The sequence below is a fragment of the Schistocerca nitens genome, chromosome 4, assembly GCF_023898315.1.
Source record: "Schistocerca nitens isolate TAMUIC-IGC-003100 chromosome 4, iqSchNite1.1, whole genome shotgun sequence".
NCBI lineage: Eukaryota > Metazoa > Arthropoda > Insecta > Orthoptera > Acrididae > Schistocerca > Schistocerca nitens.
The window spans coordinates 268,288,010-268,785,422 of record NC_064617.1 but is presented as its reverse complement, the minus strand read 5'-3'; the positions used below and the strand labels follow the sequence as shown (position 1 = coordinate 268,785,422).

The 497,413-nt window shown below is 42.8% G+C and overlaps 1 protein-coding gene and 1 non-coding gene across 2 annotated transcripts; one reads left to right on the top strand and one right to left on the bottom strand.

The window, feature by feature from the left end:
• Positions 1 to 13,029: 13,029 nt before the first annotated feature.
• On the bottom strand, positions 13,030 to 481,063 carry LOC126253115 (rap guanine nucleotide exchange factor 4). The gene is made up of 17 exons (XM_049954233.1): positions 480,921 to 481,063; positions 320,696 to 320,747; positions 247,225 to 247,340; positions 203,607 to 203,838; positions 181,601 to 181,784; positions 162,414 to 162,559; positions 159,960 to 160,104; positions 158,365 to 158,544; positions 130,069 to 130,269; positions 120,637 to 120,775; positions 120,328 to 120,544; positions 94,715 to 94,962; positions 93,296 to 93,421; positions 93,030 to 93,208; positions 77,443 to 77,672; positions 38,095 to 38,214; positions 13,030 to 13,361 (listed from the first exon to the last, which is right to left on the bottom strand). Exons 1-17 carry the CDS (start codon positions 481,044 to 481,046, stop codon positions 13,237 to 13,239), a joined length of 2,766 nt encoding a protein of 921 aa, XP_049810190.1. The 5' UTR covers positions 481,047 to 481,063; the 3' UTR covers positions 13,030 to 13,236.
• Positions 334,556 to 334,627, top strand: Trnas-gcu (transfer RNA serine (anticodon GCU)). The gene has a single exon. It is a non-coding gene; the product is annotated as a tRNA-Ser (tRNA).
• Positions 481,064 to 497,413: the final 16,350 nt, after the last annotated feature.

Here is a 497,413-nt window from a genome sequence, read left to right as displayed (position 1 = left end):
AAAAAGAAAATTGAAGAAACGTCAGAAGATAACTCACTCTAAATTTCAATTGAAGATATTATGCGAGGTACAGAGCAAGAATATATTGCATACTTAGAAATACAGTCAAGGGTGAACCTGCTGAAGGACATATCTTGATCAAGAAAATATTCAGTCTGCTGCTCGAATTTTAAAGTAAAGAATGGTAGGACAGGAGTGATAAGTGAAAGAAAAGTCAACATCTTAATATAAATAATTTATGAATGCTGTGACAGTATCATCTAACACTGAAGTCATGTGTGGAATGTTAAATCAAGAAGTTGTAATATATCTGAGGTAGTCTAAGATGGGTGGGCATTGGGAGAAAGTGGCAGAAAGTGGGATGAGGGGTTGGGGAGGCGTAACTGGTAGCTCAGAGGAAGGCAGCAGGTGTGTGGGATAGGAATGCCACTAATTGTGATTACTATCTGATGTTGCAGTAGCATGACATGGGGAAAACCTGACTCGTGCCCTAAAGAAATCATCAAACAAAGGAAACTGCAGGTAGGAATATCAAGAAAGTAGGAAAAGATAGATGGCTACATACCATAAAGAAGACAAGTCAACTCACAGACAGGCATGATTATAAGACACTCAAATGTAGCTTTCGGTCACGGCCTTCACACACATGACCACCAACTCCAGCATCCCATCCTACCTAGCAGACCTTTTAACTTGCCACATCCCCCATAACTTCCTACCAACCCTCCACCAAATCGAGAGCCAAAACATTCCCGTATCACTGTTGTTAACCTTTTCGCCAAAACCCTCAGCTACAAAGAAGTTTCAGTCCTATCCAAACACCTCATCTTTAGCCCTACACCCAGATTTAACCAAGTTGGACTTGTCAAAGGCCTACCCTCCTTCTCCCGATCCCTGCAAAGGAAGCACTTCTTTGTTGCCAATCCCTTCAACCAAAACCACCCTAATGCCAACATTCAAACCTGCCTCTTTCAGTTTGTACCACCATCCTACTGTGATCCCCCCCCCCCCCCCCTCCCACCTAACCATCTTCTGATCACCTTCCAGGAATTCCTTACCTCCAACTTAGCCTCACCATCTTTCCCCAAATCCCTTTCTCAGAACATCAACCTTTCAGTAGAAGACAGAATGGTCATACACAACCTGAAACCAAGTCCAAAATTCTGACAATCATCCTACCTACAGACAAAGATTCCACCACTGTTGTGATGAATCGCAATGACTACCTGCCAGAAGCCCCCCGCGAATTGTCTGTCTCTTTCACCTATAAACTTTGCCAGAGTGATTCCATACCAGAAGTCCACCAAAAACTCCAATGCCTGCTTAAGGCCTCAGGCCCTACACAAAACATCTCCCCTGAATCCATTTCCCTCCTCACCCCTATGACACCCATCTTCTACATGCTCTCCAAAATCCATAAATCCAACAATCCTGTATGCCCCATTGTGGCTGGTTATTGCGCTCCCACTGAAAGAGTTTTGGCACTCATTGACAAACACCTCCAACCAATTGCCCATAATCTAGTGCCCCACGTCAAAGCTACCAACCACTTCCTTCATCTATTCTCCACCATCTGCACCCTTTACCTCCTGGATCCCTGCCTGTCACTGTTGACACCAAAATCGGGGTATTCCAGCACAAGATGCTGGAGATTATATATATATATATATATATATATATATATATATATATATATATATATGTGTGTGTGTGTGTGTGTGTGTGTGTGTGTGTGTGTGTGTGTGTGTGTGTCAGGGGGGGGGGGGGCCAACGCACTCAACTTGACGTGTCTTCTTTATGATAAGCAGCATCTATGTTTTCCTACATTATTACAGAAATCATTCACACATCAAACCCATGACATCACACTTTTCAATTATTCAGTTGAAAAAATATTGTCTGTCTCACATGGAGACATTAACTATCAACAAGACAAGCAACCTACAAGTGAGATTTCTATGATAGTTGATATCCAGATCAATGTGTTGCCTGTGCTGTTCTAAATGGACAGCTAGACTGTTAGTCACGGATAAGCACTTTAAAGAAAAATTCAAATCTGTAAATATGCTCTTCCTGCTAGTGAAAATGTTTACTCCAATGGCTTTGTTCTATAAATTGTATTAATAACAAGGACTGCTCTTTTAGGAGGAGAGAAACAGTTAATTAAACCACACATTAGGAAGAAAGTAATGGAAGATACTTATAATTATTTGCAATAATGTCATGGTATTTGCAGTAATGTCATAGATGACAGTAGAATCATTTAGTTAATTATGCAAGAAGTCAGCAGTGTGAGTAGAATGTAGTTTCTATCAAATAACTTTATTAGTATTGTGATATGAGGATGAGAAAAACACATTGAAGTAGCACAATATTTGACCACAAGTTTATTAAAGCAAAATGGATTCACAGGAAAAAGTTTCTGGTGCACAATGAGAGGAGTTTGTCCTGGAAAAAGTGCACAACTGAATTCAAAAATTCTGTCATGACCATTCAAAGAAATTATTTAATGAGATTTTAATGGTGGCTTCTTTTTAGAGTCAATGATTCAGCAGGACTGGTTTGTGATGTTTGTAAAGGATGTTATCATGGTTTAATTGGTTTCATGTTTCACATCTGGTTCAGTTTCTGTGATTAATGATACCACTTTTATTAAAACCATTCTGTTAATTTCCTAAGGATGGAGGGGATTCAGTAAATATGGTAGGTGGTTAGACAATTTGCACATAATTTCTATGACAAGGAAAAATGGACTTCAGTATACAGGAAAAATCTCTCTTCACCATTAGACAAGAATCTAGTCCTGGTCCCAGAAGGTAGTGTTTTGAGTATAGTTTCTGGATACACAGAGCTACATTAACGGGTACAGTGATTCAAGATGTATTGTCCCCTTTTGAAATAAAAACTCATGTTAAAGTGACCAGCACAGGGAAAGACTGCCACATCTTTATGACACAGAAAGAATCCACTTCATTTCACACCTCTGATTCTCCATTATTCAATTTAAATACATTCTGTTATCTGTTGTTATGGATCTGACCATGTCAATGAAAAGAAATCCATGCCCAAAAGTTACTACAACACAGGGACTTCTGTACAATGATTAGTGGGATGATGATATGTTTTTGGGGTAACTGAAGTGTATTTTATCTTGTAAATACCTAACCATGTCCAATATCCTTGTATATATTCTATACATATAGGATTTGAAGGACTAAATAAATAAATAAATAAATGCATGGCAGCATATATGTTGAATTCTCACAAATTCAATGCACTTGTGTACTAAACCATAATTTACAGTAACTGACTTATTCTGTATCCAGGTATCTGTTCACATATGGACCTGAGGCACTGAAAATAAATAAATAAATAAATAATGCAAGTGTTCATGTTAAGTGTAATGAAATGTACATTTTGTTTTTCCTTATATCCAGTTCAGAGCTATTCATTCATTTACTCATCAACAAATTGAATTTCTATGAAATGCTTGCTAATGACATGCGAAGTGTAACACAGTGTCATGATAAGAGAAGGTAATATGGAGCACAATATATCAACAACCTTCAGCTTTTTAGCAGAAGCTTATCACATCACAGAAATTTTTGTACCTTACACCAAAATGAGTCTGAATTTGTATTGAGTGTGAGGTTTCTTTAAAAAGTTGTACCAGGAAATAAGTTAAAAATTCTATCATTATGAAGGTTATTCAAACTTCCATTGTAAAAACAATATTTGTTATAACTGTTCTATTATCATGGCCAGGAAGATGATTTTCAGTTGCTCTTGAACAATGGTGATTCTGGGATTGTAACATTACTTCTGTTACCTTTATTCCTTGCTATGTCTTATGCATCAGTTTGACTCGGTTTGACAATGGAATTGCAGTATAACAGTGCAGAAATGGAATTATTCAAAGTTTTGAAATGTGGTAACTTATCTTTATTCGTATCTACACCAAATGGTTTCTTCCCTTACACTGCACACAATAAAATAATTGTATCATATTATTGCAATGAAGTTATATAAAAGTGCAGGCTGAAATTTAACAAAGTGTGAAATTCAGAACTAATTGAGCCAAAGACATCTCCATTATCTACCTTGTTAGTAAACCCACATCAGCAAACCTTGCTCTCATTTAAGCACCATGTGCCAATTGAGCCTTCAAGCTGTTCTCAAGTAGACTTACAAGGTAAATATATAAATGGTTTGCTCACCATTAAACAGTATTCAATTAAAAATTACATAAATAATTTCCAGGAACATGATGATGTTAACATGAATATAACTACAATATACAAGGGGCTTTCAATAAGTAATGGCCAATTTTGGTTGAAAAAAGGAAGAGTTTTTACAGGACATCATGGAATATTCTTGCTTCAGCCCCTGTAGTTTCATGTGAAGTTTCAACAGGTCATGGTGTCACATTTAGCCTTCAAAATGGTGTCTGTAATGGGGCTGCATTTCAAGCAGATAGCTGTCTTTTGGCAGAAAACCAGAGTACTGCTGATAATCATAGGCTCTTGCAAAATGTCTACAGAGACTTGGCAGTGATGCATCTGTGAACATCACAACAAGCTCGCACAAATCTGTCCAGTTTCCTGCATGCCAGCTGGCTGTGCACAGCTGTGACTTCTGCAATATTAGAACACACAGACACACACATTCAAGGGGACTGATCGATGACAATCAAACGCCTTGCTGCTCATCTACATGGCTGTGCTGGTAGTGGTGAGACACTTGTCCACCAGTTGCAGTACTCAAAGGTGTATGCCCATTGGGTTACCTGACACCTAACAGAAGACAATAAAGAGCAATGAAGGACCATCTGAGTAGAAGCACTTATACATTATGAGGCAGATCATGACAATTTTTTGTCAAACATCATCATGGGCAATGAAATGTAGGTTCATCAATTCATACTGGAAACAAAATGGCAATCCATGGATTGGCACCACACCACCTCTCCTCCAAAGAAAAAGTTCAAAGCCATGTCCTTGTCATGCCGGGGTGGGGGGCAGGTTTGATTCCCGGCTGGGTTGGAGATTTTCTCCACTCAGGGACTGGGTGATTGTGTCGTCATCATCATCATCATCATCATCATCATCTCATCCTCATTGATGTGCCAGTCGCTGAAGTGGTGTCACCTCAAAAGACTCTCACCAGACAATCAGGCCTACCCACTGGGAGGCCCTCATCACACGACATTTCATTTCAACTTGTAAAGTCATGGCAATGGTCTTCTGGGACTTCGAAAGGGATATTCTGTTTCATGTCCTCCATCATGGTGCAATGATCAGCTCTGAAGTGTGTTGTGCTACCCTCCAGAAATTGAAGAAAAATCTTCAGCATGTTCTTCACCACAAAAATGCAGACAGACTTCTCCTTCTCTATGTCTACAGAACGTCTCACAAAAATCTGTGCACCTGAGAGGATCTTACAAAATTTCATTGGGCTGTTCTTCCTTGTCCACCCCACACTCTGCTCTCACTTTCTGACTTCGATATGTTTGACTCAATGAAGGATGCACTCCACAAGAAGCAATGTGCAGATGATGATGATGATGATGATGATGATGATGATGATGCAGCAAGATGTTGACTCTGACAATGACCAGTTGAGTGGTACCATGTGAGCCTAAAGGCCCTCCCAGTAAGGTGGCATAATGCTATTGCATCGAATGGAGATAATGTTGAAAAAAATAGGGTTTTGTCATGAGAAGCATGGGGAATAATATGGTGTATTGGAATCCTGAATAAAACCAACCTGCTTTCAGAAAAAAAAGTGTTGCATTACTTATTGAATACACCTTGTACATAAACAGACATGCAGGGTGTCCATAAAACAATGTCCCAGTTATAAACTTTAATAGTAGCAATTGTGAGCACTGTAGGCTATTGGTTCAAGGTCATGATTAAAGCGTGACTTAAACAGTTTTAGATAAGTGCATGCATGACTATTGCTTTTTTCGCCTCTCTTGCAGTGCCACATACGCAAAATGACAGCTCCCAAGCATAAAGCACTTTGCATTGGGCATTTTGCTAAGAGTGAATCTGTGTGCACATGAAAAGGGAAAAGCACGGGACAAGCAAATGTGTCTGGGGAGGATATTGACTGTGTCAGAGCATCTTACCTTCATACGCTTATGAAGCCTATTTCGAAAGAATGTCTTGAACTTCAGTTGCCAAAGATGACTGTGGCGGGTTTTAAGAAAACATTTACACATGTGTTCAAACTGGTTGTGGTTGATATAGGCTTTAAAGCCAAATAACTATGGTGTATGTTATAATTTTGCAAGCAAAGTGTTGTAGTGAGAAGGTGACTTTCAACATCATGTAGTATTTAGTGATGAGGTAACTTTTTATCTATGTGGGACAGTAAATATCTGTAATTTTCATTATCTGAGGGTCAGAACATCCTCATGAACCTGTGCAGTATCAAAGAGATTCCTCAAAATTAACTGCTCTCTGTGCTGTCCCCCGCCAAAAATTGTACAGATCATTTTTTCTCACTGAAGCTACCATGATGGGTGGTGTATTTGGTGCTATTGCAAAAATAGCTCTTTCTCCACTTAGAAGGTGAACCTGAAAACTTTACTTGGCAAAAAGATGGAGCTCTCCTGATTGGCATCTCTTTGTAAGAGACAGGTTGAATGTCAAAATATGTGACTTTTTGTATTGGTTGTAAAGGTCAATATAAAAGCACTCTTTTCCACTGGCCTCCAAGTTCACCTGACCCAACACCTTGTAGTTTTTTCCCTTGGGGTTTATAAAAGATTTTCTGCCACTGTCTAATAATTTGCCAGAGTTGAGACACAGAGCTGAAGAGGCAACTGTTGCCATTACTCGTACTTGGTAGCCAAAGTGTGGAAGAACTGGACTATAGGTTGGATGTGTGTCATATAACTAAAGGTGCACATATTGAACAGCTGTAAGAAAAACTAGGTTAGTTTATCTTCAATTTGATGTATAATTTATTGTAAGTAGTCTAAATTAACTAGCATAATGTGGCATTGAAAGTAGGACTTTTTATGGACACACTGTACATCAACAGACATCAGTGTAAACACACATACATATATGGGTAATGTCAAGTTCCTGGACTTTATTCGCATATCACTGAACTAAAATTAATAAATAGTGATTAAATAATATAAGTTTTGCTAATATATAGAGTGATGGTGGAAAGTGTTTATATATTCCAAATACTTTCCAGTCCTTGTACCTAATATCACGAAAATAAATTAATTCTGTCAAGCTTATCCTGTAAGTATGTGGTAGACAGTGTAGAAGTCATAAGTAGTATATGGTCAAGTTGGGGGCAAGAAGAGTGTGTGGGGGATGAAAGGTGATTGAAGGTGATTGGTTGGGAGAGGGAGGGGGAGGGGGAGGGGGAAAAGGGGGGGGGGAGAGAGAGAGAGAGAGAGAGAGAGAGAGAGAGAGAGAGAGAGAGAGAGAGAGAGAGAGAGAGAGAGAGAGAGAGAGCAATTCTTTTTCTCTAATTATTACTGGGTTCTGTCAAGAAATTAAATTCTTGTACAATTCAAATAATGATTCAGGGCAGTTTTTATGTGTGTTAGAAAGCAGCTGAAATGGAGGGAGTAATTAGAACTTTAGAGACCATTGACATTAAACTAATTAAAGACAGAGTTATACAGTATGGCTGAGGCAATGGGAGAAATTGGTCATCTTTTGTCTAAATGAAAAATACTAGTATTTGTCTAGTATGTTTTAGAAAAAGAATGTAATCTATGGTAGGATGTCAGGAAATGGATTTGAAGCAAGCTCTGAATTTAGTGCCAGTGTCATAACCACTATATAGTGTAATTAAGCCTGTGTGGTGAATATTTAATCGATGACCTACTATCCTAATAATTGCCATCTATCCTGGTGTTTCCATTATCATGATTACATGGACTTTTTAACACTTGAAAATGTGTGGCTCAATTGGTAAGCACTAAAGTACAGATCCAAATGTCAGTTATTATATCCCTGGTTAGTTTGAGGATTTTTATCTGTCACTTATGATTTCTTTTACCTCTGTGGTTTGGAAACTACATTAAACTGTAGGTCTCCTTCAAACTGGCTGGCTAAATCAGTCAGAGGAAGGCAATTACACACAAGGTTGAGCACAAGGATATGTAAAGAAAGCACTGTAATGTTCAAACCAACTACTGAGTTGATGACAGCTTCACCACAGAACTTGAAACATTCAAAATAATAGTGAAATGTCATACATATGACCCACTGACCAAGAAATAACCTAAACTAATGATAACAGAAGCACTGAGTTTTTGACAGAGACACAAAAAAAGATGAAAAATGTGTGCCTTCCAACAATTAATGCTTATGCTATCCAATGAGTGGTCTCCCTTCCTCTTAAAGTATTCAGATTCTGCCAGAACTGGTTACACTAATGATACATAGCTTACACAAGTAAAAAAAAAACCTATGCAACATCTCTGATAACATTTGAAGGCAAGAAATATGTATTTAGAACTATTAGGTTTTGCACTGAAGGAGAACTGAAACAAATTTGAGAACAATAACAGTGGGGCTGGAAGAAAACAACTTCAAAGATTAATTTTTAAAAAATGAAAGCCATAACATTTTGATTTTGATGTGATACGGGGTTTCACTTTTCTGATGCCCTTTTAAACACTAAACTAATTATATTCTCTGTTGCCACATATTCATTTGAGATGTGCTAATCATATGTTCTGCTAGAGATGCATATGATAATATTAATAGATTGTGAGCTGAACAAGAGCTCCATAAGGAAGTGTTATTCTTGATGATGATACAGGGAAACTGTGGTGCACCGCCTTATTGAAGAATGATGGTTTTACAGATTCAAGTAACATTTTAAATGCCTATGCTTTTATTAGCAAAAAGAGTTGTTTTTAGCAACAGACAAACTCCAGCATGGGAGGAAATTTAAACTAGACATTTATAAACCCAAATGGGTATCCCGCATTTCAGCACTATACAAATATAGGGAATGTAAGTTTGATTATCCTACAGAATTTAATAAAGACACAGCAGTTAGGTATGTAAATGGATAAAATGAAATGTTGCTAACAGAAAAGGAAGCAAACATACATTAAAAAATCACCCAAGAAGACAGGTTGGGAAATATAACAAAACCGAATTAGTTATCATTAAAGTCATTTTCCATTAATTTAACTTTTGCGGGTTGCTGGTTGCTGTCTTGTGTTTTTCTTCCTGTCTCTCTGTTTAAAGACTACAGATATGATTTATTATGTGTTTATTGACAGTAATAACAATTTGAAGGAAGATCCATAAACGGTGGGGGGGGGGGGAGGGGGGGAAAGGAAATGAGCGTTTGATGTCATTGGCCGGGAGGCCCGTTGCGGGGCAGGTCCGGCCGCCTTAGTGCAGGTCTTATTACATTCAATGACACATCGGGCGACCTGCGTGCCAGATGGTGATGAACTGATGATGAAGACAGCACAACACCCAATCCCCGAGCAGAGAAAATCCCCGACCCAGCTGGGCATCAAACCCGGGCCCATAGGACAGCAATCTGTCATGCTGACCACTCAGCTATCGGGGTAGACATTGAATATAATGTATATATGAAAACAGATCACTATGCACTGAACAAAGGTGGCACTGTTAGTAGACAGCAATAGCTGCTGCCAGATGGTGATGAACTGATGATGAAGACAGCACAACACCCAATCCCCGAGCAGAGAAAATCCCCGACCCAGCTGGGCATCAAACCCGGGCCCATAGGACAGCAATCTGTCATGCTGACCACTCAGCTATCGGGGTAGACATTGAATATAATGTATATATGAAAACAGATCACTATGCACTGAACAAAGGTGGCACTGTTAGTAGACAGCAATAGCTGCTGCCTGTGTGTGCATGTTAAACTTCCTCTCAGATTAAAACTGTGCACTGGACTGGGACTCAAATCTGGGACCTTTGCCTTTCTGGAAACAACCCTCAGGCTGTGGCTAAGCCATGTCTCTGCAATATCCTTTATTCCATTAGTGCTAGTCCTGCTAGGTATAAAGGAGAACTTCTTTGTAGTTTAAAAGGTAGGAGATGAGGTAGTGGTGGGAGTAAAGCTGTCTTTGGATAGCTCAGTCAACAAAGCACTTGTCTGTGGAAGGCAAAGGCACCAGGTTCAAGTCCCAGTGTGGCACGCACTTTTAAACTTGCCAGGAAGTTTCAAATCAGTGCACATTCTACCGAAGATTGAAAAATTCTTTCTGTGTGTGTTCTGTGAATAGTGCAATTGTAAATCATCTGTGAGTGCTCAAAACAAAATTCCATTCTTGAATGAAATATTCTCATTGGTAACTGATTTGACTCATTCATAAAAGACACTAATCATTGATAGTGATACTAGTTGTCAGAAGGAACAAAAATAAAATTTATTTGCTAAAGTCGTAATTTCTAGATAGGCATTCAAAACCAACATAACACAGTTCTCAGTTTCTGAAAATATTTTCAAAAATAGTATTCACTGGCTAATAAATGATTGCACTCACTGAAATATTCAAAGGATACTTTTACACTTACAATTCTTGAAGAACTGATTTCTTACTGGATTAGAATAAAGATTAAATAATATTTGCAGTTCATACTGAACACAGTAAATTTTTAAGTTCTGACATTTCTAGCAACACTGGTTAGTTCCCTTTATCCACTTTTGATACCACCAGTTTGCTGGCTATGTTATATGCACTGACACAGATGGCACAGTTGGTATGGCAATGTATTCTGAAGCATATATATAACAGCCCAAAAAGAATGGAAAGTGGGGGACAACTTATAACACATAATGCGGTATTTTGTTGTGAGAAGTCATTGGTGAAGAAAATAAAACTGTGGCTATGTAAATGGTTCACAATACATTTTGGTGCTAAACCAAGTTTTTTTATTAAATAGAATTATGTTGAGAAGTGGGAACTTATCACTAGCATGACATCTGAGAAAGCTGTTTGATGTATTAAATTACTTTTAATAGATTTTGTAAATTAACAGCATTTTCAAAATTAAAAAAATATGCAAAATCTGTACTCTACGCAGACAGCCAGTCACATATAGTAGTACACGTGTCTGGACTTTTCATCCATCTGCGCCATGATCCTAACCTAATAACTTTGTGGTGGCAGTGTAGAAATTTCAAAGCATTTCATTCTGATTTTGTATTATTTGGTTACAGTAACAGCACAGTGTGTATGGATGATGTTTCATATTACTGAACACAGTAACAAAAAATGGCAATAGCACTCTGTCTGTAGAGTGAACTACTTGGAAATGTTTCGATTAATTCCTTCTGATAGACACTGTCACTGTACATTTGACCAAAGGCAGACAGTAGAGACTTTAACCATTATTCTTATGCAAAGTAGGTTCTCACTATGACTCTCACATGATACTCTCTTGTGGGTATAAGCCAGCCATGAGGAACTGCTTTAAATGGGAATTGACTGTTTTTCTAGTAAGGTATTGTCACAATGTCTTGTTAAACTGATACTGATTTAGTATCATGCTATTTGAAACTTAAAAAGAGGACAGGAAGACAGAAAATCAGTGGATTCATGATATATTGGTACATAATATCATCTGATTTTTTATGGCATATGAAATGTGTCAGCTGATACTCGGAATTTTATTTAAGTACCATGATTAAAGATCATCATGTAGCATAATGAAAATGTTGCAACATTATGTACTTTTATAAATACAATTTGAAGAAATACTGGTAATGGTCTCAGCTTGTTTATTAATTACAGAGAAAAAAAAGGAGGAATGGCTCTGTATTTCAGTAAGAGGCATTTGTACTTGACAAACCAAGTATGTTGAATGGCATTTAGCAGAAATAATCAGTTTTGCATTTGAATGGTCACGTTACACACTGGAGAGATTCTTTTCGGTATCTTTCATGCTGTAACTAAAATAATAATAAAAAATTGCACTAACAAAGCATACACACTTTTTCTAATTAAGGTTGATTGTCAGATACTACATTTATGACACTAGCATTCTTTTTGTTGCTGGGAAATTCATAAATGTTATATTATAATGTTTCAGCAGTGTTCACACTTTAAGATTTGACTGTATTAGTAACAGTAATGATTAGTTCTACCCAGATTAACAATATTTTATCATAAACAAATAATAAAAATAATTTAATAAAAACATCTTCTAGAATAAAAATTAAACATCAGTCATTTAGAATCTAAGCATCTCTTTATGAAGAGGCATTCATAATTTTTTCATTAAGTAGTAATAAAATAGTTCCTCACTAAAGCCATAATGGCTTTCTGGTGTCCTGCAGTAGTGAAAGACCTGATTTTCTAATTTAAAATTTCAATAATTGATAAATAGCTACAATTATTACTTCCTATGCAATGTGAAGAAACCATTTCATATATCATATTTGATTTGTCTTTTTTTGACAGTGGCATGCTATTCAGCCAAGTGGCAACTACTGGAGCATGAATCACATATATCATGACATCATATTTATAAAATATTTGTAAAAACCAATAGACTCTTTCATAGTGAAATATATATTGGTCATCTGCTGTAGTGTATGAAGCATGAAGATAAATTTAACTAATGCTGATAAAAAATAAGAGCACATGCATAGGAAATAACAAATTGTTAACCGTAAATAGAATGTTATCTACATAGTGGCAAATAATAGTTCATAATTGAGAGAGAGAGAGAGATTGTCTTATTGTATACACAAACAAAAATTAAATACTTTTAAAACATTTAATTTTATAAAATCTGATGCTGATTGTTGTGTAGTAGGCTTAGATAAAAATTTCACTCACATTCAACAATGATTATTGTTAAAATATTGCTTCTTGATGGGCAAGTACATAGTGCCAAAAAAATGCACTGTACGAGTAAATTTCCCCTGAAAATTATCTGCATTTTTGAATGCTTTTCATTTTACTTTAATAATGTGCATACAGAGAAATTACAATTAAAAGAATAATTGTTAATATTAGATATTTTGTTATATAAATTAGTGTGTCTTTTGTTACAAAATTTACATGCATATAAATAAAATTCAGTCATTTGTGACTAGATTTATGTAAACATTTACAAATGATACACTGAAGTATTTCTGGAAAGCTCTAGGATAGTTTTAATCAGTTCTTTGGAAAGTACATGTCCACAGGACCATAATGTCTTTGGTGTTATAAGTTTCATACCAACAGATTTGGTTTCTAATTTACTAAGATCTTCTTGGTTCAAGCTTCTGAGACAAGCTTGTTAGAACTCTCTGGTTATCTATTGTCCTCAAGCAACTGATGTACGATCGTACCTCTGCTTCACTTTTTGGAGATGGTGGTTCTAGAACTAAAAGAACCAACAGTAACGTGTAAATAATACATGTTCTGTGCACATAAAAGTAAAGAGAAATTTTTTTAACTTTAATAATGATGTATAGCAGTTCTATTTACAGGGGTTCATGTAGAAGAACAGATGTTTTCTAAAACATTTAATTCTGAAGCAGCTTCTGTCAATACAAAATAACATTATTATAAAATTATATATTGGCATATGCACTTTTGGTATCTGGACACTGGAAATATTCTGAATACGGTACTCAATAATGTTTCCATATTCAACTTATCATGACAGTTTATTGGTAGTTTTTAAATTTTCCATTCAAAATTTTCAATAAGATTCATCAATGTTCTTTGAAAGTGTTATATTTAATGGGGGAGAGGTTGCTCCTGAATGTAATACAGTAGACTCTCAACTATCTGGCTTATGACTATCTAGCCTCCGTACTATCCAGCCTAATTAGTTAATATTGTAACAATATTTCTCCATGATGAAATCTATTATATATCCTGTTCTTTTCCAAAGCCTTAGCAAGTGGGCACTGGCTACAATGCTGTGCCACTCACAAACAACTATTAATACTCTTCGAGAGCCGCTCTGTAGGCAACCGTGTGGTGTTTCTTCAGTTGCATGTGCATTGGTAAATTGTTGTTTTGTGCAATTCTTTGTCTTTTATTTAAGGAATCCAAAATGAGTGATAAAAAAACTTGTAGTGAGTATGGATAAAAACTTCATGCTGAAATGTGACTGGATTCTGGGGTTACAGCCAAAACTACTGCTTTGGAGCTAGGTGTAGGAAAAAGTACTGTTGGATACCAGATGAAAAAATGAGCAGAAATTGGAAAGGGGTGTGCTTTCCAAGCTAACAGAAATGAAATAAAAGTAAGGCAGATAATGCTGGAAGGTGAACATAAAGAAGTTGAGAATGCTTTATTTTTGTGGCATGAACATTTAAGATGAAAATATTTGCCCATTAATCAATGGTAAATGGAAGAAGAAGATTCAGACTTTACTACAATTGATGGATGGTTGAATTAGTGGAAAAAATGATTCAGCATTTGCCAGGTAACCGTTAGTGGAGAGGCTTTCTCTGCTGACAAAGAGACTGAGCCATTGTATAAAGACTATCTTAAGAAGTTAATTGAGGAGGAAGGAATTTCTGCTGAGCAGCTGTACTATTGCAGTGAGATTGGTCTGAATTATAAGATGCTCCTTACAAAAATGCTTGCTTCAAAAAAGGAAGTGCAACACCCAGATACAAGTTCTAACAGAGTTCAGAATTTAAACGAACTTTCAATTTGAGAAAGGAACTAAACAGCATAATTCTGGCACACTAGATCAACAAACACAGTTGTAGGTTAAAAATTTTCAACAGTCACAAAAAATTTTATTTTCACCCAGTTTCATCTCAGCCAATGTGAAATGCAAGCTATATTTAGTGAATTAAAATATTTGATGGCTAAAAAGTAAAATTAATGAACTATTTATCAGCATTGATGAATTCGAGTCAACCAACCCAGTTGACATAATCTGCCTCTCTAAACATCATGTGACCACTGATATAGATGCGTTAAGTCTTGCAGGATCTAGGTTAGCTTCTCACTTTTGTAGAGCAGAAATAGAGAATGGAGGAGTTGCCAGATTCATCAGGAACTGCCACAAGTTTAATGGCATAGACATTCATACATTTTGTCTACGCAGCACATGGAAGCATGTGCAACAGAAGTAGACTTCCATAATAAATTATTCACAATAGTAAGTGTATGCTGAGTAGCAGCAGGTAATTTTAATCTGTTCATAAATCACTTTGAAGCTCTATTGGCCTACTAAAAATTATATAGTGGTTACTGGTGATTTTAACATAGATTTACTAAATCTGAATTCTAGAGGCTAGCCATTAAGCTAAACATTTATCGTTTCAGGAAACTCCTCAAAGACACGAATTGGAGTAACGTGTACAATGCTCATAGCATGTTTTCCTCCAAACCTAGATTTGATCCTTGTTTTTTTAAAAAAACTATGGATTATACAAGGAATAAAGGTATCCTGTAAGACAAAACGGAAACTACATTTATCAGTCACAAACAGATCTGATGTAAATAAATGCAGCATACTGCAAAATATTGAAGATAGTAATATGGACATCAAAGCAAATGCTTTATGATAACAGGATAGTCACATCAGATAAGAAAATAAAGACAATGTGGGATTTTTGTTGGGTTGTAGCCCAAGGAAACACGCACATTTCTGTAGGGCTCAGTATATTTCATACAGACGTCTACATTACAACAAATCATGTAGCGAATTCAACAAGCAAGATGGCATGGGCCATCAGGTTCACAAAGTCAAAGAACTTGCAATGGCAGAGATACATCGTTTGTACTTGTCAATGGCAGAGCAATACGGTTTATAGTGAAGGAAGGGACTAATACAATCACAGACGAAGAGAAGCACATAGCATTAAGAATAAATGTTACATGGGTAACAGATGTGTGCAGTGTTGCTGAACTTTTCATTAAGCACTTCATAACTGTTACTAAAAAGATAGGGTTGTCAGGTTCTGTAGATGCTGCCTTGAATATCTCAGACCAGCTGCTAAAAATAACTACAATAACATGAGTATGATCCTCACAACACCAGTAGAAGTAATGATCACTGTAAAATCCTTCAAATCACAAAAATCTAGTGCTTATGATAACATATCAATGAAGATGATTAAACAGTGAGCAAGCCTCTGAGTTTAGTGACATTTCTAGTTATTTGTGTAACCAGTGGAACATTTCCTGAAAAGTTGAAATATGCTAAAATTAAGCCTTTGTATAAGAATGGAGATAAAGAAATACCATCAAACTTCTGTCCAATATCACTTTTACCTGCACTCTCAAAGATTTTAGAAAGGTGATATACAGTCTTTTATTAACCATCTAACCACCAATAAAATATTATCCAAGTCACAACTTGGATTTCTAAAGGGTTTTGATATTGAGAAGGCTATCTACACATACAGCGAGAATGTACTTACTTAATTAGACAATAAATTACAGGCTAAGTGAATCAGAATATTATGGAGTAACAGGAACTGCTGCAAAATGGTTCAAGTCCTATATCTCTGACGGAAAACAAAGTGTGTCAATAGAAAAGACATGCATTAAGTATCAGGCACCATCTAAATGTGATCAATAATGTGCGGTGTCCCCCAAGGTTCCATCTTAACACACTTACTTTTTCTTCTGTATGATCTTTCATCAATAACATTACCAGCCACCAAGTTTGTTTTGTTTGCAGATGATAGAAACATTGCAATAAATAGTAAATCAAATATAGCCTTAGAAAGGTCAGCTAATGAAATTTTCTTTGACATTAATAATGGATTATATGCAGTTCAGAACTTGTAAAAGATTTCCTGCCAGTATACACCTAAAATATGACAACACACCAATAGAAGAAGTTGACAATATTAAATTCTTAGGATTACAGCTTGATAGTACATTTAACTGGGAAGTGCATACCATAGAACTGCTGAAGTGCCTAAACAAATCTCTATTTCCAAGCCAAATGTTGTCAGACATAGACGATATTAAAATAAAAAAGGTAGTGTACTACGCTTACCTTCATTCTGTAATGTCATACAGGATTATTCTCTGGGTAACTCATCAAATGAAGCTAAAGTGTTCTGAGCCCAAAAAAGTGTATTATGAATTATTTGTGGTGTGAACTCAAGAACATCCTGCAGAGGAAACTGCTAAAAGCCAGCTGTAATCAACTCTCTGAAGTTCTAGCTCATATATTCAATTCCTCTCTAAATCAAGGTATCTTCCCTGACAGAATGAAATATGTTACTGTGAAGCCCCTCTATAAAAAAGGTGATCCCACAGATGTTTCCAACTATCATTCTATCTCTCTTGTAACAACATTTTCTAAAGGCTTTGAAAAATTAATATGTGCCAGGATTGTCAATCACCTTGAAAAATTTGCACTAATTAGTAAACAACAATTTGGTTTCAGATCAGGCATATCTACAACTGAAGAAATTTACACGCTTACAAATAACATCGTAAAATTCCTTGACAAGAAAAAATTAGCCGTTGGCATATTCTGTGACCTGACTAAGGCTTTCGACTGCATCAATCACACAATACTTTTAGGAAAAGCAGCCCAATATGGAATCCGTGGACAAATGGGTAACTGGCTCAGATCATATCTAGAAGACAGACAACAAAAAATAGTATTAGGTGTTAACAACCTACAAGTAGGAGAGGTAGAGTCTAACTGGGGAACAGTATATCATGGAGTTCCACAAGGGTCAGTCCTTGGTCCCCTCTTATTTATTACCCTTGTCCTCAAATAGTGCTATCAATATCACACTGTTTGCAGATGACACAAGTATAGTGACAGCCAGCAAAACCTCCACTGACGTAGAGTTAAATACCAACCAAGCACTTGCAAATGCTCTGAACTGGTTCACGGCAAATTCTCTAGCAGTAAACCTCAGTAAAACAAATGACATGCAGTTCCAATCCAGTTACATAAGCCCAGACGAGATTAACATTGCACACGAGAGCCAACAGTTACAGAGCGTTCATTGCACATAGTTCCTAGGCGTTCACATAGATAACCGGCTCAACTCGGAATTCCACATACAGCAAACACTAAAAAAGCTTAGCACAGCAACATTTGCCATCCGAATAATCACCAAAATTGGAGACATCAATGTATCAAGATCTGCATATTTTGGCTACTTTCATTCAGTGATTTGCTATGGAATAATCTTTTGGGGCAACTCACCACTTACAAAAATTTTTTTTGAAAGCCAGAAAAAAGTACTCGGTATTATATGTAGTGTCCCTCCAAGAACCTCATGTTGAAATCTTTTTAAACAGTTAGGTATATTAACCACTACCTCACAATATCTCCTCTCACTCATGGCTTTCACTCTTCTCAATTCCTCTGAATATGAAACAAATGAGGCATACCATCATTATAACACACAACGGAAAGGTGATACGCACTATGAATGGAAAATCTCTCTCTGGTACAAAAAGAGGTAAAGTACACAAGTACAAAAATCTTTAACGCACTCCCAAGTAATATAAAGTTCCTAAAAGAAAAGAAAATGCTATTTTTTTTAAAAAAAAAAGCTAAAGGAATTCCTACTGGAAAAATGTTTCTACTCTTTAGATGAATTCTTCAACAGAGATAAATAATTTGAGTAGTAATTCAGATTATTTCCTTTGTCATTGTTATATGTATTGTTTTTTATCACTCTTGTATTTTTGTATTGTATTGTATTGTTTATTATCTTGATTATATTATTGTATTGTGCCAGTTTTGAATCATTCACCTACCATGTGTAATATACCAGTAAGTATTGTATTGTATTGTGTTGTATGACATCTATATTGTATCTGCTTTGACTCATTCCACATCCATGCATAATCACGCATTACTGGATCTATGGAATATGTATCTCAAATAAAAAATAAAAAGGGCTGTTTAAGGAACAGAGGATGCTAACAACTGCTTCCCAATATATTTATTCTTAGTGAAATTTGTAATTAAAAATTTGTCTTTAATTTTCAAAGCAAGAGCTCAGTTCATGAAATCAGCCTAGAAATAGTAATAACTTTCACAAAGATTTAAAGTCATTTACTTTGGTTCAGAAAGGTGTCCAATATTCAGTAACAAACATTTTCAATAACACACCAGCAGCCACAAAAATTTAACTATTAATAATGTTCAGTTTGAGAAGAGTCTAAAGGATTTATTGGTGGCCAACTACTCCTGTTCCATTGATGAATTTTTTTGCGGAACTGACTGATGTGGATATGTTATTAAAAAATGTCACAGAATGTGAATATCAACAATGTAGGAAAAGAAAGATTGCTACTGACTGTAAAGAAGTCACATTAAGTTGCAGAGAATTAAATTACACTTACATAAATCTTTCAGCCACAGCCTTCATCAGCAAAAGAGACACACACACAAGCAAGCACACCTCATGCACACATGGCTGTTAACTCCAGCATCTCGTGCCAAGATGCTGGAGTTGGTGGTCATTCGTGCATGAGGTATGCTTGTTTGTGTGTATGAATGATGTGTGTATCTCTTTTACTGATGAAGGCTGTGGCCAAAAGCTTCATGTAAGAGTGTTTTAATTGTGCCTGTCTGCAACCTAATGTGTCTCCTTTATGGTAAGTAGCAATCTGTCTTTTCCTACAGTGTTGATATTCCTACTAGAGTTTCCATTGTTTGGGTAATGTGAATATTGTGTACAATCTGACTTTTTTCTTTTTTTTTAATGCAGTAACGTGATCATTGTAAATAAGTAGCATGACCACAAGAGATTAATGATGTGAAAATGATAGAAACAATTTTGTATTAAATTATGTCCTACATATTATGTACGTACTATGTATCAACAAGGTCTCGTGGACAAATAAATAAATAAATAAACAGCTGTAAAATACTTTTTATTTTATTTCTTTGTTTGAAGATGCATGGGTACAATAGCTTCAGAATTATCATATGCATCTAAGTGTTGTTGTTGTTGTTGTTGTTGTTGTTGTTGTGGTCTTTAGTCCTGAGACTGGTTTGATGCAGCTCTTCATGCTACCCTATCCTGTGCAAGCTTCTTCATCTCCCAGTACCTACTGCAACCTACATCCTTCTGAATCTGCTTAGTGTATTGATCTCTTGGTCCCCCTCTATGATTTTTGCACACTGCCCTCCAATACTAAATTGGTGATCCCTTGATGCCTCAGAACAAGTCCTACCAACCAGTCCCTTCTTCTAGTTCAGTTGTGCCACAAACTCCTCTTCTCCCCAATTCTATTCAATACCTCCTCATTAGTTATGTGATCTACCCATCTAATCTTCAGCATTCTTCTGTAGCACCACATTTCAAAAGCTTCCATTCTCTTCTTGTCCAAACTATTTATCGTCCATGTTTCACTTCCATACATGGCTACACTCCATAAAATACTTTCAGAAACAACTTCCTGAAACTTAAATCTATACTCAATGTTAACAAATATCTCTTCTTCAGAAACGCTTTCCTTGCCATTGCCAGTCCTCTCTACTTTGACCATCATCAGTTATATTGCTCCCCAAATAGCAAAACTCCTTTACTACATTAAGTGTCTCATTTCCTAATCTAATTCCATCAGCATCACCTGACTTAATTCCATTATTCTCGTTTTGCTTTTGTTGATGTTCATCTTATATCCTCCTTTCAAGACACTGTCCATTCCGTTCAACTGCTCTTCCAAGTACTTTGCTGCCTCTGACAGAATTACAATGTCATCAGCGAACTTCAAAGTTTTTATTTCTTCTCCATGGATTTTAATATCTACTCTGAATTTTTCTTTTGTTTCCTTTACTGCTTGCTCAATATACAGATTGAATAACATCGGGGAGAGGATACAACCCTGTCTCCCTCCCTTCCCAACCACTGCATCCCTTTCATGTCCCTTGACTAACTGCTATCTGGTTTCTGTACAAACTGTAAATAGCCTTTTGCTCCCTGTATTTTACCCCTGCCACCTTTAGAATTTGAAATTTCCATTCAACATTGTCAAAAGCTTTCTCTATGTCTACAAATGCTAGAAATGTAGGTTTGCCTTTCCTTAATCTTTCTTCTAAGATAAGTCGTAAGGTCAGTATTGCCTCACGAGTTCCAATATTTCTACGGAATCCAAACTGATCTTCCCTGAGGTCGGATTCTACCAGTATTTCCATTTGTCTGTAAAGAATTCGCATTAGTATTTTGCAACTGTGACTTATTAAACTGATAGTTTGGTAATTTTCACATCTGTCAACACTTGTTTTCTTCGGGATTGGAATTATTATATTTTTCTTGAAGTCTGAGGGTATTTCGCCTGTCTCATATATCTTGCTCACCAGATGGTAGAGTTTTGTCAGGATTGGCTCTCCCAAGGTTGTCAGTAGTTCTAATGGAATGTTGTCTACTCCCGGTGTCTTGTTTTGACTCAGGTCTTTCAGTGGTCTGTCAAACTCTTCATGCAGTATTGTATCTCCCATTTCATCTTCATCTACATCCCCTTCCATTTCCATAATATTGTCCTACAGTACATCGCTCTTATATTGACCCTCTATATACTCCTTCCACCTTTCTGCTTTCCCTTCTTTGCTTAGAACTGGGTTTCCATCTGAGCTCTTGATATTCATACAAGTGGTTCTCTTTTCTCCAAAAGTCTCTTTAATTTTCTTGTAAGCAGTATCTATCATACCCCTAATGAGATAAGCCTCTACATCCTTACATTTGTCCTCTAGCCATCCCTGCTTAGCCATTCTGCACTTCCTGTCGATCTCATTTTTGAGACATTTGTATTCCTTTTTGCCTGCTTCATTTACTGCATTTTTATACTTACTCCTTTCATCAATTAAATTCAATATTTATTCTGTTACTTAAGGATGTCTACTACCCCTTGTCTTTCTACCTACTTGATCCTCTGCTGCCTTCACTACTTCATCCCTCAGAGTTACCCACTCTTCTTCTACTGTATTTCTTTCCCCCATTTGTGACAATTGTTCCCTTATGCTCTCCCTGAAACTCTGTACTACCTCTGGTTCAGTCAGTGTATCCAGGTCCCATCTCCTTAAATTCCCACCTTTTTGCAGTTTCTTCAGTTTTAATCTACAGTTCATAACCAATAGATTGTGGTCAGAGTCCACATCTGCCCCTGGAAATGTCTTACAATTTAAAACCTTGCTCCTAAATCTCTGTCTTATCGTTATTTAATCTATCTGAGACCTTCCAGTATCTCCAGGCTTCTTCCTACAACCTTCTTTTATGATTCTTGAACCAAGTATTAGCTATGATTAAATTAAGCTCTGAGCAAAATTCTACCAGGCGGCTTCCTCTTTTATTCCTTACTCCCATTCCATATTCACCTACTATGTTTCCTTCTCTTCCTTTTCCTAGTATCGAGTTCCAGTGACCTGTGACTATGAAATTTTTGTCTCCCTTCACTATCTGAATAATTTCTTTTATCTCATCACACAATTCATCAATTTCTTCATCATCTGCAGAGCTAGTTGGCATATAAACTTGTACTACTGTAGTAGGCATGGGCTTCGTGTCCATCTTGGCCTCAATAATGCATTCACAGTGCTGTTTGTAGTAGCTTACCCGCACTCCTATTTTTTTTATTCATTATTAAAACTACTCCTGCATTACCCCTATTTGATTTTGTATTTATAACCCTGTATTAACCTGACCAAATGTCTTGTTCCTCCTGCCACTGAACTTTACTAATTTCCACTATATCTAACTTTAACCTATCCATTTCCCTTTTTAAATTTTCTGACCTACCTGCCCGATTAAGGGATCTGACATTCCACACACTGATCCGTAGAATGCCAATTTTCTTTCTCCTGATAACAATGTCCTCCTGAGTAGTCCCCACCCAGAGATCCGAATGGGGGACTATTTTACCTCCAGAATATTTTACCCAAGAGGACACCATGATCATTTAACCATACAGTAAAGCTGCATGCCCTCGGGAAAAATTATGGCTGTAATTTCCCCTTGCTTTCAGCCGTTCGCAGTACCAGCCCAGCAAGGCCATTTTGGTTAGTGTTACAAGGCCAGATCAGTCAATCATCCAGATTGTTGCCCCAGCAACTACTGAAAAGGCTGCTGCCCCTCTTCAGGAACCACACATTTGTCTGGCCTCTCAACAGATACCCCTCCATTGTGGTTGCACCTACGGTACGGCTATCTGTATCGCTGAGGCATGCAAGCCTCCCCACCAATGACAAGGTCCATGGTTCATGGAAGTGTATTGAACATTTAATATTTGGAGCAAGTTACATAGCCTTTTAAATGTAAATATGCTTCAGATCTTATCTTTTTTGACCAAGTCTACATCCACAAGGGTGACTTCATTTGGGATATGTGCAAGGTACACTAGCTCATATGTTCTTATTGTAAATATTTATTGTGTACTCTTTTTTTTCCGACATGTTCCACATCCCCAAAGATTTCCTCACTATGGATCAACTGGAACAAAAAGTACATCTAATCTAATCTAGACCACTGTAATCTATTCTGATATAAGTGAAGTAAGGAATGTGTTACCATATTGGCTTGCAGTAATGCAAATGGCAACCACAAGCTTAGGCTTACATTAAAAGGGAATCTCAGAAACCTGAAAAATCAGGAATCACTGCCCTTACATTACACTCATTGAAAGAAAGCATGTATGAGTTTCAAAGTCTTTAAAACCTTGGTCCAAAATGAATTTTTAACAGCTGTAGAAAAATACTTGAAAGACAACAATTTACCAATGAAAGCTCTACTGCCTCTTGATAGTGAACTTACATCCTGCCAGTGGCAAACTCACAGATGGAGATTCAAAAGTATTATTTTTACCAACAAACTTGACTGCTCTTTGTCATCCAATGGACCAGGGAATCCTGAAAATGCTGAAGGAGAAGTATCACTGCCACCATCTCAGTATGTTGATATCAGTGATTTCAATCATTCCGGAAAGGGTTGACTTGATAGATGTCATAAAGTGGTTGGCTGAAGTATGGGAAGTGATCCCAAACTTATGACTTATAAAGTCTTAGAAAATTCTTTTAGACCATGAAAGTGGACTCTCAGCTTTTAACCATGTGTGAAACTGAACTCAAAGGGGGAAATGATGAAATTTCATTGCATAAAAATGTATCAGGCTGTGTGGAATGTTGATGCAGAGGATGTCACTGAATGGATGGCAAATTATGAAGCTGATGAAATAACTGGCAATATCATGGAAATGATGACATAGGGGAAAGTAACACAAGAGGAGAAGGCCAACGTAAATAACAGGAGAAATCTCATCAGACATTCATAAAGGTTGAAGATGACTAAGGCAGTGCTGCAGTACATTAGAGAGCAGGAGAAAGCAATGCTAGCTGATGTCATCTGTTTGCATAAGTGGAGGGACACTGCAGCAGGGAAGAGGGTTGAAGGAGGGAAACTAATTTATCAAAGACTTTTTTAAAACCTCTAACCTGTAAGTTTCAATTTTTTTGCTAGGCCTAGGTTTTCGCATTGTGTAATCATACATTCATAGTTTACAATGCAAATAATAATATGTTCCCTGTGATAATTATCGAAGTGTGCAGAATTTTTGAAGTGTACAGTATGTATGTAACAAAAACTTATAACTAGCATGTACACTATGTGATAAGAAGTATCCAGACAGCCAGCTGAAAATGACTTATAAGTTCGTGGCACCCTCCACCGGGAATGCTGGAATTCAATATCGTGTTGGCCCACCATTAGCCTTGATGACACCTTCCACTCTCACAGGCATACATTCAAACAGGTGCTGCAAGGTTTCTTGAGGAATGGCAGTCCATTCTTCACGGGTTGCTGCACTGAGGAGAGGTATCTATATCGGTTGGTGAGGCCTGGCATGAAGTAAGAATTCCAAAACATCCCAAATGTGTTCTATAGGATTCACATCAGGCCAGTCCATTAAATGGATGTTATTGTCATGTAACCACTCCGCCAGAGGCTGTGCATTATGAACAGGTGCTCGATCAAGCTGAAAGATGCAGTTACATCCCTGAATTGCTCTTCAACAGTGGGAAGCAAAAAGGTGCTTAAGACATCAATGTAGGCCTGTCCAGTGATAGTGCCATGAAAAACAACAAGGGGTGCAAGTCCCCTCCATGAAAAACACAACCACACCATAACGCCACCATCTCCGAATTTTGCTGTTGGCATTACACATACTGGCAGATGACGTTCACTGGGCATTCGCCATAACCACACCCTGCCATTGGATCCCACATTGTGTACTGTAATTGTCACTCCACACAATGTTTACTCTCCTTACACCGAGTGATGCATCAATTGGCATTTGCCAGCATGATGTGTGGCTTATGAGCAGCCACTCGACGATGAAATCCAAGTTTTCTTACTTCCCACCTAACTGTCATAGTACTTGCAGTGGATTCTGATGCAGTTTGGAATTCCTGTGAGATGGTCTGGATAGATATCTGCCTATTACACATTACGACCCTCTTCAACTATCGGCAGTCACTGTCAGTCGAAAGTCGAGGTCGGCCTGTATGCTTTGGTGCTCTACGTGTTCCTTCACATTTCCACTTCACTATCACATTGGAAACAGTGGACCTAGGAATGTTTAGGAGTGTGGAAATCTCTTGTATAGACATATGACGCAAGTCACACCCAGTCATCTGAGCACGTTCGAAGACCGTGAGTTCCATGGAGCACGCCATTCTGCTCTTTCATAATGTCTAATGACTACTGAGGTCAATGATATGGAGTACCTGGCAGTATGTGGCAGCACAATGCACCTAATACAAAAAACGTATGGTTTTGGGAGTGTCCAGATATTTTTGATCATATAGTGTATTAGATAAGAAGTCATAAAGTGTTAATAAAATTTGGTTTTGGGATTTTTGAATGGTGTGGCTGGAGTAGGAAGAGAGAATTTATAGAACTCCAACCTATCCAGTTTTTTTGTCACCAGCTTGACCTACTGCCACATTAGTTCAGATCGTCGAGAGTCTATGGTAGGTTTAGCATGAGAAGAGTTTTAATTAGGTATACAGCTCCCTGTAATTATATTGGGATGCTGCCAGAATGCCACTCATAATAAATTTTGTGTAGAATTCTGTGGTGGGGAGTTCTCATGAAGTTGTCCTATTGCCTTTATGTAGTTAACTACTATTACGAGGGTTGGAACTTTAATAGTGGCAACTATTTATTTACAGCTCATACAAAATAGATACATGTTTCAAAGTTTTACTGACCTTCAAAGTAGTCACCAGCATTGTGTATAACCCATTGCCTGCGATGTACATGCTTGAGCATTGTCCTGCAAAATGATGGTCAGGTCCTGCAGAAAGTGTCATCACTTCTGTCTCTAAGCTGGTCGTAGGTTGTGTTCCAAAAATGAACAGCATAGAGACAGAAGTGATGACACTTTCTGCCGGACCTGACCATCATTTTGCAAGACAATGCTCAAAAACGTACAGTGCAAGCTGTTACTGATTTGCTTGAATGATGGGGCTGCTAAGTGATATACCACCTACTGCACTCCCCTGACTTAAACCCTCGTGAGTTCAACTCGATTTCGAAACTGAAGGGAGCACTTCATGGCATTTGCTTCAGAACTGCTACTAATTCGTTGGGCAATAGACCACACCGCTCGAACTGTCAACACAACTGTCACTGCTAACAGTATCCTATGACTTACACATCACTGGCAATGCATTATACACAATGCTGGTGACTACTTTGAAGGTCAGTAAAACTTTGAAACACGTATCTACTTTGTACTCACTGTAAATAAATAGATGCCACTATTAAAGTTCTGACCCTCATATATGTTTAGTAATGTATATTAAAACATTTAATTCAGTAAAAACACATCTAGTAAAGGTAGTCTGACAGCTTCACTAACATATATTGTGGAACTAGATGAAAAAAAAATGTAATAATAGGATGTAAGGAGGCTACTAACATGATCAAATTGTTAATGTAATTCTGGCAAAGACTTATTAAGAAACATATAGCTTTGTTATGAAACTAGTTTTCCATCTAACTGTATGGAACGAGAAATTTTTTAGGAATCCTGTTTATTTCTTTTTTATATAATTATATGGAAATACTTTGGTCTGTTTTGCAACATCAAATTATAAAACTAAAAAAGTTCATACATATTATATTGAATTCCACATGTTACGGCAGAAGAATCCACATTAACAACATAGTCTCATCATGTTACAACAACATGGGTTCTTACATTTAGAAACAAATGGAAAAAAAATATACTAATTACTCAGTTGTAGACTTGATCACCTGATAATTTTTGGAGGCTTCGGCACTCTCAAGGCCATTAGCCAGTAATAAGAAAAGGAGGGTTACCACCACCCAAATGGCAAGCAGCTTTTAAAATCCAGTTTGTGAATATATTTATTCATATTTAATTTATTTGTTTATTTTGAGCAATAAAATCCCTAAACAATGTTTTTTTGAAGAAAAAAGTCTAACTCAAATTCATTTACATATTTGTCACAGCTTTACACTCAGGAAAACAAAAAACTGCAGAATGACTAATCTGAATCACTGATTCAGGTAAGTAAAAGATAGTTTTACTTCCCTGTCTCACACGAACTTTCCATTAGTGGATAAAATATTTTTATTGGTCAATTAATTGAAGTTAATATTTTATTTGAACCAAAAGTGAAGCACATTTGTGTGATTGATGCAATGGCACTCACTTGATCACGATATGCAGCACGGTTTGCACCATGTGCTTGTGGCAAGAGACTAAATGCACGGACACCTCCTGGGGGATACAAACTAATAATATACAGCTATAGAGCCAATAACAGAAAAGAGGAATTTCTACATATACACAAAATTTGACTGAAGTCTCACGGATACAAGAGATACATAGATTAAAGTCCCGTAGTACAAGTCCATTATAAATGGTTCATCTGATAACTATGATCAAGTAGCAGCAATAAAATATCCTCATCAGTCATATATAAGTAATAAGAGGAATGTACAATTTTACAGAATTCTACAGGTCAAATCAGTTGCACTATTCAGAGAGAATTTTCAGACAAAAAACAGGAAAGACACAAATCAAATGAGAAATCTAGTTCTTTCTTAAAAATATCCTTACAACAATATGAATCAAGTCAACTGTGACAGTGTAAGCTAAAGTAAACAGTGGTTAACTTCTGAGGTCTAAATATGTAGCACAAGGAAGAAAGAACTATATTTGATGCAGAGAACTAACTCTAATCAAGATTTAAAGGTGCAACATAATCTGTTGTCTCTGTATGTGCATCCTTTTACAGATGGTTGTGGGACCTCAGCTGCTTGATGCAGAATGTCAAATCAAAACACCTTCCAGCCATCTAAATTTTCAAATTGTTATTTTATTGAGCAATCAGTGTCAGCAATGCATTACACCATCTTCAGGCTCTCTGACCTACCAACGGGCAGGTGATGTTTGAAGTGATTGCTGTCTCAAAAATCTATGGGTACCAGTCATTGAATGCTGACCCCTGTTTTGACTGGACCAGAGGTGGGAATCTTCATACATGTAAGTCAGGGGTCCTGAAGATGGCATAATATAGCACTGAAACTGGTTGCTCAATAAAATGATAATTTGGAAATGTAGACAACTGAAAGGTATTTTGATTTGAAATTCTAAAAATTGTTGTTCCTCTGGTCTTCAGTCTGAGGACTGGTTTGATGCAGTTCTCCATCCTAGTCTGACCTGTCACAGCCTTTTCATCTCCACCTAACTATTGTAACATACACCCACCTGAACCTGCTTACTGTATTCACCCCTTCGTCTCCCTCTGAAACTTTTAACACCCACTCTTCCCTGCCAATTGGTGATGCCTTGAAGCCTCATAATGTATCGTATCAACTGATCCCTTCTTTTAGTCAAGTTGTGCCATAAATCTCTTTTCTCCTATGTTCGATTCAGTACCTTGTCATTAGTTATGTGATCCTCCCACCTAATCTTCATATCACTCACCTACAGCACCACATTTCAAAAGTTTCTATTCTCTACTAGTCTGAACTGCTCATAGTCAACATTTCATTTCCATACAAGGTTATAGTCCTTAAAAACACCTTCAGAAACAACTTACTGACACTTAAATTTGTATTTGATGTTAACAAATTACTCTTTTTCAGAAATGCTGTCTTTGCTGCAGTCAGTCTGCATTTTATATTCTCTCTACTTTCACCAGTTACTTTTCTGTCCAAATAACGAAACTTGTATATTAGACTCATATGTTAAACTCTCATTTGCTAATCTAATTTCTTCAGAATCACTAGATTTAATTCAACTACATTCCATTATCCTTGTTTTACATTTTTGATGTTCCTCTTACAACCTTCTTCAACTGCTCTTCCAAGTCCTTTGCTGTCTGTGACAGAATTAGCTTCAGCAGCAAACCCTTAACTTTTTTATTTCTCCTCCCTTAATTTTAATTCCTTCTCAAAAGTTTTCTTTGGTTTCCTTTACTGCTTGCTCAATGTACACATTGACTAACAGTGAGAATAACCTATAACCCTGTCTCAATCTCTCCTCAGCTACTTCTGCCCTTTCATGACCTGCAACTGCAACTCCTGTAACTATAGAGTGGTTTTTATGAAAGTTGTAAATAATCTTTTGCTACCTTCACAATTTCAAAGCATTTATTCTAGTCAATATTGGCAAAAGCATTCTTTAAGTCTATAAATTCTGTAACTGAAGATTTCGTTAGAACCCAAACTGATTTTCCTAGAGATTGGTTTCTACAAATTTTTTCACTCTTCCATATTTGTCTATATTATCCCTCTATAACTTATTACACTGACAGTTCAGTAACATTTACACATGTTAGCATCTGATTTATTTTAAATTGGAATTACAATATTCTTCTTCAAGTCTGAAGGTATTCACATGTTTTGCACACCAGGTGGATTAGATTCATCATGGCTGGCTCTCCCACGATTATCATTAACTCTGAGGGAATTATAAATTATAGAGTGCAGCAATCAGTCTTCCTTTTTTTTTTTAACTACGCAAATCCAGATTTCTGAGGGGATGTCAACTATTCCAGCGGTCTTGTTTCGACTTAGTTCCTACAGTGCCCTTTCAAATTCTCATTGCAATATCATACCTGCCATCTCATTCTCATCTTCATCTGTTTCATGAGGGAGTTTGGCGAATTTTAAATAAGTAAATTCCTCACAAAGTATTACTGTAGGTGGACGAAATTTCAAATAAGCAAACTGTAACCTTTACATGTCTCCTGTACATCAGGCATATGTTCTGAAATTCTGTACATCATGAGATGAATAAAACACATTTCACCTATGTTACAATGCTGTTAACATTTAAGACTATGTTTATTTCAAAAGACCACAAGTGAGGTGTAAATTACAAAGTGATTAACTGCCCTCATTTAACTTTATCATCATTCTGGATACCTAAATTCTGATAAATAGAATTTCAACAAGTGTGTTGTTTGTGGCCTGTCAATACCAGTCTCTCAGGTTCTCCATATTAAACCTTTGGATTTTGTGTGTGTGGTGATATGTAAAAGCTATGATGTATTCCAGACCTGGTAATAAGAGTTTAAATTAGATTAGATTAGATATACTTTTCATTCTGGTTGATTCATAGTAAGAAGATCCTTGAGGATACAGAACATTTCAGACAAACAAGAATACATTGTAAATATTTACAATGAACAACAAATATGTTGATGTTCCTTCCACAGATTCCAAGTGAAATGACTGTCATGGATGTGTAATAAGTCATCAAAATTTTAAACATATTTTCACTTAATACGTAAAATAAATACTAAATAAAAATAACATTTTACAACACTTATTTACAGTGATCATATTACTGTGCTGAATTTGTACATACCAATACTCATATTATTTGACACCATTGGTAAAACACACACACACACACACACACACACACACACACACACACACACACACACACACCAGTTGGTTGTACTAGAAGTTCATTGATGAAGTAGGAGGAATTGGTCACCAATAAATCCTCTAGGCATGGACTTTAACGATCAATACACTTGTTCTGATAATGTATTGTGGATAGCTGGCAATGCATTCGAAACATACCTGGGATTTTTTAACATGTATGGGTTTGAGCAGACATGCTTAAGCCTGACTTCACATATATGGTGATCATGTGGAACACTTTTAATGTGGATATCTGCAGCTTAGATCCACGAGGACTCTGATATGAGGTGTTTATATATTATGTCATAATGTGCCATATTGGGGAAATCATTGGTTTTTGGTTCTAAGTATATTAGAATTAGCTGCTAAATTTCTTGGCCTGTACTCACCTCTTTTGTCTGTACCTACAGCAGTCAAACACCCAGTGCATTCAAACTGAAATTTTCCAGCATCTCCTAGGCTGTTCCACATATACAGCCTTGTTACACGATTCTTAAACCAAACATTAGTGATGCTATGTGTAAAATTCTATCAGGCAAATTTTCATAATCCAATTCTGGCTAGAAATATGTTTAAAAAAGTTTGTTTGGGTGTCTGCACTTACCATGCCCCCTCTTTCTATGCTGTGAACCACACTTTGTCTATGCTAGAAATTTTTGTGCATTAATTTTTTGTTCGCACAATTGAAACAAACTGCAGATGAATCCAGAAAGTTGTGATAAAAATTATCTCTACTTGCCCCTTTGTTTACACTGTGTTTTTTGAATAGTATGTGCTAAAACTTATCTCAGTTTTTAGTTTTGCACATATCAACCCGTTTAGCTCAAAATGGGTCATAGCAGTGGACACATATTCAAAATAGTTATGGAATGTCGAATTTCTCATGTAAAGGGTACACGAATTTTAAATAACAGTGTTACAGATGCTGCTCCTAAGTGTGAAGGAACAATTTTAAACAAAGTCACCAAGTTCATCGAAGAAGAAAATTAGTGAAGGGATTGATCACGCTGTGTACAGTGCTGTTGACAAGTTTTCCAGTGGATTTAAGTTAACTGACTTAGAAATACTTGTCCATATGATTAATTTTTCATGTGCATGTGGTAATTGTGGGTCAAAAGGCCTTAGAGAGTGTGATGAGAGTGGCATAATTGGGATTGCAACTAATATACATATTCTGTGTAAAGTCTGCAAATATAATGTTCAGTTCAAGACTTCTGCTCCCCATGGGAAGATGTTGTATGAGGCGAATACAAGATTGTGCCAAGATGTTTAGGTGTAGGCACAGAAGGCACAAATTTGTTTTGTGGCTTGAGGGACAACATTCCATTAGAACTACTGATGGCTTTGGGAGAGCCAGTCCTAACAAAACTCTACCATCTGGTGAGCAAGATGTATGAGACAGGCGAAATACCCTCAGACTTCAAGAAGAATATAATAATTCCAATCCCAAAGAAAGCAGGTGTTGAAAGATGTGAATATTACCGAACTATCAGTTTAATAAGTCACAGCTGCAAAATACTAACACAAATTCTTTATAGACGAATGGAAAAACTGGTAGAAGCCAACCTCGGCAAAGATCAGTTTGGATTCTGCAGAAATGTTGGAACACGTGAGGCAATACGGACCCTACAACTTATCTTAGAAGCTAGATTAAGGAAAGACAAACCTACATTTCTGGCATTTGTAGACTTAGAGAAAGCTTTTGACAATGTTGAATGGAATACTCTCTTCCAAATTCTAAAGGTGGCAGGAGTAAAATACAGGGAGCGAAAAGCTATTTACAATTTGTACAGAAAGCAGATGGCAGTTATAAGAGTTGAGGGGTATGAAAGGGAAGCAGTGGTTGGGAAGGGAGTGAGACATGGTTGTAGCCTATCCCCGATGTTATTCAATCTGCATATTGAGCAAGCAATAAAGGAAACAAAAGAAAAGTTCGGAGTAGGTATTAAAGTCCATGGAGAAGATATAAAAACGTTGAGGTTCGCCGATGACATTGTAATTCTGTCAGAGACAGCAAAGGACTTGGAAGAGCTGTTGAACGGAATGGACAGTGTCTTGAAAGGAGGATATAAGATGAACATCAACAGAAGCAAAACGAGGATAATGGAATGTAGTCGAATTAAGTCGGATGATGCTGAGGGAATTAGATTAGGAAATGAGACACTTAAAGTAGTAAAGGAGTTTTGCTATTTGGGGAGCAAAATAACTGATGATGGTTGAAGGAGAGAGGATATAAAATGTAGACTGGCAATGGCAAGGAAAGTGTTTCTGAAGAAGAAAAATTTGTTAACATCGGGTATAGATTTAAGTGTGAGGAAGTCGTTTCTGAAAGTATTTGTACAGAGTGTAGCCATGTATGGAAGTGAAACATGGACGATAAATAGTTTGGACAAGAAGAGAATACAAGCTTTTGAAATGTGGTGCTACAGAAGAATGCTGAAAATTAGATGGGTAGATAACATAACTAATGAGGAGGTATTGAATAGAATTGGGGAGAAGAGGAGTTTGTGGCACAACTTGACAAGAAGAAGGGACCGGTTTGTAGGACATGTTCTGAGGCATCAAGGGATCACAAATTTAGCATTGGAGGGCAGCGTGGTGGGTAAAAATCGTAGAGGGAGACCTTGAGATGAATACACTAAGCAGATTCAGAAGGATGTAGGTTGCAGCAAGTACTGGGAGATGAAGAAGCTTGCACAGGATAGAGTAGCATGGAGAGCTGCATCAAACCAGTCTCAGGACTGAAGACAATAACAACAACAACAACAACAACAACAACAACAACGGCTTGATGGAAATGCCTGCACCAGTGATTAGATTCAGTGATTACAACAGAACACTCCTCAGTGCTCTTGAAGTTGGGTGCAAGGGGGACATGAAAGCAACTTGCGAGAAAGCTGTAGGTATTAACAATGAAGGGGAAGAAGGACATTTTGTAGTGAAAACAGATCTGTGTGTCTCTTGTGATGCAACCTGGATGAAGAGGGGCCATACATCACTAGCTGTTGTATCATCTGTCATTAGCGTGGATACATGGAAAATCTTAGACTTCCAAGTAATGAGGAAATATTGCTGTCAGTGTGACACGAGAAAGAACAATGATGGCTGTGAAGAAGAAAGGTGGCAGCAGGAACACATGAAAGTGTGCAGCAAAAATTACCACAGGGATTAAGTGGAGGGATGGAAGCAGCTGGGATGAAACTAATATTCCAAAGGTCAGTTGAAGAATAAGGTGTTAGGGATGTGTAGTATCTATGTGATGGCAATTTCAGTGCTTTTAAGACTGTTTTAGGAGCAATCCTTATGGCTGACAAACTAAAATCAAAAAGCTGAATGTGTGGTGCATATTCAAAAGTGAATGGGAGGTAGACTTCTCTGACTGAAGGAAGAAATGAAAGACAAGAAATTAGAAGATGGAAAGCCACTGGAAGGTGTAAACAGACTGACAGACAAGGAAATTCATACTTTACAAATATATTATGGAAAAGCTATCAGGGATAACTTACACAGTGAGACAACAATGCAGTGAGCCATGTGGGCAATATTCTTTCACAAAATTTCTACAGATGATAATCCTCAACATTCCCTTTGTGACATATCGTGGTGCAAATGTAGAAGCCAGAGGAAAGCCATACACCCACAAACATGGTTTGCCACTGCTGGTTTAGATGTTATAAAACCAGCTTTCTAGCCAATCCTGAAGTGCTTAAAAATGTGTACATGGGAAAACACAGAATACAAAAGAGAACTATAATCTCCTTATATGGATGCATTGTCCAAAAACAGTATTTGTGTTCTCAGTTATTGTGGAGATAGCTACATGTGACGTCTGTCTAGTGTTCAATACTGGAATTGTAGGGAGGATTAAGTGCCTGCAGAGACTAGGCTTCCACCCAGGTGCATTCACAGTGAAGATAATCAGAAGCATTGATGAAGCGCAACTGGACGAAGTTCAGGCAACAGAAGAAAAATTGCAAAAGTTGGCTATGTAAAGGAGGCATGGGAAGAGATTACTCCAGGAAGATGAGGAAGGGAATAAAGATTATGGATATGGACCAATAAGTCACTAGAGGTATAGCAATATTGTCAAAAATTGCAATAATGCGAAATTCCATAAACTGATTTATTTTTAGTTACAATTTACCTTTTCCCAGTAACTGTAAAAGCTAAACTCCTGAAATTTGGCATAGCTCTTAAGAATTGCTTACTGAATAATGCTGTGCACACTTGTTCATTATCTTTTCTCTGAGAAAAGTACTCCTTAAAAATTTTAGAATAATAGAGCAGTCCTGGGTAGTACAAAACTGAAAAATTAATTTCAAAGCAACTATAGCCTTAAACAAAAATCTGTTCCATATGTTTTATTAGCCTCTTATGCAGACATAAAATGTGAAATTCCAGTTTTCTTGCTTAATTTGTTTACAAGAAAAGGTATATTATAGAAACAATGGTAATTAAAAATTCAAATCCTTACCAGGGAATGGCTATAGGACAAATTTAAGCCTAGAGAAGCAAGAATAACTAGGGGAAAGATAAATACCACCTACAGGAAAATTGATGAGGCCTTGTGACACAAGAGCAACAGCTGCATCAATATCAAGAGCTCTGATGGTAAACCAGTACTATACGAAGAAGATAAAAGTGGAATATGGAAGGAGTGTATAGAGGGGCTATATAATGGGAATGAACAAGGCAATAATGTAGAAAGGCAAGAGGAAGTAGATGCAAATGAGATGGGAGATATGCTAGTGGGAGAAGAATTTGAGAGAGCACTGAAAGACGTAATCTGAAACAGGGCTGCTGGAGTAGACGACACTCTCTCAGAACTGCTGAAGTCCATGGGAGACCCACCCATGGCTAAACCACTCCACCTGGTGTGCAACGGTATATGAGACAGGGGAAATATTCTCAAATTTCAAGAAGAAAGTAATGATTTCCCCAAAGACATCAGGTTCTGAAAGGCAGAATATTACTGAACTATCAGTTTAGTAAGTCTTGGTTGCAAAATACTGACATGAATTATTTACATAAGAATGGAAAAACTTGTAGAAGCTGGTCTGGGGAAGATCAGGTCGAGTTCTGGAGAAATGTTGGAACATACGAGGCGGTACTGACCCTATGAATTCTCTTAGAAGACAGTGTAAGGAAAGGCAAACCTAAATTTACAGTATAGGTGGATTTGGAGAAAGATTTTGATACTGTTGTTTGGAGTACACTCTTTAAATTTCTGAGGAAATCAGGGGTAAAATACAGTGTGTGAAAGATTATTTACAACTTGTATTAGCAAAGGAAATAATAACTTTGTTGTTTTCCAATGACATTGTAATTCTGTCAGGGAGAGCAAAGGACTTGGAAGTGCAGTTTACTCAAATGACAGTGTCTTGAAAGAAGAATATAAATCAACATTAACAAAAGCACAACAAGGGTAGTGGAATGTAGACAAATTAAGTTAATGATGCTGAGAGAATTAGACTGGGAAAGGGAAGTAGTAGGTAACATATGATGGCTGAACTAGAGAGAATACAAAATGTAGAATGCCAACAGAAAGATAAACATTTCTGAAGAAAAGATATTTGTTAACACTGAATATAAATTTAAGTACTAGGAAGTCCTTTTTGGGGGCATTTGTCTGGAGTGTAGCTTCGTACAGAAGTGAAACATGGGCAATAAATAATTCAGACATGAAGAGAACAGAAGCTTCTGAAATGTAGCATTACATAAGGATGATGAAGATTAGATGAGTACTCTGTGTAATTAATGAGGAGGTAATGAGCATAATTGGTGAGATAAGAAATTGTGGCATTACTTGACTAAAAGAAGGGATCAGATGATAGGACACACTCTGAAACATTAATGAATTTCAATAACTTGAATACAATGTGTTAATGTTCCACAATAACATGTTGTATCCAAGTTATTAATATGTCTATGTTCCTCCAAGTGTATATGGAATATTCAGTAAATATAATTAAGGAATTGTCAATTTAGTACTGGAGGGAATTGTGGGGGGGGGGGGGGGATAAAAGTTGCAGAGTACTTCAAATGGACATAGCTTGCGGTAGGAACACAGTGACGAAGAGGCTTGCGTAGAACAGACTAGTGTGGAGAGCTGTATTAAACCCATCTTCAGACTGAAGACGACAACCACCACCACCACTGCTGCTGCTGCTAATCACACAACTACCCAGTTAAATGATCTAAGAGTACATGTTCTGACTTGTAGGTTGCCAGTTTTGTTTTTCTCATCATGATATGATATGGTCCTGAGTAGCCTGTCCTGAAATCCAGTTGGGGGCTATTTTACCTCTGAAATATTTTACACAACAGGATGCCATCATCACTCAGCCATAGAGCAGAGTTGCATGTCATCAGGAAAAATGACAGCTTTAAATTCCACTTGCTTTCAGCTCCTCATGGTAACATCACAGGAAGGCTATGCAAAATTATTAAACATTTCATCAGAAAGGATAAAAAATCCCAGTAACAAGGCAAGGATGATTTGGAGCAATCTTAGGCATGTATTGAATAAACTCAATAAGGCAAATGATATTCTAGTCCCTGATGATAGTAACAATGAGACAGATGATATTAAATTCATATTTATGGCTCTAACTTTGATGAATTATTGCCAATAGTAGCTAACAACACAGGGCAATAAGTTGCCAATAATGGGCGAATCATTACACTTATTAAACAGACATTTGAGAAAATTATGAAAAGGATGGTTTTTTGGCTGAAAGCTTACTCCACCACCAGATGTCACTTATGTCAAATCATCTGTCAGATATAAAAAATCATAATGTCACAAACTGTAGTACAACTCTTCATGCTATGATGGATTTCAACCAGAGTATTAATATGCTGTGCTGGTCTAGTAGCACTAGTGGTCCTAATAATGAAATTAATCTATTTTGTAGAAATAATTGCAGGAACCTGATATGTGAGAAACTTCATTCTAATAAAATATTTCACAATATGCTGTCTGTGTGAATCTAGAGTAATATATGTACAGTTCTCTCATAAATCCAATATATATGTTCCTAGCAATGTTCAGAGGTAACAGTGTAGTTTCCACTGTACTTAAATCTAACATGTGGATCAACTGGATGTCAAATTCGTAATAAATAGCTTTGATATGTACACAAAATATCGTATCCTATGTACCTATTGATACACATTTTTCTACAATGTTTTACCAATGGTTTACTGAGAGGTTAACATAAAATGCCAATTTACCTATACGTCTGCTACGACAATATCTAATTGTTCGCATTGTTTGTGCCAGCATATGCATCTTCTCAAAATTTACCAAACCATCCAGACAGGTTTTGTTTCCTTCATGTGTGAATGTCATGTCTGAAACAAATGGCAAATAAAACAGAAAAAGCATGAAAATTAATAATGTACTCTTTCATACAAATCCTTAATAAATTTAATACAGTGAATGGTCCAAGGTTTGTTATGCGACACATCAACACTATGAAAAAGATGCTAGAATAAGACAGTCATAATTATGCACAAAACTGCTTTTATGACTTATTTATTGTATTGAATACACTAAAATTTTAAAAAATATCAAAAACAATTAACTTAAAAATTAGTGACGAAGGAAGGCAGATAAGGATTTAAAATCCAATTTGTGACGAGATCATTAGAGGTCATGGTATACATCATAAGTTGCTTCTAGGGAAAGCAACCATTAAATTCCTAGATGTAGTAGTTAAAATACTTGAAGAAACCTGCCGTAAACAGTACCAAAGAACCCACAAGAATAACACCCACCACAAAAGTCATTAAAACTGAAATAAACTGCCAAAAGAAAGAAAACAGTACACAAATTCCTCCACATATATTAAATGCACATTTTGCCAATCCTGTCTCTGACATTAAGATAGAGGAAGATGTGAGAAAGGCAGAAGCACTGCTACCTACAATACACAGAAGGCTGAGTGATAAATTTGAATGGGCATTAGTAACTCCTAGACAGGTCAATGAATCAATAGCCAAGCTCACTATCTCCAGAGCTGAAGATTACTATGGTTTATCTAATTATGTTATAAAAAATATAAGAGAAGAAATAATAATCTCCTTAACAAGGGTAATAAATAAGATATTAAATGAAGGTGTTTACCCAGATTGTTAAAAATTTCTGTTATCATACCTGTGTATAAGAAAGGTGAAAAAGATTTACCTGACAATTACCGACCCCTCTTGCTAGTTCCCATACTTTCAAAAATAATAGAGTACTGTATCCATCAGCAAATGAGGCAGTATTTTGAATTGAAAAAACTTCTATGTTCCACACAGTATGGGTTCAGAACTGGTCTCTCAACTGTGAAGGCAGCAGAGAGCATTGTCACTAAAGTATAAAACTCCTTTGAGAATAAATCCATAATTATCACGAAACTGTTGGACCTTATGAAAACATTCAATACTGTATCCCACTATATTATTATAAGAAAGCTGCAGTATTACAGACTAGGGGAGAGTGCTCTCCAACTGTTACAATCTTACTTATGCAACAGAAAACAAACAGTGGCTATAAATGAAAAAAGATCCAGTATCTTGCCGGTTACCAAAGGAGTACCACAGGGCTCCATACTTGGACCTTTTCTTTTTGTAGTCTACATAAATGATTTGCCTTCTTCATTACCTTGTGACACTGCACTGTATGCAGACAATGCAATGCTAATTATTGAGGGGAAACAACTTGGATGAATTACAGAATAATGTAACAATAGCAATGGACAGATGCACCAGCTGGTTTCAGGCAAATTCATTACAGATAAATAATAATAAGCCAGAAGACATTGTATTTAATTTGAATGCCCCCAAACATGAAAACAAATCTGTAAAACTACTAAGGATCCATATCGACCAAAAACTTAACTGGGAAACTCACACAGGCATGCTATGCAAAAAACTCTCAAGTGTAATCATCTTGTTACATAAACTGAGAGGCTCTGTTAGTAGAACACTTCTTCCAGTCTCATCTCGCTTATGGGATTATACTATGGGGAAACTGCCCAATTTCAAATACTGTGTTTAAATGGCAAAAAAAGCAATCAGATGCCTTGTAGGACTACCACCCAGAGACTTATGCAGGCAGCATTTTAAAGAATTAAATATAATGACAGTCCCTGGCTTTTTATTTATAGTTGCCTGGTATATGCCAAAGAAAATTTAAATAACTTTGACCTTAGGATGGCAATGCATTCACATAATAGAAGAAATGGACATACAACTGACACCCTGTTTGCCAGACTATCAAAGATTCACTGCAGTTGTAAGTATCTAGCACCCACATTTTTTAACAAATTACCCCAAAGTGCACATTCTATGCCCACGGATAAATTTAAAGAAAAAGTAGCAAAATGGATAAAAAGTAAAGTATTTTATACAGTTCAAGAATTTCAAGAGAGTGCAATAAATGATATTGAATTTTGATGATACATTTTGTGAAAGGAGTATATATTACAAAATGAGAAATATAATATTATGCACTCAATTTGTCTTGTCAAATATGTGTATATATAGATGTATACAATGTATCAGTAACTTTTATTATATGACACTAATTGCAAGTAAAGTGTTTAAAGGTGAATAAATATGAATATGAATGTGAAAACCCTTATTCTTGGTGGGTCAGAGGGGATTTGAATTCCACTTCTCCAAAAAATGTACCCATTCTCTTAATGTTTCACATTGATTGATTTTAAAGACAAAGGTCTGATATCATGTGCAGCTTAAATACATAAACCACACTAAAATTCTTTTTCTACATTATGAATTATCATTTGCTATGGGTGACTGACATTGAACAACTTCTAAATAGACAATGGTAATATTTGCTGGATACAACAGATTATACACATAAAATAATGAAATTCCTAAAAGTCAATGTATTCATCCATATTCAGCAAATCATTGTGAAGTATGCAAGGGTACTTTCATTGTATCAAGTATTAGGTTGTATTCCCGTTTCTTTTGTGTGTGGACCACAGGAAGAGTGACAGTTTAAATGCCCTCTGTGTATGATGTAAGTACTAAAATCTCATTTATGCTGCTTAGATGTGATAGTAGTACATCAGTAGATTCCTCATATAATACTAGTTTTTAAAACTCTTGAAGTAGGCTTTAGGGGTATACTTGACATATTCAAGTATCTGCTAGTTCATGTTTTTCAGTATTTCCTTGAGTATAAGGGGAGTCAAACAAACCTTTGTGACCATAACATATGTTTTTGAGTGGTGTCTGCCTTGAGCAAAACACAATTTTGTTTTTTGTCCCAGACATGTTTCACTGCAGTTGCATTATCATCAGTGGGTTTTTTATTATTATGGCTTCTTCCCACATGGTGTGGTTTTCCTGCTGTATTACGTTTTTACAGTGACTGTTTTTATTTACTGTTTGTCACCTGCAAGGTTTCTTTTTTCGTCATCTTCTTCATTGTCAAGTTCTGTGTATTGATTTGTCACTGTCACCGTTTTTACCAGCTGGTAAACAGTGATAGTGACAGTGAAAGTGACAAGCCTTTGTGACCATAACATATGTTTTTGAGTGGTGTCCGCCTTCAGCAGAACACAATTTTGTTTTTTGTCTCAGACATGTTTCACTGCAGGTGCAGCATCATCAGTGGGTTTTACCAGCTGGTAAACAGTGATAGTGACAGTGACAGTGACAAGTCAATACATAGAACTTGACAATGAAGAAGATGATGAAAAAAGAAATTTTTCAGGTGACAAACTGTAAAGAAAAACAGTTGCTGTTTTGTCACTGTAAAAATGTAACACAGCAGGAAAACCACAGCATGTAGTAAGAAGCCATAATAATAAAAAATGCATTGATGATGCTGCAACTGCAGTGAAACATGTCTGGGACAAAAAACAAAATTGTCTTTAGCTAAAGGTGGACCCTACTCAAAAATATATGTTATTGTTAAAGCAAACACAGACAAAAGAGCTTCAACATCAAGATGATTATCTTTGTGACCATTTGTGTTGCTCTTTTTTGTATGCACTCAACATTTGCTATGGGTCTGAATAACCAAACACCACCCATTGGGATTTTTTGTGATCTCTAAAAGGCTTTTGATTGTGTAAATCATGAAATTCTGCTAGACAAGCTCAAGTATTGTGGCATGAGTGGGACAGTGCACAAATGGTTTAATTCGTACCTAACTGGAAGAATGCAGAAAGTTGAAATAAGCAGTGCTCATAATATGCAAAGATCAGCACATTCCTCAAACTGGGGAACTATCAAGAATGGGGTTCCACAAGGGTCAGTCTTGGGTCCTTTGTTGTTCTTAATATATATTAATGACTTGCCATTCTATATTCATGAAGAGGCGAAGTTAGTTCGCTTTGCTGATGATACAAGTATAGTAATCACACCTAACAAATAAGAATTAACTGATGAAATTGTCAATACTGTCTTTCAGAAAATTACTAAGTGGTTCCTTGTGAACGGACTCTCACCGAATTTTGATAAGACACAGTACATACAGTTCCGTACAGTGAATGGTATGACGCCATTAATAAATATAGACCTTAATCAGAAGCATATAGCTAAGGTAGAATATTCCAAATTTTTAGGTGTGTCCATTGATGAGAGATTAAATTTGAAGAAACACATTGATGATCTGCTGAAACGTTTGAGTTCATCTACTTATGCAATAAGGGTCATTGCCAATTTTGGTGATAAACATCTTAGTAAATTAGCTTACTACGCCTATTTTCACTCATTGCTTTCATATGGCATCATATTTTGGGGTAATTCATCACTGAGGAATAAAGTATTTATCGCACAAAAGTGTGTAATCAGAATAATAGCTGGAGTCCACCCAAGATCATCCTGCAGACATTTATTTAAGGATCTAGGGATATTCACAGTAGCTTCTCAGTATATATACTCTCTTATGAAATTTGTTATTAACAATGAAACCCAATTCAAAAGTAATAGCAGTATGCATAACTACAATACTAGGAGAAAGGATGATCTTCACTATTCAAGATTAAATCTAACTTTGGCACAGAAAGGGATTAATTATACTGGCACTAAAGTCTTTGGTCACTTACCAAATAGTATCAAAAGTCTGACAGATAACCAACAAGTATTTAAGAAGAAATTAAAAGAATTACTGAATGATAACTCCTTCTACTCCATAGAGGAATTTTTAGATATAAATTACGAAAAAAAAGAAAAAATTTAAAATATAAAAAAATACATAAAAAACACAAAAAAAATAAAAAAGTTGTTATATTAACTTAAGTATGTTGTTATATATCTAAAAACAAAGATGATGTGACTTACCAAATGAAAGTGCTGGCAGGTCGACAGACACACAAACAAACACAAACATTGGTATATGTGTGGATGGATATGTGTGTGTGTGCGCGCGCGAGTGTATACCCGTCCTTTTTTCCCCCTAAGGTAAGTCCTTCCACTACCGGGATTGGAATGACTCCTTACCCTCTCCCTTAAAACCCACATCCTTTCGTCTTTCCCTCTCCTTCCCTCTTTCCTGATGAGGCAACAGTTTGTTGCGAAAGCTTGAATTTTGTGTGTATGTTTGTGTTTGTTTGTGTGTCTGTCGACCTGCCAGCACTTTCATTTGGTAAGTCCCATCATCTTTGTTTTTAGATATATTTTTCCTACGTGGAATGTTTCCCTCTATTATAACCATATCATAAGTATGTTGTTAAATTAACTTAATTATGTCATGTATTGGAAAACTTGACTCGTTCCACATCATTACGAAATATCGTATTCATGATCCATGGAACTAGTATTAATCTAATCTAATCTAATCTAATCTAATCTAATCTAATCTAATCTAATCTAATCTAATCTAATCTAATCTAATCTAATCTAATCTAATCTAATCTAATCTAGGTCCAATACATTTTAAGAATATTCCAGAATGTGTTACATGAGAAATCTCTTAACCAAAGCCTGACACTTACTGTATACAAGACTGACCCTAAGTAATCATTTCATTTTGTGTCACACCCAGATATTTGTATGAGCTGTTGATTCCAACTGTGACTAGCTGATATTGTACTGATAGGATACTACATTTTTTGTTTTGTGTTGTGCACAATTTTACATTTGTGAGCATTTAAAGCAAGTCACCAATCTTTGCACAACATTGAAATCTTATTTAGTTCCAACTGATTATTTGTGCATGTTTTCTCCAGAAATAATTCATTGTAGACAACTGTATCATCTGAAAAAATCTGAGATTGCCATTAGCATTAACTGCCAAATAATTAATGTGTAACAAGAACAGCAATGGCCCAAAACTACTTTGATGAGGCCTGTCTGAAGCTACTTTTGCATATGTTGATAATTCTCCATCCAAGATAACATGCTGCATCCTCCCTACCAAGATATCCTCAATTCAGTCACAAATTTTGTTTGAAGCTTCATCCAAATAGTAATATAGAGTGCTAGTGAGTTAAATGCTTTTTGAAAGTTAAGAAATACTGCATCCACATGACTGATTTGATACACAGGCTTCAGGCTGTCATCTGAGAACACTGAGAGCCGAGTTTCTGTTGCTGAGGAGGTCATTATGTTAAAGACACTTCATTGTATTTGAGCTTAGAATATGTTGTTACATTTTACAGCAAATGAATGTCACTTATATTGGACAGTAGTGTTACGGACCACTTCTGCTATTGGTCTTGTAGATGATTATGACCTGTGCTTTTTTGGAGCTATTGAATACAATTTTTGTTTGAGGGATCTGCAATATATTTTAACTGAAAAAGGCACTAACTCAGAAATTATATATAAAATCTGGGAGAGGTGCCATTGGGCCTTGTTAAATTTTAGGTATTTAAGTAATTTCTCAACACTGCTGACACTAATATCCATATCACTCATCTATGCACTGCTGCCAGTGCTAAACTTAGGTAGCACTTGTGGATCTTCCTTTTCAATCGAAAATTTGAAAATGGAATTCATGACTTCCACTTTTAAATTTAAATACTAATTGGTCCATGTCTGGTTTTGCTTATCTATCCTCAATTTCAGCATCATGTGTCATCCCACAGTGACGGAACACATATTTTGATGCCTTTGACAGCTTTTACAAATGCAACACTATGATTCTAGAAAATACATATCAACGAGCTGAGTTTTTTTCTTAAGTTTTCCATTACATTTGGATATGAGTGTGGTGGTCAATTCAAGATAGTGAATCATTCTCATCAAATGATTGTGTGATTGTCATGGCAGTTACAAATGATGTAGCTCAAAATTAAGTAAATGATGCCATTGGGCATGTGAAAGTGACACTTGACAAGTTAACCAGTGCTAAAGCAATTGTTAACATTCCACAGTCAATTGTGAACCTGGAAGAGTGTAAGACAATTGAAAGGCTTAAAACAATTTGTAATAAATTTAACTTTTGTTTTTCTCACAAATGCCAGCAATCTAAAAAGAGATCTGTACACATCTCATGGCATGTACATGAACAAAAGAGGTAAAAAGATTGCCAACAAATTAATTTTTGAGGAAGTCAGGCAACAGCAACCGGACGAAACAGAATTAGCAACAGGGAAGTAACCAATTTTGTGACTTTAATGAGTAAACAAGAGTGAGTTGTACAATTTTTTTTTGTGCTTTGATAGTTTAGTTTCTTGAGTTTCTGCATGTTAATTTAATGTCTAATAAACACAGTTCTTAGGTTTTTGTTTGTGTTGGAAAGGAAACTGTTTTGTGTCATATTACAAGTTCCTAATCAGGGGCGAATTATTTGGTCTCACCTGAGTACTTCAGTAGTTTGGTTTTTGAATCTCTGCATATTAATCTGATTTATTACACACAGTTCTTGTATTTTTGTCAGGCTCTACAGTAGAGTTCTGCAGCAAGTGTCAATAGCCTGTCTGCCTGAGTGTAGTTTTTCATGGTCTTTAGTATGGATAGAGACTGTGATTGTTGTGTGCAGATGCAAGCCAAGTTGGTGACACTTCAGTCTCAACTCCAGGCTGTGATGGCTTTGGTTACACAGCTTGAAGATGCAGTGCATAGTCGTCACTGTTGTGGGCCTGCCATGGAGATCCAGCAGATGCCCATCATGTCCGTGTCCTCGGACTGGTCCTCACTGGTGTCCAGCTCAGTTACTGCTCGCACCAAGGTTGAACTGTCAGCCATGGTCAAATGGGAGGTTGCCTCAGGGCATGGCAGTTGGTGAAAGACTTCCTGGGGGGCCGCACATAAGGTTCCCCCCCCCCCCCCCCCCCCCCCCAGTTAGTCTTACAAACAGGTTCCAGGTGCTGTCTGTGGCTGACACTGTTGCTCAGCCAGATGCAGTCATCTGTCACAGAGAGTGGGATTATTGGTTTTTGGGAGCTCCAGTGTTAGGCACATTATGAGGCCCCTTAGGGACATGGCCACAAAGTAGGGGAAGAAAGCCAGTGTGCACTCAATGTGCATACCAGGTGGAGTCATTCAAGATGTGGAATGGGTCCTTCTGGATGCCATAAAGAGCACAGGATGCAGGTGACTCATGTCAGTACCAATGAGGTGGCTCACTTTGGATTGGAAGAGAGTCTCTCTGATTTTGCGTGTCTAACAGAAGTGGTAAAGGATACCAGTCTTGCTTGTGAGATGAAAACAGAGCTCACCATATGCAGCATAGACGACAAGACTGACTATGGACCTCTGGTACACTGCTGAGTGGAGGGTCTGAAGCAGAGGCTCAGACAGTTCTGCAACCGTTCAGGCTGCAGCTGTCTTGACTTGTGCCATAGGAAATCCAGTACATGCAGGAAGCATCTACATGGTTAGCATGTGCTGTGTGGTGTGGTGTGGACTGGGCAGTTTTTTAAGTTAGAGGATCTTGGGAAAGAACAAAAATGGCTTCAGTCACAATGGGGACAGACCAAACACAGGAAGAATGTAGTTACAGGAACCATCAGTATAACAGTTGTAAATTGTCATAGCTGTGTTGGGAAAGTACCAGAGCTGCAAGCACTAATAGAAAGCACTTACGCTCAAATCGTTATAGGCACTAAAAGCTGCCTAAAGCCAAAGATCAGTTCAGCCAAAGTTTTTGAGAAGAATCTAACGGTGTACAGAAAGGATAGGCTAAACACAGTTGGTGCTGAGTGTTTATTGCTGTTAGAAATAGTTTATCTTGTAGCAAAATTAAAGCAAATAACTCCAGTGAGTTAGTATGGGCAGAGGTCATTCTTGGCAAATGGAATAAAATAATGATGAGATCCTCTTACTGACCTCCCAACTCACATTATATAATTGCTGAAAGGTTCAAAGAAAACTTGAGTCTAATTTTAAATACATAGCCGGTTCATATAGTTACAGTTGGTGGTGACTTTAATTTATCTTTGATATGTTGGAAAAAATACATGTTTATGTGCAGCAGTACAATAGGACATCATCCAAAATTGTGCTAAGTGCATTCTCTGAAAATGTTTCGAGCAGTTAGTTCATGAGCCCACACAAATAGTAAACCGTTGTGAAAACACTGTTGACCTCGTAGCAACAAATAATCCTGAGCTAATAACAAGCATCAAAATGGAGACAGGGATTAGAGAACATAGGGTTGTCGTAGCAAGATTGAATATTGTAACCCCCAATTCACGAAAAATATACAAGGTGGAATCCAAATTTTTCAGGACTGTTGCTGCCATCTGGAAAGAAGGAGTAGTGGATCTTCGCACTGCTAGGTGACGAGAGCTGCATATCTGATGAGTCAGTGCGAGGAGTGGCACTCAGCTGGGAGGGCGTGTTGCGTGTCCACAGTGATTTCCATAAAACTCTGTGTTTGGTGTGTGGTGATTTTACGATTGAGCCATGAACAGAACAGTGTGTGTGTGTATCAAATTCTGTGTGAATCTAAGGAAAAGTGCTACAGAAACCTTTGCAATGATTCAGCAAGTGTTTCGGGGACAGAGAATGAGCTATATGCTTGTGTTTGAGTAGCATGCTGGGTTCAGGGCCGACTATACAGACGTCGAAGATGATGCTCCCACTAGAAAGCCCGTTGCCGCACAATGCAAGACATTGTTGGCAAACTTCAACAATTGGTTCATGCGGACTGATGTTGAACCATTCAAGAACTTGTGGATGAAGTGGGTATTGGTTATCAGACATGTCAACAAATGTCGACTGATGAATTGGGCACGGATTGTGTCGCTGCAAAATTTGTGCAAAGGATCTTGACTGCCAATCAGAAGGCACAGCATGGTGTAGTGTGCACGGACATTTGTCTGCCACACAAACAGCCACTGCTGACAAGCCATGGAAACATGTACAGCCTGCTGGATAGCTTGGTAGTTCTGAATCACCCTATATGGTCCAGCCTAAAAACCACACAGAAAAATTTTAAAATGAGCAGATTGGTGTACAATTACATGGATTAATAGGTGCGAGATATCAGTTGTAACTGAACAGTGATACACTGAAAACTTAATTAGAATTGGTTAACCACTATCCATGAAATTTTGCTGAGCCTCTGGCAGAGAAGACAAGACTCATGGTGGGGATGGAACCTTCACACCCATGAGAATCATCTCATTTCGGGGTATATGGAATGAAAACTGAATCTAATCTAATCTAAAAAGAAACAAGCAATTTCACTGTTAGTGACAGTACATTTTCTGGTTTAAATGGCTCTGTAAATATGGTAATAACAGGTGAAGTAAATATAGACTTATTAACCAAAAACTATGTCTCTTGTTAGAAGAATTCCATTTGAGCCCACTCATTTATGAGCCAACTAGAGAAGTTGGGAAGATGAAAACATATCTCGATAGCATAATAACAAACATAACCCATTTTTCCTACAGTACATCTACAACCAGAGTCCTACACGTCATCATCTGTTATTAAAAAGGAAGAAAATATAAGCAAAAGAATTATGCATAATGCTAACATTGATACACTGAACTGCATGTTAACAGATACACCATGGTTTGAAAGTGATAGCTTTTCACATGACAGTTTGCTGCCGACTTCTATTACTGTTTTCATATCACATGCCTTATTGTAGCCACAAAAGTTAAACATGCAAAAAATATAAACGAAAGTATCTGGATAAATGGTAACATCACTGAAGCAAAGTGAAAATTAAAATTATTCCATTGACTAATGTTGAATGATACAGAAAACATCAGACTAAAAGAAGTCTTCAAAATCTGTCATACATTTAAAGATTTATTATCACTGACGAGGAATAAATATGTTGCAAGCAAACTTTAAGGCTTCACATATTGTTACTGCTGGTGTCTGGGCAGTGATAAGCAGTTTTAGAACAGACAAATTGTGTAAAAACTTACTATTAATCATAATGAGATGTACATAAGAGACAAACTCAAAATTGTAAACATATTCAATGAATACTTTTCTTTGGTAGGGAAAGCCAACAATGACAAATCGAACAGACCTAGAGTATAATTTTAAAGGCAATCCATCTGAGCATAGCACATATCTATGCCCCACAAACTGGAAAGAAATAATGAATATGATTAGTTATTTAAAATCCTCCAGTTGACAGGGCATGGTGGCTTCAGTATTAATGTATTCAAAGTGTAAATTAAATTCTCCATACATCTCCCTGTAGCTGTAAATAATATAACAGAATAAGGCACCTTTCCAGACAAACTAAAAATAGCCCAGGTAGTAAATTACAGATCAATCTCAATACTTCCAGTCTTCTCCTAAATAACTGAAGAAGTCACATATAACAGAAACATAAATTCTCTCGATGAACACAATTTAGAGTTTGAAAATCAAAATGTATCACTAAAATATAAATTAATTAGCATAGCAACTGTTCTGTTAATTGAAGAGGTGGTACGTGACACTGAGAACAAGGGATATGTTGCAGGTATATACCTAGACCTTGAGAAAACTTTTGACTGTGTGAACATTACTATCCTACATTAAATAAACAATGGAACATCGGTGTAAGATGCATTGCTTAAGGCCTAACACATTCTTACATGAGTAACCAAATATAATTTGTGCTGCTTAAGACAAAATGGTGTTCAAAAATCTAACATTATATATATAAAATAAGATGTGCTAGAGGGTTCAGTATTATGTCCCTCTTCTGTTTGATTTATGTGAAACATGTTAAATATTGCTCTCTAAACCACACAGTAATTCTGTATGCAGATGATATGCTCATAATGTGTAAACAGGAATCATTTAATGAAATACAGGCCCACTGCAATAATGTGTCAAATGAAATAGTGTTATACTTTAATGACAGCCACCTAAATATAGCCACTATTACAGCATGTTTCACACAGTTCAGTGACTGTAGACTCAATGATGAAGTTAAACTGTACACAGGTAGTGAAATGGCAAAAAAGAGTTTAGTGTGAAATTCCTTGGTTTGACCACTCAAAATAATCTGAAATGTGGCATACGTGTTGACTCTCCAGTGTGTAAGTTATGGAATAATATATTTTCAGTCAATATGGTGAGCAAGTTTTACAATGATAATGTTGTCCTAAGGACTGCATACCAAACTATTTTCCTCATGACTGAACTATGAAATATAAATTTGGGGTGCAATAACCACAGAAAATATAAACAAGCTATCAATTCTTGAAAAAAAGTGCCATAAGAATCAACTGTGGAGTTAAATATAAGGAATCATACCATGACCTATTTCCCCAACATTGGTGTGCTGACCATTGTAAACATGTATATTCTAAAAGCTGTATTGCTTGTTAGAAGACCATATCCTACCATACATTATGATTTGAATCAGTACAATATCAGAAATAAGCAAAAAAGTGACGTCAGCAGCCACAGAACATCACTCTATGAAAAGGGTCCACAATATGCAGGATTAAAATTTGTTAATTCACTGCCCAGAATAGTAATGACTCTTCCCACAATAAAGCTTAAGTTTCAGCATAAGAAATTCCTTTTAGAAAACTCTTTTTACATATTAGAAAAATATCACTGCAACATGCAGAATAAAAAGTGTTTTGAAAAAAAATTGTAAATAGCAGCAAACTATTTATTTGTAATCTTGCCATACGTTAATCAATCATGTATTCAGAATAAATTATTACCGTGTTGTGTATCAAAGATTGAAACTTTGTTGTGTTCGCACACATGGAATGAACCATTAGATGTTCAATACGGTATTATTGTTCCTACTACTACTACTACTACTACTACTACTACTAACATTTATGCTCATCTGTTATCATCTATGACAATGTGTCCAAACCCTAAACAATCCTGCATTCATCTTCAATTTCTATCTCAGCGGATTTGATTTTTGTGTCTGCTGTGACATATACTTTGACAAGCCAAAACATTATGACCACTTCCCACCATGAGGTTGGATATCACCTGGTGGCATTGTGAGAAGGTGACAGGATAAGTAAAGCATGTAAGTGGATCAAAGACAGATGGGGAATAATTATAGCGATGACACAAGCCACAAATGGGGAAATCTACTGATGCAAGAGACTTTGACAAAGGTGATGTTACACAGAGTGTATAAATGAGTATCTCAAATGTTCATGTGTTACTGTAGTGAGCATCTGTGGAAGGTGATAGAACAACAGTGAAACTACCACTGGGCAATAAATAGTTGGACACCCACACTCTTCACAGAATGTGGGATTTGGAAGTTTGCTTCATTTTAGGTTGCAAAAACAACTAGGATTATATGCGCCCATGTCAAACTGTAGAACATGAAGACAAAGAGAGGAATTAAAAATGACTACATGCTAATCCCAATCAATGGAAGAGAAGACAGCTAAAAACAGGGACATGGAGAAAGGCCTATAAAATACACCATATAGAAACTGAGGTCTTGAACTAAAAATTAAATTTCTTCGCATACTGCTTTGATGGATAAAAAGTAAAGTGCGGTTGACAGGCCACGCATTGTTCACTAAAACGGCCAATAACTCAGACAGCAAACACAAACGAGAATGTAAGGGAGGGATTAAAAAGTATCATTCCATCAGGAAATGATGGACCATCAAAGGTTGAGAACAAAGTGGTGGGTGAGTACCACTTAACAAACAGCGATGGCTAAAAAGACAGTGCTCAATATGCGATGTAGCTAAAATGATCTCTTCATGGTGAGAGGGCCGACAGGTGGTCATCCAAGTCACTGGCAGAGGCTTAATAACCCAGAACTTGTTCCCATGAAGGGAGGTCCAGTAGTGATGCCAAAGTGGCACTACCTGCTGGCAGACATGACCCAGAGATCACTGGAGGGAATGTAAGAACTAGCGGACTGAAGTACAAGGACTGCAGCCTTGGCAGCAGTGTCAGTGGCCTCATTTCTGATCAGACCGATGTGACCAGGAACCGCCATAAACATCACAGTGGCTCCATCAAGAGTACTGAAAAACTCAGTGCTAATGACAAAGGCACACCCAACACCACGGTCAGTCCGAGAACCATCAGTGTACGCAAAAGTGCTATGCTAAGTTCCATGCGAAGGTCGTGAAACTAAAGGCGATAGTGTGAGGCTGGAGTAGTGTCCTTAGGAAGTGAATGAAGGCCAAGGTGAACATGGTCCACCACACAAAGCCAAGGTGGTGAAGGGTTCACACCCATCAAGAAAGTGGCAGGTAGTGTGGAGTTAAGCTGCCAAAGCAAGAACCGAATGCGAACTCCAGGGGGTAACAGGGAAGAGAGACATGCCCCATACTGGCGATCAAAGGAGTCATCAAAGGAGGAGGCATAGGATGGATGGCCATGCATGACAGACAAGTGGCATGCATATCTGCTGAGGAGAAAGTCACAGCAGTAGGAAGCGATAGTTCGTCAGCTTCTGCATACACTCTCTCAAGTGGGCTAGTGTAAAAGGTGCCAGTGGCCAAATGGATGTGAAGATGCTGGATAGTATGAGACAGTGTAAGATGGATGGATGTGCAGATGCATTAAAAAAATTATGACTGGAACAAATGGAGGAGGGTGGTTTGATCTGCTCCGCAGGAAGTGCCACTGACAATATGTAGGACATTGATGGATGGCATACAGCAGGCCACCAGGAACGACACATGGGAGGACCAAGGAAGTTTCCTATCCAGCATGAGCTCCAGGAATTTCATAGTTTCAACAAATGGAAGGACAACATGCCCAAGATGTAAAGACAATGGAAGAAACCAACTGCACCACCAGAAATTCATGCAAATGGTTTTGTCAGTGAAAAAACAAAAGCTGCTGTCGATGTTCCATGAGTAAAGATGATCAAGACTTCACTGAAGATGTCACTCAATAAGACAGGTCCATTGAGAAATGCAATAGATGGCAAAATTGTCAAAAAAGGAATCAGAGATGCCTGGCGGGAGATAGGCCATTACAGGGTTAATGGCAATAGCAAAGGGGACAATGCTCAGGGCAGAACCCTGACGCACACCATTTTCCTGGATAAAGACATTGGACAAGGCAGAACCCATGTGAACCTTGAAAACTCTGCCCAAAAAACATGGCTACAGTCTGGGATTTCCACAGAAAATCATTCATGGCATGGGTGGACAAAGTGAGGAGATGGTCAACTGCAGAATGGTGTGCTCAAAATCCACACTGTGCAGTGGAGACTTGAGCCACCACACCAGCTGAGCATGAATCGTGCATTCCATCACCTTGCAAATACAGCTGGTGGGAGAAATGTGGTGGTAACTAGAAGGAAGGTGTTTGTCCTTAACAGGCTTAGGTTGGGTATGACAGTGGCTTCATGCCAGCATCTGGGAAACGTGTTCTCAGCACAGATGCAGTTGTACATATGAAACAGAAAGTGCTTGCCCACAAGAGAGAGAGATGCTGCAACATATGAATGTGAACATTGTCTGGTTCTGGGGCGGAGGATCAGGATGAAGTGAGAACATGACCTAGCTCACTCATAGTAAAGGCAGCATTGTAGCACTCAAGATTCTGACAAGAGAAAGGTATCGCCCCAGCCTCCTCCAGTCGTTTCCAATGGAGGAAGGCACAGTGATAGTGGGAGGAGTTCGAAATCTCCACAAAATGGCAGCCCAAAGTGTTGGAGATATCAATAGGGTCCATGATGACATCATCTGTTACTGTTAGGCCAGAAATTGATGAATGAATCTTGGTCCCAGAGAGCCATCAGAGGTTGGCCCACATGATGGAAGAGGGAGTGGAACTGTTCAAAGAACTAGTAAATGAAATCCAGCTAGCTTTTCTGCTATTCTCAAGAATGTGATGACACTGTGCATGCAAATGTTTATAATGAATGCAGTTTGCCATTGTAGGATGACAGTTAAAAATGTGAAGAGCATGTCTCCATATGCAAATTACGTTGCGGCATGTCTTAGTCCACCAAGGGACTGCGACATGGCTTGGTAAAGAGGAAGTGCAAGGTATGGAACATTCTGTGGCAGTATGGATAATGTTTGTATGATACTCTACCTGGTCATCACAATTGGGGATATGTTTGTCGAAGGTCGGCAGGGAGGGGCAAAGCATCCAGTTGGCCTTAGGGCGCTAAATTTGAGGTCACTTGTCTGCGTGGCCCTGTCCTTCACGGAGCAAGATGTAACAGTACTGTAAGTGTCAGATTGTAGAACAAAGGGTTTCTGACTAGCCAACAACTTGTGAGCGAAAGGATATGGCACTTTTTACTTCACCCAGGTCTCCTGGACAGCCCACTCATTGAGATACTTGGGAAAATCATGAGAGGAGATGGCATGGTCTTTACTGCAGTTGATGCAGAGAGGTACGTTTGGATTTCTGCCTCGGTCAGACCATCAAGCAGCCTAATGTAAATAGCATTATTGGAAGAATTCGGCATTTGATGGGTCTCGACATGAACAGGATTGCCATGGAGGAGCTAAGCAGCAAGCAGTTGTGCTCGAGAATCAGTAGCCCCCAAAAGCAAAGTGCCATTGCATAAATGAGAGCAGGATTTCACAGGGCCAGCAACTACATCAACACCTTTCTGAATAATAAACGTATTTACCACAGCAAACAACTTACCGTCTTCAGAACATGAAACCATTAGGAACCATGGTGCAGCTGGGAGGGCTTTGAATCGTTAGCCTCATTCCATTTATATTTTGTAGGCATTGACTGTGAAGATGATTGGCTCATTGCAAGAAAATCCCCATTATTGCAGCATCTCCGATGGTGCGTGTCTTCCAACTGCCCCCCCCCCCCCTCCTTCCACACCCTTCCCCGAGAAAGGTGTGCACCTGTCTTAGATAACTGTTCACACCTTGTCTCCACAAACCCTGTTATCCATGCAAACAGCAGTTCAAAATGTGTACCACTCCAAGAACGCAGGCTGGTGGGAGCAGTATTAAACTATGGGAAACATTCTCCTGCACTTTCATGGGACCTGTGGTAGTAATAAAAAATACGTTAACAGCTGCAAACCACCTGCATCCACTCAGTGCTTGATGTCTTCCTCAACTGCGATGACATCTTTCAGCAGTATGATTATCCATGTCTCAGAGCCACAACCATGCTATAGTGGTTTGAGATGCATTATAATCAACTCACACTGATGTCTCAGTGACCAAATTCTCCCGATTTAAATCCTATGAAACCCATCTGGGTCATTATCGGGTGCCATCACCATGTTATTTATGCAAAATATATAACCAGTGTAGACATCAAATGACATATACCTCCACAAACCTACCACCAAACTGTCAGATCACTGACGTGCAGGACCACTGACGTATTTCATTCCAAAGATGGACAAACAAACTATTATGCAGCTGGTCATAATGTTTTGATTCATCAGTGTACAAAACCTTAATTTCCCATGTACTTCTCCTTTAGATATACTCCTAGATTTCCTCCAGTATTGCTGCTGTCAATTTAGAGTTATAGCCATCTGCTGTACCCAGTGCTACATGAGATTAACTGCTTTTTGCAAATGCTTCAAACCCAGTAGCTTTGTAGCAAATGTTGATCATTATGAATTTAATCCTTCTTTGGGGTGGAGGGAGTGGAGGCAGGCTAGAAGCATTTCTCTGAGTCTTCAGGCTCTCACCAGCTATCATTATCTGGACTACATGAAGACATGTGGAATCTAAAAAGCCCTTGTGTGCACTTCACACACAATTACCCATTTAGGGGACACTTCAGGTCTCAAGCCCAAGTCTATGAAATATAGCCTATCTTGTCTATCATGCCTCCCCCCCCCCCCCCCCCAGGCATGCATAATGAGTGCACAGGCTGATCCTTCTCATGCCTTGCTGCCATTTACCTAAAGAATGTGTGTGTTCTCCTATGATCTATTTGCTAACAGGTAACAGATCTCTATTCTTTTAGACTTGCTTTTTTATTACTCACAGGAAAGGAAAATCAAGATCGTTTCAGTTCACAAACATTGTTAAACTTTTTTGACAAGTTAAAACTATGTCCATAACTGGCAGTTTTAATTACTCCCAAATGTTCATTATGGCAAATATGCCACTAAAAAGTAAAAATGTATTAACTCAGTTATCATTTTGTGTCACTATTGTCTATATTCCACAAAATAATTAGATTTAATTAAATCATCTGTATAAACATGTCTGGAGTATAGCAAATTGCTGATTTTCCTAATTTGAGAAACAGAACATAATGTTATCTTATACATGTTGGATCTTGTGAAGTCAGCTGCTGTCAAAGACTGTTAGCGAATAATACAGTTGGCCACAATTGCTTTTAAAATGCTGTATTTCAATGCCATAACCGCACTGGAACTGCCATGGCCAACTTCAGATGGCTAACATTTCCAGTTCCATTTACTTATTTATTAATTTGTGTTGTGTTGATCCAGTATACATGACTATTACATGGATGTATAATGAGTCCTAACTACACATGAGAACAGTACTTGCAGATACCTTGATGTTCTGATAAGCAGCATGTCATCTGCTCCTGAAGATTTTTAAATATTCTGGTGCAGTGCAGGAGTAGCCAATGTGCTGCTAACCAAAACATCAATGAAATTGGAAATGTTAGCCATCTGAAGATAGGGATGGTAGCCCAAAACTGATTGCAGGATTGAAATAAAGTAATTTTAAAGCATTTGTGGCTAGTTGCAGTATTCGGCAGCAAACGAAACAAAATTAGTATTATGGATCTGAGAAGAAAACTTTTGAAGGTAAAATATTTGCTATACACGTAAATGTTATCTCCAGTTACATCTAGTGAGGACATTTTGTTCATAGGTGTATGATACCAAACTAATGATTCATATTTATTTAGCCATCCGTGGACATTTTAAAATGTATGGATGTTGTCAGTTGTGTACTTTCATATATTTATACCGTTTGTTGTTATAAGTAGTTAAACAGTGTGACATATAAGTTATTTAAAATAATTTTTGCTCCTTATCAAAATATTGTGAAACAAAACAATCATTTTGTACTAAGGAATTCACTTATAGTGTAAAAGCAGTGTTCCTGCAAAAACAACTTAAGATTTTTCCTAAAGTGGTACACATTATCTGCTTCTTTTATTTTCTGTGACTGTTTATTATACAGTTTTACACCTTCATACAAGAAGCTATTTTGAGTCTTATGTTTATTCTTCCTGTCTAGGTGAAGACAGTGACTTGTTCTTGTACTATAGTTATGAAAACTGCTATTTGTGCTATAATTTTCTATATTTTCCTTTATGTACACTATGGTTTGGAATATAAATTCACAAGGAACAGTTAGAATTTCTAACATTTTGAAAAGTTCTCTGCAGTGGGCCAGCTTACTGCTTTTTGTTATAATTCTTACTGCTCGCTTTTGCATTTTTTTTACTGTTTGTAAATTCTGAGCACTGTTTCCCCAGAAAATAATACCATAACTGATTACTGAATGAACATAACTAAAGTATACAGTTCTCAAATATTCACTACTGCATGTGGATACAACGACTCTTAGGTGCATAACATGTTGTGGAAATCTTTTTCCAAGAGTTTCATAGCGTGTTCATTCCACTTCATTTGGCTGTCAATGTGCAACCCTAAGAATTTTGTTGTAGGTACACCATCTATGGAGATGTTATCTAGTTTTAAATTTAAGGGACTCTGTTTTCTGTTCATTCTAAAGCATATTGTAATTGTTTTCTTTATGTTGAGAATTACTTTGTTTTCCTGAGACCATTTGTGAACATCCCTCAGCACTTCAGTAGAATTTTCCAACATTTGTGCTGGTGTCTTACTGGTGATTACTATGTTGCTGTCATCCACAAACAATATCTTCTCTCCATGGCTGATATGTTGCGGGAAATCATTTATATACACCAGAAATAATACAGGACCTAGTACGCTTCCTTGAGGGACCCCAATATTGATATATTGTGGATCAGATATATGTTTCTCAATGTACTTTGATCCACTGGAGACATGTGTGATCTCTACTGACTGTACTCTGTTTTCTAGATATGAACGAAACCATTTGAGAACCACTCCCCTTACTCCTAGTGCCTCTAATTTATCCGACAGCTTCTCGTGGTCAACTGTATCAAATTCCTTAGACAGGTCTAGGAAAAAGCCAGTAACATAGCTGTTCTCATTTAGTGCTTCTAAAACTGTTTTTGTAAATTGTGCTATTGCAGATTCTGTACCTCTACCAGGCCTTAAACCATGCTGGTTACTGCAGAGGAGGTTGAATTTACTTAGATAGCTCGAAAGCTTGTTTTTCATTATTGTTTCTATCACTTTGGAAAAGCATGACAATAGGGCTATTGGTCTGTAGTTCTCAACGTTTTCTACGTCACCTTTCTTGTGAACTGGTAAAATTTTTGCATGCTTCAGATAGTCAGGGAAGCAACCAGTTTTGAAGGATTAATTTATGATTTCTGTTAGTGGAGCTTTGATTCAGTTTATGCATTTTTTCAGCACACACATTGGGATTTCATCTAAACCTGCCGAGTTTTTGTTCTGTAATTGCCTTACAACATTGCATACTTCCTCCTCAGTATTTGGAAGCAGTACCATTGAGTTTGGCAGGGATGGTTCCTTTCAAAAAGGGCATGGCCGACTTCCTTTCCCGTCCTTCCCTAATCCGATGAGACTGATGACCTTACTGTCTGGTCTCCTTCCCCAAAACACCCCCCCCCCCCCAATTGAGTTTGCTATATGCTTCTGTATTGGTTAATTAGCACCTTTTGGAAAATGTTTCTGTAAGTTCACTGCAATGTTGCTAAAGTAGGTATACACATAATTTGCTAATTATTTCGGGTTACTTTCTAAGTTTTCCTTGTTCCTGATTTGTGTGTTTGTATCTCTCTGCTTCACAGTTCCTGTTTCTTGTTTCACTACAGCCCATGTAGCTCTACTTTTATTGTTGGCTAAATTTATGAACCTATCATTGGCTGATTTTTTTTGCAGTATTGAGTACCTTCCTGTAGATCCTTTTGTTGTTTTTGTAGTAGTGCAAAAAAACTGGATCACGATTGTCCTTTTTAATGGAGTTTAGGTATTTACAAGTTTGAGCACTTTTTCTAATTCCTTTAGTAATCCATTACTTGTTGGTGGGTGTTCCAATGGGAATTAATGCTTTGGGGAATGTTTCTTTAAATTATAATTTAAACTCAGACATAAAATTGGAGAACTTGCTATTCACTTTAGTTTCTATGTATACTCCTTCCCAACTTTCATGTACTAACTTTAAGGAAAACTCTTGTAAAACTGATGGAGAGTAGACTCTTTTATATACATGCAGTTTTGATTCTTTTTTTACACAAGCTTTTACTTTTATAATCTGATATAGATGGTCAGACAGTCCCAGATTTTTGAAAAGTACATCACAGTTTTCTCTACCTACATGTGTAGCTACATGGTCAATGATGGATGATGAATGTGTGGTTATTCTTGTTGCACAGTTGACTACCTCAAATGAAAAATTACAGAAATAAGGAAAATAGTGGCTTAAAACTTGACTGAAAAACACCAAAAATTGCTATTCACGAGGCTGGTAATGCTTTTATCACAGTGAGTGAATCTTTAAATGTATCTGTAGGTATTACAATACATGTTGGTTAGTCCAAACAAGTCCAGACCGCCACTGCCATAATAGCATGACAAAATATTATGTAACATAGTGCAATTAAACAAAACTCTGATGGAAAAATAAACTACCACCACATGAAGGACCTAAAAACAACAAGAAATTTCTTCTTAAAATTTGTTTCTGAATTGTTACAGACTATGTAATGCACTAAACATACTGAATGCTTTCTTGAACACATCTGGGATGCTGAATATTCATCATACTTTTTTTAGTTTTGTAGTGTATGTTTACTCATTTCACACAATTTAATCCTACTGAATAAAATAAAAACTGTGTCACAGTGCATGTACTTACTTCCTAATGAAACTGACTGTTGAAATCAAATATGATTATATTAATGTGTACTTCCCTATAGTACTGTGGTGACTACCCGTATTTCTGAAAATCATATCAATGTCAGTGTATACTCAGCTGAAAATAAACAAACTGAACTGTATTCCATTGTGTGTTTTTGATAAAAACTTGGTGGACTGCTGATGAAACTACACAGATTTGAAGATGACCAAGGGAGTTTGAAACTAGTCATACTGTAAAAGAATGAAAACACGTTCAACTGGGACTGAAAAATTGTTTTCAATTGAACTGAATTAACAAAAGCAAGCTATGGAAGAACCTGTTTTATAACTGTTAAAATAAATAAACTGCAAAAGAGGGACAAGTTCAATGCTTGTCTCTAGTATTATGGATTGTTGTCAGTATAGCGTACTTCAGTCTGTTAGGAAACAAAGTAAATTCTGTTGAATGGCTAAACGGATGGTGCTATTTACACAGGCTGCTGTTGAATCCAAGAAATTAGGCACTCACTGTGGCACATAGACTGTACAGTTCATGTCACATTTTACAACTTCTCTACATACAATTGTTTCCAAAACATATTGTGTACTTAGAAATCAAATGCTTTAATAGTGCCGTTCTGGTAATTTTCTGTGATTATGAACTGCATTGTTTGGCTTTAGGATGTAGTAACAAAAATAGAGGAGCAAGGGATGGTTCTGTGATGCAAACCTCAGTAACACTCAGTTGTGAAGAAGACATGTTGCTAGATGAGATCAAATCAGGTAATATCTACTAGAAATTATTATTTTACCATAACTTTAAAAGTCATAGAGGAGATATGCTATGGCAACATATGACAAAGACCAAAGAGTACTAAGGAACAAATATTTTAACAACAATAAGTAAAGATATGTTTGCTTCTGTGCACTGTGTTTTGCGTCATAAAGTTTGTGTGTATATAATTATGTATTCCAAGCTGTTAACACTGAAAAGAAAAATTCAAAGTGTATTGTTGTATCTGTGTAAATAGAGTTTTCATATTTTTGTCATGGAAGTACAATAGAATTTTTGTCTGGTAAAACTGAAATTGTTTGGTACTATGTTACTGTATGTGTTTCTCTAAGGACCAAGCTTTTGTAAATCTTTTATAGTCTGTTTTAAATAAATAATCTGAACACATGCACCCACTCATGAATTAATTGTCTATGGCAATCAGTTATTTACATAAAAATAAATATACACTGTTTTATTGCCATATCACAATACACGTATGATTTCAACAAGGAAAATGACTAAAAGTGCAATGAAAGATTCAGGTCAACTGAAGAAGGGGATACGACCCATCGGCTTTGAACAATAACATCATAGTTTACTCATAGACATTAATGTCTTAATTTTTGAGTCATAGATAATGAATTGGTTATCTTCTGCGGAGACGCATCATCATTGTAAATTGATATAAATGAAAGATATTGCATACACTTTTTGGCACTTATATTAATTTAAATGATTTGCTCATTCCAATTCATTTGGTACTTATTTTCATTCATAGTTAGTTTGAGATGTTATGGAAGAATTTTTTCATTCTAGACAATTTTTGCTTTTTGATTTTCAGTTGTAGGTATGGATCTATCAGCTCAACTGAAGAGGTGCAATGAAGAAAGGAAAAGAAAAAAAGTGCAGAAGTAATGTTAGCATGGAATATACACTACTGGCCATTAAAATTGCTACACGACGATGATGACGTGCTACAGATGCCAAATTTAACTGACAGGAAGAAGATGCTGTGATACGCAAATGATTAGCTTTTCAGAGCATTCACACAAGGTTGGCGCCGGTGGCAACACCTACAACATGCTGACATGAGGAAAGTTTCCAAGCAATTTCTCATGCATAAACAGCAGTTGACCGGCGTTGCCTGGTGAAACATCATTGTGATGCTTTGTGTAAGGAGGAGAAATGTGTACCATCATGTTTCCGACTTTGATAAAGGTCGGATTGTAGCCTATTGTGATTGCGGTTTATTGTATCACGACACTGCTGCTCGCGTTGGTCGAGATCCAATGACTGTTAGCGGAATATGGAATCGGTGGGTTCAGGAGGGTAATGTGGAATGCCGTGCTGGATCTCAATGGCCTCTTATCACTAGCAGTCAAGATAACAGGCATCCTAGCCACATGGCTGTAACGGATCATGCAGCCATGTCTCGATCCCTGAGTCAACAGATCAGAATGTTTGCAACACAACAACCATCTGCACGAACAGTTCGACGACGTTTGCAGCAGCATGGACTATCAGTTTGGAGACAATGGCTGCGGTTACCCTTGACATTGCATCACAGACAGGAGTGCCTGCGATGGTGCACTCAATGACAAATCTGGGTGCACTAATGGCAAAACGTCATTTTTTCGGATGAATCCAGGTTCTGTTTATAGCATCATGATGGTCGCATCTGTGTTTGGCGACATCACTGTGAACGCACATTGGAAGTGTGTATTCGTCATCGCCATACTGGCTTATCACCTGGCGTGATGGTATGGGGTGCCACTGGTTACACGTCTCAGTCAACTCTTGTTCGCATTGACGGCACTTTCAACAGTGGACATTACATTTCAGATGTGTTACGAACTGTGGCTCTACCCTTCATTTGATCCCTGCGAAACCCTACATTTCAGCAGGATAGTACACGACCACATGTTGCAGGTCCTGTACGGGCCTTTCTGGATACAGAAAATGTTCGACTGCTGCCCTGGCCAGCATATTCTCCAGATCTCTCACCAATTGAAAACATATGGTCAATGGTGGCTGATCAACTGGCTCGTCACAATACGCCAGTCACTACTCTTGATGAACTGTGGTATCGTGTTGAAGCTGCATGGGCAGCTGTACCTGTACACGCCATACAAGCTCTGTTTGAATCAATGCCCAGGCATATCAAGGCCATTATTACAGCCAGAGGTGGTTGTTCTGGGTACTGATTTCTCAGGATCTATGCACCCAAATTGTGTGAAAATGTAATTACGTCAGTTCTAGTATAATATATTTGTCCAATGAATCCCATTTATCATCTGCATTTCTTCTTGGTGTAGCAATTTTAATGGTCAGTAGTGTACCAGTTGACATATATGAGATGTATCCCAAACTTCAGTTGATCTGTATAGGTCAACTGCAGAATGTGGTACAAATTTAATGTAGGTCGACTTTTCTGCTTTCATTAGCACTAGTAGCTTATTCTTCAGCTGACCTATGTAAGTCAACTGAAGTACGGGATAAAAATTTTACAGGTGTTCCTTTTGTTCCTTTTTTCGTCTCTGGTACTACAACCATCCTCTTCTCCAGCTTCTACTAGTACTAGCAAAGGCAGAAAGACTGACATGCTTAAAATTTGTATCCCATACTTCAGTTGACGTATATAATTCCACTAAAGTATGGGATACGAATTGTTTTTTTCACTTTCAATACTAGTAGTACAGACTGACAATTATCATAGCATTACTAGCGTCAGTGAAAAAACCAACAACAGTAAAATTTGCATCCTGTTCTTCAGCTGATATATATAGGTTGTGAAGGTACTGCTAATTATGCATATAAAATTTTTTGCCATGATTTTCTTCCATTTTCTATTTCCTTCTTTTGTTCCCACCAGCATATGTAATTATGATGATGTTATATACTATGTGGGTTTTAAATGTAAAGATGTAATTGTGATTATTTCATTTGCCAATGGATAAATATGTTTCTTGCTTTGTAACTATAGAAAAGTTTGTAAATTTCTTTTTTGGTATATTATTAATTGTGAAAAATGCAGTCAAGAACTTTTATAGAGATTTATGTAATTTATGACAATGATACAAGATCCATAGACAGGGTACAGCAATAGTGATATCAACAGTCAAACAGGGGATGTGTAGTACAAGGTATGATGGACAATGCACCTGTGAAGTGTATGCAGGAATATGAAACTATGTTTTTATGAAAAGCACCCGGAATTGTATGGACAGTAATACTGAACTATGAGAATGTCAATTCACTTGACCACTGTGAAGTGTGTGCAGGAATATGAAATTATGTTTTTGTGAAAAGCACCTAAAATTGTATGGACAGCAATACCAAACTATGAGAATGTCAATTCACTTTACCACTGTGGTACATAATGCCAATGCCAGCAAACTTTAGGAGCAAATAAACCAGACTGTGAAAGTGCTGCTAACTAGACTTTGTTGTGACCAAGATGAACAGTACTTTTATTCAAATGAACTTTGCTAGCATTGATATTTGGGTGGTGGAAATGTTGTCTTTCACATTCTATCAAGCCGTGAAAGTGGAGACTTTGATGAATGACTTTCTAAATTCTGGTGGATACTGATTTTGATGTTTTTGTAGTTTTGGAGGGTATATAAACAATTTTGTTGACTCAGATTATTTGCAGAGCAGTTTCTCATAAACGTGTGGTTTTTTCAGTTCATAAATAAAGTGGGATTGTGGCCAATTGAGAAGTATAACAACAGGGTATATACTCTCCAGGAAAACCAGGATATCCAAGAAAAACCCAGGAAGTTTTTAGAATTTTGGTAATTTTTCCATTGTTTTAGTCTTCAGTTAAATTTTTGTAATTTTGACTGCTAAGAACTGATTAACAGCAAAATGCATCAAAGGCGTTAGGACAAAAACTATGGAATACTTCATAACAATAAACTGCCTACCAGTGAGTGTGATGTTACCCCTCTTTTCATTAAGTTCATTTGAGCAGTTTCCAGTGGGCTCACATGCATGTGCACTTGAGTTGCCGATGAGCAATACCCTTTCCCAGTTCTGGCTACTTGAAGAGTGGCTGTTAGCTGTATCAACAGTAGTAACAAGCAACCAGAAGCAGTCCGGAAAAAATTTTCTGGCACACCCAAGCTGCCAGATTTGTGCATACACAGAGCAGTCTGGGCTGTATTGGGAGGGGGTTAGTCACCAGGTGAGCCGTGTTGACGTTCAGTGATTTTGCTCTCCCTACTCTTTTACAGTTCTCACGTCAAATGAAAACAAAATGGATTTCTGTGGCTGGGAGCTTTCAAGTGAATTAAAATACATTTTCATGACTAAGAAGGGCTAAAATACGTTGTAAGTTTCAGTTTTCTGATTTTATTTTATTTCCACATTTTTTGCAGTCAAACATCAATTGCCTTGCAGATCAATGAAGTTATTCTTTTAGTTTGCAATATAAATGTGGCTTTCATTAATCTTTTCCACAGAGGCAGTCAATTTATTAGAGACAAAGTGTTTTATTCCACTCTATCGGATAGTTTCAACTGTGCTCTGAATTTCAAATGCACATTTTCAGCTTCTGGCACATATGGCATTATGACACAATAAAGAACTAAACATGAGATAATACAGTACTGGTACACGAAGAAAATTTGCATCCATAAAACTGCACTGAAAAGCTTAATATTGGGTTGGGCATATTTCTTTGTGAATCTGGACACACACACTAGCTTTGTTATGTGATTCAATACTACATCAATCCCAGTTGATTTCTTGGATTTCAGTTTCTGTACAGCTTTCCTCAGTTTGTCTTCTGTGGCTGATTTTAAGAGCATAGTTCTGCACTTTTTTGATGCCTTAGCAATCTTCTTTTTTGTCTATTTCTTTCCAATTTTAAGTTCGCTACCACATTTGTATAGTTAGCACTGAGCATGTTAGCTATTTCTCTACCATCTGTAACCACTGTGTTGTCTTTTCACCACTGACCTCACCTCTGTTTCTTTGTTTCATCCATTGTTTTTCCTTTCTCTCAGTATTTATTACATTTCAAGCTCTCTTTATCTTGTTTTTTGAATTCATTATTGTGGTGTTATTGCTCTTGCTTTTTGCCTCTCTTGCTTTTTCTCTGTATTTAATTTGTAATATTTTATAGTTTTCAGCTTGTCTAATCCATATCAGAGCCTACAGCTTCTTATGAAATTCTAATATTTCACTGGTAATCCACTGTGTTCAATCTTGAAGCTTTTCTTGCCTCTACTTTGGGGAACACTACATTAAAACGAGGGATCATAATTTTCATTTACATTCTGCTCTTGTAGGGTTTAATTTCATGTTTATCTACTTGATATTGTTCTAAAGATGTTAATATTTTGGTCACTGATTATGATTCTGATTTCTTTGGTTGTTCATTTTGATTATGATACTATACCATTACTTCTGCAAAAGCAGATAAGCTGTCCATAATGATAAGATATTTCTGTTTGAATTACATGTGACCCGCCTACAGCAATAAGGCCTTGCTCTCTCTTTAAAATGTTTTGCCCTCTAGGTTGCTTCCAATACCAGCTTAACTTTTCTTTGATGCTTTAGGATGTGTCATAGCAATTTCATTCAAGATTAGCCATAATTTTCTTTTTTTCTAATTCAGTTCAGTTCCTCTTCATTAGATAGCCAAATTAGCCATCCAGTCCTTAGCATTTTTTGCAACAACCCATTACAAAACCATCTATTCTCTTATTTTCTGTTCTCTTTACTGGCAATATTTTACTTTTAAGAAATAAGGCTACATTCTAGTTTATGAAATACATTCCTAACAAACTTATTTGATTCACTCATTGTCCATTCTTTCATTCACATATTTCATTCTGGAAGTCTCACGATGAAGGAGAATCTTCAGGGCCATGGGACAAGTGAAATTATACATTTAAAGGTGAAACAGCTGCTGCAGGTTACTTCTGCAAAATATGTGAACAAAAAATTACAACTAGTCCTAATTTAGATTACTTTACATAATCCTCTAATGGAGAAAATCAGCTATATTGAAAAATACAGAACTGCTACTGGTCTTATACTATCCAGCTGCTATTTTAATGCAGCTACTCAAGAAAATGATTTATGTAACTTTGCACTAACATTATGAGTCTGAATCAACATATTCTAAAAATTACAGAAAAGATGGCTAGCTAATAAGGTAATATTTTCAATTACCTGCCTAGTATCTTACTGGCAACCCAGTTTAATTTTAGGACCAGAATGTAAAACTGAGTTCTGAACCCTACAAAGATATTCAAATTATCTTTACCTCTAGCACTGTGGTTGTGAATCAAAGAATTCATTCTACATTTACTCACTATTTATCATAATAATAAACAATGTAAGAGAGGAAATGTACTGAAATGTAAGAGTAACAATCCATAGCTCCCCAAAAGTGCTTCTACAAGATGTTTGGTTATCAACTGCACACAATATGTTTGCTGCGGACTTCAGTCACACAAATACTTATATCACCTTCGGTGGATGCCCAAAAGATTATGCCACAAGATAGTATGCAAGTATGTTAGCAGTCCAGCTTGCAGGTGAACAGAGTGGGAGAAATTTCTAAGTGTAAACCTGAAAGAACTGATGTTTCTGGTAAGTCATTTATACACTGGTACTACCTAAGTTTATTATCTATAATAAGAACTTCACACATGGAGTTTCATACAGTGGATGCCCATCAATTTCTTCTTATCGTACCTGTATTTTATTTTTATTTGTAAGCAATTTCATAACATGAGTCTTTGTAAGATTAAGGGTTAAGCTATTTGGTAAGAGCTGATTGTAAGCCTGTTTCAGTATTTTTATGTGGATATGGTGTCTGTTCTTTCTGACATGTCTGGAAGAACAGACACCATATCCATATAAGTATATAGTTCTGGCAATACCAGCCATGGCCTCCTTCTTCTGGGTGGATGCACACATATTACCCAAACTCTTACGGGACTTGGTAAGAATGCCTCCCATGGGTAATGAGTGTGTTGAGTAGCAACACTATGATGGACATATAAGGTAAGAATGTGGGTCTTGTGGGAGGCATGCACGAAATAGTTCCAGCAGTTGCACTATCCTCTGTGCCCTCGGTGGCTCAGTTGGATAGAGTGCCTGCCATGTAAGCAGGACATTCTGGGTTTGAGTCCTGGTTGGGCACACATTTTCACCTGTCCCTGTTGATATATATCAATGCCCATCAGCAGCTGAAGGTATTAATATATAATTCTAATTTTGTTTCAGTATTTGTCTCTATGTAGTGCGGTATGTTTTGTCAAGATGGACATTGACAAGAAAGTTGCAGTCTAACTAATTACCCTCAATAATTATTATTGCTTTTATACATGAGGTCTAATTTTCCCCTTTATTCTGCAGAGGTTTGAAACATTGGAGAAACTCAACCCAAACATCATCACTGTATAAAAAAGGTTTGAGGAGGCACCTTTAAGTTTTGATAAAATTTATTATCTTTAAAGCTAGAAAGCACTAGAAGGTCAAGAACACAAGCAGGTGATGCACTAAATCTCGTGACACCATATTTAATCTTTCAATGTTTCCCCATTCTGAATTTAGTCTTATTTCTATACTATCATTTTCTATTTTGGCTCTCTGTTTTCTGTTGTTAAGTATGACTCCAATCCTGTAAGGGAAATGTCTTTAATGTCACATTAGTTTAGTTTCCCCATTAGGATTTTATGAGCTACACATTCAAAGGACTTGGCAAAAGCACAGAAAGTGCCAGCAAGATGATTTTTCTTTAGTTATACCAGAAATTTGTGAAATTATGTATTACCTACTCAGTAGAGAAGTGTCTGTAGCAACTGTTTGCTTCAATACGGTGTTCTAAGCACCCTTCTCAAGAAGTTTGGGAACACAGAAAGGTGGGAGTTGCTTCTATAATGCACTTATTTCCAATTTGATAAAGCATTATTACTGCCACATATTTCAGCCTTTCAGAAAAAATAACACCTTCACTTATTGACTGAGTATAAAGGTTACTTTGGGGATACACTGTCAAACCATCTCAAGACTTTTGAGCTGTGGTTGAAATACCAAAATAACCAGAAGAGTTATTACTTTTCAGTATCCTAATAATTTTGTAAGCACTTTACCAGTTGATTTGACAAAAATGGTGTTTTCTGGTGGAGTATGCAATGCCTGTCAAAGCAAACTTAAAAGATCTGCTTTTGATACTAATTTTCCTCTCTCTGTGTTTGGTGTTAGTGTTAGGGAGAATTCATTGAATCTAGCAACCAAATATTTGAATTTAACACCATCTGTTTCAGTGATACTGCCATCAGGAAATTGAATATCATTTGTGTTCTTGAGTCTATTTGTTTTGTGCCTAGTAATGTTTGAAACTGCCTTTGTTTTGTATCTGGAAATTTTCTACACACAGTGCAGCGTTTTTGACAGTTTTATGCACGATGAAGAAATTTAAAATTTTGATTGTGGTAATTAGAATGATTAGAGTTAGCCCTCGGCATTAAATAAAGTTATATTCACCCTCTCTCTTGGCTCCCGCTGTAGTTCTCCCTGACCTATAACGAACAGAGAATCTGCATTCATAGTATCATATAAACGTCTTTAGGAAAGCATTAACTTCTTCCTTTCTTTGCCTTTACAAATGTCTGCTTGTGTCTGTATATGTGCAGATGGATATGTGTATGTGTGTGAGTGTATACCTGTCCTTTTTTCCCCTGAGGTAAGTCTTTCCGCTCTTGGGACTGGAATGACTCCTTACCCTCTCCCTTAAAACCCACATCCCTTCGTCTTTCCCTCTCCTTCCCTCTTTCCTGATGAGGCAACAGTTTGTTGCGAAAGCTTGAATTTTGTGTGTATGTTTATGTGTCGACCTGCCAGCACTTTCATTTGGTAAGTCACATCATCTTTCAAAATTTTTTAATTCCTCCTCCAAATCCACGCACTTGACAAATGGAGCACATTTATTTATACAATTTCAGAGTTAGATGTGATATAAATATGAGATTTATCTTTGTATTGATCAATATGAGTTACATGCTTATGTTATTTGGTGATGGCTACCATGTTGATATTGTATTTGTGCACTGTATCATTATTCTATGTATCATGAATAAATGCAGTGAAGTGTCGACTACAGTCATAATCATGTGTGTAATAACTGGAGAAAGAGTTCCGCTATGTGGTAGCCTCGTATTGAAGTACGCAGAGACCCTATTTAATTGGATGCACAAAAAAAAAATGATTCCACCACAACCATTGCCAGAATCACTATGCTGGAGACAACTGCTTGGAGTACCAGCACAGGCTCCAGCAACAACAAGATCTGTAACATAAAATTTCCACCTTTCTGGCCAACCAGGGTGTAACTTTGGTTAAAAAAGGTGGTCATTTTTTGATTACAATGACTCTTATCTGACATGGAACAGTTTACATTGATGATGTCATAGTTGGAGTTAAACGTGATCGAACAGTTGCATGATATTTTACACTGACAATCTTATTCTGTGTTCAATGAAGCTGTACTCCAGCATTTTGTGCTACTGTTGGAATCTAGGTTACAAAAAATTGAGGGTGAGCGTGTTCCATTGATTTCCCATCCCACATGTTTCACGTGCTATGTGCAATGATGGGTAATGAACTGCTACCAGAACAGTCTCTAAAAATTTTCTGGCTTTGAAGACTGCCAAAAAATGTGAGGGCCATTCTTTATGCCTTTACAGATCTCTCCCTGGATGAAATGGCATGCAAAGTAGATGTGGTTGGGATCGCACGCAAGGTTAATATAGCCTGTGCCACTGTGAATGAGGTTATGATGGGAGGCTCCAGACTACGCATAGTGAATACAGCTACAGCAAGGATCTCTGATGCATGCATTGTGGCAGCACAGACACCAGGCACACAGGCAGAGTTATGGGACAGTTGATGAATGAACTAGCCAGACTAAATGCATGGCTGAAGAAGCATGGCCACAACGATGGGGTCTGATGCAAGAACAACCAGTAATGTGGAAGTGGTGTTGGTACTATGGGCGTTTTGCTGATGCAGTGAGGTAGTGCACAAGCCCTTGCACATACCCAGATCAGAGTGACGAGTGCCAGTAAGTGCACGCACTTGTCAGGATTTTTCATAGCACTTAAAACGCAGAAAGAAAGGACTGGTGTCACCTGTTATGGACTCCACCCAATTACCTATCAAAGACAGAATACCTGGTGCACTTTTCCTAGGGGACATTGGTTCAGAAATCAGTGTATATCCAGAAATTATCAATGAATGTTGCAAAAATGAAGATGTTCCTTTTCTCATGGCTGGCAACAATTCTAGTCAGACTATATGGGCAGAAAACACTAACTTTGTAACTAGATGACAACTTCTAGCCTTCATGTAATTATTGCTGAAGTGACTGGGCCACTTTTAGGAGCTGACTTTCTCTGACGTTTTTTGATTGTGCCAGATTTGATGCACCAATGCTTAGTGCAACTACCTCTTTCTCCCAAACTCGTGACTATATCAGCCTGCATACTGCGTGACTCTGCCACTTTTGGTCACAGAAAGATTTTGGGCTATCCATGTCTTCCACATTGTTTATGCAGCAGTCAAGATGGCTACTGTCTCAGTGCAGAGCGCACGCGAATGCGCTACATGAGAAGACACAGAACACTTACGCACATGAAACAATTTAGTGTTTGGAGTTGAGAAAGACCTGCAAGGTACTTGGAGAACAAATTTCTGAGACAAGAACTGTGTTCTGTGAAAAGATCAACAGCTCATTAATTAGAAGATGAAAGTGCTTAAAGTGCAAGGGAAAATTTGTGCATTGGAAAAAGATTTGGACTGCACATGTGAACAGTTATGGCACCTGCTTTCCACTGCCATAGTGGCAGATGGTGGCCAAGCTACTTCCCCCTCTTCCTTCTTTGAAGCTGTCTGTGCATCAGTCAATGACTTTGTTCAACAGCTGCTGCACAAGTTTCCTGTGCTGACGGATTTGGCTGGCCAAAAACAGCAGAAGTCATTCCACTAAACATTATATTAGGACAACACTGCATCAGCCTGTGGATTTCAGACCTCAGCACTTGCCTCCTGATAAGTTACCTGCAGCAGAACAGGAATTCGATAAAATGATCACTGAAGGAGCTGTATCGAGACCATATAGCATGCGGACAGTTTCACTGCAAGTGGTAAAGAAGAAAAATGGGTTATGGAGAACATGTGGAGACCACAAGGTTTAAACACACACTATTCCAGACCAGTATCCACTACTTCAAACAGCATTACATCACATAGCAGTCTAGAAGACGCTTACTATTTCAATATTGTTGACTGTGCTAAGGCTTTCTTGCAAACACCTATGGCTGTGAAAGAGAGAGAAAAAATTACAGCTGTGGCTACAACTTTAGGTATTTTTGAGCACAATACTATGCCTTTTGACCTGTGAAATGTTGTCCATACTTGATAATGTTTTATGTATGGGGTCCTGCATGGCTTTCCATTCATGTTCTGTTAGATGGATGATATGTTAAGTGTTTTCAAAAACCAAAGAGGAGCACATCAAGCACCTATCTGCTTTGGTCAGCAGACTGGAGTGCTCTGGTGTTATGATTAATAAGGACAAGCCTGTGTTTTTGCAAAATATGAAGTAAAGAGCCTTGGCTGTTCCATATCACACCATGTTATTTCACCACTATCTGATAAAGTGAAAAGTATTGTAAACATGCCCCCTCCTTCCACATTTAAAGGCCTCAGATGTTTCCTGGAGATGTTAAATTATTACAGAAGATACTTGCCACATTTGGCAGACCTGCAGGAGCAACTTAGCAAGTTGCTCACTGGTAAGAATACATCTGGTAATAGGAAAGTTCTGTAGAATCCTGAAACTACATCCAAATATTGTGACCTAAAAACTGCATTGGCAAATGCTATACTGTTGCACATCCTTTTCAAAATGCACCATTCGCCTTGTGGGTTGATGCAAGTCAGTCAGCGCTGGGCATGGTGTTACAACAATATAACACAATGAAATGGCAATCCTTGGCTTTTTTTCCAAAAAACTGCTTGTGCAGCAGAAACAATGAAGCTTGTTTGACAGGGAACTCCTCACCATTATGTGTCAAACATTTGTGGCTGCTCCAAGATGGACAGATATTTAAGGTTTTCACAGATCATAAACCTCTGACTTCCATATTCCAACATGAGACTGACCTTAATTCACCACATCAAATGCAGCTGCACAATTGTGAGGCATTTTCCATCATTAACTGAACTGACAAGGCAGCAGAGCAAGATACATACAGCTTCCTTCAGCAGTGTCAGTCTGATCCTGCATCAACAGACTTACACCTTGAGTGCCTGCCACTGCACTAGGCAAGGCAAGGGATTTGGTGTTACTATTCAGGAAACAAGATACATCCATTTATCCCAGATAAGTGGTGACACCCAGTGTTCGACACTTTTCACAACCGAGCACTCTCTGGGATATGAGCGACTTTAAAGTTAGTATCAGACAGGGTTGTTAGGCTAGGAATACAGAAAGATTGCTGTCAATGAGTTTGGTGTTGCACAAGATGCAAAGTTGTAAAATCTCTTGCCACACTCTTGCTCCAGTGGAAAACTTCCCATCTTCTTCGGAGAGATTCTCACTCTTGCCTTTGGATATTGTCGGTCACTCTCCTTTTCAGAAGGCTTTTGTTTTCTAATTAGCATGGCAGATAGATTCACCAGGTGGCCTGAGGCTGTGCCAGAATGAAACACTACAGAAATTTCTGACACTGGAGCCTTGATCCCTGCTTGATTCTACAGGTTTGGCATTCCTCAAAGTATTACCATGGACAGGGGTAAGCAGTTTGAATGCCAACTGTTCAAGAAGCTCCTGAAATTATGTGGGTGCAAACACATTAACTAAGAGCTACCATCCTGATAGCAACAGGATGACAGAACCTATGCACCCCACCGTGAAAGCAGCTTTAGCCAGCCATACAAAATCCAGGACAACAGCAATACTGTTAATACTTCTAGGACTCCACACAGTAATTAAACAAGACTTAAGGTGTTCCTCTGCCCAATTAGTCTATGGTGAGCAACTGAAAATACTGGACAAATTTTCCCTACTATCTCATCATTTCAATCTGTTGGTTTGGTAATATGCCACATTTTTACATACCTGGAAAACTCATGTGCAACTCGTCAAATCCATCAGACTGCTGTGACATGGAGAAAACCAATTTTCTTCCAAAAACCACTTCTTCAAATGCGAGTTTGTATGGATTAGAGAAGGCACCACTAGGCTTCCTCTTCCCCTTCGTATCAGGGGCCTTTAATGTCACTGTCAGGAGTGACAAAACACTTATAAACGAAAAAAATGGTAAACTAGGCATGGGATCAGTTGACTGCCTTAAGCCAGCATACTCTGATACATGGCTGGATGAACCATGCAGTGAAAGAGCCCAATTGTTTTGTTCCCTACATAACATGTCAGACAAGATCAGAAACATTTGTCTGACTGAACAGATCAAAAAGCTGATGGTGTTTACTCAGTCTGGTAGACAAGTACTTTGTCGACACCCAATAGTCCGGGTCACCCTGGGTTTTCAAGTTCAATCCAGTTGATGGACCTGACAGACCATGTCAATATACATATAACACACATGAATTTCCAAGCTAAGCACTCCTAAAAGGGGAGGTGGCAAATGATGTAGAGCAAGAGCAAACATGGCTTCATAAGTTAACTGTGACATAAAAATGAGCTTTATCTTTGTATTGGTCAATATGACATGTACTTATGCTCTTCGGGGATGACTACTGTATTGATATTGTATTATGTGTGCTGTATCATTATTGTATGTACACTGAATAAAAACAATGAATTGTTGACTACTGTTGTAATCTTGTGACTAATAATTGGAGGAAGAGTTCCCCTAAAACATCTTATAGTTTGGTGTAATTTTCTGAAATTATGTTTGGAGTGTAGACTTCTAACAGCTTGCCGTATGCCATTTTGCCATAAGAATGGTTTTTGTTGAACATTTCTATTGTTACATGTAGCCTCCAAGAGACATAATATTAAGTCAGTTTTCAGACCGCCATATAAAATCTAGCAACTTCTGTTAATCACTGATGCACAATTCAGTTAATGTTAAAAATAACTGCTGTAATATGTTTTAATTACAGGAGTTCCTTTCAACAAGTATTGGCCTCACCATTTTATCTTGCAGCACAGTATTGATAAGTTGAATTTTTCATTTTTGTATGCAAAAATCAGACAAAACATTATAGATTAACTTTTGAAGCAGAGATTTAGGAAATAAGAATTGTGTGTAATCATGTAGCATACAAAACAGCTATTAAGAAATTTTTGACTTACCTTTTCCAAATATGATACTGAATAAAAAATATTTCACAACAATGCAGTTTTTCAAAAATTAATTTTCCTAAACTCAAATTATTATAAATATTACACAAAAGGAGCAAAATATGAGAATAACTATTTGTTAACTTTTAAAAACCTTTATGTTGCATTTTATTTGTATGTGAAATACACTGACAGAGCAAAAATTAATGTAGACATGATGTAAGCCACTGAAAATGTGAAATTCTAGTATATAAATAAACAGTGTAACTGCCAGAATGTTGAACTCAAGCATGCAAATGTGCATGCATTGTGATGTACAGGTGTTGGATGTCAGTTTGTGGGAAAGAGTTCCATGCCTGTTGCACCTGGTCGGTCAATAATGGAATGGTTAATGCAGGTTGTGGATGAAGCTGGAGTTATCGTCCAATGATGTCCCATATGTGCTCAAATGGAGACAGATTTGTGATCAAGTAAATGAAGGGAACACGTTTAAACTCTACAGAGCATCTTGAGTTACAACAATGTTATGTGGGTCAGCATTATCCTGTTGGAAAACACCTCCTGGAATGCTTTTCATGATTGGTAGCACATCAGGTCGAATCAGAAGACTGATGTACAAATTTGCAATTGGGGTGTGAGAGATAACCACGAGAGTGCTCTTGATGTCATAAAATTGCACCCCAGACTATAACTCCAGATACAGGTCCACTGTGTCTAGCACACAGACAGGCTGGTTTCAGGCCCTCAACCAGCATCCTGATACCAACAAATAGTCATCACTGGCACAGAGGCAGAACCAGCTTTCAGCACAAAACACAACAGACCTCCACCTTGCCCCCCAATGAGCTCTCGTTTGACACCACTAAAGTTCAAAATGGCAGTAATTTGGAGTCAATGGAACGCATGCTTCGGGGTGTCTGGTTCGGAGCTGTACTTGAAGTAACTAATTTGTAACAGTTTTTGTGTTACTGTGACGCCATTTGCTGCTCATATTGCTTCTGTAGATGCAGTATGATGCACTAGAGCCATATGCCGAACACAATTGTCATCCCTCTCAGTAGTGCCACATGGCCATCCATATTCCTGCTACCATACATTCTCATGATGACACTGCCAGTCATCATGTACAGTGGCTACATTGGTGTCAAGTCTATGTGCAGTATTACAGAAGGAACATGCAGCTTCTCATAGTCCTGTTAACACGACCCCATTCAAACTCAGTGAGGTGTTGATAATGGCGTCTTTGTTGCCTTAAAGACATTCTTGACTATCAACAACTCCCCACATTCAACGTCAAAGGTAACTAATGCTTATGACCGTTATAGTGTGTATTTAATGCAAACCTGACCTGCATCCTCATGGTGGCACTGCTTGCTCAATTCTCATGTGACTGGTGCAAAACTTGAATAGACATCATATTTTAGGTGTAGAAACACACCTACCAACTTTTGTTTATGTTGCATAATCCCTTCCTGGTGATGTGATTTTTTTCTGTCAGTATATCATTGTTTTCATTTTATGTCAGGACTTTGGGAGGAGCTGTTGTTATAAGACTGTTGTAGCATCCCAAGCAGTCAGTACAGTTGTATAAAGGGAGGCAGTGTGAACAGATTTAGTATGACTGTTAGTGTAAAAAGCAGTGGCTGAGCAAGCGGAGTGGAAATATATGTTTTGAATATTACTTGTCCAAGAAAATTTGAAAATATGTAAAAATTACTAAATTTGGATGTTGAATTTAATTTTAAAAAATCACTACTTCAGCGTGTTGTATTAAGATCAATAAGAACCAAGGAATTTCTGCAAATAATTGAATGACTATGGTCAACTATCATCAATCCATAAACATAATTACAATAAGTGCTTTGCTTCCTGCTTTTGAACAATTTTACATACATTACAACAAACTTATTATTTTGAAGTAAACTGCAATTACAGTGAAATTCTGTATCAATTCATTCTTCATGAACAGCTGAGAGTAGGAGAGTTACAATGTGTATTGTCAAGAAGTCTGCAATACAAGGGAAATGTTAGGCTGCAAAACGAAACACACATTATCAGCTTCTTTGACTCAAATTCTGGTATAGAAACTGATGTTTCACACTTTGAACAATCTTCCTAGTATTCATTCTATCTTCACAATTATATATTAAATATTTTCCAAGTATCAAAGAATTTATTCAACAAAGAGAAAATGTTATCCAGTCGTACCTTTCAAAAGAAGTGGCATGAAGGGAATCATTGGAGGCTGCATTTTTCCCACAGCTATCCTGTATGTCCTGTGGTTTCTGCTTGGATCTATCAAACCTTCAAATTCAGTGTACAGTTTACGGAACTTTGAAGGGAGTTTTTCCCATGTTAGAGACAGCCTGCTAACTGCTACGTTACTGAGACCCATAACTATAGCAAAAAATGCATTGATGTTTTGATACTCCTTGCAGCTGGAAAAGGACAAAGATCCACACTTAATTTTATAGTATTAAAGTAATATTTAATTATCATTTCAAAATGCCACCACAAGAAAACCATCCCATAAATCATGAAAACACATTCTAATTTTGTGGCATATTCCAATATGCTTGAAATGGGAATTAGTTTTAAGACTGATCCTATTGAATTAGGGAAAAATCAAATTATGCAGTTATCTGTGAATGTAACGTGTTTAAAAAGACATTCTGAAGGCTTATACAGGCCACACATACACTTATTACTTTAACCAAGTATTTCAAGGTTTCCTCTATCAGGTGGAACTGAACTACAGAAAATTTAATTTTTCACCCTCTCTGCATTTATCCCTTGCCCTGTGAAATCTTGCTATGACTTAAGGAATGGTTTTGTGGCAGCTGCTGCATATCATGTCTGCACAGTTTGTAGCAAAACTAGTTCACTGACAAAATGTTTGTCTTTAGAAAACATCAGAAAAATCAAATATGAAATTTAAAAATAACACTAACTGTAATGGTCATCCTCATGAAATACATCTGATATCTAGGAAAGGCTACCAGATATGGCTGTCAGATGAACATGAATTATGAGGTTCCAGAATCACTGGATCCTTTGAACATGGCTGAATGGGGAAAGAAACTGCCCAAGGAGAGGAAAGAAGGTGGTGGGTGGGATGGGGGGGGGGGGGGGCTAGGAGGTGGGGGTGACAATATTTAAGGTGGGAACCCATATGTGGGTCTTTCACATAGAATGTCAACAGATATTAGTAACAATTATGAAGATCATCAGTCAACAACAACAACAACAACAACAACAAGCAAGCAAGCAAGCAAAATGACATTCCAAAAATCAAGCTACAAATCAAGAAGAAAAACTGAAACACTAAACCAAAATATAAGAGGGAACAGTAAGGCTAAATTAACAGTAGGAGAATGAGAAAAATGCCTACTTCATAATTTCCAAACAAGAACTAAGAAAATACCTCACATGAAAACAATGGGAGAAAGTATGCAAGCTTATGAACTACCAGTCCCTTTACCAAGAGTGACTTCCAATTCTCTTCTGTAGTGACCGAGTTCCTCATGTTAGTTTTAGTTGTTGTAGTTGTAATGCTGTAAGTAGCACTATTCTTAAGTTTATTTTGGCGAGTGACCCACTGTTTTTATTCAACTAAGAATTTCGTCAATTTATATTTTAATAATGCACTGTTTCTATTTTATACAAAAAATTCATAGTATGGAACACAGTAATCATTCTTTAAATGCAAATCAACAAACTACACTTAAATTTTATTAATGAGTACATATTTCCATTTTTGCAGGTACTACGTATTATGTTAAGTCCAGGATCAGTTTAAAGGCCCAAATGACAAAAGCCACCATTTCAGGACATAACACAGTATCAGCAAGCTGAAAGAGATGCCCAAGTGCAAGATCTGTATACAGTGCATATCACAGTAAGCAGGAAAATCTGACATGGGTGAAAATATATGAGGAAAAAGGAGTGAGGAGGGGTGGGTGGGTGGTTGGGTGGTTGGGTGGGGTGGGGAGGGAAGTGCTAAATGATGAGTTGCTTGTATTGCAAAACGTTCTCAGAATGGCCTGGCTATCTCCCGCTGGTATAGTTTGATACATGACATCTGCTTCAGTACTCTCCAAGATTGCATAGGTCTCCAATTCAGAAATATAGTCTTTCGCAAAATGAGGCCTGGAATCATAATTCAGTGAATTGGCTAAATGACTAAGGGCATGCAGGACTCAGATCCAGTAGCACGAATAAGTTTTAAAGGGGGAAAAAAGTAGCTGAAACGCTGAAATACTGTTACTCAAAAAATATAATGAGGACTAGAACATTTTCTGTACTCCATTAAATTTAGTATTTTTGTAGTCCCCCCTTGAGTAGCCAGGATGGTGACTAACAAAAGTCAATTATATACCTTTCTGACAAAGTAAAACTATTCACAGAAATTTAAATAGAGCTTCAGGTTTTGGTGTATGATACTTTTGAATATCAATCTCAACAATACGTTGAAGTTGAAAGAAACATCACAGTTCCTGAGAGTAGCAAAGCAGAGCACGAGACAGAGCCATCACAACCTTTAACATAGTTCACAAGGGCAGACATGCAACCACTTTACTCAAAGTGCTGACATTTGTTACTAACTGCACTGTTTTAAGATTTCATGTCATAACAACTACTTAAATGGTTCACATAAATTATATAAAATGATATAATAATAACTGCATAATATTTCTACAATCTAGCTGTTCATCATATTCAGGTGCCTGTGTGACTGATGAATAGAGTCAGCTGATCTTAATGATATCTGGTGTTGGCTTTGTCCTGTGACATAATAATGCTGTGGCACGTGATGTCATGCATGCACAAACAGCAAGAGAAGAGAACAATGACTTTTTTTTCTTTTTTGTAGCTACTTTATTTTCTTGAAATGTAGGTTTTGATGAGAGACAAAGCTGTAATGTAGGCCTACATTAGTTTAAAAGGTGACAGTTTGGTTGTGAGTTGGTGAAATCATATTCAAGATTTCAGTTAATCCAGTGAAACAGCACTTTAAGGCAATGAGCAGCTGCCCACAGAAATATTGTGGAGGTACTTGAACTACATCAGACACTGTGCCTGAAAAGTATTTAAGAAGCATGTTAACTGCCATCTTGCTTCCATCAGGATCTTCCCATGGCAGCCATTGCTGTACTTGTATGTTGGCTCCACACTATATTCAGTGGTGTTGTGTATGTACATTAGCTGTACTTTGACTGTGTCTTCTTTCTTCATGTTGTATATCTTTCAATTTCACATCTTATATTCTTAGTGTTGTAAATGAACTTCTGTCACCTGTAATGGTGTAATACTGTTCAAATGGCTCTGAGCACTATGGGACTCAACTGCTGTGGTCATAAGTCCCCTAGAACTTAGAACTACTTATACCTAACTAACCTACGGACATCACACACATCCATGCCCGAGGCAGGATTCGAACCTGCGACCGTAGCGGTCGCACGGTTCCGGACTGCGCGCCTAGAACCGCGAGAGGTGTAATACTGTACCCACAGTTCTGGTGTTAAAAAAATATCTGCCTACTGTAGGAAGAAAATGCAAAATGAATTGTAACAAACATGTAGTAGATCCTACGCTAGTAAAAATCTTGGATGAAACACTGGTGGTGGTGCTGGTGGTGGTGGTGGTGGTGGTGGCGGCGGCGGTGGTGGTGGCAGCAATGGCGGTGGCGGTAGCAGTGATGACAACAAGCATCACTAGCCCAAGCAGTGCACTCATATGAAGAATAGTCATCATATTTTGAAATGAAAGCAATTATTATACTACATTAACAAAGAAAGCAAAAAGAAATAGATGTAAATCTGTGAAGTTTCACAAGCATCAAAAATACTCACAAGAGAACTTTATCAAAAAAGAGAAGGGAGAGGATGACTTTGGTTTCTGTGCAGCAAGACAGGAATATATATGAGTATAAGAAGTAAATTGCCGATAATGTAGGCTGCAACAGTTATGGTGAAATGAAGAGAATAACTAAGTGACAAGGTTGGAGAGCTCTTTTTTTTTTGTGGGTTTGAAGCGCACAACTACAGTGGTCATTAGTGCCCAGACTAAGTTATGAATGCACTGCGAGGCACAAGGTTAAAACAGCAACTTTTTTTTTTTTTGGGTTTAAGGGCGCTCAACTGCTGAGGTCATTAGCGCCCAGTCACTGTTGTGAGAGCACATGGAATCTGGTAAAACTCAAGGGGATGGGGGACACCAGAAGGACCTGACAAATATGCAGATAAAATAAGTAAAAAGGTTAAATGTCTTTGGACAAGCCAGTTAAAGTTATAAAACGCAGAATATGAGCAGCTGCTCGAGCGTCATCAGCTAAAACATCCGGTAAAGTAGATGGCAGGGACAGGACAACACGAAATTGACTAAAACGGGGACACGACAATAAAACATGGCGCACTGTTAATGCCTGACCACAAGGGCACTGCGGGGCTGGGTCACCGGAGAGCAGGTAGCGGTGGCTAAACCGGCAATGCCCAATCTGCAACCTGGTCAGAAGGACCTCCTCGCGCCGAGATGGTCGGGAGGATGTTGTCCAAGCAGTTGGGAGCAGTTTTACTGCCCGGAGCTTGTTTCCTTGGAGGGATGACCAAGCAACCCACCACAACGACACAAGCCTCTTACATACATCCCCACGAACGTCAGTTGACGGGACACAATGGGAGGCTGGCCGAGGCAGGAGGACTGCAGCCTTGGCTGCAGCATCCCCAGCCTCATTCCCAGGCACTCCTACATGTCCGGGAACCCACAGAAAGCTGACAGAACCACCATTATCAGCGAAAGAATGGAGGGACTGCCGTATCCGTTGATTCAAGGGATGGACCGGATAGGGAGATCCAAGGCTCTGAAGAGCACTCAGTGAGTCAGAGCAGAGTACATACGATGAATGGCGGTGGCGGCGGGCATACTGAACGGCCTGATGGAGAGCAAAAAGCTCGGACGTAAAGCTGAAACATTGGTCGAGGAGCCGGTATTTAAAGGTGGCGGCCCCGACGACAAAGGCACAGCTGACACCATCATCAGTTTTGGAGCCATCGGTGTAAATAAAGGTGTGACCGGCAAGTCGAGCACGAAGTTCGACAAACCGTGAGCAATACACTGCAGCCAGAGTACCCTCCTTCGGGAGTGAGCTGAGGTCGAGATAAATACGAACCGGAGCCTGGAGCCAAGGTGGTGTCGGGCTCTCACCCTCTCTGAAGGTGGTAGGGAGGGCAAAATCCAATTGTCGAAGCAGGCGACGGAAACGGACTCCGGGGGGCAGCAGGGCAGACACATACAACCTGTACTGACGGTCGAGAGAATCAGCGAAGAAGGACTTGTAAGAGGGGTGGTCGGGCATAGACAACAGCCGGCAGGCATACCGACACAGCAGTACGTCGCGCCGGTAGGTCAATGGTAACTCGGCAGCTTCAGCATAAAGACTCTAGACAGGACTAGTGTAGAAGGCTCCGGTCGCAAGACGTATCCCCCGATGGTGGATGGAGTTGAGCCGGCGTAAGAGGGATGGCCGAGCGGACGAGTAGACGAAGCTCCCATAATCCAGCTTCGATCGGACTATGGACCGATACAAGCGAAGCAGGACAGTGCGATCCGCTCCCCAAGATGAACCGCTAAGAACTCTGAGGACATTAAGGGAACGTGTACAATGGGCCGCCAAATAAGAGACATGTGGAGACCAACACAGTTTCCTGTCCAACGTGAGCCCTAGAAACTTAGTTGTGTCCACGAATGGGAGAACAACGGGACCGAGATGTAAGGATGGCGGAAGGAACGCTTTATATCGCCAAAAGTTGATACAAACCGTCTTCTCTTCAGAGAACCGGAAGCCATTTGCCACGCTCCATGAGTAGAGGCTGTCTAGACAACGCTGAAGGCAGCGCTCCAGGAGGCATGTTCTCTGGGCACTGCAGTAGATCGCGAAGTCATCGACAAAGAGAGAGCCTGAGACATTAGGTGGAATGCAATCCATAATTGGATTGATCGCGATGGCAAAAAGGGCTACGCTCAAGATGGAGCCCTGAGGCACTCCGTTCTCCTGGAGGAAGACGTCGGACAATATGGAACCCACACGTACCCTAAACTTTCGATCCGTTAAAAAGGAATCAATAAAAAGGGGCAGGTGACCGCGTAGGCCCCACCTGTGCATAGTGCGGAGGATACCTCCTCTCCAACAGGTATCATAAGCCTTCTCCAAGTCGAAGAACACGGCTACCGTTTGGCGCCTTCACAAAAAGTTGTTCATGATGAATGTTGACAAGGTCACAAGGTGGTCAACAGCGGAGCGGCGGCGACGAAAGCCGCATTGGACATTAGTAAGTAGCCGTTGAGATTCAAGAATCCAGACTAACCGAGCATTAACCATGCGCTCCATCACCTTACAGACACAGCTTTTAAGAGAAATGGGGCGGTAACTAGAAGGAAGGTGTCTATCCTTCCCGGGTTTGGGTATAGGAACAACAACGGCGTCACGCCAACGCATGGGGACTTGACCTTCGGTCCAGACGCGATTGTAGGTACGAAGAAGGAAGCTTTTGCCCGCTGGAGAAAGGTGTGCCAGCATCTGAACGTGAATGGCATCTGGCCCCGGAGCAGAGGACCGGGACAGTGCAAGCGCACGTTCGAGTTCCCGCATAGTAAAGGGGGCATTATAAGTTTCCAGATTCAGCGAGTGGAAGGAAGGTCGCCGAGCCTCTTCTGCCTCTTTCCTGGGAAGGAAGGCAGGATGGTAATGGGCGGAGCTTGAAACCTCCGCGAAAAAGCGGCCAAAGGTGTTGGAGACAGCCACAGGATCAACAAGGACCTCATTACCTGAGGTCAGGCCAGGTACCGAGGAGTGGGCCTTAATTCCCGACAGCCGGCGCAGGCTACCCCAAACGACGGAAGAGGGAGTAAAACTGTTAAAGGAGCTGGTGAAAGAGGCCCAACAAGCTTTTTTGCTGTCTTTGATGACTCTACGGCATTGCGCTCGGAGTCGTTTGTATTCAATACAATTCGCCAACGTAGGATGGCGGCAAAAGGTGCGTAAAGCACGTCGTCGAGCACGGATAGCGTCCCTACAAGCCTCGTTCCACCAGGGGACGGAAACACGACGTGAAGAAGAAGTAGTACGAGGAATGGAACGTTTGGCAGCATTGATGATAACAGCCGTGAGGTATTCGACCTGACTGTCACAACTGGGAAAATCGTGGTCCGGAAAGGTCGCCAGGGAGGAGTAAAGTCCCCAGTCAGCTTTCGGTATGTTCCAGCTCGAAGGACGTGGGGATGGCGTGTGGTGCAGGAGACGAACGACACAGGGGAAGTGGTCGCTCGAATAGGTGTCAGAAAGGACATACCACTCAAACCGACGGGCAAGAGTGGTAGAACAGATCGAGAGGTCCAAGTGGGAGTAGGTATGAGTAGAGTCCGAGAGGAAAGTCGGGGCGCCAGTATTGAGGCAGACAAGATTGAGATGGTTGAAGACATCCGCCAAGAGTGAGCCTCTTTGACAGGATGCAGGAGAGCCCCAAAGGGGATGATGGGCATTGAAGTCGCCAAACAATAAAAACGGCGGGGGAAGCTGAACGATCAGGTGCATCATGTCAGCCCGACTAACAGCAGATGACGGTGGAGTGTAGATGGTACAAACTGAAAAAGTAAAAGCAGAAAGAGTAATGCAGACAGCTATTGCTTGGAGTGGGGTGGTCAGTGGGATGGGATGGTAATAGACATGAGCAACATGACCCCACCATGAGCTGGGACACCGTCCACAGGGGTGAGGTCATACCGCTCCGAGGTATAGTGGGTAAAGGCAATACGGTCAGTCGGGCGCAACTTGGTTTCCTGGAGACCAAGGATGAGCGGACGGTGCAGGCGGAGGAGCAGTTGTAATTCCTCCCGATTAGATCGAATACCTCTTATGTTCCAATGAAACAACGCCATCGCTAGTCAAAAAGTTGGGGGAACGAGACGGGGGAAGAGCTGGTCACCTCGACGGCCGCGGAGGGCCAGGTTGCGAGGGAACAACGCTACAACCGACGGGAGGCGGATCCGGTTCCATCGACTCGTCACCAGCTGCAGCTGCTGTCCCAGGTTGTGTAGGAGGGGCAGCATCGTTTGCCGACGAAAGGCCAGCTGAGCGCCTGGCAGCAGAGCATCCTGGCGAAACTGAGGACAGCCGGGAGCAGCGACTCACGGATGGAGCGTCAGACGAAACGCGCCGGGGTGGAGAGGGGGATAGAGATTTCTTCTTGGAGGCCTTCTTGGAAGGCTGAGGAGGCACAGGGATGGTGGGCTGGACCCGAAGAAGGTCCTCACGCGCGGGGTCCGTTTTGGAACGCCGGACCTCGGAAGCTGGGGTCCGGAACGTGTCCCTGATGGACGCCTGAGAAGAGGATCGCTTCTCAGGTAGCATGGGGGCAGGAGGAGGAGGAAGGGTGGCCCCTGGGGCAGAGGGGGTGGGGGCCACGGGGGAGGAGGATTTGGAAGGGAGGGATTTGGGAGGCGGAGGCAGAGCCCCCTGATGGGCGGAGGAGGCGGAGGGAGGACAGGATAGGGGTGAGGATACCGCGGAAGGAGTGGACACAACTGAGGCAAACGAAGTGGTCAATGGCACGGGATGGAGGCGGTCATACTTCTTCCTGGCCTCAGAATAAGAGAGCCGATCCAAAGTTTTGATTTCTTGTATCTTCTTCTCCTTCTGATATGCGGGGCAGTCTGAGGATCTAGGCGAGTGGACGCCAGGACAATTAATGCACCGAGGTGGTGGGGTGCATGTATGTTCCTCACGAAGAGGACGTCCACAATCGCCACAAAGGGGCTCAGCCTCACACCGTGACGACATGTGCCCAAAGCGCAAACACCTAAAACAGCACATAGGAGGCGGGACGTAAGGTCGCACGTCACACCGGTAGCACATCACCTTTACCTTCTCCGGGAGAACGTCCCCCTCGAAGGCGAGGATAAAGGCCCCGGTGTCGATGCGACTGTCTTTGGGGCCGCGCTGGACTCGCCGGACGAAATGCACGCCTCGGCACTCCAGGTTGGCCCTGAGCTCCTCATCAGATTGTAGCAGGAGGTCACGATGAAAAATAACCCCCTGCGTTCTATTTAGTGCCAGATGTGGGACAATGGATACTGGGATGTCCCCTAGGCGGTCGCACGCCTGGAGTGCCGCCGACTGTGTGGCGGAGGTGGTCTTGATAAGAACGGACCCTGAACGCATCTTGCTGAGAGCCTCGATTTCCCAGAAGATGTCCTCAATGTGCTGAACAAAGAACATGGGCTTGGAGGTGGCGAATGTCCCCCCATCGGTTCGAGAACAGACCAAATAGCGGGGGAAGTACTTCGCCCCAAGTCGGCGGGCCTGTCCCTCCTCCCATGGAGTGGCCAAGGGGGAAAGGGCAGGAGAACCAGAACTAGAAACGGTACCTCTTCTTTTGAAAGACTCGGCCGCAGAGCGACCTGATACATGTTGACGTTTCATCTGCGAAACGTCCGCCCCGATACCACACACTCCGACCAGGGGCTCTCCCCACGGGCGCCACCCAGCCGCAGCAAGGGCCACCTGGCAGGATGACCATTGCCGGGAGTCCTGATGCCCCAAGGAGACGGGCATCTGCTCCTTGGCCGACGTGGGGAGGGTGCAGCTCAGGTATCAGCAGTACGATCCCTGTGTTGTCAGGGGGCTACAACGTAGAGGGTACATGACGACCCCACCACAATGGGCTGGCTACTGTGCTGGATTTCTGGTGCCATGGAAAGTCTATCATGATCGCTGGTGCAGATGGAGATGCACTATGGGCGTAACTTGGACAACCCATCAGGCGTTTAGGCCCAATTTGAGGAATAGTGGGTATGGTTACAACGCCGGTGCAATGCTGAGTGCCAAGGTTTTAGTGCACTTAGGACCAGTGGTACACCACGTAAGGTGACCTTCCCCAAAAGGCTCGTACTTCTGTAGAATTTTGAAAAATGGAGGTCAAACCCCAAGGGGGACCATCACATGGAAGGCCGAAACGGTTGAAACTCCTTTTAGTCGCCTCTTACGACAGGCAGGAATACCTCGGGCCTATTCTTACCCCGGACCCGCAGGGGGAAAACAGCAACTAAAAAGGACAACACTATAAAAGGCACATTAACAGGCAAGGGATTAAAAGAAAACAGCATAATCAAATGTCCTTAGACAGGTCTGTCAAGTGGATAAAACGAAGAACATGAGCAGCTGCTCCTGGGTCATCCGCTAAAATGTCATCCAGAGTACATGGCAGGCCAAGATCAATGCGCAGTGTATTAAAATTTGGACAGGATGTTAAAATGTGGCGTACCGTCAGCAACTGCCCACATGGGCTGAACGGCGCTGGCACAGCCGTCAGCAGATGGCAATGGCTGAACCGGTAGTGTCCAATCCGTAACCGAACCGAAATGACCTCCTCCTGCCGAGAAGGGTGTGAAGGGGTCGTCCAAGCCGTGGGAGAGGTTTCAAGGCCCGAAGCTTGTTTTCAGTAAGTGTAGACCAATCGGCATGACACAGCGATATTCACCGGCTTCAGCATAAAGACTCTCGATGGGACTAGTATAGAATGCTCCGATCGCAAGACATAACCCCCGATGTTGTATAGAGTTGAGGCAGCATAAGATGGACGGCCATGCAGAGGAGTAGACAAAGCTCCCATAATCCAGCTTTGAGCGGATGATCGACCAATATAGGCGAAGTAGGATGGTTTGATTCGCTCCCCACGACGTACCGCTGAGAACATGGAGGACATTTAGAGAACGGGTACAACAGGCAGCCAAATATGACACATGTGGAGACCAGCTAAGTTTCCTGTCAAATGGAAGACAATTTTGCTGTCTCCATGAATGGGAGAGCAACGGGACTGAGATGTAAGGATGGTGGGAGAAACTCTTTGTAGAGCCAGAAGTTAATACAAACCGTCTTCTCTGCAGAAAAACGGAAGCCATTGGCAACACTCCAGGAGTAAAGACGGTCAAGACAACGCTGAAGACAGCGCTTTAGGAAACATGTACACTGCCCGCTGCAGTAGATGGTAAAATCGTCCACGAAAAGGGAGCCTGATACATCAGCTGGGAGGGCAATCCATTATTGGATTGATCGCTATGGCGAAGAGAGCGACGCTCAAAACTGAACCCTGTGGCACCCCATTCTCCTGGCGAAAGGCATCGGACAGGACAGAACCCACACATCCCCTGAACTTGCGATCAATTAAAAATGCATGAATAAAAAGAGGGACGTGACCGCGTAGGCCCCATGTATGCATGGTGCGGAGAATGCCCGCCCTCCAAGAGGTGTCGTAAGCCTTCTCCAAATCAAAGAACACAGCCACTGTCTGGCGCTTCCACAAGAAGTTATTCATAATGAAGGTCGACAAGATAACCAGATGGTCAACAGCAGAGCGGGGCCTACGAAATCCTCATTGTACATTGGTAAGTAGGCGTCGAGATTCGAGCAGCCAAACCAAACAAGAGTTAACCATTCGTTCCATCACCTTACAGACACAGCTGGTAAGGGAGATCGGTCGATAACTGGAAGGCAAGTGCTTGTCCTTCCCCGGATTAGGAATCGGGACAACAATAGATTCGCACCAGCATGTGGGAACATGACCCTCAATCCAGATGCGATTATAAGTACGAAGAAGAAAACCTTTACCCACAGGAGAAAGGTTCTTCAACTTCTGAATATGAATAGAATCAGGCCCCGGAGCAGAGGACCGTGACCGGGCAAGTGCACTTTCGAGTTCCCGCAAGGTGAATGGGGCATTATAACTTTCATGATTCGGGGAGTGGAAGTTAGGTGGTCTTGCCTCCTCTGCCTGTTTTCGGGGGAGGAAGGCAGGGTGGCAATGAGCGGAGCTCGAAACTTCTGTGAAAAATCAGCCGAAGGCATTAGAGACATCCTCAGGGGCCACAAGGACGTCATTTGCAACCATCAAGCCAGAAACTGGCGAGTGGACCATAGTGCCAGATAGCCGGAGCAGGCTACACCAGACAACAGAAGGAGTAAAAACGTTGAAGGAGCTTGTGAAAGCAGCCCAGCTGGCTTTCTTGATTTCTTTAATAACACAACAACACTGCATATGTAATCGTTTATAATTAATACAATTCGCCATCGTGGGGTGGCGTTTAAAGGTGCGTAAAGCACATCGACGAGCATGTAAAGCATTGCTACATGCTGCGGTCCACCAGGGAACCGATACGCAACATGGAGAAGAAGTAGTATGAGGGATGGAATATTCAGCAGAAATGAGAATGATTTCTGTGAGGTGTGTGACCTGAGTATCGCAGCTTGTGAAGTTTTGATCCTGAAATGTCGCCCTGGAAGAGAAGAGCCCACAGTCTGTTTTGGAGATGTTCCAACTAGTTGAGCATGGAGATGGGGTATGATGCAGGAGATGGATAACACATGGGAAGTGGTCGCTTGAATACGTATCAGAAAGAGCATACCGCTCAAACCAGCATGCAAGTTGGTTAGTACATATAGAGAGGTCTAAATGGGAATAGGTGTGAGTTGTGTCCGAAAGAGAAGTAGGGGCGCCAGTATTGAGGCAGACAAGATTGAGGTGGTTGAAAAGGTCTGCTAACAGGGAGCCTCTTGGGCACGATGCTGGAGAGCCACAAAGGGAATGGTGGGCATTGAAGTCTCCAGTCAACATAAATGGTGCAGGTAGCTGAGCAATAATTTGCATCATGTCTGCCCTGGTAACGGCAGACGACAATGGAGTGTGGAGAGTAATTCGGATGGCAACTGCCTGCAGATTGGTGTGCAATGTGATGGGATCATAGTAGGTATCATCCTGGACCAGCAACATAACCTCTCCATGAGCCAGAATACCTGCCACAGGGGGTAGGTCAAAATGCACAGAGGCATAGTGTGCCAAGTCAATTCGATCGCATGGGAGTAGCTTCATTTCCTGGAGAGCTACTACGAGTGGACAGTGCAAGTGTAGCAACAACTTTAAATCCTCTCAGTTGGAGTGAATGCCATGAATATTCCAATGAAGAAGTGCCATCATTAGAAGAAAAAGAAAAAGGAGAATCAAGAAGGTCACCTCGAAGGCCGCTAAGGGCCTGGCTTCGAGCGAGCACTGCTGCCGCTATCAATATGCGGAGAGTCATCATCCATTTTTTTAATAGGTTCATCAGCCACTATGTTAAGATGGCCGGGAGGGGGAGCTTCCTCCGCCAGTGAATGGCCAGATGTTCGGCTACCAGTGGTGCGGTCAGCCGAAACGGATGACGGCCTGGGGCGGCAACCACTGGGTGGTTCAGGAGAAGGAGAACTTTGCTTTCTATGAGCCTTCTTGGAAGGTCGTTTAGTTGAAGTACTGGTCGATGGCTGGGAGTTCGGGGTACGTAGGAAGTCTTCACGGGATGGTTCCTTCTTGAAGGCCTGTGCTTCTGACTTCTGGGTATTAGTGTTGGCAGAAGCTGATGAAGCTGCTTGTGTCTTAGGGGTGACGGGAGGAAGAGGAGACATTGACTGGGTGATCTTAGCACTGGCTGAACGGACGACTGTAGCGCTAAAGGTCAGATCGCATGTCTGCGTCGACACCTCCCTGGTAGTCCGAGGAGAGGCGAGGACAGTATTGTATTTCCCCGCTGGGAGCAGTGTGGGCTTTCTACTAGCAAATAGCTTGCGAGCAGCCGAGGTGGACACTTTCTCTTTGACCCGAATTTCCTGTATACAGCGTCCATCCTTGTAGATGTGACAGTCACGGGAGGACGCTGCATGGTCACAGAGGTGGACAGTCACCCTCACAGGCGTCCCTGCCACAAGTGATGCATTTAGCAGCATTAGAACAAGACTGGCGGGTGTGATTAATATGTTGACACTGATAGTAGTGTGTAGGTGTCAGGACATAGGAGCAAACAGAAATAACCTCATAGCCTGCTTTGATGCGCGACGGCAGCTGAACACTATCAAAGGTCAAAAAAAGTATCCGGGTCGGTACAAGGTCATAGTCGACCTTTTTCGTGACCCTATGGACAGTCATCACGCCCTAATCAGTGAGGAAAGACTGAATCTCCTCGTCAGGCAATCCGTCGAGCGATCTAGTAGATACCACACCAAGCGACGAATTCAAAGTGCGGTGAGCCTCCACCCGGACAGGGAACGTGTACAGGAGTGTGTCCTGAAGGAGTTTTTGTGCCTGAAAGGTGCTCTCAGTTTCTAACAGCAAGGTACTGTTACGCATCCTGGTACAAGACTTGACAGGTCCGGCTATGGCATCTACACCCTTCTGAATAATGAAAGGGTTGACAGATGAAAAATCCCTTCCATCCTCAGATCTAGAAACTAAAAGGAACTTTGGGGCAGGCGGTAGTACTTTTGTCACTGGTGGCTGGTCGAGTTTCCATTTTTGGGCAGAAGTCCAGAGAGAAGAAGAAGAAGAAGAAGAAGAAGAAGAAGACAAATCCCCCATGATTGCCAGCGTCTCCAATGGCGCGCTCCTTCCTTGTGGGGACCCTCTCAGAGGGTGCTCCCGCCTTAGGTGAATGTTTACACCTCAGGTCACACCTCCCGAGTACTGGACGGAGGGACCAATCGGCATGGTCGGAAGGTGTCAGCTCAGACAAGCACCCCTGCCTGGGCCTAGCCTTTACCAGGGGGTACTTGCGTGCCTTACCTGTCTACCAAGGGTGGGGAATTGCGCGTTAACCCGTCACCGGCTATGCATGCAAAAGCATGGGTCGGCCTTCAGGCATGCACAGGGAGGAAAGAAGAATAGGAAAAAAAAGGGAGAGAAGGAGAGAAAGGACAGACTGTCCCAAACGCCGAGTCGGAGACCATAGGGTGGACAAGAAGGCAAGGAGAAGAAGGCAAGGAGAAGAAGGCAAGGAGAAGAAGGCAAGGAGAAGAAGGCAAGGAGAAGAAGGCAAGGAGAAGAAGGCAAGGAGAAGAAGGCAAGGTAAAAAGTAAGGAAGACAGTGAGAGAGGGAGAAGGACAAAGAAAGGAAACAAACAAAGGAAGGAAGAAACCAGAATAAGCGAAAAACCAAAATGACCAAAAATGTACGTCGTTGAACCGTCCGTCTCCAGAAGCAGGCGCAAACTACCCCCTTGAGGGGGAGGGACTCCTTTTAGTTGCCTCTTACGACAGGCAGGAATACCTCAGGCCTGTTCTTACCCCAGACCTGCAGTGGGTGCTGGAGGGCTGTCTCATACCAGTCCAACAAATGGAAACCAACACAGCAGCAGCAGCAGCAGCAGCAGCAGCAGCAACAACTGCAACCGCAACAGCAACAGGTGACCTGAAATTCTGTTGTTATGCCTCCTCCAATAAGGGCACAGCTTTTTGGTATGCTCCTGGGATGGACACCTCTCGAACTGGAGACCTCTACTACACCTTGACCACCACGGGCAACATTTTAACTAACTACACACATTGTGCCATTTGGTACACTGACTGAAATACCTAGAAAGAATTGGCGATGTACTGCAGTTAACTTGTAGAATTTCACTGTTTCTCACTTCCATTTCCTTTGTTTTCAAGGTGTTTTTCTAGTGGAAAGAGTAGAGATATATTAGCCTGCAATTAAGCCACATGTTCTTGTGTGTCCATTGCTAACATCTTTTATTCTACCACAAAAGTAGTAATTTGTTATTGCAAAAACCTGAAATTCAGTGTTCATCTAACATAGTCATTGGCACCCTCACCAAGGTACTCATCCAATTTAACAAGTAAATCTTTTACATCTAATGTTATTAAATTGAAATTACCATTTTATAATATAGACAATGGTTACTGAGCTGTTAGAATTCTTAAAAAGGATTCAGTACTTACTAGGCAGCAAGTTTTATAAATTTTCGGAGAATTTGCACCCTCTTGCCAAGAGACTGGGTGAGACACAGTTCTGTCACAACCCAAAACTGAATTTCGTTGAAACGGCGCAAGAAGACATCTAAATTTGCAGTTATTTGGCCAAAATGATGTCGGCCAAAGGTGTGGTATATCAGTTCATACTATTAACAAAAAAATTTAAAAACAGTACTGTCAGTTATATGTATTAACCATGGGTAATTACGTCATTACAGTAAACAAATCCATACCTCATGGACACACCAAAATAGATCCCAGTCAAAGAGTGTCATATGATACGCAAGTTCTTTTGTACTGAACAATTCCAAGTCTACATCCATTCCCTCTGTATGACTTTCCTGTTCTGCTAAGCATGTCTGCAAAAGGTTTATACAAAAAAGTATTACTTATTTTAATTTATACTATGAATAGGAACCATCTATCCACCAAACAACAACAAATGGAAATACATAGAAAGATGCATAATGTCTATTTTTCAAATCAAGAGGCTTTTTCTTCTAGAGGAAAGGGTTGGATAGAAAGAGACATTATGGCTTTAAGAATACTGATCAACAAAGGATCTTGGATAGAATGAAAGTGAAAAACTGACTGTTAGTACTGTTCTTAAGATTTGAAAATGTGAGATCTTAGAAGTCACAGAAAGAGTGGAGTTATGGTCGTAAATATGGGGAACCTAATTACAGGAAAAATGGGAGAGAGGAAGAAGAAATTAAATGAAAGAATAGTTAATTGAAGAAGGAAGAATAACATCAAATAAGTTACCATACGTCAAGACTAGGTTTGCGGTGAGAAACAAGCACAAGTAGATGTAGAAGTACTATTAGTAGCAGTTTCTTCCCAAGGTAGTCTCATACTCCTCATTTACCACTACTCAGTAACTCACTGTATTTTTCCTTCCTTGTTTCTTTCTCTTACATCTGTTCACCAAATTCACTCTATATCATCTTCTTAATGTTTCCCCTAACAAACTTCTATCTCCACCCAAAGGTATTGGGTACCTCCCCAACAGGAAGTGGCAATTTCTGGACTGGCACTACTATTGCTAGCACTTTCTGGTCCCCCCCCCCCCCCCCTCCCATCCCCCTACACCTCTTTCATGTTTCCATCACCACCAAGATCAATCCAGTCAGGCTGTAGTGCTGGAAGACTAACAGTGGTGTGTGTGTGTGTGTGTGTGTGTGTGTGTGTGTGTGTGTGTGTGTGTGTGTGTGTGTTTGTTTTGTGAGTTCTGAAGCTCTGCAGGAAGGCAGAAAACTTAGCAGTTTACTACTTTGTTTGTAATATTTCTCTGCCGATCAAAGTCTGTTTTATTTGGTAGACAGTGACCTTTATTTATATGCATACTAATGCAGATGATCACTTACTCGAAGAAGTTCAAAAGTTGCTATGTGTACATATGAGGCTGTACGATTAAATCTTACTTAGAATTTTTAATTTTCCACTGTATAACCGTTTATAAAATTCAGTAAATATAAGTATACTTACTGGTTTGTCTCCTGATGTCATGTTTCCAGAACAGTAATGAATAACGATTTCGACAATATCACATAAATTACTTAAAATCTGACAACAATTTTAAACTTTTTCATGTGCAGTGTACAAATATGAGAATTTATGATTACATTGTACCTTCAAGATTTAATTCTCACCAAAGCATCGATGTGATCCTTAGGTGAAACAAAAATTCTTCCATTGAGGCTTAAGCCTGTTGGTATACTGATGTCATTATCACGAAAAATAACTCTCTCCCCAGATGACTTCACTTCAACAAGAACAAGGTCATCATGCCTGATTTTTAACTTGTCTGCAGCACATAATTTTATGGTTTCAGCTGTAGTACATACAGGAAACCTCAGAGTACAATATGTGTGATCTGCACAGTATACTCTGAAGATAACTGCAAAAGAAAATACCCGTAATTAAATTCTGTTTTAGTCATATTGTAGGGAAGTCAATATATATGTGTGCAGCAGTTAGATTCCCTGCGTGAAGAACTAGTGAGAAGTATAACAAGAAAGATTGTGTTACCCAATCCTCATAATCAAAAAACATTCATATTAAGTCCAAAATTAATTATTGTAAGAATATAAATAACACTTTATGACGAAAAACACCTGCAAAATCTGTCAGGGAGTAGCACAATTTTATTATTAAAGAAAATGACTACACAACAGCAAACGCAGCAAATTCTAACAAACACATTTAATATCGCAGATGATCTTAGCTCAAAAGATAAAACACTGCAACATTAGCATTAGCAGGTGTACTCAAGTGTACTATCAAGACTTTTTTCAATTTTGTATTTGTTCTGCTACTTAAGGAAAATTAAAATTAATAAGCTTGTGTGAATATTTTGAATGGCACAATGCTTAACAGTGAGGACTTTTGAATCAAAACATGGAAAGACTGTTAAATGATACTTATTTCTCAGATGGGGGAAACTGAAATATCTAGTTACAGTACATGACATGGCTCCATGCAGTATATCAAATCAGAATTTCAAAGCAGTGCGTTCAGTTAAAAATATAAATATTGCAAACTTTAGGGAAAGCCTACAGCAGCTAGATTGGGATGAAGTGTAAAAGGAACCTGATGCAAACTTGAAATATAACTTATTTCACTATACATTTTTAAGGGTATTTGAAAATTGTTTTCCCAAGAAAATAGTTAAACATAATTCCAAGAAAACATCTAAAAAACCTTGGCTAACTAAATGAATAAGGATATCTTGCAACCATAAAAGAGAACTGTATCTAACAGCAAGAGGGAGTACTGACCCCGAAATTGTTCAATATTATAAAAACTATTGTGCGGTACTAAGAAAAGTTATTAAAAAGTCCAGAAGCATGTGTATCATGTCTGAGATCAGCAACTCTGATAATAAAATTAAAGCAATTTGGAATATTATTGAAAGGGAAACAGGGCAACCAAGAGCACAGGAAGACTTTAGTGCCATAAAACTGAATGACGAGTGTACTAACAAACAATCAGAAATTGAAAATATTTTCAATAATCATTTTTTAAATGTTGTGGAGAAAATAGGATCTAGATCTTCACTAGAAGAGGCAAGGCTAATAATAGAAGAGGCCATACCTGTGCAGTTTGAAACAATTGTATTTCCACCAACCTCTCCCTCTGAAATCAGTAAAATAATAAACTCACTGAAAAGTAAAAGCTCTTACAGAATTGATGGCATTTCCAGCAAGGTACTTAAAGCTTGTTCCCCACAGATAAGTAGGATTCTCAGCCACGTATGTAATAGCTCTTTTGAACAGGGTGTTTTCCCCGATAGACTGAAATATGCCATTGTAAAACCATTGCATAAAAAGGGGGATACGTCTGATGTCAACAACTACCGCCCAATCTCTCTTCTGACAGCTCTATCAAAAATTTTTGAGAAAGTAATGTATTCAAGAGTAGCCTCCCATATTTGTAAAAATAAAGTACTAACAAAATGTCAGTTTGGTTTTCAGAAAGGCTTTTCAACAGAAAATGCTATATACGCTTTCACTGATCAAATATTAAATGCTCTGAATAACCGGACATCACCCATTGGTATTTTTTGTGATCTCTCAAAGGCCTTTGATTGTGTAAATCATGGAATTCTTTTAGATAAGCTAAATCATTATGGTTTGAAGGGGGGCAGTGCAGAAATGGTTTAATTCATACGTAACTGGAAGAATGCAGAAAGTTGAAATAGGTGGTTCATGTAATGTTAAAACAACAGCTGCTTCCTCAAACTCGGGGGCTATCAGGTACGGGGTCCCACAGGGTTCGGTCTTAGGTCCTTTACTGTTCTTGATATACATTAATGACTTACCATTCCACATTGATGAAAATGCAAAGTTAGTTCTTTTTGCTGATGGTACAAGTATAGTAATAACATCCAAAAACCAAGAACTAAGTGATGTAATTGTAAATGATGTTTTTCACAAAATTATTAAGTGGTTCTCAGCAAACGGACTCTCTTTAAATTTTGATGAAACACAGTATATACAGTTCCGTACAGTAAATGACACAACTTCAGTAATAAATATAGACTTTGAACAGAAGTCTGTAACTAAGGTAGAATTTTCAAAATATTTAGGTGTGTCCATTGATGAGAGGTTAAACTGGAAGCAACACATTGATGGTCTGCTGAAACGTCTGAGTTCAGCTACATATGCTATTAGGGTTATTGCAAATTTTAGTGATAAGAATGTCAGTAAATTAGCTTACTATGCCTACTTTCATTCACTGCTTTCGTATGGCATCATATTCTGGGGTAATTCATCGTTGAGTAGAAAAGTATTCATTGCTCAAAAGCGTGTAATCAGAATAATTGCTGGTGCCCACCCACGGTCATCCTGCAGACATCTATTTAAGAATCTAGGGAACCTCACAGTATATATATTCACTTATGAAATTTGTTGTTAATAATCCAACCCAGTTCAAAAGTAATAGCAGTGTGCATAGCTATAACACCAGGAGAAAGGACCGAGCGAGGTGGCGCAGTGGTTAGCACACTGGACTCGCATTCGGGAGGACGACGGTTCAATCCCGTCTCCAGCCATCCTGATTTAGGTTTTCCGTGATTTCCCTAAATCGTTTCAGGCAAATGCCGGGATGGTTCCTTTGAAAGGGCACGGCCGATTTCCTTCCCAATCCTTCCCTAAACCGAGCTTGCGCTCCGTCTCTAATGACCTCGTTGTCGACGGGACGTTAAACACTAACCACCACTAACCACCAGGAGAAAGGATGATCTTCACTATGCAGGGTTAAATCTGACTTTGGCACAGAAAGGGGTAAATTATGCTGCCACAAAAGTCTTTGGTCACCTACCAAACAGCATCAAAAGCCTGACAGAAAGCCAACCAACATTTAAAAATAAATTAAAAGAATTTCTAAATGTCAATTCCTTCTACTCATTGGCTGAAGTTTTAGATATAAATTAAGGGAGGGAAAATAAAACCAACTTAAACATTAGTGTCATGCAATATTTTGTGTAATGTAATATCTTGTACAGACATCTTTTATTAACCTGACACGTTCCACATCATTACGAAGTGTCGTATTTATGATCTATGGAACAAGTATTAATCTAATCTAATCTAATCTAAACATATACAGACGTGCTACACGTAGGAGAATTTAACCAAGATGTCGGAGGAATTAAACTGACTCATTTAGGAGGATACAAGATAGTAATGGGTGGTCGTTATTATTGAAAAAAGTTAAATTAGGTTTCAGGCCAAAGACTTTAAGGAGTACTAAATTCAAAAGCTCTTTCAGTGCTGGACTTTAGTAACAGAAATATGCAAGTCGATAGTTTTAATAAGAAATGTTTTACACTTCATAAAGAATGTAGTAACGGTATAATAAGACTTAGTAGAAATAACTGGAAATCATTGACTGTGGAGATTTTAATATTGATTTCATCTTGGGTAATATTGACAGAGGACACTTCAAGTAACACAGTATCAACTTTGGTTTGGGTCAGACAATAATGTTCTCAACAAGAATATGACATAGTGCAAGGAAAAATTGATAATTTATTTTTAAATCAAATTGTGTTTCATGAAATAGATGTTAGATCCATAATAAATAGTTTGCCAGAAGATGACAGTAAAATGGAGCCAATAAAGCATCTCATGGAACCAATAGAGCATCTCCATCAGTCAGTTACACCTGAGATATAACCAGTCAGTTACAACTGAGAAATGTTACATACAGTTTCACAGAATCATAAGCGCTGACCACCCACATAATGTAGAGAAAATTTTTTCGATGAACTATGTGAAGAATTTCAGCAAGGACACACAGTAGAGGGGCTATTTAGTTATTACCTAAAAACATTATACAGCACTATGAATCCAGTTTTCCTTTACAACAGGGAATGAACAATAATAGTCAAAGCTGAGGTAAAGCATAGTTATTGTCTGAGATAAAAGTAACTAAGGCCAGGAAGAAAGAGCTTTATTCAATGTCGAGTACTCTCAACAATATTTAAGCAGTTTGAAGAATGATTTGATGTAAAATGAATATAGTCGGCAAGGTAAATGCTAATCAGATCTGTAAACCTGTTAACTCCCTCTCAGTTTGGTTTTTGTAAAATATTGTCCACAGACAAAGCAATACAAAACCACACAAATGAGGGTCTGGAAGTGTTGAACAGAAAACATATCCTGTTGATAGGATTTTTTTATCTTTCCACACACTTTCAATGGCAAAATTATCTTCAGCAAATTAAGTGTTATGACATCTTTCTTGCATGGGCATACTCTTACCTTCATAACAGGAATCAGAGGGTCTTGTGGACAGAAAGTGTCAGATTTTTTTAAAAACTATTTTCAGTATGTGAGAACACAACACATGGAATGCCATAAGGATTCATACTGGGACCATTACGTTCCCACGATAGTCGTAAATCTTGTTTCATTGACTTTAAAGTGTGCGTTTTTGGTGCAGTTACCTATTGTGTAATGTATTAGTACCGGTTTTCCTCATGCAGCAGCTGTGAAATAATTTGTGGCCTTTGAGTTTCCTCCATATTGGCTCCGTCACACCATACACCAACTTGCAATGGCCACTTGCCTGGGATGAATCACTCATAGTAACTCCTCACTTTACCTATTACCCTTTTGACAGCCACAGATTACTTCATGGTTAGTGTACCCCACAAATTCCAGAGACTCAGGTATTGCACGCTGTGATGTCATGGCTCCAACACACTACCTTCTTGTGACTATACCAATTTTGTCCAGATTCGTACTGCACCATTCAGTAAACCTACAAGCATCAGGTGAACCTGCCTGTCACCTCACAAGGCATTTGCTTATTTTGGATACTTTCACTTCCTGTTTCCTTATGGAATTATCTACTTTTCCTTCCAGAGTAACAGCTTTCTTTTTAACTTAATTAATCACATTTAGTTCAAATAAGTATAAATACCATTTTGCTGTATACTGAAGTTAATTGTTAATACAGTACACAGATTAGGTTTCTACAGTTTTATTGTCTTTTGATAATAAACATCTCGACTGGTTTCACATCCCTAAAGATTCTCCTTCTTGATGGGTGCTCAGAGCACAATGGCTGAATGAATGAATTAATTAATTAATTAATTATGGTAGCAATAGGACAGATGATGTTTTATTCAAATTACTGGTAATGAACAATGAATTGATCCTAACAGATGCTCAAAATAAACAGAGAAAAAATTGACTATCAAAAGCACTTTAGTCTTTTTTCGTGCATAGATCAAACTTTTTCTTACCGTGTTTGTTGTTTATTTTATATTACTGCTGCTCACTTGGATGCATGACAAAACCATTTACTATTGTTTTAGATGAAGCAATAAAAAAGGAATAGGTATGGTCCCGCCATCTTGAAACAGCAATGTAACAGTGCAAAATAATTTTATTTTGTTTGGTGCACTGTGGACATAGGCATGCCTGTGCAGGGGCTCATTATAATCATGAGGTCATTGAAAAAACGTGTCTTCTAATTATTATGGTACCTGACACTCTCAAGCTCCACATTGCCTTCAACAGCAGCCTCTCGCGACTGGCGCGACCCCTCCCCCCATCCACCCCCTCCCATACACACCATTGCCCTTTCCCCTTGTAGTTAGTTGATGAATGAAGCTTTATTTTCTGAAATACTGAAACATGCAATAGCAATACCCATTTACAAATGTGGAAATAAGCAAGTAACATCTGATTGTAGATCTTTCCCTCCTCTCCCATGTTCTCAAAGATTTTGGAAAGGTAGCTAATTATAGGATATTAAACCAGTTTCCTGAGAATCATCTTGCAACATCAGCTTAGTGAAGTCTTCTCTACAAAGGAAATAACATATAATCTCACTAACTCAGTTATTGTCAATGTAAACAAGTCAATTAACTCTGTTGGCATTTACTACGATTTTTGACCTTCCACTGAGTAGACCATAAAATTCTACAGAGAAATTAAATTCGAATGGAACTGAAGTATTCCTCTTGAATGGATGGATCTTTAGGATCCCACTGGATGTGCAAATGGAAGAAATGGGCATATCAATACGCATAACATAAGCCATGTTCTATGAGGGCAGCTGCAATTGGATGGTCACTGATATCACAGGATGGTCACAGGTACTTCTGTACATCCTACATCCTGCACCAAACATGCTATCAGTTGCTGTTATCCAACTTCAGCTGTTCAAGTGAACTATGACTGTTGCTGCTGTGTACCTGGACAAACTTAGTCTCATGTTGGAGAGTGTAATTTGATAAGGATTTATTAGTGGCCTATTCCTTCTAATCCATTACTGAATATCTTACTAGAACCAACTGCTGTATATTTTATTAACAATATCAAATAACACAGGTGTTATGTAAAATAAGACTTCTACATATTTTTGGTGCAGTAATGTATACATGTAAATAAATATTATAAACTGCTTTCTGTTTTATGACATGCAGCTGCAACAGCCTATGAATTTTATACATTTCAGTGTATATACAGTTGCACATTTTTGACATGTCTAGTAGTAGTTCTTATATCAGAATATGTTCCAGATTTTTTTGATTTATTCAACATCCATGAGCATCACTGACCTGTGGAAGGAACATTATGATATCTTTTCTCTGTACATACATATTATGTACATTTGTTTTTTGACAAGCAAGCTTTACATCCTTAATAATCTCCTCATTTTGGATCTGATGTATCTCTTCTAAGGTACAAAAGGTATTTAAAACTGCAGTATTATATAAGTTGCAGGGGGAGGGGGGTGGGGGAAGGGGGGGAACGAGGGGAAGGGGGAATGAGGGGAAGGGGGAAATGAGGGGAAGGGGGAAATGAGGGGAAGGGGGAAATGAGGGGAAGGGGGAAATGAGGGGAAGGGGGTAATGAGGGGAAGGGGGTAATGAGGGGAAGGGGGAAATGAGGGGAAGGGGGAAATGAGGGGAAGGGGGAAATGAGGGGAAGGGGGAAATGAGGGGAAGGGGGAAATGAGGGGAAGGGGGAAATGAGGGGAAGGGGGAAATGAGGGGAAGGGGGAAATGAGGGGAAGGGGGAAATGAGGGGAAGGGGGAAATGAGGGGAAGGGGGAAATGAGGGGAAGGGGGAAGGGAACGGAAGGCATTGTGGGTGCAGCTGAAGTGTGTCTATGTGGTGGTGTTGGAGGGGTGGTAAAGGTGTAACCAGGGCCACATGGTGCTGGTGAGAATGTGTGATACAAAGAGAAACATTGGGAAGCTGTGATGGTGAGAAGATCATCAGCAGAGAAGTGAGAGCTGAGAGTGGCAGTACTGCCTTTGTGCGCTACATTAAAGGTTCTCTTGAAGTGACAGGTGACAGAGCTGTCTGTGTCTGGTTGTTTGAATGCAGCCCTTCACTGAGATCATTTCTGAATAACTTGATTTTAAGATCTTCAGGAAGAAATCTGTGAACATTGAGGTGCATTTCGAAAGCTAAAGAATAGTGAAGGTTGGTTGGAAGGGTTCATTGATGGGTAGAGCTTGCAGAATCCATGCCAGGTTAAAGTGATTGATAAACACCATAGTAGGTTTCCCATGTAACAGTATGTCAAAGGTATGGTTGTCCTGTGAAAGTATCATGTGGAGGCATGAGTAGAGGGGGGTTGTAACACTGGTCAGATTATGTCATCACATAATGCCATAAACTCACAGTCTTGTAGAGTGTTGTGGAGAAATTCCTCAGGCACAGATTGAACAAGAGTGGGAGGGATGAAGAGATGAGTAATGTGATGTTTTACATGTGAAATCAGGTCAGCAGGTAATGAGAGCATTTTGCCATACAGAATTTCAGCAAGTGAAGCTCCAAAGACATGTTTCTGGGCTGTACACACTCCCAAGATTATATAGTGTCTTTGTCCCATGTCTGCCGTGGCACACGAGACCTGCCCATAAGGTTTGATGCCACCACTCAATGAGTCTATTGCTCTATGGATGGTACACTGTTGTTCTACATCAATGGGTGCTGCCCATTTTTCACACTCAAGGAAAAGTGGCAACTCAATCTGCCAATATTGGTTGGTCATTATGGATGTTGGACAATTAAACTGCAAAATTCACTTGTTGATAAAGGCTTTGGTGGTGGGCTTGGCCATAATGTCATAACCAGAACTTCTACCGATCGAGTGAGGTGACTGATAACCAACAAGATGTACCGATGACTATGAGAGAATCAGAAATGGGTAGTGATCCCACGAGATTGACATAAAAATGCTGAAAATCTCGTTTTGGGACTTCAAAGTGACCTAGGGGTAGTTGAGCATGGTGTTATACCTTGCTCGTTTGGTGCAGAATGCCATATGAAACTGTCTGTCACCAGGCATGTAGTCTGATGTACACTGGGTGTACCAAGCTATGCAACTGGTTGAAGATAACATGGGGAAACTATTGAGGAACAAGGGGGTGTGTTGATTTTTGTAAAATGGAACAGAGGATCAAAGGGTTGTGCCCTGAATAGGCCAAAGTTCGATTCAGAGATTCATGTAAAAGTCACAAAGAACTGCCTGTAACTGTTGGTATTACTATTGCACTTCCAGGAACTGGTCATAGTTGAAGCGGGATGACATAGCACTGATGCATGAGGGTTAATCTGCCATGACTTTTTCCATGCTTTTTATATAATGGACAGTGATAGTGAACTGAGCGACTTATTCTAAATTCTGAAGTTATCAGGGGCAGGTGACCTTGGACAGGTTTGGACTGCATGCGGTCAGTGATGCATCAGAGCGCACCTTACAATGTCTTGCCAAAATTAACACACTGCTTCATAAACTTCTAGTAGTTCTCGGTCATACACTGACCACATGCATTGCAAAGGCAAGAGCTTGCTTGAGAAAAACTGAGTTGCTGTCGAAGGCCCCCCCCCCCCCCCCCCAACTCTCGTTTCAGGGCAACACCAATAGCGGATTTGCCCATCTCAGTGTTATGATGAGCTGCACATCAGGGAGGGGATCTGGCAAAGTAATGGCTCAGACAAGACAGTCCAATACATTCAGAAGTGGACTACATCCCTAGAGTTTACATGACTTTACATCTGCGGGTAATGTTCTCGCCGATGGGGGGTTCGAGTGAATGGCACCTGAAGAGAAGCTGCCTGTGGAAGGTGCTGGCAATAAAAATTAACCATGCCTAAACCATGTGGCAGCGGCACCGTCTGCCACAGCACAGGGTGAATGCCAGAGGCATTTACAAAGTGGCTGATGAAAACGATTTCCTTTGGTCAGAGTTGATCATCACTCAGCTGTCAGAGAGTACGTCAAAAACTTATTTCAGATGCATTTTATGGGAACCTTCACCCAATGATAAAATAAGAATATCGTCAAGGTGAACATAACACAACAGTGCACCATCAATAAAGCCCTGTCAGTTTGAGCAATGTTTGTAAGTCTGTATGACAAACATAAACTCAAACAACCCACCTTGCAAGCACTGACACTGAATGCAGAGGCATCTGTCAGATAGTGAGTGAAGCCCTGGATATTTAGGTCTAGGTATCTGTCCAAAATAGTACAAGTGCTGACAGCTCTGTAAGCACCCCACAACCAGACATATAAGGTTTTTTTTTTTTTTTTTTTTTTTTTTTTAAGTAATTTGATGGGTGAAGCCCAGGAATTGTTGGAGAGCAACACAATGCAGTCTATTGACTGCTGCCTTAGTGACCCCAAGTAGTTCTGGTGGTAGTCTGTGCTGTCTGTGACATACCAAGGTGATGGATGCACTGCACAGACTGGCATTTCAGGTGAAAGTATGAAGGCATATCTGGAGGAGTAAAAGCAAAATACATGGTACTGACATTTGTGGTGGCAAATAGAAATGGTACTGTAGATGAATCCACATATGGCAAAAGAGCTTCCAGGTTGGGTCATGCAGAGAGACATTGGGTATGTCAGAACTGAGCAGAGGTGGTTGACAAAGCAGGTCAAGATGGTGCCCTGTCACATGGAGTTCCTCCTCAACTTCATAAATTCCAAACTGGATGGCATCATTTTCATGTTGCACACGAACATTCATTGCTCGTGCATCAAAATAAAGCTGCTGTAGTTTCTGAATGTGACTGATAGTGTGAAAGCATTTGGGTATGCAGTGGAAGCTCTTGCATAAAATGGGCAGCTCCACTGTGCTGAACTGTCAAGGGAAAATCAAAATGTCACCATACAGATCAGGAACCAAGTGAAAGTTTTGAAGGGAATCTGAGCCTGGTACTGACTTACTGACATCTGCAGCAATGAATGTCCAGATGAAAATGTCATCAAAACCCAGGTCCAGTATGCAGGTCTGAGATCCATAGACTCACATTATCAAGTTGTTTGCTGTTCAAAGTTCAATAGCTGAGTAGGCAGGCATTGGAGATGGAAAAGAGGGCAGCAAAGTAGAGATATCTGAGCCAGAATTGACACGGAAGTGTTTGTCCACTGATGCGGTAGGGAATGAAGAGCCTTTAATCATGATGAGAGTGAGGCAGGAGAGGGCAGATATCATGGTTCCATGTGTCTACGTGTCTTACATATCCTATATATTTTGGTGCACCTTCTGCCAACTGTGCATTGAATTTCAGTAGTCACATGAGTGATGACCGTTGGAAGTGGGGTCACCAAGTGGTATCAGTAGAAGCAGTTCCGAACAGATGATGGTGTAGTGCAGTTGTCAGGTGGTGGGAGATTGCTGTGATGGTGTATAGGTCATTGCTCTGGTCTGTGGCAGTGATGTTATGTTCAGCAGGGGTTGGGCAAAATCATCTCAGCTCGTGGCAGGCAAGAGGTTGGTTGTGCTCCTGACATAGATGAAGTCACATCTGATGCCATTTTTGTCTCCATTATTAACACATTGCTGGTATTTCTACATCTACATGGATACTCTGCAAATGACATTTAAGTGCCTGGCAGAGGGTTCATCAAACCACCTTCACAATTCTCTTTTATTCCAATCCTGTACAGAGTGCGGAAAGAATGAACACCTATATCTTTCCGTACGAGCTCTGATTCCCCATATTTTACATGGTGATTGTTTCTCCCTATGTAAGTCTGTGCCAACAAAATATTTTTGCATTTGGAGGAGAAAGTTGGTGGTTGGAATTTCATGAGAAGATTTTGTCACAACGGAAAACGCCTTTCTTTTAACAATGTCCAGACCAAATTCTGTATCATTTCAGTGACACTCTCTCCCATATTTTGTGATAATACAAAATGTGCTGCCCTTCTTTGAACTTTTTCGATGTACTCAGTCAGTCCTATCTGGTAAGGATCCCACACTGTGCAGCAGTATTCTAAATGAGGATGGATAAGCGTAGGGTAGGCAGTCTCCTTAGCAGATATGTTACATTTTCTAAGTGATGATGATGAAGTCCCATACTCCTTGACAGAGTGTAGGGGATGATGCAGGAGACCTGCACTGCCATACTAGGCAAGGTCCTAGCGGAGGTGGTTTGCCAAGTGTCCTGCCAATAAAACACAGTCTTTGGTTAGCCTTCCCCACAACACTTTCTGCGTGTTCCTTCCAGTTTAAGTTGTTAGTAATTGTAATTCCTTGGTATTTAGTTGAATTTATGCTTTACTTCTGCCCGAGTTCGGGTCTCGGTCTGGCACACAGTTTTGATCTGCCACGAATTTTCATATCAGCACACACACTGCTGCAGAGTCAAAATCTCATTCTGGCCTTTATATTTGACTATTTTATCATGTAACTGAAGTTTAACGGATTTCTCTTAGAACTCATTTGGATGGCCTCACACTTTTTGTTATTTAGGGTCAACTGCCAATTTTTGCACCATTCAGATATCTTTTCTAAATTGTTTTGCAGCTTGTTTTGATCTGCTGATGACTTTATTAGTTGATAAACGACAGCATCATCTGCTAACAACCTAAGAAGGCTGCTCAGATCGTCTCCCAAATCATTTATATAGATAAGGAACAGCAGAGGGCCTATAACACTACCTTGGGGAATGCCAGAAATCACTTCTGTTTTACTCCATGACTTCCCATCAGTTACTATGAATTGTACCTCTCTGACAGGAAGTCACTAATCAAGTCACATAACTGAGATGATATTCCATAAGCACACAGTTTCACTATAAGCCACTTGTGTGGTGCAGTGTCAAAAGCCTTCTAGAAATCCAGAAGGCTTTTGAGTTGCAGAAAATATTCTACACGTAAAATTGAGGCATGCATTTAGTGGCTCTTACTTGTGGGCAACTGTGTCCAGTTGAACTTGTGGGGGAAGCGCAATGACCAAAAATGTCCATAGTGTGTGGTTGAGCACGAGAGCAAATCTATTTGAGTTCATTGATGCCGTAGTTGTGACAGAGTGCTGTCCTTTAAATCTTAATTGTAGGTGTTGTGGTGTACCTGTTGTTCTGGGTAGTGGGGGAGGTGGCAGAGGAGCGTTGTTTTAGCAGCCTCATATTAATTGTCTGAGGGTGGGCTGAGGATAGTATCACTGGCTGTATCAATGTGTTCACCCAACTGATTAAGCAGTGAGACATGTTTTGCACTGTCACTGATGATGTCACTTGAAGCAAAAATGCTTTCACTTGAAGCAAAAATGCTTAAGGTGAACCACAAGTTTGGTTGATCCAGCCAAAAAGTTGACAGTTTAGATAGAGCCCCCAGTCCAGTAGGTTATCATGATGACATCTGCAGAGGAACAACAGCTGTATAGTTTAATTTTACGTGTTGTGTGACTTTATGTGCTGGAGGGAGCTGGCTGGATGAGGCCTGGAGCAAATGAATTCACACGAGACATGGATGACACCTTGACCAAAGTGAGTAAATGTGAACTGAATCAGTCGGATTGGTGTGGCTCAAAAGTAGCCCAATTTGCAAGACTGTAAAATCACAAAGTAAGTTGTCATATGCTCTCCCCCGTTAGCACCATTTTTCACCATCAGAACACTGTCAAGAAGAGTGTTACATCACTTTTGATAACTCGAGGTGCCTGGAGGACATTATCCATAACACCAGGTATTATAGCACAAGAAATGCTGTCAAGATGCATGAAATGTGCAGCATAATAGGGACATGAGAGCAGCATTGTAGCTGTGCAGTAAACGTAGTTGTCCCAAAAGGAACATGAACAGAGTCGTCATAAGTCACCAATGTAGTATTCTTCTATAGATGGGATGTGGAAAGTACAATAACACAACCTGTCTTTGAATAAGCACACACTTTATTATCACAAATTCAGTACAACAGAGCTATGTGTGCACTGGTAGAAGCCATTAGCCACACTGTCTGCCAGATATCACTAGCCTCTGTTCTCAGTTGGCCACCAGCGACATTGTGAGAACTCCATGACAGAAAACAGAGTTATACAGTACACAGTGCTGCCACCCATGGCAGTGACAATGGCTGAGAACTGAGCTAAGATGACAGATACAGGTACATCTTTGGATGTTGCTTGAGCTGTATCCTGGAGTCATCTATCATAGTGACTGGAGAATGGTAGCAAGGCAGTCTCTCCAAAACCATGACAGAATGATTTCAGTGATTACGAGAGCTGGAGAATGTGCTGGCCAGGGCAACAGTTGAACACCTTCATATTTAGGCCGTTCAGGACAGTACTGGCAACATAGTCTTGTGTTATCTTTTTGTAAGATACCACCATTCACACCTAAAAAATAGGACACAGACACCAGTTTCAACACCTCAGAAAAGTAATGGCTGCTGTCCAAATTATCAGCTGTGTGAACTAGAGGTGATCATGGCAACCCATTCCATTACACCAGGTGCTGAGTACATGTGACAATGATAAATGAAATCTGGCAATGCTTGTTCTCCTTGGAATTTCCATAGATGAATACATTCATTTTGCTGGTGTATGCATGGAACTGGCACTCATCTGAAAAGATGACATGATGCCACTCCTGTGTTTAGAACTCTCATTAGGAGCACATCTGCCAGCATGCTTATCTTTGTGGTTGACATCAAGGTAAGTCAGTTTGTGAAACTGCAGACTTTATCATACTGTTTGTGTGGATAATTCTCTTGCTGAAAACAAGCCCATTTCTTGGATCATGATGCGTGATGTGGCTGTACAATCCTGCACAGCAGAACAAACAACATGTTTTTCTTTTCAGGCTGTAATGATTCTCTCATAGTAAACTGAGTAGAAAATGAATGAAATTTTCACTCTGCAGCAGAGTGTGTGGTGTTATGAAACTTCCTGGCAGATTAAAACTGTGTGCCAGACTGAAACTTGAACTCTGTACCTTTGCCTTTCACAGGCAAGTGCTCTACCATCTGAGCTATCCAAGCATGACTCACGACCCATCCTCACTGCTTTAATTCCAACAGGACCTCGTCTTCTACCTTACAAACTTCACAGAAGCTCTCTTGTGAACTTTGCAGAACTAGCACTCCTGGAAACATCCCCCATGCTATGGCTAAGCCATGTCTCCACAGTATCCTTCCCTCCAGGAATTACAGTTCTGCAATGTTCACAGGAGAGCTTCTGTGAAGTTTGGAAAGTAGGAGACAGGGGACTAGTGGAATTAAAGTTGTGAGGGCAGGTCATGAGTCATGCTTGGGTAGATCAGATGGTAGAGCCACTTGCCCACGATAGGCAAAAGTCCCAAGTTCAAGTTTTGTCTGGCACACAGTTTTAATCTGCCAGGGAGTTTCCTGTGTATAAACTGTTTACTTTCGCTGACATTGCACGTGAGTGAGCATCACTGTAATGAAAATGTGTTTGCATTGTAAAAGACACATTATCACATTTTATAAAAATAGTTAATTTAATTTGCAAATGGCATCAGTGTCTGGAGTTGGTTGGTTTGGGGGATTAAAGGGACCAGACTGCGACGGTCATCAGTCCCTTTTTCCAAAAAATTAAAACCACCCAAAGAGAATAAAAACGAACAGCAGGAAAAACGTCAGACGACACAGGACAAGAAATACTCCTACAGAGATCAGACAAGACAAATTAAAATCACACAGAGTGTGACGGTGGTTGGCCGACCATAGAGATAAAAAGGAAAAGCCAACCACCGAGAACACATTAAAAACTCAGCGTAAAATCATAGGCCAATGGCAGAATCAACACAAAAGAACAGAACAAACACTCAGAGTAAACGATAAAAACCCCCTGCCCGAATAAAACGTAAAACTAAGCCAGCCATAACAGGGTCATCAAATAAAAGGGCAGGGAGCGTATCAGGCAGCACAAATGTCTGCCTGACCACAGCTAAAAGGGGGCAGGCCAACAAAATGTGGGCCACTGTCAAAGCCACCCCGCAGCGACATAGAGGAGGGTCCTCTCAGCGCAGTAAATAACTGTGTGTCAGCCAGGAGTGGCCAATGCGGAGCCGACAAAGGATGACTGAGTCCCTGCGGTTGGCTCGCATGGATGACCGCCACACAGTCGTCGTCTCCTTAATGGCACGGAGTTTATTGGGCGTGATCCGATCGCGCCATTCAGCATCCCAAAGCGCAAAAACTTTTCGGTGGAGGACTGCCCGCAAATCAGTCTCTGGGAGGCCAACATCCAGAGATGATTTACTCGTGGCCTCTTTCGCCAGGTAGTCAGCATGTTCATTGCCCGGGATACCAGCATGACCGGGGGTCCACACAAAGACCACAGAGCGGCTGCAACGGGCAAGAGTATGCAGGGACTCTTGGATAGCCATCACCAGACGAGAACGAGGGAAACACGGGTTGAGAGCTCGTAAACCGCTCAGGGAATCGCTACAGATAACGAAGGACTCACCTGAGCAGGAGCGGATATACTCTAGGGCACGAAAGATGGCGACCAGCTCAGCAGTGTAAACGCTGCAGCCATCCTGCAAGGGACGTTGTTCGGAATGGTCCGCTACAGTGAACGCATACCCGACACGACCAGCAACCATCGAACCGTCAGTGTAAACAATGCCAGAGCCCTGATACGTGGCCAGGATGGAATAAAAGCGGCGGGGGAAGGCCTCTGGAGGGACTGAGTCCTTCGGGCCCTGTGCCAAGTCGAGCCGAAGGCAAGGGCGAGGAACACACCATGGGGGTGTATGCAAAGTGGCCCGGAAAGGAGGTGGAACAGTGAAAACCTGAAGCCCAGAGAGAAGCTCTTTGACGCGGACCACGATTGTACAACCAGACCGGGGCCGACGTTCGGGCAGATGGACGACCGATCGCGGGAACAGGAGACGATAGTTTGGATGCCCGGGCAAGCTTAGAACATGGGCAGCATAAGCGGCCAGCAAACGTTGGTGTCGGAACCGCAGTGGAGGGACACCTGCCTCCACTAGTACACTGTCCACAGGACTGGTGCGGAAAGCACCAGTGGCAAGGCGTATCCCGCTGTGGAGAATTGGGTCCAGCACCCGTAACGCAGACGGGGATGCTGAGCCATAAGCCAGGCTCCCATAATCCAGACGGGACTGGATTAACGCCTGGTAGAGCCGCAACAGGGTAGATTGGTCGGCGCCCCAGCGGGTGTGGCTCAAGCATCTCAGAGCGTTTAGATGCCACCAACACGTCTGTTTAAGCTACCGGATATGAGGCAGCCAAGTCAACCGGGCATCGAAAACCACCCCCAAAAACCTGTGGGTCTCCACCACTGCAAGAAGTTCGTTGTCAAGAGAAAGCCGCGGCTCAGGATGGACCGTTCGGCGCTGGCAGAAATGCATAACGCGGGTCTTGGCAGCCGAAAACTGAAAACCATGGGCTGCAGCCCAAGACTGCGCCTTGCGGATTGCGCCCTGTAGCTGACGTTCAGCAGCTGCAATGCCAATAGAGCTGTAGTAAAGGCAGAAGTCGTCAGCATACAGGAAAGCGGAGACAGAATTTCCCACGGCTGTGGCGAGCCCGTTAATGGCTATTAAAAACAGGCAGACACTTAAAACAGAACCCTGTGGCACGCCGTTCTCCTGGACGTGGGAGGAACTATATGAGGCTGCGACTTGCACGCGGAAGGTACGATACGACAGGAAATTGTGGATAAAGATCGGCAGAGGGCCCCGAAGACCCCATCCATGAAGCGTACAAAGGATGTGATGACGCCATGTCGTACCGTACGCCTTCCGCATGTCGAAAAAGACAGCGACCAGGTGCTGACGGCGGGCAAAGGCAGTACGGATGGCCGACTCCAGGCTCACCAGATTGACGGCAGCGGAGCGGCCTTTACGGAACCCACCCTGAGATGGAGCCAGAAGGCCCCGAGACTCCAGTACCCAAAGCAAGCGCTGGCTCACCATCCGTTCGAGAAGCTTGCAAAGAACGTTGGTGAGGCTAATGGGGCGGTAGCTGTCCACCGCCAAAGGGCTCTTGACCGGTTTCAAAACGGGGATGACAATGCTCTCCCGCCATTGCGACGGAAACTCACCCTCGACCCAGAGACGGTTGTACAGGTCGAGGAGGCATCGCTTGCAGTCCACTGAAAGGTGTTTCAGCATCTGACAGTGGATGCTATCTGGTTCGGGAGCGGTATCAGGGCAAGTGGCAAGGGGACTGTGAAATTCCCACTCACTGAATGGAGCGTTGTAGGATTCAGAAGTGTGGGTGCGAAAAGAAAGGCTCCGACGTTCCATCCGCTCTTTAATGGAGCGGAAGGCCTGGGGGTAATTCGCAGAAGCGGAACTCATGGCAAAATGCTCTGCTAAGTGATTTGCAATGACGTCGGAGTCAGTACAAACTGCTCCATTCAGTGAGAGCGCAGGGACACTGACAGGTGGCCGATAACCATAGACGCGTCGAATCTTGGCCCAGACCTGCGATGGAGTGGCATGGAGGCCAATGGGGGACACATACCACTCCCAGCACTCTTGCTTGCTTTGGCAGACAATGCGGCGGGCCCGCGCACGCAGCCGTTTGAAGGTGATCAGGTGTTCAATGCAGGGATGTCGCTTGTGACGCTGTAGCGCCCGCCGGCGATCTGTAATCGCTGCAGCAATCTCAGGCGACCACCAAGGCACAGTCCGCCGCCGAGGGGACCCAGAGGAGCGGGGAATGGCAGATTCGGTGGCAGTAACAATGCCGGTGGTGACCGATTGAACCACCGCATCAATGTCATCATTAGAGAGAGGCTCAAGAGCGGCAGTGGAGGAGAACAAGTCCCAGTCAGCCTTATTCATAGCCCATCTGCTAGGGCGCCCAGAAGAGTGACGCTGTGGTAGTGACAGAAAGATTGGAAAGTGGTCACTACCACACAGGTCGTCATGCACACTCCATTCGACAGACGGTAAGAGGCTAGGGCTACAGATTGAAAGGTCAATGGCGGAGTATGTGCCATGCGCCACACTGAAGTGTGTGAAGGCACCATCATTTAAAATCGAGAGATCGAGCTGCGACAATAAATGCTCAACGGTGGTGCCTCGACCTATTGCCACTGACCCACCCCACAGAGGGTTATGGGCGTTGAAGTCGCCCAATAGCAAGAAAGGTGGCGGCAATTGGGCTATCAGCGCAGCCAAGACATGCTGCGAGACATCACCATCCGGTGGAAGGTAAAGACTGCAGACGGTAACAGCCTGTGGCGTCCACACCTGAACAGCGACAGCCTCTAAAGGTGTTTGGAGAGGGACAGACTCGCTGTGCAGAGTGTGAAGGACATAGAGGCAGACGCCACCAGACACCCTTTCATATGCTGCCCGGTTCTTATAATAACCCCGATAGCCACGGAGGGCGGGGGTTCGCATTGCTGGAAACCAAGTTTCCTGAAGAGCAATGCAGAAGAAAGGGTGAAGGCTGATAAGTTGTTGGAGCTCAGCTAGATGGTTGAAAAAACCGCCGCAATTCCACTGGAGGATGATATTGCCCATGGCTGAGAACGGCGTGAAAGGACTGGGAAGGCAATTTACGCCGCTTGTTCACTCACTGCCACCGATTTAGTACCCATGCGAGTGGCATCCATGGCGTCTGAGGGACCAGCGAGATCAAGGTCCTCAGCGGACGCTAGCATCTCGACCTCATCCTCAGATGCAGAGCCCGAAGGGTGCGGTGGGTTTGGTGCCACCGCAAGTTCTTTGGCCTTAGAGGTCTTTCTCTTGGACTTCTCTCGCTGAACCTTGGGTTTCACCAGCTGGGAAGGCTTCACCGATTCAGTCTCCGGGACGGAGGAGGATCGTGAAGCCCTACGCCTGGCCGCTGGTGAGGACTTATGCCACTGTCGGCCGTCATCCTTCCCGCTGGTGGAACCCTGGGAAGGGAGGGTCCCAAGGGAACTCTTACGGGCGAGAGTAGCCGAAGAAGTTAGACGCTTCTCCAGCTGAGAAGCGGGGACGGACGTCCCCGACGGGTGGGAGGATGTTGCTCCTGAGGTAGGTGGTGCAGGAGCAACCGGTGGGGTAGAGCCCCCCCATGGGCAAGGGGGCAGGAGGAGTCGTACTGCTTATCGAGCTGGCTGGAAGTCTTGAAACTGATGGGGCTAGCAAAGTCGTTGTAGCAGCTGCGTAAGAAGATGTCATTCTCACAGGATGGAGTCTGTCATATTTCCTTTTGGCCTCAGTATAGGTCAGCCGGTTCAGAGTCTTATATTCCATGATTTTGCACTCTTTCTGAAAGACTTTGCAGTCAGGCGAGCAAGGGGACTGATGCTCTCCGCAGTTGACACAGATGGGAGGCGGGGCACATGGAGTATTGGGATGTGATGTGCGTCCGCAATCTCGACATGTGAGGCTGGAAGTGCAGCGGGAAGCATATGCCCGAACTTCCAGCACTTAAAGCACCGCATCGGGGGAGGGATATAGGGCTTGACGTCACAACGGTAGACCATCACCTTGACCTTCTCCGGTAATGTATCACCCTCGAAGGCCAAGATGAAGGCACCGGTAGCAACCTGATTGTCCTTCGGACCCCGATGAACGCGCCGGACGAAATGAACACCTCTACGCTCTAAGTTGGTGCGCAGCTCGTCATCAGACTGCAAAAGTAGGTCCCTATGGAAAATTACGCCCTGGACCATATTTAAACTCTTATGTGGTGTAATGGTAATGGGAACATCCCCCAACTTGTCACAAGCAAGTAACCTGCGTGACTGGGCGGAGGATGCCGTTTGTATCAGTACTGACCCAGAGCGCATTTTGGACAAGCCCTCCACCTCCCCAAACTTGTCCTCTAAATGCTCGACGAAGAACTGAGGCTTTGTGGATAGAAAAGACTCCCCATCAGCTCCCGTGCAAACTAAGAATCGGGGCGAATAACTATTACCTCCATCCTGAGACTTACGCTCCTCCCACGGCGTGGCCAGAGAAGGGAACGTTTTCAGATCGTACTTTTGAGCATTAAATTGAGCCCGAGAACGCTTAGAGACTGCTGGCGGCTGGCCGCCAGCGAGAGGTGATGTACCACGCTTCATTGCGGGTCATCCGCCCTGATGCCACCTACTCCGACCAAGGGCCCTCCCCACGGGCACCACCCAGCCGCAGCAATAGCCACCTGGCAGGATGTCCATTGCTGGGAGTCCTGATGCCCCAGGGAGATGGGCATCTACTCCTTGGCATATGTGGGGAGTTAATGGCGCAGGCATCAGTAGAGCGATCCCTGTGTTGTCAGGGGGCTACAACCAACAGGGTACATGGTGGCCCCACCACAACGGACTGGCTACCGTGCTGGATCTTAGGTGCAAAAATGTCCAAGGTCGTCGTCGCAGTTAAAAGCAACACTGCAGAATGCAGTGTGGTAATCGCACCCAGTGACGTATCCCCACCCAAGAGACGGAAAACGAGCGGGACACCATTGCAACGACGAAAAAGTCGGCTAAAGGTCTCAATGCACAACGGATACAGTGCACCATGTAAGGCGCCCTTCCCCAATTGGCTCGCTCTTCGGAATAATTTAGAAAGATGGAGGTCAAACCCGAGAGGGGACCATCACATAAGGCCGAAACATTTGAGACTCCTTTTAGTTGCCTCTTACGACAGGCAGGAATACCGCGGACCTATTCTAACCCCCAAACCCGCAGGAGGGGAGGGGTGTGTGTGTGTCTGGAGTTCTGCACCTTTTTAATTCCAGTGATCAGATCCTGGATTATTTGTTAAGACAAGCTTGAAGCACTAGTTCTTGCTTTCAAAATATGTGACTTTATTCTCACTTAATGTAAAACTAGTCATAATCACAGATACAGCTCAGTATCACCAGAAGGAACATAAATCCAAATGAACATAGATACTGGAGAACAGTTCCATTGTCTTGCTAAAACCCATGCCTACAAAGAGATTCACAAGATGTTAACCCTTTCAACAGCAAAGTAAGTGTGACACAGTTGGGACCAATCAAACATAATATAAGGCATGTTAATTATTCTCAATGCTTCCAGTATGCTTTACAAGACAAAACATTGTTTATGAACTTCTGTTTTTAGATCTTAATGCAATTTTAATATGTTAAGTATTTTTCATAAGTATTAACTCCTTTTAGGATTACTGAAAATAATAGTTAATGACAGTGTTTTCAACTTACTGAAAATATTCTTAAAGCTGTTGACTTCAAATAACAATAAAACATTTTTTGAATGTTAACAGTATTAGAACAAAAATAGTAACAATGTTTTGTCTAATACCATAATTAAACTGTAAAATAATGATAAATGATATAGTTCTTACTAGCACTTGCAGTTATTTGCTTGCAAACTTATCTTCACACTGAAGCATTGCAAAATATTAAAATATCAATATACAAATGGAAAATTATATTTGTGGCAAATTTGCTCCCAAGGGCTTGAAAACTTTGTGAACATCCACAGTCATGAATTGCATATTCCATAAATAAAAATGAGTTCAAATCTGGCTGAAAGTTAGGTGGTATCACAGATTTATGTAACAGAGAAAAATTCTGTCAGATCTTGATTTTTTTCAAAGGGCTAGTCAAGTGGAGCCAAAGAGATCCTGCTCAGCATTGTGTATGACCCTTATGAACCCACTTATTCCATATTTGTATGGAACTAATGCAGTCCCAGCCAATAAAACAGCAACTTAACTGAAGAATGAACTGGTCTTGATAGACCACAATCATGCTGGTGTTGAATTCTGACACATGCAGGTAAACTATTCTCCTTCTTATGCAAGGCATAACAGAATCTTCTCATGAACAACCAATACTCAAATGTACTTTCTGAATGAGAAATAAACTACATATTTTTTCCTTGTATACATCTGTAGATGGTGTGAACTCTATCTAATTTGTGATGAAATGTTAATCACTTGCAAATCCAAACATGTAGGAAGTTCATGCCAATTTGACATATGTTGCATGCTGCCCTCATGGTCTATCTATCTTGATGGCCAGGAATGTTTTCTATTGAAGTATGTAATAAAAATAAAATTTAAAATTGACAACCAAACATCTTGCAGAAGGCTCTTCCTTCCAGAATCTTGGGATCCTCATACTTACAAGCCAATATGTTTTCTCCATAGCGGTTTTCATTTTAATTTCACAGAGTCTCATGATATGCAATTTAACATTCCTGATGCAAAATATCTGATTAGCTAGATTTAAAAAGTGAAGGTTCCTATTACATTCAAGACAAGTAGTGATGATCATTGTTCACATCTCTATTCTTAAAGTATGTATACAACATATCAGTTGGTAAATAGCAGTGTAGTTATGTAAAGCTTAAGTTAGCAATAGGAGATAAACAGCAATCACTTAATATAACCAAGATAGCACCACATTTCTGTGAAATTAGTGAATAGGATCCCTAGTGAAGTGAGTGTGACTGTAGACTGGAAACACAGGTTTAGACACAAGCTGAAATCATTACTAACTGAGCAGCCCATTGGCAAAACCTGCTATATGACAGGAAATTCATTTTCAGGGTTTTCATCCACACCAACCTTCTTTACTTCATGGTTAATAGGTTTGGCTATAGTCTGTGTTTCAAAATACAATTCAAGTGTGTGTCTTGCACTGATATTTGATGGAAATTTTTTATTAACAGCTTAACCTGGTAGTTTTGATGAACAGTGCAATACTTTTAACTACTGCTGCACCAGTGTACCAACTTGAAAATTTACACCTTTTTATGTCCCAATGTTCAGGTCTTTGTCCCACTGAATTTTTTGACTGCCCGTCCCCATATTCTGCTTCTCTGCAAATTGGATATGGCAACACTAGATTTACCCATCCTTTTTAACTTTCCACAATCTATCCCTCTTTCCTGCCCAACGAAGGAACAGTTTCTAAAGCAAGATAATAGTTTTTGTACTTTTACATTCATCTATTCGTGGATTCTGGAATTTTGCCTACTGGAGGAAAGTAATGGCTAGCAATTCTATTTTATTTCTGCTGACAGCATATTTTTTGGTACAAAATCACATTTACAACAAAAGCGCTGGGGAGTCACGAAAATGCAGCCACCTTCATGAACTGCTAGAAAGTACACAGAACTGCTGACAGTAAGTTTTTACATACTGTTACAGAAGAACTCAGATGAGCAGGAAACATGACAAACAATGATGAAAATATGTAATTGTCTTATCCTTTGATAATTTTTATGAACTTAAGACAATAAACAAGCAGTGGGGTGTATTACTGATGGTTTTCACAATAAAAATGAAACCAAATAATTAAAATTACGGTTATTACTTAAGAGTGGAAAGAATAAGGTGTATATATGAGGATGAAAGGGTGTATTCAAGATGAAATGGTTGGACACAGTGTATTATTAAGAAATTATAGGTGTGAGAGTTACTGGTGATTCTTCCCTGTTACCATTAAAAAACAGGATGCCCAAAGGTGCCATTTCAACTATATGTGTAAAATTATTAAATAAAAAAAAATTCACAACATATCTCTGTAACAGTTAAGTATATAATTAAATGTGTCATAGAAGGAGTTACAAAGAGACAAAACTAAATTACAAGTTATGTTTAGATTCCTGGAAAATTAGTTACAGTAAGCACAAAAGTACAGCGAATTACAATGCAAAGACCACAAAACTGCAATGGTCCTCTTTCTTGCTGTGGAGTCTACAAGAAACTGTCAAAATTCGATTAGGTTCAAATAAGCTATTATACCAGACTAATAAAACTAGAGGGACTGTGTAGTTTGAAAGGCCTTAGACAATAAGAATGAAAGGTGACAAAAATATAAGCAACATTGTTGTTCTCTTTAAACATGAATTAAATCTTGATCTTTATCTTTGTTCAAGAAATAGAAAATCCAGGCTGGAAAGTAACAATATAAGGAAAAGGATTGTTGCTACTCATCATAAAGCAGTTACTCTGAGTCACAGAAAGGCACAACAAGAACACTGTCGGAAAGTTAGCTTTCGGCGAACAAGGTCTTTGTCGAAAATAGACATACACACAGGCACACACCCATGCAAATGCAACTCACACACCACATGACCACAGTTTCTGGCAACTGGAGCCAGACTGCAAGCAGCAGGGCATTATGGGAGAGGCAACTGGGTGGGGGTAAGAAGGAAGCTGGAATGGGGAGGGGGAGGGATAGCAAGACAGCAGTGTGGGGCAGAAAAGTGCTGCCGGGAGCATGCAGTGATGAGCTGCTCCACTCTGCACCTCATCCCTGCACACTCTCAGCAGCAGCTTACCCCCCCCCCCCCCCCCCACCCTGCTGTCCCTCCTCCTATCTGCCCCATCCTCCTCCTTACCCCCACCCAGTTGCCTCTGCCACAATGCCCTGCTGCTCGCAGTCTGGTTCCAGCTGTCGGAGACTGTAATCATGTGTGTGTGAGTTGCCTTTGCCTCAATGTGTGTATGTGCATATGTTGTCTATTTTTGACAATGGCCTTGTTGGTCAAAAGCTAACTTTCCGACAGTCTTCTTGCTGTGCCTTTCTGCAGATCAGAATGTCCACTATACGGTGAGTAGCAACTATCCTTTATCTTTTATCAATGTTTAAAATATTTGTTTGTCCTCTTCCCCTTCATCAGTAACCTCTTATTATCATCATACAATTCAGATGCTGAGTTATACAAAGGAGTGGGTCTGCACAGCATGTTAATTATTCTTTTAGGTATTCTTTTAGGAATTCTACTCAATATGTAGCAATATAAACAGTGTCTCCATGTTATTCATATAATAATCTTATTACAATTAACATAAGGATACAAAAGAAACACCTATGTTATGTACCAACTCTCACAAATTTGTTGGAGGAAAGAGTAATGTGGTGGAACTTTTTATGTTACTTTGTTTCCCTTTACATGTAATTTCTATAGCATGACACACTATCATGTAACAATATGTAATCTTATGAATATTGTTCAAGTAATCATGTGTGTATTAAGCATGCTACACAATAAAATAAATTCAGAATTTTTGTATCAGGATATGTTCAGCACACTTCACTGTAATTACTAATTGCTTATATGAAAACATACTATCATCATCAGGTCTGATAACAGTTCTTCCTTCACTGGTTCCGGTGAACAGGCTGATTGGTTGACCACATGGTGGCAGTTTCCATTTCTGTCCTGCATTGAGAGAACGTTCATCTTGGTAACGTCTCAACTGAGACATAACATGGTGCATGAGACTGGCTTCTTCCTGTAAGGAATTCCATTGCATGCAGTCTACTTCCAATTCACTTGCCATTTCCTGAAAGTGAACCAAAAATATACAGTATGTGCACAAAGTGCCTATTTCTTAGTACTATGATTAAACACACAACAGGTTGGTCAACCTCTTACCTCAAGAAACTCAAGAGAGCTTGGATCATCAAAAACTGGGTGTCTGATTGTAAGCACCCACCTATGTACAAATTGCACAACTCTTCTCTTGCATGCCAATAAGAAATCACGATCTTGGCTTGGAGAATCTATACGATAAGTGCATAAAGTTATGGATCATATGATTTTGAGCTGATAGAGAATTATTTTATTAAAAATCTCTCACTGCTGTATGAAAATGTCATCATATAGAAGTAACACAACCACACTGAAACTCAGACCTTTTTTATTTATGCTAGACAGACAGATGAAGAAGATCAAATGTGTTTGACCATATTTAATCCTGTATTCAATTATTACAAAAATCTGTTGAACACTTAAATGCAACTGTTCTTCTGATAATGAAGGGGGCTGCAGCAGAATATTTGTCTCCAAGTTGTAACTCAATAATTCCAAGTATATTTGATGAAATACTGAAAAGAACAAAAGTAACACACATCTTTTAAACACTGAGGTCACTGAGGTAATTAACACACACACACACACACACACACACACACACACACACACACACACAGAGAGAGAGAGAGAGAGAGAGAGAGAGAGAGAGAGAGAGAGAGAGCAACACTTTGAATACTATAGGGTAACAATTGCCATTCCTCACTCACTTGTTTCCATGCAGTACTTTCCATTATTGATGTTGTGTACACAGTTAACCCTAGCTGCTATTTATGTGTTGCTGCAATGTGATATGGTTCAAGCATTCTGTATGTAGTTATTTCAAGAAAGATTTATAGAAATGTGCAGAGCTAGTCAGCCAGTACCAAGGACTCTTCAAGATCCAGTACATTTCAGATACGTATTCTCTACAGGCCCCAGACCCAGAAGGCTAATAGTCTGCCCTGTGGAAATCTTCATTTCTGAGTAATTAATCTACAAAAGCAACTCAATGTGGATAGAAGTAGTGAAAACGAATGCTACTCCTAAAAGGTAAGACATATCCTTGCAGTAGTTTATTTCTTTATATGTGACAGTTATAGGTATTCCTCTTGTCACTACTGAAGATGTGTGTCTCACAAGGAACCCCTTGCACCATGAACACCAAATGAAAAATGGTGTGCCACAGTGATTACAAAGGTTTGCACCATCAACATTAAAGGCAAACTCCTTGGGAGATAAAAATTGTGTAGGACATTCATCCAGGTATCCACTCCTGAAGAATGCATATAGAATCATATGAGGTGATGAGAACTGATGGACTGTAGCGATATGCAACTGAATGCAAAACAGTCTGTCATGGAGCTTATCATGAAACTTGCTATCCTTTAACACATAGCTGCAGATAGTGAGGCTGAATTTGTCCAGTGGTTCCAGGTGGTATGAGCTGCAATGTCACAAACCTTCCAGCATGGATAGTTTCTTCTGAAGAAGTATGATTTTTATATGCAGACCACGAATCAAGCAAAAGCAATTTATTTTGATCAGCTGCCCTTGCAAAATCATACACACAAGAAAGAGTCATAGGAGACAGACCACCTCCAACTTCTCGCATCACAATAAATAACTTTCCAACCAATGTATCATCCAAATTAACAGTCTGCATAGTTTTATATAAATGTGTTAAGGCAATGATGTTAGTTTATCTTGATAATTTCCAGGGTTCCTTTCATATGCACTTCCTCTTCCAATCCTGATTGGCTGGAGCTGAAAACAAATTCCTTACTGAACAATGGGAGACGTTTGCTTTTCTCATCTTCAAATTTTCTGGTCAATTCTGCAGTTTGCTGTGTACTGTCAAGTTGATGCTTTGTTTGAAATTTTGTTATCGTATGTCTTCCAATTCTGTACCACTTTTTGAAGTTATGCAACCACCCAGTGCTTTCCTTGAAATCATTGTAATATATGTCACACACAATTCAGTTTGTGCAATGTAGAAGATCATTGTCATGCACATCCTGTAAATTGTATCATGCATCCTTGCAACATGCAAACACCAGTTTTTGTAACAACTGTGCCTTGTCCTCCCTTTAATATCCGTAGTTTTTCTCATACACTACAAGGTCGTTTTGCTGTGGACTTACTCAAAATCTCTTCATAATTTTTTTAACTAAGCTGCAGATTATCTTCCATGTACATAATTATGTTTAGTATCCTCTCCTTGTACAACAATTGTCCTTTACTATGTTTCACTGGAGATGGGATTTGTGGACCCCTGTCTGACAAGGATGATGACAGCTTGACACCCGTTTCAATATCACTTTCACTTGTTAAGTATGTATTGTCATCATTGTATTCCTCATGTACATTGTCTGCACAGTTGAGCATGCATGACACCATGCATTGCACTGATTCACCTTGCAGAAACACTAATATTTCATCTGTCAAATGTTAACTTTGGCAACCATTGTTTGAAATATTGCAGTGTTTGTTGTTCTGATCATTGCCACTGTTCTGCTTTGTATCAACACCTCTAGCAATGTAGTACTGCTGTGAGTTACTCATCGACTAAGCAGTTCAACTTTGCTCTGTAGCCTTGTGCTGTGCTGTCCATTGGATACCTCCAGGTCCTGCCCCCTGTTGCCATCAACAGCCAATACTGTGGTTGCATGATAGACAATATGTGGGTGTTGAATGCTTTAAACATCATTCACCTTTTGCAACCTTGCACTTAAGGTGTTTCTTGTCAGTCACCCATCAAACATGATGGCTAACCACACTAGGATATGACCACCACCACCACCACCACCACCACCACCACCACCACCACCACCACCACCACCACCACCACCTACACCTACACCTACACCTACATGTATACTCTGCAAATCACCATGAGATGCTTGTAAAGGGTATTATACCCTATTGTACCAATTATTAAGGTTTTTCCTGTTCCATTCACATATGGAGCACAGGAAGAACGAATGATTGAATGCCACTGTGTGTGCAGTAATTATTCTAATCTTATCCTCGTGATCTCTGTGTAAGCAAAATGTAGGAGGTTGTAATATATCCCTAGAGTGATCATTTAAAGCCAGTTCTTTAAACTTTGTTAATAGACTTTCTCGGGATAGTTTACATCTTTCTGCCATTTCAGTTCCTTCAGTATCTCTGTGACACTCTTTCCTGGATTAAAGAAACCTGTGAATATTTGTGCTGTCCTCCTCTGTACATGTTCAATATCTCCAGTTATTCCAATATGGTACAAGTCCCACATACTTGAGCAATAATATTCTGGATGGGTCACATCATTGATCTGTAAGCAATCTCTTTAGCAGACTGATTTCACTTCCACAGTATTCTGCCAATAAAATGAAATCGACCACCTGCTTTGCCCACAACTGAACCTACATGATCATTCCATTTCATTTCCCTACAAAGTGTTACACCAGGTATTTATATGAGATGGCTGATTCCAACAGTGACTCACTGATATTATTGTCGTAGGATACCATGTTTTTTCCATTTTGCCAAGTGCACAGTTTTACATTTCTGAATATTTAGAGCAAGTCAGCAATCCCTGCACCACGTTGAAATCCTAACAAGATCTGATGGAATATTTATGCAACTTCTCTCAGATAGTATTTCATTGTAGAGAATTGCATCATCTGCAAAAAGCCTGATTTTACTATTAATGTTGTCTGCAAGTTCATTAATATACAACATGAACAGCAAGGGTCCCAACACACTTCCCCAGGGCACACCCAAAGTAACTTTTACATCTGAAAATGACTCTTCATCCAAGATAACATGCTGTGTCCTCCTTACCAAAAAGTCCTCACTCTGGTCACATATTTCACTTGATACTCCATATGATCATACTTTTGACAATAAGCATAAGAGCAGTACTGAGTCAAATGCTTTTTGGAAATCAAGAAACACTGCTTCTACCTGATTGCCCTGATCCAATTCTTTCAGTATGTCATGTGAGAAAAGTGGGAGTTGTATTTTATACAATCGATGTTTTAGAAATCCACTTTTGTTGGCACTGAGGAGGTCATTTTGTTCAAGTTACATCATTATGTTTGAGCTCAGAATATGTTCTAAGATTCTACAACAAATCGATGTCAAGGATATTGGATGGTAGTTTTGTGGATCACTTCTACTACCCTTCTTGTAGAGGGGTGTGACTTGTGCTTTTTCCATGACCTGGGCATGGTTATTTGTTTAGGGATCTATGATAGATTATAGTGAGAAGAGGCTAACTCAGCCACAAATTCAGTACAGAATCTGACACGGATTCTATTGGGGCATGGAGCCTTGTTCAATTTCAACAATTTCAGCTGTTTCTCAACATCGTTCACATTAATCCTTATTTCATTCAACTTTTAAGTGGTATAAGGATTAAATTGGGGCAATTCTCCTAGGTTTTCCTTTGCAAAGGAAGATTTGAAAATGGGGTTAAGCATTTCAGGTTTTGCTTTGCTACCCTCAATTTCAGTACTTGTGTTATTCGCTAGGGAGTGGACACATAGTTTGGCACCACTAACAGCCTTTACATACAACCAGAATTTAGTTGGATTTTGTGAAAGATCACTTGACAATATTCTGCTATGGGAGTCATTGAAGGCATCATGCATTGCTCTCTTGGCAGCCAAACACATTTCATTCAGCATCTCTCTATCTATAGCCATATGCTTTGTTTTTCATCTATTATGCAGTAATCTCTGTTTATCTAGACTTTTTTTTACAGTGGCTGTATATCATGGAGGTTCCCTCCCATTACAAACTGTTCTACTGAGTACATATCTATCCAGTGCTCGGGCAACTATTCTTTTCCACCTGAACCAGAGTTCCTCTACATGCTCCTGCCCTGTGCTGAAATTTTCAAGTGCCTCACTGAGATGAGACATTACTGATTTTTTTTATCTAGTTTCTTGAATATATTTATCTTTCTGCTTGCTTTAGTTGTCCTTTGTACTTTGGTAATCACTGTTGCCACAACCATGTCATTGTCACTGATACCAGTTTCAATGTGGACATCCTCAAAGAGGTCAGGTCTATTTGTTGCCATTGGATCCAATATACTTTCATCAAAAGTGGGATTCCTAACTATTTGATCTAGGTGGTTTTCAGTGAAGGCATTTAGTGAAGTTTCACGGGATGTCTTATGCTCACCACTAACAAAATTGTAATTTTCCTAATTAAATTGTTGGATGATTTAAGTCTCCCCCAATGATTATAGTATGATTGGGGAACTTACATACAAGTGAACTGATGTTTTCTCTGAAGTTTTCAGTTACATCAGAGGAAGAGTTTGGTGGGTCATAGAAGGATCAAATTATCATTTTATGCCCACCCTCGATACTCAGTCTTGCCCAAACTATCTCACATGCAGTTTCAATTTCTATCTCAGTTGATATGCGTTTTTTGTCAACTGCAACAAATACTCCACTTTTATTTCCCATTTGCCTATCTTTCTGGTATACACAAATTTTCCTCACCACCACTGCTACCAAACTGGTACACTGAGAAAGGTGGTGTAGTTGTTAGCACACTGGACTCTTATTTCAGATGATGATAGCTCAATTCCACTTCTGGCCATCCTGATGCAGGTTTTCTGTGATTTCCCTGAATCGCTTCAGGTAAATGCCAGTATGATTCCTGTGAAAGAAAGGAAAGAATCAACCAACCAACTAGATACACTAAAAGTTTTAATGATTGTATGAGCTTCGTTTTTCTGCCTACTGTAATCTCTCATTATAGATCTTGCCATTCTCCATTTTACTCCTGGTACCTGCTTTGACAGGTATCTTGCTGGGCACAACATATCCTTGGAGCATACTCCAATTGGAGTCAAATATGGGACAAAAAGGCTTTCTCCTTTGTACCTTTGCTTGCACCCTTCAGAATTCTCATTAACATGTGTAGTAACTTATATGCCTAGCTATCACCTGACCCATATGCAGTCCCCTTTGTAGTTTTCCAATACTCAGTGTCATCTGCAGCTATTAGTAATGTCTTCCAGCTGTGATGTTAGGTCTTAACTTATACTTGTATCTTTTGACAGTTACATCTGTAGTGTAAATGAACCGTAGTACATTACATACACTCCTGGAAATGGAAAAAAGAACACATTGACACCGGTGTGTCAGACCCACCATACTTGCTCCGGACACTGCGAGAGGGCTGTACAAGCAATGATCACACGCACGGCACAGCGGACACACCAGGAACCGCGGTGTTGGCCGTCGAATGGCGCTAGCTGCGCAGCATTTGTGCACCGCCGCCGTCAGTGTCAGCCAGTTTGCCGTGGCATACGGAGCTCCATCGCAGTCTTTAACACTGGTAGCATGCCGCGACAGCGTGGACGTGAACCGTATGTGCAGTTGACGGACTTTGAGCGAGGGCGTATAGTGGGCATGCGGGAGGCCGGGTGGACGTACCGCTGAATTGCTCAACACGTGGGGCGTGAGGTCTCCACAGTACATCGATGTTGTCGCCAGTGGTCGGCGGAAGGTGCACGTGCCCGTCGACCTGGGACCGGACCGCAGCGACGCACGGATGCACGGCAAGACCGTAGGATCCTACGCAGTGCCGTAGGGGACCGCACCGCCACTTCCCAGCAAATTAGGGACACTGTTGCTCCTGGGGTATCGGCGAAGACCATTCGCAACCGTCTCCATGAAGCTGGGCTACGGTCCCGCACACCGTTAGGCCGTCTTCCGCTCACGCCCCAACATCGTGCAGCCCGCCTCCAGTGGTGTCGCGACAGGCGTGAATGGAGGGACGAATGGAGACGTGTCGTCGTCAGCGATGAGAGTCGCTTCTGTCTTGGTGCCAATGATGGTCGTATGCGTTTTTGGCGCCGTGCAGGTGAGCGCCACAATCAGGACTGCATACGACCGAGGCACACAGAGCCAACAACCGGCATCATGGTGTGGGGAGCGATCTCCTACACTGGCCGTACACCACTGGTGATCGTCGAGGGGACACTGAATAGTGCACGGTACATACAAACCGTCATCGAACCCATCGTTCTACCATTCCTAGACCGGCAAGGGAACTTGCTGTTCCAACAGGACAATGCACGTTCGCATGTATCCCGTGCCACCCAACGTGCTCTAGAAGGTGTAAGTCAACTACCCTGGCCAGCAAGATCTCCGGATCTGTCCCCCATTGAGCATGTTTGGGACTGGATGAAGCGTCGTCTCACGCGGTCTGCACGTCCAGCACGAACGCTGGTCCAACTGAGGCGCCAGGTGGAAATGGCATGGCAAGCCGTTCCACAGGACTACATACAGCATCTCTACGATCGTCTCCATGGGAGAATAGCAGCCTGCATTGCTGCGAAAGGTGGATATACACTGTACTAGTGCCGACATTGTGCATGCTCTGTTGCCTGTGTCTATGTGCCTGTGGTTCTGTCAGTGTGATCATGTGATGTATCTGACCCCAGGAATGTGTCAATAAAGTTTCCCCTTCCTGGGACAATGAATTCACGGTGTTCTTATTTCAATTTCCAGGAGTGTATATTTATTCTCTGCACTGATCAATTTAGTCCTCTGCACATGTTCCCGCATTTCGCTACTGTCTTGTTCTACAGACAGCAGTATCATCAGCGAAAAAATAAAGTGATGACGGAATCCATCCCTGAGAAGATGCTCATGGGGAAGGAGTACAGTGTCACAATAAAGTTAACCGGTGAGTCTACCGCATTAAAAGATTCTGAGATCAGTGCGCCCATGCAATGTTATGTCTCCCCTCAGTATAACACCTGGACCAGCAAAACGATCATGTTCAACAGTGCTGGACATATCCTCATACGGAGATAGGTTGGAACATGTAATACACCCAGGAACATTGTTGAACATGATTGTTTTGGTGACCTAGGTTTTGTAGGGTGGGGAAGCATAACATTGCATGTGTGTATCTTTTCAGGGGCATTTGGCCGCAACATCATTTTTATGGATGACAACGTGTGACCACCTTGAACATCGCTGGTGTAGGACCTCTTGGAAGGAGAGGATATTTGGCGAATGGACTGGCCTGCCCAATTGCCTCACTTAAATCATATGAAGCAAAAATCTGATTCCTTGGAGAGAGGTATTGCAGCACATCAACATGCACCAATGACAATCCAGCAGCTGTCAATCTCGCTAGTGGAGAAATTGAAGGCTCTACCACAGGAACTCCTTACCAACCTTATGGCCTGCACATGAGCATGTTGCAGAGCATGCTGTCTGTGGTGATCACGCACCCTATTAAGAATGCTGTCCCACCTTTTATAATATCATTAGTCATGATGACTTCAGTGTAATTATTATCTTCGAATAAAAGTGTTATTTCTATTTATCTCATAGTCCAAGTTTCATCAAAATATGTTTCTTGGAAGTGGCAAATCATGAAAAAGTTACTTTTGCCTTTAAGTTTTGTACACCAGCATAAACAAGCAAAAAACATGTTCTGTAATTCTACAGCAGACTGTTGACAAGAATATAGGCTTATAAGACTGATTTGTAGATCATCGGTCTGATGACCCTAATTGAAAATGGGCATGGCCTGTGCTTTTTTCCAATTGATAGGTATCCTCCGTTGGCTCCAGTGACCTATGGTAAACTACACCTAGAAGGAGAGCAAGTTATTCCATATGTTCTCTGTAGAACCTATCACATGTTGATTATGATTTATCTCATTCCCAATGTCGAGCAAATTTAGTCAATTTTCTATTCTGCTATCGCTTATCTCAGTGATGATTGAAACAAAGAATGTCCATGGTGAAACAATTTTGGAAGAGTGATTTATTCTCTGTCATTTTCTTTGGTGGTCTCCTTGCCACTATGGAAGTGGCACAAACTTTGCTGTTTCATTCCTTCTTCCAAACTGAGAATGGAGGGATTCTATTTTGACCAATGAATTAAGTGGTGAGTCGGCTACATTACATCACGGGTGGTGGTGGGGGTGATGGACACACAAGCAGTGAGCCAATGAGACCCAACCTTAAGACAGCGAGGCCATACAATGAGTTTTATATAAGACAGTGCACTGGATACTACTGGCTGTTCTCCAGTGATTCACTTGACAGTTAGTGGTGTGATTCAGACCAGACATCATTTGACAGATACAGTGAAGAGACATGTACTAGAGAGGTATTTGGACTTTGAATTACCAGGACACTCTCTGACTGCACATTTCCCTGTAGTGTTCACAATACTGTTTTCTGTATTTGCTGTGCAAATAAATTGTGATGTTTCATAACACAACACCTTTCATTAAAACATCCCATACATTGTGCTGAAGATTTTACACAACTTATAAAATCTATAAAAAAACTGCACATATTAATACTGCTTATCTCCAAACTGGCACTTTGTTCCAAGTCCCATAGCATCAAGAAAAACCTGAACTAGATGAATATAAGCATGTTAACTCTATGACAATGTGATACATATTCAATTCTTTCATCCAGTTTGGCATAATGATAGACTACAGAAGTAATCTGGCATTAAAGGATATTGTCTGGAAAGCTCTGTCACCAGCTGATGTGTAGGCATGAACACAATGTGAGTCAGCAGGAAGTCTTCCAGGAAAGGGTCACTTGACGGATGAGGTGCGACATCTCGGCCACCCACTGTTCCTCCACAGCCACGTCCATCTAGACGCGTCTCAAGCAGGTGCTCCAGCATTTTCTGTGGAGTACCCGCCATGACAGTGTACCTGCAACCATTATAAGAAATAGTAAGCTTCTCAATTTTATTAGTCAAAGGAAGAAGGGAGGGTGGGTAGGTGGGTAGGTAGGTAGGGGGCTAGGGAACCAAACTTGTTTGTTTTCAATCTTTAGATGTTGTTAATCTGATAGAAGTTTATCATAATATACTGTGCAATTTAAGAGATATGCATGCCATTACCCCACAAATAAAAATATCACAGAAATACGCCTTACTTTGCCAACAAAGGGAAGAAGAAATGAACCAGTGTTAATTGATCAACGTAATGGAGGTTGTTCTTATAGCACAAAAAGAATGCCACTGATTCTCACATCAACAAAACAATATGAAGTGTATTATGTAGTATTTAATACTGTTTCATTCAAAAATCTTATTTTATTTGAGATGATGTACGTAAGAGTAGAGTGTTATCTAATATACCATACTTGGAACTTAGGGAAAATAATGTTGCTCTTATGTTGGGAGATTGAAAAATAAATCACATTTCAATGAAAATCTTTTTTCCTTTGCAGCATTGTCATCTTTCTTCTCCATGTAAATTCTTTAGTGTGTGTCTACTTATTTGAATCTCTCATTCTCGAGTCCTACAAAAAAAGAATTTTTTCCTACACACTGTTTCATTTGTCTGCACATCTACATCCATTCTCTGCCACTCACTGTGAAGTGCATGACAGAGGGTACTTTCCACTACACCGGCTGTTAGGACTTCTTTCCATTCCATTCACGTATGAGGTGTCGAAATACTGACTGTTTAAATGTCTCTGCGCATGCTGTAATCAATCTTGTCTTGTCCTCACGATCCTACAGAAGCGATACATAGGGGATTGCAGTGTATTCCCAAAGTCTTCATTTAAAGATGGTTCTTGAAACATTAAGAAGCACAGTTTGGCATAATGATAGACTGCAAAAGTAATCTGGCATTAAATGATATTGTCTGGAAAGCTCTGTCACCAGCTGATGTGTAGGCATGAACACAATGTGAGTCAGCAGGAAGTTAGTGACAATCTTCAAGTGTTTGCCAGTTCAATTTCTTGAGCATCTTTTTTTTTTGTTTTGTTTTGGTTTTTTAGGGCGCAAAACTGCTATGGTCATTAGCGCCTGGTCCGTGACTTAGGAAACAGTAACAAACGAAAATGGAAACCAGCAGCAATGGGAACGAAACTCAAAAAATTGGAGAAACTAAAAGAAGAAGGAAGGCTTAAAAATCCACTACAGAAAGGGGTTGGTTGTCCCCAAAAAAAGCTTCAAATGACTGGCGTCATCTCACTGGCACCAATAAACTCGAGAACGCGATCGGCCGAGCGCGTGTCACCTGCTAAAATTGACGATATATCAGGCAACAGCTGTAGACGGGTGCGTAATGGAGTAAAATAGAGGCACTCAATTAAAATGTGTCTTACCGTCCACAGCTGAGAGCAGTGGGGACAGAGTGGGGGAAGATCACCGCTTAAAAGATGTCGATGGCTAAAAAGACAGTGCCCTATCTGGAGTCTAGTTAAAATTACCTCCTCCCGACGACGCGTTCGGGAGGAAGAGGTCCAAAGCACAGGGAAGAGCTTTCACGTCCCGCAATTTATTATGGGGAAGTGTCGACCAATGTGCGTGCCATAAAAGAACAACACGACAACATAAAACACTCCGTAGATCGGCGAAGGGAATCGATTGAATAGCTGGCCGAAGAAGAGAGACTGCAGTCTTGGCCGCTATATCGGCTGCCTCATTTCCACAGATACCAACGTGTCCCGGGAGCCAGAGGAATGCCACCGAGACACCCCCCAGGTGGAGCAAGCGCAGACAGTCCTGAATCTGGTGGACCAGTGGGTGGACATGGCAGAGAGCTTGGAGACTGAGGAGAGAGCTGAGAGAGTCTGAACAGATAACATACTGTATCTGCTGATGGTGGCGGATGTAGTGGACAGCCTGGAGAACAGCGTAAAGCTCCGCAGTATAAACTGAACACTGATTGGGAAGCCGAAAATGATTTGGGGTGTCGCCAACAATATAGGCACTCGCTACACCTAACGATGTTTTCGAGCCATCAGTGTAAATAAATGTGGCTTCCTTCATTTGTGCACATAGAGCAGCAAATGCCCAACGATAAACAAGTGAAGGGGTACCATCCTTGGGAAATTGACAAAGGTCACGGAGCAGGCAGATCCGGGGACGGAGCCAAGGCGGTGCTGTACCCCAAGTTGTCAAGAAGGTTTTAGGAAAGTGGAAGGAAAGACAATGGAGCAGTTGACGGAAGCGGAGTCCCAGTGGTGGTAGGGAGGATGAGCGGCCTGCATACCCTACATCAAAGGAGGTGTCGAAAAAAATGTCATGGGCTGGATTAGCAGGCATGGAAGACAGACGGCTAGCATAACGACTCAGAAGGACTGCTCGCCCATTGGACAGCGGAGGTTCAGCAGTCTCAGCATAAAGGCTTTTCACAGGGCTGGTGTAAAAAGCTCCAGACACTAAACGTAATCCACGGTGGTGGATAGAGTCGAGACGACGAAGAATAGACGGCTGAGCAGAGGAGTAAACTATGCTTCCATAGTCCAATTTCGAGCGCACTAAGGCACGATAGAGGCAGAGAAGGACCACTCGGTCCGCTCCCCAGGAGGTACCATTCAGGACACGGAGGGTGTTGAAGGATCGCAGACAGCGAGCCGAAAGATAGGAAACGTGGGAGGACCAACACAGTTTTCTGTCAAACATAAGACCCAAGAATTTAGCGACGTCCGAAAACGGAAGGTTGACAGGTCCTAGATGTAAGGAGGGTGGAAGAAACTCCTTATGTCGCCAAAAATTAACACAAACGGTCTTACTGGGAGAAAAACGGAAGCCGGTTTCGATGCTCCAAGAGTGGAGGCGATCGAGACAGCCTTGAAGACTTCGTTCAAGAAGGCTGGTCCGTTGAGAGCTGTAGTAGATCGCAAAATCATCCACAAAGAGGGAGCCTGAGACATCGGGAAGGAGACAGTCCATAATTGGATTTATGGCAATGGCAAACAGTACAACACTTAGCACGGAGCCCTGGGGTACCCCGTTTTCTTGGGAGAAAGTACGGGAGAGAGTAGTGGTCACTCGCACTTTAAATGTGCGCTCTGCCATAAATTCGCGAAGAAAAAGGGGCAGCTGACCTCGAAAGCCCCAAGAGAACAGTGTGCGGAAGATGCCTGTCCTCCAACAGGTATCGTATGCTCTCTCCAGATCAAAAAATATTGCTACTGTTTGACGTTTCCGGAGAAATATAATATAAGTGGAGAGAGCAACAAGATGGTCAACTGCAGAATGATGCTTTCGGAAACCGCATTGGGCAGGTGTTAAAAGACTGCGGGAGTCCAGCCACCAAGCTAAATGGCAATTCACCATACGCTCCAAAACCTTACACACACTACTCATGAGAGAAATGGGGCAATAGCTAGAGGGGAGATGTTTGTCCTTTCCAGGTTTCGGAACAGGAACGACGATAGCTTCCCGCCATCATCTGGGAAAAGTACTGTCGCTCCAAATTCGATTATAAAGGCGAAGGAGGTAATGCGGACTATGGGCTGATAAATGCAGCAACATTTGGATGTGGATACCATCCGGTCCTGGGGCAGAGGAGCGAGAAGAAGGTAGTGAATGTTGGATTTTCCGCATGGAGAAAACAGTATTATAGCTTTCGCGATTTTGAGAGAAGAAAGCACGAGGTTGCACTTCCGCTGCACGTTTCTTCGGGAGAAACGCTGGTGGGTAATTTGAAGAGCTCGAAATCCCAGCAAAGTGTTGACCCAATGAGTTAGAAATTGCGACGTGGTCCACTAATGTATCATGCGCGACAGTGAGCCCAGAGACCGGGGAGAAACTAGGCGCACCTGATAACTGTCGAATCCGACTCCAAACTTCCGAGGAGGGAGTGAAAGTGTTAAATGAGCTAGTAAAGAAGTTCCAGCTTGCCTTCTTGCTATCGCGGATGACGCGACGGCATCGCTGCTTATAGCGGATACAGTTGTCCAAAGTAGGATGGTGGCGGAAAACGCGAAGAGCACGTCGCCGCTCATGTATTGCGTCACGGCATGCCGCGTTCCACCAAGGAACTGGGGGGCGCCGGGGCAATTCGGAGGTGCGTGGTATTGAACGTTCCGCAACTGTAAGAATAACATCGGTAATATGTGTGACCTCATCGGCGACGCTAGGAAAGTGACGGTCATCGAATGTCGCTAGAGAAGAAAAAAGTGTTCAATCAGCTTGGGCAAACTTCCAGCATCGTGGGCGCATATATGGCAGTTGAGGCTGCAGTCTAAGGACACATGGAAAGTGGTCACTCGAGTGTGTATCATCAAGAGCGAACCATTCGAAGCGCCGAGCTAGCGGAACAGTACCGACCGAAAGGTCCAAATGAGAGAAATTTGTCGTGGAGGCAGACAAAAATGTAGGGATCCAAGTATTGAGGCAAACTAGATCCGCTTGGTGGAAGACGTCTAGCAATAGTGAGCCACGTGGACAAGGATGTGGAGATCCCCAAAGCTGGTGGTGGGCATTGAAGCCCCCCAAACCAGCAAATAGGGGGGTGGAAGCTGACCAAGAAGATGAAGGAGATCAGCTCGTGCCATTGGTGTGGACGATGGAATGTATACAGTACAAAGAGAAAAGGTGTACCCAGAAAGGGAAAGACGGACAGCGACAGCTTGGAAGGAAGTAGGGGATTGGGTGATAATGGAGAGTATCATGGAGAAGAATCATGAGTCCTCCATGGGCTGGAGTGCCTTCAACAGAGGGGAGATCAAATCGGACGGACTGAAAATGGGGGAGAACAAATCAGTCATGGGGACGCAGCTTTGTTTCTTGAAGACAGAAGATTACCGGCGAGTAGGATCGTAAGAGGATCGACAATTCATCCCGAGTGGCTCGAATGCCGCGGATATTCCAGTGGATAATGGACATAGGGTGGACAGAAAATGGAGGAATGTGACCAAGGTTGCCGTCAACTGAACGACTGCTCAGAGCTTGCGACCGACAGCATGGAGTGGCATTCAGCCGAAGGCAGAAGATCCTGATCCATAGGTTGTTCAGGAGCAGCTCCTGCCACCAGTGATCGGCCGGTTGATCGGCCGCCAGCAGTGCGCCTCAGCGATACAGAAGATGGCCGAGGGCGATTTCCGCCAGGTGGTGCTGTAGATGAGACACGCCTTGGCGGAGGAGCAGATGAACTGGGTTTCTTATTAGCCTTCTATGAAGCATGATGTTTAGATGAAGGAGGAACCGATGGTTGTGAAGTTGGGATACGTAAAAGATCTTCACGACTATGCTCTTTTTTAGAAAGTCTTGGTGTCTGACTTTTGGGCTCGAGATTTAGCAGAACCCGATGAAGGGTGAGCCATAGAGTGGGCAGGCGAAAGTGGTGAGGTTGAACGGGCAATCTTTGCGCTGGCCAATCTGACGACCGTGGCACTAAAGGTGAGGTCACAAGTCTGCGTGGCCACCTCCTTTGTTGGCCGAGGAGAAGCAAGGACAGTGCTGTATTTGCCTGTCTGAGGCAAGGTGGGCTGTCGACTGGCGAATAATTTTCGAGCAGCAAAGGTCGACACCTTTTCCTTCACTCTGATTTCCTGAATGAGCTTTTCGTCTTTAAAAAAGGGGCAATCTCGAGAGGAAGCAGCGTGGTCACCCATACAGTTGATGCAACGAGGAGATGGAGGTGGACAAGCACCCTCATGGGCATCCCTGCCACACGTAACACATTTGGCTGGATTGGAACAGGACTGGCTGGTGTGATTGAATCAATGACACCGATAGCAACGTGTAGGGTTTGGGACGTAAGGGCAAATGGAAATTATCTCACAGCCTGCTTTGATTTTCGATGGGAGTTGAATTTTGTCAAATGTCAAGAAGACAGTGCGGGTTGGAATGATGTTCGTGTCAACCCTTTTCACAACTCTATGAACAGCCGTTACGTCCTGGTCAGACAGGTAGTGCTGAATTTCTTCGTCAGACAATCCGTCAAGGGAGCGTGTAGAAACAACTCCACATGAGGAATTTAAAGTGCGGTGCTCTTCAACCCGGACAGGGAAGGTGTGGAGCAGTGAAGTACGCAGCAATTTTTGTGCCTGGAGGGCACTGACTGTTTCTAACAACAAGGTGCACATTCCGTAATTTGGAACAAGACTTTACAGGACCTGCAATTGCATCGACACCTTTCTGAATAATGAAAGGGTTGACCGTGATAAAGTCGTGACCTTCGTCAGACCGAGAAACAACAAGGAACTGTGGCAACGATGGAAGAACTGTCTGTGGCTGAGACTCAGTGAACTTACGCTTGTGAACAGACATAGTGGAAGATGAGGAAACCATTGCGTAAGAATCCCCGATGGCGCACTCCTCCCTTGTGGGGGCCCTCTCTGAGGGCACTCCCACCTTAGGTGATTGTTCACACCTCAGGTCACACCTCCCAACAAACGGACGGAGGGACCAATCGGCACTTTCGGAAGGTATCAGCTCGGGTAATCACCCCTCCAAGGGCCTGGCCATTACCATGGGGTACGTACGTGTCCTACCTGTCTACCCGGGGCGGGGAATTACGCGTTACCCCATGACCGGCTATGCACGAAAATGCGTGGGTCGGCCTTCAGACACGCACAGGGAGGAAGAAAGAGAAAGGGAAAAACAAAGAAAGGGAAAGGAAAGAAGAGAGGCCTCAAACGCCGCAGCAGAGAAAAGGGTCAAGAGAAGAGGTAAGGAAAAGAGAAGGACAAAGGAAGGATGAAGACATACAAGCAGAGAAGGCGAAGAATGCGTTACATTTACGAGCGTCCATCTACGGATGTAGGCACAAACCATACTCCCAGAGGGGGAGAAAGGGAAGGAAAGAGCCAGAGGTGGGGGAGGGGGGGGGGCGAAGATCGGGGATAGGGAAGGATGTGGAAAAGGAAGGTATGCAGCCTGGAAAGGAAGGAGGGCCACGTTAGCTCGGGGTCCCGTGCTCGCTACGCACGTATCCACAAAAGAGTTGTGGACCCCCTGGGGGGATTGAGCATCTCTGTGACACAGTCCCATGGGTCAAACAATCCTGTGACCATTCATAATGCCCTTTTCTGAATATGTTCGATGTACCCCTGTTAGTCCTATTTGCCATGGGTCCCACGCAACTGAGCAATATTCTAGGATACATTGTGCAAGTGATTTATAAGCAATCTCCTTTGAAGGTTGATTGCATTTCTGTAGTATTCTACCAATGCACTAAGCCTGCCACTTGCTTTTACCAATGACTGAGCCTTATGTGATCATTACATTTCATATTTTTACAAAGTGTTACTCCCAGGCATTTGTAGAAGTTGTTAGATTCCAAGTGCGAGTCCCTGATACTGTAGTCATACAATATTACTTTTTTCAGTTTTTTATGTGCAGAATCTTAATTTTGAACACTAAAAGCAACTTGACAGTCTTTGCCCAACTTTGAAATAATATTGAGACATGGCAAAATATTTTCTTAGACAGTACTCATACTTCAACGCAGAAAACTGCATTTTCTGTGAAAAGTCTTAGGTTACTATTAATATACAACAAGAACAGCAAGGGTCCCAACACCTTCCATGGAACACATTCAAGTTACTTCTATGTCTACTGATGATTCTCCATCCAAGATGACATGCTATGTTCTCCCTATAGTACATGTCCATCCACTGATACATTTCTTCAGGTCCAAAAAGAGAAAGGAGTGCAAAGAAGCTATAGCTGGAGAGTATGATCTGTGATTCAATTTAATGCCTTTACATGCAGCAAACAAAACTTTTGAGTGGTTTGCAGGTCTGCCAACTGTTTTGGAAAAAGTGAAAACTTCTTTGTCCAGCGGCTTTTTAAAAAAAAAAAAAAATCCCTGAGAAATTTGATAGATACAGCTCAGTTTTGGTTTTCTTCTGAGCATGTTATCAAATGGAGGTTGCCCATTTTCAGTGTTCCTTTGCCGTCTGTTAGGGACAGACATTTGCTGTATAAGTAAAAAATTGGTTTTGATTGCACATGAGATGTTCAAAACTGCTGTAATATGTTTAAACGATTTTAATGCTGAGTAGCTATAAGATATTACTGATTTAATCTAGCCAGTAACTTCTTCATGCTTAAATGTTCATCCAAGACAAACATCCCTCTTCTAAAAGTTTATAGTCATTTGTTTATTCGTCTCACTGGTTATGATCTGAATTGGGTATGTTGTGCATTTTACACCATCCATGTTTGTGGGGCAACAACAAACCACTTGTCACATACACCATACAATGGAGCAGATTCTTCAAAAATTTTGAAATTGTTCATCTGTATAGCTTTCCCGCCCTATAGACACGCATTTTTCATCAAAGGAAAATAAACATATTTTATTTGGTATCAAGCACTCTGAAGAGTGCTTGGGGAAAAAAGTTTATGATGCCAGTGCCAGCCTTGACATGACTCATGCAATTCAGCTGTGAACTCTTGTCAAAGTTGATAATCAACAATCTTCATATACTGGACAGTTCTTTATAACATTTCATACCTTGAGATTTTACATATTTTATTGGTTTTGAATGTAAGTAAATACAAATTTTATGCCTTGATGAGACACCAAGTTTTAAGACTCTTTAATCAAAGGCATGACAAGAAAACGTTGATTAATTTGTGGTACCGGTGCTTTATATATACCAGTTAGTCCACATTCCTCAAAATAATTTGGCAGCTGAACTGGTGGTTTCTCTCTTATTTGTAAGATGCATTGATTATCATGTTTCTTTGTTGATAATAACGTTATCATATATATTTTTACAAAATGCGACCGGCATGATGGTAACAGAATTGCCTGCAGTTCTTGCTATGTTGTAGTGCACTGTTTTTTCATTCACTAATGTTTATATAAGTTTAGTAAACACTCCCAATTGAATGAAATGTGTGTTTAGATACTGAAATTTGCAAAAAAAGCTTGCTTTTTACCATTGTATAGGTAAGTAAAAAGTCATAGATGAACCATAGTTGAATGTATCTGAAGGACTCTAGAAATGAAATCCGGAAGAAGACAAAGTTCCTGCTTTGGATGATGAGCTAATGGAAGATCCAGCATAACCAAATATTCCAAATGAAACCAAAAAGGCTGTTAAATGTAGCCAACACCATTATTTGCGACAAAGACACAGAGAATTTGCTAATCTTCCTGGAGTATTGCAGAAATTAGCTTCAACTCTGTTCAGAGTACCAATATCTCTAAGAACTTTTTGTGAAGACCCAAATTATTTTTAAGAGACTTAGTCAACAGCCATTTATTTAACTACACATACATAATTAAACAAGGCGAAGATACAATATAACCTGCAAATTTCTGGAACATAGATCTTTTAACTGCAACAGTAAAGGTTGAAAAATGACTTCTTGTAATACTACTACTTCAGCAGCAGCAGCAGCAGCAGCAGCAGCAGCAGCAGCAGCAGCTACTGCTACTGCTGTTGCAGCAGATCCCAAATCACCATTACCTATTCATGTCTCCCTAACCACACTTAGTTTGATAGTTAGAAGAAGTAAGTTTTGAAAGGAGAAGTGATAAAGTAAAAAGTGTTGTCCTGTAGGAAATGATGGTTACATTTCATACTGTGTTAAATAATGAGAAAGGCAACACTTTATGCCTGCTTCACACTGCAGACAGAATGTTAGTGTGTTTAAAAACATAATAATTGGAGCTACAAAATACAGGTATGGTTTAATGAAATAGTTGATCACCCCCTCTCCATATGGGTTGAAAATAATTGTGCCCAATTTAACTACCCAGAAACAGCACCGAGATGTAATGAACACCATTCCTCTCATATTTTTCTTTTTTAAGAATTTATGATTTCCAAGAAAATAAACTTATGCAGAATATATAGGCCTATAACATTTCTATTTGGACATTTATTTGCTGGTATGAGTTACTGTTGACTTGCTACTAGTGAATGAGCCACAAGCAGCTGTTTATGAACTAACATTCCAACTGGTGACGACTACTTTAAGAGATTGATCTTTGACTTGTTTAACCAGCATTTTACCTACAATGAGGTGCACATTCAAAACTAGTTTTCTGAATACCAATAATCTGTCACATCAGTTATCATTAGTCCCCTCTCTCACTAGCAAGTGGTATGGTTATGTCACAGTTTCTTAACACACACCTGGTGTCGTGTTAATTTAAGATTTACTTTATTTTTGGCAACATAAAAGTCACATTGGGCAAATCTGGCAAAAATGGAGGCAGGGAATTGTTACATTATTGTCTCTGGTGCAGAAATAATGAAGAAGCACCAAAGTGTAAGTAGGTGCATTATCATGGTGCAAAAGCCAAAAATTGTTCCATCATAAAGCAGAGCGTTTTTTCAGATTGTTTCATGCAAATAGCTTTAAATTTTTAGTGGTATTCCTTACCGATCATTTGATCTTGTGGCAAGAACTTAAAGTGTACTATGGCATCAAAAACCTAAGAACAGAGTGAGTGTAGCCTTCACACTGAGAGCAATCTGTTGAGATTTTATCGATTTTGGGGATCCAGAATGCTTCCACTCGGACGAGTGAGCCATAGCTTCAACAGTTTATCATTAAAACCATGTTTCATCACCTGTTACGACATATTTAAGTAGTTCTGTGTCATAGTTTTCATCTAGCAACACGTACTTGCCAATGTTTTTGATTGAACATCAAAAATTTTGGAACAAACTTTGCTGTCAAATATTTCATATCTTAAACACAAAAAAAAATTCATTGCTGGAGCGAAGTCATACTTTAATACCATCAGTGACTTCTCTGACTGTGGTTCCTTGAGTGTTCATAATGATTTATTTTCCTCTTTTCTCGATTTCATCATCTGATGATGTGCTGCGGCTTCCTGGACACTTTCTTCATGGTCTTCTTCAAAACACTTATACCACATGTAATCCATTGTTTTACTCACTGAAGACTCACCAAAAGCAATATTTAACATGTCTGAAGGAACACTGCATTGTTCTTCCTAACGACATGGGCACTGCAATACTATATTTATCCACCGATACCAGAAAGCAACTTTTAATTACAATGTCGGTCCTAGTATGGAACTTACATAACATGTACAAATACATGTTGTGATGCAGGAATAATGACAAATGGAAGTTTGGGTCTGGTGTGAGTTGTGGACCAATAGCCAAAACAGTTAAGGTGACAGCTGGTGTGTAAAGCAGGAAATCTATAATTGAGTCCTGGTCCTGCACAGATCTTCATTGTCATCATTCCCTTATACAGCTGATGGTTATTCATTTTAGCAACTCAAATACATTCATGTTACACAAAATGAATAATCAATGGTACTACCAAAACACAAGTAATCTTTCTGGCATCCGACAACAGACTATGTTGTGAATTGGCAGGAGCCAATCCACGGGGTTTGGAGGAAGCCGAAAGGCACGCGTTAAAGCTCACGCAGGATGGCGTGAGGTCTAGAACAGGACAAGTAATGAAGACTAGCAAATAAAGTACGTAGCTTCTGGAATACTTAACTTTAATCCATAATTGGTGAACATCGGTCTGACGGTACATGCATCACAAGATAAATAGCTATTGATAATGGCGCCTTGCTAGGTCGTAGCAAATGACGTAGCTGAAGGCTATGCTAACTATAGTCTCAGCAAATGAGAACGTAATTTGTCAATGAACCACCGCTAGCAAAGTTGGCTGTACAACTGGGCCGAGTGCTAGGATGTCTCTCTAGACCTGCCGTGTGGCGGCGCTCGGTCTGCAACCACTGATAGTGGCGACACGCGGGTCCGACGTATACTAACGGACCGCGGCTGATTTAAAGGCTACCACCTAGCAAGTGTGGTGTCTGGCAGTGACACCATAGACTAAATATCCAAAATGGCTAATGCTACACAAATACTTTTCAGACATGTTTAAAAACACAACAAAAAAATAGTCCTATTGGCATGAATACCACATGCAAAGTTATAAAGCTCCTGCTACTTTTTGAACACACATCGTATGAGTAGATGAAAGCTTCCACTTAAACATTGATGTCTCTTTGATGGTTATACTGTTCCTCCTGAAAATGATTAAACAGATGAAACTGTACAGTAGTGGAGTATCCAAAATAAAAGAATCCAATTAGCAACAGCCAATGGGAACTTTTGTTTCATTAAGATGACTTGATTATTATAGCAAAGAAAACATTTACTGGAAAATGATTGCTCTTAAAAGTGGGAGGTAAGTCTGTTTTTGTGATTGGAATCAAGGGAATAAAGACTACATCCCCTTTAGCAAACCAAATAGGATTCATTGCTTAGATTATACTTCAGTGATTTTACCACCTGTTTTTTATTACAGTTCATTCCTCACAGCCATTTGAATTGGTTAGTGTGTCGACTGCAATTGAAAACAGAGAAAACCAAGTACCATGCTATTATTAAACATTTTCATTTGGAGGGTTGCGCTGCTGCACAAATCAAAACAGAGTTGGATGAAGTTCACATGGACACTGTAGTATCACTGAAGACCATTTATTTTTGGATTATTGAATTTAAATGTGGTCGGACAAGCACTGATGACAAAGCACGTTCTTGCAGTCGAATTAAGGTCACCAAAAAGAAAACTGTTGACAAAATCCATGATATGGTAATGCAAAACTGCTGAAAAGAATCGTGAGGTTGCTGAGACTGTAGGCATCTCAACTGAGTGAGTGCATAATGTCCTGCATGGAGATTTGGCTATGAATAAGCTGTGTGCCAGGTGAGTGCCACAGTTGCTCACATTTGACCAAAAGTGCATCTGGCACATTATTTCAACAAAATGTATGAGATGTTTGATTGCAGTTTACAAGATGTTTTGCACCAATTTGTGACTGTTGATGAAACCTGAATACATCATTACAAACCAGAGAAAAAACCAGACAAAACACTGAAGGCTGGTGAAAGTGAACTGAAGAAGAAAAAGACCATTCAGTCAGATGTTAAGGTCATGATCACTGTTTTTTCTTTGGAATTCCTAAGGAATAATCCTCTTAGATTACTAGGGAAAAACACAGGACCATAACTAGGCTCTATTATGCTTTACTGTTGGATCGTTTGAAACTTGCAATGGCTGAAAACAGACAAAGATTGGCATGCAAGAAATGCTCTTTCACCAGAATAATATACCATCCCACACATAGCAATAACAATAGCAAAAGTGCATGAACTGGGCTTTAAATTGGTTCCTCATCCATAATATTCACTAGAACTAGCCCCAAGTGGCTTCGTCCTGTTACCTAGTTTGAAACTTTGGCTTGATAGGAAGAAATTTTCGTTAAATTAGGAAGTGTCTGTTACAGTCAACAAATATTTTGCAGAGTTTGACAGAATCCATTTTTCCAATGGAATGAAAAAGCTGGAGGATTGCTGGACTGAGTGTATATTCCTCAATGAAGACTATGTTGAGAAGTAAGGTGAGTTGTTTATGAAACACACATTCTTTTGCTTTTTCCCCAGATTCATCAGACCACACTTGTATAACCAAATTTGCAAAAGTAAGGTGAAATAAAATTCTCTTGTTCATCTGCAACAATGGTGCCCAAATCGATCATCATCACATTAACTAAGAACATGCCAACATTGCACCTGTCTTTGAGGAGAATCCTTGTATCATAATAGACCAAAAGTTATCTCTCAGTGCCTGACATGACATACGGATTTATTGAAACCAAGAAGGAGTGCAAAAACCAGCCAACAGATGGTGCCAGACAGCAAGACATCAGTAACACTGTACGAGAATGTTGTGTAAAATGAGTTGTAGGGAGAGAGGGAGTCAGATGCACAAGCAGTCTCAGTATGTTGACTTTACCAGAAAAGGCACTGTTGGTGAAATGAATGTAGAATCTGCTATTGCAGTTTTATGACCCTATCATGAGAAAGTTATTCGAATGGGTGAACATACTGTACAAGCGGTGCTAAGAAGAAAATTCTCATGAAGGTTGATGCCACAGGTTGTTTAGACGTTTGGCCTCATAATGGGTGATGAGACAAATGATAATGCTGCTCAGACAATTCAGGAAGAAATGGAGACTTTACCAAGTTCATCTCTGCTTGGTTGGGTTGTTTGGGGAAGGAGACCAGACAGCGAGGTCATCGATCTCATCGGATTAGGGAAGGATGTCGGCCGTGCCCTTTCAAAGGAACCATCCTGGCATTTGCCTGGAGCGATTTAGGGAAATCACGGAAAACCTAAATCAGGATGGCTGGACGCGGGATTGAACCGTCGCCCTCCCGAATGTGACATCTCTGCTTGGTGAAGCCAGCACTTGTGAAACCACACGTTCCACTGACATTCCACACACTACTGTCTGGAGAGCAGTGAGGCATACCCTCCAATGCTATCCAAAGAAAATCTAGTGTCATTATGAACTGTTAGCCACGGAACATGTTGTTGACTGACAAAGCCCATTTCACACCCCAAGGGTCTGTCAATACCCACAACTGCAAAACTTGTGCTACTGAAAATCCTGGAAGTGTCATGGAAACACCATTGTGTGGTGAGAAAGTCACAGTGTGGTGTGGATTTTAATCAGTTGTGAACTGGACCCTTTTTCTCTGAGAAAATGCGAGGTATTGATTTTTGGTCAGTCATTGTGATGGGTGTGAGGTATGCTGAAATGTTACAGAACTCCATCATCCCTAGCCTCACTGATAAACACTTGCTGGAAGGTACAACTTTTATGCTCCATGCAATATAGCTACACATGTGGAAGATCACTTTTACACATTGTTTGGTGAGGATTGAGTGCTGAGCTGCCATTTCCATCATACTTGGCCTGCCAGTTCCCCAGACCTCGATCTGTGTGGTTATTGGCTGTGGAATTACCTGAAGCCTCGAGCCTATTGCAATCGTCTGACTTCATTGGGGATGCTAAAAGACAATGTCCAGCAGCAATTTCTCATCATACCTACTAGTATGCTGTACAGTGCTGTTCACAATATTGTCCCTTGACTACAGGTATTGTTGATGAATGATGGCTGATATGATGGGCATTTGTTACAAAGAAAATTGGTTGTTATGCTGATTATTACTTTTGTATCATATGAAGTGACATCGTTGGTCATTTTGTGCACTTTTTTTGGATTCAATAAAACATCATGGCATTTTAATCGTGTGTGTCAATTTTTATCTCTCTTCCTACATTAGACCATGAAGAACTGAATTTTCAAATGTTAGCAGACTTCTGTGTCACCCTGTACTTTTGAATGCTTAGCATGGAGCTAAGGGATTAGACAATACACAAATATTTATCAAAACAGCAAACAGCAGACAGACACCAACAGTACAGAGCTGAGCAAAAGATCTTCGCCTATTGCATGACGGCTGCCCCGTGTTAATAATTTTCTAGCAATCCTCTAGTCTCGCAAGCCTCTTGTAGATTCAGCAACAGTGGCTGTTAACACTCTTCAAGTGTTGGAGCGAATGAGAACTATGCACCTCTTGCGGAAGGAAACTCAGACTAGCATTCACAGCTGTTCAGATGGCTGCCATGTACACTGGCCAAGGCATCAGAGTTACTTCATGTGTGTGCGGTCCCGAAAATCTGGCACTGAAACTCCTTTCTTCTGGTGCCCCAAATGTAGTAATGAGGGATACTTTGTAGTCCTTTCTGCAGTCTGATTAAAATTACTTGATACTTGACATTTCACGTGTTGGAGCTGTCTTCCTCCAATCAGAGTGCTTAAAATCAGTCTCAAAGTGTTCACCGTTGCTAAACTGCCACAACAAATAGCTCACTTCCAATTCCTTGTCTGGTTATGTTCTTGATGTGTGTGGATCCAAAGTCTTGGGTCTGACAGTTTTATTTTTCATTTCATCAGGCACCATAACCAACCTGAAAACAACACACGCAGAAAGACGGTAATGAAATACACATGTTTTGTATGCATCATTAGCCAAACACTGCTGGACCCCTTTGCACAAGATGTGATTCGGCTTTACATGTTTGATTATCATTGTCACAGAGATGGGACTACAGTAGATAAGCTTCATATGACACTGTATGAGGCCAAAGCTTGGGAAGGCAGCAAATTATCATTACAATTGGTGCTATAGGGGAATTAAAATAACGCGATAATGGTAATTGATAAAATAGAGCAATGGTTAAATCACAATCCTGAAATGCAGAAAATCCTGGGTTCAAATTCATGTCAGGTGATAGTTCTTTTATTTCCAAATTTTTTTCAAATTTACTCTGATTATTATTATTTTCAATTAACTGTTGGAAATATGATTTTTTTTATTTTGAAAATTTTGTCACAACATTTTCAAAACTGGACTGACTTTTGTATTTGTTCTTATTTTTTCCCTATCATTCTTGTTTTGTTTAAAATCTGACTGTGCTGCTTACAATCTGCAACTGAGTACCAATCAGGACTGCTCATTGGTTGGATCACATCACTTTGTATAGTCAGTAAGAGGATAACTTCATATAACCAATTAAAGATACAAGTTATAGCGTGCTGTTGGTGCTAACTTGAAATTTTTCTATATTGAGTTTGCTCTTAGAGGTCAAATTTAATCACAGTGAAAAAAGCAAGTGAAATTAATAGTTCTGTCAAGTTTGCATCCTTGTTTTCCTGGGTACTTTGCATATCATGTGGTTGTGGTTAAGTTAGGAAATGAGTGTAAATTCAGGGCTACAAAAAATGTTGTCTGCCACAGTTCAGTCACTGATCACTTAAAACCAGCTGTGGGCTGAGTTTCTCACGTTCCTGCCATACCTGATGGCAGTCGCTTCCAACACTATTCCTCATTACGTGAACAGCATTTCAGCACTTGTGAACTAATCTGATGTATTCATGTTTCGCCTTTGACCCAGTTGCAGCTGATGGTGCAACACTGTAATGTGACAAGCATCAAGTGTCATATAATTTTAATTGGACTATAGTTCATGAAATTTTGTGTAATGATTCCATCACCATTTTGTTACTGTAGAATATCTTTTAAAACACATGTCCATTTCTAATCTGCAGTGACCTAACCGACAGTCTACTGCAATCTGAATAACAATATTGTATTTCTGGTTTATTTTGATTCTACACAACACAGATTTTTTCCAAATGTTAGTAAAGATAAATCTGATCAGTCTAAGCACATCAAATCCTTAGTAAGGAGCTTCTAGACATAACAAAGTTGTCCTCTTCTTACTTATACAGGCGACGATAAGGTCAGCAGCATCTGTGGTTGAAATGGAATCAAAGTGAGACAAATTTTATGAAGTAATGACTCAGTGTAGTTGCTAATAGCACTGGGCTTCAGTTCTTAAGGGAATCATTTTCATTTCTAATCTTTATCAAGCCATACTGGTCATCTCTAGAAGTCTATACCAGTATTTATACTGAATGTGAACCAGAAAATGATGCCTTTACACTTGTGCATATTACCTGATCTCTCCAACCAATTTTACTGTCATTACTCCCATCTGTATGAATTAGTTTATATTATGACTCATCTGAAAATATGTCCTGATCTCCACATAGCATGAAATGTATTTCTTGTTCTTCAGTGGATTTCACCAATTATCTCTGAAACACATGTGCCAACTACAGAAATCATCTCGAATTGCACGTCTTTCCTCTGAATTTTCCTTCTTCAGTAACTTCAATGTTGTAATGATCCTATACTCATAAAGAGTATTCAAGATCTGGTGCCAGGATGGTTTCATAACTGAATTCTCTTTGAGTTTAGCTGCTCTGCCTAGAATTCAGACAGATCCTGTCTGAACATTTGCAAGGTGTTTTGAAACACTGATTGTATTAGGTGTCCTGTCAGAATATATACCAAGCAAGGCAGTGCAGTGCTGACACACTGGAATCACACTTGGGAGGAAGGCAGTTCAGTTTCCTGTGCTGGCCCAAAATATCTTCAGACAGATGGGTTTCACAAACTGAATCAGTAACAGATAGTGTGCCTCTTGATTTTCAAGTTAAGTGAGCAATGTTATCAGCATAATGAAATACATTTAAACTATACTCCACTGTTGACTCTAATCAGCTTCATATATACAGCAAGGGAGAAAAGCACTATTTACGAATAGTAAGTGTCTCTTGTCTACATTACTGAATGACTACCTAGGTTCATGGTTCAAAATTCATCATTCAATATCCCAAATGCATGTTGCCTAAATGATTCCAGGGACATCAAAATATTTGATTTTCAATGTTTTGCATAATTATTGACTAAATTTAAAAACTTTAAATGCTGCCATTATTACTTATTAAGAGGTACAATGTTATGTGAAAGGTTTAACAGAATAAGACAAGTATTACAGTTTGTGACTGTATTTAGGTCCTGAGGCAGTTCACTCACCTCACACAAATAGCCAGATTGTACTCTTCCAGTACTTCAGAAAGAGAGCACTTAGTGACTTGAAACAAAATCTGCACTTTCAAACCTGTACAAAACTACTTCTTGCTGACATCCCTTATAAAATGATGAAAGGAAAAATGTTTCTCTCTTACTACATTTTTCACTGTTCATGCTGTAAAACTGCTGCATCAGACACGGTGATTTAACTTGTTACTTTTTTTTACTACTAACGCTATTTGCAACACATTTCAGAGACAGTATCCACATACACTGCCGAGTGTGTTTGCAAAAACTATATAATGGTATAATACATAGTTCAAGACACGTAAACACTGAAATGTGTGAAAAACTAGCTTTTGCTTAAAACAGGGAAATTACACAATCCATTGTTTCACATAATGAGAGTACTCAGCGACTTACAATGAACTTTAAATGTAACTTCACACATTTTCTGAAGTTTTTCTCTTTTACATGCTTAACATTGAATTTTTAAAATATTAACTCATTTGTGAAGTAATTAGAAATTTTTTTCTTCTTTAAAGAACAGTGGGTTTACTGGTAAAAAACTAACAAAATGTATAGAGAACTATCTATACAGGTTGTGTACACACTGAAAATGATCAAATGACGAGGGTGCACTTATGTGTTCACAATGTGGGAATAGTAAGGTACCGGTACTCAGTTTGCTAATTTCTCCCATCACTTGCATTACCTGCAAGGAGAGCTGATAGATACCACCAGTTACAGGTGCTGACTTGTGCAGACTGTTTCAAAATTGACTACAAATTATTACAACTCATATTATAAGGTAAATTCCACTATATTGTAAAATTTAGGCTTCTGGATGGTACAGTATTTTGTGACACTCCATAGGACTGTTCCACACAGTTTCCGAGAGCCTAATGTAAGTTGTGCATAGCACTGAAAGCTGGAAATCTAATACTGCGACATTTGACGGGAGAGAATGAGCATACGGGTTTATCTGATTGTATTTAACCTTTAAGTATGAATGAGCACTATATAGAAATATGTTAACACACAGTAGTCAAACGTACTGCCAAGACAACACACTGTCTGAAAGCGAAATTAGTCAAAAGAACATAAAGAAGGATTGCAAACCTGGTACTAATTGTAATGGTCAAAAAATTGAAATTTTTTCTGCATTTGGTTTTGTAAGTGGGTGGTACATAAAATGGGGATACTGGTTCAGTGAGACAGCTCTATTTTCTGTATCATGTCACATATCTGAGATACAAAATAAAAATAAAATCACATCAATTTTATTTCCAAGATATTCTGAACAATAAAAAACTGAAGTAAATTACACAAAACCTGAAAATTGTTCAGTCACACTGATGAACCAAACCATTATGATTAACTGATCAACAGCTTTTTGATCAACCTCCGAACCACAATGCACTAGCAGTTCTGCATAGCATCGGTCTGGCAAGTCCTTGGTATGTTTCCGATTTGTGGAACCTGATGTCTGCACACAGGTCACAAAATTACCAAAATTATAGGCCAGTGATTGTCACATATTGACGATGTAATGACTTGTACATTGTGAAGCTTAAGGCTGCTGGAAGCCAGCAAGGGTATTACAAAATAGGAAATCAGAGACACAATACGGGGAGTTTTTAGGTTATTGGGTGTTAACTGTAAAGCTAGAGCCCTGCAAATTGCAGTTACTCTGGGCAACTGCCCAAGGGAAGAAGTTTCATTTCAGAGCATTAACTGTTGACTCCATCAACTGCCTACTGTTCATTTCATAATGATTGACCCCTGACTTTGAGCTCACATTCTCGTCACATCATATGACAAACATCATTGTGTTAAACCTTGCTGGAATCGTGGATATGTCTACTTTTATTTTGTGTACAAATATTACATTTTAGTTGAAAAGGGGGTAGCATATGTGGTAATAAATTTCCTTCACACAGTTTAAAGGTAGAACCCTACTCAACTTCTACACAGTCATTGCTTTCCAATTAGTCATTTTGTCCTAATAACTGTGGGCATAGATTGGTGCAATTCACATAATATTTATACCTATTAACAAAATGAAAAGTGTAAATGCAAGCTCTGTTGTTGCCTTTCACAGCTGTTATGTTTTTATTCACATAAATCTACATGAAGCACTAATATAATATTTTTAATTTATTTGATTTTCTGTTTCTATGTGCCACTCATGTGTGCTATGTTGCTGGGCCTCTGGAAAGTATTTGCACTTCATTGTTCAGCATTGCAGTGTTTACACTGCGGCTACCCATCAGGTAGGGAATAATCGTGTGTCCATCCATAGTTGTTTATTTATTTGAGACAGTGTTCATAACATAATTAGTTGCCTTCCACTTGTGTGAAACCATGCTTCATTTACGGTGTTGTGAAGAATCTATGGTGTTCAGTGTACATGCTTACTTTGAGGCCAAAACAGAACAGGGTGCACGCAGTTCCATATCAGAGCCAATAAAGAGAACTTCTGAATGTATCAGTATTACAGAAAGGAAACTGAAGCACATTTCTAAGCAATATAGAGAAACTTCATGTGAGTGAGTGACAGATGTTTGTATCAGACGAGTTTAGACAGGGAGTCATAAGAAGACAAATCCATGACATATATGTGGAAAAGCAGTTTCCAACAGTGGCAGCTGTGTCAGAAAAATTAAAGACTGAAGTGGAAGATTTTTCTGATGTGATTGAAACAACCCTTTGGTGTGCTATTCGAAAATTGAGCTTTAGATACAAACTTTGTGCATGCACAACTCAGATGACATAATTGCCTTACAGGCAAAATAAATGCATACAGATTTGATCAACTATGTGCACAGTTCATGATGTGTACAGTTAGCCCTTGCCACTTATCTAGAAGTTCACGTCATTGTCACCACATGGTAACAGACTGCAGCACACTTTTATCCCCATTCGTTCGGCATAAATCCTGCTAGAAGATAGCACATTCCTCCGATATGCTATATAGTGTAGTAAAATTAGACTGAACGTCAATACATGTTAAAGGTGAACTGGCATTAAACCTATTATGTGGTTTTCTGAATGAGTTATAGCATATGACACAGAGAATCATAAGAGCATAAAGCATATCACTGTCAATTGTGAGATTATAACATTTATTCATGCTCCTGAAATCTGTTTCACGAAAAGCCATATCACTGGTTTCTCTGATACTCACTTGAATGTGGGACTGACTGGTTAGCTTTAGGTCCTTATGGATCTCGTAGCAAGCAGCTCTGTACTTAGATACGTACAAAAAACAAAATTCCACGAAACCAATTCTTTCTTTTGTCAGATAACTTATGCACCTTATTATTATTATTATTATTATTATTATTATTATTATTATTATTATTATTATTAATGCTGTTATTATTATTGGTAGTGGTTGTAATTGTATAAACTTCTTGATAAGCATAATTGTTATGCAGCAGATGCCAGTATTTTTACACTCTCAAATTTTTTTGAATCTACAATTTTGTGAACAACCAGAATGTATGCTCACAAGCCGCCACTGGTTGGCAGGCTTTATGCATCAGAAAATGTCTATGATTATCACAGAGGAAGTGTTCAAGAATAGAATGGCTGAAAAGGAGTAGTTCAAACATTGTCTGGTTCTGGAAAAATTATTATAATGTGCCACATTAGGAATGACAATGGGTTCATGCAAAATGTTGGCTTGTATTTTATTGGGGAAAAAGGAGGTGCTGATTATTATTCTGAAATGAATGCCAAACACTATGAAGAGTGGTTTAGGAGGAGTCTCAAAAAAGTACCAAACTGATTTGCAAAGGTTTTAGATCAGGCTCCATATTATACAATGATAAATTCAGTATTATGAAATCCATCTACAAAATGGAGATAGCATTCTATTATTTAATGGAAGGAAATAATGTAGAGCTTCCATCTAATTACCATAAGGAATTTACTAAAGCTGGCCTATTGGACTGCAGGCGACCACACTTTAGGGCACAGGAATACCTTTTGGAAAGTATATTGCGATTAGTGGACAAGGAAATTAAACTTCTGTGGTTGCCTGTAGCACACTGTGAACTGAACGCCACTGAACTTATTTGGGAATTTGTCAAGAACAAGGTAGCAAAGGAGAACAAGAATTTTAAAACAAATGATACTTTGCAGTTGTGTTGCTACTCTATGGGAAGTGTTCCCCAACGTGTCTGGAAGAATTTAGTGAGCCATATACACTAATTTGAAAACACACACACAAAGAGCCCCTGTCTTGACATAACAACAGAACTATTACTGGTCCAAGTAGATGACTGCAATAGCAGCAATGAAAATGATTAGGTAGGTTTTATTTCAGTCATCATTCTTTACCGCAAAATTTATTCAAGCTAATTGACTTTTCTGTTTACTGTTGAAATGTGTTATACAAATGTTCATTGAATGCGGCACTGCTGCACTGGAATGTGACTATGAAGTTGCCATTGGACAGGTGCTTATGGTACATTACAAGAGTGGCAATGTGTGGTGTGACAACTACACTCCATCACAGCCTCGCATATATTGCTGCTACCAACACAACTGCTTTGCAAACTCTTAACTAACAGACAGGAGAGAGTTCATAAGTGAAGACGTATGATGTAACCAACAAAAGTTCAAGTTTAACACCAGTGCCTTCTCTGCCTCAAAAGCTACACCAGCAAGTTCAATTTCAGCATCTTGCATTTTGCATTATAGCGATGAAACAAGTAATTAGAAAATAACAGAAATCTGGCTGTAAACAGAACAAACTGTGCAAAGGAATTTTTTTTTTATGCATCCTTAAAGCTGACACTCACCGAAAAGAGCTAGAAATAGCACAGTTTCTCTTAAATATTACTGCATATCTTGCCCCCATTTCAACTAAGATGTAATATTCATACACTAAATAAAATTAGACATTTCCGACCAGGTATAACATATCGATGTTCTCAATATACTGCGACCAGAATATGAGCTCAAAGTTAGGGGTCAATCATTATGAAATGGATAATAGTCACTGTTATAAGGCATCACAGTAGAAGTTGGTCAGAAAAAGTCATGTCTTAGCAAATGCAGGAAGTTTGAAATTTGCCCTGTCAGGGGGGTTTATACTGGTGAGAGTGCTACATCAGTGATCTCCACTCACGAAACGCCTTTTGGCAGGGCCTAATGACGTGAAACGCTGTCGTTGCTGGCTGTAAGAGGAGAGTCACTGACGTTTAGCTTTCATCTGAATGCTGTTGCTATTGAACTAGAAGTTTGTTAAAGTAAAGTCCAGAAACATCCCCACCTACCGTGCAGGAGGAGGGGAGGAGTCTGAATGTGGTTGGCCAAAAGCACTGTGAAGGTGTAGACAGGTTGAAGCCTCTGAAGTGCTTGTAGATTGTGGGCCGACTATAGGAAGGGAGAAATAGGGCACTGCCACAAACCTTTAAAAACCCCATGTTTTGTGTTCAGACAGGGTTCTCATTCAGACCATTAGGACACCAGCTCCATGTTACTCGTTGCCATCCTCGGTAAGCTCCTACAAGTCTGTTTCTCCTGAAGGGGACCTATATACAGTTACAATTATAAAAGAGACCTCCTTCAGTTTAAGTTGACAGGCACATGCTTCTATATGTTGCTCTAGACAAAACTTTTTTTGTATCTAAGCTTTCTACACAGTGATAAATTTTGACATATATGGCAACTTCTCCTCCCACCTTATTCTCTCTACCCATATGTGCAGCTAGTTTATAACCATTGATATTTACGTTTTCCATATCAGACACAATGTGATGCTCAGACAGGCATAGTATATCTATTACATTATAAGATTCAATGTCATCTAAGCAAACCAGGAGCTGATCTACTTTATTCTTCAATCTCGGGATATTTTGGTGAAAAATGGTAACATTATTTTTTACTTTAATTTTGCGAGAATCTACTTTTTTCTTTAATCCACCAATATTTTGCTTAAATATGGGAACATTATTATTTACTTTCCTGTTGTGAGAATTTTGTAAGTTTTGGACCTCTTTAGCACCTGCCTGCCTGAACTTCTCATTGGACGCTGATATTAGTCAAAATCTGCACCTCTTGTAGGTGCCTTGCAACAGTGCTTGACACTTCTGCAAACGATCAGCCCGACTGCTGGGAGTTTGTCTTTCTGAATTTGCTCCTAACCGCTCAGTAATTGCAGACTGGCCTGTAACCACCTGTCTTCCCTCTATCCTGTGTTGACACACAATGTGATTTGTGGGTGTGGATCTGGCACCAAACAGCGTTCCAAATGTGTTCCATCAGCTTCAGATCATGCGAAATTGCTGGCCAAGAATGCTCCTCAAATTACTGTGTATATGATACTGCCCCTCTGACATGTACAGTTAGTTATTCTACCGGAAAATACCATTGCCGCCGGGAAAGACATAAAGCACGAAAAGTGCAGCACATAGGTGGTCCACAATAATGTTCACATAGTCTACAGCTGTCATGGTGCATTCGGTTACTACCACAGATCTCAGGGAAGCCCAAGTGAATCTCGCCCATAGCATAATAATATCCCTACTGGGCTTCATCTGGGGCGCAGTGTGTGCGAGGAGCAGCCATTCGCCTGGATGATGCCGTATCTGGACATGGCCATCAACCTGGTATATCAAGAAGCGTGATTCAGGCAACTAGGAGTCACTTTTCGATTGGCCTAAGGTGCGCCATGTCACCAGGTCACAGTTGTTCACGATTTGTTTGAAGAACATTCTGGACAATTCAAGCGAATGATTTGGCCATCAAGATCGCCCTATAAATCCCATTGAACATTTATGAGCGTAATCGAGACGTCCATACGTGCACAAAATCCAGCTATGGATGGCTGTAGAGGCAGCATGCATCAAAAGAGGTCCAACATTATATTCGGATGTATCCCACGACTTTTGTCACTTCAGTGTAAATTGTCTCATCATTCTCTCTAGACAAATGCCAACAGTAATCGCTTTGTAACTGAAGTTTTCCTTGCTATAAAAAAAAGGGCAATGTTCATGGTAAGACTGATTTTTTGGAAGCCTACAGCACCATTTTTTTGGGTAAAAAACCAAGTTGCAAATGTGAAAATATACGTTTAGTTACGTTTTACACCCCATTCTTTGTAGTTGTTCACTGTGGAAACTAATTATCTTCTCTTCTTTTGCCCATAAAGCTATGAACAATGTGCTTGAAAGAAGTCCAAGTATGTAAATGGGTGTTCGTGATGACACATCAGTCAGCAGTTTTAGGACTTGTGTTCCAATAAACAACGTCTTCCAACCTTGCTTCACTGGTGTTGGGAAGAACACCTTTAAAATGATTGACAGACTCATCCTATTTATCAACAAATTTTGCAAAATTCTTTATCAGGCTTAATAATACTAAGCCGAAGCAGTGTGACTTGACTTGGCACAAATAAGGGTTGGTTTTTATAATTTTTCTTTCCTGCAATATGTATTTTTCTCATAGACCAGTCATATATAGATATAAAAACGCGGAAAATAGTATTTCTTGAAATCAGCCTGTAAAGGTGTAAGCAGCGAAACGATTTTAAAATCACAGTACATATATCGTCAGCTCATGATCTTAGTATTTCATTTAACAGTTCTTCTTCCAATAATAATAATGTCGTGTTACGACGGCCTCCCGTCGAGTAGACCGCTCGCCTGGTGCAAGTCTTTCGATTTGACGCCACTTCGGCGACTTGTGTGTCGATGGGGATGAAATGATGATGATTAAGACAACACAACAACAGTCCGTCGCGCTGACCACTCAGCTACCGGAGGCGATATGAACTGATGTATGCAAGTAAAACATTCTGGCAAATGATTAACCTGCCACGTAGTGAATGTTTTTGAAATTAACACTACATAAAACGAAAGTAAGGAAATAACTTGTTGGCTCTTTTATATCAGAATGTGTAAAAGAAATAATTGAGTAGAAATGTAAAAATTACTTGATTATAAAAATTTTGGCAGCGTTATGCGACACCACACCTCTCTCTCTCTCTCTCTCTAAAATATATATATATATATATATATATATATATATATATATATATATATATATAAAACACCACCCGGCACCCGGGAATTAATATACCACATACCTGATGCAAAATCGTTGTTGATCATTGTTGTAAGTGAGCAAGATTATCACCAATTTTACTTTAAACAAATAGATGGCACATTGGATGTAATCTGGTCATCTATTTTGCTTAGTGGTGTACGTCGTTTGGTGTATTAACAAACGGTATTAAGCGAGCTTTGTTAACAGTTCAAACAAAATAATGCCAGTGCCAGACGACTACAGTGTACTGTGGAGCAAGTTCGTAGTAATGCACAGTAGGCCACAGTGGAAGAGAAAATGTAAAAAAAACTCATCTGTCAATTTGCAACACGTAAATTTTGTTTGATAAAACATAATTATGCCATAAGTACTCTTTAGATGTTGAAAAACAAACACAGTGTTACGTCGGCGACTGCTTATTTTCAGAGCTTTAAAACTACTGCCCAATCCGTGAACGAAGTTATTTTCAGTTCGAAACTGCTACAGGTTAATTTTCCGCCGATAAATTGGGCGGTTGGGGGTGTGGCTTCTGCCAGCACGGGGCCTGTGGCATGCACTACATTGCTGTGTGGGTACATCACGTGTGTCTGTTACGTTTGTATTCGAACGGCTGCAATCAACACGGGTTTTTAACCGGGAAGCTATTACCCAAGCCCAGTTAGCATCTGGGCAGGAAGATACGAAGGAGCTCCCTTACGTCTCAACATACAGGAACGTGAAAAAGTGTGCTTTTTAAAGTGCCACAGCGTATGACATAAGTAAGCCTTCAGAAAAAAGTAGTACTGACGAAAACAAGAAAAAGGTATCTAGTAAACATGGGTTCTAAAGTGCATACCTTAAGAGTTAAGAGCACCCATTCAGTAGAAGCGATGTATTTCACACCAGCAAAGATGAGTAAGTGCTTATAGCTCTTAAGGTATGCATTTTAGAGCTTGTGTTTACTAGTTTCGCTTCGAATGATCGTTCCTTTCATGTCCCTGAATACTGACCATTGCTCTTGGGACACACTAAGGGTTTCCTTCCTGCTTCTGAGTAACTATAAACACATAGCAATAACCTGATCTTTCAAAGTCAATTGCAATTAAATCTAAATTCAGTACGTATCAATCTTCGTCAACATTGAGAGTAACAGCGTTAAACGAGCAAACGCATGAATTTTCCAATAGAAATGCGACGTTTTCCAACATCCGCTATATAGCCTATATTTCCATCTGTTCACTGCATAACGACCAACGCTCTGACTGCTGCGATGAACTTCAAGATGCTGCCACGAGTTGGCTACAATCTCAGAAGTATTATACGCAGAAACATTTTGTTAGCTCATTCAAATATTTGATGATTGTACTTAATTCTTAATGATAGCTATTTAAAGAAACAATACATAGACGTAGCTTTAAATTTTTTCTAGTGGGTAATTTTTCTTGAACTATTTCCGTATTCTATTTATAATTAACGGAGATTATTTTCGCAGTTATGCCTAGAAATTTCGAAAGAATAGCAGTGTATCTTCCATTAAGTCCACTTGTTTTGGCGCTCACTGTGAAACTGACGTGAGCTGCGGAACCTCGCTGCCCCCCTCCGCCCCTTCCCCCTTGCCAGATACCGGCATTTTCTTGTGCTAAGCCCTGTGTTTGAACAAAGAGAAACTTTCAAAATATTAATAGATATCGTTATAGTTTTTAGTCCGTGTGTGTGTGAAAATGTCGTAGACTACATGACTCACTTGAAATGCGAAGAGACGGAGCCCCGCGCTGGTGAGATCTTCTCGAGTATGAGGACATCGTGCCCGTGCTCTTTGAGTCGCACCGTGTTTGCTTCCACCCCTCGGAGAATGCGGTCAAAATCGTGCTTATCGACACGCAGAAAATGGCAATTGTTTTCTCGTAACACGATTGTCGCTGCCCTGCACAGAGAACAAGTATGCTAATTAGTTTAACACAAGTGTATAATTATGTACATTACCTGTATATACATCATCATAGTGCTTTAAAGCTTCAAAAACCTCTTGTGGCATGATCAAGAGAAACTTTTGGTATTGCAGAACGGAGACACTTTTCAAATTCTCCAACGTACCGGCAGTGCCAACAATACTATGTTGGAGTAAATGTTGGACACTAGCATGCCCCAAACAGATATTTATTAACAAAGAATTACAAGTTTGCTTGTAGTAGTATCCTGATAGATAACGTCTGCCTTTTGCAGCATAGCATGTAAGCTCTCTGGCCCATCTCGATTTAAAATTTGTTTCTTGTTTTTAGGTGAGGAACTCAATTTCTCTTAATGTGTCCTATTATTTTTGATGGACCATAGATTTACAAGATGAATCACGAAAATTTAGCGCAGCAGGTATTTCTCGAACGAGATATGCAATTAATTGGTGTTTTTACAAAATGTGTGGACACACTGAGACTTAAGAAGTTAGCCAATACAGTGATCCCGTAAATGGTGGCAAATATATTTAATAGCACCAGGTGTCGATTTATTAAAAAGAACATCTCTTAATTTTATTAAGAATATGCCAACAGAAGATATTTTAACAGCAAAGGAGTTTGTTGTAATAGAAACAGTTCATGAGAAATCATCTTAGGGTCTTCCGCTGACAGTGCTTTTGCAAACAGTGGATTTGTGCGTACAATAACACTGGGACCTTCCTGCGCAGTAAGACACAGGCGTACACTTTCGTGCGTTGACGCTCCACTCTGTGGCAGCCTGTTGGAATGACTGTTCGTACCCAGAATTTGGCTGGCAAGATGAGGAGAGGTGGTAACGCAAAGTTCCTGACCACCAGTCTACGCGGGAGTGTCCTGCATCAAATTCCAATCATGAGGGCATGTGGCAATATTGACGGTGATCCGTCCGCTCCATATCTATGAAGCTGACGGAGACTATCGCCTGGATAGAGTGCCAGTGGTAGTTCCCACAGAGCAAACAAATTTCTTGGTGTGCAGTGACGATCTTTCATGAGCTGTAAACACTAGAACCGAACAGATGCCACTGCTAACGATGTGACTTACACAATTATTTCGATTTATAACGCGCATTGCTCTGTCTATGAAAGGAATATATGTTGTTACAAAACACATATCTAACATTTTTGGAATCACTGTGAGGCCCTGCGCGTACAGCCATTCTATGAAAACAGCACATCACTTGCATGTCCTGGTTGAGTCAGATTTACGTTGCCAAGATAAGTCAAAGTTTCCTTCAACGACGTAGCATCAGTTTAACCTCAATTATGAATATGCGGCAGTGGGTTGCATTTAACTTTTTTCAATCTATAAGTTATTTACGAAAACCACTAGTGACTGCTATACATACCTTGGAGCATCATTTATGAGTGCAAGCTTTCCGAAGTCATCACCCTCTTGCAGCGTCGTCACAGTTCCTTTCCCGTGTATGACAACGTCCACTGAACCCCTGAGTATGATATACCAAGACCGTCCTTCATCGCCCTGGTTGAATACTGAAACAGTGAAGCACTAATCATGTCACTTTCTAAATACTAGTTGATACTTTATATTTCTCTGCATATGCAACTGCCCGGATACTATGAATTGATAAATGCCGTAGTTGACTGGTGAGAGCGTGTAATCAGTCTTTCTCGCGTCAAATATTAATGCCGTTAGACAGTGGACATTTCGTATTTTCTATTTCTACCATAACATTAACATGTTTATATCAGTGTTACTATTACGAAAATATCGCTATATTGTTGTTGTTGTTTTCCTTAAACGACGTTACTGTTCAGTGTGGATTTCAAACGGTGACTCGAGATTAATGTCAAGTATAAACTTTTTTGCCACGAAACGTGGAAAGAGAGCTGTAAATTATCGTCTGCACTTTCGTGACAGTATCAGGTCTTGAAGTGTTTAGCTTTGCAGCGTCTTCTAATACTACTTCCATATTATGCAATTTGTACACAGAGACACTATAAGTAGTTGATATTTACTATTTAGGTCTAAGTAGATAGGCGTATGGTTTATCAGTGGAAGTGTATAAGACTGTGTTTTTGCCCTGTGAGTGAGCTGAGTAGAACTATTTGCATGTGGGCGATGACTTTAGTACCTTCTAGTGAAGTTGTGTTGGATGGTATGGTTGATCATCATCATCATCAGCAGCAGCAGCAGCAGCAGCAGCAGCAGCACCACCACCACCACCACCACCACCACCACCACCACCACTAGTCGTCGTCGTCGCTGTTATTGTTACATGCAGCATTCAATTGGCGAGCGATTTGCTGGATTGTGACCATAGGGGGTGCAATCTCACCCTGATAAGTGGGCCCATAACTGCCGAGATTTTTGTAAATTTTACAATCACTGAAGTAACATCACATATCTTCCCAACATGTGAAATTTCATTTCGTTTCCGCCTCCCTTTCTGGGTGCTTAACTTTTTTTACCGTGCTATTTTATTCGCCTGGGATCCACCGTTAGAAACACATACGTGTACAGCAGGCTGCCACCTCTCCGTGCCGCTGGCGATACCAGCGCAAGGGGGTGTAACATAAACAATGCGATCACAACAAATGCACACCGCGTTTGATCTGTCGCATCCCTCGCAGTCGCCACGGTAACATGTGGCGCCAGGTTCACCGCTAGAGGCGCAAGAGTCGCTACAATTTGACGCTGCCATCGCCGAGTACCGAGTCTTCTTCCACAGGTCACGTGTCCGCCGGTCGCCGGGGCAATATTCTTCCGCCAGGCGGCTATAAAAGCCGTCCAGGGCCAAATGCCGACCGCTATCGACAGTCCCTCAATCGGAGCTCCCGTCGCCCCAATGCAGTTCTTCGGTCTGAACCTTGTCCCAAGTGTTTCTTCTGGGTCTCGTCCGAGTTCGCTATGCTGGGTCCGACGCCGGCTGCACCCGTGGCCATTCGCTGAACAACTAATCGTCGCTTCCGGGTCACGCCGGCCGCGTCCGCGGCCCATCCGATAGAATCTATCTTTCCCTCCCACTCCTATGTTAGCGATATCGGTAGATTGGAACCACGTAGTGTTGATTCAAGCCCGAATTACTGTTCTGTTGTATTCCATTATTGTGAGTGAATAAAGTTCATTCATTCTTGCTATCTGAGGTGCGTCAACCGTCGTGGCACCCTCGGCCACTACATAAAACAGAGTGTCTATTTCTGTGTATTTATTTTACAGGTTACAGCGATCCTTGAGTTTCACAACTCTTGTAAGTTTAGTCTGTCGTTCGTTAGGATGCTGCTTTATGATTTATTCCTCTGGACATTAATGGACTACAAAGCTTAAAAAGTGACACTGCCACATTTCATGGCGTAATGGCTGAGGAAAAACTCAAGATACCATTCTTGGCTTTCACATCGATACACTAAGGGTTTACATTGTTTCACCATATGATTACTGACGAATTCCATAACGACCACTTTCAATAGCTGCTGTCTGCTAGTTTGCCCGCCGGGTACTCTCCGTATGTTTTAGCTCGGTTAACCGACAACCAGTATTGCCTACAGACCATACTGACATTACAAGACTGCGTTATAACACTGGTGCCACATATGAAAATAATAAATATGTAGTTTACTATTGCGTTCGTCACGCATTTTTCCATAAAAAATGAACTCAGGGTGTTAATTATATTTCTTGTGCTATCATTTTTTCGTATCAATTAAATTAATAAAATCCTTATTGTGTCTAGTGCAAAAGAAAGTAGGATATGTATTCTAGACTATTTTCTGAAATGCACGGTTATCATCGTTTAATTTTAGGAATCTGCTTGCGTGCCGGCTGCGTGATGAATACTTACGCACAGTTCCGGCCCTGGGGTGTGCCTCGAACACGATGACGGAGGCCAGCTCCCGCTTCACCGAGTTGGACAAGTGCGACAGCGCCTTTATGTGCAGCAGCTCCTCGTAGATTATCTCCAGGTCCTCAGGTGTGCGCTCGTGACTCCTGGACCACAACATGAGGACAGTGTCACTGAAATATCGTCTCCCTCATTACAGTGATACAAACGACAAACTTTTCCTTAAATTAATACAAATGTACGGTGTATCGACATCAACAACAGGATACCCGCCACTCCCCCGATCCCTTTTCGCCTCTCTTCTGCCTCCCTAAGCGAAGCGCAGCAGACTGATTGCATTTGTCAGTCAATCATTTCGTGTACGTGATCGGGACAAATGTTAAGTGGGCAGCTGAGATAATTGCGAGTGGTGGGGTAGCTAGTGGTGAAACGAGATGCGGTCACTCGCAAGTTGTCGCTCATGTCGGCACCGGTAACACATGTCGCTAAGGTCTGAGGGCGTCCTCCGTGCGTACAGAGGGCTGGCGGAAGTGGCGAAGACTACTGGCATTGCTCACAATTTGCATCATCGTACGCAGATCGATCGAGGTCCTTTGGTCTGGAACCGACTGGAGGGTCTAAACCAGGGGCTCCATCGATTCTGTAACAGCGCCAGATGCGAATTTCTGGACATGTTTTATGGGGTGGATAATTGTAGGACTCCCCTTAATAGATGAGGGGTGCTCTATACAAAGGAGGCAGCTACTCTGGTGGCAAAGTAGTTTTGGAGTGCATATGGTCTTTTTTAGGCTAGGTTATAATTTGAGGTCCTGAGCGTTCGCCAGTTGATACTCAAGAGAGCGAAATCAGATCGTGTACAAAGTCAAGATTTTAGCCGTAAACTGCAATTTATTCGTGTCAAAGTCTGAATTTACCTTCCTCCAGAAAATCTGTCGCGCTCAGATTACACTCGGAAACTAGAGCCGGATGAAATCGTCTATCTAGGTCGAAACGGAGCCTGACTGCAAATTATGCAGGCACGAGTACTCGAGTAGATAAAGACAATCATCGGAATTTTTTACCGGCTACTCTATTCCGCCGTAGCAGTAGAGTCACTCAAAGAAATCCTACTCTCAGTTGCGCGGAAGTACCCATACCATACAATATGAGTAAGGCGGTTTTAATCTACCAATATAGACTGAGATGTTTATGGATTCATTGCAGGTATTATGGACGGTCTTATAAAGTAGTTCTGAACAAATTTTCCTAAAAACAGTTTTCAGCTGATAGTTCAAAACCCCACTTGTAATGGAAATACTCGTATTTTAGATCTTTTAGCTACAAACCGGCCTGGCTTTATGGACAGTCTCTTTAAAGAGACCGAGATTAGTGATCATGATATCATAGTTATGATGGTCACTGAAGTTCATAAATCCATCAACAGGGCTAGGAGAGTTTTGCTGAAGAGAGCAGCTAAGTAGATGTTAGCATCCTACTTAGACAATAAATGGACGTCACTGACTTAGAGTACGATGGACGTAGAGGAATTATGGACGAAGTTTAACTATAAAGCGCATCCTGGAAATCTACGTGCCGCGTAAGCTTATTAAAGACGGAACAGAACTACCGTAGGTTAAAAGAAAAATTCGGAAAATTCTGAGGAAACAGGATTTGTTGCAGTCTCGGTTAAAATCACGACAGGCAGAAGTTAGTAGAAAACTGTGTATGTCAAAAGATCGATGCGCGAACCTCCACCAACACAAGTTAGCGAAAGCTCTTTCTGAGAAGTCGAGAAAAGTCTTGTCCTAAGTGAAATCACTTAGCGAGTCGAAGACATCTGTTCAGTCACTGGTCTACCAGTCTGGCGTGGCAATCGAAACAACAAAAGATAAGTTGAAGTTCTGAATTTCATGTTTAAAAGCTCGTTGAAGCAGGACGATCGTACAGACATATCATCGACTGACCGTCGAAGAGATTCCCGCATGGAGCACAAAGAAAAAGACATCCCTGGTACTGAGAAGCAGCTGTAAGAGTTGAAAACGAATAAGATGCCAGTCCGAATTGAATCCCAATTCTCTTTTGCAGAGAGTACTCTCCGGCATTGGCACATTACTTAACTTGCTTTTACCACGGATCTCTCGCGCTGCAGCAAGTCTCGAGCGACTAAAAAAAAAAAGCGTAGATAACTCCTGTCTGTTGGTTGCCGAAGGACAAACACCCGTAGACATCTACAGAGAATGAAGAATGTGTAAGGGGTAGCATGACTGTCAAAACCGTTGTGGAAATGTGCGCCAAATTCTATGCTGGGAATCTCTGGAGGGGAGAAGATCTTTTCGCGAAACGCTGCTCCTAAGCGAAATCACTTAGCGAGTCGAAGACATCTGTTCAGTCACTGGTCTACCAGTCTGGCGTGGCAATCGAAACAACAAAAGATAAGTTGAAGTTCTGAATTTCATGTTTAAAAGCTCGTTGAAGCAGGACGATCGTACAGACATATCATCGACTGACCGTCGAAGAGATTCCCGCATGGAGCACAAAGAAAAAGACATCCCTGGTACTGAGAAGCAGCTGTAAGAGTTGAAAACGATTAAGATGCCAGTCCGAATTGAATCCCAATTCTCTTTTGCAGAGAGTACTCTCCGGCATTGGCACATTACTTAACTTGCTTTTACAACGGATCTCTCGCGCTGCAGCAAGTCTCGAGCGACTAAAAAAAAAAAAGCGTAGATAACTCCTGTCTGTAAGCCGACCCGTGCAATTATTGACCAATATTATCAATATTATTAACATCGGTTTGCTGCAGAATCTTGAGCTAATTATTTGTTTGAATTAATAAATAATTTCATCGAAACAGAAAAGCCTCAGCTCACAAATCAGCAGAATTTGGAAATCATCATTCGTGTGATACTCAGCTTGCCCTTTTCTGGTACGATATCCTGCGAACTATGAATGAAGGGTAACAGGCAGATTCCATACACCTAGATTTCCGGAGAGCGTCTGACACAAATTTCTTTGACAGTGACCCCAGTATCAGCACCAGGCAGGTGCTCTGCCAGCATGGATACCCCAGACGACCGTGTGGAACATTCTCTACAACTACCACTATGTGTATCACTTACAGCACGTGAAGACCTTATTACCTATCGACTTCCCTCCGCGGTTCATTTTGTCGTTGGTTCATCGCACAGACCATCACGGTGCTGGAATCCTTTGCTCCGTCTTATTCAAAACTGAGGCCACCTTACGAGGGACAGTATAGTCAACTTTCACAACGCCCAGACGTGGGCTAGGGAGAATTCCGATGGTATAGCTGCAGCAAAGTATCAGTACCGTTTCAGCATCAATGTGTGTGTGTGGGGGGGGGGGGGGGGAGGGGGTTTATTGGCGACCACCTTGTGGGGCCAGTCACCCCTCCACAGCGCCTCAGAGGCGAGGCATTATCTGCACCTTTTGATGGTACGAAGGGTAATGTGGCTACTACAGCATGGCGCTCCAGCTCACTGCCTTCTTGAGCGCGAAGCTGAAACGCTAGTACAGGCAGGACATTCCCACTTGCCTAGTGCGTTCTCCCGTGTGCTTTCAATCATTGAAACCTACACCGTCGAAGATCTTTCATCTCCACCTTCAAGTGGGTGTACCTCCCTTGAAACGCATTTCCGGTCTGATGTTCTTCTGACCTGTTTGCTCCTCTCTCAGCAGGCGCGTCCTACAGTTTGTCCCCTGGTGGCAAACTCACCCTGTGTACACAAAGAATATGAATGGTAGGGTCAGTAGCATCTGTGAATGCTGATGACGCTGTAGGGCACGGGAAACTTTCGTCGTTCAGTAGTACCATGGTGGTGTTGCTTGACACAGTCGCGTCAGTTACATATCTAGTTATACCGTTGTAAAACTGTGTTCAAATGTGTGTGAAATCCTATGGGACTTAACTGCTACGGTCATCAGTCCCTAAGCTTACACACTACTTAACCTAAATTATCCTAAGGACAAACACACACACCCATGCCCGAGGGAGGACTCGAACCTCCGCAGGGATCAGCCGCACAGTCCATGACTGCATAAAACTGTGTGAAATGGAACGAGCGTATAAGATTGGTTGTAGACAAGGCGATGATCAGCGTAGTTTCATTGGGAGAACTCTAGGAAAGTTCAGAGCATCTGTTATGGTGACCGCGTGTGATACACATCCGCGACCTATGCTTGAGTATTCTTACAGTGTTCGCCATCACGACCAGAGCGCATTAAAGGGAGCCATCGAACCGATTCGATAATACAGGCTACCTCCTTCTGTGTTCAGTATGGCGGCTTGCGGTGTACGTAAGTAGATGTACATTTACGAATATTCTTTTCCCTCGCTACCTTCCGACCAGCGGTTGCCTGTTGTCTTCGTTATTGGCCGTCCGAAAAATGTTTCCTTACTTCTAGACTTCTTGTGTTTCATCTCCCATTTTCTATTATTTTTATGTATAGTATCAGTGCTAAAGCGGGAAATTACAGTAAAACATGCAGTGCATCCCCACTGCAAGCAAGAAATGAACGAGTAAACAGTACAGTTTACAATATTTTAGCTAAATAAGAGGAAATGTTTATAGTGATGAAAAACGCGCTTTAACAGTTGCATGCATAGAACCAGTATTATTAAACTATTTATACGTTAGTTACTGATAAAGTGCACCACCGAATTAAGAATTTGACTGATGTTACTCCCAAAGTATCTGTGCGTTGAACAGGTTAAACGATTCAATATAAGAGTATTTATGATGCTAAATCTCAAATACCTCAAATAATTTATAATCACAATGTTGACATAACTGCATTGATGAAGATGTTTTTCGAATGGCACGTACTATTCTCCTCCAGAGTAAGATACAGTTCCCACCCGACCTACTGCCGCATTCCTGCAGCAAGCTTTTGCTCAGCAGAAAACAGTACAGAGGTCGACATGGACGTGGTGAGGTGTCGTAGTAGTCGAAAAAGGAATAAATACAGGTCGACACCGATCTAATTATCTGTTTTGTATGTGGATGTGGAAATTTTGGATACACTTCTCATCAAAGACTGACGTGCGAAACTGAGAAATTATAAAGGTGCGTTTACACCTGTAGGACTTCCCTTGCGCGCTACGCGCATGCAGCCGTTGAACGAAGAGTCAAGGAAGCGCATGCGCAGGTGCAAAGTCACACATAATTTATAATCACAATGTTGACATAACTGCATTGATGAAGATGTTTTTCGAATGGCACGTACTATTCTCCTCCAGAGTAAGATACAGTTCCCACCCGACCTACTGCCGCATTCCTGCAGCAAGCTTTTGCTCAGCAGAAAACAGTACAGAGGTCGACATGGACGTGGTGAGGTGTCGTAGTAGTCGAAAAAGGAATAAATACAGGTCGACACCGATCTAATTATCTGTTTTGTATGTGGATGTGGAAATTTTGGATACACTTCTCATCAAAGACTGACGTGCGAAACTGAGAAATTATAAAGGTGCGTTTACACCTGTAGGACTTCCCTTGCGCGCTACGCGCATGCAGCCGTTGAACGAAGAGTCAAGGAAGCGCATGCGCAGGTGCAAAGTCACACATGCTTCTCAGTCGCGCGCACGGGAACGCAGGCGTCTCCCATGTCAGACGGGGAGCACAACCTCACGGCGACTAGCCACAAGGCGCGCTGGTACAAATGCACCTTAAGGGGCCACCAGAAATTTTCCGTTTGAGGGGTTTGCTGAAGCGTATATTGTAACGCAGCGCGACTCCGATGCCTGTGTACAAGCAACGACAATGAGGCAGTGTAGGAGAGAAGGAGTAGGATGGTGTTTAACGTCCCGTCGACAACGAGTTCATTAGAGACGGAGCACAAGCTCGGATTAGGGAAGGGTGGGGAAGGAAATCGGCCGTGCCCTTTCAAAGGAACCATCCCAGCATTTGCCTGGAGTGATCTAGGGAAATCACGGAAAACCTAAATCAGGATGGCCGGACGCGGGATTGAACCGTCGTCCTCCCGAATGCAAGTCCAGTGTGCTAACCACTGCGCCACCTCGCTCGGTGGAGGCACTGTGTGATATTCATGTCTTTCGGACGTGTGTGCGGTAGGTGCTGAAAAGTGAACAGTGACGATGTTATTACCAAATGCATCAAAACAGGACCAACGTTCCGTTACTCTTTTCTCGGTTGCCGAAGGACAAACACCCGTAGACATCTACAGAGAATGAAGAATGTGTAAGGGGTAGCATGACCGTCAAAACCGTTGTGGAAATGTGCGCCAAATTCTATGCTGGAAATCTCTGGAGGGGAGAAGATCTTTTCGCGAAACGCTGCTCAGAAAGTTTAGAGAATCCTCATTTGGGACAGACGGTAGAAAGATTCTACTGCTGTCAACGTATGCGATTGTCACGCCTTCGTTCCCTTAAAAGAGGCATTGAAGAGACTGTGCAGCAGGCAGTTACGGACTTCTTAACGCAGTGGGATATGCTGTTTTACCTAAAAGGTGTCTTCACCTGGTGCGTCAGTGAGATGACTGCCTCAACACTCACGGCGATTTTGCTCGACTGACATACCTATTCTGGACTGTATGGTTTTCGAACGGTAACTTTTTGATCGCCCTTGTAACATCAGCCTAGAACAGGAGACCAACAGTATCAGTACTTAGGGACGTTGAATGCCTTCCAAAAGTCGCGAATTCAAACGAGCAGATTTTGATGGATACCAAAGCGAAATATATCCAGATCGTGTGCTCAAGTGGTTTTTGGTCTAAAGCTACGTCTTGGGAGATGTTTTCACTGTAAACTTTTACGTAATCTGCAGATCCTGAAAAGCATCAGTCGGGTTCGGAACGATACGATTTCTTGAGTCGTCAGCCTTCTGACTGGTTTGATGCGGCCCGCCACGAATTCCTCTCCTGTGCCAACTTTTCATTTCAGAGTAGCACTTGCAACCTACGTCCGCAATTATTTTCTGGATGTATTAGAATCTTTCTCTACAGCTCCCTCTAGTACCGTGGAAGTCATTCCCTGATGTCTTAACAGATGTCCTAATCATCCTGTCCCTTCTCCTTGTCAGTGTTTTCCACATATGTCTTTCCGCTCCGATTCTGCGCAGAACCTCGCCATTCCTTACCTTATCAGTCCACCTAATTTTCAACATTCGTCTGTGGCACCACTTCGATTCTCTTCTGTTCCGGTTTTCCCACAGTCCATGACTCACTACCATACAATGTTGTGCTCCAAACGTATATTCTCAGAAACTTCTTCCTCAAATTAACGCCTATGTTTGATACTAGTATACTTTTCTTGGCCAAGAATGCCCCTTTTGCCATTGCTAATCTGCTTTTGATATCCTCCTTGGTCCGTCCGTCATTGGTTATTTTGCTGCCTAAGTAGCAGAATTCCTTAACTTCATCTACTTCGTGACCATCAATCCTGATGTTAAGTTTCTCGCTGTTCTCATTTCTGTTACTTCTCGTAATTTTCGTCTTTCCTCGATTTACTATCAAACCATATTCTGTACTCATTAGAGAGCTCATTCGATTCGGCAGATGATTTAATTCTTCTTCACTTTCTCACTGGATAGCAATGTCATCAGCGAGTCGTATCATTGATATCCTTTCACCCTGAATTTTAATTCTACTCCTGAACCTTTCTTTCATTTCCATCATTGCTTCTTCGATGTACAGATTGAAGAATAGGGGGCGAAAGACTACATTCCTGTCTTGCACCAATCTGATCACTTAAAGTACACCAATTTACTGAAATCGGTAAAACGAATATACCGATTGAGAGATACCTGTGTCGATATCGCGGCTTATGTCAATGACTAGCTGCTAACAAGCACCTTAGTTCATTTTTCATTCTGCATATTTAGTTACATGTCCTCTATTTAACGAGTTGCATGACTCTGTGAGTGAGCCATGCCAGGCAGGAGGGAACGCCAGTCATAGGCAGAAACAGAGTCCATAGGGGTAAAGGCGACTTCCGAAGGAAGGGCCGCTACAAGCAGGAACATTGGCCCGACCGCTTAGCACCAGGTAAGCTGCACTGGAAGCAAAATATTGTCTGCTACGACGCCAGCCAGACGCATGATCGCAAAATTCTTTAGCGCTGCGGCCCCTGTGGTGTGTGGTCAGGCACTTCTAAAACGTTCCGACTGAAGGACAATGACAACGCGTTCTTGCCAATGCAAAATAGGCTATTTTGCGAGTCTTAGTCTGTGCTCAAAGAACATTCCAGTGTTATATTTTTCGCCAACCGGTCATTCGAGAAAACTGAGGGAAGTTGGGATGGCCTAGACATGACCATCCCGTCGCTTTCACGTGGGAAGCTATGCGACAGTCATTGTTAATTTTTTTCTCCTACTTGTGGGGGAGGTTTAGTGGCATCTGGACTCCACTACATGTGGACTGCACCTTCTTCTCTCTCTTATAACGTGGGAAGCCAGCTCATTGGGAATTGGGAACTCCGATTCGCAGAATTTTATGTACAGGAAGGCAACTTATCGGGAGACAAAAAAGATATCCGGTAGGTGGGGTGTTGGAATGCAGTGATTCATTACTGGCTGAGTCATTCCTATTGGTGTAAGCTCAAATCAAACGGAAGGGTAGAATTTTGAGGGCACACTGGACGGGGACGTGGAAGAAGGCACTCTGGCTTTAAGCAATGTGACCCGAGGAAAGGTGCGGAAAAAGACAGACTTGAATGGCAGCTGCGCCGAGAGCCGCAGCCTGATATCTCGAAAATCAGCACATCATACCATTACTGACGAGTTGCTATCGCCGACAAGATGCAGTAAATGTAAGTCTTGCCCCTCGATTCGTCAATTATAGTAAGTGTAGTTTACCGCATAGGTTATCACGGTAGGATCGTGGTTAGAGGCATTCCATTCGTTTCTTATTAAATGTACGAGGGTTGGAACTTTAATAGTGGCAACTATTTATTTACAGCTCGTACAAAATAGATACGTGTTTCAAAGTTTTACTGGCCTTCAAAGCAGTGTTTGTAATGATTGTGTATAACCAGTTGTCAGCGATGTGGAAGTCGTAGGATACTCTTAGCAGTGCCAGCTGTGTTGACAGTTCGGACGGCGCGGTCTATCGCCCAACGAATTTGTAGCAGTTCTGAAGCGAATGCCGTGAAGTGTTTCCTTCAGTTTAAAAATCGAGTTGAACTCACGACGGCTTAAGTCAGGGGAATGCAGTAGGTGTTACAGCACTTAGCAGCCCCGTCAGACAAACAAATCAGTAACGGCTTGCACTGTACGTGTTTGAGCATTGTCTTGCAAAATGATGGTCAGGTTCTGCAGAAAGTGTCATCACTTCTGTCTCTATGCTGTTCATTTTTTCGAACACAACCAACGACCAGCTTAGAGACAGAAATAATGACACTTTCTGCAGGACCTGACCATCATTTTGCAGGACAATGCTCAAGCACGTACAGTGCAAGCTGTTATTTATTTGTTTGACTGACGGGACTGCTAAGTGCTATACCATCTACTGCACTCCCCTGACTTAAGCCCTCGTGAGTTAAGCCGGCCGAAGTGGCCGTGCGGTTAAAGGCGCTGCAGTCTAGAACCGCAAGACCGCTACGGTCGCAGGTTCGAATCCTGCCTCGGGCATGGATGTTTGTGATGTCCTTAGGTTAGTTAGGTTTGACTAGTTCTAACTTCTAGGGGACTAATAACCTCAGCAGTTGAGTCCCATAGTGCTCAGAGCCATTTGAACCTCGTGAGTTCAACTCGATTTTTAAACTGAAGGAAACACTTCACGGCATTCGCTTCAGAACTGCTACGAATTCGTCGGGCGATAGACCGCGCCGCTCGAACTGTCAACTGGCACTGCTAAGAGTATCCTACGACTTCCACATCGCTGACAACTGGTTATACACACTTTGGTCAGTAAAACTTTGAAACACGTATCTGTTTTGTACGAGCTGTAAATAAATAGTTGCCACTATTAAAGTTCCAACCCTCCTAGTTATCAGCGCAGTTAAATCTAATCCCGTAGCCGAGGGCTCACCATGATCAACCATGTTGGGGCGTTTGCATGTGGACACTACACCGGTTTCCTGGTTCGTTCAGCGTGATTACAAATTTCAGAGTACAACCTCTTGGGATGATGGCCGTTCGCATCCTATATATCCATTTTGGGCCTTACTAAGCCGATCTAACATTCAGTTGAATCGTGCCTAAGTTCAATTTTTGTCATCCTCTTGGTTTGTTTTGTATCCCTTCTATTCTTAATAATATGTAGTCCTTCCCTTTTTTGTGTGTCTGCTCCCGAAGAGGAAATGTAATTTGGGTTATTTTGGACCAAGTCTCTCAATTCAATAAATAGTTGGCCCCTTGCAATTAATAATCGTTAATGATTTTGTAAGAACCGACACCGACAAGTCATTTATAGGGGGTTAGTCCTCCTCATTATTCAATCCGTATCTGAGTTCATGGGGAGCAATCTGCGTCTTGGTCGATGCAGTCGGGACAGATTATTAAAACAACTGAAATATTGGAAAGGTTGGTTAGTTCAAGTCGGTGTCTTGCTATGTTTGAGCCAAGAATGACGACTGCAGTAATACATGCCGGTTACCATGGCTGAAAACGTGTTGGCAGTGGACGCTAGGACAGAAGAAGAGTAACATGTAAATGAAAAACGAAGTTAGGCCCATACGTCCCGATCATTCAGCATGAGTATTGAGAGTGGAAAATCCGCGTCGAACATTATGTAACATGTCACATGATTCCCACTGTGAAATGTGGTGGTAGACGAATGATGATAGAGGCCACCGTTCATTGGTTTTCTCTTAGTCCACTGGATGTACCTCGTCGAGCGATGACTGGTGCCACACCTTGCAATGGCAATAATACGGAAGCAGCCCTTTTAATTTGCAGCATGACAGCATTTTCACTCATTGTACGGACGTTTAAAAGAATAACTTGACGAAATTTAAGTGAATACGTTTGCAGATGGGTAATGTATAAGAAAAAAGGAACTGTAGTGGGAACATAGACACGACTTTAAGAAAAGTAAAAAAATAAAAAAGCAAAGGAAAAAACGAGGATATCTGCATCTAATTCCGTACTCCACAATTAACCTTAGGTGTTTGGCGGAAGGTACTTTGTGTACCACTGTCACCTTATTTTCCCTTTTTCTTGTTCCAGTGGCAAATGGTGTTCGGGACGCGTGATTCATGCTAAACCTTGCAAATTTTGGCTTCATGGTATTTTCTCGAGACATTTGTAAGAGGAATCAACATATTGACTGACACTTCTAGTAACATAATCCACTGACATTTTAACAGCAAACTGCACTGCACTGCTCAACGCCTCTCTTGTAGCGTCTGCCAACAGATTTGGCTGAGCATCCCCGTGCAGCTTTCGCGCTTACTAAACGAACCTGTGACGTGACGTACTGCTCATCTTTAGATATTATTTAGTGCGTGGCCCAGACTCACTGGCATTAGTCAAGTGTCGGTCGAACGAGAAGTTTGTACGTTACCAGCTCGTGGGTTGACTACATCTCCTGAGAATTCTTGCAATGAATATCAGTCTGGCATCTCCCTTTCCTACGGCTAGTTTAGCCTAGTCTTTCCACTTTAAATCGATCCATACCTAGTTGCCCAGATATTTAATGGGTGTGAGTATCTTGTAATCATACAATTACTTGACTTTCCGCTTATTTATGACCAGTGAGCTTCATTTGTTTGTGCTGAGGCGTCAGCTGACAATTCCTGCCCTATGGGACCTTCCTCTTCAGGTCGTCTTCCTCCATTTCGCTGTAATTTTCTACCGTTGCAACTTCAATACATACAACTGCACCATTCGCAAACAGCTTCGCAAAGCTTCCGACGTTATCTAGTAGGTAATTTACATGCACTGTGAACGGTAATGGTCTTACAACACTTGCTTGTGGTGCCCCAGAAGTTAATTACCCTCCGAAGATTTCTTTTGTTAAGAATGACACTTTGTGTTCTGCTCCATTAAGTTTCGGGTGTGCAGCGGCAAGAAATCTCCTTCTTCTAATATTTCGGCTGTATAACGTTCAACATCTTCAGAGTGAGCCGCAAGACTGCCGCTCCAGTTCTTTAGTTTTTTTTCTTTTCTTTATTGATTTTCAATTCCCCCCGAAGAGGGCGGGCTGGCAGCAGCTTACTACGCTGCTCTACAGCCTACAGACTTTTTTTAAATAAAGGAAGAAGAAAGAAACAAGGTAAAACAGGCGATAAAATGGTGAGTTATAGTGTAAAATGGCGTAAAATGCGGAAAGTTAAAACAGAAAGCAAAAGGGGTTGGCAATGTAGATAAAATACACAGGAATCAGACAAGTAACATAGTAGACAATTAAAAAACACGGCGACAGTCTGGTTTCTGTTCGCAAGATATAAAAGGCACACCCAGCGACAGTATGATGGCCGTTCGCAACAAGTCCCAAAAAACACAACACGGAACACTCACTGTAAAACATGCACTGTAGAACGCCGCTCCAGTGCTCGATTCGTCCCTTTATACTGTTGTACCGCGCGACTGCGCATGCGGCCACAGATGCAAATGCGCCAGAGACGTTGGTCGACGGCAGAGACGTGCATAATGCGCGAGTTGTATCTATGACTCTGCAGTTGATCTGTATTGGCATATCGATATATCACTGTGAGCTGCACTGTGACGACGTCTTAGCGAGTTTATTACAGCAAGTGCCGGATTCCATGATTTATCAAGATTGAAACCACTATCTCTATTAATTAAATTCGTCGTCAAGCGAATTTCAATTGCCTCCTTCACTATCCAGTCCCAAAAGGATGACGTAGTTGCCAAAATTTCGACGTTGTCATACTGTGACCATTATCAATATAGTGCTCTGCTACTGCCGACTTGTTAAGTTGTAGAAGTCGTGTGGACCTCCGGTGTTCTGTACATCTTTCTTGGACAGTACGAGTTGTTTGTCCGATGTAAGAAAGGCCACATTCACATGATTTTGTAAACTCCAGATTTTCGGAGCAGCAAATCATCTTTGACGGATCCCACGAGTGCAGCTGTCTTAGGTGGAGGACGAAAAATCACTTTTACTTTGTGTCTGCCGAGAATGCGTCCTATTTTTGATGAGAGGCTACCCACATATGGCAGGAAGGCCATCGATTTAAAGGTTTCTTCATCTTCTTCTGCTTTCTTTGTGGCCTCTTTCGGTTTCATTTTCAGTGCCCTCTGTATTTGTTGTGGAGAGTACCCATTGTCTTCATACACTCTTTGTAAGTGGGAAAGTTCATCTTGCAGACTGATTTCGTCAGAAATAATATGCGCTCGTGAGTCAAAGTTCGGAGAACACTCATTGTCTGGCAGGATGGTGGCAGCTATTTGCACGTAAATACAGATCGGTGTGCGTCGGCTTCCTATACACCTCATGTCCCAAAGTGCCATCCTCTCTGCGCCGAACCAAAGCATTCAAGAATGGAAGGCATCCCTCCTTTTCAACTTCCATTGTGAACTTTATTTGATCGTGGAGGGAGTTCAGATGTCTTAAGAAGTCTTGCAAGTTGTCTTCACCATGGGGCCAAACTACAAAGGTGTCATCAACATACCTCCAGAATACCGTGGGTTTCAAGTCAGCAGATTCAAGCGCCTTCTTCTAGAAGTCCTCCATAAATAAACTGGCCACCACAGGGGATAAGGGACTACCCATGGCGACTCCGTACGTCTGTTCAAAAAATTCGTTGTTAAATAAGAAATATGTGGAGGTCAGAACATGTTTAAAGAAAGCTGAAATCTCTTTGTCAAAACTTCTTTCAATAAGTTGTAGAGATTCTGGAAGGGGAACCTTTGTAAATAAAGCCACCACATTAAAACTAACAAATATATCAGACGGGTTCATTTTCAATGATTCCAGTTTACTAATGAAGTTATGCGAGTTTCTTATGTGGTGAGTACATTTTCCCACAAGAGGCCTCAACAATGATGCCAGATGTTTGGCAACGTCATAGGTCGGAGAGCCTATGTTTCTCACTATGGGGCGTAGAGGAACATCTTTCTTGTGGACCTTTGGTAGTCCATAAAGTCTAGGAGGCACCGGACCACTTTGTTTCAATCTCCGATCAACTTCTGGTGGAAAGGGAGAATCATTCAGAAGCGAAACAGTTTTCTTCACCACTCGATTAGTGGCATCCCTGCTGATCTTCCGGTACATGCTATCACTCAATAAATTGTACATTTTATCATGGTATTCGTCCCGAGACAATAAAACAGTAGCATTACCTTTATCTGCTGGGAGTACCACCGTCTGAGTATCCAGGTGAAGCTTGCTTAGAGCAGTCCTCTCTGCCACAGATATATTGCTCCTTTGTGGGCGAGCCTTCATAATTGCACGGCATGTTTCACGTCTTATTTCCTCTGCTGAATCAGAGGGAAGTGGTCGAACAGCTTCTTCAATGGCGCTGATAAACTAAGGCAATGGCAGAACCTGTGGCGTGGGTGCAAAATTCAGTCCCTTACTCAAAACCATCATCGTAGCATCGTCCAAATCTCTACCTGTCATATTAATAACAGGGCGTCGAATAACAGTTTCCCGCTGCGATGTCGTCTTCAGTCGACTAAATTTTGCAGTCTGTCGGGATGTGGCCACCTCACGAATCCAGTCTGATTTGGCCCAAGTTGTACCATCAATCCAATTCCAAGAATTGGAGTATCTCCACAGACATCTTCAGGTGCAGGCGATAAAGTTCTTCAGAAACCAGGTCTAATTTTCGGCGAGTAAAGTGGATCCTCTCCTTAACAATAGCAGAGCCAGCTTTTGTTAAAATCTTATTCATAGACGTCGTTTTTATAAAATGTACTAATCTGGCAAGATTTTAACGAAAGCTGGCTCTGCTATTGTTAAGGAGAGGCCTTTCTTACATCGGACAAACAACTCGTACTGTCCAAGAAAGATGTACAGAACACCAGAGGTACACACGACTTTTACAACCTAACAAGTCGGCAGTGGCAGAGCACTGTATTGATAATGGTCACAGTATGTTGTATGAATACGTCGAAATTTTGGCAACTACGTCATCATTTTGGGATTCGATAGTGAAGAAGGCAATTGAAATTCGCTTGACGACGAATTTAATTAATAGAGATAGGGGTTTCAATCTTGATAAATCATGGAATCCGGCACTTGCCGTAATAAACTCGCTAAGACGTCGTCACAGTGCAGCTCACAATGATATATCGGTATGCCAATACAGATCAACTGCGGAGTCATAGATACAACTCGCGCATTATGCACGTCTCTGCCGTCGACCAACGTCTCTGGCGCATTTGCATCTGTGGCCGCATGCGCAGTCGCGCGGTACAACAGTATAAAGGGACGAATCGAGTACTGGAGCGGCAACCTCCTTATGTATGTATTATTTTATTCTTGTTTTAATTGTCATATCACTCGGCTGAAGAGCGGCGGATTGTGCTGCTGACAGCCCTCCCCTGCCCGTATGGGGCAGGGGAATGAAATCACAATAAAGAAAAAAAAAAAAAAAAAAAAAAAACTGGAGCGGCAGTCTTGCGGCTCACTCTGAAGATGGCTGAACGGTATACAGCCGAAATATTAGAAGAAGGAGATTTCTTGCGGCTGCACACCCGAAACTTAATGGAACAGTCTTTGCGCCGCCAAAACCTGAAGATTCACCTTGTGTTCTGTTTGTATGCTAAGGACTACTCAGTTTCATCAGAAAGTTGGCGTTGTATTTTGACGCTCATCTTTTCATTCGTAGACGGAGAGAAAGGCTTCGAGTATGCAGTCAAATAAGATGGCAGAAAATGGGTGGGAGCTATAAAATTAAACAGGAAATCTGGGTTTAAAAGTTCCTGAGAAGAACAGTCTAATGCAGGGACGCGGAGTATCGCATTTATGGTTGAATATGCACGTGGAACATGCGGTGTACGAAGTGAAAGTACCTCTATGAGAAGATTAAAAATGAAAGAGGACCTATTTTCAATTCTCAGATTTGCAAATAACTTAGCTCTCTTTGTGGGAAGCAAGGAATACTTAGAAATATTAACCAACAGCAGACACTGCTAACCTCCCAGACACACAGGACGCCAGTCATCTGCGATAGGGAAACTTTGCAGCCGAAATACAACACTTGAAGAAAGTGTCCGCAGAAATGGATACAGTAAAGAATATATCAGTAAGGCATTCGAGAAGAGAAGAGAGAAAGCAAATCAAGAAAGCGACGAAGAAGACAGGAGACTCGCTTTCCCTCCTTACGTAAGACCACTCTCAGCCAAAATTACGTGGCTGCTTGAAAGATCCAACATGAAAAACTGTCTTCCGACTACCGCTTAAGACGAGAGAGTACCTCGGCTTTGCGAAAGACCCACTGAAACTGAAGGTACCTGGGACACTGGTATATACAGCATTTCTTGTAAATGTGGCCACCAATACATCGAGCAAAGGCAGCACTGAGAAGAACACTTTAGGTACGTACGACTGGCACACGGAGAAACCACCAATAGAAGAGCGGAGCGTGAAGGAAGACCACAATTTTGAATTTCAGAACAATAAAGTGCTAGGACGAGCAAGCGCCTATTGGGAGAGCACTATAAAGGAATCCATATAAATGAGGATTCACGAGATACTATTTCCAGTTGACCTCCGTTTACAGGTCTGGAATACAGTAGGCAACTGCAAATGAATGTAGTTTGCAGTAGTTGGGCCAAGATGACACTTTGAGAGCATAGATTAGCGTATAGAGCCGCGTCAAATCCACAGAACACCAAAGTATATGAATTGCAAGGCCCATGTTAAGATACGGAAAGAGAACAACAGTTCTGCAGCGCTGCAAGTGGTCTGGCAGGGAAAGTACGAGAAAATACGGCGCGAAAATACGTACTTTCAATTAGAAACACGAGATTTAAATGAATATATATAAGTGCACCACTGCATCATTAGTGTGTGGTGTAAGTTAGAATTTGGGTCTGACGGGAGTTGTACAATGAGGTTAGTCCGTGAGGATGTGGTGACCTCTGTGTCCGAGTGACATACTGGTCACCGCAGCTGCCTAGTAAGTAGGAGACCCGGGATTGAAACCCGGCTTGGCGTAAATTTTCAACTTGCCCTATTGATATAAATCAAAGCCCACTGGCATCTAATGTCTTTAATTTCTTTTTGACATAAAGAAAATGTTTATTTGTTCTTCATGGGTGGGCCTCACAGTCTAGTAGTGGTGAGTGTGCCTGGAAACAAAGTTTTTGTGACCATGCAAAGAAATATATTCGAGAAATCCCAGCGAAAAGCCATGATTAACTTCTCGTAGCTACGTTAACAGTCATCTAGAATTTTATATATAACATTACGGTCGCCTTACTACTGTAAAATTATTTATTTGTAGAACCTAAAGTTACTATTTCGACATTGTGGCCATTACCAACTGGAAATACTTCCGCTTTAGTACATATCAAAACCTCAATTATCTGACGTAATACAGAAGTTTGTTTTATCACACTGTGTTCTGATGCTACTACTTGCGTGTGTTGCAGTCGTTTAATTGCATTTTAGCTGTATTGCTCAAATTCTGCTTCATTTTTGATCGCATTTGTAACATTTTGTAGAGAAAAATTACCTTTTTTGTTTCATGCATAATATAAGCTGGTTTCATCGCATGAGGTTCTATGGACTCATGTCCATTTGTTCTTGCCTACGAATACATGGGTGAGCTGCTCGATTTAACTGCGTTGTATTATACTTAAATTTTTGTGCGCTTACGTTTTTCGTGCTTTCTCGCATTCAATGGAGAACTTCATGTCAGCATCTTTTGACAGAATCGGTTACTAATACTACAAAACATACTCAGTCGTAGGAAGCAACACCATTTAGAGCAGAATTACGTACTATTCTTTCAAATGGTTCAAATGGCTCTAAGCACTATGGGACTTAACATCTGAGGTCATCCGTCCCCTAGACTTAGAACTACTTTAACGTAACTAACCGAAGGACATCACACACATCATGCCAGAGGCAGGATTCGAACCTGCGACCGTAGCAGAAGAGCGGTTCCGGACTGAAGAGCCTAGAACCGCTCGGCCACAACGGCCGGCAATGATCAGTCGTTCGTATATCTTGTTGAGCACAAGTTCTGTCGAAAGCTGCTAGCATGGAGTTCTCCATTAAATACGAAAAGTACGAAACCAGATGCGAACAAAAATAAAAGAAGAATACAAGCAGTATTATTACAACGCATTTAAATCGAGCAGATCACACAAGTGTTCGTAAGCAGAAACAAATGTCATCAGAACACTGTGACGAAACCAGCTTCTGTTTCATATAAAACCGACACAAATATGAAATCACTCACTCCACACAAAACTACGGACGTGAGCAAAAATCAGTCAGAACAAGAGCGACATTTTTCACAACGCAATTCAATGAGTGCAATACACAAACGAAGTGGTAATCAGGAACACAATGCTATAAAACCAGCTTCCGTTTATTACGACACGAAAATAAATACGGACGACTTTAAGTGATTCAGAAACTTCCTGGCAGATTAAAACTGTGTGCGGGACCGAGACTCGAACTCGGGACCTTTGCCTTTCGCGGGCAAGTGCTCTACCAACTGAGCTACCCAAGCACGACTCACGCCCCGTCCTCACAGCTTTACTTCCGCCAGTACCTCGTCTCCTACTTTCCAAACTTCACAGAAGCTCTCCTGCGAACCTTGCAGAGCTAGCACTCCTGCAAGAAGGGATATTGAGGAGACATGGCTTAGCCACAGCCTAAGGGATGTTTCCAGAATGACATTTTCACTCTGCAGAGGAGTGTGCGCTGATATGAAACTTCCTGGCAGATTAAAACTGTGTGCCGGACCGAGACTCGAACTCGGGACCTCTGCCTTTCGCGGGCAAGTGCTCTACCAACTGAGCTACCCAAGCACGACTCACGCCCCGTCCTCACAGCTTTACTTCCACCAGTGATTCAATGAGAAAACGAGTTGATGGACTGATAAACTTGCAACGCTCCAAGTGGCCTGGCAGCGAACCAAGGTCGTGTTACCTGAAGTCACTGTATCGGTTTCACCCTCCCCACGCGCCCCGCCCTCTCTCCCGATCGAACCAGTCTTCGGACTGAAGAAGAGCTCAGCGACACTGTTTTTCTTGACGACGCTACATAATTAGTGTAATTTGGCATAGGAGAGTGAGTGAGTGAGAGAGAGAGAGAGAGAGAGAGAGAGAGAGAGAGAGAGAGAGAGAGCGAGTACTCACGGCTTGCGCAGGATCATGCGCATGGTGGCGTCAGGCCCGCGCTGGATGAGCGAGTTGAGGCTGGAGCTGAGCTGGTCCTCGGCCTGTGCCACGTCGTCCTCTGTGGGCATCGCCATGGCGCCTTCCATGTCCTGCCAGAACTGGTACAGCAGGTTCTTGTCTTTGAACGGCTGTTCGCAGCTCACTGTCGACCACACAAACATGCTCGTCAGGCAACAGGAAACTTTATTTGCTAATGTTTTATAAAAGCTACTGATTTATCCCCATCTTTCCTTCAGGTAATGTCTGCAATGTGTCACTTCTAAATTTGCAAATTGGCTTCTATGATAGTAAATCCTCCTCCTCCCAAACCCCACGAACCATGGACCTTGCCGAGGTGGGGTGGTTTGCGAACCTCTATGATACATATAGCTGTATCACAGGTGCTACCTAAAGGGGGTGTATCTATGGACAGACCAGGCACGTACGTCGTTCTTAAAGAGCTAAGTAGATTCCAGAAGGGAATATATACAGTGTGTATTCTTTCGAACATATCGAAAAGAACAGACACTTCGAATCAAGACAAAAAGAAATTAAAGACATTAGCTGCCAATGGGCTCTGATTTGTATCAATGGGGCAAGTTGAAAATTTGTGCCCGAGTAGGATTCGAACCTGCGTAATCGGCTTACTGGGCAGACGCACTGACCACTACGCCATCCGGGCACAGTGGTTACCGCAACCGCACGCTCTACCCTAGAATGGACATGTGCGAAAGAACAGACACCACATATATAATTAAGATGATGACAGCTAATGACACCTTCAGTACAGATGCACACCATGCTCGAACTCTTGTGGGAACTGGTGAGATGCCGCGAATAGTAAGGTCATTGAACTAGAGCATTACTTCACTAGTGTGTAGTGTAAGTTGAGAATCTGGGTCTAACGGGGGGCATGCTAGGGCAGTACGTGTGGTTATAGTGACCACTGTGTTTGGATCGTTTAGTGGTCACCGATCTGCCCAGTAAGCAGAAGGCCTGGATTCGAATCTCGATCCGGCACAAATTTTCAACTTACCTCATTGAATAAATCAGTGCCCACTGGCACCTAACTTCATTAATTCCTTTGTGTCTTGACAAGACTATTCCTTTAAGACGACTAATGGCAAAGAGACTGGAAAGGAATCTGAATAGCCAGTTAGTGTTCATTATCTCGAGAAGGCGTATGACACAGACACGCTGAAGAAACTGAAGTTCTGAGAAGGAGTCAGCTTGAAAACTATATGCAGCCTATACGAGATTGCAGAGTGTGTAAGCAAAGTGGAGAATGAAGTTTCGTCACAGCCTTTCAAAATTACCAAAGAATTAAAACAGGAATGCTACTTGCCTCCTACATTATTTAAAATATGGTAGGGTCGTTCCGAACGTAATGCCTTCTCTTTTTGTGGTGACTTCGAATGTCTGCGCCAGATGTCGTTGGTGAAGTGCTAATGCTTGAACCTTCCTCTTTCATTTGCAGGTGGTTCTGCTGTTCTGCAGTAGTTGGCACCAGCAGGGTGTTCCAAAATAGAGTCTGATGTGGACGTGCGTACAAAACAGCGATGAGCGTTTGAATTCCACACTGCTGAAGAAATTGCGCCGATTGAAATCCATCGCCGCTTGCTAAAGCAGTATAGAGACGATACAATAGACGTGAGCTGTGTTAGGCGATGAGTACAGCATTTTCAAGGTAGTGAAAAGGGTGTGCATGACAAGCCACGGCCCGGTCGATCCCGCAAGGCTGTCATCCCTAGCAATGAAGAACGTCTTGATCAACTCATCCGTGTTGACCGGCGGATAACGACCAGAGAATTGTGTGCAACGCTGAATGCCGACTGTCTTGCCGTGGAAACAATGTTGGAACATGTTGGTTATCGCAAAGTCTCTGCGAGATGGGTTCCGCGGAAAAGACTCATCGAATGGAAATTTGGCGGGACCTGCTGGACCAATGTGAAGTTGGTGACAATTTTCTGAATGGCATCGTCACCGGACATGAGACGTGGTGTCGCTACTGCGAGCTGGAATCCAAAAGATAGTCCATGGAATTCTCCGTCAAAGAAGAAATTCAAGACACAGCCACCTTCAGGCAAAGTGATGTGCACAATCTTCTGAGATAGCCAGGGTGTAGTTCTTTTGGATGTCCTACAAGACGACACTGACTAAGCTGAAAGCCCGAATTTCCAGGGTAAGGCCAGAGAAAAAGACCAATTTTCACCTGCAACATGGTAACGCCAGGCCTCACACCAGCGCCGCGACCACGCAACTCATTGCAGAATTCGGCTAGACTGTCTTACCGCATCCACCGTACAGTCCCGGTTTAGCGCCTTCAGACTTCCATCTCTTTGGGCTTCTGAAAGATGGACTACGTGGTGAACATTTTCAAGACTCGGACATTGTTGTCAAAGCTATAAGAAAGTGGTTAGCCTCCGCTGGTTCCGATTTTTATAAGCGTGGTATGCAGGCTGTGGTTCATAGTTGGCAAAGTGCGTAACGAATAGTGGTGACTACGCGGAAAAATTAGTCTGTAGCTGAAATATTGCTCTATTTAGCTATGCTGTTGTGATTTATGTATCTCCTGTAGTTTCCATGAATGAAAATAAGAGCCATTACTTTCGGAACGACCCTCGTACATTCAGATAGTCTCGGACTTGTGGAGGAGATAATCTGCAGGAATGGGCATTCAGATAACAAAGGATCAATGTTTGTACACCTTGTTCTCCACAGACGATCTGATAGTGGTGGCCAATGAAGATGACCTCTCTCTATGCTAAGAAAATTATTTGAAAAATACGATAAGTGGGGATTGAAAGCAAATTTTCGAAAGATTAATACCTGTGAAATGGGGAAAATGCGGGAAGACCAGCACATAAAGGCTCGTAAAAATTTAAATATTTGGGTAACATAATATCGGAAGATAGAACAAGTAACTGAGAAACACAGCAACAAGTAGCCCACTGGAAAGCAGCAATCCATAAGGTAAAACCTCTGTTACGGTATTCTAAAGATAACTTGGAAAGTAAAGAAGATGCTCTTTAGAAGCATTGTAGAGCCTATAACGACCTATGGATGCGAGTGCTACGAGCTTACTTGAAAAAATAAAAACAAATTGAGAGTTGCAGAAATGTACTCTCTCAGAAGATCGTGTAGGATATCTCGGCGAGACCAATCAATAAATACAACGATCAGGGAAGTGACACATACTAACGAAAGCATCACACACAGAATAGAAGAATGACTGCTCGCCTGATATGAGCATACAACGCGAATGAGAAATGACAGACAGCGAAAGAAGATCTTGATGTACCGTCTACAAGGAACAAGGAGAAGAGGAAGATTGAATGTTGTCTGGTTAGATGGGGTAAAGGAGGCCATGAAAGAAACAGAAGAATACGAAGGAAGAATGGAAACCGATAGCGACAGATTTGTAGGATGCAGTGATAGCTGTAGGAACCCCACAGGAGAAGAAATGAAAGGGCAACAGATTTTTCAGCAGTTTGCAGGGCCATCAGTCTGGATGACTGGCTAATCTGGTCCCAAACATGAGCCAGCAAGGTCTTGATATGCTGGTACGGTGTACGGCAGAAAGGAAGGGGAAAGTACGGCCGTTATGTTTCCCGAAGGAGTGCAGCTCCACCATATGGCTTAATGATGAGGGAATAATCCTGAGTAGAATATTCCAGAGGTAAAATAGTCCCCCATTTGGATCTCTGTGGGGTGAAAATTCAAGAGGATGCTGTCATTAGGAGAAACAATACTTCCGTTTTACGGATGGGAGTGTGGAATGATAAAAAAATTTCTGAAAAGAGAAGTTCGTTAACATCGAATATTAATTTAAGCGCTAAGAAGACTCTTCTGAAGGGATTTGTATTTGGTGTAGTATTGCATAGTAATGAAACATGGACAAAAAGGGTTCAGATAAGAAGAGACAAGAAGCTTTTCAAATTTTGCTCTACAGAATAATGTTGATCCTCAGCATAGTGGCTGATTAGCTCTCATTACCCATTTATGGCCGCTTGCTCCATCAGCCACTGTGCTGAGTGTCCACTTGGTTTGCGCGGATAATAACTGGAGAAGTTTTTGGTAATGTGCTGGCGTAAGCTGTCGCCAAAGGTGTAGCGCGAAGACTGATAGTAGATGCTGGATGAAGCACGCCTATCACGAGGGAGGCCAGAGACACACCGTTGAGCAACAAACTGCCAACGCCCTCTCAACAGCATGTATTTAGGCCGCCGCCGCTGATCGGATGGCCTCAGTGACTCACTCACCAAGTTTGACATCTGTCAGTACAAGTGCAGAGCGAGCTCAGTTAACATCACAGACTACAGCAGTACATAACGACCAGATTAGTGACCATAGCCGGACTAGCAGTGAGACTAAAGTTTGTAATAGCAAGATTACCGATACTGTCTGCAAGAGGATTATTACTAAAGAGCTTGTACCACAAAACATGAACTCTATTCAAGTTAAGGACCCGGTTTATGCAAATAAAGAACCATATTAATTCACATATGCATTTGTGCTGTTGAAAGAGGATACTGGCCACCCATGATAACATACTCTCCCATTGCTTCCTTGCGGTAGAAGACTCTACAGGTAACGGTAATAGGATTTTTCTGATATGCGAGGAGAATGGTAGGCAACATTTAGGAGGTTAACAGGAAAGTGTTAGCAGTCTACTTACTTTTAATCCAATAACCATATATGAAGTTTTTTTAGGTACATTCAGTTACCAACAGGAGCTCAATCATTAGTACAAGTCCATTTACTGGTTAAGAAAGTCCCACGGGTCAAACAAGGCTCGCAACTTGTATTAAAACACTTTGCAAGTGTAAGCAGTATCTGGGAACGCTGAAAAATGTTTTGTTTTTCATATCGTTTGCTAATTATGCGGCCTTACGAAAACGCGTGCATCACGCGTCATTTAGCCTACGAGGACAATGGTTGAAGTTGTCATGGCTTCGTGAAAAGAGGCCAAAGGACGTGACACATTAGACACGTTAGAAGGATATATTGTTGTACTGTAGACGGTAATAGTAAGTTGCTATGTTAGAAATTCATTTCAGAATACATAGTACAAGTTGACGGTGCTGCCTGTCGACATATTTTTTCTAATGCCACACCCCATGTGAAGTTCAATGGGAAAAAGCTGCACCGGATGAAGAGGTCTTCATGTACTTATATTTTCACTGTCTCTCTGAACCCCGAATCCCAGAAGCCTTTTGGTGCGGCACAGTACCATTGTCTGTTAAAAAACAAACGTGTCCTTCGTTGACGCTGTGCTCTGCCACTGCAGAATTGTGGGTGTGTCTGAGATGAAAGATCCTCACATATTCGGTACAAAACTGCAAGATGCATCGCTCCATCTGGCCGATGTATTGCATGACATACTCGCAGCTGATGCTGTAGACGTCAGCTGCTCGTAGCCCTAGTTGGCCTTTGATTAACCCAAGCATATTCTTGATTTTAAGCGTTGAGCGAAAAATAGTTTTTCTGTTGTGACTCTCCATTATGCTGGCAATCATGGCTGTGGGCGGTCCTGCGTACGGAAATCCACGCGCATCGTTTCATCCTCTTTATCAAAGATGCAGTAGAAATACGAATACATGACGGTCTTGTCAACCAGGACATCGATTTCTAACTGAGCTCCGTAAGCGATGTGGCATTAGCTAAATTATGTCAGGAACGGCCTGCTGTGAAAACGGCGGAAGCATCAGTCTGAAAGTTAGCAGCAGCACCAGGAACTCTATGCCCGGACCTCACCCTCCCTACACACCGACCTGTTTTAAAGACACAAGTTTAAGGTCCACTCTACATGGAAAGGAAGTTCCGCCGGGTTTAGCGAAACGTGCTATTTACGCCACGTGCAAGGTTCTATGGAGAGTGAGGTACACTTCTGGGCGGTCACTTATCGCTTCTTTCAGTTCTGGTAGTGATTCGCACTGTGTATGTGAGAAATCGCAAGTTACGCTGCGGTTACGAGTCCTTGTTGAAGGTGATCGTCCTGAAGGTGGATTGGTAAGACAGTTCAAATTTCCAATACAGTCTTCCATAATACGGTACCGTGGTGTGGTGCGTAAATCAACCTTTTGGCAACGGACAGCTCTGGACTCGTAGTCAGACACTTATTCACCTATCGATCCACAGTCACCTATCGATCCACAGTCACCTAGCAAGGAAGTAACGTACCCTGTGATCCACTATTTCGAGGAGATCCGGTATTTCAGCGGAGGGCAAGAGAATAATAAAAGCTATCGAGGAATCTAAACGTTGTTTGCGAAAAATAATAAAAAACAGTGCATCAGCGTAAATACTTGAGAGCTTCGACGATACATGTTTAATCTTTATTGAAGATTGTACTCTTTTTTTCTCGCTAAATTTGTTACCCTTCTTTATAGAATGGAACGATGAAAAGCCAAACAAACGTGATATGCAGTTATAGATGTTCATTTAATGACACATGACAAAGTTCAACAACTTAAGTGTTAACGCAAATATGGAAAATAAGTGCTTCAACGAGAAATAGGAAATAAATATATTAGCAATAACTGTGTAATACCATTGGTTGCTTTCTAGATTTCACTTTCCCTAGAAATTGACATTTAACGAGGAAAAAGAGGAAAAAAGATGAAAAAATAATCTGCAGCAGAAATCAAACAGATGTCCATTTCGTAGGCATGTAAGCCGATAATTTCTTCCTTGTCCGCAGTATAAGTTGCTTTATTTTAAATAACACTGCAACTAGGAACAGCTTCTCTCCTCAAATAGCCTGTACCTCGAGCGGATGGAAATAATTGATTCTTTGGTTTCTTTCAAACTATTAGGATGCGGGCCTGATATAAGAGTAAGCAAAAATTTCCTTATTTTGGAGCATTCTGACGAATTCAGAAGATCCGGAACGTATCTTTCGTCATGATCATTCGTTTGATTTTTTCCTCCAGATTGGAAGCGTAGTGATTCAGATTCTTTCTCAGAAGTACAGAAGTTACTTTCGAGTTAACAGCCCGCTGCCACTCCCGGCTAGCACGCCGTAGCTCGTCAAAATCTGTGGGTCGCAGGATTTCATTTCTTCTTATAAGCTATGCTTTACTTTTTGGGATTCCTCTTTACGTGGAAGGTGCAGATGGCATCGGGCATATAAACTTTTACGACAGCCACTTTGATGATAATGTCTGTTCCCTGTACTTGAACCTTACATTCCATGATGTACCTCTTGAAATTTGCCTGCCACTATCAACCTTCAGAACTTACTTTTCTTTCTAACATCCGTGATATAGGGCTAAAAATGGCTCTGAGCACTATGGGACTTAACATCTATGGTCATCAGTCCCCTAGAACTTAGAACTACTTGAACCTAACTAACCTAAGGACATCACACAACACCCAGCCATCACGAGGCAGAGAAAATCCCTGACCCCGCCGGGAATCGAACCCGGGAACCCAGGCGTGGGAAGCGAGAACGCTACCGCACGACCACGAGATGCGGGCGTGATATAGGGGGTAGCGTCTTTGATTAGTAATCAAAACATCGGTCCCGGGTTCAAAACCCGCCACTGCTTAAATTTTGATTAATAATCAGCATTGGCGACCAAAGACTTCCGGCATAAGAAGTCACCCTCGTTCTACCAGCGACCTTGTCAAAGAGGGCGGAGGAGCGGACAGAGGTTAAGAGCACACACTTACTTGTCCTTGGAGTGGGAAACTGCCCGTAAAGGCGGAAGAATCAACAATGATCAATGGCATGAGGATGCAGTAGGCAATGGAAACCATTGTATTAAGGACACATATATCCACAGGACATGTGGCCTGTAATTTAAAAAGTGTCTATGATCTCTCCATTGGAGAAAGATTCCTGAATAGCCCCCATTTCGGATCTCCGGGAGGGGACTGTCGAGGGCGAGGTGACCATGAGAGGAGGACTGAATAGCCAACGAAAGGATAACGCTCTACGAATCGGGGCGTGGAATGTCAGTAGCCTGAATGTGATAGGGAAGCTAGAAAACCTGAAAAGGCTCAATCTAGATATAGTACGGCCCAGTCAAGTGAAATGGAAAGAAGACCAGGATTTCTGGTCAGATGAGAATAGGGTAATGTCAACAGCAGCAGAAAATGAGACAGCGTGAGCAGGATTTGTTGTGAATAGCATGGTAGGGCAGAGAATGTTACTGTGAACAGTTCAGTGATACGGTTGTTCTTACCAGGATCGACAGTAAACCAACACCGACAACGATAGTTCAGGTATACATGCCGACGTTGCAAGCTGAAGATGGAGAGAGGCAGAGGCAGAGGCAGAGGCAGAGGCAGAGGCAGAGGCAGAGGGATAGGGATAGGGATAGGGAGAGGGAGAGGGAGAGGGAGAGGGAGAGGGAGAGGGAGAGGGAGAAAGAATATGAGGATATTGAAAGGGTAATACGGTAGGTAAAGGGAGACGAAAATCTAATATTCATGGGTAATATACAATATGCACAAGAGCCAAGTGGAAATAATAAGAGTGGACGACCAAGAACGAAGTGCTCGGATTAAAAAGGGTGTAAGACAGGGATGTAGCGTTTCACCCCTGCTCTTCAATCTGTACATCGAAGAAGCAATGATGGAAATAAAAGAAAAGTTCAGGAGTTGAATTAAAATTCAAGGTGAATGGGTATCAATGATATGATTCGCTGATGACATTGCTATCCTGGGTGAAAGTATGGAGGAATTACATGCTCTCCTAAATGGAATGAACAGTCTAATGGATACAGAATATGGACTGAGAGTAAACTGAAGAAAAACGAAAGTAATGAGAAGTTGCAGAAATGAAAACATCGAGAAACATAACATCAGGATTGACGGTCACGAAGTAAATGAAGTTAAGGAATTCTGATACCTAGGAAGCAAAATAACCAATGATGGACGGAGCAAGGAAAACATCAAAAGCAGACTAGCACTGGCAAAAAGGGCAGTCCTGGCCAAGAGAAGTCAACTACTATCAAAATAGGCCTTAATTTGAGGAAGAAATTTCTGAGAACGTACGTTTGGAGTACAGCACTGTATGGTAGTGAAACATGGATTGTGGGAAAACCGCAACAGAAGAGAATCGAAGCATCTGAGACGTGGTGTCACAGACGAATGTTGAAAATTAGGTGGACTGATAAGGTAAGGAATGATTAGTTTCTGCGCAGAATCGGAGAGGAAAGGAACATGGGGAAAATACTGACAAGGAGAAGGGACAGGTTGATAAAAAATATATTAAGACATCAGGGAATGACTTCCATGGTACCAGAGGGAGTTTTAGTGGGCAAAAACTGTAGAGGAAGATACCTCTGTAGAGACTGGAATACATCCAGCAGACAACTGAGTACGTAGGTTGCAAGTGCTACTCTAAGATGAAGAGGTTGGTACAGGAGCGGAATTAGTGGCGGGCCGCATCAAACCAGTCTGAAGACTGATGGCTAAAAGAGTCACAATCGGCGACTACATCCGAAGGAATATGTCGTACTGAACATTTAGGCGAGAGGTAACGCTAGCCAATGACAAATGAGCTCGCCGTGTATTCCTCTTGGAACTATAGTTTAAAGTGACAAAAAGAGAACTAGTTTGTCTTGCGGTTCCGGCCAGCGTGTTTCTCAATGAAGGCGCTGGAACCGTCGAATAATGTTCAAAGTAGAACTGTAGTCACTTCGTGCGGCTCATTCTGAGATCCCGCGTTACAAATGTTTGGCGAGATCCGGGTTCGCCTCACGTGCTCTGGCATAATAGTATCTGTAGCATGTACACATCTTTTAGCGTGGATATAAAGTTCAAATTTAAAGTTCATTGTTCAGTGAGGTGGTCAATTTCCGAGATATGGTACAGAATCGGGTTTGCGTTACTCCATCCGAATAGTAAGGCGAGTGAATTCATCACACTCTTGTCTGGTAAGCAGTGTTCAGCACTTTCTAACGCATATGAAATCCTTGTTGTATGAGTTATTCTTTTGTGATGGTCTGTTACACCACATGTTTCCTGTACGGACGATTCTACATCTACATCTATACTCCGCAAGCCACCTGACGGTGTGTGGCGGAGGGTACCTTGAGTACCTCTATCGGCTCTCCCTTCTATTCCAGTCTCGTACTGTTCGTGGAAAGAAGGATTGTCGGTATGCCTCTGTGTGGGCTCTAATCTCTCTGATTTTATCCTCATGGTCTATTCGCGAGATATACGTAGGAGGGAGCAATATACTGCTTGACTCCTCGGTGAAGGTATGTTCTCGAAGCTTCAACAAAAGCCCGTGCCGAGCTACTGAGCGTCTCTCCTGCAGAGTCTTCCACTGGAGTTTATCTATCACCTCCGTAACGCTTTCGCGATTACTAAATATGATCCTGTAACGAAGCGCGCTGCTCTCCGTTGGATCTTCTCTTTCTCTTCTATCAATCCTATCTGGTACGGATCCCACACTGCTGAGCAGTATTCAAGCAGTGGGCGAACAAGCGTACTGTAACCTACTTCCTTTGTTTTCGGATTGCATTTCCTTAGGATTCTTCCACTAAATCTCAGTCTGGCATCTGCTTTACCGACGATCAACTTTATATGATCATTCCATTTTAAATCACTCCTAATGCGTACTCCCAGATAATTTATGGAATTCATTGCTTCCAGTTGCTGACCTGCTGTTTTGTAGCTAAATGATAAGGGATCTATCTATGTGTTCGCAGCACATCACACTTGTCTACATTGAGATTCAATTGCCATTCCCTGCACCATGCGTCAATTCGCTGCATATCCTCCTGCATTTCAGTACAATTATTCATTGTTACAACCTCTCGATGTACCACAGCATCATACGCAAAAAGCCTCAGTGAACTTCCGATGTCATCCACAATGTCATTTACGTATATTGTGAATAGCAACGGTCCTACGACACTCTCGTGCGGCACACCTGAAATCTCTCTTACTTCGGAAGACTTCTCTCCATTGAGAATGTCATGCTGCGTTCTGTTATCTAGGAACTCTTCAATCCAATCACATAATTGGTCTGATAGTCCATATGCTCCTACTTTGTTCATTAAACGACTGTGGGGAACTGTATCAAACGCCTTGCGGAAGTCAAGAAACACGGCATCTACCTGTGAACCCGTGTCTATGGCCCTCTGAGTCTCGTGGATGAATAGCGCGAGTTGGGTTTCACAAGATCGTCTTTTTCGAAACCCATGCTGATTCCTACAGAGTAGATTTCTAGTTTCCAGAAAAGTCATTATAGTCGAACATAATACGTGTTCCAAAATTCTACAACTGATCGACGTTAGAGATATAGGTCTATGGTTCTGCACATCTGTTCGACGTCCCTACAAACATACACACTCCGCAACCCACCGTAGGTGCGTGGCGGAGGGCAGCCTATAGCACTACTATTCGTTCCCTTTTCTGTTTCACTCGCAGACGGGACAAGGGGAAAAACGACTGTATATATGACCCCGGTATGAGCTCTAATTTTTCGTATCTTATAATCGTGTTCCTTAGGCGAAATGTATGTTGGCGGCAGTAGGAGCGTTCTGCAGTCAGTTGAAAATGCCGGATCTCTGATTTTTCTCAATAGTGTTCCTCAAAAAGGACGTCGCCTTTCCTCCGCGGATTCCCATTTGACTTCCGAATTTTCACCGTAACACTTGTGTCCTTTCCGAACCTTAACGTCCTATATGCGGTCTTCTTCACCGATGAACCACACTCACCTAATCTACCAACAAACCGTAGTCGACCATTCGCCTTCCCTGCCACGACCCTCACATGCTCGTTCCATTCATATTACTTTGCCTCTCTACTCCCACATATTTAAACGACGCGACTGTCAAGCAGGTCATACTAATGCTGTATCCAAACATTACGGGTTTGTTTTGCCTACTCATCCCCACTACCTTGCAGTTTTCTGCATTTGTAGTATATTGAGCATATTAAGCAAGCAGTAAAGGAAACAAAAGAAAAATTCGGAGCAGGAATTAAAATCCATGGAGAAGTAGTAAATGAGTTTCGCTGTTTGGGGAGCAAAATAACTGATGAAGTAGAGAGGATATAAAATGTAAACAGGCTATGGCAAGGAAACCATTCTGAAGGAGACTAATTTGTTAACATCGAGTATAGGTTTAAGTGTTAGAAAGCCTTTTCTGAAATTATTTGTATGGAGCACACACATGTATGAAAGTGAAACATGGACGATAAACAGTTCAGGCAAGAAGAGAATAAAAGCTTTCGAAATGTGGTGCTACAGAAGAATGCTGAAGATTAAAAGGGGAGATCATATAACTAATGAGGAGGTATTGAATAGGACTGGGGAGAAGAGAAGTTTGTGGCACAACTTGACTAGAAGAAGGGATCGATTGGTAGGACATGTTCTGAAGCATCAAGGGATCACCAATTTAGTATTGGAGGGCAGCACGGAGGGTAAAAATCGGAGAGGGAGACCAAGAGCTGAATACACAGAAGGATGTAGGTTGCAGTAAGTACTGGGGGATGAAGAAGCTTGCACAGGATAGAGTAGCATGGAGAGCTGCATGAAACCAGTCTCAGGACTGAAGACCACAACAGCAGCCAGCCACTGCTATTCATCACAAAACTAGAAAGTATGTCTAAATCATCTTGTATCCTCACACAATCACCTCACCCTGTCCGCAAAATCATTTAAGTATATGAAGAACAACAGCGGTCATATCACACTTCCCTGGGGCACTCCTGACGATACCCTCATCTGTGATATACATTCGTCGTCGAGGACAACATACCGGGCTCTATAAAAAGTGGTTCAAATGGCTCTGAGCACTATGGGACTTAACGTCTGAGGTTATCAGCCCCCTAGAACTTAGAACTACTTAAACCTAACTAACCTAAGGACATCACACACATCCATGCCCGAGGCAGGATTCGAACCTGCGACCGTAGCGGTCGCGCGGTTCCACCGGGCTCTATAACTTACGAAGTCTTCGAGCCAGTCAAACATCTGCGAGTCTGTTCCACATACTCTTATCTTCGTTAACGGCCTGTAATGTGGCACCGTGTCAAACGCTTTCCGGAATTCCTAGAAATATAGAATCTGCCTATTGCCTTTCATCCATAGTTCTTAGTATATTATGTGAGAAAAGGACAAACTGAGTTTCTCATGAGTAGTGGTCATAAGCTTTGCTACCTCAAGAAAATTTGTTATATTCGAACTCAGAATATATTCTACAATTCTGCAGCAAACCGATGTTAAGGATATTGGTCTCTAGTTTTGCGGTTATGTTCTTTTACCATTGTTATATACAAGAGTCACTTGTACTTTTCCCAGTCACTTGGGACTTTGCGGTGGGGGAGAGAGAGACTTACGATAAATGCGAGCTAAGAGGCCAATGCTGCAGAATATTCTTTGTAAAACCGAATGGGGATTCCATCCAGATTTGGTGACTTTTTTTTTGTTGAACTCTTTCAGTTATTTCTCTACGCCATGGATGCTAATTACCATACCGTTCATACTGAAGTCTGTTCTGCAGTCCAACTAAGATACGTTTGTACGATTCTCCTGTGTGGGCGATTTCTTAAATCTAAATTTAAAACTTTTGCTTTCGTTTTTCTGTCTTTCACTGCCACAGCACACAGGTCAACGAGTGACTGGATCGAAGCCTTAGACCCAGTTAGCGATTTTACATAGCACCAAAATTTTCTCGCGTTCTTGGCGAGATCTTCTGCTAAGGTATTACTGTGGTAGTGGTACGATGCTTCACGCATAGATATTTTCACAGACGCACGGATCTCTACTAACTTTTACCTATCGTCATTTGCGCGTTCTTTTTCGAACTGAGAACGCAACAGCCTTTGTTTCCTCAGCTTTTTCAGAATTTCACTGCTAAACCACGGTGTGTCTTTTCCGTCCTTAATCCACTTACTAGGCACATACTTCAGAGCACGATTTAAAGTCTGTTTAAACTTTGTCCACAATTCCTCTATGTCCATCATACTATAGCTAAATGATGTCATTTCACTGCCAAGTGAGACACTAAAAACTGCTTATTTGGCCTTTCTACCAGAAACACTCTCGTATCCTTCTTGACTGATTTATTAACTTTCGTAACCATCGTCGCTACGATGATTATTGTCAGATGAAATTATATTCTGTTGAATCAAAGGTTACGCAGTTTATTCGTAATGCCTTGTAACTATTTAAAGATCGTTTTATATTTACGTCAAAGTGTGTACTTTGCAATCTGTACTCGAGGTATCTCGTGTAATCTTACAGGTTTTCTTTCTTCAGGAGAGATACCAGCCTTACTGTGCTGCTATTAGCCCACACGTTTCTCAAAACTGCACAGTAGTACGATTCGGTTATTCCTTTGCACGTCTGCCAGGCCGGAAGAAGATACGACATCCGTTGGATGTGCAGAGAGCTTTGGTACGTCACTTCTTATACATCGTTACTCCTGTGTGTCTTTTCTTCTTCAGATTTCTAAATGCGAAACGTTAGATTAACAGATTGGGCGAAGCGTGCTCAATGCACGTAACTTTTCTACAACGCAGGGTGCTTACGCATTGATGAACTAGGCTGTGAGCTTATCATAAGGCAGTACGACCATGGAATTCATTGAAATGTTCATTTATTCCCACTATTACTTCGTTGCGCAAAGTAAGCTATGTCTGTCGTTCAGTACGAAGGTAAATTTCTCGGCCTGATAGTGCAAACAATAATTTAAGATTTCAAAGAAATTTTATTTTTCGATACAGTCTCTTCTGATATAATAAATTTAATCCAGCTATGTTCTAACGCCATTATCCTCTCTCTGCAATGTTCCCCTAGAAGTGCTGCGAAGTACCAATCTAAAGCCGCAATGGCTTCTTGATTGGACGAAAAGCGCTGACCAGCGAGGAACTTCTTTAGTTTTGATAACAGAGGGAAATCAGAGGGGGCCCGAATCCGGGCAATAGGATGAATCTTCCGGCACTTTATCCCTTAGTTAGCCCTACGAAGACACTTTTGTGGGATGGTGTATAGTCCAGATAGATTCTTTTTCTTCTTGAAGCCGTGTCTGTTTTCGTGAATGCTTGGTGCAATTTCGTTAGAAGTTTAGAGTAGCATTGTTCTGTTATCATTTCACTTTTTTCAAGAGTTAGAAAAATTCCTTTCGCATCCCAAAACATCGACGCCATGACTTTTCTCGCTGATGGCAACGTCCGTGCCTTCTTTGGAGCGGAAGAACTGGTTTCTATCCACTGCATACACTGCTGTTTGAATTCGGGTGTGTAGTGATGAAACCATGTTTCATCCGCCGTGAAGTATCGACGCAAAATGTCACTTCTGTTTTTCTTAATACTCACCAAGCACTTTTCGGTATGTCTCATGCTAATGCGTTTGTGATCTGTTGTGAGCACACGCGGTACCCTTCTTGCGCAAAGTTTTCTTATGTTCAGTTCCTGGTGCAACATGTTACCAAAAGGGTCTTTGAGATCTATAGAGCATCAGCAATTTCACGCAGCTTTATACGACGATCTTCCAAAACCGTATCATGCACTTCGTCGATGATTTCCGATGTGCTCGCACATTTCGGACATCCTTCGCGTGGACCGTCTAGGACACCTTCACGGCCACGGTTAGACTCGGCCGACCATTTCTTCACAGTGGAAATTGATGGTGAAGAGCCGCCATACACATTTATGCAAATGGATTTCGGTCTGTGTTAAACCTCCTTTTACCAAGAGTTTAATCACTGCAAGATACTTTTTTTTCATTTTCAATACCACGTGCACCACAACGTCTTCAAATGACTGCTTACAGTCAATTGCTTCCTGGAATGACTTTCAGTTTTTCACGGTGTCTATTAACGCGTGCCGGCCAGAGTGGCCGAGCGGTTCTAGGTGCTTCAGTCTGGAACCGCGCGACCGCTATGGTCGCAGCTTCGAATCCTGCCTCGGGAATGGATGTGTGTGATGTCCTTAGGTTAGTTAGGTTTAAATAGTTCTAAGTTCTGGGGGACTGATGACCTCAGATGTTAAGTTCCATAGTGCTCAGAGCCATTTGTACCATTTTACTAACGCGCGTACCCGTGTGAGGGAGGGGGGGGGGGGTAATTCACACGAATAGTGCTGCTATCTCTGGACGAGGTTGAGTACTTTTCAGACCGCCTTCGAATGTTCTATTCCTATAAAATATTGTACTCAGAAGGGGTTATAATATCATCTCTTGGGTGTAAACTTCAGGTAGAAGAGGGGGTTTGTTCGGGGCGTGTTTCAGGAAACACAGTGCAAGTAGTCTCAATTTAGCAGAGGCACACACTGCAGCTACAGGACAGTCAAGTGTGGGAATAGAGTGTGACTGCACGGCCATGCCGAGGCCATGCCGAGATAGGCTCCAGACAGGGGCACAGGCGGAGAGGGGCGGAAGTAATGTAGGAAAAAAATGAAAAATAAAGGAGTCGATTTAAGAAGTAACCGGAAGACGCGCCTGAGTTCTCCCGCACGTTCCTGTCTTTTACCTGCGAGAAGAAGCGTTTCCCTCAGCCCACGACTGTAAACGCACGCTGTCGTCACTTCGCCAAAGTAGCATCAGAAAGAAATAACTGCTACCGAACAGGGATAAAACATGGTGTATGTGTCAACAGTGTGCTCGGCGCCTTCACATTTATCTCACGTCCAACACTGAAGGTTTTTCTGCTACTTCGTTACGATAGGGTAAGATATCGAAGGTTGACAAGTGGGTACTGAAGCAAATATAGTTTTCGGCCAACGGATTCAGATTTTTGACGATTTCTGACAACTGAGGACTGGAATGAAAGCGCTTAAGCTAGAGTGATTCTAAGTATTTCAAAGAATAGTAGGTGAATTAGGAAGCAGTTCTCACATAGACAAGAACATTTCATCTCACTTTAATTCACTGTTCAGAACGCCTTAAATAAGACCTCTGTATTTTCTATTGATATTTGTCCGAAATGCAGCAGAAATATCGATACAGCTGTGCTAGTTGTTAACGAAATAGCAGGTTTAAGATTACAGTAGAGCACTGATACAACTTCCTATTTGGATATTTTGAAGCTTGCTTTTTTTTAAGCACACCATTTCCACAGTATGGTTACGAGAACAATAGAGTCACACATTCTTGAGTACTACTTGGGTGCTTGGGATCCTTGCCAGGTCGAATTACAGAAAGATATCCAAGCAATTCAGTGGTGGGCTGCTAGATTTGATACTGGTCCGTTCGAGCAACATCTAAGTACTGCAGAAAAGATCTGTGAACTCAAATGGGAATCCCTGGATGAAAGATGTTCTTTTCGCGTAACACTAATTGAGAAAATTTAGAGAACCGGCACCTGAAGCTTACTGCAGAAAGATTCTGCTGCCGCCAACGTACATTTCGCAACGTACAAGGACCACGAAGATAAAGACAAATTAGGTCTCTTACGGAGACATAAAGACAGTCGTTTTTCCCTTTCTTTATTTGTGAATTCAACAGGAAAGAAAAGACTAGCAGTTATACAAGGTATCCCCGACGACGCTTCATGAGGTTGCTTGCACAGTATGTATGCAGATGCAGATACGAGATGCTTATTCAATCATCGAAACAGCTTTGAGAATATTGGTGGTAACCCCGATGACTAGCATCTGTTCAAAGCTGTTTCAGCAAATTAGAGACGATGAAAAACTACGTAAAGTCGAGCACACGTCAAACAGCCTGCAAAATTCAGAGACCTTCTCGAGGGAATATTACACAGCTACTAATTTGTTTCCAATGATATATTCATTTTGTTTTCTTGATCCTAGGAAATTTAAATTAAAATTATATTAAAAGCGACATTACTGGAAAGGAATATGTTCTCAACATTTAATTAAAACTCAATATTTATTTCGATTTAATAATTATGGACATGAACAATTTATGACGAAATAGAAACTCATATATTGTACAGCATTTTAAAATGCAGTAGCTACCATAAACAAGAAGACATAGGTTTTGTTTTAGTTTAAGCTATTTATATATATATACTCCTGGAAATGGAAAAAAGAACACATTGACACCGGTGTGTCAGACCCACCATACTTGCTCCGGACACTGCGAGAGGGCTGTACAAGCAATGATCACACGCACGGCACAGCGGACACACCAGGAACCGCGGTGTTGGCCGTCGAATGGCGCTAGCTGCGCAGCATTTGTGCACCGCCGCCGTCAGTGTCAGCCAGTTTGCCGTGGCATACGGAGATCCATCGCAGTCTTTAACACTGGTAGCATGCCGCGACAGCGTGGACGTGAACCGTATGTGCAGTTGACGGACTTTGAGCGAGGGCGTATAGTGGGCATGCGGGAGGCCGGGTGGACGTACCGCCGAATTGCTCAACACGTGGGGCGTGAGGTCTCCACAGTACATCGATGTTGTCGCCAGTGGTCGGCGGAAGGTGCACGTGCCCGTCGACCTGGGACCGGACCGCAGCGACGCACGGATGCACGCCAAGACCGTAGGATCCTACGCAGTGCCGTAGGGGACCGCACCGCCACTTCCCAGCAAATTAGGGACACTGTTGCTCCTGGGGTATTGGCGAGGACCATTCGCAACCGTCTCCATGAAGCTGGGCTACGGTCCCGCACACCGTTAGGCCGTCTTCCGCTCACGCCCCAACATTGTGCAGCCCGCCTGCAGTGGTGTCGCGACAGGCGTGAATGGAGGGACGAATGGAGACGTGTCGTCTTCAGCGATGAGAGTCGCTTCTGCCTTGGTGCCAATGATGGTCGTATGCGTGTTTGGCGCCGTGCAGGTGAGCGCCACAATCAGGACTGCATACGACCGAGGCACACAGGGCCAACACCCGGCATCATGGTGTGGGGAGCGATCTCCTACACTGGCCGTACACCACTGGTGATCGTCGAGGGGACACTGAATAGTGCACGGTACATCCAAACCGTCATCGAACCCATCGTTCTACCATTCCTAGACCGGCAAGGGAACTTGCTGTTCCAACAGGACAATGCACGTCCGCATGTATCCCGTGCCACCCAACGTGCTCTAGAAGGTGTAAGTCAACTACCCTGGCCAGCAAGATCTCCGGATCTGTCCCCCATTGAGCATGTTTGGGACTGGATGAATCGTCGTCTCACGCGGTCTGCACGTCCAGCACGAACGCTGGTCCAACTGAGGCGCCAGGTGGAAATGGCATGGCAAGCCGTTCCACAGGACTACATCCAGCATCTCTACGATCGTCTGCATGGGAGAATAGCAGCCTGCATTGCTGCGAAAGGTGGATATACACTGTACTAGTGCCGACATTGTGCATGCTCTGTTGCCTGTGTCTATGTGCCTGTGGTTCTGTCAGTGTGATCATGTGATGTATCTGACCCCAGGAATGTGTCAATAAAGTTTCCCCTTCCTGGGACAATGAATTCACGGTGTTCTTATTTCAATTTTCAGGAGTATATATATATATATATATATATATATATATATATATATATATATATAATGCATGTCATTTGTTGTGTGCAATATTTTTAGTTTGCATAGCTTATTTAACTATGAGGGATAATCAGAAACTAAGGTTACAGGGTCGATATTCCCAGAATTTGTCTGTTATAGGGAAATTAGTTGCGTGAGGTAATATGTTTGATTCGCATTTATCATCAGCACTAATTAATTTTATTTTCTCATATTTTTTGTTTACGTTTGTCGTGTATGGACGTTTCTCTCGCCTGGCGCGGAAGTGTACAACAATCAGTACTTTTCTTTCCCGTGAAATAAAGGGAAAGCTTTGCTTAATACACTGAAAATACAAAGAAACTGGTACACCTACCCAGGCGAAGCGTAAAGCTTTGTGTCGTGCAGTCATCAAGGGTACACGAGTGGGCCTTCGTTGATGATGACGATGACGTTTCGTTCAACAGTTCGCACGATGACACCTGCTGATGGTCCAGCATTGAAATTTGCAGAAATTTGCCGAAGTGTTGCGCTTCTGTCACGTTGAACGATTCTCTTCAATCGTCGTCGTTCCCATTTTTGCAGCATCTTTTTTCCGGCCGCAGTGATGTCGGAAATTTGATGTTTTACCGGATACCAGGTTTTCAGAGTACACTCGTGAAATGGTCGTACCGGAAAATCCCCACTTCATTGGTACCTCCCATCGCTCGTGCGCCGACTATAACACCACGCTCAAAGTCACTTAAATCTTGATAACCTGCTATTGCAGCAGCAGAAATCTATCTGACAACTGCGCGAGACACTTGTCTTATATAGGCATGGTCGACCGCAGCGCCATATTCTGCCTGTTTACGTATCTCTGTATTTGAATACCCATGCCTATACAAGTTTGTTGGCTCTTCAGTGTATTTATCTTCCAGAATCTTAATCTACCATAAATTCGTAGAGAGAGAGAGAGAGAGAGAGAGAGAGAGAGACAGAGAGAGAGAGAGAGACACGTTTCACTATTTAGCATTAGTTTCTGATCAGCCCCTTCTATATTTTTTCAGTAACGCTTAATTTTTATTAAACTTATACTACAAATTACAAAAGTATCTCAATACACTACTGGCCATTAAAATTGCTGCACCAAGAAGAAATGCAAATGATAAACGGGTATTCATTGGACAAATATATTATACTAGAACTGACATGTGATTACGTTTTCAAGCAATTTGGGTGCATATATCCTGAGGAACCAGTACCCAGAACAACCACCTCTGGCCGTAATAACGGCCTTGATACGCCTGGGGATTGAGTCACACAGAGCTTGGATGGCGTGTACAGGTACAGATGCCCATGCAGCTTTGACACGATGCCACGGTTCATCAAGAGTAGTGACTGGTGTATTGTGACGAGCCAGTTGCTCGGCCACCATTGACCATACTTTTTCAACTGGTGAGAGATTTGGAGAATGTGCTGGCCAGGGCAGCAGTCGAACATTTTCTATATCCAGAAAGGCCCGTGCAGGACCTGAAACATGCGGTCGTGCATTATCCTGCTGATATGTAGGGTTTAGTAGGAATCGAATGAATGGTAGAGCCATGGGTCGTAACACATCTGAAACGTAACGTCCACTGCTCAAAGCGCCGTCAGTGCGAACAAGAGGTGACCGAGACGTGTAACCAATGGCACCCCATACCATCACGCCAGGTGATACACTACTATGGCGATGACGAATACACGCTTCCAATGCGCGTTCACCGCGATGTCGGCAAACACGGATGCGACCATCATGATGCTGTAAACAGAAGCTAGATTCATCCGAAAAGATGACGTTTTGCCATTCGTGCACGCAGGTTCGCCGTTGAGTACACCAACGCAGGCGCTCCTGTCTCTGATGCAGCGTCAAGGGTAACCGCAGCCACGGTCTCCGAGCTGATAGTCCATGCTGCTGCAAACGTCGTCGAACTGTTCGTGCAGATGGTTGTTGCATTTCAAACGTTCCCATCTGTTGACTCAGGGCTCGAGACGTGGCTGCACGATCCGTTAAAGCCATGCGGATAAGATGCCTGTCATCTCCAGTGCTAGTGATACGAGGCCATTGGGAACCAGCACGGCGTTCCGTATTACCCTCCTGAACCCACCGTTTCCATATCCTGCTAACAGTCGTTGGATCTCGACCAACGCGAGCAGCAATGTCGCGATGCGATAAACCGCAATCGCGACAGGCTACAATCCGATCTTTATCGAAGTCGGAAACGTGATCGTACGCATTTCTCCTCCTGACACAAGGCATCACAACAACGTTCCAGCAGGCAACGCCGGTCAACTGCTGTTTGTGTATGAGAAATCGGTTGGAAACGTTCATGTCAGCACGTTGTAGGTACCGCCACCGGCGCCAACCGTGTGTGAATGCTCTGAAAAGCTGATCATTTGCATATCACAGCATCTTCTTCCTGTCGGTTAAATTTCGCGTCTGTAGCACGTCATCATCGTGGTGTAGCAATTTTAATGCCCAGTAGTGTATGTGTAGAAAAAAATACAAAAAGGTAGTTTTCCTGGGAGAGGGGAACCGAGTTTTACAAAGGAGGCAGGATCGCCTCGGTTGAGGGGAGAGACGGGAGAGTGCTGGCACTGACCGTGCGCAACGACGCCCTCCTCGAGCAGCGCCTGCCACATGCCGACGGCCTGGGCGCGCGAGTGCACCTGCGGCGAGAGGCCGAGCAGCCAGTCGACCAGGTCGGAGCCGAGGGCGGCGCGCCGGGCCACTCGCCCGCCGCCCGCCTTGTGATCGCGCAGCACGCCCGCGCCGCGCGCCAGCAGCAGCGTGCGCAGGGTCCAGCCCGCGCGAGACATGGTCGGCCCCGGCGACTGCGACAGACACATACAACCATCTCACTACCAGGTATTCAAAGACGTTAACGTACACTTATTTTACTTAAAATCGTAGTCTGAAGAAACAATGTTGTTGCTGTCGTCTTCAGTTAGAAGTCTGGTTTGATGGCGTATCACTCGTTTCACAACACTTCCCGCTACCATGACGTCGTTTGGACGTCACAACCCATATCGACAACCGCATGATCGGCTATCGACTTTCGTTAGCATTCGATACGGGTCTCTCACAAGACTTCGTGCGCGATATCGGAAGACTTCGTGCGCGATATCGGAAGACTTCGTGCGCGATATCGGAAGACTTCGTGCGCGATATCGGAAGACTTCGTGCGCGATATCGGAAGACTTCGTGCGCGATATCGGAAGACTTCGTGCGCGATATCGGAAGACTTCGTGCGCGATATCGGAAGACTTCGTGCGCGATATCGGAAGACTTCGTGCGCGATATCGGAAGACTTCGTGCGCGATATCGGAAGACTTCGTGCGCGATATCGGAAGACTTCGTGCGCGATATCGGAAGACTTCGTGCGCGATATCGGAAGACTTCGTGCGCGATATCGGAAGACTTCGTGCGCGATATCTGAAGACTTCGTGCGCGATATCTGAAGACTTCGTGCGCGATATCGGAGTTTTGTAAAAACACTTCATTCTTTGAATGATTTATTATAATTATTACTATAACTAAATGTCACATAATGATTTATCAACGGTTAATGCCATGACACAAGAATGTACTTTCAGCTGTCAATTGTTGTCGTCGATAATTTACAAATTAAACATGAAACACGCCTGTATTATAATTTCCAGAACAAGGTCATCGGGAAAATAATAGGAAAATTGTGGAACAGTAAGTGCAACATTAAGTGGATTACAGAAATCAAGGAAGATACAGATGAGCTAAAGATTATATTGGAAGACCTAAGAAACAAAACTGACAAGAATCAGGAAACTCACAGACAAACAGACCAGACTGCAAACGAGAATCAACAAACAGACAATAGGAAGGGTGATTTCCGATGAAGAAAGAAGGATGAGGTCCGAAAGAATGAAGAAGTACTGGGCTGACAGGAAACTGAAAAATTCTTGCTATAAAGTTGGCTACAGTGGTCCAATGAAGGCCATAAAATGTAAATAATAATAATAATAATAATAATAATAATAATTTCCAATGTGCCGTATCCAGGTAACACAGCATCGAAAATTTCTCACAGGCACGTAAAAATTGTCATCAAATGTCACTTAATAACGCACATCAACGACATAAGCCTTCAAGACAGACTATGATAACCAAGACATGAGACAAATATAACATGAGTGGATAACATTGTGGACTGTAGAGTCGAAAGATGGCGGTTCGCATCTCGCCACGTGCAAATACTTTTTTCGTGTGTGCGTTTGTTAACATAAAAAAATGTTCAAATGTGTGTGATATCTTATGGGACTTAACAGCTAAGGTCATCACTCCCGAAGCTTACACACTACTTAACCTAAATTATCCTAAGGACAAACACACACACCCATGCCCGAGGGAGGACCCGAATCTCCGCCGGTACCAGCCGCACAGTCTATGACTGCAGCGCCCTAGACAGCTTTTTTTTTTTGTAGTCTCATTTTGTTTGTTTTCCTTCGTTGTATCTGCTCGGTGCGGACGTCGCAAGACACCCGTTTCCGTTCATCGTTCATCTATTAACTCAGTTTTTTTATTACAGAGGGCAGCTAACCCTCTGACCGAACACGCTGAGTTACCGTGCCGGCGTTTTTTTTTCGTTTTGTTCTATATTGTTCGTTGACTCTGTTCGTAGCGGACGACCGATGACATTCGTTCAGGTTGTTCGTTGTTCCGTTCACTCATTTGTTGCAGAGGGTAGCTGAACCCTCTGACCGAACACACTGAGCTACTGTGCCGGCATCGCTCGGCTAATCCCGCGCGGCTTGTTAACCCACTCTGTAACTTTCTTATGAATGTAATACAAGTATGGTCTGCAATATTCGTTGTTATTTACGTTTCGCCGGCCGGAGTGACCGAGCGGTTCTAGGCGCTAAAGTTTGGAACCGCGCGACCGCTACGGTCACAGGTTCGAATCCTGCCTCGAGCACTGATGTGTGTGCTGTCCTTAGGTTAGTTAGGTTTAAGTAGTTGTAAGTTCTAGGGGACTGATGACCTCGGAAGTTAAGTTGCATAGTGCTCAGAGCCATTTCAACTATTTTGTTTTACGTTCCGTCTCATATGAGGCCGAAGGATGAAATAAATATTTAGTCATTTTCTAATGTGTGGTTAGGAAGGACGCTTACATTGCTATGACTGAAACGAGCAGCAATAAAAATTATATTCTTCCTTCTCACAAATACTGGACTTGTTATTTCTGAATGTGTGCCGACTTCGAAGTGTGTGGCTATGCAGGAACCTAAGAGCACAGATTAAACTGCTGCGAGTGAAACGAGGAACATTATATTTCATATTATTCCTTGCCACAAACATACCGCTGTTTATTTAGGAATATGTCTCCATTTTCCAGTGCGTGGTTAGACGCAGACCGAAGAATACAGCTTTAAATGATGCGACTAAAAGGAGTTGCAATGAAATTTATATTCTTTCTTCCTACAAATATTTTCTCTTTATTCCTCGACATGCGGCGACTTTCGTGTGTGTCGTTAGGCAAGAACCTAGAACAACAGCTTAAATTGCTGCAAGTCAATCGAGGAACAATAACATTCATATTCTTCCTTGTTACAAAGTCTTCAGTCAGTTACAAAGTCCTCGTCGGTATTGTGCGTGACGTCAAAATGATGTCGCATTTGCAGGAAGTGTTGTGAAACGAATGTTACCCGGATTGATGCAGCTCTCCATACTACTCTGCCCTGTGCGAGCCTCATCATATCCCAATAACAATTGTAACCCACATCCTTTTCAATCTGCTTACTGTATTCATCTCTTGGTCTCCCTCTACGTCTTTACTCCACCACACTTCACTCCAGTACTAAACTGGTGATCCCTTGCTGTCTCAGAATGTGTCCTACCAACCGACCCCTTCTTATGCCACAATTCTCGTCTCCCCTTTCTTGTTTAATCTCCTACATTCTCTGTAGCACCTCATTTCGAAACCTTCTATTATCTTTGTGTCTAAACTGTTCATCGTCCACGTTTAACGTCCATAATGGCTGCATTCCAGACAAATACCTTCAGAAAAGACTTCATAACACTTAAATCTATGTTTGACATTAACAAATTTCTCTTCTTGAGAAATGCTTTTCTTGCCATTGCCAGTCTACATTTCATATCCTCTACTTCGACCATCATCAGTTATTTTCTGCACAAATAGCAAAACTGATCTACTTTCGGGGTCTCGTTTCTTAATCCAATTCCCTTAGTTTCGCCTCATTGAATTAGACTACATTCCATTAGCCTTGTTTTGCGATTGTTGATATTCATCTTACTCCCTTCTTTCAAAAAGCTGTCCATTCAGTTCAACTGCTTGTCAAGTCCTTTTTTGTGTCTAACAGAACTGCAATGTCTTCGGGAAATCTCGAAGTTTTTATTTCTTCTCCCTGAACTTTAATCCCTACTTCAAATTTTTCTTTACTGCTTGCTCAGTGCACAGACTGAATAACATCGGGGATAGGCTACAACCTCGTCTCACTCCCTTCTCAACCTCTGCTTCCCTTTCATACCCCTTGTCTCTCATAACTGCCGCCTGGTTTCTGTACAACTAGTAAATGGTCTTCTACTCTCTGTATTTTACCCCTGCTACCTTCAGAATTTCAAAAAGAGTATTCCAGTCACCATTGTCAAATGATTTCTCTAAGTTTAAAAATGCTATAGACGAATATTTCACGCCGCTTCAGTTTCCAACATGGGGGGATGGGGAGGGGTAGGATGTACAGAGTTATTCGTAAGTACCTCAGGGATTTCAGAAGACGTCTGAGGAACGTATAGAAGCTGAAGACTTTCTAAAGCCAAGACTAGATAATATTTCTTTACTTGCAATGAGTTTCGAAAGACTGGATAATTTTCAGGTCATCAAAAGTTTTTTATAAAAGTGGTCATTTTGAGTTCAGCGTCACACCAAGTAGTCATGTAGATAAAATGTAGCACACACTATAAATGTTTTTCACAAATAAAGTGGTTAAAATGCAAAAGCACATGGCCATGTCCATATATGTAGTGCTCGCAAATGATTGTCAATCATAACAAACACTGTATTTAATAAAATACACTGTAGCACATATATTAACGTAATCTGGACATGTTTTAATCTTTGAAGATCCACTGTAGACGGCATATAAGGCATATCTGGAATACTGTGGTTTTTATGACGTAACAAACATTTGAGAGTGCTATTTACATGGACATGGCTACGTGCACAAGGCGCTTCTTGATTTTAAATTTTTTACTTGTGACATTTTTATTTGCGCTACATTTTATCCACATAGCGATTTGGCGTGAGGTCAAACACAAAATGAAGAAGTTTCCTTACATAAATTTTTTGAAGAACTGAAGATGGCAGTTGCCTAATATGGCCTTCGTTTGTGATGGGGTATACATAGAGTTGTAAAACTACTGTAGACATCCGTATACTACTGTAAGTAAGCGTGACTAAGTAGGTTACCTAGTAGCGTTGCACAATGAAGGTTGTACCCTTGTTACCTGTATGTGACATGCGTTGCATACCTATCAGGCTTTACCTCATAACGATCACTTTCTTTACGTAAGTCATCAGTGTCTAACTACACTGACGAAAAAAAAAAACTCGCCACACCATCAAGGAGTTGTGCAACATAAGCGAAAGCTGCTAGGCATGTTTCTGTATCTGATGGATGATGTCTAATCAAATTTCGCGCTGTTCGCTTAAGAGTGGCGCTAGTAGCGCCACAGTGAGGATGCAAACCATGTTTGCTTTAAATACACGCTGTAACAGTTCTGAGCGGTAGTTATCTTGAGTTTGGACGTGTTGTGTTGATGTTAGTCAGGAATGCCTTTAAGACGACATTATCAACACCCCACTGCATTTGAATGGTATCATGTAATAGGCCTACAAGAAGGTGGAAGTTCCTTCTGCGGTACTGCAGGAACGTAGTCACTGTACACGATTGCTGGTAGCGGTGGTCACGAGAATCTACTGTGTCTCAGGACAACTGGGCTCCAGATGGCCACGTGGCTCTACCATGAGGTTGGCTGGTTGTTTGGGGGAAGAGACCAAACAGCGAGGTTATCGGTCTCATAGGGTTAGGGAAGGATGGGGAAGGAAGTCGGCCGTGCCCTTTCAAAGGAACCATCCCGGCATTTGCCTGGAGCGATTTAGGGAAATCACGGAAAACCTAAATCAGGATGGCCGGACGCGGGATTGAACCGTCGTCCTTCCGAATGCGAGTCCAGTGTGCTAACCACTGCGCCACCTCGCTCGGTGCTCTACCATGAGGGAAGACCATCATGTTCAGTGTGTGGCTCTGGCGCATTGTACTGCATCTGCAGCAGCAATTTGATCTCAGTGACACAACGAACGGTTACAGACCGGTTACTTGAAGGGCAGCTCCGAGCCAGACGCCCTGTTGCGTGCATTCCACTGACCCCAAACCTGCACCATTTGCGACTTCAACAGCGTCAAGTGGGAGTTTATTGGAGGGCAGGTTGAAAGTCTCGTGCTTTCTGATGAACGTGCGGTACCAGTGGTGAACGTGCGTTGGTTAGGAGGCGGGCAGCTGATGATCTGCAACTAACCTGTCTGTGTGCTGGACACATTTGCCCTACACGAGGAGTCACGGTCTGCCGTGCGATTTTGTATGACAGCAGGAGCATATTTGTGGTTATCCCATGCACCCTGAATGTAAAATTTTACGTATATCTGGTGATTCGACCTGTTGTCCCGCCATTCATGAACAGCATTCTAGCGGCTGTTTTCCAACAGCATAACGCTTGCCCAGATACTGCTGTTGTAATCTAACATGCTCTGTTGAGAGCAGATACGTTGCCTTGGCCTGCTCTATCACCAGATCTAACTGCAGCCGAGCACATATGGACCGTCATCGGACGACGACTCAGCCATCATTCGCAGACAGCATTAATCACCTCTGTGTTGACCGACCAAGCGCAACAGGCACGGAACTAGCACAAACTGACATCCAGCACCTGTAAGAAGCAATGCATGCAAATTTACACGCTCGCATTCGAGATTCTGGCGGCTACATCCGTTGTTGTACCAACATTTCACATTTGCAATGGCTTATCTCCCACTTACATTAGCCTGTGATCTTGGAACGTTAATCACTTAAATATGTTACCTAGATAAATATATTCCCAAAATTTCATTATTACAGTAATTATTTTTTGGTATTGTAACTTTGTTTCATCGGTGTAGATTCCCATAAAAACCCGAAGCAGTCAACTGTCCAGAAAATGATTTAAGATATATAAAGGGCTGGGGGACATTAGTAACACTTTTGTCCTACATAGTTATCCTCCTGTCTGCTACTTACAAATAAATAGTATTTACAGCAAAACTGAAATAGTCAATCTTAATTCAGTTTTCATTCGAGAATTGTTGATTTGTAACGCGAGACACAAAGATGTAGTAGTAAAAATAACGAAAACAATACAGATTTATCATATAGCTCTAGAAAACGAAATTTACTCAACAAAAAGGCAAGTTAAAAAAAACCACAAACAAAAATATATCAAACATCGCTTCAGTACTCCGTAGAACCTATATAAAACATGCTTCTGTTATTCATAGTCTTTTCATTTATCAGTAATAACAGGAAACTCTATGATGAACGTACTATTCAGTACAAAATTACAACAATATTTACATATTTTTATGCCTGTGCATATAAAATGTGCTTGAATCAAAAGTAATTGCTCTGGTTACATACATTATGCGATTAAAAGTATCGGGACACCCCCAAAAACATACGTTTTTCATATTAAGTGCATTGTGCTGCCACCTACTACCAGGTACTCCATATTAGTAACCTTGGTAGTGTGGTGTCACTGCCAGACACCACACTTGCTAGGTGGTAGCCTTTAAATCGGCCGCGGTCCGGTAGTATACGTCGGACCCGCGTGTCGCCACTGTCAGTGATTGCAGACCGAGCGCCACCACACGGCAGGTCTAGAGAGACGTCCTAGCACTCGCCCCAGTTGTACAGCCGACTTTGCTAGGAAAGGTTCACTGACAAATACGCTCTCATTTGCCGAGACGATAGTTATCATAGCCTTCAGCTACGTCATTTGCTACGACCTAGCAAGGCGCCATTACCAGTTTATATTGAGATTATAAATTATGTATCATCAAGAGCGATGTTCTCAAATTATGGATTAAAGTTAAGTATTCCAAGATCTTCGTACTTTATTTGCAATTCTCAAGACATTGTCCTGTTCCAGACCTCACGCCAGTCTGCGTGAGCTTAAACGCGTGCCTTTCGGCTACCACCGAGTGGCTTGGCTGTCTTGCCAAGTCACTACAGGTAGTCATTAGACGTCGTGAGAGAGCAGAATGGGGCGCTATGCGGAACTCATGGACTTCAAACATAGTCAGGTGACTGGATGTCACTTACGTCATACGTCTGTACGCAAGATTTGCACTCTCCTAAACACTCCTAAGTCCACTGTTTCCGATGTGATAGTGAAGTGGAAACGTGAAGGTACACGTACAGCACAAAAGCGTACAGGCCGACCTTGTCTGTTGACTGACAGAGACCGCCGACAGTTGAAAAGCGTCGTATTTTGTAATAGGCAGACATCTATCCAGACCATCACACAGGAATTCCAAACCGCATCGCCATCAGCTGCAAGTACTATGACAGTTCGGTGAGGAACTTAGATTTCATGGTCGAGCGGTTGCTCATAAGTCACACATCACTCCGGTAAATGCCAAACGACGCCTCGCTTGATGTAACGAGCGTAAACATTGGACCATTGAACAGTGGTAAAACGTTGTGTGGAGTCACGAATCACGGTACACGATGTGGCGATCCGATGGGAGGGTGTGGGTATGGTGAGTTCTCGGTGAACGTCACTGCCAGCATGTGTAGCAAAATTCGGAGGCGGTGGTCTTATGGTGTGGTCGTGTTTTTCATGGAGGGGGCTTTCTCCCATTGCTGTTTAGAGTGGCACTATCAGAGCACAGGCCTACATTGATGTTTTAAGCACCTTTTTGCTTTCCACTGTTGAAGAGAAATTCGGGGATGGCGATTGCACCTTTCAGCACGATCAAGCACCTGTTCATAATGCACGGCCTGTGGCGGAGTAGCTACACGACAGTAACATCCCCGTAATCGATTGGTCTGAGCAGAATCGTGACCCGAATCCTATAGAACAGCTTTGGGATGTTTTGGAATGCTTACTCCGTGTCAGGTCTCACCGACCGTCATCGATACCTCTCCTCAGAGCAACACTCCGTGAAGAATGGACTGTCATTTCCCAAGAAACCTGACTGAACGTATGCCTGCGAGAGTGGAAGCTGTCATCAAGGCTAAGTGTGGGCCAACACTATATTGAATTCCAGGATTACCGATGGAGGGCGCCACGAACGTATGAGTCATTTTCAGCCAGGTGTCCGGATACGTTTGATCACATAGCGTACAAGCGCAGTAGTTACGTTATCAACTAATTTTTAGTACTTTATAAAATGCAATTTTTATTCTGTAAGGATGTAAAGTACATAACGGACTAACAGTGATGTGCAGTTCAATATAAGTGGAAAACAAACACCCAACCGACCAAAGAAAAAACAAAGGGAAGTTGGCGGGCCCCAGTTATCTCTTACACATTCCTTTATGTTTCTTTATCCACCAATACTACCAGTAATCGTAACCTTTACTACGTCATTTATGTTGTGTAGAAAAACTACAGGACTATAGTTTGGTAAAGTTCAGCTCTATCTGTACGTCAATACATGCATGTAATTCGTTGACACAATATGTCCGATAGGTGGGACAGCAGAAGGCATTACAGACCTTGCTATCGGGTCGCATACTTGCAAGCGCAAACTAATTCGATTCTCCAACAGGGAGACGAGAGTAAAAAATGAATCTGCAGGACGACGAGTTATGGGTGCAATCTGTTGTTATAAAAATTTTAGAAACCATCTGCAGGCTTCACTTTACCAAACGAAACTGATACATAGAAATATAATGCAGCCAATTCCACTCTTTCTCTTATAAACTATTGTGAGACACTAACGTCCTGATGGTAATCACGGTGTTAAGAGAGAAACTGAAACAGTTTAGCCGGCCGCGGTGGTCTAGCGGTTCTGGTGCTGCAGTCCGGAACCGCGGGACTGCTACGGTCGCAGGTTCGAATCCTGCCTCGGGCATGGGTGTGTGTGATGTCCTTAGGTTAGTTAGGTTTAAGTAGTTCTAAGTTCTAGGGGACTTATGACCTAAGATGTTGAGTCCCATAGTGCTCAGAGCCATTTGAACCATTTTTTTGAAACAGTTTACAGAAAAACATCAAAACTCACCTCAGCACTGATCAAATTGGTGGCAGATTCGAACTATGAGCCGGACTGCCACCACAAGCTCAATATTTGCCTCATACAGGAAATGTTATAACAGAATTTTTTTCCTTAGAGACTTTTTTGCAAAATTACTGATCCCCATACAAATCACCTAGACGAAACAAATACCAGGAAAACGTAATAAAAAACTTAGTCTATCGTCTTTTCAATGGCGTTTTAATTTTGCTAACGTACATTTCGAAGTCACGAGTTCAGCTGTTGCTTTATATAGGTTTCTTTTTCTTTTTCTCTATGCTTTATTATGTAAAGTGACTCAGCATTTCTGCATCTTGCTTAAATGCTGAAAATTCATCAAAGAATTATGTAGAAATCGTATTATTTGAGAAAAGGAATTGTTTTGTTGCCTTCACCTTATTTACAAATCATGAGTAAATTTTTTGATCCCGTGGACGAAACAAAAAATTGCAGGGCTGTTTCTGTCACAGCATTGCAACAATATTTTACTCACAGACTACTGGAAAATTTATTTAAAGGTGACTCAGATAATAAAGCTATTGTTGTGAGAGTTAAACAATCCCACTAAAACTGATTACACCGTCAAAGTCAACGACGTCAGTAATAATTTGCAGTTTACAGCGATCTAAGTACTGTACGTAGTCAGAAACTGGAACAATTCAGACTATATTGCTTCAAACTCACTGGGCAAAACATTCAATCCAGCATTGTGATGGAGGGAGCCTGCTCAGAATATCAGAAGTATTCCCTCAAAATGCATTCTTCAGCCCAATCTAATGTTCCATACGCACGTGAAACCACCTCAAATTTGGACTCCTTCAAGATATCGAAATGAGTTTTTTTTTTTTTTTTTTTTTTTTTTTTTTTTTTTTTTTGAAGTAACAGTAAGCTGAGGTGAACGTGATTCTGTTGTGTGGGTGATACTAACTTCTGAATTAACGGAGATAGAGAAGTAATTTTTTTATGGAACAATACTCGATCTTAGAGGCATTCGAAAGCTATTGAAAATGTGAGGAAAGTGGTACAACGCTTGTTAGTGTAACCGTTGAAACTTTTCGCATAAATATCAGAGATAGTTGCTGAAAGTGGAAGATAAGGTGGCCGGAATCAGGTATTACAATGTAAACAGCGCCACGTCTGGCTTTCATGCTGGGCTCCGTAACTGCACAAAGTTTTTCGACTGTTTACTTGTTTCCATTACACTTAAACATGAGTATGCACACTCATTTGAAGGAGTTCTCTTAAGCCCTTTCCGATACACTAGAAATTAGCACAGAGGTCTGCTAACAACAAAGGTAGCTGACACTGTACCTCTGTCAAGGCAGGGCCAAAAAGAATTACGTATTACGGTAGTTGCATAGTCCTGTATTCCTGATGTGTACAAAGACGAAGTCTAAGTTTACACCACACCAGCGGATTCAGACCGCCTTGCCTGTTTGATTTCAGTACATTTCTGAGACACTTCTGTGCAAAATTCTACTCCAACATTAACGAGAGCTGTATAGACTGAAGCTCCAAAGAAACTCATATAGGCATGCGCATTCAAATACAGAGATATGCAAACACGCAGAATACGGCGCTGCGGTCGGCAACGCCTACAATAGACAGCAAGTGTCTGGCGTAGTTGTCAGATGAATTACTACTGTTACAACGACACGTTATCAAGATTTAAGTCAGTGTGAACGTGTAGTTATAATAGGCACACGAGCGATGGGGCACAGCACCTCCGAGGAGCGATAAAGTGGGGATTATCCCGTACGATTATTTCACTAGTGTTCCGTGAATATCAAGAATCCGGTGAAACATCAAATCTCCGACATCGCTGCGGCCGGGAAAAGACCCTCCAAGAATGGGACCAATGACCACTTAAGAGAATCGTTCAACGTGACAGAAGTGCAACCCTTCCGCAAATTGCTGCAGATTTCAATGTTGGGCCATCAAAAAATGTCAGCGTATGAGCCATTCAACGAAATATCATCGATATGGGCTTTCGGAGCCGAAGGTCCACTCGTGTACCGTTGATAACCGCACGACGCAAAATCTTTACGCCTCACCTGGGTCCTTCAGCACCGACATTGGACTGTTGATTGGAAACATGTTATCCGGTCGGACGAATCTCGTTTCAAATTGTATCGAGCGGATGGATGTGTACGGGTATGGAGACAAATGGCCCTGAGCACTATGGGACGAACTACTAAGGTCATCAGCCCCTAGAACTTAGAACTACTTAAACCTAACTAACCTAAGGACATCACGCACATCCATACCCGAGGCAGGATTCGAACCTGCGACCGTAGCGGTCACGCGATTCCAGACTGAAGCGCCTACAACCGTACGGCCACACCGGCCGGCAAACTTAGAATCCCTGGGTCCGACATCTTGACAGTGTCAATGTCGATAACAAGCAAAAATTGTCGAGACCTTCGATTCCATGAATGAGTTGTACGGAACCCTCAGTGTTCAAGTCCTACTCGGACTTGGCCAATTTTAACAACTATCACGGTATTCTGTACACGGATAAATTCGCGCTGGGGTCTACGACTGCTCACATCCATTCACTAAGTAGCAGCAGAAATGGCAACAGTGCCAGGTCAAAGTAGATCACTTTACCCACATAATTACCACAGACGAGAGCTGGGTGTATCACAACAACAGCTAACGGTGGAAACATGTGGTTTCAAATTCGCTGAAAATTGCAAAAACACAACCATCACTGGACTTTTATTTTTTTTTTATCTCCGTTGCCTTTTACTGGCAGATTACGCTCGTATGGGGCACAGTCACAGGAACATACTACTCGAATTTTACGACGAGGTTACCGGAGGTCACACCTACCGCTTCTTTGGGCTGTCATGTCTCTCACCCCCTCCCTATCCCCTCACATTGCACGAAACACTTCTTCCTCTTTCCATGGACGAAAAATCATCGCATGGCACTCATTTCCTATATGACAAGGACACGATTTTCGAGATGGAACGTTTCCTGGACATAAAAAATGTAGGCTTCTGCAATGAGGTCTCCAACAAGTAATCCATCGTTGGCAAAAATTAGTCGAACTGAAGAGTAAATACGTATGTGCAGAGGAGGTCGAAGCGTGGCCGAGATGATAATTAAAATTTATGACTGCTCGTCGTACGCCAGTAGTGCGAAGAATTGGTAATGTGTAAGTGCCATTGGTTATCGAGATGACTAAATGGTCGCCACACGAAGATGACATGCACAGAATCAGAGTAATGACACTTTGTGTGGAAGCTAAACAGAAAAAGAAGAAGGTCGTGTGGGCAGAGCCCACCCCCACCCCCAACTCCTACACCCGGCCCTCTCTTATCGGCAGCGGCAGCGGATGTGTGTCGGCCCCATGGATTGCTTTGTGTCGCGCGCACCGCTCGTCCGAGGCGTGACGCGTAAGACGAGAGGCGAGAGGTCGGCTTTAACAGTGCAGCGCCTCGTCTCAAGTTGCCTATCGATCTGCGTGTCGCTACACCTGCCCGTAAGTCGCGAAGCGGAAGTAGACACAGACCTTACTAGCTAACTAACCAACTTGCCGCTTCCGGTGCAATTCACCATCTTCTATCTGCCAGAGGCAATGGCAGCGATTCCCTAGCGAATATTCTTGGCAGCAACAGAGACCAAAAGCGCTGACCAGTCGATACTCATTTCAAAATTTGACGCTGTTTATAGAAGTATAAGATCTTCAAGGCAACCCGCAAGGAGCCGCGGTAGGCCATCGCAGCTGTTGTGTTACCGCCACGTAGTCGAGCCGTGCGCACCTACTGAGGTATCCACGGACACACTGACTGTTACAGGGCAGTCTAGAGAGCTACAAGATTCGCTTCTCGGCTTTTGGCAAGACCAAATGTTTTGTTTAAATCATGTGAGGGTGGTAATGGTTCAACACCCTTGCTGATGATGATGATAAACAGTACAACCACCAGCCACAGAAATATTTTCACATACACTGCGTCCTTTAAACAAAATGAAAATGCTTTCAGTGCCCTCTGCCCTACGTTTTCTAGGTGCACAGAGAATCAAGACGTTATCAGAATCACTGTTTATTATCATCAAAAAAGGTGACCTTGAACCTTTACCTACACCCTCGATTTACACAAAACACTCTGATCTTGCAACAAGCCGAGAGTGATTCTTCTTGGTGTTGTAGCTCTCTGGACTGCTCTAGGACATTCACAGTGTGTTTTTAGGTAGCTCAAAAGTAAAGCTACCCAAGAGATACACTTCTATTTTGATTGGCCTTGAATATGTAGTAGTGTACAGCAAAATAAGAGAAACATATTTTAATACATGCCCATATGGCTGTTAAAGGGGTAAACATACCTTTAAAAAAATACCTTTGAAACAGTAACATATATAAAAAAAATTCAGATAAGAGTTCTATAGTTTTCACTGTACGTTGCAATGGTGCACCCACATTTGTCGAGAAAGTAATTTTTGGCGAAATCCACTCTGATACAGCATTTTATGGACCCGAACAGTTCTGTACTTTCTCATTATTGCACATATTTACAATAACGTAGAAACAATTTTAAATATAACAATTACATTTGAGAAGATGGCAACTTAAAAGCAAAAAAATACACAGAATGTAACTGTATTTCATAAAATTAATTTATCTGGGAAAGACTTATTACACAACCTAACATGACAATTGCCACTGAAACAGCCTTATTGGGCGCACACACACAGTGATGTAGATATATTTCTGGCTTATTTCTAACAAATGCGTCTTTGGAGTAGCACTTCATCATATATGACTGAATTTGGTGTTAACACTGCTATACATTTTGCTATTGGTCAAATGTCGAAAAGAAAAACAGAGCAGGTTCGGTGAGGGAATTTATATAAAAAAAAAATGACTTTTGCGACAAATATGGGTGCACCTTTGTAACATGCTATAAAAACCAGTGTCCCTTTATTTGAAATTTGTTTAATACCTGTTACCGTTCAAATGGTATTTATTTTTGAAATAAACTCAGTTTTATTAAAGGAAGTGTTTCATCCGCTTAAAGGTTGTATGGACGCATATATGAGTCTCTTATTCTGCTCTACACTACAACATATTCAAAGCCGATCAAAATCGAAAAGTATCCCATGAGTAGGTTTACTTGCGGGTAGCTGCGCACGGCTCGACTGCGTGATGCAATACAGAGCTGCAATGACGTGCTGCGGCTCGTTGGGGCTTGCCTACGGAAGGCCTGAGTGGTACGAGCGTCGTCGACGCGCGCGTCGTTGCGCTACTGTACTCAAGAGTATTCTCAACATCGGAGCGATAGTGGCACTGACGTATGCGTCGCGAAGAATAAACTGAAATGAGCTGCCTCTACCTCTATCCTTTATGGTCGTCATGTAAGTTATTTTTAGGATGTGTACTTCATTTTAGTATTAGTAATAAAGGTCTTTTATTCAAGGTGACACTTGGTTGACTGTGGCTATTGTAAGAACTGGTAGTACTACTTCTACTGCTCAAAGGTTGGAGAGTTTTTATTCTCCTAATGTCATTGCTTATCGCATTTATCATATTGGTAAGGTAGCGAATAAAGACTTTGGTAGGTCGTATTTTTTATTGTGATGAGGTCTTCGTAGTGTATATGAGCTTATTATTCAGATACTGAAGGAAGCTTAAGTGACAAAGTGCAGCACGGAAATCAAAACCAGGACGCCAATGATGCAAAAGATATTTTGTAAAAGAAGAGGAGTTTCCTGCAGCAATACGGACAAAGATTTGAAGAAACGACTGATCAGGTATTTTGTATGGATTGTCCTCCTGTTTGATGCTGAAATGTAGACAGTTCCGAAGCATACAGAACATGATTGGAGGATTTTGAGAGGTAGATGTAGAAGAGAATGGAAAGGAGTTGGATGTACAGGACGAAAAATGAGAAGGTACTGGACAGAGGGGGAGAGCAGAGACAATCATTGCGCTTAATAACAAGAAGAAAAAGGAAGTAGATAGCACATATACAAAGGGCATTCAGTAAATAATACAAAACTTTTTTTCTGAAAGCATGTTGGTTTTGTTCACCATTCCACTGCACCATATTATTCTCCACTCTTTTAGCTAAAAACCATATTTTTCAACAATCTCCGTTCAGTGCGACGGCCTCTATGCCCGCGCTGTACCACTCCTTTGGTCGACGTCGGAGCTAACGTCTTGCTGAATCCATAACATCCTGACCATCTACCTACTGCTTCCCGTGAAGTGTATCCTTCATCGGGCCAAGCAGATGGAATTCTGAGGGCGCGAGATCCCGGCTATAGGGTGGGTGAGGCAGAACAGCCCACTGACGTCATGTGAGCTCCTCACGGGTCCGCAGACATGTGTGAGGCCTTGCGTTGTCATGGAGAGGGAAAAGTTCCTTTGCATTTTTGTGACGACGAATACGTTGCAGGACTCTCAGCTGTGAGCGGCCGGCTGGCACACGGCAGAACGGACAGGTTTGCGCGACCTTGTTGCGATGGTTACAGACGCCTCGCCCAACGACTCACCGTGGTTTTTTTTCACTCCCCGGTGTCAGTAGACATTCTGCAAGCGACTATGAGTACCTGCGGTGCTCAAAGGGAATATTCTACGATGCCCCGCAAAAAAATCCACAGTTTTCAACCGAAATTTCCCAAGGCAAAAACGTGCTGCATTGCGATTTGAACGTCCCTCTTATTAAAGGGAAGGAGTTGACGTAATCACTCTGAGAAATCATCATCATCATCATCATCATCATCATCATCATCATCATCATCATCATCATCATCATCATCATCATCAAAGGAAGGTCTACACGTAAGTGAATCATGGACGCCAATTAGTACAGATAAGAGGAGAATAGAAGTTTTTGAAATGTGGTACAAGGGAATAGCGCTGAAGCTTATCGAGTCGTGCATACAAGTGTCGATACCTGTTGGTCATTAACCTTCTCCGTACATCGTGTCATAGTGACGCGGTCACCGGCTTCCGCGAGAGGCAGTATGGCCACTCGTTGAACGGATTGAGCCGCACGTGCGCTGCCCTGCAGGGTGACCTTTGCTTTCCGTTCCGCATGTTGACCGGAGGCGTTCACGGAGTATGGAGGTCCGATTTGTCACGTTACAAATGGTGATCCATAACTGTGAAACATGTGCCGACGACACTCGAAGAATTACTGCTTCTCGCTGCCTTTTTGGTCGCGGGTTCACGTCTTCAGAGCCGGCGAAGTTCTCATTTCTTCTGCTTCGCTTCGGTTCGTGGATGCCTAGCTGTCAGTACTTACTATGGAGCCAAGGACCGTCGTGGATAGAAAATAGTGAGCTCCTTTTGTTACTTGTCACTAAAGTACTGCTTGTTATCACTGAAAATCTCTGTTCTTTGAGCGAGGTCTTGTTATAGAAATACAATTTGGATTCTCGCGTGTAAGGCTGTCTAACTTTGATTAGCGTCTTCGTCCTCAATATAGATCACGGATCTGAGCTACCAGAACGTATCCAAGTTATTTTGAAGTCCACTGGTAAAAAGGAGTACCTTGCCAAACTGAAACACTCTTACCACATCTGCATCTACATCTACACGGTTACTCTGCAATTCACACTAAGGTGCCTGGCAGAGGGTTCATCGAACCATTTTCATACTACTTCTCTACCATTCCACTCTCGAATGGCGCGTGGGAAAAAGGAACACCTAAATCTTTCCGTTCGCGCTCTGATTTCTCTTATTTTATTATGATGATCATTTCTCCCTACGTAGGTTTGTGTCAACAAAATATTTACGCATTCGGAAAAAAATCGCATGCCGAAAATAACTGATGTAGAGTTATGAAACTTTGCGAATACATTTATATAGGTAACATATTACAGTGATTAATATATTAACATTGCATGATCACAGGTTAATGTAAGCACGAGATAAGCCACCGAAAATGTGAAATAACCGTCAGTATAATGAATGCAAGCATGCAAACGTGCATGCATTGTGTTGTGCAGGTGCCGGATGTCAGTTTCTGCTATGGAGTTCCATGCCTGTTGCACTTGGTTGGTCAACACAGGGACAGTTAATACTGTTAGATGATGCTGGAGTTGTCATAGGATGATATACCATACGTGCTCGACTGGAGACAGATCTGGTGACTGAGGAGGCCAAGGCATTATGTCGACACTCTGTACAGCATGTACAACAGTGGTACGTGAACGAGAGCTATTCTATTGGAAAACATCCCCCAGAATGCTGTTCATGAATGGCAGCGCAACAGGTCGAATCACCAGACTGAGGTACAAATTTACATTCAAAATGCGTGGGATAACCATTGGAGTGCTCCTGCTGTCATACAGAATCGTACCCCAGAGCGTAAGTCTGTGTCTAGCACGCAGACAGGTTGGTTGCAGGACCTCAACTGGACTACTCCTAACCAACACACAGCCATCGCTGGCGCCGAGAAAGAACCAACTTTCATTGGGAAACACGACAGACCGCTACTCTGCCCTCCAATGAAGTCTAAAATGGCGTTGGTCTGGGGTCAATGGAACGCACCCTACAGGGCATATGGCTCGGAGCTGTCTCTGAAGTAATCGATTTGTAACAGTCCGTTGTGTCACTGTGGTGCCAACTGCTACTCAGATTGCTGCTACAAATGGGATGCACCAGAGCCATACGCCGAACACGATGGTCTGCCCCCTCAGTAGTGCCACGTGCCTTCCCGAGCCTCGTCTTCTTGCGACCGTAATTTCTCATGACCGCCGATGGCAGCAGCCATGTACAGTGGGTACATTTCTTCCACGTCTTTCTCCAGTATCATAGAAGGAACTTCAGCTTTTCATAGGCCTATTTCACGCCTCGTTCAAATCAGTGTGCCGATAATGGTGCCTTTTGTCGCCTTGGAGGCATTCTTGACTAACATCAACTCATCGAGTCCAATCTCAAAGGTATCTAACACTCACAACCGTTATAGCATGTTGTTAAAATTAACCTGATTTGCAGCCACATAGTGGCGCTACTAGCGGCACTATTTCACAAAATTTGAATAGACATCATCTTTCAGATGTAGAAAGGCGCCTACCAACTTTATATCGCACATTTCCTTCTAAGTATTGCGATTGTTGTCCTTCAGTGTACAGGGCGGTTGTAAATGAATATCGGGGTTTTAACGCTTCATAATATTTATTACACTAAACTTAGAGTTATAAATGATATGTCAAATGAAAAAGCAACTCAAACAGTTGTGTTTGGCACCAGCGCAGTGCGCAATGTTTCCGCCGCAATCCGCATGACGGTGAAGATTTTCTGGATCATGTTGTCTTCAGTGATGAATAAACCTTTCACCTTAGTGGACATGTTAACACTCACAATGTGTGCATCTGGCGCTCAGAAAATCCTCACGAGGTGGTACAAATGCAACGAGATTCCCCTAAAGTGACTGTTTCTTGTGCCGTATCCCGGCGGAAAGTTTATGGCCTTTCTTTTTTGGTGAACCTACTGTAACTGGTACTTCTTACTTTGATACACTAGAGCAATGGCTCTTCCCTCAGTTGGAAGAAGATGAGCCAGAGAACTTCATTTTCCAGCAAGATGGTGCGCCACCTCACTGGCATAGCGAAGTACGCGATGGGTTCAACTTCAGTGTACCCAAGCGCTGGATAGGCCGCAAGGGGCCCAATGATAGGGCTTGCTTTGCATGACCTCCACGTTCACCCGACCTAACACCATGCGATTTTTTCCTTTGGGGCTTCATCAAGGGTCGTGTGTACGTGCCTCCGCTACCAGCAGACCTCTCTGAATTAAGAAACCGGATTGAAGCAGCTGCTGCTACAATCACTGAAGACACACTTATCAACATTTGGGAAGAGCTCGGCTATAGACTTGATGTGTGCCACGTGACAAATGGTGATAACATTGAACATTTATGAGGTTCTTGGTAAAAACGTCTGAGTTGCTATTTCCATTCGATATATCACTTATAACTGTAAGTTTAATGTAGTAAATATTATAAAGCTTTAACAACCCGATATTCATTTATAAACACACTGTATTTAGTGCAGTAATGGTTGGGTAAAATAATAAGAATTAACCATTTTAATTGGAGGGTTTCCTTTTTAAGGTCAGTTGTCAAATGTGAATTGGTTGTTTCCTTTCAAACACTCATGTGTTAAGTCGTCACACATGTTTTCCTACTTCAAGATTTCTGAGCCGAAATATAGTAACTTACAGTGTTTACAGTTAAGGCCTAGAAGAGACTCAAGAGATTTTTCAGGGTGCGATCTCTAATTTATTTCTGTTGCTGCCACGGTGTGGTTATGTGATTTTAATTTTTGGCCTGTGTGTACCTAATCTGAGCCGACTGAAGGGATCGAACGATATTTGGGCTAAGCACAAGCTGATCGCCTTATGTCAACGCGTGGTTTTTAACCCAAATAGTTTTGTTTTCAGCTCTTTACATTGTGATGTAATACTGTCAGCCCTTTCATTGCATGCATATGAACTTGGCAATTTTAGTAACTCAACTACTGAATAAGGGAAAATTGTTGTAATTTGTAAATTCTGTTAATACTGATCGTATCACCGTTTATATGTATTCAAAACTCACTTTTCCTTAAATATTTAAAGGAATAACTTTAAATATCATTTTGACTGACTGATTCATCAATAACTTGATGGCGGCTCTTATAACACCTGTTTTGGAAGAAAGCATAGGTTATTCTGTGATAACTGAAGTATTATTTTCCTCCGGACTACAGCTGTTCATTTTTGTCAATATTATACGAATACTGATTAATCAAATAAAAGATAAGAGAAAGCAACCTTCTTTCTGTGTGTGTTGAGTTCAACAGCTTAACCACTTCTAGCTCCATGCTACACTATGTGATCAAAAGTATCCGAACACCTGGCTGAAAATGATTTACAAATTCGTGGCGCTCTCCATCGGTAATGCTGGAATTCAGTATGGTGTTGGCCCACCCTTAACCTTGATGACAGCTTCTACTCTCGCAGGCATACGTTCAATCAGGTGCTGGAAGGTTTCTCAGGGAATGAGAGTCCATTCTTCACGGAGTGTTGCACTGAGGAGAGGTATCGATGTCGGTCGATGAGACCTGGATCGTAGTAAGCATTCCAAAACACCCCAAAGATGTTCTATAGGATTCAGGTCAGGACTCTGCGCAGGCCAATCCATTACAGGGATGTTATTGCCGTGTAACCAGTGCGCCACAAGCTGTGCTTCATGAACAGGTGCTCGACCGTGTTGAAAGATGCAGTCGCCATCCCCGAATTGCTCTTCAACAGCGGAAAGCAAGAAGGTGCTTAAAACATCAATGTAGGCCTGTGCCGTGGTAGTGCCACGCAAAACAATGGGTGCAAGCTCCATCCATGAAAAACACGACCACACCATAACACCACCGTCTCCGAATTTTACGACACACACTACCGGATGACGTTCACCGGGCATTCGCCCCCCCCCCCCCACACACACACACACACGCCCTGCCATAGGATCGCCACATTGTGTATCTTGATTCGTCACTCCACACTACGTTTTTCCACTGTTCAATGGTCCAATGTTTAAGCTCCTTACACCAAGGGAGGCGTCGTTCGGCATTTATCGGCGTGATGTGTGGCTTATGAGCAGCTGCTCGACCGTGAAATCCAAGTTTTCTCACCTCCCGCCTGTCATAGTAGTTGCAGTTGATCCTGATGCGGTTTGGAATTACTGTGTATGGTCTGGATAGATGTCTGCCTATTACACAATACGACCCTTTTCAACTGTCGGCGGTCTCTGACAGTCAACAGACGAGGTCTGCCTGTACGCTTTTATGATGTACGTGCCCCTTCACATGTCCATTTCACTATCACATCGCAAACAGTGGACCTAGGAGTGTTTAGGAGAGTGCAAATCTCGTGTACAGACGTTTAACAAAAGTGACACCCAGTCACCTGGCCACGTTCGATGTCCACGAGTTCCGCGGAGCTCAAATGGCTCTGAGCACTATGGGGCTTAACAGCTGAGGTCTTCAGTCCCCTAGAACTTAGAACTACTTAAACCTAAGGACATCACACACATCCATGCCCGAGGCAGGATTCGAACCTGCGAGCGTAGCGGTCGCGCGGTTCCAGACTGAAGCGCATAGAACCGCTCGGCCACTCTGGCCGGCAGTTCCGTGGAGCGCCCCATTCTACTCTCTCACGATGCCTAGTGTCTACTAAGGTCGCTGATATGGAGTACCTGGCAGTAGGTGGCAGCACAATGCACCTAATATGAAAAACCTATGTTTTTGGGGATGTTCAGATACTTTTGTGTACCAGATACTTGAGTATACCTGCCATTTCAGAAACATGTGTAGATAAAGTAATGAAGGAGCACTTAACCGAACTGAGGAGAAACGATCTTCATTGCACAACTTGACCAAAGCACGGGATATTTTTCAGGAAAAATCCGTAGGCATCAAGGAATATTTAATACGGCAAGAGAGAAATCTGGGCATAAAAATTGCAGAGGGAGAGTAAGGCATGAATACGATAAAGATTTTTAAATAGTTGTAAGAGTTCAGTATTTATGTGGAGATGAGAAAGCTTGCACAGGACAGACAAGCATAAAAATTGTCTTTGGACTGATGACAAGGACGACAACCTCAAAGGAAGAGGGGAAAGCTGCCAATTTACTCTAACTACATTGTCGACATTGAGATCATAAGCGTTGACCTCCCGTAGAAATGATAAGGCCGCGCGGTGACTGTAGCCTACTTAATGAATCGTTGGGGTATTCATTTGAACTGACTAAGGAAAAGCATTAAATTATTATGGCCAGAGAGGGGAAAGAAGACTGAAAACAGGAGTTCTCTAGTACCTCAACAACTGTGTCATCTCGCTCTGTTTAGTAATTTTTTTTTCTTTTTATAAAAGTAGCACTGTTACTGTATTCTACCAGAGAGCGTTTCAATTTAAGTATTGTTTTGCAGCACTTAAAACAATTGGTAGTACTCAGGCTTTGGAAGGTCTCACTTTAGTAGAACAATGCTGCAAGACAGCAGCCTTGCGTAGGCCAAATCTTCACTTCGCCGAAGAACTGCATTGCCTGAAGAAAAAAGTATGGAAGCCAAAAGAAATCGTCGGCTGTCAATGTAACTTCGTACACGTGCACACCATCGACGGATATGCAAAGGTTTAGAGTTTCAGTTCTGTAAGACAGATATAAAACCATCAGACTACATTACAGTTGTTCACGTCTAGTGTTCTTACCAGGTGTGGTTGGGTGTATAAGGGAACAGCGTTAAATACTGAATGATCACTATGAAGCACACGGAGATGTCACGTACTAATATGGGACAGCGTTATCAGCGTCTGACAGAATGAAAGCGGTCTCATTGTAGGCCTACATTTGGCCGATGGTCGCACCGTGCAATATCCAGTTTGTAGGGCATTCGAATTTTCCAGTATCCGGTGGTCGGGAAACGTGAGAACGGGCATATTCGTCGTCAAGTTTCCTCTCAACCACGTCTGATACCGCCAAGACGATCGCCGTATTGAGCTCCAAGCACGTCGTAACCCCTTCGCGCCTGCGGCTGTCTTCGAAGAACTAATGGACTTCACCCAACATTCTGCGTCAGCCCGTGCAATTTGTCGAAGAATAGCAACAGACGGACTAGGGAATTTCAGTCCCATGCATAGGCTGCCGTTAACTCCACAACGCAAATGGTTGCGTTTGGAGTGGAGCTGTGATCGTGAAGCATGGACTGGAGAATAAATGTCGTCCGCATTGTCTTCAGCAATGAATCGTGGTTCACTACCATGTAGAGTACGGTGGCGACCTTGGGAGAGGCTCCACTCTCTCCAAAATGAGACTCAGCATTCTCCTAGCGTCATGCTGTGGGGAGCTATCGGTTATGACTTCAGGTCACGGCAGGTAGCGAGCGACTGAACTCGGGCGTCACAACGCTTCCACATGGACCTCCTGCTTCCACATGAGGTGTCTACCATGCGAGAGGATCGTGAGGCCATTTTTCAAGAGGACAATACTCATCCACACATGGTATACGTCCCTACGAACTGCCTGCATGGTGGTGAGGTACTCCAGTGGCCAGTAATATCCCCAGATCTGTCCCCGATAGAACCTGTGTGGGACCAGCTCGGATGGGAACTCCGACCCAGTGCCAGTATCCAGAATATCCACGACCAGTTACAGCAGTTGTGGGACAGCTTGAACCAGGAGAGGATACAACGGCTGTGAGACACCCTTCCCAACTGAATCAATGCATGCATCCAGGCCAGAGGTTGTGCAACGTCATATTGATAAGCGGGATCATACTACCAAGATCTTTATAAATTTAGCTCGATTTTGTAGTCAGTGAGATAACCCCACATTCCCTTTCAATCCGTGAAGTTTCATTTCGGTTACTACTTCCCTTCTGGGTGCTCTAGGCTGTGTTTCACGCGGTTTTCCTAAAAATTTACAGAAGAATATCGGTATTGTTACTTTGAAAAGGAATGAATTATCAAACGACTGGAAATGTTGAATCAGAATTTAGAATTTCAGCTTGCCTAAGGGCGAGTGTGATGATATGTATACATCTATATTCGCTAAGTCAATGATTTAAGTATATCATTGTCCGTATGTACACGAGTGCACATCATAATAATGTAATATGAAGCTATACCTGGTAAAACTAAAATATGGACGTGAAAATGACCATAAGTGTGTAACTAAGTGGCAAAATTATCACAACAAAAAATGGCTCTGAGCACTATAAGACTTAATTTCTGAGGTTATCAGTCGCCTAGAACTTAGAACTAATTAAACCTAACTAACCTAAGGACATCACACACATCCATGCCCGAGGCAGGATTCGAACCTGCGACAGGAGCGGTCGCTCGGCTCCAGACTGTAGCATCTAGAACCGCATGGCCACTCCTTATCACCACAGCATAACAGTAATAATGGTGCTTCATCTTTATGTAAGTACAGATATATATTCGTCAAATGCTGCCTTACCACTTACAATTGTCCCACTTCTATCTGTGTAGTCACCAGCAAATAATTTTTTTGTATTTATACAGCGATCTCCAAAAGTACAAACATGTACATGAATGTATAAACACCTGAAGATGGGGAAACCGGTGGTGTGACAAATAAATAACCTTTTATTGTGACTGGTAGCGGATATTTTTCTACACCCTACTTCAGTATACTGTTGAATTCTCTTTCCACTTTCAAGTTTGTTTACTGATTTTAATGGTCATCTAGTCTCCTCTCCTCAGTTATTTCCAGTGATAGCTATGGTCGCGGCCTGGGAGCACCCGTCTATCAGTTGCTCACTTTCAACAACAAGTTAATGTTATGGCCCCTTTGGTAGACATTGTGGGACATCGCAGAACAGGATGGACTGTTAACCAGAATAGGCCAATAACGAAGATTATTCGTTTACACAATTTACATTTCACGAAACATTTAAAAATTGCGTCCCCTCCAGAATAGTATATATCAATCAAATGCAGTTGCCAACCTTTCACCCATCGAAGGAAAAAATTTAGATGTCTTCCGACGTTGTACCATAAAACGACTCCGAAAGTTTTGTTCCATAGAATCCGCGTCTTGAAAACATATCTTCGAAACCCGTTCTCATTATGGTGAAAAGGGAAAGTTCACAAACGATCATATTCGGAGAGAAGAAATTTTCAAAGTTGTCAATATTTTATTTCTGTTAAAAGCACCTAATACAGAGTGCTGAGTCACCAAGACTGAGTCCTTTGATGGCCAAAACAGAGATCGTTTCTTTCTACACTCAATCGCTACAGCTCTTAAATGTAACATTGTTGGATAGCTGTCGTGCCTTACGGAACAAATTCACTATGGACTATCCGCCTGAAACAACTATACAGGATATTCCATAAATGTTGCAACAAACTTCTAGGGGTGGTGGGACAGCGTAAGGATTGAGAAATCCGTAGCATCTCATGTCCGCAAACGTCAAGGGTAAAGTGCTAGCAGAGGTCTAAGATCGATAAGCAAACAAGAGAATAATTCATTTCAAAGATACATTGGACATAATGAGTACACATGGTGCACGACATGAATAGAGCTCTAACGTTGAAACAGATACTCGAAGTTTGTACCATCAGACGTCACGCATGCCAGACACCGACAAAACATTGACTGCCAGACAGATCAGGGATCTGGTCCACTACGCCCAATCCATCGATGAGGGAATGACCTGTTCAAGTGCCTACCAACAGCCAGTACAATATGAGCAGGCATCGCACCATGTCTCTATGTTTTATTTATTTTATTTACACGTCAAGCTCCGTAGGACCAAATTGAGGAGCAAATCTCCAAGGTCATGGAACGTGTCAGTACATGAAATTACAACGTAAAAGTAATAAAAGATAAAAATAAAATGTTTATGAACCCAAAGAAGTCAAGCCGTAAGTTTAAGTAAACGCAGTCAACAATGCAGCAAGAACCAGCTTAATTTTTCAAGGAACTCCTCGACAGAATAGGAGTGACCCATCAGGAAACCTTCAGTTCCAATTTGAAAGCGCGTGGATTTTTGAATTATTATGGTAGCTTATTGAAAATGGATGCTACTGCTATTGCACACCTTTCTGCACACGAGTTAAGGAAGTCCGATCGAAATGCAGGTTTCATTTCTGCCGAGTATTAACTGATTTAAAGCTGCTTATTCTTGAGAATAAGCTGATATTGTTAATGGCAGTAACAAATATATGTATTGAGAGGCCAGTGCGAAAAACCCAGACTAGTGAACAGGTTCGACAAGAGGTTCGCGAACTCACACCACTTATTGCTCGAACAGTCCGTTTCTGAACCAAAAATATCCGTTTAGAATGGGAAGAGTTACCCCAAAATATAATACCATACGACATAAGTGAATGGAAATAAGCAAAGTAGACTAATTTTCGTGTCGAACGATCACTAACTTCAGATAGCGTTCGAACAGTAAAAATGGCAGAATTAAGTCTTTGAACAAGATCCTGAACGTGGGCTTTTCACGACAGTTTACTATCTATCTGAACACCCAGAAATTTGAACTGTCCAGTTTCACTAACCATATGCCCATTCCGCGAAATTAAAACGTCAGGTTTATTGAATTGTTTGTTAGAAACTGTAAAACTGAGTCTTACTGTGATTTAGCGTTAGTTTATTTTCTACGAGCTATGAACTTAGGTCAAGAACTGCACTATTTGAAACCGAGCCAATATTGCACCCAACATCCTTTACTACCAAGTTAGTGTCGTCAGCAAACAGAAATATTTTAGAGTCACCGTAATATTAGAGGACATATCATTTATACACACATCAAAAAAGTTTTGCATCACCCCGTTTCCCAGAACTCCTGAAGATAGACTTTGATTGTAGATATTGTATAACAGATATTGTATAACTGTTCAGAGATGCCACTAAACCCGCCCAAAGATGTAAACAACCATGCATGAGCAGCGCCTATTAGACGGATGGGGTCCGACAGCCGATCAGTTCCAGTCATTACAGCAGGAAGGAGGTACACGGCTCGTGTTGTCTGTAGTTCAACCATGCCTAGACGGTCAGTACCGCGGTTCGATCACGTCCGCAATGTTACTTTGTGCTAGGAAGGGCGCTCAACAAGGGAAATGTCCAGGCGTCTCGGAGTGAACCAAAGCGATGATGTTCGGACGTGGAGGAGATACAGAGAGACAGGAACTTTCGATGACATGCCTCGCTCAGGCCGCCCAAGGGCTACTACTGCAGTGGATGACCCCTACCTACGGATTATACCTTGGAGGAACCCTGACAGCAGCGCCACCTTGTTCAATAATGCTTTTCGTGCATCCACAGGACGTCGTGTTACGACTGAAACTGTGCGCAATAGGCTGCATGATGCGCAACTTCACTCCCGACGTCCATAGTGAGGTACATCTTTGCAACCACGACATCATGGAGCGCGGTACAGGTGGGCCCAAAAATGTGCTGAATGGACTGCTCAGTATATTTGTACACTGAAGGTAGAGCGTGCCGTGGCGATAATGGTATGTTTACGGCAGGATACAGGCGCCAGTGCAGGCTACCCCTGCTCTAAGCACAGTACTACATGCAATGCATTAACTGTACATCTAATTGTCTCTTCGCAACAATAAACATTATGTGCAGGACATCCATTATTTTTATACCGCATTATTTGACAGATTATAAGAGGTGGACCGGTTCAAGTAAGGTACAGCTCAAGAACGGGCTAAACTATCCCCCTTTAGGAGCGCCATCAATGAAATATGGGCCAATGATGTGTGGTCATACAATACCACACCATTCATTAACACTGCACTGACGTAGTACATCAATCACATCACGATTACCGGCAGCGTGATGTGCAGGATGAGTCTCAGGACGTACGCTAGCTGTGCGCTTCATTTATTTCAAGCGTCAACTTCGCTTTGCAATTTCTCGGGATGTAATTGACGTATTGCGATGCAACCAACGCCATTATTTTTGTGATTTTTCATGCTCTTGATTGCATACGAAATAATAGGGAGGGTTGTCCATTTAAAACACACACAAGTTTGTGTTGAAAATAGTATTTGTTTACGTTTTAAAATTTCGCACTGTATTTGGTTTCCGAAGCCCCTGTCGTACATTCATGCTGGTGAAAACCATTTTTGAAAATATATTGTTGTTCCAGAGATATCTGAGGTGGCAGAGGAATCGAGAATATCAAAAAATTTTATCTGTTACCGATATCGGTACTGGGAAGGTATCAGTCCTGGAAATTCCAATACCGTATTAGAATCTCTAACGCAGTTCCTTAGGCTAGCCCGGTCATACAAAAACAAGCGAGCATGTGGGCAAGAGTACTGGTCTTCATGTGTGGTCGACCACCTGTGACCCCCGACGCAGTTGCATGCAGCGAATCAGAAACTTGACTGGTAACTAAGGAAGTGAATAGCAACTAGATGGTAAAAAAGTCTGGGATCTCTCAGAACAATAGCCCAACTGGCAAAAATAAAAACTCACGAAGGGTAGCTTCTGCTGTGGACACTGTGCTGCAATTGGTTGAAAGCTGACGTCTTACTGACTTCGTTCTACACTTTCGGACGCCATTGTACACGACGGTACTTCATAGTGCAAAACACAAAGGATCGACCACCTTTGCAAACAGATATTATCCCAGTTTTGGTTTCATGGTAATTCTCAGTCTTGTATCATCCCTCAGCATAGCACATAACCTGTATGGCTCTAACAACATAAGAAATAATGAAATTTCGAGGATTGTAAGATCACAGATTAATTCAAGAGAAATGTTGGTACATTAGTAACTGGTGTGACCGCCAGAAAGTTGAATGTAAGCATGTAAACGCGCTTGCATTGTTTTGTACAGGCACTTGATATCAGTTTGTGGGAAGACGTTCCATGCTTGTGGCACTTACTCGGCCAATAAGGGAAGGTTAATGCTGTTTGTAGATGGCGTCACGTTTGTCGTCCTATGAAGTCCCACATGCGCTCGATTGGAGACAGATCTGGTGATCGAGCCGGTGACGGTAACATGTCGACACTCTGTAGAGCACGATGAGTTACTACAGCGGTATGTGGGCGAGCGGTATCCTGTTGGAAAACATCCCCTGAGATGGTGTTCGTCAATGGCAGCACAACAGGTTGAATCACCAGAGTGACGTACTAATTCACAGTCAGGTTACATGAGATAACCATCAGAGCGCTCCTGCTGTTACATGAAATCGCACACCAGACCGTGACTCCTGGAGTACATTTCATTGTGCCTAGCACGCAAACAGGTTAGTTTCAAGTTCTCAGCTGCCCTCTCCTAACTAGCACACTGCCATCACTGGCACCGAGGCAGAACCTGCTTTCATCAGGAAACATTACAGACCTCCACCCTGCGCTGCAATGAGCTCTCACTTGACACTATTGAAGTTGCAAATGGCGGTGGTTTGCTGTCAGTGGAATGCACCCTACAGGGCGTGTGGGCCGGAGCTATGTGGTGCCGATTCTACTCAAATTCCTCCTGCAGATGCAGCACGACGCCCCAGAGCCATACGCTGAACATGGTGGTCTTCACTCTCTATAGTGCCTCGTAGCCGTCCGGAGCCCGGTCTTCTTGCGACCGTACATTCTAGTGACCAATGTTCTAGCAAGTCTTCCTGAAATACTGCAGAAGAAACATCCAGCCTCTCGCAGTTCTGTTACATGACCTGGTTCAAACTCAGTGAGGTGCTGACGATGGCGTCTTTGTCGTGTTAAAGGCATTCTAGACTAACATATCTCACCAAGGTAACTAAATATCACAAGACGTTACAGCCTGTGGTGAAAGTAAAACCTGATCTGCATCCTCATATTGGCGCTACAAGTGCCACTCTTTTGCGACTGGCGGGAAATTTGAATAGATATCATCTTTTAGGTGTAGAAACACGTCTACCAACTTTGGTTTATGTCGCACAACTCCTCCTCAGTGCGGAGAACTTTTTCCGTCAGTGCATACAGTCACCTTTGGGGAATGTCAGTTACGTTGGAGTGCTCGTTTTCCACGCTGTTTCACATATTCAGCAATTTTGGAGGTTCTTTTTCCTGTGACAGAAATTACCTGCGGCAATACTCTCTCCTTCGGAGGAAGGAGAGGGCAAGGGCAAGAGGGGGGGGAGGGGGGACGTTTACAGTGAGGTAGTTATACGCTTTATACATATTTAGGGATCGTTTTGTATTATTATATGTAGCTAGAAGTCCGTTGATTATGCACTGCTGTCGGGAGGTCCCTCAACTTGTGGAGTACAGGAGATCGTGGAAAAAAAATTCTTTAGTCGATCTTGTTTGATAGTCGCAAAGTAAATGACAGGTTTGAGAAACTGAGTGGCGTATGCTCGAGTCCATGCAAACGCATATCTGGTTTAATGCATCTCGGGCGAAAAGTAACGCAGCAGAGTAACAAATAGACTAGTTGTCAGTCATCATTACAGGCAACATCACACCACGTACGGACATCATCTAGGAACCAAGCAAGAAGGGGAATAACTCAGGATAGAGGTGAGGTAAGATGAAAGTTGCAGATGACAAAGGGGATGACACATTACAACTAAAGGTCGTGGCCTTGAACGTGATTTTCAAGGCGATTTGGAGGTCAAAGTGAGTTTTCAAAATGGGAACCCTAATATTTGATTTGTTGTTGTGATCTTCAGTCCTGAGACTGGTTTGATGCAGCTCTCCTTGCTACTATATCCTGTACAAGCCTCTCCATCTCAGAGTCACTACTACAACCTACATCCCTTTCAATCTGCTTAGTGTATTCATCTCTTGGTTTCCCTCTACGATTTTTTCGCACCACACCTCCCTTAAGAACTAAATGGTGATCCCTTGATGCCTAAGAACGTGTCCCACCAACCAATCTCTTCTCCTAGTCAAGTTGTGCCATAAATTTCTCCCCAATTCTATTCAGTACCTCCTCATTAGTTACGTGATCTATCCATTAATCTTCAGCATTCTCCTGTAGCACCTCATTTCAAAAGCTTCTATTCTCTTCTTGTCTAAACACTTATCGTCCATGTTTCACTTCCATACATGGTTACACTCCTTGCGAATACTTTCAGCAAAGATATCTTGACACTTAAGTCTATACTCGATGTTAACAAATTTCTGTTCTTCACAAGCGCTTTCCTTTCCATAGCCAGTCTACATTTTATATCCTCTCTACTTCGACCATCATCAGTTATTTTACTCCCCAATAGCAGAACGCATCTGCTACTTTAAGTGTCTCATTTACTAATCTAATTCTCTCAGCAGCACTTGATTTAACTCTGCTACTTTCCATACTTGATTTAATATTTGAAAAGAACGGAAAATATTAAGTATAAAGAGATACATTATTAAAGGATATGGCAAGGTTCAAGGCAGGTCAAATAAGCAAATATGTTTTTAGCTCTAGTTGGATTTAACGTCGTATATATTAGGTATACAGTAAAATTCAGTGTTAGATATGAATTAGAAGAGGTACAAGGGGTGATGTATCATTACCAATAACCGTTGTCTTAAAGGTAATTATCGACGGCCATTCGAAGATTGAGTTTTGTTTCATGGAAACCCCTCTTTGTGATGCCGGATTTGGAAAGGCCGATGAGAGATTTGAGTTTCAAGTTTTAATTAACGTATCTGTCGGCAAGAAAAAATACATCACAATGTAGAAATGTTATTCTGATATTTGCAAGACAGAACAAACATAAATAAAACGTGTATCAATGATTTACAAGTGACTGAATGAGTCACCTCTTAACTGATTACTTCCAATTTGTGTCTAACGTTGTATTTTGCTTTATCCCTCCTCTATTCAGAGTTAGTACCTGTTAGAACTAAAGGCATAATTACCTTCGTTGAATCTTGCCACGATCTTGAATAAGTATCATTTTATAGATAAAATTTGTCGCACTTTTCAAGTATTAAAACAAATATTAGAGTTCTCATTAAAAAAATACACTTTAATCTCCAAGTCCATTGAAAATAACGTTCAGATGATGACCTTTAGTAGCAATGCGCGACTCACTTTGCCATATACTACTTTTATCTAAAACATTTTACCGCATCTCGTCTCAATCCCGAACTATTCCCCGTTATGGATTAACACTGTCCACCCTGTATATACAAGTTTGTACAAAACCCTCAGAGTGCGGGTCCGACTCGCATTTTTCTATCAGTCGGTGCAGTTAGACATGCTTTAGATCACCTCGCTACGTCGACATCAAAGAGCCCCCACGGCGCGACCACCGCCACAACCTAGCCACTCTCCAAAATCACAACGATGTATACTGACTGCGGGAACGCTGCACGGTAGTACAGTTGGGTAACTGACATCGTGTCTGAAACTTTATTTACGTGTTGTTTCTAAATAGCTCTCATAGCGTAGTGTACCTAGTAAAATACATTCCCTATTACAAAAGTGGTTAACAGCTACGCTGAATGTACCAGCGGACGCGAAGCTACTGTCGTATAAGAAGCAACGGGTAACCGCCTGAACCGCTTCTAAAGATCTCTGGCTACAACAGAAAAAGAATCTACATGGTAGATGCAATCGGGAGCCAAAAAGATACAATGTTTTTTCATGCTACTTATACTCTTCTACGCAGGCAACAAGGAAGTTCAGCTTCGATTCTGCGTATATTTTTTGTAACGGTGTAGGCAGATACACCACAACAAATCTGCCACCAATTTTAAGCGACGTATTGATACGGGTCTCAGTGCTTTGTAAATATTGACGATGTTATTCTTCTCATTTAGATTAAAATTCCAGGGCAATGTGCTATTACGAATGTTCTCTGTTAATAACAGATCAAATATGCAAATTGAATACTGGATTATTCGCTTGATATACAAATTGGCACAGTTAGGCGTATTTAAGGCGATTAAGTTAATTGGCCTTCGACATAATAATAACTGGTACTAATTTATTCTTGAAAATTACACACTTGTTCCATTAAAAAAAGTTAATCCTTGCTGCTAGATATAGCTTTACTAATTCTCATCTGCAACATTCTGTTCTCCTATTTTTCAAAATAGATTACAAAAACTACACTCGTTCTTATTTTGAATTTTCTGAGCTGCTATTATATGATCTTATAAAAAAGTTAGAACTGACGTCCTCATATATATTTTGCTCCATTCCATTTTAATTTCAATTATTGGAAGCAGAAACGTTGGAGGAAAGATACACTGAACCACGGTCAGCTCTTTGAAGGAGCTTCTTTTTGCACATTGAGGTCCCACAACGTTAACTTCAAAAATGGTCTCATAAGACTTAACCTAGCAAATTAATACACATTTCATGGTAAGTTGTAATGGCAATTATTAAGCGTAATAATCTGTATAGGTTTTATACAATAATGTTCAAGCAAATGCGCAGGCTGTTCCTTGTTAAATCGCTGTGCGGAAGAAAGCGAGTGCCGCTGTCCGACACCATTTACAATATGAGTACTGATTTGCTGACGCTTTTTGAATACAAATTACCATTTCATGGTGTCGTAAGCTGTGGCAATCATCCAAGAATTGGAGGAATAAGAACACAAGGCTGCTTCAAACAACTGTGAGCGAACTGTTGGTTTCGCTGCAAAATTTCAATGGCTGATTATATACTCCACGAAGAATTACATAGCGGAAATCGCATCATAGAAATATTAATTACATCCTCTTACTATATTCGCGCGTGGACCAAAAGAAAATAGCTAGTGGTATAGTTTTAAGCATTTCCAGTCTCTCTCACATATTATCCTCAATGTCCGTAAGTGAAAAACTGCACAACAGTAGTACGGCTTCTGTCACACACTTTGGGTGCTAGTTCTCTAAATTTCCACAGTTCGTTTTTCGAGAACAATTTTTTTTTGAAACTGTCTGTAAGATTAAATCTGTGGACCGCACCTGGACTCGAACCCGGGACGTTTGTCTTTCGTGGATAAGTGGTTTACCGACTGAGCTACCCAGAGTACGACTCACGATCCGTTCTCACACCTTGACTTCCGCCACGACATCATCTCCTACCTTCCAAACTTCACGGATGTTCTCCTGCGAAACTTGGAGGATTAGCACTCGCAGAAGAAAGGATATTGCGGAGACATGACTTAGCCACAGCATCGTAGATATTCATAGGTGCTTGCAGAATGTCTATGGAGGTCTGGTAGTGAACAAAACCACGGTGAGTCTTTGGGCGGGGCGTCTGTCATCATCGCAAGAAGGTCGCACAAACTTGTCCGATCTACCGCGTGCTAGCCGGCCGCAAACAGCTGTGACTCCTGCGACGTTGGAGAAACGACTTCAGCGTGTTTGTCGTCACAAAAATGCAAACTAACTTTTCCTTCTTCGTGACAGCTTAAGACATCACAAAAGTCTGCGCAGCCGAGAGGTGCTCACGAAACTTCAATGGACTATTCTTCCCCATCCAATTTACAGCTTGGAATTCGTACCTTCCGATTTCCATCTGTTTGGCCCAATGAAGGATCCACACTTCGGGAAAAAGTACTTGGATGATGGAGAGGTTATTAATGCAGCAAGACATTAGCTCCGACGCCTAACATTAAGAGTGCACCATGCGGGCAGACAGGGCCTTCCAGTAATGTGACATAAGGCCGTCGTACTAAACAGAAATTATGTTGAAAAATAGGATTTGGTAGCCAAAAGTACGGAGAATACATGGCGTGCTGGAATCCTGAATAAAATCAATTTGCTTTCAGAAAAAAAATGTGTTGTAAGTATGAAGAAAACGGCAGAAGGCCAATATGTGAGGTCCTTTTCTGAAGCACGAGGCTTGAAAGTCACATTGAAAAGTAGATCTCGCGAGTGAGAAGATGATCCTGAAACAAATGACCGAAGAACTGGAGCTGCGAATGGCATCGCTCGCAGCATTGTCCGCCTGCTTAGCTGAGTGGTTACGTGCTTGCCTCCGATGCACTGGGCCCGGGTTCGATTCCCGGCCGGGTCGGAGATTTTCTACGTTTGGGGACTGGGTGTTGTGTTGTGCTCATCATCCTTTCATCCTCATCATCGGCCTCAAGTCGCTCAATGTGGCGCCGAATGAAATAAGACTTGCACTCGGCGAGTGCCCGAATTGGTCATCCCGGTCAACAATGCCATACGATCATTTTTCACAGCATTACGTGGTCAGTTTTCCAAGTGCCGTCGCTTACAGCATGTACAAGCTCTCAGGCCACAACAATGCAGTGCCAGATTACTATTCTGCCAATGGATTATGAGACGGAGAGCTCAAGATCCACAGCTTACTTTCCATTTATGGATGAGGCGACATCCACATAGAGCAGAACAATTAAGTACCACAAAAGGGCAGACGCAAATCCTGTAGCATACGCATAAATGGAACAAAAGTATCAGTTTCGTTTTAATTTCAATGTGTTGGCAGGAATTTTGGTGACAAACATATTGCGCCATCGGACAAATGAACATGTGGTTCTTATCACTAATTTCTGCGTAACCAGCTACCCGCGCCATTACAGACCGTTACCCATGCAGAAAGACAAGATACCTGCTTTATGCACAGCGGAAGAACATTCCATTTTCTACTCCTCATACGAAAGTACATAACACAGATTTAAAAATGAAGGGTGAAGCCGATCTGATCCTATCTACCTGCAAACGCCGCTGCAAATACTGGCGTATTAACAAAGACATTCTCTCTGTGTCCTTTTCTGATCACTGCAGTTGAGTGTGTGGTTTAAAACTACAATTCATTACTGTAAATTGCAGCTCAAATTTAGTCTCCAGCATCTGTATGATGACTGTGTCGGAACCGTAATTTTACATTACTGATAACAGATTTCAGGTCAGTTTACCAGTCTACCTCTACATGACTACTCTGCAATTCACCCCCTGGCAAGGGGTTTATCGAACCACTTTCACACTTTTACCAACATTCCATTCTCGCGAGGTAAAAACGAACATTTTCCCGTGCGAGCTCTGATTTATTTTATTACGAAGATTATTTCTCCCTTTGTAGGTGGGTGTCAACAAATCTTTTCTCATGGGGAGAGAGTTGGAGATTGAAATTTTTTGAAAACATGTCGAAACTAAGAACAAAGCCTTTGTTTTAAGGATTGCTATCCCAACTGGCGTATCGTGTCTGTGACACACACTCCCATATTTGCGACAGTAGGAAATGAACTAACCTTCTTCGAACTTTTTTGATGTCCTCCGTCAATACTAACTACGTAGCAAGGATCCCATACCGCACAGCAATAATCTAGCAGAGGAAGTACAGGCACATTGTAGGCAGTCTCTTTAGTAGACCAGTTGGATCTTTTAGGTGTTTTGCCAGTAAAACGCTTTTTTTGTTTGTCTTCCTTACAACAGTTTCTATGCGATACTTACAATTTAAGCTTTTCGTAAATGTAGTTCCTAGATATTTAGTTGAATTCACAGCCTTTAGATTTTGAGTGATTTATCGTGTAACCGAAATTTATCGGGTTCCTGTTAGTACCTGTGCTGATGAGCTCACACACTGCATTACTTAGAGTCAATTGCCACTTCTCGCACCCCACGCATATCAAGTCTGTCATTTTGCTAGTGGTTTTGATGTTCTAATGTCTTTACTAGGCGATAAAAGACAGAATCGTCTGCAGACAACCTAAGAGGGCTGCTAAGGTTGTCTCCCAAATCCTTTACATAGGTTAGGGTCAACAGAGGGCGTATAACACTTCCTTTTGCTTTTATCGATGACTCTCCATCAGTACAACTAACTATGACTTTTCTTATAGGAAATCATGAATCCAGTAACACAGTTGAGACGATACTCCACAGAAAGAAAATTTGATCAAAGGAAGCCGGCCGAGGTGGCCGAGCGGTTCTAGGCGCTACAGTCTGGAACCGCGCGACCACTACGGTCGCAGGTTCGAATCCTGCCTCGGGCATGGATGCGTGTGATGTCCTTAGGTTAGTTAGGTTTAAGTATTTCTAAGTTCTAGGGACTGATGACCTCAGAAGTTAAGCCCCATAGTGCCCAGAGCCATTTGAACCATTTTTTTGATCAAAGGGAAAGGTGCCAAAAATATTCAGCAAGTCTAGAATTAAGGAATCAATTTGAGGCTCCCTATCAATAGCACACATTACTTCATGAGAAAAAAGAGCTAGTTGTGTTACACAGGCTCTGAGCACTATGGGACTCAACATCTTAGGTCATAAGTCCCCTAGAACTTAGGACTACTTAAACCTAACTAACCTAAGGACATCACACACACCCATGCCCGAGGCAGGATTCGAACCTGCGACCGTAGCAGTCCCGCGGTTGTTACACAGGACCTGGGCTGAATGTGTCAGTAGACCTTTTTCTTCGTGGTAATTCGTAATGTTCGATAACATCATATGCTCCAAAATCCTGATGCAAATCGACGTCAGTGATACGGATCAGATTAATCATATTTCCTTTCTTGAGTATTGCCGAATACTGCGGTTAGTGTACCATATTGGCCTAGTCCGCTCTCCCCAGAACTGCAAACATATTTAGCGCTGAAAAAGACAGATGGAAGAAATCAACTGCAAAAAGCTATTACCCACTCTATCAAGTTAAAGAGTCTTTACGCATACGGCGACTAAAAACCAAACTTCCCTCTCTAAAGAGAGGCGAATAAAAAGGTCCCACAGTACGGTGTAAACCTGAAGTGCACGTAGATGAGGACTAAACCGTTCCTTTATTATAACAAGAGTGAGAGCATGCGAACAATGCATTGAAGAAATATATATGGAACCCTTTGATTGGCTACAAACTTGGGCAGAAGTTGGCTCTGAGCACTATGGGACTTTAGTTCTGATGTCATCAGTCCCCTAGCTCTTAGAACTACTTAAACCTAAGGACATCACACACATTCATGCCCGAGGCAGGATTCAAACCGACGACCATAGCGGTCGCGTGGTTCCAGTCTGAAGCGCCTAGAACCACTCGGTCACAACGGCAGGCACGACGTTGGGCAATCACACGAATTCTACCAAACATAATGGTTTATTCTGAGAGATAAAGTAACAGAAACATTCAACGAAATCGCAGCCTGTATTAACATTCCGACTTGATTTATTTAACGCCGTACTGTTCTCATTTCAAAAAGCCAGCTGCACCAAACAACGGCGAACTTGTGACGCTTCACAATTCTACACTGATTAGTAATATAGTCCTGCGTCCCAACGGAGGATCGTTGATGCCCAACTTGCCTGCCGTGGCATAGTGACATGCGCAAAAAATACGCTAGCAATTCTCCCCATCAACACTGATAAAGTTTTGGACAGGGTGTGCCATTTCTATCTGAAGAGTTTATGGACTAGTTTGTATTTGGTGCCAAGTTCATTGAAACTATTGCAAACGTCTTAGAAAATTTCTCATAGTGAGTGGCTGTAAATGGACATTTCACAAACTACGTTCAAATCAAAAGTTCAGTCAAACAAGGATGCCCCACTCTTGTGCTGTGTGAAGTATGCACCTGAATGAGAGTTTTTAAACATAAACACATATGTGGAGCATATACTGACAATCGTTAAAAATTTCTATCGTCAAGAGGAGAGACTGATAAAATCAAGAAACTACTCCAGCTATACTCTCGTACGTGGGGTGTCGTAATCAGCCCACGGAAAACTATCTAGCTACCTCTGGCAAGAAATTTGGTTCCAAATCAAGACTGAACACACAATTCTGAGCATTTACTTCAAGTAGACTTTCAACGATATCACGTAATTGGAGAACAACCCTAAATTTAATGAGTGCAGTTGCCAAATTATTACCTCCAGAAAATTAGCGGTGCATCCAACGTCGCGGCTAACTAATTTCTCCTTCCTGAGTGAAGGCTGGAACATGGCCCAGATGCTAGAAATACCAAAACAAATAGCATGCACGCGAGGTGTCATGTTTTAAAGGCGTTCATACGACAACTATCATGGCACCTAAAGGACAGGGATAGACCTGATCTACTGTCCATCAAAATGGGCTTTTATTTTAATCCATCCCATTCAGTTCTTATGTAAAGAACTTTTCGTTTTCATTCAACGTAATCCGAAAGTAAAGTTTCTTTTCTTTTTTTAAAAAAAGTTACTGAACTAAGTATTTAAAAGTTTTTATTGTGTAAAACGGATATAAGATGGTTATCACAGCAGAACTGTTCTCAAACTGCATGACATCTGTCTTTCTCTCACCAAGTACACCATTCCCAAAGTAAATTCTGGCTTACGACTGCAGCTTATTTGCCAGAAATTTTATTAAAAATTCAGCAGTTGAAATTTTTTTACTTCGAGGACCAAACACAAATCTGCGTAATGTGTGAGACAGTATGAGCCCTTCATTAAATGGCTTATAGTTAGGGAAATCTGTCTAAACTCCAGGCAAACTGAGTGCTTCGATACCCTTCACGATTTTCTAGTAGAAATTCATCTTACTCCTGACGAAAATGTGAAGAATAAAATTAAAGATCATTCGAAGGGATTTGGAAAATTTTCAAACATTATTTCCCTACTCTACCTAGGAATAACAACTGGATTTGCAATCGCCCGGAAAAGACGAAAATCTTGGAGTCCACAAAGAGTAAATTGAAACGAGCAGCTACTCGAAACTTCCAGTATGTTGCAGAAAATAAATGTTTCTCATCGATAAGTTTCTGGATAAGCTTAAAGACGGAGTGTCCAGTGCCGTAAAATAAAGCGGTAACAAGTTTACTAACTGACTCGTCCACATACACTATGTGATAAAAAGTATCCGGACACCGCCAAAAACATACTTTTTCATATTAGGTGCATAGTGCTACCAGCTACTGTCATGTACTCCATATCAGCGACCTCAGTAGTCATTAGACATCGTGAGATAGTAGAATGGGGCGCTCCGCGGAACTCACGGACTTCGAACGTGGTCAGGTGGTTAGGTGTCACTTGGGTCATACGTCTGTACGGGAGATTTGCACTCTCCTGAACATCCTTCCGTCCACTGTTACAGATGTGATAGTAAAGTGGAAACGTGAAGGGACACGTACAGCACAAAAGCGTCCAGGCCGAGCTCGTCTGTTGAGTGACAGAGACAGCCGACAGTTGAAGAGGGTCGTAAAGTGTAATCGGCAGACATATATCCAGTCCATCACACAGGAATTCCACACTGCATCAGGATTTACTGCAAGTACTGTGATAGTTAGGCGGGAGGTGAGGAAACTTGGATGTCATGGTCGAGCGGGTGCTCGTAAGCCACACATCACGCCGGTAAATGCCAAACGATCCCTCGTTTGGTGTAAGGAGCGTAAACATTAGACGATTGAACAGTGGAAAAAAATGTTGTGTGGAGTGCCGAATCAGGGTACACAATGTGGCGATCCGATGGAAGGTGTGGGTATGGAGAATGCCCAGTGAACGTCATCTGCCAGCGGGTGTAGTGCCAACAGTAAAATTCGGAGGCGGTTGTGTTATGGTGTGGTCGTGTTTTTCATGCAGGGGGGTTGCACCCGTTGTTTTGCGTGGCACTATCACAGCACAAGCCTACATTGATGTTTTAAGCACCTTGCTTCCCACTGTTGAAGAGCAATTCGGGTATGAAGATTGCATCTTTCAACACGGACGAACAGCTGTTCATAGGCCGGCCGGAGTGGCCGAGCGGTTCTAGGCGCTACAGTCTGGAGCCGCGCGACCGCTACGGTCGCAGGTTCGAATCCTGCCTCGGGCATGGATGTGTTAGATGTCCTTGGGTTAGTTAGGTTTAAGTAATTCTCAGAAGTTAAGTCCCATAGTGCTCAGAGCCATTTGAACCATTTTTGAACCTGTTCATAATGCACGGCCTGTGACGGTGTGGTACATGACAGCGAATCCCTGTAACGGACTGGCCTGCACAGGGTCCTGACCTGAATCCTATGGAACACGTTTGGGATGTTTCGGAACGCCGACTTCGTGCCAGGCCTCCCCGACCGACATCGATCTCACTCCACAGTGCAGCACTCCTTGAAGAATGGCCTGTTATTCCCCAAGAAACCTTCCAGCACCTGATTGAACGTATGCCTGCGAGAGTGGAAGCTGTTATCAAGGCCAAGGGTGGCCTAACACATATTGAATTCCAATATTACCGATGGAGGGCGCCACGAACTTGTAAGTCATTTTCAGCCAGGTGTCCGGATACTTTTTATCACATAATGTATCTGCGCTAAAGGAGCTCTCCTTACAACACGTGCCGCGCGGGATTAGCCGAGCGGTCTGGGCGCTGCAGTCATAGACTGTGCGGCTGGTCCCGGCGGAGGTTCGAGTCCGCCTTCGGGCATGGGTGTGTGTATTTGTCCTTAGAATAATTTAGGTTAAGTAGTGTGTAAGCTTAGGGACTGATGACCTTAGCAGTTAAGTCCCATAAGATTTCACACACATTTGAACATTTTTGAACAACACGTATATAAAAATAAATCCAGAAACAAATTTCACAGCGAAAGTAACTTGAAACTTGTTTTCTGTGGTACTCTACTTCAAAGTTACGTCACATGCAAAACAGTCGGGTCGTCCTGAGTGAATTCCATGGAAGGTCTGAGCGAGCCAATTCCATTATCAAAACTTGCAGATCAACAGAAAAAATGTAAAATACTTAAATATTGTATACTGGACCTATCCATAGTGCAAAGGTTCATCAGTCCTTTTGATGTGGTACAGGTGAAATGTAAAGCATTATAAAAGCGTTAGGGCTGTTAAACCATTTTTCTTTGAATTCAATTATCCCATGTTTCCGTAAGTACTTTTTTGCGTTACTTCCATCATTTTACACTGTCTTATTTTCTTTGGAAAGGATCAAGAACGCCCTGTTCCTAGCATATCAAACATTTGTACCAACAACTAGGACGATATTTCACATAGAAGCCTATGGTGACTGGTAACTGCACATTAGTTATTACTTTACGAACTGTCCGTTTTTGGATCCATGCTTACTGGAACGTTTTTGCATCTATTATCGTGTGTTTTAATCCGATTTTGATTCTACTATTGATTATGATAGACATCGTATACTACTTATTAACCCAGAACGATAGTGGAGATAATAGGTCACTTATTTAGAAACTCTCAAGTAGAGATCTCAAAAGCGCGAGATGTTCACGCTCAGTAAGCGGTTCCTACTCCATTCACAACACGGCTCTTGGTGGCCTTTGGATCTATAAGATGTTGTCAAACGAAAAGCAAACACCCGCCGCAACGGGACCATGGAATGGTTCCGTTCAAAAGTAATCACCACACGCATTAAGACATTTATCCTACCGGTACACGAGAGGATCAATTACTGTTTCGGAAATTACGGTCGGCCGCTGACGGATCCAGAACTGCACCCACTCTTGCATTTCCTCCTCGACTGAAACCGACATCTACTCATGTCTTTCTTCACGTCGTCAAAGATGTGAAAATCATACAGTGGAATATCCACGCTGTACGGAGGATGTTGCAGTGGTTTCCTACCAAATCGCTGAGCGTATCCTTCGTCTGATTCGCACTGCAACAGGAGGATTCCGTCCGGAAGCATCCCGACAGCCCGAGGGTAACCGCAAAGACAGCAGCGGAAACACCCCACATTTCCATCACCAAAGAAATTCAGAGGTATTCATACAAGTTCCGGTGAGGTCATGATGAGGTTCTCCGTTGACTGCAGACACACTCTGCTCGTCGTGTTCACCGAGCGTGGAACCACAATCAATGCACAAGCGCTATGAAGACACTTAGCAGACGGGCCATGAAGTCAAAACGCACAGGAATACTGTCGGACAGAATCGTCTAGTCGCACGATAATGCCCGCCTTCACGCTGCCAATCGGACGAAAGCTACCTTTCAGCGATCTGGTTGCGAACCGCTGAAACATCCTCCGTACAGCAAGGATCGTTCATCGTGTAATTTTAACACCTTTCTCGTTCTGGGAAAAGATATGCGTGGACGTCGCTTTCAATCGGAGGAGGAAATGAAAGAGTGGATCTAGTTGTGGCTCCGTCACTGGTCGACTGCGGTCATCGAAACAGGAATTGATCACCCCCTCTTCAAGTGAGATAAATGTCTTAACGCGTGTGGTGATTAATTCCTAATGGAACCATTTCATAGTCCCGTTATATCGGGTTTTCGGTTTTCATTTGACTGCCCCTCATATTAGACGATGCATGTATTTCTACGTCACGTCTTAAGGTGGTGTTAATTTTTCATTAGTGTAAATACCAGTTGAATTAGGCTGAACATATACGACGATGCAATGGCACGAATTTTCCATGTTCGGTCTGTTTTAATACTCAGCAACTGTGGTGAACAATCTCTTGTGTCAAGCTCATCAGGTATGAGCTTGCGTTCGAGGAAATTTTGTAGTCATTCAGTAGGAATACAGACCATTCAAGTAACCTCATGCACTCGGCTGGAGAAATTGGGGAGGACATCTAAATCAGAGGTCTGGAAGTCCTGTAGGTGGTGCAGAAGTCCTGGGATAGGACGCAATTCGCATGCAGACTTACCTCTGTGATGGGGCCGCTGGCGTTAGGAGCAGGAGGGCTCTGGGGGCGGCGGGAGGCGGCTGGGGGCGGCGACTGCGGCTGCGGGGGCGGCGTCTTGCTGATGCCCGGCCCGAACCCTGCCGGCACACCACACGCGTACTCAGCCTCATGTACACTGCACAGAAGTAACTCAGTCACCAAGATACACAACTCCTCTTTTCAGCAGAGAGAAACCCCACCCATTAGCATTTTCTCAGTAAATATGTTGACCCTGGAGGAATGGTCAATATGTAGTGATACGACAGGAACGATCATTTGAAGGCAAAAACCTTCATATGGACATATTGCCCTATTCAGAATGGTTCCAGTGAAATAAAAAATTTAATTTTTTTCAGTCATCTGTCTTTTGACTGATTTCATGGACGCGCTAAGAATTCCTCTCCTGTGCCACCCTCTTCATCTCAGAGTAGCACTTGCAACCTACGTCCTCAATTATTTGCTGGATGTATTCCAATCTCTGTCTCCATTTACAGTTTTTACTCTCTTCAGCTTCCTCTAGTACCATAGAAGTTTATTCCCTGATGTCTTAACAGATGTCCTGCCATACTGCTCTTCTTGTGAATGTTCTCCATGTATTCCTTTCCTCGCTGATTCTTCGGAGAACCTCTCCATCCAACTTTCAACATTCTTTTGTAGCACCACATCTCAAATGCTTGGATTCTTTCTTTTTCGGGTTCTCCAAAAGTTCACGTTTCAATAGTATACAATGCCGTGCTTCAAACGTACGTTCTCAGAAATTTCTTCCTCACATTAAGGTCTATGATTTACTCTCAATCGATATTCTGCACTGATTACGCTGTTCATTCCATTCAGCAAATTCTGTAATTCTTCTTCATTTTCACTCAGGATAGCAATGTCATCAGCGAATCTTGTCATTGATATCCTTTTATTTTGAATTTTAATTTCACTCTTTAACTTTCTTTTATTTCCTGCATTGCTTCTTCGATGCATATATCAAACACTACGGGCAAAGACTGCATCCCTGTATTACACCCTTTTTAGCGCGAGAACTCCATTCTTGGTCTTCCAGTCTTGTTCTCTTTTGGCTTTTGTACATATTGTATATTACCCGTACTTCCATTTAACTTACCCGTATTATTCTCAGAATTGCGAACATTTTGCACTATTTGACACTGTCAAACGCTTTTCCTAGATCGACAAATCCTATAAACATTTCTTGATTTTTTTTTCAGTCGTGATTCCATTATCAACCGCAACGTCAAAACCGCCCCTGTGGTGCTTTTCCATTTCCGAAAGCCAAGCTGACGTCACCTAACACATCCTCAATTTTCTTTTCATTCTTCTGTATATTAGTTTTGTGAGCAACTTGGATGCACGAGATGTTCAGTTGACTTGGCAGTAATTCTCGCACTTGTCGGCTCTTGCAATCTTCAGAATTGTGTGGATGATGTTTTTCCGAAAGTCAGATGATATATCTCCAGACTCATACATTCTAAAGACCAACGTCAACAGTCGTTTTGTTGCGAGTTCCGTAAATGATTTTAATAATTCTGATAGAATGTTACTTAAGTCTTCGAATGTTTTGAAAGACAATTAACATTGATATTTATTTTACGTATTCTTCAATACTTTGTCAGGTTTGCATATGTACCACAGTTAGTAAACATTACGGCATGCGTTTTACAAAGAATGAACTTTGGTAAAGACTCTACGTTCACAAATTGTAAGTATCGGAAAGCGCCGACGGTATTCTTCGACGACAGCAGAAGCAGTTCCATCACAGCAGCTGTAAACGTACAACATATCAGAATGTTCTTCATTAGATGTGTGACATTTTAGCTAGCGCGTATACATGGATAAGCGACGTTTCTCTCTGGTACACTCTCAATCCCACGCACTGCTTCACTCACAGTACATCATGGACGACTGCGCGTTCAACTGGCTACCTTTGATGCCAGGAAGACATCCCGAGCCAAGAGGTTGTAACCACTAAGGTAGGTTGGGCTAGAATGAAACGTCAAAGAGTTTGGGTAGGAAAGAGACATACGTGCGCGCCATTAGTCAAAAAAAAAAATGTACATTAAATATTTTCTGTCTTGAAAACCATACGGAATAGGGCGTATTCCAATTGCCCATATAATTTTTTTTTTACATAAGCATTCTGAATGTTAACCATTCCTCCTTGGACACACTGTATTCATGGATTCCGATAATTTTTCACAGTATAACATAAAATAATAACGCAAAATTGTGTTGTCCATGTTCGTAAGGACAGTGAGATACTCATGCAAAAGATGCAGCAAACAGTCAGATTATAAAGTATTAATCGTGGGGACAGATAAAATTAAACATTCTGAAAATAATTTTGCATAGCGTTACCTCGCTAGTATTTAAAGCTAGTAGTGTTCCGTGGAACGATACGAGACTGATGTATATGGCGTACCTGAGATAGATCAATGGTAGTTTGTGGGTCTGTTAAGAGTGGTCGTCGTCATCGTCACTGTGATCAACGAAAGAATGCCTAAGATTAACTTCTCGCTGTAGTGATGTCATTACAGAATAGCCGCTAGCTCACTTGGAAAAGTAATATTGGGATTTAACGTCGTGCCGTTACGAGTTCATTGTAGTCCAATTACAAGCTCAGACAGGGCAAGGATGAGAGAGGAAGACGCTATTGCCTTTTCGCCCACCATTCGTCTGTAATTGTTGAAAGAAACTCTGGAAAACTTAAATTCCGCTGGAAAGACTAGTATCTTAATCGGGCTCCGTGCATCATGTAAGTTCCAGCATACGAGGTGCATTCAAGTTCTAAGGCCTCCGATTTTTTTTCTCCGCACTGGAAAGAGATAGAAACATGTGCATTGTTTTAAAATGAGGCCGCGTTCATTGTCAATACGTCCCAGAGATGGCAGCACCGTATGGCAGATGGAATTTTACCGCCAGCGGCGAGAATGAGAACTGTTTTAAATACTTAAAATGGCGACGTTTTCCTTACTTGAACAGCGTGCAATCATTCGTTTTCTGAATTTGCGTGGTGTGAAACCAATTGAAATTCATCGACAGTTGAAGGAGACATGTGGTGATGGAGTTATGGATGTGTCGAAAGTGCGTTCGTGGGTACGACAGTTTAATGAAGGCAGAACATCGTGTGACAACAAACCGAAACAACCTCGGGCTCGCACAAGCCGGTCTGACGACATGATCGAGAAAGTGGAGAGAATTGTTTTGGGGGATCGCCGAATGACTGTTGAACAGATCGAATCCGGAGTTGGCATTTCTGTGGGTTCTGTGCACACAATCCTGCATGACGACCTGAAAATGCGAAAAGTGTCAGCCAGGTGGGTGCCACGAATGCTGACGGACGACCACATGGCTGCCCGTGTGGCATGTTGCCAAGCAATGTTGACGCGCAACGACAGCATGAATGGGACTTTCTTTTCGTCGGTTGGACAATGGATGAGACGTGGATGCCATTTTTCAATCCAGAAACAAAGCGCGAGTCAGCTCAATGGAAGCACACAGATTCACTACCACCAAAAAAATTTCGGGTAACCGCCAGTGCTGAAAAAATGATGGTGTCCATGTTCTGGGACAGCGAGGGCGTATTCCTTACCCATTGCGTTCCAAAGGGCACTACGGTAACAGGTGCATCCTACGAAAATGTTTTGAAGAACAAATTCCTTCCTGTACTGCAACAAAAACATCCGGGAAGGGCTGCGCGTGTGCTGTTTCGCCAAGACAACGCATCCGCACATCGAGCTAACGTTACGCAACAGTTTCTTCGTGATAACTTTGAATTGATTCCTCATGCTCCCTACTCACCTGACCTGGCTCCTAGTGACTTTTGGCTTTTTCCAACAATGAAAGACACTCTCCGTGGCCGCACATTCACCAGCCGTGCTGCTATTGCCTCAGCGATTTTCCAGTGGTCAAAACAGACTCCTAAAGAAGCCTTCGCCGCTGCAATGGAATCATGGCGTCAGCGTTGTGAAAAATGTGTACGTCTGCAGGGCGATTACGTCGAGAAGTAACGCCAGTTTCATCGATTTCGGGTGAGTAGTTAATTAGAAAAAAAATTGGAGGCCTTAGAACTTGAATGCACCTCGTATTACGATCACATAAAAATCATAAACTGGTGAATGTTCTGTGAACTAGAACGAAACGCGCCATTCGAAACATCCACTGGAATTCATTTTTATGCGTTTCTGAAGAAGTATTTACCTACCTGCGTCTGTCCAAGTCTGCTTATAACTAATACTCAGTAACGAGACACAGACGGAAATCAGTTACCCAAGAATGACAAAGCTAATGCAAACATAATATTCTGCTGCAATCGGTGAATCACTTAATATGGACGTTCCTACATGGAATTTCATGCCAGTTGATTGAATGCCATGAAATTCGCGTCCACGACAGATCTGTGGTAGGGTTTACTTTTAGGACGATCTACCGGTTGGTTTTAAGTAAAGGGACGCTACTCACGGAGGTCTGGTGTAGGCTGTAGTTCTTGTATCACAGAAAAAATTGGCAGAAACGCTAATGCCTTAATGCGGAACTGATTTACGCTCTAAAAACTTTAGTGCAGTTTTGGCCACCAAGTGCAAATCTGGCACTATGAATGCAAGAATGATGCGTAGAAATGTTTCCATATGTAATGGATTACGAACAGGACGTAGGCAGAAGAAGTCAAAGAAGTGAGAAAGGCATAATGTTTATTTTATATTAACCGCTGTTTAGTATGAGGACCGGATACGTCGTCCAGATATTGAATCCGTGAAACGACGTGCTCATCAGTTGCTCGCAGCAGTTGTCGTGGAAACTGAGTATCGTGTTCCTGTATAAAAGCATCTTGAGATAACACGTGCGTGGAACGACTCATTAAGCAGATCTTTCACTGGGTGAGCGACATGAGGTCTTTCCCCATCTTGCATGAAAACAGATGTTTCCGCACATTTAGGCTCTTCGAAAGCAGGAATCACATGTTGTACAAGGAGGCCTCGACAATGTGCAGACGTCACGGTACACCTGACTGGCCCTCTGGGTGTATTCTCTTCAAAGAGGAACGGATAGAGAATAAAGGTGCTTGTGAATCCACCCTAGACAGTGGAATGGCTCTTTGTACACAACACAGAACCCCAACACAATAGCACCCCAGTACCCCAAAAATTCATCATGTGTGTGTATTCACTGCACCCTGTAATGTAAAATGTGCCTCATTACTGCATAGGATTCTGCCCGGCTACATATCAACAACTTCGATCTGTGCCAGAGACTGAAGAGCAAATTCCGAAAGTTGCTGCGGATCGTGGAGTTTCAGTTGTTGCACCTCCTGGATATTGTACGGGTACCAGTGTAACACAGGCCGCAAAACTTCCCATACTTTTGACCGTGGGATGGACAACTGTCGTGCCACTGCACGAACCCTAGCACCATCTACATCTATATCTACATCTACATGGATACTCTGCAAATCACATTTAAGTGTCTGGCAGAGGGTTCATCACACCACCTTCACAATTCTCTATTACTCCAATCTCGTATACGGCGCGGAAAGAACCAACACCTACATCTTTCCGTTCGAGCTGCTCTAATTTCCCTTATTTTATCATGGTGAGCGTTTCTCCCTATGCTGCATGGTCAGCTACAGCAACAGCAAATTCGACAATAACTTCCACAGGGATAGGACGCTTTCCTCTGTCAGGTGTCACTCCACGCTTTCCCGTGTTTTTTAATTTCATGATCATCATCTTTAAACTACACTCATGCTCATAAATTAAAGATAATTGCAGAATGTGGTGCCACACAACGTGGCACTACACAAAACACACTAATAGCATAGGCACATAGGGAACACACACGACACAGATCTGTAAGTCCACGGTGTTCGTGATAAGTTGAGAAAACCTTCCCGAAACACATGTGCTATAAAACGTCACTGTTTCCTGCGTATGTACCCCGACATCAATATGGGATATAATCACCATGCACACGTACACAGGCCGCACAACGGGTTGACATACTCTGGATCAGGTGGTCGAGCAGCTGCTGGGGTATAGCCTCCCATTCTTGCGCCACTGCCTGTCGGAGCTCCTGAAATGTCGTAGGGGTGAGAAGAGGTGCAGCGATACGTCGACCGAGAGCATCCCAGACGTGCTCGATGGGGCTTAGGTCTGGAGAACAGGCAGGCCACTCTATTCGCCTGATATCTTGGGTGTTTCAAGGTATTCCTCCACGATGGCAGCTCAGTGGGGCAGTGCGTTGTTATCCATCAGGCGAAAGGTGGGACCCACTGCATCCCTGAAAAGGCGGACATACTGGTGCTAAATTACGTCCCGATACACCTGACCTGTTACAGTTCCTCTGTCAAAGACATGCAGGGGATCACGTGCACCAATCATAATCTCAACCCACACCATCAAACCACGACCACCATACGAGACCCTTCCAAAGACATTAAGAGGTTGGTACCTGGTTCCTGGTTCACGCCAGATGAAAACCCGGCGAGAATCATTGTTCAGATTATACCTGGACTCGTCCGTGAACATAACCTGGGAACACTGTTACAATGACCATGTACTGTGTTCTTGACACCAAGCTTTACGGGCTCTCCTGTGACCATGGTTCAGTGGAATGCACCTTGCAGGTCTCCGGCGAATAAACCATGTCTGTTCAGTCGTCTGGAAACAACTGTTGCAGTGGCTGCGGTAAGGTCCCGAGCAAGGCTACCTGCAGTATTCCACGGCCGTCTGCGGGCACTGATCTACATCTACATCTATACTCCGCGAGCCACCTTACGGTGTGTGGCGGAGGGTACTTATTGTACCACTATCTGATCCCCCCTTCCCTGTTCCATTCACGAATTGTGCGTGGGAAGAACGACTGCTTGTAAGTCTCCGTATTTGCTCTAATTTCTCGGATCTTTTCGTTGTGATCATTACGCGAGATATATGTGGGCGGTAGTAATATGTTGCCCATCTCTTCCCGGAATGTGCTCTCTCGTAATTTCGATAATAAACCTCTCCGTATTGCGTAACGCCTTTCTTGAAGTGTCTGCCACTGGAGCTTGTTCAGCATCTCCGTAACGCTCTCGCGCTGACTAAATGTCCCCATGACGAATCGCGCTGCTTTTCGCTGGATCATGTCTATCTCTTCTATTAATCCAACCTGGTAAGGGTCCCATACTGATGAGCAATACTCAAGAATCGGACGAACAAGCGTTTTGTAAGCTACTTCTTTCGTCGATGAGTCACATTTTCTTAGAATTCTTCCTATGAATCTCAACCTGGCGCCTGCTTTTCCCACTATTTGTTTTATGTGATCATTCCACTTCAGATCGCTCCGGATAGTAACTCCTAAGTATTTTACGGTCGTTACCGCTTCCAATGATTTACCACCTATGGCATAATCGTACTGGAATGGATTTCTGCCCCTATGTATGCGCATTATATTACATTTATCTACATTTAGGGAAAGCTGCCAGCTGTCGCACCATTCATTAATCCTCTGCAGGTCTTCCTGGAGTACGTACGAGTCTTCTGATGTTGCTACTTTCTTGTAGACAACCGTGTCATCTGCAAATAGCCTCACGGAGCTACCGATGTTGTCAACTAAGTCATTTATGTATATTGTAAACAATAAAGGTCCTATCACGCTTCCTTGCGGTACTCCCGAAATTACCTCTACATCTGCAGATTTTGAACCGTTAAGAATGACATGTTGTGTTCTTTCTTCTAGGAAATCCTGAATCCAATCACAAACCTGGTCCGATATTCCGTAAGCACGTATTTTTTTCACTAAACGTAAGTGCGGAACCGTATCAAATGCCTTCCTGAAGTCCAGGAATACGGCATCAATCTGCTCGCCAGTGTCTACGGCACTGTGAATTTCTTGGGCAAATAGGGCGAGCTGGGTTTCACATGATCTCTGTTTGCGGAATCCATGTTGGTTATGATGAAGGAGATTTGTATTATCTAAGAACGTCATAATACGAGAACACAAAACATGTTCCATTATTCTACAACAGATTGACGTAAGTGAAATAGGCCTATAATTATTCGCATCTGATTTATGACCCTTCTTGAAAATGGGAACGACCTGTGCTTTCTTCCAGTCGCTAGGTACTTTACGTTCTTCCAGAGATCTACGATAAATTGCTGATAGAAAGGGGGCAAGTTCTTTAGCATAATCACTGTAGAATCTTAAGGGTATCTCGTCTGGTCCGGATGCTTTTCCGCTACTAAGTGATAGCAGTTGTTTTTCAATTCCGATATCGTTTATTTCAATATTTTCCATTTTGGCGTCCGTGCGACGGCTGAAGTCAGGGACCGTGTTACGATTTTCCGCAGTGAAACAGTTTCGGAACACTGAATTCAGTATTTCTGCCTTTCTTCGGTCGTCCTCTGTTTCGGTGCCATCGTGGTCAACGAGTGACTGAATAGGGGATTTAGATCCGCTTACCGATTTTACATATGACCAAAACTTTTTAGGGTTCTTGTTTAGATTGTTTGCCAATGTTTTATGTTCGAATTCGTTGAATGCTTCTCTCATTGCTCTCTTTACGCTCTTTTTCGCTTCGTTCAGCTTTTCCTTATCAGCTATGATTCGACTACTCTTAAACCTATGGTGAAGCTTTCTTTGTTTCCGTAGTACCTTTCGTACATGATTGTTATACCACGGTGGATCTTTCCCCTCGCTTTGGACCTTAGTCGGTACGAACTTATCTAAGGCGTACTGGACGATGTTTCTGAATTTTTTCCATTTTTGTTCCACATCCTCTTCCTCAGAAATGAACGTTTGATGGTGGTCACTCAGATATTCTGCGATTTGTGCCCTATCACTCTTGTTAAGCAAATAGATTTTCCTTCCTTTCTTGGCATTTCTTATTACACTTGTAGTCATTGATGCAACCACTGACTTATGATCACTGATACCCTCTTCTACATTCACGGAGTCGAAAAGTTCCGGTCTATTTGTTGCTATGAGGTCTAAAACGTTAGCTTCACGAGTTGGTTCTCTAACTATCTGCTCGAAGTAATTCTCGGACAAGGCAGTCAGGATAATGTCACAAGAGTCTCTGTCCCTGGCTCCAGTTCTGATTGTGTGACTATCCCATTCTATACCTGGTAGATTGAAGTCTCCCCCTATTACAATAGTATGATCACGAAACTTCTTCACGACGTTCTGCAGGTTCTCTCTGAGGCGCTCAACTACTACGGTTGCTGATGCAGGTGGCCTATAGAAGCATCCGACTATCATATCTGACCCACCTTTGATACTTAACTTAACCCAGATTATTTCACATTCGCATTCGCTAATAACTTCACTGGATATTATTGAATTCTTTACTGCTATAAATACTCCTCCACCATTGGCGTTTATCCTATCCTTGCGGTATATATTCCATTCTGTGTCTAGGATTTCGTTACTGTTCACTTCCGGTTTTAACCAACTTTCCGTTCCTAATACTATATGCGCACTATTTCCTTCAATAAGAGATACTAATTCAGGAACCTTGCCCTGGATACTCCTGCAGTTTACCAATATTACGTTAACTTTTCCTGTTTTTGGTCTCTGAGGACGGACGTTCTTTATCAACGATGATAATGTTCTCTCTGGTAAGCCGTCAGGTATTTTATCGTTTCGCCCAAGGGGGGGTCCCTCTAACCTAAAAAACCCCCGTGTGCACGCCACACGTACTCTGCTACCCTAGTAGCTGCTTCCGGTGTGTAGTGCACGCCTGACCTGTCTAGGGGGGCCCTACAGTTCTCCACCCAATAACGGAGGTCGATGAATTTGCAACCATTATAGTCGCAGAGTCGTCTGAGCCTCTGGTTTAGACCCTCCACACGGCTCCAAACCAGAGGACCGCGATCGACTCTGGGCACTATGCTGCAGATATTAAGCTCAGCTTGCACTCCGCGTGCGATGCTGGTTGTCTTCACCAAATCAGCCAGCCGCCGGAAGGAACCAAGGATGGCCTCAGAACCCAAGCGGCAGGCGTCATTCGTTCCGACATGTGCTACTATCTGCAGCCGGTCACACCCAGTGCGTTCAATAGCTGCCGGAAGGGCCTCCTCCACATTACGGACGAGACCCCCCGGCAAACACACCGAGTGCACACTGGCATTCTTCCCCGACCTACCCGCTATTTTCCTGAGGGGCTCCATAACCCGCCTAACGTTGGAGCTCCCTATAACTAATAGGCCCGCCCTCTGTGACTGTCGGGACCTTGCCGGAGAATCGGCCACTGGCCCAACAGGCGAGGCATCCTGTGGTGGCTCGGAAACGATGTCATCACCACTAGGAAGCACCCCGTACCTGTTGGAAAGGGGTAAGGCAGCCGCCACGCGGCCAGATCCCACCTTCGCCTTTCGGCCAGGCACGCGCGAGCCCACCACTGTCCGCCATTCACCCTGGAGTGATGGCTGACCGGTAAGATGCTCACTGCCGGAAGACGCAGCGACATCAGGGGTTCCATGTGATTCCAAGGCCACCGAAGTAGGCATAGGTCTCACCACAGTTGCCCCAACGCCACTACGAGCCGACGCCTGCGCCTCGAGCTCGATGAGCGTAACAGACAAAGCCTCCACCTGTCCCCGAAGAGTGGCCAATTCTCCTTGCGTCCGCTCACAACAACCACAGTCCCTACACATGACTATGTTTACCCTACTCTATACGGTGACAAATTCTCAAGATAATCTTCTGATGAGCTACTCTGATAATCAAGAAACACTCACTGAAATACGAGACGCGAAAACTACGCTAGGTTTTCCCAGAAAAACTATTTAAAAGCTAAGCGCAGCAAATAAGTACAAAAACACTGTTATTGAAATAAAAGGTTCTACCTAGTAAGCACTCGAACACGCAAGAAATTACAAAAATAAACTAGTAATTACACAGATAACTGAAAATAAGTCGCTGCTGTTTGTAAAATATGTAAGAAGCAAACGGTGTACTCGCCTTAGTAGCAGCAGGAGCTAGCGATGCGCTCTCGCTGACGGTCTAACTGATGGTGAGATATCGGTCTTCTTGTGGTGTTGTACACTGTGGACGTCCCGTTCTGTAGCGCCTGGACACGTTTCCTGTCTGCTGTAATAGTTGCCATAATCTTGAGATCACACTTTGTGGCACAGAGAGGGCCCATGTTACGACCTGCTGTGTTTGAACAACCTCCAGTCGCCCTAGTATGCTACCGCTCATAACATCATCAATATGTGTTCTTTGAGCCATGTTCAACACACAGTCACCACTAGCACGTCTGGAAACGTGTGCACACTTACTCGCTGCACCGTACTCTGACATGCACCAACGCGCCTCTGCGTATGTGGACTGCTGCCAGCGCCACCGTGCGACGAACGCAGGTCAAATGCAACGCATGGTCATGCCCCGAGGTGATTTATACCCGCAAACCGTCCACCAGAGCGTTGTTTCACCACGTATCAACATTATCCTTAATTTATAAGCATGAGTGTATTTAATGGTATCGGGCCTCTCCTCATACCTTTCAATCGGCGATTACCTCTCTATGCAACACTGCAATTTCTGTTCATATGAAACAGTTTCACTAACAGGGCACGGTTTCTCTTCTCGATACTCATACTATTCAGTCACTTTAGGACTTGTGAAATGACAGCGTAAGTGGCATATTGTCATGCAAACAGTGTACAGTGTCAGAGTTGCATCTCGTGGCAACAGTTGGAACTGTTTTCTTGCATAAATTGGGTTCTCATTAACCCATTGACATATTTACTAAGTTTCCCTGCCATACAACGATCACAGTCCAAACTGGACCTCCGTGACTGGCTGCACTCGAATTGCGAATAACCACCTGGTATAATTAGAGCGCACCGTAAGGTACTAGGCTCCGTCACTCGTTCCCGCTGTACAAGGCTCCGAAAGATATACCTTAACAGAAATATGACTCTGTTCCTCAGATTGAAATGAATAAGTATAGACTTTTCTTCCCACTTATTTTTGTTGGACGTCGGTCATCCGTCTATAACCTGCAGAATACCTAATAAGAATTCTTTTTGCATACCCCATGTAGAATCACCCCCCCATGAACCATGGACCTCGACGTTGGTGGGGAGGCTTGCGTGCCTCAGCGATACAGATGGCCGTACTGTAGGTGCAACCACAACGGAGGGGTATCTGTTGAGAGGCCAGACAAACATGTGGTTCCTGAAGAGGGGCAGCAGCCTTTTCAGTAGTTGCAGGGGCAACAGTCTGGATGACTGACTGATCTGGCCTTGTAACATTAACCAAAACGGCCTTGCTGTGCTGGTACTGCGAACGGCTGAAAGCAACGGGAAACTACAGCCGTAAATTTTCCCGAGGACATGCAGCTTTACTGTATGATTAAATGATGATGGCGTCCTCTTGGGTAAAATATTCCGGAGGTAAAATAGTCCCCCATTCGGATCTCCGGGCGGGGACTACTCAAGAGGACGTCGATATCAGGAGAAAGAAAACTGGCGTTCTACGGATCGGAGCGTGGAATGTCAGATCCCTTAATCGGGCAGGTAGGTTAGAAAATTTAAAAAGGGAAATTGATAGGTTAAAGTTAGATATAGTGGGAATTAGTGAAGTTCGGTGGCAGGAAGAAAAAGACTTTTGGTCAGGTGATTACAGGGTTATAAATACAAAATCAAATAGGGGTAATGCAGGAGTAGGTTTAATAATGAATAAAAAAATAGGAGTGCGGGTTAGCTACTACAAACAGCATTGTGAACGCATTATTGTGGTCAAGATAGACACGAAGCCCACGCCTACTACAGTAGTACAAGTTTATATGCCAACTAGCTCTGCAGATGATGAAAAAATTGATTAAATGTATGACGAGATAAAAGAAATTATTCAGGTAGTGAAGGGAGACGAAAATTTAATAGTCATGGGTGACTGGAATTCGTCAGTAGGAAAAGGGAGAGAAGGAAACATAGTAGGTGAATATGGATTGGGGGGAAGAAATGAAAGAGGAAGTCGCCTTGTAGAATTTTGCACAGAGCATAACTTAATCATAGCTAACACTTGGTTCAAGAATCATAAAAGAAGGTTGTATACCTGGAAGAATCCTGGAGATACTAAAAAGGTATCAGATAGGTTATATAATGGTAAGACAGAGATTTAGGAACCAGGTTTTAAATTGTAAGACATTTCCAGGGGCAGATGTGGATTCTGACCACAATCTATTGGTTATGAACTGCAGATTGAAACTGAAGAAACTGCAAAAAGGTGGGAATTTAAGGAGATGGGACCTGGATAAACTGAAAAAACCAGAGGTTGTAGAGAGTTTCAGGAAGAGCATAAGGGAACAATTGACAGGAATGGGGGAAAGAAATACAGTAGATGAAGAATGGGTAGTTCTGAGGGATGAAGTAGTGAAGGCAGCAGAGGATCAAGTAGGTAAAAAGACGAGGGCTAATAGAAATCCTTGGGTAACAGAAGAAATATTGAATTTAATTGATGAAAGGAGAAAATATAAAAATGCAGTAAATGAAGCAGGCAAAAAGGAATACAAACGTCTCAAAAATGAGATCGACAGGAAGTGCAAAATGGCTAAGCAGGGATGGCTAGAGGACAAATGTAAGGATGTAGAGGCTTGTCTCACTAGGGGTAAGTTAGATACTGCCTACATGAAAATTAAAGAGACCTTTGGAGAGAAGAGAACCACTTGCATGAATATCAAGAGCTCAGATGGCAAACCAGTTCTAAGCAAAGAAGGCAAGGCAGAAAGGTGGAAAGAGTATATAGAGGGTTTATACAAGGGCGATGTACTTGAGGACAATATTATGGAAATGGAAGAGGATGTAGATGAAGATGAAATGGGAGTTAAGATACTGCGTGAAGAGTTTGACATAGCACTGAAAGACCTGAGTCGAAACAAGGCCCCGGGAGTAGACAACATTCCATTAGAACTACTGAGCAAGATGTATGATACAGGCGAAATACCCTCAGACTTCAAGAAGAATATAATAATTCCAATCCCAAAGAAAGCAGGTGTTGACAGATGTGAAAATTACCGAACTATCAGTTTAATGAGTCACAGCCGCAAAATACTAACGCGAATTCTTTACAGACGAATGGAGAAACTGGTAGAAGCGGACCTCGGGGAAGATCAGTTTGTGTTCCGTAGAAATGTTGGAACACGTGAGGCAATACTAACCTTACGACTTATCTTAGAAGAAAGATTAAGAAAAGGCAAACCTACGTTTCTAGCATTTGTAGACTTACAGAAAGCTTTTGACAATGTTAACTGGAATACTCTCTTTCAAATTCTGAAGGTGGCAGGGGTAAAATACAGGGAGCGAAAGGCTATTTACAATTTGTACAGAAACCAGATGGCAGTTATAAGAGTCGAGGGGCATGAAAGGGAAGCAGTGGTTGGGAAAGGAGTGAGACAGGGTTGTAGCCTCTCCCCGATGTTATTCAATCTGTATATTGAGCAAGCAGTAAAGGAAACGAAAGACAAATTCGGAGTAGGTATTAAAATTCATGGAGAAGAAGTAAAAACTTTGAGGTTCGCCGATGACATTGTAATTCTGTCAGAGACAGCAAAGGACTTGGAAGAGCAGTTGAACGGAATGGACAGTGTCTTGAAAGGAGGATATAAGATGAACATCAACAAAAGCAAAACGAGGATAATGGAATGTAGTCAAATTAAATCGGGTGATGCTGAGGGAATTAGATTAGGAAATGAGGCACTTAAAGTAGTAAAGGAGTTTTGCTATTTGGGGAGCAAAATAACTGATGATGGTCGAAGTAGAGAGGATGTAAAATGTAGACTGGCAATGGCAAGGAAATCGTTTCTGAAGAAGAGAAATTTGTTAACATCGAGTATAGATTTAAGTGTCAGGAAGTCGTTTCTGAAAGTATTTGTATGGAGTGTAGCCATGTATGGAAGTGAAACATGGACAAGAAGAGAATAGAAGCTTTCGAAATGTGGTGCTACTGAAGAATGTTGAAGATTAGATGGGTAGATCACATAACTAATGAGGAGGTATTGAATAGGATTGGGGAGAAGAGAAGTTTGTGGCACAACTTGACTAGAAGAAGGGATCGGTTGGTAGGACATGTTTTGAGGCATCAAGGGATCACAAATTTAGCATTGGAGGGCAGCGTGGAGGGTAAAAATCGTAGAGGGAGACCAAGAGATGAATACACTAAGCAGATTCAGAAGGATGTAGGTTGCAGTAGGTACTGGGAGATGAAGAAGCTTGCACAGGATAGAGTAGCATGGAGAGCTGCATCAAACCAGTCTCAGGACTGAAGACCACAACAACAACAACATGTAGAATCACATAGTTATCCCATCAGGGTGACGCCTTTCCTCTGTTGTGCGATTGTACAGTCCCTGGCCAATTTATTAGACGCACTATAGTTTTTAAACAAATTTTGATTTATGTCTAACGAATTTTTTTTTAATACATAAATCGCGATAAAATGATTCTGTGTAATCTACTTCATAACTAAGGTGATATGAGAAATAAATAAAACGTAGTATTTGTTGAAAATATTTTATTTCAACAATTACAACAAAAAATAAAATATTGTGTAAGTGAAAACATTAGTTTTAATATTGAGCCACTTTTTGCAGCTATGAGAGCCTTAATACGACGTGGCATGCTGTCGATGCAGGAGTGTAATGTGTCCTGCAATTGTGGATGATGATACCACACATGGATGATCTTCTCCAAGAGCTGTGTTTTAGTTGTGATAACGTCTTTTCCCTCCTCCCTCTTCATTAGTACCACATACGTTTTCTATTGGGTTCATGTCGGAACTATTACGTGGCCAGTCTAACACAGGGATATTTTTTTTCCTTCGGAAAGGATTTAACTGATCTGGCTGTGTGACAGGGAGCTCAATCCTGCATAAAAATAAATAGTTCCCCATTCGGGTGGTATTAACCGTTTTTGCAGGGCTTCCTTGTACTGGTCTTGTCTCATTGTGCCTTTAACCACGTTAAGACGTCCTGTACCCTTGGCACAAATGACAGATCAAATCATCACCTTAGTTGCGCGTTTTACGGTCTGAATAATGCAATCGGGATGAAAATTTTCTCCTGTTCGACGGCGCACATACTGAGATTGCTAGTTAAAAATTCAAACGTGCTTTCATCGCTGAAGCATACTTGTAAAAATCAGGAAACATAATATACTATGAATAAATATACTAGGTTATATCATACGGTAAATAATAATTTTAAAGTTAAGTTACCGACCTCCAGAAGTCCACATCCTTATCACACCACTGTTTAGCCCACTTCAGACGCTTTACTTTCATTGTGGCTGTTAATTTTGGTTTTCTATCGGGTCGACGGGCCTTGAAATCAATACCTTTCAACTTTCTGTGAACAGTGCGTTCAGATGCGTTCACATTAGCCTCTCCCGGTTGAGATTTTATGTTTCGTTGTTGCAAACGTTTTCTAGGCAAATACTTTTGAGAAATCTTCCTGACCTTGAGGTGAAAATTGGTTTTCTTTCACATTTATTTTTACATCTAGCACTCAGTTCGCCACCTGAATAAATTTTGTTCTTTATGCGCCTCACGCTAGCTTCTGACATTTCCATTCTTTTTGAAATTTCCCGATTGGACTACATTTTTGTATTAACAAGGGCTTTGACCTCAGCTTTATTTGGTGAAATGTTACTTCTTTTACCCATTTTTAAAGGTCACAATTAGTAATATCTGGCTGTTAAACAATCAATTGCGATGTCGATATTACGAAATTGATAATCAAAGCGAACAAAGTATTACACCAGTTATACGCGAGAACGCTACTGAACAGGCCCTTTCCTGTACGCTGTACTCCGCACATTAATACCTACAATAAATCAACAAACCGATGTCACGTAATGACAATAGATACAAAATTCAACAATGTAATGAGTACCCTGAATAACTGTCATAAATCTTCCGATTAACTGCATTAAATATAGTACTCAACATGTAATTATTACAAATAACATTAAAATGTGCAGTGCGTCTAACAATTTGTAGCTTGTTTTATATCCCGTGGTCACTTGCACTGATGATCCGGAACGTTGTGACCACAGCCGACCGCGGGACTGAATGCCACCTGGGGACGTTAGGCGTCGTCCTGTAAGACGGAGCTGTTGCGAACGCGGCGCGGCGCGGCTACCGTGTGAGAGTGTCAAACAGTCGCCAACGGCTGATTTGCCCTACGTGAGCGCGCTCGTGCAGGCCATCGAGGACCGCGCGTTGCGGCGAGGCGGAATCGATCACTGGGTTTGGTATTTTCGCGCGAATTCGACGCGGTTTGTTTTTCAACTTAATGTCTGAAATTGTGATCAGTACTGTTCTGGTACATTGTGTATTTTGGGACAAGAGAAATAAAAGTTATAACACCCGTTTAATATCGTACGGTGTGTCGCGTGGGGTAGCCGAGCGGTCTCAGGCGCCTTGTCACGGATCGAGTGGCTGCCCCCATCGGAGTTTCGAGTCGTGACTCGTGTGTGTGTGTGTGTGTGTGTGTGTGTGTGTGTGTGTGTGTGTTTTTTGTCCTTGGTGTTAGTTTAAGTTAGAGTTAAGTAGGGTGTAAGCTTAGGGACCGAAGACCTCAGCAGTTTGGTCCCATAGGACTTACCACAAATTTCCTTTCTCGTACAGTGAATGTGAGGATGTCGTCAAAATAATTGTTACTACAAATAAATACACCGAACACACTTATTAAGCACAGTGTTTTACATGTTTGGTGTAGGATTTTGTTCAAATTGCAGTTTAAAATTTTTCCTTACTGAAACGGCTGCTGGCAATGAAGCATTACATCCCCTTTTGGTATACTTCCTCATACATACTAGATAAATGCAACCTCAACCACATTTATTGATTCTAGAGAGCAGATGATCGTGTGTAATAAACTTATAGCCTTCTCAGTATATACTGCATTTTCTATACCTGTTTCGACAGGTTTATGCAAAATTCTAAATTTAGTTGCTGTAGAACCAAAAGAACGTTTAATACCATTCTTTCCCAAGATAACCTATCGTTATATCTATCTAGCGTCACTTGCAGTCTTTGTCCTTCCTGCAAAAGGCCCAATAAGCATTCTTTTAGTGTAAACGCAGCACCCTCTCGGAAAACACACTCAGGTGAGAAAAGTCGTGGGATACCTCTTAATATCGTGTCGGACCTCATCTTGCCCGGTACTGTGCAGCAGCCCGACGTGCTATGTACTCAGTAAGTCGTTGAAAGTCCCCAGCAGAAATGTAGAGACATGCTGCCTCTGTATCCGCCCATGATTGCGAAAGTGTTGCCGGTGCAGAATTTTGCGCATGAATTGACCCTCTGAATTATGTCCCACAAATGTTCGATGGGATATCGGGCCATCTGTGTGGCAGATCATTCGCTCCAATCGTCCAGAATCTTCTTCAAATCAATCGCGAACAACTGTAGCCCAGTGACATGATGCGTTGTCATCCATAGAAATTCCATAGTTGTTTGGGAACATGAAGTCCACGATTGCCTGCAAATGGTCTCCAGGTAGACGACATAACCATTCTCTGTCAATGATCGATTCAGTTGGACCAGAGGACTTAGTTCATTCCATGCAAACATAGCCAACACCATTATGAAACTGTAACCAGCTTGCACAGTGCTTTTTTGGCAACTTGGGTCCATAGCTTCGTCGGGCCTGCGTCATACTCGAAGCCCACCACCAGCTGTCACCAACTGAAATCGGTAATCATCTGACCAGGCCACGGTTTTCTAGTCGTTTTGGCTTCAACCGATATGGCCAGGAGCCCAAGAGAGGCGCAGCAGCCGATGACGTGCTGTTAGCAAAGACACTCGCGTCGGTCGTCTGCTACCATAGCAAATTAACATCAAATATCGCAGCGTAACGCATATGTGAGTCGTACGTCCGATATTGATTTGTGCGGTTATTTCACGCAGTACTGCTTGGCTGTCAGCACTTACAACTCTACGCAAACGCCACTGCTGTCGGTCGTTAAGTGAAGGCCGTCGGACACTGCTTTGTCCGTAGTCAGAGCTAGTGCCTGAAATTTAGTATCCTCGACAAACTATTGGCACTTTGGATCTCGGAATATTGAATTCCCTAACGACTTCTGAAATGGAAAGTCCCGTGCGTCTTGCTCCAAGTACCATTCCGCGCTCAAAGACTTGATTCCCGTCATGCGGTGATAATCACGTCGGAAACATTTTCACGTGAAGCGCCTGAACACTAATGACAGCTCCACCAACGCACTGCCCTCTTATACCTCGTGTACGCGATACTACCGCCATCTCTGCGTGCGCGTATCGCTGTCCAACGAATTTTTCACCTCAGTGTGTGGACACTTGATAATGGATCCTGCCAGAAAACTTTCTTTAGGTATTTTTAGTGTGGTGTCACCGCCAGACACCACACTTGCTAGGTGGTAGCTTTAAATCGGCCGCGGTCCATTAGTACATGTCGGACCCGCGTGTCGCCACTGTCAGTGATCGCAGACCGAGCGCCACCACACGGCAGGTCTCGAAAGACGGACTAGCACCCGCCCCAGTTGTACGGACGACGTAGCTAGCGATGCACACTGTCGAAGCCTCGCTCATTTGCAGAGCAGATAGTTAGAATAGCCTTCAGCTAAGTCCATGGCTACGACCTAGCAAGGCGCAATTAGCATGTATCTACAGAGTCTCACTTGTATTGTCAAGCGCGATGTACAACAAGGATGGATTAAAGTTAAGTATTCCAGAAGCTACGTACTTTTCTTTATAGCATTCATTACGTATCCTGTTTCAGACCTCTCTAGCCTGCGTGAGTTTAAGCGCGTGCCTTTCGGTTACCCGTCACTGTGGACTGGCTGTCTTGTCAGTTCACAAGATTTAGTATTCCCATTTCTATTGCATATCAGAAGAGACAGTCATAAAAAAACAGTTGCGTCGTTCTCTTAGTCGCAGAAGCCTATATTCACCATAATAACCTAATACGACAGGCTGTAGATACCGGCTCCCAGGTTGATGCTATATTTCTCGACTTTCGAAAGGCGTTCGACTCAGATCCACACTGTCGCTTGCTTCAATAAGTGCGCGCTTAAGGTCTATACAATGACATATGCGGTTGGATAGAAAGTTTTCTAACAGACAGGGTGCAGTATGTCGTCCTGAACGGGGTAATTTCAACAGAAACAAGAGTAACTGCAGGTATGCCCCAGGGCAGCGTAATAGGTCCTCTGCTTTTTACGTTTTACATAAACGATCTGGTTGATGGTATTGACAGCGGCCTTAGACTGTTTGCCGATGATGCTGTAGTCTACAGGAAAGTAGTATCACACGAAAGTTGTGAGCAAATCAATGAGGATTTGCAGAAAATAAATGCGTGGTGTAATGACTGGCAGTTATCTCTCAATATTAGTAAGTGTAACCTACTGCGTATAACAAGGCGAAAATCCCCATTACTGTATTAGTACAAAATAAATGATCAGTCTTTGGAAGCGGTAACATCAGTTAAGTATCTGGGTGTGACTATTCGAAATGATTTCAAATGGAATGATCAGATTACACAAGTAACGGATAAGGCGAACTCTATATTGCGGTTTATTGGTAGAATCCTGAAGAGTGCAGTCCTTCAAAAAAGGAAATAGCTTGCAATACGTTAGTTCGTCCAGTTTTAGAGTATTGTTCGTCTGTATGGGACCCTTACCAGTTGGGTCTGATTCAAGAGATTGAGAAGGTGAAAAGAAGAGCGGAAAGATTCGTGACGTACATTTAGCCATCGCGAGAGCGTTACAAATCTCATAGAAAGTTTGAAGTGGGACACACTTACAGATAGACGACGCGCTAAACAGAAGGGACTGCTCAGTAAATTCCGAAATCCAATCTTTGCCGAGGATGTAGAGCATATATTATTACCACCAACTTTCAAATCACGTAGTGATCATGATTCAAAGATAAGGGGAATAAGGGCTCGTACTGAGGCGTTCAGACAGTCTTTTTCCCCTCGCGCGATCCGCGAGTGGAACAGAGGGGGGGAAATATGACTATGGCGCGAATTGTGCCCTCCGCCACACACCGCTTGGTGGCTAGCGGAGTATATATGTAGATGCAGAAATATTCGTATCGCTGAAAATTAATAATCCAATCGAAAAGACGGATGTGCAGCAATAATACATGGAACCACACTGACTGTGTTTTTCAGTGTGAATTCGTTCCCCACCAGTAGGTCCAAGACGGTTAGGGGAGTGCCATCTGACCCAAAAATGTGACGATGATTTCTTGAAGTCATTTTTGTTGGCTCGGGAATTGGTTTTGTTAACAATTTTGTTCATTCAGCTTTACAAACTTCAATAATTGTGGAAATAGCCGTTTTTGACACTCTGAAAGAGAAAGCGAGTTGGCAGAACTGTACGAGTTGAATTTCATTGCAGAAGAGGTTTAGTAAAGTGCACAATATAATCAGTTGATGTAGGCAACATTCGAGATTACTCATGGAATAGCAAAAATTGACATTTCAATTTTTCTTGTAAATGGTGAAACTCTCCATATATATGCCTTTCCAAGTACATCTTTGTCGCAGACATTGTTTCTTCAGTATTTGATGCTTAAGATACGCGTTTTTCATTAAAAATGCCTTTCCCCTGTGCTGACTGGCCGAGCGTGCTGATGGCAGAACAACGCGTCACGTTCCACCAACTGTTCACGACTGATGGTGAACTGCTGGGAACTTGCAAGTGTAGTGTTCAGGCAAATAAAATACTTCAGTTTCTATTTTCTCCATGGTGTGGTGCGATACGGCTTTCGTTTCAGCTGGGGACGAGAATTTCGGGAACGGTGAAGCAGGTCGGCTATTCGCATTCTGCTGTCGGGGGCATCAAAGGAAAGTGGTTGAACGACGGTGAAACCATGAGTAGGCAACCAGGGGTTGGACATCAGGTCAGGTGAGGTGACCTTTACAGCCATGTTTAGGTTAAAGATTGATGGCTGAAATCTGGTATGACCGCAGACCGCAGGCAGAACAACATAGTCTCGATAATGGCTCCAGGGAAAGACTTAGGTTATTATTGTTGAAGTCCTACTGGAACGGCAGCGATCTCCTTAAGCACTACAATAGTAGAGATCGCAACAAACATATATATTTTTTCTGCTAACCGGTTTCTGTCAAAAATGATCATTTTCGAACAACAAACTCCCTGGTGAGGCTCGGAGCCGTTACACACAGCCGCTGCAGTTGTTGACGTGTCTTTTGGTACGTAGAGCGGCTCCGTGTACCGGCTCCAAGCGTCACCAAGGAGTTAGTGGTCTCAAGATGATTATTTTTGAGAGAAAACGGTTAGCAGAAAAATAAATTTTTGTTGCGATCTAGACCGACTGTTTTGCTGTAAATTGTCAAGTATTGTGCAAGGACAAGATGAAGCTGGAAGGCAGGCTTTGATACACGTTCAGCTACAAGAGCCTAGAGAACACCGGACGCGGCAAAGTAAACCGGTCCACGGTAATGTTTACTACGAAGCTTATGTTGTAGCTAGAATAGATACGAAACTATCGCGGTTCCGGGAAATTCAGGTCTATTTGTAAATGCTAGGCAGATGTAGGTTCTTAGCTGGAGAGTATTGATTTCCTTTTTCATAGGAATATTTGTGGTTTCCGGATAAGAACAAAAAAGAAAACAGCGTTTCGGGGTATGAGATCATCTGGTAAGCGCGGGCATTTGAGTTAATCTGGTGATAGAGGGATTAGTGACCACAAAGTCATTATAGCGAGATTGAACACCGTAATTTCCAAATTACCAAAACTAAACGCAAAATGTATTTATTCAAAAAAGCAGATACAAATTCGCTTATCGCCATCCTAAGAGACAGTCTCCGCTCCTTCCAAACAAACGAAGTGCAAACCAGATGTGGCTTGGATTCAAATATTTAGCATCGGTGGTAATTTATTTATACCAAACAAAGTCATAAAATATGGTACACAAAACAAGCCAGAACACTGTTGCATAAGCAACGCAATAAGCATGCCAAATTTTTAAAAAATGCAAAATCTCCAAGGTTGGCGGTGTTTTACTGAAGCTCGAAACTTAGTGGGGACTTCATTGTAGAATCCTTTTAAGAGTTCGCACAATGAATCACTGTCTTGAACTCTGTCAGAAAATCCAGATAAATTCTGGCCGTATGCGTAAAGTACACCAGTGGCAATACACAATCAATACTTTCACTGGGCGATACCAATGGTAAGACTGCCGATGATAGTGTCACTAAGAAAAGTCGTATAGCGTGAGTGGCTGGGAGACCTCGACGGGAAGGTTCAGCCATCTAAATGGAAATCTTGTTTCTACCCTTCGCACCCACAGGCACCTAGCCTTCGCGAAGTATGACAGCTGTGTGTGTAAGTATAGCTGTTAAGCGTGGTGATTTTATATTATGTATGACAGAAGGGGTGTGGGGCTGAAACACGGTGCCGGCGTGTGGTCTACTTCTCGAGAATGGCACAAAGAGGGCCGCCGGGCTTAGCCGTCCCCGTCCGATGGATCACCACCAACAGTGTCACATCCCCTCACTTGATGAGGCATTGCGGAGAGGTTTGGAACCGAATAAAGGACTGGTGATCAGCGACTTAACGCCACCACCCCTCCTGTCTCCTCTGCCGTAAAGACCACTAAAAATACTTTTCTGATATTCCTTCACCAAAGAAGACGAAGTAAATACTTCAAAATTCGAATCAAGAACAGCTGGAAATACACTCCTGGAAATAGAAAAAAGAACACATTGACACCGGTGTGTCAGACCCACCATACTTGCTCCGGACACTGCGAGAGGGCTGTACAAGCAATGATCACACGCACGGCACAGCGGACACACCAGGAACCGCGGTGTTGGCCGTCGAATGGCGCTAGCTGCGCAGCATTTGTGCACCGCCGCCGTCAGTGTCAGCCAGTTTGCCGTGGCATACGGAGCTCCATCGCAGTCTTTAACACTCGTAGCATGCCGCGACAGCGTGGACGTGAACCGTATGTGCAGTTGACGGACTTTGAGCGAGGGCGTATAGTGGGCATGCGGGAGGCCGGGTGGACGTACCGCCGAATTGCTCAACACGTGGGGCGTGAGGTCTCCACAGTACATCGATGTTGTCGCCGGTGGTCGGCGGAAGGTGCACGTGCCCGTCGACCTGGGACCGGACCGCAGCGACGCACGGATGCACGCCAAGACCGTAGGATCCTACGCAGTGCCGTAGGGGACCGCACCGCCACTTCCCAGCAAATTAGGGACACTGTTGCTCCTGGGGTATCGGCGAGGACCATTCGCAACCGTCTCCATGAAGCTGGGCTATGGTCCCGCACACCGTTAGGCCGTCTTCCGCTCACGCCCCAACATCGTGCAGCCCGCCTCCAGTGGTGTCGCGACAGGCGTGAATGGAGGGACGAATGGAGACGTCTCGTCTTCAGCGATGAGAGTCGCTTCTGCCTTGGTGCCAATGATGGTCGTATGCGTGTTTGGCGCCGTGCAGGTGAGCGCCACAATCAGGACTGCATACGACCGAGGCACACAGGGCCAACACCCGACATCATGGTGTGGGGAGCGATCTCCTACACTGGCCGTACACCACTGGTGATCGTCGAGGGGACACTGAATAGTGCACGGTACATCCAAACCATCATCGAACCCATCGTTCTACCATTCCTAGACCGGCAAGGGAACTTGCTGTTCCAACAGGACAATGCACGTCCGCATGTATCCCGTGCCACCCAACATGCTCTAGAAGGTGTAAGTGAACTACCCTGGCCAGCAAGATCTCCGGATCTGTCCCCCATTGAGCATGTTTGGGACTGGATGAAGCGTCGTCTCACGCGGTCTGCACGTCCGGCACGAACGCTGGTCCAACTGAGGCGCCAGGTGGAAATGGCATGGCAAGCCGTTCCACAGGACTACATCCAGCATCTCTACGATCGTCTCCATGGGAGAATAGCAGCCTGCATTGCTGCGAAAGGTGGATATACACTGTACTAGTGCCGACATTGTGCATGCTCTGTTGCCTGTGTCTATGTGCCTGTGGTTCTGTCAGTGTGATCATGTGATGTATCTGACCCCAGGAATGTGTCAATAAAGTTTCCCCTTCCTGGGACAATGAATTCACGGTGTTCTTATTTCAATTTCCAGGAGTGTATGAATAACTTAGAAGCAGATATCATCTGACAGATGACAGATTTGCTGGCGAGCTTTTTTTGAGTCATTAGTCTTCTTAGTGGCTTCATATGGGCTACCACGAATTTCTCTCCTATGGTAACCTGTTTTTTTTTTGTCGGAACAGCACTTACAACCTACTTCCTCTAGTATTTACCAGATGTATTCCAATCTCCTTGTTCCTCTATAGGTTTCATCCCTACATTTGCCTCTAGTGCTGTGGAAGTTATTTCCTGATGTCTTTAACGGATGTCGCTTCTTCTTGTCAGTGTTTTCTATTACTATTTTTCCTTGCCGACTCTGTGGAGAATCTTCTCATTCGTTACCTTGTCAGTCCACATAACTTTTAATAGTCTTCTTCAGCATCACATCTGAAATGCTCCGACGCTCTTCCGTTCCGGTTTTCCCCACAGTCCTTGTCTCACTGCCATACACTGCTGTGCTTCAAACGTATATCCTCAAATTCTTTCCTTAAACTAAGACTACTTTTAGTTTGATACTAACAGACTTCTCTTGGCCAGGAATGCCCTTTTTTGCCAGTGGTAGTCTGCTTTTTCTGTCCTTGCTTTGTCCGTCATGGTTTTTTTTCTGCCTAGATAGCATAATTTCCTAACTTAGTGTTAAATTTCTCGCTGTTCTCATTTCTGCTATTTACTTCCGTCTTTCTTCGATTTACTCTCAATTCGTATTCTGTGCTCATTAGACTTCATTTCATTCAGCAGATCATATAATTCTTCTTCACTTTCACTGAGGATAACAAAGTCATCGGCTAATCTTATCATTGATACCTTTTTACCTTCAATTCCTTTCTTTTACTTCCGTCACTACTTCTTCGATTTGCAGATTGAATAGTAGGGGTGAAAGACTACGTTCCTGTCTTACACCGTTTTCAATGCGAGCACTTCGTTCTTCGTCTTCCAATCTTATTGTTCCTTCTTGGTTCGTGTACATATGTACATATTGTTTATTGCCTGTCTTTCCCTCAGCTTACCCCTATTTTTCTCAGAATTTCGAATATTTATACAATTTTTCAGTGTCTAACGTTATTTCCGAGTCGACAAGTCCTATGAATATGTTTTGATTTTTCTTCAGTCTTGCTTCCATTATCGACCACAAAGAAAGAACTGCCTTCCTGGTGCTTTTACGTATCCTAACGTCAAACTTATTGTCATCTAACAGAGCCTCAATTCCCTCTTCCATTCTTCTAGGGAGCTATCTGCCGCCTAAAGTTACAGAAAAAATTGGAGTTTTAAGTATTGACCTAGGCGAGGGCATGCGGCAGGGTCGAGTCCGGTTGCCACGAGTCGCCACAAGGCGGGAGTGGCCTCTTCGGTGAGCGACTTGTGGGAACGGAAGTTGGGTTTTTGTTAAAACCCAACTTCCGTTCCCACAATGGAGTGATGTTAGCCTCGGAGCCAACGTGGTCTGAAGGGTATGTGACTGGTGCAATGGCGGCTTTTGCTACAGAATGACAACTGGCTAAATTTAAATACGTCTTAATTCCATATGCGATTGCAGTCTTTCTCTGCGTATCCCACTGATGAATTCTTGTCGGGTTAACAGCCAAGTGGTGGCGTCGTCTTGTCGCAACTTTTCAATGACTTTCGTACCCATCATCTTCTGGCGAAGATGAGGTACAAAACTCATTGGAACGTTGCTACAAGACGACGCCACCACTCGGCTGATAACCCGACAAGAATTCATCACGTCTTAATTCGGTTATAAATCGACGTTTCACCATAGTGCAAATTCAATGATGTCAGCGTACTCATGGCACTGAAGTGCATCTAATGAGACAATAATATTACAAATATCACAAAAAACAGAAGAAGTTAAGTCGTCACAGAAAATAAATATTTTCAAAATTATTATTGAAAATTAACAACTGCTGGACGCTTCATAGGATCATAGGACATTAAAGTCGGTAATATAGGACACACCTAACCTGTAAAATCAGGTATAGGTGGCCCGCCATCTAGCAGCAGAACGGGTGGAGCTACGATTTCAGCAGGTGGTTTATCCGCCGAGAAGCAATAGGAACCGTTCTACTCTGCCATGGATCCGTCCATGGGCAGTAAGAAGATGTGTATGCGCGCACGCACAGAACGCAGCATTTCGAGCGGGCTTTCTGCTTGTTGTTATTTTCACGCGTGGTCACCAGACGAGAAATTCGTGTCTCTTGAGCACTCTCATCTATTGCGCGACATATTCTATAAATCTTTCATTCATCAATTTTTTTTATAAATACAGTAATAAAACAAATGAAAATTCTCTTTTTTATTGCCGCTGAGAAAAGCTTCATATCTAATGATAACTTCTTATTCTAGAAATGAAATTAAACAGACGAAGTATGAGCTTGCTTATTGAGGCATACGATAAGGAAACGTGTCTATGTGATACTCTAGATACGCTGTACCGTAATAATGTATGTCTACAAATATTTAATTCTGAGCTTGCATGCTTTACGTTAAAGTACATACAATTTAACTTTCGATATGTGCACGTATCACCTCAACTGATTTGATCCTGTGTTTTGTATTTTTTCAGAATGACAGGAAGGATAGTGTTGAGAGAATAGCCACAAGAGTCGGAGCTGTAACGCCGACCGCGACCAGAAAGGACTGCAACAGCCTTTTTGCGATTATGCTGTCTCACTGTTCTGAAATACACTGAGAAGTCGAAACATTATGACCACTGCCCACCGCGACCCTGGATGCCGCTTGGTGAAGTTGCGGGCACGTTACGCCATGACGTAAGCATGTAAGCGGAGGCGGAGTAGCACTCTAACGTAGATATGGGCTCCAAATGTGTAAATCAATTCAGATAAAGGACTTTGACAAAGGGAAGATTATTGTTACTCAAAGCCTGTGAACGAGGATCTCTAAAACAGCGACGCTGGTCGAATGTTCATGTGCTACTGTCCCAAGTATCTACGGAAAGAGGGTGGAGGACAGTAAAACTACTACTACTACTACTACTACTACTACTACTACTACGCGCTAAATGGTTGGACGTCTACCATTATTCACAAAATGCGAGGTTCGGAGGCTTGTCTCATCTGTAAAGTAAGATAGGTCATCTGTGGCATCTCTGCAGAAAGAAAAAGATGCTGGTACACGCACAAGTCTTCGGCGCATACCGTTCATCGGACGTTGATGAATATGGAGCTCTGTAGCAGACAACCCCTACGTGTTCACATGTTGACCCAATCACATCGCCAGTTACGATTGCAGTGGACACGGGACCATCGGGATTCGACCGTCGATAAATGGAAACGTGTCGGCTGTTTGGGTGAACTACATTTTTGGTACACTAGCTCGTTGATCTTCTCCACAGACGCCGTCATTGAGGTGAAAGACGACTCGAAGTGTGCAGCACGCCACGGACGCATGCTGGTGGGAGCAGTATTATGCTGTGGGAGATATTCTCCTAGGCTGGCATGGGGCCTGTGGTAGTAATCGAAGACACACTGAGAGCAGCGACCCCACTTGCATCCTTTCATGCTTGATGTCCCCAACGGCGGTGTCATCTTTCATCAGAGTAACTGTCCGTGTTTCGGAGCCATACCTGTGCTGCAGCGGTTTGAGGAGCATTATAGTGTACTCACGTTGATGTCTCTGCGACCAAATTCTGCTGATGTAAATCCTATTGAACCCACCGGGTCGCTATCGGGCGCCATTATTGTATACGCAAATCAGCGGCTCGTTGTTTACGCGAGTTACATGACCTGTGCGTAGACGTCTCATGCCACTTATCTCCACAAAGGCACCAACATACTGTCGAGTCCCTGATACGCAGAACCAGTGATCTATTTGGTTTCAAAGACGGATAAACAAGCTATTAAGCAGGTGGTCATACTGTTCTGGCTCATCAGTGTAGCTTCCCTCACTACTGTGACCTGTGCGCGAATCCCGTCATGTACGATCGACACGGTACATCCATTCTGGGAAGTTCCTAAATTCTTGTGATTCTTCACGCCTCAACTCTTTCATTAACAAGGATTATATGCCCCTGCTTTCACCCCTTCTTCCCAACCAGGGTCGAACCCAATACCTACGTTACGTCGTCGTTTTGCCCGTCTCATAACGAATAACGCGGGCATTGACACAACAAATGCTGCATAGGTAATTGCATCTTCCATGTCTAAAATGCTCTGAAATGCAAACATAGACCATCATTTGCTTGTACCAGCACGACATGAAACTAACACTTTAGTCCGTAATTCCGTACGATCATAACATGATGTTTTTTGGAAATTTGTGGTAAGGTCTTACGGGACCAAACTGCTGAGGCCATAGGTCCCTATGCTTACACACTATATAATCAACTTTAACTTACGCTAAGGACAACACACACACTCCTGTGCCCGAAGGACGACTCGAACCTCCGACGGAGGGAGCCGCGCGGCATATGACGAGGCGCCCCTGACCGCGCGGCTACCAAGCGCGGCATAAAATGTCATTCTATCTGCACAAGATTACAGCAATCGTTTAATAAATACGAGCCTAGACCTCACAGAATTTTCAATATGAGTAAATAGCAGCTTTACAAAACTATCAACTTTCACTCTCCACGTAAATGATGTAAATAAATTTGCAACTCTGAATATGTACGCCTGGGCCGCTGTTGCCGACTTGCATGCGATAGGTGTGTCGTGTAATACCTATTTAACTATCATCCCTGGAAGCAAAATATTTATACAAATTTTATTTATTGAGATATTAAGTTTTTATATCTTTTTTTACCCAAATATGTCAGACCATCAAATCCTTCATAGTTACACAGCAAATGAACGCAATATGGACAGTCTCACTACTCTCCATACGTTACCATATTATACTAGTCTAAATTAGTAGTTATTTTCTGACTCATTTAATTGTACTTGCCAGTGTTAAAAACACTTGAAATGTGAAAACGGTATATTATCCGCTAGATTTGATGCTATCACTAGATTGCGTATGAAAAGACGCGTCAGTTCAGCAGGCTGTTTATTATCCCATGTGTTTTACACTATATTCATGTTATATGTATAAACGTCTATGCACTACATCCATGGTTAGTTATTTCGATCTAAGCTAGTACGAGACAGAATATTATTTTTGGGCTTAATAGAACCGGAAGAAAATGACGTATTATTTAAATCGTGTGTCTACCTTGCATCTTTGTTTATTTTCAGATGGTGGTTCATTTTCTAAATGTAAGTCAATTGTGCATGTTTTTAGTGGGGGAACTTTAGTTCTTACTGGCGCAGGCGGAGACGCACTAGCGTATTCTACGTCGCGGAGTAGCTCTGGGGAGCGTGGTCAAGAAGTGTTTCGGGTGGGGGGCGGGGAGGGGGGAGGGGGGCGAGGGGGTGGTAACTTGACCGAAGAGACTTTGTGTAGAGCCGGCAGAGAAATCGGAAGTCATGCTTGGTGAAGTGCAGTCTTCACGTAGGGCGAACACATCATGGCCCTGACGGTGCGTTCAAGTGTTGGTTTCTGGAGGGCAAGTGACCACGCGAATACTTTAACATTCGTTCGTACTTATTTCGGCTGCACTTTTGCCGTTAATACTGGATAGAGAACGAAAATCTACTCGTGAATTTGTGTTTTAATATGTTGATTGCAATGACTGGACTCTTAGTAATTATGAGTAGGCATGTTCAAACTGCACGGTTGGCCGCGGGGCATGGTGGGAATTAGTATGCGCATGCACACGCGACTTGCTTGGTTTAGCGACTTTCATTTGGAAGGGTTCGTCAGTAAGCAAAAGTGGCGCATTTGGGAGACTGACAATCCGCATTTCGCGATCGAGAAGTCTCTTCACCCTCGAGTGACTGTGTGGTGTTCAATTCCAGTCACGGAATAATCGATGCGATATTGCGTGATGGCGCGGTGACTACCGAACGGTACGCGAAGGTTTTGGAAGATGATTTCATCCCCATTATCCAACGTGACCCTGATTTCGACGAGATGTGGTTCAAGCAAGACGGAGCTCGACCCCATCGAAGTGTTTCATGTCCTGGAGAAACACTTTGAGGACCGTATTCTGGCGCTGGGATATCCAGAGGCTACTGACATGGGCTTCGACCGGTCGCCATATTCTCCGGATCTGAACATATGTGACTCCTTTTTGTGGGGCTACATCAAAGACAAGGAGTGCAGCAATGCCCCCAAAACCATTGCTGAGCTGAAAACAGCCATTCAGGAGGTCATCGACAGCTTCGATGTTCCGACACTTCAACGGGTCATGCAGAATGTCACTATTTGTGTGCAACACATGATCGCCAACGATGGCAGGTATATCGAACATGTCGTAACCTAGATACAAATATCTTTAGCGACGTTTACATGTTGAATAAAATGTGTGTAGGCCGTAGTTTATAACTAATTTAAGTTTTTTTCATGTAGTACGTAGGAAGAAATGCTCATTATAATAAACAAACGGAAATAGGAGGTCGTACATAAATATTTAAATTTTAATTTTTCCCACCCGCTCTTCGAAAATGGAGTGGTACGATATAGTCGAAGGTGGTTCGAAGAATTCTCTGCGAAGCACTTAAGTGCTAACTGCAGACTGAAGATGTAGAGATAAATGTGGGCGGCTTGAGGATGGATGGCGAGTGCAATCTGCAGACCTAGAGACCAAAGTGAGTAACTGAGTAATCAAGACGAAGGAAGAGGATGGAGTGGTTCTCTGTGCGACGGAAATTGGATAGACTCAGTGTTCGCAGCGTAAAGTGCTGAGGGAAGCTCACTGCACTTAGATTTAGGGTGAGAAGGATAAATCTGTTCAGCAGAAGACTGGAGGGCACGTACTTCTCTGTTCCCGTAACTAGCTTCCAGGAGAAACTCTGCGTTTCTAAGGATGATACTGAGACTGACGCTTCATAGTCAACTGATATTTCGCTGTATTTACAATATGCACCGTAATCTTTGTGAGGAGTAGATACATACGGAAGAGACGGTTGTCTAAAAGTATTTACTCTACTCAGTTGTGACTGTTGCTTCGACTGCGATAATATCGTATTTCGCCGATCCTATGAATGAGTCTTTAGCCACGTTTACATAGCAGCAAATGGAAGTAAACGGTACTGAACATGCGTTCGCAGACAGTTCACCAGCGTTCACTACCATTCGTTTGCATCTGTGAACAAGCGTTCACACTTCAGAGAACGGAAGAGAACACAAGTTAGCTAACATAGCCTACGAACGCTGTGTTACTGTTTTTTTGGCGCTAATAACCGGCTCACAGGATACAATACTATACACCAGAACAGAGCCACGATGTAAAACTTTGATATTCAGAGGGAATTACTTTCGGTGATGGAAGCATTCTTTTTGAAGCAGTAAACAAAATGGCGTTGAAAACGATGAATTTCCGCGTCTCAATTGCATTGGGGGGGGGACCGGCAGTGCACTTAAAACTAAACTGCAGAACCAGCTTTCCTGAGCATTAATCCAAAACTTTGCACATACGTCGGTTGACATTACTACTGAGGAAGGAATTTTATAGTAGAACACTAATTACTGACGACCAGCGTAGCCTGAAGAAAGGCTAGCATTTAACGTTTGGTTACTAGCAACCGGAGACATTTAAGTTAATGACTGTTGCGCACTTCCAATTCCTGTTGTATACCAGACAGTTTCTAATGTCTGCAGTGATATATACGAATTGTTACATTACGGGGAAGATCAGTTTGGATTCCGTAGAAATGCTGGAACACGTGAGGCAATACTGACCCTACGACTTATCTTAGAAGCTAGATTAAGAAAAGGGAAACCTACGATTCTAGCATTTGTAGACTTAGAGAAAGCTTTTGACACTGTTTACTGCATTACTCTATATTTCAAATTCTGAAGGGGGCAGGGGTAAAATACAGAGAGCGAAAAGCTATTTACAATTTGTACAGAAACCAGGTGACAGTTATAAGAGTCGAGGGGCACTAAAGGGAAGCAGTGGTTGGGAAAGGAGTGAGACAGGGTTGTAGCCTCTCCCCGATGTTATTCAATCTGTATAATGAACAATCAGTAAAGGAAACAAAATAAAAATTTGGAGTAGGTATTAAAATCCATGAGAAGAAACCAAAACTTTGAGGTTCGCCGTTGACATTGTAATTCTGTCAGAGACAGCAAAGTACTTAGAAGAGCAGTTGAACGGAATGGACAGTGTCTTGAAAGTAGGATATAAGATGAACATCAACAAAAGCAAAACGAGGATAATGGAATGTAGTCGAATTAAGTCGGGTGATGCTGAGGGAATCGGATTAGGAAATGAGACACTTCAAGTAGTAAAGGAGTTTTGCTATTTGGGGAGCAAAATAACTGATGATGGTCGAAGTAGAGAGGATATAAAATGTAGACTGGCAATGGCAAGGAAATCGTTTCTGAAGAAGAGAAATTTGTTAACATCGAGTATAGATTTAAGTGTCAAGAAGTCGTTTCTGAAAGTATATGCATGGAGTGTAGCCATGCATGGAAGTGAAACGCGGACGATAAATAGTTTAGACAAGAAGAGAATAGAAGCTTTCGAAATGTGGTGCTATAGAAGAATGCTGAAGATTAGATGGGTAGATCACATAACTAATGAGGTGGTATTGAATAGAATTGGGGAGAAGAGAAATTTGTGGCACAACTAGACTAAAAGAAGGGATCGGTTGGTAGGACATGTTCCGAGGCATCGAGGGATCACTAAATTAGTATTGGAGGGCAGCGTGGAGGGTAAAAATCGTCGAGGGAGACCAAGAGATGAATACAATAAGCAGATTCAGAAGGATGTAGGTTGCAGTAGGTACTGGGAGATGAAGGAGCTTGCACAGGATAGAGTGGCATGGAGAGCTGCATCAAACCAGTCTCTGGACTGAAGACGACGACAACAACAACAACAACAACATGACAGATAGGATGATCCCGCGTAAACAGTTTTTGTTTAACGTAAGAAATATTTTCTACAAAAGTGACAAATCAACTATGTAATTATTGATATCAAGGATGTAAGTAACGAGAATGATCAGTTCAAATGGTTCAAATGGCTCTTAGCACTATGGGACTTAACATCTGAGGTCATCAGTCCCCTAGAACTTAGAACTACTTAAACCTAACTTAAGGACATCGCACCCATCCATGCCCGAGGCAGGATTCGAACCTGCGACCGTAGCGGTTGCGCGGTTCCAGACTGAAGCGCCTAGAACCGCTCTGCCACAGTGGCCGGCAATGATCAGTCGTTCGTATATTTTTAATTTTAATCAGCATATATACATACATAGACATTCATATTCGCAAACGTTTGCTTTCACGGACATTTATTGTGTTTGCACTTTTATTAAAAACAATTATAAAACGTGTGGTTATTCAGATCGGTTACCTGATGCCAGCTTCAAATGAATTTTTCGTCTTTCTCACATCTCCAGTAGGACCTCTGATTGTCGATATTTTACCAATCATGTTTCCATTGCCTTCGGCATTTGTGTTACAGAAAATAAAGTCATACTGCACGATTCGATGAGAGAATCCGAGGGGCAGGATGAGCCACCTCACTGGAAAGGTTTTTCTATCTTTCGTGCACACTGACAAATCAGACAAAGAAGCAGTAATACCATATCTCAATGACTAACTTGAAAGTTTTAGCTCAGGGTAGTAGCATACAGAGGAACTATGGCTCAAGTCTGAAAGAACAGTTTACTGAAAACTGGATAGATGTGTGCCCAGTATAAGAGATCCTCCGTGGTATACAGTCGCTGTAACGAAACTTCTAAAGAAACAGAGACTGTCCAATAACAGGTATCAAACAAAGCAGAGGGTTATAAATAGAGAGATGTTGAATAAAATGCGTTTGGCAGTCGAGACAGCAGTATGTGAAACCTTCAATGACTATCGTAGCAGAATATTGTCTAAATACCTTTCACAAAATCCAAGGAAATTATGGTGATATGTGAAGGCTCTTAGTAGCACCAAAGCTAGTGTCCAGTCACTCACGGGCAAGACAGGAACTGAACTTGGGGATAGCAAAGCAAAAACAAAAATGCATAACTCCGTTTTCAAACGGTCTTTTACAAAGGAAAACCCAGGAGAACTGCCCCATTTTAATCCTCGTACCACTGAAAAGACGAGTGAAATACACATTTGTGGTTGGTTGGTTTGTGGGATTGAAGGGACCAGACTGCTACGGTCATCGGTCCCTTTTTCCAAGTACTAAAAACACCCACAGAGAATAAAAACGAGAAACTGAATAGAGCACAGACAACACAGAACAAGAGAAACTGAGACAAAGACCAGACAAAACGAACTAAAATCACACAGAGTGTGACGGTGGTTGGCCGACCATAGAAATAAAAAAGGAAAAGCCAACCACTTAAAACACATTAAAAAAAATCAGTTTAAAACCGGAGGCCAAAGGCCAGAATCAACACCAAAACAACAAGATAAAACAGAAACACTTAGATTAAATGATAAAAACCCCCTGCCCGAATAAAACGTAGAACTAAGCCAGCCATAACAGAGTCATCAGATAAAAGGGCAGGGAGCGTGTCAGGCAGTGCGAACGACTGCCTGAGCACAGCTAAAAGCGGACACTCCAATAAAATATGGACCACAGATAAAACGGAGCCGCAGCGACAGAGAGGTGCGGCCTCACGGCGCAATAAGTGGCCGTGAGTAAGCCGAGTGTGCCCAATGCGCAGCCGGCATAGGACAACAGACTCCTTGCGAGAGACCCGCAAGGAGGAGCGCCACACACCGGTAGCCCCCTTGATGGCCCGAAGTTTGTTGCGTGAAGGCACGGCGCGCCATTCAGTGTCCCAAAGGTCCAGAATTTTGCGGCGTAGGAACGCTCGCAAATCTGTCTCCGGGAGGCCAACGTCCAGAGACGGTGCACGAGTCGCCTCTTTCGCCAGCCGGTCAACATTCTCGTTGCCGGGGATCCCAACATGGCCTGGGGTCCACACGAAGACCGCAGAGCGGCCGCAACGCGCAAGAGTATGCAGGGACTCTTGGATAGCCATCACCAGACGAGAACGAGGAAAACACTGGTCGAGAGCTCGTAAACCGCTCAGGGAATCGCTACAGATAACGAAGGACTCACCTGAGCAGGAGCGGATATACTCTAGGGCACGAAAGATAGTTACCAGCTCAGCAGTGTGAACGCTGCAGCCATCCGGCAAGGAACGTTGTTCGGAATGGTCCCCTAGAGTTAGCGCATACCCGACACGACCAGCAACCATCGAACCGTCGGTGTAAACAATTCCAGAGCCCTGATACGTGGCCAGGATGGAATAAAAGCGGCGGTGGAAGACCTCTGGAGGGACCGAGTCCTTCGAGCCCTGTGCCAAGTCGAGCCGAAGGCAAGGGCGAGGAACACACCATGGGAGTGTACGCAGAGGCGCCCGGAAAGGAGGTGGGGAACAGGGAAAAACCCAAGCCCGCAGAGAAGCTCCTTGACGCGTACGGCGATCGGACAACCCGACCGGGGCCGACGGCCTGGCAGATGGACGACTGACTGCGGGAAAAGGACACGGTAATTTGGATGCCCGGGCAAGCTAAAAACATGGGCAGCATAAGCAGCCAGTAATCGTTGGCGTCGTAACCGCAGTGGAGGGACACCTGCCTCAACAAGGATGCTGTCCACAGGGCTGGTGCGGAAGGCACCAGTGGCAAGGCGTATCCCGCTGTGGAGGATTGGGTCCAACACCCGTAACGCAGATGGGGATGCTGAGCCATAAGCCAGGCTCCCATAATCCAGACGGGACTGGATTAACGCCTGGTAGAGCCGCAACAGGGTAGAGCGGTCGGCGCCCCAGCGGGTGTGGCTCAGGCATCGCAGAGCGTTTAGATGCCGCCAACACGTCTGTTTAAGCTGCCGGATATGAGGCAGCCAAGTCAACCGGGCATCGAAAACCACCCCCAAAAACCTGTGGGTCTCCACCACAGCAAGCAGTTCGTCGGCAAGATAAAGCCGCGGCTCAGGATGGACTGTTCGGCGCCGGCAGAAATGCATAACGCGGGTCTTGGCTGCCGAAAACTGAAACCCATGCGCTACAGCCCAAGACTGCGCCTTACGGATAGCGCCCTGTAGCTGACGTTCAACAGCTGCAATGCCAGTAGAGCTGTAGTAAAGGCAGAAGTCGTCAGCATACAGGGAAGCGGAGACAGAATTTCCCACGGCCGCAGCAAGCCCGTTAATGGCTATTAAAAACAGACAGACACTTAAAACAGAACCCTGTGGCACACCGTTCTCCTGGACGTGGGAGGAACTATACGAGGCCGCGACTTGCACGCGGAAGGTACGACACGACAGAAATTTGCGGATAAAAATCGGCAGAGGACCCCGAAGACCCCATCCATGAAGCGTAGTAAGGATGTGATGACGCCATGTCGTATCGTACGCCTTCCGCATGTCGAAAAAGACTGCGACCAGGTGCTGACGGCGGGCAAAGGCAGTACGGATGGCCGACTCCAGGCTCACCAGATTGTCGGTGGCGGAGCGGCCTTTACGGAACCCACCCTGAGACGGAGCCAGAAGGCCCCGAGACTCCAGTACCCAATTCAAGCGCCGGCTCACCATCCGTTCAAGCAACTTGCAAAGAACGTTGGTGAGGCTAATGGGACGGTAGCTGTCCACCTCCAGAGGGTTCTTTCCAGGTTTCAAAACGGGGATGACAATGCCTTCCCGCCATTGCGACGGAAACTCCGCCTCGACCCAAAGACGGTTGTAAAGATCAAGAAGGCGCCGCTGGCAGTCCACTGCAAGGTGTTTCAGCATCTGACAGTGGATGCCATCTGGCCCAGGAGCGGTATCAGGGCAAGCAGCTAGGGCACTGCGAAATTCCCACTCACTAAATGGAGATTCTAGGTGGTTGGTGCGAAACGAAAGGCTCCGACGTTCCATCCGCTCTTTAATGGAGCGGAAGGCCTGGGGGTAATTCGCAGAAGCGGAACTCATAGCAAAATTCTCTGCTAAGCGATTTGCAATGACGTCGCAGTACAAACTGCTCCATTCAGTAAGAGCGCAGGGACGCTGACAGGTGGCCGATAGCCGTAGACGCGTCGAATCTTGGCCCAGACCTGCGATGGAGTGACATGGAGGCCAATGGTGGACACATACCGCTCCCAGCACTCCTTCTTGCCTCGGCGGATAAGGAGGCGGGCCCGCGCACGCAGCCGTTTGAAGGCGATAAGGTGGTCTATGGAGGGATGTCGCTTGTGACGCTGGAGCGCCCGCCGGCGATCTTTAATCGCTTCAGCGATCTCAGGCGACCACCAAGGCACAACCTTCCGCCGAGGGGACCCAGAAGAACGGGGAATGGCAGATTCGGCGGCAGTAACGATGCCGGTGGTGACCGATTGAACCACCGCATCAATGTCATCAGTAGAGAGAGGCTCAAAAGCGGCAGTGGAGGAGAACAAGTCCCAGTCAGCCTTATTCATAGCCCATCTGCTAGGGCGCCCAGAAGAGTGACGCTGTGGTAGTGACAAAAAGAGCGGAAAGTGGTCACTACCACACAGGTCGTATACACATTTGTGGCAGTGGGGTTGAGAAACAGCTGATGTCGTTAAAATTAACGAACTTCCAGAGCCAGATAGGAGCGCTATCAGATTCTATCCTGAATCAGCGGCTGAGTTAACCACCTCGTAACTATAAACTATCGCATATCCTTCAACCAAAAAACCGTGCCCAATAGTTGGATGAAAGCTCAGGTCACACCCTCTATAAGAAGGGCAGCAGAAGTGCTCCACAAAACTACCGTCAAATACTCTTTACATCCATTTGTTGTAGAATCTGGTAACATATTAAAAGCTCAATCATAACGATGTATTTCGAGTAGAATGATGTCCTCCATACCAACCAGCATGGAATTAGAAAAAAATATGTCATGTGAAACCCAACTCGCACTTTTCCCACATGACATCCTGAAAGTCATGGATCAAGGCAATCAGATAGAGGCAGTATTTTTTGATTTACAAAAAGCATTTGACTCAGTACCACACCTACGCCTATAATCGTAAGTACGATCGTATGGGATATCAAACGAAATTTGTAACTGGATTGAGGATTTATCGGTAGGGAGGATGCAGCATGTTATCTTGGATGGAGAGGCATCGACAAATGTAGAAGTAACTTCAAGTGTTCCCTAGGGAAGTGCGTTGTACATAAATGATCTTGTAGACAATAGTAATAGTAATGTTAGACATTTTGCATATGATGCAGCTATGTACACTGAAATATTATCTGAAAGAATCTACATAAATATTGAGTCAGATCTTCGTAAGATTTCGAAGACGTGCAAATACTGGCAACGTGCTTTAAATGCAGAAATGTGTGATAATTTACCAAACTAAAAAAGTATCTTATTAATATAGTATCAGTGAGTCACAGTTGGAATCGTTCAAGTTGTACAAATACCCTGGGGTAACACTTTTTTAGGGGTATGAAATGGAACTATCGCGAAGCCTCTGTCTTGAGTGAAGTAGGTAGCCGACTTCTGTTTGTTGCTTAATACTGGGGAAATGCTGTCAGCCTACAAAGGAGATCGCTTACGAAACACTCGTGCGACCCGTCCTGGAATATTGCTCGAGTGTGTAGGAACCGTGTCAAACAGGACTGACGGGGGGCACTGAACGTATACAGAGTAGGGCAGCACGAGTGGTCACAGGGTTGTTTGATCCGTGGGAGACTGTCACAGAGATGTTGAAAGAACTGAACTGACAGACTCTTGAAGACAACGGAAACCATCCCGATGAATTTTACTAAGAAAGTTTCAAGAACCGGCTAAATATGGAGACTCTATGAATATACTGCAATCCCTAGTTATCACTCCCTTAGAGGTCGCGAGGAGAACATTACATTAATTATAGCACTCACGTCGGCATTTAAACAGTAATTCTTAGCGCGTTACATAATTGGAACGGGAAGAAGCTCTAATAACTGCTACAATCGGACGTGCCAAATGCTAGGCACTCCACTGTACAGAAGCAGATGTAGATGAAGTGAGAGATTTGTATGTTGAATGTATTCAATACGAATAGATGACTGTAATGTGTGTGTGTTTTGTGGTGTGTATGAGAGTGTGTAACCCGGTGCCAACACACAGCCTGCGCCACTCGTATAGTACCGAAGTGGGCGCGGAGCTTAATTTCCCAATCCGACGGGTGGATTACTATTTACAGTGTCACATGCCCCCATTCCAAGAGACACTACAAAGATGTTCGGAAATTAATCAGGGAAATATCCGGGACATTGGCGCGAAGTCTGGCAATGAGGAACTTTGCTTTCATGTCCGTTCTGCCGTTAAAGGCAAAGGGAAAATTGCCAAAAGCGCGTCACGTACATGAGCAGTTAACCATTTAAGTACCGGCCATGCCCAGCATTGCCTAAATTACGTGATCTGACGGGAACCGGCGAATTCTACGAGGCAAGACCGTTGGCATTTGTGCTGTAGATTTGTTGGATCCCTGAAGCACGAGTGATACCTATATTCTTTACAATGAAATGAATGCCCCTAGCTGCGTAAGGGCGTTGATATAAGTCAACGGGGATAGGAGAAAATGTGTGCCCCGACCGGGACTCGAACCCGGGATCTCCTACTTAAATGGCAGACAATCTATCCTTTTTTTTTCTTTTTGTTCGATATAGTTCGTTGCGTTTGGTCTGGGCGCACGTCACAAGACATCCGTTAAACTTGATCGTTGATTCCTTGACTCAGCTTTTTTATTACAGAGTGCACGCAGCCCTCTGACCGAACAACCCATCTGAGCCTCCGAGGACACCGAGGATAGTGCGACTGCAGGGACTTATCTCTGGCACGCCTCCCGTCATACCCACATTTACAACTTATTGTCCCGCCCTATATTCATAGTGTCCCTGCTCATTCTACTCATTACTCACGGCTTGTTGCCGATTCCCATAAGAATTCGGGCACTGTTTGTGCATCCGCACAGAAGAAGGTGGTCAAATGTAATACACCTATATTCTTCACATATAAACTTTATACTGGACCACTCCACTGCTCACGCAACTCATATCAACAACAAAAGTATAGAAGACAGCAGATGGAAGCTTTTTTGTATTATTAGCGCCAAAGCGAAGATGACGCGAACATCTTTTGATAGGCCGTTAGGAGACGGACGACCAGCAGAACATGAGCGATCATACGCGAATGCGAACTGAACTCTAATGCCGTTTGCTCACGTGCGACTAGCGTTTTCACCAGACAAAATTCTCATTTGATGTTGCACATTCGTTTATATTCGTTTCGGTGTGAAGTGAGCTTTAGAGAGAGAGAGGGGCCTGATGATTCGTATTCTCGGTGTCTCACGGGCTGAACATTTTATACTGAGGCTGCGACCCAATTAATTTCAGCAAGAGTTATTGGCACCTGGCGTTGGAGGCAGCGAAACGTGGACACCATTATGTAGGAACGTTGTGGCCTTTATGCCATATCTGCGCCTACATGCTGTTATATTTTGTGGTTACGTTTCAATGGGCCGCGCAGGATTAGCCGAGCGGTCTCAGGCGCTGCAGTCATGGGCTGTGCGGCTGGTCCCGGCGGAGGGTCGAGTCCTCCCTCGGGCATGTGTGTGTGTGTGTGTGTGTGTGTGTGTGTGTGTGTGTGTGTGTGTGTGTGTGTGTGTTTGTCCTTAGGATAATTTAGGTAAGTAGTGTGTAAGCTTAGGGACTGATGACCTTAGCAGTTAAGTCCCATAAGATTTCACACACATTTGAACGTTTTAACGTGCAGTATAGAAATACACACGTCGCTGTAAGCTAGCAAATGCGCAAACGGAACGCAATGCGACAGGTGGTCTGAAACAGGGAGACAGGTGGGGTGAGTAGAAAGACGTGTTGTGATGGAGTCTACTGAGACATCGGGGATTCATCTACGAGGCTTGGCGCTAAGAAGTGTATCTTAGCTATATTATTTAGAGTTCGGTTCGATTGCTAAGATACATCTCCAGCCGTGCTGCTGACGTTCCCTGCACTGTCAAGTTGTTGAAACTAAATGCAAATCTCACTTACTATTGATAATGGTGGACAACATAATCACAAGGACGCCCTGAGCTGGCTGACACCAAACTTTTAAAAGAGCTCAGTAGGAGCTTACAGCTCCAGCGACAAAACTCGTGAATTCGTGTATGAAGCGCTATCTTGTTTAGAAGGGAACAATATGTTGGGAATATGCCTCTGATGAAAAACTCGTATTAATCTTGTGATCATGTGGAGGAGTCATCGAACGGTTCCTGAAGAGGCAAATGGTTCAAATGGCTCTGAGCACTATGGGACTTAACTTCTGACATCAACAGTCCCCTAGAACTTATAACTACTTAAACCTAACCAACCTAAGGACATCACACACATCCATGCCCGAGGCAGGATTCGAACCTGTGACCGTAGTGGTCGCGCGGTTCCAGACTGTAGCGCCTACAACCGCTCGGCCACCCCGGCCGGCTCTGAAGAGGCAAGATGCGGTTCACTGTGTGATGTGTCATTTTACTTAAAGACGGAACAATTTGTTAAAATTTTTCTCGGAAAACATGTAAGTTTGATCTCGTGCTGATCTTAATATCGTCTCTAGTATTCCCTGTGACTTTTCACGGTGCTCGTAAAATAATGATTACCATCGAGAAACTTTTCTGTGAATATTAATAGTAGACTGGCGCTCAGAATTGTTTTGTTCGTCTTGTGATTCCATGAATAAAAGAAACTCAGGTGCCATCCAATTATTTCTCAATTCTCATTTTTAGTAGCGTTGAGATTTTCCCGTTTTACCACTGTGTTATACTATGTTTATTGCATCGACGTTAGAGTCTGCAGCCGGCGGAGAAGCAACCAGTCGAGCTGGCGACTACGGGTCATCTTTTCACGATAAAAGGTGAGCAAGTTTCCTCCGATTGTGTTAGCAGCAGTAGGTATAGATGTTATCATTCAGAAAACCACCGTGTGTGTTGCAGCTGGCACCACCACCACCACCACCACCACCACCACCACTACTACTACTACAACTACGACAACATCCTGACAGGCCTTAGAAGGCTCAACGGTAACGACCGGCTGCCGTGTCATCCTCAGCCCACAGGCGTCCCTGGATGTGGATATGGAGGGGAATGTGGTCAACACACGGCTCTCCCGGCCGGAGCCGCTACTTCTCAATCAAGTAGCTCCTCAGTTTGCCTCACAAGGGCTGAGTGCACCACGCTTGCCAACAGTGCTCGGCAGACTGGATGGTCACCCATCCAAGTGCTAGCCCAGTCCTACAGCGCTTAACTTCGGTGGTCTGACGGGAACCGGTGTTACCACTGCGGCAAAGAAGTTGGCTTTTTGGTTGTGTTACTCTAAAGAATGCGAAAATATTTTGTTGACACCGACCTACATAGGGAGGAAAGATCACCACGATAAAATAAGAGAAATCAGAGCTCGTACGGAAAGATATAGGTGTTCATTCTTTCCGCGCGCTATACGAGATTCGAATACTAGAGAACAGTGAAGGTGGTTCTATGACCCCTCTGCCAGGCACTTCAGTGTGATTTGCAGAGTATCCATGTAGATGTAGAACCACAGATTAATATGGGAGGTTTACAATTTGCACCTTTCGGAAAAAATATCCAACAGACGCCACCCCATGCGTGAGGAAATTGTTTGAACAAGTGAAGACTTAGTAAAAATTACACTTGACACGGTTGTTTTAGGGAAGGAGACCAGACAGCGAGGTCATCGGTCTCATCGGATTAGAGAAGGACGGGGAAGGGAGTCGGCCGTGCCCTTTGAAAGGAACCATCCCGGCATTTGCCTGGAGCGATTTAGGTAATCACGGAAAACCTAAATCAGGATGGCCGGACGTGGGACCTGTGCGTGGATATTAATAAATAGTACGTCACATACTGGTACTCACGGTAAACTCGAGACACAGTCGCGCTTGAAAAGTCCGCATTGTGGACAACTTTGGAACGGCAGTAGTGCCCGATGCATTCGGCACCCATGGTGTGACAGTAATCTAATGTTGGGATTCCAGCCACACTGCCGTAAGAGCGTTAGGCCAACGGCGAATACAAGGTCCGACTGTCTGTCAGTTACGTGACACGCCAAACTAATCCACCAGCTGTGGCGGTCAGTAGCTCGACTTCACCAACAAAGCAGTTACCTTTATTTCATCTCCTCATTAATGCAGATCTACGTATGTAGAAAACTCCTTTAACATTTAGTAATCAGAATGCGTACTAGACAAATGACTATTTTCATTATCGCTGTGGCTGCAGACCTAGACCTATTCACTACTTTCAGCACTAATTTTATGACAGTTTCGTGGTTGTTGGTTCAAATCAGAGTTTGGAAATTACATTTCGTGTAGTTTCCATAACCCGCTTCATACGGAACCCTGATGACGTCTTTAAAACCTGTATAAACGAGACGCAAGAGCACATATACTTACGGTCAAATAGGAACGCAAAACCTTAATTCTCTGCTCTCCTATCGACAGCATTACTAGCTAGACAAAGTAACCAGTTGTCAATTCGATCTCTCAGTTCTATCATTCACTTGCACGTGTATCAAGTAAGAAGCACTTTAAAGAGAGAACGGCCGATTTGCATTTTCACTCTTATCGATCTGAGCTGTTGCTCCATCTCTATTTAGGTCGAATTCGACATATCGAGGTATCGTCCTGTTTCTGTTGCAAAAGTAGCGTGCACTCCGTGTCGTCTAAATGACTGACTAGTGGTTGGAGCGTGGTACCATCTTCATGTTTGTCTTGTTGTATTTTAGTAGTGACTGGAATGGAGTCTCTGAACCTTTTAATTCTGAACAGGGTGTTAAATACTTGACCTATCGGCATGTTCCTCTCTCAAACACGAGGAAAATGGCTATTATATACGTCCAATTCATTATCAAAAGAACTTCGTACAATTCGATTGCAACAAGCAAGCAGTAGAAAGTTTTCGTAATCAGTTAAGTCAAAGAAATTATTAGCAAATGTTCAAAAACCGTCATTTCTTCTACGTAGAAATGAAATTGGCCGACGACTGATTTTGCACTCTTTCAAGTATATTATCAAACTGTGTAGAGAGCTTTTCCACAATTCTATGAAACACTGATAACGCGTCACTCTACACGGACTGTATAAATTAATCCTTTTAGATGTACACACAGTGTGGCTAAAATGGTGTCACACAACAGTTACTAACATCCGAGGTATGAACTTAAATCGATATTACGATTTTTTTGTCATAGACTGCTTGTTTCATCATCTTCAAAAGTTCAATAAACGTGTAATAATGTTAAATTGCTCTTGGTTACGAAGTCCACGGTAAAATGTCGGTCCGTACTATAATTAGCTGGAAAAGAAGGAAAGAAAGGGCATACCACCTCAGACAGGATGATACATGGGAAAATCTCTGTAGTTTTAAACGCAGTTTCACATCACATTTAATTACATATGCAAAGAACTAAAAATCAAAAAAAATTGGTATCAGTTGAATGTAGAAGTCGTGGAACTACGCATGCAACTGTAATAGTAGAATAGGCAATGCCAGTCGAACATTGTCACTCACAAGCCAAACTCCCCATCGCACCTCCCTCAGATTCAGTGTTAAAATGGCACAGTGGATAGCCTTCAGAAACTGAACGCAGATCGAACACGAAAACAGAAACAGGAAGAAGGTAAAAAAATGAACGCTCCAAGCTCAACAAGTGCAATATCGTGAAAAATTGAACAGCCGCGGCGTCGTCGTTTAGTCACAGTGTTGGACTGTAAACCGGACGAACAGTGTTCAAAACTCCCTCGTGACACTCGTGCTTTTTTTTTTCTTATTCACAGCATCACCAGTGCCATGTACGACACACGAGACGTGTTTTCCTGTTGAAGATTCGGTTGACTTGTTGCGTTGTCATCAAAGGTTTGCGATTCTCATTCGAAAGCCACTGCCTTTTGATAGCTAAGAGAGTAGTCGTGTAGAATGAACTGTCATTATAGGTCCTCACCTTACACCTCGCTGTTGCAAACGGGAGTTACATCACGACACAGACACAAATTTTAATACAGCGAACAGCGAAAAAAAAAAATTAAAAAAACTTTTTGTACCAGGGAGATTTGAACACGGTTCGCCAGTGGCAGTCCAACAACGTGACCACTTATCCACGAAGCTGTTGCTCTTCCAGGCTGCTCTCTATTGCTCTTCTTGTTCTTCAATAGTTCACTGTTTCTATTTTTCTTTTTTCACAGTTATGAACACCTTCTTCCTGTTTTAATGCTTGATCTGTGTTCAGTTTTTGACAGACTGTCCGCTGGGCCCGGTTACCATTAAATCTGAGGGAATGTGATGGGAAGTTTCTCTTGCCTGATGTGTTGGAGCCGCATCATGGATATACCACACAGCTATACTTATTATCAGAGGTGCGCTATGTGGAAGAGTTCATCAATACGTTGACTGACTTATCGCCAACATATAAAACGTTCAGTCTTTTTTCTTTCTTGTGCGTTTGTCACGTACCGGAGCAGGGTGGCATTGACGATTATTCGCTGATATGGTGTGGTTAATTAAAGTGGTGGCCGCATGCCCTTTCTATCACCACCCCGCTCACCCTCCCGGGACGGAATATGTGAGCCCAACTGTCTGCGTGTGGTGGTAAGTGAAAGACAGCGAAAGTTTCCTAAACGTTTCCAAATCGTGTAACTGAGGCGAGACTTGGATATCAGCCTAGTATTAACCTAGCGGTGTGTAACGTATAATCAAAACGTACCGAGGCGGGTGTCGAGCATAACCTGTCCAACCGACAAGCGGATTACCAACTGTGTCACACGCGCTCATTTCAAGAGACACTGCAGGGAGATCTGATTTAATGCCGGGCATTGAGGCACAGCATACCGCATACAAGCTTCTACTCGCTGGCGAAATTCTAACTGTGACGACTGTTCCATAACCAACATTGAATCTGAATACTTCCGGGTCAAACACCGCCACATTTGTGCGCGTCATAGACTTCATGTACGTGAGTGTGTTAAGCTAAATCTGCACCAGTGATTGTCAAACCTTTTTGCTCAAGAGCCAGTATTAACATTGAGGGACGACACCTCGGGCCGCATATGTACCAATCTTATTATTAATTGGTAAGCTATACAAATTGGTATGTTGCAAGCGTCCAGTAGACTTGTTGTGGTAAGGGCGCGACAAGTTGGCAGCTGTCCCCCATGTAATGATCGTTAATAATCGGCAGCATTCAGACCACGTGGTGTCAGCTGTTCTCTATTTCAGATTGTTGCACCCTCAGTGACCGCAAAGTCGTAGCACAGCTTTGTCTAACTAAGTCTTGTATTGTCTTGTATGAACGGATGGTTAAGTGGTTAATAGAAGTAACTATACTTATGTTTCGAAGCATTATTCAATATGAGACGCTATAACATATGATTTGAATGTCAGTTTTATTCTACTCATTGCACTGTATTACAAGATCTTTAATGTAATGTTCCTCGCTGCAAGTAAGTATCACATTTGAAGATGACCGTCTCTGTAACACACGTTCACAAATCCATGTTACTTCCGCCTCAAAATTCATACCGTAGAAACTGATCGCTACGAGAAGCTCCCACACGTGAGTTGGGAGATAAAACAATTGAAGTTTCCCGCTCTGACACAGCAGTGACCGCGCTGCTTTACCCCTATACCCCTGAGGTAAGCGGCCAACTTTACTTAGCTCATGGACGATTTCATCAACATCGATTAAAATTAAACACATCTTAAAATCGTAACTCGCTGCGTAAGTATTTTTTTTTTGTTACTAAGCAGGAAAACTACAGCTCTTAAAGTTAGTTGACGTTTTGATTCGGCTGTTAGTTGTCAGATGCATACTGTTTTAAAATACGGCTGAGAATCGCGGGCCACACGAATACTTGAATCGGGCCGCATGCTACCCGCGGGCCGCAGTTTGACGACCACTGATCTACACTATCGAAAATAGCGATTGCTTCAGCCTTTGCTTCGTCTCCATACCTGGAAAGTTTATGCCATTGCTTTAGGGCACACTTTTAACCGCTGTACTCGAACAAGGCTACGTTTAATATTAAGCTGCCTTGGATATGAAAGTTTATTTCACAATGCAGCAAACATTGCCTGCAAACTGCCCTGTCAGGACGCCTACAAAAAAGTGCGAGGTGAAGTCACCCAGTAAGTACGTCATTCGTGGCCTCCAAGAGTCAAGACCAGTGGACTGTGGACTCATAACAACCTGACACGTAACATGCCAAAGGCATATTAAATGACTATCGATTTTATGCTCTTTACGCACGGAAATTACTTCATTGTTTATCGTTATTTATGGCATATATTTCAAGACGTTTCGGAATTTAGTATGTTGTAATATTTTTCTCCAGCTGTGTTTTCCCAAAAAGGAGAAAGCTTTGTTATTTTGGGATGCCAATAGCAAGATATCGATAACTGTTTTCTTCCACAATACATGATATTAATTTCCTTTACAATAACAGATGATTATCAGCTCTAAACACGACACTTCTCAGATTTCTGAATGGATCATCTCAATCATAATCGTCGTCGTTCGTGATGATGACGTTATATTCTTAAGCTGTCAAATTGTAGGAGACAGAGGGTACATGATGGAACAGTTATCATTTTACTCCTTTCTTATTTTATGTGCTAATGTGAGCAATAAGAAAGTCTCTTCGTGTATGCACCCATGTAACTTAGAATATCTCTACTTTTGCCACTGTGATTACAACGGGAAATGTGTGTGGTAGGACGTAGTGTGTTGTTTGTTTTCGAACATGTTCTAAGCTGTCTATCCCTCTAATCACAGAAAACACTGAAACAGCATCTTGGAGAAGTGACAGTTCCAAACTGTCGTGCTCTCTGATGCATAGCCGAGTCTATGGTCGATAATTTTAGTATTTGTTATCCACTGAAATATTTAAGGAATTCTCCAAGGGAATATTTTTATAAAGGGTGACCTGAATTCCAAAAAATCGGGGTTTGTCAGCTACATTTTCTGAGTATTTTGATGTAAAACACTCGAGGTCTCCAGTGACTTTTTACAGAGTATTGCATTTAGTTTCATTTCTTACACCCCTTTATCTTTGTATCAGTATTGCAATGAAAATGTCGGCGGCCCGCATCTCGTGGTCGTGCGGTAGCGTTCTCGCTTCCCACGCCCGGGTTCCCGGGTTCGATTCCCGGCGGGGTCAGAGATTTTCTCTGCCTCGTGATGGCTGGGTGTTGTGTGCTGTCCTTAGGTTAGTTAGGTTTAAGTAGTTCTAAGTTCTAGGGGACTTATGACCACAGCAGTTGAGTCCCATAGTGCTCAGAGCCATTTGAACCATTTTTGAAAATGTCGGCATCACAACAGTGCAAATGTTGACAGTATGCCTGTAAGCAAACTTGTAAAAATGTAGATGTCGTTCTCAATTGTAGACTGGGATATACTACGGGGTGACTTCAGTCGCCTGTTAGAGCATTCATCCTCTGCGCACATTGACCCTTTTCCCTCGGATATGTGGGAGTTGTCTCCTACAATTATTTGTAAAGTGTATATGAGTGTAATTGATACGTGTATAGTGTAATACCTGTGTTGTATTATGGTGATTATGATGATAGAAGGGAGATGCTGAAATCCGGTGCTAGCACATGGTCTACTATTCTTGAATAGCGCTAAGGCGGCCGCCGAGCTTAACGTCCATATCCGACGGATGGATCAGCATTAACAGTGTCACATGCCCTCACTTCATGAGACACTACGGAGAGGTTTGATATTTAATCCAGGACGTTGGCGGGAGGACTGGTGATCTGGAACTTCACTCTACCACCTATCCTGCCCTTGCTGGCCAAACACTGGAGGTGAAAATTTCGTCACCATCAGGATTCGAACCGGCGAACCCGCGAGTCGAGCGCCATCGCACAAGCGTTTGTTAACGATCTCTGATATGGAAGCGGGTAGCAAACTTGTTAGTTTCAGTCGCGGTACTTCCTGTTGTCAACAGTACACTGTGGTGAAGTGATGGGATAGCGATATGCACGTATAAATGTAACAGTACTATCGCGTACACAAGGTATAAAAGGGCAGTGCATTCGCGGCGTTCTCATTTGCACTCAGGTGATTCATGCGAAAAGACTTCCGATGTGGTGATGGCGGCACGGCGGGAATTAACAGACTTTGAATGCGGAATGGAATGTGGAGCTAGACGCATGGGACATTCCATTCCGGAAATCGTTAGAGAATTCAATGTTCCGAGATTCACATTGTCAACACTATGCCGATAATACCAAATTTCAGGCATTACCTTCGCCACAGACAACGCAGTGGCCGACGGCCTTTACTTAACGATCGAGAGCAGTGGTGTTTACGTAGAGTTGTCAGCGCTAACAGAAGTAACACTGCGTGAAATAACCCAGAAATCAATGTGGCACGGATGACGAACGTATCCGTTAGGACTCTGCGGTGAAATATGGTGTTAATGGGCTGTGGCAGCAGACAACCGAGGCGAGTGCTTTTGCCAACAGCACAAACATCGCATACACCGCCTGTCCTGGTATCGTGACTAGTGGTTTTGATAAAATATCGATATGTCGATACGTGATCAAATTACATATCGATGTGCCTCGTAGACAATATTCCGTCTGCTATCGATGTCTCCACATCGACATTTCGATATCGAATGACGATATTTTATTTTATATTACATTCTTTTCGCAATTTTCGGTAAATTTTGAAATTGTTCTAGAGCATAATTTTACTTTCACTACGTGAAGGAGTCTTACCACTTTTTGAGCTTTCATTACGTCCAGTCTCTCTCTTTGACTGTGTGCAGCAAGCATAGGTGGCACAAAGAAGAAGTCCGATTGAACTGAGAGGCGGCGGTGTGAATGGAATAAGATTTCCGATGTGAAGAAATAGCTCACCAGTTGCGTTAAAAATAGTTGTTGGAAATGATAAAGGGAAATCTAAATGACGAGACTGGTCTTTGCGGCGACCCGAGACGTGTGAGCGGGAAATGCTGACATAATCGGCGCTTGGCACCACCGACAGAAACTGCAACGTTTAATTTCACCACGCAATTTTGACTATCACTGTTAAAGGGAGCCGGAGAAGGTCAAATCCAAAAAAGTTACGATTTTTTTTTTGCTACCGAAAATTAATTGGAACATTCCTCTTTAATGTAAACTTTGAATTATTGTTCTACTCGCCCTAGAAGTGGAGTTATTACCATTTTCCCCCACGCCTACAGAGGAAATGGGAGGCCGCTGAATGCATCTAACGCCCTCTCGTGACTTCCTGGGGAACTGCTTGGGATTTTCTCGGCCTATTACGCATACAGCGCCTTATGTTACGCATACAGCGAGTGTGCAAGGGTTGGCTACATTGTTTTCTGTGACAAATGAAGCGCTAAGAGCGCGGAACTTTGTCTCTTTGCTGTTTACCGTTTCGAATTAGTTCAGTGTTGCGCCTGTTGTTGGTAGTATTATACTTCTTGTGTAAAGCGTTGTTCTGGTTACGATGCCACGTTTTAGTAACCGTGTATATAAGAAGAGGAAGAACGTAGGGAAAAGAAAATTAACACTAATACCAAGTTGCGATACTACAATTACTGAAACAGTGCGTTCTTTTGCTAAGTAACACATGGCCGGCCATAGCCCTGTGACATCTTCTAGCAAGAAGCTAACTGGTGGAAGTGACAGATTTCATGAATATTTTAGTGACAGTTATGGTATTAACGAAGTACTGAATATTGGATTATTATCTCCTGTGCTGAAAGGAAGTGTTCTGTGCAAAATGTGTTCAAGTGTAGGAGTGGGACTAGAGATAAAGCACTTTGGTTTAGCTTGTGAGATGAAGGTAATCTGTGCATGTTGCAAGAATCAAGTGACTTTCTACAATTCACATGCCAGTCTCTTTGGTGAAAATGGGCGATCTAGAGTGTTTGATGTGAATGTTCGACTTGTGTATGGTCTTCGATCCATTGGAAAAGGGTCTGCTGCTGGTAAACTGTTTTGTGGTATTATGAACTTGCCATCGCCTCCAAGCAAATTTGGGTACTACTGTGAACTGGTAGGATCCTCTGTTGAAGATGTGGCTTTGAAAACCATGAAGGAAGCAGTGGAGGAATCTGTAGAAATGAATGGTGGTTCTAGGGATTTGGTAGTGGCATTAGATGGTTCCTGGCAAAAGAGGGGTCTTAAATCCCTGAATGGGGTTGTAACTGCTACTTGTGGTGATAGTGCAAAAGTGATAGATGTTGCAATATTATCAAAACATTGTAGGTGCAAAAATAAAATCAAAGAGAGCATAGAGGAAGTGAAACCATATGGAAATTAATTTGAAGTTGAAAAGTTGGAATGCATTGGGCATGCGTAAAAGTGTATGGGCTCAAACAAACTTTGGGTTCAAGAAAGCTCAGTGATGGAAAGACAATAGGAGGGAGAGGCAGGCTTACTGATGAGGTGATTTAACGTCTACAGAGATACTATGGGTATGCTATAAGGCAAAATGCTAGTAATGTTAGTGACATGCGAAAAGCAGTGTGGGCATTGTTCCTTCATACTGCCTCTTCCAATGAATACCCTCAACACAGCCTGTGCCCAAAAGATTCCTGGTGCAAATATAATGCAAAAAAGGACTATAATCACAAACATGGTTTGCCAGCAGCTGTGATAAATGCAATAAAACCAATTTTTCATGACTTAGCACAGCCTGAATTGTTACACAAATGTCTACACAGAAAGACGCAGAATCCTAATGAGAGTGTAAACAATTTGATTTGGAAAGTGATTCCTAAAAGGGTGTTTGTAAGCATAAAAACACTGAACTTTGGCATTTATGATGCAATAGCAACCTACAACCAAGGGAACAGTGTGAAGTGTTAAGTTCTGAAGGCATTAGGATTTACAGCTGGGGTGAACACTGTACGAGCACTAAGAAATATTAACAGAGAAAGGATAAGAGGAGCAGAAAGAAGAGGAAGGCATATGAAGTATGATGGAACAACAGGCCAGAAAAGAAGACAGAAGAGGAAGCTTTTGGAGGATGAAGAAGAAGACCCTGATAATCCATCCTATAGTGCAGGAATGTATTGAGAAACTTTGATAGCGATTTCCCATAAATTAGAATTTTTCGAATATAAGGAACATTTTCTCAAAATCCACTCAAGCTAGAGAGATGAAATTTTTATACAGCACTCATAGTGGTCAAACTTACATTGTAGCACAGCCATTTGGCAATATGTTCAGTAGTTTCATTTCAGTTTAATTATAAAGCAATTATTTGTAAAAAAATTTGGGTCATTAATAAAAAACATAATTGGAAGGAAACTAGAAAAGATACTCCAAAATCCCTCTGTCATAACTGCAATACTAAACCACTCTATATGTAAAAAAAATTGAAAATTTTCTATTTAGTAATTTATTCATAAATGTTCCTCAAACTTAGTGATTTTAACATAGGGAGCATAGGCACCTCCGGCTCCCCTTAAATCGCTAGCGTTTTCAGAAATGAGAAAACAAAGTTCGGAACAAATCCGATATTGTGACGAAACAGAACGACGGACCCATCGAACACCTTTGACTGTGCCACTTATAAAAAGTTACCATTGTAGCAAAGTGGTTATCGCCGGGCGTCAACATGCAACGTTTTCAAAAAAAATGGTTCAAATGGCTCTGAGCACTATGGGACTTAACTTCTAAGGTCATCAGTCCCCTAGAACTTGGAACTACTTAAACCTAACTAACCTAAGGACATCACACACATCCATGCCCGAGGCAGGATTCGAACCTGCGGCCGTAGCGGTCGCGCGGACCGAGACTGTAGCGCCTAGAACCGCTCGGCCACTCCGGCCGGCTGCAACGTTTACCTTTCAATTCTTGCTCTAAGGGGGATAAGCAGGCTGCTACTCGTTGATGTACATAATATCTAATAATAAACACCACTTAAATATACACCTCTAAAACTGGCAGTATACTTACATTTACAATGTGCAACCGATATTTTTATAGGCCGGTAGGTCGATGTTCTTTCCGACCTTATATCGATATAAATTCAATTTTTGCGATACACCGAAGGCTGATAATGAAACATTTTTTAAGTGTGGATATATCGGATACCCGATATTTTTAAAAAATATCAACAGTCCTACTTGTGATCATATCGGCTGAGGCCTAGATGATTGAAAAATCGTGGCCTCGTGAGATGAGTACCAATTTCACATGGTTAAGGCCTGATGGTAGGGTTCGAGTATCTATCAGCCCCACGAAGCTATGGACGCGAGTTGTCAACAAGACACTGTGCAACTGGTGGTCCAGCTGAATCGATCATTGACGGGAAATCTTTTAGTTCGGCCCTTCGGAGACCATTTTCAGCCACTCGTGGACTTCATGTTCCCGAACAACGATGTCAGCAGGCTACAGTTGTTCGCTATTGGTTTGATGAACATTTTGGACAATTGGTGCGAATGATTTGGCCAGCCAGATCGCCCAACGCGAATCCCATCGAACATTTATAGGACATAATCGAGAGTGCACTTCGTACACAAAATCCTGCCCCGGCAAGACTTTCGCAATTATGAGGCTGCTTTGCTCAGTTTCTGCAATATTTCTCCAACGACTTGTTGAGTCCGTACAACGTCGAGTTGCTGCACTACACCGGCCAAAGGGAGGTCCGACACGATATTAGGAGATGTCCCATCACTTTTGTTACCTCACAAGGTAACCTCCCCATCGCACCCCCCCCCCCCCCCCCCCCCCTCAGATTTAGTTATAAGTTGGCATAGTGGATAGGCCTTGAAAAACTGAACACAGATCAATCGAGAAAACAGGAAGAAGTTGTGTGGAACTATGAAAAAACTAAGCAAAATATACAAACTGAGTAGTCCATGTGCAAGATAGGCAACATCTAGGACAATCTGAGTTTAGGAGCGCCGTGGTCCCGTGGTTAGCGTGAATAACTGTGAAACGAGAGGTTCTTGGTTCAAATCTTCCCTAGAGTGAAAAATTTACTTTCTTTATTTTTGCAAAGTTATGATCTGCCTGTTTGTTCATTGACGTCTCTGTTCAGTGTAATAAGTTTAGTGTCTGTGTTTTGCGACCGCACCGCAAAACCGTGCGATTAGTAGCCGAAAGGACGTGCCTGTCCAATGGAAACCGAAAACATTTGATTGCATGGTCATAGGTCAACCGATTCCTCCACAGGAAAACACTTCTGATAGATTCTATACGACACTGGTGACGGCATGTGCGTCACATGACAGGAATATGTTGTCGACCCACCTAACTTGTACACTTGGTGAGTGGGTAAAAAGATTCTTCTACCTTGCCCAATTTAGGTTTTCTTGTGAATGTGATAATCACTCCCAAAAAAGTGTGAAAACATAAGAGTTTGTCACATAAACTGCAACAAATGAATGCAACAGTTTCACAGTCGCACAGTTTTGTCTGTGCTCTGTCAAAACGTATGTTTTTAACGTTTTCAAATTTTTCCGTGTGTAGACCGTAAAATCCTGCATATGTCCAAGCAAAACTGAACATGTCCTGGAATTTTGGAGAGCGAAGTTGATTATATGTGAGTGCCTTAACTTTGATAATTGTCTGAAAATAAAAAATTAAAATTTTCTCCTGAGGGAAGACTTGAACCGAGGACCTATCGTTCCACACCTGCACACGCTAACCACGGGACCACGGCGCTCATGGGTTTACACCTACCTGTGTTGTTGCCTATCTTGCACATGGACTACTCAGTTTGTATATTTTGCTTATTTTTTCATAGTTCCACACAACTTCTTCCTCTTTTCTCGATTGATCTGTGTTCAGTTTTTCAAGGCCTATCCACTGTACCAACTTATAACTAATTCTGAGGGGGTTGCGATGGGGAGGTTCCCTTGTCAGTATTACGTCCACTGCACTCTTCGTATTTAGCTTGCATTCCGTACTGTCCGGTTCTGTTGTCCAGCAGTGTTGGTTGTACGTTAACAGTGATACGTAGCAGTATGGACAGGTTTACTGTTAAGTTAACTCAATATGTAACTCCGGCCCGGTTCCGCGGAACGTATTGGAAGAGCGGCAGAACGTCGGTATGCTGAGCCGCCCCCCGCCCCGCCCCCTCCCCCCTTCACAGTCTACCCTCACAGCAGAATTACACGTACTTTCCAATCTTAAACTTCATGGTTGCTTTCCATTATACATTGCGCGACTGGTATTCCTAGAAAAGAGAAAAATACTTGAAAGAAACTGGCAGGCTCAAAGCTGCCAAAGCAAATCGTCAGCTGTGCCTGGACAGCTCAGTTGGTAAGAGCATATTCCCGTGGGGTACTGGGTCCGACTGTATCAGAGACAAGATTTAAACAGATCAGGAAGTTTCAAAAAAGCGCACACACTGGTATAGAATGGCAGATACATCGAGGGTCATAAAAATATTTCGTCACCTTCCTTGTGCTTTATCGGTGGTTGCAGACAATGAAATCAATTTTAAAAATATATTGAAATCATTTCTATTTGACAACTCTTACTCCATAGAAGAAGTTTGGAATAGGTAATGTCCATGTGTCAGTTGGGTTACATATGGCTTCTTTTATTGTATTTCAATTTTAAAATCTCTAGTTATGTGAATGGGCAGCTTGTACCTACATTAGTGTCCAGGGAATGTCTAATATTTGTAAACGTACTGACACATTCGACATTATAGACAGCTGTCGCAAATATGATCCACAGACCTACAAACAACGAAGCTGTACTCACTGTAAATGTAAGCATCGTAGCGCTACACTCATCTTTTCAAAATGCTCTCTTAGGCATTGCTGAAAATGAGAGAATGGCACCATAAAAATAGCATCGTTCTCTCAGGATCTCGGTGACTGCTGCAAGTACAGGGCTATTACAAATGATTGAAGCGATTTCATAAATTCACTGTAGCTCCATTCATTGACATATGGTCACGACACACTACAGATACCTACAAAAACTCAAAGTTTTGTTCGGCTGAAGCCGCACTTCAGGTTTCTACCGCCACAGCGCTCGAGAGCGCAGTGAGACAAAATGGCGACAAGAGCCGAGAAAGCGTATGTCGTGCTTGAAATGCACTCAAATCAGTCAGTCATAACAGTGCAACGACACTTCAGGACGAAGTTCAACAAAGATCCACCAACTGTTAACTCCATTCGGCGATGGTATGCGCAGTTTAGAGCTTCTGGATGCCTCTGTAAGGGGAAATCAACGGGTCGGCCTGCAATGAGCGAAGAAACGGTTGAACGAGTGCGGGCAAGTTTCACGTGTAGCCCGCGGAAGTCGACGAATAAAGCAAGAAGGGAGCTAAACATACCACAGCCGACGGTTTGGAAAATCTTACGGAAGAGGCTAAAGCAGAAGCCTTACCGTTTACAATTGCTACAAGCCCTGACACCCGATGAATTTTCGGCGCGGTTGCAACAGCTCATGGAAGAGGATGCGTTCAGTGCGAAACTTGTTTTCAGTAATGAAGCTGATGTGTCGGCAGCTGGGCCAACACCTTGTAGATCGAAGTGGCTGAAAGTGCACGCTAAACTAACGCAGACGGGCGTCAAGTACTGGAACATGAAACTTATTAATGAATAAGAAGAACAGTACGTAGCTGGAATAATATACTTAACTTTATTCTCTTGTTGGAATACATCTCTTGAATAGTAGTAAGCTATAAGCACTGATACACATGGCGCCTTGCTAGGTAGTAGCTATGGAATAAGCTGAAGGCTATTCTATCAGTCTCTCGGCAAATGAGAGGAAGACTTGGTAGGTCTGGTCGCAAGCTATGTCGTCCGTACAACTGGGGCGAGGTCATGTCCGTGTCTTGTGACCTGCCATGTGGTGGCGCTAGGTTTGCGATTACACAGTGGCGACACGCGGGTCCGACATGTACTACAGGACCGCGGCCGATTTAAGTTACCACCTAGCAAGTGTGGTGTCTAGCGGTGACACCACAGAAGCAACATTTTGTCTTAATGGTGAAGTCAACAGACACAATGTGCGAATCTGGGCGGTAGAGAATCCTCACGCAATCGTGCAGCAAATTCGCAATTCACCAAAAGTTAACCCGTTTTGTGCAATCTCACGGTTTAAAGTTTACGGCCCCTTTTTCTTCTGCGAAAAAAAAACGTTACAGGACACGTGGATCTGGACAAGCTGGAAAATTGGCTCATGCCACAACTGGACACCGACAGCGCCGACTTCATCTTTCAACAGGATGGTGCTCCACCGCACTTCCATCATGATGTTCGACATTTCTTAAACAGGAGATTGGAAAACCGATGGATCGGTCGTGGTGGAGATCATGATCAGCAATTCATGTCATGGCGTCCACGCTCTCCCGACTTAACCCCATGCGATTTCTTTCTGTGGGGTTATGTGGAAGATTCAGTGTTTAAACCTCCTCTACCAAGAAACGTGCCAGAACTACGAGCTCGCATCAACGAAGCTTTCGAACTCATTGATGGGGACATGCTGCGCCGAGTGTGGGAGGAACTTGATTATGGGCTTGATGTCTGCCGAATCACTAAAGGGGCACATATCGAACATTTGTGAATGCCTAAAAAACTTTGAGTTTTTGTTTGTGTGTGCAAAGCATTGTGAAAATATCTCAAATAATAAAGTTATTGTAGAGCTGTGAAATCGCTTCAATCATTTGTAATAACCCTGTATTGACCATAATGAAATATATTCACCGCCCTCCATGTTTTTGCGAAATACTACTCGTCGAAAACATTGTTTCAATATCTTGAACCAAACTGACACATTTTCTAAGGAGCAAGTAAAATGTATCGGAATAATGCGGCTTGCTGCCCATTAAACGAAAAATATACAGCCAGCGACTCTTAATCACTTTAACTGTCATTATGTCACATGCATACTCCATCGCTGACGATATCCGACGCTATAGTAACGCTGTGTATCGCGTCTCTTTGGTGGGCGTCCTCAATTACTCAACGCTATAGCCCCCCCCCCCCCCCCCCCCCATCATTCGGCCCCGTTTGTTCACGCCGAAGCCGTGCTATCACGCGACAAAAGCGCAAATCCCCTGTTTTAAAAATAAATAAATAAAGAAGATTTCGCTCGGGTTTTCCGGCGTGTGCGCACATTTAAATATTCACAATATTGACGACCAAAACCACGAACTTAGTGAACGCACCTCATAGTGATTACCCTGAATTGTGCATGAATCTCCGTTAAGCAATCATTACCGAGGACAGCGGAAAGTGAGAACACTCCGCCGAGCGACATCTGGCACGCATCCGGCTGCACAATTGGACTGTGGACAGCGACCGTTCCAACTGTACGTATCTGCGCGCTACAAGCAACCAGTAACTGTTTGGAGGTCATTGTTTTAACGACGCCTGTGCTAATACGCACCAGTTATACGGCTCTTAGACACACATGCGCCAGTTCCTTGTCGAGTTTCTTGGCGCTATGCGAGCTCATGCCTTCAAACAGGTTAGAGTTGTACACCGATAATCCTGATTTAAGCTCAACTTTCCGTTCCCAACAATAAACTGCAAGACAAATACAGCAAAATACCTCGTTTAAAGAAACTCTATGGTTCTCTCTACTAATGCTACTTAATGTAGGCTATCTTAACAACACTGTGTTTTTGCAAGTGAATGCTGAAATGGTAAGCACTGCAAGCAAGCCACCACAATTTTTTCGAAGGAGAGATTTATTTCGTTCATCTTCAGACACTGGCGCACAGTAGTGTCTTCCTTATCAGTGTCACTTATCGGTTTTACATGTTCTTCATGAACAAATGTACGTCACAGTCTTTATGCGGGCTTAGATCCTAAGGTATCGATTGATAAATAAATAGTTTATTCCACGAAACTGTGATTGCTTGCTCTGTTTCCTTTCTGTTATACATTATCTAAGTTCTGCTCAGTAACTTATCTAAAGAGCAGTTTGGTCAGCTGTAAAATTTTCTATCGTATTTTGATATATCATTCGTGCTGTGCGAGAACTAATTGATTCCCAATGCTCCCGTAACCTCCTTTTACAAAACTTGCACCGTTTTATTTTCTGTTACTCTATTTCTTCCGTCCAAGACGACCTTCAGTCGGTCTTTTTTGCGTTGCAATCACATAATTTTCAGTCACGGCAGGAGCGTCTTACTATCTTCTCTCAACGTGACACTTCGAAGACAAAATTTTATATTGTATACATTTGAAACTTATTTGGGAACGAGATAAAGCAGCAAACCACAAGGTTTTCTGTTGAATAGAACATTATAGATGTTGATTTCGACTGGTAGAAGTTCAGAGAACTGGCGATAAATGACATTTCATGAAGACTGAAGGCATGGAGGTGTACAACGACTGACTAATTATTTAAGCTAAATGTGTAATTTCATACAGTTATGTAGGAGCGTGCACTTCCAGCCCTCTGCATGTTTATGGTACTTCAGTCATGCTAATATTAGTATATACTACCAGGTTAAACATGAGAGAGAATTGACTTTCCCGCAGGATTATCTTCTAGATTACAGCCGTTGTATGGAAGTAATAGAAAATTATAAAGAACAATGTTCTCTCTATCACGTTCGTTGTTCTTTCTAATATCCTCCACTCCTGTATTTCAAGATCCATTCATTCAAGGGAGACGCTCCTTACTAAGTTCAGACGAGTCTTCTCTTTTCGTTCGAGATGCCATCGATTAATTACCTCCCTGAATGCGAAAATAAGCTACAGATATCAGATTGCACCGAAAACGGGACATAATGCAAATATACAACGACACTGTTGTCTAGTTGCCTCTCCAATCAGGTTATGTTCTGCGTTTCAGAAAGACATTACTGCACCACATACAATTAAATATTAATTGTTTAAGTGAACCATCTCTGCCCCGTTCTACACTGAACAACAAATCTCCCTTTAGACTTTTGTTGAATAGAAAAAGATTAATAAAGAAATATTAATCATCCGTCTCTCATACAGTTAGTTTCAGGCTGGACTGCTGTAGGAAGTTTTCTCGAGTTAGAAATTGAATACGCTGGGGATGAGACAGAAATATTCATAAAACTTAACTGTGCAATGAAACTACCAACATATGCATTAACCCCCACAATGAAACAAGTGATCTCAAAGAAACGCAGTAAGAAATAAATTGAGAAATAGTCTTCATTCGTTAACATGTCTTACATTTTTTATAACTTAGATTTCTCTTTACTTGGGATCCATCATATACGTTATATAGCAAATAGCTCCTACGTTAGGTTGACAACCTTAACATCACATCATTGAAACAAGATTTAAGGCAAAGTGTAGTCCCCAAGACAGAAAGTACTTCTCAATACCCTTTATGTAAAGAAAATACCGAAAAATTAAAGTGGATGCTTTCGTAACTGAACCCTGCAATTGTCGGAAAAGAATCATGATATAATGAGTGTTCATATGACAAGTTAAACCTTCAGAAAATACAACGGGAATTTTGCTAAAAATTGATTTCACTGCCTTTAGTACATTGCAAATTCAGCTCTAACGCACGTGATCATCGTCATTATACCCTTACCTTCATCCACAGGACCTGCGAAATGGCTCATCCAGCCAGCCAGACTGACAATCAGTAGTCTAACGAGGAGTTCATTTCATTTTTACATCCAGACCATTCTACTGATCAGTATGTCACCACAACTAAGAAACCACGTTCACATTCGGGGTATAGAGGAATATTCGATACGTGTCGTAGGTTTCGATCAGTAATAGAGGAAACATGCGACAAACGCCGCAAAAACATTTGCGACTATAACAGGACTTTACTGGCCATTTTTTCAGACTGTCTACGGTACAGATCAGTCTGTCACCACAGCCTGTTTCTTTTTTTAACCAAAGGGTTACGAGAAAGCACTCACTAACATTACGTCACTGGCGAAAGCCGACGACTTGTATCGAACATGCCTCTTGACCCTACATGAGCAGTTTAGCCAGCTCACAACCAAACTACCGTCTTTCAGTTTAACTTAGACTTCGGAAAACGCTACGGATTAGCCAGTGGCCACAACCTACACCAAAAAACAATACAGAAGGAAAATAAATACTGTTAGTGTTCTGTTCTTTCTCTGTTTACCACGTGTTACTTCACTCGCAACAGCATCGTTACGTCACGCGAAAAGCAAACTTCCGGTATCGGTAGGTTCAGTTTACCCTTTCTCCTTATTGCTGTCCTTCGACGTGCGAGAATTTGTATATTAGTTTTTGATACGTATATCAACTGTGAGATCGCTGACTTCGTCGACTTTTTGACTGATATTTGGTAAACAACAAAAATGTGCTTCGTGACCGAACATTAGTTTATCACCGCGGCAGAACAAATAGCATCGAGAAGAAGACTCATGAAACTAGTTCTCGACCGCTAAACGTAATATACAACTTCTCATGTCAGGAAAAGATGCCAATTACAAGAAATTGCAACAGGAGTTTGAGTGAAATAATATTGTAGATGAGATGTAATTACGGCAGACGCCGCATACATAGCCAAATGTGGCAGTTTGCACAGAAAATGACGATTTAAATACCCGTATGTAAACGTAACTCACCGTTAAGAGGAGATTACTTCTGATGAATAGCAATCAGTCATTTCTCGGTGTTAGTAAGAACCGAAGAACCATGTTCTGCTCAGTGCAACTAAGGAAATGAAGTGAAAGTAACACAGCGCGTAAACTTTAAACAACTTCACGATGATTATCTAAGAAAATGCTAGAATGAACTGGGGAACATAAATACTGTTTCCCGTTGTCAACAAAACACCGCGTAAGAGAGATGAAAGTTCTTTCCGGATAAAATTTCACAGTACAAATGCACAGGCTTTTTATTACTGCAGCCGTAGTTTGGTCTGCACTTACAATGCACTTCGTTTCACTTAAGTGTTATGACCGCTGCAATATGTCTGAAGATGAAACAGCTTCGTTACACCCACAACAAAATACTCGCCTGTCTACGAACTATTACTTGCAATACCTGAATTACTGACAGACTGTTGAGGAGCGGCCACGTTGCATGGGAGAGGGAGGGGGGGGGGAGGCGTTCACTGTATATACAAACATTATAAAAATTGTAAACTGTAAACTTTCATGGTCGGAAATGACAATTATGAAAATGTTCCCGGCTATTGTGCCTTGGTAGAACGGGTTTCACCTTAAAACCCGACGTTTCTTCCCCTTCTGCGGATGACATTTTCAAGGGGGATCGTAGCTTTTTCCAATGTTCGATTCACACCCCGGCTCGCTAGGCGAACGAAATGCATAAAAAGCCCGCACTCATGTTTGTCATTCACTTCGCAGTTCATCTGTTCATGCTCCTTCCGCGCAATCATTGGACCACAAGTTTCAATGGCGACGTAGACACAAGGCAGGCGTCGCGGAGGTGGTAAACCTGTACCTGAATGTAGCAGTCGGGCGAGGATGGTGCGGCAGGCGTGTAGGAGGCTGACGGCGTCCATGACAGGCGGACAGGTAGTAGACACAGGTAGCCAGAGCACTCGGAGGCAACTGGCGCGCCGCTAAACTTAGCGCCACGGCGGCAGCGGGTCAAGGGCTGCCCCGCCGGCCTCGTCACGTGAGGCGTGGTACCCGCAGCTGGGTTCGCAGTAAACAAACAGCCGAGGACGGCGCAGCCCTGCCTGCTCGCATTGCCAGTACCTCTTCCGCAATTACCCGAGACGGGGGAGGGGGAACCCCCGGAAGCCCACGCTCAGTGAAGAGAGGAACAGCGAACTTAGTAGGCAAGTAGGCAAATACTAGTCGAGCTCATTGTAAAGATCTGTTCAAAACACTGGGGATTGTAACTGCTCCATGTGAATACATTTTGGCTCGGATGGATAGAGCGTCAGCCATGTAAGCAGGAGATCCCGCGTTCGAGTCCCGGTCGGGGCACACATTTTCATCTGTCCCCGTTGATGTATGTCAACGCCTGTAAGCAGCTAAGGGTGTTTATTTCATTGTAATTTCATTCTAACGAGCTGCTTGGTCACCGATGGTATCTTTTCTTTCGGACATGTCCGAAAGAACAGATATCATCTTAGTAAATTTACCAGTCTGTTATACACATCAAAAATAACATTGGTAATTACTGCACAAACAGCTCTGTGCATGACCATACAACAAGAAATAGACTCAACTTACATTTACCAAGAAAAAATAAACATACAACTCAAAACAGAATTTTCTACCAAGGAATAAAACTGTACAATAAATTAACAAAAGAGATAAAGAAATTGGAAAAATACACTTATTTAAAAAGGCAACTAAAAAGTACCTGTTATGCAATGCATTTTATACATTGAAGGATTACTTAGATGAGACAGAGTAGGGGTTTGATAAAAAAATGTTATACAAATAAATAATAATAATAATAATAATAATAATAATAATAATAATAATAATGATGATTATAAAACATCCAACATTTCACTTAACACCTTCACTCTGTTTCTTTCCTTTTTTTCCTTTCTAGAAATACTTACCCTCAAGCTATGCATCTACATCTACATGATTACTCTGCAATTCACATTTAAGTGCTTGGCAGAGGTTTCATCGGACCACAATCATACTATCTCTCTACCATTCCACTCCCGAACAGCGCGCGGGAAAAACGAACACCTAAACCTTTCTGTTCGAGCTCTGATTTCTCTTATTTTATTTTTATGATCATTCCTACCTATGTAGGTTTGGCTCAACAAAATATTTTCGCATTCGGAAGAGACAGTTGGTGACTGAAATTTCGTAAACAGATCTCGCCGCGACGAAAAACGTCTTTGCTTTAATGACTTCCATCCCAACTCGCGTATCATATCTGCCACACTCTCTCCCCTACTACGTGACAATACAAAACGAGCTGCCCTTTTTTTGCACCCTTTCGATGTCCTCCGTCAATCCCACCTGGTAAGGATCCCACACAGCGCAGCAATATTCTAACAGAGGACGAACGAGTGTAGTGTAAGCTCTCTCTTTAGTGGACTTGTTGCATCTTCTAAGTGTCTTGCCAATGAAACGCAACCTTTGGCTCGCCTTCCCCACAATATTATCTATGTGGTCTTTCCAACTGACGTTGTTCGTAATTTTAACACCCAGGTACTTAGCTGAATTGACAGCCTTGAGAATTGTACTATTTATTGAGTAATCGAATTCCAACGGATTTCTTTTGGAACTCATGTGGATCACCTCACCCTTTTCGTTATTTAGCGTCAACTGCCACCTGACACACCATACAGCAATCTTTTCTAAATCGCTTTGCAACTGATACAGCACAATACTAACACTTCTTCCACTTTCTGAGCTCAACATCTTACTCCTTATGGAGGGATGCTGACTCAGTTTTTCAGGGTAGCAAATGGGAAGTTGCAGTACAAAAAATGGCCCAGAGATCACCAATGTGTGTGTGTGTGTGTGTGTGTGTGTGTGTGTGTGTGTGTGTGTGTGTGTGTGTGTGTGTGTGTGGTGAGTGAAGTGTTATGAAACAATGTGTGTATAGGGTGTGCAGAGACTGATAATGAGATATGAGTGAACAGTGTGGCATTACATTATTTAATAAGTTAACTGTAAAAAAAAGTATTGCATATCAGGAGTAAATCTAATGATTGTCTCTAACTAGAAGTCTGTAAATACAGGGTGATCAAAAAGTCAGTATAAATTTGAAAACAGCATAAATGACGGAATAATGTAGATAGAGAGGTACAAATTGACACACATGCTTGGAATGACTTGGGGTTTTATTAGAATCAAAAAAATACAAACGTTCAAAAAATGTCCGACAGGTGGCGCTTCATCTGATCAGAATAGCAATAATTAGCATAACAAATTAAAACAAAGCAAAGATGATGTTCTTTACAGGAAATGCTCAATATGTCCACCATCATTCCTCAACAGTAGCTGTAGTCGAGGAATAATGTTGTGAACAGCACTGTAAAGCATGTCCGGAGTTATGGTGATTCATTGGCGTCGGACGTTGTCTTTCAGCATCCCTAGAGATGTCGGTCGATCACGATACACTTGCAACTTCAGGTAACCCCAAAGCCAATAATCGCACGGACTGAGGTCTGGGGAGCTGGGAGGCCAAGCATGACGAAAGTGGCGGCTGAGCACACGATCATCACCAAACGACGCGCGCAAGAGATCTTTCACACGTGTAGCAATACTTTTTTTTGTTCTAAGAAAACCCCATCTCATTCCAAGCATGTGTGTCAATTTTTACCTCCCTATCTACATTATTCCGTGGTTTATGAAGTTTTCAAATTTATACGGACTTTTTGATCACCCGGTACATGTGTATACGAATTAGCTTATTTTAAATTGTCTAAACTTGTAAATACTTTGACTTGTCCTATGTCCTTGTAAAAAGAGATCTACGGATGAATAAAGCTACTACTACTACTACTACTACTACTACTACTTCTGCTACAGTGGAGATATTCGAGGCTATAGCACAAAGCTTCCCAAACAATCCCGAGATTTCAAGTAGTGGGATCAAGAGAGTCGCGTGACTTGTATGTAAAGCGAATCATAAACTTGCGATAATAATAAAAACATACTTATCTTCGACAATGTTAACATAGATCACGTATTAAGTTAATGACCAGTATGATGAAATCAAGTATTTTGTGCCTGTAACATTCGACAGATGAGTGTACGTGGGAACAAGTGCCCCTTCCCACATAGCACTAAACAGGTCTTTAGTATCACACAGACATCACTGACACAAATACATTCGAAAATGGCTACAGGTCGATGCTTGCCAGTAACGACCTGTATCCAGGATGGTCAGAAATAGTCTGATATGCTTGTAAGGGCACTGCAAGGAACGAAGTTCTGAGACATAACTGCTAATAAAAAATTAAATATGTTGGGACGTTTCCGAGTTAATTAGCTTTGAAATTGGCCAGTCAGGACATAGCGCGGGCATATTCAAGCGGCCTGCCAGAGACGGTGTCGCCAAACGTGATCTTCATTTGGTTTATGAAAACCGAACAAGAGAGCGATAAAAAAATTGGACATGGGACGGTAGTAAGGATAGAACCCGAGCCAAAGCCTGAGCAATCTCGTTCGTTATCATCTACTCTATGAGATCAGATAATTGTATCTGGCGGGTCGCATTAATTCGCACGCGCAACGGCATGATAAGCTCACTTCAATACTAATTAACTCGGAAACGATGCAATATATCGAATTTTATTCTTAACAGTTATTTCTCAGCACAATATACCGTGCAACATCCTTACAAGTACAGTATACATGGTGCAATAAACGTCATCTTGCATCATAGAATATGACAGCCCAAGGTGTTTTTTCTTTTATTTTTTTTAAGATGATTTCATCAGTCAGTTCCAATTATGGTACTAAACGTCTCTCTTCTGCTGCTGGCGCTCACTATCAGTCTATGTCCTAACAAGCTTTTAGAGCAGAGAGCGTGAGAGATGGTATACTTTCTCTGCATCTGTTACTTTGTTTCGTTCGTGGCGTGTGTCCTTCACGATTTATTCGAAATACAACAAGCCTAAGGGTAGTCTACAAGGTAAGAATCCAAATATTCCTACAGACTCAGACAAAATTGCAGCTATAAGAGATAAGGGAATTGAAACAGAGGTTGGATGGATATTTCTCAACTCTAGATACACTGGCCACCTGTCAAGAGCCTGAATTACCTTAGGCAGGGCGGACCGCTGCGTGACGTGCAGGAAGTGTGTCAGTGAGGTCTGGAAGGCACGCTACTGGATCTGGAGCCATGCCAACTCCAGTGCCGTGGATTCGCGGTTGAGGATCCACGCTGTGAACAGCCTCATTGAGGTGGTCCCACAGATTTTCGATTGGGTTTAAATTCGAGGTGTTTGGTGGCCAGGGGAGTGCGGTAAAATCATCCTGGTGTTCTTTGAACAATGCACGTACACTGCGAGCCGTGTGACAGATTGCAGTGTCCTGCTGGTAGATGCCATCGTGCCGAGGAAAAACAAACTGTCTGCTGGGGTGGACATGGTCCCTCCAAGGATAGATGAATAATTGTGTTGATCCATTGTGTCTTCCAGAACGAGATCACCTACGGAATGCTGCGAAAACATTCCCCAGATCATAATGATTCCTTCTCCGGCCTGGACCCTTCCGACGGTTACTGCACGGTGTTTGCTTTTAGACGTTTCACGCCGTACACGTCAAGGCGTGATTCGTCTGAGGCGGCCACCTGTCGACACTCAGTGGACACCCAGTTGCGTTCGTGGCCGATAAACAGCAGTCAGCACGAGTGCGTGAAGTTATAGCCTCCTGCAGAGGCCTAAACGCAGCAAAGTTATCTGATCACTGTAGGTAGCCCCTTGGTTCATCTGGGCGGTCAGTTCCCAGCTCGTGGTCTCGCGGTCGCGTTCTCGCTTCCCGAGCATGGAGTCCCGGGTTCGATTCCCGGCGAGGTCAGGGATTTTCACCTGCCTCGAGATGACCGGGTGTTTGTGTTGTCCTCTTCACTACATCATCATTCATCAAATTGGCGAGATTGGTATGAGCACGTTGGGAATTTGTACGGGCGCTGATAACCGCGCAGTTGAGCGCCCCACAAACCAAATATCGTATCATCATCATTTGGGCTGTCGAATGCCAACACTTGCACGTCTATTCGCCCGTACACGCCTCTCGTTCACCCCTGTCATCTATATATGAAGATTGTATCTGTTCTTTCGGACATGTCCAAAAGAACAGTTACCAGTGACTACGCAGCTCTCTTAGAATGAAATGATAAATCAGGACCCTAAGCTGTCGACAGGCGTTGATATACATCTACGGGGTCAGTTGAAAATGTGTGCCTCAACTGGGACTCGAACCCGGGATCTCCTGCTTACATGGCAGACGCTCTGTCCATCTGAGCCACCGAGGACACAGAGGACAGTGCGATTGCAGGGATTTATCCCTTGCACGCTCCCCGTGAGACCCACATTTCCAGCTTAATGTCCACACACTACATTCGCAATGCCCCCACCCATTAAACTCATTACTCGCGTCAGACAATCTTACCAAGTCACGCAAGAGTTCGGGAAATGCGTGTGCATCCAGGACAGGAGAAGGAGGTCAGTGGTCAGTTAGCCTTTAACTGTATATGAAGATGGTATCTGTTCTTTGGGATATGTCCGAAAGAACAGATATCATCTTCATGCATAGTTAAGGCTAACTGGCCATCGACTCGGCAATATTATCTGCCGCGAGTAATGAGTGTAATGGGCAGGGGCACAGCTTAGGGTCTTGATTTCGTTATCATTCCTGTCATCAATGTCCCGTGGGGCACAGTAGTTGTCTCGGCACCGGTTTTGGATAGCGCCATTTTGCCATACACAGTATACTCGTACTCTGTCCACGGCGGGACGCCAAGTTTACAAATTCAGCCGTTTCAGAAATGCTTTCAGTCTTCGCCCGAAAGTTAATCATCATGCCCTTTTGGATGTCAGTTACATCGCTTCGTTTCTGCATTATGACAATGACTGCGATGTTTTCCGCGTCACCCCGGCACGCTTTATATACCCTCCACTGCTAGTGCTGCCACCTGATGTCTGTGAGTGGTTGACGTCGAACATAGGCGATGGTCACTTTAACGTGACTGGGCCGTGTGTAAACCAGCATGACTGGATAATATATCCTTCTGCGCTTTCCAGTACTTGCGAACTTCTACTTGACGAAGAGTAAAAACTGGTAGGCCCGAAAAATAGGCGCACTTCAAAACTTACGTATGAAAATCAGATTTATGGAACTTCTTGATTTCTGATATAAGTTCATAGGCTTTTACGCCCGGTGTCATTTTGCATGAAATAATTTTGGTTATTGGGCTGCGTCATTGTAACTACTAAACAGCAACCCGACCGACATTTCGACCTACTTGCTGCGGTCCTATTCAGGGCCGTTCTAGATTTCTATTCAGAGAGATAACCCTCATCTAAATAAAAGGACAATCACTGTTTTCCTGCAATTTTATACAACATATTCGTGTGGAAGAGTATTTTCTATTATTACTAATATAAAAACAGTTGAACATGGAAGATTGATAAGGACGTGCGATGGAATTTGTCCTACGTCCTAGCTAATAAGTTGTAACACAGATTAGTAACGCTCATCAAGACCCTGTGACTCAATGAATTCACAATAGTATTGAAAAGTTTTATACCTGTGAAAATGTGTTTAATGAAAACTTATACTGCACTTAAAATTGAAGTATAAAAATTAATATTTAAAAGAAATATCGTTTCTTACAATAAAATCTCTTTTATTGATAGTAGTGAAAGTGTGTTCCGCGAAATTGTATATACTGAAAGGTTGTCGCCATGAGCAGAAGTTTAGAAAGCTCTGCTGTAGCACTTTCTACAACTGACTTTTTCTGCTTTCCTGCTCTGGAACCAACTACCTTTTGGGCTCTATGGTCTAGTGGTTTGCCGGTACGGTAGCACTGGGAGTGTTCGGTAAGAGGATTGGCACACACCGTAATAATAATAATAATAATAATAATAATAATAAAACTGAGTAAAGTTTTCGGCAATGGAGTCTGAGAGATATCATGTGCGTTCCTCACCGAGCTGTAGAAGAAAATCTACCAAAAAACAGATGAAAAGAAAAGACAAAAAAATGGTAATGAGCGAGCCTGGAAACTGTAAGGTCGCTGAATCGAATCTCTGTCAGACACCAGAGGTTTTATGTCCGCTTTACGCTAGGCTTCACCTATCAATACTGTGAAGATACGCTAGGAAGGACACGTGGTTCGCATTCCAAGTTAAACTGTTGGTACCCATTCCACGGTAGGATTATTGGGGTAGGTTACGAACACGCAAGTCGCCAAAGTGACGTCCTATTAAAAGACTTTGCAAACAGGCGACTAAACATGCCTCTTCTGGGACAACCAGTCAATCATGTCACGCGAATTTACCTTTTTACCAACTGTCTACTCGTCTACGAAAATGGCGTAGCTGATGCATGCAAGAGCAATGGCGTTACAGTAGGAGACGCTTCAAATAACGATTTTCGAAACATTTTACATCTACCTTATGTGGTTGATAAATGCAATCGCAACCATGCGGAAGTATACTGCGTTACATCGCAAAGTGCTCTTCAGTCTCTCATGAATGGGAGAACCGGATCTCACGGAGGAGAGAACCGGACATTGCTGATGACAATTTATCTCCGGCTGTTGAACGGGAGGGGAGGGGGAAGGGGGGAGTGTGTGTGTGTGTGTGTGTGTGTGTGTGTGTGTGTGTGAGAGAGAGAGAGAGAGAGAGAGAGAGAGAGAAAGAGAGAGAGAGAGGGGGGGGGGGGGTGAGGCGTGAGATGCGAATGAAGAGGAGGAGATGGAGAATTACCTCTCTGGATAGACAACTGCTTTCTACGCTATAAAATAACTTGTTTGCAAGAATGTATAAAAATATTCATCATTATACGCTACTAATAAGTCGAATATGGTTGCGCAGTTATTAACAAAGTCGAACGATAGGCTAGAAATTTAGGGCTTAACGTCCCGTCGACGGAGTAGGGAAGGAATTCGTTCGTGCCCTTTCAAATGAAATATACTGACATTTGCTTCTAGCGATTTATAGAAACGAGGGGAAGTCTGAATGTAGACGAGGATTTAAAACGCCATCCTATCGAATATGAGACGAGTGTCGGTCTTGCTGCTACAGCCCTTTGACTCGGTAGTCATTTCGGAGAGTGGAGTCTCTAATCTCTATCCGGCCACCAAGGTTTTAGCTTTCTGCCATTTCCCCAAATTTCTTCATGCGAACGCCGGGATGGTTCCTACCATAAGGGCACGGCCGACGTTCTACCCTGTCCTTATCAAACTAGTCCGAAAGAATATAAGTATGAATTACTTTTTTGTTCTTAACCTGTAATTCTCTGACGTACCCTACATTCTTACAAAAGTGATCCACAGCTGAATATTGTTGCTGCTGCTGCTGCTGCTGCTGCTGCTACTATACTAGTAATACTAGGCCCACGAACATAGGACGAACATTCTACAACACGCTGCAGCTTTCTCAACACATGCATTGCGATATCCCGTAACACTCATAACAAATTTAAGTTCTTCATTCGATTCTCAACTTCCGATTTCATATGTTGGTTCCATTTCATAATGCTACTTAGTATCCGTCATCTGTCATTTACCATCAATTGCTACAAAATGCCTCCTTTAGACTTTTCCACGCATTACTCTCTACAGCGATAGGCATCCTTGTTGATGCTGCTTAAACTACTTGTTCCACCTATTGGTGGACATTAATGTGGGATGTGTCAATCCTTCGGCATTATGAGGGCTTTAACTCTGCTGGGGACACTTTCAATGAGGTGTCTGAATGTCTATGGAGGAAGGGCAGCCCATTCTTCCTCAAGAGCCCAAACCAGAAAAGGTCTGGAGCAAAGTCGACGTTCTCACTCATCCCAAAAGTGTTCCATTGTGCTCAAGTCGGGACTCTGGACAGGCCAGTCGATTTAATGGATGTTATGGTCCACAAACGACTGCCTCGTAGACGCTGCTTCATAACAGGGTACCCTGTCATGCTGATACAGTCATCGTCTCCAAGCTGCTCCTCTACTGTACGCAGTACGCAATGCTGTGAAGTGTGTTTATATTGTTACGTATTTAACTTTTTATTAAGCGCACTTCACTTTTGGCACTAAGTATGATGACATTTGGCACTCGCCAAACCGAAACGCTTCATCGGACTGTCACAGGGTATAGCGTGATCCATCACTCTGGATGACTTGTTTCCAGTCATTCACTGTCCACAGGCATAGATCCTTACGCCACCTCAAACATCGGTTAGCACTGAGTACAGAAATGTGTGGTTTACGAGGAGGAGCACGTCCATCATTGAAACCCATTATTTTTAACTCCCTATTCACAGTCACTGTGCTGTCTGGGCTGCTAGTAGCGATTTAGATCTCAACAGTGATTTCTTCCGCTGACTTAATGCAATTTTTTACAACCGCCTTCCGCTATGCTGGACGGTACCTGTCTGTCAGTAAGTGAGGTCTGCCTAGTTTTGATTCAGCTGTAGTGGCTCCTTCGCATTTCCACTTCACAATCATGTGCCATAAAGTCGACTTGGGCAGGGTTAGAAGGGTTGAAATGGTCGCGATTGTTTTGTTAGGCGAAACCCAGAGAACATATCGCGTCTGAAGTCACTGTGCTGTTCTGACCGACCCACTCTTGTTACTGCTCTTCTACTGACTCCCGTCATGTCCACCCATGTGCTTTGGTAATTATTGCTCTTAGTAAGCAAAACACAAGCGGGGTGGAACGGACTACAAATACAGAACAACGGCTGTCGACTGAAAAGCTATAGCTGCTTCCTTCTCTGTCTTTCTTCCCTATGTACAAAATGTTCGAAACTTTATATTTCTACAAAATAAAGTATATGTTGTCTAGTACTTACCATTTTTTAATTTATTGCTGTTTACAAGATCTCCCATCAAATCCTTGTTCTTCTGCAACAGACAGAATAAAAATCATTCGAATTAGTTTACGTACCAATGAATTATTTTGACAATATAGTTACGTAATACACTGAAGCGTCAAAGAAACTGGTGTAGGCATGTGTCTTCAAATACAGAGATACGTGAAGAGGCAGAATATGGCACTGCCGTCGGCAACGCCTATATAAGACAACAAGTGTCTGGCGCAGTTGTTAGATCGGTTACTGCTGCTACAATGCCAGGTTATCAAGATTTAAGTGAGGTTGAGCTTGCTGTTGGAGGCGGCGCACGAGCGATGGGACACGGCACCTCCGACGTAGCTATGAAGGGGTGATTTTTTCGTACGACCATTTCACGAATGTACCGTGAATATCAGGCATCCGGTAAAACATCAAATCTCCGACATTGCTGCTGCCGAAAAAAGATCTATAAGAACGGGACCAACGACGACTGAAGGGAATCGTTCAATGTTATAGAATTGCAACCCTTCCGCAAATTGCTGTCGATTTCAATGCCGGGCCATCAAGTGTCAGTGTGCGAACCATTCAACGAAAAATCATCGGAGCCGAAGGACCACGCGTGTACCCTTGATTACTGCACGACGCAAAGCTTTACGCCTCGCCTGTAGCCGTCAACACCGACATTGGACTGTTGATGACTGGAAACATGTTGCCTGGTCGGACGAGTCTTGTTTCAAATTGTATCGAGCGGATGGGCGTGTAGGGGTATGGAAACAACCTCATGAATCCACGGACCCTGCATGTCATGTCAGCAGGGGACCGTTCAAGCTGGTGGAGGCTCTGTAACGGTGTGGGGCGTGAGCAATTGCAGTGATATGGGATCCCTGATACGTCTAGATACGACTATGACGGGTGACACGTAGGTATGCATCCTGTCTGATCACTGCATCCATTCACGTCCGTTGTGTATCCCGACGGAGATTGGCAATTCAGCAGGACAATGTGACACCCTACACGTCCAGAATTGCTACCGAGTGGCTCCAGGAACACTCTTCTGAGTTTAAACACTTCCGCTGGCCACCAAACTCCCCAGACATGAACATTATGGAGCACAGCGGGATGCCTTGCAACGTGCTGTTCAGAAGACATCTCCATCCCCTCGTACTCTTATGGATTTACGGACAGCCCTGAAGGATTTATGGTGTCAGTTTCCTCCAGCATTATTTCAGACATTAGTCGAGTCCATTCCATGTCGTGTTGAGGCACTTCTGCGTCCTGGCGGGGCTCTACACAATATTACGCAGGTGTACCAGTTTCTTTGGCTCTTCAGTGTATATAGGCTCCTTTATCTGTAGTATTTGGGTCATATGCATGTTCCACACACTGAAGTGGTTTATTCAGAGTGTATGGGGTGTAAACACGGCAGGAAAAGGAGACTATAACCACTGGACGCAGTGCCATAGGTTATCCCAACGTCGTACGCACATCATTGATTAACATAAATCTAACTCATTATAGAAGTTTATGGTTCTGAAATGTTTAATGGAAATAAAATAAATTGTAACTGGTTACAATAAACTTATAGATTTAATTGAAACCACAAATCATACTGACATTCTGCATTCAGGCGATGGTGCAGTTTTCAAACAATTGCAAACATCGGGGACAACTACAGTTCAAGTTGAAATGTATGGGTTAAACCTACCGATATCGAACATCGTCTTCAACCCGTGACGCAGTGATGATGTGGCGTTTGACATCACATGGTCGCACAGAGAGATAGAAGATGACATAGACAGTATTTATTTTCTTCTGTATTACATTTTGGAATGTAGCTTGTTGTTTACAGATTTCTGTGACGGAGCCCGAGGTCAACGTAGGTTACAAGACTTGTGAATTGGCGAAATCAACGAATGTCATATGGTGAGAGTAGCTAACCACTCAGCCGATGGTGGTGAAAATTCAGGCGGACCGCCAGAGACGGTGTCACCAATCGTACCTTCGTTTGGTTTACTAAAACTGAAGAGGAGAGCGTTACAATAATTGGAGATGGGCCGGTAGTAAGGAGCGAACCCGAGCCAAAGGCTGAGCAGTCTCGTGCGCTATTATTTACGCTATGAAAATAACTGACGTTAATTATATCTGGCAAGCCACTAGAATTTGCGCGCAACGGCCTGTTTCGTTAACGTCAATGTTAATTAACTCCGAAACGGCGCAAGGTATCGAATTCATTTCTTAGCAGTTATTTCTCAGCACAGTCTACCCTGCAACACCTTTACATGCTTTCCAGACTGTTTCTGGCCACGCTGTCTATCCGCCATTTCGATGAAGTCATGGGCAGAATAGATTGGTGGTATCGGCAGATTCAGTATTTCCACATGTTGTAATCAGACTGCTGTTAATTCGTTAGAAAATAAGTCGATATGGCTCAATGGTTCAAATGGCTCTGAGCACTATGGGACTTAACAGCTATGGTCATCAGTCCCCTAGAACTTAGAACTACTTAAACCTAACTAACCTAAGGACATCACACAACACCCAGCCATCACGAGGCAGAGAAAATCCCTGACCCCGCCGGGAATCGAACCCGGGAACCCGGGCGTGGGAAGCGAGAACGCTACCGCACGACCACGAGATGCGGGCAAGTCGATATATCCTGTACGGAATTGTCAACGAATACGTCAGTATCTGCGAACTTTGGAACGACTCACGACCTGTCGTAAGAGGCATGCAGGAGGGGGGGGGGGGGCTTTTGTGATATTTGGAAACTGGAGGAGAGCAGCTGGCCGATTTGAAGCTGCATGGATGGCCGTTAGTAGCGCCTGGATAGCTCAGTCGGTAAGAATACAGGTGACACCCCGGGTTCCAGTCCCGGTCTCGCACACAGTTTTCTTCAGGCAGGAAGTCTGAACTGGCGTATCAGTTTTGCATTACTGTAGGTATTATTCGATGAATTCAGCAGAGAGGAGTCTATGGGATGTGCGAAGTAGATATCTGTAATCCATTTCATGGAAATACTGAACGTAGCGATACCTTTCCTCCCACTTGATCATGACGTTATCAAATTGCGGACATATAGCACTATTCATCAAAATCCATTACTGGAGAAATGCGCACTATAATTAGTATTATATGACATGACGTTCGTTGTTTTCACCAACTGAGAGCAAACAGATTTCAACCTAAACTAGACCCCGGGCAACTCAACATAACTGTCTGTAACCACCATTAATGTCGAAGCAAATTAAATATTGTCAATCCCCAGCTCTATTTCCAATCTGCGCCTTTGTGACGTCACACGGCATGACATCATTGCTTGACACTAAGGCCGGCATTCAACAGAAGCACAACCGAATCTATAAATGTATTATTCAGTGATGATCGTGTTAGGCAGTGTACATATTACCGCTTTTGGCTGTTATACCAATCTACTGATGTAGTAGTGTGATTCGCATAAAACGTAACAAAATATCAACAAACATTACGTACGTCAGCTCTTCAGCAGACTTGGATAGTACACTGTAATAGCGTTCGGAAGTATTCACACGGTTTTCGTAAACAGCTTACAGCTAATGTTCACGTAATGGAGAGAAATTTCACTGGTGCTCAGTGAAGTTATGTGTAGTACAAAGTTAAACAGATTTAAGGTGAAGCGCACAGTGAGCCAAATGTAATCAAGAAAATGTGAGCATCTAAAAGCCGGAAATAAGTGAGTAGAGAAAGTTCTATTAAGATTTCATCTTTAATCACTGAAGATGACGAAAGAAAACTAGTTATCTTAACATGTGACAACAAGCAGTAGACACCAATCACCGGTGCAGATTCTTTACCAACAGAAGATGAAACACGTCTAGTGAAAAATTTTCATTTGCTGAAGGCTTAGGACAGAAAAAGCAAAATAACACTTGTAACAGCTGCTGCGTAAAATGACTAGTCAGTCATACAAGTTGTAAAGCATACGGATCTTACTGCAACTCTCTCTCTCTCTCTCTCTCTCTCTCTCTCTCTCTCTCTCTCTCTCTCCTGCCTTCCTCCATTCATCCCCCCTCCCTCCACCACTACACATAACCACACTTACATTCCCACACACATTATGCTATTGTTGATCGATACCACCCCAACCGACGTCTCAAAGTTGGCAACGATGGCCGGCCGCAGTGGCCGAGCGGTTCTAGGCGCTACAGTCTGGAACCGCGCGAGCGCTACGGTCGCAGGTTCGAATCCTGCATCGGGAATGGATGTGTGTGATGCCCTTAGGTGAGTTAGGTTTAAGTAGTTCTAAGTTCTAGGGGACTGACGACCTCAGAAGTTAAGTCCCATAGTGCTCAGTGCCATTTGAACCATTTTTTTTTTTTTTTTTTTTTTTTTTTTTTTTTTTTTTTTGCAACGAAGATGCACGTTTCGGACGGACACTGACAGCGGTCGTACGAGGACCTGGTAAATCCAATGATGCACGCTCGCTGAGCCACGCCTCCAGAGGCTTGGAATATGAGCGCCCTCTGCCGCCGCAATACAGGACAGCTAGCGGCAGCTACATGCCCCAGTTTCAATGGCACTCGCAGTCTTCGACAGTCTTCAGCTTAGTCAGCCTTTGACATTCCGCTCATGCATTGGTAATGGGAGCCTCAGATTTCATGACATTCTTTAGTTTTCTTCTTGTAATAGCTACACTTTATTGCTGTTTTTCCTTTTGCAAAGTGTCTTTGCGATGCTTGGAGAAAGCTACAAATTAAGTAAATGACGGTTATTCGTGACTGAGGATGCTAAACAGGAAGGGCATCAGCGAAGTTAAATGAAATTTCTGTTTACTGTATTTACATGTTCACTAATCATCTCTGCCCCTTCCCAGCTTCCCTATGACGACAGCTGCTGGACCACTCTGCAACCTAGATGTCCTTATCGTTGTGTACGAAGTACTACACTGCACATACAAATCTATTTTGTAATTAAAATCTTTTTCTCTAGCAAATGGCTTTTTACGAATCTCTATACTTGGTTGTTGGGGTTCCGTACCTCAATCAGTGAAAATGGAACCGATGTAGGATAGCTCTGCTATCCATCTGTCTGTCTGAGCGACTGTTAAAAACTCTTTTCTTCAGGAATGAACAGACGTATCACAATGAAATTCCCTAGACTCCGACCACATACTAAGGCCTATGGTCCCTTGGCGGTGCAATAAACGTAAGCTTGTAAGCCAATGCAATCAAAAGATATGGCCATTTATGTCACATATTTTTATATTCACTAACCCACTCACCAAAACCTGTAGATACATCCCATTGACCTGGAAACATGAAATTTCGCAAGAAGCAACCTTAAATAGTATATGTTGGGCCATGCACGGCTCGTGTTCATGCCATTTATTCATTGTCAACTTCTGTTACGGTACTGCCACCTCGTTTTCTTATTCCATTTACTGGCGTCACTAACTCCCTGTCTTACTTGCCCACGAGCGGCAGCAGCAGCGCGTATCGAGAAGTGCACTGTCTTACCATATGTGGAGCGACCGATAGTATTTTCCGGATCGTCGTGTGTCTGGCAGCGAGTTGGGGATGGACCAGCAGTGCAGTCGGGGACGGAGCGCCGGTGAGACGCCGACAGCCAGTACTCGCCGACCGCTGGCGACACACATGAACTGTCCGACGGAGGGAGATTGGAGCGGGACGACCGCTGGTTGGTCGTTCGGTTGGTCGTCTCATCAGCCAACGAATACTTGGTCCTCTCACCGTTTCCGAGCCTGGGCAGTAGGTCAGTTTGCGTTGAGCAGTCAGGAAATCTCTGTGGCGCGTGGTTTGGCCGGGCCCGCTGGCGGCCTCTATGTGGTGTCGGAGTGTGCGGCTCTGTTCCCATTGCTACGAGGTTCGTGGCTCACAGATCCTGGACATGAAAGTACAGTTTTGACTTAATCTATCAGCAAGCAGCAACTCACGACTGTTCACATTGTTTCGTTTCGAGTTCGTTGTCAGCTGTTGGGATATTCCCATGAGCGACAACGTGTGTTTTCAAGTTGGCAAATTTTAGCCACCCTCCAGTGGTTATTTGAATTGAAGTGCGCCAGCGGAATCTTCTGCCTTGTGGTCGTTAACGTTCCGGTTACCTGCCCTGGCCACTGACGTAAATTCAGGCAGTGTATTTTGCTCATCACGTTGTCGCTGTCTGGCACAGTGTATAGTTTGACAGCTCAATGTATAATTGGTTGTGGGCGCCAATATCTTTTACATTGTTCCATTGAACTCCCTGTTGTGTGCTGGTCGGGTGAAGCGGACGTTTTCTTGTCAGTGGGTCCGTTGACTATCTGTCGGTTGGGTTGACGGAGGATCGACAGTGGTTGGGCTGACTGTCTCACCTAAGCGAGCGTTAGTGTTTGAATTCTAAGCCGACCCTCGGAACTTCTGACCACCCTTGGGTGTACTGCATTTTCTTGTTTGTTGTTGTTTGTACTTGTATGGCTTCTAGCCCATTTTTTAGATTGAGGTTGTTTTGTCCTTAAGGCGTTAGATGGTTTGGGCCTTCAGCCTAATTTAAGAACTGTTTTATATAAAGCCTTTGGCCTTTTTAAAATTAGTGTTATTGAGTCTTAAGTGTTGGGCTTCCAGCCGATTTTGAATTTAAGTTGTTTTGCTCTTAAAGTGACAGATTCTTTGGGCCTTCAGCCTAATTAAACAACTGTTTTAAGATAATGCCTTGTTTTTAAATTTCTGATTTTGCTTGAGCTTTAAGTTATTGGCCAGCCGTTTTCAAATTAAAATGGTCTTGCCCTTAAGGCATGAGATTGTACGGTGCATTCAGCCACTAATTAAGTTTCAAAACTAAAGCTGTGTTTTTTTTTTTTTAAATAATTTTCTTGGCTCTTGTAATGTACGATCAAATAAAATGGTCGTATGTTCGAGTGTAACTGACATCCGCTTATTTTGACCCCTTTCCACAACTTAAACTGCCTGTCCTGTCCTGCGGGTTTAACGGGGCGTCTCACATGTAAAGAAGGAAAAAATCCGCAAAGTATTAATTTGTAATTTCTTTTGTCATTTGTTATTTGATTTTAAACTAAAAATTAAAACATTCTCGAAAGTTTTGGAACGTCTGCGACGGATATCAACGTCGCTAACAGGCAAAAATCGACGAGATTCTTGATTCGCGGGATGGATGAACTCTATACACGTAATTAAGTGTGTATCCAACCCGCTGAGAGCGAGTCCTACTCGCACCTTGTCAATTTTTTGTAATATTTATAGGGTGTGCAAGTAACAGCAGTTTATTCAGAACCATCAGAAATTTGCACAATTGTCTTCGTGGAGCGAACTGTAAGTTTGAGAGTTCTCTAATGTTCTCTTTCTCTTGGCCTATACTAAGACGGAAAGTCATGGAATTTTAATTATACCCTCGAAAAAAGAAAGGTATTTTATTAGTTTTTTGTCTTCTATACATATCTGCTGTCCTGGTACTCACAGGAATTCCTGCATACCACAATAATGTAGTACACCGCTACAGGAGCCATAACGAAATTGCACAGCCCACTGAATGATCTGTATTTGAAGTGGAAGAACGTTACAGGAATCGACACTGAGTTGGTGGAAGTGTAGGGCAATCATACAGCATCATAAGAGACAGTGGTTTGGCGGCGCACACGGTTCCATGACGATCGAACAAGTCTAAATTATGCAAATCGTAGTGGGAAACTGTATCTCTGTGAAGAAACTGGAATCGCGACGGAGAAGGAGACCACGGTGCTCGAAGAATGATCCTTACACTCCAAATGACGGTCTAACACGTGAAAATCACTGGCGTATCACTTTTTAACATCAAGCACGACATTTTGAGTACGTCAGAAATCACCGATCACTGGGTTCCGCGACTGCTCGGAGTAATTCAAAAGCCCGTCGAACAGAGACAGTAACAGTAACTGTGTCTGGCCTATCAAGAGGACTGTTTTATGCACCTAATCATCACGGACGAGTGCTGGGTTATCATTATGATCCTGAGACAAAGGAGTAAAGGAAGCAGTGAAACATGTGGATCCACCAATGCCGAAAAAGGCGAACACAGAGTCATCGCCAGGCAAGGTTAGGTTAGGTGTTTTTTGGGACTGCCATGAGGTGGTCCTAACAGGTCGTGCGCGGAAGGGGCAAACCGTTTCCTTCACGGATTACTGGAAGCTGTCAAGACGAAGCGTCACATGGCTGTTTTTGCCCTACGAAACCACCTCAGCTTATTCTGCAGAGGATGTGCTCACTCATGCTACTTCGCTGTGTTACTATATTTTGCTCAACCCGCCCCCCCCCCCCCCCCTTCTACTATCAAGGTACCGGTTGTCTTTTCCCCTGTTCCTCAGTTGAAGAATCTACCACGTGGCAGGCATTTCCAAATTGATGACGAGATGATTTTCGAGGTGGAACGTACCCATAACAGACAACATGCAGACTTACAACCCATACCTCCGCTAAGCCATCCACTGTTGAGAAACAAGTGTTAGACTGAAGGGAGAATTTGGAGAGGAAGACCGACACCATTGCCAAGTTTCAGAGTCGCAGCTTGGATGTTTCTTAGGTTATAATTAAAACTTTATGACTGTCCATTGCACTTGGGGTTAAGTGTTATATGAACGCGATCTTTTTATATAACAGCTATATGTAACAGCTATGTACAGGGTGTTTGTTTTAACTTGAGACAACTAAATATTTCGGCGAAACCGACACATCGTACGAAAAAAAAAAGTTCTAGCTAAAAAGTTAATACTAGTAAAGGGGATATCTGTGCTTTAAATATCCATGTTCTAACCACTCCTCCTGCGAGAGCGGGGTCAACTTTGTATTTTCAAACGCAATTTTTATTGCATATTCGGGTCATATGCCAAAAAAAAGTATGGCTTACTCAAACCATTATTTCTTGTTTGTGGTAGACGGCGCTACGATCGACAAATATGCATTGTGCTTGCTTTTGCAATTAAGAACCGCCACATTTGGTTCTACATTTAATTTATGATGCAAACCTTCGTATTCTAAAGGCTGATATTTAGTGCTGCAAATTTGATTGTACGGAACAATATGGTCAATCGTTTCAGTGTCTGATTGAAAACTACATTTTCGATGTGCTCCCTTGCGTCTCATAATTGAATACTTGAAATCGGTGATTATCTATGGCAGGTGCACCTGTCACTATCACTACATGGACGTTTTGCCTTAATACAGAGGCTTTGCGTTTCATTCCTCCGGTAGCAGCTCAGTTCCCAGCGCGAGAGATACGGCAGTTACATGGAAACACACACCGAAATCAATCATCCCAAAGGCGGGGTTCGAGGGTGGCCACAGAAATCAAGCATTCGCGCGATCTGGGGACCCATCAAAATCAACCTCGTCGGGTATAGAAAACTATGTTACCACATAGGTATCTTATCTTCCAGAAATGTCGATGATCAGTAATGTTATTTGTACTGTGTAATCGCATTTGCAACACTCAAGTAACGCTTGAACATCAGTATCAATCGTGATAACACAAATGTTTACATTTACTTCGTAAATGAAACGTAGATCAGATGTCTCGGTTCTTATTGCGAGAACAGGATCACTTCATATTTGTCGATTACAGCGCCGCCTACCACGAATGTAAAACAATCGTTTGAGTAAACCGTAAGTATATTTTAGTGACGCGCGGAGTGGCCGCATGCTTTGAGGCGCCATATCACGGACTGTGTGGCCCCTACCGCCGGAGGTTCGAGTCCTCCCTATGGCATGTGTGTGATTGTTGTTCTTAGCATAGGGTAGTTTAAGTAGTGTGTAAGTCTAGGGACCGATGATCTCTGCAGTTTGGTCCCTTAAGAACTCCAACAATTTGAACATATTTTGGTGTGGAATCCGAATATGCAATAAAATTGTGGGTGGGGAATTTGAAAATACAACGTTGACTCCGCGCACACATGAGGGGTTGTTAGAAGATGGCCACTTGTAGCACAGACATCTACCTGTTTTACTAACATTAGCTTTTCACCTAGAACATTTTTTTGTATGATGCGCTCTTTTCGAGATACTTAGTTCTTTCAAGTTAAAACAAACACCCTGCATCCTTGCAGAATTGCTATGGTTATATTTTATCAAAGCATTGTCATTAAAACTATTATAAAAAAGTATTAGCTTCTTCGTTTTCCTTCTGCCATCCTCTAGTTTAAGGTAGAGCCACAGAGGGCCCACTGTGTGCGTAGTTTTCGTCAGAGTGCGGAGTTGGCCGCTACATGAGAAAGCTCTCAGCCCGCAGTCAGTCGCGAAGAGTCTACCTGTCTCCCTTAATCTCACAAATGAACCAAGACGTCGCCGTTGCCACGTAAGCTCGTGTACGCATAATAGAATCAAGTAATTCACATAGGCTACTCTAACATTACTGCCCAGATATAAACGCACTCTACCCGTCTGCTTATGGGAACGGCAGTAACTTATTTTTCTTCCTTTTTTTACTCTTCTTTGACAGGAAAGCTGCAATAGATTTCGCATCGCACAACTTCCATTTAGCTTCTCCCTATTGCTCCTGTACCAATAATTCCGTTTCCTGATCTGTTAGCGGCTTATATAAAATCTTTTTTTTTTTCTTTTTTTTCAAATGTACATCGATGTGTCGATGTACAGCTACTATTATTTTATCGATCGTCGTGATGTACTGATTAGAACACACGACTGATACCACAAGGAGGCGCTTTCTTTAGGTCCAATGCTGTTACCCTGAGTTACACACTGATTCCCCTAAGCCATTCTAGACACAATTACTTATAGGCACTAGCGACGTACTGCAAGTCTTTCTAGTCGATGCTATTTCGATAACTTGTGTGTCGACCTGTTGATAATAGAACAAGAAGCAGAAAAAGAAGAAGGTGAAACCTAATGTCTCTTCCTCTGGAAAAGCTAAAATGGGACGTTGAAACCAACGTTCCCACTAAAGACATGTCATCATTAAGACAGTACATCATCAGGGGCGCTGCGGTAAGATTTGCAGTTTAACCACAGACATTTCCGCACAGTCCAGTCAAGCGCAAGCTTTCTCAGTTGCCTGTCCTTTCCTTGTTGACGAGATACGTGTGATGGGAGTTAGTTCCGCCATACCAGGATTCCAGCTGGCAACATTTGAATCGAAAACTGCCACGCAAGTATGCTCTAGCGATTGAGGCACTTATTTCAAGTGATCGTTGGTATCATTCTATTCTTGTCCAGCGCTGTATATTTACTGACTGTAATGAAGTAACGATGACCGCCCTCCTTTAGTAATTTATTTTGGGTCACACTCCTAAGAAGTTACACAATGTAATTTTTTTCTGAATTTTCATAGCGAAACAAAAAGTAGGAAATGGACAAATTTGATGCCAAATTAACCAGAGTGACGTTTAATTTTGCGAAAAAAGATTTAATTGCCTAGAAGTAATCGGTATAATTAAGAAAAACTTAGTGATCTGAGAGAAAATTGAAATATTTCACGCATAGCTCTTGCTGTCTATGCAGAAATCTGTTTTCCGCGTGAAAAGTTACATTCGTGCGTTATTTAACTGTCAATAAAATTTTTGAAATAAAAGAATTGAAAAGAAAAGCGGTCAAATGTTCTGTGAAATAATTTGTCTAAAAGTAAGAAATGAAACAGATCAGAGAAACATTTGAAATACCTTTGAATGACGCTAGTAATAATGTAAGGTAAATGAAGTGCCGGTTAAGAATTTAAAGTTCATTCTTTCTCTAAGAATGTCAGAATTTCAAAGGGTACTAGAGGATATTTGTCTGGTGGATTGTTGTACGTGATTTCGGGTATTATTTAAGGGGACGTCAAATGATTCTCTACTATATTTTATATCTTACTTTAGGTAAATCATTTCATAAAATATCTGATCTTTTTTATCAATTTTTTTCGCTTTCAATCACAACTGAAATAGTTTACCACATGAAAATATCAAACTTTTGTTTATACAGTTGGACACTATAATTTTAAATCAGGAAGAGTAGAAAATGTAAAAATTTTACTTATTATTATTTTACAGTACAGTAGGAGGGATACATGACTGAATTCCTGAGTTTGGGTAACACAGTGTGTGAAATATGATACACAGACCTGCCATCTCTGGGAGCCCAAATCAACTCGGCGAACAGAGACGATTAAGTAAGTGTTCAATGCTGCTTCAATTCAACAGCACGAGCAGCAAGCAGTCTTGCGTGATCTTGCTGGAGACATCGTCACCGACGTATCGGATGTACGGGACAGCCACCGACCTTAAAATACCGGAAATGTAGCGGCAGTATGTCCAGATTACCAGCTATGCGACCAATAGGCGAGCGTGTCGTGAACCCAATGGTATGCCACGGAATCATACCAGATCAGGCGCTGCGCTCATATGACGACGACGAGTGCGCATTGGCAACGTTACTTCCTCTCGGAGCCCCCATCGTTATGATGTACGCAGAGCAGTAATTCATGTGAAAAGACGACATGGTGTCAGTGCTGTTGCTAGGCTGGGCTTTTTTTGCTAACAGTATCAAAGGAACACAGCCGGCCGGAGTGGCCTAGCGGTTCTAGGCGCTACAATCTGGAACCCGCGACCGCTACGGTCGCAGGTTCGAATCCTGCCTCGGGCATGGATGTGTGTCATGTCCTTAGGTTAGTTAGGTTTAAGTAGTTCTAAGTTCTAGGGGACTGATGACCTCAGCAGTTAAGTCCCATAGTGCTCAGAGCCATTTGAACCATCAAAGGAACACAACAATAGTTGGCGTGCCTTCAGTCCGTTGTGCTCCTGAAGTCGTCACACTATCCGTGTTGATACTTGCCTTGCTGAAAACAAGCCCATACCTGACTCAAGACATGTATCATGCCTGTACGATTCTCCGTGGCCGGTCGCATCAGACCGTTGAAATCCAGCACGACATTATGACCCTTTTGAAGCCATTCAAAAAATGGTTCAAATGGCTCTGAGCACTATGGGACTCAACTGCTGTGGTCATAAGTCCCCCTAGAACTTAGAACTACTTAAACCTAACTAACCTAAGGACAGCACACAACACCCAGCCATCACGAGGCAGAGAAAATCCCTGACCCCGCCGGGAATCGAACCCGGGAACCCGGGCGTGGGAAGCGAGAACGCTACCGCACGACCACGAGATGCGGGCTTTTGAAGCCATTGATTCCGTATTTGCGTGACAATGATATGACATCGAGTAACGCGAACAGCAATATCGAGGAACGATATACCGCTGTTTCATTAACTCACAATCTTCCCACTGTTTAATTCAGACATTTTCTGGCACACGTTTCACCTTTTTACATCAGAGATAAACGGGATTCTCGCAAACAATTCAATATTCACACGCGATTTCTGGAAGAGAAAGCAACTGTGTAATCGTTCCTTATATTATGCAGTATGTAGGTAATGTTTCTTCTATTTACCTTGTACAGCTGTAATGAAATGCTAATCATTTACATATCTAAGAATGTAGTTCACGCCAATTTGACGTTTATTGCATCTCAACTTCAATGTACTGTAATTTTTGTGGCCAGGAGTGTACTCTCTCTGCATTTACTTGACGGCGTCTATGCAAACCAAGCTACCGCGTATTTACAAGTATTTACTGTTAATTAACTATGAAGGCTAACATTTGTGACAGAGCTTGCGTTGCATATATGGAGAGTGAATCGACGAATGGAAATTTGTACCAACGCCGATATTCGAACCGGGGTCTCCTGCTCACTTGGCAAATGCGGTAACCACTACGCCACCCTGGCACCGTGGGTTCGCACAACTGCACGGACTACGCTATCACGCCACCTTTCTCAGTTCAGATTCCCATTCACACCTCAGCCCATTTGGTATTTCCCCTAAATTGAGGAGGAAGGCGTGCTAGCCACTGTGCCAGGGTGGTTTAGTGGTTAGTGCATCTGCCTGCTGAGCAGGAGACCCGGGTTCGAATCCCGCCCTTGGTACAAAGTTCCATTTGTCACTTCAGTCTGCATATACACATAATAGATGTTTGAGACCTGAAAAGGTCTCTGGAACCATATAATTTCGTTTCATTTCCTGCTGGTTCAGGTGTCAGTACTGTCAACAACGAGATTTTTGTTTTAAGCAGAAAAGGTCCCATGTGGCTTCAAATTTAAACAAGTGTCAGTATCGAAAGGGTTTATAAAGAAATGCAACAAACGTATAGTGACACTTTTTTCGACATGTTCGCCACACATGGAGACATTTGTCATTATGTTAAACCTCAATTGCGCCGTTTTGTTATGGTGCGTTGCAGATTCCCATTTCCGTAAATCACAGGACGTTATGTCTTTGGGGGAGGGGGGGGGCAACAATAAATGTGACTGCATGTTGTGGGGCATTTCAAGGGTTAACAGATCCATTGAAAACTAACAAAGGGTAATGGTGCCGTCTGGAGCCGCTAAGCTGGACAGGAGTTTAAATGCTACCGCATCAACTTAACCACATCTTCAGCGATACAAATGAAAGGTGACGTATCATACTCCTTGTAGCACAGATTTGGTACCATGTGACTACCACTGTTTCTCACGGTATGAGACAGTTGCTCGGGCTGTTGATGTTCAACGTTGAATGAAAAATTCCAGCGTACCCTGACGTTATGGCTAAACAGACAGGCGGAAACATTTTTTCAAAATGGCTCTGAGCACTATGGGACTCAACTTCTGAGGGCATTCGTCCCCTAGAACTTAGAACTAGTTAAACCTAACTAACCTAAGGACATCACACACATCCATGCCCGAGGCAGGATTCGAACCCGCGACCGTAGCGGTCTCGCGATTCCAAAACATTTTTTCAGACAGTAGAGAACGACTAGTACATGGTTACGGCAAGTGTTTCACTCGCCCTGGCGATTAAATCGAAAAAAAGTCTTCCCCTATGCTGAATCCGTAGATAAATCCTTTCTATTACACATCTTAAATTTTCGGTCGTGTTTGAGGACGAAAGAAACTGCCTTCATGTTTTGTTGACCTTGTATATTCCTATGTTGAATGAACTTGTAAACTCTCAGTACCCAATGTGATTCGGAAGACTGAGCAGAGGGAGAAATTGTGTTTAATGTCGAAGTCTTAACCCAAGTGTAAAACCGTGCATCACGACACGCTGAAGACTTTCAGGAAAGACAGCTGATCATTTATAATTGATGACGAGCACACAGTTTCAAGTGTTGTAAATTATTCCTGAAATCCAGCTTAACAGTAATAGGTATATACGCTCTACCTGAAACTACATAAGGAAATTTGTGTTGAACCGGTACTCGAACTTGGATTTTCTGCTTGGATCGAGCCAAACTTCCACATTTCCCACCCCTATCTACACTCCTGGAAATGGAAAAAAGAACACATTGACACCGGTGTGTCAGACCCACCATACTTGCTCCGGACACTGCGAGAGGGCTGTACAAGCAATGATCACACGCACGGCACAGCGGACACACCAGGAACCGCGGTGTTGGCCGTCGAATGGCGCTAGCTGCGCAGCATTTGTGCACCGCCGCCGTCAGTGTCAGCCAGTTTGCCGTGGCATACGGAGCTCCATCGCAGTCTTTAACACTGGTAGCATGCCGCGACAGCGTGGACGTGAACCGTATGTGCAGTTGACGGACTTTGAGCGAGGGCGTATAGTGGGCATGCGGGAGGCCGGGTGGACGTACCGCCGAATTGCTCAACACGTGGGGCGTGAGGTCTCCACAGTACATCGATGTTGTCGCCAGTGGTCGGCGGAAGGTGCACGTGCCCGTCGACCTGGGACCGGACCGCAGCGACGCACGGATGCACGCCAAGACCGTAGGATCCTACGCAGTGCCGTAGGGGACCGCACCGCCACTTCCCAGCAAATTAGGGACACTGTTGCTCCTGGGGTATCGGCGAGGACCATTCGCAACCGTCTCCATGAAGCTGGGCTACGGTCCCGCACACCGTTAGGCCGTCTTCCGCTCACGCCACCAACATCGTGCAGCCCGCCTCCAGTGGTGTCGCGACAGGCGTGAATGGAGGGACGAATGGAGACGTGTCGTCTTCAGCGATGAGAGTCGCTTCTGCCTTGGTGCCAATGATGGTCGTATGCGTGTTTGGCGCCGTGCAGGTGAGCGCCACAATCAGGACTGCATACGACCGAGGCACACAGGGCCAACACCCGGCATCATGGTGTGGGGAGCGATCTCCTACACTGGCCGTACACCACTGGTGATCGTCGAGGGGACACTGAATAGTGCACGGTACATCCAAACCGTCATCGAACCCATCGTTCTACCATTCCTAGACCGGCAAGGGAACTTGCTGTTCCAACAGGACAATGCACGTCCGCATGTATCCCGTGCCACCCAACGTGCTCTAGAAGGTGTAAGTCAACTACCCTGGCCAGCAAGATCTCCGGATCTATCCCCCATTGAGCATGTTTGGGACTGGATGAAGCTTCGTCTCACGCGGTCTGCACGTCCAGCACGAACGCTGGTCCAACTGAGGCGCCAGGTGGAAATGGCATGGCAAGCCGTTCCACAGGACTACATCCAGCATCTCTACGATCGTCTCCATGGGAGAATAGCAGCCTGCATTGCTGCGAAAGGTGGATATACACTGTGCTAGTGCCGACATTGTGCATGCTCTGTTGCCTGTGTCTATGTGCCTGTGGTTCTGTCAGTGTGATCATGTGATGTATCTGACCCCAGGAATGTGTCAATAAAGTTTCCCCTTCCTGGGACAATGAATTCACGGTGTTCTTATTTCAATTTCCAGGAGTGTATTTCTACTCATAGATTATTATTTCGTTTACCCAGACTCAAACATCTCGTGAGTCCTGTGCAGGTTTTAGAATCAAGACAACGAGGAGTTACAGACAATTACTATGCTGGGATAGCCTCAGTGGTGAGGCGACCGCTCGCGATAAGCGGGAAATCCAGTTAGAGTTCCGGTCCGGCAAAAATTTCCGTATGTTGCTTTAGATAGCTCACCTACACCTGTTGCAGCTAAGATGAATTTCATGGACAGTCTTGAATATTTGAAACTATTGTTCGTCATCAAATATAAGTACATATAAAGCGAAGACAGGCCAGTGACTAAAATGCCAACTAGCAATCGGAGCATTTGGTCCAATTCCGGGGAATGTACTGAGAGCTCCGATCGTCACTTTGAAGAATTGCTATGAACTTTGATTGTTGCTTCTGGGTGTAAGTTGTTTATGTCAGTACAAAATGACACCGTCTGATAAAGGTGAACCGCTGAGAAGGCATTGCCGGAAGTCCGCATAACTTCTTACACGTACACTCCATCGGCAGGTATGTATATCATTAGAGCTGAAGATCTCTCTGACAGGTAGAACGACCATCAGAATGCATTAGTGCGGTTAGTGTTAGTTGTTGTTACCAGTGTACATAAGGCGCGTGAACAGTGTAAAGGACATGGAGATGCCACGTTCTCGTGTGAGAGGGCGCTTATGAAAGGGTCCTCCTTTGGGGGCTCCATTTCGCCGGCTGGTCGAATCTTGCAGTATTCAGGTTATGGGCAATCGGGTGCAAACCCATGCTGGACGGCATAGGAACGTGAGGACAGGCACTCTTGTCGTTAGGTTCCGGCCGATCACGTCTGACCAGCCTAAATGTGTTTTGGGTTCGTTCAGGGGTAGATGGAGAGTAATATAATGAGAAGCATACGTAATACTTATGTATGTTTACGTAACTTCAGTTCAGCTGGTCCAATTGTACTCCAACAAGTCCGTTATACGGGCACGGTCGTCGTAAATGATAACAGATAGGCGAGGCTGACTAGTAGGTTTCGAACGCGCCTGTTGAACTCCGCTATTCGACTGGGCTGGCGTCGTTTTTTTTTTTTTTTCCCTGTATTGAATTTCGACTCCCCCCGAGGGGGCGGGCTGGCAGCAGCTTAGTACGCCGCTCTTCAGCCTACAGAACTTTTAAAACATAAGAAGGAGACAAGAAACAATAAAAGCAGGCGATAAAACTGTGACAAACTGTAAAACGGCGGAAAATTGTGGAAAGTTAAAACATAAAACAACGGGTCGGCGATGCCAATAAAATACACAGGAAGCAGACAGGTAAAATAGTAGACAGACAATTAAAAAACATGGCGACCGTCTGGTTTCTGTTCGCAAGAGATATAAAAAATCACACCCAGCGACAGTATGATTTCCGTTCGCAACACTTCGGAAAATATGCACAATACTGAACACTCACCGGAAACACAGCGCTAAAAAGTCGGCACGAAGATGACACACCACAGCCGAGGGCAGATGGGATGGACCTGGACAGATGGGGGGGGGGGGGGGAGGAATAGGGAAGAGGAGAGGAAAAACGAAGGGGGGAGGGACCTGTGGAGGGAGAGGACTCATAAGGGGGGCAGGGCAGGCGTGAGAGGCAATGGGGAAAGGCAGAGGAGGGAAATGCAAAAGGACTCAGGGGAGAGAAGAGAGGCGGAGACAGGATAGGCGGGGAAAAAACAGGATGGAAGGGGGGGGGAGGGGAGCCCAGGAAAAGGACTGAGGAAGGGAGGGGGAGGTGAGCATCAGAGTTGATGGGAGGAATAAATGGAGGGAGAGAGGGCATCATCCAGGAGGGGGAGTCGATGGAAGCCACCTTAGGAAAGGAGATGAAGGGTGTAGAGATGGAGGGTAGGGTGGATACAAAGGTGAAGGCGCGGCAGAGGGTGGGGGTTGGAGAGGAGAGGAGCAACCAGGGGATGAGGGGAATCAAGGAATATGAGCAGGTGGGGGAAAGGAATTAGGTCATAGAGCATCCGCATGGGGGGAAGGCGAGGCGGAGTACATGGCTCTTGAGGATCTGGAGGGACTTACAGAATTGGGGGGGGGGGGCGGATATCCAGGCAGGTTCAAAATGGTTCAAATGGCTCAGAGCACTATGGGACTCAACTGCTGAGGTCGTAAGTCCCCTAGAACTTAGAACTACTTAAACCTAACTAACCTAAGGACAACACACACATCCATGCCCGAGGCAGGATTCGAACCTGCGACCGTAGCGGTCGCGCGGTTCCAGACTGTAGCGCCAGAACCGCTCGGCCACCAGCGGCCGGCTATCCAGGCAGGACTGGTATAACAGGGGAGGGGACAGATTAAGGATTTGTAGGTGTGGAGGATGGTAGAGGGGTTCAACCCCCATATCCGGCCAGAGAGGAGTTTGAGGAGTCGGAGGCGGTTGTGGGCATTGGATTGGATAGAGCGGAGATGAGGGATCCAGGTGAGGTGACGGTCAATGGTGAGGCCAAAGTAGGTGAGGGTGCAGGAGAGGCAGACAGAATGGGCACAGATGCTAAGGGAGAAATGAAGGAGCCAGAAGGAGCGAGTGGTACGACCTACGATGATTGCCTGGGTCTTCGAAGGACTGATATTCCAGAGCCACTGGTTACATCATGCGGAAAAAAGGTCAAGGTGATTCTGGAGAAGGCGTTGGAACCGTTAGAGGGTATGAATGAGAGCAAGAGATGCGGTGTCATCGGCATCCTGCAGCAGGTGTACTAGAGGGGGGCGGGGCATATCTGCCGACTACAAGAGGTAGAGGAGAGGGGAGAGGACAGAGCCGTGGGGGGGGGGGGCTGGGCACTACCCGCGCGTGCAGCAGACGTCTCTCTTCGAGCTACCCGCAGATTGACAGGACAGTCACACGAGTCACTGCTGGTGTGTCGGAAAAGCAGTCAAGCGCCGACGCCACACGGCAACCCTCGGCCGTCGGTTTGGTTGCCAGTTCAGCCCCTGCGACTACACGACGTTCCGACTCTTCTCATTTGCAGCGCGAACTGCAGAGAGCCTTAGCGTACGCCGGAACACAGTCAGAGGGTGCGTAAATCAGCAAGAGAGGTCGCTCATACCATGAACCTTTTGCTGCATCCGCAAATGTCACGGGCAGCCAATCAGGAAGAAGTGTACCTCCGCCTTGCTGGTATTTAGGACCGCGTCCGCGACGATCACGGCAGTTGCGACGCTGCCAGCCAAGAGAGGAAGTCTGCTGCGGATCCAGGACCGCCGAACTCACGCCGCCGTCGACGCCAACGGACCTCGGAAACTGCTCGCGGGCCTGTTGGTGTTCTGTCGGATTCACTTGGCAAGACTGCAGAAACTGTGAAGTCGTACACGCTCTAACTCAAGTGTTAATCTGTTACAATGTGCCCCGCTCAAGGAGAGCGAAGACTTAAGCAATTGGTAGTCAACTATTAGTGCACGAACTCTGACTGTGGAAACTTTCCTTTTGTTGTTCCAAGTAGTTGCTTTTAGTTGTGAACTTATGTCTCTGTTAAGAAAGAATCAAAAAGTTTGTTACTTGTTGCTTTTGACGGTCAATGAAGACGATTTGTGTTGAATTCTTTGTGCTGTTAAATACAGAAGATAAACTACATGGTCGTGTATTTTTTGTATAAGTGTTCGAAGTTCAGTATACTTAAACTGCCAACCTCTTGACGTTGACTGCCTGGAGTGGCGTCGGTAGTGTACAACACCACACTGTGCACAAAGCTCATAGTGACTCCTTGACATCTGCGCCTTTTATCCGAGAACAAGTAATAGATCGCCTGAAACATTCTGTGTCAGCCCGCACAATTTTTTGGAGACTAGCACCAGCTTGGATAGGGAATTAATGTCCCATGTACACATTGCTGCTCACGCAACACGAACAGCTGCGTTTGAATGGTGCCACGGCCAGGGAGCTATACTTCTAATGAATGGCATCACATTCTGTTGCCGGCCGGTGTGGCCGAGCGGTTCTAGGCGCTACAGTTTGGAACCGCGCGACCGCTACGGTCGCAGGTTCGAATCCTGCCTCGGGCATGGGTGTGTGTGATGTCCTTAGGTTACTTAGGTTCAAATGGTTCAAATGGCTCTGAGCACTATGGGACTTAATTGTTGAGGTCATCAGTTCCCTATAACTTAGAACTACTTAAACCTAACTAACCTAAGGACATCACACACATCCATGCCCAAGGCAGGATTCGAACCTGCGACCTTAGCAATCGCGCGGCTCCGGACTGAGCGCCTAGAACCGCTAGACCACCGCGGCCGGCTAGGTTACTTAGGCTTAAGTAGTTCTAAGTTCTATGGGACTGACGATCTCAGAAGTTAAGTCCCATAGTGCTCAGACCCATTTGAACCACATTCTGTTTATCTATGAATCGCGGTTCTGCACTACCACGAATGATAACGGCGGAAGTCCCAGTCTTCCAATGTTTTCGAGACGCACAGTGATTGAACGAACTCTGATGGGACAATGCCATGTCAGGAACATCCAACGTCCTCATTTGTTACCTCCCTTCCAGCAGTACCGTGGTGCCATTTTCCAACAAGAAAATGCTCACTCACAAATGGCTCGTATCTCTATAATCTGACAGATGTTGAGGTATTTCCATACCGAGCAAGACCCTCAGATATGTCCCGATACAACATCTGTGGGACTAGACCGGATGTCAAGTCCGCCCGAGAGCCAGAAGAGAATACAAAAATTTTATGAAACCATTTCCAACCGGATCAGTACATGGAGCCAGGTCCGTTCTTTGTAAATTTGGTTCGATTTTGTAATCACTAAAATAGTGTTACACACCCTGTCAACCAGTGAAATTTCGTTTCGTTTCGTTTCCTCCTCATCCTCCTCCTCCTCCTCCTGCTCCTCTGCGCGCTGTACTTTTTTGTCAGATATTGTAAATAATCGTGCCATATTACTAACTCATCATCATAAAGTCAAAAACTTTGGACAATGTACCAGCTGCGCAATTTTGACCCTAAAGTTTTCGGGCACGCTGGATGTTTTGTTTCACATTCATAAATTTGGCACACTAGACTTGCATTCGGGAGGACGACGGTTCAGACCCGCGTCTGGCCATCTTGATATAGGTTTTCCGTAATTTCCCTAAATTAATTCATGTAAATTCCGGGATGGGTCCTTTGAAAGTGCACGGCCGCCTTCCTTCCCCGATAGGATCGATAACCTCCCTGTTCGGTCCCCTCCCAAAAATCAACCAACCAACCAACCAACTATAAATTTGGAAGAGCGAATCCAAGAGGGAGAGCGGTCACGACCAGCTGAAAGTAGTTCGTCGTCGTGGGTAGAAAACTGCGAGTAACTGGATCGTTCAAGTCACAGAGAGCTGGCTCAAACATTTTAGTAAAACGGCTAACACACTGACGACAAAAATCGCAACACCAAGAAGGAGTTGTGTGACATGAAAGAAAGTGTTAGACCTCTTTCTACATCTGAAATATGATGTATATTCAGATTTAGGGCCATTTGCATAAGAGAGGCGCTAGTAGCGCCACTATGAGGATGCAGATCAGGTTTCCTTTTAGTGCACGCTGTTATCTTTGAAATTGGACGTTGATGTTACTCAAGGATGCTTTCAATGCTACAAAGAAGACATTTTCAACAGTTTACGGAGTTGAACGAGGTAGTGCAGTAGCACTACCAGAAGCTGGATGCTCATTCTGGATGGATGGATGGATGGATATGGTGTTATGGGTGCTCAACAGTGTAGTCTTTAGCGCCCGCTCCTTCTGAGATACTGCAGTAAGACTTGGCAGGAATTTAGTTACTGTACGTGATCTATGGCAGCGGTGGTCACGAGAAAGTACGGTTGCAAGAATGCCGGGCTGCGGACGACCAAGGAGCACTGCCGTGAGGGAAGACCATCGTGTTCGGCTTATGGCTCTGGTGCGTGGTATTGTATCATAGTATTGGGTCTGCAGCAGCAATTTGAGCAGTAACTGGTATCACACTGACACAACAAACTGTCAAGGAGAGCTCCGAGCCAGACCCTCTGTAGTATGCATTCCACTGACCTCCAAAGCCACCGCCGTTCGCGACTTCACTGCTGTCAACCTAGAGCTCGTTGGGGAGGGGGAGGGGGGAGGAAGGTGTGGGTGGTTGGGGAGGTCAAAGTGGAGGTCTGTTGTGTTTTCTGATGAAAGCTGGTTCTGCCTCGGAGCCAGTGATGGTCGTGTGTTGGTTAGGAGGAGGTCAATTGAGAGCCTGCAACCAACATGTCTGCGGGCTAGACACAATGGACCTACACGTGTAGCTACAATCTGAGGTGCGATTTCGTATGACCGCAAGAGCATTCTCGTGGATATCCCACGCACCGTGATTGCAAATTTGTACCTCAGTCTGGTGGTTCGAACTGTTGTGCTGCCATTCATGAACACCATTGCAGGTGGTGTTTTCCAACAGGATAACGGTCACCCACATACCACTGTTGTAACCTAAAATGCTCTGCGAAGTGTCAACATGGTGCCTTGATCTGCTTGACCTTCAGATCTGTATGTAATCTAGTAGGTATGGGCCCTCATCCGACGACATCTCCAGCCACCTCCTTAAACAGAATTAACTGTGCCTATTTCGACCTACAAAGTGCAAAAGGCATGGAACTCCCTCCCATAAATTGACATCCAGCACCTGTACAACACAACGCACGCAAGTTTGCATGCTTGAATTCAATATCTGGCGGTTACACCAGTTATTAATATACCAGCAGTTCAAACTTGCAATTGTTTATCTCGCGCCACATTAACCTGTATTATTGCAATATTGATCACCTAATTATGTTACCCAGACAAATGTATTACCGTAATTTCATTACTCTACATAAATTATTTTTGGTGTTGTAGTTTTTTTTGCGTTATTGTCTGCTCACATCAAATCTTTGGAGATATTTTTTTGATGGTGTATTTGTACGAACTTACAGCAAGTTATTCTAATGCGGTATACTAAATGCTGTCGTAAACAAAATTTTGTAAATACTTGCATAATAAAAGTTTTTATACACGCATCAAAAAAGCTGCATCACCTCGGTTCTGAGGGTTCCGGAACCTGTACAGTTAATTGGAATACAGATCAACATAAGCATCATTTCCGCCCCTGTTATTGCTCATGAAAACCACACATTGCATGTTGTACCACCATACAGCGAGACCTTCAGAGGTGGTGGTCCAGATTGCTGGACACACCCAGCAGCATGCCCTCTTACATTGATACATGCCTGTACTCGTCGTGGCATACTATCCACAAGTTCATAAAGGCACTGTTGGTCCAGATTGTCCCACTCCTCAACGGCGATTCTACGTACATCCCTCAGAGTGGTTGGTGGGTCACGTCGTCCATAAACAGCCCTTTCCAATTTATCCCAAGCATGTTCGATAGGGCCGGCCGTTGAGACCAAGCGGTTCTAGGCGCTTCAGTCCGGAACCGCGCGACTGCTACGGTCGCAGGTTCGAATCCTGCTTCGGGCATGGATGTGTGTGATGTCCTTAGGCTAGTTAGGTTTAAGTAGTTTTAAGTTCTAGGGGTCTGATGACAGATTTTAAGTCCCATAGTGCTCAGAGCCATTTGAACCATGTTCGATAGTGTTCATGTCTGGAGAACATGCTGGCCACTCTAGTCGAACGATGTCGTTATCCTGAAGGAAGTCATTCACAAGATGTGCACGGTGGGGGCGCGAATTGTCGTCCATGAAGACGAATGCCTAGGCAATAAGCTGCCGATATTGTTGCACTATCGTTCGGAGGATGGCATTCACGTATAGTACAGCCGTTTTTTGTACACAAAAAGCATTGTTCGACATGGCGGTGTTGCTGTCAGGGTTCGTCCGAGCCATAATCCGTAGGTAGCGGTTATCAACGGCAGTAGTAGCCTTTGTGAGACTTGAGCGAGGCATGTCATCGCCAGTTCCTGTCTCTCTGTATCTCCCCAATGTCCGAACAACATCACTTTGATTCACTCCGCTACACCTGGACACTTCCTTTGTTGACAGCCCCACCTGGCACAAAGCAACAATGAGGGCGCGATCGAAGCGCGGTATTGACCGTCTAGGTATGGTTGAACTACAGACAACACGAGCCGTGTACCTCTTTCGTTGTGGAATGACTGGAACTGATCGGCTGTCGGACCCCCTCCGTCTATTAGGCGCTCCTCATGTATGGTTGTTTACATCTTTGGGCGGGTTTAGTGATATATCTGAACACTCAAAGGGACTGTGTCTGTGATACAATATCCACAGTCAACGGGGGACCTGGGGTGATGCAAAACTTTTTTTGATGTGTATATATTCCTTTTTTGTCTTGATTAAAATTGTAAATATCTGTGGCACGTTAAAAGTGGGTGGTAATGGCAAATTATATTTGAGGGAGGGAGGAAAGAAACAGTAACAATTTGTGACCCCCCCCCCCCTCTCACTTTCCAGAATCGAGTCTTGGAGCCACGTCAGGCGAAGATGGGGTTCCTGTAACGTGGTTATTAGTTACCAGTATTTGTGTTTCTTCGTAGATTTGTTTTTTCAAGTCAAAGACGTTGTAGAAAAAAATAAGACCCTCTGTTAAGAGTGGTCCCTTTGCTTCCAAACACACAGACGCATCGAACAACTGTTGCTAAAAATCGCCATCTAACTGGAGTAGCATCCAAGCAATATCTACGCTTCGCATCTAGACTGTGAACAATATGTCTTGAATGTAATGCCACGAGCAAAATGCCATGCGATACCATTTTATTGTTAAGGTGGCGTGTGATAGCTGATGGGTAGTGTTTATCTTTTTCTCTCTGGACGTGCTTGTCACACAATCGATGAGTGGGCTCTATTAATAGAGTCTGAACATAGGGGAAGGCAGACGGTTTCAGTGCCATGTGGGTGGCTTTGGCTGCTCTGCCGGTCTGTCTGTCTCTCTCTCTCTCTCTCTCTCTGTCTCTGTCTCTGTGTGTGTGTGTGTGTGTGTGTGTGTGTGCGCGCGCGTGTGTGTGTGTGCGCGTGCGTGTGTTTTGTCTGAGAGGGAGGGGGAGAGAGAGAGAGAGAGAGAGAGAGAGAGAGAGAGAGAGAGAAGGTTTATCACGCTTGTTTATTATGCAAATGCGTCAGAAGCAGTTTCAGGCACCGTGTACGCCTCCACTACAATAACACAGAAGAGAGCCATTGCAGCATGGTTAGGCCGGTTGCTTCTCTCTGCATGGGCAACCACCCGTAATATCCTGCCTCGGAAATGGCTGAACTGGAGCGAATAATGGCAGACACGCTATCCAAATTATCTAACCATGAATTGAGGCTGACGGAGAATTTCTGGCAACGTGGCAAACGGCGCCATTTTTCTTTTGAAAGGTGTGCGATCCAGTACATAGAGAGAAAGCAATGGTCGCAATGCTGAGTCCCAGGTAACGGTGGTGAAGCAATTCAGAAACTCTCCAAGCCTTGCTTATATTGAAACCCACGTCACTGTTTATTTGAATGCCCTATGTCCTTATACCGGAAGTTTTCTTAGTTAAGTCGGTACAGAAATCTTGAGATACGCACTACGATACTAATATGATACCAGAAAATCTTCTCAGTCATTCCTAGAGAACTTCAGAAATAACATATTACGTATTTACAGAAAATTTAACTTCTAGGTCAAATTTCTCCTCGGTGCCGGAGGATCGTAGACTGAAATTGCTTATGAACTGACCCGTACAATAAAAGCGATCTGATTTGTTCAGCATAACGCAGTGGTGTATGTTTTTGAGTTTTCGCTGACGGAGGCAGTTATAGAAAAACTCCTTTGGATTTGTGATCACGTCACACGGCAGGGCAAGATCAATCAATGCATCTCCACGACGTCTGGTAAATATGGGACTGTTATCTACATAAAGGGCGTTAAATGATTAAACTTCCATTCCATTCGGAACCTGCGTCCATCGAGGGGCGTAACTACAGCCATAGTGGCACCGGAGCCAATACGTAGAGGCCGTATCCCTTTACTTCCTGCATAACTGCACCTATCCTACCCCTTTCCCAACAAAAAAAAAGTCGACCACAAATTTTTTTATGACCACTTCAGCATTTTGAGACCAACAAACTTGTACAATAGAAGTTATCAACTTTTTATAAATGCAGGAATATTTTTTGATTAGCCTCTACACTTCAAGGATTAGATTCAACTTATGACTTATAACTTCTTTACACACCGTCACATACTCCACTCATGAAGAATGCTCCGTCATAGCATTGGCCGAAACACTTGCTCACACCTTGTCCTATTCATTCTATTGATTCAATTACGTGATGTTAGGGACCGATCTTCGATCTGGTTAAAAGAGGTAAATAAAAATGGTTCAAAAAATGGTTCAAATGGCTCCATGCACTATGGGTCATCAGTACCCTAGCCTTAGAACTACTTAAACCTAACTAAGGACACCACACACATCCATGCCCGTGGCAGGATTCGAACCTGCGACCGCAGCAGCCGCGTAGTTCCAGACTGAAGCGCCTAGAACTGCTCGGCCTCCGCGGCCGGCGGAGGTAAATAATTCTCATATCTTAATGTCAGAATGATTTCCAAAATAATCTTTTATTATTTTCACACAGAGATAGACTTATCTTGACTCATATATTTTAGTATTTTTCCACCATTCCTTCCCAATTTAATTCTTCCTTATACCTTTCTTCTTTCTTTTCTTTTTTGAGTCTTATGACTGTTTTGATGAGGCCCATCACGAAATCCTCCACAGGGCCAACTTTTTTGTCTCGCTGTAGCAAATACAATCTACGTCCCCAACTATATGCTGGATGTATTTCATTCAGTCTCTGTCTTCCTCTACAGCTTTTACCCGCTACAGCTCTATTTAGTATGATAAATGATATTCCCTTATGATTTGTCACCCCATCTCTTCTTCGTATCAGTGTTTTCCACATATTCCTTTCCTCGCCGATTTTGCGGAGAACCTCCTTATTCCTTACCTTAACAGTCCACTTAATTTTCAACATTCTTCTATTTGGGAGATAGGGACGTTTGTTTCCGGGGGAATTGCCCCGGACGCCACAGTCCAGTTAAGCCTCTGCTATTATCGCTGGATAATTTTTTAAATTGTTCGTTGGATTATTTCCCCGCGTCCTCTTAGAGTAAACGAAACAAATCTCGACCTGATGCCGTTCTCAACAATACAGCAGTCTCTCCAACCATGCACGCCGTTGCTTAGCATTAGTTTGAGACGAATTAAATGGCGAGAAAGACGAATGTTTCTGTGCTCAGCCAACAAAATCTTAAGAAAACCTTGATATGTAGCCAGAGCACGGAGCAACTATCAACGGTACCAGTCAGAAGGTAAGCCTTCAACCAGCATATGTTTTTTGCCAGTCACTGGCATACAAAATACAGGCGTCAATGCATTTGCACTTTTCTGCAGACATATGACATGAATTCTCACAAAAATGTATGTTTAATGAATATGGAAATCTTCGGGATAATTCGACTTTGCAGACCTGTTATGTAGACTGTGAATCACGATTTGTCGGAGGCAGTATGTTTACAAATCTTGCAATTGCAGGAAAATCTGAAATCTAAAAATTATGCTTTCTCCTACAAAGTGATCATGCCTAGCGCTTTCTGTATTTGCCCTAATAGATAGCCTATTGTTCGACAACTTTAGTGTAGCACGATGAAGTTGTATAACAGCTTTTTCATGCAAGTGTCATGCGAAAGAATATATCATGTTATAAGAATTTATAAAGCACTGCAGATTGTAGCGTCGCAGCTATTACGCGACAGCAGATTTTTGCAGTAAGTTTTGCCGCGCGGGATTAGCCGAGCGGTTTGTGCGCTGCAGTCACGGACTATGCGGCTGGTCCCGGCGGAGGTTCGAGTCCTCCCTCGGGCATGGGTGTGTGTGTTTGTCCTTAGGATAATTTAGGTTAAGTAGTGTGTAAGCTTAGGGACTGATGACCTTAGCAGTTAAGTTCCATAAGATTTCACACATTTGAACATTTTTTTGCAGTAAGTTTTGTTACGATGGCAAGCTGTTTTGGAAACCTGCAGTATAGTAGCATTCGGCGGCTGCCGACTTGTGGCCTGCTGTATGCGTCATAGCCACACCTGTCGCTAAAGCGGACTGTGAGTATGCTCACTGTGGGGCCTACTACAGTCACCGAAGAAATTAAATAACTATGTTAAATATTATCTGTTTTATTCCACTTTTGGTACATGACCTTCTGATATTCAGACAAACTTTATGCCAAAATTTGATTCTGCTACCTATAATAGTTTCGGAGATATGAAAAATTACTTAAGAAGTCAAAAACCGACATTTAGGGAATTAAATTCAATTACGAACTATAATAGTTTATCTTTTGGTATTATTTGGAAACATAAACAGAACTCTCAGTGTGCAGAATTAATTAACTGAGATTTTCATATTAAAACTTTAATTTTCATTTTCGTAATATAAAATTCAGGCAAAATTATTATTTGTGTCTTATGGCGTTGTGGGAGTAAATGAGAGTGAGTGAGAGTGCGTATGTCTGACATACGTTAAATTTCAAGATTAATTTTATGTAATGCATTACACAATCATAGCGTGGGAAACATGTTTGTACCCACATTACTGATGACGTATGCCCAAGCGTACTTGTTTTTGTAAGAAGGCAGCCAGAATAGTTATTTGTAGAGTAAAGTTTTTCTAAAGTTATCTCAAGATTAATTTTCGTTTAGTTTCAGTTAATAAACATTATAGTAATAATTTGCTTGTCGAAGTGACGCCAAAGAATATGAAGTAGTCATTGGCTCAGAACAGTTTAGGCGCGAATATGATCTCGAAAGATTGATCTGATTGGCTGTTCGGTTTGATCAACCTATCAGAGTAAAATCTTTCCCGCGCATTGGAATGAGTTATATGCACTGAAAACAACAGCATTTAGACAGTCGTGGACCAGCTGCCGGACGAGAAGGCCATGTTGGACGTGTCCGAAAATGTTATTTGTAAAATGAAGAAGTGACTGTTATTTCGCGTTCGGTTTATACCGTCGTGCAAGCAGATGCATTTACGGACAGTTATGTGAAGTTTGGGAGATTTTGGAGTGTTTTTTGTAGAGAAAACCGCGTGTGAAAGCATCGGCCATTGTGAAGAGTTCTGCGTGGCGTGTTCAGTATGCATTTACAGAACTTTTTATGGCGAGCATCTTCCTTTGAAGAATCCACTGAAAAGAACCGAGTGTGAAACTCATTTCGTAGCAGAATACTGACCGTATTAATCTCGTAATATTTTGGGTTGGACTTAGTACATTTACACCGAGCGAGGTGGCGCAGTGGTTAGCACACTGGACTCGCATTCGGGAGGACGACGGTTCAATCCCGTCTCCAGCCATCCTGATTTAGGTTTTCCGTGATTTCCCTAAATCGCTTCAGGCAAATGCCGGGATGGTTCCTTTGAAAGGGCACGGCCGATTTCCTTCCCAATCCTTCCCTAACCCGAGCCTGCGCTCCGTCTCTAATGACCTCGTTGTCGACGGGACGTTAAACACTAACCACCACCACCACCACTTAGTACATTTCTGGCTGCCTTGCGTGTGATATAAGCTGCATGAACTAGCAGTAGATGTGGGCTTGTTGACACCATAACTAAAAAACAATAGAAAACAGTATTGGGAAGCGGACGTTTTCAATGAAGGAAGGAAGCATCCACTTTTGCCCGTTACTACTAGAGATTTACAGGTTTATTTCGTTACGTGAGTTACGCGGACTATGCAGTCGTAAGTATGGACGATGGTTTTCTTCAATGTTGCTGTTACTATCGTCTAAGTTGTACCTACGAATGCAGAGCAATAGATGGTAAGCGAACGCTGTACTGAGGTAGGTGTACATTAATTTGCAGCTTGCCTCAATCAGTGTTAGCGATCTTGTTTAACACCGCCTGGCCGCAAGATGAATTTCATCCAGTAAGCTGCTTACGTATAGTTAAATAATGTAGGGCAGCATTATTTCTTTCTGCCAGTGTGCAGCTCTGACCTACGGTGTGTCTACATTTTATCGGTGAAATTTGAACTGCTAAAATATGTTGATTCCTCTCACTGTCAACTTAAAGGATCAAGTGGTACCCTGCACCAAAGGCCTGACACTACAATTGTAATTGTTTAATGCTGTGTTTCACTTAGGTGGCACTAATTTGTGGCAATACCATTAGCACATGACATCTTACGCTAATGTGTACTCTCTGGTATAACTCAACAAGCAGTTCAATGGACGACGCGCGAGGCAATATCGCGACCAGTTACCGCCTGCATCGGTCACACGCTAGAGTTTAACCGAGCTATTTAAACCAGTATTTCGAACGCCACTACGTCAGAAAGTTATGTTATCGACAGTTATCTGCTATGTTTCAAAACTGCATTTTCTGGCGAATACTTACAAAAAGAAGAGATCCGTGTTAACCTTACATGTTACAGAATATATTATATCTTTCATTCTTGCCAATTGTGTTTTGTAGAACTTCCATCATAGCCTTTACCGTAATATTTGCTCACACCTAGTGCTTTTCGTTCTAGAGATCTTGTTAACTGATGTTGTTGGAGTCCTAATGTAGATCGATCTTTGACATGGGAGGAGCAGGAGGGGGAGTAGGAGGTAAATGATTGATATATATTTACCTCTAAAGGGATTCGAAAACCAACTTTGATTGTTTTAACAAAGAGAAATATTTCGCTTGACTTAATGATTTTAGTAATTTTTTCCATTTTTTGTTTGCATTTAATCTATTTCTTGTTTGTTCTTCGTGTCTTCCTTTCTGGAACCACCTCATTTTCGTCGGCCTGGGGCATGCTACGTTTTCCCCAGCCTGGCTGCGCCCCTGCGTCCATTATCAACATCAGCCCCAACATTATCAACATGTGACCCCCAAGGGAAAAAGGATACACTCTTATATTCGTTGTGGCATCGAAGCAAACAGCCTCCCAATGTCAACTTGAGGCATTTCTTGCTATGCTTGAAACACATGCTGTGTCAGTGAATGAAGACTGATGCCCGTCAGTTTCGGAAGCAGCCATCTCACCATCGCATCTCATACACACTCTGTAGTCCAAAATTCAGGAAATCTGGCAGCGCAGACAAGGATCCGCACACTCCTCAAGGCGTTTTTCGTGGGAACTGCGGAGTGGGATCCTCTGTTGTTCTGCTGGAATATGATACTTACCAAATCAGTCCTGTTCTCTTATTCATTAGCTCCCCACACCATGACTCCAGATGCTGGAGAAGTGTCGGTCTCAATGCAAAATTCTTTAAGCCCTTGTCACCTACTGGTCAGCATTTAGCCTTCCTTCAACAGTTACCAACTCAATCCTGTTGTCGTATTCATTGGCTTCCCACACTATGATCCAGACGTGACAGATCTATTGGTCGCGAGAACGAAAGGTACGATAACAGGTTTTAATTCCTTGCCACATACTAGTGAACATTAAGCCTTCCTTCAACAGTCACCAAATCAGCCCCATTGTCGTAGTCATTGGCTTCCTAAACCATGACTCCAGAAGTGCGAGAGCTATTAATGTCGAGAATGGAGGGTACGACAACAGACTTTAAATCCTTGCCACTTACCAGTGAACATATAACCTTCCTTCAGCAATTACCGAATGAGGCCTGTTGTATTTATTAGCTTCACGCACCGTGACTCCAGAAATGGGAGAGGTATTGGTCTCGAGAATCACTGCTTCCTGTGACCTTTACCTGCTCGTCTACAGACACATTGGTGTCGATCTGACCGCATCAAGCATAAGCGAGATTCGTCGCTGAACACCACACAATGTCACTCACTGTCCCACTTGACTCTGCCTCTGCATCAGATAGTCTCCCTTGTCTGTGGTATGGTATGAGCGCTGGGAACTAGAAATCTCAGTCTAGTCCAGTAATCCGTGCCTGATGGTTCGTGGTGACACTCTGGCTGTAACCTTTACCTGGATTCCAACTGTTGTCATTCGTTTATTTGTCACAGCCAGTACAACAATCCCTACTATCTTCTCCCATACCTGCTCTCTCTTTGCCTCAGCCGACCGGGGTGGCCGAGCAGTTATAGGAGCTACAGTCTGGAACCGCGCGACCGCTAGGTTCGCAGGTTCGAATCCTTCCTCGGGCATGGATGTGTGTGGTGTCCTTAGGTTAGTTAGGTTTAAGTAGTTCTAAGTTCTAGGGGACTGATGACCTCAGAAGTCAAGTCCCATAGTGCTCAGAGCCACTTGAACCATGATTGACTCACTGTTGCTCTGTTTCCACCTCGTCTGCAGTCATTGGATTACAGCCAACTGCATGTGCAATCTGCCGCTATGATACACCCATGCTCCTCATGCCAATGAATCGACATTCCTCCAAGTCTAAAAGAGGGCAGTAAGCACATTGTGCCATCTGAAGGGATCCAGTAACGTTATGCACACCCAGTGACCGTCATGTAATCACACCATACTTAATCTTTAGGAAAGGTTTTTTTTCTACTGAATGTGCTGAAAATAAGTTCGCATAAGGATGCAGTTTCAACTAACACAACTCACAGGTTTGTAAATACTAAATTATACTAACAAGGAAAGGCACGAGTTTGAACGGATAAACCGTCTGGAAATGCGTTAAAATATAATGTTGCATTAGTTCGAATAGCTATAACGTTATTCATCTATTAAAACTAGGTGTGCAGCCGCTGGCGCCATCTGAGAGCAAGCCTACAGGCCACGCTACGCCGTAGCTGTAGACATTGCCAGTGTGACCGTTGCGATGTGCGGTAATGAAGTGTACGTACTGACATCAAACATGCGTAGGCTGAAGCCAATTAATCCTGTGAACGTTGTGAACCAGCTGTGCGAAAAGGTGCGTCGCACTTACACACCGGATTATGAGGATGTAATTGGCGTGGAGTATGCAGTTTGCGTGCATGCCAAGTGAAAGTACAATGCAAAAATACTATGGGGGTATAATAGACATACAAACTGACACATTTGATAGAAACAGTGATTGTGAATCTGACGGCGGAGAAGAAACTGAACTTGGGTATGAGAGTTCGAACAGTTCTGGAAAGCACTCGCCAGCAAATAAAGGAATTATAAGCCAAAGCGAATAAGCATCTTCGTCCCCAAAAATATCACGGTCCAGTGTACTACAGTGTACTGATGACCGAACATTGGAAAATATTAATGAGGATTATTTTAATCGCGGTTGCTATTCTAATAGAAAACTTATGAACTGTTACAGCTGCAAGCGTTCGATATGCAACTGCAGTATAATTTTAGATTATGTGACACGGAACAGGCAATACCCAGACCACTTCAAGAGAAACAAAACATCAAAATTGAACGCTTGAAAAGAATCTGTCACAGCACACAATCTGGGAAAGACAGAGATTATGGAACTTGAGTCCACTACTGACATATTCAAGCGTGGGCTCTGGAAGCTGCTAGGACAGTTGCCCTGGACAATTTTAAAGTTTCTCTGCATTTCCACGTTGTATTCAAAGAAGAATATAACATTTCGTCCAGGAGTATCACTACGGTCACGCCCGTCCCTGGTAGGTGAGTGGTCAGCGCGACGGAATGTCATACATAACGGCCGGGGTTCGATTCCCGGCTGGGTCGGAGATTTTCTCCGCTCAGGAACTGGGTGTTGTGTTGTCCTTATCATCATCATTTCATCCCCATCGACACGCATGTCGCCAAGTGGCGTCAACTCGAAAGACTTGCACCAGACGAACGGTCTACCCGACGGGAGGCCCTAGACACACGGCATTTGAACTACGGTCGTGGGGGGAAAAGAGACCGAAGAAGACCATATTTATCAGAAAGAGAGAAAATACATTTGTGGCACATGCAAACATATTTATTAAAAACAAAAATTGCTAAGGCATGGGTGTCGAATAATGACAAGAGACAATGTTTTTATGAACTATCGCCTTCTTCAGCACTATCACACAGAGGTTGACAATCAGCAGCTGGTGTGCTACTATCTGTTCATAGTGCCATATACAGTTACACAACAAATAAGGCCTTGTCGATGGATGGTAGAATAGCAAACAAACTTTACATTTGTTTGAACGAAGCACGGGGACGTTTGGATCACAGATTTTAAAAAATAAATAAATAAAAGCAGAAATGTGTCCAAGGAACATCCATACCAAAGCGAGTAAAAGTGGTAAAAATGACCAAGGACCACATGAAAAGCTTTTTCAGTTCGGCCTTTGTGAAAACTTTGGTGAGAGTGATGTATCACTTTGTGGTTCATGGTCAGGGCACAAAGACTACAGTCCGATAGAAGGATGTTTTACCAACAAGAACATTACGTTACAAATGTTGCAATCAAACGCACCCAAATTCTGCTAGACTCTGGATGCATATTTCTTTAGACAGTACGAACTCTGCTGCAGACGTCCTGTTGATTTCGTACGCTTTCAAACTGACAAACAACATGTCTCATTATATGATCGGTATTTCATCATCCTCCTCCACTTTGTTGCCTGCAACCAGCTTTCTCCATCTAAATATAGACATGTGTTAACATTAACATGGCTAAGGTCCTGATACGATGTTGATGTTCCTGTCACATCATTTGATATTGTGGTCACTGTGGCTTTTGATATTGGGAAGGAAAAGATGGTCCAGGTAGGTTGTATTCTTTTTATTATCTATGCCATTGGCCAATTTCAACCTTTGATCATTTTTAAGCCAGTATGAAGCTTCCCGCTTCATTTTACATCATAATATATTATCGCTGGTACACGTGAACAGGAATGCACCTTACTTCTGTGCGTAATGGACTACTGCAGTGCGGATACATCGAAGACAATGTAGCACGTCCACATATTGCACTTGCGAAGTGGGCATACTGTTCCATTCCGTTGTGTTTTAATCACATCACTGAAACTCCGCATTTGGACTTTGATGACGAATAAAGGATGAACGTTTCACAAGTTCTTTAGACCGGCAGTACACCCGTGGATATTTTGATGCTAATATATTGTTTGCAGGAAATGTCGTGCAGTCTTTTGCCAGATAATACCTCATTTATATGCGGATCTGTGGATCTGCTGGTCATAACTGTCTGTTACATCATATTATTTCATCAGCGACTTGTGCCCCTCTGGTCTTTAGATTCGTTGTTCTTCAAGCATCGATTGTAGACAACAAGTTAATAGAAGGGAAGATTAAACGAAAAAGAAGACAAAGGCGAAGAAGAACGTCCTGAATGGACAATATAAAGCAGTGGACAGGACTATGAAGTGTAGACCAGCTATTACATACTGCGGTTCACAGAAGAAAGATGCACCATGTGGTCGCAAACATCCATTAATGGATAAGCAGCAGCAGAAGAAGAAGTGGAGTTTTACAGGTAATAATCATGATGGGTGGTAGAACGAGCACAGATTCGTATTGCTAACGCATTTGTTCTCGTTTTCAGGCGTTTGAGCTGGAGTACTACCCTTGAAAGTTTGGTAACATTCGGTCAAGGTGCTTGCGACTTAAACCTGAAGCGCTCTGAAACAATATGCTTGGGAAATGAGTAGAATTTTAGAATTCTTCCCTTGGTATCGCAAGTGGCGAGCAAAACAGGTTAGTACGCAACATCAGAGCGAACAAGGAAGGACTGTTGATGGTACGCCTACTCAGCTGATGTTACACACAGCACACACACACACCTATCAAAAAAAGTTTTTGCATCACATCGGTTCCCAGAACTCCGGAAGACAGACGTTGACTGTGGATATTGCAGCACAGACACAGTCCCTTTGACAGTTCAGAGATGTCACGAAACCCGCCCAAAGATGTAAACAACCATGCATGAGCAGCGCCTATTAGACGGAGGGGGCCGACAGCCGATCAGTTCCAGTCATTCCACCAGGAATTAGGTACATGGCTCGTGTTCTCTGTAGTTCAACCATGCCTAGACGGCCAAAACCGCGGTTAGATCGCGTCCGCATTGTTACTTTGTGCCAGGAAAGGCTCGCAACAAGGGAAGTGTCCAGGCGTCTCGGAGTGAACCAAAGCGATGTTGTCCGGACATGGAGGAAATACAGAGAGACAGGAACTGTCGATGACATGCCTCGTTCAGGCCGTGGATGACCGATACCTACGGATTATGGCTCGGACGGACCCTGACAGCAACGCCACCATGTTGAATAATGCTTTTTGTGCAACCACAGGACGTCGTGTTACGACTCAAACTGTGCGCAATAGGCTGCATGTATCGCAACTTCACTCCCAACGCATTTTCTCTGCCTCGTGATGGCTGGGTGTTGTGTGCTGTCCTTAGGTTAGTTAGGTTTAAGTAGTTCTAAGTTCTAGAGGACTTATGACCACAGCAGTTGAGTCCCATAGTGCTCAGAGCCATTTGAACCTTTTTTTTTGAACTCCCAACGTCCATTGCGAGGTCCATCTTTGCAACCACGACACCATGCAGCGCTGTTCAGATGGGCCAACAACATGCCGAATTGCCGAATGGACCGCTCAGGATTGGCATGACGTTCTCTTCACTGACGAGTGTCGCATATGCCCACAACCAGACAATCGTCGGAGACGCGTCTGGAGGCAACCCAGTCAGGTTGAACGCCTTAGACACACTGTCCAGCGAGTGCAGCAAGGTGGAGGTTCCCTGCTGTATTGCGGTAGCATTATGTGGAGCCGACGTACGCCGCTGGTGGTTATGGAAGGCTGGAGTGGCCAGCATGTTCTCCAGACGTGAACCCTATTGAACATGCCTGGGATTGAAAACGGTTGTTTGAGGACGACTTGACCCATCAACCACTCTGAGGGATGTACGCTGAATCGCTGTTGAGAAGTGGGATAATCTGGACCAACAGTGCCTTGATGAACTTGTGGATAGTATGCCACGACGAATACAGGCATGCGTCAATGCAAGAAGACGTGCTACTGGGTATTAGAGGTACCAGTGTGTAAAGAAATCTGGACCACCATCTCTGAAGGTCTCGCTGTATCGTGGTGCAACTTGCAGTGTGTGGTTTTCATGAGCAATAAAAAGGGCGGAAATGATGTTTATGTTTATTATGGTTCAAATGGCTCTGAGCACTATGCGACTTAACTTCTGAGGTCATCAGTCGCCTAGAACTTAGAACTAATTAAACCGAACTAACCGAAGGACATCACACACATCCACGCCCGAGGCAGGATTCGTACCTGCGACCGTAGCGGTCGCGCGGTTCCAGACTGTGCCGCCTAGAACCGCACGGCCACGCCGGCCGGCTATGTTTATCTCTGTTCCAGTTTTCTGTGCAGTTTCCGGAACTCTCGAGACCGAGGTAATGCAAAACTTTTTTTGATGTGTGTATAATGCGGCCGCAAGACAGAGTTAATTTTTATACACTGTAAGAAGTGAGTGTTCAAAGCATTTGTACAGCAAAATGATATCTTCAATAACAGAGAATGCCGTCATTGCGTTGACCACGCAGAGTGAAGTAACAAAGCATAAGTTGGGTATAAGAATGGTTATTCAGAGCACTGACACTGCAGAATATGTCCACCACTACCTGTGAAAGGGAAAGTTAGGATACCTTCCAGATACATTCAGAAAGCTGATCAGTCAACAACAGCAGGCCAACGGAAGTCATCGTCGCCTCACAAAAAGCGATGCACGTTAGTCAGTTACGGTAAAAATATTACTCCTATCCTGTGACTTCATCTACTTGTAGTCAGGTTGCAGCCAACCAAGCTGGAGGTTAGACCAGTGCTGAGCTAGTCTATGGTTGCCGAGAGCATTTTCAATATCTGATGGAGCAGCAAGTCCTGACTGGAGGTCACTGCTACTGCAAGCCTCAGTGTTGCCATTCAAGACAAGACTGATGGGGAGCTGTGGCAGACATCAGCCATTAGGTTTCCTGGTTGCCTAACCAGAGGGTTCGAAGAACTGTCAACAATCGTCATCGCAGCGTGGTGTGCCGTACCAGCCGAGCACGTTCTACTGCTGTAGATGCGCTTCGATGCCGCGGGCGTTACTCTTGTAGAATGCTGCATTATCACAGAGGCCGACGTCGCACATATCGCGCAGAGCCGGTGGTTGCTTACCGGAGCGTCGTCTACGATAGCAACAAGAGCGTTCCGATAATCCACTACCCGAAGCTGCTAATACCGGAGGAAGCGCGGGCAACATCGAATGAAGTGCAGCCTACCTGTCGTGAGCTCTCACGGCGCTGAGTACGCGCCTCCAGCATTACAGCGACCGAGACGGCGTGACGCGAGCGGCTGTCGGCGCATTCCGGGCCGGCTAGCGGCCTGCTGCCTGCCGCTACTGCTGGAAGCCGTGAATGACAATAGTGTATTTTGGAACAGTAAATGCTTGCTAGTTGATGACATTTTACTAGCGCCTCCGAGCACAGAACAGGCCATCTCCCACCGAGCTACAGCACAATTTTGCCAGATGGGTGACGGTCCTTCCTGATACTGACATCGACGACCTAACACCGCCACCTAACGTAATGCCCGATCTCCGGGCGGTAACAACACTTTCCATTTCAGTTACTTTATGTGTTGCTGATGGTAGACTGTTTTCATCAACACTAGATCGACAGGTGAGTAACGCACTGAGATCGCAGGCAGGGTGGTTCTAATAGTTACCTGACCATACAGATTTACGTTCATTTTTTCCCCTAAACTGTTTCAGTTGAATGCTTCATGGACCTAAAGGAAAGTCGGTGAAACTTCCTGGAAGACTAAAACTGCGTGTCGGACAGAGACCCGAACTCGGGACCTTGCAGGAAGTTTCATTTCACTGCACACTCCGCTGCAGAGTTAAAATTTCAGTCTGGAAACATCCCACAGGCTGCGGCTAAGCCATGTCCCCGCCACATCTTTTCTTCCATGAGTGCTAGTCTTGAAAGTCTCGCAGAAGCATTACTGTGAAGTTTTGAAGGTAGGAGACGAGGTACTGGTGGAAGAAAAGCAGTGAGGACGTGTCGAGAGTCGTGCTTGGCAAAGGTACGAAAGGCAAAGGTACCGAGATCGAGTCTCGGTCCAGCACACAGTTGTAATCTGCCAGAAAGTTTAATTTCAGCGCACACTCCCCTGCAGACTGTAAATTTCGTTCTGGATGAAATATGTTCTCTGTACCTTTTTAGCAGTTGTGTAATAGATTTGGTACACGTTCCTACTACCTTCTCGTGTTGCTTTCGAACTTAAGGAGTCCAGAGAAACCTTTGGTGGAACTGAATATAACAAATAAATATTTAATTATACAGGGTAAACATTAATAAAATCGACAAACTGCAATGACGGGTTGCCGAATGGAAAAAAGTCGTATGATCATGTGTCTGGAAATGCATCGTTGCCACTGTAGGTGCCGTGACAAATGACAGTTCCTCTGACCATGTGCCATGTGTTTTCCTTGTGTCTTGCCGGTTGTGTGACAGACGTCGCGTACCGTGAGAATTAGAATCGTCTGGTATTCATATCGGGAACAAGGCGAGATGTTGTTTGTGTACGGTCCAGCACACGGAAACGGTCGACAGGCAGCACGGCTATACCAAAACAAGACACCAAGCACATCACACAACATTTCAAGCGCTTTATGGGAGTATGAGTGATCATGGGTCCTTTCTGGAAGATGAAGGTGCAGGGAGGTGGCGGACTGTGCGTACACCAGATCTGGAGGACCGGATCCTGTACGATATTGAGATGAACCCTAGCACAAGTTCCAGGCAAGTGATCCGCTAACATGGTGTTAGCAAAAGTACGATTATGCGCATCCCGCATAACAACCGCTACTATCCCTACCACCTGCAACGAGTGCAAGGATTAGCAGGAGCGGATTTCCCTCTATTGGAAGAATTTTGTCGATGGTGTTTGTAGCAGACCATCTCAATTATGGCATTTCTGTAATCTGTTTTCTTTACTGACGAAGCAACCTTCATTATCAATCTGCATAATCGTCAATAATCATTTTCTATAGGCTACAGACAATACTCAGGGAATGGTTGAGGCATCTCATAAGCATCGGTTCAGCATCAGTGTGTTGGGCAGGGATTCTTGGCGACCACATACTTGGACCGGTCATTATTCCACAACTCGACAGATGAACGTACCTGGACTTCCTGCGGAATACTCCACTTGGGTTGCTTGAGAATCTTTGGCAATACGAGAGGTTATGTGGTTTCTGCATGATGGAACACCACCTCACATCCGCATTACAGTTCGACGACACCTAAACAACATCTTCCCCTGGCCGTTGGATATGACACGGAGGTCGTGTAGCATGGCCTGCCGGATCTCCGGACTTAAACCCCGGGATTTTTACCTCTGGGGGCGTATGAAAAGCGTTGTGTATGCTGAAGCCGTTCCTGATGTGCAGACCCATCAACATGTTCACGATGCCTGTGACGCTATTCGGAAAGAGGCCGGAATGTGTGAGAATGTGGCAATCCACGATGCGGTAAGTGAACGCTTGCACTGCATCCAATGAAGGCCACTTTGAACATCTGTCGTAACATGTACGCGATACGTCTCTGTACCGTGTTCCGAGGCGATTTGTTGGCGTTGCACGCTCACCGTTCATTTCCGGACACGTTCATACGACTTTTTCCCTCTATTTCAGTTCAGGAATCCGTTCCTGCAGTTTGTCGGATTTATTAATGCTCATCCTGTATACAACTGATGTTCCTCAGACGTATTGAGTCTCATCTTTATCTACACTAATGATGTAGGATAAAGCAATGAATTAAAATTTGTACCAGCGTCAGGGAGGGAGATGTACAAGGGCAGTCCACGCAGCTGTGGTAGCTGCTGTGCCAGTATGGCGTAACGGCTATCGCATCTGCCTAGAAAAGCTTGGGTTCGAATCCCGGCACTGGTACAAATTTTAATTCACTTCTTCTTTCTATATCACTATCGTAAGTAAATGTTTGTAGAGCGGTTGAGGACGCACTTACAACAGAAGACGAACTTAACGAGACTTGGGAGAATCCCGACCCTGTACTGGCAATTGACAAATAGTCAAGTAGGTTTTGAGTCTGACAACGAGAGAAAGCTAGAAACCTGTAAATGACTTCAGCCAAACAGGTGTGGATAGGATCTATGGGCAATGACAAGTTTAGCGCGAGCGAGAGACCGGGTTTACCGCTAGGGCGATAACAGGTGACTGCAGGTCAGCCGCGATGGACTGCAGGTAGTTAGACCCTGAAGTATATGGCTGGCTAACGGCAGGTTTGATACACACTTAAATAACATGAAATGAGGCTAGGAAGATTGGTACGGTAAATGTAGGAGCATCGAATCAATCAACAGAGTGGAACATAGCGCATAAAATTGCCAACTGCAATCATAAACATATTTACAATGAAACCATTCATTTCACCACAAATGTCTGCACTTATGACTGATAAATGATTCTATGACACACAATGAATCATATGGCCGGTAATGGCATTAACACAGTAGCCACTGTCGAGACAAACAACGAATGTTACATTATTGTTGTTAAAGATTGTACAGTATTAAGTTTATGTGTCTAAGGGTGTCGAACCAGATCGTTCTTCACAATTAAAACGAAGCAGTATGTAATTATTAGCGAATCGATTTTTATCCTATGATCAATCATGACTGCAATATCAATAGGGGTGCACTAGAAGCACAGGTAGGTCGATGTTAATAAGATATGAGGTTAAAAACAGTAAGAACTGATGTCAGCAGACAGGTCATGACATAACCTGTCAGTTAGAACATGTATTTTATTTACAGAATCATTAGTGTATGAATGGTGATCCATTTGCATGTAAGTCAGGTATTGTACGAAGTGTGTAACTGGTTGTGGAGCTTCTCGAGCTCTCACTGGCTAAAGTGTCATGACGCTGATGGATGTCGGTGGTGGAAGAGGTGCTCGTGGGAGCAGGATGGACGAAGAGAAGAGGGAACAGTTCGGGACACCTATGGAGGAGAGATTTAAGAGTTCTGCTGTCGGAGAGTATGGTAGAGTGGTGTGATTGAATTTATGTACAGACATTTCGGATCGCTAATAGGATAAAAGTTAGAGGCATCTAAGAATGCAGGTGAAGAAATTTATGTATTGAGTATACGTTGTGACTTGATCTGAGTGGGGATTCTGTCATCTTTCGTGTAACACTAGATAATTCAAGGGCTGTGACATATTTCAATAATTAACTTCATTTGCGTACAAAACTGTCTGTAGAACCATCGTTCAGTAGGGGTTTGGACCTTAGTGAATAAACCAGCTGTTCTTACAAGTAAAATCTGCAGTGTTGCCTATATTTATCGCAAACTTGTCTACCATCAATTACTCGACCGCAGGATTACCTTTTAATAATATATTTTGCTAATACAGCAACAGGGCGTACATAGTACGAGCCAAGCAGTACTCAGAACCGAACATTTGCCCCTATGTCTCATTAAAAGTGGAGCTGTAACGTCGCAGCTTGAGGCCATGCAGGTGGAAATATTTCTATACAGCGACTTCCTCGTACTTACTATGGTCTCGATTTCACTGGAATCCTGTCCTCCATGACACGCCGTACCCATCTGCCACGGGCATACCTTAATTTGATGGTCAGAACTGCTATATTTGCTCCGGGCGTAGCACCATGGAGACAGAAGACACAGAAATTGTACTGAAATGCAGGAGGATCTGCAACGAATGGACGCACGGTGCAGGGAATGGCAACTGAATGTCAATGTAGACAAGTGTAATGTGCTACGAATACAAAGAAAGAAAGATCCTTTATCATTTAGCTACAATATAGCAGGTCAGCAACTGGAAGCAGTTAATTCCATAAATTATCTGGGAGTAGGCATTAGGAGTGATTTAAAATGTGAAACGTCCCCTTAGAAAAATTAATGAATTACTGTGCTTATAAACCTCTTACATTATTTGATTTTCAAACAGCTGAGCAGAAATGAACGTAATCAGACATTTCGCTCTTTACTTATTCTGATCAACACCAAACTGACACACAACATTTTTAGCGCAACACAATCTGACTTTCAAAAATCCTTACAAAAGAATGGCCCTGACTAGCAATAACCTATACCTTTCATGAATCACTTACCTCACAAAAATCTTCGTTACTCGAACTACTGCAATACAGCGAGCGCCACTACTGCCAGATAAATAAAAGATTCTAACTACTGAAGGGACTAACTATTGATAGGCATAGTTAGCAAATGAAAGATTTTGATAGAGAACAAACAATGTATTTATCTTAATAGTGTTCAAAAGTCATAATATATCAGTTCATGACATCCAGTCTTACAAATTTACTGTCTGTCCAGATCATCCGCTCTCAAAACTCCGCCATCTCACTGCCAACATCCACCACTGCTGGCGGCTCACCTCCAACTGCGCAGCGCTACGCGCTGTTCACATCCAGCTGCCCAACACTACAATAGCCAACAACAATGCAAACCAGCCAGACTGCACACAGCACAGCCAGTGATTTTCATACAGAGCGCTACATGGCGTTACCAACATAAAACCTATACAGCCTACTTCCAAATGGAATGATCATATAAAGTTAATTGTCGGTAAAGCAGATGGCAGACTGAGATTCATTGGAAGAATCCTAAGGAAATGTAATCCGAAAACAAAGGAAGTAGGTTACAGTATACTTGTTCGCCCACTGCTTGAATATCGCTCGCCAGTGTGGGATCCGTACCAGCTGGGGTTGATAGAGGAGATAGAGAAGATCCAACGGAGAGCAGCGCGCTTCGTTACAGGATCATTTAGTAATCACGAAAGCGTTACGGAGATGATAGATAAACTCTAGTGCAAGATTCTGCAGGAGAGACGCTCAGTAGCTCGGTACGGGCTTTTGTTGAAGTTTCGAGAAGATACCTTCACCGAGGAGTCAAGCAGTATATTGCTCCCTCCTACGTATATCTCGCGAAGAGACCGTGAGGAAAAATCAGAGAGATTAGAGCCCACACAGAGGCATACAGACAATCTTTCTTTCCACGAGCAATACGAGACTGGAATAGAAGAGAGAACTGATAGAGGTACTCAAAGTACCCCCCGCCACACACCGTCAGGTGGCTTGCGGAGTATGGATGTAGATGTAGATGTAGAAGACGCAAATCTCCTCGACAACGGCGTTTACAACGAGAACGCGCCGGCCAGCGATACCACGCGACCAGAGCAGGTAACAAATTCAAAAATGCAAGAGTAAAATAGACAACTTTTTTTTATTCTAGCAAAGTATAAATGATTACTCTTGGGAGAAAAAAATCCTTAACCTGAGTTACAATACTTCCTATACGTGATGTATCTGGACGTTAATCAAAATCATTATCATAAGTAGTAAACACAAAGGATCCATGTATGCAGCGAAGGCAGTGCACATCACATTTCCTGAATTAGGACCTTTCAGTGTAGCTGGTTTGTAAAAGCTGTCACTTACAAGGGAACTTGCCCTCATCGATTTCGTGCATATTGACAGGGCGCTTGGCGTACCACTAGGACTTCAATATACGTAAACATGAAGACGCAACCCTCATCGATTTTCGAGAAAATCGAGTTTAAAAATTGTAGGCGTGCTTATGCACTTTGTATGGTCGCAAATATTCCAGTAGTCCGCAGCCGAGTGATTTAGCGCGTAATTTAATAACCGTGAGGTCTCGGGGTTGAATCTTGCTGGTGACATGCTTTTTTCATTCCCAAGTTATTCTAACAACATATCTACTATGACTATGCAAATTATCAATATTTAATGACTCACTTATTGTTTACGTAATATTTACACTAACAAAATGAGACTGGAAATAAAAAAGCCTGTACGAGGACTTTCAATCAAACCAGTACACTCATCGTGTCTCCATTTTCGATAAGCATAATAGAGCACCGCACGAATCAGGATGATACTGATCGTAGAGACATCGAAAATAATAATTATTGCGACGTAAAGCATGTGTGATTGATGACTAATTTTTACATGTGCACGATTTTTCAATATGTCTTTTACAGAACAAACTTGGTTTACATTCATAAACACTTCTCAGTCATCACAGATTAGCTGCGTACTGCGCAAATCGAAGCATATGATCGAAAATAAGTACAGTCGACTGATGGTGTATGACTGATTGAATTTTTATGCAGTCTTCTCTAGAAGCTCTCTCTCTATTCTGTTCGACGATTCAACGAAACTTTGTGATCATTTTATAAGCTGTATGCAAAACCAAAAGGGGCAGAGCTGCACAAGCGGAGTAAACTTTGGAGGGTTTACTTTAATACTGCACATTGGTAGAATAACGAGGGAATGAAAAAAAAAAAAAAATGCCGGTAGGCAGATTCGATTCAAGGACCTCATGCTTATGAAACTAACCAGTTTCTCGCTCACCTGCTGACTCCTTGAATAATAGCGACCATAAAAAGCACATAAGTAGGCCTAAAATGGTCAAACTCTATTTTCTTGAAAACGGTTAATGGTTGTGTCGTTCTGTTCACATATGTTGAAAACCTATTCATGCCTCTGTCAATATGAATCAAATTGATAAGAGGAAGTTATTACGGTCTCCTTGTTAGTAAATGAAAGAACGTGGCTGTTGCATACTTAAAGTGAAGCGTTGAACATTCCATTTCCAGGTCGTCTTCGGCAGTGTCAGACAGTGGCAGGATTCCGGGCGCAGTCCAGGTGAATAGCAGTCTTTCGGAGTTCAGTATGTTGACTCGTAATTGTCCAAGTGGCGTAGTCAACAGTGAACGTGCCTCCTGCCTTCTGAAAGTCGGTTTTATAGCCCGTAAGGCGTGCGTAAGTTATTATGTGCTGTTTCTCATGGCTAGGCCCTTCGTCTAGCGCCGCTTACGTTGCGAAGGGGAAACGCTCTTCTTAGCGTCCTTCAGCCGCGTGGTATCCCTGGCCGGCGAGTCCTACGCCGCAGCCAAGAAGACTCGCGTCTTCCGTATCTTCTGTCTCCATGGAGTTAATTTCGGAGAGAACATAGCAGACACAATCATCTACATCTACATACATACTCCGCAATCCACCATACAGTGCGTGGCGGAGGGTACCTCGTACCACAACTAGCATCTTCTATCCCTGTCCCACTCCCAAACACAACGAGGGAAAAATGACTGCCTATGTGCCTCTGTACGAGCCCTAATCTCTCTTATCTTTGTGGTCTTTCCGCGAAATGTAAGTAGGCGGCAGTAAAATTGTACTGCAGTCAGCCTCAAATGCTGGTTCTCTACATTTTCTCAGTAGCGATTCACGAAAAGAACGCCTCCTTTCCTCTAGAGACTCCCACCCGAGTTCCTGAAGCATTTCCGTAACACTCGCGTGATGATCAAACCTACCAGCAACAAATCTAACATCCCGCCTCTGAATTGCTTTTGTGTCCTCCCTCAATCCGACCTGATAGGGATCCCAAACGCTCGAGCAGTACTCAAGAATAGGTCGTATTAGTGTTTTATAAGCGGTCTCCTTTACAGATGAACCACATCTTCCCAAAATTCTACCAATGAACCGAAGACGACTATGCGCCTTCCCCACAACTGCCATTACATGTTTGTCCCACTTCATATCGCTCTGCAATGTTACGCCCAAATATTTAATCGACGTGACTTTGTCAAACGCTACACTACTAATGGAGCATTCAAACATTACGGTCTTCTTTTTCCTATTGATCTGCATTAATTTACATTTATCTGTATTTAGAGTTAGCTACCATTCTTTACACCAATCACAAATCCTGTCTAAGTCATCTTGTATCCTCCTACAGTCACTCAACGACGACACCTTCCCGTACACCACAGCATCATCAGCAAACAGCCGCACATTGCTATCCACCCTATCCAAAAGTACATTTATGTAGATAGAAAACAACAGTGGACCTACCACACTTCCCTGGGGCACTCCAGATGATACTCTCACCCCCGATGAACACTCATCATCGAGGACAATGTACTGGGTTCTATTACTTAAGAAGTCTTCGAGCCACTCACATACTTGGGAACCAATCCCATATGCTCGTACCTTCGTTAGGAGTCTGCAGTGGGGCACCGAGTCAAACGCTTTCCGGAAGTCGAGGAATATGGCATCCGTCTGATAACCTTCATTCATGGTTCGCAAGATATCATGTGAAAAAAGGGCGAGTTGCGTTTCGCAGGAGCGTTGCTTTCTAAAGCCGTGCTGATGCACGGACAGCAGCTTCTCTGTCTCAAAGGAATTCATTATATTCGAACTGAGAATATGTTCGAGAATCCTGCAACAAACCGATGTTAAGGATATTTGTCTGTAATTTTGAGGATCCGTCCTTCTACCCTTCTTATATACAGGCGTCACCTGCGCTTTTTTCCAGTCGATCGGGAGTTTACGTTGGGCAAGAGATTCGCGATAAATGCAAGCTAAGTAAGGAGCGAATGCAGTAAAGTGCTCTCTGTAAACCGAACTGGAAAATCCATTCAGCTGCTTCACAACCCCAGGGATGTCTATCACTATGTCCTCCATACGGGAATCTGTACGAGACTCAAACGGCGGTATGTTTGTACGATCCTCCTGCGTGAAAGATTTCTCAAATGCTAAATTTAAAATTTCAGCTTTCGTTTTGCTGTCTTCCGTTGCCAGGCCAGACTGATCAGTGAGTGACTGGATGGAAGCCTTCGACCCTCTTACCAATTTTGCGTAAGGCCAGAATTTCCTTGGGCTTTCAGCAAGATCTTTTGCTAAGGTACGTTTTAAAAATCTGAAGACCATGCCTCCCTCGTCAACACGGAAGCGCTCCACCTTAGTTCGTGACATCTGAAGCGGTCAACATCATATTATAGGACCGACGAGTTGTTAAGGTTCCTGATGAACTCGCACTTTTGTAAATGTGGAACATTGCACTTCAAGTGAACAGTTGTTAATTAATGCATCAAGTGATGCTTTAATATTCACTGACAGTTATAAATTATCAAGCTCTCCTGTAGAAAAGAACTGTGTCAAGTTAATCAAATCTTTTTATCATTTGTGTAACAAAGTTAACTGATATTTCATGTGCTCTAGTTCCTACGTGCCATCTCACCGAGCAGTCAAAGAACCCATAGTTATGCTGGATGATCGTAGCTTCGTCTGGTGACAAAGAAAAGGATATATGAAGTTTTAAATTTCGCGCGCGACCGCTACGGTCGCAATTTCGAATCCTGCCTCGGGCATGGATTTGTGTGATGTTCTTAGTTTAGTTAGCATTAAGTAGTTCTAAGTTCTAGGGGACTGATGACTTCAGCTGTTAAGTCCCATAGTGCTCAGAACCATTTGAACCATTTTAAATTTCGCATTTAAAAAAATCGGCCAGTCAGGAAGATGGTACGGTATACAATCGATTGACCGTCGCACATAATATTGAAAGAGGCATCCCTGGTGATGGAAAGCAACTGAAAAGAATTTAAAACAAAATGCCTGCTCCAGATGGTATCCCTTTCCGGTTGTACAGAGAGTGCACTACGGCATTTGCTCCTTACTTAGCTTTCATTAATCACGAAGCTTTCGCCCAGTTCAAAGTTCTAAGCGACTGGAAAAATAGCGGAGATGACTCCGTTTACAGAAAGCGTAAAAGCATGAACTCGCAAAATTACTGATCAAAATCCTTAAAATTCGTTTGCTGCACTACTATTCAGCATTTTTTTATTTTCGAAGATAATAACTTTCCTGAGTGCCTTCCCGAACCATGGATGAAGGACAACAGGCGGATTCCATATTCCTGTATTTCCGTAAATCGTTTAACACAGGTCACACTGTAGATTGTGAACGAAGGAAAAAGCATGCAGAATAGGTTCTCAGATATGTGAGTGTTTCGAAGACTTCCTAAGTAAAAGAACGCAGTACGTTGTCCCGGACGGCAAGGATATAGTCAGGCGTGACCCAGGGAAGCGTAACAAGTCCGCTCTTATTTTCTTTATAAATAAATGATACGACGGAAAGGGTGAGCAGCAATGTACAGCCGTTTGTTAATGACACTGTGGTGAACGGAAAAAGTGTCGTCGTTGAGAGACTGCAGGGTACAGGGTGACTTACAGAAAATTTCTATTTGTTTTAAATGTAAGGTAACGCAGATGAAGAGGAAAAACAATCATCTAGTGTTCGTATATTACTGGGGAGCTGCTTCACACAGCCACGTCGAATAAATATCTAGGCGCAGTGTTGCAAAGTTATATGGACTGGAACGAGCGCGTTAGGTTCAAAATGGCTCTGAGCACTAGGGGACTTAACTGCTGAGGTCATCAGTCCCCTATAACTTAGAACTACTTAAAACTAACTAACCTAAGGACATCACACACATCCATGCCCGAGGCAGGATTCGAACCTGCGACCGTAGCGTTCGCGCGGTTCCAGACTGTAGCGCCTAGAACCGCTCGGCGACCAAGGCCGGCAGCGCGTTAGGTCGGCAGTATGGAAGGCGAATAGACGTCTTCGGTTTGTTTGAAGAATTTTAGGAAAGCGTAGCTTATCTATAAAGGAGGCCACATATATAACACTAGTGCTAACTATTCTGGAGTAGTGCTAGAGTGCTTCGGATCCCCTTCAGGTCAGATTAAAGGAAGACATCGAAACAGGCAGAAGCGTGCTGCTAGATTTCTTACCGACGGGCTGGATCAAAATGCGGGTGTTAGAGAAATGCACCGTGAACTCTGGTGGGAATTCCTGGAGGGAAGCTGACATTCTTTTTGCAAAACACTATCGAGAAAGTTTAGAGAACTGGCATTTGTACGAGGGCTGTCCAGAAAGTAAGTTACGATCGGTCGCGAAATGGAAACGACTATGAAAATCCGATAAAGCTTTGCAAAGATGTGTTGGGCAGTGTCTCTAGTATGACTCCAGGTAGAATTATGTCGCTCTTTCCATTCCTGAGCTCTTAGTGAGCGCGTAAAGATGTTATAGAAAATAGTGTCTCCCGGCACGTACGAGGGCCTGGTGAGAATTTTCCCCTGAACCTATGCAACCAACATTACATAACTGTCGTGCGGTTTCTTCTTCAAGGCAATTCTCAGCCTCATTCTGCAGGGGCAATGAAGATGTTCCTGCATCGTTTCAATTGGAAATGTTTGGTTACCCACAATACAGCCCGTAATTGTCTCCCACTGAGTTTCATCTCTGCTCAAACGAACCGCTGGCTATGAAGACAACATTTTGGCACAGACAACGAGCTTTAGGCCAGCGTAGAGAATTGGCGGAAAGCACTGGCGGCTGCCTTCTATGATGAGGTTATTGGAAAGCTGGTAAAACGCTACGACGAATGTCTCAGTCAGAACGGCGACTACGTAGAGAAGTAGCTGAAAGGTGTAGCTAACTGTTACAAATGAAACATTTCTGATTTTCAGTGTGATTTTCATTTCGCGATCAATCGTAACTTACTTTCTGGACAGCCCTCGTAGCTGAATGCAGAACTGTTCTACTGGCACCAATGTAAGTTACGCGTAAGGACCACAAAGGGAAGAAAAATTGGGATTCGTACGGAATCATAGTAAGAGTCGTTTTTCGCTCGTTCCATTTGCGAGCAGAACAGAAAAGGGAATCTCTTGTAGTGGTATAAAGTAACCTTCACCATGCATCGTATGATTGCTGGTGGAGCACGTTTGTGGCTGTGGATAGTTGGATCTTTCCGGATGACGCGACCAGCTGTGCTGGAACGTCATACACTATCTAGAGAGTGTTCTGAGAGGCATACTGAAGTGGAAAATTCTGCTGTGGTTACGAAAGAATGAGATGAAATCTGGTCACGGATGCCGAGAGGAAATGTTATGAAAGCTATAAAAAATCCAATAAAGCCATGCTGCACTGCATGCGTATTGATCAAGGGCGCCCCCCGTTGGATTTATTGATGCCTGGAGGAGGGGGAGGAGGTCTTGTACGTCTGTAAGACTAACTTTATCTATAATGCAAATGAAATACGGGAAGGCTACAGTGACGGGGGATGACCCTACCTAGACGTGACGCGCCTTTCAATGTTACGCATCTTCCTCCCTGCGGGCACCTCCGTAACCGAGGGCGCTGACGAATGCATGGTCGGTCGCACTCTGCTCTGCGGTAGACTGTTCGCATCCTTATGGTGGAAGACCTCAGTATTTCACCGGAATAGAAAGGAGAAGTGATGGCGTACATTTTATGATCGACAAATTTTAAGCCGATGTGCTGGACTAAATTAAATTAAATTTAATTTGTCCCATACTACTGTAAAGAAAACACCAGCACACCGCACAGCTGCAAACCCCGTTGGATAAACGTCCCGGAAGAGCTCACGTTTCTACAAGGATCGCATGTCACGGTAATAATGTGTTTAGACACACACACACACACACACACACACACACACACACACACACACACACACACACACACACACGAGTCTGTCTGTGTGTACTACGTCGCCAAAGAAGATCGCCGCAGTAAGTTTACGCTATTATCTCCCCAACGAATGTCGTCAAAAAAATGGTTCAAATGGCTCTGAGCTCTATGGGACTTAACTGCTGACGTCATCAGTCCCCTAGAACTTAGAACTACTTAAACGTAACTAACCTAAGGACATCACACACATCCATGCCCGAGGCAGGATTCGAACCTGCGACCGTAGCGATCGCACGGTCGAATATCGTCGTTAATAGAATTGAGTACAACGTTGCGTGGCGGTTGAGAACACAGCATAGGACTAAATAAATGCTGTTCATGAATTTAAATGTAAACATCAGGTGACATTACTTGTTAGGAAGTTTGTTGAGGATGTGCAGCTTCCCTATGATCTTTAATGTGCTAAAGATGTCAGTAAAGTAGTTAGTATTGTCATGTAACATGGATGGCTGAACCAATGTTGAATGATGCATCTTTAAAGATAAATAAATGTTAGATATACAGGCCAATTCACCTTAGTTGTTCACTTCAGATATTTCCGTAACATTGTAATTCTGTTTTCACCCGAATGAGTTCTGAGGCAGTCCTTGCTAAACGAAGTATGGTGTCTTTTCGTAGCTCTTTTAATTACAGAGATACTGGTATTAACTTCGCTCCTCAAGTTGATCTATAATAATTTCTGCTGCTAGTATCGTAATTCTAAAAGAGATCAATTCAACAACGTTTCACTCACAAAAAGCGGTAACTAGTGTCGGAGTAATTACAATAGTCAAAAGTTAAGATTTATCTTTTTATCGGGTAGGGATGCTAATATAAAATGAAAACAGAGGAATTGCACTTTAGTTCTGTCTGTGTCATTCACTGTGTCGTGTGCTGGTTAGTTTAAACAATGTAATGTTTTTCACAAATCAAGATAAACTAAATATGCAACTTCTTTACGAAGAATGCAGAAGGAACGCTGACAGAACAGCTGAGTTGTAGGTACAAACGTATTCCGAGAGACGGTGTCTACCGAGGGCAGCTGTTGTTTATAACGCACATGTTAGCTCCAAACAAATTGTGAGTGCCTCTGGAATAAGCCGTCCCACCCGTCGTTGGCATTTCACATGCATATAGCTTCCATCCTTACGATGCATCAGTTTACCAGGAAATTAGCCTGGTGGTTGCGGACGGTTCATGGACTTCCGATGCTCCGTTCTGATGAGACATCATTCTTCCTTCAAAGAATCCTCTCTACCGGCGAAGCCACCTTTAGAGATCACGGAAATCTGAATGTAAGGAGTATGTATTACTAGGCCACTGGGAATCCACGCTGGCTGAGGCAAGTTGAACATCAGAGGAAGTGGAACGCAAGTGTTACGTTCACGACCGGTCCTTACTTAAAATATGCGCACTTTCTAACTGAAGTTCCGGCTCTCCTAAAGGAAGTACGACCTGAAATACGTAGATGTGTGTGGTTTCAGCACGTCGAGTGTCTGGCTCACTATTCACCTGTGACTATAAAATCAGTCCCTCATCTCTTCCCTAGTCGCTGGATAGAACCCCAAGACCCACCAATTGACCCGTGCGTTTGCCTGATTTCACGCCGCCGGACTTTTTTCTCTGGGGTAAGCTCAAAGATGAAGTGCGTGCACAAATTCAGACAATAGAAGAGGGTTTAAAATATGGCATTATACCAGCATGTGTATCGTCAGCATGTCCGGAAGTTTGCACCAGTGACTTCGAATGTGTATTGCAATATGTGGCGGGCATTTCGAAATCTTGATAACATAAATGGAATTTTAAGAAAGTGTTTATCATCACATTCGTACATGATTTCCTTTTTGTTGCTGTTACTGATGTAATATAAAAACGTGTCTATCTTAACATTAAACTCATGGCATGACATTATTTAAGAATCTCTATACCTCACTTCCCTGTTTCACAAATCCATTCGATTTTTGTTGTGTAACTGTCTTTCAAGGCTCTGGCGGAAAGCCTGAAGAACTGTAACCATAGTTAACTTGTGATTCATCCTCTTCCTTCCAGTTGCTGTGTCGATCCAACTATACATATACACAGCCAAATGTGTTTACTATAACAACACGAAGACAGCAATCGGTTTCATGTTCAAAACAGATAAATTCTAAATTCTAAATATTGTAATTTCCCGGAAACTACTAATCGTATTTTGTAAAACGAAACGCCGTTGAATTTCTCTCTTTTATAACTACGACACAGTATCAGATATAGCTATAATTCTATTTAAAACATGAAATTGACACCGATATCTCGATAATTTACAATGCTATGAAAAGAGACTGTACGTCATTTTGTGAAGACTTCTTCACGAATCAGTTTGGTGAAAACGGAATCACGATACATTAAATAGTTCAGGGAATAAGTGAGGTGAACAGTTGCATCGACTCAAGCTGCAGGTCTTAGTAATTATATACCCAGTCTTAACCAGTTAATTATGTGTAATTGCTGTCTGTTCCGGGGTAACCACAAGCGCTGGCACAAAGACAAAGAGCGCATGACCAGAGAAGGCAGTGAGACGACGTCAGCCAATAGCGGGCTGACCAGGACATCTCCACAATAGGAGCGCCATCTAGACGAAGTGAATATAAGCGCCGCTCCTGCCAGCCTCGACTGGATACGGATCCTTTACACCTCCCATAAACTTGATCCCCCTTACCCGCTTGTCTCTTCCATCCTTTCCCACCCCCGTCCGCTGCTGCGCCTGTACACCTGCATCCCACTCGCTCTCCATATTACTACACTCCATACCCTTGCCCGAGGTGGCTTCTGCCAACTTCCCCTTCCAGATGACGGCCTCGACCCCTCCATCTACCCCTCGTACCACATTTTATCCTCCCCTTCCTCTTCCTGTGTTTTTCTCCAGGGCACCCTCTTTCCCTTCTCTCCCTCCTCACTTCCTCCCTCCTCTCCCCCCCTCCCCGGGCTTCCATTCCCCCATACCCTCTCCCCTCTCCCTCCCATCTTCTCTCCACCTGGCATCCTTCCCCCCCTCCCCCTTACCCTCCCGTATTTCCCTGTGGCAGCCCCCCCCCCTTCTTTTTCGTGCAACAGTGTGGTTATAGTGCACCGAAGATCGCCATCATTGTGTTAGTGTTTCCCTTCTTCTTAGTGCAACAGTGTTTCTTCGTCGTTTCTACTACGTTCATGTGTTCAACCGTCTGTCTACATGTGTGCACTGAGCTGAACTTCCCTGTGCGACCAGTGCTTTCCATGAACGACTTCATTTCGTTTACATTTGTCTGCCTCCTGTTTTCATCCTACATGTACTTCTGTTGTTATGTCTTCATGTTTCTTGTATGCTTTTTTCTGTGGCCGAAGAGCGGCGTGGATTGGATGCTGCCGGCCTACTTTTTGTAAAGGTTTAAAGTAACAAAAAAAAAAAAAAAAAAGAAAACAGTCTTGGCCGCCGCACAGTACCAGACCGGGACTCGCAGACCAGCACAGTTGTAGCACGACACAACGATAGCAGTTATTAGTGATCCACATCCATTGCTTACATGGACAGTATCTATAGCGAAGAACATTACTTGTTTGCATGTCGCCCATCACTTGCGACACCGCTGTAGATTCAAAGTTAAGCATTGTCAATATTCTGTTTTGTAATAAATACTATTAATCTGATTTGCTTGAATTGTTGTACATCATTCCGAAAACGCAGCTACCTATCTTGACTGTCATCCCATAAAGTTTGAAACTAATAACGTTCGTAGTTATTTCATTATAATTTAATGAGGAACTCGGGCATTACTAGTTCTCATATCTGTCTGCAAGAAACGAAGGCAGTCAAAACGAGCCTTTGGGCGGAATTCGAGCCGACTCTTGACGGCCTGGTGGCAGAGCCTCAACACCGTCGTCTCTTCCACAGTCACATGCACTGTGTTGCAAACCTAGAGAGAAGCCTACAGACGATGAACGTCAAGTAAGTGTAAGGGCAGTTTCTTCTGGACACGTCCTGTTGTGTTGGCAGCAAGTGTACGTGGCAGAAGAAACACACCAAAACCACCAGATGTCAGACAGTCAGATCGGTAACAAACGTTGTGTATCGATAGAGCATCAACCAAAACACTGATTTAGTTCGTGCTGTGTGCTGTCGTCCAGTAGTAGATGGGTAAACGGTAATTAAAAGTTACACCAGAACTACGGAACATTGGGAAATTGTGTCTGTGAGGAGTTTATGTGAAGATTTGTGTAGGTAAGCTGCTTGCGTGTCAGATTGTCGTATCAAAGATCCCAAGTTCAAATTCCACTGATGGTGATTTTTTTTAATTGTTTACGGGTGAAACAGTTATATGGGAGAACATTTTTCCGGCATGTAAAATGACGTTTTGAAGTTTGTTGCAATGTTATTTTGGCAGTCTGCTTTTGCTTCCTTAGTGAAAGTAGCAAACCTATAGCGTACATTTCGTAAAAATAACACCATACTTATCTATACACATGTACTCTATAAAGCCGGTTTCGGAAATAACATATGTGGGAAACAAACTGTACACAATGTACTCTCAGTGTATTTTCAACAGACGTAATTAAAGTATCTAAATATTCATTATTAATGTAGTTATTTATTTTATCTGTACGTTTTTCGTATTTTAAATTGTTATTTTACGTTTTTCATTATTTTTTTTAGTTTACCACCATTTCACACATTGTATTTCCTTTACTGAAATTAATATGTAACTTATTATTACGACACAAAATCATTACAATAATGATAATCTGTAAACAAATGTTTAAACTATAACATTTTCTTACACCAAACACATAAAACGACAAAAATTCCTCATATAATATACACGCCAGAGAACACAGCACGATTTCAAATTTTCTCTGGTGATTCGCTAAACATCCTGTTTGTAACAGGCATATTTCAGTACATTCATTAGCCTTGGCGAAAACAATTGATTATATATTAGTGATTGCTGCTTAATTATATTGCTCCTCAAGTGGAGACTGATATCATACTAATTCAAGGTAACTAGATCTGAAAATTTCCTCACAAAGTTCTTCCAGCATCTTACGACGGTAAGCATGCCGTCGGGTTCTTTAGGGTCACCAGATGTCCTTGGGTATGATGGTCAAAACGGTTTTCTCACACTGTCAGTCCTAAGAATGTAACAACAATACATATTTTTCTCCGTAATTGATAAACAAAACACCTCAAATACCTGTTATTGCAGACTTTCTCGGCGTATTCCAACGATGAAATCTTTACGGTTTCAAGCCTGACGATGATGGGTACGAACCTCATCCAAACGTTGCGACAACGCGACGTCACCAGTCGGTAGAACACACGAGAAGATCTCATCATCTCAAATACGTTCTGATCTGGTCAGACGTTTGTTTATCAGATTTCTATGCTGTCGCAAGGACATTTGGGTTTTCAAAAAGAGATTCTCGCATTATCGGCCCAAACTCACCATTCATTTGTTTAAACTATGGAAAGCCGCGTGGTCATTGTGAGAAAACCGTTTTGATTATCATACCCGAGGACAAGGAACTTGTTCATCCTTTGATCCCAGGCACAGACGTTGTACGTATACAGCTTTCGACGATGGAAGAATCTTGTGAAAAGATTTTCAGATCTAGTTCTGTTGAATGATTTTGATGATAATCTCCACTTGAGAAATAAAGCTGCAGTCACTAGCACATAATCAGTTGTTTCCTCCACGGCTTACCAATGTATTGAAATATGCCTGATACAAATCAAGATGTTTAGAGGATCTCCCGAGACAATTTTTTTATATTGTGTTCTGTCGTGCATATTATGTGAAGAAATTTCGTTCATTTTATGTGCATGGTGTTAAAAAACGTTATGCTTCAAGCATTTATTTACAGATTATCATTACTGCTATGATTTTCTTTCATAATTATTAGTTGCTTGTTGTTTTAAATTAACGAAATTCACCTATGCGAAACGATAAGCTGAAAAACAAAACAAAACGAGTATAAACATTAAAATTACAATTTAAAACATAAAACAACTATAAATTCGCATTCGGGAAGACCACGGTTCAATCCCGCGTCCGGCCATCCTGATTTAGGTTTTCCGTGATTTCCCAAATCGCTCGAGGCAAATGCCGGGATGGTTCCTTTGAAAGGGCACGGCCGACTTCCTTCCTCGTCCTTCCCTAATCCAATGAGACCGATGACCTCGCTGTCTGGTCTCCTTCCCCAAACAACCCAACCCAACTATAAATACAATAAATAACTAGAATAATTGTGCACACGTTGTGTACAGCTTATTTTCCAGAACCGGTATTTCAGAAACGAGCTTTATTGCGCGTGGATGTATATAGCTTTAATTTATGTTGTAACAACAGTTTTCATTTTTCAAAATTAATTAATGGTGACAGGATATTTTGAAAAATTACAATTTATTGCAAAATTCAATTACACAGTTTTCATAAAGGTTAATTACCCATCGACTTTTATATGAGAAACATTCTTTATATTTCATCATTTCGAAAACATTCCCTCCGAACCTAATATGCCATATTACCTTTGGGATGCGTTTTACACCTCAAAAATGAAATTGGACACAAACAAAAGAATACGTATTGTATTATTTTGCTCCCTCTACACATCCACCAGGTTTCATCAATATCGTTTACTGACACTAGGGTATGTTCCCTTGTCAGTGATACGTAGTCGCCCGCATCTCGTGGTCGTGCGGTAGTGTTCTCGCTTCCCACGCCCGGGTTCCCGGGTTCGATTCCCGGCGGGGTCAGGGATTTTCTCTGCCTCGTGATGGCTGGGTGTTGTGTGCTGTCCTTAGGTTAGTTAGGTTTAAGTAGTTCTAAGGTCTAGGGGACTGATGACCATAGATGTTAAGTCCCATAGTGCTCAGAGCCATTTGAACCATTTGATACGTAGTCGTCGAAACGATCGAACAGTAACATCATCATGTAAACTGCTCTCCAAAGTCCGACTCGTCATTATATTCTAGCTTGACGCGTACTCCGTGGTCTGCGCAAATGTTAGTCCACTTTTGAGCGAGTTTAGAGTACGTCTAGTTGTTCTGAGGCATTGATCCCTCGTTAAAATTCATGATCTGTGGGTGGGTGTGCTAAATTTATTCAATCATATTTTAAGTCAATGAATCCTTTTCCCACCGCCAGGTGGTGCTGATATTCTCGTTGGGTGTTGTACTTCCTTTTTTGAAGCAAGCATTTTTGTAAGGAGCATCTTATAACTCAAACCTCTCTCACTGCAATTATACAGCAGCTCACCAGTTTCATAATTTCCTCAGTAAGTGTTCAGATAAATGTTGTATGTATGTGTGTTGCGAGAAGCGATGACCCTCATTCCCATGATCCCAGCGATAATGATTATTTGGTTGTTTGGGGAAGGAGACCAGACAGCGAGGTCATCGGTCTCATCGGATTGGGGAAGGATGGGGAAGGAAGTCGGCCGTGCCCTTTCAAAGGAACCATCCATGCATTTGCCTGGAGCGATTTAGGGAAATCACGGAAAACCTAAATCAGGTTGGCCGGACGCGGGATTGAACCATCGTCCTCCCGAATGCTAGTCCAGTGTCTAACCACTGCGCCACCTCGCTCGGTGATAATGATTATTATCTTATGTACAGGACACTAAACAATTTCCTGCAAGTAGGGTACAGCACTTAAATAGCTGATAGAATTGGATTCTGGGAAGTCTTGAGAGTATACGTATTATAATGATATCAACAAATAGAAGAAATTATTCATTTTACAGGGCGTTTAAAAACTGTCACATATTCCGGCAGGAAGTGATACTGGTCAAAACCAGAAGTGAAATTCATAGAATTATACGTACGTAAAGTAATAAATGTTGAGATTTGGGCAGTATTGCTAGGGACGATTAATGTGTAGTACAGTATTTACAGACGGGGCAGGATTCACAGGTGACGGCGTAGTACCACAATACGCACCTGTGGACAGCTGCAAATCCTCGAGCTGTTATGGAAGTGAGGCATCAGCATCGCTTCAGTATCAGTACATGGGCAGGATTCTCGTTGACAGACTCATAGGGCCATACTATTTACATAACAGATTGACAGATGCCGAGTATTTCTGCGCGATGGATTACTAGCGCTGTTGGAGAACGTCGCCCTTGGTTTATGCAAGAGTGGGCACAACTTCAGTTTCTATGGATCGCGTGACAGTACTTGACTGCAACGTTTCATGGATGATGAACTGGTCGAAGAGGTGGGGTAGGGTGGCCTGGAGCCGGGGTGTAATAAAAAGAGTGCGTTATTCACTGTAAAGAAGTGCTGAAGGATGCGTCAGCATTCATGAAAACCACATGCACTGTGTCTACTTCTATGTAACAGACAAATGCAAATGAGAGGACACATTGGCACAAGTCTCAACAGCTATTTGTTTTCGGGCGTATCATCACAGGAACTTTTCTCTTACTTTTGATCAATATTATCTTAAGAATGGATATGTGACCCTTTTTTAAAACATCCTGTATAACTCTCCCAAACAATAATGATGTAGTTCCCATGGGGTTAGCCTTTTAGGTGGCAAAGTTTTATTCTTTCGCACCCAACAAGCATCTCTCTCTCTGCCTCTCGTTGGCAGACCTTTTTCCCCGTAGTTCCGCGACAATTTAACACCGCTTGCTTGCGACACCTTTGCCTGCGATGTCTTATTGGCAGGGTAGACGTTTGCGGCTGCGGGCTAGTCAGCTATTTTGGAAAAGGGGACAAATGAACTCATCGTTGTGGAAGGACTCGTGGTATTTTCCGCCAAGCAATGTAAAGGTTCATCAGCAAAATGGTGCATAAATACTAAAATAGTTGGAGTGTTATGAATTCTTTATAATAAACCTGTCATTTAAAGGAATATTTTAGAGCCAATAATTTTAATAATTGTTAAATAACGGTAGAAGTGAGAATCATATGGGGTATTGTGAATTCGTGCAGATGACATAAGAGCGTGTACAGTGGGGTACGACGAAGATAGAAATAAGAAGAAACGCAGTGCCGCAAAAGGCCTTCTAAAGAGTTCTTTCAGCTTCAAGTCCTTACCCGAACTGCAGGTCACCATCACCACTGCCTTGTTTGGATACTTGACAAGGTGTGACCGAGCGAGATGGCGCAGTGGTTAGACACTGTACTCGCATTCGGGAGGACGACGGTTCAATCCCGCGTCCGGCCATCCTGATTTAGGTTTTTCGTGATTTCCCTAAATCACTCCAGGAAAATGCCGGGATGGTTCCTCTGAAAGGGCACGGCCGACTTACTTCCCCATCCTTCCCAAATCCGATGAGACCGATGACCTCGCTGTCTGGTCTCCTTCCCCAAAAACAACACAACTTGACAAGGTGTCTTACTAGTACAGTATGAACTGATGCAGTTCCTCTTTAGTATTGCATCAGTCACCCCTCATCGAACTTCCCTGTTTAAAAGAGCATCGAAAGACTGAGTACGTCACAAATGCATTAACGTGTTGAATAATTGACCTGAAGACTGTAAAAACTCTATAGTTGAAGACGCAAAGCCCGAATTATATTGGTATCGTTAGTCTAGGATCATTCTCTCACGAACTAATGAAAAATATGAAATGACTTCTGTACAGCTTTAACCGAGAAAATGTTTAAAGTTTGTTGGGAGACGCTAAGTGCCCTGATCCACAATTGCTGGATGAATATAGTCTGGGTAATTTACGCGCCGTGAGTTGCGCCGCCTCCAGTATATACAATAAGATGACAGAAACCACATGATACCTCCTAGCAGCAAGTCCGACCTCGTATTGCCCGGCGTAGTGCAGCAGCTCGGCGTAGCATGGACTCGAAGTCGGACGTTTTGGGTGACCAAATCTTTTGCTCTAACTCTCCAAAATGTTCTTAGAACCAGTCGCGAAGAACTGTGGCCCCGTGACATGGCGAATTGTCATCCATAAAAATTCCATCGTTGTTTGGAAACATGATACCCATAAATGGCTGCAAATGGTCTCCAGTTGGCCGAAGAAAAACAATTTCCGTCAATGATCGGTTTAGTTGGACCAGAGGGCCCAGTCTATTCCATGAAAACACAGCCCACACCATTACAAAGCCAGCACAAGTTGTGCCTTGTTGACAACTTGGGTCCATTGCTTCGTGGCGTTTGCGCCTCACTCGAACCCTACCATCAGCTCTTACCAATTGAAATCGGGACTCAGCTGACCAGGCCACGGCCTTCCAATCGTCTAGGATCCAACCGATATGGTCACGAGCCCAAGAGAGGCGCTGCAGGCGATGTCGTGTTGTAAACAAAGGCACTCGGCTCAGTCGTCTACTTCTGTAGCCCATTAAAGGCAAATTTCGCTTACTGTCATAACGGATACGTTCGTCGTACGTCTCACATTGAGTTCTGCAGTTATTTCACGCAGCGTTGCTTGTCTGTTAGCACTGACGACTCTACACGAACGCTGCTGCTCTCGGTCGTTAAGTGAAGATCGTCAGCCACTGCGTTGTTATGGTGAGAAGTAATGCCTGAAATGTAGTATTCTCGGCACACTATTGACACTGTGGATCTCGAAATATTGAATTCCCTGAAGATTTCCAAAATGAAATGTCCCATGTGTCGAGCTCCAACTATCATTTGCGTCCAGTACCTGTTAATTCCCGACGTGCTGCCATAATCACACCGGAAATGTTTTCACTTGAATGACCCGAGTACAAATGGCAGCCCCACGAATGCACTTCTCTGTTATACCTTGAGTACGCGATACTACCGCCATCTGTGTATTTGTGTATCGGTATCCCATGACTTTTTGCCATCTGAGCGTATAGACAGTTTCCAACTGTAATACTATTCTTACTATGTTAAACCTTTAGCGTAAGACTATACCTCTTAATGCGTAGATTATGACAGTGTTTCGAGTTTTAAATTATGTCAGTATTATATGAAATGTTGAAAACCGAAACTTTTTCTCCCTGGAAGTCGTTCGATAGGCAACCTGCAACTACATCTCGCACCATGAAACGTGTTACCCGTTTAATATAAGTGGCAGTCGAATGAAAACGAGACATATGGAAAAAATAAGTAAACTGTTTATTATATCTTAAGTAATCACCATAACTACTGATACGTTTATTACTCTGTGAGACAGGATGGTTGATGCCTCCATGGAAAAATGTTTGCGGTTGCCTACGGAATCATGATTGTACCCAGGCATGCACCTCTTGGTCCGGAGCAAATTGACGGCCACAAGTATCTTTCTCCAGGCCTCCATAAATATGGAACTCGTTTGCGGAGATACCAGAACTGTATAAGGGACGTGTAAGGTCTTAACTGCGTATGTTCTGCAGCGTACTCGAAACATGTTGGCGGGCCACCATATTGCCGAGGTATTTTCGACTGTGCTGCAGAAGTATCGCTGGCAAGTCTTTACACGTCATCCATACGGCCTCGATCGCTCGCCATGTGATTTTCATTTTTTTTTTTTTTTTTTTTTTTTTTTTTTTTTTTTTTTTTTGAACCCTGAAGAAGGACATTCGTGGCCGACTTGCTCCCGTCAAAGAGCTGCACGCCATGGTACAATCATAGTTCCCACAAACATTTTTCCATGAAATTATCAACCGTATTTTCTCACACTGGAATAAATGCGTGACCGGCCGGGGTGGCCGAGCGGTTCTAGGCGCTACAGTCTGGAACCGCGCGACCGCTACTGTCGCAGGTTCGAATCCTGCCTCGGACATGGATGTGTATGATGTCCTTAGGTTAGTTAGGTTTAAGTAGTTCTAAGTTCTAGGGGGCTGATGACGTTAGAAGTTGAGTTCGATAGTGCTCAGAGCCATTTGAATCAATAAATGCGTCGATGGTTATGGCGATTACTTCATAAATAATAAACAGTTTACTTTCCTTTTTCCATCTGCCTCGCTTTCATTTGACTGCTCCTTATATTACAGATAGTAATTCCTAATGGTATACTATGTGAGCTATGCGGCTCACAAGGCATCTCGCGCGCTTCTAGAGCGGTAACAGTATCACAAGGCAGACAAAAAAAAAAAAAAAAAAAAACACACACACACACACACACACACACACACACACCAGACAGTGTGTTGTCTCTCGTGCAGCGCGCTCGCTATGGCCACTGGACTGGCGCGTCGTCTGCATGCATATCCTCTGCATAATGTCATGCCGCCTAATGGCTGCATAACCAGCAAACCAAGCATGCCCCGTGGGGTGGAATAACGGCAGGCTAACTGGACGATCGTAGCACACACTGGTCTTGCGGAAATGAAGACGCGTGACGTTAAGTCGTAATCACTCCGACATTCAGTTTCAGTTTAAGTAGCGTTTTCCTGTGCTATAACACTGTTTCATATTTATTAACGCCCTTTAATTAGTATCTTTTTAGGCTAGGCTTTAAGGGCTGCATATTAAAGCCACCTGATTTAAATTTAACTTTTTCGTTTCCGAAACTTTAATGTCACTATATTCTGTTCAGTCGTTGTCCCACAGCTTGTAATTATTTAAATAGAGTTGGTTTCACGTCACACTATAGGCTACAAATATTGAAAGCTTTATTTGTTACTAACTTCACTCTGCCCGATCATCATCAGCATCCTGCGTGCACTACACAGATTACAGGCAAATGTGAAAAAGAAGATTTTCGTAAGATTATATGACTTCGTAAATGCTTGTTACCCGTCTAAATCTACATGGATACTCTGCAAATCACATCTGAGTGTCTGGCACGGGGTTAATTGAACCACCTTCACAATAATTCTCTATTATTCCAGTCTCGTATTGCGCGCGGAAAGAACGAACACCTGTATCTTTGCGTACGAGCACTGATTTCCCTTATTTTGTCATGGTGATCTATCTCCCTATGTAGGTCGGCGTCAACAAAATATTTTAACATTCGGAGGAGAAAGTTGTTGACTGGAATTTCTTGAGAAGATTGCTCCGCAACGAAAAACGCCTTTGTTTTAATGATGTCCATCTAAAATCCTATATCATTTCGGTGACAGCTTATGGATGCCAGTGACTCGTAATGGCTTCTTATAATTTTATTTTTGTTATTACCGCCACAGGGACGCCACGATAACGATTTCCATTCTTCTGGATTGTTTACAGATAGGCTGAAGTTGGTGATAAATAAATATTGCAGCTCATGGTGTTGTAAGAAAATGAATTGTTTTAAGTCGCAGCAGCTGAAAGAACATCGAATGTGGAACATTCAAGGAAGACAAAGCATAGAATTGGTCGTGGTTTCCCTATAAAAGACATATCAGGAGAAAAGACAGTAATGCGAGGTACATTAAATGTATTCGCAGTTGCGATTAATGACAACCATCAGATGTAGAATGGAATGACGACGATGAAAATTTTTGCCGGACCGGGACTCGAGCCCGCATGTACGTCCACAGGAACTCTGCGTCGTAATCAGAATAACACAGGCTCTGCAATATCGTAATAATGCGAGAGCTGACATAAATGGCTGTACAGGTTGTTCCTGATATGAATGTGAAATATTAGAGGCCTGGTAGAGCGAATAATAACGACCATCTTTCACATAGCAACCGATGCCAGTCTCCCTTAACATTCGGTGCTGGACGTCTTTTAACAGCGTCGCGCACTGCCGGGAACCTAGGCTTACAACCCGCCATCTTCAGTCGAAATGGTAGAAGCTATTGCGGACGGGACAACACAACGGAGTTTCCTCCGGCGTTTGCTGAGACCTAACTTTGCGTTTGGCAGTGCAAATGCCTGTTTGGTACGATTTGGAATGAATATGATTTGCACCTTTAAACCTTCAGAAAGTTCTTGTCCTTTACCTAGAAGAATTTTCGTGTCACATTGGCTTCTGCCAGTGGTTTTTTCAGAAGTGTGCCATTCAACCTGAATTCCCACACTTTGTACTTTTTACGGATGGGGTATCCTTTACAAGGGAAGGTGCGTTCAACAGATACAGCCAACACATGTGGGCACGGGAAAATCTGTACGCCACCTTTGTTCATAGTCACCAAGAGCGCTTTGTCGTCAACGTTTGGAGTGGTTTGAGGCCCACACATGCTCCTACGACGACTGAAAACAGACAGATACTTAATCTTCTGAAGACAAGCAGTGCCAGAGTTACTGGAACAAGTCCCACTCAACTTGCGGCAGTAGCTACGGATTTCCCATCCGGTGCGAAATCATTTGGATGAGACGCTTGATGTGAACTGGATAGGGCGTAGTGAGTCAGTGACTTGGCCTGGTCGTTCCCCCGACTTGACACCCCTTGATGTTTTTCGTCTGTGGACAACTTGTAACACCATAGCTCTAATACTCTACTGATTTATTTTGCCTTTTGTTTCATTTAATGTTACATCGTTGAGCTTCTGTAAATGTTGTTTGGTTGAATTGATAACACAAAATTGTATACTCCTTTCTTTGTAAAAACTTTGGATGTCATGATTTGATTCTATGTAATGTAGTATATCTGTCATTTAAATTCTTTGTCCCATTTGGAGGGAACAAAACTTACTATGTATAATTGTAATTTCTGTGTGAATAATTTTTTGTAGAAATGTCAATATGTGCAAATGTTCTGTTCTAATTAATATGTTTGGTTACTGTTATGTAAATTGCTGATCCTCACTTAGGGTTATTAGTTATTTTGTATGTAAAACGTCTTGTGGTTTCCCTCGGGAACGGAACTGTGTAGCGCGCGCAAATTGTGGTTGGCTAGGTAGAAAAGGTGGAACCAAGAGTCAGTCGGGGACGAGCTACCAAACTGTGCACTGCCCATGTTAAAGTTGTATATTGTGCTGGTTCCGAAAGAGGCTTTTTCTGCCACTGTCCAATGCCTCGGATGGATGGATAAATAGCTGGAACGATTCTGGAATTGGTATCCATCATCGCCACCAAGAAGGGCCAGAGTCCAGCAATTCTGCCTGCAAATCCGCCTACCAACATGCGGTTGCCACCACATTGCGCAATCACTGTAAAGAAGTACTATAATAATGTACAGTGAAGGATCGGCTTATTGAGTGTTTTAGTGTGCACAAACATAAGGTAACTTATAACTGAATTTATGTACCTAACTTGATTTTTTCCCTATCACAACAGCTCTCAGGTTCCTCTCCATTTAAACTATGATTACCGAGTGTCCTATTTTTGTGGAAAAAATGAAAGCCTCAAAGTTAGACAGTTGATTACATAACGTTGTTTGATGAGAAGGGAATATTCAGGTTTACTGTGGATTTAGTGAAATTGTGGGAAGCAGTAAATGTAGTCTTGTGAACTTTCAAAGTCACCTATTTAATCAATTACTTGAAAGTAGAAAACTGTGGTAATAAAGATAATTTGCAATTTCTTTTAAAAATTAAAATTCTTAAAACTGAGGCTTATACAGTTTTGCTTAGTAATTGATCACATTACTGCCTGTTGTATATCGCAGAAGGTGAGTCAGTATCTTACAAATATGTTAATTTTGTGTCTCACTGTAGTCAAAGTGGAAAACTGCAGTTGTGGAAAGTTATATGTTCATGTTTGCTAAGTGTTTGTCTCTCTTGTGTATTGGAAGTGCATATTAATAGTATAACAGGATCCACAGTTTGTCTATTGTGCTAATGCTAGGTAACAAGTAACGGGAAGACCACTATTTATGAAAACCATAATTTATTTATTCAAAAGACAGTGAGAAGTAACCTGTTAGTGAATTTCAATTAACTTTCATTCTAAATAGAATAGTATTTAGTTGAGAGATATTTAACCCGTAACCAGTTCATAAAAATGCAGTGAATTGCATTTATAATTTTATGTCAGCTAGGAAAATATTTTAACAATAATACTGAACCTATGTCCAATTAATGATTCTGCAGTGAATAGTAATAATAACGTTATAAAGACCATTGAGTCTGAATAAGCACTGAAAGTAATACTGTGTTTCGTTATTTGTTATATTTATGCAAATAGTTTGTGCTGTTCTAGCTGTTAGCTTCAATCTTACCGTAAACATATGTATGTGTCAGAGTTCATTGCACTCGCGTGTGGCCAAGTCTAGGTTGTGTTTGTCCGTTAAAGTCACTCATACCTACTTTCTTAAAAGAGAACGTTAATATTTCTCTTGCCTAATTAGGCTGGCTTCCGTTTTCCTTATTCTTTAAACAGTATAGCTAGGCAAAAATATTGTTTGTTACTGTTCAAATATTTACGTAATTCTGACTTTCACTTCCGATAAGCCACCTCCGTTAGGTACAACACGGTCAACATAACAAAATTCCTCACAGAGGGTAACACTGTTCTGTTAATTTATGCCATAATTACTTTAACAAGCTAGTTTTAATTCACGACCTGCCTCCAACTTTAAGGTTATGGTATAGCAGTAGGGGACAGTAGTGTTATAAACTGAAATCTGTTGTTCGCGATACAGCTAATGCGATGGATGAAAAGCTGATAGCGCGAATTATGGCAGCCTCTTACGCACTCCCCACTTTGCCAGGGGTGTTTGAAAGGATGCATCAATCGCTCAGGCGTCGCTGCACGGCGTGCATTCCAACAGGAAGGGGTAATATCGAGTAGTTTTTGTAACTGTTTGCAAATAAAGATCATGAAACGTCGTCCCCACCTCTCTTTTACCTTGATACCACGAAGAAATTCAAAACGTTGGTCTGCAGACCTTCGACTCGGGTGGCGGTTTATAGGCCTAACTTCCCGACGGCGCGCGACGCTGTTAACTGACTCCTAGCGCCAAACGCTAAGCCACGCGGACATGGATTGCTGTGGGAAAGTTTCTTGTTATGACCCACTCCACCTGCCCTCTCATTTTTACATTCATTTTACAAACACCCTGTATGAAACAAAATCTTTCATACAGATGCATGGCTCCCGAGTCAAGTGCTTGTCAATGTTTGTTAACATATTGATAATTATGGTTTTATTGTGTGATTTACTTAATGGGTTCATTACTCTTCAAAGGTTTATCAGATTATAAATTCACCAAGTCTGCAATAAATTCGAAAAAGTCGTCCATGACTTTCACACACTATCATACTATCAGGAGTAAATAATTAATACGTTCTGTGTGTTCTTCTACATCTATGATCGTTCTACTAACACCAGTGTCCACGACGAAAATGACATTACACTCATTCATGTATCATCATTACGTCTGTACAATACTGTCTCCATCACACTCAAAAAGCAAAAATTTAATTACCATAATGAGATTTTCACTCTGCGGCGGAGTGTGCGCTGATATGAAACTTCCTGGCAGATTAAAACTGTGTGCCGGACCGAGACTCGAACCCGGGACCTTCGTCTTTAGCGGGCAACTGCTATACCATCTTTTTTTTATTAATGTCATTTTGTTCGTTTATGTTCGCTGTATCTGCTCGGGGCGGACGTCGCAAGACACCCGTTTCAGTTCGTCGTTGATCCATTAACTCAGTTTTTTTTTATTACAGAGGGCAGCTAACCCTCTGACCGAACACGCTGAGTTACCGTGCCGACACCATCTGAGCTACCCAAGCACGACTCACGCCCCATCCTCACAGCTTCACTTCCGCCAGTAACTTGTCTCCTACCTTCAAAACTTCACAGGAGCTCTTCTGCGAACTAGTACTCCTGGAAGAAAAGATATTGCGGAGACATGGCTTAGCCACAGCCTGGGAGATGTTTCCAGAATGAGATTTTCACTCTGCAGCCATTCTATCCCTTTGTGATGATTTATGATTTAGAATCAATTAAATTATATTATTTAGAACCGTCTCTCTTCTGTTATATAAATACAAATGTTCGATTGAAAACGGTCTGCTGTAGCGGTGTGGTAGTGTTTCGGATACTAGGGCACGAAGACGCCTAGAAAATGTGCTTGGAAATCAGACAGACATGGGTCCTGTTGTGATGGCACCAGCCACACTAACCGCTTATGTACGGAAAATAGGTCACTGTGTAAACCTTCAGAAAAAAGTATGTATCCATTATCTTCTTTTTCACTTACAATATTTGGCGTGATATCTTATAATGCGTAGATTCAAAACGTGTAAGTGATAACTTCTATCAATATCCATGGTTGGGTGAAAACTGATTCAGTCTTTGAGTGGCCATTTCACCCCTCCCCCCTCTCACCGGTTGAATGGTATCGGCGCAGGAAGATGGATTGACGCGGACACGCGAAGAATGGAGGTATCAAGTTTGAACGTGCTCATGACCACACTGTGAATGAAGTTGACAAATCTGTTGGCTGTTTCAGCACAGAGTGTTCAACGTGTTTAAAAGGAATGGTGAACCACGTAATACGAAGTATGAAAAGTGGTGTTAAGAAGATCTAACCGACAGAGACAGGAGATGAGTATCACACCCTGTCAGTGGTAACAGGTTTCAAACCCGGTAGGAGTTGCTGTAATTAGTTAATTGAGATCTATCTCAACTAGCTGGGAACATTACGAAGGGTACCGCATGTAATGGACAAGCTAGTCTAGTACCTCGCAGTAAGCCATGGTCAGGGTGGCGCATGATGCTGCAGGTCTTCACTGGACGAAAAAACACGGAAGCAGTACAGTAGCCGGCTGCAGGGGTGTACCGCGGTCCGACGAGTTGCGACTTTGCATCTTTTAAAATGAAGAAAGGCTTCGAGTGCACAGACGGTTCACTGAGGCGTTTATCCTGCAGTGTGCGGGGGTGTAGCTCAGGCCAGAGGCGGCTCTGTGATCGTTGAAACTGAGTTTCGTACCAAGGCTTGGGCACACTCACTCTGTTTACCGTGAACATGAAACAGGATGTTTATTTTAACATTCTCAGTGGCCAAGTGTTTCCCTTTCTTCTGCATATTCATAATGTGTGTACTGTGGACACTCCACTGCTCCGCCGGGCTGTACGAATACGCTCAGAGCTAACAGCGAGAACCCTATCTCACTTCGATTTGCCCGCTAAATTTCCCGATCTTAATGCTGTAGGAACTGTCTGAAACAGCGGGTGATCGTAGCAGTCAACATACTGTATGTTGGTAGATCTGTGGGTTCTGACCTTCAGTGCATGGCTTCAGCTGCATATAGAATACCTAAAGAATCTTGTGGACTTGGTGTGGTATCGCAGTGCCACACCAAAACTTGCCACGCCGTTGGTACCACAGACATTAGCGCGGTCTGGCTGCAAACCGCAATGACGAATGGGAGACGCTCTTGAAAACACGGCCCTCTCTTAGCACTGCAGCGCCATCGCACGGAGGTAGTTACAGAGCCGAGAGTCGCTCAGCCCTACTTCGTGACTTCCGATGAAGCAGTAAGCATCATCTAATTAGGACGCCAGTGCTATTCAAGTCTCAGATGGAACAGTACATTCCTGAATGTTGAACTTGTACTTCGAGAGCAGCGTTTGTAAATGTGTGCTTCAAGTGATGCTTCACTGTACCAGGACAGTTGTAAATATTCTACACACTTCTGGAGCAATGGGTTGTATAAAGTTAAGCAAATATTTTTATCATTCTTGTAATAAAGTGAACTAATGTTTCATATGTTGTAATCCCTATCAGCCAGCTCCCAGAACGATCAAAGAGCCACAGTTATTACCGGACGATTGTTGTATCATCAGGTCATAACACTTTGTTCCTCACCGCCTTGAGGCCATAATAAACACTGGAGATGATGGTACACGATATGGAGTAATGTCTCCTGAGGGTGATTATTTTTTGTACGGTGCGCCTATTTTTGGTCAGCGTGACACACAGGTGAAGAATTTATCAGTCCGGTCTGCCTGTCCATTTCTCCGCTGAAATCATTAAGGCAGCTCAACCTGCCGCACTGGTGACACAATAGTAAATGAGTACCGAAGCACGGCCGTTAAAGCAGGGCAACTCTGGTTTCCTCTACCCTGGAACGCTTCGCAGGACTCGTTCAGTTTCCTGCACCTGACAACAGGTAGCGCTAAACACGTATATGTTTGCGTAGGTAGATTAACAAACCAAACTTAAATGAGGTTGAGGAGAAATTAAGAATTGGGGAATATATACCAGTCACGAAAGAGAGCGCAATTCCACCAGAGGTAAAGTTGTCTTGTACTTGTAAGGCAGCTTGAAATAAATCGGTAGGTGTTTCGCAATGCAAATTGTGTCAAAAGTTACTAAACACACATTCGGGAGCCTTGATATGTTACAATACGTTTGGGAATTTGACCATCAATTTCCTCACTGCATAAATATTTTGAAAGAGAACAAAGTAACTGAAATGTGTGCTAGGAACTTAAGGCCATTTAGCAGTATGTGGTATTTCTAAATTTAGATCAAACTTTGACTGAAATACGAAAAAAATATGACACAGTGGATATTAAAAACCACAGTCCGGCCGTACGCAATGTAGTGCGGAGAGAACGCAGAGTGAAAGAATTTTTGTTCTTTCAGACTTGTAATTTTTAGGTTAACATAATACGAAAAACGAATTTCGTGTTTGTTAAAATGCGTTTGGGTAATTTAGTATAACCTATTTTGGCCTCTTAGAATGAATACAGCGGACTTGCAAAGAAACTAGACTCCCAAAACCTTACTTCAGTTGGCATTGTAGTACAATAAGACATCTTCACATTCTTAGGAGCAAAGGATCTCGATTTTCAGAGATGGTTCTCATTACTACAGAAAGCATGTATTAATGGTGACCTGATGACAGTTCATATTAAGAATAACCATTACCAGTCGAAAGACTGTGAAGTTGCTGAGAAAACCGTTCATGTCGAAATAAATAAATATGACAAAATATGCAGAAAAGGGAGAAAAGGAAAAATAAAATCCACCATTTTCAGGCCTACAATGACCCAAAATGAATATACACTGAAGCGCCAAAGAAACTGGTATAGGCGTGTATTCAAATACAGAGATACGTAAAAAAGGGAGAATAAGGCGCTGCGGTCGGCAACGCCTGTGTAAGACAACAAGTATGTGGTGCAGTTGTTAGATCGGTTACTGCTGCTACGATGACGGGTCATCAAGATTTAAACGAGTTTGAACGTTGTGTTATAGTCAGCGTACGAGCGATGGGACACAGCATCTCCGAGGTAGCGATGAAGTGGGGATTTTCCCGTACGACTATTTCACGAGTGTATCGTGAATATCAGGAATTCGGTAAAAAAATCATATCTACGACATCGCTGCGGACAGAAAGAGATCCTGTAAGAAAGGGACCAACGACGACTGAAGAGAATCGTTCAACGTGACAGAAGTGCAACCCTTCCGCAAACTGCTGCAGATTTCAATGCTGTGCCATTACCAAGTGTCAGAATGCGAACCATTCAACGGAACGTCATCGATATGGGCCTCCGGAGCCGAAGGGCCACTCATGTATCCTTGATTACTGCACGACACAAAGCTTTACGCCTCGCCTGGGCCCGTCAGCACCGATATTGGGCGGTTGATGACTGGAAAAATGTTGTCTGGGCGGACGAGTTTCGTTTCAAATTGTATCGAGTGGATGGACGTGCACGGGTGTGAATCCATGGATGCTGCATGTCATCAGGAGGCTGTTCAAGCTGGTGGAGCCTCTGTAATGGTGTGGTGCGCGTGCAGTTGGAGTGATTTGGGACCCGTGATAGTCTAGATACGAGCCTGTCAGGTAACACGTACGTAAGCATCCTGTCTGATCACTTGCATGCATTGATGTCCGTTGTGCATTCCGATGGACTTGGGCAATTCCAGCAGGAGAATGGGACACCCCACATGTCCAGACTTTCTACAGAGTGGCTCCAGGAACATTCTTCTTAGTTTAAACACTTCCGCTGGCCACCAAATTCCTCAGACATGAACATTATTGAGCACATCTGTGATGCCTTGCCGGCCGGAGTGGCCGAGCGGTTCTAGGCACTACAGTCTGGATCCGCGCGACCGCTACGGTCGCAGGTTCGAATCCTACCTCGGGCATGGATGTGTGTGATGTCCTTAGGTTAGTTAGGTTTAAGTAGTTCTAAGTTCTAGGGGACTGATGACCTCAGAAGTTAAGTCCCATAGTGCTCAGAGCCATTTTTTGTGATGCCTTGCAACGTGCTCTTCAGAAGAGATCTCTACCCCCTCGTACTCTTACGGATTTATGGACAGCCCTGAAGGATTTATGGTGTCACTTCCCTCCAGAACCACTTCAGACATTAGTCGGGTCCATGCAAAGTCGTGTTGCGGCACTTCAGAGTGCTCGCGGGGGCCCTACGCGAAATTAGACGGGTGTACCAGTTTCTTTGGTTATTCAGTGTATTACATGGGGCCTCGTCTTGTGACATTCGGGTATTTTCATCAGCATGTACAGAATAAACTGCCACGTAGCTTAGCACAGCGGGACGACGGGCGTCTCCTTTGTCCTACTTGGGTTGTGCATAGCTGGGCTTGGATGGGAGTAAAGCAGCCTGCCAATTCTGCTGATAATGTCTAACACGCGAGCACGAGTAGGTTGAAAGCGGAAGATGTATACCTCTGGTGTGAAAACCCTCACCGTTTGTCTGACAGCAGAACAGCGTGGCAGGACGGGTGAGCGGACAGACGCCGCGGCAGGCATCGCGCTCGGCGCGCAGGAGTTCGCTCACCCCGGCGGCCCTCGGGAGTAATTTCATTAGACCGGATAAACGGCCGCTCTCGTGTTTTTAATCCGGCACGCATAAAACGCGCCGCCGCCACCGTGTCGGCCTGTCCGGGAGGCGGAGGTCGGCTCTCCCGCCAGGAGTCCGTAATAAGCGGCGACTCGCGCGCCCCCTCTGCAAACCCGAGGACAGCCGCCGGCTCGCAACACGGTTAGGATCCCTTCAAGTGGCATCCGCGCAGGAAATTGAGAGGCTGCTCCAACGGGGGTCTTATTAAATACTTGTGTGGGCAGCACACTTTACGTTTTATTGCAACACTTAATGCAGAAACTCGCGGAAGACTTACAAACGTTCGAAGAGAAATTAGAATTTCTAGCTTTACAGAAATGTGGGATCAGCTGTTGCAATTTTTAATATACACCGTTTCTACTAAAATTCACCGCATGTTTCTGTACTTGTTCAAGAAAACATTATAATTTTTTTTAAAATCGCTTCACTATTTGATATACACTGGTGCGCAAAACTTAACGACGTAAGTAACTTTCGCTTGATGTTTCATTGACAAGTAATGTAGCTCGATGAAACTTGGACCATACATACAATACTGGCCATTAAAATTGCTACACCAAGAAGAACTGCAGATGATAAACGGGTATTCATTGGACAAATATATTATACTAGAATTGACATGTGATTACATTTTCACGCAATTTGGGTGCATAGATCCTGAGAAATCAGTAATAACGGCCTTGATACGCCTGGGCATTGAGTCAAACAGAGCTTGGATGGCGTGTACAGGTACAGTTGCCCATGCAGCTTCAACACGATACCACAGTTCATCAAGGGTAGTGACTGGCGTATTGTGACGAGCCAGTTGCTCGGCCACCATTGACCAGACATTTTCCATTGGTGAGAGATATGCAGAATGTGCTGGCCAGGGCAGCAGTCGAATATTTTCTGTATCCAGAAAGGCCTGTACAAAACCTGCAACATGCGGTCATGCATTATCCTGCTGAAATGTAGGGATCGAATGAAGGGTAGAGCCACGGGTCGTAACACATCTGAAACGTAACGGCCACTGTTCAAATTGCCGTCAATGCGAACAAGAGGTGACCGAGACGTGTAACCAATGACACCCCGTACCAGCACGCTCGGTGATACGCCAGAATCGCGATGACGAATACACGCTTCCAATGTGCGTTCACCGCGATGTCGCCAAACACGGATGCGACCATCATGATGCTGTAAACAGAACCTGGATTCATCCGAAAAAATGACGTTTTGCCATTCGTGCACCCAGGTTCGTCGTTGAGTACACCATCGCAGGCGCTCCTGTCTGTGATGCGGCCTCAAGGGTAACCGCACCCATGCTGCTGGAAACGTCGTCGAACTGTTCGTGCAGATGGTTGTTGTCTTGCAAACGTCCCCATCTGTTGACTCATGGATCGAGACGTGGCTGCACGATCCGTTACAGCCATGCGGATAAGATGCCTGTCATCTCGACTGCTAGTGATACGTGGCCGTTGGGATCCAGCACGGCGTTTCGTATTACCCTCCTGAACCACCGATTCCATATTCAGCTAACAGTCATTGATCTCGACAAGCGCGAACAGCAATGTCGCGATACGATAAACCGCAATCGCGATAGGCTACAATGCGGCCTTTATCAAAGTCGGAAACGTGACGGTATGCATTTCTCATCCTTACACGAGGCATCACAACAACGTTTCACCTTGCAACGCCGGTCAACTGCTGTTTCTGCATGAGAAATCGGTTGGAAACTTTCCTCTTTTCAGCACGTTGTAGATGTCGCCAGCGGCGCCAACCTTGTGTGAATGCTCTGTAAAGCTAATCATTTGCATATCACAGCATCTTCTTCCTGTCGGTTAAATTTCGCGTCTGTAGCACGTCATCTTCGTGGTGTAGCAATTTTAATTGCCAGTAGTGTAGAAAGAATTTCTACAGCATAGTACAGAAGGTAAGTGGAAGAAATACGTAATCCCAGGAACGGAAATGACGCTTTTATTTAATGACAGTAATTGCTCTGAAGTCACAGCCCGGACAATACAAAGGGCTATACACGGTTCTTAATGGGATGTGTGGTCAGCAAGAACGGCAATTCGTGCTCGACAAAGTGCTTCTATGGTGGCCACAAAGTTCTTGCGTTAGGATGTTCCATTCTTCCACAAATGCGGTCGACAACCACTACATGCGTGCCGCAATACGTCACACCAACTCATCCCGCGCGTGGACAATGGGATGTACTGTAAGTCGGCAGAACGGGCAGGCCAGTCCATTCGTCGAATATCCTATTGTTCCTAGAGCTCCTTCAGCTGCGCAGTTCGATGCAGTCGAGCATTGGTATTCCATAAAAATGAACTCAGGGCTGAATGCACCTCTAGGGAACGAGTACAGTGTCACAATAAAATCGACCGGTGAGTGTACCGTGTTCCAAGATTTGGAAGCCATTATACTCACGTAACATTATGGCACCCCACGCTGTAACACCTAGACACCAAAACGATCGTGTTCGACAATATTCCCGGGCGCATTAAGTGTTCCTAATTAACGCCTTATACAGGGTGTCCCAGCTATCTTGTCCACCCAAAATATCTCTGGAACAATAATAGCACTTGGAAAATGACTTTCACCGGTATCAATGTAGGGCTGGGGCCCATGAATGTACATATTTGGAAACATTCTAAAACGAAAGCATATGTGTTTTTTAACACAAACTTATGTCTTTGTAAATGGACCTCCTATATTTTTTCTTCAGCAATTCATAGCATGACAAAGCACATACACAATGGCGTTGATTGCATCGCAATATTCCCATTACATCCCGAGATATTGAGACGCGGAGTTGACGCTTGAAACACCCGACATGCGCTGCTAGCGCACGTCCTGAGGTTCAGGCGTGAACCCCATGCTGCCCGTAATCGCGATGTGATTGACATGTGTGATCACACCTCCATACTTATCAAGAGGTCCGAAACGAATAATACGGTCTGCTGCCATCAACTCTTATAAGCACATAATGGTTTCCCTCTTGCACGTTTCACGTATCTACGTACACAATACGAACCAGTACCGATCGGTTTACACCCGTCAGGTTGTCTTATTTATCCTGCACACCCAAAATAAGGTTTATTTAATGCGTTATATGACCCATTGTACCTGTCGCGCAGGGCCTGGCTCTACCTAGTCAAGTGTCCAACGTAGTTCCCACTACTGCCACAGTTACCACTTCGCCTTGTTTATAATTTGCGACCCATGCAAACTCCTGTACTCCACCACCCTCCTAGCATCCCATTTGTTGTTGCTTTGGCGTGCAGTACACCGCTTGCCAGTGTAGTCGTGCATCAGAGTAATCTAGTGATGGCACGGAGGTAGTACACATTGTGAATAAACGTTGTGTTGTGGAACTTATACTGTACAGTATAATGTACGCATATGAAGATATGGTAGAAATGCTGCTGATCTATGGAGAATGTACGTTGACGGGAAATACGTTATGAGATTGCTTGTTTGTTGATAGTACTGTTAGCGAACATTATGATTATTAAGTTAATATGTCTGTTTTCTACCCCACTCTACATACATGTACTGTACCCTGTTGTAGGTGGACGAAATGCTGTTCAGGCAGAACGACTGTACAACTGTGAATCCTCAAATCAGCACACGTCAAATTGAACGTGAAGTTGGTGTGTCGAAATCAAGTGCACAGCGTATTCTTAAACGTCATAAATTTCATCCTTACCATGTTCATTTACACCAGGATCTTCATGGAAATGACTTCCGCAATAGGGTAACATTTTGTCGGTGAGCTCAGCAAAAACTTCTGACTAATCCAAATTTTTTTGCAGATGTTCTCTTTACCGACGAGGCATCATTCTTCAACAAAGGAATTGTCAATATGAGGAATATGCATTATTGGTCCGCAGACAATCCAAAATGGCTCCGTCAGGTAGGGCATCAACGTCCGTGGAAAGTGAATGTTTGGTGTGGGATTATTGGAGATACCATTATCGGACCTTTCTTTATAAATGGCATCCAAAATGGCAGACAATACTCCAGATTTATACGACACAATCTTCCTGTTCTCTTGGACACTGTACCTCTGAACCGGAGAATGGTCATGTAGTATCAGCATGACGGATGCCCTGCACATAACGCCTTACGAGCACGACGACTTCTGAACCGTAAGTTCCCTGGTAGGTGGATTGGACGAGGTGGCCCAGTTAGGTGGTCTGCCCGATCTCCTGACCTTACACCGCTGGATTATTTTCTTTGGGGAGCAGTGAAGGATGCTGTTTACCAACATGAACCAACAACACCAGAGGACATGAAGCAACGCATTATTGATGCTTGTACAGCCATCAAAGAGGAAACAGTAGCACGAAGTAGGGCATCCTTCATCCGCAGAGTGACCCTATGTATGCAAGCCAATGGGCATCACTTTGAGCATGAGATGTGAACGCTATGTTTAGTATGTAGTGCTGGTATCACAGTGGAAGTTTCTACAAAGGGCCATTTTACCCAGTGATGTTAAGAAACATTTGTTTGCAACTATTTGTCATTTAACGCATTAGACAAACATAACATTGATTATTATGTGATAATAAAACTAATTGGTTAAACATGTTTACATTCATCTTCTATGTCCTACCTGAACTTCCCAAATCAAAACATTTTTACCTAAACAACGGTAAAATTTTTAGTCCACTTGCTCGTTTCAGTAAAACCATCAACATGAACTTTACTATTACGAGTGAATGATTAACTGTCACTTGCGCTAGATCTACAGTAAAGTAAAGTTTTAACGTTGAACGGCATTACCTTTTTAGTAACGGATTAACGATAAGCGAAGTTAACTTTGTGACTAACATTGCGGTACACAGATATGTTACAGAACCGCATCACCCCTAGCCTATGGGATAAATACCTGCTGGAATGTACGACGTTAGTGCAGGATGGCAGCAGACCGTATTATTCGTTTCGGACCTCTTGATAAGTATGGAGGTGTGATTACGCGTGTCCATCACATCGCGATTACGGGCAGCATGTGGTTCACGCCTAAGCCTCAGGATGTGCGCTAGCAGCGCATGTCGGGTGTTTCAAGCGTCAACTTCGCGTCTTAATATCTCGGAATGTAATGGGAATATTGCGATGCAATGAACGCCATTGTGTATGTGCTTTGGCATGCTATGGATTTCTGAAGAAAAAATATAGGAGGTCCATTTAAAAAAACGTAAGTTAGTGTTAAAAAGCACATATGCTTTCGTTTTAGAATGTTTCCAAATATGTACATTCATGGGCCCCAGCCCTACATGGATACCGGTGAAAGTCGTTTTCCAATAGCTGTTATTGTTCCAGAGATATTTTGGGTGGACAAGATAGCTGGGACACCCTGTATACGTACAGCATGTCGAACGTGATCGTTTTTGCGGCGGTAAGAAAACTCCACCAATACAAATCCTTACCAATCTTGTGACCAGTATGGGAGCAGAGCATGCATTGCTCTCTCCTTAATGATCAAACATTTTGTTAAGAATCCTCTCCCGCCTTTTGTAAAGCCCAGGGGACCTTGATGACTCGTAATAACTTCAATGTAATTACTGTCTCTGAATAAAAGAATCATTTGTTTTCGTCTTACCGCATATATCTTTCAATTGTGTTGTACATTATACCTGGACTGTACCAGTTCTTTCTAAGTGTTGTTCAAATTTCATCAACCTATATTACTTGGGAAGTTACTGAAGTATATAAGTTTTGAACATCAGTGTATATATGCAGAGTATATATGAAATAGAATATGGGAAAAGAAAGGGAAAGGGTGAGTGGGAAACTGATTACTTCCAGCAGCGCAAGGCACTGTGGTAATGCAATGGCGAAAGATGAAAATTTGTGCCAGAGTGGGACTCGAACCCGGATTTACCACTTCTCTTTTTTTGTTTTGTTTTGTCGCCTTACCATTTCTTTAATAAATTAAAATTTGTGCCCAGGCTAGATCTTTAACCGTGGTCTCTTGCTTACTTTTTTAAGAGGATGTATTTATTTAATTTTTTTATTCTTTATACATTTAAACAGGAACAAAAAAACTACCTTGTTGTTGGTATTACAAATGAGATTAACAATTTCTTCATATATATATATATATATATATATATATATATATATATATATATATATATATATATATATATATATATATAATCTGAAAGGATAACTATAAACCAAACTGACGTAAGATTAACATTGTGATAAGTCGGAAGCTGTGAAAGGTAAACATACTTCAGAAATAAAAAAAAATTACGTTAAAAAGAAATACTTCTCTAACTATGCTTCAAATTTCAATGAATATCTTTCACAAATTAAAGCAAATCCTGGTTAACATATAACATTTAAGTGAAAGGAAGTTTCGGTATCAACAACTGCCTTGTCATACCACAAATAATATTTCTCTATTGCTTGAAGCTAGTAAACTGAACATTATTCTCGCATTACATAAGGAAGAAAAAAAACACATCTCAATGGGGAATCGTATTTCCAATCCCCCCCGCTGTTTTGTCATCCGGGTATGTCTTCTCGAGTGTGCAATGTATCCACCGATTCTTATCTTCCGTTCATGCTTTCTTCGCATCGGTAATTTAACTTCTCCTGCCCTGGACGTTCCAGCTATGCGGGGGCTCTTGAAACGCACTCCATAGAAAGTTACAGAAATACTGTCGGTATTTCGGGTTGTTCACGTTCTTTAGATGTCGTTCCTGTAGAAAAGCCCAGAAGTCCGTTACATTCTTTGGGCCACATCTGAACAAACAAAGCACCGTCTGGCCTCGAAGCCACGTTACGTCATTCGTTTTGGTGAGTGGATAGTAAGTCCCGTCCGGGAAGAATGTAATCCCTGGTTCAATGCTGTTTTGTCCCATTCGGAGAAAGAAAGCGATCATTCGAGTCGCAAAACGCCACACTTCTGCCGAGAGGCCGCATATGAGGCGGTGTTCATCGTTGTCCAGGGTTTGGCACAGAGGGCACAATGGTGAATCTGTCATATGAATCGCATGCAGTCTGCATCGGGTGACATTTTTACCATTTACTGTTAGGTACCAAGTTGCACGTGTCTCTGTGTGTAAGGAAACGTGGTGTATCGATCGCCATACTACTTGCAAATTGCTATGTGGACGCTTCCTCTCAATAGGATTGCTGTGTCGTCCGGTCGTTAGTATCCGATATACACTCCTGGAAATTGAAATAAGAACACCGTGAATTCATTGTCCCAGGAAGGGGAAACTTTATTGACACATTCCTGGGGGTCAGATACATCACATGATCACACTGACAGAACCACAGGCACATAGACACAGGCAACAGAGCATGCACAATGTCGGCACTAGTACAGTGTATATCCACCTTTCGCAGCAATGCAGGCTGCTATTCTCCCATGGAGACGATCGTAGAGATGCTGGATGTAGTCCTGTGGAACGGCTTGCCATGCCATTTCCACCTGGCGCCTCAGTTGGACCAGCGTTCGTGCTGGACGTGCAGACCGCGTGAGACGACGCTTCATCCAGTCCCAAACATGCTCAATGGGGGACAGATCCGGAGATCTTGCTGGCCAGGGTAGTTGACTTACACCTTCTAGAGCACGTTGGGTGGCACGGGATACATGCGGACGTGCATTGTCCTGTTGGAACGCAAATTCCCTTGCCGGTCTAGGAATGGTAGAACGATGGGTTCGATGACGGTTTGGATGTACCGTGCACTACTCAGTGTCCCCTCGACGATCACCAGTGGTGTACGGCCAGTGTAGGAGATCGCTCCCCACACCATGATGCCGAGTGTTGGCCCTGTGTGCCTCGGTCGTATGCAGTCCTGATTGTGGCGCTCACCTGCACAGCGCCAAACACGCATACGACCATCATTGGCACCAAGGCAGAAGCGACTCTCATCGCTGAAGACGACACGTCTCCATTCGTCCCTCCATTCACGCCTGTCGCGACACCACTGGAGGCGGGCTGCACGATGTTGGGGCGTGAGCGGAAGACGGCCTAACGGTGTGCGGGACCGTAGCCCAGCTTCATGGAGACGGTTGCGAATGGTCCTCGCCGATACCCCAAGAGCAACAGTGTCCCTAATTTGCTGGGAAGTGGCGGTGCGGTCCCCTACGGCACTGCGTAGGATCCTACGGTCTTGGCGTGCATCCGTGCGTCGCTGCGGTCCGGTCCCAGGTCGACGGGTACGTGCACCTTCCGCCGACCACTGGCGACAACATCGATGTACTGTGGAGACCTCACGCCCCACGTGTTGAGCAATTCGGCGGTACGTCCACCCGGCCTCCCGCATGCCCACTATACGCCCTCGCTCAAAGTCCGTCAACTGCACATACGGTTCACGTCCACGCTGTCGCGGCATGCTACCAGTGTTAAAGACTGCGATGGAGCTCCGTATGCCACGGAAAACTGGCTGACACTGACGGCGGCGGTGCACAAATGCTGCGCAGCTAGCGCCATTCGACGGCCAACACCGCGGTTCCTGGTGTGTCCGCTGTGCCGTGCGTGTGATCATTGCTTGTACAGCCCTCTCGCAGTGTCCGGAGCAAGTATGGTGGGTCTGACACACCGGTGTCAATGTGTTCTTTTTTCCATTTCCAGGAGTGTATGTCACGTGCTGTTGCAGGTCTGGTTTCCGGCAGAGCTGTCTCAACGTAGCTGTACTCTATAAAAGAAGTGCATATATGCTGGAGCGACTGGGAAATGTGCTGGACCGCCAGTGGCGCCATAAGTGAAACTGGTGCTAGCTCGTCTATTAAGATTCCTGTCAGACAAGTCTGATGTCGTCTCCACAGTTTTAACATTGTGCTGATATATAGTGCCATCGCTCGATCACGAACATGCACAAGACAAAGTCCACCCTCCTAGGAGGGAGGGTAAGGGCGTCGTATCTTACTTTAAACAGTAGACCTGCACTCACAAAGGAACCGAACGAAGCCAGTATTCGCCGTGCTATCGTCACCGGCATTGGGAGTACTTGAGAGAAATGCGGAATTCGTGACGCCAGGTACGTGTTAACATACGTGCCCCGCTGGATTATGTCTAATGCCCTTGTGATGTTCCCTCTAACGCCCGTCCGGACTGACTGTAGTAGTCTCTTATAGTTGCACGCTGCTGTGCGACATATGTCGTTGGTTAAAACAATAACTAGCCATTTCAAGGTATCCATGAGCCCTAAGGGTGCTACAAATTCTTCCGTTAGTCCAACACCAATATTCATCGCTACAGACTTGTCCATATTTATACGGCTGCCAGTGGCCGTAGAATACTTGCGTATCCAATCTAAAGACACACTCATGTCGTCGCCTCATAAGCGGTTGCCGCCTCATAAGCGGTTACCTTAACCGCATCGGCCATCCGGCCACGGTTCCCGACCGACTCGAATTTCCAACTTATCGCAGGCTGCATTGTGGCGTCCCTCGCTCATAGACCCCCTACTCGCAAATTATTGGTTCTGGTTGGAGTTTGGAAGATATTAGCGCACCCGCAATGAAACAGATATCGAGGAGCCGTCGGGCTCTTACAGAAATGTATACACATGGTGTCTCTCCTAAAAGTCGTAAGACGCGTTTTCTCTTTTGTCATGGCGGATGTTTGCAGTTTCGTTTGTAGAATGTGTAAATGGAGACAGCCCAAAGAAATACTGCTCATCACGTACGAGGGTCACTGCAAAAGAAATGCACACCATTTTTGTAAAAATCCATCTTTTAATCTACATGTTTGAAAGTTTTACATTGTGTAGACATCCTTTAGGAACAATATTTTCATTTCTCCACACAATTTCCATCCCTCTCAACTGCCTTACGCCATCTTGGAACCAGCACCTGTATATCCGCACGGTAAAATTCTGGACCAACCTGTTGGAGCCACTGTTTGGCAGTGTGCACAAGGGAGTCATCATCTTCAAACCTTGTTCCACGAAGAGTGTCTTTCTGTTTCCCAAAGAGATGATAGGCACATGGAGCCAGATCAGGACTGTAAGCTGGGTGTTTCAGTGTTATCCATCCGAGTATTGTGATCGCTTTCACGGTTTTTTGACTGACATGTGGCCGTGCATTGTTGTGCAACAGCAAAACATCCTGCTATTGCCGATGTGGTCGAACACGACTCAGTCGAGCTTGAAGTTTCTTCAGTTTCGTCACATATGCATCAGAATTTATGGTGGTTCCACTTGGCATGATGTCCGCAAACAAGAGTCCTTCGGAATCGAAAAACACCGTAGCCATAACTTTTCCAGCAAAAAGTGTGGTTTTGAATTTTTTTTTCTTGGGTGAATTTGCATGATGCCACTCCACTGATTGCCTCTTCGTCTCTGGTGAAAAATGATGGAGCCATGTTTCATCACCTGTCACAATTCTTCCAAAAAATTCATCTCCACCATTCTCATACTGTTCCAAAAGTTCGCTGCATACCGTTTTTCTTGTTTCTTTGTGAGTCATTGTCAACATCCTGGGAACCCACCTGGCAAAAACCTTTTTATACGCCAACACTTTCAGTATTCTGCAAACACTTTCTTCCCCTATCCCAATGCAGCGCGACAGTACGTTCACTGTGATGCGTCTGTCAGCAGTCACCAATTCGTTAACTCTCGGCACATTGTCTGGAGTGTGAGCAGTACGAGGCCTGCCGCTGCGAGGACAATTCTCAATATTTCCGTGCCCGCTTTCATCACGTAACCTGCTTGCCCACCGACTAACCGTACTGCGATCGACAGAAGCATCTCCCTACATCTTTTTCAACCTCATGTGGATGTTTCCCACTGTCTCGTTTGCACAGCACAGGACTTCTATGACAGCACGTTGCTTCTGACGAACGTCAAGTGTAGCAGCCATCTTGAAGACATACTGTGATGGTAACACTCACAGGAACAGGTTGAACTAAGTTTGAAAATAAGCGGGAAGGATGTATCTGCACACTGTAAAACTTTCACACATGCAGAATGAAAACTGTATTTTTACAAAAATGGTGTGCATTTCTTTTGGAGTGACCCTCGTTTGCGAGGCTCAGCGTCGGTTTCTTTCCTGTTACAAACAAAATGATTTTGAAAGCGGAATTTTAGGTGCACAATCGATAGAAATGTCCCAAATAGGTCTACGACGATATTAGATTTATCGATGTACGTCAACAGGGACAGTGAAACACGAATAGTAACAAGTATTCCAGCAGCGACAGCCACAGCCATGCAGCAGTGCTGCTCAGCCACTGGTGGAGTCCTGGTTATTCTTAGTGTTTTATTATCCCTGTTAATGTACATCGATAAAACAAATATCGGAGTAGACTAATTTGGGACCACTCTATCAACTGCGCACCTAAAATTCCGCTTTAAAGATAATTTTGTCTGTAATGGGGAACAAACCGACGCTTTCCGTCGACACTGAGTGTCGCATGAAAGACTTTATGAGCAGCAGTTGTTTGGGTCGACTCCAACTATACATTGCAAAAACGAAATTGAAAATCTCTGCCGAAACACCAGAGAAAATGCGCATGATGGTTCCCTGGAGAGACACGCTGTGTATATCTGAGTGATGTCTGTTCCGTTGGACATTCCGACACACACTATTCAGAGATTATATATATAGGGTGAGTCACCTAACGTTACGCAGTGATTAGACACTGCACTCGCATTCGGGAGGACGACGGTTCAATCCCGCGTCCGGCCATCCTGATTTAGGTTTTCCGTGATTTCCCTAAATCGCTCCAGGCAAATGCCGCTATGGTTCCTTTCAAAGGGCACGGCCGACTTCCTTCCCTAATCCGATGAGACCGATGCCCTCGCTGTCTGGTCTCCTTCCCCAAACCAGCCAACCAACCAACCAACCAACCTAACGTTACCGCTGGATATATTTCGTAAACCACATCAAATACTGACGAGCCGATTCCACAGACCGAACGTGAGGAGAGGGGCTAGTGTAATTGTTTAATACAAACCATTCAAAAATGCACGAAAGTATGGCTTGGTTCAAATGGCTCTGAGCACTATGGGACTCAACTGCTGTGGTCATCAGTCCCCTAGAACTTAGAACTACTTAAATCTAACTAACCTAAGGACATCACAAACATCCATGCCCGAGGCAGGATTCGAACCTGCGACCGTAGCAGTCGCGCGGTTCCGGACTGAGCGCCTAGAACCGCAAGACCACCGCAGCCGGCACGGAAGTATGTTTTTAACACAAACTTACGTTTTTTTTTAAATGGAACCACGTTAGTTTTGTTAGCACATCTGAACATATAAACAAATACGTAATCAGTGCCGTTTGTTGCATTGTAAAATGTTAATTACATCCGGAGATATTGTAATCTAAAGTTGACGCTTGAAACCTCCGACGTTCAGTTGCGTGTTGTAACAAACACGGGCCACGGTCGGCGAGCAGCATATGCAGGGACATGTTTACGATGACGACCGTGTTTACGAGTGTGGCTGTAGTACACTGTTGTGGTTTGGTCTAGCTGTCGCAGTGTCCGCATGTAGCGCTTGCTGCTATTGTTATTCTGCATTCGTCTCAGCACGCAGACCAACTGTAGTACACCGTGTTACCAGACGTCTGTGATAGTGTAGTGTTGCAGGAACTGTGACCATGGTGTATTCGAACTCTGAAAAGGCGGAGATGATACTCATCTATGGCGAGTGTCGACGAAATGCAGCTGAAGCCTGCACGGTGTATCCAGAACGGTATCCAGGCAGAGAGCATCCAACGTGCCGTACACTGCAAAACATCTACCGCCAACTGTATGCAACAGGTATGGTCGTAGCACGCAAACGGGTCCGTAACAGGCCCGTCACAGGAGAAGCGGGTGCAGTTGGTGTGTTAGCTGCTGTTGCCATGAACCCACACATGAGTACACAGGACATTGCGAGAGCCGGTGGACTGAGTCAAAGTAGTGTCATGCGCATACTGCATCGTCACCGCTTTCACCCGTTTCATGTGTCGCTACATCAGCAATTACATGGTTATAACTTTAATCATCGAGTGCAATTCTGTCAATGGGCATTAACAGAGAATGCGTTGCAGCTCTACCTGTTTACCGATGAAGCGGGTTTCAAAAACCACGGGGCAGTGAATCTACGGAACATGCATTACTGGTCCGTGGACAATCCCCGCTGGCTCAGACAGGTAGAGCGACAGCGACCGTGGACTGTAAATATATGGTGCGGAATCATTGGCGACCACCTCATTGGTCCTCACTTCACTTCATTGCAGGGGCCCAAACAGCTGCAACATACATCGCGTTTCTACAGAATGATCTGCCAACGCTGCTCGAAAATGTCCCACTGGAAAAGCGTCGACGTATGTGGTATCAGCATGATGGAGCATCTGCACATTCCGCAATTAACACTAGGCTGACCCTTGACAGGATGTTCGACGGGCGTTTCATAGGACGTGGAGGACGCATAAATTGGCCAGCCCGTTCTCCTGATCTTACACCTCTGGACTTCTTTCTGTGGGGTACGTTAAAGGAGAATGTGTACCGTGATGTGCCTACATCCCCAGAGGATATGAAACAACGTATTGTGGCAGCCTGCGGCGACATTACACCAGATGTACTGCGGCGTGTACGACATTCGTTACTCCAGAGATTGCAATTGTGTGCAACAAATGATGGCCATCACATTGAACATCTATTGGCCTGACATGTCGGGACACACACTATTCCACTCCGTAATTGAAAACGGAAACCACGTATGTACGTGTACCTCACCCCTCATGGTAATGTACATGTGCGTCAGTGAAAAAGACCAATAAAAAGGTGTTAGCATGTGGACGTAATGTGCTGTTCCAGTCTCTTCTGTACCTAAGGTCCATCACCGTTCCCTTTGGATCCCTACGTAATTCGGTGCTCTCCGATACACACGATCGAACAGCGGAGAAGTGGTACTCAAGCGTCAACTTTAGGTTACAATATCTCCGGATGTAATTAACATTTTACAATGCAACAAACGAAACTGATTACGTATTTGTTTATATGTTCAGATGTGCTAACAAAACTAACGGGGTTCCATTTAAGAAATCGTAGGTTTGTGTTAAAAAAACATACTTACGTGCATTCTTTTATGGTTTGTATTAACCAATTACACTAGTCCCTCTCCTCACGTTCGGTCTGTGGAATCGATTCGTCAGTATTTGACGTGGTTTACGAAATATATCCAGCGGTAATGTTAGGTGACTCACCCTATATATATATATATATATATATATATAGGCAAAGTGTGTGACAATTCCTATCATAAGCTTCTAGAGACTGTACAGGGGACATAGTAGACAAAATTTTGATAAGGAATCCACGTTCGGAATTGCAACTTTTGGATATGAATAAGTCTGAAGATGTGATCACTTTCAAACCTCCCGGTTGACGGTACGCACCGAAACTGAGAAGAGGACCCCACTGTCAGTCCCTCTCGTAATTATGACGTCATATACAATTTTCCTCGGACTATAGCAACGGCTGTGAGAAACTGATACGTTTGCAACTAGTAAGGTTGAATGTGTTGCTCCACGGACGTGCCGCCCTCTCGAATTTGAAGATGAGGTCCCATGTCATGTAGAAGAAGCACTGCCCATAAATGGGCTCATGTAGAGCAAAAGCTCATTGTCTCCCCTGTGAGTATACCGTGAAGCGGGAGATTTGAAAATGATTCGATCTTCAAACTTATTTTACATCCGAACGACACATTTCTGGAGATGAATTCCTTATTAAAACTTTATCTACTAAGTCCCTTCTACAATCCCTAGAACCCTATGAAAGGAATTTTGAGCTTTACACATTATATTACAGAGTTTTTACTATCAAAACAAACTCTACATATTACAAGGGTATGCCTTTTTCATGCATGCACATCCAATCTTGGGGTGCATTTTACATCGACTCTCCAAAACACCTGCTAAGAAAAACTTTGAAAAGTCCCATTCAGTGGCAGCTTCCACTTAAGTCGAAAGAAGTAGAGAGAGAGAGAGAGAGAGAGAGAGAGAGAGAGAGACCTATTTAACGGCCGGAAAGATGTTAGTTTTCCACAGCATATTGATGAACAGAAAGCTTCGCGAAAATAAGAGAGTTGCGTCCCTGGGCATGTTAGTCGTCTTCAGGGCTCCACTTAGACACCTCGGCCACGCCCTGAGAAATGGTTTCGTCCACTTAAGGCTTGTACCCTCTACTCCAGCTATTCAAACTGTAGCCGGATAAGTCTTTACAAAGAAAAAGAAAAACTTGCTAGTACATGAGCACTCAGAGCGCCACTAGGTTGCGATACAGAGAATTCCCATTCTGTATAGCTACACGACAACGTTGCGCTAACTTGATCACACAGGCAGCAAAAATGCTTGTTTTATGAAGCTCACTAGCCCCACAACTCGTGAGAGGCCTAGCCGTCCATTCTTTTGTCAAAGACTCAAAGGAATTACAGACATTGACTACGAGCGAGCATTGATTGAAATCCATGAAGAAAGTTGAAAATTTGTACCGAACCGGGATTCGAATCCCGGTCTCTTGCTTACTAGGCAGTTGGTCTGACCACTAAGTCATCCGGACAGAGTGGTCATTGCAACTGCACGGACTATCCTACCCTAGCACGCCTCCCGTCAGACCCAAATTCTCAACTTATACCACACACCACTTCCGTAGTGCCCCTTGCGCATTATCCTCACTACTCGCGCCATTTCGCCAATTCTCTTAAGACTTCAGCGTTGTGTTCATCTACACTGAAGAGATCAGTGGCCGCCTCGCTCTAACTAAGTCCGAAAGAACAGACAACACAAATATATACACCCAAAAAGACGTCGCCCATCAGCCACAGGCTACGTGTACTTGCTGCGTGGGGCTTCCTACTCTTGGGGTCCGATGGTCAAAAAGAGTTTAGTTAGAAGGAAAATCTCACCAACTTTATTAATGATTGACGAATTTTAATCGTTTCTCCTACAGATCAGTATGTAATCGTAAGTTGTAATCATAGGCATGACCAATTACGAGGCAACCACTCCCATTAACATTAAAGCTTAATGATTTGACAGGAATTACCCAACAGACACGCTCGTTCCCACATCTGTAAAAGAATCTTATCCCACAACTGGCGGAAAAAAAAATTTCTGCAAATTCCATCATTTGAAAACAGTAGTAACGTAATTACATTATGTGCAGTGTGGCTGTGCGACACGGAATAAAATGTAAATTATAAATATAGTGCTAGAAGAGTCACTTCTCTGACATAAATATGCTTCTCAGTACAACAGAGCACCGCGGTGCACCAGTTCCTTTTAGATCCATTCTGCAGGAAAACATCGTTTGAATACGCATCAACACATTTCAGCAACGTAAAACGAAATTCTATACGTAATTCCACAAAATTAGTTTATCAAGTAGTGAGTCGGGAGGACGGAAAAAGGCAAATCGTGAGAAATAACATTACATTGCTTTGTGCAATAGAAAATGTAATTAAAATTTACTCTCAACGAATCCTTTCTAGTTAATGACAAAATTCCCCACACTTTTCACTGAATTACAGTTTTACAGTAAACTCAATACTGGAAAACATGTTACGCATTTAAACACTGTATTAACATTTTCGTTACATCCACAATGACTGTTTTTATGAAATAAACAGACTTATAATGAAATCATTAACAAGCTTTCATAGTTAGAAAAACATTCGTTGCTCCTAATATATCATTATACATAAAAAAAAGAAACCGTTCATTTACAGATTTCACCTATTCAAAATCTGACCAAAGACAAGCGAGAATTTAACGTCTGGAGCCCTTATATATGCTCGTCAAGGATAAAGTAGCACATCACATCACCATATGTATCAGACAGTATTAATTCAGTTTTCTACTGCGTTGAAAAACTAAACAGACCCTGATAACTGAATTTTAAGTTTCTGGTTAGCGTATGGGTACGCTCCACTTCAGCCGTAGTTGAAGTCTTTTCAAAGAGTTTCTCTACTCACGGCTAGATGGCATTGCTATTGTTTTTCTTTGTCAGCAGTATCCATTAGTGGTTGGAAAAGTAAACAAGAAGGGATGGTATTTTCCATTTCTTAAATTATACCAAGGATAAATAATGAAACTAATTTTTCATTATTATTTTTGGTGTGTGGAAATAATAAAAGGATGTACCTTATTAAAATAAACGCAGACTGCGATAGAATTTTACAGAATCCATGTCAATAAACAACCAGAAAAATTTTATGGATACATCACGTTCGGGCTCAGTTAGGCCACCCTAATATGAAAATTCAGAAAAACTCCACTTTGGTGGCACATATCAGGTACTCATTAAGTGCAGTTTCTGGATTTTCCCTCCAAGAAGTTTCAGTGTAAAAATTGTCGCCGGCCGCGGTGGTCTCGCGGTTCTAGGCGCGCAGTCCGGAACTGTGCGACTGCTACGGTCGCAGGTTCGAATCCTGCCTCGGGCATGGATGTGTGTGATATCCTTAGGTTAGTTAGGTTTAAGTAGTTCTAAGTTCTAGGGGACTGATAACCACAGCAGTTAGTCCCATAGTGCTCAGAACCATTTGAACCATTTTAAAAATTGCCATGTGCTGTATGAGTGTACTATTCTTTCATCGAGCTATCAAATGCTATTAAGATACGGTATTCCATCACAATAAGGAAATGGTAGTTATTTCAATACGATAGATGAAAAAGACTGGAGTGTTTACGCGTTCTTTGTTCCGTTTTAACTACCGAAAACATTCCTTCAATATCGGGAAACGATTTTTAATCATTAGGGGTGTACACATACGTAATATATCTTACAAATATAGCGGTAGGAAACAGGAATAGGTATTTGAACAAAATGAAGGTTTTGCCAAACTAGCATTAACAATTCTTCATAGGTGAAAAATCTCTGTTTAATTGAATGAAATGTCACTATGCATTAACGGCACTGCAAATATTAGTGTGACAACTTTAATTTCCGATATGTTGTTTATCGTTAAGTATGATTAAATCTTACAGGATATAAAGCAGCCGAATTTTAAGTGAACTTTGACTATGTCTTCCTCTGCAGTATCTGACAACGAAGTCGAGAATACGAACGGTTACTTTTAGATACGTAGCGCTTTCTCTCAGAACTAATTCACACAAATAAACAGTGTAAGGGATTCTTATTTTTCTCTCCACGATGGAACAATAGGGGTAAGGAAAGGCAAACTCGTCTCTGTCAAACTGTCAGCTTGGATAATGGACTCAGCCAATATTGGCGTTGTTTTAATGGTTTATGACGGACAGGCTTTTTAAACGGACAGGGTGGATCAGGTAATGGATAAAGCAGACTTCCTGGCGTGATCGTTCAATGTATAACCGCGCACGTTGGGACGCCATTAGTTACAGGATGATGGAGGTGCAAGGCGGCAGGGGAGGGACCAAACAAGGTAGACCGAAGATTCTCATTTATCACTGACCACCAGACGCTTTAATAAAATATTTAAATAGTGCGCTAGTGTTTACCAAGCCCTGGCGGCTGTCGGTGAATTCCCGTCACAGCGTGTCTGCAAGCCCTCGAGTCACTCTATCGTCATTACTTCAAGCAGCAAAAAAACTGACACATAATTTCAGTGTTGACTTCAGACGTGAGTCTTCCAATACCTACGAAACGAATAAGGGGGTAACCAACGACATACGTACCCTGTACTGTTATTAAAGGAGCTTGCAAGCCGCATGTTCCTGTATCACTCCCAAGTGACACTTGATAGTGACAGAAAAATAGAAAATATGTTGAATGCACAGTGTCTGTTTTTCCGAGAAGACAGACACCGCGCAGATCCAGCAGCTGTGGAACGCTATATGCGCAGAAGTTACAGCATCTTCCCGGTAAGCAGGAGATCCCGGTTTCGAATCCCGGCCCGATACAAATTTTCGTTCGTCACCGCTGATTCTGCTTACTGTCTCGCTGCAGCTGATAGCAGAGATCCCCCTTCAATTTATATTGGTTCAAATGGCTCTGAGCACTATAGGACTTAACATCTGATGTCATCAGTCCCCTAGAACTTAGAACTACTTAAACCTAACTAACCTAAGGACACCACACACATCCATGCCTGAGGCAGGATTCGAACCTGCGACCGTAGCGGTCGCGCGGTTCCAGACTGTAGCGCCCAGAACCGCTCGGCCACCCCGGTCGGCTCAATTTATATTAATAGAAAACACATGTCGATAATGGCAATGCAGAAAAGTATATTTCTGCGTGAGTAGTAGTGCCTTCTGCACTTCAGCAGATTACTCACAACCGTGCGTCGCGGTCGGTTTAGCCTAGTGAACGTGGCACAAACACCATGACCCTCCACCCATTACTCCTAAAATGGTAAAACACTTTTTACTTCCAATTCCTTCGCGAGCTCAAGATATTCTGTAATAATAATAATAATAATATAGAATACATCACATACATTCAGCAACAGAAAGATTCACATTAAGCAGAAAGGAAGGAGGAAGGGGATTTATCGATATAAAAAACCTACATTATGGACAGGTAGACAATTTAAGAAAATTCTTTATAGAACGAGCAGAAACTAGCAAAATACACAAAGCAATCACTCATATAAATACATCGGCTACACCACTACAATTTCATAAGCACTTCTATAACCCTTTAGATCACATAACATCAACAGATACGAAGAAAGTAAATTGGAAAAAGAAAACACTACATGGCAAGCACCCGTATCATCTAACACAGCCACACATCGATCAAGACGCATCCAACACATGGCTAAGAAAAGGCAATATATACAGTGAGACGGAAGGATTCATGATTGCAATACAGGATCAAACAATAAACACCAGATATTACATCAAGCATATTATTAAAGATCCCAATACCACAACAGATAAATGCAGACTTTGCAAACAACAAATAGAAACAGTAGATCACATCACAAGCGGATGTACAATACTAGCAAATACAGAATACCCCAGAAGACATGAAAATGAAGCAAAAATAATACATCAACAACTTGCCATAAAACATAAACTAACAAAACAACACGTTACCACATACAAGTATGCACCACAAAATGTACTGGAGAATGATGAATACAAATTATACTGGAACAGAACCATTATAACAGATAAAAAAACACCACATAACAAACCTGATATCATACTCACCAATAAAAAGATGAAATTAACACAACTAATCGAAATATCCATACCCAATACAACAAATATACAGAAGAAAACAGGAGAAAAAAATTGAAAAATACAACCAACTGGCTGAGGAAGTCAAGGACATGTGGCATCAGGATAAAGTTGACATTATACCAATTATACTATCAACTACAGGAGCCATACCACACAATATCCACCAGTACATCACTGCAATTAGGCTACATCCAAACTTATATATACAACTACAGAAATCCGTAATTATTGATACATGTACAATTACCCGAAAATTCCTAAATGCGACATAACATATACCATACAGTTAAAAGGAAGTCACGCTTGATCAATGTCCGCGTCACTTTCCATTTTTGACCAGACATAACGTCTGAGAAAAGAAAGAAATAATAATAATACCATCAACAGCAATTTCTTTTTTTACTTTTCATTCGAATCCTAGGAAGGTTGAGCCATATATTTTTCGAGCTCGGTTATTTTCAGTCAAATAAGCATGGAGAAAAGGATTTATAATTGGGAAAATTTGGGAGAAGCCTTACGATTGTGCCATTGACATGATTACGATTGTAACTGCGGTGTCGTCGAGTACCCAGAGCGGTGCAAGATGTACTGACCACTGCAGAGATACTGCACAGCAAAGCGCTATGGTGAGGCGCCAATGGGATGCTAAGAAGAAGGCGTGCCTCACGTAGTTCCGAGGCGCCGACGCCGCACCTCTGTTCTGAAATAGCGTCGCCGGAGGCCAGGGGGGGGCAGTTCTGTTCGAGGTCATGCCGTGCCCACTTACAGGAAGTTCCTGTCGGAGTAACGTCGTCGTGCTGCCTGTTCGCCTTATCACAGCCCCTGTCAACCGTCGCGGAGTGAAGAGACTACCGTCTCCTGTGAACTGTGCCTACGCGCCATCGCTGTCAGAACTGTGTCAACACGTGTCTACGAACCTGTGTTTTCCAGCAACTGCAGTGAAGCCACAGCACGCCCATTCTGAACTTATAGCAATTCGCCACTAAGTGGCTCATTTAGTGTTCAGAAACCTCAAGCTCCAAGTGTGCAGTTTCATAGCTACATCCGAGCTTTGAGAGCAAAGATAAGTGTTGTTGTGATTACTAAAGTATTATTTATTCAGAGTGCTCTAATTAACTGTATTACCACAGACCACCTCAGTGTCCAAAAGTCGGAGTCAACAGTAACCTCTAAGCCCCTCGGTTGGAAATTAGGGATTGTACCAATTTCAGTTTCTTTCTCTACATTGTTTGTTTGTGTTTGAGTGTGTGTGTGTGTGTGTGTGTGTGTGTGTGTGTGTGTGTAAGTAAACGTAGAGCTCCGTTTCAGGCTTCTCAGAAGACCTGGCTGTTTCGCTCTGATTGGGCTTCGAGCGCAGCGAAAATCATCAGTGAATTCCGTTTTCCGACTTTTATTCATTATGGGAGATCGTACTGTTTTGTTCTTCATTCCTTTAATTGCGAACGTTTTAGGTTTGGGTGGACAGTAACCTTCATGAACATCAATTGAAAATACAGATTGCAGCAATGATTAACCGTGAAACCGTCACGAAAATTCTCAGTCAACTCTGTTGGCAGACGCTACATTGCTATCTCCTTTATATATCTTCCAACAAGATCATGAAGGTAAAATAATAGAGATTCGAGTTCATACGAGGTCTTAGCAACAATATGTTTTCCCGCACACCATAGGATACTGGATCACGAAAGGGGGCAAATGACAGAGGGTACCCAGAAGCACACTCTCCGCGACATACCGTAATTTGGCTTGAGGAGTGTAGATGTTGATGATTCCAGTCATTTTGTGTCAGTCTACGATGTTCACGATGCCGTAGGGCGTTCAACCGCTATTCGGGGTACAGCATGACAGTGCACAATGTTCTACAATGGAAACGCAAACACGCTGGAGATCAGTCGCAAAAGTGGCAGCCTTCAAGACAGTGCAAACTATTTTTAAACGCAGCTGGCAAATCAGCTAAACTACTGTTTTCTATATACCCTCACTGCTTCTTCGTGAAAGCTATAGAAATTGATTGGTGTAATGGGAATTGAATCAGAACTTGGAGCTAAAATGATGAAATTTTCTTGGAATGACAAATGTGGATTTCTTCTGTTATTTTTCTTCCTTTCCGTTTTACAAACTTATTAACTATCTCATCACAATCAATAGCTGACAGAAAGAAATTTCCATGCTTGAAATAAGTGCCATGCTACATAAAACCATTTTTCTGTTCCACATACTTGATTTGTGCATCACTGCTGTCAACAATGTGTATAATAAAATCAGAGTACAGATTTCATCTTGATTATTTTTGAGCGAAATTCCATCATGCTCTCGTAATTAGGAAGCAATGTCTAAGGAAATACCGTGACAAAAATCACGTTAAATTTGTTGTTTAAATTTCCAGTAAGTAATTTTATTTTAGCAGAGGTTGAAAATACCGCTTCATTTGTAAATTTCTTTATATTCACACGACCGGCTTCGGACTGTTACAAGCCCATCTTCAGGTGTCGTGCTGGAAATAGCAAAAGACGGGAGATAATTTTCACACCCCGCAACACATATAAAAATCAATTTTTTTCCTCTACAAAGTTTTAAAAACTTTTTAAAAAAATATCGAAACGGCCGGTCGGGCTAGGTGTTGTGAAACCTATGTCAATGCGAAAGTGGCGCCAGACATTACTCCGGACGACTGCGTGGGTAGGGAAAGACGCAATTGATATCACGACACTCACGCCGCGCTGTGCTCCCCGAGCCCCGCATGTACCAGGTGCGGTGTGCTGCCTATGAGCGCAGAACAGGGAGTAGCGGATGCGAAAGGGGGGGCAAACTGGTAAATCAGAGTGGTAAAAGAGCTGCGATTATTGAAGGAGAGAAGAGCGCGGGGCCACTAGCCCGGCCGTTCACAGTTTGAATTTAGTGGTTTACATTTAAAATTAAGAAAAAACAAAAAATTACATAAAATTGTACGAAATAAGTTAAAAGTACATTACGCGTAGTAAAGGAGCTTTTGTGTTCATTACTAAATAATTATTTATTTTAAATAAGAATGTAAACGAGAATTTTTTGTGTTGAAATTACAATTTTGGAATAAGTGTTTTTGTATTGTTGTGTAAGATTAATTGTAGTTAGAGAAGTACCATAGACACAAAAATGTTGTGGAATCCTGGGAGCTTCAAATGAAACGAAAATCTAATTTTCTCATTAACTTACTCGAGGAATCGAAAATATATCGACGAGATTCGCTTAGTAATCTATTGATGAACGAGGAGAGGCGTTTGAATCTCATGTAATTCTTAACTTCCTTGGTGGAAATGGAAGATACGACTTTGATGGAATCTAATACCACCACTTAAAATACTGACGGTGACATTGCGATTTATGACTACGAGAAGGAGAAGTAGGAAGACGGCAAATATACAATTGTACGACCAGCATTGGGTTACATGATTCCTCAACCGTCTCAAGTTGTCTACTAGGTCCTGGAAAATAGGTAATACCAACATGTAACTTTGTACACTTGACCCGTACCACTCACATACTTTAAACTACCGGCGTCCTATTTTTTTCTCTTCTAAAGCTTGTTCTGAACAGGATGGTTTTCTTTACAGCGGCTTCTTTGTTAGAGATAGGATCGATTGTTCGGCATACGGTCAGAAGAACATCATATGCTGTGCCATGCCTATTCTCACCGTGATACTCCTATTTCACTCCCACAGCATGATAGACTAACGTGTGGTCGAATGAAATACTCTCTCACAGATAACGTCTGATATATTTGAGATCACTTCACGTGCAGACGCTACGAAAACAATCTCGGAACTGATATTTGTTTAAGCATAAACAAATATCTGGCAAACAATCTCATGCATAAACACTTGGATAACTGAAAATACGAGTAATTCAACCACAAGCAGCTTGAACGGTTAAAGTGGTCGCAAAAACTTTCTCTACAGACGCTCAAATAAGTTTCGCAGAATGCCTGGACACTGCACGCTTTTCAAGCTTGAAGTAACGTGTCTGCGAATCCTGCCTCGGGCATGGATGTGTGTGATGTCCTTAGGTTAGTTAGGTTTAAGTCAGGGCCGGCCAAACGCTGCACAGTGTGCAGTCGTGCGGAAGTGCTGCACATGTGCGCACATGTGCGCACGTGTGCGACAGCGAGCGACAGCGACATCTGTTATTAGACATGTGAACGGCGGCGGCTCCACTTCCCTGTTTATATGATACAAGCAAGAGCGCAACATATCCAGTCTCGTTTGCCCTGGTGACCGCAACCTTAACAGAGAAGTGCTGAGAAATGGCAGGTACTGTGAAAAAGCAGAGGACGGGAGATCTATGTTCTCAGTCGTTTAAAAATGACTCGGAACTGCAATTCTTTTTTGTAGCCGTTGGTGAAAACTCACAGTGTTTGCTGTGCCGCCGCATAATAGGCGGCCAGCGCAAGTTTTCAATTGAAAGACATAATACATATCACAAAGACGAGTGTAGTGTAATCAACAGTGAAGACCGGAAAGCAAAATTAAATGTCCTTAAGAAAGTGGATGAGACACATCAACTCGATTTTACTGTACGTCAAAGTAACTGATTCTTCTTGAACTCTTATTTTGTTGTGTTCCATTTATGTCTATTTTACTGTACGCTGTACAATGTACTGTTTTCAGTTTTCCAGAATGACAACCACACTAAATCTTCACTGCGAGCAAGTTTTAAAATCGCATTAAGAATTGCACAATCTGGGAAACCCTTTTCCGAAGGGGAGTTTGTGAAAGGGTGTCTGATTGATGCTGCAGAACTTGGTGTGTCCCACGCACATTAGCAGGTTTTAAGGAATCAGTCCATCCAAACAAACAGTGACAAGACGTATCAGTGCTATGGCCGGCGATGTGCACAGGCGGCTAATAAATAAGGCTAAAGACTTTGTTGCTTTCTCTGCTGCGCTCGATGAAGCAACAGATCTCACAAATACAGCCCAGGTTGTGATATACAAATGAGGTGTCGATAACGCACTTTGTGTAACAGAGGACGTTTTGGACTTAGTACTTTCGAAAGGGACCACTACAGGTGTGGACTTACTCCAAGCTGTCGAGCAAACGATTGATGGTGTCGGTATGGACTGGAATCGGTTAGTCCAGTGACCACAGATGGAGCACTATCATGCAAGGCCATCAGAGACGACTCATAGCACTGATGCGCAAAAAGCTAGGGCGCACAGACGAGACGTTGTATGGAATTCACTGCATTCTGCATCGAGAGGCGCTTTGTGCAAAATCAGTAACGTTAGCAAATGTCATGCACATTGTTGTGCGCACTGTAAACTATCTGAAGACACATGGGCTTACGCATCGCCAGTTTCGGCGGTTCTTGGAGGAATTAGCAGCGGAGTACGGCGACATACCTTACTATACCGAAGTACGCTTGCTCAGTCGAGGTAAAATGCTGAAAATATTTTTTTATTTACGTTTGGTCGTAGTAACATTCTTACATGAGAAGGGAAAAAGTGAACCTATGTTGGAAGACCCTTGTTGGATATCAGACCTTGCATTTCTCGTGGACATTACGTCTCACATGAACAGCCTGAACGTCAGTTTGCAAGGTGAAAATAATTTAATTTCTGACGCGTTGCAAAAAGTAAATGCCTTTGAAAGGAAGCTTGCGCTTTTGGAGAGCCAGCTATTGACAGCAAACACAGCACATTTCCCGACTCTTGGACTGGTCCATGAAAGTGCTAGATTTCAAGAATACGTGTCAATAATTGTAAAAATTAAGGAACAATTTCGAGCACGATTTGCAGATGTTACGAGTTTGTCTCCTGTCAGTCGCCTCTTTGCTCAACCGTTCTCGTCGTCAGTTCAACATGCTCCTAATGATCTACAGATGGAACTGATCGACCCACAGTGCAATACAAGACTGAAGGACAAGTTCTTTGCAGTGCGAAGTACAAAAGAATTCTACGAAAATTTTTCACAACAAGAATTTCCACGCCTGCACCGAGAAGCCGCGAGAGTTATGTCCATGTTCAGGTCGACATATGTTTGTGAAAGATTTTTCTCGGTGATAAAAATGAATAAGTCAAGGTTTCGATCAAGCATAAGTGATGAAAATCTTCGCAACTGCTTGCGTTTGTCAATGAGCCGTGATTTTGTGCCCGATATTAACTATATCATTTCTCATGACCAGTGGTAAACGTGTTTGGATTTATTCCTTTCATAATTAAAAATTATTGTTTACTAACTGTGCATTAGTGCTTCATTCTGCTCCATGTTACATTATTATCAGGAAAGTTGGTGATTAAACTGATTGTTCCAATGTATACTTACATTTAGGGTTTTTCTTTTTAATGTGAGAAGGGCTACGCTCAGCTGAAGTCGATAAAACATGTTGTCGTTGTGGTCTTCAGTCCTGAGACTGGTTTGATGCAGCTCTCCATGGTACTCTATCCTGTGCAAGCTTCTTCATCTCCCAGTACCTACTGCAACCTACATCCTTCTGAATCTGCTTAGTGTATTCATCTCTTGGTCTCCCTCTACGATTTTTACCCTCCACGCTGCCCTCCAATACTAAATTTGTGATCCCTTGATGCCTCAAAACATGTCCTACCAACCGAGCCCTTCTTCTAGTCAAGTTGTGCCACAAACTTCTCTTCTCCCCAATCCTATTCAATACCTCCTCATTAGTTACGTGATCTACCCACCTTATCTTCAGCATTCTTCTGTAGCACCACATTTCGAAAGCTTCTATTCTCTTCTTGTCCAAACTAGTTATCGTCCACGTTTCACTTCCATACATGGCTACACTCCATACAAATACTTTCAGAAACGACTTCCTGACACTTAAATCTATACTCGATGTTAACAAATTTCTCTTCTTCAGAAACGATTTCCTTGCCATTGCCAGTCTACATTTTACATCCTCTCTACTTCGACCATCATCAGTTATTTTACTCCCTAAATAGCAAAACTCCTTTACTACTTTAAGTGTCTCATTTCCTAATCTAATTCCTCGGCATCACCCGACTTAATTTGACTACATTCCATTATCCTCGTTTTGCTTTTGTTGATGTTCACCTTAAATCCTCCTTTCAAGACACTGTCCATTCCGTTCAACTGCTCTTCCAAGTCCTTTGCTGTCTCTGACAGAATTACAATGTCATCGGCGAACCTCAAAGTTTTTACTTCTTCTCCATGAATTTTAATACCTACTCCGAATTTTTCTTTTGTTTCCTTTACTGCTTGCTCAATATACAGATTGAATAACATCGGGGAGAGGCTACAACCCTGTCTCACTCCTTTCCCAACCACTGCTTCCCTTTCATGCCCCTCCACTCTTATAACTGCCACCTGGTTTCTGTACAAATTGTAAATAGCCTTTCGCTCCCTGTATTTTACCCCGGCCACCTTCAGAATTTGAAAGAGAGTATTCCAGTTAACATTGTCAAAAGCTTTCTCTAAGTCTACAAAATGCTAGAAACGTAGGTTTGCCTTTCCTTAATCTTTCTTCTAAGATAAGTCGTAAGGTTAGTATTGCCTCACGTGTTCCAACACTCCTACGGAATCCAAACTGATCTTCCCCGAGGTCCGCTTCTACCAGTTTTTCCATTCGTCTGTAAAGAATTCGCGTTAGTATTTTGCAGCTGTGACTTATTAAACTGATAGTTCGGTAATTTTCACATCTGTCAACACCTGCTTTCTTTGGGATTGGAATTATTATATTCTTCTTGAAGTCTGAGGGTATTTCGCCTGTCTCATACATCTTGGTCACCAGATGGTAGAGTTTTGTCATGACTGGCTCTCCCAAGGCCATCAGTAGTTCTAATGGAATGTTGTCTACTCCCGGAGCCTTGTTTCGACTCAGGTCTTTCAGTGCTCTGTCAAACTCTTCACGCAGTATCTTGTCTCCCATTTCATCTTCATCTACATCCTCTTCCATTTCCATAATATTGTCCTCAAGTACATCGCCCTTGTATAGACCCTCTATATACTCCTTCCACCTTTCTGCCTTCCCTTCTTTGCTTAGAACTGGGTTGCCATCTCAGCTCTTGATATTCATACAAGTGGTTCTCTTCTCTCCAAATGTCTCTTTAATTTTCCTGTAGGCAGTATCTATCTTACCCCTAGTGAGACAAGCCTCTACATCCTTACATTTGTCCTCTAGCCATCCCTGCTTAGCCATTTTGCACTTCCTGTCAATCTCATTTTTGAGACGTTTGTATTCCTTTTTGCTTGCTTCATTTACTGCATTTTTATATTTTCTCCTTTCATCAATTAAATTCAATATTTCTTCTGTTACCCAAGGATTTCTATTAGCCCTCGTCTTTTTACCTACTTGATCGTCTGCTGCCTTCACTACTTCATCCCTCAGAGCTACCCATTCTTCTTCCACTGTATTTCTTTCCCCCATTCCTGTCAATTGTTCCCTTATGCTCTCCCTGAAACTCTCTACAACCTCTGGTTCTTTCAGTTTATCCGGGTCCCATCTCCTTAAATTCCCACCTTTTTGCAGTTTCTTCAGTTTCAATCTGCAGTTCATAACCAATATATTGTGGTCAGAGTCCACATCTTCCCCTGCAAATGTCTTACAATTTAAAACCTGGTTCCTAAATCTCTGTCTTACCATTATATAATCTATCTGATACCTTTTAGTATCTCCAGGATTCTTCCAGGTATACAACCTTCTTTTATGATTCTTGAACCAAGTGTTAGCTATGATTAAGTCATGCTCTGTGCAAAATTCTACAAGGCGGCTTCCTCTTTCATGTCTTCCCCCCAATCCATATTCACCTACTATGTTTCCTTTTCTGCCTTTTCCTACTGACGAATTCCAGTCACGCATGACTATTAAATTTTCGTCTCCCTTCACTACCTGAATAATTTCTTTTATCTCGTCATACATTTCATCTATTTCTTCATCATCTGCAGGGCTAGTTGGCATATAAACTTGTACTACTGTAGTAGGCATGGGCTTTGTGTTTATCTTGGCTACAATAATGCGTTCACTATGCTGTTTGTAGTAGCTTACCCCGAACTCCTATTTTTTTAATTCATTTTTAAACCTACTCCTGCATTACCCCTATTTGATTTTGTATTTATAACCCTGTAATCACCTGACCAAATGTCAAAAATATAAAACATAACATTCATAAAACTGTCGGTTATTATGCAGATTTCAGGCGGAACTAATGAAAGATATAGCAATAATGGTATTGAAATAACAGGTGACCATCAAGATGTCGGTTATCATTCTGTTCAGTGAGACAGAAATTACGTGGGTGTAACTGAAGGCACCGAGAATAAGTTATAGGAAACCTTGCATTAGTTTAATGTTATTTGAAATCATGAATAAGGTTCACTGGAAGTCGCTAAGTGCTCTCTTTCTTAAATACTAGATCAAAAACATTATGTGTATTTACGTGCCGTCAGTCAAGCTGCCTTAATAAAAAGCCACGGTTGTTAACTGTATTACTTGTCTTACTGGGTTAAACTGTTAACATAAAAGTAGACGTCTCAATGAGTAAACTGGGAAAGTAATTTAAATGCTTAATACGTGAAATACCTTCCCATGGTTGGCTTGCAAGCTGTGGAAAGAGCACTAGCATGCGCCGGTACAGAGTATCCCAGCAAGTGGATAAAGCGACATCTGTGCGTAGAAACATGCACTACATGAACGCTGACGGCTGCGGCGTGCACGCTGTGACCCCGGAAGTTGCACATGTGCAGGAGAACCGCACGCGTGCAGAATTTCTGGCCGGCCCTGGTTTAAGTAGTTCTAAGTTCTAGGGGACTGATGACCTTAGAAGTTAAGTCCCATAGTGCTCGGAGCCATTTGAACCATTTTAATGTGTCTGGCCACCTCAAAGTGCCAGATGGCATGCGCACGTGACAAAGTAGTGGGGACGGCTGTATAATGAGTCAACACTTGACATTAACGGTGACGTGAACAGCAACTGACAGGGCGGGTGATCGGCCGAGCTAATAGATTTTAAATAGTTATTCTATTATTCAACATTATTTCCTATTGAGAGGATACAGCTTTTTACCGTGTGAACGAGACTTTTGTGTCATTTCAAAGATGCTTCGACAGAATCACAGGATATTCGCTGTTCATCAAATATCACAGCACATTCTACAAAGCAGTACAACACGTTGAAAATTTATCATTACAGAAATTGACTTATCTGACTTTCTGGATTTTGGTGGCTTGTGGACAAAATATTATAAGGAGACGACAGTTTCTGAAAAAATAAGGATAGGCCAAGATGTGACAGACGTAACTTTGCAATTAATACTTTCTTTCATTTTGTGTATCCGAGAGTCAAATTTGGGTTCATTAAAGGTTGGACGTGTGTCAACGGTTTAGTGAGTCACACATCCTTCGTGGCACATAAGCGAGAATCTGTTCCTCCAACGCCTACACAGCAGACGGAGCGAGGTGGCGCAGTGGTTAGCGCACTGGACTCGTATTCGGGAGGACGACGGTTCAAACCCGAATCCGGTCGTCCTAATTTAGATTTTCTGTGATTTCCCTAAATTGCCTCCGGCAAATGCCAAGATGGTTCCTTTGAAAGGGCACGGCCGACTTCCTTCCCCTCCTATCCTAATACGATGGGACCGATGACCTCGCTGTTTGCTCCCCCTATCCCGAATCAACCTACCAACCAACCACCAGCAGGACGGGCACAATTAAAGTGCAAAAATTCAAGACCTAGAAAAGATGGAGCAGTACTTTCCAAGTGAGCATATGCACTTCTACGAGGAACTTTTGAGCTGGACTACTGGCAGTAGCAAAACACAGGGTGATGACTGGGGAGCATTTCATCACAAGTGAAAAGACTGGAGTTTTAAGTAACTTCTCCAATATTTCTACAGGTTTTTTGCAAGTTTAAAAGTATTATAATGATTTTCTGTGGCTCAGAGTCATTTTTGTAACATTTAATTCACTAATATGGCCAAATATTAATATTTTGTTCCGTGTCTTCTTCCTATGAGACCATATTCTTTTAAAAGGGTGGATGTTTTCAGATTTTAAATGTCCATAACATTTTACATATCTGTATACATGTAACAATTAATGCATACAGCAATCAAGGGGCATCTGTACTATTAGTTCACATGAGCGGACTTTTTTCTTTCAAATTTCGCACTAAGCTGATGTTCTTGACTTATGCCCTTTTAAAAAAGACCGCTTCAAATAAGTAAATCTGCATTCACAAAGAGTTTACATTGATAGCGCCCCTTGAATGCATTGCTGCAGCACCGCAAATGTCAAGAGTGTGGCGGGTTGCCGTTCGATAGAGGGAAGGCGTGTAGCTGCAAGGGTCTGATGCGAATCCCGCTTTAAGAACGAGGACCAGTTAGATGTAAGCAAATTCCCCGTACACGTGAAATCCCTGCAGCCTGTTTATTTGAGAGATTTGCTAGTCTTTGCCTGACCACTGAATTAGGAACATCGAATCTTCGGAAAAAATCTACACACTGTCAGCACTACACGGAATCGTGGTCTCCATCAGTACCTCCTGTCCTCGTAGTGACAGTAGGTATATGTAATACTGGTATCACTCCGTTCCGTCCCTGTCCGACACGCATGAAGGAGGGCAGTTCATACGTCCCCACATAACAGAGGCTCAGTCTGATAAATGTCTTTCTTGACACGCCTTGGAAAATATGCGTTCTTAATTTTAGCAACGAATCTTCAAGTAGTGAACAGTGATGAACCGCTGTTATTATTTTGATACACATATTGATGGAGTAACGTTATCTAAGTCAGACATGTGTGAACAACACAATGGTAAGCCCAGTTCCAACGCGAAAAACCTGGCGGTATTCACGACTTGCTTTAATGGTAGGTAACATTAGCAGCAATCTCCAGTCATAACTTACGTGTTATAGGCGATGATAAATGATTTTCTGTGCTGCTTAGATCAACAACTTCATATTTATAAATGAAAAGCGCAAAAGTGTAGGCGCTCTACAGTAGTAATTTATTTAGTTAACCGGTTTTCAGCCAACAAGGTCATCGTCACACAATGACTTAATGCGTTATGATGGACTTATAAGCAAAAAGCTAGTTAAATAAATAAATTACTACCGCAGAACATTCAAGTTTCTGTACTTTTCATTATAAATTCGTTGTAGATGACCCTATGAAAGGAAAAACGAAAAACTATAGACTTGTTTGAAGTAAAACACATTAAGTAACAAATTTTTAATTTTAACTTTGCGATAAACATTTGCCTGTGGAGGAGCACCTAGGCAAAATTAATTTTGTGTGACTTCCATGTTTCGTACTACTCAACTGCCTCCACAGTATTAATAAATAACTTAACTGAACCAATTTTTGCCTAATGTAACAGCAAGCGGCTGAAAGTTGACGAAGCTGCTACTTGTAAAATTACGTGACAAAGCAAATTTAACAGAGATTTAGGCATGATTTAGGAAACATAGCTACCCTAGTCTATGTAAATTAATAATTAAATAAATTAATTTTCAGTGATAACTTCCTTCAAAATCATCCCGAAATGTCTCAGCTTCCACCACATACAGGACACCCATTTATCTTGACCATCACAAGTAACTTTTTCCCAGAAGCAAAATAAAAAATATATGAAACAAGTCTTTAGCTTGCAACTTTCTTTCTTGTAAAGTATTTATTATGAAGGTACGAACAGGAGTACGTCTTTTTTCAATAGCCAACTACATGTTTTATTTATTCGATAATCCCCTTCCTGTCCTCAAGAACTGTCCAAAAAACATATCACAGAGCACCATTCGAGTAAACATGGCGTCATTAGATACATGAAATGACACTGACTTCGTCTCTCCTATTAGCATACAGTGCGGTTAACGAGGGTAGCGTAATTCGCCCACTTTTTGCAGTTAACAATAAGAAAGCAACGGAGTACAAGGGAAATGTACACAGGTCGTTCAGTTAATCGTCTTCGGTTGAACGTTACTGTGAGAAAGTGGACACCAATGACAAGTTAGAAGTGCTACTCAGCTATGGAGAATGTAAGTTAGCACAACAATAATTGCAATAACGATTTTTAATTTACGATACGTGTACAATGCGGCGCTTCTTTTACCGTCGTTAACTATATTGGTGTTGAAGCAGTTTTTTTTTTTTTTGAGGTTACGTACATTAAATAAAAGTTGTAGAGTGTTTAAGGTATCGGGAAAGTGCCGAAGATAAAATTGAAATTTATCAAAGAGTAATAATAAAGGAAAAAAGCTATTATGTAATGTTTATAATCTTGCCAAGATCATTTTTTATGTAATAGACATACGACTATAATTCATAATTCTTTATAATATTTCTCATTCTCTCTCTTCTTGAGATCAGACTTTGAAATAAGAGTGAGCTGTGCTATCTTAATAACACTAGAGTAAAATAAGTCTTGTCTTTCATCCAAGTAGTCTGAGTAGTCTCAGTCGCTAGTTTTTTAGACTGAAGTTATTTTTATAAATAGTAATGCCCTCAGTGATTGTATTTGCTGACGCTTATGTGCGTCGCAATTTCAGTATCTGCAAACAAGAACCTGCCAAAAGAAGAACCTGCCAAAAGAAGAACCTGCCAAAAGAAGAACCTGCCAAAAGAAGAACCTGCTCGCTTATTTCGTATACACGAAGTCCGATATGTAACATCAGCGATACAGCGCTAAATTTATTTACGAATTTCAACGCGGTCGTAATACAATCACTCAGCAACTTTGTTAAATTCTCTAATGAGATTCAAACAGAGACTAATACTTATAAAAATTTAATTATCACAATTTACTTCATAAATAAGCTTTATTTAAGTGACAGAAATTTATTTATATTTCCATTATTCAGCAAGGCGAAGATAATAGAAAATAACAATATCAATATTTTTCCACTTTAGAGGATTTACCTTTTTCTCCCGTATATCTCAGAAGGCATTTCTAATTACTCTTGAATGTCATTTATGTAGGCTACATGGGGATAAGTAAAGTACTTTAGTACTCTCGTATACAGTAAAGGTAGGCTTTGATTAAAAACTGCATAATCATTTGTTCTCTTTTATTGTGGTTGTAGGTAGCATAATGATACTAAAGCGTAGGAACTCTACAGAGAGCGATATCCTGATAAGAATCCGCCTTCCCGGCGGATGTTTTCTCATCTTCTTGTGACGTCTTCTGAAATGGAATGGCTCAAACCGAGGTACTGCTATTGTTGTTAAAATCGCACAAGCGAAGCCGCTGAAGTTAATCGTCTCGCTAGTGCTGCAATGAATCACATGATAACACGCGACAACATGCAGATGTTGTCCTGCTCAGCTACATTCTCCATAGTTAAATAGTAGTTGTACCTTATCTTCTTTAACGCACAGGGTAAGCGAGTAGGCTTCCTACCCCTGTACCCCATATTAAGTTTCAAATGTTATTATGGAGGTTGGTAGCTATGTTACTTCTTGTCAATTGTTGGAATTCACATTTACATGTTTTCACAGTCGCAGTCGTGCTTTAATTTGTAGCCAAGAAAGATGTGAGCTGTCATAGTTACACTACTGAGGAGCGGTTAGTGACAAGAGTAGGGGTACACGAACGACGACACACCGGACATACAAGGAGATGGATTTTGGGTGCATTCGAGCGAAGATTTAATGAGGCTCCACAGCAAAAGGCAACACAAGACCTCTGGATTGAGAAATGCGTGCTTTTGCTTTTGGCAGGTGGCCGGCCGGGGTGGCAGCGATGACATCTCAGCATCTGCATGGACCGTACTTTTTGAAGGACTGTGAATGGCGCAAATTATTTACACGCCCTACAAACATCGTTAATAACTCAGATTCAGGATCTCATGCATATGGTTGCAGCAAGATGGAGCTCCTCTTCACAAGCTCTTGCTGTCCGCGAATTCCTAAACGATCGCTTTCCAGAGCGGTGGATACGTGGTGGTTCATCAAGAACACCAGCTCCATTGAAATGGCCACCAAGAAGTCTGGACCTCACCATACCTGACAAATCGTTATGGCGAGTCATCCAGGCGCATATATCTGGAAATTGTTATGCTACTAACGAAGAACTGAGCAATGCTGTTGAGGATGCACTTCGCATTATAATACCGGACATGCTTAAAATATTTCAAGAAGAACCAGGGGGTGTATGGAAATGTGATTACAGCATGTAGGGAACATATCGATATACTGGACACTTAATTCCTAAGTACTTGTACTAATACAAAACAAGTCAACTAGCATTCGATAATAGGAGGTGAGGAGACTTCTCGCCCACTCTGAACATTGTACTCGCACAAACGTTCATCTGAAGACGGTTGCTGTACATCTTTCTTGTGTTTTCATTTATTTATTGTCAGCTGCAACAAATGAGCAAAATGTTATCCTGGGTACCAGCACTGTATGTTGTTACAGAGGAGTGAAAGTCTGTTGTGTTACGCGTTTAATAAAGTCATGTTTACGTGAATGATACATTGCGAAAGGTTTTCGTACGTGTCTAGAGGAGAGTAAGTGGATTACTGAATAAAAAAAGGCTATTATTTAAGAAACAAATATATTTTGTCTATACGAAGACAGTAACGTCAGAAGGCGGTAACTATTTGCAGACGACATACAGGGGCTGGATGAATGGTGCAGGGAATGACAGTTGACGCTGAACACAAATAAATTTAACATATTGCGCATACACAGGAAAAGAAATCCACTACCATGTAACTACGCTGTTGTAGAAAAATTTTCGGAAATAGTAACTACCGTAAAATATCCAGGTGCACTTAACCGGAATGATCACATGAAACAAATAGTAGGGAAAGCTGCCAGACTGAAATTCATAGGAGGAATTTGAAGAAACCGTAATTCAACCACTGGCGTACCAGGCGCTTTTTCAACCGATCCTTGACTATCTTCCATCCAGGTGGGACCCTTACCAAGTAGGAATAATAGAAGAAATGGAGAAGAAAAAACGAAGAGCGGAGCGTTTCGCCAGTGGATCGTTCAGTCCGCATGAGAGCGTACCAGAGGTGTTCGATGAATTTCAGTGGCAGACGCTGAAAGAGAGACGTTGAGCATCACGGACAAGTTTGCTGCTGAAATTTGGAAAAAGTACTTTCCGGGAAGAATTGGACAGTATATTACTTCCTCCCACAAACGTCTCGCAAAAGCACCACAACGAGGAAATTCGAGAAATTAGAGTTAATACAGAGGCTTACCGACAATCATTCTTCCTAGGCGCCACTCGCGAGTGGAACACGGAAGTGGGTATCAATTAGCGGTACCAGAAGTACCGTCTACCACACACCGTTAGGTGTGCAGTGTTGATGTAGATGTACTTGTAAGAAACAAAGTCACAAGAGTGGCAATATGCTGGTTAATGTCCCCTGGTAAAAGTCATTTAGTATGATCAAGATAAGTGGAACACCCTGCATAGTAGTAAATGTTGCGCTCGGTCAGCTCTGACTCTGAAGTTGGGTCTCAGTCATCCCAGAAATCTGACTGGAAAACTTTAGTGAAAAGCTGGAGAAATTTACTGCGCAATATTAAAAGTCTGTGGAGCGCATGGAGCTAAGACAATGTGTTAGAAAGGGTATATATCACATAAAATTCAAAACCAAAACGTGTACTACACGGATGGATGTTTGAACGATCTTAGAACTTTTGGATTCCTAATATAATATTTTCAGGGCAGGCCCTATCACCAGCCTTGATGGAAATAATTTCATTTTATTGGTTGAAAGTTTTATTGCAGACTCACGGCGTGTCGTAGAAGAGAGACGCGTATTGCAGACCGGCCTGCTGAGAGTGCTGATGGCAGAAGATTTGCTTTATTCCTCCAGACAAACCAAATTAAGGGTTTCGGAACAGTCAATCAACGTGTGGGGCAATGGTCATATGACGTGATGATGATAATTATGATGTTTGGAGCTTATGGGCGCTCAATTGCGAGGTTGTCAGCGCCCTTACACTTATTAAAAGAAACGAATGTGGCTAAAACCTCGAAAATTGTTCCACACTCATGCACGCGAATCGAGCACACAATCACTCTATCTTACATACTCCAGAACACCGGAGAAAGAGTAAAAGTAGCTACACATAATATTATAACAAAATTAAAAACGACAAAGGAGCTAAAAGAAAGGCAAATGTGACTGGCTGCCCACTTACAAAAATTTGGCTGAGCCAGTTACCCTATTAACACATTAAAACCATCGCCGTTCAATCTTCGGAGAAATGTTGGACAATTAACACAATTTTAAAACTTGAACCACATTCGTTTAAACATTCCTTAAAGGAGAGGAGAGCAGATCAGTCGGCAAATCTGCCGTGGCCTGCTGGTCGGAAAGCAAAACACAGTCCAATAAAATGTGGCGGACAAAGATCCGTACGCCACGAGCACTACACACTGGAGGCTCCTCTCCTCGGAACAGGAAGCGATGGTCATGTGACGTCCCTCCGAGAACGCCAGCCGAACAGATCCTTCTGCAGTTATATTTCAATTCGGTTTGCGGTGTACGAGACCACAATGACTTTTTATCTCTTAGACTGCGATCTTCGGAATAATTTGGTGCCTAATGTTTAGTCTCCTGTTGCGGGAGACATCGTCGGAGACTACGCAAATGGTATTTAAATTCTCCAAAGATAGACATTAAGAAATTCACGGTTGCTGAAGCGCTGCATTATGTTACAGATCTTTAAAGTTAGCTGCTTCGGGAAACGAAAAGATAAAACGTTTTGTTAGTATATGTAGCAAGATCAGTGGACACTTTTGTAGGGAAATTGATACCTTACTGTCGGAAACAACAAAAATCACTTAACGCATGCTGGGCTCCATAATGTCTGGAAAAACTGACCTGTGGTGTCCGTAATAAAAATATTTACAAAAGTGTATGAGACAGCCTAAAGAATTATCCGTAAGTGAGCGCACACTTTCGGTCGACTCTTCCTCGTCCCTTGTTCTGCCATTGCACTTCGTAGATAGCCGCTACCTTCTTTTAGTTTTTGAACACATGATTACTAATCGAATCGGTTTGGCTCTTGCCAAACGCTCTGTCATTTTTGCATGATTGTACTGTGAACCTTTGCCGCCTCTTGCATAACAACGTCTAGCTTCTTTATAAAATATCGCCCTCTGATCCTCAGAGGCTCGCCCATCACTGTGGAGTATTCTTAGGACAGACGTAACTTTACTCTTAAGAACATAGTACTTTGTGAGACACCATTCACCTGCGTGCACACGATTCTACAACGAATCCATACCTCTAGGTCCACCCGAATCGGTACGTTCTGTACACTGCATACCTACGGCGATGAAGGGTGTTCGAAAGAAAAGCTACGAACCAACACTGTGGATATAACTGAAGTCTTTATTCAAAAGTAATCACCAGAGGACTGAGCACAACTATCACACTGTTTCACGACCCAAGGATTCCCTGTTCCCAGAATTACTGTGTCTGTGAAAGGAGCCAGTCCACCACTGCGTCCTTCAGTTCGTCATCAGAGTTGAAAAGCTTCCCTTTGATATGTTTTTCTTTTGGCGGACCAAACACATGGAAGTCGCAGGGCGACATGTCCGGGCTCTAAGCTAGTCCAACCTGAACTCGGCCATTACACTTTGTGTGACCTTGGAGACGTGAGGGCGCGTGTTATCGCGGAGCAGAATCACTCCCTCCGTGAGCAGCAACGGCCTTTTACTCTTGATGGACTTGCGCAGGATACGGATGTTCACAGTACACGTCACTGTCGATGGCTTTTCCCTGCTCGAGGAATGCGATAAGTATCGGATCTGGGACGCCGAAAAAGACAGTGAGCATTACCATGCTTGCTGAGAACACAGCTTCAAATTTTTTAGTCGAGGTGACGTCGCACGATTCCAGTACATGCATGACGTCTCACTACGTTATCCCACAGCGGCATTTGCAAATTTCTACCGGTTTGATCATTAAGACGATTCTTTTTTTTCCCATTTGAACACTCCTTATACACTCCTGGAAATTGAAATAAGAACACCGTGAATGCATTGTCCCAGGAAGGGGAAACTTTATTGACACATTCCTGGGGTCAGATACATCACATGATCACACTGACAGAACCACAGGCACATAGACACAGGCAACAGAGCATGCACAATGTCGGCACTAGTACAGTGTATATCCACCTTTCGCAGCAATGCAGGCTGCTATTCTCCCATGGAGACGATCGTAGAGATGCTGGATGTAGTCCTGTGGAACGGCTTGCCATGCCATTTCCACATGGCGCCTCAGTTGGGCCAGCGTTCGTGCTGGACGTGCAGACCGCGTGAGACGACGCTTCATCCAGTCCCAAACATGCTCAATGGGGGACAGATCCGGAGATCTTGCTGGCCAGGGTAGTTGACTTACACCTTCTAGAGCACGTTGGGTGGCACGGGATACATGCGGACGTGCATTGTCCTGTTGGAACAGCAAGTTCCCTTGCCGGTCTAGGAATGGTAGAACGATGGGTTCGATGACGGTTTGGATGTACCGTGCACTATTCAGTGTCCCCTCGACGATCACCAGTGGTGTACGGCCAGTGTAGGAGATCGCTCCCCACACCATGATGCCGGGTGTTGGCCCTGTGTGCCTCGGTCGTATGCAGTCCTGATTGTGGCGCTCACCTGCACGGCGCCAAACACGCATACGACCATCATTGGCACCAAGGCAGAAGCGACTCTCATCGCTGAAGACGACACGTCTCCATTCGTCCCTCCATTCACGCCTGTCGCGACACCACTGGAGGCGGGCTGCACGATGTTGGGGCGTGAGCGGAAGACGGCCTAACGGTGTGCGGGACCGTAGCCCAGCTTCATGGAGACGGTTGCGAATGGTCCTCGCCGATACCCCAGGAGCAACAGTGTCCCTAATTTGCTGGGAAGTGGCGGTGCGGTCCCCTACGGCACTGCGTAGGATCCTACGGTCTTGGCGTGCATCCGTGCGTCGCTGCGGTCCGGTCCCAGGTCGACGGGCACGTGCACCTTCCGCCGACCACTGGCGACAACATCGATGTACTGTGGAGACCTCACGCCCCACGTGTTGAGCAATTCGGCGGTACGTCCACCCGGCCTCCCGCATGCCCACTATACGCCCTCGCTCAAAGTCCGTCAACTGCACATACGGTTCACGTCCACGCTGTCGCGGCATGCTACCAGTGTTAAAGACTGCGATGGAGCTCCGTATGCCACGGCAAACTGGCTGACACTGACGGCGGCGGTGCACAAATGCTGTGCTGCGCAGCTAGCGCCATTCGACGGCCAACACCGCGGTTCCTGGTGTGTCCGCTGTGCCGTGCGTGTGATCATTGCTTGTACAGCCCTCTCGCAGTGTCCGGAGCAAGTATGGTGGGTCTGACACACCGGTGTCAATGTGTTCTTTTTTCCATTCCAGGAGTGTATATTTATACTCCGCACGCCACTACACACTGCATGGTCTGCTCGTTAACCTTTTCTCGTTCAACTCACAAATGAAGCGACGGAGTAATAATTCCATGTGTGCTTATGTACTAATTGTAATATCCCATACCTTGTCTTTACGTGAGATGACAGCAGAAATTCGACCGAAATGCCGCTGTACTTCAACTACTAACACATTTTTAAAATGACCCTTTCGTTTAGGTTGGATATTTCCTTTGCATTTTCCTGTTAATTTCCTGTTTACACACTTAACCGGAGAGCTAAACTGGTAGACTTTTTTCTTATATTTTAATACATGTTACACAGTTGCTCTTGTATTCCTATTACTGTAAATAAATTGCTGAAATTTTTCATTTTGAGAAGCAGTTATTTTCAGAAAAAAATAGTTTCAATACTTATCTCCACAAACTCTGACGATACTTCCCTCAGAAAGAAGGAAAATGACACACAGAATTACGCCAAAGACTGAAAAATACTAGCTCAACGAGGAACTAACTTTTTGCTTTTCTTACACTTATCAATCTTACGCTTCCGAAGTGCGTTGGTTCAAATGGCTCTGAGCACTATGGGACTTAACATCTCAGGTCATCAGTCCCCTAGAACTTAGAACTACTTAAATCTAACTAACCTAAGGACATCACACACATCCATGCCCGAGGCAGGATTCGAACCTGCGACCGTAGCGGTCTCGCGGTTCCAGACTGCAGCGCCAGAACCGCGTGGCCACTTCGGCCGGCTCCGAAGTGCGTATAAACGCACCAGATCTACGTATCGTTTATCCAAAAGGAAGGGCAACTTACAGTTTTAGGGATTATAACAGAATACTGCTACTAGTGGTAGTTGTTTTACCATATTGTCTGATTTTTCTAAAACGATATGTAGAATACTTCAATCACTCTTCTCCCTGGGCGGAATGTAGTTTCTTCCAGAATGGAAAGTACATGACTGTCAGCCTTATACGGCACCTTTATTGCAAATGAGGTTTGCATTAGGTGCCTAGTTGGACCTTTGACCTATGCTGAATAATCTAGTTTCCTCTTCCTCATTAGGGAAACAGACATGTACGGGCGATGTGCCAGGGAGCTTCACGTGACCTTACCCGAGTTAGCGGACAGAAATCTGCAGTAAATTCACAGAAAGAGCTGTGCTTCACACAGGGGTAATACGATACGTTTCCAGCCTGAAGAAACGTCTGTTTCCGGGACTTAGCAGTCGCCATGCGTACAGAACAAGCCCGTAACAAATCCGGTAGACAAAAATATGAAGCAAAAACATTTACATGTGCTGTCATATCACTCATTCAGCAGTTCATTAACATCACGTACGACTACATCTGTGCAGGGAGGCCACTATATAAACAAGTTAGAAATTGCGCACCAAAAACCAACAGTTACATTATGCAACGCCTGTTCATGCTACTGACAAGGATTTTCTGATGACTAAACGGTGCATGACGGAGGGTATCTTCTGAAAATGCTACTCATTCTGTGTCCTGTTCCATTCGTGAAAGGAGTGAGGGGAAAAATAACCGTCTATGAACCCCGCACGAGACCTAATTTCTCTTATCTTGTCTCCGCAATCCTAACATGAGATGTACATTGGTGGCAGTAGCATCGTTTGACAGTCTGCTGCAAATGTCAGTCGTTTAACTTTCTAACGATCAATAACGTTTCGCGAAAAGATAATTTCTTCGTTTCCAGGAATTCCCTTTTGACTTCACGGACCATTCCCGTAATACTCGTGTATCGTTGTTCGACCTACTGTTAACAAATCAACAGCATCCTTGTGAACTGCTTCGACGTCTTCCTTTAATTTGACCTGGCGGGAATCCCAAACATACTAACAGTTCTCCAAAGTAGGTCGACAGTTTTTCTTTACACGATCTTCTTTATAAATGTGCTATACATTACAAGAGTTCTTCCAATAAACTGAAGTCGATCATTCACCTTCTCTGCTGCCGACTTTACATGCTCATTCCATTTCGTGTCACTGCGCAAAAATACGCCTATATATTTAACTGACATGACTGTGGCACGCAGCACAACAATAATACTCTTATCAGAACGTAGCAGGATGGTTTTTCTTATTCATCTGCATTATCTTGCGTTTTTTTCACATTTAGAGCTTGTTGTTATTTATCACACCAAATAATGGTGTATGTACTCTGAGTTCACATATCCGGACGGGCTGATCAGGTTTCGTCTCTCTCTCTCTCTCTCTCTCTCTCTCTCTCTCTCTCTCTCTCTGTGTGTGTGTGTGTGTGTGTGTGTGTGTGTGTGTGTGTGTGTGTGTGTGTGTGTGTGTGTTTGCTATCGTCTGTCTCAACGTACAGAGTCTGTTTTGTCCATGATATGGCAAATTCATTTTAACTTTGCGGCAGGCTAACTTTTCTGCCTCCATATTCGTCTGTCGTCTGCAGCAGCTTTCAGAGAACTGCGCGTAGTACAACTGTTGTGTAGTTCGTTGCCATGATGAGACCTCTGTACTATTACTGCTTGAATCTCGTGCAAAGGTAATTGATTAGTCGTAGTACAATTAACTAACTACACACTGCTGAATGTTTGTTATGTTGCACAAGAACTCTCTCTTAATTATGATGACCTGTAAATGTTGATTTTTACTTTTATTTACACAGCGTTTTAATTTTAGTGTGATCAAATATGAGTGCAAAAGTTAATGATAGTGAAAGAGTCTGCAATGTACAACATTTGTATTTGAGCACTGACACCCCTAGTTTTTATGTTAAAAGTGTCTTGATCCGTCTTTTACTCTTGAAAAGATGGTTTCTGGAGCATGCGAATAATGTGCTCTTTTACATCTTGAAGATAGTGACGAATCCCTGCAGAGTGTGTCGCTCCTTATGTGCTGACGTAATGTGGGAAAACGATTAAATAAATGAAGAAACCAACAATTATTCCTCCTGGGCTGTAAAATTATTACTTTTCACATTTTTCGATACCGACTATTAATATATAAAACTATTCCTAAATTCACAACTTTGGTTAACCATGTGAAACACTGTCAAATTAGGTTGTTCCATTACTTTAATTGCAGCAGTCACGTCTTCTTTGCACTCTCTATAATCAGCCCCAGATGTCAATTTTGTCAGTGTTTTTGCACATTCTTCCACGTCATCTGTCATCGATCCCTTCACTGGTACCGTCCAATCCCCAAATCTACATCTACATTCCGCAAGCCACCTTACAGTGTGTGGCGGATGGTACTCTGGGTACCGGTGTCACATCGCCCTTTCCTGTTCCAGCCACGTATGGTTCGCGGGAAGAACAACTGCTGGTCTCCGTGTGGGCTCGAATCTCTCTGACTTTATCCTGATGGCCTTTTCGCGTGATATACGCAAGCAATGTATTGGTCGATTCTTCTAGAAAGATATTCTCACGGAACTTACACAGTAGACCATACCGTGATGCAGAACGCCTCTCTTGCAGCTTCTGCCACCAGAGTTGACTGAGCATCGCCGTGACAATTTCGCGCTTGCTAAGTGAATCTGCAACGGAACGTGCTGCTCTTCTTTGGATCTACTCTACTTCCTCTAAGAGTCCTACTTGGCACGGATCCCATACTGCCGAGAAGTATTCAAGCACTGGTCGAAAGAATGTTTTGGAAGCTACTTGCTTTATTGATAGACTACATTTCCTGATGATTTTACAATGGATATCAGTCTGGCATCTGCCTTACCCGCAATTAATTTTGTGAGGTCGTTCCACCTCAAATCGCTGAGTACGCATACTCCTAGGTATTTTATGGAAGTAACTGCTTCCAATGATTCTTCTGCAATCTTGTAATCATACAATGAAGGGTCTTTCTGTCTAAGTATTGCATATATACACTACGTGATCAAAAGTATCTGGAAATCCCAAAAACATACGTTTTTAAAATTAGGTGCATTTTACTGCCACCTACTGCCAGATACTCCATATCAGCGACATCAATAGTCACTAGACATCGTGAGAGAGCAGAATGGAGCGCTCCGCGGAACTCACGGACTTCGAACGTGGTCAGGTGATTGGGTGTCACTTATGTCATACGTCTGTAGGCGAGATTTCCACACTCACAAACATTCTTAGGTCCACTGTTTCCGATGTGAAAGTGAAGTGGAAACGTGAAGGGACACGTACAGCACAAAAGTGTACAGGCCGACCTCGTCTGTTGACTGACAGACTGCCGACAGTTGAAGAGGGTCGTAATGTGTAATCGGCAGACATCTATCCAGACCATCAAACAGGAATTCCAAACTGCATCAGGATCCACTGCAAGTAGTATGACAGTTAGGCGGGAGGTGAGAAAACTTGGAATTCATGGTTGAGCGGCTATTCATAAGCCACACATCATGCCCGTAAATGCCAAACGACGCCTCGCTTTGTGTAAGGACGGTAAACATTGGACGATTGAACAGTGAAAGAACGTTGTGTGGAGTTACTAATCACGGCACACAACGTGGCGATCCGATGACAGGGTGAAGGTATGGCGGATGCCCGGTGAACGTCATCTGCCAGCGTGTGTAGTGCCAACAATAAAATTCGGAGGCGGCGGTGTTATGGTGTGGTCGTGTTTTTCATGGAGGGGGCTAGCACACCTTGTTCTGCGTGCCACTATCACAGCACAGGCCTACACTAATGTTTTAAGCACCTTCTTGCTTCCCACTGTTGAAGAGCAATTCGAGGATGGCGATTGCATCTTTCGACACGATCGAGCACTTGTTCATACTGCACGACCTGTGGCGGAGTGGTTACACAACAATAACATCCCTGTAATGGACAGGCCTGCACAGAGTCATGACCTGAATCCTATAGAACACCTCTGGGATGTTTTGGAACGCCGACTTCGTGCCAGACCTCACCGACCGACATCGATACCTCTCCTTAGTGCAGCACTCCGTGGAAAATGGGCTGCCATTCCCCAAGAAAGCTTCCAGCACCTCACTGAACGTATGCCTGCGAGAGTGGAAGCTGTTATCAAGGCTAAGGGTGGGCCAGCGACTGCTACGGTCGCAGGTTCGAATCCTGCCTCGGGTATGGATGTGTGTGATGTCCTTAGGTTAGTTAGGTTTAAGTAATTCTAAGTTATAGGGGACTGATGACCTCAGATGTTAAGTCCCATAGTGCTCAGAGCCATTCGAACCATTTGAAGGGTGGGCCAACATCATATTGAATTCCTGCATTGCCGATGGAGGGCGCCACGAAGTTAAGTCATTTTCAGCCAGGTGTCCGGATACTTTTGATCACATAACGTATATTAAATTTGGTTATGTTAAGCGTCAAATGCCATTTCCTGCATGAAGCGCCAATCCACTGAGTTTGGTGTGGCTTCTCTGGGGTGCGTCCACCTGCACCGTAGTGACGGTAGCAGCCCCCAGAAGTTCACAGTAAGAAAGCAACAAACACACTCTGTCCCCACTGCTCTCAGCTGTGGACGGTAAGACAACTTTTAATTGAGTGCCCCTATTTTACTCCGTTACGCGCCCGTCTACAGTTGTCGCCTGATATATCATCAATTTTAGCAGATGATACGCGCTCGGCCGATCGCGTTCTCGAGTTTATTAGTGCCTGTAAAATGACGTCAGTCATTTGAAGCTTTTTTTGGGGACAACCAACCCCTTTCTGTAGCGGATTTTTAAGCCTTCCTTCTGCTTTTAGTTTCTCCAATTTTTTGAGTTTCGTTCCCATTGCTGCTGGTTTCCATTTTCGGTTTTTAGTGTTTCCTAAGTCACGGACCGGGCGCTAATGACCATAGCAGTTTTGCGCCCTAAAACCAAAACAAAAAACAAAACAAAACGCCTTTCATGTGATCGTAATTCTCTTCTGGATGATTTCTTTTCTTTGCGGTATTTTTATAATCAAAGAGGTACAGAGTTCAGGGCAGTTGTAGGTATTCACTTATATATAAATAATTTTAATCATCTGTGCATTAATTGTGGCATCGTCCAAAGCCTGCAGTACCACACCATAGTCGGTAACGCTCATCGATGCCACAGACGTTAGTGAGGACTCGCTACGATCCGTAACGAAAAATGGGAGAAGCTAGAGAACACACGCCCTTTCTCTCAGCGCAGCAGCGCCCTTGCAGGGAAGTCAGCATAGAGCTGAACAGGGAAGAGCCCTGCCGCAGGTCATGACCTCAGCTGAGGATTAAAGTGTTATTCAAGTGTTACATTGAAATTTACATTTGTAAATGTTGAATATTGTATTTCAAGAGAACAGTTAGTTAATAGAACATCAAGTGATCGTTTAAGAGTCGATGAGAGTTGCAAATTACCACGGACTCCTGTGGAAAATAACTGTATGAAATTAAGGAAATCTTTTTATCATTCATGTAATAAAGCGATAATACTCGTATTTCATATACTGCAGTTTCAATGAGCCGCCCCCGGTAGCTGAATGGTTACGGAATGTTCGGACTGGCATTGCCAACAACCGCCTACGAGCCCTGGACATCGTCCAACGGACCCAGTATGTTAACACACATTTAGCGTCACGCATTCCGCACATCGCCCAGATATTACCTATACCGGTGATGTTAGCTCGCCGTATACTTGCGGCTTTTGGGTCCTTCGTGAGTTCAGGAATGCTTTTCAAGATCAAATATGAGACTCTCACCCTTCCCCCGGATCGGGGAGGGCTTGGCCTTTATCACGTTTATGACAGAGCGGTCGCCCTATTTGTGAGCACATTAGTCAAACTATGGCACCGCCGTCCGGACAGTGTGACCAGTTTGTTAATAGAAGAACTAGCACCCTCCCTGTTGCCACCTGTGCCGATACACCACGTCCCCTCCTCGCTCTTCTACATCGGTGTCTTTTACCTCGAACTCAGTTACGTTCGACTTGCCTTACCAGCGACTCAACTGGCGACGGCAAAGACGGTTTATAGGGTCCTGCAACGTGAACGACCCGATAACGTCGTGGAGAGGAAGCACCCGAACATCAACTGGCGAGTAGTGTGGAGGACAATTCACCACGTAACACTGGACACTGACGTCACGGCGATGTGGTATATCACTGTCAACGGTAAGCAGGTGACCAGATCAAGGCTACATGCGATCCACATGGTCGACTCACCCACGTGCACGAGCTGTGGCGTTCAAGACGACGATGAACACCGTCTAAGTTGTGGCGAGTCTACGGCAGTGTGGCACTTAGTGAGGCAAATGTCAGCATACTTCCTTCGGGTAACGCCGAATCATATCGACCCCAAGACTATCTTATTCCCGGATGAAACGTATTACCCACGCACTAAAACTAATGCAATGACGTGGCTTCGTGGACATGCAGTGCATTATTTGTTTCAAGACGGCACTAAGGACACTTTAGACTTTTGGAACTATTTGCAGGAACGACATTGCAAGATCCTCCGTAACCCTAAGTATCGACAATATTTTTCCAATTTTTTGTGGAGTGCGATCCACGACCCTCCACGTAGCTGGAACATCACGGGTAAGAAAAGCTAAAATTACAAGACGATGATAGAACACTACACGGTACAACGTGGGATCTACTTTCATCTTTACGAGAAGTCATACCTGGATGATACAGCAGATGGAGAGTTTCGTTGTGAACCCTCACACTCTGTAGCAGTATTTGCCCCACTTCCTCTTTTTGTCCCCGGTGCGAAAAGGTCTTCGCAGTTTTAGTTTTCCCATCCGGTGCCAGATGTGGCACTGGTTAATGGTGGTATGGATTCCGCCCGTCAGTTTTGTTTCATGGTTTCCTTCGCCCCGCACTTTGCTTCCTTTCTTTATGCCTTTTTCTACAACTATTAGCATGGTTTTAGTTATGTGCGTCCCCAACTCGACGCAAAGAGTGCACTTACTAGTTTTCAGTTCCTTACTGTTAAAAAAAATTAAAAAAATGAAAAAATGAAAAAAATTAAAAATACATACAGGCCTCGGGTCGCGACCCCTGCCCACCTTGCCTCCGCCAGCCCACTACCTGATCAAAAAAAAGGTCAGCGTGACGGATTGTCAGTCCTCTGGGCCCAGGTTCGATTCCCGGCTGGGTCGGAGAATTTTCTCCGCTCAGGGACTGGGTGTTGTGCTGTCCTCATCATCATCCTCCTGTCATCCTCATCGACTACAGGTCGCCGAAGTGGCGTCAATTTGAAAGACCGGCACCCTGCGAACGGTCTACCCGACGGGGGCCCCAACCATACGATTAAATACATTAATAAAAATGTAAGGTAACATCTGAGGTACTCGAGGATATGGTCATCTACACGCGTAAATTTTGTTCTGTGCGTTATCGGATTTTAACTGCTTGTGTATTGTATTTTATGTGGCGGAGATTGGGTACCAACCCAGCATTTGCCTGCGAGAGCGTGAAAACTCACCTAAAAACCACATTCAGGCTGGTCAGTGTACATCCCATGTGTTGTAAATGCGATCTAGGACTCGCTCGTATCCCTGTCTCGCAAGATAGCACGTTACGAATTAAGCTATACGAGCTGACCAGCCCTCATCTGAAGAAATGAAAATCTGAGAATCCAAATGTTCGGACAGCAAGCATTTCATTCAGAATGAAGTGAACACGTGCAGGTTGATCTCACAGCCTAAACGCACACGAACACTGGAATCGCGTTTGGGAGGACGGCGGTTCAAACCCGCGTTCGCCCATCCAGATTTAGGTTTTCTGTGATTTTCCTATATCGCGTAAGTAAATGCCGGGATGATTTCTTTGGAAGGTAACGGCACATTACCTTCCGCAACATTTAAACAAAAAAAAACAAAAAAACAAAAAAAAACAAAAAACAAATGTGAGCCTGTGCTCCATTTCAAACGATTTCGCTGTCCACGGGACTTTAAACCCTAATTTTCCTTCCTTCCATAAACCGACATAAAACAGAAACTCCATTGTCTTTAGCATTGCGCCTTCTCAAACGGTGCAAGCAAAAGACAATATCTGCATTGAACAAGCAACAATTTCCTATTTGATAACATTCATAGGCGACGATCTCTTAATTCCCGGTTGCACAGCTAATCCCTATTGTGAAACTGTCGGACACTCCCCCTAGCTATCTTTCACTTAAGCAGTTTTTACTAGCGATCTCTTTACTGTTAAGAATAGCCTTTGCTTTCTGAGTCAGATCTGTCGTGACCAGATAGTATTTTAAACGCTTGAACTCGTTGCTATTTAGGTCACCCAACAACAGAGTAATTACCGCTCATAAAGCTCCTTACGTAGAAAAAAATATAATTCGTAGTATTTTTTAATTACTGTTTGCAATACTTTGATAAAGCCCTCTATGAACTGAGGGTGCGTGATATTGACAGCCGGCTGTTGTGGCCGAGTGGTTCTGGCCGCTACGGTAGCAGGTTCGAATCCTGCCTCGGGCATAGATGTGTGTGATGTCCTTAGGTTAGTTAAGTTTAAGTAGTTCTAAGCTCTAGGGGACAGATGAACTCAGATGTTAAGTCCCATAGTGCTCAGAGCCATTTGGGCCATTTTTGATATTGACAGCGCAACACTTGTCTCTTTGGCAATTAAAGCACACATCTTTTGAATTGGAACACAATTTGACGATGTAGTCTTTCCGACTTTCCAGTTTCACCTTAACCTGTTAATAGCAGTGCATGCACTTTCCATTCGATGTACAATTAACTACTATTCAGGAAATGCTTTTATCTTTTTTCTCAAATAACTAGAGAAAATTCAGTCTACCAAGCAACTGCGTTTCATAACACTGACGTCGGATTTGTCGTCGTAAGTGAACAGCAAATCACTGGTTGTTTTTTGCATTCACTGTAGGAAGTGTTGACTCTCAGTTCGATTTTGAAACGCTGGCAACACAGTTGCAAAATTACCTATCTTCACTTTGAGATCACGCTAATTTACCAAGTAAGATAGTAAAAGTTTAGTAGATTTTGTTTCAAAATTCTGTTCAAATTATTAAACGTTGGTGGCGGAGGGAAATGGTCTTGTTGTATGGTCAGTAAATCACGTCTTCTTTAATATCAGAACAATGACCATAATTTTCTCGACTCATAAATTTCTCGTGGTTTTTGGCGTAGTGTCGCAAGTATACTGCCACTATAATAATTGCTGTTTAGTTTACGGTGTGAAGTGTTTGACCCATGTCAAGTATTAAATCGGCGTAGAAAATAGCTTGTTTGTTTTGAGGATGACCCAGGCTTTCGTGCAAAATTAATTTCGGCATTTGGTTTCACGAAGTATTCAACAGCAGAAAGCTGGGAAACTAACGAAATGGAAAATGGATAATTTGAAAGAAACATTTGTTAAGGGCAGTTTCAAAGGTAGAATCAGGCAACAATTAACTGAAAGGTGAGGAAGGTATGGGTGCCTTTAATTGGTGAAATAGTAGAGGCAGCAGTGGCTCAAATAGGCTGATTTACCCGTCCAAACCCTTGATGGTGATGATTGGTTTGTGAGGCGCTCAACTGCGCGGTTATCAGCGTCCGTACAAATTTCCAACCATTGCTCAGTCCAATCTCACCACTTTCATGAATGATGATGAAATGAGGAGGACAAAACAAACACCTAGTCATCTCGAGGCAGGTGAAAGTCCCTGAACCCGCCCGGAATCGAGGCCGGGGACCCCGTGTTCGCGAAGCGAGAAAGCGACCGCGAAACCACGAGCTGCGGACCCAAACCCTTGGATAACACACGAAGTATTGAATCTGACGAAAGAAGCCAATATAAAAAAAAAACCACAGGCGAAAGAAAATACAGTTGCAATAAAACTAGATGACAAAAAGTGCAAGATGATTAAGAAGGATTGGCAGAAAAATTAATGAAATCTTTCGAGGAAAGAGGAGTACTTGTATGAATGTCAAGAGCTCAGATGGCAAGCCAATAACAAGCATATAAAGGATAACTGAAAGGTGTGAAGAATATATAGGATGGCTATACAAAGTAAACGAACTTGAAGATGGTATAGAAAGGGAGGAGGAAGCTGATGAAGTTGAGGTGGGAGATATGACACTGCGGGAAGAATTTGATAGAGCACTGATGATCCATATAGAAACAATTCACCTGTTATACACGAAATTCTCTTAGAATTATTAAGATACTTGGGAGAGCATCCAATTGAAAAATTTTTCCACGTGGTATGCAGGAAATAACCACAGAATTCAGGAAAATGTCATAATTCCAGTTACAAAGAAGGCAGGTCGTGACAAGTTGAATATTATTAATAAATCAGTTTAATAACAACAAATGTTTTCTAAATACTAAAAAGAAATATTAAAAAAAGAATAAAAAGGCAGGTTGAAGCCTGTCTGGGGAAAATCAATTTGGAGAGCAAGACTAGATAGAGACTTGCCCTCCAAATTACCAGAATTTGCCCTGCATAAGAAAGATACCTCTGGACTTGGAACAGTTGCGCAGAAAATGGACAACGATTAACAGAACACGCAACAATCACGGCCTCCGTTTATAGATGGAGTATGGCTTCATCTCCAAAATGCGACTCTGGAGCTGCCAAGCAAATCATTCATCACACTCTTAGCAGGGCATATTGTGGAACGCTCAAGGATTTTCTGATGTTAATGAACGACGCAAGGACTATATTAAAAATTTAAATGTCTGTTTGTAAATTACAAGTAGTGCTGTTTGTATTTTATTTAATACTGTATTGTGCTTAAAAACCATATGATAAATAGATATTTAAATTGAGAAAGCTTTGAAGGAAACCAATCAGAAATTTGGACAGTGAATTAAAGTTCAGGGAAAAGAAATGAAAACATTGCAGTTTGCGGTTGAGAATGTCATTCTCTCAGAAACAGCGAAGATAACCCTGGGTTCGGTGTGGGGCGGCGGTGGGGTGAGTGGACTGCTGTATCCTGTTGTGGAGTTGTGAACCACTGACGACTACGGCGGGGACGAAGCCTCTCCGTCGTTTCTAGATCCACAGTTCAATACAGTGAAATACAATACAATACGGTACGGTACAACCCCGATTTACCGAAATGATGAGCAGAACCGTTTCGCATAACAACTTTTTTGGTTAAGCCATTAACCTCTAATATGTATGAAGTTTTGAAGGTCAAATAATTTAAAAAAATCTAAAGTTAGAATTACAGTTTAGTATTACTGTATATTAATCTGCAGTACAATGTACTTCATTGTTTATAGTATTGCGTAAAAGTACAGACGCACCAGAAAGAAACCACCACTCGAATGCACTGCTGTTGGCAGTGCAGGTTTGTTTTAGACTGGTGAGTCGGTAGGTGAGGAAGCAACTGAAGATCAGACGTTAACCGCAGCAGCCATTTCGCTGAACCCGGGTTTCCGTTGATTCGTGTTCGGTTAACTGTGGTTTTACTCTATGTCGAATAGATATGTTACAAGACAAAAAATTAACAAAAATAAAACAAGGGTGATGGGAAGACGCTGAAGCTATTAGATTGAGAAATGAGAAACTTAAAGAGGTAGAGGATTACTGACGATTGCTGGAACAGAGAAGGTATAAAATGCAGACAATAGAAATAAAATTGTTTCTGTAAAAGATAAATTTGTTAATATCTAATACAAATTTTGTTATAAAGCCTTTTCTATAGGTATTTGTCAGAGCTGTAGCCTTGTACGGAAGAAAAAAGTGGAGAATATACATTTAGAATAAGATGAGAATGGAAATTTTCTAAATGTGGTACTACAACAAATTGATGAAGATTAGATGGGAAGATCAGATAACAAATGAAAAGGTACTCTATCGAACTTAGTAGAAAAGGAATTTATGACATAGCTTCACTAGAAGAAGGGATCAGGTGATAAGACGGATCCTGATGCATCAAGAAATCTTCAGTTTAGTAATGGGCGTGTGTTGAGTGAAAATTGTAGAGGGAGACCAAGGTTACATTTAGAAAGCAGGATCAAGAGGAATTAGGTTGCAGTAGTTATGCACAGGTGCAAAGGCTTGTACTGGAAGATTGGTGTGGAGAGCTTCGGACTGATGACTGTAACAACAACAACAACAACAACAACAACAACAGAAACAAATATTCACAACAAATTCTGCACTGATCTTGCACAGGACTTTCTCACAGTTTTAACTCTTTTTGCAAACTTGGTGTATACGCTTTGATGTGATTTAGCTATACCGTAATCTATATCATAGATTATATAGATATACCTATATGGTGTCTGTTTTATCGGACATGCGTGTAATACATGGACCTTACCGTATATGGCTCTTTCAGTGCAGATGCACGATAATGTTCCACTTCTTGCGGGAATACAGTAGGCTGCGAGCAAAGAGGAATAATAGACAGAGGACACTACTCTGAACTGCAAGTGTGTGTGTCATACGGCGATTTGCGTCGGAATGAAGGCGTGTTCCGATAACTGGAGCTGTTAAGGCGACCTACCGCGTAAAACGGAAAATTCAGATTCCAATCTCGGTCCAGCACAAGCTTTCATGTGTTGCCATTGAGTTATTTCAATGCCTCGTTGCAGCAAAAATTGGAACTCTTTAGTTAACTATTTCATAGATTTCTAGTCGATTAACGAATACTACATTTTGAAGTTCGTTCATGTTTGCATCTGTGACTCCTGCTTGGTACCTCCGCCACGTGTATCATTTTCCATTACAAAAAAAGAAAAAAAAAGGGCTCAATCGATTTTAGCCGCACGTTTTGTATCCGCTGAAAATGAAAGAATAGAATTTTTACATTTCCCTAACTTTGGGCCTGCCGGAGTGGCCGAGCGGTTCTAGGTGCTACAGTCTGGAACCGCGCTGCCGCTACGGTCGCAGGTTCGAATCCTGCCTGGGGCATGGATGTGTGTGATGTCCTTAGGTTAGTTAGGTTTAAGTAGTTCTAAGTTCTAGGGGACTGATGACCTCAGATGTTAAGTCCGATAGTGCTCGGAGCCATTTGAACCATTTGAACCTAACTTTGGATATATTTACCTTGGTGATAAACCCAGTAATAGGGAATTTTATGACGCTATACTAAGTATCTAACGAAACACGTTCAGCACAAGCACTTCAGAAAAACTCTACGAACACAACTGATACACATACGAAATTTAAAATCGACCTATGTGATTCTGGAAAGAGTACCAACATAACAAAACACCAACAGTGATGCCAACGCCACCTGTGCACCAGGCCGAAAGCTTTGCCCATTGCCCTCGAAGTGATGTGGGTGTCCCACCAACGCAAAATACCATTACTAATAACAGTAAAAATAATAATATCACTTCCTCTTGATTGTAGGTGTGTATGCGATGGCTATCGGACACCGCCAGTGCGTGGGTACGAGGGCAGCTGCTTCTGGAACCGTGAACAGAAACGGAAAATCCTTTTGTGGCTAAATGCAGCCACATCTGCGCGAGGCAAAAAGAGCAACTCGTTACGCACCACAGACCGATAACCGCCTGCCCTCATTACAGGCCACAGCGACAGTTGGGCCAATTAATCACGTTCCCTTCCTATACAGCGCCGCGCAGCCGGTACTGTGCCTCTTCCGCAATAAGGGACAAAGTGTCACGATTTCGATGCGCCGATTTGTACGTGTCTCGAATGACAGGTGTGGCTTACTATTTGATCGCTTTTTTGACAGTGTAAAATCACACGCGTCGAAACAATGGTTAGCAAGTTTCCCTCTTGCGGTTGGTCCTGGTGCACGGCGCCTGCAAAAAGAAGACAGCGCGATAGGGTACGGGTAAATATAGGTGCTTCATGGATAGGGCCACACGAACAGAAAATTTATGTCCAACGGCAGACTAGTATAATTGTCAGCAGGAAATTTAGTGCGCGGCGCGTATGACAAACACACTCTCCCCTGAGCGTCAGGAAACAAATATACTGATCTCTCGCTTGTTTTATGACTTTAGAGCAATACGATTTAATTTAGCGTAGCGCGATTTGTTTCATGGCGCATGTACGTCTTTCAATGTCACGCTGTCCAGATTTGCTGAACAGAAAAAAAAAATGACTGACATTGTTTTGAACGGTTCTCCTTCATCATGACATTCAATTTCCTTTACACTTAATCTGATGAATGAGAATAATTATAATAACCATATTATTAACTCAGTAACAACTGGCTTGGATACATTATCGGACTAAACAAAAATAGATTTTCATCAACGCGAAGGTTGGTTTTAACACCACAATGCTTTACTAGGCATGATCCCATTAGAGATTATATGCTGTTGTCTTCCTTTGACCCGGGAACTGACTTACCTAGCCAGTTATCAGGAGACCTGCAATTAATGTGGACGCCGAATTTAGGTGTAACTAGATATTTTTTTCGTCAAGAAACATTAACAGAAGTGAAGGAATTGATCAGCTACTGATAAAAATCCCAAGACTGACTGCGAATTGAACCCAAGACCTTTGGATCCACAGGCACTTTACCACTGAGCCATTTTTCTACTAAATCTTTTATTGGTCTGAAATACAAGAATTACAAGGTTCTACAAGTGCTGATGCAGAGGTTTATCGTTGCGAGTATATCAGTGTCATCCATGCACAATATTTAGATAACATGACTCGCTGTCTTCATCGGGTGTTAGTGAGACTGGTAGTCAAGTGGAACGGGTCCACTGTTTGTATCTAGCAGTCTTAGGCAGCATATGATGAAGACAACGAGTCACATTGACGAAGTATTGTGCACTGACATCTGCCAGGACACCAGACACCGCAAAATGGCAACAAATTGCCGGTAAAGCCTTCAGGATTACATTAGTCAGTACACTCGTCTTCTTCAAATTATTTACACTAAAAAAGAAAATAGTGATAATAATGATAACGACAATAATAATAATAATAATAATAATAATAATAAAATGAGTATATTCACTACGAGACGTCTACACCAAATCCTGACGCTAAACCGCCAACCATCAACGAAATAGTAGAAATTATCAAGACACTGAAAAACAATAGAGCCGCTGGAGAAGATGGAATTATTGCAGAACTATGGAAACTGAATGATGAAAGATTAACAGGAAAAATTCACAAAATCATATTAAACATTTGGGAAACAGAACAGATCCCTTCTGAATGGAAATGCGCACTCATCCATCCACTCCACAAAAAAGGGGAGAAAACTGAACCAAATAATTACAGGGGTATCTCACTCGTACCGGTCACATATAAAATCCTATCAAAAGTTCTCATGAATAGATTAGAAGAACAAGCTGACCCACAAATAGGAGAATACCAGGCTGGTTTTCGCAAGGGAGGATCGTGCACAGAGCAGATATGGAATCTGAAAATGATTCTCCAGATGACAACACCCGAAACACACTGGTCACTTTTGTACATTTTAAAAAGGCCTACGACTCAAGAGACACAGTAGCGCTCTGCATGACGCTGGAAGAATTCAGCATTGACAGAAAGACAAGAGCAATCATTCGGGAAACATTAACTGACACGGTCTCCAAAGTTAAATTTATGGGGGATATCTCGGAACCATTTGAAACCCAAACTGGAGTGCGACAGGGTGACGGACTTTCACCATTACTCTTTAATATAATTCTTGAAAAAATTATCAGGACATGGGAAAAAGAAGTCAAAGGAATCCAAGTTGGCATTAGAAAAGATAATAGATTCAATGTGAAGTGTTTAGCTTTTGCGGATGACCTTGTAATCCTCACAAATAATAGAAAAGAAGCCACTAACGCCATAGAGAAGTTACACGAAATTGCACAAAGAACTGGCCTGCAAATCTTATATGAGAAAACCCAATACATAGAAAGAGTGCCACAAGACAAATTGCCTATTGTGACAACCCATGGGAAAATCGTACAAGTACCACATTTTAAGTACCCGGGAGAAATCATCCAGCCATCAGGGATCCACCTAAAGGCCAATGAGGAAAGAATAAAAAAACTACAGAAAGCATATAAACTCACGTGTAACTATTATAACAAAAAGTCCATAACCATTAACGCAAAATTGAGGCACTACAACACTGTCGTACTTCCGGAGGCACTGTATGCATCTGAAACAACACAAATAGGTGGGCAAACTAAAAACAAAGAAATAGAGAAACAGGAAAGGAAAATTCTCAGGAACATTTTTGGCCCGATACAAGAGCAAGGAATCTGGAAGAAAAGACCGACATCAGAATTATATAAATACACAGACAAGATTACGGATACAATAAGGAAAAGAAGAATGCAGTTCTACGGACATATCCACAGGATGAATAAAAACAGAATTTCAAAGCGAATTCTTAAAGTCATCAACTCAGGCAGGGGAAAAACAAAATGGACAAAAGAAGTTGAAGAGGACCTCAGACAAGCACACATAACAGTAAACAATGCAGAAAATAGAACTGAATTCAGGGACATCATCAAAAAATATAAAATTGACACAACACAGAAGAGACCAGGATGCAAATGGATAGCGGAGCGAAAGAAACAACACAGTGAACACATGAAGAAAATTTGGGCTCAGAAGAAACGTAAACAATCATCATAAAGGAATTCAAGTTCAAACGCTCTCTTAAATGGGAATAATCGAAAATAATAATAATAATAATAGTAATAATAATAATAATAATAATAATAATAATATGATGATGATGATCATCATCATCATCATCATGATGACAAAAAGGTAGACTATAGCATTGAACGTTTTATATCCAAAGTAACACATCTTTATCTAACAACATTAATTGCTTTCAGTTCTTCTTGTAGAACATTTTATTTGTGCCATGTTATCGAGACTTTTCAGACGTACCAAAATAATTCTCAGACTTGTACTTTCCATGATTTATGGTTAAACCATATATCACTTCTAATTAAAACTCGACAGAAGACGATTAGAAAGACCCTTCAACGAGAAAATAAATGAATTCTCGGATGAGGCGAGAATAACTGCGTCATATAATTAAATTCACCTCAATTGGTCACAATATTAAAACTAAAAAGTTACTAATCAATCGGAGGAAATTCTTCCTGCTAGTCATGTGAAAATGAATTATAATACAATCATTTAGGTTTCGTTTTGGTCATCTATAGACCACATTTGACGTTAGTTGCATGAGTTTTCACCACTATTTCTTTATCCTACTGGTCATTTTTTCTTCGAATTATTGTTGAGTGAACTCTTTGCCAGCTCTTCCCCAGTGTCCTCGAATCGCTGAAAATCGTTCACCTGTTGCCTAAATTTACTTCTGTTCACCACATCTTCGTCATCAATCCCTGACTTCGCGATATCGATCATCACTGTCCGAAACAATTTTGACTCCGTTTCTCTTAGAATAAATTAATAATCAACAACAACCAAAATTAAATAGTGAAGAATCTACGTGCATTATAACTGTTAAATATACGATCTTCAGCAGTTCTTGAAACAGAACATAGTTTCTTAGTGAGAGAATAAACTCAAGAATTCATTGTAAATACGAATTGTGAGAGACAAATACATCTTACAACGTATGGAACCGTGAATCACAAGGTATATATCCATGGATTGTACGAGGAATGGAGGAGGAATGATGATAATTAGAGAAACAGGAGTAGTATATCTTAATTTTCTCCTTGGAATTGACAGGTACATGTCTTTTACGAGACAAATATTCTTCTTATGAAGTTAAGTTGAATGCAAACCGAAACAAAACAGCTGCAGTGTAGGTAGAGAGACTGAAAAAAAACCAGAATACTGAAGTGAACGTTACGTGTACTATGTAACACAAAATTTTAGAGTAAAAATGAAATAACAAAGGCTAGAAAATACTTCAGTGGTCGGTATCAGTAATTCGTAGAGAATCCAAAGACTGTACAGGAGAAGAAATATTCGTAGCTAAAAATAGAAACAACAGAAATCGTGCATGAAACTCCACAAGTTCAGATTTTCGGAATAAATAATTACGAAATCACTGAAATTATTCAGAATTCCGAAAATGGTGACATTACATTATCTTTCCACAAGAGATTAACGAAGCTTATTTTTGAAGTGAAAAAGCCGGTAAGAACGCTAATTGCCTGGGCGAGAGACGGGGAGGGAGAAGGAGAAGGAGAAGGAGAGGGTGAGGGTGAGGGTGAGAACGGAAGGGGGGGGGGGCAGGGAAAAAGTGGCGTTCCCTGTCGGTGCTATAAAGACTCTCAGATCGCAACAACACTTGGTTAAGAATTCACATCACTGAGAGACATGGCGGCGTCATGTGTGTTTGTGGGCTGCTACTGGTTTTATCTGGAAAATGTAGCGTTTTTCAGTGGAAGAATATTGAATGTTTGGAAATGAAATGCAACAAAAACAGAAATTTCGATCTTGTTTCTTCACAAACTTCTCTTTTGTTGCATGTTTACACATTTTAGGTGTTTCTTAACTGCTTTATAGTTAAATCTGCTGCCAGACATTATTTTTGTCCTTAACTCATTACTATTTGCCTTATAACATCACACTTTGATTATAATATTCAATAACCTACAAAATAGTAAAGAGCACAAAAGACATGGTCGGATGTCAGGGTAATATCGTACATGTTCACACCACCAGTGGGTGTGGTATCAGATATCGATATAACACTACTGGCATCTTCAAGGTGGCAATGGATTTGCTAGTTTCTGTCAAATGCCGATAGCAGTCACACAGGATCTGGCAGAGCCAATGGTGTGTGCCTGCTGAGCCATGTCTCCATGGCTCTGGAAAACTAGCGCCCTCTGCTGCCCCGATAAATGATGGCCAGCAGCAGCCAGTCACACCAATCGCACTTTAAGACTCTTTGCTAAGTGATGCTACTCAGACGCCGCCTAGTTGCGGCTACGACACCGTTGTTCATGCCTCAATGCAGAGATTGATCACTGTGAAGGATACAGAGAAGCTCCACACTCAAGTGAGACAGCGTTATCAGCGCCTAGAAGAGGAAGGGTCTCATTGTAGGTCTGCTTTTGTCTGTCTGGTCGAATCGTACAATATTGCGATCTGTGAGGCATTCCAATGTGACAGTGGCCCAGTGGTGGGCTGAATGTGAATATGCGGGCAGGCACACTTGTCATTAAGATTCTGATCAACAATGTCTAATCACATCATGGAACAATAGCCATACTGTACACCAAGATCATAATAACCCTTTTCACATCTATACCTGGCGTCCAGGAACAAGTAATGGACTTCCTGAAACATTCTTAATCATTCCACAACACTGGTCAAAGACTAGCACCAGGCATACTAGGGAATTACTTTCATATGCATATGCTGCTACGACCAGGAGACATGAACTGCTGATCAATGACGTCGCATTCTGGTCGCGGTTCTGCACAGCCCCAGACGATCATCGTCAGCTACTATGATAATGGCATGAGGAGTGGTAGCAGTCTTTCAATGTTTCAGAGATGAGTTTGTCATGTTGTGGGTAGCCATCAGGCACAACTACAGGTCATCCGGGTAGTGATTGAGCGAAATCTACTGGCACAATGGTACGTCACTAACATCTTGTGTCCTTATGGCATTTCTCGTACGACAGTGTTGTGGCGCCTTTTTTCAACAGGACAGTGCCTGTACACACATGCCACATGTCACTATGAACTGTTTGCATGATGCTGAGGGACTCCTGTAGCAAGCGAGATCTCCATATCTGTCCCCTAGAGAACATGCGCAGGACCAGCTCGATGCCAACTTCATAATAGTGCCAGTGTCCTGAATGTCAAGGACCATTTACAACGGATTTGTTGATACCCTTACCAACCGAGTCACTGCATTCATGCAGACTAGAGGGCGTGCAACATGCATTCATGCAGACTAGAGGGCGTGCAACGTAACATTGATAAGTAAGCTTATATTGTAAAGTTCTTTGTTAATTTAACTCCATATTTTAATCACTGCAATAACATTACGTGCGAGCTTAACTCTGAAGTTTCAGTTCGTCCCCTCCTTGCCTCCTCGGTGTTTCACTTTGTAGTCTAGCAGTGTATATACTGGGTGAGTCTTCCAAAACTTCCACTGTGGATATTTTCCAGGCAAGGTAGTCAATCGATGAACAATATTCACAGCATAAAAGTGCTTAAAGAGGCTCTTAGATTTAGTCTACACCATCATTTAGATGATTATGTAAAAGATGATTAATATCCCTACACGTTCGTTTCTCCTACATAAACATCTACATCCATACTACGCGAGCCACCTTATGCTGTGTGATGGAGAGTACTTTGTGTACCAGTGTCATTTCCCTCTTTTCCTGTTCGTGTCATGTATGGTTCGCGGGAAGAACCAGTACTGGTAAGCCTTCATATGGACTCGAATCATTCTAATTTTATGTATATGGTCTTCTCGCGAGAGATACGTAGGAAGAAGTAACATATTTGTTGACTTTTCTATGAACGTATGGTCTCGAAACTTTAGCAGTAAACCATATCGTAGTGCAGAACGTCTCTCTTGGAGCGTCTACCACTGGAGCTGACTGAGCGTCTCCGTGACGCTTCCGCCCTTACTAAATGAAAGTGTAACAAAACGCGCTGCTCTTCTTTGGAACTGCTCTATTTCCTCTATCAGTCTTAACTGTTGGGGATCCCAGACAGCTGAGCAATATTCAAATACTGGTCGTACGATTGTTTTGTAAGCTATTTCCTTTGTTGATGGACTACATTTTTTGAGGATTCTTCTAAAACTCTCAGTCTGGCATCTGATTTACTCGTGATTAATTTTATGTGGTTGTTCCACTTTTAATCGCTCCGTAAGCATACTTATAGATATTTTGTAGAAGTAACTGCTTAGCCGGCCGGAGTGGCCGAGCGGTTCTAGGCGCTTCAGTCTGGAACCGCACGACCGCTACGGTCGCAGGTTCGAATCCTGCCTCGGGCATGGATGTGCGTGATGTCCTTAGGTTAGTTAGGTTTAAGTAGTTCTAAGTTCTAGGGGACTGATGACCTTAGAAGTTAAGTCCCATAGTGCTCAGAGCCATTTGAACCTTTTTTTTTAAGTAACTGCTTCCAGTGATTGTTCTGCAGTCGTATAGTCATACAATGACGCATGTCTCTCTGTATACGCATTCACAGTACATTACATTTGTTTACGCTGAGGTTTAATTGCCACTCCGTGCAGAAAGTGTCTATCTTCTGATGGTCTTCCTGCATTTCGCTACAATTTTCTAGCGTGGCGACTTCTCTGCATATGATAGTATCATCCACGGAAAGCCTCATGGAATTTCCGATGTTATCTACAAAATCACTGGTCCTATAACACTCCCTTGGGGCAGACCCTCTTCAATTGAATAATGCATATCTTTAGTACGACAGCGATGGTAAAGTTGACATGAATCACAATGTAGTTCGTTGCAGCTTTCTAAAACAAATAGTAGATGAGATAGTGCCATTACATTTTGTGGAGCTTCGTCTCATCATTAGAGCTACCATCGCCAGTATGTGTGCCACTAAGGAATAGCTACTGACTTGGCGAAACTGAACGTTAGCAACGCAGAAAGCAGACATTTATGTCCATCTCCTTCTCCCTGTCACCATAACACTCAAGTAGACTGCGCCTTGGATGATGAAGGGCGTTTGTTGGCTGACAACACGCAGATAATGGTGTCGGATGCCCTGAGGACTCGCCATCTGGTGTCGTGTTTGTGTCTGAGAAGCCTTGTCCTGGAGTGCGCAGACAGTGAATGCAACTTGTGCTGTGTGCCCTGTGCATAGGTATGCTCAAAGAAGGTCTCCATCTTCACAGTGTGCAACAACAATTCTTTACTATTATTTTTATAAGGATAGAAGATGAAGCAATCAATTAACTTGAACCCAGGTTTCCTACTTACTATGCAGATGTGCTACCTACTACACTATCCTGGCATTATGGCTAACACAGCTGCATGGAATACCCTAGCCCAATGCCCTCCCTAATACAAAATTCCGTGCAAATGTGTTAGCCGTAATGCAAGGATGGTGTAGTGGATAGAACATCTGCCTAGTAAGTAGAAGGACTGGGTTCAAGTCCCGGTCTTGGCACAAATTTTAATTCATTACATTAGCATCTGTCCTTATGGAAGATAAAGTTGAGACTCAATATGTCTCCACGAAAATATAATTACATCTTTACTATTAGTTAAGCTTTCCTCTGACGTCTCAACGTTATTTCACTTAACCCTGTGCAAGTTGCATTCGTGAGACTGAGCGCCATTGCTGCTCACCATCTACTCAGAGACTGCAGCACGAACACTACCACCAGCACAGAATTATATTGCTTACACTGGTCAGTGTTGCTGCAACTTGCGTTTTGATAAAGCTGTCGCAGGTTATTTCTAGCACTACTAAAACTTAGTTTACTTCAGTTCCTTAGTGTTAAGGATTGCACTACCTTTCCTGAACTGGTGTTTAGCTGGTTTAGTTTGCCGGCCGGGGTGGCCGAGCGGTTCTAGGTGCTAGAGTCTGGAAAAGAGCGACCGCTACGGTCGCAGGTTCGAATCCCGCCTCGGGCATGGATGTGTGTGATGTCTTAGGTTAGTTAGGTTTAAGTAGTTCTAAGTTCTAGGGGACTGATGACCTCAGGAGTTAAGTCTCATAGTGCTCAGAGCCATTTGAACCATTTGGTTTAGTTTCTTGTTATGAGCTTCCTGCTCGATATTATTCCATAATGTTAGTTGACACAAGTGTGTGCAGTGAAGAAGGGTTCCAGTTCTTGTAAGAATTATTTTGTCCAGCCGTTTTTGTGTGTGTACTTTCTTAAGCTCTTGCACCCTGAACTTAATTTACCCAGTGTAGTTTAAATTTTAATTGTGGAGGTAATGTTCTACGTCTACATCTGCATTTATACTCCGCAAGCCACCCAACGGTGTGTGGCGAAGGACACTTTACGTGCCACTGTTATTACCTCCCTTTCCTGTTCCAGTCGCGTATGGTTCGCGGGAAGAACGACTGCCGGAAAGCCTCCCTGCGCGCTCGAATCTCTAATTTTACATTCGTAATCTCCTCGGGAGGTATAAGTAGGGGGAAGCAATACATTCGATACCTCATGTTATGCATCTTAGGCCTTAATTTCAGTGTCTCCATTTTTTGTTTCTTCTCCAAGTGAGAATTTCGAGACAGAACTCATTTATGGATTATGAAATTTTGTAATAATCCTTTGAAGTTTGATTTAATTCTACTATATCGGCAATTCACTCAACGAAGATTTCTACACTATTGATTTGAGATCTTATTAAATAGAAACCATCTGTGGTTTTCCTAATTACTGTGGTAATATTAATTAATCATTTGGAATTATTTAACTTAATGTATTTGGTAATTGTGGCTGTAAGAGGTTATTAATAACATTGTGTCACTGGTAAAATATACTTGAACCCCCACAGCCCCCGACAATTGCTGTAGCAAAATGTATTAATAAAGAAATATCATGTAGAGCGACATAATGTGGTGGTATCAGCGTGATTTTGATTCACATACGAGGAACCAAACCGCAAAAGTTATTGGTTGTCGGTTTACATCTAATAAGGATCAGATTCAGATCTCAAGGGTTATGAGAGCAGAGTATGCTATACACTATATGAAAAAATGGAAACATGAGTCACAGTATCATGTGGGCGACAGTCACAGGGAAAATACTAACCAGGTTTCACGATCATACATGAGGGCTACAGCATCGTGTTTATATAGTCCACATACCGTAGAGGACTGAAGAACAGCGAGAAGTGTAGTATCTAAACACACAAATACTTCCTATGTGTGATTACGTTCAACTAAATATTACAGGATGGCTGTGATTCAGCTGCCCCTACCGATTCGTTTTATACAACCACCCATGAGACATCTCTCTTGTTAGCGAGTTCGCTCTGTAGATAGGAAGCACATTATCAAAATGTCGCAGAATAACTGATGAAGTACACGAAGACGTCTTAGATGTATTGTACAAATATTGTTTATGAAACTACTTTAGCACATTAACGCAGCGAAGCGTATATTAATCTTTTCATCGCATTATGTATGCGAAATTTGTTACTTCCGTGCTTTCCATTTTGACTTTCCTGTTAATTTAGTTCTTCCGACGGTCAAACACACTTTATACAGCATCGTTTCTGAACCATTTACGAAATATGAATTACCATAAACAGAATAAACTCATAGAGATATCCAAAACCTGTATGACTACAGCACTAGTTACTCAAAGGAAGACTGGAGACACTTGGATAAGTACGGCAAAAATAAGGTCTGTCTCGGCCCAAAAATATTGTGTAGCTCATGCCCAGCCCTCCCTCGTATTTTTTACAGTATGATGCTTTTTGCTAACAGTTGACCAAAGCTCTGAGAGGAATCTTACATCGATTATGTGCTTGTCACCTGTTGGATACCATTCCAATACAGATGTAACGTTGGTTGCATCAAACGATACGGGAAGGTGCAGCTGAATCACGCTGCGTGTAATTTTTGTTCCAAACATAATTGTTATTTATATACGTATACCATAGTTACGGTCAAAACTGTTGTAACAACAGTTACCTAGCAATAATTTTTTCAGGTCATTTTCGAATATAATTACGTGTACATCACATTAGTATTTTATCACTTTTACGTTTAACTGAAAACGCATCGTACACTACTGGCCATTAAAATTGCTACACCAAGAAGAAATGCAGATGATAAACGGACAGATATATTATACCAGAACTAACATGTGATTACATTTTCACGCATTTTGGGTGCATAGACGCAGAGAAATCAATACCCAGAACAACCACCTTGTGTGAATGCTCTGAAAAGCTAATCATTTGCATGTCACAGCATCTTCTTCCTGTCGGTTAAATTTCGCGTCTGTAGAACGACATCTTCGTGGTGTAGCAATTTTAATGGCCAGTAGTGTATGTTAGAGCTGGCAGGTTTCCTCTTGCGTGTTTGGGATATTCATGTCACGTAGATAAAATTTTATTCGTTTGATAATGAACTAGTCAGTGGTTGTGATGATGAACAAACGTAGTCGTAAATGTGAAACACAGTAAAGCACGGGTATTTCTGAAGGAAAGCGTTGTTATAATTCCTGTGTATTATTAACTGACATAGGACATGTTATGAGCGAGAATTACACAGCACTATAAATGGCGAAAGAGAATTACGTCCCTTTTCGTTGGAGGGAAAATATCGCTGACTACTGCTTCTGTTCGGGTCTCCCCAGAAAACCTCCCGTAAACAAAGCAGGTGGTACTGCTGCAGATCCCTAATTGTGCTTTGTGTTTGTTAATGAGAGTCAGGACACGCTAATAGCAGATTGTGCGGGAATAAATTCGTTTAACCCTCATTCCGCCTTAGTCGTTTAAAAGTTAGGACGTGGAGGCCGACAATTAGGAAATGCCTGAATTCGAGCAGAGCCGACAGCGTAATTAACTCCCGTCGGACACGGTTTTGGCAATTCTCCTCACGTTCAGAGTTGGCTGCTAAACATTGCTGGCTGGGAGCAGATAACCACACTCTCAGTGGACACCATACTAGGAAGCGGTCTGTGGGCGCCCCGCATACCATGAGGAACCTGCAGGAAAATGCAACGAGAAGGAAAACTGGACAGAATAATGGCCCCATGGGCAATCAAGGAAGCTTCCCCGACAAATTATACCAATGCAGCAACTAAAGCAATACTTACTCAGCGTAGGTACATCGTTGTTGTGTGACTTCAACGTCGAGCAGAAGGCGACACCAATGGAACCAAGTGAAGACTTCAGTGACATGTGTGACCGAGATCCTAAATTCGTACAAACCATTATCAGAGGGATTGGGAGGTTGTGATAGCATCTTGATGCTACCAACATGATCATAATGTACAGATGTCTGCATCATATTTCGACGGACATTCAATGGCTTGTGACTATAGAGCATTAGTAACTTTGAACAAAAGTCTTCGATTACCGTTTCCAACACACTGATGAAGGTTTGAAAAAGACTTCTAAAACGTGATAACTGCGTGTTTAAGAGAGAGATAATGAGTCCAAAACTTCGTTTAGGATTACGATAAAAGTCCCTAGAGACGCACGACTGCAGCACGGTAAGTGCGAAAGGAATCGGAATAGAGAGAAAATTATTATTTGGAAGTCAAAACGCGCTCGATTGTTTTCAAACGGTTTGTCTATATCGACCGTATATACGGTATTTTAATTCCCCCCCTAAAGAGTAATAATGCTACGTCGATGTAGTAAAAATATTTTCTGAATGGTGGAATTATGGCTGCAAGTAGAGGATAACTATTATATTAATTGATTTTGAAAATTGTTTCGTATTGAGTAACTAACCGCCACGCAGTATTTCAATCCGGCAGGGGATAAAATGCCTGGTCAGAGGAAGCGTGAGCGGTGACGGAAACACAATAATGACCCGCGCAGCACAGAGCTTGCAGAAGCTAACGATGAGAATAATGAAGAGGCTCTAAAATTTGTTCAAGTCAGTCGCTGATATGTATTCATATCTGACTGACTGACGTAATACGTTTTGCTGCGCCACGCCAGAATAACTGATTGAATTTGATATTAATTGGATCTCAGTTAAAAAGAAGGGTAGCTAGATATTATGAAGCGCAGTAAGTGTAATTGTGGTTTCAGAATATATCTGAAAGTTTAGTGCGCGGCAACCTACTGTTTTTCTGTTACATTTGAGAATATTTGAGTGTTTTGTTGTGATTTAAAAATTGAATTTGTTGCTCTACAGTATAATTTATTTTTAATTTAAAGCGTAAGCTACTTTATAGGGAGACGTAATTCTGTCTTTCTTCTTTGGAATTATTATTCGCCTAGAGAGGCGGAATTTTTTCTGTTGTAGGAATCGCGTGAGCTTAGGCAGTCAAATGTAAATTTAAGGTCCCAAGAATGTGTTGAACACTTACCCGTTGCGCATAGTCGGTGGTTCTTGTGTTAGGCTCCATTTTAACAGACGGTTCACCTGTGCTAAACTGGAAGGCATATATTATTAATATTGAGCTTTAGCTCTAGGGAACCCAATCCTTCAGGCTATTAAATACGAGAATCGCCACAACTGACATAATAGTCTAAAGGGATGGCAATTCAAAGCAGAAAATTTACTGTTTTGTTTATGTCACCGCCATATATCGAGTGCATTATCTTACAAGTTATTACTACATTCATTCCATTACATACGTCTTCGGCTTCACTGTACAAACTGTTACTATGTAGTGCGTACAGCTGTCATCATTCAGAAGGTAGAATCAGACACCACAGATCTTAAATAGTTATGGTCCAGTTCCTCGCATCTTTCATGTGACGTAACCATTCAGTTATAAGTAGACCTACACTTTGAGGTGGATTCGGAACGACGATGCTACTTGTCACGTTTCAAATAACCGCCACACGTGAAATAAGCGGTAAATGAAAGAAAAAAGTCGGAGGACTAACATCGGTCTTCGGACTGGCTGTACATGTGCGTAATTACAGCTTACTCTGTAATGTAATTTTTTCAATCATCCGAACAACTGCATAATGGCCTAATATTGGTAACCTTTTGTAACAAAAAATGTGTGCGGTTTGTGACGGTGAAATGAAAAAAAACTTTGAACTATAGAAACGTTCGTTGTACAAGCACCTTAAGGTTAAACTAAATAGAAAATATCGTCTATAGGAAGTCCAACAGCTTTGGAACTGCTGAGGCAGCGAAAGTTGGGGACAGGGGAAGTATGAGTACTATAACAACATAACAGGGGAAGTATGAGTATTATAACAATATTTTACATAAAGCCTATACTTTATATAAAGCTTATATCAAAATTTAAAGGAATAACTGAAACAGAGGGAAATATTTGACAACATAAGCTAAACAATTCCAGTAAATATCAATCCGCAAGTGAGGCATTTGGTAGTTAACTGCCAATTCGTGCTTACGAGCTGCCCCTGATTTCAATGGAAAATACTGTCCCAGTTCATACAAATACCATATATCTGAAGTGTTAACTATTCGATGATGTCCCCCTTCTATAATGGGCGATCATAAAGTTTCCGTTCGAAGACCGTACAGTCTAGAAACAGGATGCTAGTCAGGCAAAATCGTAATGAGCATTGAGGTAATCATCCCACCGACGCACTAGGTTGAAGATACCCGTTTGGTAAAAGACCGTTTCCTGCGGTGTCATGATGTCCATAACTGCCTGCTGCACATTCTCTTCCAACGTGAATCCCTTAAAGAGATTTTTTAAGAGACAGAAGGCGTGATGATCGCATGGAGAGCGATCAGGACTATAGGGCAGAGGGGGGTGGGGGGGGGAGAGGAGGAGGAGGAGGAGGAGGAGGAGGTGCTCCCATTTCTTTGTAATGGATGAGGCTGACCTGTCAGATCAACCGGCGACCAGTACGGAACTTCGCGCACCCTTTCACAACGGTGGTTTGTGACATACATACTACCCCCATACACATTTTTAATTCTCCAATGGATGCCTGCCAGTGTTTGTCCTTCGACAGCCAAGAATAACAGCATGTTGGCCGTGTTTGGAAGGATTCGGTAATAACGTCGCCATAGTTTACGTATCCGTATTTACAGTATGCATTGCCACACTGATCTGTTACGTACATGTCGGTGCTTGTATACCCGCATCCGAGTCGCGCTATGTTGTATATATGCTGCAGCAACGCCCTTAAGCGGGTACTTCTTGATCACCCCTTATGATTGGACTCAAGTTTCTCCCATGGCCCATGATCGGGGGATGTGGAACATGCATGATGGAGCACCAGCACACTTTGCTGCTGATATAAGACGACATCTAGCGTACCCATGTGGTTCAAGACGGACAGGTCGAGCAGGGACTGTACCTTGGGTTGCAAGACCACCTGACCTCAATGTTACGGATTTTTCTGCAGGTGGGCATCTCAGGAGTGTAGTGTACAGCACTTCCGTTAATGTGGTTGAAAACTTGGAGCACCGAATTGTACAGTCTTCTCAAGATTTACGAGGTGATCGTGGCAGAGAGGAAGGGAGGGGGGGTTTGAAGGAATTCGTAATTCATTGCAGAGATGAGTGTAGTATTGCAAAGAAATGACTTACCCGGATACCTGTGCTCGTTAATGCGCCCGATCCCGGGACGGGAAGGCTCGATGGCCACGGTTCGAATCTGCACGGCGGATTAACGGTAAGGGTCGGTTTGTAGGCCAGCCCAGATGTGGCTTTTAGGTGATTTAGCTAAATATCAGGCTGGTATCCACGTCCCGCCTCAGATACACACTATGTTAACATTTAAAAAACTTTCTCACACTTGCACACATACTCTACTCCAGACTCAGGCAGGTGGGTGGGTGTGAATAGGACACTCGTGAACTTATGTGTCTCCTTAAACCAGTATTAAGCTCGGCAGCAAGTGAATGCGGGGCACATGTGATAAAGTGGATCCTAACATGTAAGCAGTGTTGTATTATTTTTATGATAGGCTATGAGTGAAATTGTAGCCCATTAACATGGAGACTGGATCGAAAAGTATATGTTTGAAATACCAGGGTTTGGAAAAAAATGTGAAAACATGGCGAGAAAGGTATGACTGTGCATAAATGCATGTGCTAGTCAAGTCTGCACATGGCACCGTTGTATTTGACTATGAATGGCACTTATGCAGTGCCCTCAATACGTTGCAAATGTCAGTCGTGGTCAGAACAGTATTTTGTAGTTGTGAGTGCATTATTTCGGAGCTAAGTGAATTCGAACGTGAACAAAATGTTGGTGGACTCGTAACCGTAACCGTAACCAAGACAGCTGGAGTGTGTGTTGTTTTAAGAGGAACAGTATCGAAGATATATATCGCTTACAGGGGAGTACGGAGTAACAGACGAAAGTCATTTGGTCAAAGTAGCCTTCTTACACTTTGTTTCTAACTTGTGACCGGGTTTACGTCTGGTGCACGGCGTCCCAAGCCTACGAGCAGAGAGCTTGCTGCCAAGAGTGAAACATGGAGGGTTGGTTATGATTTGGGCAGCATTGTCATGGTATTCATCGGACCCACGGTTACACTACAAGGTCGTATTACTGCCAACGAATATGTGACCTTTTTGGCTGATCATATCCACCCGGTACAACATTAGTTCCCCGATGGTGACAGGAACCCCTTCACAAAGCTCCCATAATTCAAGAGTGGTTTTTTTAGCACTAGGATGAACTGTCACATCTCCTCTGGCCACCACAATTACTGTATCTCAGTATTATTGAGCTTTTGCGGTCTACTTTAGAGAGAAGAGTGCATGATCACTATCCAACTTCATCACTGTTACCAGAAATTGCCACTGTTTTCAAGAAAGAATGGGACATTATTCCCTTGAAAGCCAGGCAGGATCTGTATTTATCCATTCCGGGACGACTGTAAGCTGTTTTGAATGCCAATGGTTTTCCTAGACCGTATTAGGCCTGGTAATGTAATGTGTTTTTCGTGTTTCCCTATTTTTGAAACTTCCTGGCATATTAAAACTGTGTGTCGGACCGAGACCCGAATTCGGGACCTTTGCTTTTCGCGGGCAAGTGCTCTACCAACTGAGCTACCCAAGCACGACTCACGCTCCATCCTCACAGCCTTACTTCTGCCAGTACCTCGTCTCCTACCTTCCAAACTTTACAGAAGCTCTCCTGCGAACCTTGCAGAACCAGCACTCCTGAAAGAAAGGATATTGCGGAGACATGGCTTACCCACAGCTTGGGAGATGTTTCCAGAATGAGAAACATCCCCCAGGCTTTGGCTAATCCATGTCTCCTTTCTTTCAGGAGTGCTGGTTCTGCAAGGTTCGCAGGAGAGCTTCAGTAAAGTTTGGAAGGTATGAGACGAGGTACTGGAAAGAAGTAAGGCTGTGAGGACGGGGCGTGAGTCGTGCTTGGGTAGCTCAGTTGGCAGAGCACTTGCCCGCGAAAGGCAAAGGTCCCGAGTTCGAGTCTCGGTCCGGCACACAGTTTTAATCTGCCAGAAAGTTTCATATCAGCGCACACTCCGCTGCAGAGTGAAAATCTCATTCTGAAATCCCTTTCCCTATTTCTGTCGACCTCCTATACATTTCAAGTGAGCTGCACAACATGTAATGCCGATGTCAGTGGCCGGGCGGGGTAGCCGAGCGGTCTAGGACGTCTTGTCACGGGACGCGAGGCTTCCCTTGTCGGAGGTTTGAGTCCTCCCTGTGGTGTGTGTGTGTGTGTGTGTGTGTGTGTGTGTGTGTGTGTGTGTGTGTGTGTGGGTGTGTGTCGTCCTTAGCGTAAGTTAGTTTAAGTTAGATTAAGTAGTGTGTAAGCTTAGGGACCGATGTGACCTCAACAGTTTGGTCTCATAAGACCTTACCACAAATTTACAATTTGCTGATGTCAGTGTCATCTCGTAACCATATATTCGCAGCTGTTTCTGAAACATCCCATTTACAGACTCATATTTATTATTATCGTATACCTTAACTTGCGTTAGTTTTCAGCTTTGGTCAAAATTGTCGCATGCACACACACACACACACACACACACACACACACACACACACACACAAAATACGAAAGAAACGAAGCAAAAATCTAATAACTGCTGCTATTAATGAAATACCGGAGCGGTGCTGGTGGAATATGCCACGAAGCATGAAGGAATGTTGTGCTGCGTGGCACGTGGCGCGTCGGGGGAAATGAGTGTGTGCACAGTTGCGGCGCACGACTCCCCAGACAGTCCTAAACAACCACAGCGCAGGCCGTCAGCCGACCGCCGGCGGGCATCGCAGTTCGCAGGTAGCGGCGACCACAGAGAGCACGAGCCAGATCTGTGTGCGGCCCCATCCCAGATAGCGGAGGTTGCGGTCGTGTGGCCGATACGCTCTGCGGCCGGGTCTGCCTCTCAGGCGAACACCGGCAGAGTTCTCGCGTTTCCAATACCACCGCACAATTCCCTCCGTGCGGTTACACTGCTTATTGTCTGCTCCTGTCGTACAAAATTCAAATCTATGTCCTGTACCTGACTGAAGATAACAACAAATACACGAATTCCACCTGAGTTAAGTGTTGGCGTAAATTTGGTACAATAGGGCAACTATGCTACCGCCTCTACTCACGCCGGCACAGTGGGTTGCGGAGCAGCTATCTGTTTACAAAATGGTTCTAATGGCTCTGAGCACTATGGGACTTAACATCTGAGGTCATCAGTCCCCTATGCTTAGAACTACGTAAACCCAACTAACCTAAGGACATCAAACACATCCATGCCCGAGGCAGGATTCGAACCTGCGACCGTAGCAGTCTCGCGGTTCCGGACTGAAGCGCCTAGAACCGCACGGCCACCGCGGCCGGCTATCTTTTTACAATTTGATCAAGTTTGACACGTATTACTTCGTTGAGGTCCTCTTCGATCACCGTTTTCAATACTACGGAAAAAGTAAGTGTTCCATTTGAAATCTTAGAATAAAAATTCGGCAGCTATAAACTTTGAAAACTTCTGCCCACATTGTCCGCTGTAAGTGCGAAAATCACACAGTGATATATTTACTGACACTGGATATCTTTTGGGTGGTCTGGCCTAGCTTCCTCACCCACGACATAACGATTTTGACTCTTGTCAGGTTGTGACAAGACAATGCAGTATGTTACACTGTTAAACAGCGTTTTTATTGACATATTTAATTTTGTTCCTTTTTACGAATACGATTTTTTCTTTGTTATGTATGATCAGTTTCAATACTGTGTAAAAATTATAAATGAAACACGAGAAGTGTTTGTTGAAAACGGAATATTATCTAAAACGTTTAAGAAGAATTTTGTAATGTTTGTTTAGCACACACACAAGCAGTGCCGAGGATTTTGTGCTATATCACGTCATTCAAAAACTCTGGGTGGTTAAAAAAATCTTTGGAGTGCAAATACTCTAACGACTGCAGCAGGCCGTAAGAAAGACGTGGTATAGCTGCGAATTAGAAAGGACGCAAGTTTGTGTTGCTCTGATGCAGCGAATATGTATGCAGCAATTTCTTGTGTTTGCGGGAGGCAATACAAGTTCTGAAATTGACATATATTAGTCCCCATTGGTATTTATATAACAGACTCTCCAACTCTTTATTTTCTTTTCTTTTTAAACCGTTTCATTTACTTTGTGATTTTTGTGTGTGTTATTATGTAAAATTAGTAATAAAAACTTCAAACAGCCACCATATTGCAACCATATTGCATATGCACGGTTTGTGACTAGCCAATAACTTGCGACCGACTGGGTAAGGCAATTTTTCCTTTACCCATATCTCTTGGACAGTATGTTCATCAAGATACACGGGACAATTCCGAGAGGTGGTGGCATGGCCCCCATCGCAGTTGACACAGTGGGGAGATGGAGGCGGCCAGTTGCCCTCGTGTGCATCCCTACCACAGGTTTCACATTTGCCTGGGTCTTGACAAGACGTTCTAGTGTGGTTGAAGCGATGACACTGGTAGCAGCTTATCTGAGTTCAGAATGTACCGTCGGACTGTGATAATTTCATTGCTTTGATCTTGGACGGAAGCACCACTCTATCAAGGGTGATAAAAAGAGTGCACGTGGGCACTAAGGTGGAATCTACCTTTTTCATCACCTGATGGACGGCAATGACACCCTGATTAGAGAGGTAAGATTGGATTTCGGCCTCCGTTAGACCGTTGGGCAGCCTAGTTTAAATAACACTACAGGAAGAATTCAGAGTTCTATGGGCATCGAAACAAACAGGGTAGTCGTGGAGAAGCGAGGTGGCAAGCAGTTCTTGTGCTTGAGAATCAGAAGTAGTCTCCAAAACCAAAGAGCCATTCCGTAAACGAGAGCAGGATTTCACACGGCCGGCAATTGCATCAACACGTTTCTGAATAATGAACGGATTTAACATGGTGTCCTCAGTGTGAGAGGCCACGATGAACTGTGGCGAATCGTTAGCCTCATTACGTTTACATTTCGTAGACGTTGATTGGGAAGAGGATTGGCTCATCGCGAGAAAATGCCCTATGTTTGCCAGCGTCTCCGATTGCGCGCTCCTTCCAACTGGGGGCCCCCTTCACAAGGAGGCGCACACGCCTTAGGTTGTGGTTCACACCTCAGGTCACACTTCCCTAATACCTGACAGAGGGACCAATTGGAAATTTGGGAAGGTTGCAGCTCAGGCAGTCAGTCCTCCCTGGGCTTGGCCTGTACCAGGGGTACGTACGAACCCTACCTGTCAACACGGGGCTCGGAATTACTCGGTACCCAGTCACCTGTTAAGCATCAGACGCGTGGCCCGACCTTCACAAGCGCACAGAGAGGACGAAGAAAATGAGGAACCTCAAACGCCAAAGGGGAGGAACGAGAGAAGAAGGGAAACAGAGAAAGGAAAACGAAACGAAAAACGGTAGTGAGACTGTTCTTAGTCAGCGACAGACACTGCAGAACATTCCCAATAACACCCCAGAGATGTTCCCCAAGGGAGGGGAAAAAGAGAAACAAGAGGATAGATATGCAGCATGGAAGGGAAAAGATGCTGTAAAGGTTGGGGCCCCATGCTGGCCAAGGACGAACCCACCAAAGAGTGGTGAGCCCCCTAGAGAGGTGGACGGGGGGGGGGGGGGGGGGGGCAGACGCTCACCTACTCACCTGAAGATGGTTGGACGGCTGCCAGCCGAAATGCTGTGGCAAGAAGTCAACATGATCCGGTTGCAATCCCGGAACTTAACGGAATAATGACTAACTTTTTAAATTAATATTAAAAATATTATTACAAATTTCATTCCTATTCAAATACACTAATTAAATTTATGTGGTTTTGCTAATTTGATTTATCGACGTCTTGTCTGTCGTATTCAACATAGCCATAGTATGTAACATTTATTTTGTAATCATGAACCTTTTAAAAAAGTAAGATTCAGTGTGAAATTTAAGTATTTGGAAAAGTTTGTCTATCAACATTCGTGATCCATCCAGTTTTCATTTTTTCTAACGTTATTTTGAAGAATCATGAAGTTCTGACTATGAACTTTGACTTAACTAAATACACTCCTGGAAATGGAAAAAAGAACACATTGACACCGGTGTGTCAGACCCACCATACTTGCTCCGGACACTGCGAGAGGGCTGTACAAGCAATGATCACACGCACGGCACAGCAGACACACCAGGAACCGCGGTGTTGGCCGTCGAATGGCGCTAGCTGCGCAGCATTTGTGCACCGCCGCCGTCAGTGTCAGCCAGTTTGCCGTGGCATACGGAGCTCCATCGCAGTCTTTAACACTGGTGGCATGCCGCGACAGCGTGGACGTGAACCGTATGTGCAGTTGACGGACTTTGAGCGAGGGCGTATAGTGGGCATGCGGGAGGCCGGGTGGACGTACCGCCGAATTGCTCAACACGTGGGGCGTGAGGTCTCCACAGTACATCGATGTTGTCGCCAGTGGTCGGCGGAAGGTGCACGTGCCCGTCGACCTGGGACCGGACCGCAGCGACGCACGGATGCACGCCAAGACCGTAGGATCCTACGCAGTGCCGTAGGGGACCGCACCGCCACTTCCCAGCAAATTAGGGACACTGTTGCTCCTGGGGTATCGGCGAGGACCATTCGCAACCGTCTCCATGAAGCTGGGCTACGGTCCCGCACACCGTTAGGCCGTCTTCCGCTCACGCCCCAACATCGTGCAGCCCGCCTCCAGTGGTGTCGCGACAGGCGTGAATGGAGGGACGAATGGAGACGTGTCGTCTTCAGCGATGAGAGTCACTTCTGCCTTGGTGCCAATGATGGTCGTATGCGTGTTTGGCGCCGTGCAGGTGAGCGCCACAATCAGGACTGCATACGACCGAGGCACACAGGGCCAACACCCGGCATCATGGTGTGGGGAGCGATCTCCTACACTGGCCGTACACCACTGGTGATCGTCGAGGGGACACTCAATAGTGCACGGTACATCCAAACCGTCATCGAACCCGTCGTTCTACCATTCCTAGACCGGCAAGGGAACTTGCTGTTCCAACAGGACAATGCACGTCCGCATGTATCCCGTGCCACCCAACGTGCTCTAGAAGGTGTAAGTCAACTACCCTGGCCAGCAAGATCTCCGGATCTGTCCCCCATTGAGCATGTTTGGGACTGGATGAAGCGTCGTCTCACGCGGTTTGCACGTCCAGCACGAACGCTGGTCCAACTGAGGCGCCAGGTGGAAATGGCATGGCAAGCCGTTCCACAGGACTACATCCAGCATCTCTACGATCGTCTCCATGGGAGAATAGCAGCCTGCATTGCTGCGAAAGGTGGATATACACTGTACTAGTGCCGACATTGTGCATGCTCTGTTGCCTGTGTCTATGTGCCTGTGGTTCTGTCAGTGTGATCATGTGATGTATCTGACCCCAGGAATGTGTCAATAAAGTTTCCCCTTCCTGGGACAATGAATTCACGGTGTTCTTATTTCAATTTCCAGGAGTGTATTTCGTGATCGCTTAAATATGAAAAAATTACTCCCACCCAATTAGTGGGCAGGCTTTATCAGTACTCGTGTTATTATGTGAAATTAAGTTGGACTGTAACCGACTGGGTTTAGAAACAAACTAGCTGATAATAACCCGCTTCGCTGGGGTTTAAGTTTAGTTTTCTGTTAGCAGTCTTATAAATGTAACAACGAACGAAAACTGCAGTGAAAGACACACACACACACACACACACACACAATATATATGTACCTATATATATTTTATGCTTGTCCGACACGTGAACCGCAACGCAGAGCAGACCATGTGAGGGACAGGGTTCCTACAAATTAACTCTGGAATGTTTGGAGCTGACCATTATTGATTGTAATACTATAAGCTAATTTCATAGGACACTGTAATCGTGAAAATAAGTCAAAAAAAGTTTTGCAACACCTAGATTTCTAGAGTTCCAGAACCTGTACAGAAAACCGGAATAGAGATCAAAATAAACGTCATTTCCGCCCTTTTTATTGCTCGTGAAAACCACACGCTGCATGTTGTACCACCATACAGGAAGACCTTCAGAGATGGTGGCCCAGTTTGCTGTACACACAGGTACCTGAGATTCCCAGTAACACGTCCTCTTGCATTGATGCATGCCTGTATTCGTCGTGGCATACTATCCACAAGTTCATCAAGGCACTGTTGGTCCAGATTGTCCCACTCCTCAACGGCAATTCGGCGTAGATCCGTCAGAGTGGTTGGTGGGTCACGTCGTCCATAAACAGCCCTTTTCAATCTATCTCAGGTATGTTCGATAGGGTTCATGTCTGGAGAAAATGTGGCCACTCTAGTCGAGCGATATCGTTATCCTGAAGGAAGTCATTCACAAGATGTGCACGATGGGGGCGTGAATTGTCGTCCATGAAGACGAATGCCTCGCCAATATGCCGGCCCTGGAGGCCGAGCGGTTCTAGGCGCTACAGTCTGGAACCGCGCGACCGCTACGGTCGCAGGTTCGAATCCTGCCTCGGGCATGGATGTGTGTGATGTCCTTAGGTTAGTTAGGTTTAAGTAGTTCTAAGTTCTAGGGGACTGATGACCTCAGATGTTGAGTCCCATAGTGCTCAGAGCCATTTGAACCTCGCCAAAATGCTGCCGATATTGTTGCACTATCGGTCTGAGGATGGCATTTAAGTATCTACGCAAGCCTGTCGTGGGAAAATGTTCATAAGGAATTTACCCACTTTGCTGATGGCGTAAGTCTAGGTGTGATTGCTATTGTAACAGAGCAGCCAGAAAGTCAGCTGGAGTATTATCTGTATCTAAAGGATATTTTCAGATTTTTTGCCTTTTCATTTTCGTTTATTAAACATTACTCTAATATTTGTATATTAGAATGACGTAAATGCGTCTACGTAAGGGTTGGTGCAGGCTAGTTTTGGCGCGAGTATGGGTAGCCATTCAGAATTGAGACGGTTCCCGCTCGTTACCTGATAGTTATATTGGGAGTGAGGCTGGAAGACGGGAGTCGCTCGCTAGATTTGAAAGCGGATGGTCATGTTACAAGTGGGAGTCAAAATAATGTGTAAAATGAAGGAATATCGAGCTCCTCGCGTTTGATACGGACAGTTTTGAGAAGCTTGGAAGATTTAGAGCTATTTGTTGGAATGATATTCGGGTGTGAAAATTTGGCCTTTGTAATATCCGCATGGCATGTTTCAGTATTCAACCACTGAGCGTTATTGGCGAGCAATTTCTTTTTTGAAATCCACCAGAAGGACCGGATGTAATAACTCATGTTAGTGGTGAACTTAATGACTGTGGAAACGTTGTTTAACTCGGGTCGGATTTGGATAGATTTCTGGCTGCTGTGTGTGCGAAATGAGTATGAATTTGTAAACCTGACGAAAGTAACCAATAGTTTAAATGTGGGCTGAATAGTACCGTTTCTTTGGTTATAAGAACAAATAAACATTTTTGTGTGAAAATCTCGTACATTTTTTTTCTAGAAGCCAATAAAGTCCGATAAATTTTTTATTGACAGTTTTTCCACAGAACTTTATTTTATTACTAGAGTTCGCTGTCTCAGTAATTGTAGATATTAGATGGTGTTTTTAACCACACTGCTTTTACGTCATCTTGTAAGTATCTAAGTGAAGGGACATCGAGCAGACGCCGCTCTGAGGTAGGTGAAATTTAATTTGCAGCCTGTACACGGAATCGAAAAACCCCCAGTAGAAACTGGATGTACGTAATCACAGTCGATTATATATTATACTGTACGTTGTGGAAATGTTACGAGGCCATTGTATGTTACGTTTCCGCGATTCCCCTCAATCGCTGCAGTGAAATACCAGATGGTTGTTTATCAAGGGAAGTGCTCATTCATTACTCCATTGTATTCCAATCCCTGCTAGTGCTAGATGCACACGAAGTCTATGGGATGTTCAGCTCTGACCACAAAACATTACAGCAAGGTCGTATTTGCCATCAGAGGACAGCCTGAGATCAAATGTTATGGCGTGCTTGACGGCTACGTCACAGGGTAATGTGTGTGGGCAGTTAGAGGACGAGAAGTGGGTGGATCCCTGGCGTGCGCGTCGACCGCGCCACGCCGCGGCCTCATTACGGAGTCTGGCAGCTCCGTCTGGACGGGCCAGCCCGTGGCCTCAGGCGAGTCGGCGCCCGGCCGCCATCTCCATACCAAATGAGGCGCCGCGGGCCGCCCCACAAGTGGCTGGCAGCGCGCCCGCCAGTCTGCTCCGCTTAGGCGGGCGCGCATCACCGACACCCGGCCAGCCACTTGCTGCGCGGCGCCGGGCCAATCGCCTTCCAGCGCCTGAGCCGAGGGGATATGCCCCGCATACTGCCCACCCGGCTACTGCCCGAACTACGCAAGAAAGTAGCTCTGCAGCGGCGAACAGGTACGCTCCTTAGCTATCGTGCCGAAACCAGCGCCGCTACGTACACTGTCTGACAAAAAAAGTGAAGCACCCAGAAGTCGTGGTCGGATGTCAACGGAACTTCGTAGCACATCATTGGCGGTTATCTGAATGATTAGAGTCTACATCCATGTTACAGGTGAAATGGCCAGTAGAGTGCATTAATGTTGTTCGTGCTTAGCCCTTTCGCTGGAGCCGGCCGTTGTGGCCGAGCGGCCGCGCGGGATTAGCCGAGCAGTCTCAGGCGCTGCAGTCATGGACTGTGCGGCTGGTCCCGGCGGAGGTTCGAGTCCTCCCTCGGGCATGGGTGTGTGTGTGTGTGTGTGTGTGTGTGTGTGTGTGTGTGTGTGTGTGTGTGTCCTTAGGATAATGTAGGTCAACTAGGGAGTAAGCTTAGGGACTGATGACCTTAGCAGTTAAGTCCCATAAGATTTCACACACATTTGAACAATTCTGTTTTCACCCGGATGAGTTCCGAGGCAGTCCTTGCTAAACGAGGTATAGTGTCTTTTCGTAGCTATATTAATTACAGAGATGCTGGTATAAACTTCGCTCCTCAAGTTCATCTATAATAATTTCTGCTGCTAGTATCGTAATTCTAAAAGAGATGAATTCAAAAACGTTTGACTTACAAAACGCTATAACTAGTGTCGGAGTAATTACAATATTCAAAAGTTAAGGTTTATCTTTTTGTCGGGTAGGGATGCTAATATAAAATGAAAACAGAGGAATTGTACTTTCGTTCTGTCTGTGCCATTCACATGTGTCGTGTGCTGGTTAGTTTAAACAATTTTAATACATTTTAATTCTGTTTTCGCCGCGTGGGATTAGCCGAGCGGTCTAAGGCGCTACAGTCATGGACTGTGAGGCTGGTCCCGGTGGAGGTTCGAGTCCTCCCTCGGTCGTGTGTGTGTGTGTGTGTGTGGGGGGGGGGGGGGTGTTTGTCCTCAGGATAATTTAGGTTAAGTAGTGTGTAAGCTTAGGGACTGATGACCTCAGCAGTTAAGTCCCATAAGATTTCACACACATTTGAACTTTTTTGTAGCCGAGCGGTTCTAGGCGCTTCAGTCTGGAACCGCGCTGCTGCCACGGTCGCAGGTTCGAATCCTGCCTCGGGCTTGGATGTGTGTGCTGTCCTTAGGCTAGTTAGGTTTAAGTAGATCTAAGTCTAAGGGACTGATGACCTCAGATGTTAAGTCCCATAGTGCTCAGAGCCATTTGAGACCCTTTCTCTGGTATGGGTGTGTTACACAGCAGGCAACGCCGTTTCCCAAGTCTGTGGACGGACATGTCTATTCGTGCCACTTGGGTTTTTCTACAGTGCTATAAACTAAAACTAAACTTCGTCCGAACAGGCCTCGGAAGGGCCCACCGGCACCGACCGGCCGCCGAGTCATCCTCAGTCCACCGGCGTCACTGGGTGCGGATATGGAGGGGCATGTGGTTAGGACATCGCTCTCCCGGCCGTATGTCAGTTTACGAGACCGGAGTCGCTACTTCTCAATTAAGTAGCTGCTCAGTTTGCCTCACAAGGGCTGAGTGTACCCCGCTTTGCCAACAGCGCTCGGCAGACCGGATGGTCACCCATCCGAGTCCGACAGCGCCTAACTTCGGCGATCTGACGGGAACCGCTGTTACTACCTCGGCAAGGCCGTCGGTTCCCTACAGTGCTACGAATGCGTCCTGAGCCGCCAATCCTCTCACCGCTGCGGCTACTTCCATATCTCTGTGAATAAAAAGTTTCGGATATTTAATCATACAACGTACGTGATTTACTGAATGCTATCATTTGCAAAAAAACCTCGAAATCTCAACTCGTGTACGAGATATGACGATTGTAACGACCAGATGATTCTTGATGTGCAAGAATGTGAATGGCCGCGTCTCGCGCGACCGCCCTTCGGATATACAAACCAATAACTCGAGAACGAAATGAGATATCCTTCCGTGTTTAATTTTAAATAAAATTTTATATTACCTACATTTAATTCACTGCAGTGCATGAGCCAAGAACGACCATAGGTAAAGTTTACGCAATGCTTTTTTATCTTTGCAAAATCTTTACAATTTCGCGCTATGTTTTACTTAATTTGATGCACCACAGTTAATATCGCACATAACGAAAAGAAATTCAGTTCTTTTTTTCCAGTGAAGATGTCAGACTGTAAGATGTGCAAAATTTAAATTTTTTCAGCAACTAGTTTTCGAAAAATCGGTTGATAAGTATTTAATATCGACCGTAACGCCGTCTCTCAGCACAGAGACAGCATTTGGCGAACAGTACAGTCACAGCAAAAGCCGCCTCAGCACCGAATGCAAAGAGCGTGTCTGTAGCAGCGAAAGGGTTAGTGTTCTTAAAATGCCTGGTGTTGTGGGGTCCTGCCCACACATCTCTTATAGGGTGCCTAAAGGATGCTGCCTTCTCAAATAGCTATACAAAAATTCAAGCAAATCACATTAATGGTTTTTATTACAATGAAATAGATTGACAATACTTAAGTTGCGACATGCAAATAATCAATGTTCTTCACTACATACAATGTCCATGTAAGCAATTGACATCAGCCCCAATTCTCAGTATATTCTCAGTATAACAGCTCGTCTACTGCCGGGTCTGCTGGTGTTCGTTTTCTACTGTCCACTACTGTCCGGCCGAGGTTCGTGGGAGCGGCACTTACATTCTCTTCTTGTAGAGGCCGCTCCTGTCATGGTGACGTCCTAGTCAGCGAACTATTGGCTGACGTCGTCTCACAGCCTTCTCTGCCCTAGCGTTCTTCATCTTCGTTGCGTCGCTTGTCGTTACGCCGGAGCATGTGTGAGAGGGATGAACAGTATCAGATGCTGAACAAGGACAAAAAGATGCCACACACTCGCGTGTGAGTGTGTGATCAGCACCTGGAGCCTGTAATATTCAACGGCGACGCAACTTCTGTGTGGCATCGTCAATGTGAGGGTGCGAGGGTTACGGTAAACGGTTTGTGATGAATCAGAATGAAGGTTATGGAACCCTCAGGAGAGGTTCCATGCTGTGACTGTAGACATGTTAGTCCGTCGGAGAGAAGTCGCCATGGAGCCTGTAGTATTCAATCGCGACGCAATTTCTGTGTCGCATCGTCCGTGTGAGGGTGCAAGGGTTACTGTAAATGGGTTGTGGTGCATAGGAAACAAGTTACTGGAATATCAGGAGGGGGTCAATGCGGTGACCGTCCCCATATTAGTCTCTCAGAGAGAAATCGGCATGGTGCCTCATTGTGGTCTCCATTTGACTAGCTGGTTGAGTCGTGCCAGATCCAGATATGTGAGGCGTCCATGTGAGGATGTCCTGGTGTTACAATGCATGGGACAGTGAGGGTAGGTATACTCGTCGCCAAGGTTCCGGTCGATTACGATTCGCCGCCACAAGAGAGTATCACCATATTGTGCACCAATCGCATTGCAACCGACTGACATTTGTGCCTGTCTTTCGAGAACATGTAATGGACAACTCTGCTATATTCTGTGACATCCTGCACTAGCCGCAGCTGCACTACAGTATTACTGTCCCATGGGTTGACTGTTGTTAACACCACAACACTAACACCTGCATCTGAAGTGGTGCCGTAAGTGGGAAGTATGGAGTGACGATGAATCGTGGTCCTGCACTATACTGGATGACCATCACCGGCAACTATGGTGATCACCTGCAGAAACATCCCATTCCTCCAATTTTTTAGAGAGGCACAGTGCTGTTCAAATGGCTCTGAGCACTATGGGACTTAACTTCTGAGGTCATCATCCCCTAGAACTTAGAACTTCTTAAAACTAACTAACGTAAGGACATCACACACATCCATGCCCGAGGCAGGATTCGAACCTGCGACCGTTACGGTCGCGCGGTTCCAGACTGTAGCGCCTAGAACCGCTCGGCCACCCCGGCCGGCTACAGCGCTGTTATTCCTGGCGCCGTAGTGTGAGGAACCAGTGAGTATGATTTCAGGCATAACTGCAACTTCAATTTCCTACTGACTTCAATTAGACGGGTAAAACTAATAACTAATGAGTAGATTATGATTCGAATTTGGTAAAGCTTCCTGCAAGAGGGACAGCGCCTCGGTCTGTTAATCCTCCCAGGTGTAGCTGTTGCTGTTTAGACTACTAGACTAGAGCCAATAGCATCCCGAACTTGGCGTTTATCCATTATACCATACGACAATGCAATCTGCCCGATTGCATTCACCACTGTAGCGACTAACAAATACGCTGCCAACGCTGTGGGATAAGTTGTAGGAGGATTTCTCCGAGAACGCAAGATCTGGCCTCTCAGCACGCCAGTGACGATGAATGCCCACTGCCAACTGAGGCGGTGGCGGTTTCTGGTCAACGGAAGTCGATGCAAAGGCATGCGAGGTACCATTCTAGCCCTCAGGAGGCGACGTAGAACCATCGACACAGAACGTCCACACCCTTGTAGGGCTCGAAAGGCGAGCCAACACTGTGGACGAAGCTGTTCTTTCTGTTACGGCCGTGCAGACAATATGGCGGACATCAGGCGCGGTGGTCACATTATGTGGTCCATTACCTGCCCGTTGCTGCGTACGACCCTCTTCTATCCACTTCTTCCACACATTGTCGTGGCAGCGCACCCCGCACGAGCTGCAATATCACAGTACAACAAACCCATTTCCAGGAGACTAGTCATTTTTCCCTATTCATATTCACTCGCATGCAGAAATTGCGCCCTGTGACGTCAACGAGCATACCGGAACTTCCTTGCACATTTCCACTTCGTATGGCAGCTCAGCAGCGACTGAGCTTGGCCTAACAGCGACCTGTCCGAGCACACAAGAAAAACGCCCACTGATGGGCCTAAGCGTATTTGGATGCCATCTCCCTACAATCGTAATCAGTTATCGTGGTACCACTGTTCCTCACATTCTGCGATTCTGGAGTGACAACACCTTCATGGCAGTTTTCACAGACGCTAGTGTAGTTTATTAAAACAGTGTTGGGTTTGGATGTCAATGGGAGTGTAAGGCAACAGTTAAAGTGTTGGTTTACTGACCTCCCAGATGAGCCTGAAGTCGCGCTGCTCGACTCTCAGCAGCTCGCAGGTGGAGCGCGTCACCACGGTCGCCTCCCGCGGCGCGTCCCACAGTACGGACTCGCCGAACGTCGCCCCCACACCCATGCTGCACAGCGTCACCGGCGTCTGGAACACACGAGGCAACCCCACTGACGATCGACACCTCAGTGAAAAGGGTACGAGGTACTAAATACATCAGGTACAAATTAATAAATTTATTCATAGAAAAATATAGTGTGAGCCGTGCGCTGCTCGTGTTTGTGTCTTTGCGGTACTGCAGTGCCGTTTCTTATTCGATTTACTGGCGTCACTAAGTCGCTGGATTGCCTGCCCGTGAGTGGCAGCAGCAGCGCTTATCGATAAGAGCACTGTCATACTATCTCTGGAGCGACCGCTAGTTCAGGGTGTCCACAATGAGACTCCCAACATTTTAATATCCTATATCTTTCTCATTTCAGATGATGGACCTGTGAATCCTAAAGGGGCAGACAGAGCAACTCAACAAGTTCGTAATGTGCAAATTTGATACGCCATCAAATCAATTGTTTTAGCAAAATGGAGGATATGAAGGAGTGTGCACAAGTGGTCTGGTGGTATGCAGAGACAAAATCGGCGACCTAAGTGCAAAGAAACTTTCGTCGAGTTTACAACAAAGCGCCCCCGTCGTTCAAGACTATAAAGAAGTGGTGTGATCTGTTTTTGGCTACTGGGAGTGTTACGAAAGGGCATGGTGGTGGCGAGCCTGGCATCAGCGAACATAATGTGGAACAAGTGCGGCGGTCATTCGAACAAAGTCCACAGAAGTCAGTGCGACAGGCAGCACGAGAACTTCGTATGAAACGTTCAACAGTGCACAAAGTGCTTCATCAGCGATTACGTTTGTACGCATATAAAGTGCAGGTTGTGCAAGAAATTAAGCCTGATGATCGACCAAAGCGAGAAAAATTTGCATGTGTCATGTTAGATCGCATTGCCGAAGAAGAGACATTTTTATCACGCGGGATGTTTACTGACGAGGCAACCTTTCAAGTGTCAGGGGCTGTCAATCGTCACAATGTGCGCATCTGGGGGTCCGAAAATCCACATGCACCTAGGGAACACATGCGCGACAGTCCGAAAGTTAATGTGTAGTGTGGTTTGATGATAAATCGCATTGTTGGGCCGTTTTTCTTTCAGGAGCCGACTGTGGATGGAGCCATCTACCTGGACATGTTGGAACAATTTGCCGTGCCACAGATAACAGACCTGCACCCAAATGTGATGTTTCAACAGGACGGTGCACCACCCCATTGGAGCCTTGATGTCCGAAAATTTTTAAATGACACATTCCCGCAACGATGGATTGGCCGTGGACGAAACAAATGGTTCAAATGGCTCTGAGCACTATGGAAATTAACATCTGAGGTCATCAGTCCCCTAGAACTTAGAACTACTTAAACCGAACTAACCTAAGGACATCACACACATCCATGCCCGAGGCAGGATTCGAACCTGCGACCGTAGTAGTCACGCGGTTCCGCATTGAAGCGCCTAGAACCGCTTGGCCACCGCGGCCGGCGGCCGTGGACGTCCAATTCCTTGGCCGCCACGTTCGTCCGACATAGCGCCCCCCCCCCCCCCCCCCCTCGATTTTTTCTTGTGGGGTTATGTGAAAGACCGGGTGTACGCTACACCAGTAAAGGACCCGCAAGACTTGAAACAGCGCATAAGAATTGTCATCAACTCTGTCACAGAACAGATGCTCCGCAACACATGGCACGAAATCGATTATGGACTTGATATTCTTCGCGCTACCCGTGGCGTCCATGTTCAAGTGTACTGAACCGTCCACCTGTGTATGAAAACTTGATGAGCTGCTGTATGATTTCCCTGTAAATTGTCTTTCCTCTCACATTTTATGAGTTCAAATGTTGGAGTCTCATTGTGGACACCCTGTATTTCCGGGTCGTCGTGTGTCGGGAGTTGAGTCGGGACGGAGCAGCGGTGAGGTCCGGACAGCCACGACTCACCCGACCGTTGCCAACACACATGACTTGAGTGGGGACGACCTTAGTTGGTCGTTTGGTCTGTCGTTTCATCGGACGACGTGCATCTGGGTTCTCCGCGTGTGTCGACTTGTTATTCGTCCTTGTTGTTCCACACTCACAGGTTGTAGCATTGTCGGTGTTGTTTGTGGAAGTGTTTTCGTGGAAGCGTGTGTAGCTAGTGTAGTATTGACTGAGCAGCTATTTTAATGCTGTCTACATGCTGCATGTAGTCAGTCGGTTGGGACGGAGGAGCGAAGAAGTCTTCGCTGTTCGAGACCAGGCCGGGATCGCTGGCGGCGTGCACGCGCTGGCCGATCGTGAGGCGCTAGCTGCGAGAGCGACAAAGTTCATAGCCCACCGAACCTGGACGCTGAAGTTGAGTGATCAGTTAACCTGTTATGAAACCTGAACTATCGTGATATCTCTTCGTTCATTTGCAAGTTGTTGCTCCCTGGGCTGTTTTTAGACGCCAGTTTCTGAAGACTTAGTGCTATTCGTATCCTCGGCCGATATTTTCCATCGTTGTGCCGTTGGTCGGACGGAATGGAATTGGTTAAATTGGTGGTCGATCCTTGGGCCGTCCCTAGTTTGGGCCGTCCCTAGTTTGGGTTGCCATCCGATTATTAAAACTTCAACACTTGGCTGCCTGTTTCGCCTCACCTTACGCTTGAGCTACATTCTCAGGCCGACCCTTGGAACACTTCTGAGCACCACTTGTTCTGTTTGTTTTATATTGTGATTTTCATTTTAGTTTGAAGTATTGTGCGAGGCCTTCGGCCGTGTATTAATTCAGTTCCTTTTAAATTTTTCATAAAGGCCTAGAGCCGTGTGTATTCTTTAAAGGATTTTCTTTTTTTATAAGAAGCAAGGGGTTTATTTTAAATTGTTTATCTGGCTTGTTATTCAGGCCTTCAGCCATGCAATAAATTAATATTTCTTTAATTAGGCTTTCGGTCGTTCTGTTGTAAGTTTAAAAGAAAATTTCTTGGTTAGAAAATTGTTTATTAATGTGTTTTAACTATAGTTGTTCTTCCGACGTGTGGTGTAGGCCTTCAGCAGCTAATTGTTTTCAATTGCATGTTTTTTGAAAGGAAAAAAAATTACCTTTTATTTTTAATTGCTTTGATTTCTAAGCCAGGCCTTCAGCCGTTCTCTTTTTTGGTGTGGTTTTGGGCCTTCAGCCCAGAAAGCATCTCAAGTTTTTTTAACTAGGCCTTCAGCTGTATTGCTTAGCTGTGATCTTTTAAAGCAATGTGAAAATGAGTGGTTCTTAGAAAAATAAAGTTGTGTGTTTGACGTATCTTACAATTTAACGGCAAATATTTAATTTCACGGACTGTCCTGCTGTCCGCAACTGAACACTATACCAGAGGTTGAAAATACTGCTTCAGTGGTAGGGTTCTTTTTATTTTTCAATAGTTAAAACACGACCGGTTTCGGGCTCTTATATACCCATCATCAAATATTATAGCTTTGTGGTGTAATTCCGAGCGCCGCAGTGGACGAGTGCGGGACGCGGTGTATCACCAACGAGGGCAGAGCACTCCGTGCTATTAGGTCAATAATAGTGTGCAATATCATTGGAGATTTCCCTAGACTCCTCAATAATATAGTGAGTAATACTGTTCAGTAATATTACGGTTCTGACCACGCCATGATACGAAGCTCAACTGCAACTGCCCGTAAGATCCATGCTAATTCTTTTTGGGAAAAGCAAAGAAATGTACAGCGCTACCATCGCTTTTAACAATTACTACATTATTAAGGATGGCTGCCAGCAGCCAACTGCCGTGTGCTGTAACATATTTCATTTTTACCTACAACATATATTTCAACGACATCATATAAGCGAACATTTATAATGACATATGATGTACATCTGCCCCCATCCCCCTGGATAAATTGTTTCTGCAGATACACATACCCTATGATCAATCAATAAACAACAGTTGCGGTTCAACGAAGTCAGTGGTTACCTATTACACTAAGAAAACATTCTACTGGCAATTCTTTAGAAGGCTTGAAATTTACAAGTGCTGTTTCAGCTTTAAGTATTTGAGGCATAGTTATGGAAACGCGTCATGTGCTAAAACGCGCACTAAAGGACTGTATTTCGGTTACTAATGTATACTGACAGATACACGTACACTGTAGATACAAAGGAACTGGTACACCTGCCTAAATCCTCTAAGACCAGTGCGAGCACGCAGAAGTGCCGCAACACGATCTGGCATGGACTCGACTAATGCCTGAAGTAGTGCTGGAGGGAACTGACACCATGAATCCTACATGGCTGCCCATAAATCCGTAAGAGTACGAAGGGGTGGAGATCTCTTCTCAACAGCACATTGCAAGTCATCCCAGATATGCTCAATTACGTTCACGTCTGGGGACTTTGGTGGGCAGCGGAAGCGTTTAAATTAAGAAACGTGTTCCTGGAGCCACTCTATAGCAATTCTGGACGTGTGGGGTGTCGCATTGTCCTACTTGAATTTCCCATGTCAGTTGGAATGCACAACGGACATGAATGGACGCAGCTGATCATACAGGATGCTTACGTACGTGTCACCTGTCAGAGTCGTATCTAGACGTATCAGGGGTCCCATATAACTCCAACTGCACACGCCCGACACCATTACAAAGCTTCCACCGGCTTGAACAGTCCTCTGCTGACATGCAGGGTCCATCGACTCATGACGTTGTCTCCATATCCGTACACGTCCATCCGCTCGATACAATTTGAAACGAGACTCTTCCGACCAGGCAACATGTTCCCAGTCATCAACAGTCCAATGTCCGCGCTGCCCTACAATACTAAACTGGTGATCCCTTGAATCCTCAGAACATGTCCTCCCAACCGATCAGTTCTTCTAGTCAATTTATGCTTCAAATTCCTTTTCTCCCATATTCTATTAAGATTCTCCTCATTAGTTACGTGATCTACCCATTGAATGTTCAGCATTCTTCTGTAGCTGCACATTTCGAAAGCTTCTATTCTCTTCTTGTCTAAATTATTTATCGTCCATGTTTCACAAACGTACATGACTACACTCCATACAAATACACTCCTGGAAATTGAAATAAGAACACCGTGAATTCATTGTCCCAGGAAGGGGAAACTTTATTGACACATTCCTGGGGTCAGATACATCACATGATCACACTGACAGAACCACAGGCACATAGACACAGGCAACAGAGCATGCACAATGTCGGCAATAGTACAGTGTATATCCACCTTTCGCAGCAATGCAGGCTGCTATTCTCCCATGGAGACGATCGTAGAGATGCTGGATGTAGTCCTGTGGAACGGCTTGCCATGCCATTTCCACCTGGCGCCTCAGTTGGACCAGCGTTCGTGCTGGACGTGCAGACCGCGTGAGACGACGCTTCATCCGGTCCCAAACATGCTCAATGGGGGACAGATCCGGAGATCTTGCTGGCCAGGGTAGTTGACTTACACCTTCTAGAGCACGTTGGGTGGCACGGGATACATGCGGACGTGCATTGTCCTGTTGGAACAGCAAGTTCCCTTGCCGGTCTAGGAATGGTAGAACGATGGGTTCGATGACGGTTTGGATGTACCGTGCACTATTCAGTGTCCCCTCGACGATCACCAGTGGTGTACGGCCAGCGTAGGAGATCGCTCCCCACACCATGATGCCGGGTGTTGGCCCTGTGTGCCTCGGTCGTATGCAGTCCTGATTGTGGCGCTCACCTGCACGGCGCCAAACACGCATACGACCATCATTGGCACCAAGGCAGAAGCGACTCTCATCGCTGAAGACGACACGTCTCCATTCGTCCCTCCATTGACGCCTGTCGCGACACCACTGGAGGCGGGCTGCACGATGTTGGGGCGTGAGCGGAAGACGGCCTAACGGTGTGCGGGACCGTAGCCCAGCTTCATGGAGACGGTTGCGAATGGTCCTCGCCGATACCCCAGGAGCAACAGTGTCCCTAATTTGCTGGGAAGTGGCGGTGCGGTCCCCTACGGCACTGCGTAGGATCCTACGGTCTTGGCGTGCATCCGTGCGTCGCTGCGGTCCGGTCCCAGGTCGACGGGCACGTGCACCTTCCGCCGACCACTGGCGACAACATCGATGTACTGTGGAGACCTCACGCCCCACGTGTTGAGCAATTCGGCGGTACGTCCACCCGGCCTCCCGCATGCCCACTATACGCCCTCGCTCAAAGTCCGTCAACTGCACATACGGTTCACGTCCACGCTGTCGCGGCATGCTACCAGTGTTAAAGACTGCGATGGAGCTCCGTATGCCACGGCAAACTGGCTGACACTGACGGCGGCGGTGCACAAATTCTGCGCAGCTAGCGCCATTCGACGGCCAACACCGCGGTTCCTGGTGTGTCCGCTGTGCCGTGCGTGTGATCATTGCTTGTACAGCCCTCTCGCAGTGTCCGGAGCAAGTATGGTGGGTCTGACACACCGGTGTCAATGTGTTCTTTTTTCCATTTCCAGGAGTGTACTTTCAGAAGGCCGGCAGCGGTGGCCGAACGGTTCTAGGCGCTTCAGTCCGGAACCGCGCGACTGGTACGGTCGCAGATTCGAACCCTGCCTGGGGCATGGATGTGTGTGATGTCCTTAGGTTAGTTAGGTTTAAGTAGGGGTCTGATGACCTCAGATGTAATATCCCATAGTGCTCAGAGCCATTTCAACCATTTGAAACATTTGAACTTTCAGGAGAGACATCCTGACACTTAAATTTATACTTGATGTTAACAAATTTCTCTTCTTCAGAAACGCTTTTCTTGCCATCGCCAGTCTACATTTTATATCCTCTGTACTTCGACCATCATCAGTTATTTTGCTCCCCAAATAGCACACCGCATCTACTACTTGAAGTGTCATTTCCTAATCTAATTCCCTCAGCTTCACCTGATTTAATTCGACTACATTCCATTATACTCGTTTTGCTTCTGTTGATGTTCATCTTATACCCTCATTTCAAGACACTGTCCATACCGTCCAACTGCTCTTCCAGGTCCTTTGTTGTCTCTTAAAGAATTACAATGTCATCGACAAACCTCAAAGTTTTTATTTCTTCTCCATGGATTTTAATTCCTACTCGAAATTTTTCTTTTGTTTTCTGTACCGCTTGCTCAATATACAGATTGAATAACGCCGGAGATAGGCTACAACCCTGTTTCACTCCCTTCTCAACCACTGCTTCCCTTTCATGCCTCTCGAATATTATGATTAACATCTGTAAATAGACTTTCGCCCCCTGTATTTTACCCCTGCCACCTTCAGAATTTGAAATAGAGTATTCCAGTCAACACTGTCAAAAGATTTCTCTAAGTCGACAAATGCTAAAAACGTAGGTTTGCCTTTCCTTAACCTATCTTCTAAAATAAGTCGTAGGGTCAGTAGTGCCTCATGTGTTCCAACATTTCTACGAAATCCAAACTGATCTTTCCCAAGGTCGGCTTCTACCTGGTTTTCTATTCTTTTTCTATCCCTTTTTTTCCATTCTTTTTCCATTTTACAGTTATAGTCCTGTTATTTTACAGCCATACCTCGTGTGCAGATGCAGCAAACCGGTTTAGTAAACCCTGCTATATCGGTGAAGTATCATCGTCCCAGGGCCTGCGAATTCAATAAAAAGACATCTATCGTCACTGGGAAGTGTCAGCGAATATATTTTCTCTAACAAAAGTTGTTTCCCGCTAGACTTTTGACGAAATACTTTGAAATACCCCGTATATATGTACAAATGTATGTGTGTTGTGTGTGTGGATCTGTTGTGGAGAAAACTGTGGAGTGTAAAAAATTGTAGATAGTAAGAAAAACACGTTTATTTCACTTGTGAGCGGTTAGTCACTTTATCCCTGACTGGGACGTGCGATGGAAGGTTCCGCTTAACGCCGGCCGCAGCCCGCCATAAGACCCCTATCTCTGTGAAGCACTGGCGGGCCCCCATACCAAGGAGGTCTCTGAAGCGCCCTCAATCCAGCCATCGATCACTGTTAAGGCGATTGGTGGGCTTCCAGTGGAGCACAGACTGCCGAGTGCCGCCAGCGCGCTACGATCTGCTCGTTAGCAGCGCTTCCTGGCGCCTAACGAGAAAACCCGCGGCTCTGCCGAGATAAAGCCCATAAATAATACGAAGCACAGCTCTGAAGACGCGAGCAGCGCCAATGTTTTACGGCGCGGCGCTCCGGGCCATTCGGGGAGAGATACTCGCCGCTAATTTATTACGAGACCGCAGTCGTCGCTGCAACAGCAAAATCTAGTCCTCTAGAGCGAACGCATTATTTCTTGTGCGCACAGTACTGTGCGACGTTCTCCCAGTCCCCATTAACAATACCTAGCGATGCTACCATGTTTTGTGGCTTGCGGGAATAAGAAAGGGAAAGCACGACATTAGCGATAAAGCAACACAAGCTTCTACCACGTTCTGGGATTCTCAGCTGTAAACCAAGAGCCGGCCGGAGTGGCCGAGCGGTTCTACGCGCTATAGTCTGGAACCACGCGATCGCTACGGTCCCAGGTTCGAATCCTGCCTTGGGCATGGATGTGCGTGATGTCCTTAGCTTAGTTAGGTTTAAGTAGTTCTAAGTTCTAGGGGACTGATGACCTCAGAAGTTAAGTCCCTTAGTGCTCAGAACCATTTGAACCATTTTTTGTAAACCATGAGTTTCGTTAGCCTAGAGATACGAGAGATGATCTTAGGAATCACCTGAGCCTGATTCCCAGCTGTAGGTTTGTTATATCATAAATCTAACACAAAAAAGAAATGGTTGCTGGAGAAAGGTCCGACGAGTTATTACACTCCTGGAAATTGAAATAAGAACACCGTGAATTCATTGTCCCAGGAAGGGGAAACTTTATTGACACATTTCTGGGGTCAGATACATCACATGATCACACTGACAGAACCACAGGCACATAGACACAGGCAACAGAGCATGCACAATGTCGGCACTAGTACAGTGTATATCCACCTTTCGCAGCAATGCAGGCTGCTATTCTCCCATGGAGACGATCGTAGAGATGCTGGATGTAGTCCTGTGGAACGACTTGCCATGCCATTTCCACCTGGCGCCTCAGTTGGACCAGCGTTCGTGCTGGACGTGCAGACCGCGTGAGACGACGCTTCATCCAGTCCCAAACATGCTCAATGGGGGACAGATCCGGAGATCTTGCTGGCCAGGGTAGTTGACTTACACCTTCTAGAGCACGTTGGGTGGCACGGGATACATGCGGGCGTGCATTGTCCTGTTGGAACAGCAAGTTCCCTTGCCGGTCTAGGAATGGTAGAACGATGGGTTCGATGACGGTTTGGATGTACCGTGCACTATTCAGTGTCCCCTCGACGATCACCAGTGGTGTACGGCCAGTGTAGGAGATCTCTCCCCACACCATGATGCCGGGTGTTGGCCCTGTGTGCCTCGGTCGTATGTAGTCCTGATTGTGGCGCTCAGCTGCACGGCGCCAAACACGCATACGACCATCATTGGCACCAAGGCAGAAGCGACTCTCATCGCTGAAGGCGACACGTCTCCATTCGTCCCTCCATTGACGCCTGTCGCGACACCACTGGAGGCGGGCTGCACGATGTTGGGGCGTGAGCGGAAGACGGCCTAACGGTGTGTGGGACCGTAGCCCAGCTTCATGGAGACGGTTGCGAATGGTCCTCGCCGATACCCCAGGAGCAACAGTGTCCCTAATTTGCTGGGAAGTGGCGGTGCGGTCCCCTACGGCACTGCGTAGGATCCTACGGTCTTGGCGTGCATCCGTGCGTCGCTGCGGTCCGGTCCCAGGTCGACGGGCACGTGCACCTTCCGCCGACCACTGGCGACAACATCGATGTACTGTGGAGACCTCACGCCCCACGTGTTGAGCAATTCGACGATACGTCCACCCGGCCTCCCGCATGCTCACTATACGCCCTCGCTCAAAGTCCGTCAACTGCAGATACGGTTCACGTCCACGCTGTCGCGACATGCTACCAGTGTTAAAGACTGCGATGGAGCTCCGTATGCCACGGCAAACTGGCTGACACTGACGGCGGCGGTGCACAAATGCTGCGCAGCTAGCGCCATTCGACGGCCAACACCGCGGTTCCTGGTGTGTCCGCTGTGCCGTGCGTGTGATCATTGCTTGTACAGCCCTCTCGCAGTGTCCGGAGCAAGTATGGTGGGTCTGACACACCGGTGTCAATGTGTTCTTTTTTCCATTTCCAGGAGTGTATAACAATGAGTACCAAATGATATTTCAGTGTTCTGTGCACTTAATTTCATTTGGAGATTATTTTGAGTGTTTTTTTTTAATTTATCCTCCGCAGTAACTGTAGAAATAACTGGCTTTTACCTACCACTCTTCTACTTCTTTTCGCAATGAAAAGCTTAGGAAAGGCTCCAAGACGATAGTGGTAGCTAAAGAGCTCATGGAACAACTTATCGGCGATGATTATTATTACGTCTGTGATCGCCCTCAAGCCACGTGACCTGTACTTGATTCCAAACAGTACTACGTAAATTTCTTTCTCGGTAAATATTAATTGACATTCAATTAGTTCTATGTACCGACAAGGAGATCAGAACATCAGGACAATTGGGTTACAAACAGGCATCTTCATATGATAACTCAGCACTGGAACGTCCCAGCCAGGCCAACGAGTTACCATCCGGGTCTTGAAGCCAGAAAAAAAACAGCAACAACCCAGAAACTGCATTGAGTAACGAGTAAGGATCACTTTTTTGAAACCCCGTAATTGTTTCCCATTGCGAGGCAGACGTTTGAAATTTGGTTCAAAGGGGCCTAAGCGTGGAGCCCTGCAATGTCATCCTAGCGCGCGACCACGCTTCAAACAACGAGGTGTCGACACATGTGAAAAGAAGGCCACATGTCACAAGTCCATTTGACGTGTAAGGTGGCATTCACACCTGATCTACCCTTTGGAGTGCAGTGCGACCACTATGATTCCTCTGGCATACGTAGTGGAACCACTTCGGACTGTTCAAAACCATTCGACAAAATTTGAACATTATCAAGAGCAGCAAAAGATGCTTCAACTTTTGCAGTGCTTCTGTTTCACCCCCTCTTACACTGTGATCACAGAGGGTTCAACCTTGACAAATGCGTGAATAAAACGGTAAAGAGTCCACTCGAGACCCCACATTTAGGCAAAACCCTCGGTGACACCTGACCACAATTACTGAAAATTTTAGAAATGTGCCTTTACAGAGAGAACCTGCAAAGTAGCCCTATGAGCCTGCATGTAGGCAACCACATGACACACATCTGATGGCAGTTGGCTGCCTGCTAGTACCTAGCAATACACTGCAGGTTTTCTGTGTAAAGGCACATTCTTAAAGCTCTCAGCAAATGTGGGTGGGTGCCAACAGGGGTATTGCCGAAACGGGGGGCTATAGAAGGACCTTTGCCATTGTATTCACGCGTGTCCCAATATCAAACCCCTCTGTGACCACAATACTGGACGGTATGAAACACAAGCACTGAAAACGCGTAAGCACCCACAATATATATAAATGACCTAGTAGATAGTGTCGGAAGTTGCATGCGGCTTTTCGCGGATGATGCTGTAGTATACAGAGAAGTTGGAGCATTAGAAAATTGTAGCGAAATGCAGGAAGATCTGCAGCGGATAGGCACTTGGTGCAGGGAGTGGCAACTGTCCCTTAACATAGACAAATGTAATGTATTGCGAATACATAGAAAGAAGGATCCTTTATTGTATCATTATATGATAGCGGAACAAACACTGGTAGCAGTTACTTCTGTAAAATATCTGGGAGTATGCGTGCGGAACGATTTGAAGTGGAATGATCATATAAAATTAATTGTTGGTAAGGCGGGTTCCAGGTTGAGATTCATTGGGAGAGTGCTTAGAAAATATAGTCCATCAACAAAGGAGGTGGCTTACAAAACACTCGTTCGACCTATTCTTGAGTATTGCTCATCAGTGTGGGATCCGTACCAGATCGGGTTGACGGAGGAGATAGAGAAGATCCAAAGAAGAGCGGCGCGTTTCGTCACAGGGTTATCTGGTAACCGTGATAGCGTTACGGAGATGTTTAATAAACTCAAGTGGCAGACTCTGCAAGAGAGGCGCTCTGCATCGCGGTGTAGCTTGCTCGCCAGGTTTCGAGAGGGTACGTTTCTGGATGAGGTATCGAATATATTGCTTCCCCCCACTTATACCTCCCGAGGAGATCACGAATGTAAAATTAGAGAGATTAGAGCGCGCATGGAGGCATTCAGACAGTCGTTCTTCCCGCGAACCATACGCGACTGGAACAGGAAAGGGAGGTAATGACAGAGGCACGTAAAGTGCCCTCCGCCAAACACCGTTGGGTGGCTTGCGGAGTATAAATGTAGATGAAGATTCGGATCACGTTGATATCTTGTCTAATGGTTTTGAACAGTCTCAACGCCGACAAGAGTATATTGGTACTGCCTGCCGATAAGGGGAATGCGACCGTCGTAATGAAGACCGAAGATTATGATCAAAAGATCCGAGACCTATTAGATCCGACGAAGTACCGAAAACTAAGCGCAGATCCGACGCAGCGTATCACACGGAATACGAATCGATTAATCAAGGCGTCTTCTCTGCCGGCGGACATACAGAGAAACCTGCGCAACACAGAAGCCCTTCCACCTCGGCTGTATGGATTACCCAAGATCCATAAGAACAACGCTCCACTGAGACCGATCGTTAGCGCTCCTGGATCACCGACATATAAACTGGCAAAACACTTGGCCTCTCTGCCCCAGCCACACGTGAGGAAGACAAACACATACATTATGGACTCAGGACATTTCATTGAGAAGCTGAAGAAACTGAAACTTGCACCAAACGACATCTTGGTCAGCTTTGATGTTGTTTCGTTATTTACGAAAGTGCCACTCAGTGACGCTCTGGAGCACATCGGTTCCATTTTCCCGCAGGATATCAGAAAGCTCTTCCATGCATGTCTCACCACGAGCTATTTCACGTGGAATGGCGATTTCTACGAACAGCTGGAAGGCGTCACCATGGGTAGTCCTCTCAGTCCAGTGGTGGCCAACTTCTTCATGGAACAATTCGAATCACGGGCACTGGACTCGGCGACTTGCAAACCTAAGGTGTGGTACAGGTACGTCGATGATACTTTCGTGGTGTGGAGCCATGGTGAAGAACAGCTCGGTGACATCCTAAGACACTTGAACAGCCTCCATGCCAACATAACATTTAAGATGGAAGTAGAAAAGGACAAGAAACTGCCATTTCTAGATGTGCTGGTCACAAGGGACGGCGAAACCCTGGGACACAGCGTGTATCGAAAACCGACACACACGGACCGATACCTGCACAAACTGTCAAACCACCACCCGAGCCAGAAAAGAGGCATGATTAGTACGCTCGTAACGAGAGCAGGACGAATATGTGAGCCGCAACACCTCAAACGAGAAATGCAACACCTGGAAACTGTCCTGAGGAGCAATGGGTACTCCACAAATTATATTAGAAGTGTAACAGAGCCAAACACTCGGCGAAGTAAGGAACCAGAAAAAGAAATGTCGGGTACGGCCTTTCTGCCATACATTCCCAGAGTGACGGACAGAATCGGCCGTATATTGCGCAAACATGGCGTAAAGACGATTTTCAAACCGACAAGGAAGATCAAAGAGTGTCTTAGATCGGCGAAGGAGAAAAGAGACCCACTTGCAATGTCGGGAATATACCGTATACCATGCACATGCGGAAAAGTTTATGTCGGAATGACTGGACGATGCATCAACACCAGGATCAAAGAGCATAAGCGACATTGCAGGTTGGGGCAGGTGGAGAAATCGGCCGTGGCAGAGCACGCACTGAATGAGACCGACCACGTAATAAAATTCGCCGACACGGAAGTTCTGGCTGTAGAGAAGCACTATCACACGCGCTTGTTCAGAGAAGCTGTAGAAATACAAAAACACGCGAACAGTTTGAACAAGAAAGAGGAAAGCCTTAAGGTAAACGGATCCTGGCTCCCCATACTGCAGCGAACGACCGTCGCAGGTAGCAAGAGGAGAACCGCACCGGAAATGACCGCGGAGAAGCCCTCGGACGTTGGCGCGCCGGGTACATATAGTCTGCGCCCGATAGCTCGGCTCCAGTTCACCACCGGTAGTGGAGGGTGAAGCTTTGACAATGCCAGCCACTCGTGCTGGCGAAACGTCAGAAAAATCATTAGATGAACGTCGGCCGAAGAACCCGAGACAGAAGCCAATAGGCAGTTTGTCAGTCTCAAGTGGTTCCATACTGTACACCAAAGCAAACATTGTGTTCGCTCTGCGTTCCAAAGGGGTGAGATCGCGTTCAGTGGGGTGTTAGACCACAAAAGTTCTTAATGAAGGGTTGAAGCGTCAGGGAAACGTCAGCAGTGTCGAAGAGAGTTCAGAAAGCTTTCCTCTCGCTCGTCGCACTGCGAGCTGTGGTTTTCGACCGCGAAATGTATGGAAATCAACGCTCCAGAGAAGCGGGTGGTTCCATTGACGTCCTTTACGCCACTGCCTGATTCCTTTTCGTCTCGACTTTGTGTGGCAGCGTGTCTGAAATGTTTTTTTCCTCGGCCACTCACAAGAAACCCCCTGATTTCAACGCTGGGTGGCGTCAAAAAAGGGGTGAAATGTGGGAGAGAGGGGCTGTGACGCCCTCCCTATCATGTGACATAACCATGATAGCATTGGGTAGAATTGTGGTGAAATTTGGTGCCAATGTGAGATAATTAACTAACTTCATACGTCAAACGAACTTCCGAGCTCTGGCTTTTTTCATATGTGTCGAAAAAAAAAAATGGTTCAAATGGCTGTGAGCACTATGGGACTTAACACCTGTGGTCAGCAGTCCCCTAGGACTTAGAACTACTTAAACCTAACTAACCTAAGGACATCACACACATCTATGCCCGAGGCAGGATTCGAACCTGCGACCGTAGCGGACACACGGTTCCAGACTGAAGCGCCTAGAACCGCACGGCCACACCGGCCGGCATGTGCCGACATCTTGCTGTTTGAAGTGCCGTCGACCCCGAGGGAGATGTCGAGGTCTCCACGCTTTTGCACTATTACCGAGGAAGGCTGTAGACACCTTTGAGCCAACTTTTGAACTTACGCGTCGCAACAACCATTTACTGTGTTTCTAAGAACCGGTCCTTTAATTCTGTTGCGCAGTTTATCTAACATTAGTGTACAAATATGATGCAGCTGCAAATCTTTCAATAAGATTAGAATGAGTAATTTCTCAGGATATTGTGTATTCCCTCTACGAACAAAAATAATATGCTAGACAAACAAGCCCCCCCAAAAATAAATCTCGCAAACAGTTTTCTAGGTAGCAAAATCGAACTACTGTAATTTATAAAGGCGAAATGGACGTCTCCTCGCGGTTCCGCGAAACTGATATCTCACATTACTTAATAGTATATTTTTATAATTGCAACACACCAGAATTCAACAAAATTAAAGAAAATATTGTTTAAGAAATTTTAGTGAGTTGCAGCGAAGCCTGATAAATTGACCCTTCTGCTAATGAGTCGCGTACCCAACGAGATTTTCCTTCTTAGTACAGTCATATCAGGCATGGTAGGAAACGTAGCTAAAATCTCAAAGTAAACTGAGAACAAGTGGTAGGTTACCAACCTTAAGAAACATTCACATTACTCTAATCCCCGTTCTTCTCCCCATCCTAGGCTTCCTTCATTCCTTGACATTGCGAACAGTCAGAACGCAGATTTCAGATACTTAATTGACTTATCCATGCTCTAGAAAAGTTACAGATGATAACGTTTGGTAAACGAATAATTTTAAAAATAATTTTATATTTCAACCCCAGATGAAATGTCTGAGAAGAATGAAAGGATGAATTGTTAACTACTAGATAACTAAATTGCAAAATTAAACTAACGTCTTTACAGAGCTACATGCACTTAATAAGTTGTATGTGAACTCTTCAAAGAAGAGCTAATCAGGTTACAAAAGGCACCCAAAGCGTTAACGTGTCTCTGCTCTGATGGCGGCAACTGTAGGGCACAGCAAACTACGTCACAGTATGAAGGTGGATTCTTATACTGCAAATACGGAGTTAAGGTATTTTCAAAATACAAGTTATAGTAAGCTATACCCTTCTCAACTGGGAGAATAACAAATACTTATCTAACTACTGGTGTGGGTATGCTAGAGCTAACAAGAAGCGCGTTAAATGAGGCTCATATGCAGGAATGACCCGCTAGAGTCAAACTAGTGGTGTAACGTTCTAAGCCGGATATCGATAGATTCACTAAGGGATTCGATCGATTGTCGAGCACCCAGTCACAGGTTGTTTGGTGCTGGTCTCTTCAGTTGACATTTTCACGCTATATTTCTGTAAGTAACACTTACGACTGAAACGACAGTCTTCCATGTGTTATCTGTGATAACTGTACATAATA

What these genes read in the sequence shown, in the direction of transcription:
- LOC126253115 (XM_049954233.1), bottom strand. Translation starts at nt 481,046, where the DNA reads ATGGGTGTGGGGGCGACGTTCGGCGAGTCCGTACTGTGGGACGCGCCG. An exon ending in GGAGGGCGTCGTTGCGCACG is followed by an intron (nt 181,785 to 203,606) that starts GTCAGTGCCAGC and finishes TGTGGTCGACAG; the next exon opens with TGAGCTGCGAACAGCCGTTC. An exon ending in CTCATAAATGATGCTCCAAG is followed by an intron (nt 158,545 to 159,959) that starts GTATGTATAGCA and finishes TTCTCTGTGCAG; the next exon opens with GGCAGCGACAATCGTGTTAC.